At 42.5% G+C, this 576,716-nt stretch overlaps 6 protein-coding genes across 25 annotated transcripts; 2 read left to right on the forward strand and 4 right to left on the reverse strand.

Moving 5' to 3' along the window:
* Positions 1–27,564: 27,564 nt before the first annotated feature.
* RIC8B (RIC8 guanine nucleotide exchange factor B) lies at positions 27,565–66,082 on the reverse strand. 6 transcript variants are annotated; one of them, XM_075156762.1, is made up of 10 exons: positions 65,915–66,082; positions 62,491–62,538; positions 50,086–50,694; positions 47,053–47,147; positions 42,261–42,414; positions 41,847–41,942; positions 39,185–39,329; positions 38,890–39,010; positions 36,503–36,622; positions 27,565–28,682 (listed from the first exon to the last, which is right to left on the reverse strand). In XM_075156762.1, exons 1-10 carry the CDS (start codon positions 65,999–66,001, stop codon positions 28,571–28,573), a joined length of 1,587 nt encoding a protein of 528 aa, XP_075012863.1. In that variant the 5' UTR covers positions 66,002–66,082; the 3' UTR covers positions 27,565–28,570. The 6 variants fall into 6 exon arrangements, 4 of the variants coding, with proteins under 4 accessions (XP_075012863.1, XP_075012856.1, XP_075012881.1 ...); XM_075156755.1 differs by having other exon boundaries at positions 38,890–39,034; positions 65,915–66,077; XM_075156780.1 differs by lacking the exon at positions 65,915–66,082 and adding an exon at positions 65,429–65,524 and having other exon boundaries at positions 38,890–39,034.
* Positions 66,083–70,519: 4,437 nt separating this feature from the next.
* Positions 70,520–167,655, reverse strand: RFX4 (regulatory factor X4). Its single transcript, XM_075161660.1, has 18 exons — positions 167,408–167,655; positions 147,560–147,646; positions 139,178–139,238; positions 133,570–133,693; positions 121,545–121,606; positions 116,277–116,490; positions 115,357–115,434; positions 113,367–113,530; positions 110,876–110,976; positions 109,024–109,082; positions 107,306–107,450; positions 103,913–104,011; positions 102,544–102,657; positions 95,638–95,757; positions 94,178–94,339; positions 87,240–87,402; positions 82,769–82,907; positions 70,520–72,085 (listed from the first exon to the last, which is right to left on the reverse strand). The coding sequence occupies exons 1-18, from the start codon at positions 167,448–167,450 to the stop codon at positions 71,813–71,815; spliced, it is 2,208 nt and encodes a 735-aa protein (XP_075017761.1). The 5' UTR covers positions 167,451–167,655; the 3' UTR covers positions 70,520–71,812.
* Positions 167,656–178,037: 10,382 nt separating this feature from the next.
* On the reverse strand, positions 178,038–257,781 carry POLR3B (RNA polymerase III subunit B). 4 transcript variants are annotated; one of them, XM_075156822.1, is made up of 29 exons: positions 257,632–257,774; positions 256,253–256,285; positions 253,739–253,795; positions 253,590–253,654; positions 253,015–253,090; positions 249,707–249,807; positions 245,940–246,031; positions 244,619–244,736; positions 243,483–243,591; positions 235,662–235,784; positions 234,015–234,131; positions 233,362–233,496; positions 227,791–227,952; positions 224,364–224,564; positions 223,114–223,276; positions 220,974–221,127; positions 218,853–218,927; positions 217,994–218,092; positions 214,296–214,423; positions 207,730–207,939; positions 206,158–206,238; positions 205,703–205,861; positions 204,152–204,269; positions 203,679–203,821; positions 192,661–192,764; positions 191,595–191,761; positions 189,175–189,288; positions 183,438–183,611; positions 178,038–178,609 (listed from the first exon to the last, which is right to left on the reverse strand). In XM_075156822.1, exons 1-29 carry the CDS (start codon positions 257,701–257,703, stop codon positions 178,480–178,482), a joined length of 3,480 nt encoding a protein of 1,159 aa, XP_075012923.1. In that variant the 5' UTR covers positions 257,704–257,774; the 3' UTR covers positions 178,038–178,479. The 4 variants fall into 4 exon arrangements, 3 of the variants coding, with proteins under 3 accessions (XP_075012923.1, XP_075012912.1, XP_075012903.1); XM_075156811.1 differs by lacking the exon at positions 183,438–183,611 and having other exon boundaries at positions 257,632–257,779; XM_075156802.1 differs by lacking the exon at positions 206,158–206,238 and having other exon boundaries at positions 257,632–257,778.
* Positions 257,782–259,682: 1,901 nt separating this feature from the next.
* On the reverse strand, positions 259,683–276,725 carry TCP11L2 (t-complex 11 like 2). 12 transcript variants are annotated; one of them, XM_075156923.1, is made up of 12 exons: positions 276,382–276,725; positions 273,425–273,545; positions 272,536–272,702; positions 271,237–271,406; positions 269,819–269,951; positions 268,682–268,802; positions 267,754–267,974; positions 266,657–266,793; positions 265,425–265,612; positions 263,859–264,040; positions 262,928–263,100; positions 259,683–262,347 (listed from the first exon to the last, which is right to left on the reverse strand). In XM_075156923.1, the coding sequence occupies exons 4-12, from the start codon at positions 271,370–271,372 to the stop codon at positions 262,103–262,105; spliced, it is 1,536 nt and encodes a 511-aa protein (XP_075013024.1). In that variant the 5' UTR covers positions 271,373–271,406; positions 272,536–272,702; positions 273,425–273,545; positions 276,382–276,725; the 3' UTR covers positions 259,683–262,102. The 12 variants fall into 12 exon arrangements, with proteins under 12 accessions (XP_075013024.1, XP_075012979.1, XP_075012960.1 ...); XM_075156878.1 differs by lacking the exon at positions 272,536–272,702 and having other exon boundaries at positions 269,819–269,954; XM_075156859.1 differs by lacking the exon at positions 272,536–272,702 and having other exon boundaries at positions 271,209–271,406.
* A 7,454-nt stretch (positions 276,726–284,179) lies between these two features.
* CKAP4 (cytoskeleton associated protein 4) lies at positions 284,180–292,356 on the forward strand. The gene is made up of 2 exons (XM_075156966.1): positions 284,180–284,560; positions 289,246–292,356. Exons 1-2 carry the CDS (start codon positions 284,198–284,200, stop codon positions 290,575–290,577), a joined length of 1,695 nt encoding a protein of 564 aa, XP_075013067.1. The 5' UTR covers positions 284,180–284,197; the 3' UTR covers positions 290,578–292,356.
* Positions 292,357–318,353: 25,997 nt separating this feature from the next.
* On the forward strand, positions 318,354–368,848 carry NUAK1 (NUAK family kinase 1). Its single transcript, XM_075156954.1, has 7 exons — positions 318,354–318,706; positions 343,568–343,688; positions 354,628–354,779; positions 356,074–356,139; positions 363,111–363,230; positions 363,535–363,667; positions 364,754–368,848. The coding sequence occupies exons 1-7, from the start codon at positions 318,401–318,403 to the stop codon at positions 365,905–365,907; spliced, it is 2,052 nt and encodes a 683-aa protein (XP_075013055.1). The 5' UTR covers positions 318,354–318,400; the 3' UTR covers positions 365,908–368,848.
* Positions 368,849–576,716: the final 207,868 nt, after the last annotated feature.

The following is a 576,716-nucleotide window of genomic DNA, read 5'->3' on the forward strand; positions in this document are numbered from 1 at the left end:
TTCCTGGACTCCTTCAAAATCATGAGTTCCCCTCTGAAGTGTGAACTCAGTTCCTGCGTGGAAAATACAGAGCAGCACTCTGTTTCCACAGATACCTGTCTAAAGAGGTCTTTCCCAGGCTCTTTATCAGCCCCAGCTTCAGCAGTTGACCTCTGGATTAGCAGAGAGAAATGTAATGCAGGTGTGAGATGAGGGTGAAAGAGATCTGTCCTCAGAGCGTGCAGGTCTGGTCAGATGTCACTGGACAGTTGCAGGAGCACCGATGTGACCCGTCGGAGCAATGCCGTATGGGCCTCAGAGGGGTTTGCTGGTAACAAGGAATCGGAGCTCCTGACCCGCTGAATGAATACCAGCCATGTTCTTTACTTAGGCAGTGAACGGGTGAAAGCATGAATACAGAGGATCCAAGTGAAAAACGGAGGGCAGTGTCTGGTCGGGAGCATGCCTTGGGATCTTTCAGGACATGGGAGGCACACAGGGTGCGTGAATTAGTCGTGTTCTTTGGAAATACACACAGGAGTCCTACTCTGGGATCTTGAATTCCACCCGGGAGGACAGGTCAGCGACTCTCAGAACTCAGGTACGGTGCTTACCTCCTTGGAACTAACAGACGATGCCTGCCACTGTTACCGTCTTTTTGCTCTTCAAGATAAGGGGATTTTCCTATGGCTGCTATTCATCCCTTGCCCTAGGGCCCGGGTGTACACAGTGCTTTCTTTACGTGGGGTGCTTTGCTTCAAATGCAAGGCCTGTAGCTTCATGTTTCTGATGGCAGAAGAAAGAGTTGCTGCTTGAATATTTTCTCTGCAATAGAGTTAATCAGTCACCCATAGACTTTACAGCATGAGGCACTGAAGAATGTTTTGCCTCCTAGTAACTGAAAATTAAAGGCATTGCAGAGATTAAAATCTCTTCTTTATCAAACTCTGAAAGACTTAGGATGGCACAGAAGGTTGGTGAAGTGTTTTGCCGAGCAAACGGAAAGAGCCAACTTCCTCGTAAAACCACAGCCATTGGCGGTGGAGTCTCACTGGCAGGTGTAATAACTGAAATAACTTCAGGCTGACATCTCTGCAAACAACAGAAAACAAATGAGTGGCATCCCTGTTACTTCGCTAAGCCAACGTTGAAGCTGAGGAAAAGGTTTTGTTTGCAGAAATGTTGTCATTGTGATTATTTTTGCTCTCATTTCATTTTTCATGCATTGAATGTTTCCTTCGTAAATCATCTCAAAGATGGTTCACTGTTGGTACATTCAGTAAAGACTTCCTTAGTATTATTTAGTGTTTTTGAGAAATAAATAACCTTCTTTTTCTTATTTCACTTGAAATAGCATATAAGCAGCTTCTTAACAATTTTTAAATAGAAAAAATACAACATTCAGTCTTCCCCCCATGGAGGAGTGGTTCCTTCATTTAGATTATAGGTTTTTAGATTTTGTCTGTGAATGCACTATGATTACAGATGCAGAAAATAATTGAAGTAAGGTCAAAATATATACATTTTGTATTTCATTATGATGATTGTGGTTACTTCTACTGTAGCTGTGGGGAACTGCAGCCAGGGTTGGAATTTCACTGTATTGGGTTCAATGTAGACCTAGGAAACGGCTCTGAAAGGAGTCCTCTTTCAGTGCAGAATTTAATTTAAAATGTGACTTATGTCTCCTGAACACCTAGGCCTCCAGTTTCATTTTTCTGTTACAGGTAGCTGTTGTGAAGAGTGAAAGCTGTGGGGAGAGCACCAGGCTCTTAAGTCTGGTGAAGTCTATAGGCATGTGAGTGGACAGCAAACTCCAGCTGGACTGTTTGCTCAACAGGAGACCTGAATGAGGAGCACAATGAAAAAGCATGTGAGATACTGCATGTGCTGTTTTATTTGGTTCATTTCTAGAGATAATAAAGTGTAGCAGCCAAAGGTGAAGGCCAGAGCTGGACATTATGGGGTGCCATCTCCTAACTTGTATGCCATGGATGTGAATACATCCCTATTGCAGATCCATGCTCGTGGTATAGCGGAGAAAGATTAGGCAAGAACTATGCTTTTGCAAATTAGAAATATAATTTTACCTTGGGGCTTAAAAATGGGTTCCCTGAGTAGATAACCTAGGTTAATAGTGTGCTGGAAGGAAGGAGGGAGGGAGGGAGATTAATATCCAACATTTGGTAGTGAAGCCACTGGCTGACGTTATCTTACTAACAAAACCAGGGAATGAAAGAGTAGCATACTCCACTCAAATGTATATAATGTCTTAATTGCATATGAAGACACATGCTTAGTTAAGTGTGATGTCTTACCTGCAGATGCATCTCGTCTTACAGAAAGTGAAACTGTCTGCTAGGAGTACTGGGTGACTGTAGCATGCCAGGGAAGAAAGTCAGAGACATACATTGGCTGTACAGCATTTTCGGTTGATGGTTCAGAAAGCAACAAATGAAACATAGTACTGAAGTACCACTACAGTGACGGGTACCAACAGAAAAGCCAGAGTATCCTCATTCCTTTTTATAACCAAGCTGACGGCAGCGTTATACCAATACCAATTTGGAATAAGCAAGAATAGATTCTAAGTCTTAGGCTGTTCACTGTTTGGAGGTATCTTTTTTGTTACATGTGCGCACACAAGTTCAAGCCATTATCACAATATAATTATATACTTTAAAAAATTATCAAGAACCGTGGTTTTGCAGATTGTACTGTCAGCTCATTATGGAGCCATTAAAAAACTGGTTCTAGCAGCGGAACTATTAATGAGCTTGTTTCAAGTAGTGTATGCTTTGTGATTGCTTGGCGCTCTGCCTCGGTTTAATTAAAATTTTAAATTTACATACTGCTATTCAACCATATGTTGCACTAGTGTTTACAAAGGTGAATAGATTTTATTGTTCTCATTTTATAGGTTAGGACATGGTGTCATTTTGGGGTCAAGTGACAAGACTGAAGCCACCCAACCCCTGAAGCAGTCTGGATCTGATGCTCAACCTGCAGGGTGGCATTTCCTCTATACAACTGAAAGAATGATTGGGTGGACATTGACAAACCTGGAACAAAATAATTTAAATAATATTATTCGGTAGAAATATAGTACTCAGTTTAATCTATTCATTAAGATTTTTTCCAAAGGTCACAGAAAACTTCCTATCTGTGGAAATGCAGTGGCCAGTTTAAAAATGTACCTTTGACAGGAAAATGATCAAAGTGATTGAAGTGATTTCTCAGAGTCTTAAAGAAAAAAAAAGATAATCACATGATAAGAAACAGCATTGTTCCTCCTAGCACACTTTCTTTATGTTATCAGCAATTATTTGATGTTCCAATCTTGCAAGTCTTATGAATATGAGCAGTCATGAGTAGCACAAGCAAAGTTTGCTGAAACAAATGAGCCTGGAAAGGTCAGATCCCTGCCTTGAATAAATAGGTATAGATGATAATATTGGTGTTTAGTCTCCTAGGTGTGGTGTGCTGCATAGAAATGCAGCAATTCTTTTGTGACGATTTGTTTTTTTTATCCAGTTTTAAATAACAAGTCCTTCTTGCTGTTTTCCAGCTGTGTGCTCTACTTAATAGTGTGTTTTTGTAAGCTTTTTGCTCTGTTTTATGAAAGTGGAAGGTTGACTGAGTTACGAGTTGGGTGTGTGCTCACCCACTTGCATAGCGTCTAACCTCTGAAGAAAATTGTTGACACAGGAAGCTCCCCCAAGAGATTGACATTTAAAATAACAAGCTGTGCTAAGCATGAAGTCACTCCTCAAGTCTATCTCTAGCATGCCTCCATTTTTGTTATGAAATAAAACGTTATCAGATTTACAGATCTACACAGCAAGAAGTCCTTCCATGTTTCTGAGATTACAAGCAAAGCTAAGATAAAACCCGGGCCTGTAAGGGTACTGAGCACCTCTTTCCTTGCTTTTGTCTCCTAAGGGGTCTCTGCAGAGCTGAGTACATACCTTCCATCAGTTTAATTAGACATTCAACTCCCTGCTCTGCTTTCTTACTCTTCCCAGTGGGCTGATGAGACACCCAAGCATTTGGAAAATCAGGCAGGTATCTCCATACTTTGTTACAGCTATTTAATTACTGGGTTATAGATAAGCAAGTGCTTTCATGTACTCTTGGTACCTTCCAGAGGTGTCAGCGTAACAGTAAAACACTCCACAATCTGTCTTAAGGTCTAGTAAATGGTCTGATCATTGCTATAGCTGTGAATCAGGAAAGCCAACAGATTGCCACTGGTCCTCAAGGTGTGCATGTTGCAATAGTGACAAGCCAGCGACTCTTTTTGCTGTTATTGTGTTTATTCCTACAAATGAAAAGACAAATATGAAACAAAGAGTTGTAAAACAGGTGTGGGAATACTCAGAAAAAATACCTTCATTTCAATTCTGAACTACAAATCACCTACTTCTAATAAGAAGTAAGATAATATTGACACTGCTAAGAAGTGAATACTTTATGACCCTATAGCTTTCTAATGCTGTGCCTGATCTCTGCCTGATTGCTCCATACCTATAGCTGGCATATTGTGGGGATAAAAGGAACATTCAAAAGTAAAGGAAGCCACATGGTTTCACACATCCTGGACCCAACCCTCTGAACACTTTCAAATACAATCCTGTACACAACTGGATGTAAATTCTGCACAATGGTTTTGTACATTTCTTCTCTATGTGGAGTATAGTTTCCTTCCTTCTCCCCATTTTTCTAATCAAACCCTTTACTTCCTTTAATTCCTTTTTCTCTTCAAGAAAAGAATAAAAATAAACATAATAATAGTGATGATGAGGATGATAGTATAATTCATTACTTGCATTTTATAGCACTGACTCACTCTTGTAATGCAGTTAACAGTCTGTAGAAGACACAGAACTCCTTTTTTGGAAAGAAGTGATGGGATTGCTGTCCTTGCTTAGGGGACATCCCAGTACAACTCTTTGACATCCTGGGGAGCAGACAGAGGCTGGGTGTCGGAGGTGGTGTGTGCAGTCAGCCTGAACTCTCGTCGTGGGAGCTGCAGCTTTGCAAGGTCCTGCCCTGGGTAATTTGGAAATTCTTGCTGTGCTACCAGGAAGGGGAATGGGAGCACAAAAAGGTGATTGTAGGCTTGGGGTTACAAGGACTTACAGAGTTTTTATCTGCCATGCAGTGCACTTGGTGACTTTGCAGTTCTGCAATCCTTTTCTCGTCGTTAGTCATATCCCATCACTGACCCGTCATTAACCACTTCCCATCATTAGCTACACTGTCAGCTCTGACCCGGTTGTAGAGTTCAGGTGCTAAGCAATGACAGCTTTCTAGCTTGCTTGGCTGTGGGTCATTTCTGAACAACATGAAGTACCTAGAATAAAAAATTTTAAAAAAGAAGAAATTTTTCTGGATAGAACCATGGAATGGGTAAGGCCTCACAAGAATGGATCATCCTTGGAAAAATACAGTGCATCATATTCACTGTGCATTACAGGGAGTATGAGCGAGATGATGCCATTTGTTAATACATAGACCCAAAAGAATTAATCAAACATGTAGAAAGGGAATGTTTTGACTACTCCTTGATTATAAAATGATAATATGTTAATTTTGATTATAAACTGCAAACAAACTCTCTAAAAACACCCCAGTATTTCTAAGCAAAAACACCCAAATCAGTCCCATCTCTATACAGATAAAATCACACACCCTGGTCAGTGCTGTTCCATCTGTGCTGACATCTTGCGGTGTTTGGAGCAATGCTGTGGAGAGAGAATGAGTTGCCTATAAATCTTAACAGCTCAGGAGCCAGAAGGCAAGTAGGGGCAAGTTAAACCCACTCGATGTTTGGTATTTTTTAAGTCCTGCGAATTTGGAAGTCTGTGTCAAATTTGACGAAGTTGTGCCTTGTGCTGCTGCAATAAAGGGCACTGTCTCCAACTGTGGTCTGGTGTTTCCTCAAAGAACTTGATCTGTGAGCTGGAAAGTCCCTAAGCAGCAGCTGCTTGTCTGGTTTAGTCTCACAAAAAAGAAATGAGAGGACAGGTTGGATTTCTCTCTTGCCAGCTTTTCTGCCAGATGTGAGCAGCTCAGGAAAAGCAGGACCTACACTCAGTTGGCTCTGCCGAAACCTAGGGGTGAGCCTAGCAAGGAACCATTCAGTTCCCCAGTTGGACTTTGAGTTCAGCCCAGGAGAGAAGGACAAGCCATGGTGAGGACCCATACTTAGTTTTTATTTCCTGATTCTTTGGCCCATCACTATAAGGGTAGATGAGTTACGGGTCTCGGCCAGCACTCATACAAGGCATGGGCTTGACCATATTCAGGAAGAGATTACCTTTTAGCATCATACTCCAGGCTGAATTACCAGTTTCTGTAGGAGTGTGCTGAGAAAATAGACCCTAAAGTACTCCTGAAATATTTCTAAAATTCATAATGGTTTAACCCCTGCAAATGATTGGGACTCTAGTCTATGGTTTAATTTAAAAATACACGTTTTTTGCTGTTGTTTGCACTTTGAAACCTAAGGAGAAGTTCAGGGAGGCTACGCGCTCCTGTAGAGGTGTGGGTTCCTCTATGCCTGGTTGGGTTGCTGTGTGTTTCACACCCAGGCCCTCCTGGGCAGCTCATTCTCTCCAGACTCCCTTCTAGAGCAAGCCGGATTGTTGCCCTGGAAAGGGAACCTGGTTACGAACCTAGAGAGGTGAAATCACCTGGGCTAAAGCTGGCTTTGCTGTGCAGAACCCTTTCCATGCAGCATTGCATGTAAAACAATAAAACGTTAGTCTAATGGGATGCATTAACGTAAATGAATGTAGATGAGGATGAGTACATCTCAACATGATATTCAGCAAATCTGCAAGCACAGATGCCTTTGATTCCTAATCTAACTAAGCCCTGATGACATAAAGCATTAAACAAACCTAATGCTCGAGCACAGACATACACATTAAGGCAGGTTTGGCTCATATAATCTCAGCTTGATTCTTCTCCTATTGACGTGAGTTTAGATATGGAATAATGTGACTGGCTCATGCCAATACATGAAATGAGATCTGGCCTTCCACATCCATCTTCAAAGAAAGCAGCAGCGGTTGCTGGAGGGTCGTATTTTTTAATCAAGCCAGCAGATGGCATTCGTACACTTCGGGCTTCCCTGCTCCACACCTCCTTTTGCAGCAACACAGTATCTTTTCCCTTTATTAGGGGAGACCATGTCACTCACACGGGAGTATCTCCCAAATCGTTGAAGAACTTTGTTTTTAAAACGGTAGGAGTATTTCCTGTACATTGTCTAACCTGATAAATTAGCGGACTGTGAGGATTAGATATATTATCCCAGAAATTAAAAATTAAATTAGATCTCTCAGAAATAAACTACTACATACAATCTGTCATTTCCAAAACACTTTGATGAAAGCTGGGAGGTTTCCAAGCAGCTGCTGTCTCTTACTCTTTCCTATTACCTTTTCAAAGCCATTTCATTATTCTGAGTTCTTTGGATTGAGCAGAGCATACACATTATCTAGAAACCTAAAGATTTTACAAACTGAATAATTGCTTCATTTATCGAGTATTACTATGGCCAGTTTGCTCAGAGGGAAACAGCACAAAGGTGCATTAGAAGTAGTTTTTCAAGAGTGAATGTGAGACCAGAAAAGACACTACTCTGTTCCCAGTTTTTCAAGGTTCACAGAAAACAGTAGCAAATAGCTGAGGTTTGACTGACCAGCTCATTTCAGCTTTCATAGCAATGAATCTCAACAGGAGGAATTAAGTATTAAAACAATTCTGAATGCTGGTACATACTCAAAAGTAAAATGATTGATGAGCCTCACAAAAACCAACCAAACAGGTACCAAAGGCCAAACTGAGAATTTGAAATACTCGTAAATAAAACATGAGCATACATGTATTTCTGCCTTCTGTACATCTTCTAAAGGACACAGTAATTGGGGAGACCTAAGTGTTATAGTAATGTTGGACCTTAATTATTCCTGATGTCTTTGGGACTGAAGGTTTTATTAACTTTATTGTGTTGGAGATTAGACTTTTTGTGAGCACAGCTCAGAGAGTCAAATGCCAGACTGGAAGAAGAGAAAAGCTCCCTCCAACTTCTGGAAGATGTGTATTGGTAAATCCAGTATTATTGTAAAAGCTTTAAGTGGAAAAACTGTGACGGAAATGAAACTGAGTAGTGCAATACCTGTGTATATAGCTAGATGGCTGCAATGACACACTAAGAATCTCCAGATTGGCTAATTCATTGTGGATTCTACTTTTGTTTTATATTTTGCTTCATATAAAACAATCTTTTCTGTTTTCATTTTCTTGACATTTTTATTATGTACAAACTCCGTCTACTTTTGTCATCTGATTCTTCTAAATAAAGTTAATCAGCTTTAAGATTTGCATCAAATGATTCTGGGCAATGACAATTTTAAGCTGAGACTGTATTTAATTTTTAAGTAAAAAGTTCAGTCTTTATTTCCTCTACATAGCTGCTTCTTCAACTACAGAAATACAGAGAGAGGTTAAAAACAAATTTAAGGGAAATACTCATATTTAGAAAAATATCTTTTTTAAAAGAAATTTTCTGGCAGGCAACCTGTTATATCCATCATTTTATAACCTTACAGAATATTATTTCTTAGGAACTCTAGCATTACCTTTAGGCAGTAAATTGGCACAAAAGAAAACAAAAAGATGAGAGAAGCGTTGGTGGGTGTGGGAGGGGGAACATATCTTAGTAGCTTACACAGGCATTTCAGAACTTTTTTGGGGGGGGTTCTGTGAGTGTGTTAGTTTAAAAGATTAAAGTTTGCAATCTGCACTGAGAGGAGAGTTCTTGCTAAAGTCTGTATACCAAAGCTGGCTGTGAATTGAAGAACTGTTGTAATTAGATTACTGTAAATACAATAAGAAACTCACTCCTGGTGGTCTGGGGAGGGGTGTCATAGGGCACTGGAGAATTGTGTTGGCAGGATTTGGGACAGTTTGACTGAAAGCAGAGAACACAATCTCAAAATCCTTTTAATCTTCCCCCCCCCCCAAGTTCTTTGGGGATTTGTTTGTCATTAAGTAACAGTCAAAAGATTAAGGAAGTATAAAATGACATTAAAGCTCACAAGTACTTCTGTAAAATTATCAGTGCTAGTGTGGCATCACTTCTGCCAAGACTTTCTAGAGCCAGGCAAAATTAAAAGAAAAGAGGCAAGCAGGCACAAAAGCAAACCCCGTGAACGTGGGCTGGAATACCGCTTTTCTGCTAGCGCTTCGAACGCGCAGTCTTCCAAAGTACGGCGGCGGCTGTTGCTATGTGTCTGGGCTCAACAAGCTTAAACTTTGCATGGCCCATGCTAAACTAATTTGAGTCAATTTGTCTACATCATTTCAACAATCGTTCTGTGCATTTTGAATCGTACATACAACACTGCATGATAAAGGCCCACCGAGCAGATGCCGACTGCTCATTCTGCCGTGGTCTAGCTGTTGCTAGTTCTTCACCATGGTTTCTCCATATCCTAGTGACAATGTTAGTTTTTCGATGGTGAGGTTAAGTCTGTGCCTGGCTAGTTAAGACTTTTCTTTACAGAGGACAGCTCCTATAACAACTGCCAGCTCTAAGCATGACCTTTAAAAATGAAATGAGGGAGTGTTAACTGGAGTATTTTTTTTTTAATCTCCCAAGGGAGTTCAAAGGAATACAAGGAGATTTTGCAAGTAAAGTTTTAAGCCTGCACAAGAAAGAGACACCAATATCAGAAGCACTTATCACAAGAAAGCTGATCTAACCTGCTTAAAATTAAATAGTTTCAGTGTAATGGGGTTTGACTCATTTGTAAACACGCACTTTATAAGACAGTTTTAGTTTTGAAACTGACATCAAACAAAAATAAAGAATTAAAACAGCTCCGCTCTGCGCCTAGGTAATATAACAGGGCTGATCTGCAGCTGGTGCCAATTAGTGTAGCTGCAGAGGGAATTAGCTGCGTTATCCCATTTTCTACCAGCTAAGGATTTAGTCTTTGAGTGGAGCATCATATTTGGAAAACTCTAGTATTTCATAAGTAAAAGAGCTAGAAGGAGCAGTAAAAAATATACCACATTCTCATGTATGATAAATCCCTGCAAGAGGCATTAAAACCCATGTGTTCTGTAGGGAGAGAAAGCCTATAATTAACGTTTTTATTATTCTTGGATTGGCTTGATAGTTTCTCTGCAAGGCTCTGCTGAAAAAGGATTACCTGGCGAGTCTTGCCAATTTGGAGCCCTGTATAACTCCATGGACATGCTGGCTGTTTTTCTCTCTCTCTAACAAACTATTGAGGATCTTTTGCTAGACCCACTACACGTGACAGCCGTTTTCCTATAGCAAACTTTGAGACAACTTTCAGTTTTGACCATGTTTCCCAAGCAACATAACTCTGCTCAAATTGCCAAAATCTGAGTTGGGATTAAAACTTAGTGTTTTAGTTAATTTTTTTCCTTTTTTTCTTTTTCTCTTTTTCTCTTTTTTTTTTTTTTTTTAACCTAAGACAGTTAGGGTAGCCCCTCTGTGTTAACCAAAATTTTATTCTGATGAAAAAGAAGGAGTCACTAAGGAGTCACTTTTTCCCTCTCACAGAAAAATGTCAATGACCTCACCTTTCAGTGAGGTCCATGTTTTGGGAGATGTTTCAGTGCAGAGGCTTTTTTTTTTAGTGTTTGCTCTCCAGATGATAAAAACAGAGAGATGGGAAACATGGGCAGCTCTAAAAAAGAGCTCAGTGGCTTTTTTTTAAATTCACATCCTCCAGGCGTGTGTTCATCGCACTCTAATTTGAATTTTAGGGCTCAAAATAAAGTTCAGTACTTTATTCAAATTCAAATGAACTGTGCTACGCTCTGGCAGCCTCTAAGGATGTGGCAAGCCTGCAACCCCTCAGAAAGCGGAGAGTGTGGCAGGAGCTTGCAGACTAAATCCTGGCTACCCCAGGGCAAAGATATTCTAAAATCTCTCGTTTCAGGCAAGTTGAGCAGGGCAAAGGCGCACATGAAGATCTGAGACGGTCTTTCCTGCAGTGCTACAGCTAATAAAGGTGCGGCAGAGGGCTGTGCATTAGACAAGGTGGGTCTGAGTTTGGACTTCCTGCTGATGGCGGTGCTGTAGGAGTGCCACAGCATTATGGGAGTTCCTGAATTTTGGGGTGGGGATGGACACACTGGATGTAGATGCTGGGCCAGAGAGCTGAGCTCCCCTACGAGATCCAAGGGAACAAAGTATCTGCCACTGACGATAAAGTCAGTCACTCAAATAAAAGCAAGCTGATTGCAGAAAGGTTTATCAAGAGGCTTTGAAAAGCAGGAGTTAGTCATTAATTATCAACCCACAAATTATGCAACATCCATAAAACTTCTCGAGTGTCTGGTGGTCAGCATTCTGCTGGGAGCCTGCGGGACCGGACTTGTTCAGTCCCCGACTTACCCCTTCTCACGTGGGAACAGTCACAAACTTCAGGACGGAAAAAGCAAAAATTTGCCATATTTTTCTCAGAAATGGAAGAGATCCCCATAGGGAGCCATGGGCCGCCAAAGCCGGTCTCAAACAGTGCTTTGTTCAGGTGACTCCGACGGGAGCAGGCCTGTGAGAGTGCCAGGGCAGCGCTGGCCGTGCTCTCTGCTCTGGGGATCAGCCTCTTCGGCAGGCTGGGAATATGGCAGGGCAAATCTATCCCTAGAAAAGAAGACAAAAGTAAGGGGCTAAGATCGAACAAGGTTAAAGGCACAGGGTTTTGGCTCTTAGTTTCCAAATAGAGATACAGCTGATGGAGGCACCTAAAAGAGACTTTTCAAGTATTTTATGTGGATATGGTGAGGGCTGCCAGGGTTGGGTCACACATGGACACGGGCCTCCTCATCTTGGTAAGTGACCTGAGGGGAGATGCAAGATCCCCAGGCCAAAATGCTTTAGATCTGGGGGAGCCCGCCATGGCCACTGGAGCAGGAAGATCAGACCTTGGCTAAGGCACTGAGATTCTTGCCATGAGCAAAGATTTTGGCAGCAAGCCCTCTCTGCAGCCCAGCAAGGCTTAGCTTTATGCTGTAAGCAAGTTCTTGAAGTGCTTTTCTGCCAACATCGCAGGGAGCTCGCTGCGGGCCAGGCTACCGCTCAGAAGGCACAACAAGATCGGGAGCTGGGATGAGAGAGAGGGATGAGGGCAGCCCTAAGTCTCCAAACTGCAGCCACCTTACCTCAAGGCTGATGTGTGAGCACTGTTGTTGAGGTCCCTGGTGAGGAAGCTCTCCTGGCTGGGAGAAGGTCATCCATCCGTTGGGCATCTCGGCTGCCCACTGTGTGAAGCAGGGGCAGGAGCCTCCTAGGAGCTCCTGGTGCAGGTCCTCATGGAAGAGGTGGTCTAGCGCCAAAAGAAAATGGGACATCAGCCCTTGGACCATGGTTCTTTGGTCACAGGGGCAAGAGGAGATGGTTCCTCTTTCTGCCAAAAAATGAAAATGTGATGAGCACCTATGAAAAGGGAATTTGTTTTCACAGGATATTGCTCTTCTAAATGAAAACGCCTACTCTGAAACTCTCACAGAAAATTGTTTTTCCATCAAAGCTAACCTACTTAGTACCTTCACTGTGACTCTCCACGATGAGTAGCAACTTGTTACACAAGCAGTACCACTGTCTCCACAGGCATAACCATGAGGAACAGATGATGCTGTTTTGGGTAAATCGAGTTACCAGAATCTGGTTTTATAAACCAACAATTTAACTGGTTGGTGCAGTTCTTGCATAATAAGGCTAGAGTGCTAAGATTTTTAATATTTTTAAGGTGCTTGGGCCTGGGCTAAATGTGTTACTGCACCTTATCTGGGGAGCAAAGCACTCCTAACTCTTCCCAGGACTTGCAGAGCAAATCGCTTGCATTGAAAATCCCAGACTAACCAAAGAATCGCTGTTGTGGTTAGTGATAACCAAAGCCAAGAAACCAAACAAGGTGGGAGGCTCCAGCAAATGGTCCATGTTTATTGCTGAGGGGATGAGGGAAGATGGGGGAAGGATGGTGCTTTGAGGCTGCTGGAAGGGAAAGGAACAGTATTTTGCCCCCAAATGGTCAAAGCCAGGGGCTTCTACTGGCCACTGCCTTGTCCTGGTCCAACAGTCTAAGTCAGTTTTTAGAAAAAATGTACTTGCGGAATTTGAAATTCCCCTCAGCATTTCTTGCTCTCAATGCTAAGTTTTGGCAGGGTGCAATGCTGTTCCCAAGGGCTGGCCAGAGTGTGTCCAGCACACTACAGCAAATGTGTTTTCTGTGCTACATGCTGAGCACCAACGCTGGTCTTATTAACGCACACAACCCCTCATATTTGAACTGTGTAAACTGCTTCTAACAGCTCCTTTCCTCTCTTTGTTCAAACAAACAATGGCCTTTGGAAATTTGTTTTAATGCTGCCGAGACCAAATTGTTATTTAATTTAACAAATGACTAATTCTCCCTTCCAAATCCCCTTTAGCTCCGCATGTATATTACTTAATAGCTTATCTATATGCCTATCAAATTCTTGCTCTTCTGAAAGAATACAATGAGCGACCCTTTGCTTGTACAGCAGATTAGGAGAGGGAAAGGGGGATATGGCTCCTCTCTTCATTCCCATCTTGCCATACAGAGAAAGAACGTACTTTGGTTTTCTATGGACTCGTTTGCCAGCTTTTTTGGCCATGAGGTACCAAATTTGGAGCTGCTTCTGGGAAGACATTTGTGATAAGGAATACAACACAGGAAACATATTCGCATCAATAACTCCTGCTGACAGAATAAATTATAAAGATATTTTGTATCATTCGACTTAAAAGTTACCCCAATCCTTTTTTGCTTGTTCTATGCCTTTGGGATTCATGTTGATGGGGATCGGTTAACTCTAAAGGTTCCTGCGCTGCAGCCTTTGCATATCTGAGGAGCTACATAGGTGAGCTGTAGAAGACAGTTTGCTCAGGACCACCTATTTTAGGAGCTGGGAGCTGACCTTACCTCCTCCCACCACGTTGCACCCCACTGCCCTCAGCCAGAGCTCTGGGTTTGCCCAGGAACCTGCCCTCTCTCCTGCAGGTAAAAGGCAGCCCTGGCAGCACAAGCTGCACATGAAAGCTGAGTGCTCAGCTCCAACAGAGAAAAGAAAAGTCACGTGTGCCGTCCCTGCAGCCCTCCCAGGTGTTATTAGGGCCCCCTCCTCGGAGAGCCATCGTGAAGAGCGTGCATAGGCAGACACCGAAGGAGCAGAGGAGAGCGGGGCACAGAGCACCCTCACGGGCATGAGACCCCCTTGGCACGGATGGGAACAGGCTCAGGATGTTGTCTCAGGCTCTTCTCAAATTTGGGCATCACAGCATGCATTACCATGCGTCACATTTCCAGGGCTTTTTCAAAACCAGCGATGGCACCTTCCTCTCACATCACTACGCTTTTTGAAGGCCCTTTACTTTCATGATTTCTGCAAGAAATTTCTTGACAGATTTCTTCAGAAGCGAGCAGGGGTAGCTTGTGCATATATATGTAAAAAAATATTATATATTATATATGTTATTATAGCTACTAGGATTGTCAAAACCAACATTTTCACCACAAACCAGGAAGGTGCAGGCTCTCCACAGCAAGGAGCACTGTGAGCTGCCAGACCTCGCCGCACGCTCTCTTGCCACAGCACCATGACTGCACATCACCAGCACAGGAGCACTCCTCTTCCTGGAGGACCAACGCGCTTCTTCACCTTCTGCCACCATGGCCAAGGTGGGTGCCCAGGCTGCAGCGAGGTTAACCTGCCCTCACCTAACGGGGCGTGATCAGAAGCCCACACTGGCCAGTGGGACTCCATGGCCTTTAAGTTGGGCTCCTGTGGATGAAGGTAGGCAGGAGGGGATGGCAGTGCTGGCCCAGCTGAATAACCTCTCTGCCTGCCTGAAGGGTGTGTGTGTGGGGGAAATTAAAAGAAGTTATTAGGAAATTAATAGGGTGGGAAACCCAGCTCAGCTTGGTGAGACCTGGTTGCCTTGAATATGGAGCCTGTGTGGCTGTGGGGGCTTCTGTTAGTGATGGGTCAGGAATCCTGCATCTTTTCTGGCTTTACAAAAATTACCTGTGGGGCTGAGGGCAGTGGAAAGCAGCAGCTGGGCTGTTCTGCAGGTATTTCAAGTATTATTAGCTTTGAGAGCATGAAAAGGTGTCTAAGTGGGACCAGAGAGTGGGCAGCACTGGGGCACCTTGCTGGTGCCACTGAACTGCAGAGTTTTCCTTATCCTTTCTCTTTTGCCTCTCCAGCTTCTCTTCGGTCTCAGGCTGACTTCTGGATTCATTCAGCCTCATTCCCCAAATCCTCAGATCTACAGAAAACATTTTCCAAGGCTTCTGCCCTTTACTTTGTAATTTTAAAAAGGGACTTTTGAATAAGTAAAACCATGAAATAATACTAGAGGGTATACAGTAGGACCTACCATGTCAAATTATAAATAAACTGAAAACATTTAACTTTGAGAACAAACACCCCCCCCCACAATCCTCCCCCTTCACCCTGCAAAAGGCAGCATTAGAAACATTCTTGTATTTAGGTAAAAATGTGAGGCCTAAGCAGTTAAAAGGCAATGTGCTCTAAAGCTTCCCTAATCTATTTTCCTCCAATTCTTTCCACCTCTAAGAAGCTTGTGGAGTTAGTTGCCGATTAACATTCAGGAAGATTGTACTCTGTCTCCAGTTCATTGCTCTCTTGTTGGCTTATTGTTATTCAGAGCCCATTTATTGTAGATGAGCCATTCATTTTCCTCTAATTGGATGGGATTGGATTTCACTTTCATTGTTGGATGCATTGAAAACCCGGGAGGGGCTGCAGGGATCAGCCCAGGGCTGGGGAGATTTAACTCAGCGCAAAGTTTAGGTTGCAGCTGAAAGAAGCTGCAATTTTTTTTTTTTTTTTTTTTTACGTGCAAATGCCTCACGGCAAGGTCTCCCTTGAGATCCCAAACACCTTATTGCGTAACTTACACTTTCGGTATTTTTGTATAGTTCCCCACCAAAGTGCTCATCACACAGGGATTGCTAGGAAGATTTCTGAGTGTCAGAAACCCAGCAAGGGCTTTGCACCAACATCCCTCCCAACTGCCTTTCTGACTTTCTCAAACGTTTGGATTAAATCCTTTCACGGTGCCTGGATCCTGCGCTGTAACGTCCTCCCCTGCAAATCTGCTCAGATTCATTTGGGGTAACACAAGGGTCCGCAAGCAGAAGGTAATTTGGAGACTACGCTCTGCGGTTATTCACACTGCAAATTGCTCCAGCAGCTGCTGCATCCCCACCTAAGGCTGAAGAGCCTGCCTGGCGCTGAACCACAGCCCGGTTTTGTGGTAGAGACACAAGCCTGGACCAAATCCATCTCTCCCAGCCATCTCATAACTCACTTTGAAGCATTGGCAGCAGAGCTAAAAATACACATGGGCACCCGCACATGGGTGTGTGAGTCACTTAGCCGGCGAGTTGCTGTGGCATGTGGGAGCCCCCTTCCCAGTCAAAACTATGGGATGGCCGTGGTCACAGCGTGGGCAAGGACAGCACAGCCACTCCGGGCTCCTGGGCTGTAGCATCTCACACCTCACCAGACAGCTCAGGGGTGGCAGGGAGTGAAAACAGCCCACCTCATCCCCTCGGAAAACCACATCTGCCAAGAGCAGGTCTCAGGATTTAACTGCCTGAATTAAAGGCAGTATTAAAATTAAACTCAAGGATTTAATTGTCTGAAAAATAGGTGCCTGATCTGCTGCAGGTTGCTCTGGAGTCAGTGGAGAGACGGGCACCCTTGGAGAGCGAGCGATGCCTCCCGAGATGGGTCTCACATGTGGGACAAGCTGCTCTCTGGAGCGGAGAAGCAAGGAGATGCCTACCTTAGATGCAGCCCTGAACTGCATCCACTAAATGTCTCCTAAGCATCCCTAAACTTGCCTCTAAACATCAGCCGGCAAGGTAAAGCCAGGGGCTGTCTTTCTGGGAGAGAAGGCGGAAGGAGAGGAAAAGGAGCAGGGAGGCAGTACTACAGCAAAACTACTGCGGTGTGTTGGAAGGGTTAACATCTGGCCTCCTGCAGATGTGCCTCTGATGGGGACCTGGGGGCTGGCTGAACTGGGGTATTTACATGGGAAATTCTCCAGCAAACTACAAGCATATACTGCAGCCTTTCCCTCAGCCAGGGCCCATTTTGCACCTCTCTTTTCTTCTAGGGCACGGATTTGCATTAAACATGTAGGAGTGTCATATCTCTGACACCTTTACTGTGCTGACAGATAAGTTTTAAACTGGCCAGTGGGTTTAAAAGCTACCAGAGGGGGCACAGGGAATGGAGGGAAACACAGGTGTACCTACACACAGTGACGGTGTGATCAGAAAGCAGGTTATTAGAAGGATGAAACAATTATCAAAGAAATTGTGGAGAAAGACCCTCTGCTCATGCACACAAGAACCAACAAAACCCATTTCCTGCAGATCCGTGCCTGGTTGCTGATAGCACCTAAGAAGGTGCCAGCTTGGCCCAAAACCCTACCTGCAGTAAGGTATTTATTCATTTCTTTTTCATGTGGATCCTCTGGTGTTTTATAAAGGCTACACGCGCACTTTTGAGCCCTTCCCTCTCCTCTCCCTGTGTCCTTTAGTTAAATTTTAGGTGACTTGCTACCTCTGAGAAATCCACCCATCACCCACACGTGGTGGAAGGAGACCAGCAGAGACCACAAGACCACAAGCCAGGAGGCAGAGGGACCCACACACCAGGTGGATTGAAAATAAGAGAGTTAACACCAGTCCCAAAGACCAGGCTCTGGCTGAGACACAAGGGATTTAAGACATTAACCATTAAAACTGATAGACCAAGCAATGAGGACAATGTACAAAGGTGCCTGAAATTTAAAAAAAAATATTGAAAACAAGAGGTAAAATTTGACTTGTTGCTTGCTGGGAAATTTTTGTTTAAAAGGACTATGGGAGATAGAATACCTAAAAAGCTTTGACATGAAGACCTGCATTACAAATAACTGGTACAAAGCACTGATGTTTTGAGGGACTGCAGCCCCACAAAAGCACATGAAACACCAATGGCAGCAGCAAGCCTGGCCGTCCAGATTCGAAGGCGAGTTGACCAACTGAAGAGCTTCAGGTGACAGCAAGCCCACCAGACCTCACAGTCTGTTGCTTCAATGTCCAATTACACACATAAAATATTATTTTGTTTATTTTCAGCTTCATTAAATAAATCAAAGTTTTATATACCTTCTTCCTACAGAGGTATTTGGTGGTTGTCAACCTCTGGCTCTTGGTGGTTCCTAGGGTCTCTGGGCCCCTCTTAAACAGTCTGCGAATGATAATTAAACAAAGCAAGTCTATGAGCTCAACAGCCGCTATCCTGGGTTTGCACCTCCCCTGGAAAATTGTGGTGGTCTGCAAAGAAAAAATTACAAAAACCATCTGCTCTGGCTCCCACACAGCCTCCCCTTAGCCTTCCCCTGAGTGTGCTAAGCAGCACAATCATAAATCATCTCACTGGGTTTTTCAGGCCTCTGTAGCTACGTGGGTTACGGGCACTGAAGCTGGCCACAGTCATGGTCTCACCAGCACTGTACAGAAGGATCAACTCCTTATGGTTAACGACGCTTTCCCGCATTCCCTGTGCGGGGATTATGGAGCCTCTGCGTAACTCATTGGCTTTGACCATTACACACCATCTCTGTGCTATCTCCAGCCTTTTCAGGTTGTTTTCCAAATCACGGATATAGACATTGAGTCCCTCAGGGCCATAGGTCTTCCAGGAACCTGTTGGACATTTTCCTTTGGATGATGTTCTCCAACAGCAGTTACAGCTCAGATACTGCTGAGCTACTTATGGTCATGCTATATGCACTGCACCAACTTTAGCATTACTTTTTCTCATAATGTTACTTCTTACTTAAGCAGGGACCATGCATTTCCACCTTTAACCCAGCTTCAGGAGAACCTTTGTCTGTAAAATCGTATAAACCCACATCAGTGAACATCTCGGTTGTATCACACACTCAGAGTTCACGTATTTTTCTCTTGTTTTTCTCCATTTTTTTCCAACTATCTACTCAAAGAGGCAGTGGGACTCACACAGTGAGTCACCATAACAGGCAAGGAAGTTTGCTTCCTGAAGTCAAAATAGGGCAGTGTCAGAGAAACCAAAGTGCGGGTGGGGAATCTCTTACCTCTTCTGTCCTCTTGCACATCAGCCACACCAAACTCCACTCTTCTCTGAAGAAAAGCAAGGCCAAGCCGCTCATCCCATAGCCACGGAAACTCTGGGAGGTATTGACCTCTGCTGGTGCAAGGACTTTACCAAGCAAAATCTAGCAGGAATAGTAAAAATTATGGCCTTTTAAAATTCCTCCAAACAATTACAAAGGGAAATGAGAACTTTCTGTGCCATTTTAATGTCCCACTGTTTTAGTAAAAATTTGACATGACTGTTTTATTTCATGTCAGGATTTTTTCTGATTTTGCCTTGTCTTTGTTTACTTATTTTTCCTTCCTCCCATTCTTAGAGAATTTGCAGAGGTTAAAAAGAACACACGCACACAAAGATCTGGAAAGTGAGAAAACGGACAACCCTTTTTTCCATCTGACTATCTTTTCCAGGTGTTTTTGAATGGGAATAACCAACCAGGCAAAAAAGGCCTTGAATGCTAAGTTAAAAAAAAATCAGTAGGGGCGGGGAATGACAGAAGTGGGAAGGCGAGAAGAAGAGCAGACTGTTCCTAAGAGCAGGACATCCCACCCAAGACTGCACCTCCTCGCCCTCCAACTGCAGAAGCAGAGGTTATTTGCAGGCTGACCAGCTCTCCTGGCCTCACCTCCTACCAAATCTTTATTTACCAGAAAGCATCTTTCCAGGCCCAAAACAGGTGGCAGGAGCGTCTGGACCCTGGTTCTCACCGGGTGGATGCAGGAGCTACGGTGGCACTGACGCAGCCTTACCCGTACTCTTGGTGTGCCTCCGGGAAACAGAAGACATAGTTACAAAGGCATTTTGCCTTAGGCTGGGAAAAACTGTCCTCATCTTCCATAGTTGTCCAAGAAATGACAATGAACAAATGGCTCCCTGTCACTTGTTATTTTATTATGGGTTTGCCTCCATGCGAACGAGCTGCGTCATGACCTAGGGAATGAAAACTACCCGATTCTTGCAGGTTTGCACGCAATATTGCCGTTTCCTCACTGCAGTAATTCAAGCTTCCCATCCCTATGCCTCTTACAACCCTGTCGCTCCTCTCGCCGTGCCTCAGGAAGGGCCCCAAGCCTTTCCATGGTGTGCCCCATGGCTGGCCGGGCAGGACCTGCCGCAGCCCCTCGCAGGGACAGCCCGGGGGGTTTCTGCCTCCCAGCCGGCCATTTCAGGGGTCATTTCTATCTGAAGCATAGGGCTAGGTCCTAACATACATTGCTATAAATAAAAAAAGACAGGCCACTAGTTAACAAATAACAAAACCACCACAATCAAAACATCTGCTTACATCTTTGGGGTATATCACCTCTGGAGAGGATGAGCCTCGCTGTCAACTCAGCTGCAGCGCTGCCAGGATGGCGAGGACAGGCCAGCCATTACCCGCGGGACTCCCCGACAGCAACGGCCCTTCTCCCTCTGCCATCCCCGGCCCACTGGGGCATGGCTCCCACCGGCTTTCCCCGCCCCAGGGCTTGGGTAGAGCGACTGGTCTCTGCCGGCCTCGTTTCTTGCCTGTACAAGCAGACCCGTGAAGGGCCGTGTCCGCCATGTTGTGTCGGCCGCCTAGGCCTGGCTCACCACAGTGAGCAACAGGAGGCCTTGCAGGGCTGCCAGGACACAAAACGACGTTTCCTCCTTCGGCTGCTGTCCCCAGGAAGGGGAGAAGCATCATTTTTTTTTCCACGGTGCCTCCCAAAGGGCCAGAAAGGCTCATACCAGAGCGGCCCTGGGGAAAAGCCCCCTTAAAGCAGGGCGCGCTGTGCCGGGCAGGAGCAGCGGGCACAACCCGGCCCGGCTCCCCCGGGAGCGGCGTTCACCAGCACGGCCCTGCCGGTTGTTTTGTCCCGGCCTTATTTATTTGTTATGAATAATTACAGCTCCCCTTTCCCCTCCCCTCCGGCCTGGGCACAAAGCAGCCCGCTCCCCAAAAGGCAGCGGCATGTAAAAGTTTGTTGTCGCTTCTCCATTAAACTGTACGCTCTCCGCCCGCCGGCAATAATGCACTTCAGATAATTCGTTGACGCAATATATTTTCCAGGATAGGCTTTTGTTTTCTTTCTTGGCCGCTCACCCTCTTTCTGTGGTCAGTTTTGCTCATTTCTCTTGTAAGCTGTCTAGAGGCAGAGAAAAGGCTTTCAGTTTTAAGCAGTTTCCTTTTCAGTCCCCCTTTATTGAATTCCAACCTCCATTTTTTTTTTTTTTTTTTTTTTTTTTTTTTAAGCATAGGGACATCATTTATCTTGGACTTTAAGTTGCAGGGGCCTTCAAGGGGCTTCTTTTTTTCTTTCCCAGCTGCATTTGTTGACACACAGTCAATCTGTTTTTTGCCTTCGTTCCCCCTCTTCCCCCCAGCAGGCCATAAAGTATCGACAGCTGTGCCCTTTATTAGCATAGCCATTTTAAGCACAACAAGGGGGAAGAGACTAAATATATTACAGCCATTACCTCTGTCAAAAAGTGACAATTTTAAAACATTTTAGCTTTTCACTGGGAAAGCCGGCAACACAAAAGAAAGTGCTATAATTTTATTGTAAATGCTTTTTAAATATGGGTCACTTGGCCATAATCAATAGAAAGGATGGAAAAGTTCAAAGCCTGAGAACAGTTCAGGCAGATAGCAGAATTTTTTTTTTTAAAAAGGCTTGTCTTTAAAGTATGCTAATTGGGGCAAAAATACAACAGTGAGAAGCATACAAAATAAGATCTTGTTCCTGGCGGTTTTGTTTTCCGTACAGCTCTGTTCATGCTTTTCCCATCTACTTATAAGTGTGTTTTACAACTTGGATGGGAATTATTCCTCCCCAACAGGGTGTTATGAACATTTGAGGACTGAGAAAACAGGAGGGAATCCAGGCAGTCACTACTCTCCTCTCAAAAAGGAAAAAAAAAAACCCAAAACCTACCATTTCTTCAAATGCCTTTGGAAATGTGATGTGCCACAGCACTGGTTTACCAGGAAAGATCACTTCTTGAGGATAAAATAATCCTGAAGCCTTAGAATCCTGGTAGTTTAGGTTCAGGTTTGGATTCTCACGCTTGCTGTTTTTTATATGGCAGAAACTTGTATTTTAAGCTTCAGAATGAGGAATTGGCCTTTTTGATTAGATGAGGACTAACGCCCACAGTCAGCATCTGCTACAAGCTCTAAAAGGTAAAAGAGGGCTTACAGATGCCCTGAAGCCTGTGGATCTTGGCTGCTTTTGTTTTAAGTTGTAATGGGTTTATCAGGCAAAGAGGAAGGGGCAATCTCAGCAGGGTTTATTTTGAATGGCTTCACCTTCCTTTCCATTTGTAACATCTGGAGAGAACTTATAAGTCTTTTCTCTCTCTTATCTGTACCTCCCTAATTACAATTTTTGCTCAAGGTTTCACTTTGCTTTTTAAATTTCAGAACATATGTAAAACTTGGCTTATACCAAGGCAAGTTGTTAAATAGGCTCCCAAAAGCAAAGCTGCTTTAAAGGATCCATTTAAGCAAAAGTCCATGAAATCCTACACACAATATACAGTACCTGTCAAATGTTGCGATGCAGCTTTTGTCTTGCGGTGGATCCTGGGGGCCCACATCCCACTGCACTGAGCACTCTCTGAATTTGCAGGAGAGAGCGAGCGAGCGTCCTGCTCTGGGAAGAGTGTGGTCCATGGCAAAGGGGAAATAGGAAGGAATTCTCACCACCCATCTTTTGGCAACCAATTTAGCAGTTAAATGTAACCAGCTGGTCTCCCCAGGCTCCCTCTGTAGTCGAGGGAGGGAAAGCAAAGCTCCTGCAGAGGGTCATTCAGTGCACCCAAATTAGCCTTACTCTGAATTGTCCTCTCTCTCATCCGTGACTGGAGAAGGAGTTTGAAGAGACTACCCGGGTAATTTAGCCAGCTAAGATGGGTGGTCTGAATAATTCCTTCCCCACCAACCTCTAAAAGCCTGCCTAGGTACCCCACAGAGATTGGCATGCCGTCGGAGGGATCGATTCCCAAGCACGTCAGCAGTTCAGTGATCTGCGCTCATGCCTGCTCTAGAGAAAGCTGGGATGCTCAAAGAGCTTACTTGATCCTGTTGAACCCTGGAGCTCCCAGCCAGGACAGGGAGCTGACCTGAGCCACATGATGTCAGATGACGATGTTGGACTGGTTGTGGCAATGGTCAGGTTTTGGGGATTTTTTTTTTCCCCATCTGCCAGACTGCATCTGCTGTCCTCAAGCCTGGCCAGAGGCCACTGAGATGGGAGTAGCTGTGGGACAGCCTAGCCCTTAGAGGTGTCTAATGGTGGAATTGAAAGTGGCTCCAGTGCTGCATAAAGAGGAGACATGGCTGCTCCTACCTCCTTCCCAACAAACGAGTTTGGTCCCTTCTGGTGGGACGCCTTGTTCCTCATCTTCACTTGTACAGAGTGAGGAATGGGGGCTCACTCTCAAAAAGGAAAGCAAGTCACGGAGGTATGGTGCACCTCCAAAACAAGGGACAGACAAGCAACAGCTAAAGCATGACCGATTCTTGCAACCAAAGGCAATACCCTAATGAAGGTACAGCCCTCCACAGGGCCAAGTAACAGGTACAAGCAGAGGATTAACCGGACTCACCTGCAGACAGTGGTGCTGGTGGTGAGAGGAGGAGCCCTAAAAAACTTCACAGCTTTGCAGCTTTACTGCAAGTAGGCAATTACCACCATTTTCCATGCCATGCAGCCACCTGCAACTCCCCCATCCACCTGGCCGCCCTGCAGCCTGTGCCTGCCCTGGTTACCCACAGGCAGTAGGAGGTAGGCAGGGTGGCCTCCCAGGTCCCACCTCCGCCAGGCAGGGCCTCCGCTGCCCTCAGGTCACCCCCAGGCAGCTGGCTGGCAGCAGAGGTCGGGAAGGAGTGACAGCATACCTTTCCAGGCTCTTCTGCCTGCTCTTCAGCCAGCGCTGAGCTGCCTGCGCTAGAGCCGCTTCCGCATTCCCAGGCACACCCAGCCGGAGGATACAAAGCAAAGCTAAAAAAACATTACTTCCCCCCAAAATTCCTGGTCTAAATATTGCATCACCAGAGTGAGAACACGGATTTTGGAGAGAACCAACTTCAGGATGAGCAAAAGTTTTTGCACGAAGAAACCAGGAGATGTTCCCTATCACTTTTCATAAGAGCCAGAGCCATCCAAGTAACTAAGATGTTAACATAACAAAGACTTTCCTTTGCCAGATTAAATTGTGCTGTCTTTTTTTTTTTTTGCCTGAAAGTGAGCTACATCTTTGTACTACCACTAAATCATCATTTTTCCATGCTTGGCGAGAAGAGAAGCTGACCTGGGCAGCTGTTTAACTTGCTGCTTATCAAAGACTGGCAAAGTCCAGCTCTCAACTGTTTGAACAGTGGAACAGTCTTTTTATAGCCAGCCTTATTAAAGCATAGGATTTTATTAGCTGTTTTGTGGTAATAAGGTGAAGGACAATGTTGTGGAATGCTCCTTTAGGAGACTTGGGACCTTGTATGCTTCAGGGTTTACTTTCCTCTTTCGGACTAGGATGCTTGGCAACCAACTAATACGACAGCTTCATTATAATATTCTCTTCCTTAAAGTCACCTTTGACAACCAATTTTTCACCCAGGTAGAGGAAAATTATTGCTTGAAGAACTGTAAGAGAAATATACTATTGCCCAGTTGTTCTCTCTTTTTTTTTTTTTTAAGCCATCGCAGATTTTCAGGTACTTGGAAAAAGTTCAGATATAGGGTGAAAATCTGTTTTGGCCACACGCATATACAGCAATGTTGTATATTCAAAACATTGAAGGTAATGTGGTTTTCCTCATTGGCAAATTTCTTTAAAGTTCTGGTAATTTTCTGACAAAAACATTTTTAACGGCTTGTAAACGTCCCTTTTTCCTGAAAACCACTTTTGGGGCACATAAAGTTTCAATTAGCATTTGAGAATACCTGCCAGGAAGTTTTCATGAACATTTAAACAAATACGTCTGCGTAATTTTGCAAAAGAACAAAGTATTCTGACAAATTTCAGCAATTTCCCATCATCTTTTGTTTCATAACTCTAATGGGAAACAAAGAAAAGGAAAGCTTCCAAATCATTGACGAGCTTTAATGAGAACTGTGTTATTTCAGACTGTGGATGCCAAAATAAAGATTGAAACCCAAGTTTTTGTATTTGGGACTGACTGTGAAAGGCTTTTTGGGAATGAAAGGTACCCATCTCTGAAACCTGCGGCTAACACCTTTACAGTCACCACTGGAAAATCTATTGACTTTTACTCAGAGGAGTTCCTTTTTCCAATTACAGTATTTTCTGTGTCAACCATAGTCAAATATTCTGGAGAAAAAATGAAAGCATGTATTTATATAATCAAGTATCGTTATTTCCTATAATACAGAATAGCTCATACCATATCGAATGTAAGGCATTAGTCAAATATGTATGTAATGACTCTATCAGAGCTACTGCTAGCAAGGGCACCAAACCTTTCATTGCGCTCCAGACTTCAGACTACCAGGTATTAAAACGTTGCAGGTTGCAGCAGATTCTCACGGTCACGTCTGAACAGGAACTTTGGGTATTTGTTCAAACGCAGATGCGGCACCTCTGTGCTCTGTTGAGGAGGAAAGAGAGAGCATTCCCCAAACTGGTCAGGCTCACTGAGCAGTTTGCCAGTTTAAATAAGGTTTAGTTGCCCAAGCCTCCAATTTTGGAGGTTCAGCTTTGAAAATAAACTTGGGAGCAAATCCTAATTTCACAGTAAACAAAGAATTCCTGGGAGGTATTGTAGTGTTTTTTTTTTAAACCACCAAATACTCACTTTACTTTTCTCCAGACTCCCAATCCAAGAGAAATCTTAACACATGCATGGTTACTTTGAAGAGAAAACAAACATCATACAGCACACAAGGAAGCAGATGCACTGTTGTTTTGGAGGAACTTTGTCCCAAGATTTTCCAGCTGGTGCAGCTAAGGATGGACCTACAGTACAGTTCAAAGATAAGGCAAAAATCTTGAGGCACCCCTTCCACAAACTATCATCGTGGAACAAGAGATGCTTTGGGATGCTGCACTAGTGCAAGTTATTCATTTAACTAGATCAACCTGCACTCCCCCTGCAGGCAACCCAATTACGAAAATCACTCTTGAGCTAGAGGATTCAGGCAGAACCTTCTATGCTTCTATGTCTTCATTTTTTTCTTTTTAATGGAAGCAGCATCTCGTATCTGTAAAACCTACTAGGAGCATGTATTTTCCAAGATAAACTAAAGAGAAGAACTGTTCACTGCGACTATTGTTGCCCTGTTGCAATTGGCAGGAGCCAGACCACAAAAGCCTCATGCTATACCATTTGTAACGAGGTCCCTGGAGCCATTGTTGTTTTATTAATCTCTTTAGCCAGCTAATCGTAGGAGCATATTCTACAACTTGTAAAGCAACAAATTGAGATTTTGCTCTTTTTCATGCTCTGTACTCATCCCTCTATAGCAACCCATACAGAAGCCTGTTACTGAAATAACTGCTTCTCCAGCCCCAAGAAACAGCCTCAGCTGATACCAAGACAGGACTCAATTCCTCATGAACAGAGCTAGTCAAGTTTTGCTCCTCCGGGAGGGTTCATAAATTCTTTGCACCTGCACAGCACTTACTACTTGCCTGTGCTGGGCTCAGAGTAGTCAGTGGATGATGCTAAACCCAGAATTACATTTTTGAGACCCAGCTTAGATGCAGCTAAGCGTATTTTTTGCTCCTGGACAACTCCTCCCTCCCCCTTTGGCATTCATACATAATAGGTATGATTACAGTATTACCAATATATTGATGGGTTTTGCTTTAGCTATTGCTGTGTGGAACAGCAGCTGGCTTCCTTTTCCCCCTATGCAAATTGTGGTGCTCCATGTGGATGCAGCAATGTAGCCCAAGTCAAGTCATAACCCAAAACATCGATGTTTTAACATTCAGGAAGGTCCCTGCTTACAGAAATGTATAGAATTAATGTCCCTAAGTTCCTGTCCTTTGAGAAAACAAATTTACTGCTGAGAGAACAGCAGTGCATTATTTCTTTTTAGTCCTTTCGGAAGACTAAGCAGATCTGTGGAAACTCCTCACATGGGAAACCACAGCATGATTCCATACCAAGTCCTCCCTTTACAAGGTCTTCGAACACCAACTTCCTTAGTTCAGGGAACCAGTGTCAAGTCGTAGGAAACAAACTGGAGAACCTTCACCAACCTCTGAAAGGTTCGCAAGGAATGGCATGTGTACACTTCTGAGCAAAAAAAAGGAATTATAAACTAGGACATGGATTATTCTTCATGTAATTCATGCTGGGAGAAACACACAGAGAAAGAAACCAAGCAGGCAAAGAGGCGACAACAGCAATGCAGCACGCCTAAAACTTTAATCTTTGTTTTTAAAGAGTACAGAGTTGAAAGTGACACTTCCTTCTTCTTCCCACCTTCCCATTCTCTACCCCATCGCTTCCTAAGTTCTCCCTAAAAGGAAATATTTCTTCGTTGATTAGTTTGACTTCCCTTCAAGTGAGGCATACCCATTATGCTCCAAAAGCAGGCCCCAATTCAGTAAAACACTTGCACATCACTTCACTTTAGTCCACTCCCATTCATGGCAACATTTAAGTGTACATACTTGAATGCTGTTTTGAATAGGGATGTTTTTACTTAACCGAAGATGGCAGGAGGGGAGTATATTCGTGTGGTCTTAACGGGGGAGGGGGGGAAGGAGGACAAACAACATACATCATCTTGTTCCCAATTTAAAGGTAATTTTAGCAGCAGTCAGTGACTGACACATTGGTAAAATCTTAAGCAGCAGCTTAACCACAGAAGTATGCAGCAGTAAGAAATCCAATGACATTTTAAAAAGGGTAGCTCTGAAATCACTGCTGAATGCCAGTTAAAGCAGCTTCACGAGGTCAGACTTCTAAGTTTAAACACCTTCTGCTCCTAATGCCATTAAGCAAACACGCTTCTTTAATTACAATTATATAAAGGGAGAGACTGGCAAGACAATACAAAAAAAAAAAAAATCAAGAATGGGAAAACCTACAGAGTTCAGCAAACAGGATTCTGGAAAATTGAAGAGTTTGTATTTGATTTTACATTGTAGGCTTTCACTTTTTATCCCTTTGAAATACATTTAGTTTTAAATTAATAAAGATCATAAACTAATAAATTGGTATGTTCTTTAAACAGACATAACAAAAATTCAGACATTACACCACAGGACCCATCATTTAAATATCCCAATAATAGAACAGTTAAAGTGATGCTGGCTAATGTGAGGATAAAATGACTAGATAAAAGGTGTCGTGGCTCTAAGGAAAAGTGTGGATTAGAGGAGAATTGAGAGTGAAGCAGGTGATGCTTTAGTCTGAATCTGAACTGTCTTGCTTGTTGGTATGGTACTGGCTGGCTGCTTCTTCCAAAGGAGCCATTGTACCATCCGGCCGCACTCCCATTGGTTTTATAAGCTCATCTCTGTAAGAGATTTAAAAAAAGAATATATATTAGCATATGCACACATATCAATTCACATGTGTATAATACAGTCACATACAGTATATGCTTTAGTACATAATGAGCCTTTAAAAGGAAGTTATTTCTGCTAAAGCCCTCCGTTTTGAAAAAAGAGGAACAAAAAACCTTCCAAAATAGGTGGGAGGGGAAGAGCAGGGCAGATAAAGACTTCATTCATGCAGGCCAAACCTACTTAGCCAATTAAAGACACCATGAAAAGTCAGTGCCTAATAGGCTCAAGACAAGGAGCAGGTTCACTGTTTTAGATACACAAACTAGCTTTTCTTCTACGAGTTCTCTGACAGCCATTTCTTCCTAAAATTTCACCTGCCATTCTGGCCAATATATGCCCAGACAATTAAAACAATGATTTGATACATATTCATCTTGTTGAAGGAAATAAATCAGTTACGAGAACAGACTGCCTACACCGCTACTAGGGGTGTGTAAGTACTTGTTGATTCATTTAAAAAAAGCTGACTGATTCTAATACTATTGCTTTTGTTTGTGGCAGTTTAATTACAGGATTGACAGCCATTTTAATCTCTTCAAAGCTCCAAAGGCCTCTCAGCAGCTAATCCAATTATATCTACTCCACGAGCTACAGCCTCATCTAAGAGATGATTAATTATTGATTAAGCCAATCAAAAAGTATTAGCAAAGATTTATTTAATCCTTACTTTTTATCACCTCATTTATATGTGGATTATGGCAAAAGCTGTAAGGGCAAAGATAACATTTTGATTTTCTGCTGAAAAAAAAAAACAACGGAGAATACCTCTAAATATTCAGGAGTCACCTTAAATAAAGGAGCCGAGGCTTGATGTCAATTTACCCCTCGCTTGAAAGGCAGCCCAGTAAAACTGCCGATTTAACACACATATACCACCCTCCCGAGCCGCAGACAATAAAACTCCATCACTCAATGGGGAAGCAAAGGCATTTTACCAGCTCTCTGCCTGGTCTGCACTACTACCTTGACTGAAAAAAGGGACAAAAATTGCTTGTACACAGCTGGCAATCTAACCGTAATACAACCACAGGAACAGCAAGAAAGGCAACACCTGAATTACATGGCATGCGTATGCTAGATACTGTACACTCAAGCAGCAGTTAAATTAAGTCTCCAAGAGTCTTTTTTGCTCAGGAAGGGCAGAGACCAGCAAGAGAAATGCAGCTATTTGCGCAGATGTGGCAATCAGATACTAGGATGATAAGCTCACAAATCCCACTGCCTGCAGCGTTTCAAAACATGAGAAACTGGACCTGGAAAAACTGCTGTGGTTTGGCTAACCAGGTCTGGGTGGGAAGCTGGGGGCCAGGGAAGGAGGTTTGTAATGACCATACTCGAAGCACAGGCTGGACTCTGCCTGTGCGTGTGTGTAAGAGTAGGATCTATCTTTAAATAGACTGGAGATGGCTTGCCATACTTGAGGACTGACAGCCAGTCCTCCTCCTTCAGGCAATGCGATCTATAGGATGCAGATTCTGCCCAAATGCGAGCACTCTGAAGTTTTCAAGTATCTGCTAGAGATGTGTACGAGAAGACATCAGAAGAATACTCAAAATCAGATTCGAAAAGGCTCAAAAAATGAAGACTCCAAATCTAGTGTCCAAACAGGACCAGAACCCTCCCTGCCTGCTGTAGGGGTCCCCCAAAGGCAAAGCCGGAGTGCTTTGGAGTTGCATCTAATAGCAAGGACTTTTTTCACAGGAAAACCCCCTATGCATCTAAGGCTTTTTTGGCTTTTAAACTTTAAACACCATAATACAAACCAAGTGTCCTTTGAAATCTGTAATCAGTCTTGCAACAATTCTTCAGTGCCATTTACTCAAGTTCAAGCCTCAGTAATGATCTAATACGCTTACTTTTGGAGAAGAATAACCTGAAGAGTAAGTTCTTGCTCATATTTTTTAAGTCCTAAAAGTAAAAACATAGCCACAAAGAACGAAATCACCTTTGCTTGCCCTCTAAGCTGAGAGGATCCTAGATTTTTGTTTTAAAAACCACAACGCATACTCTTTTAACATTGCAGCCACAAGTCACAGAATCACATCATTAATAAATTTAAAATTTATTATTGATAATAAATAAATTATAATGGCTAGTAAAGGATAAAGAAACAGTTCAGAGAAACATGGGAAAACAAGGTCCCAAGGTCCCCTTATGTGGGGACATCCCTCTCCTCACATAAGGATACTTATAAGGTATCTATCTGTAAATATTGTCAAGAAGTCCTATCTCATCATTTGTCAATGATAAAGAAAAAGCTCTTTCTCTGCAACTTCCCTTTCATGCTTCGCTTTTACACACACTCCAGAACTTGATAGAAACTTTTTCTCTCCCGGTGAGTCATCTGCGGAGAGACTGAACGCCACATGCAATAGACAAGTCACATCTATATGCGCCAGTCTTGGTGTGTGGTTTTTGTGGAGGTCTTTTGGGGATAAATGCACCAAGTTTTGCATGACAATGTAATGTAGAAGTATGAGTCACTGAAGTGCATTTGTATCTTCTTTCACGATGCTCAAAAGCCTGTTTCTCAGCTCGCTGTACTCATTTCAAAGTGCACCATTATGATCTGTGCTGTACTGCATCTGAGGTTCCCAATGGATTTCCTCCTCTCTAGGCTTTAACCATGAGCTAGGCTGATCTCGCATTTCATAGAATAACAAGGATGTTTATCAATCACCTTTCTGTTCCTGCATGAGCTTCCTGCTATGCAAGTCCTTGAACGGGATGAATGATGGTCTTTACAAGTTTGCTATTCTTTCTCTGTATTAGGAGGCTGATCACCATACATCCTTCCTCAGACAAACGTTACCCACTAAAACTGAACTGTATGAAGACAGAAATAGTCTAGGCCACCAAAATAAGAGGTAGGAGAAGAAGCAGGGATCAGCCTGGTTTTTTCCTAACCATAATCTAGTCCTAAAATGGTGTAAAACATGGCATCCTTTCACTGGTGAAGACTTGACTGCAAGCTCTGAACACTACACAAGCTTACTCCTGTTTTTCAAAGAGGAAAAATACAGAGGGAGACAGATGAAAAGATCTGGTCTGCCTACAAAGCTAGCTTCAGAAGTTTGGAACAACTATCTGCTAAATAACAGAATTTTGGGTAGGATTGCAAGAGGCATCCCTCAGCTAACTTCAGTACCACACGGAAGCCCACAGAGCTGATCCTTACCTGGTATGGACGGTCTCAGCTCTGCCAGCCTCAACAATTTACTCATTTAGCACTGGCTGCTTAGAGACCTCAATCGAGCTTTGACAACTTGGGCTAGCTGAGGATGTCTTAACTGTTTAAGGCGAAATACAAGGTGGCAAGGGAAGCACCAGAAACTGGCACATACAGCCTCAGAAGACAGTTCACTATCCAGAAACCGGATGTTTATGGTACATCTATAGGGCAGAAGACAGATCACTTCAGCCCAGTGGGTGGCCGCGGGAATATTTCTGTATCCGTGCAGATATATACAAGTACACAATGTGCATATTTATACATATTTAAACACCTTATGTGACCTCCCATATACTCAAATACACCTTCTTGCAACATTCATTTTTCTAATGCAAACAAAGCATTCTATTCAAGTGTACTTAGAAACACACCATAATTAAACAGTTGGTAAAATGCATTCTCTTCTTCCACTTCCACATCTCCCAAGAGTCCCTTCAAATATATCTATACAAGTTCTAGCTTCCTGTTTGTCATTTAGCTTGATAACGACTCAAAAATCATTCCCTTGTTCTGAAGCGTAACTCTTTCTTGTCTGCTCTATGTGCTATAGGGCAGTATTGACACATGGAATTAATGACGGTGTCTGTAATGAAACAGCCATCATGTAAACACCAGTCTGCTCCTTTGATAAAATGGCATGTTAGGGACCTATTCACCTCCTTATAATTGAGTACTACATAATAGTTCCGATCCTTTCACGTAACATTACTTTCTTCTATGATTAGAAAGGGGAGGAAAAAAAAATCTACGTAACATTGCCTTCTTCATTCATCCTATGATTAATTTTGTGTTTTTAATGAGTACGGTTGCTTATTTAGACAGGTTCTCTTACATATTCGTTTTGTTGACTTCTGTTCAATGTACAACAAAACCCAAGCTGTGATAATTGGAGACCATTTCATCAGCAAAAGGATTCTTGCTATTAACAGAAGGTTGGCTTGGAAAAAGCATCCTGACATTTTAAATTAGTCAATTAATATACAATTCTACCTACCATTTATAATAGAAAAAATGTTAGCATTTTTCCCAGACATTTTAATTAACACAGAGTATTTCCAATAATCTATGATATAAACAGACAGAATATCATACAACACTGATTAAAGGTGGCTATCTTGATATTTTGCAAAAATGAAAGGTTGAGTTAAATCTTTTTGCAGATTTGGGGAGGTTTTCAAAGCTCAAAGAGGAGCATCATATACAGAGGACACTGATTTACAGTCACCAAACAATTCTCAATGAATCAACAAGATAGTATTGACCCTTACCTGCAGACAAAGCTGATAGAGTTACTTCAGGGCCAAGTTTAGGCACCCAGCAAACTACCTAAGTAACATCTACATCTCCCAAGAGCTGCAGTAATCAAGATTTTCATCTTCATTTACACTTATAATTAATATATATATAATGATTTTAAAAAGTAATCTCACCCAGCCAAATTTGAGGAAAACATGAATTTCTGTAAAAGCTTTTGCAGAACCCAAGTCTATGTTAAAATATTGGGGCAGGGGAAATGGGTTCACAAACAATATTCGGATTTCCTCCATACATTTTGATAACACAAAACTGGGTGATTAATTTTAATTTAGCCTTGCAATGGTCAACTACCCCATGAACAGGCCTAAACACCAACAACCTAACAGAATAGAAAAACTTTGGAAGTAAGACCTGAAATGACCAAAAGGATCAGTTTTACATCACCTCAAAGAAGTTTCAATTCTTCAGTGCCAATGCTGAAAATAAAGAGAAACCTGGAGCAAAAATCCACTTATGGAACAAGGGAGAAAATGCCACTTTATTATTTATAGTTTCAATAAAACTGTACAAAGGGTACGGTGTAAACAGTTTGCAGCCATTAATGAAGGCTGTAACTTTTCAATGAAGTAGTACTGTTTTACAAATTTGTTTTCTGAGTTCAATCTGTCACCAGGTAACTTTTCAAAAATGATACAGAGCCAGACAAAGCCAAATCTAGAGCACCCCAGTGACAGACTGGCCTGATTATCCTCATCAGTCAGGAAGGGAAGCAAGTTTGTCAGTCCCTTCAACTTTTGTTTTTTTGTACCTTTCTCCAGTAAAAGCATGCTAGCTCTTTAAAGCTTAGCTTCCATTCCTGGGACAATACAAGTGTACTAAGCAAACCAGTTTTGCTGTACATCACGCAAGTTCACTAAGCTCTTGTTGAAGTTACACAGATAATGTTAAATAAACTCGTTCAAGATTAAAAGAAGGAGCTGTTGGTTCCCTGTCCAACTTCCTCCCCTCTTATAAGCAATGCACTGCACCAAACTGCAACTGCTCAGTTCATGGCATATGTCCCACCTACGGTGACAACAACAAAGACCAGCAGAAGTAGGAAACCTGCCACCAGCAGTCTGCCTCAAAGCAAGATTCAAAAACCCAGAATCAACTGAAGACTCCTATCAAGGCAACCTCCGGTTTAGATTTGTAGGTTGCAAACCAAGGAAAAAAACTGCATTCCACTGATAGATTTAAGTCTCTCAAAACTCCCAGCACTGACGGGCTTAAGCTGGAGGCAGAGGTGTTCAATTCCAAAAATGTGGAGGGACTCCCACTACTATCAGCGTGTTACTAACTCTTTCGTCTTGTATACAACACTGGCAGCTTCCCATTTTATTTAACATCTGCAAACCCCACAATTGCACTCAATTACATTCATTAAAAACATCCCACAGCCTCCCAAAACCAAGTCTTTCTTTTTCCTTCCTGCCAGCTTTTCTCCCCCTCGCCCCGCCCCCAATTTCATTAAAACAAAAAGGGTGGGAAGAACAGTCAAGTGATTTTATTCATGTTACCACAGCACCTAATGGGGTCACATCAACAACACTGTCCCACAGTAATCACTATACTAAAAAAACAAACAAACAAAAACCTTACAACAAAAACAGTCCCAGCCCTGAAGAGTTCGCGGTCTAAGTACTGCAGCAGAAAGTGCAGGTGGATGTAACTGACACAGAAGGCCCAAGGTAAAAGTAATGCTGCCGGCCCAGAGGCTAAGTAGGGACACAGGGCACCAGCTGCTTAGTTATTGCCAGTTTGCAGCAGGCAACACAGCAGGTGTCTCCCAGCCTCCAGACTGAAAAGGCTCTTATGCTACAGTAACGCCATTGGGACTTTCTGTGTGACTGCTATAGTGATAGCAACTGGCTCGTCTTCAGTCCTAGTTTATCTCTGGTCTCAATCTTCCTTTTAAAAAAGTCTTAGACCATTTAGTCATTTTATTGTGGTGGTACCCCTAACGCTCAGCACTTTAATTCTCTAGCTTACATAGCAATCATTCCATTTTACGTAGTAGTTCAATTAAGATTACATGTGCATTGCATTTTCTTCTCTTTATTAAAAAGACTGTAACATACTACGCTTGCTTTCCATGCAAATAATGTGAAAAAGTATCCAATTACTTTACTGACAGTCTCAGATCAGTTGTTCCGAGATCCTTCCCTGCTTTCGCTCCTGTTTATAATTCAGTCTTTCTCAGCTAATGTAAAATGCAGATTCACCCATATCTTTTGCTGTATTCCTAATCTTTAATAGAGATGTAAAAATACTTGGTTTGCTGAATTTCTCTCAATAGATCTTGTTATTTGAATATCTTCAGACTCTTACAAAATACAAACACACTTCTAGCTGCTGAGTTTTCCCATGTTTGAAGAATGATCCACTTACATATTTACCTAAATTCCTACAGCTCAGTTCAATGGTAAACTAGTGTTACATTAAGTGTTCCTCAAGAATGTAAAACTTTGCTTACACAGAAAACAAACTACAAGCCATCACTCCAATATGCCTACAAGTATGGGCGGAAAAAAACCAGCAAATTTTAGGCATATTGAGTCAAAGAGAAAAACAACTATAGGTAACAATACAAGTCTGTTCCCTTTTTGTATGTAGAAAGTTATAAAATAAAAATCAACTTTATCAATAACATACGCTTTTATGTCACATTAAGTACCATTTTCTTTTATGGCGTTATCTCAGTCGTTTAAAACAAATTATAAAGGCTCATTTGTAATCCAGTTCACACTCACCCTAATAAATCCACAATAATTCTTAATTGTAAATTCCTTCTTAATTGCTCTATTATATAACTTATTGCTTCTGGTGACAACTATTTTCACACTGTATTCGTTCTTCATACAAGCAGCAGACGAAAGTAGTTACCATGAGATGCTGCTCATTGACTTGGGGAAAATGAGTGCACTTGCCTTGGGCTTGGATTGTGTCCCATACTTTAAAAGGAGAAATTCTTTTCATTATTATCAGCCTATCCATTTAGAAGGCAGGTCCCCTCACCTCCAGATCTTCCTGATTCTGCCCAATCCTCTCTAAAAGAGGCTTCCTCTGAAGTCCTGTTACATATCGCTCTTTTCTTTGAAGTGCTAAACATTTTTCTCTGCAGTTAAAGTGGTCCTAATCCTGCAAAGCAGCTGATTATAGCACTATTTTGAAGCACTAGACCTTAGTAAAGAGCCAGGATATGAGCTGCCTCCCTCAAAAGCAGCTATGATACAATACCTGGAAAGTTTATCAAACATGTTGACAAGCTTCATAGCTTCATATTCTTTTTGTTCTTCTGTCATCTCATCCATTGGGTTGGGCATTGGTTCTTCCAAGTGACCAGTGATAAGGTTAATGCTGGAGGTGGAAAAACAACACAGTTTACATTTCTACAGAAATATGTACGTAAATTGTCTATCTTCTTGATAGGAGGAAAGAGGAACACACTAACAGAAACTAAGACTAACACTGTCTGAACTGCACATGAAAGTTTTTACTATAAATAGCCAATGTTCATATTTATACCTTTTTTGCAGCCTTTTCCCATGAATCACGGTATTATCTTGTTGATTCACTGTATTAATTTCTTGTTAGCTACTCAGAAATGCACACTCTACTAGTACTTGTTATGTTACAACCCATACACAAGCAGTTTGAAAGCAGGGGAATAATGACGGTAAAAAGGACAACATCATTAGTAATAATGACATAGATGGGGAACAGAATGACAGATACATGTTTGCAACGAATTCTGTGCAGGCTTAATTTAAAAAATACAGACAGGTTCCAGTTACATTTTCTTATTCATGAAGAACTGTTGAATTAGTTTACTATTCACCTCCTATGATGATTTTTGCTTAAACCAAATTAAGGTTACTTTGAGAATTTACAACGCCAGTTATTTTCACTGTTAAAACAAGTGAATGGCGATACAGGAATGGTAAGTAACAAAAGCAGATAAACAGTTTCAAAGAACACTTTCGGGGCAAATTGCCTTTTCAAGCAATTTAATCACAAACATTTAACAGCAATACAGAAAATGTATAGATGCATAAAGCAACTGACAATTGTCTTGAATGTTTCATTTAAATGTCAGCTTTTATAACTAAATAGATGTCATACTTTTACTTATATGCATATAACTGAATGTTAGGCTTTTGAAAGAAGAGCAGAGACAAAAGAGCAAGAAAAAAAATATCCTGAAGTGCAGAAATAAAAGCTCCTGTTCTAGAGTTCTTTTATTGGCGTAGACACAATATAATTCCTGTAACTTCTCCTACATTTAATCCTGTCTTTCATTTGCGTTCCTTAATAAAAATCTTTTAGTGAGTCACAACCCCCCGTCATATACCTAATCATGTCTGTGTAATTCAAGGAAAACAGAATAAAGCGGAAAAATAACATGCTTCAGGTGCCCACTATCCACAATTTCAGAACCTACTTAAAATGGCATCAAATCATAGATGTAACATGACAAACTGAAACTTTTAACACCAAATCAATTACAATTAATAAAAATCAACAGACAGAGCTTCTATAAGACCACTGAATCCTTCAAACAAATATATTGGATTCCTAAGGTGTGACTTCTACAGGAGTTATTTTGCTCCTTCCATATTTACCTATGTGACTTACTTGATTCTTTAGGAAAATTTTATTATCAGGCAATCTGACTAAAACTAGACCTACCGGTTTGTTCCTTTTTTACAAAGTCCCGCTTAAAACCTTAAGCCACATTTGACACCTTTATTTTCTGTTACAGAGATATACCCCACAAACAGTAGTTAGTAGTTTGGCAACTTCATGTGAGTTCCTGGAAAATCTGGGGCAAAAGACATCCTTGCTAAGTTTGTTACTATAATTTTTTCCTAAAATTTGCTCAATTTCTTCAGAAATCTCTTTTCACATTGGAATTTTAAATAGTTATTCAGACTCATAGTCTGTAAAGAAAGGATCCCACCTGAGAACTCCCCCAAACTTCCTCATAGTTACAATGATGCAAAGAATTCCTTTAGCTTTTTTGCTATGGACTTGCCCCCTTTCTCTGCCTACTTACATCTCAACCATCTAATGACCATATACATACTGCAGGCTTCCAGCTTTTGATGAACCTGTGAAGAAGGTTCTTTTTATTCTTAATGCCTCCAGTAAGTTGCTCTTCAAAACCTTTTTGGCCTGCTTTGTTACTCTTTTACAGTATCATCTCCGATAGCCTCCTTTACTCTCATTTAATAATTCCAGCTTTTTAAGTATCCATTTAAATGAAGAACACACATGTACTCTGAACCTCTAATATGCATCTTGAAACTGCTCCTAGACCATCCACAAACATTTCTCATTTTTGTTCCTTATTTCTTTTTGAAAAGTTTTCATTTTTATGTAGTTCCCCTTACTGAAGTTAAATCAGTGATTTTTTTTTCTTTTTTCACAGCCATCCGACTATATGATGGTCACTATTAGAGGCTGGTTTCTCAATAATTAGATCATGAAGTCAACAGGAGACAGTAGTGAACATAAGCACATGTAATTCCAAAACTGGCCTCTCTGGAAAAGGTGAAACAAAAAAATTATGTCAAAACATCTAAATTGCAACAAGATATGCAGAATTGAAAACAATACTATACTTCGGCTTTGCAGATTTGTATTCTTCTGTATCCGTATCTTCATCATCTGAGTACCAATGATCTCCTCTTCCTCCCGCTAAGAGGCCCCTTGCTGCCAGCAATCCTGCCGCGTTACCATAGCCTGTATATTTTAACAAACTGTCAACTGCAAAGAGTGATACATAAAATTATTCAGCTATATTCAGCTACAAAACAAAAACCAGCACAGTGTTGAAAGAATCGAGAGTTACAGCGAGAGGCAAATATACTAATTACAGCAAGACCTTATATAAAAGGGAGAAGAAGTAATTTTTACCTCTCTCTTTACAAAGAACAAAGAGAAATTCTGCTGCAATTTGCTTTACTCCAAGGTCAACATGTGTCATAAGGCGCACAAGCTTGTTTCTCACTGTTGTGCCAACTTCTGGACGATTTGATACATCTCTTAACGGAGGCAATACCTAGCAGCACAAAAAAAGGAAAAACAGTATAGAATGCATGGCAAAACCTATCCAACCCTTGCAGAAACACACACAGTCAACAGAACAAGAAAATACTGTAAGCTCTGCTCCTTCAGAAAAAGGAATAAAATCAATCCAACTATGCTTACATGCACTAGTAATGACTCTTGCTTCTTAACATACTCAGGCCTTCTGGTCTACCATCCTGGGCAGAAGAGTACTCAGTCCCAAACACAGACTTTAAAAAAAAAGACAACTATTAGCAGTTTAAGAGCACAAATGAGTGTCCCAAAATAGTTGGCTAATATGCAGCAGTATCCTCGTGTTCTTTGTTTCTTCTGTTTTGCTCAAATATCTGGCAAAAGCACTAAAAATACCAGCTTAAGGAAACTTACAATATTAACATGATGTGTAATTAATACAGAACAATGAATATACTTACAGTGAAAAAGCAGGAAAATAAGTTACATGGCAAGTTCTACTGCCATGAATTTCAAAAATTGGCTCTATGTGTATAGAGGAAATGCGTACTTCTCCCAGAAAACGCTTTTTTAAAAACTGAAGCTGTTTCAAAAGATTTTGGAGAAAACACTATTTAATATTTCCTCAAACAGACTATTTTTCTCATTAAATGTCATTAATATTGTTAACTTCAACCCTCAAGAAAGGCAGGAGGTGCGTAAAATATGGCTGGTTTCGCAACGTAACTTCTGCCTCCTTGCGCATATGCATTCAGTCTCAAAACCTACATTAATTTTTTCACATTCACAGGATATGATATGATCCGCAAACAAATCTGGGCCGTAATATGAAATATTTAATGGTCTGAAGACTCCTGTAAGAATTATGGATCTTCAATGTTTTACTAGGGAATGAAACCAAAGATGTCACTAATTGTCATAAGAAACTGCAGGTCCTTTGTCTTCTAGGTGTCTAATGTAAAAATGTCATGTTCTGTGCAAAATTACTGCACAATTACTACTGAAATCGGACTCACTGGGAACCGATACAGTATTGGCTACTTTGAAAAAAACAGATCCCATCTTTTTCAAACTAAGTATTCAAACAATTAGCAAAACCATTTTACTTTGTCCCTGCTTACTTTCCCCAATGGGGACAGTACCATGACTGCCATTTCACAGAGTGTTGTAAGAATGAATTAATGTTTTTAGAATACTCTAATACTAATACAGTGATGAGTGCCATAGGACAGTCCATGAGGAAATTAATCATTCTGTCTTCAGATCAGAATTTGAATAGTGCACAATAAATAAAGCCTAAGGCCAACACTTAACAATGAGGATAATTCAAAATATCAAACATCCGGTCATGCGGTTAGCAGCACCCATCCATTCTGTGCACTATATGAGGCAGTGGTCCTGTGGTAAGAGACAGCATGCAATTACATCCTGACATCTAGACGCCAAGATGTCGTAAAAACATGCAGACAACTTCATTTTCTATCTTCTGAACATTTGGCTCTGCAACTTTTTTTTTTTTTTTTACTTAACAGATTAGAAGAGTATCCTAGGAAAGAACTGCTGTGAACAAAAACAAACACCAAGAACGAGTTTCTTAAATTCCTCAAAAACACTTTTCTGAACAGATGAAGGAGGCCGAAAATATATGCAAACTATGCTCTTTTCCATTATAAACTCCTTTTATGAATTCAGGCACAGCTTTGATCTGGGAGCAGCATCTAAGATGCAACCCAAAAATCACTGCAGCTTAGGAAAAAGAATATTTCTCAGCTGGTTTCAGCTGTCTCCCCTTGCTCATCTTTTAACTTTTCTCGACTCGACTTCAGCAAAAGCAGCAGAACAAACAGAAAACACCACACCCAACCACCACGCCATAGAGATCCTTTAGATCTTTAACCATGGCACGGAAATCTTTTTTTCCTGTAAAAAGCCTACCCACAGTCTGTACTGTATTAAACAGCTCTTTTAAGAGACGAAGTGACGAAGTGTGCCTCTGTTCAGGGACAGAGTTTTACTCTGACAGAACAGCTGATACACACTGGTACTCAAGTTTCAATTCCAGTGACTCCTGCCTGCTGAGGGCAAACTAAAGCTCAAGCCGAACCCATCAAAACACCTGTAGCCTCACTGGCTACCACACAGCCTTGCAAAGTTTTATTAGCTGCACTGAAATTTTTCTGATATGCTGGATGTAAGGGGTCAGACCGCACGGAGTTCTTTGCCCCTGTGTCACATGATCCATGGTGACCCTCATTACAGAGCTTTACAATACCTCTAATGTTATTATTTAACAGCTCTACAAAATGTATTGTGGAACTTAGGCCATAGTATCTATTGACTTACATGACTGAAAAATTGTTTCTATAGCTGACAGTTGTCAGAGACCTAACAGAAAAAAACACTGCAGAGAACTTTGTGGGTAATTTAATATGAAACCATTCATACTTTTAAAGTATCAGTATCTTGCACTGATGTACAAACCTCAGAAAGTTTATCATTAGCTTCATATTCAAATTTTGATCAATATTTTACTTACCTGAGCTTTGATAAACTTCCTGATATTCCTATGAGTTCGGCAGCATTCAGTTAATAAACTGAGAACTGGAGTCAGACCTTCTCTGTAACTGCTTCCCTAAATAAAACCAAATAAAAAGAAAACATTTTTAAAAGCAAATTTTCCTTTTCAAATCCTACGAACCCTTCAATAAAGTCCTATATGACAGCCAAAACATGAACTTTACATAGATACAAACAAAGAGCCAAATGTTCATCCTCACACACACACAAGCAAGTATGCTTCAGATGTTCACAGGAATTTGTTCTCAATTTTGAGGTGTTTCACAACCTAGAAGCAAGGACGTCCATATTTGTGCTAAATACTGTCTGAAAGGCAAAGTATTTTGCTTTACTGAAAGAGGCCCCTTTTGTGAAGAATTTTTGCAGCCCGTACCTTGTCTATTCTCTTCTCCATGAAATCCAGTAAAATTTGAATTGCTCCCATATTCATACCATTGTATTTTATATCTGTTTCCTCTTGAGATGATGGACTAATAAGAACATCCAAGCAAGAAACGGGAACATTGCTTAAGAGGTTGACTGCATTGCTGAAACAGATTTTAAAAATTCATTATTCATTTGGAAGAGAGAATGAAAAACAGAGTACAACTCCCCGTAAACTGTTTGTACAACTGCAACCAAAAAGAGGCCCTGCAACTCAAACAATGCTTTATTTTCTACTCTCTGGGTTTTAAAGAAGGTGGCATGCATTATCGCCTGAGTGCTGGCTCTTGGAACAAACAAGGAAAAAGAAAGACAAAAGCTCCAAAAGCTATACTGCAGCAGTGCGTTATTGCTTCCAGTCCCCACAGTATCCTATCCCACAGATAAGGCACAGCTTCCAGCAGTGCGTTACAGCAGCTGATCTTGCAGGACAGCAGGGGGAACTCTCACATTGATTTGCAGTGGTCCGAGTCTTTTCCTCCTTGAAACTTAAAACATTTTACAACGCATGTGACAAAGTACACCATAGAAAACATTTCCTCCTCCTATAACAGTGGGCCGTGGTGGCAATTTCTCAGGTCCCCTGAAATATTTTCACTTTTACTTAGCTTGTAGTGTATAGGAAATATAGAAGGCTTTTAGCACATTAAAAAAGATTCAGGTTTATTTACCAAGCACTACCTTTCAGTAACTGGCAGTCTTTGCATTCTACAAAGCACAAAGAGGAGCACTTCCCAAATATCCATTAAGTGATTTAAATTAGATCACAGGGTCCCTCCCTCCTCTTTAATGGAGTAAGATGGAACTTACTTTGCAAGGGTCTCTTGTATGACAGACATCCCTTCAGTTTGCTATCTATCCTGTTCTCATTACACAGACTTGCATTTGTACTCTTCCTGAATATGGGGCTAAATTACATAGATGCTGCAAAAATTAGAATTCTGTCATTATTTACTTGCTGATGCCCAGCTAAACTTATAAATGGATATATTCAGAAATACTACAGAACTATTCAGGCTTACATATGCAGACCTCAAAGCTATCAATGAAACTACGAGCACCCATGTTTCAAGGATTGGCGATGCGTTCCAAGAATAGGGAAAACTTTTCGAACAACTTCATTTAACACTTTTAATAATATTTACTTAGAAGCTGCCCTCAGTTTTTATGTTATGAATGGAATTCTAAGAAAGAATTATTAAAAGAGAAAGCAAATAATGGCAATCAAACATAACAGGATTTCTAACAAGTGTGCTGGTTTTGGTCTGATCAGATGAGATGGCTGTTCCACATTGTGCTATCTCCCTTTTGCTCTTTTAGCAACCAAAATTCAGACAACTTCTACTTTTTGGAAAGCTTGTTCTCTTTGTTTTGTTTCTAATTCCTGTTTAAGATCTGTCTTTTATATCATGGAAGTTATTCCTCTCCAATAATTCAGGAATAGTCAGAAACAAAACAGACTGAAATTCAACAAATATTTGGTGGCTTCATGCCTTTCATCAAAAGTTCTCTTTTTACCAGTTTCTTATTAAACAACCAAGTTCCCAAACACCTACAAAATTAATTTTCTGGATCACTGTGTCTGAGCTATTCTTTTCAATAAATGAAGCCTGGCTTTCTGATCTTTGTCACTCCACTGACAGTTTTATTTGTGGTAGAGGAGTGTATGAAATTCTCCAGCTACCAGGAAGTCAGTGACTATGCACAGATCTGCACAATAGTGTTTGCATTCCTACTCCAGGGGGTAGAAATACTGCGTATATTACTCTCCCCTTTTCGGCTTCCTAGAGATCATTAATCACTGGGACATGACATCCACCCACTCATGCTCCCAGCCCCCTCCTGATATGCAAATTCAGAAGCAAAGGCCTATTTAGAGCTGCTGAATGCCTTGATTAAAACCTTGTTAGTGGGCAAAAATGGCACTCACTCTAATATGTGGTGCTTTAAGCTGTTCATATTCAAACGTTAAGTAATGACATGACAGAACCACAATAATGACAACAATACCAGGTACTAAATTAGTTAAGGTATTTTTATAGGTAACTTCTGCTTATTTATTAGAAATAGAGTCACATTGACAACCAGTACATCACAGCTCGGGGCATGTATCCAACATCTGATGCTCACATAAAATAAATCCTCAACTTACACATTCAGAGCACAAGCATTCATAAAATGTGCTTTAACAGGCTGCCTGAACCCTTCATTTAAGCATCTTACATTCTGCAGATTTACAAACTTAGAGAAGAGCAAGTGATCAGCAATTCTAAGAAACATACTTATGTCTCCCTGATGCTTCATAAAGTTTATTCTGCATTCAACACTGCTTATATTTTATTCCATTTTTAACATTATTTTTGTAATTGCCTTACTGATAGGCTCCAGGTGGAAAGCAGAGCGAGAAGTTGCACTCTGCTCTCTGACTCACACCTCATCTCTAGCAATAAAGATTGCACGGTCAGAGTCCAGCACACTGAACAGCCCAAACGACGACACAGTCTCATTTTTTTAGCTATGCTATGTTAGCCACAGACCGCTAACACAAGTTTACTCATTCATTATTGAAGCTCCTATCAGGAATTAAAGTCATCAGGGGACTGAAGTGGGGCCCTCTGATCCAGGCCCCTGATCCCTCTGAGGATTTGCAGGGGCATTACTTCTGACTATACCTTTTCTATTCCAGAGCTGCCTTGTGATGAATAGTCTTGATGGAAAAGCGTATTAAATTATTCAGTTTTTATTGCATCCTGTAGCATTCAAAGACAAAACTCAGGTTCTGCAAATGGGCTGAAATATTTGAATCACAAAAGTCAAAACCTGTGCAGTGCTCTTCTAGCACGTTAAAAAAAAAACCTCAGTATAACATAAATCAAGATCGAATACTATATGCAGCAACACTATACTTGCATTCTTTCTTCTCTCAACTTGAGCTAAACAAACTAGCTACAGTTAGCTAACAGAGGGAGAAAGTTGTTTTCCCAGCATAACAGAAAGACCGATGCAGTGCTATACTGAGTCTGATGGAGAAGGGGAAGCAACTGAAGTGGCACGAGGCAGTGATAACCATCCTCATTTCTCTTCTGCTTCCCCCTCTCAGAATTACAGAGAATCCTTGCTTTGACTTGGTGTCTCCATAAGGTCCATGTGGGCAGCATCTCTACACAAAATAACCCTTCTGACTGAAAAAAGCAAGGACAGAAATCACACCAACACTACATATTCTCCACGGCTGCCTACTTCTATATGTAAAGCCCTTTTTGGATCTCATCTGCAAGTGTTTGCAAAAGCTAAAACCAAAAGGACCTGCATAACATGTATCATTTTGCAATAGCACAAGATAATTAAATTTTACAGGGTGATACATTTTACAGGGTAATTAGACTAGTCAGATTCCTGGACAAGGAAACAAAACATGTTTTCACGGGAAGAGCATCAGCTGTATAATAATTCACCAGAATATCAGGCAGTCTTGCTGCCTATGTACAAGCTTAAATGCTAAAGGCCGATCTCTGTCTTCTTGTAGTTGTTGAATTTATCCAAATCTGTTCAATTTTCCCAGCAGTGGGGAACTTATCCCCACCAGTCCCTCCCTTAAAGGAGGATGAGAGTGCAAAACACCCACCATAAGAAGCAGCAAAGAGAAAACACTGACTGCCTTTCAGGACACACTCAGCGCTAACTTTAGTCAATGGCAACTACTGCAGCGGTATCCTAAATTATTCCAAACTAGTCTGCACCAACTGAGAAGGGCTCTGATGTAGGATTTTAGTGTTCACCTACTAAGACTGTTGATCTCTAAGAGCTTTCCAAGATTTTAATCAAGTTCATTTAACACTTTCAAGATTGCTGGGTGTGAAAAGCTATATCCTTCTTCCTGGAGACAGCTGGTTCAGAAGATCTTCAAAAGATCCTACACTTAGATATATGGACATCTCTGAAGAAGAAAATGGCAACACTAACTTTCATTGCCGAGAGATAACATGGGGTAGTGTTTGAAGCTACCGTACTGTCAGGCCCTGTGAACAGCTGACCTACTTGGATAAAAATAAGAGTGTTACGGAAAAAAAACAGTAACACTGAACAGAGAACCACCACCTCACTAAAAATACTATGAATTTTGATTGAATTATTGGCTGCAAATACATAACAAACAGATGGGTGCAGGACTGAGGAAGAAAAACCAATCTGCTGAAAACTGCAAGATGATTCACTCATCTTTAAAAAAAAAAAAGATTATTACCAGGTAACTGACATTTGTACTTTTAATAAAACAGCCTAGAACTATTGAAGATAAAATATCAACTTGTTACTTCCATCCCAATTCATCAGAATTGCAAAGGTTACATACAAAAATCTCAAAATGCAGTTTTTCCATCAGCTTCTGTGCAAAACAACAGAAGTTGCATTCCACTTCAATTTGCACTACCCCTAGAACTTCCATATGTATTTTCATCCTCAGTTACACACACACACAAAAAAAGATTTCAAAAAGGTCAGCTTCACTATTATTTATCAAAAATAACAATTGCCAGCCACTTTCTCTCTGGAATAGTGGACATATTTAAACAATATTTCAGGCAAACAGCTTTCATCAAAAAGATTAATAGTATTTTACTCAAAATTAATAGTTTCCATTGTTTCTCAGATTTCCACTTCAGATTTTAGGCAAAGTAATTTTTTTTCTATTTTTTAAAAAATAAATAACCTCTAAAATAGATTGGTTCTGCAATTCTACCAACCTGTGCAACTCTTCAGTTTTGTCTTCAGTAGGGCCCGTGGTTAATAAGCAGTGTCGAAGGATGGCAGCCATGTAACGAAATTGATGAGATTCAGTCTATATAAATATAAATTATGAAGATATTTTTTCATTTTGAAGATTGCAAGTGGGGTTTCAGGTCACTAGAATAATAAAAATTAAAGATGGAAAATACCTATTAGATCATAACATCCATCCCTATCAATAAAAGGACTGTACCTTAGAGTTCACTGAATGCTTAATGAAACGTAACTGTCATACGCTGGCCTTTTAACTAGGCCTTGTAAAAGCTGTTGGGGACTTTTTTCTGGTTAAATGAGCCTTCGCTACCAGAAAACCCCATTACAAGCATTTGCTCAATTCCATACCACTGGAATATTCCTGATATAGCACTACTATCTTCCTTCCTGTATTTACACCCAGCTGCCTCTTCATCCATTTAGATTACATATGTTCTTCATTTAATTTGCCGCCTCCTCATTTAAACCTTTTGCTGCCAACAGTTTCATTCTCCCACCCAGCCTGCTTCTTTTTCTAATTCACTTGCTTCTGTTCCCTTGATACCTTTTCTCCATTCCGTTAATAACTTCTCTACTCTCAGCAACCTTATTTGCCCTACTTTTGCTCTCTCCAAGCAATTCCCCCTTCCAATCTCCCACCAGACAGCAGCCACACAAAAGTACACCCGTAACTGCAATCATTTAACTGCGTGTATCATTGTCCTCGTCCTTTTTCATTAGCTCTTCTTGGCACCCATCATATGTTCTGGAGTGTTTGACCTAGCACAAAGCACCCCGATGCATCTTTTGTAAGATCAGCATCCAAATCTGCCAACTGTACCACCTGCGGCTCTTGTCTGGCTTTGCTACTTTGAAACCATCTCCAGTCATTAAATACTGGTGTTTCAAATGGTTCTCTCCCCCTTAGGATGGATCTCATTTAGTTTTCTACCCACATGCCTAACCTCTCTGCTCTCCTTTTATTTTCCATCCCGTCTACTGTTTGTAATCTCTTCAAATTCTGCATCTTCAGCCCACTTAATTAACATGCTGTTTACTCTTCTTACAGATCATTAATATTTCCACAGGGATACTTGCTAAGCAGAACGTCACCTCACATATCCGGCTAACAGTTTACAACTACTAAAGAGCTCTTTAATTTAAAGGTACCTTGCTTTTAGGAACTTTTAGTAGAGAGTTATTACATAAGCTTTATCTCAAAAGACAAAATAAGCTTCTCCTGTCTTAAATTCTCATCCAAATAAAAAAGTTACCAACACCAGAATTTCCTCCAATCTGAAGGATTTCTGCAGTAAACTGGGCTTTTCATCTCTTGAGACTCCCAGTATTTTATAAGAGTATACCAACTTCAAGATTCAGATTTCAAGAGCTTACTTCTCAAGAGGTGAACACGTAATATAGCTTCATTTTCCAACTTAACACCTGACATTATTTCCTCCACACAGAAGAACTTAATCACAAAGATGATACTTCTCAAACTCTGAACGAGCACATAGCTGTGAACATTCATATTGCTGTGTTAGATGTTTGACTTTGGGTAATTTTTCTCCACTCAAGTTTCTACCTCCAAAACAATCACTTGCCTATACAAAGAACATTCTCTGACAAAGTTAAAGATATTTTTAATAAAGGTCTAAGTCAGGAATACAAACAAGAGAAAAGTCCCTCACTTTCTTTATATTTCCTTGAAATTCAAAGTATTAGATTCACTGATTTTTTCCCCCTACTCACTCAATCTTAAATTTCAGGATTTCTTATTCAGTGTATCCTTAGACATTAAAGCAAAGAATAAGCTTCAGACTTTTCTCAAGTTTTACACTCCTTAATGTTATGAATCATGTCTTATTTGCTGTTTAGTCCAATGCACTAAAGAGAACAATTATTTGTCAATTTTAGCTACTGTAAACTTCCGCTTAGGTTTATATGCTGCATATTTACAATGCCCAGTTAAAAGTTAACCACACTGTTTTAAAGACAATATGATTTGGACTAAAAAGAAAGATTCCCTATATAATTCTATTACTGTAGCACAGACTTAGGTTATTCAACAAAAAAAGTTATACTTATTGTTTCTGTTTATAAATTTAGGGATGCAACACATAGGAAGCATATTTGTCTAAGAAAAAAAAGTAGATCTGATGTTATAATGAAAAAACAAAGATAAATCTTATTCATAAGACATAACAATGAAAGTGCGTTTAGTTCTCCTACTTGGCCTCATCTTAAAAGATCACGTTTAAGTCCTAACCTGGTGTTGGGAGGATGGGAGATAAAGATATTAAAAACAGTATCACTCTTTCTTCAGAGTTATTTGTTAAATTTAGAGTTGATGTGCTTATCATCAGGCCCAGAAAAACAGAAGAAAACTAGGGAGACGCCTCAGCTCTAATTATTACCCTGTTGCTATAGTCCACAATCTCCAGAGATGTAGCCATCTGATACACTTATATTAAAAAGTTTTTCCTAGCCAGCTAATTATTAGTGAACAGCACTTATTTTCTTTTGGAAATCTAAGACTCTTATGAAATAGTCTTCCTTGCATTTTTTATTTGAAAACATACAGTTCTAACTTGCATTATAGAATCCAAGCTGTTCTCCCATTACACAGAAAATGTATGGATTAGATTTTTTGCCTAAGTAGTAACAAGAACAAAAAAGTTATTTTGGTATTCAAAGCAATGAGCATTAAAGACTCAACACCTCTTGAAAGCCCAAGATCATCAATACATGACACAATCAGAATTCAGACAGACAAATTTTCTCAGGCTGATTTTGCATACAGAGAAATTATGATGCAAAATTTCAAGACTACCTTAACTGTTATTTTGAAAAATGCAATCATATTCCATCAAAATTACAAAAAGTAGCAAAAGTTAAGTATTAAAATCCTTGCTCTGAGGCTTGGACAACAACTGCCTCTTGTGTATCTACCTGCTGGTTCTGGCTCTTGCAGGCTAAACAAAACCAATTTAAAAAACACTTCAGCTAAGCCTTACCTCGCTGTGGACATTCCAACTGTCAAGTGTTACATTAAAAAGAGCCTTTAGTGCCTCAATGGCACAATCTGTCTCTTGCAAAGATAGAGGAGGCCTGTCATGATCTTCCGCTGCTTTATATTCTTCCGTCCATGTTACGCTCAGGGAACTTTCCAAAGCCTGAGTCAAAACTTGCACGCCTTGTAATTCCTGACGCAACTGCGATCTAATATCTGTGTGCAGAAGCGACAAGAGGAAGAGGAGACGCAAATCAAAGCATTTAATGTCATCAACGAACTGTTGGTCCTTGCATTTTTCCAGAAGATTGCAGAGCATAGCTGCAAGGTTCAGTTCCAAACTGAGCTTCTGTGCAACAGCACTATTAAAAATTATGTTACAGAGGCATTTTAAAGCTTCTACTATAACAGGAAATTCAGACACTCTCGCCAAAGGATCTTCCACAGTGTCCAGCTTTGCTAGCCTCATGAGGATCTGCATGTTCCTCTTCGTGGTTACAGGCACTAAAACTTTCTTGTCCCTGGAGAGAATCCGGAGGGTCTCCAGGCAGGCAACTTGACATGAAGTTTTTGTGTCTTTTTCAAGGATGTTTAGAATTCCCTCACACAGTTTCTATGCAAACACAAACAAACAAAAAAGGAACAGTTTTAGTATCAAAATATTGGTGGCAATAGAAAACCACTTTTGCTAAGCTTTCATATAACTTTTGAGTTTTCAGCTGACTTGGCTTGAGAAACTAGGTATTCTGTATTAGCTCTTCAAAATATAAACTATTGCAAAAGACCTCCAAAGATCATCAAAGGCAGTTTGTCTCACGGATACAATTCAAATACATCAACGTTGGCAAAAGCATTAAGCCAAAATGGCAGATGCTATCCACCATTGCCAGTTATGAAGTTTTCTCAGTATCAGGACTAAAAACTTGAGTAGCCAGAGTAACACGGCTGGAGAGAAGTGAAAGGTTTTAAAAATACATCAAAGTAGAACAGTCACAGCTACAGTACCTGCAAAATTATAAGTTGAGGTTGTTTCAGTCAGGAGGCTGGGAGAAAAAGAAACCAAACCAAAATAACTGCTGCTCAACATCCAAGTATCAGTACTCCATGTTTGGTAACAGCTATAATTTGTGTTGCCACTTCAACCTAATCTATGGACTTCTCCCATCTTAAGTAAGATTCTTAGAAATGTTACTTCTGACATAGAAACATAATGCAGTTTTATTGGAAGACTTAGGCTGTAGCAGTTTTACCAAACCAGCAAAACTGCTGCTTTGTCAACACAGATTGTTCTTTAAGTCGAAATACTTCACTGATACTTTATACCAACATGACTGTATGGGTAAACATTAATCATATAAATGCAGCATGAGAAAACACAACACTCCAAGAATCTGCAGGTCAGAACCTGCAGTAACATCTGAGTTAGAGAAGAATTACCTTTTATAAGACAGAAACGGACAATCAGATGATCAATCAAAAGGGAGAAAAGGCAGGACAGGAGAGATTGCTTGATGGGGGAGGACGCCATAGTCCTCCTGCCTTAAGCTCAGGACAACACTACTACTCATGGGTACTGGAGCCAGAAGTATAGTTACAAAGAAGTTCCCAGGTAAGTGGCAATACAAACTGCATTGTACCTCACAGGACACAGTTCCTCCCACCTTCTCACCCCCCAAGCTTTGTATCTTGATGACTGACATGAATAAATTCCCAGAGAAGCCAGAGTAGCAACTGAGTTGAATAGCCCTAGTGCAGAAGTCTGCTTAGGACCCGAAATTCATATCGTGGTCTCAGGCAGTATATGTCAGTAAGAAAGTGATAAAAAAAAAGCATAGGAATACTAGTAAAGTAAAAAATAGTTCTTGAGGAACGGTGTCTGGAATTGCACTTTTCACCGACACCACAACAAAAAGGCGGAGAGCACAACAGCCCATCACGCTGACCCAAAGCTCAAAACAAAAGTTCCACTTGGGACATCCAAGCAAGTTTTGTTACTGTGATCACTTACAATTAAAGCCAAAATTAAAAAAAAAAAAAAGGTTAAGTCTAAAGCAAATCTAGAACAGACACTCCAGAAGAATAAGGGAGAAAACAACACAAGTCTTCAACAATGTTAAAAGACAATCTGTAAACAAAGTCAGACAGTAGGAACTCACAATATGATTTCTAGTATGCTTGTTCCGGGGTGAAGCCCACCCAAAAGCACCACCCAGATGACCGAGACCTTGACTACATCTCCACAGCCCTGACTAGATTAATCCGGTAAGAGTTTGAAAACAAGGAGTGAGCTCCACCTCTTACTATCACACAGGCAACATGAGAAATCTTCATCAGAATATCATAGGCACTGCAACAGCATAAAACCCACATTTGACCACAGGCATATAGGTACTTACCATGGGAATTTCATGGACAACTACCTGGAAAAAGATACTCAAGTACAGGGTTTTCAGAGTTCTTCAACATTAACATAATGCTGCTCCCACAGATCTGACTTGAGCATAGTATGCTAGACCTGCACTAAATGTTTCTGAAGGTGGCATCTTTGAAGCGTTTTTTAAAAAATGCCTAGGAAACAAAAAATGACCAGTCTAGATCCATAGTCAAATTACTTGGTCACAGCTCAACTTCTTATAAGAATTTTGTTCCTATTGTTGAGAGAGTTTTCCATACAATTAACTTTGCTTTGCAAGCTGAAGCAACAGTCATGAAGTCTGTTTGATTTTGAGGAGTAACGCAGAACTGAACAGACAGTTCAGAGAACCCCAGGAAAAGGCCAGTTTATTCTGTTCCCTGTTTAAGCACATTTCTATAAGACTTAGCAGTTACAGTCTTCCTTGTTGACATCAGCTGCTACAAGGTGTCTGTAATAAATTTAACCAAATTCAACAGCGGGTTCACCAACTGGACTCTCCCTCTCTTCAGGAACTGTGTAGCAGTACCGTATTAACAATACAAGAAGGCAAGTTACCAGCCTTCCCCAAATCAAGATGCTGAATGAACACTTCAAAGACATAGTGGGCCAGACAGACTGCTTTATCAGTAAATAAATACAGCACAAAAACGTATCTGATTTTTCATTAATAGTGCTGAAGGTTTCTTCTAGGACTTTAAATACCAAGGATCACTTCATAAATTACCTGATTGGATCAATACCCACTGAAATTAAGGGGAGTTTCCACTCACTTATAGCAGCAGAGCCTACACACATCTTGCATCTGGTGCTCTGGTCTTTAATCTCAGTCAGATAAAACCTGAACACTCATTTGACTACAAAGAGACCAATCAGACTGATTTTTTTTTTTCTCCATAAGTTGCACCCACCTGCTGCTATGGAAGCGTCACTGCAAAATGTCAAAAGCACTGCAGGGGAGATCCCAAAGGGCACCAAACTCCCACTGACTTGCCATGGGAGGTGGAAGCCTAACCCTCCCTCCATACATTTGAAGACTATCCTTGCAATTTAATTAAAGATTATAAAAACCACCATCTCATGGCTTCAAATCTTAGTGAAATGCAGCAACAGAAGATTCTTAGCTCTGAACAGCTGTACTAAAGATAGATACTAAATAGAACACAAGCATTTTTTCTGAGATTTAGCAACCTATTTACAACTTAAAGAAAACAAACCATTGGTGTGCTTGTAAGGTGCTTCATTTCCTACATGTTCCTGAAGCCTTGGCCGTATAAAAGATTTCACAATAAAAGCAAGGCTAGAGTTTATTTTTAAAAGCATTAATTATACAATCTTACGCATACTATATTAACAACTAAGCCCTCACACACTTAAGAACAGATTACTAAGCTTCCTAGCCATTACAGGAAAATACAATTTTTTTAAGATGTAAGACTCACATAAGTGAAAAACACGTAGGAACCGCTGACAAAGTTCTCTGGAGTTAGACCCTGGTGAGTCATCAGGAGTGATTTTAAAGGAACCAGCATTCAGTTATGGTACCGCCACTTGCAATACTGCCGAAATCCGTGACAGTGAACACTGCTGGCTGATCTCAAATGCCAACAGCAGCTTAGGACAATATAGAGCATCTGATTATAGTTGAAGGGTTATCTGTGGAAAGTTTTGAAGCAAGGGAACAAAATCCATCCTATTAGGAAATTGCCTTGGAGACAACTAAAACCAAATGCAATACAGCACATTTTCTGCTTTCTCCTTGACGGTGTAAGGGAAGTGATGCACAGAGAGAAGAGAAACGGGAAAGAATGTGATCACAAAAGCATTATTATCCTTTCCATTTTCTTTAGGTGGTGCTTTTTCTACCGCCCTGTAGGCCATTAGCATGGCATAAACTAAGGTGCACAGATGTTATTTATTTGGTTGGAAATGAAAGCAAGTGAAAGAATTCAGACAGCAAGACACCCCCCCTTTCACAAAATATATGATGATTGTCCTAGTTTCAGGATTTTATTGCTATCCTCTAAATTACTGTATGAATTCAACATTTCTTTTTTTGAGTTCTATCCTTTCAACATTCAGAAGGAAGTTTGACTTTCACCAGTCATGCTACAGCAAGAAGTGTTTTTCATATACTTTTCCACAGAATCAAGGCAGTTTCTAGACTTTCTAAACTTTTTTTTAATTGTAAAATACATTCACTTCTCTAAAATTCAAGAATTCTCAGCTTTCATGCTAATAGTAAGGTTAAGTCAGAGCAATAAACACTGTTCCTTTTGTTTATGCTGTAGGGTGGGTAATGGTAAAACATTTTAAAATTTTATTGCATGTTAAAACAGGAAGCCCAGAAACACCCATTTGTCATCTTGTCTTGACGAGTAAAATATTAATCCATTTTGGTCCTTTATCGGTCCTACAGAAAAAGCAATATCCTAAGATACAAGAGACCTGGGTTTTCTTCCTTGCTCAGCCACGGACCTATTGTGTGGCTTTGTGCAAAAAGGTATCACCTCTTTACTTCCATTTTCTTTCGCCATCTTTGTTTACAGGCTAATTAGATGGGGGTGCGGGGAGGGAGGATAGGGGAGCACCATAAGTGCTTATTAGCAGCTGCTTATATTTTCCAGGCTCAACCTCAGCTGGGGATACTAGGTGCTTGTGAAAAATAGGGTACTTCATGATCTTGCTCTTTGGTCCTGGGCTGCCTGCATGTGAGGTCGTTTTCCACCTCCTCTCTTTGTGTTTGAAGATGTTTAGAAAGCACACTTGACCTATATTCACTTTCTTCAATTCACAAACCACTAAACTTTGGCTACATTATGTCAGCTGAATTTACTGTAGCTTCTCAACACCAGAGTAATAAATGTCTTGGTGAGAAAAGGAGACAATTTCCCTTTATTTACTTCTTCCTCTTTGGCAAATCATTCTCTTTACTTATACAGGCCTTTGGATTAGAGCAGAAACAAGAGACTATAGTCTCCATTCTGCAAGTATTCAAATCCAAGCAAACACCACTGCTTTATTGAATATAGCATTTAATTTAGACATAGATTATTCAGTGCTAGAGAAGCTCAATTCAAAGGTGAATCACAAAAGTTCTGCTAAACATTACAGAAATAGAGCGCATACTTTATACCTTCTTTTCTGCACCTTTATTTTTGAATTATGCCATAGATGTTGTAACTACCAGGAGAGGTACGCTTCTTAGCAATCAAGTTGAAATTAAAGCAAGGGGAAAAAAACCCAACCTGTTGTCAAATTGACTTGGAAATACATATTGCTCCCATTTTCCACTTTCCTCGGTGACAGAGCATATTAGTAACAAAATTGCCAGAAAAGCCCATCAAGGACAGAAATTCTACAACAGCAGAACACAGGAGGTATACTTGGTTTTGTATCACCTTCACTCATTTCTCAAGATCAATGTCCTTAAGACTTCTTTGTGTATTTCAAGGCATAAATACCTTGAAGGAACAGCAAGTGATATTAGCACACGGGGAGCAATATGAGTATGTCAGACTTATGAAATTCTTACTACATTTGTTAGGCTTAACTTGAACAAAAATCAAGCTTTTTTAAAGAACTGTCCACAAAAACCAAATGAGTCCTCCCCATTCTTCTTCAATAGCTGGGAAGTCAGAGACCTAACAGTGAGTGCTTGCTCACTCTTTTAGCATGGGTGAACCAGAAGTCGCCATGTCTTTGGCCTCATCAAGTATTATGTGCCAGAGCACATAATAATTTATTTAAGAGAATGGGAACATCATAAGTGGTACCAGGTCATGTTTTCCTTCTCCTGAACTGGCTTAAGTCCCTCTAGCTCACTTTTGTCTTCTGACCCATGTTTTTCATTTTCAAATTTCAATTTTAATTAAACTGTCTCTAGGGGTTCAAGAGAAGTACGTTCTTAATTTACTTCAACCTAGTTCTGCTCTGTTGAGTGGTGAGAAGGGTTAATGAAATCAACTGTAGTGCCAAACACAAAGTTCACAAGGAACTGTATTTCCCCAACAGGTCGTGTAGGTCTGCTTTTGTTTACCCCATCTATTCCTCAAACTTATCTTCTATTTTACTACAAACATTAAGATTCATAGCAGACTCTACCCAATTTTCAGGTAGATGAAAGGAATGTTAGTAGCAACCACAATAAACTGCACATGAACTTTTACATCTCTTAAGTTTCTGTGGCTCTCAAAGTTATTCAGAAGCTTCTCTTAAAACACAAGTCCCTTTCCATCTCATAAAAGGCAAAATTAAGCACGTTTCTTATATTTTCACTAGACTATACAAATCAGTGTTGCAGAAGACCAAAGAGAAACTATGTTTCTGCCAAGTCAGAGATAACAGATTCCAGGAGCAAAGAGGCATAACTTGGAATTGCTGAATAAGAACGTTGGCTGACTGTTTCTAACAGAAGCAGCATTAAAAGAATAAAATAATTGTCTTATTCTGCTACCAGGTTTCAGAGATAAGCATCCAAGGCAGTAAGAAAGTAAGCCCAAGAGTATTTGAAACGTTAGTTCAAGCTTTCATTTCCTCTAGAAGTATAACATTTATAATCAACTGTGCTGAATAATAGGACAATTAGATAACCTCCTCTGAAAACGCCATGCCCAATTTTTGCCTAGCCTTTGTGGACTGATGTGGGCGGGGAGGGAAGGTGTTCACTTGCATTCCTTGAGGATTCAGTCTGCCTCACTTCAAAACTTCATTGTTCAGCCCGTGCCGACAGCGGGAGGTTGGCCTTTGGGAGGAGCCTGCCAGCTCTGACATGGCAGAGGTCCACGTCGCAGGTTTCAGCATGCGAGAGCTTAGGCTAGACAGCACTCCGCAGGTGAGGCGAGGAGCACGCACAGAAATACGTGTTGTCAGAACTGGTGGAATAAACACCTGGTTCAGAGTCACAGAAAGGTGAAATTCTGCGGAGCTGCACTCTCAGCAGCCCTCCTTGCCCTCCCCACCGAACAGGGAGAACCCTTTATAACCTCTGTAACCCAGTGGTGAAAGAAGGGTTTTAAAAGGAGAGATGGGTTTCACTGGCTTGACATAAACCTTAAGAGATGTAAAAACTGAAAAGTGCTGGATGGGAGTGGGCAGGACCAAAGGGAATTAGAACAAATGCTTAGTATTAATGAAGGATGCTTAGTAACTTTTCTTCTCTCACAGACTGGTACTCCCTTAAGGGGTTTCAGTAAAGTCAGGACAATAACAACAACAATTAATACTAAGATACCACACAGTGTGCCCACAGGAGCGCTTGAGCTTAGTATTTTTATAGGACACTCACTAACAGACTTTAAAAGCTTGCAACGAATTTACTGGGAGGAGAAAAGTTCTGTCCCTTTGTGGCTGCAGGAACCTTCAGACCTCCCAGAAGTGTGACAGTGTCAACAGCACTAATAACAAGGTTCTTCTGAGATTTAGAGCGTGACAGTATCTTGCTCCATCAACATACTTTACTGCTTCCATCCTCCCAAAGTTCAGATATGGTACAGTCCACAGCCTTAAGGAATCTCCCCACATCATGAATTTAATTAGGAGAGAAAGTCCCACAATAAGTTTGATATGATTTAGCATCATCTATTTCAACACCTTTAAAACATTCATCGATGTGGGGGAAAAAACGTGTTTTGGTGGCCTTGAATTTTAGATCCATTATGTTCAAATTGAACCTGAACAATAAATCAGGAAAACTCATCTCCAACTTTAAAGATTTATATTAGGACTGACCCAACACAGTAAGCTGGAGCCAGTAGAGTAGAAACCAGATGTTATAAGTACTACAAGAGGTGAAGCAGACAAAACATAAGGAGTTGAAGAGGAAGTATGTCAACCATGAAGACCCTACCATTTCAGGTTAGAATACGGCTTATGAGTAATATCCTTACATTTGGCTGCTGCTTCCTTTTTTTCCCTTCCTCCCCCAAACTCAGCACCTTCATCCAATTTAAAAAGTCAGTCTTGCTTGCTATCTTGGACAGATTTACTTTTTCTGTTATCACTTAGGCAAATGGTGCTGTAGCTCCTTCCAGTTGTGGAATGCCACGGCTAACTAGGGAAGGAGTACTGACAGATGTTTCCAGGACACAAGCAGTGCTGTGATCTTCTTACCATTTTAAGTCTGTAAACAGCACAAATGTGTTGCTACTTCAGAAGCAGGATTTGGATCTGCCAAGGTATAAATAATGGAGAACAAAGCTATTAAATGATGAGAAAGTGGTTCTAAAAAAAACTTTCACTTTTGTATCGAGACATGTGAGGCTTGAACTGAAGTGCCTGCTGTGCCACATCGAGAGGGAGACACTACGCCTGACGCCTCTCTCCAAGGTGACTGCCCAGTCAAGTTACCAGATACTCATTTTCTGGAGTTGATTCCAGCATACACCTAAAGAACCAACTGTTTGTGTCAACCATGCCATGCTGCTGTGAAGTGTTGCAGTTCTGAAGACTCAACCTCTTCCAGCAAAACACTGTCAGGAACTTCTCAGTTGGTTGAGACAAATAAGTATTTTAGATTTCTAAGAGCTGGGTAAGCTCCTCTGAAGAAACCACACTGCCTTAATTTCAGCTGCTATTCCAGAATACGCTTACCTCTGGTTGGCAATTTCTATACTGTTTACACACACAAACTGAAAACCAGCTTTCAGAAATGCGTATTTTTTATTAGCATATGACAAGTTAAGAAGGAATGGCACCAACTTGATCTGCCTGGTATCTGAGTAGATCCTACAGCTGATTGATATCCATACCACCCATCATATAGGCCAATGCAGACACATACATCGTTAAACAAAACAACCAGGACAAGTAAAAGCTTACATTACAATCTTGTGGTTTTTATCATCCTGTCATGTATTAAAATCCTGTGGCTATGTCCAGATAGACAAGCTTGATAGCATTACCTCTCTTCCTGCCTTCTAGAGGACATCACCTACTTTCCTCCTGGAGTTCGGTATTACAAACTCACTGCTGATTTAATTAGTTTACAGCCTAAAGCATCACGATTTGACAGCCATATTACGGCAGAACAACTTTTGCTGCCTGATTTACCCAGCTTCTACAGTCAAGCCATAGCTTTGACCTTTCTGTCTTTCATATTTTACAGCGTGTCACTGTTGTATACGGGTTGTTCTCTCCCTAACGGTATCCCACCTAGAAAAGTGTAAAGCCCAGTTACGCCTATGTTACAATACAATTACCTATAGACGCAACCTTGCTGTAATTCTGAGGTCATGGCTGAAGCTGTGTGGTGAGGCAGAGAAAAAAACTTGCATTGCTACTGTTGATCTTTCACTTGCATTCTCGCATAGACATGAATGACTGACAACAAAGTCTGTGAGGCTTGCTGGAGTAAATAACTAAAAGAAAATTTACTCCTAGGCATGCACAAACCCAATACACAGCAAGAGACTGGTAAGAAGTATTTATTGCATTCATCAGGTTATATGGCAAGTTTCCAATAGCACCTGAAACCAAAGACAAAATCCTGACGTCCCTCTGTATTTGCCCCTATAGCTGAACTTCAAGTCTACTACATGACTTCATTACGGATTGTGACCGTCTGTCTGAACTCTTTTTCACTGCAATCATTCTAACCTAACAGCAGCAGAACTGCACATACTGTCAACTCAAGTGTATTTTGGTACTACTAAACAAAAAATGGAGCTTGTTTCTGCATTAGCATGAGGCTACATCATGAAGACTTTGAGCAACTCCCATTAATTTTGGTGACAATTTCAGTAGCTTGCTCTTACAAAAGCATTTTACCTTTCAATTTAAAGCATTTTCATTTTTACCTTAACTGAAGCATAAAAGGAGAATACTGAATGTTTTACAGACACTAAGGATATTTAGCAAATATATAGATTAAAAAGGACACACATAGTCCTGTCACCATATTACTGAACGTCAGCTTTGAGAAAAACCATAGATAAAGCCAAATATTTAATAATTGTACGTAGGTCTTTTGAAGCTTTAGAACTGTAGAATTTTTCAGTGGCGTCTCTTCAGAGGTGTATTTTTCTTATCTACTTCCTGAAGAACCATCAGGGCAGATTCAGGAACAAAAAAACCCCCACAGCTTTTGATTATCAAGTAAGCGCACACAAAAGCTGCCTTTATAAAAGGGACTCTGATCCCATATGATTAATGTCTTTTCCAGTAAGGAAGTAACGCTATGCAAATGCAATTTAAAAAAACATTTGCTTTTTTTTAGAATAAAAAATTGATAAGCAAAATTGTTAAGTCTGCTTACTGTCCTAAACACTCCTTGATAAGCTTCGTTCAGCTTTAAATTAATGTCACAGAAAGAACAACAATTGGCCCAGAAAATGTGTCAAGAACTTCACCAATTAAGTAATAATTCTATCAAGGATTTTCAGAATACTTCTTAGCAAGACAGAAGCCACAACCAACTACAGCAACAGGCTTAAAATACTGAATAAAACATTATTCAACTGTATGTACACCTCTAAAACATTCAGCTTACAAAACTATCAAACATACTTAAGTGTTTGTCATACTGACTATTGGTCAACTACACCTTTAAACACTGATTCAAATTTCCATGTCTATAATAAATTAAAGCTATTTCCCATAAAAATCCTGTTATAACTCTGCATTTAACACATATCTAAATCCCAATCAAGAAAGCTACATATATCAGCAGGGGGAAGGGCGGGGCAGGGGGGGAATAATCTCATGAAGTCTGTAACAGCTGTTCTGTAAGGTATAAAAAGCAAAGCAAGGAAAGATGTTTTCAGAGAGCTCCCAGGACTGTGAAACAAACCTATTCAACAGGAAGACTGGGGAAGGCTTCTAGGCCACATTCCTGGGTTTATTTTATTTTGATTTATGAGAGACAACAGCAATATATACCGTAAGTTTTATGTAACTTTCTCTATTACTTTTGTGCTTAACTGCATACTTGCACACAAAAGTGAAGTCAAGCTAAGAGGTCTTCAAGTTATCTGTGTAATAAACAATCGTCACTTAAGATTACCGTATGCATAACTGATGGTTTCGTAAATGCAAAAGACAGAGACACTTATCCCACCCATTTCTACCAGAAAAAGACTTCAGACCTGAAAATATTTAGATTTTGCACAAAATGAATTGATGTGTGTCCAATATGAGACAAGCTATCCTTGCAGGAATGTTGCAATTCTGATTTCAAGCTTTGAGTTTATTTCAGAAATAGAGGAAACATGCAGCCTCATTCACTGATGAACGTTTTCTGAATAAATATGCAAATCAGCCCAAAAACTAATTAGAGAAAAGAAAGGAAGGGTCTTGTCATCACATATTATGCCATAAAAATAAGAGAAAAAAAGTAAAAATCAAGGGCAGCCCAAGCTTTAAATGTGAGGCTGTGGATGGACCTCAAGGGACCTGTTAAGCCCTGACACACCTGTACAGCTCCATGCTGTAACACAGAAACATTTCCCATCTTTGGAACCTGACACGCACAGTACATATTCTGCTGATTACAGCTACCTTTGGATTAACAGGCTTCTGTAGCTTTGTCTCCCTTACAGCTCCATAGCTTTCTTCTGCACTTACCCCTTCATCTTAATCTCTAATATTCTCTAAGTATCTAACATAGACAAGAAGGTGCTACCTGCTGAGAGGAGAAAAAAAATGCAAAAATATATTGCAAAATGTTTATCTGAGATCCAGAAGAAAAGAGTATCTTTACTCTATTCCCCCACCCCAAATCTGTACCCAACAAAATTATTTATAGGCTTTTCTGTTACTACTTTTATTGGAGAAAGGGCTTTTTGTTAGGCAGATTTGTTTTTCTTTTTCAGAAAAAAGGGGAATGAGTAGTTGTCATTAGTAGTTTAGTCTCTTGCACTAAAGAAACAAAATTGAAAACAGAACTTTATAATGACTAATTGCACCGTTTCACAATGGCAGCTAAGTTAAGAGACTGCTTTTCCTTTGTCATACTTTGAACCCGAGCAGGTATGCAGCTCGACAGCCTATTTTACCTACCTTTCTTTTGTCTTCATCTGCTGGATCAAATCTGAAAATGGTCCGATTCTGTAAAAAAAGAGAAGAGTTTGCATTTGTTACATGAACATCAGCTGCCAAGTATGTAATACCTGCAAAACTGTTACAAAACCTTAGGAGTCTGGTTAAAACCAGCCTCAGATAATGAGGCCATAACCATGTCAACTCATGTCCTTTCCCATTCTACCCAACAGCAAGAGCTTCAGTAAGTGGCTCCAACTAACGCTTTCACAATTACCTCGCTACTGGTGCAGAGCAAGCCTTGACCTGTGGGCTCTGTTTCTGATGCGAGTTAACAACCTCACACATGGCACTTTACAAGGTGAAAAACATTACCTATAGTCCTGTGTTTTACAGATACCTTATTACTCAGACTCTTCCCTGAGCAGTTCTTGTTTACAAGCTTTTGACTGCACGTTCAAGTGTTCCAAACTGGAACAACCATAGTATAATCTTGCGCAGAAAACAAGTAGTACAAATCAAATAAGCCTTACTACAAAAACTACCAGTTTCTGTATTGTGGCAATTTCCAAAACACGTTACCAAGCTATTTGTTTCTCTGGTACAGTTAAACACAAGATAGACATGGTCTAACAACAAGTACTTATTTCCTGTTAAACACTTCAAATAGCAATTGAGTCTAGTTCTACATTAGTATCCTGAAGTATGTTATTAGTGAAATATTACTCACATGAAAAAGTTTATTCTGTCAGTCAAAGAAAACAGCAGTAATACCAGAGAGTTATTTTAATGACATTTTAAAACTTCCAAGCTAAATGATTAAGAATGATGAACAGCTTCTAAAAAAGTAAAAATCTCCGTTTCTATTATTTCTAATACTCAACTTGCTATATTATGCAAGTGACTGAAAAACAAAAGTGACCCTCCATATTACATTAGCGGGCCTCTTTCCTTTCATGACACAAGCTCACAGTTACACAGACAGGCCTTGAACATCTACCCTACTATCAAGGGTTACCAATACAGTTAGATCCTTGAGGATGGTAGGAAAATAATTCCTTTCCTTTCTCTTACAGGGCTCCCAATAACACTATTGAACCACACAAGTTCAGCAAAATGCCAGCCAAAAGCAGGTGAAAATTAACTGATGAGCAATTAACCAAGAGAAGGCAATCTTTGCATTTGCACATGAACATTTTTGGAAATCTACAAAAGAAGTGTAGTGACAGTAAGTAGTCTAAGTGCTGGAGGAACAGAGATTCGGAATAATCATTGCAAACGGGATAGCATTGAGGAGCAAGAACAGACCTGTTAATTTCTCTCAATATACTTATTCTATAGCCACCTGCACCTTAGAACTACACTTAATCCATCCCTTCTCTTCAGTTAAAGCATATTTAATTTGTTATTTGGAAAAAAACCTAGGGAAACCTAAAGCCCAGAAGAGGCTTCGGTAAAGATCTGGAACCTGGAGTACTGTGCCCAATCTTCGCTGGCCCACAGGCAACATATCTGAGTTACTAACACATTGCACAGAAAGAGAGAGGTAGGAAACATTAAGGCAAACTTCTTAACAAGAAATACAGTAAGAGAAATGTCATATTGAGACATAAAAGATTCCCATCCCCCTTCAAAATAAGTATTTAGCTACACACGTAAATCCAAGACTTCATTAAAAGACTTGAAATGCCAGAATAGAAACCACACCAGCTCTCACTCTGTCCTTGAGAATTTGACTTAAGCCTGAATAATTCATCTGGGGAAGCTGCTGAGAAGGCATAAAATCCAGTACAGCAAAATTAAGAAAAGATGTTTGTGTGCGCTTTTTGACTGAACACATTTAACAAAGGGTCATTTTCAAGAGTAAAGACAGAAGATAAAAGGTTCCCTCAATCAGAGTCCCTCCTCTACCTAAGCGGTCAGTGAGTTAAAACAGTTAGATGTGTCTAATGAACTCTAGACCTACCAGTCCTTCAGAGAAAGTGCCCTGCAACTGCATCAATCTCTACATTTGAATTTCATGTGCACAAAAGCAGCCTATGACAAGACTGTTGCTCAAGCTTCTTCCAGAAGCTGAAGTTTGAGTGAAGATATCAGTTATTGCCATTGTTAGACTTAAAACATATTGCACCTAAGACAGCAAACTTCAAGCCATCCCTTGGAGGCTGAAGAATAACCGTACACCAATCCACATTCATTTGGCTTTTCCCTTAATCACAGAGCTAGGAATCTTTAGCTAAAAACCTGACTGTTCCTGTAACAGATTCCTAAATTTCAGCAGATAGTTAGTTCAACACAACTGCATTTAAATTACATCCAAAGCCAAACTCCGAGTCAGTACCAGCTTTAGGGACTTGTGTGCCAGTCACAGAAGCGTCTGCACAAAGGACAGACACCTGATGGGTTGAGATCTGATCTTTAGAAATGGACTATACTGATCTACTGAAATCTAGGTGTCAAAATGTCCCTATCAGAGGAGGGAAAAAAAAACCTCAAACAAACCCAGCCTAACAACCAGCTTTACTCCAGTTCCTACTTCCCAACACTACCAGGAAATCCCTTCACTTCTTGACTTAGCATACACATATCACCCTGTAACAGCAGCAGGCACTAGGTACTCTTTAGTACCCATCAGCATTAAAAGCTCAACCTGTTGTAACCCTGCTTTTAGCTGTCTCCCCTTTTCCCGTTGCTTGGCCAGAAACGCAGCAAAACCAAGTGAGGTTTGGCAGTCCATTTTACGCAGGCCCCCTCCCAGCGCAGAGCTGCTCCTCTGCACGCTGCCACGGTGGCTGCCGGGGCGGTGCGACGGCCTCTGCCCCGCACGCCAGCTGGACCTGGCGACCGCGGGGCAGGTGCGCGGGCACACCGTGTGGTCATCCAAGAGACTTCAGCGTCACGCTGTCCCGCTTCTTCCGAGGGGTACAGGCAGGTTAAGAGGCTTTTGAGGCAAACTTACGCTGTGGAACAGCTCTTTTTACAGCTTGATCACCGATCACCCGCTACGCTACACGTCAGGCACGGAAAGCAGAGGCAAGGCAGATACCGCTGCCTTTGTGCTCCCGTGAAAGTCCGCTTTCCTCTAGGCACCGCGCCCCCTCACCACCCCGCTTCTGCCGCGGTGCCCCGCACAGCCTGCGGGCGGGGAGCGCACGGGGGAGCGCAGGGGACGCGGGCAGGCCGCCCCGGCGCCCAGCCGGCGCCGCTAGCTGAGGGAACGGCAGCAGAAGCGGTGACGGCAGGGGACCCGCTCGCAGAGGCGAGCCCGGGGAGCAGCGGCCGGAGCTCCGGGGCAGCAGGGGCGGGACGCCCGCGGCCCGGTGCCGGCGGTGCTGCCGAGGGCGGGGCGGGGCGGCGGCACGGCCGGGGGAACGGGGGCGGAGGGGCCGGCTCGCGCCGCGGGGGGAGGGGGAGGACGCCCGCCCCCCCCGCAACGACCCGTTACCTCCTGGTTGTACCGCGCCAGGACCCGCTCCGCGGCCTCGGCGCCACCGCGCCCCTCCACGGCCTCCAGCACCGCGCCCAGCTCCATGCCCGCCCGCCGACCGCCGCCTGGCCCCGCTCCGCCGGCAGCTGCCGCCGCCCCGCCGCGCCCTGACCTCCTACCCCGCGCCCCCCCGACGTGACGTGACGTGACGTGCCGTGACGCAAAGCTCCCCTTGGAAACCTCCCGGACTGGCAGGCAGCGCTCACGCGCTATTGGTTGGAGGGGGCGGTGGCGTGCACCTCCGAGCCCTCTTATTGGCTGCCCTCCCGCCCAGTCCCGCCGGCAGGAGAATGCGGCGAGAGGACTACGCCTCCCAGCATGCCAAGCGACGCGGCACTGTGGTGCGCGGCGGGAGCTGCGGGCTTTGGTGCCGCGGGGCACGATGGGTGCTGTAGTCCGCGCCGGGCAGCCCTGACCGACGCCGAGCGAGAAGGGCGGCGGAGCCGGATGAGGAGTGAGGGTTCGAGGCCCGAGCGGCCACCGCCGGCCGGGAGAGTGCTCTCAGGTCGCTCAGTGGCACAAAGTACACCCCGACACACGCCCTCCTCGTTACGCTTTGCCGTAACGTCTGGCAGCAAAACAAACCGCTTTTTCTCAAGTCCTAGCCGCCAGAGTGGTGGGGGTACACGAAAATCCTCCATTTCCATCTGGAGACAAAACTGCCTCTCTGAGGGACATCACGGCTGCCTTCCCAAAACTGCCCGCGCACCCTCTCACAGAGGGGTCAGTGTACTCTTTGGAGGGTGTTGACGTGGGTGTGAGCAACCCGGGCGGCGCAGAGCAGAGATGCTGGTGCCGCATCACTGCCGTGTTTTGCACGGGCGGTGGTGGGAGGTGAGGGTGGGCTGCACCGGCGCGGCCGGGCCCGAGGTGACGGAGCAAAGGTGAGCTACGTCTCTGAAGTTCTCCTGAAGGCCTTATGTTTAAACTGCAGCTGAGGAGATAGGTAGTATTTCCACAGTCAGGGTGCCCTATAATCAAAATTCACTGTCCAGGTAGCAGAAGATGATATATCGAAGTTAACAAAAAAAGCCGCAATAATAAAACTTCAGAGGGAGCTGCAGTCGGTCTCTCCTTGAAGTATTTATTCATTCAGCAGCAATTCAGGAGGTGCTCCGTGGTCACGAAGAGAAACCTTCATCTGCAAACAATCAGCTCCCTGGCGGAAAATACCGCGGGGCCAGGGAGGTTTCATCTGCAGATGGATGGTGGCTCCAAAGAGCGCTGAAGGTGCTAAGACATGTCGGCGTATGCCTGTGTGTGTTTCACCCAGACTAGGATCTGAATTTTCTGGTTAGGGGTTTCTTGCCATGATAGGTTGAACTGAGATACAAAACCAGAACAACACAGTCATTGGCCTGCAAGGAGTAACAAAATCCAGCCCAAAGTACATAACCGTTTCTTCTGAGTCAGGTCCCTGTGTATACTAATGCAGCTTTTGAGAGAAACCCAGCAAAAAAATCCTTTGCTTGTTTGATTTACAACTCTATAATATTATAAAGTTCAAACCTGCTTAGATTTACTTCACAGCACAGCAAAACGCTCATCTTACTTGTACATTGCCAATTACATTTTTTGTTTAAAATATAAAAACCCTAAAAAATAAAGACTAGAAAACTGTTACTGCCCTTTAAAGGCACATTGTTATTCATCATCAGTGCGTTTTAGTTTCCACTTTAGGTAGCATATGAAGGATTAGGATTTCAGTGAAAGAGGGGGACAGAATAAATTGCATCCTCTACCAAAGAACTGCCAGACCTTTTCAGATGGGTGCATACCATGAGCCCTTCTCATGTTAGTCAGCTTTATCTAAACCTTCCAAAGCAAGGTCTGCCCCTGAATTTCATGGGTTTCAGGGTCAGTCACAACAGAATTGTGGGGCTGGGGAGGTCAGAGGCCATTTTTGTCAAAGGGTAGTGACCTTAGCAGCAAGAGGTAGCCAGACAAAAACAGGATTCGTGCTAGTGAATGGAGTTCTCACTGCTCTTCCCCCGCTGAGTCTTTTTTCTACCTGGTAATGAAAAATCTCAAAGAATTGAAATGGATTTTTATATGCATACATACATACATGTTCGTGTGTGTGTATACATCTATTTAAAAATATTATATATGTTATGTTAGTTACGCTATAATATAGAATATTACAATATATTATATTGTATATATTACATCTATCTTTTGTTATATGTTTTAGCCCGTGAAAAAGATCACACTTTTAATAAAATGTTTATTTGTTGCGAGAAGAAAGAGAGAAGAAAGACAGAAAGTGAGCAAGAAAAAAGAAAAAGAAAAAAGAAAAGGAAAACAGAAAAGGAAAAAAGAAAAGGAAAGAAGAAAAGGAAAAAAGAAAAAAGAGAAAGGAAGAAAGGAAGAGAAAGTGAAAATGGGTTTGAATATTTTGGCATGTGGTATAAAAGCTTCTTCAGAAAGATTTGTGTAGTCACATATTTCCTTATATACACATGAATACCTGGCTAGGCAAGAAACGGCAGTTTCAGTTACCACGGTCAAGGGAAGGGCTTAATTAACAAGCTGCAGGCTCTGACTCAGGAGATTTGACAATTTGTACTAGGATGATTTAAGCGATTCCTGCTCCTAACCAGCCATTCTACCCAGAGGTTATCATCCTCTCGTGAGCCGCTGCACTTCACAGCCTGGTGTATACCCCTGTGACCTGAAAGCTGTGGCAGTTTATATTAATATGGTGGGTTCTGACCTGCGGTGGTCAAGGAGGGGGCCTGCTTTCCCTTGCAGTGCTTCTGATGCAGATGGTGATGGTGACCTCTGTAGAGCTGTGTTCAGTCATCTATATATTGCTCCCCGTGAATGTCCAGTTTAAATTTCAAAGCTGTCATCAGGAAGCAGTTCAAAGGTAGTTGGAAGTGCATGTTCAGACTCCTGTGGCATCAACCCAAGTTTCTAAATGAATTTAAAAAAGAAAGACTGTGGAGGCTCTTCTGCAAAAGACTTTCAAAGCCCTATCTGACTGACAATGTTCTGTGGCTCTTTGTTTTGAGCAGCTTTGTGGTGCTGCTGTGGTGCTGCTCCCAGCACTTCATGCTCAGTGTTGCAGCTCTGCACTCAGAAAGTTTTTATTATTTCTGGGCCTGACACTGTGTCCAATATCCATCCTCCTTCCTGAACAGTCTCCCCTGGACGCTTCAAGTCAGGGTAACTGAGTTGTCCCCAAATGCGTTGAAGGATATGGCATGTTTGTATACTAAAATAGTCTCATTTTCTCCTCTCTTTCAGTCAATGGGGATTAAACTTTATTTGGTTTAACAAGTTATTGTAAAAAATGTAGGAAGTGCTTCTGGCTTCCCTTGAGTGGTGCTGGGGTTCACCTCCTTCCTGATCCTTCCAAAGACCCAGCTTTGAGTTACTGGTCCGTTCTGCCCACAACCATCTCACCAGTGCGTCTGGTCCTTGGAGGGACCATGGTAGGTCATGGCCAATAGTAGTCCATCAGGTAACTGGAGATTAATCGATGTTCTTGTAAATGAGTGAACAGGGTCACGGTGGACTCTTGGCAGATGCAATGCAGTGCAGAGATTTGGAATCCATTGGGGAGGAGAAAGTGGGTTTTTCTATTCTAGTGACACTACTTTTCCCATACTGATTTCTCACAATCTTGATGAGGCAGATAATTCTGTGCTTGTTAATAATTAATAGGCCAGAATCAATGCTTTGATTTAAACATCTTCAATAATAAAATGCAAAGTAGGACTTTGGTCTCAAACACATCAAAACTCCAGCTGCTAAATAGCGGCCACTAAAAAAACTTCCTCACATGACTTACCTTTTTCATGTGTAGATAATTTTGCCTTGAAGGCAAACCTGAATAAGAATAAAATAGATGAGTTAGCCTAAGCCAGATCTCCCCTGTCCTTAATAAAAGTAAGGAATAAATGTATATTGGGTAATAACACGAGCTGACGAGGGTAAAATTTTAGAAGGTCTGTGACACTAGCCCAGGAAACAAGATTTTCATCAGGTACCTAAAGGTAGAGATAAGCTCCCGCTGTGTTTCTGAAAATCCCACCAGGACCTTGGCTGAATGCTTAAGAGGCTGGACACTTGCAAAACCTGTCCTGGAACCCCTTCCTCCCTCAATCCTTGCAGATTTCCAGCTCAATTCTGTAGTTGCTTTAGACCTCAAACTCTCACCAGTTTATCCACTGGTCAAATATACAAGGTCTGAGAATTTTGCCACTTTATTTACTCACCTAAGGAAAAATGACTTTTCCATTTCCAGTATTCCAGAGGCAACACATTTGTTACAAGGTACTGTAAAGAAGATAGCACATCTTACCCTCCTCAGTGAGTACACTGGCTTGGGTGAGCAAGAGCAGCAGGACTTAAACCAAACAATATAAAGTCATCAATCTATTGATTCCCTGAGCCTTGAGCTCTTTCAGCTGAAAGCACAGGTGTAGGGCTACTCATTTGCTGTGAGTTATGTATGTTCTCAAGTCTTCCGCTGGATAAAAACATACATTGTCACATTTAGGGTTTGTTGAAGGTTTGCTTCTGTATTTAAGTAAATTTAAATGGTATCTATTTAATTTCAAGAACTTTATTTGAGTGTGAAAATCCCTCATATATCTTGCACAACTGTACAAATGACACTTTTGTCCATTTTAGGCATAAACATGGTTATCATCACACTGGGTGCTATCAAAGATTTTATTTACAAAACAATTACTAAAATGCCTGATGTCGTATTTCCATTTATTTATTTCTTACCCATAGGGTAATAGGTCCACCATAATTGCTTGGTGCATTTTATAATATAGAAGAAAAAACTATGTTAATAAAATCTAACAAAAACTCACAAATAGCTACAAATCTGACAGAAAATGTCTAAGAAAAATTCTCCCCAAAATACAATACATTTTTCCACACATACACAGTACAGAATAAGTTCAAAGGCACAGCTTTGAATTTTGCTTTTGTAGAAGTATATAGAGTTATCACCACGTAAAGGAATTGAGAGAACAGTTTCATACCTGTCAATAGGTAATTAAATGAATAATCATGTTTGCATTGTCATTTTCTTTACATAATTGCTTCATATCATCATATTTAACATATGTGGCTCTGAATCCAAAATCTTCCCAGTCCCCAAGTCCCTTCTTAACCTTGTCATTACTGACCAGAGAAATTAGATTTTTCCAGATTGTGCAAACTTAACACAAATACATATACAATAAGAACAATAGTCAACTTAAGGCAGTGTATAATTCAATGCTACATGTCTTTTCTTCTCTTTTGTAAAGATCAATCTTACTGGATCAACAGAAAGGTGCATCAATATACAAAGTTAGGTGTAAACTGAAACTACAACACCACATGTCTTTTAAGGAGCCAGATAAAGGAATCGATATGAACAAGTGATGACTTGGCAGAACGGTTTTTAAGAAATGCATTAAGAGCTTAAAAGAAGAACAGGTGACAGAGTTTTGCTGAGGGTGAATTTCCTGTCTTTAATTCAAATTATAAATAGGTCCCGTTCCAGTACTTTTTTTGTAAGACTCATGAACATTTGTTAATAAGAGGAGGGGGCAAAAATGGCTCACTCAAACTGACATCACACAGGGTTGGCCCACATGCCAGAATTAAAGAAGGCACAGATTGGCCCAAAAAGTGGTCTAGAATAGCACAAAAATCTTTTTTTCGGCTACAGGAACATTCAGTCATACTGGTCTGCAATCTGCCCACATTATGAACTACATTTATCTGCCCAGGATCTTTTCCATCTTCACCTCCCTTGAAGAACGTCCATGGAAAGTCCCACATAACATGAAGTTTTTAGAACTCATTTAAGTACATGGGCTTAGCTGATACCAGTCATTTTCATTTAGCCCAACCTGTGGTGGCTTCCCCATTGATGTAGGCAAAGCCAGGAAAGTGTTGCATGTGCTCATATTCAGAATTTCTGCGGGTAGTCAAGGGGGTGTACATGTCACTAGAATTTCCATATCTTGTGGAGTGCATGGATGGGCTCGTGTAGCAGGAGTTTGCGGCTGGGACCTCCGGCCAGCGAGGAGTCACTGGTGTGGGATGCAGCCTTGGAGTACTGCTCATCAAACAGGGCTCCATTCTTGATGTTGGGCTGTTGAAAGGGTACTACGATAAAAACAAAGAAAAACAAATTAAAGAATTGTCTACCACATGCTTAATTTTAAAATAAGGGCTGGTGGTATCACAATTCCGTGTTCAACAAAACCAAAATCATACGAATTAGCAGCCCTCCAACAACTAGGTAACATACCGAAGGTGGAATATCAGATAACTAGCACCTGCAGTCAAACCAAAGTGTCAGGGAAAGTCTTGCAAAGCAGTCACTGCATTTAAATATTGAATTAATTTATCAAAGAGCTAGGTACTGGCAGGTATATCTGGGAGCAGAAAAATAAATTGAATTAATCTAATCTTTTTCTCACAGCTTTTACTTGGAAACTTGCTGTTCAGTAAAAACCAGAGTATAAAATGTCCCAACTCCCGCTCACTCAACTGAGTTTTGAGGGAGGAGAGCAAAAGGATCTTTATTACTGGAAAGGTGCCTTCCCTTTTAAATGTTCACAAGCCATCCTGCCAGTTTCTGCAGAAAAATAGTATGGTCTGGCCTCAGAGCGAGCAGCTAATTGGAGAACTTATGAAAAGAGGCAGGCAGAAGAAGAATCTCTCTATTCCCCAGCTGTTCGCAGTGACAGTTGGAAACTAGAAATCAAAGTAGTTCGACAAATACCTCCCACTAAGGAGAAGATGTGCTGAGGATAGGATAGGCAGAGAACAGCTTTTGCCCTCCATAGCCATAGGCTGCCCAGCAACAGAAAGTAAACTGTGCTTGTAAGTGCTTGCTTAACATGTATTTATCTTATTGCCTGTCTTACAGGAGCAGATCATCTGTGTGCTGTGCCTAAGAACTGGCTTTCCTTGTTTTGCCCTCCTATTATCCATCTGCATCACAGAGATGGTTAGGATCCCTGTTCCCCTTGCCCAGCCATGTATCTTCAGAGCTTCTACATTTTACATGCAAATGTGTCCATACACACAGGGCTGTACCTTTTCCACAAAAAGTGTCAAAATTTTAAATTTCATGATCTTGTGATATTTCCTTAACTAGAAAGCTGTCACCAAAGTAGGACTATCACTTCTTCCGATGCTTACAAATCTTGCAAGCTGCATGCTAAAATTTTATATGGCTGGGGACTGTAAAACCCCTTCCCCATATTTTGGAGGGTCATGGAGAGAAGAGCTGCCGTAGTTCTTCCTAGGAGGGAGATGGCAGTGATTCCCAAAGGGTCTCATTACATTACTCCACTGCCGGATGGGACTGGGGTTAATCAGTTGCATAAGTGGGTCCCCAAGGCAATTACAGCAATGCCTCCATGAGGAGTTCTGCTGACTCCCTCCAGACCGCAGCCAGGAAGGCAGCCCTGCCTTGGCAAACGTATTTGAACAGTTCACAAGCCTCAGGCAGCTCAAAAGCCACACGCTGGCCACTCCTAATTAGAGAGGAGAAAGAGAAGACTATTTTTGACCAAAATATTGTAGTTAGTGATTTAGCATATTCCACTGTGTCCTGGGGAAACAGACCAGTTAGCAGATGAGAGAGAAGAGATTAAAGCTGTACAATGCATTATTTAGCATATACTTCTCAACGCCACAGAGACTGCGGATTTACCTGTGCAACCAGCTGCTGAAATAGGCAGGTAAATGGCATCACTGTACTGCTAATACAGCTATCAGAATAAGCTGTATTGGCAACGTTGGCAACAAGTCTATACCAGATCATCTAAATTTCCATCTTCACCCCAGCAAAAGGCTTTTCAGTAGGAAAATTCAGCAGAGCTTTGGCACTGACTGCAGAAAGCCTTATCTTCCTTTGCAGAAGAACCAAGTTTGCAGACTTGCTGCCTTTCCAGAAGCTTTTGCTGAAGATAAGAGCTGCCGGTGCCCAGCAACAATGAAACTCAAGTTTTGAAGTTTTATATGAGGTGATTTGAACTTAGGATCATGGTTCTCTCCTTTAACTCATTAACTAAGGACAGGGCACTCTGTCAAAAGACAAACAACTTGCAAGTATTCTAAGTAAACAGAAGAGGTTCCAGAAAATATTGAACAAATTTCATATTTTTAATGTTTAGGGGACTAGCTAGTAGATTTAGGATGCAGCTTTCCTGGTCTGCACCAGCAATATACTGAAGTAATTTTCATGCTAGTGCCTGCTGACTGCCTTCACCTGAACATCTTGGTGAACAAAGCTCCTGCCATAATGAATAAAGAGGAAACAAGTTGTCATGTTATTCACTAGAGCTTCAGACTTGAATTCATCTCACCTAACTTTAGTTGCCAAAAAGTCAGGCATCTAATAAAAGTGAGTCATTTGTGCTCTGTCTACAGCCACCAGAAGAATTTATCAAATCTCGAGATAAATAGTTAAGACAGAAGATGAGCGGTTCTCAGAAGATGGCTCTTTTCTTCCTCCTTCTACCTGATGTAATCCATTAGTTAGGTTGGCTCAAGTTAAATAATAGTCCCTTTTCCGTAGTTGTCAAATCTGTAAGTTGTTTTTCCTGGCTGATCTCAAATGTCCCACTAATGACTGTGTGCAAAATGCTTTGAGATGGTAGGAGTCGTGACCAGGATGGATCATTGGGAAAAAACCACACCACACAAATAATACATTTTTAACTTTCTGTTTTCTGTATGTCACCTGTGGAGTTGCAAGATGTCGGCCAAGCTAGAAACCTTTGTCTTCAGTACTGTTTTACTTGATAGTAATTATCATGGTCTTTGCCTTTATTAGCCATTGATCTATACCTGAAGTCACTGTAGATTCTTTTCTTAAAGAATATACTTACAACAAGGTTAATCTAGACTTTTGCCATAATACACCAATGATTATCTCTTGTCTCCTTCCCAACGTGATATTTGATCTGCTCTGTCGTTAACCATAACAGAATCCTTTGCCATCCTGACTCAGTGCAATTTTCCTGTGAGGTTGTGACTTGTAATAGGGGAATTACTTTGCTTTCATACCCCTTACAAATGCCAAGAGAAAGCCCGGGCTTCAGCCAGGATAATTTGCTACTTGATAATTTGTAGACTGCAAAACTTTCATCTGTGAGCAAGAGGAACAAAGTGAACTCTGGGAATATTGTGGTGGGTCTCCTGGTTGTACATGGCATTATGTGGGGAAGCCACATAATGTCTTTTAGGTAGTTTGGACCTAAACCTGTGCTGTTGGGGGAATGAAACCTTGACTCCCAGAATGAACTTCAGGATGCACTGAAAAGGAAAGATAATCCTCCTCCTATCTATAGTCAAGAGGCCATGCTAAGGCTTACTAAGAAGGCAGGGCTAATGGCTGTGCATGAGGGGACAGGATACAGTGTGCTGCTTTTCCTTTTCATCAAGTGCACCCGATGCAGCTGTGTTTATGAATGTGTCATGAATGTAAAAAGAATAATTGCTTGAAAATAACATGGACCCTAAATATCTGGTATTTTACAATAAATTCTGTTATGACTGAAATAAGATGGAAAGTTTTGTAATGGTAGGTCAGCTAATCGCAAATGAGTCAGTGACTTCTTTTTCCCTACAGTGAAGAGACTATTGAAAGACAATATTTTTAAAGTGCTCATTGCCCCCTGCCTGACTATTAACTCACCCAATGAAGCATCTATTCAGCCTTGTTGGAGTGTCCAAAGCATAGCCATCTGGGCGGATGCCTGCCCATGCTGCCTGAATCACCTTTCACACTCTACATCCGGTTTAATGAAGAGTGCTTAAGCATGCTGAACTCAAAACACTGGGGCCTAGTGATCTTTGCCAGATATAAAGGCGACGTTTGTTGGAGGGCTCTTGACAGGAAATTACCATTTTCTGGGTTAACTCACACTTGCTGCTACTGCTGCCGTTAGACCTCGACAAGAAGCCCTTTAAGTCTGGGAGACTTTGGGCAGATTATTGTTAAGGCCTTGCCCAAAAATGTAAAACTAATTCAATTTCTTTTAGTATTATTTTAGAAAATACAACGTTAAATATGTCCTCCCATGAAGTGAAGACTGAGTTCCTGCAGTGTGAGGATGGAGAATAATCTCTTTATTCTTATCCTCAACTCACTGACTGATTATGCATGGAGGTGAAAGGTGTCTCTGTCCAACAGCAAAATATTTTCCTTATGAATGTGACTCTGATTTTACATTGCATTAGCTCACACTTTTGCAGAATGCTCTAAGTTAATGGTGTACCGTAGCCACTACTTTAGGACTTGCAAATAACTCATACCAGAAATTACAGCAATTGTGAAGAACTGGCTATAAATTAACTTCATAAAAATATGCTTAAAATCTCAAAAAATGAGATAATCAAAACTATTGATTGATTGCATCTTTAAAACCCTTAATTTGATCCTTTTCTCCACAAATTGAAGCTTATTGAATATTAGTCTGTCAAATAGGTTGGGTGAAACTTTGAAGTCAATCCGAGTGATTTTGGTACTTTTGGGAGTGGCATTTGGAGTCTTATGAAAATGCTATTTGTAATTATTTAAAAATAAGTTAAGACATCTGTTTCCTGTTGCATTCAATACATAATTACTTCAATTACATTCTAACAATTTCAAGTCCGTTATGAAGCCATACAGTTAGGAACAATGATTCTTGTTGCGTGGGTGGGATTTGGACAGTATTTTTTTCCTTCTGTCATTACTAGCTGTTTGATGACAGAGTGGTTATTGGGAAGAGTATATTATTCTTACTGCATTCAGTAAGAATAATAAGTCATGAGCTTATACTGTGTATGTGCTGGAGGGACAAGAACTTTTCCCCTTCTTTTTTTTTGTGAAGTAGATGGGCCAGAACAACGCGAATGGACAGTAAAGCATGGGCTCTGTCTGGGAGAGGATTTCTTTGGCTCCCCCACTGTAACAAAAACCAGTTCTTCCAGTACTGCCCCCAAGTAAATCCTGCTGTAGAGGCATATGAAGGGAAGACGTGGTTGGGTAGAATTGTGGCATGCAGCATTGCACAGAGAAACCAAGTGGTGCTGCAACCCATAGCGCATTTCTGTGAAGTTATGTGAGACCACGGCAGTCCTCAGAGCAGTTTAGGAGAGTCAAACACTGCTTAAAGCTCCTTTAACTATGGCCTGAATACTGTACTCTGTGCCTCTGAGAGGTGCGGACCCAATCTACTGTGTAACAGCAGATTGTACTACTGCAGCATTTTCCAGACTGGTTTGTGCTGTCCAGACCATGGAAGTAAACTATGCTCTTCAGAAACCCAATCTGTCAACAACAAAACAGAGCGCAAGCACTTGCTGATACAAATGTGCTCCTCCCAGTCCCAGAAGTTGATTAGTGCCTCTTGAGGGTAGAGCCCCAGTTCAGCACCACTGACCCTGGCTATGCTCCTGAGCGCAACAGGAGATAGCTTAAAAGCAGCCAAAAAAAAAAAAAAGCTTGTCTTTAAGGTGGGAACTGCATCTCAAGGACAAAAAGGGAAACACTGCTATGCCACTTCCATGGCTCTCTGTTAAGTACCTCCACCTGAGATACACCATTTGGAGATGGTTGCTCCGTTACGGAAGTGCAAAGGAAGAAAAGGTAAAATAAGGCTGTGTGCAGTGCAGGGTCTAAGAGCGCTTCCCAGATCTAAGTGGCTGATGTGGCAGCTTCTAGACTGAGTCCCTCCTACCTACTCTGAGATCAGGATTGCACAGAAAGACTGGAGGGGAGCTGCAGCTCCAGCAGGTTCCCTGCTCAGCACAATTGAGAGAACAGGACATTCGCGTGCTCCCCAGACTATGCCTGCCCTGCAGCGCACATGCAGTCCTCAGATAACTCCTGTGTGTAGACCATCGGTCACAAGAGAAACTAAACAGATGATAACTCTTAAGTCTGGAAAAGAGATGACAGGAAGGAGGTGAGAAGAATGATGCAGATCTATAATGTCTTGAATGGCGAGAGTAGATAAATAGGGAATGAATATTCCCTGTTCCTCATCACCCAAAAAACATAGGGTACCCAATGCAATTATGAGATAACAGACTTAAAATTAACAAGAGAATATATGTTTCATGCAAGCCATCCCCCAGTCTATAAGTACAAAAAAGCTAAAAGAACTAAAAAGCTCAAAGACAGGGTAATGGAGAGTGGTTTGCTACAAAATACAACAGTCCAGCTACTGCTTCCTAGTCAGGATGTCCCTAGGTCAGCTCTTGCCAAAGATAGTGTGGCTATGCTGGTGAAAGGACAACTTCGTACTTACTCTTTCTAAGACTTTTCCTCCACACATTTGTTTCTGGCCATTGCTGGAGATAGGACCTGGATAAATGGACCTACAATATGATTCACTACAGCCATGCATTAGAGTACTTACACCTATATATCGTATGTTTGCTGTTTTTCGTACTGCATATACAGTGATGAACATTCATATGATGTACATCTTTATATGTTACTAGATATATTAAAATACAAAAATATATACTGCTGCAGATTTCTTTAATTACTCTTCCTACTAAAAGTGTTATCCTTGTGATTTACAAAGAAAAATTACTGCAGCATGAATTACTTTATGTTTAAGGAAGAGGTGGAATGATATGAATTGAAATATTTACGGATAGACTGAAAGAGGATCAAGACCTGTCCAGCCAGGGTGAAACTTGCAGACAAAAGCTGTGATCAAAAACCGGTCAAGCGTAATACATCGTGGAGGTGGATTAGGTGGTGCCATTGTGAAGGCGATACCTTTGAAGGGAGTACCTCTCTGCTAAACTCAGCATAGGCTGATAAGAATGCTCAGAGGCTTTTAGACAGAGTTGTTGTCTATTTTCTACCCTGGCATCTGGTATGTAAAACTGCAAAGGCAGGGAACTGATGAAATATAGTGTCAGTATAGATGTGTTTATGTACACACATTACACAGTCCCCTTCTATATGATGATGGAGTAGCATCCTAGGATTGTATGCACTTCTGCACTATGGCTTAGAGAATTAGGTAGTAACAAATCAATCTGTAGATCATTTTTCTTTATTTGTGTGCCAGGCTCCTGGCCAGTAAGCCAAGTCAAGAAATGAGCAATCAGGCCTGGAGTTACAAGGAGGGAACTGTTCTGAGAACTATTCCCAGATGCTGATGAAAGAAAAAAAAACATTCGGATTAAGACCAAGGTTTGAACAGATGGTCCCTGTCAACAAAAAGACTCTTAGCCTTTGGTGGGAATTAGTCAGCCCATACTGCCACAAGCAGGCAGTTTTAGGCTTATGCTGGGTTAGTAGCTGCAGATATTACTTCAGCAGAACACATACTCCCTATAAAGTTTTTTACAAGCCATCTCCTCCATTTTTTTACCTTCTTGTCCATCTGAGAGCCTCTGATCTTTATGAAACTATGTGTTACTTATCAAAATTTCTATTTAGCCCGAAGTCACAAGACACTTATCACATTCTTCTGTGAGCCAAGGTAAGCTCCAAGACTGTCTCAGAGATGGGAGATAACAATAACCTCAAGGGCTCTCACCAGTCTGTCACGGGATGGGGTGTGAGTGAGCATGCAGCTGTGACACATGGTGCTTCAGCGGTACCAGCCTTAGCAACTACTGTTGTCTCATTTCCTCTAACACTAGGGGATTCAAATTATCCAGAAGCTGCTCACTAACGTGGACTTGCCACTGGTCAGGTGAGTTAAGCTTGGCTTGAGACCCCCACCTGCACTTTTCAAGAGCTGTACATAGTACAAGATCTACAGCTGTGTGACTTCTTCCCCAGCACAGCCCCACTGTGAGGATTCTAATGACAAAACCACAGTAGACATCCTAAAATTAATACAATGCAACCATCATTGTATTGTCAGGTTGGGATCAACATGCTACATGTTGGCAAATGCAATTTAAAGGGTCACTCATTCCCTTCCTTTCCCCTTTCCCAGTTGTTCAGTTCCCCACTTCCACCAAATAAAAGTTATTCCCTCCATCCCCTTTGCTCCAATTCCACTTTTTTTGTTGATGGTCTGTAAATCGTGTCTGTGAAATGATCCATCTTAAAGTTCTACTAAACAAACAAACAAAAAATCAAGCACAACTCTCTGTTTTTCTTTAGGAACATTTCTCTGGCATGGAAAATAGCCTCAAAATAACTGACCTGATAAAACCTGGAGTATGTTGTTCTCTTCCACAGAAAAAGGGTGGACATGGTGTTCTTCAAGACCAAAATAGTAATTTATAGCTGCAGCCTAAAAGCCACCTCGATTACATGTCACCTGTTTCGGCTCACACCCCTGTCTGGGACAAGGTTGCTCTCTGAATCCATGTTTGTAGAGGAGAACTTACCAACACACCAATTTTTTTCCTTAGGAGTTCATCCCTAGACACTATCCTAAAGAGCATGATAGAATATTAGCTGAAGTTGAGCCAGAGTTCTATATTTGGACTGAATGTAGATTATAACAAAGAGTTCTTTTGAAGAGTTATGATCAATGCCTCCTCTTCTCAACTGATTATATTACCACAGCCATACACATTGCATCTCCTCTGGTTTCAGTATAGTGGCAGCTGTTTATATATTCATTGCAAACTTGGCTTCCTGTATTTTGATTTTGCAGTGTCATGAGTCCTACTGCAATTCCTTGCACCATGTTCCCCTCAGAAAGTCTGCTAGAAAAAGAATAGAATCATAGTAGTTCCCTAACATCTTATTAAGTACATCTTATGAACTTTTCTGGTTAAAAGTAGCTAAGAAAGGACTTATCAGCAGGGCAGGCATTTCACAGAAGTTCACTTAGCTTTAAAAAAAAAGTCAGCAAATTCCATATTAAACTGTTCAAGACTTTTAAATTATTTTTGAAAGTAAGGTTTCAGTCTGTAGCTCCTTTCAATACAGAATGAGTGCATTGATAGGGTTTTGTTAGCTGTGTCCTGCTGTGAGATTCCATCTCAGTTTACAAGCAGCATGAGAAAGAACATGCTCAATACAAGTTAAAATCATTATGCTCTCAAGTGTGATCATTAAAGCGTGGCTGTTCTTCATGTATGTTCAGGACAGTTCAAGGGCTAGCAAGAGAGGAAGAAATGATCTGACATCTGCACTTGTAGAGACAGCCTACTACAGTATGAAAAATATTTGCATGATTTTAATGTATGTTACTATTTCCATATAACATGTTAACCAGGACATGAGCAAACTAAAAATGTGTTGATCTTGCTTTGCTTTATTTATTTCTTGCTTAGCTTGTCTGTCAGTGTGACAGACAGTTGTCAGAGGGTAGAAAGAAATTCCTTGTGCGGGTGATAACATTTCTAAATAGTAAAAGCCTAATTCTCTGTTTTACACACAGATTCATGACCTTACAGACCATTTCAGAACCAGCACTAGTGGGTTTTCTGCAGTAAAGAATAAGAGAGAGTAAAGAAAATTGGTGAGCCAATTTTAAGTCAAAAAGTGATGCTTTCTGGAAAAAATCTTGAGATAACAGAGTAAGGCCTGTACTGAAAAACCAATACAAATACAAACCTATCACAGGACACCGTACTTAAACTGTTCACTCACTGTTCCTATTGAAGATACAGCAGCTGCAACAACCCTCAAACAAATCCTGACACCTCATGTAGTCTGATGGACCAGGTGCTACACAAATGGGTAAGAAATTGTAGACTTGTTCTTTCCATAAGCTAGGGAGCCATTGTTGAGCTGGTCCAAATGAGCATATTGGGTTTGTATAGGACAATCTTCCCAGCAGATCTCAAAAAGCTTTAAGGAGATCAATACCGTTATTCTTATCTTACAGCTAGGGAAAACGAAGGATAAAAAAGAGAAATGACTACTCTGAGATCACCTGGCAGACTGATGCCAAAGACCAGAATGAGATGCAGGTTCCGTGTGTTCTAGTCCAAAACACTATCCAATTCACATCTTTGCGTCTGGTATGAAACTGTTCCAGTCCAGTGACAATAGTTAAGCATGGTGGTCCCTAAAATACTTGTATAAATTTCCAGTAGCTAGAGCATAAGAGGTGCTATGTGGGCAGAATACCCCAGTGCCATCTCCTTCTGCCTGTACTGCCTTTTGCAAATCTTCCAGCAGAGAGCCCAGAGAGCAGCTTCCTACACTGGGGAAGCACCGGTTGCCTGATGTACTAAAGCCCTCCTACAGTGGCACTACTTTTGAACTGTTGCCAAATACCATCTTCACACTTCATCTGTGCTGGTTCCTACTGGCTCACTTTTGTGAAGTGAAGTAGTCCTGAAATAGTTACTGACACAATTTCTCAGCATTATATTAGGAGACCATAGCATACAGATTAAACAGAACCTCTTTGCAGTGGCGTCCTGAAGTTATTCAAACTATATGCAGAACTCACAATTTTGGCAAATTCCTAAAGATACGTATCCTCAAAAGCAGAGGTATTCACTATGGTCTCTGCATCTTCTTTTAAGTATATGAAAACACTTTTATTTCTTGTTAGGAATCTCTTCCTGTTCCCAACACTTAAGAAACATATAACTAATTATATTAATTTTTGCTTTAGCTACTCCTTAACACAGAAACACTTTCTATGATCCAGACTGCAGGATTTTAGAATTATACTTTAAATTCACAATCTAAAGCTACTTCTGATAAAAGAATCTCTGCCCAAATGAAAAGATATCTAGGTAATATTACAAAGAAAAAAATTAGGGACCATCAATGACTAGACTGATGACAGCTTATTGATTCAGACAGCTAATATGCTGATAAATTTAGAAGCACAACTTTACTTGAAATGTTATAGCAAGCATTGTCAAGTAATAAATTCAACTTACCTGCGAAGAGCTTCTGTGGTAAGCCGAGTAGTGAAGTGGTCCAGAAATAGCAGTGTCATGTGGTAAGGATGGATACTGACTCTGCATTGGATGGGGATGCTGGTTGCTATAGCTACCATAGTTGTAACTTCCTGTGTATCTAAAATCCATTTAAAAACACTATTTAGTATGCATAATAATTGTATTCCCACTAATAATTCTAGAACTTTTATGAAACATGCAGTTGCACTTTTTTGAATAGGAGAATGATATTTTAAATAACCTTTTAAAAAAAGATGTTTCCCAGCTCAGCTGGGAAGCAGATACCACTTAGTGAAATACCACTTGTGTTTAATGTCCAGCACAACATGCTGGACATGTTTCTGCGGCTAGTTTTAAATTGCAGACTCATTTGTGCACTTTCTAAGAAGAAAGTGTCTTTCCCTTTTATTATTATTTTATTGTCATGTTCCTAGTAAATTGGTATCCAGGCTGAGGAAGTATGGTGAGATTTGACTTAAAGAACTACCCTGTGGAGTTCTGCTATCTCCTTGCACTGGGGTCAGATGTTCCTTTTTTTGGGAGGGAGAGAGATGTATTAATTTGCATCTGAAGCATACATCGTACAGCTTTAGCACAGCTCACTCAAGAATAGAGTGGGATTTGAGGTTGGAGAACCTGCCTATTTTCTTTTTTTATCCCAACCCCTTGTCTAGGGACACCCAGGGGTAAAGGAGGGAGCAGTTTCCTTAGCTATAAGAAACTGCAGAGTCAGTGTTGTTGGCCACCATTATTTGGCATCTTCAGCAGAAGATGCATGGACAGTTTCTGCAAGCTCCCCATCTTTGTGTAGCCATGCAAACATTTGATGCTAATTCAGCACAGAAGTTTAAAGGTTCTTAAAATAATGTTATTGAAATCACAGAATCATAGAATGCTTTGGGTTGGAAGGAATCTTAAAGATTATCTAGTTCCAACCTCCCTGCCATGGGCAGGGATACCTTCCACTAGCTCAGGTTGCTCAAAGCCCCATCCAGCCTGGCCTTGAACTTTTCCTGGGGGCATCCTGGAGGGGGCATCCACAACTTCTGTGGACAACTTGTTCCAGTGCCTCGCCACCCTCACAGTAAAGAATTTCATCCTAATGTCTAATCTAAATCTACCCTCTTTCAGTTTAAAACTATTACCCCTCGTCCTATCACTACACTCCCTGATAAAGAGTATCATCTTTCTTGTAGGCCCCCTTTAAGTACTGGAAGGCTCCTATAAGGTCTCCCCAGAGCCTTCTCTTCTCTAGGCTAAACAACCCCAACTCTCTCAGCCTGTCCTCACAGGGGAGGTGCTCCAGCCCCCTGACTATCTTTGTGGCCCTCCTCTGGACCTGCTCAATGAAATACAAACCATGATAAACAAACAAACCAAGGTAACCAATTCATTGTGTGTGAGAGAAGATGGTTGGTTGTACAGACTTATTCTTTTTCCGGAAAGTTCAATGTAGTTTTTACACTGGTACAGTTTAAACTTCTGTTACTCTTTTGATCTTATGATGGTATTTTAGAGATACCATGTCATGTCTTATACCAGACAATCCAGCAGATTCAAAATGAAACCAGAGCACCCATTCTAAAAACATTTTCAGGACATAAGGCCCTATGTCCATCTTCATTGTTCAACATTAAGCTTTCATTCTTATATTCAGTTGGGCTTAGCCGTAAATATGAGTGGTTTCCATAATTTACCACAGACAATCTGGTGTCCACATAATACAACTTTGATAGTCTCTCTGTGGAGAGTGGGTCAGAGAGGAATAGCTATGTTATTGAGCTGTTGCACACTGTTTGTGGTAGACAGACATCTTGGGTTTTAATTCCTTCAACACAATAGACTGGTAAGTAAGATCTGCCACAGATGTTTATGGCAGTTTGCATAAGCCTGACATTCATGGTGCAGCCTTCTCTACTTGAAGAAGATACTCGCCTACCTAGTCCCTTCCTGTAGTCCAGGGTGCCCTTGGACTCTCAAACAAAGCCAAGTCCTGTAAGGCAGTGTTTGCACTTCATGCTTTCTCTAGTCATTAAGGATGTTACGGATGTTATGTCCTAGTCTGGAAGCTATTGATCTTGTCTCCTTCTTTCAAATGCTCATCACTTTTTGCTAAAATATAGCACTTTAATTCACTTGAGCATGGAGTTATAAAGTTTCATATCCTAATCTCTCTTGTGTACTTTTGGTCCAGGAAGTTTCCTCTTTCTTCAACTTCAGGAGAGAGAGCACTGAGGACCTGAGAAGGAATGACCATGCTCCTGCAAGGCTACTATACTCCCGCCTAACTGAAAGTGCTTGGCTGAGGAACCTTACACCTCCCTAAGAAGAAAGTGTACCTGAAAAATCCGACAAAAATGTTTTCTGCCAAGTACCATGTCTTACAGTGACTTCTGAACCACATCTATAGCTATTGAGTAGTGAGGATAATACACAGATGGCATGTCTTTGGGGAAGTCCAGCTGGGAACTAGCAGTTACTCTAGAATCTAGCAGCTATGATTCAGAAAGAATGGTCAATTGATCATACAGAGAATAATGCAAAGTCCTGCATCTGGGATGGCATAACTCCTGCAGTGGTATAGGTTGGGGCCATTTGGAGAGAAAACAGCTTTGTTGAAAATTGCCTGGAAGTTCTCATGGACAAAAAGTTGAACATGAGTTACCAGCATGCCCTTGCAATAAACGACCAGCTACATACTGGGCTGTATTAGCAGGAGTGTAGATAGCAGGCCTAAAGAACTGATTATTCCTCTCTATCTGGCACTTGGGAGACCGCATCTGGAGTATTGTGCCCTGTTTTCAGCTCTCCATTGACATGCTGGAACCAGTCTAGTGGAGGGCCATCAAGACAGATAGGGGACTGAAGCACGTGACTTACAGGAAGAGAACTGGGTTTGTCCAGCCTTAAGAAGAGAGGCAAAGGGATGATGTACAACTATCTAACAGGAGGCTATGAAGTAGCTAGCACCAAACTCTTCTCAAGGGTACAGTGATAGGTTGAGAGGCAACAGACACAAGTTGGAACAAGGGAAATTCCACTTAGATATAAGGATATTTTCCACTATTAATACCACAAATCTTCCATTTACAGTCCTGAGACTCCACACGTGTGAAGAATATCACTGTGGATTTAGAAGAAGATTTACAGGAGTGAGCTAGAGTAGATTACGAACTTGTGCTCTTCTCCAGTTTCACAAATCTACGCTAGTATTGCTTGCTATAAGGCTTGTTATGTGCCTGGCCCTTCTCCATTGATTATTTTGTGATTGTTTCTTTTTAGTTATGGATATCTATGAGTTATACACTTACTCAGATGAGGATGGCACAGAAGAAGTGTTGCTTGATGAAAAGAGCACTGAGAGATGTAGCCTGAGTTTCTGAAGTTTTCCAAGATCAAATAATGTTATATAAATTTTTACTGTAATTACTGTAATTGAGAGCCTTGAGCAAATTTTGGTGATGGAGATGGGATTAGGTTACAGTGAAAATGTGGCTATTTTTCCAAACTTTGGACATTTTTGATTTGCAGGTTTAACAATAGTGATAGAATCATTGAGGTTGGAAGAGACCTCTGGAGATTGTTTAATCTAACCCCCCTGCTCAAAGCAGGGTCTGCTAAAGCAGGCTACCCAAGATCATGTCTAGATGGGGTTTGAATACCAGCGAGGATAGAGACTCCAAAGCCTCTTTGGGCAACCTGTTCCGGTGTTTGATCACAGTTACAGTAAAACAAGTTGTTTGTTTGTTTGTTTGTTTATGTTTAAACAGAATTTCTTGTATTTCAATTTGTGCCCATTGTCTCTTGTCCTGTAACTGGATACCACTGAGAAGAATCTGTCTGCATCTTCTTTACATCCCCCACCAGGTATTTGTAAACATTGATAAGACCCTCCCTGAGCCTTCTCCTCCTGAGGCTAAACAATCCCAGCTCTCTCAGCCTCTCTTTGTACGACAGATGCTCCAGTCCTGTAATCATCTAAGTGGCCCTTTTCTGGACTCACTCCAGTATGCCTGTGTCTGTCTTATACTCGGGAGCACAGAATTGGATTCAGTGCTCCAGATGTGGTCTCAGCAGTGCCGAGCAGAGGAGAAGGATCACCTCTCCTGAGACATGGTATAGTAGGATAGTTCTTTGGACACATCTAGCCGTTGGGATAGAACATGGCACAGGAAAACAGGAATCAGAGAAGAGATCTACTGAAGCTTTCTCTTTTATAAAATATTCTCCAGGCCTACTGTGTTTTTAAATAGCATTAAATGAGATTATAAAACTGAGACATAATATAATCATACAACAATAACAACAGCCAAGGAATAATGATACCGGCATCTTTGCAATACAGACTTACTACATCAAAAAACAGATTTCACTGCATTTCCAAAAAACCCCTAAGCGTAGGTTCATCCAAAAACCACAAAAAAGCCCGAGATACTGGGAAGTGACTTACCCGTGTTCTTCTCTGTGGGGATAAACAGGTATCCGGTGTGTGACAGATGATGATGGTACGTGTGGACTTCTCATGCAGGGCAGCTGTTGGGAATTTTCAGCAGGTGACCCAGCAGCTGTTGTTACAGTGTAGGTGAGTGACCACGTGTAGGATTGCATAGCTCCTGCAGACAAACAAGCATTAAAGGAATAAAGATAACATGGACTATCGTTCATAGAGGTGTTATGTTTTGAGGTGGTTACAGGAAAGCAACCTAATAGGCACTGATAATGGAATCAACCAAAGTGAACAAAACAGTTATGTCTAAGGCATAAATAAAAATACAAATAGATCAGCTGGAGTGTGCAAAGATCCAAAGGTAAGAGACATATCTGGAATAGCTCAGATTGTGAACTTTCAGTGTGGTATTGTAATTTGAGGCTATCATTTTTCAGAAAAACTGGGATAGGACTTAGAAATGGAGGAACACCAGTGCTAATATTTCTCAGGCATGAGGCATCAAACCCTGAGGTCTCTCTCACATGGAGTGGGCTGCTGGCCTGTTTAGCTCTGAGGCTGATCAGGTCTGGAGTGAGGCAGGAAGTGTGATCAGAACAATGAAGGATTAGAAAAAGATGGGTGTTACGCAAATAAATTTCTTGAATCCTTTTGCAGTTTGTATCTGTTCCACCCAACTAGGTACCAGCCTTTGTAGCGGCAACACAGTGGTAGATCTCCAAATTATAACAAATATATAGACAGAAATAGCCTAGCCATTTTCTTCCCGCAAATAATGTTTCTTTCTTCTTTCGAGGCGGCAGGGACTGGACTTCATTTATTTTTTCATGTAGAGCATTTGTGGGAAGAGCAAAGCAAAGAAGTGGGTTTTCCATTTTGCTTGGAAGGTGCTGAGTTTTTTAATCATCCTGATCCCTTCCAGGCAGGAACTCCAGATTCATGAGCCAGCTGCTGAGAAACCTTTGTCCTTTGCACACACCCCTTTCACTCAGGAGGCTGACAGATCCATTGTTCAGTCTAACATAGCTCTTGCTGGAGGTCATGACCATACTGGCTGAGATTACCCTGCAAATGAGGACCAGAACACTGAATTTAACCCAATGCGAACACTAGTTTGGGGGTCTCTGGGCACTCTTGACTCTTTTTCAGTAGCTAAAAGGAATTGCAGGAGGTGACTCGTTTTTTTCAGTGTGGATTCTGGGACTTCCTCTAGTATGAAAGGGCCTAATTCAGAGGGGGAAGTGACTGTATTATCAGGTCTGCGCCCACTCCATGGCTTTGGGCAATGAAAAGCCTATCTCAGACGTGCATAATTTTCTTCAGGTGTGTGTGATTTTATTTGGCAAAATCAGACAAATAATTTTTTGGAATGGGAAATGCTTAATTCTGGGTGTGAACGAAGGCATTCTAGCTTCATGAGGTAAGTCCAGTTTGAAATACTCCAGCAGGGTGTGATTTGGTGCTCTTACAGGAGAGACATCCTTGAATGTGTTACGACCAAGTATATTTGTGCTAGGCTTATTTTCACATGCCTGCATTTTCTGTCACTGAGTCTTGAATTTTCAGTCTTTCATGTCCTCCCATTGAGGAGGACCATTGAGATCCCTGAGACCAAAGAGGAGGCATACACATTTGAGCTAGCACATCAGTGCTGCTGTGGCTACAAGCCATCACGGTTCCTCATGGTTCCTTGAGTTGAGGAAAAGTGTTTAAGGAAGCCTACCTTCACTAGAAGATACAGTTTACGTGGAAGGAACCAAAACTGCTTATGCGGTCACCAAATAGCTTCATTTGAAAACAAGAGAAAAACTGTTTTGAAAATATCAACAACTTGTCTGCAGAATATTTTGGTGAAACGTTTCAATTTCAAAAGGTCAACATATTTTCCTAGTGTTATTTTCCAAAAGAAAATTTGAAACTTTGTTTCAAAACAGGCCTAAATTCAAAAGGCAAAAACAAAGAGAAAAGAAAGAAAAGGACAACAAAGATGGTGAAAAAACCCGAATACTTATTTTTAGGTAACATTACTGCTTTTTTTTCACTTTTTCACTTTTTAAATTCACCATAAAACAGAAGTTTTATTTTGACCTGATTTTATTTTTTCCAAGAAAAAATTTGGCCATTGAGCCAAAAATCTCATGACCTTCCTAGCTCTAACAAGAAACGGTAATAACAGGGCCAAAAGATCCTTTGCATTTTACCAAATATAGTTAATTTGACTGGCCCCAGCCATTGTGACAGCCTCCTTTTCTTTTTTTGAAAAACAGTAGGGACTTTATCTCAGTCTGAGGAAAATGAGTCAGTCCAGGGCAGCAAGTTGTTTCATGTGCTCCCTGTGGGAAGTCAGACTCCTTGGATGGGAGGACTTGGCCACTTCTGGCAAGCAAGTCTAACTGGCAGCTACCTCAGTTCGATTTTAAAATAAATGTTTAGGGTGTAACATGCTTTGTGCCTGTCCAGACAACACAGAAACAAATACAGAGAATAGATCTTGCACTGGAAGAGTTGTGAATATCTTTGTTTAATTTTCCTAACCAAGAATTGTCCCCGGTACTACAGGAAAGTACTTCACACAACTGCTCTAAGAAACACTCACTTTATTTTGGAGGTTATGATTTAGATGCAAATGTATGTTGGGTTTTACTCTGGACTTACAGAGTGGCAGAAAGCTGTTCAAATTTTTTTTCAAGGAATCTACAGTTGCCTCACTTCTCTTTACCTGTGTGGAAGGGATGCCATTATTTTCAGTGACCTAGTCACAAAGACAGAGCGAAAGGATAGAAGACGACAACAGGTTTGCAGGCATGTGTAGTATATATCGGGTCAGCCAGGATACTGCCAACATTGTGGTGGGTGAAAAAGGAGGAATGAGGTAGTCTGAAAGTTTTTCGTGGTTAGCTTCTTATCACCCGCCTATGTCCCAGCCCTATACGATTAATTTCCTCAGCTGGCTGCAGAATTGAACTCCAGGAGATGAAGTCTCTTTTAGATATGACTGAACCCAACCAAACTGCTTTCTGAAATAAGCAAAAACAATAGTGATTGAGCAACATTTTGCTATGCTTTGTGTTCTGAACATGCAGGGTTTGATTAAAATAGGGAAGTTCATTTATTATCACTCCTTTTTCTTTTAATGAAAAATTTGATTTTGAGGATACTAACCAAAGGGCCATCTGACCTGTAGGAGAGCCAAATATAAATGGAACTGCTCTCAGTCCAACAACGGCCCTGTTGTCATTGGTGCCATCATGTACACCAGTGCAGAAAGAAACAAAAGTTGCGTCATGATGATGCGTTTTATATTTGCTTTATGCTGGAGTGAATGACCACCCAGGTACAAGCAAGACACTCACAGCACTGTGTATTATGTCTGATAATAAGCAGTACTGTCAACCTCAAGCAATCAGAAATCAGACCCCCATTCTGCCCCCACACAACGAAGAGATTATCTTAACTATCAGCTTTAGAAAAAACACAAATCCTTCCATTTGGAAAGGGAGAATTGCCTTTTGAAATTGGAACCTTTGACTTCTACACTCTACAGCTACGAGAATTAAACTCTAATTGTTGAACAAGAGCTGATGTTCTCATATATTCATATAAGTCCAGGAGCTTAAGCTTTAGGAAAAAAACAGAATTTTTTTGTACTCACACAAATATGAGAGGTGGTAGCTCTGTGCAAGTATCTCCTGTGGCAGACTCCCAGAACTTTAATACCTAGCCTAGACTTGGAAGAACAGTGACCTTAAATGACCATTGCTGACCTGAAGAATTTCACACATACATTTCTTGAAACTAAACAGTAAGCTGCATATATTAGTTTACTAACATATTAGGAACTACTTACAATTCAGAGTTCATTTTGGGCTGTCTAAAAACCATTGCATTGGCAAATGAGTAATCACAGCTTTAAGAGGGGCTTTAAGAGAGAATAGCATAGTCAGCCATATAGCTATCACTTTTACTACAATATTGTTGCAGTTTGAACAATCATTAATCTGGCCTTTGTGATTGAGAATGGATGGAGACTAATTATTCTTTTAAATGTCTAGTAACTTAACAAAAAGTTTTAAATAAAAGTGTTAGCTGAGCCATGCCAGTTGTTCTACCACAGAATGCTACATATAGGATTTACCTTTCTTTTGCTCGATATCATGTAATTGCAACAGTTTAATTTGCTGGTTTTGTGCTGACCACTGCCTGAAGGCAAAAAGGTTAAAATGCAAGTTTAATAGTTAACTTTTATTGCTAATGCCACAAGCAAGAAAGAGTTAATGATGCCTTAAATTGGGGAACTGAGAGCTAGTGGTAACCAATGGAACTAGTTCTCAAGATTTGCAAAGCATTTGCAGAGTTTTACATTTACCTCATAAAAGACACATAAGAAAATCAATAGAGTGTACTTCAAGTATATCTCTCCAGAACAAAGGTTCCTGTTCCAAAATATTCTATATATTAATGCCACAAATCTATATATGGAATAGTTTGATTATATGTAATACATCTTCAGCACTCCTATTTTAAAGTACAGCAATTTCCTATAGCTGAAACATGGTTGTTATTTTGTATTACTTTATGTGAATGAACCCTGCATTCCATGGTGTAATGGTTAGCAACCTAAAAAGGTGATCAGTTCTTCTACATGATGAACATGGCAAATGGAGGTGTTACTAATTGCCCAAATTAAGACCAGGAAATAGCCACATACTTACATTTAATCTTAACCAGACCACTACTTGCATTGACAAATTTGGCCTGTGCTAGGCAAAAATGATTTTCACACTTGCAAAAGTGAGACTGCACCAGACCTTAAGAATAAAATCCAATTTAACCTAAACAAAAGTTTTTTAAAAAAACCTAAAAATTAAAAGCTGGAAAAAACAGAGCGCTAAAATAATCAGAAATAGCTTTCTTGCCTAGGAAGTTCTGCTATGAGAACAACTATGTCAAATTCTACTGCCTGTACTGTGGGAGTAGGTCCTTCAACAATTGTTCCCAAATGATCCTGTTTCTGGCTTTAGACTTCAAATTAGCAGACCTTGGCCTTAGCAGGACATAAAAAATTAGAGAGAGTGAAAGAATAAAAGAGACACTAATAAAATAATAAACAACATGAAACCAAAAAGGAATTGCATTTGTAATGTTTGTGTGAGTCCATTCCCTTGCATTACTCATGGGATTCAGGAGGGATATGTAAGATCCGTGCAGTTCCCAGGCCTGCCCAGATCTGCGCCTAAGTCAAGTACCTAAGTCAAGTAAGCTGGAAGCCCAGAGAGCTGACAAATAGGCTATTACATAAATATGGAATAAGCTTGAGTAAATAGTTATGGTAGTCGCACAGAGTTACCGTCTCTGCAGCCTAAACACAAGTCCCTCAAATCTCCATTCATGTCAATGCTGCTGCAGAGCACACAGTTCCCTGCTTTTCAGTCTTTTACTTCTGAGTACAGTTCTGCATCATACTAAGTTCGGGTTATAACATCACAGTGATCCCATTGGGCCACAATGTCTACAGAGCAAGTTGCCCACAAAATCAACATTTCCAGACTCAAACATATACGCCACCTCCAGCATTTCCTGATCCAAAGCAGTGTGCTCACCTGCCATGTCTAGGAATCATGTGCTTCTTGTCTAACTGTTATGGGGGTAATATCATCCTATTTCCCTCTTAAATATGGCATAGTCTCCAACAGTGAGAAAACCTTACGTTTCGATGTAGGGACAAATGTTCTTAAACCTCTTTCCACCACAACTATGCATTGTGCTTCCCTGTGGCGCCTTTGAAAACATGAAAAACATTTCTCAGAAAGATTTATTCGTCCTTTAGCCACTGCCAAATTCTCCAGTGTGGTAAATCATCACTTTCTGACATTCTTTTAAGAAGGTTTTGTAACTTTTTGAGTACGTCATAGAAGTGATAGTTTCCACATTCTGATTATACACCCATTTCACTGAGGAGCAGCAAAGCTGGAATTTCACTGCCTGGAATGCCTTCTGAAAGTCATTCACACTTCTGCCTTTTTTTTCCATGGAGTAAGAAAACACTGTCTTTTGATCATACAGACAGACTGTCCTGCCCAAAAGGTAATGAGTGAGTTTTACATTACAGGGCAGAGGATGGTTGCCCATTTACACAGAACAAACAAGAAGCCAGTTTTGTGCTTATTGTTTTCTGACAATCCTGCCCACAAATTGAATACCTTTAAGCACAGATTTTTTTAATCTGTGGGCCCACCAGAATACGACTACCTCATGAGTTGCCATAATAGAGTATGCAACTGAAAATAGGCTTCAGACATGTAATTCCTAGTCTCTAGCATTGAAAGGTGAAAGTTATCAACGATGTGTAAAACATTCCCAAGAGAAACTTGCGCAGCTATTTAAACATATTTGGGTCTCAAATGTGTTGAAAGGTATCCAATTCCCATTTTACCTACTAGGAATTCTTGGACCACTACTGGTTCAGGATTTTGAAAACCTCACTAAACCTTAAAATATCTGGCATATTTCCTTGAAGTATATAAAATTTTTCAGAGAGACTGATTGCCCTTAAAGTCATTGAAGATGCTCAAAAGTGCTATATGCATAAATAATACTTTTGAGGCATTGCTAGAAATATGAAAAAACAGACTGATTTTTAAAACCATTTAGAAATAAAGTGACAAGTCTGCTCTTCTGAAGGCCTCAGCTACTGAACAGATTTTGATATGCTGAGGTCTGGGATCTCCTCTTAGCCCTTTGGACTCCAAACATCAGATTTTTTTCCTGTTAGATTGCACACCGTTTGGATACAGTGAGAAGGCATAACTGATATTTTAAACAGATTTCTGTTTAGGAAGGCTTCTCATCTCCAGCCAGCACATCATGTTCTCAGGCTCAATTTCAGATGACCAAGTGCAAAAGCCATCTTCAAGAAATCCAGCTGCCATAAGCCTACCTACCTGTTGTAGCTGCTATGACACCGTATTCTGGGGACTGATTGCTGACAGGCGAGGGGGCAGAGGGCACTTCCACTGAGGTGGCAGATTTAGCTGGGGAGAACGGCACTGGGGAGGGAGTTGGAGGAGCTGGTTCACTCAGAATAATTTCTTCTCGTAGTTCTGCTGCAGGATGAGAGAAGAATCATCAAACATAATTAAAGGTAGAGTCAAGGAACACTGAGAAATAAAAAAAATTAATGCAATCAGTTAAGTTCTGTAAGCTGTATTTCAAGAAATGCATAGCAGGAATCTCAAATCTTTGAAAGAGTACTTCTATAACATTCAGCATTATAACCTTCAGTGTACCTTCATAAGACCTCTTAAAGGAAAATGCTATTTTTCCTGTTGTATAGATAGGAAACTCATGCACAGACAGCTTACGGTTTATATTCCTGTAATATAATATTAGATACCTAAAATTAGGAGTCCAGTCTAAGTCAGGCACTCCTACTTTTTCTGGAGACATTGGAAAGAAACAGGAATCTCCAGGGGATTCCAGTGGCTTTTGGCCGTGACCTTCTCTCTTCATTGACTAAAGAGGTTGACACTCTGGGTAGTTCTAGCTGCTAAAGCTATGTGGAAAGTACACAGGGGTAAGCAACTTTTTTTTCAAAAAACCAAGCGGTTATGGCAGGGCAATGAATTAAATCCAGGTCTTTCAACACATAGAAGATATTACCCTAATCACTGAAATGTTCTTCTTCCTATAAATCTACAGGATGACAAATTAAGCCACAGCTAAAATGAAGAGTGGAACTTTCCAAAGGTGACAGAGGGGTTTAACTTGCCAAAATTAGTGGGAGATGCAAGGAAGGTAGATCACCGAGGATCCCTCATTACAAGGCGCTGCCCTGAGCAGAGAGACTAAAAGCAATCTCTGTTCACTTCTGTTCTGGCGAGTCAGTGAAGAGGGAGTGGAGCAGGACTCAGAATCTGCTTCTGTACAGGCACTTAGAACATAAGCGTACCAGAAACGATAATTTTGGTTTTTGTCTTTGCTCACTTCTCCCATCTCTCCCTCTTATTTAGACTGGTAAAATCCATTAATGTCAGTGAATTTATTTAGTGTTAAACCAGGGTGAGAGAGAGAATCAAGACTGGGTTCACTGAAATACAATGGTGCCTTAGACAGGTTAACTGAGGTAAAAGGCTCAGTACAAAAATCTCTTATTGAAACACCAAGTGTGTGCTTAGGAATGGGGCTCAGACACCAAGAGTTACATCATGAACCAGGCAGGGCTCTTTCAGAATGTATTAACCAGGGATGCCCCCCTCACAAATGACTTATTTCAAATCATGATTGAACTGAAAAACACTTTGCTCCTCACTGGGTTAGATGAGGATAAAGAAATGTCCTAACATAGAAAATAGTGAAGCCAGTGGAACAAAGCAACAAAAGATGAATAAAAGAACAAACTCACCTGTGCTTCCTTCTCCTTTCATTGCCCTCATTAACTCATTAGCTCTCTCCTGACAATGGAGTGATTCTAGCAGGTACAATACGTAGTCATCGAACATCAAGTGAATAAGGTGAAAAGACCCTGGTAATAAAGTGAACAAACAAAAAAGCTATTGACTGTCTCAATACACTCATTAAACCAATGATTACGGTATTCAACACAAGCAGTATTGAGTAGGACTGCCTCAATATACTACTATCGCTGAAGTATATCTCATACTCAAGGTAAGAGATCTCAAACCAAAACTGGGGACTAGCAAACTCTGTTCACTCCTGGATTTATACAGGCTTATACAACCAATTACTGTGGTTTAGGGTGCAAGGAGGCTGCCTAGCTGAGAGCTGGGACTTGATGGAGTTCTCTTCTCCTACATTAGCATTGAACCATTTAGACAATTACACTACAGTGGAATTGTTTCCTTTTATCTAAAGGACCAGATATAAGTTTCTGTCAGAAGTAGGCTGCCTTAGTGCCATGTCCTGATACGAATTTTCTGAACTATCATCTGTGTCGTTGGACAAAGAGAGAGTAATCAATAGGAAGGTAGAAACAATCTTCCAAACCTCCTGATGGCATATCTCCAGTGCATTGCCTGGACTGGATGATACGTCCATTAACTGTCAAACATGGAGGCATTAGCAGCAATTGTGGATGTCTTAAATGGGAAGACTTGTGCCAAAGCTTTGCTCTCTCATACTTCTACTACTACATTATCTTTTCCTAATTATCAGTTTGAATCATATCAGCAGCATAACATTTGACCTGTTTCTGTGCTTACCTCTGAAGATGCCATGAATACTATCTCTAAACTGCCATGACAGGAATGTGAAAAACTTAAGGACTAAAGGACTTAAGGGAAGAGTATGGACAAAAGAAAATGTGGGGGATGGAGTCAAAAAACACTTTGAAAATTAATAATAAAAGGAGGTTATATGGATAGCTATCTGCCACAAATCCTCAAGCAAGATTTGAATACAGATGGAGAACTTGCTAATGTTGTCAGGAGGAAGGACTGGGTGATGCTATGGACTAGGGTAATGGAAATTTAATCGCATGCTGTAAGAAGTCCTGCCCTTAGAGATTTATATCATCCTCTGATTTATATACTTCATCTGTAGAAACAGAAGTATTAATACTATTGCACAAGGCACTGGTGACACCTCGCTTAGAATATTGCATATAACTCTAGATACCCATGTTCGAGAAAAATTATTACAAGTTGAAACTGGTATGGAGAAGATTACCAGGAGGATGCAGGGAATGGATAATAGATTTTAAATGACTAAAAATGCACGGCTGGCTTCATTTTGCAGAAAGGAAGTGAGTTGCTTCCCATAATTTGTAAAGAAGGATATGTCAGGGATGGTGAAGAAATGTTTGCCCTAGAGCACACATAGCCACAAAAATAGATGTGTAAGAAGAGACCATAGATGCATTTCAGGGGAAAATTAGAGGAGCAAAGCATCAGAGCTGAAACATTGTGTAGTGTCGTGTCCTCCTGAAAGGAATAACATTCATCTGCAGACGAAGACTGACAAGTATCAAGATGGAGTTTCGTCAGTTTATGCAATAGACTCCATGACACAGAGTGCTTGTAATAGCTCCAGACACGATTTGATCCTACAATGTTTTTTTTTTTAAAGCTTCTATGTTTATTTAGACTTGCATGGAATATTTAAAACATGTACATATAAGTCATTAAATAACAACTGCACATGCAGTCAGGTTAAAATAACAGCCAGTCCAGCAGCTGGCTTAAAGCAGAGAAAGATCACCAGCTGAGAGGGAAACAGAGATCAATTACTGCCAGACAAAAAAAAAAAAAAAAAAAGCCTCATCTAGATGTGTTCCTTTCGAAATTCCATTACTACATTTTGAGGAAAAACACTTCCATGGGAAAAAAATGCAACAAGTTTCGAATTCAATCACATTTCATAATGATTGGTTTCTTCACAGGAAAGTTAGGTTTATCTTGGGATAGTAGCTTCTACCACAACAAAGCATAACTACCGCTGCTCCAACTTCTCTACTCAAACATACTGTTGAAGGGCAGAAGAAGTGGTTTGAAAGACCCTATATCCTTATACAATTCTTGCTGGCAATTCAGCTTTCAAAGCAACTCTGAGCACATTCTTTTTCTTTGTGACCCGGATGGTCTTTGTGTTTCATTCTCACTCCACGCCTGCATGGCTTCTGTCGTCACTGATACGAGCTGGGCACACACACTGGGAGGTGAACATGTGCCTTTGTGTTCTTGGGCAAAGCAGCACAGAAAAAGGACATACATGATTGCAACACCTTTGCTATGGGGAGAAAATCTTTGGCTGTTGGTGAACCTGAAGCATTTTGTTTCACGGATCCATGCAGTTCAAAATGGTAACAAGTTTTCCCAGCCTTGCAAGGATAAATAGTGGAGATCTTCACTTACCTACTGCAGAGAATTTGTTTTTAGATATTTTTTGGGCTCAAAGTCTTGTTAAATTCAATTTGGCGGTACAATAAAGACAACAGACCTGGCTGATCACCTTGTTACTGACCTAGCATTTCCCCAGTGGAAACCTAGATTATCAAGAATCTTCACAAAATGCTCGTTCTTCTTCTGACTACAGTTTTTCAGTGGAAAGTTTCTATTGACTTTAGTGCAACTACTACTGATAAGTATTTCCAAGGTAAGACAAACAGGCCTAAATTCTATCAAACTTCATGTGGAGGTATAAAGCTCAGGGTATTTAGTGTTTCCCATCAAACTCCTTGCTCAGCTTTAATTTAAAAAACAAAACATTTAAGGAATGTTGCTTGTAGTTCATAAAAATTTTTGGAAGTGTGAACCCTAAACACTAAAATGCTAGCAAGCAAATGACAAAACCCCAAGATTTGCTATTTTTAAAAAATGTCTTTGTTTTCAGGGGGTCTAATGCTTTATTTTGAAGACTTGGGGTTGGCAATACTGAATGCAGCATTTAAAAACACTCCAGTGCCTTTGTCACTCTTTTGAATATCTCTCTTCCTCTCCTATTATTTCTCCCACTGTGTATTTTTAAACTCTGTATAGAGTTTTTGAGCCCAGAATTTGCGTGAAAGGCACTAGACAAACAAGTTGTTGGTACTGAATGAATGCAATATTTTTACATTTTTAAATGAGTCAAAGGAAATGTAAGCTATAGAGTGAAACCAATATCAGGGCACACATTTCAGCTACAAGTGAATAGCTATTCAGCATGATGTACAATAATTTATTCTGTGTTTGCGAACTACTGTTTTTCGCATGAAACTATTTGGTTCTTTCAAGTATACCTTTAAGTATCGAAACGGATCCAACTGTGGCTGGCAAACCATACACTTCTTTAGGAAGAGGTAAGAAGTCATTCAAGAGACTGCAGTTACAATAATAAATAGCATTTGGCTCTAATTTTCAGGAGTTAACAGAAATCATGGCAATGATTACCCAGCTAATGTATAGTATCAGCAGCTATTAACAAATAAAGCAGTTATGTGTAAGTAGCAAAGCAACAGTAAGATTTCCAGATCTGGAGAAAATCATGGAGCTTCTATTACTAATTAGTTACTTTATACACTGGATGCATCACCCAAACTCTGCCACCAACTGTGTCTTTGATATGCATAGACAGGAAGGAGGGAGGGAGGGAGGCAGGCAGAGAGAAAAAGGGAGAGGGAGCAAGAGAGAGAGGAGCTTTTTTTCTGCCAGGGATTGTTTCAACCTGCCCATGCCACCATGGCATATTTAAAAGCTTTGCAGAATTGAATATCGGTGCTAGCTAGTCTAGTGCCAGGTATTCCAACATCCTCCAATCAGATTTCTGTATCGTATATTTCGAAGATAAAAATATACTGTCCTGTATATAGTAAAGATCCCATCGCTTAACACATTGTTTTACTTTTTAAAAAAAATTACACTGTGAGCATCTGAGTCTATATATTGCTTGAAGTGGAAAAAATAACTGAAAATCAGACCACTGAAACAGTTTCCAATGCAGTAAAAATGCAAAACCTTTTATCTAAGTTAAGAACAAAGGCATATAGATGTAAATATTTAGAATAGTAAATCAGTCTTTGTTTCTCTCCATAGGACTCACTTAAATACCTATATTATTCTGAAAACCTAGACGGAACTGTGTTAAATTAAGCACAGAAGAGTTTCTGCCATCTAGCTCTGAGCTGTTTGCATTCAGCCATTATTCTTTTGGAACTTGCTCAACTCTAATTCAAGAACAATGTGTCAAATGGCCTCGCAGTAAAAAAGTACCATCATTAATACAAATTATTACAAATTTGTGTCTGTGGCTAAATAACATTTGGGACATTTTGGGGGAAACAAGGTAGGGATAGCCCAGGCTTCTGCCTGATAGGATGAGGATATGGTTTTGGTATCATTCTCCCCTCCTTTGCAAACCTAAAGGCTCAGATCTCCTCCTGCTCCACTGGAGTTACACCTGAGCAGGGAAGACTCCACCCTGTATAAATAAGGGTTAGAATAGGGACTGAACTAACGCTTGTCACATCACCTCCCAGGAGAGAATTCACCTAGCAGGCCGCAGACCCCTGCAATTCAACAAATGATTACGTGGTTTGTATGAAGTGAAACAGTTTCAACAGAAAAGATGAGAAAACCCTCCTGCAGGACAAATCCTCTAGCCTTTTGGTTAGAAATCTTGCTCTGGCAGTGATTAACACTGACTCAAGACAGCTGAGGCAGGCAACTGTGGTCTAAGCACCAAAATATGGCAGATGCAAAAGAATCCTATTTGAATTTCCTTTTTTTTCAAAAATAAAGATTTCTGAATTGATTAAAATCCCAAACTATCTCAGCTTCACACTTAGCACGATGATCCTCCCCCCCCCCCCATTGGTTACCAAATTAAAAAGCAGTTATTGATCCAGTTCTAATTATAACACCACACACCCATGAAAAACACATCAGTTATGGCCAGTACCTTCTTTCCCTGACTATGGTTACATATAAACATATCAAATTCATGTTCAAAGCTGTGTGTCCGTGTAAGAAGGAGAATCACGCATTTTGTATACACAGATATTCTCAGTGAACTAAAAAGACAAAAAAAGACAAAAATCTACAAATTTAGCTGAGCAGTTAAAGTTCTCAGAAATGAGAAACTGAAGACCCAAATTTATGATGGAGACAACAGGTAAGTTATTTTGGTAGATCTGATATATTATATTATATTATATTATATTATATTATATTGGATCCCAAACTCAAACCAACAAATAATTCTCAATCTTCATATTTTCTCGCTACATGGCACGTTCATAAAAGTTTCTGTTAATCAGTAAAAAATCACAGCTGAGTATCACTCTACAGACCTTCCAGACAACTGGTGGTCTAGTAACTACTTGGGGAATCCCTGTTTGATTAAAGATGTTTTGGTGGCTGATCCTTTGAAACAAGAGAGTGCTTGATTAGGTTACAAATATATCCTGAACAGGAATAAAAATTATGTTGTAATGTGCAACTCAGTAGCAATAATGTATCCTTAGGGGTGCTTTAATGTCAGCATTTCATGACTTGTAACAATGTAACCTCAACATTGCACTAATGTAGGATGTTTTTTCATTTTTTGGGTACCGGTGTGTTTCACAGGTTGGGATTATGTCTGCAGAGAGAAGTGTACAACTCAAAGTGCTAGAAAACAAAATTCAGCATTTATTCAACACTCATGCAAAAGGATTTTTGAATACTGGAGGAAAGTATACTGTTAAGCAGTATCAGCTACTTTTAAGCCCACAACAAAAGAAAAGTTGCAGTGACTCAAGGAGAAAATGAGTCCTAGAGGAGGTGGAAAATAGATGTGACCAGGATACTGGTACTGAAAACACAAGCTAGCAGATGGAAATTGTGATCATCTTGGGGATGTTCACTATCCTGATGTCTAATGGTGACTCTGTAATACCTGTTTGGAAAACTCTTTACAATGGGAAGCCAATGAAAGTAGTCTTAGATTACAATATAAATACAGATTATATTGTGCCTATCTCTGACGGTATCTGAATGTATACTATCAGATGGTTCTAAAAGCATAAAGGACATCAAAGCTCAGCTGGCAGAAAACCTTGCCGTTGTTCAATGCAGTGCCTTGACAAATTCATTATTAATCTTCTACTAACATATTCTGACAAATATGCATTTATAAAAACCATTCCTCATGCAAAATCTGGTCCCAAGTGACTGTGAATGTTCACACTCACGTCACAGCAGTCCATTTTCAATCATTCCTGCTTTTAACTGCTTTTAATCTTAATTGTTTGTATCCCAGGATTCAAGACAAAGCCCCTTTTGAAACTGTAGAAAAACAACACAGTTCTTCAATCAAAAAGTAAAAGTCTATTTTTCCACCCTGACTGAATTCTAATAGAACAGAAGAGAATCTGCCCAGGGTATAGAAACACATTCATTTTGCAAAGACTAGTTTAAAATGCTATGTCCTTTAAAAACAAAGCTGGCAAAATGGTTCACTGGAGAGCTTTTTATCCACTTCAGTGCAAAGTCATCTCTCTTAGCATAACACGTGGTCAGAGCGGTTTGGGTAACCAGGCTCGCTTTGCACTGAAGCTCCTCTAATCAACTCCTCCAACCGACCTGTGAGTGGTAACTCCAGCTACTGGCTAACAGCAAACAGAAGGAAGTAGTAATGTTTTCAGCTCCCCTGGCTGGATCTTGAAGACAGACATCTGTCTGAGCATTATTTCCAAATGTCAGTAGCCCCAACTCTTTTTTTAATAGAGCCCTGGATGTGTGAAAACTGGATGTGATTTCACTTAAACTGTACATTACAAGCCAGGATACAGATTTGACTGTGGTATGCAATTATTACAACAAAATGAAAGTACCAAAGCTGGGTGCGCTGTGCAAAGTCATGTCCCGAATCACTCGAGTGCCAAAACAGGACCACATCAAGAGGAACTGCTGAGCTACTTTCTTCAAAGAGCCTTGTCTCTTGGCAGCTACCTGCAAGAAAACAGATATATCTGACATGGAGAAACTTTTATTTCTACCGCCCAATACAGCTGAATGATGCACATGTCTGTCTTCTTTTTCTATACTGAAAAACTACTCACCATTATCTTCATATTAAAATATACACTAAAAATTTAAAAAAAACCAACAAAACAAACAAACAACAAAAAAACCTTACACAGAAAGCCACCTTGAAACTATATACAACCTTCAGAAAAAGGAAATCATAAAGTATTATTCACCACCAAGACTGAATTTCCTTTATAAATTATGAAAGGACTGTCAAAAATTGCTCTGATCTTGACCTTAACCTAGTTACTTACATGTTCATTCTTGCTTCCTAGTCAAGGAAGCAATTTATAATCAAGAATGCTTGATCTACACTGAAAATTTATATTAATATTTCAATTAATGTTTACTATTGAATATAAAATTGCATTCCACTGACTAAAAGAAAAGCTCCCCAAAACTATCAAAATATTTCAAGTAATCTGGGGAAGTATCTGTTGTTTTCTTTTGCAGCAGAGAGAGGGGCAGCATTTTTTTTTTCCTACTTCTTAGCTCTAACAACTGGAACAAAGAGTTGAAATTCTAATAGAACATCCTAATACAAAATATAGTTAGTGACAGAAGTTAAAATAGTCAGTCATATAGTTTCATACTCTATGTAAAATTATGGTGATGCCTGATCACTTTTGAAAATATTTTTTGAAGATTTGTTAGTAGGTTTCTGCACGCACTTAAATTAAAATTAAGTACAAGTCATTGGTATCCCAAATCAGCTCAAAAGGCAACATAAACGTGTCCTTGACTGAATGGTAATGTAGACTTTCATCCTTACATTTGGTTGTAAATAAATGAATTAGCTAGCCTAAATATCCTTTTCATTAAAATCTTAAAAGGCCGGACTAGATTATGCTTTTTATTTGCACTATGTAGTTAGGATGACTCTGATCTCATCTCTCCATACTCCTGAAATATTGATTTGATTGGAAACCTCGACCCTGTTCCATTCCTGAATATCATCTTTTGGGATAGAATAGACAAGAGCAGAAAAAAGCAGAATCCTGAATGTGAACAGTTCTTATACCGAGCATGAAAACTGGTGAGATTTTGCCCGCTGCTGCTTTACTCCTGCTTATTACCAATGCCTGAGTTTTAAAAATTTTTTTCCTTTCTATTTTTGCTAAAAATCTATGACCTGAATAGAGCTCATAATGCACATCAGTGACTTTTGCTTACCAACCTTTACAACACATCTATCCACCATGGAATCCAGCCACTCGATGTACGACTCAATGGGGGACTGCTCCTCCAGAAGGTGATCAAACTCCTGATACACTGATAGACAAAGAAAAAATAGCCCACCTCAGTACTTGGATTCCATTTCGAACAAAAGAGAAACAAATCACAAAGAGCTGCCAATAACATCACAAGTTTGCTGTGGTTTTTATAATAGATTGCTTAACTATAACAAATATATCTTTCTTGGTGCTGACCCAGTAAGTTTGCTTGGTCTCTTATCTTGTTTCTACTGAAAGTGATGGAGTCATTGGAAGTGGTATTTTAACGTGAGCAAATCAGGATGTATTGTTTAAAATTAATCTTTTGATTTAAGCTTCAGATGTCTGGTGTGCCCGGAAGTGAAACGTTTATGGTGTTCTCTACGAAGAGTGCGAAGCTAGGCCTTGACCCTGGTGATGAAAAAAGGTCATGCATAAAGACTCTTCTAAGCACCAAGTAGATAAGTATTGTTGATAGGGCTCTCATCTGTATAATGTTTTAGTTGCAAAAACATGATTTAACTGCTGCAAATCATCTATTTGCGATGCCAGACACACACAGAGAGAATTTCCATAAACTTCTACTTCTTCAAAACAAATTGCTACCAATGCACAAATGCTATACTGAATTTATCAAGAAGAGTTTCCAAAAGCAACCTGAATACTTTTTAACCTCTCCCAAGTACACATATTCATATTTTAATACAGAAAGTAAAAACAACCAAGTCATTCAACTGCAGCTCTTAAAACTGCAAGTCTCTAGCTTATTTATGAGAATCAATGGCTGGAAGACAAAGAATCATGTGCTTTGACACCTTAAGAAACTATTTTCAACTCAGCTAAAATAAAAGGCCCAGTAAGTCAAGAAGAAAGATACTTTCTACCTGCTGTGTTACAGGATGATCTCAATGCATTTCCATTTATGCTTAATTATAAATAACAGGAGGAAGTAATTTCCCACCGTAGGAAAGATAGTGAGGGAGGTGAAGGAGGCAAAGCTTAGAGATGATAGCTGGAGAAGCGACCCAGAGAGGCTATCCGAGAATAATGCAAAGAACAAGCTCCCTGGTCTCCAAGTTGGATCAGCAAGACGAGCAGGAATGCATTTGCTTCACACCTGATTCTAACTTTGTTTAACTTAGAATTGCGAAGGCTGGAGGGTCAGAAACACTAGTTGGGGAAGAAGGGAAATAATGATGTTTGGGCCACCCTTATCTTGTTTCATTGAATGGGCAACCTCTCTGTATTCGGAAGAGGATCACAGAGAAATCTAAATGTTGTCTCCTTACTTGAGTATTTGGCTGGGCAAAAACTGCCTGATACAACAGATGAAGTAATTCAGATGCTGTGCAAAGAGGGGAGCAAGAGTGGAAAAACAAATCAGTTGCCTGCTTTGCTGCTAGAGCAATGCAACCGTGTACAATGAACTATTTGAGAAAAGTAACTGTTTAGCTTTTAGTGACTATTAAAAATACCTCAACAGGATCTGAGAAAGAGGAAATAAAGAAGAAACCATGCCAGAGACAGCTACCATAGCAGAGCAGGAAAGAGCTTCTCTTATACTCAGTGATGTTTCTCTGTTTTTCTCTAAGCTTCTTCATAGGCTTATAAACATTTATTTTTCCAGTTACAGTAGCTGGAAATTGTACTTTCTTGGTTATTAATACCAAGAATGTGAAAACAGGCCTTAATTCCATGTCATATGAGTCATACAGAGTGTGATCTTTGAAAAGATCTTTGGCCAAGTAGAGTAAACATCAAAGATGGGGGGGGGGGGGGGGGCGCAGAATCTAAGTTCTAGAATAATCTCTATACATATCTGCACATCTCAGTGGAATCCCATCTCATGATGAACATTCATATTAGGTTACCATTTCTGGGTAGTTCTTATTGGACTATATGGCCCTAAAATATGGAAAAACTTGTTCATATCTATTATCATTTAGGAAAATTCCATTTGATTTGATTACACTTAAGTTTGTATTTAAATAGTTAGCACATAAACAAAAAGGTTTCCTAAACAGTAAGGATTTTCTGAATGAGAGCCAAAACTGTTGCTGCTACTAGGGATTATAACTTTGAGAACTCTTTGTTTTTTTGGACAGTGGGAGGATGTTGGGTAGACATTGAAAACACAACAGATGACAGAAGGATGCACCAGCTTCTGGACTCCAGTCTCTCTATATGCTAACTCCCCTGCTGCCATGTCAAGTTTCTATCTCCTCAAAAGGGAAGAGAGCCATGTCAGGAAATGAATCAAGGGTTAAGAAGGAGAGGAAAGAGTACCAAGCACCTCGCTGGAAAACAGAAAATGCAAGGCCCTTCCCTAAACTGGGGAGACTTCTAGTGTTAACACGGTGGGACGATTGCCAAAGTTCACCTTGCAGGGTCCAGTGTGCATGTGTAGGTGTCACCCCTCCTCTTCCCAGCCACTCACTGAAAGAGATACCCCACTAGCAAACCTACCCTCGCAGGGGTCCCACAAGTGGTTGCCCGGGTTGCTCCCCATTAAGGCTGGTTCTGGATAAAAGACAACTGATCATCCTCAGAAGAGAGATGGCGATACAACAAGGGGGTTCATAGGGAACTGAGGTTATGAAAGACGCTAAAGACAAAGCTGGTCACCTCTGGTGCCTCAGAGGGACAAACTCGGTGTGCTTAGGGTTACACCTAAGCTTACACCATGCATACTTGTTGGACAATGCAAGTTAAATTTTATATTTGCAAAATAACTTTGATTCTAAAACCAATTTGCCAACATCTCCAAAGTCACTTTTCAGTTCATGCCCTTTACTACACTAGGCAGAATCTAAATTAGCCAATGAGCTTGCTTGATATGGGACTTCTACTTACTCATAAAAGTTCAGGGTAAAAGCTTACCCCATCAAATTATCTTGTTTATGAAAACACTGTGTAAAATGGAGATTTTTATAAATAAAAGTTTACAATGGACTCAAATACGCAGTTGCTTTAGTGTCAAAGCCATTCAAGAGACAACTCGCCTGCAATTCTACAGCAGAAAACACTGGACTTTAACAGATTAAATGGTTAATTCATAGATTCAGTTTGCTCAAGTTCATAGAGGAAAATCCTCCTGAATTTGGGTGCAAGTTTTGTGCCGTTGGCTGTTTTGCATACTGGAAAGAAACTTGTTAATGGAAGAGTGCCCAGATCCATGCCTCAAAATATAAGACCTTGACAAGGCTTTGCCTTACATTTTGATAAATATGTCTATACTTATCTTAAGCCTCCAAGCAAAACAATAGCTGCAAAACCAGTGTTACTTTCACTGAGCTTTGTTTCCAGCAGGAAACCAAGTTCACCTGGCTTTATTTGAGGGTTCTACTCTTACATTGTATGATGAGCTTTCTGTGTTCCTCCCGTGAGTCCTCCATAGTATAGAGGGTTTGTTTGGTAATGCTATTCAGATCCACATTCCTCCAGTCCTCCAGCATTTGAAATGTGATGTCTGCACTGTGGATCACGGTTCTTGATGCCTGTAATCCAATCCAATCTATTCATTAGTTCATGGTTTATTAGGTTAAAAAATAGGCTTTATCCCCTTTTACGCTTCCTTAGCTAGGCTCACTAAGTTGATTCTCCTCATGGACCCCCACCCACCAGCTTGATGTCTTATGAACATTCAGGGCCCTCTAACCACAGAGAACTCCCAAGATATTTTGCCTACTTTAATCAACTGCAAGTATTTTGCTTGCATCTACCACAAACCCTGATGAGCAACCCTAATCTGGTGGTGCTGTTGCTAGACTCTTCAATCTCTAACAGCTCTGTTGGTTTTCTTGACCAGTTTCAGTTCAAAACCAAAAAGCAACAAGAAAAATCAAGCCAAAACCAAACAAACCCCCTCAGGTTTGCGCCCTCCCCTCTCCCAAACTATGAAGACTCTTATTCTTCCCTCAGCCACATGAAAAGGTTAAAGCTCATTTGCCTCTGCATCAGATCTGCTTCTTGGCTGGTTGAGACAGGGGTCTGCTGTTGATAATGGGAGGATGGGCTGAGAGGAGAGGAAGTGATACAAGGTCATGGTCATATAGCATACACCAGATCTCTGTAAGTTAAACAGAGATGATAACCCACACTAAGGTTATCAGCTTCCCCAAGGAAATGATGCATTTGAAGAGTCCTTCATATAAGTAAACTGTTTGATCCCAGGTCTGATGCAGAAGGTTGTGGTCTCTGTATCTTGATTTCCTCTGAATCCCTATGGACCTCCAAAATTCAGTGATGATCCACAATGTTTGGAGCAAGGTAACACTGGCATCTCTGTCTCTGCTAAAATAACGGAGGAAGAAATCTACAAAGAAGTCCTTGCAGGAGTGGGTTTTTTTTCCCCAGAACTTCTTCCTGTGGGCTTCACCTCTCACACGGTTAACCTGGGTGGATACACCTTCCAAAATGGAGCTTTCAGTGTGACAGGGAAAGCAAACAGTCTGCTCCAATACACAAGTGAAACATCAATGAATTCAATGCATCCTCCTCCATTTTATACTACTCAGAATTTGGCCTGGTGAATTCTTGATCGGTAATTCTGATCTAAACTAACTGGTGAAAAACAAGCACTTCAAAGTAGATTTTATGTTCACTTGCTATGGTTGCAAGAATATTTCTGTTTAAAATCCCAGTGGTTTAACCATTTTGTTTTTTACTAATTTGCATTTGATTTATAATATAAAATTAGACTTTGAATTTTTTGTCAGGCATATGGAAATTTTTCTTGCTTTGCAATAAGCCTGATACAAATCGCTCTGAAATCAAAGGAATGCCTCTCATTTATTTCATGGAAATGAACCGTCTCTTCAAATCAAATAATAATTTTGTTTCATAACAGTTCCCTGCTGAATTTAATGATCAGGCGTTGCCAGTTGTCTAGAAAAGCATTTTTTGCTGATTACTTTTTGATTTTGTAAAGATGGTCACAATAAATATTGGAGACAAACTGCTAACATGATCTCTTCCTCTTTGGGTAAAATCCAGCCTGCCAATTCATAAAATTATTTGAAAAGTCAGTAAAAATGGCATTCAGCAAACTTGGGTAACTGAAATATTTACTTGACAGAGATGATTTAGTGATGTCTGTCGCCGGAGAATTTGTGAGAATCTTCTGGACACTGCAGGAAAGAAGAGATACATATTTACATATTGTGTTAAATAACGAAAATTATTACTGAAAATACTAAGTTAAAACAAGAACAAAAAAAAATATATCCAGTTTCCTATATACAATTGTGGCTACATAAAGTTAATTCAAATAACCCGGTTTAAACTTAGTTTAAACCTTGACCCAAAACCTTAAATCTGGATGCTTGATCAGTTTTACCGAGGCATATTACAAGCAATGATTTATAGATTGTGTGAATAATGAGATGACAAGAGAAATATAGAGGACAATGGCAGAGCTTCACTTGTTCAGCATAGCAAATTTTCTCTTGATACACAAAGGAACTGAAGACCAGAAAGAACTATTTAATAGAAAGAAAAATGTTGGCGCAAGAACAAGTGGCCATAAAATAATGATCACTACATTATGTGTGGAAATTAGAAAAGGTTGCTAAGTCTTAATGCAAACAAGTTTTGGAGGAGTCTTCTGACTGGACTAGTAGGAGTTAAAATCAGTTTCAGGTAGAATTTGATCAAAGTTTCTGAGAGAGATTACATGATGTACTAACATGTTATGGGGTAAGATGGCCCTGGAGGTACTTGCCAATCCTCTGCTCCTATTTTAGCTCTTTCGAAGCAATATGGACCTTGTATTAAGATATTTCCTATACTTGGATTTTAAAATGTTGCATTGTGCATCTTTTGTCTGAAATCTGTGACTCGGGAACTGCAAACCTGACCAAGGCTTGCAGTTATTCCTGTCAGTACCTCCATTGGCTGTGTACACTATCACAAATTCTGATGAGGAGGAAACAATTGCAGAAGCAACAAAAGCTCATGTAAAAGCTAGGATGCTCTCAAGTTTTTTGATACTAAAATCGTCAAAGACTTGCAGGTCTATCCAAACAGGCATTAGATGTGGCCACAGAGGAGGTTTTCGCTCTGTACTGTGCATAGGGGCAGTTAAAGAGTACAAATTAAGAATAACTACAAAGTGTATTGTCGTCTCTTTCTCTCTTCCTATAAGATCAGAAAAGATTTTGCTATTGCAGATTCTCAATATTTTTGAACTGACAAAGATGTGATAAAGCATATTCTCATTTCTGACTTTGTGTAACTTCTAAAATAAACTAGTAAACAATACAAAAAACCCTAAAATTAGTTGTTCCAACTTACATCCTGACTGTTCTCAGTAAAACATACACCTAATTTTTCATGCTGATCAAAATAGTTAATCCTTCTCCTAAATTAGTTTTTTTTTTTTCCCCTTTAACTTTGTGGTGTGGAATTTAGTGCTCATGAAAGGCAAAGAATTGAGAGCCGTGAAATAAAGCAGGCTTTATCAATAGGTGATGTGCACTGCAGGCATCTACAAAGCACGTCTGAAAAGGACTAGTGCCCTTTCCTGTGGTGACAGGGTAATTTGATCTCCTTCATTTTTAACTCTGGCACTTTTTTGAGTAAGGGCCTCAAGCTGTATTCAAATTGTGCTAGCCTAAAGGTTTGTTTAATAATTTCCTTTGCCTAATATCATCCCTAATGGTTGCTTACTATCAACAAAATTAATTTCTTATCAGAATCCACAAGAAAGGAAAAGCAATTCTTCTCATTTTGAGCAGTGGCCTCATTTCACTAAATGAAATTGGTTCTCATGAACAAGTGGAGATTGTAAGTGAATGCAAGATTTATAATGCTGACAGGTTTTAATTCCTAAAAGAACACTAGTCTCACTTCCAATTAATTTGTAATCAATAAACACTATATAAATCCCAGGTTAATAGGAGAGAGATTGGACAATACATACATTCAAATTTGATATTTCGTAGATTTTCTGGTAAATCGTGGAGAGCTACTTTCAGCCACTCATCCAGTTGCTTTGCAAACTTTCGTATCACCTGCGTCAAACTGAAAAGAGAAATCACTACATCAGAACAAGTTTACTCTGTGCTTTATACTATAAAATCTGTGAACGTGCGAAGACTATGGGTCAGTTATTTACAACTCACTATTATGCAGAGTTGCTGACATATTTTGGTCTGTAGGCATGAAGAAAGACTTCTGAAAAGGTTTACAGGAAAAGGAAAACATAACACCATGTTCAAAACCTCACAAAGAGTGAAAGTGTCTGTACTGCACTGCATTCATACTTACAAACAGTATTCTCAGCTTGAAATAAAATCATTCCCACTGTACAAACATAAAAAAATAAAATCACAACTCTTTGAAGAAGACAATAGATCAAGCTTTGGATTTCAGCTCAGCTGTGCCCACATTTATACAGGTGTACACAGGGATATGCAAGTGAAGCAACAACCAACTTTGCTGCAGGCTGGAGCCAGTGAGTGGGTGATGATGGTGGGGAGGAATTTCCAGGCCAAGCCCACACAGGTGGGGGAAGTGGGGGTGGAGCAGGACCTGCCTGCTTAGCTCTGCACAGGACAGGAACTTTCCCAGACAAGTGGGATTTCTCTCTTCTCTCTTACTACCCTTTCCTGATTTCTCCATCATTTCCTGCTAAACTTGGTAGGCAGCTCATTCTGTCCTTCTTGGAATTGCTCAGTATAAAATGACAGTTTCCAGGAAAAGCTGCAGGGTGTTGTGCAGGGGAGCCTAACAGTTGTTTCTGCCAGACGGAGCTGCCCTGCCTGTAGCAATACTCGAGATACACAAATGAGAGAGAGAGGAAAGATGCAAGGAACTTTCCCTCTTTTTCAGCCAGGCAGCTTTTTCTATTTGTACTCCTAACACTCTGCACTGAGAACCGAGCTGGTAAAATAAACATGGCCATAGGTCTGCTCTGCTCCACGCAGACACCTAACAGGACAGGGGATGGATGACAACTGCTGCACCCAGTAAAAAGTGGCTTTTCTGGACAGCCAACATTTGTTCCCAGGAAGTCCCTCAGAGGATTCTGGCTGAGTCAGCAAGATTTCCTTCAGGAGCTTCCATTGCAATGAGACCCTTCTTCACCCCCTCCAGTGCAGGCTATGGCTTAATAGCCACAATCTGGCCCTTTATATGCATTACAAAAGTCTATATTCACACTCAAGTCTCTCCTTATTTGCTATGAAAGAACTAAGCAGCTTGAGAAAAGGACTGCTGTTCTGTTTAATCCTTCCAATGAAATAGATTTGGGGGGGTGAGGGGCAAAGCCTGTAAAAATGTACATGTCTTATCAAGGAAAGCCCGTGCTTATAACAGGTTTCTTGTGGAAAAAATAGTTTACCTGTACTTTAGCAGTCATACAGTATGCACAGGAGAGCAGAACAATATCTTGAAAACATTTGCCATAATCAGAGCTGCTTTAAAATCTTGACAGCCAAATATACAGCACCAATAATAAACTCTTAGAGCAATATTCTTAACAAATTACTCAACCTCAGGAAAGCACCAGTCAAATAATACTAAAGGTGTACACATATATTTAGAAAAAGAGAGTTTCCTGATGCTCATATCAGGAAAATCAAAGGGGGAAACAGGTTGACTGCACTCAGTGATTACACTTTTTGTTGTGAACTGCTGATCTCTGTCCTGCTTTACCTGTATAAACAAGACTTCTTGGACTCAAATGAGCTCCAGGTAGGAAAAGAACAGCTGAGATCTACCACATGGAATGGAAAAGTGAATTTATCTTTGAAACAAAGGAGGCAAATACTTGTTAATATTAATAAAGCGATCCTAAAATAAGCATGTCTCTGTTCTTCACAGGATAGTATTTAAATTAAACCAGCTTGTCTGAGACTTCGCAAGTATGATCTTCATGTTTTATACTCCTGGCAAGCAGAATAACAATTGGGTTCCAAGAACGTAAACAGAGACAAATGCTTAGGTTGCAGTGTCTGAATATGCATGTAAGTATTTACAAACAGAGCAGCCAGGCCAGCTCCTCTTGTCACTATAATTCAGAATACTGTTATGCTGTTATCCCAGACTAGCAGAAAAGTGTCTGAAATTTTCCGAAAACAGTGTGGCACACTGCAGCCTGCAGATTTCTGATATTACCTGAAAGTTGGGACATGACTATCAGCTTCTTGTTAATAAGCCAAAAAGAAGGTGGTATCACCTTTTTATCACACAAAAAATAACATGTTTTTCACAATACAAGCCTTGTTAAAATCTAAACATTTCTTCAGGAACATGGCAGCTCTTCAACTACTTTGAATTGACACTGTGATTTAAACTCAGGAAACAGGTGGCAGCAAGCAGCTTTCTGAGAACTGATGCCATTCTTGAAGAAAAGATGTATAACAAAGGCAGCTGCGGTAAAAGCGGTCCGTGCTGCTAGCTATACTGACCTGTCAGGTAATGCTTGTAGTACTGTTGGCATCAAAACTCCAGAAATTGCTTTGTACAGTATTGAATCACAAACTCCCACTATATTCACTACAGTTGAAGAACCCAATACAGGCAGCATATGAGGAGGCATCCCTTGCCAAAAGTGCAGAAGAAAACTTTGAACCTGCAATCACAAGAAGAAGCAGGATTGTTTAAGTGAAAATAATCAAAGGCCACAAATACCATTTTCCTTAAATGACCCTGCTTAAATAGCACTTGTTTCAGCCCCAGAGCTGGACTGATGGTGTATAACACAGGCAGGGCATATTCCTTAACTAGACGGGCTTATACTGTAACACGGCACACAATGGGATAATCAACCAAAGGGTGAGGAGACACTCTGAGTGGGTGACAGGATGTCTTTGAGTTACTACAGTAGAGACATCCATGGGAACCACCATATTTTTACATTCCATCAATGGCTGGTGAGTGTAACTCTTTGGCTTCCACATGTCAAGCCTTTTTCTCTCTCTTTGCTCTCTGTCCCTGTATACAAAGGAATGCGATCTAGGCTTTGGTGTAGGAGGGAGAGGAGGATAGCACATGGCTTACAGGGGTCAATATACCATTTTCTGTCTTCATTTGGGAAAGAAACACTACACTTTTGTATTTCTTCTTTCCTCCACTATGAAGGAAAGAGGAGAAAGAATAGAGAAAGACAAAAAAGAAAATGTGGAGGAGATTTCAGACACAGCAAAATATACCTCTGAAAATTTTCATTTAGGAAATAAAGGTGTAATTCAGTGAATTATATGATCAGTTCTACAGGGGTCAGAACACCAGCATTCATAAGCGATAACCTTTTGCACACAATCTGTACTGAAATAAGTAACCACACCAGGTGCAGTAAAGAATATTTGCCATTTATATATTGTTGCTGCTCAGCCCCTTACCCACCATTGATCCTGACAAACAGATTCCCTAACAAAATATAATACCCTGCTCTTAAGAAAGTATTCTGAGACTCATGCAGCAAAACTACCTGAATATGTGTCACATATTTCTCTCACATGGAAACATCTAGACCAGGTACAATGACTTAAAACAGCCTCAGCTTTAAAACGGAAGAGTGTGAGAATTAAACACTGAGAGGAAGAAAAGCAGGGAATTTCTTGCCATTGTTCAGAAGGCAGAGTCAAAAGACCTGTTTCCTTTGATTTTTTCCAGAACCTGGATGTCATATTTGAATCAAGCCCTCAGTACCTCTATGGTCAGGTTTGTTTTCCTGGAGTAGAGGCTTTCTCCACATGTAATATAAAACCACTTGCATTCCAGTAATGTTTTATTCTTCAGCTCTAATTATAGAGCTGTCTGCATGCACTACCAGAAAACCCTCAGATTCAGTCAGATATGCAGCAGATTCAAACCTTATCCATCTCTAATGGATTGTATCAACTGCTGAGCAGTGTCTGTGTTCCCAGCTGCACTGCAGTACAACTGAGCAATTGGGGACTTCAGCTACAGCTTTCTGGGATGTCTGGGAGGCTGTAGGCCCCCCACTGCCCTGCGCCATTGTTAATAGATCAGCAGAGCCCACCATTTTGGCTGTGGCACCTGCCCTGGGTTTGTGCTAACACTCAGAGGAATTCTTTCAAACAGAGTTCAGTCCCAACTCAAAGCTTAGAAAAGTGGTGGTGGACACGCTTCTTGAGTTGTAAGACCTGGACTGTCCAACATCTTGTAAGGGGATATTGCTACCTTAACATTGTTGGAGAATGGAGAGACAAAAACATTCCCATTGCTTTCGTTCCTCTAACTCACACAGTGTTATAAGTGAGATTTAACACTATTGGCCACATATTATGTAGTCAAGTATAGCTATTGTTCATTATTCATGAAAAGGATCGGCCACCACAAAACCATAGTTTGTAATATCACATTCAAAATAAGCTCTCAGTTCCATTAATATCTTATGTATCACTAAACTACAGCTGGAGTTTCCAACCATACCTCATCAAAGTTTGCTCTTATTACAGTGTCTAGTATCCTCTGACAGTGAGTTCTATACATCATAATAAAGGTAGAAACCTGAAAAAGAATGAGAGGGAGACACACAAAAGATCATTCTACCTTAAGAAATCCGCTTTTAAAACTATCAGAATATAGAGCACAAAAAAGTAAGTTTTTTCTTATCTTACCTATGCACAATTGCAAAAATAATGAAATCGGTTACAGTCTAGTTAGGCCAGTTAGATTAGCTTTAAGATGAGTTTTCATCTTAAAAGTAAATTCTCCCTTTGAATTCATGGATTTTTCTATGTCAATGGGGATTCTTCAAATGTAAGAGGAGCAAAAAGCCTCAGTGAGATCAAAGACGAGAATGTGGCCCTAATTAGGACATAAAGAACTATAAAACCCTATTCTTTTGTCCACTTTACATTGATACTACACATGTGAATAGCATCAGAAAACTAGCAAGCTCAGCCTAGAGCAGCCAGAGCACTTTTGTCATATGTGCAGATAGGATTCTCTTAATTTCTAGTCTAGAAGGATAAGAAATGCACTAAGTCCCTCTCTGCTCAAGAAAGCATCAGAACTCTTTTTCAGTTTTGCCATCGAATGTGTTGACAGGTTAAAGAGCTATAACATTTAAAAACAGTTACCCTCAAACCTCACCTGCTGTGTGTAATATAACTTTAAAAAAAAGTGTGCATGGGCTTTAGAAATATTGTACAGCTTATACTATCAGCTGCCAATTTTAAGGGAAGATATTTCTTCCTATTACATGAAGTAATTAAGTCCCCCATAAATAAAGTCAAAGCATTATTAAACTTACTCTAATTTAAAGTCTTTATATTTTAGATAAAGCTTTCATCCAGAGCAGGGAAAAAAACCCAAGACAAGCAGAGAAAAGATTTCCAAAGTGTTACCTTCTCCTCTGGCAGACTGGCTGGCAGATTTAGATCTTTGACATTTGGAAACTCTGGCAGTAATGTTCCCAGTTTGGATCGTGGTGAATACGCCACTGTCTGTTTGGTTACTTCTTTTTTTCCTGTTTCGTTGACCCAGGCTGCTCCTTTTTTAGAATACATCACATCATAATACTGGGAATTTTCTTTCACTGCAATTCCATAATAATGGTACCTGATACATAGAGATGTAAATTTCATAAAGCACATTGTTTTAAAATTAAAAAAAAAAAAAAAGATATGGGAGTAAGAGAAACTGATAATGCTAATGATTTCTACAGCAAAACAGACTGTGCAATAGTTTATATATTATTAACAAGCATTGATTCAGTAGCAGAACATTGCGGTAATATATTAGGTTTCCAATTTTCATTCCTTCTGGTAAAAGTAGCTCTCTTTAGAGTTAATAAAGTTGACACTGTTGCAGAGCAGCAAAATAATGGACTTCCATTTTTTTTCTTCTTATTAAAAAAAAAAGCATCCTAAAGCTACTTGTTGGCAGAGTTCTGCTGTGCAGCTGCTCCTTTAGTTTAGCAATAAGCAGAGGTACAGACCCTCTGGACTGGCCCTTCTGTTGCTATTTCAGCTCCCTCATTCTCAGACCGTTGAGGGCTGGTCTGATCCCTGAAAAGCATGAGTCTTTATTGCAAATGAGTTGATCAGAAATATTTCAAAAATTGAAAACACTTCAGTGAAAAGAGAGGGGGAAAAAAGGCTTGTGTTGGAAAGCAATGAATGGTAGGAAATGTACAGTTCAAGATTATTTGCTTCATAACTTAGCATCAGCACATCAGCACTGGGCGTAGATCAGCGAGGGATACTACACAACACTAACTCTGCCTGTGCAGACCACAATGGGAATTACACAGTGTGGCTGTGCTATAAAAATGGATTGGTGGCCTTATGGCACAAGTTTGTGCTACAACTTAGCTTTATTATAGGTGTTAATGGAAGCACTGATTATCCAGTCTAACTCTTGCATCAAAGCAGCAAAGGTAATCTTAGTCTGTTGATAATTTGCTAAATTTTATTTCAGTTTCTCAGCTGTAGACACCACCAACCCATCAGCTAAATTTTTAATGATTACAAAAGGTATCACAAGATTGTATTGCTTGCATACTTTCGATTCACCCTACTTTCCTAGTGGGAATTTTCAAGGATCTTCCAGTTGTCTCCTTACAGCCTATCAAAAGCCTGTCAGACCATGATGAGACACTGCCTTCTGGATCCCACTATGGTGGCAGGAGAAGTTACCATCTCCAGATGTTTGTTGTACTCCCCAGACAGTTACTGACAGTTACAGCAGAACTGTTCACTTGAATGCACCCAAGTTTGCTTTAGGCAAAATCAGCTGGTTTTACAGAGGTCATAAATTAAATTAGTGAAAGAGTAGCATCTAAGTGATGGTAGTTTAAATTAACTCAGGTGATTTTTTTTCTTTTTTCACTCACAGTCATTCACCCACAAATCAGCATGTGTCATAATCTCCAGCAGAAAGTGGTGGCAAAGAGCTGGAAGCCCTAATCTTGTCTGCCAGCACAGATGGGCTGAGAGGAGGCCTGCAGAGTTGTAGCAAACTTCTAGTATGTGGCTCCCTTGCCGTACCCACTGAGGATGTTCCATGTTGTCCATTAAAAATAAAAGCTATCTTGAACTCAATATTGAACAATCCAAATGAGATTTATTAAAATGTTAAGCTGACGTGGTATGACTGGGATTTCCTAGCTTCAATACCTTAGAAAGCCACACTATCTGCTCCAAATCTGCCCATCAGGGTTTAAGCCAAAATGCATATTCCACACCAGAAACCAGGCTCCAGATCAGTCCTAACCTCTTACAGATAGCTAATGGCAAGTTTGTGCTAACATTGGGGTTATAACACCAGCTGTAGAAGTTTGGCTCTTTAGCTTGAATGGTAACAACTCCAGCTTGCAGTTCAAGTCCCCATTTTGGTCTCTAGCAGCTGTCATGCATGCACTGCACATAAGAGCCATAAAGCTCACATATGTCTTGTGCGGTATGTCTGGGACTGGGGAAACCAAAAGGAAATTCTGCAGGGAGCTAGCACTACGAACTGCTGAGTGAAAGGGGGGGAAAAAAGGGAAAAGGTCACAGCGGCAGGACTGCAAAAGTTCTAGACAGACTGAGAGGTTTGTATAACTTAAACAGGAGTCAGTCTCTTATATTAAGCTTCCTTTTAAATCAATCCAAGAAAAAGATGAATGAAAGCCTGGAAAATGTAGTAGAATTTCATTGTCCATTATTTAATTTCCATTATATTTACTTGGCAGTAAACTACATGAAAGAGTTTTCCAGGTAGCTTCAAAATCATATAGACAGCAATAGCCAAATTAACTCTGAAATTTTTCCAGACAGCTTCCTCCTTCAGTAATTTTACCATCCCAAATGGCAAAAACTCACTGGTGCATTTTACAAAGATTCTTTTCCAAGCACTTTTCTGTATTTCTATCAGAAAAAAACCCAACTTAATTCAATAAACAGTGCTTGAAAGTTTGATCTGTAAAGAATAACATGCAGACTGCACAATTATTTTTGTGATAAACAGTGGAATGCTTTTCCTGTCATGGATCAAGTATCTGCAGCACTCCTTTAAAGAAAGAAGTAAAATTCCCTTCACACCATGTAGTTTCCATCAGTTTAACTAACCTCTTGTGTACATGATAGAAGAGTTTTAAGCTACAGTACAGAAAGAAATTATCTTTTATGTTTAGCTGCCTTCTCATGGCTCACCTGTGGTGGAACTGTTTTTAAGCTCGGTGCAATAGAGAACAGCTGCATGCTTACAGCAATAAACCCAGCTGCAAAAAAGAGAGCCTCACAACTGATGACCAAGAGTATAGCATCATTGTAGCTCTGAACTTTGTAATGTTACAAGGCAGCCATGCTATAAAAAGACTGAAGGCAGAACAGTGTGAAGTCAGATAATCTTAACCACTTCCATGGCTGAATTTCCTTTGGCAGTAGCAGGGAAGTGGAATGAAAATCATACTGGCAGCAATCGGTCAGCACAGCTGGTGATAAAGGGACTGAAGTGTTAATGCCTTAAGTAATTTCTTTACGTAACACTTAATTGGAATGCAGTCAGATGTTTCAGAAAACAAAACCAGAGCTGTTACAGCTGTGCTGAGTCTAGCAAGGAGTGTATTTATTGTACAGAAGTACAGTGTGCATCTAGTGTGTGTGTGTGTGTTTATATCTCTCCTCTTCATTGGATCAAATGAGAAGGACTCCTCTGTATGCTATAATCCTTGGGTTTTAACCACTGACGAAGGTGTAGGCATCCTCTTTTGGAGCAGAAGAACTCAATTTCATACCTATTGAGGCTGTGAAAATTGAGTGACTATGATCTCCCTCACAGGGGTGACCAGGGACCCTCAGGGGCCAAGGATTTTGCAGAACACAGCCAGCACGCTTTATAGAAACCCCTTCTTATTTGCTAGATAGGGAGCAGAACCATTGCAAAGATGGCACGAGAGGAGTATATGACCCGAAAGCCCCTCTGATAGGCATGCAGGCTGGGGGGAAATTATGCAAGAAATACCAAGTCTCGTTGATTTTTAGCCTCATTGAGAGTAAAGAGACATAGTTTTTGGAGACGCAAGACACCTTCAGTCAGCAGATCAAGAGCATCTTGCCCCTCTGAGAGACACCATGAGCTGTGGAAGGAGCTCTAGTTTGGAAATACAGCAGTGCTCATTCCTTTCATTAAATGGGAAGACAAATAACAAAGTTGTAGCCAATGTCAGAGTGATTTGATGACTTACAGCGGATACTCTTATATGAATGCTTCTATAAAGCAACTTGTGCATGCTTTCACTCCGTCTTTATGAACTTCCAAAGAACTTATATTCAGTGCTAAATCCTGATTCTCTGAGTCTGGACCTATCATGCTTTCCTAATATGCTGTTGGCTTAACCCAGAATTTGTACCTGAGAGATTTCTGGTACCTCTGTTTTGACTGATGTTATGGTAGCTCTGAATTTGCGTTTGGGAAGAGATTTCAAATCTTCAATTAGCTGCTTAAATATGACTGCTCTAGAAAAAGAAAGCTTAGTTATAAAAATGAGGAGAATCTCAAGATGGGGGAAAGGACATTTGGTCCCATCAAAGAGAGACTACTTGGCATGGACCACTTGTTAGAAGAGCACAGTCAAGTTAATTTTAATGGCATTTCTTTTAGCATCTCAATTTCCTTTTTCTTTTAAAGAGTGGGTCATTCTAGCTTTAGTATGTAAGTTCAATTCTCATAGCATAGTTGTTTCTCAGCATTTAACAATATTGTGTTTCTAGGCTTTGTTTTGAAAGAGAAGCTTTACCAGCGAAATTTTGCAAACATGCTGTCCCAGGTTTTAATTTCCCCCTCCATAGTTTACCACTTGTGATCTACAGAGACTACCCTTAGACTATCCTGTAGGATTCTGTGAAAGCTAATCAAGTCAAGCAGATATACATATATATTTTTAAGGGGACTTATGTTTGCCGTAAAAAGATCCAAAGCTCCATTGAAAAATTTAATGGAGTCCACAATCAGAAAAAAGTATAAAAACATCATTGTATCCTCTTTATAAATTGGTAGAATCACATCTTGTCCACAACTGGAAAAACTCATATACTCCAGGAAGTGCCTTGTTCTTTCTGAATCAATTTCTCATTCTGGAATTAGGATGAACTGTTTCCAGGAAGTATCATCTTTTAGGTAAGGCAATAAACACATTTCTTGATCACTTAAAGATATGTTGGATTTCATTACACAGGAAAAATGGTGGTTAAATCCAGGTTTGTGGACAATTTCAGTTTATGCCAGTGTATGTTCCTACCTAAATTCCAGATAGTATTCTGCCACTTGTCCTCTAAACTGAAACATGAGGTTAACCCACTGTCATTTCCCAGCCTCCAACAGTAGCTCCATTACTCCTGGGTGTGAATGTCCTTTACATTGTGTAAAGTGAGTTGAGATGAAAAACATTATAGGAACAATATGGAAAGTATTGCTGATGAAATCAGTAAAAGGCCTCCATTAGACCACCTTTGCAGGATCACCGCTGAGTCAATAAGCCAATATAAAGACTACAGTTGAACCTCATTCAAAGTTGGGTTTTAAGTCCCCAACTGATCAAATTATTCCCTGATCTTATACTATTCTATTCAGTAAAGCCAGAGCCAAATGGAGCCCTGTGTGAGATGATAATATTACCATACACTGCTTACTTTGATTGGCCTCTGGTTCCAAGTCTTCTTGTTGTTAGCTGTGGAAACTGTTGCCTTATTATCTGCAAATAAATAGAATTGATATTAGAAAAAACTGAAAAACACATTTACTATTACTTAATTTAATATAGACTGTTAAGACAGAAAAGCAGAAAAACTGTACTGCAACGTCAGTAAAATACATGGCAGAAGAAATCAGAAATGAAGCTTTTGATGTTTTCCATTAGGGGAAAGAGGGGAAAGAGACTTTAAAATTCAGTATAATTCCATTAACTACCATTAATTTAAATAAAGACTTTCTGAAGTTACTGGAGTAGAAAACATTTCCTTAAAAAGCCAACGTCAGTTCTGCCTCTAAACTAAGAAGGATTGTACTTAACATTTATATTATATTCCTATTAGTTTGCAGGATCAACAAACTTCGTTTTGCTGCAAATAGACGAAACTCCCCTTTTGAGAGTTTTGGAGGCCACAGTCCTTTAAAGACCTTCACAATCCTGCCATTAAACATTCCTTTTTCTAAAAGATGATTCCCTGTAAAGATTTTGGTATTTGACAGGGGCACCACTTCTACCAGGAAAGACTCACTGTTGCATTTGTAAAGAAAGCTCATAATCAATTTATCCTCTATGGAAAACAAGTGCATCTCAGAAACAGCAGGGTATCATCAAGAATCTGGACTCTAGTCTGTCAGCAGAGATTAAAAGAACATTGCTACTGTAAAACAAAACTTCCTTAGTGCCAGATGCATTTAAGGAAATGGATTAACAAATGTAGATTGTGCCTTCAGTAATCAGAGCCTCTGTCAGCCAGGCTAGTCTTGATGAAAAAGCTCTTATGTAGTTGCTGGAAAGGTGGCGCTCAGCACCTCACAGAATTGAACCTGATTCTCAGTGTGGTGTGCAGTAGGAGGAAAATTCTTCTAGCAGAACAGCCATGAAAGAAAGACTGCTGTAAGCCTTGAAGATTCACTTGCAAAAGGAATTTCTTCCTTTTAAAATTTATAATCTATTTTAATTGTGTTTTCATTATATAAATTGCTAAATGTTTCCTCCCTGGGGGTGGGGACACCAACTAACATTAAAGGAAAACAGGCATATAAAATGGAATATAACTGTTCAACCGGAAGAAAACATCAATTAAAATTGATTAAATAATATAGATTTTTTTCTCCATGAGCCATTTTGCCGCTGCAATAAATATTTAATCCTGACTGACGACTGAAAGCTCTGGAACACGTATTTGGATCGAAAGGTGCTATATAAATAAAGACATTACAATGTCACATATTTGACCATTTCTTCAGTAATACTTTTTTTTTTTAGCAAATGTACAATCAGCTTCCCTTTGTATCATGTAAAAATTGACCTGCATTGGTTTCCAAGAGCTTTGCACAACGTGGCTGATGTCAAAAATGCAGCATAGGCTCAGAGTCGCTAGGCTGTTCAGCTTTAATTTCTGGAGCAAAACTTCAGCAAACAGTAAAACACTTTTGTGGAGCTGTGAAAGTTCAGCCTAGCTGTTTGATAAATGAGCAGACAGGCAAGCAGCCCTTCTTTCTTTTTTTGTATGGATTCAATGAAGCCTGCCTAAAGAACACCACATGCTGTTCCAGCTACTGATCTAACATTCCGCAACATCTCAGCCTTCCAAATTCCCTTTAATTACACATTAATCCCACCCCTCTCTCTTTCATTTTCTGCAGACAGGGTTGGGGGCTCCACAAGGCTGTGGGAAAAAAAGCAGTGTTGAAGAACTACTTTCCGAGGATGGTTTTTTTGGGTTAGGGGATTTTTTAACATTTTTTTTTTTTGGTGGCAGTTGTCATTCAGAAAATACCATTCTTCTCCAAAAAATAGGTTTTACAGCAGTAGACTCAAAAGTAAATCTTAATATTAGAGATACTTTTACCCTATTTTTTCTTTTGGAACAACATGAACCCATATTACTTTCAAAGTCTTTCTAGTAGTGACGAAGTGTTACAATGCACACTGTAAATGCTACTTTATGAGCCATATGCTGTGGGAGTTCCTGGGATTTAAATAAATCAGCCAATTTCTACATACCAGGGCAGAGGTGATCACGAAAAGAGAAGAAAAATGGAGCAGTTGATCAGATGATCCCTTTTTCTTTTCTTTCTTTGCTTCTTTTTTAAATCCAGCACATTTTAAACAATGAGATACAACTTTCAGAATACAGCTGAAAAGTATGCATCACTTAAAATATCCTTTACCAATAATTTACAAAAAAAAAAAAAAAGAATAATCTAGCAAACCTTTGAAAACAGGACTTTTTGATCTAATGTTGCATGTATAAAATATGTATAACATGGCATACTTATGCTTGGGTGCTGGTACACATGGGCATGGGCATTTATATTTGTGTTTGGAATAAAACAAGTCAAGTACTAAATGAACTAGCTGTTCATATAAATGTTTATATTCAGCTATGTTTATGTGAATCCTGATGTAATGAAGTTGCCAAAGGCAGTGAGATTTCCCTGAAAGGAGAGAGGAAGTCAGATCAGGCAGGAAAAAGTAGAGTTCACTGTGTGCTGAAATCAATGAAAAAAGCAGAGGGTCCAAAATGTTGATTTTTAAATCATATTTTCAGCCTGAAAAGTCACCCTACAAAATACATCATCATTGTGTTTCATGTTTATTAACTTTTAAAGACCTAGAGAGGAAATGAGGTAAATTTACAGCTGGGTGGGGAGGGAAGAGGTTTCCTAATTGTCAGACATGAAAATTCAGGTTCGGATCTGAAAGCTAAGTTGGATCATTTTCCTTTCATCACTGCAGTGGGGTTGCGCAAGCAAACGAATCAAGACCAGACCACGCAGTTTGAGCTGCTTTCTGAATGGAGCCCAGTCCCCATTCTCACAGCAGCACTGGCTTCTCAACAGAAGCAGTGGTAAAAAGATCTCATGGGTGGTATCCAAGGGAATTTTGGAGTGAACGGGCCTTTTACCATTGTCCTTCAATGGAACTGAAATTTCATCTCATACTTCTCCAAAGTGACCACAAATCCAGCTGCCCTATGAGATCTGCTGAGTAAAAGGGTACAGGTTTTACATTTTCCGAGTAAAATTCCACCTAAATTATGTGGCAGTTTTGACTGTTAGACATTATTTTACGCTACTTGGATTTTTGGTTTTGAGACACATATAGACAAGGAGTTTCACATGCAAATAACTTCTGTCCCTACTATATTAGCCTCAGAAACCAATGTTCCTTCAATTTCTTTCTCAGTTACTAAACTTCAGTTGTGTTCTGCGTCTCTTTCCTCTGTGCCCTGCTAAAGACCTGATCTTGTCTTCTGCCTATAGAAGACCTTGTATGCCTTTCTTGATTAAAAAAAATTATAAAGAACTGCCTTATCTTTTTTCAACTCCATAGTTCTTTTAGTGATTGCCTACCATATACGTAAGAGCCAGATAGAAGTCATTACATTATAAAACAACATATATATAGTTTACACCTTTTCAGGGGACTAGTATATCCAGGTCAGCATTTGTTTAACTGTTTTGCAGACAATCCTGATACATGGTTTTAGAAATGCCTGTGCAGGTAGAACATAAGGGGACCTTTTTCTTTCTGACAGGCAGTAACCTTTCCACTCTGAATGCATAGGGTAGCCAAAGTGAATGCAGGAAAGAAAAGTCTTCTCATATCATTCTCTCACACAGAACTTACAACACTGGTAGTACAACATTCACCATATATTGCACAGATCTTGGAGCTAACAGGATTTTTATCCCATTTTGGCTTTTTAAACCTAGTAGAGGTGTCTCAATAAATTTGTATTAAATATCTAGTTACTTGTAATTTTGGTCATTCTTAAAATAATGGAATAAAAATGAAATAAGTTACTTAAGCATCCATGCAAAACAGAGAAAGCTGTATGAGCAACAACTAGAAAAATGCACTTCTGTAAAGGTTTGTATTGCAGTCTGCACAACCTATTAACCTTAGACATGGCTAACTGTAGGAGTTGTTCTGTTACCTACAAATGGCTGCAAAGGTGCATTCCTTCATCCTGAATACTGCCAGCTGTAATTTCTGCCACTGCATCTCTCCTCACATCTCCAGCACTGTGACATTCCAACACAAGCAGAGCCAGCCCCAGCTTTAAAATGAGGAAAGTATTGTCTATTCTGCCTTCATCCCTACACTGTGACTCATCACACCTCATTGCATTCACTACCAAACTGTGAAATTTATGTTTCCCTATTATTCCATCTAAATTCTTCTATGATATGAGATGCCAAAACAAATCAGGGAAAAAAAAAACCAAACCATCTTATAAAGCATCTTATGCGTCTGTCTTCATGCTAACAAATAAGGATGGAAGAAACCAGAGATGTCTGGAAACTTCTGAAGTCATTTTTTCCTCCCTCCCTGTGTCAAAATATTACATTTTGCTCTGGGGGCAATAGGCGGAGGATGACATTTAAAAGTCTTTTCCCTGGAATAATTTAAATTGCTACTTTTCAAAAGGCATGTTCATTTTCTTAGTGCATCTGATCTAGAGGGACGTTATTCTTCATCACTCTTGTTCCTTTCTATTTGAAATAATTCTAGCCATGCTTCTAGAACTTCCCAGAGTAATGAAATAAAATAAACTTAAGTTGCAACCCAGCATTTGTACTCTGCCAGAATGAGAAATGGATTTCAGGCTCCAGGCTCTGGAAGGTTCTAGAGAGATTCTAAATACAGTGGAATAAATTCTCTTTCCTCTAATAACAATTCTTCATAACAGGGCCTGGCTCTATTTATCACAACTCAAATTTCAAGTCCCATATCTAAAGGGCATGCTTTGCTTTTACAAAGTCAGGTACAGAAGATCTGTGTTTATTTACCAAATTCTATTGTAATGTTTCAGTCAAACTTCTTTGCCATGGCAGCAGGAAAGAAACCAGTGATGCCAAATATAACTATACTCCCACACAGTGATGCTCTCCTTATTCTCACCACTGTGAAACACAAACAACACTGACATCCTCAATCTTATATGATAAGTAGGATTTTTAGGCTCCTTCATCTTTGGCATGGTACTGCTCCAGCTGGATCATTCTGGGATTTCCCCATCTGCTTCAGTGCTTTTGAAAATCTGTTATTATTAACACCTGTGTTAACAGGTACCTTTTGGCTCAAAGGTGGCTTGGGCCTGGCTTAACAACACATTACCTTGAGGAAAAGGTCAGGAAAGCTTTGCCCCAAGAAACATCCACTGATAGGAAAAAGCATAATCAAATTAATCCATTACAACATATTATTCCTGTCCCCCAAATCCACCAAAATGTGCAAAGAAAAGGAGGTGTGACTGTGTCTATACCCTCTTTACTCCTTGCTCGCTTACTTGCATGGCCCAGGAGAGAAGACTGTAGTGTACGGGTCCAGTATTCTTGACCCCAGATCTGTTGTCTAGATTCAATAACGTTCCCATTCCTCTCCATTCACTTTCACTATTTTGTGGAACAGGGCATAGTCTATCTGTAGGATAAGACCTTGTTTCTAGCACTGATACATCTCAACTGATACTGCAAAGCAAGTCAGAGAAGCCTGCTGGCACCTTCTTTAATGCCAATTCCGCCTGCTGCGGAGATAAGACACCATGAGGAACTCCAACTGAACTGGACCCTTTAGTGAAGCTTGTGAGACCTCTCCCCAAATTCATCTATGTGTAATAATATCCTCCTTCAACAGCTCCACTGGCCAGATGGAATTCAGCCTAGGGCATGATCAAACAGATTACTGCATCCCAACAAAGCTGCAAACATCGAATGCTCTGACTCAGATGCTTAGCTGAGCTGCAGCCACTTTTGGTGCTGACTTGCTGAAGCCAAGCAGATCTAAACCCCTGCACAACTCCCCCTGCTCTGTACTGATGCCAGCACGCTTACTGCCGTCACCCAGCATATCTGTGGGAAAAGGCTGAGCGCCAGGATCCCTGCACTCTGGCAGACCCTGTGCTGCAAGAACAGCCTCTGGGACATGTTGACAAGGCATGAGGTAAAGCAGCCCAGAGGCCACTCTACTTCATGCTGAAGACCTAACTAGAAGCCAGATGCTTGAAGTGGCAAAGCCGGTAAAAATCCCTTTGCTAAAAGGCAAATCTTTGGGAAAGGGAAAGTCACTCCAAAGAAATTGAGGTGTCCTTGCTGCTTTTCTTACTCACCAAGCTCAAGGTGAAAAAGACAATAGTCAGCAATCTGCTGTAATACGAGGGATCTGCGAAGCAGAGCCAAGGGCGCAAAGAGGTTTCCAGCTACACTGTAGGATCATCGTTCCCCACACCTATATGACCACTTGCTTCTGCAGTACCTGTGTTATTATGGCCTCCTCAGAGGAGCTTGGCCTAGAAGATTCTGCATCAGGAAGAAAAGTCATGGGATGAAGGAAAAGCAGGGATTGCTCAGATAACACTGACAGACTGCTACAGTCCTTCAATGCAATAACAGAATCCATATCCTCAGTTTTAGATTGATTTTTTCGCTAGTTCTATTTCTTTTTTCTATACTGACTAGAAAAAAGTCTAATAAAAAAGCATTCCGTATGTAGTAATTGTTCATAACAAAGCAAGTGCTGTTTTAGACTATCAGAAGAGAGCACTAAGAGTAAATTTGGCTTTGCTATACCAGTTACTATAGAGGCTACTTAGGAGCAAATTGACATTACAGGAAACAAACCACATCTTTGGGAGAAGTATCTCCTTATGCACAGCAGGCAATTCCAGATGTGTGCATTTCAATAAAAAGACAAAACAGAATGCACTCACATTGTCATTATCAAAGGGGTTTCAATAAGGCTACTTGTCTGTCGTTTTTAAACATCAAATATATATAATATGATAGCACGAAACTGTAAACCCTATTTATGCTAATCATGCTTGGAGGACCCATCCTGCTGGCAAAACTTCTGGGCATAGAGACAGTGCATAGTGATAAAAGAGGACTCTGGCTGGTACAGCTTGTACTTCCCTGGAGCAAAGCAAACTATTGGAAAAAAAACACTTTTCTGCTGGTATAACTGTGCCTCAGCCCATTTTTTGGAAATGGGATGGAAATATCAGTCAAAAACGTAAAAGAACTCTTTCCTAACTAATATTACAAATCTGTTATGGACTTTACCCTTCTTTATTTAGTGAAATAAATTTATTGGAATCTAATTTTCACTTACAGCAAAGCCACTCAGAGAGCTATAAAGAGGCTCCAAAATTCGTATGAGCATGCATCCATGTTAAACCTCTTTATGTTGCCAGAGTGATGTAAAGAGAGAGAGCCACCGTGCAGTGTCAGCATCCTTCATTTTCCTTTTCAAATATTAATTTACTATTGCTTATGAAAAGACATGGCAGAAAAGCACCAAAAGGAAAAAAAGAAAAACAAAAGAGGAAAGTATTTAACCTCCAGGGGGCATATGGGAGTTGTGGGAAGAACACTTCATGAGGATGCAAAAGCGGTTGCACCACGAGAAACTTAAGTGTTCTATATGAGAGAGATGGCAGGGTCCGGGAGGTGACTTAGCACTGCACAGTAAATTTAAAGCAGTGAACTGAGGACATGGAGGATAGGGGAAACCAGTGCGGAGGAGGAAGATAAGATCCTCAAGAGGCCTGGTTAAGAAAATGAGGTTCATACAGGGTCTCAAAAGAAACAAAGAACAAAAATGAGTGTTGGCTGAGGAAATAAAAGTGAAAGAGAAGCTCAAAGACCTGCCAACCCAGCTGAACAGCTGGGTGACATGCTAAAGCTAGAAGAGAACCAACAAGCCTTATGGAATCCACACACACGCAATAGCTACTGAGGGGTTTGGAAATTCTCAAAACACTCCTGCTTTTTAAGTAACTTATTTGATTCAGTGAAGGCTCCATTCAGAATGATTTAGTGTTTGCAACTAAACTCAGTGAGAATAAGGAGTCAGAGCCTTCAACCACCATAATTCCTAGCTCAATGTATTAATTATCACTGGCATTTTATGTTAACATGTTGCTCAGAAAAAAACCTACACCTGCTCAGCCCTCCCTGCTGCAGGCAGCGGCAGAACTTCCAGTTGGAAACACCTTAAACTGCTCTCCAGGTCTACTGGGTCCCAGAACAGAGCCCGAGGCATTTGCAGCACGGGGCTGAGGGGCACAAGGTTGCCATCTTTTTTAAGTTGTCTCCGCAACAGGGCTTTCACTCCTTCTGCCTGAAGACTAATTCACAGTCTAAACATGTTCACTGTGAGAAAGCTTTTTCTTATATGCAACATTTTACTGTTAATAACTCGGTGACATGTCTGCCCTTCCTCACTGTACTTCCCTGTCTTCTCACTGGTTGCATGGAACAGTTTTACTTATTCTGTTTCACTTTTGGGTGAAATCGTGATTTTGTTGAATATAATATGTTTTGCTGCCTACAGTAAGAGCCGAAGTTTAACACTGGAATCTCCACTTGCTGATGCCGAGCTGTAACCAGCAAATACAGGGCCCTCCCTAGTCACTGTTTAGTTAAAGTATATGGGTAAAAGAGTGCCTGGTCCTGTCTTTTGCAGGCAAGAAAAAGCTGTGTAATGACAGACCAGGTAGCGTAGTTATTAGCAGATTGGCAAATGCTAGTATAGACAGAACTGCCTGTAATTTTCACATTTTAATTGGGTGAAGTAAAGCATTAAAATCTTGGCTAACATATTAAAGCTACAGCTCCTTTTGTCATGTAAAAATATATCACATTAAGAACCATATTAGAGTCTTCCTTATTTTACATGTACTTTAAGTAATTTAGGAGTATAGGTTGCTTTTTTAAAGGCATTTATTTATACGTAATTTTGTTCTTTCCTCTTCTTGTTACTTTTGTTGCTATTAGCCTGCTTTCCTCAGGAAACAGTCTATGAGATATTACCGTTTCTCTGTTAACATCGCCACCCCCCAGACCACTTTTTGTTTTGCTAATCCGATATTACCAAATGCCTGAGGTCCAGCCCATGTCCTAGAAGTTTAATAGAAAACACCGGCTGGATAGTGGGGAGAGCATATTGATGTTAATGCTGAGGAGAAGACAGGGAGGAAGGCTCAGTCTTTAGCTGAGCCATTTGGCACTGCCTGGACAACCATGAGTATGAGGCAACCAGTCCACACTTCTATTCCTCTGAACCAGCCACCCCATGTGCTGCTTCTTGGGGGAAGGAGAGAAAAAGAGACAGGCAAACAGAGAGACAGACAGACATGAGGGAATCTGAAAATAATGTAGAAAGAAGGTGCAGCAGATGTGTGAGAAAACTGAAAGAAGCAAGACATTGGTGTAATGATCAGGACCTGGAAATAATTGAAAGTACTGCAGGGAAACATGGAGATATTATGTAAGATTTAAGTAAGGCTATGGATTTAGGGAACATAAGAGATGGTAGGAAACAAGGTCCATTCAGCTATTCATGAACAACTTGTCTGTTCTCCCTTCCATGCTCTGTTGTGGATATATTTGACTTACATCAGGCTTAAAAAGTACACATGGGCTTAAGCGTTGTATACAAAACCCTAGTCTGGAGACTTTCACATGTCTCCAGTGGTATCTTTAAAAGTGAAATCAACACTGTTCTGTTAATTGAGATGTAACTGAGTATGTAACAATACATTAGGATGTTACTTATTACAGATTGTTTTAATGTGCTGAACTCCATGTCTCTTTCTAAAAACTACCAGTCTGTTAAACAAAAAGCCTAAATGTTTAACATTGCCCATAGAGCTAAAGTTCAATGATGAATCATAAATTCAATGTGGTCTATTGAAAGGGGAACTGTCTATAATTTCACAGAACAACTAACTCCTTTCTCTGGAGGAGATGACAGCTGCAGGGCTCTTGATGATTCCCAATGAGGACAAACATGTCTGGGGTCTCTGTTTCAGCAAAGTGCGGAAGCCCTCAAATAGCACCTATTTCACTGCACGGCCTCCAAGGCATTTATGCAACACATATTGCCAATACAGTATTTAAGTCACATGATAACAACTCTGTTGGCTAAAACTTCATCCGTGTACCTGCTCCTGAGGAGAAGCTGATTGCAAACTATTGATGGAATGAAGCGGGTGTCTACCTTACAGATCTTCGTGATTGTGCAATACATTTTCTTAGCAATAATAGGTTGGAAAGAATCACTGGGGTCTGCTCTGTGTTCTGCAGATGCAGAAGCCTGTTGCACTTCAATATTTGTGCCAATGTTGTCTGAGGTTCCTGGACACACCTGTGCAGAAGACTCAGTTCCCAGATCTGAAAGTAACGGCCAGATGAAGCACTAGTTTGAGACAGTACTAGGATGATTCTGTATGGCTTCCTCTCCACAAAAAGGGAAAACAAGTCTCACGCATCACTGCTTCAGAACTTTATTGCAACCAAGTGGAAAACACTTGGAACACAGCACATGAAAAACACATAGGAATGCCATGATTCCTGGATGGAAGACACTGTACCTGTTCTGCTAGGTCAAGGTGCTCCTACTGATGAACAGGTGTATGTGTATGAGGGGCAGGGGAGAAGGAGGATGGCGTAATATACAGTGTAACAGGATTGCCGCATACTGAAAATTGGTGAAGGCCCTGGTAATTTTATGTTCTGATGAAATAATTTCAGAATATTTACACCTTACAATTTACAGAAGTTTTTAGCAGCAGCAAAAGTAGCATTGTGTAAATTTTACCCACGTGCCAAATGTGTTAGCCTGCATGAAATCTGTTTCTTGTTCTCACTATTCCTAAATTACATGTTGCCACTATACTTACCACTTGGTAGCAATAATATGTACAACGAACAATTTCATTCACTCTTATGCAGTGTATTTAAACAGGAACCTAACACAGAATCAACAGAGCTATGCAGGTCTTCAAGACAACAAACACAGTAATGTTACAACATGGTACATTTTACTTGCCTTGCTAAACTGCCTACATAAAGATGCACTATAGAAAATGACACCTCATTAAATACATTCTTCTCCTTCACCTGCTCTTTACACAGGAACTTACCCTAGGAACATTTTTCCTTCTCTGAATATCCAGCACTTCTATAGAACAACTGTTGCAAACACTAGAAGAGAATAGCTTGCAGGACAATCAGCTTTAGATTCATGCTTGCAAGCATTTCAAAAACAGTGGCAAACTCTACATTTTTTTTCCCACAGCCTACAATTTTTAAAGGCCTGTGACACATTCTATAGTAAAATTTCATTTTTAAATAAAAAATTAAAAATATAAAAATATCATCCTATCTTTCACTGAAAGGAAAACATCACCTGACAAGCAAATCCAAAATAAGAACTTTATGTAACATCCTAGCCAGCCATTAATGTCTGCTAGTGATGTAGAGCATAAGAGCTTTACTGCTCACATCTGGACAATGCACAGCTGCGTCTGTGCTAAGAGTGCGTCTCCACTGTGAGTCTGGAGATAACCACAGAAGCTCTTAGGGCTGGACTGGAAAGCAGAAGCACAAGGAGTCACAGTGCAAAGATAACTTGGCAGCCTGTATCTGCAGTGCCGCACAAATGCCGTTAGATGCTTTCTGGACTTTCACATCTGGAAGCATTGTACTCCACTATGTGGATTGGCTGATATCGTTAATTCAGGGATCTCTGTGTCATGCTTGCAAGAATGGCATAGACAGGCCCCAGAATTAAATGATTGATACTTTACCCTTCTATTTTAAAAAGATACATATTTGTTAAAGCAGTGCAGGTCAGAAAGCAGATGTATTTACACTGGCTTGTATTCAACTTCCAAGCTGCCAATATTGTATACCATGTCACTGTCAGCTAGTCTGGGGTCTGAAGTCATAAAAAAATTTAGTGTATTCTGGAGCTGAGTCATGATTAGAAATTACTCCAACCTTCTAAATACTTAAAATCTTAGCCTTTGTCCAATACCTTGAATACATAAGAGATTCCATTCATATACCTCTATCTCTAATGTAAATAATGATTTAATTCTTTTCAATAATCCAAACTCACCAGAACCAGATGAGAACTCAAGGCATCGTACTGCTGTTTAGACTCACCTTCCCAAAGCTGGCGGCATTAACAGGTTGCGTGTCATTTTTCTCACAGAAGTCCAAGTAATGCATGTAGAGAGCACTTCGAGGAATGCAAACACCTTCTGCAATCTCATAGTTCTCCTCCAGCCTTAAAAAGCAAATATCAAACAGAGAGAACTGCAAGTATGTTGGATGTCCTGTATGGTAAACAGTATGCAAAGCTGCATCTTTAAGACCAAATATTCTGGCTTCTGCTTGTCTATTAAATTTTCTGTGCTTTGTTCCTTCCAATTTACTTCCATAACGCTTACTTGCTTCATTTGGTTCATGCTTGCTATCAAAAGCATAGGCTGTGAGTTCTCAGGTAAGTAGAGATTAGCACAAAGGGATATTGCATTTTGACCATGCTCAAAAAGTGCCATTTTTAGGAAAAACTATACTAGTTATCTGTTATACCCTAAAAGCATCCGGCAGTAAACAAATATATGTACAACTACAAAACAACAAACATTCACTGAGGGGAAGCACTCTCTCATTTTTTACAGGACTTTTTTTCACTCCTATCCAGCTGCAAAATTTCGTACCTTGAGGAAGCATATGTGCAAGTAATTTGCAAATACTCAAAGGTGTGCACAAAATCATATCTGTATAATGTTTTCTTGCTATTGCTTATGGACAAAGTGAAAAAAGAGTCCATGATCAGAATACAATGCTGAATAAAATAGTGAAATAACATCCTCCTCTACCTTGTAGAAACTATTATTATTGATTTACACATGCAAACACACAACTATAAAATTTTAAATTATGCACCAAATATATGAATAGGCATATGCTTAATCTTTAAAATCTGAAACTGGGCTTATTATAAATCTATAGATTAGAAGAAACATTCCTTTGAAATGACATTTTTATGATTGCTGATCCAACAAAGTTCAAGAGGTATTTACATCACACTTAACTTTAAGCCAGAATTAATCTTGTCATCCATGGTGTCATTCATATGCTTATAGTTATGTGTGTGCTTGTCTGCCTTGCTGGCTAAGAGAAGAAGGTAGGTGCAACTTCCTCTTAAACGTATTAGAAAATTAATACATATTCTCAAAAACTCCAAGTTTACAGTAAATAATCCCCTGTCATTCGATAGCTGTAGAACACTTTCCAGATACCTAGTTTCTCTCCTTCATTGCCTCTTTCAGGACCTACCTGCCTTCTATTTCAGTTATCATGATCATTTGTGCCTGCAAACTATTTTAATAAGATATCCAGCTAGATGAATGGAATCAGTTTGTATGGGCAACATCTATTCTTCCCTGGTTTCTACAGAAATATCATCACGGCATCTTTCCTCAAATTCATAGAGCTTTAACAAAACCTCCTTTCAAAACCTGGAGAGTTCGTTTGTATACTATAGCTGCTAATTGGAATGTCAGCTTCCGTGACCAAGACAGGACAGAAAGAAAAGCAGTTAATTATTTCTGTTCATATCTGATGAATTTTTCTCTTTTTCTCCTCTCTTTCACAGAGAGTCATTAGTCTGATACTGAACAATGCTCCATTATACCTGAACTTTTTTTTTTAATGATCAAAAAACCCATCTTGCTCCACTTCTTTTATTTTCCTGTCTTTTATTTAACAACTTTATCATATTTTGAATTCAGCTTCATTCTACAGTATTATAGAAAGATAATGAACTCAATCTTCTACCTAACAAATCATTACCAGAAATAATATATATATAACATTTTAAATGTCCTAATAAAGCCATGTGAAATCCAGTAGTTCACAATGAGACCTTTTGTACCACTACAGTATAGCAATAAACCCCCTAATCCTTCCACAGGAATGACAATTTTATCTGTCCCTATTACTGTTTCCCTCTTTATACTTATATACTTCTAGATTAAATGAGATTATTCTATAGCAGAGTCAGGTCTGTAGTGTTGTTAAGACTTGCTTTTAGATATGAAGGCAACAGAACAACTGTGATGTTACCTTTGCTAATCACATAAAGGATTCTAGAACAGATTAATTTTGATACATCATAACAATTTCTGTGAAACTACTAATCTGCGGAGAATTAGCAGTGCTTTACGTTCCTCTTTTTTACTTCTTTTTATGAATGTTTAAAAAAAACAGAATAGTTTTGTTGACTTTAGCTTCACAATACTGTTATTATTCGGAGCACCTACACTGTAAGCCACCAAGCTGCATGGAATTAGGCTGTCCGTGCTTTGAATAATTCTGTGTTTGGAAAAGTAGACACACACCAAATTGAGGTAAAATAAAGTTTTACACTTACAATTTGGTCAATTATTTCACCAATGAAATAATCATGAATGTTTTAGAGCCACGTGTTTAGCAAGCTATAGCTTTATGGATAATAATGAACACAGGAACATGGGATAAGCACAGGATACTAGGTATTGGTATATTCATGCCTTAACGGTTAAATTCAAACTGGTGTAGTTTCCCCAGTTATGATGTATTTGGCAGTAATGCTACATTTACCAGGCCTTTCACTTCATTTTGTGTCATCAATGAAACAAAACAAAAACATAATTCCTGTTTCCAGGAAAACGATATTTAGCCAGGCTGACAGTCATCCAGACATTCTTCTGGCATCTTCAGCTACTTCTTCCTCCTCCTCATTTGTAGCATTCAATGTACTTTGCCTTTGGAGAGGTGTAAGCATTAAGGACAGATCCCGGTGGGATTGATGTTGTTCATTCTTTTCAGCAAGATGCCAGACAAGAAATAACTAATAAAGGTGCTGGCAATGTGAACCACGTGAGAAAATTTACATATTTCCCTTATGTCTTGTTTCACTTTCCCTATTACTTTCCTCCTCTTCTTTTTCCTTGCTACTGACGTTTCCTCTGTTTCTGTTCTCCAATACAATCTTGCCTTCATTAGCTGTAAATGATAGTAGCATCTAACACTAAAAACATGACCAGCTTTAACCAGACTCTGCAGACAATCGTGGTGCTTCCATTTGCCAGAACAAGGCAAGTTTGGTACTTTATTCTGAAATCTGGTCAATAATTTACCCCACCACTTCCATTACTTGAATCTGGCCCAGAGATTCCGGTGGGAGGGTAGGACACATGCTTACCCAGGGCACATTCAGGTAAACTTAGTCTTTTGCCTTTCTTCACCGTGCAAAAACTTGGTCTGAGGCCTAAGCAGGCAAAACTGTCAAACATGTAAAGCTAAATCTACAGGAAGCGCTCAGAGCAGCATTTGTACAGTGCTGACCACAATAGTTTACTGACCCATGGGGGTCCATGGATTGCTAGTACAAATAACCTGATGCTAATGTGTCTGTTTTTCCAGAACAGTGGAAACTCGACATCTTCACACAAAGCAAGCTTACTACTTTAGCACTTTGACCACAACTTTTGAGCTTGTAATTTTATTTAGTGTATATCAAACCCAGTAGCACAGTTTCCCCAGGCAATACCAATTCAAAGCTGCAGTACATAGGCTGAAAACCATATGGAAACCACCAGAAAACTGTTCTATGGTATGGCTACTAAGCTGGGAAACTTTTATCTACAGGTCTATTAATAAATGAGCCAAACATATAATTTAGTTTGACACTAGCTAAAGAAATTAAACTTGAAAACTTCTTTGTTTTATGTTCCCTCATGTATTTTGGGGTGGAAAATTGAAGGGAGGAAATTGCAGATGCTCCAAAAGACTCAAAGGGGAGAATATCTGACCTACATAAATGTGTAAGAAACATAACACAACAGACAGGTAGTAAGCCAGTACACTAGCAGGGGGGAAGGGAATATGATGTAAGCAGCCTTTTCACAATCAAAATTCTAGGATTCTATGCAAACACTGCTGAATGAGCATTAGCGTGCACACTGCATTCCAGCAGGGCTCAATATCCCGGGAGTTTAGGGATTTACTAACCTTTATGACTGAGGAAGCTTGAAAGTATTTGGCAAAAGATTGTTTACAGTATTTGCATGTTTTCTGTTGGGAACAGTATCACTGGCATGTTCTAATTAACTCTGACTTCTTGGCTACTATGTTATTTGCTCCTGTGGAAAAGACTCTTAACTGACTCTACTGCAAAATAAACATTGTTCTTAATTTAGGACCAGTAAGCCCTGCCTGCTATTTTATTTTAGCTTGATAGTTCTTTGTTATCCTGTTTGAACTGTGCTGAAGTTGTTTGGGTGAATAATAGAAAATAATAAAATACGTTTATGACATTTCACTATTATTTTAACAATTTTCTCTCTGTCTGTAGTCGCTCCCCTTCTCTATTCACTTTTGAACTTCTGAAAAACAGCACTTTGGTGAAACAAATAGGTACAAAGAAGCAATAGTTCAGAACGAAATGCCTTTATTTATATTTGCGCATCTCAGTATTTGCACTGGAAGCATCTGCAAGTTTCTTCAAGGCAGAACACTGAATACTTGCAGCAACCTATTCTAAATCAACCCACAGATTTGGGTTTTTTTTAAATCTAAAATTTAACTAATCAACTTTAAAGAGCAAATATAGATGAAATAATCTATAAACCTCTTTATGCACATTTCAAAGAATCACAGAATTTCACAGGCAAAGAAAAAGAGTAAAATTCACTGAATGAATTACTCTTTGCTGTTTGTTCAGTTAGATCTCCCAAGAGACTGACAGAAGCAGAAAAATATTTTTTCTGACATTTTGCTAAAACCCACGTTTTTTGCCAGTAATCTATCTTTTCATCCAGAAAACTATGAGAAGTACTTACAGGTGAAATAAAGGCCTTTCTTTAAAAGACTTGAAACAAGCTAAGGAGTATGGGTTTTCAGATAAGCGTGCTCCAAGGCTGTTCTGTAACAGAGCTCTGTTCTGCCAGATACAAGGAGCCTCCTGAAAGATGCTTGATCACTTACAATATTAAGAAAGCTAAACCAGAATTAAAAACCTAAATTAAGGGAAAAGTCAACAAAAGTCTAAGAGATAACCTATAGAAAGACAAGTCAGAAGTATATGTAACAATGCAGCACATGCAGCCAAAAATACTGCTGTAAATCACAGTGAACAGCCCTTGTTCATTTTTCATAGCACAGTAGACTGACTCACAAACTTTCTTCTCCCTAGCCTCTCTTTCTCTCTTCCTAATTATCTTTCCTTTTTTCCCCTCACTAAATTTGCAAGGCGATTCTGGCAAATGAATCAACCTCAAACCCTCTCTCTTCTTTTGTTGTCTTCTGTGTTAAATTACAGAGATCTTATTTCAATAAAACAGTCAGTAAAGGTGGGCTTCTTCATACACTGAAACAAACGTGAGTCTTTAAAAAAAAAATATCAGTACTAGTTTTCTTTTTGTAATAAATATAACAACTGTGACAAACCGCAAATCACCAGCTGGCAAAGTAGCAAACAAATATGCCAAGTAGATCTTCTAAATTGTATCAGAGGTTTCCTATTTCAAACAAATCCCATAAAAGTAAGACATTTGTTGAGAAATGCTGTATAAGATGCTAATGACCAGATTAAATACATACAGTGAAAGTATCTTTAGAACTGTATAAAATGTCCAAGACCTCTATTCACTTCAGCTGGAAAAAGGATAAGAAAAAACACTACGAGGTTTTTTTGATTTTTTTTAAAAAGGCATCTTACCATTGCAGTGTAGCTGGAGTTGAGTGTGGTTTCGATGCTCTATTATTTTCTTTTTCCTCATCTGTTAAGAAACAAAAAAATACCATGTAATTTCAGTAGGAATTGCTCAGGCACTTGTAAACTGGTAAGGAATTATCTGATCAAAAATGTTCTCAAGTGTCAAAGCTTTCCCAAAATATTTGCTAAATTGTGGAAATGTAAATAATGATGCTTCCTAAGCTAGCATCTGCAGATACTGCTTAAGGCAATAAAGCTTGCAAACATCACTGATGGCAGGAGCAGGGTGGTGCATAGGAATAATGAGATTGGAAAAGATAAGTTTATATGAAAAAAAAAAAGCAACTCTTAGACTTCTAGCAGGATGTCAGAACATAAAAACACTTTCACCTGCTTTAAGGGAACAGTTGCCTTACCCAAGTTTTATATTAGATGAGGCATTTAACCTAATGGGGTTCATCCACTGTTGTGATCCTAACATATGATATATACTAGATGTTTACAAATTTACAAAGATTAATTCTGAACAAGAAAAATTGAAATGAAAAACATTCTATAATATACTTCATTCATTTTCAGATAATTTTTCTGATAGTATTCCTCATTAATTGTCTCCAAGGTAACTCTCTGATTTGCTGACTTTCAAAAATTTGAATAAAAGATGGATAAAGAAAAAGAGAATGAAAACAAAACTGGTTTAAAATACTGTTTTTTTCCCAGTTCGCGTTAGTTCTTTGAAAAAAATTAGTGTCTAGAATAATTCCTATTAAATTGTGATTTGTGAAGCATATAAAACATTCCTAAGTGAAAGCTGAGAGTGAAGCACAATCAGCATCTCCAGAAGGGTATTCTTTGGAAAACACTATTGTATCAAACACAGTTTGATATTTTAACAACTTTGTCCCTGATGAAAGCTTTGATACCTAAACCACTGCGTCTGTACACCATGCTGCAAATTTCATTTCTTCATACAATTAACTTTTAGAAGTTATTTAAGTGAGCCTTTAGGATGCTGAATCTTAAGGGAGCCGGACTCTCTCCTCTGAACATCAGACCTCATCGGGAGGCCTTTTGTGCAGTCCCAAGAACCAGCGCACTCAAATAAAACCCCACTTTGGAAAATGCTGCCTTCAGACCTCGCGCCACAGTATTTCTTCCGTTACGTATAGGTTATGTTAATCAAACATCTTTTAGCCTGCGAGGCCGGTCCCCTGAATGTCAGGAAAACCCAGATTTACAGTTACCCGCAGACACTGCGAGCAGCCCCTCTTCTGCATCTGCATGACAATAGGCCTCTAATTATTGGACCGCACACTCCTTCCCTGCCTTTCAGGGGCCTGCTTTTATTCAGCCCGTAGGACCAACATACACATTTCAAATCACTTTTAAATTGTGTTTTTCATTTGTTTTTCCTAAACAAACGGTCGGCATGCAACAAACCTTCGGCACACAGGGCTTGAATGCTGAGCGGCCGTGGCTGCCGCGGGCCGCTGACGCTCAACAACAGCCCCCAGCCCCCGGCCTCACCGGTGGTGGGACAAACGCCTTCTCCATAGTGGGAGGCAGAGCCATGCAGCACGGATTTAAACCACTGGGTGGATAAAATAGTCAGGGCCGTCCCCTCTCACAACACCAACTGTTTTGCCCTTCTTACCCTTAACTGACAGCACAGACACCCTAAGAGCACACCTGACTCTGGCCTTCCCTGGGGAGGAGGACCTCCATGTCTGCCCTGCTCTGAGGTGGGAAGAGTTTTCTAGGCTGGGATTCGCAGTTTTCCAGGTGACGGGATGAGGGACCCCAGCTCGGAGGTGGGAGAGCGCCTGCTGGGAGGGCGAGCGAGCCCCTGCAGGGAAGGCCCTGTGGTTGTCCTGGAGGGGCAAGAGGCAGGCGGCCTGACCAGAGCCCCGTCCAGTCCTGCGTCCTGCTGTGGCTTCCCCATCGTCCCGGCCAGGGAAAAAATAGGCAGCAGGGCTGAGAAGGCGTTATGGCAGCTCCTCGGGCTTGGGGCACAGAGGCTGCTGCAGCTTCTTTCACTCACGAGCAGGCTGGCCTAGCCTGCCACGGCCCCATGGGTGCCCTGCAGCCGGTGGCCTCCCAACCGTTCCTGAGGTGAAAGTGAAAGGGGACTAGTTATAAACGGTACGTCTCAGCAGGGTGTTGCAGGGAGTAAAGTGCTGGCTGGGGCGGGGAGTTTCCCCTGCTTTAGTGATGAAAATCACGGCTGGCAGTCACGGGGGTGTGCCGGCCTCGCCAACAGGGACCCACAGCACAGGGCACTGCAGCGCCTTTCTGCCGACCGCAGGGATTCAGGCCCTTGCTGTTGCAATGAGGGAGATGCCACAGCGAGGTAAAACCACCAAAGCTGCTGCCTTTAGGTATCAGCAGCACGTGGGAGCCCAGTCCTCCTCCTGTGCCCCACCGTCTTCTTGTTCAAATTCAGGTTATTGCTTCCCAGGTGAAAGTCATCCATTTTCTTAACCAGTATTTTCCATGTCAGTGTCAAAGCCTACCATCCACTGGTTTAAGTTCAGTATACAGTTGGTTTCTACCTCGTTGGAAATTGCTAGGGGGATGCAAATTGGAAAGGCTGAAAGCCACTGATCTAAATAACCCCTCGACTAACTAAGGTGCAGAAATCCTAAACCTCTGCCTGTGAAACCAAGAGGTACTACTCCCGGCTCCCTGGAATAAAACTTTTGATTATCTTTCTTGATTTAAGGGGGCTAGTATTCAAAGATCTGTTATTAGACGGCTTTCACCTGTGCTAACTAGACTTAATTTTCCCATGGGTATGTGGCACTCTGTCAGACATCAAGCCAATATCTAAATTATACAATATTAGAGTCTTTACATCCCTTCCATCCCTCCCCCAAATGTTTTTCACTCACATTAAGAGTGAGCACCTGTGAGCAGGTGCCTTACCTAACCTGCCCTCTGACACGCTAAAGCCAACCATACCCAGCTCCTCCCATGCAACGATTTGTTTTAACAACACAAGCTAACAATAAGATCATAAACTGCAATTTAAATCTCCCTCCTCAGGTATGTCTGCTTCCTGGGGATCCTTTTTCAAGACTCTTCAGCATCTGAAGATCCCTTAACTGTCCCTTAAAACCAAGAAGGAGAATGACAAACTTCAAACTTATTTAAAAAAAAATGCTTTAAGCACCCTTTTCCAAAAACATATTACCCATTCAACAATTGAATTTTCAACAAAACCACATTTTTCACAGAGTTAGTGCTTGTTTCCCACAAAATCAAGTCTCTGTACAAGAAAATAGAACTTTTTTTTTGTTTTTTTTGCCAATGGACCAGCTGTCAGCCAAAATGTTTCTCATTTTAGCCAGGTGTTGGCTAAAGTATTTATTTTCAGAAAACTTTCAGTTTTTTATTAAGTAGATGGAAAAAAATTTTACATGATATAGGAATGAAGGGGACCTAGAAATACAAACTTTCAGTATTACATATACAAGCACTTTATTCTACCTTGTATAGTTTAACAATATGATCTCATCAGATAATTGACTAGCAGAAAATAATAAATATCCCTATTCCTTATATTTTAGTTGGTACAGGGCCCTTAATGGCTTCCCTATTGAGCAGGGAAAGTTTTGTGCAACTCTTAACTCAGGTCTGATCCCAGATCTGTTTGTACAGCATGAAAGAGGTAAGGAATGCTGTTTTCCCTTACTTTTTGGCCTGTCATTTTATCAGTCCCCTTCAGAACAATACTGTAGATTAAAATGAACCCATACCTTTTAAAATTCAATACTTTTAAAATCCAATCTATTTTGTAAAGAAAGGAAATAAAGACACTGAAAAGAAGTCTTGCTTCAAGGCACTGTCAAAGAACAGAGCTGACAATTCTTCTGTGACAAATGCAAAAAGATTTCCAGTCATGAGGAAAAACCCTGCTCCTGATGCATAGCTGCAGGTGTTCACGCATATGGCAGCTGCACAGCACCTCAGGGAGGAACATTTGCTAGGAGCAGCTCTAACTACTGGAGTTCACTCCACTGCCAGTAGGAGGACGACCAGCATTCCAAGGAAAGGTATCTTCAAAGTACCTGGTTAGGTGGGAAACCTGCTACTCATCCCAAGCTGAAAGCAGGTAATATCTTAGACAGTTGCAAGTAAAACTCTCAGCACAGAAGAGGCCTTCAAAGATATTCAAAACTGGAATCATCAATGTACTAGAAAAATAATATTTCTTGGCTCCCAGAGATATCAGAGAATCTTTTTGTTCCCAAACGGTATGGAAGTTTCTTTGCTAACAGCTCCGTCTTTCTCCTTTCAAAATTCTGTTTCAAAGCCACCAGAGTAGAGTTCTATTTGTACTTCGTGCATATGTTTGTGGCTTTACCTGAACTCTCAGTAGTATCCTCTAACGCTGCTGTCTGGTTTTAGGTACAGCTTGAGGGATTTCTTGCTTCTTGGAGCAAGACATGGAGACAATAGGAGCTATGCTCAGCACCTCTTTAAGCATGCTGCCTTAAACACAGTAAGTGGAACATCCACAAAGTGAAGACCCTGCATTAGTACACCTTTTTCTAAAATGTTGGTGTTAGTCTGTTTGTCATAACTAAAGTAGAGTTATGCTTTCCACTGTGGACATAAGAAGAGAGTCCTGTACTTTCCAGTGCTGCCTCTGTGTGTCTCAGAGAACCTCTGAGCAGCTAATATGTTATTAGTAGCTTTATATGGATAAAATCCTTCCCTTAGTTCAGGTAGCTCCACACCTTTCAGAGGAATAGCCTCTTCCACTGTAGCCCCTGCAGTCCAGGTTCTGACTGTTCTCAAAAGTGATTTGCCCTTAGCTAAAATTAAGTGATAGCAAGAAATTGCCTTGTCTTACTTACACATAGCCATAAATAAGATTCAGGCTCATTAGCACATATTCCATGCTTTCAAAATAGTGGGATTATTTAAAACACTCTGAGAAACATGGGAGCATAGTTCTAATTGAGTAGGTACGATTGAAAAAGAAAGAATTTTCCCCAAGGAAAATTTCAATGAAATCAAGTAGCTCTTTTTCAAATATTTTTTTCAATGCTAGAATAAGTGGTTTAGTTCAAACAAAAAAAGAAACTATTGGATAAACCTTCTGTTTCAGCCAGTTTGAACACGGATTTTGAACACTGCTTTTGAAGTGCAAAAAGTGGTTCGAATCTTTTCTCTCATATGAGCTGTCTACACATTCACATTTCTAAATATGCAAAAAAATTTGGACAAACAGCCGTTCCACTTCATCATGTAGTGTCATGACTCCTTCCCCAGGGAACTGAAGTTGAAACTTTCATAATCCTTGAATTGTATTCTTCCAGACCCCTATTTCAATTTGGAGAATCTGGCTCAATGCGAAGTACACAGAAAATGAAGTGGGGTTTTTTTAGTTATTAGATATGAGGTTGTACCATTCCCTTTTCCTGTGGATCTTTTTGACTAACATGTAGAGTGTGGAATGGTGGAAGGAAAAATGTTTAAAAACCTGGAAACTGAAATAAAATTTACCTAGAATTTTTATATTAGAGTGTAAAAGCTGTGTTTTGGGAGAGGTCATAAAAAGTTCCAAGAGGGTAAGAAGCGCCCCAAGAAGCAGCGAGCCCATGGGAAGCCACAGCTGTGAGTCATTGCTTCCCTTCACAATGTAATGCAGGTTCAAGGGGCCTGGAGGTGTCTGGATGAGAATAGAAGATTGCAAAGGACCCCTGCGGCCTGTGTCCTGAAGTATGGTTCTGTAGCATACTTCAGCTATAGAAAAGGAGACCAGCAAAACTATTATTCTTGTCCTAAAACCCTATGAACTCTAAAAACATACAGGAAAAGACAGTCACAAGAGCAAGCATGATACTGAGTAACAACATTATCAGTTCACAGCGCAAATTCTCATAGTCTTCACTGGATACAAGGCCAACAAAAAAAAAAACACAACACCAAAGCCACGTTTTCTCTGGTAGAGTCCAGCCAACAGCTACCTAATGTATTTAGAGACAAAAACCTAAGTAGTCAAGAGAAAGATGGATGATGCCTTCTTTTGGCTGCAGATGAAAACTGGAGCTCCATTGACAACAGCAATTTGACCATCGTTCTGAAGAATTCAAATAGGGTTACATAGGTTTTCTCAAAACATTTTGCCTCCTGCTGTTTGTAAATGTATGACAGAGGCTGGACAAAGAGTGACACAATGGTTTGGAAATTTCTTGGTTGGTGTGTGGGCACTGTTAGAGAAATGTTAAGAAGAACTCAAAGGCTGGAAAGGAGCACATAATACAATGATTTCTAAGGTGAAACTTCTAGTTTGTTCTGGATTTCACAGATTATTGGTCTTCTTGCTGCTGGGCAAGTGGCTTATTTTTCTTTCCTACTTCTTCCTCTTCACCCTCTCCCCTCCCCCTCATCTCCAAAAACAAGGATGAGTTTTCAGGTGGATTAATTCTCTTATCTGCACTGCAGAAATGCTGGTATCAGTGCAAAGGAAGCATCTCGAAGAACTGGCTATTAAGAAGGAAGCTAGATAAAATTAACTCTCACTCTCATTTGGATTTCCGTTATATACTGTGACAATGTCTTCTGCACACAAATTGTGGGATAAATTCATTTATATATTTGTTGTATCAGTTCTAAATTTGCCGCCTTTCATTATCATCGCTTGCCCCTATATTCCAGTACCAGAAAACAGAACGAACAACCATCCTATCTATCTTCTCAATGCCATTGTCCAAAATATCTGCTCTTGCTAAACCACACAGGTCCACTTCTTACTGTCCCTAGGTATGTGGAAGTTTTCTCATACTTGCATTTAAAGTGAAAGCACATATAACAAACTATTGCTAGTTTTGCTACAACCTATTTAGGGTAACAGATCTAGAACAGAACATAGAAAGAGACATAACTATGACATTATAATTTTTTTTTTTAATATAGCTAGTGGTGCTAAATAATTACCTTGACAATACTGTCTTGAACTGTGAGTCTAAGGAAAAGCTCACTAAAGTCAGTAGGCTTGAATCCTGAATTCTGAACCTATTAAGAGTCTGAAGTCACATCTCATTCCCCACAGATTTTCCATCACTTTCTCAGTAGCATCAGAGTGAAATGAATTTCGTAAGTCTCACAGGTTCTCGTAAAATGCAAATTAAAAAGCAGATGCTTTTTGTTCTTCACTACAATTCACTACAATTTTATCTTTAAAGAGAAACTAATTTCTAATTCCTTAATTTTTAAAAACCAAAAACCCAAACCTGTCCAAGTTTTATTGTCTGTCTTTAAAGATTCTTAGCCACTGTCCTTAGCTTGGGAGTCGTGAATAAATACCATGTTTCTAACACCTCCTTTGTCCTTCAGAAGAGATATTGCCTCAAAAGGGAACCCTTGACAAATAAGAGTAGGGCCTCAATATAGCAAATTCTGTGATCCACTAAAACACTGTGCAATAAGGCATGTAATTTTACTGTGACATCAAAATAAAGTAGTTCTCTTAAAATGCAAAAAATGTAAAAGAGACATTCAGCAATTCAGAAGTGATTAAAAATACATTTTCTAACTTACGTGCTTGAATATTATAAAAATGTGAGTCTTTCTGAATTAAAGAATTCAGTCTGCATTAATATCCTGTAACATGAACTAACATATGAAATACAGAGAGGAAAATGAACGTGAAGGGTATTTTGCTTTAGGCAGATTAAGTAGAATAGAAATTGCATAAACAGGGAAAACTAACTGGTAAACTAAAAAAACTTACAATTTTAAAAAGAAACAATCAGGTTATTTTAAGGTATTTTGGGGTCTTTTTAATTACCTGCTGTTGTTAAAAATCAAGATCTAAAATTACCATAACTAGAAGAGATAAGAAAAAATAGCTAATTTAAAATCAGTTAGATTTACAATTGTTCCCTCTCTAGTACTAAAAAGGAAGCAATATCATGATTTAATATGTGATTTTTTTTTAATCTGATGATTGTTTAATTCTTAAAATAAAGATTTTATATGTGTGATTTGATATAGTAGTATTGAAAAACAGCACAATTCTTCTTGTATTATTTCAACTGCGTGGTGTTCACCAGTAAAAAGCAAAACAGATGGTTTTACTCATGAGCTAATACTAACAGCACATTTTAGAGGTCATCCAACTTTTATTCAGTGACACAAATTCTTCTGGTTGTTTTAACAAATAGATAGTATTAGTTCCTTTTAAATAATGCAAAATAGCAAATATTCCAGAAAAAAAAAATTAATAAAACTATTGGATGTGTGTCAAGTGTTTTCACTTGACTCTTCAAACCACAGAGTCCTAAAAATATCACCAAGGTGTAGCAACATATAGCAGGAAATTAGCACTTGGACACGTTCACACTCATTTTAAATGAATGACAAGTTACTTACTTTCATCATTAGAAACATTCCCCAGAGAGGTGTGACTGGAATAACGTTTGTTTTCACTTTCATTGAGACATCGTTCAATCCAACTCTCTGCAAAAGAACAAAGATGCTCTTTTTTTGTGTTTGTCTTTGCATAAAAAAATAAACTTCCAACATATAAAACTAAATAAAGCACGGGTTTTCAACAGATGGTGTTCTGTAGCATTTCTGTTAAAACATGCTCAGTCTGAGGTTATTTAGCAAGAAAATCCTTTCTTGCTTTCAAACTTAGCTGTTGCTTTTTAGTTTCATTTTTTGTTTGTTTGTTTTTAAATGACAGACGCTGAAAGGCTTCCATGCACATAACCAAGCTCCTCTCCCCTCCCCATCACATGATACATTAAAAAAAAAATCATCCCATGTGGGCAACTGAAACTCATAAATTGCATTAATTTCTAAGTCTTAGTCTGGCAAAGACGTATGTACTTGAGTATTTCCACCAGTTTTGAAAGAACTGTTCATGTGCGTAAAATCAATCATTCATGTGAATTTTTGTTACAGCGGGGCTCAAACTGTGCTCTCTGAAGCCCAGTCCTACGACCCCATTCACCCTGGTGGAGTCCCAGGTCCTACCGAGATCTTTTCCACGCTGGTACGTGTCCAACGTAGCAAGCCAGCAGCCACTGAGCTCCTCGAACCTTCGTCGCTCCACGATGGGTACTCAACCACTCCTGCCCTCCCTCTTTCTCACTTCCAATTTATTCCTGCCAGTCAGATGAGGTACAGCATCACATTGATTTGACCCTGCTGTTCCTCTTTCCGGAAGCTATAACATCCATCCCCAATGACTTTAGAGGATGCACCAGGCTCAGCAGAATTTACTGTTACAGGTCTTCAGGGCAAAAGTTGCACCTTCCTATGTGTTTCCTTGGACAAAGTATGAAACACGAGTCCTTGAGTTTGCCTGGAGTCCCTGGATATTGCTACAATAAACTGACCTCCCTCATAAGATTATTTTTCAAGGGCATGCACGTGGGCAGAAGTGAACTTATGCTCACAGAGCTCCCTGTGGTCAAAGCAAGAAAAAGAAGAGGTAGGTGGGAAGGCTACAAGGTAACCCCGCAAGTTAAGACAGGAAACAACCCCACTGAGCGAAGAGATGCGCAAGAAATAAGGGGAAACAGGCCTCGCTGTCAGCAAACTGCCAGAGCCAGAAACACCTTCAAAGACACGGAAATGGCTGCAGATTCCTTTCCATAAGCCACCCCCCAGACACATCGGGCTACCAGCACAGTGCAGGCAGCAGTCTGTCAGCCAGAGAAAGCCCATCACAGCAGCAGGTTTGAAGGGAGAGCAGAAGCCCAGTGTCTTGGGAAAGCTGCCCGTTTGGTTTATAGAAGGTAAAAGTTGGTATGATTTCATTTCAGCACTAGGCACCAATAAATATATATACAAATAGTCATGGCCAAACACATCCTGCAGAAAAAATGCTTTTTAAACCCAGAGAGTTGCACAAACTGGTATATATTCCTCTGTACACACGCTCTGCACTGCCACACAAACAAAAGAGCAACGGCATCAGCGTAGGACTTCAGAAAGGTCTGCTGAGACCCCTTCGGAGCTGATTTCCAGGCCCTGCCACGAGACTCCAGGTACGGTTGCTTTGTGCGCCTCTGGTTTTCAGGCAGCGTAAGAGAGGTTGTGGCAGCTCCAGGCCATTCCCTTCCCTCTGCCTATTTGCCCGTAGTAAACACCACACTGCGGTGCTGCCTTCATCGGTACAAGCATGTCCCCACGTGCATCTTCCTCATTCACCATCAAACTGCCCTGTGCCCATGGAGCCTCATGACCATGCTGCTTCTTCCCTGTAGCCTGCTCCTTTGAGGTACTCCTCTGAAAATCAACAAAAATAACTCTTGTTGTCAATAGATTTTTCAAGATATTTCTTCTCCCATCAAATTCAACACAGCCTTGTATAAAAATCACTTTAAGGTTGCTGACACCGCAACTTAAAACTTGCCAGCGAGACCTGTGCTGCCTAATCAGCTCCTGCTCACTTACCAACACACAAGCCTGTGGCGACTCTAACGTCGAGGCTTTCCCTTCTCATGCTGCTCAGCTGCGTCGGCTGGGGGTGTATCACCTCCCTGTCTAAAGGCCAATACGACGAGATGGCTGCTTTGTGCCAAATTTCTTTTACTGCCCTAAAACTGAGCTAATAGCATCTCTCCTTTCCCGTTTCAGTACTGCGAGCCGGGGGGCAGGAGCTTGGATCCTCACAGATCACTATGAGGTGAAGAGAAACTTGCTGCTGAGGACAACATCAGGGAGAGGTGCAAGAAGCCTTGAGAAAGATTACCCTTCCTCCTCCTCCTCCTTTCAGCACACAGCCATGGCTGTATATAATTCCCTTGGCTCTGAGCCCAGCTGCAGGGAGTAAAAGCAAAGGCGGCTGCCATTAGCGCCAAGGAGAGACCGATGCCCAGCTCTGCCCTTTCTTTTCCTCCCGGCACCGAGAGCTGGGAAGCTGGGATGCATCCTCTTCCCTCGGCAGCAGGGAACTGGCAGCAGCCATCTTTAGTCACGTTCCCTGCCTAAGTAGTAGGAAAAAAACTTTTAAAGTGTCACTTGATAACAATTTTCACCATCCTTGTTCACGTTCTGTCTCCAATAACTGCGTATACAGCCCTTTTTCACTGGTAAAGCATGCAGTTTACACTGCAAGATATAAAGCCTCTGGAGTAGGGCGCAGTTACTGTTTAATTATGTGCTGCAACTCCTTTGGTCCTGAATCACCCCAGTTCAGCTTGCCGCTGCCCGAGTCTGGCTTTGTCTTTGTGGCCTTGCATTTAAATAGTGGATAGAAATTCTTCAAGCCTGAAAAGATACATGACCTGTCTGGCAGCAAAGAATGAAGAAAACTAACTCTTTTGAGCAAAAATGTCAGGGAGTTTATGGCAAATTTGTCAAATTATTTGGCAGATGACAAAATGCGACAAAACCAACTAGCTATTTAAAGACTATTATCTCATAAACTGAGTGATGTAAGTATAAATAAATAAGAATTAATAAGTAGATATTTTTTACTGTTTGTATAAAGAAAAAAAGTTTTTACAAAGCTTTTAACTCCCAAAATTAATAAGAATACCTTCAGGCATTAAAAGAAAAAACAACTGCAGTTTTGCTGAAATTGAAAATATTCCCTTCAGGAGCCCACAGGTCCCAGATATGATAGCACCTGCCTAAAATAAAAAAAAAAAAAAAAAAAGAGAAAGAGGCAGACCAAGAAAAAAAAAGTCAAAAATAAGTCTGATTTTTATAAGTTCTTTCAGAGTTAATACTGGGTAGAGCCTTGTACACATCGAATGCTCTTGTCCTCAGGACACGCAGGAGTACAACCCGGCTGCGCTGGTGTCTGTCTCGGGCAGTCCGGCTGCAGAGCCGGAGGAAGAGACTCATGGCTAACCCTTGGTGTCCCTAGTCTGAGGTCTCATCACTTGCTCCCAGGGCTGATACCAATCACACTACACTGCTGTTCTAGACAGGCATTGAGTCACACGGTATGGAAGGTTTTATATGGTTAAAGTCTAAATTATTGCACTTCTCATAAGCAGGATTTCACATGAGGAACAGTTAGAGAGTAATGGAGGGTTCAGGTGATGATTAAGCAGAAGTGCATGTCAGACCTGATAATAATGATGAATCGTTAACACAACATGTAAAAAACCCCAAATTTCTAGTCGGAAGTGCTTGTGAGAGCAAGAGAGAATACATCCTGACTCATACAAGGTGTATTTTTACTCACTACGTTTTCAGTGTATCGAGTCTTAAGGCATTTCCCCTCCCTGCTCCCTAGGACTCCTTCCCACCCTGAGCCCCAGCATACTGTACCCTCAGTTGTACCAGCACAGTGGTTTGAGCAAGGATCAGCACTAGCCAAAAAACATCCAGGCAAAATAAATAAATTCATACCTAGTAGAAAAATGTACTGTAGTCACATGCTGATAACTCTGTACTGTGACACGATACAGAAGCTATTACAATCTTATTAGCAAAGAATGAACTAAGGTGTATTTAATGGTGTTTTGAAGATGCACCTTTAAATACTAAAGTATTTAGTTTTGCAAGGATCAAAAGTAAATTATAATGAAGTGCACAACTATGTTCCTCAGCCTCATAATTTTTGTTATATAATTTTGTATACCACTAAATACAAATACATTGTATCTTCCGCAGGATTCCAGCATGAGGGAAAGGAAACAATTATTCAAATTACAATAATTTTTCCAGTGTCAATTTTCTGACATAAGAATAACTTATGACATCAACAAAAAATATAAATTGTTCCAAATGAAATGCTGAAAGATGGATTAAAAAGAACTGTGGAACTACTTCTGGCCCTCATTTCGCCTCTTCTCTTTTTGGTCCTAATCCTGCTAAGACTGACACATCCACTGAACCTCAAGCATGAGAGTATTCCATTAAATGTGTCCATCACACTTCTAACAACAGAAGTTTAAACTGAGCTTGTGTTTAAGAGTTGCCAGAACAGAGGCCTGCATGACTTTCCCTTGTCCCCACCATGGCTCTTCTCTTCACACCAACAAGCGTATTTTTATTTGTATGGTGCTTCAAACACTGAGCTGGGAAGGCAGGCCTAGGGCCCCCCAAAATAGAGGCAAACACATGGGAGCTGCTCAGGAGCAGGAGCTTTCATGAACTATCAGAAAGAGGAGCGTGAACTGTTTTTTAAATATATCTTTGACAAATTATTTTGACACATTATCTCCTTCAGAAGGAAGGGTTTGCTCCTGGAAGACACCTTTGAAAGGCTTCTCCCTACAGAGCCTCATTTGAGGTGAGAGAATACAGCAGAGGTGCCTGCATACTGCCAGCACATTTAATGAGATAATTACTCTGTCTTGTTTGTATAATGGTTATTGGCTTAGCATATTTGCAGCCCAGAAAAGAAAGCATTCATTGCTCCCACATGTGCATGGCCATAGCGAGAGCAGTGTGAGAGCCACCTGGGCTCCGCTCTGCGGCGGGGAAGAGGAGGTGGGCCTGATCGCAGCCGGCACTGGCTTCTGCAGCTGCTGTCCTGCCAGGAGGGTTAAGAGCTGGTGCAGTGTTAGCACAATCTGTAATCACAGCCTCTTCTGGCCTTTGAGAGCCACCATGTCCTGCTCGGCACCCAAGCAGGACAGCAAAAGCAGCTGGAGGGGCTGTGCCGCACAGCTGGGAGGTGAGCGTACCCAGAGCCACTGGCTGCAGCCCTGTGGGCGTGTGTGTGTGTCCTGAACGGAGATCAAGAGATTTTACGGGCGGAATGAAACTCTGTGGTGCATTTTGGTGCAATCTGAGCTGCACTTTGCCTCACCTCATTACCCTACAGTGGTACTAACTGCACCGGTTTTCCCCAGTTATGCCGTATCCTCTGATCGTATCCTGTGGTCGTATCACTGGCGTAATTGTGAATTGCTATTTTTTACTGAAATTGTACGAGATGAGAATCCTCATAGCCACTGGTAATCACAGACAAGAGTCTGCACAATCACCATAGGCTTATTTCACCATAGCCCTAGCAGTTGCACAGATATCTCTCTCATACACCTTCAGGTCTAGATTGGCTCCCATACTCCAAATTTTAAAGCAGTTTGCCAACAAGGATGACAATTACCTAGTGCTCTGCGCAGGGACCAGCATTTCTTCCACAGAAGTTTGCTTGTCACTGACATAGAGCTACCTCTGGAATAAGAATTAGAGATTTGCCAGGACCCAGACTACTACCTGAGCCATGTACCAACCTGGATGGCACAGCTGCAATAGTCCAATTCCTTATTTTTATTCTCGGCTGCTGTTGTCATTTTTTCCCCAGTTTCTCAAGGCAAATGTAGAAAAAAGTAGAAAATAACTGTAAGCAAAGGCATATAAAATGTAGATAATGCGAATATCAAGGGACCACCAAATTTTAGGGGATTCACAAGAGGACCTGTTGGAAAAATGAATACTCAGAAGTGATGACAGACTTAATTTTACAGTTCCTGTGACAAAGGAGGAACTCCTGTCATGCATACAGAGTCTTAGCACCCCTCTGAGTTATTTGTTCGTCGTTCTCAGAGGGAAGAGTTACTCATCTCTTCCCGCAGCATCTCTGCCAAGTGTCTCAGTACCGAGCTGGCCAGCAATACTGCCTAGCTAATCATCTGATCTGTTAGGCCAAGAGAAAGTGGTTGCAAACAGCAGATTTAGCAGGTAAAAGCAGTACCTCAAAAGTTCAGGAGGCTGACCAAAGGTCATGAAACCTCCCCTTTCTAGTTTGCTAGCCCATGGTACTAACCAGATATCATATCGATCACAAAAATGTTCAGTGGCATTGATGGGATGATATTCCATATCTTTTCTTTTTTAGGTAAACCATCACTGCCCTGACAGCTTTTTCTGTTGTCTGTGTCAGAATAAATGCTGAGGTCTGCATGATCCATTGAGGCTTTTCTCTGCAGAGCTTGTCTTGCTGAACATGGTCTGAGAGATGCCACCACCCAACAAACCCTCTGTTCGTGCTGTCTGTGTGGCACCATTGCTGTGGACAGGGAACTTCTAACCTCTACAGCTGTTAAATTCATAATGCCTGAACAGTCTGTCTGCTTTGACTACCCGTTAGTGTGCTGCAAAACTAACAGCCATGTGAATGAAACTAAAGCAAAATATGAGCCAGTACATCTAATATTTTCTCTGCTGCAAGTGAAAACTACACCTTGTAACACTTCAACGTCTTGGTTCAATTAGTCATATCAACCTAGAAGACAAATCACTAGTTTAAAACAGCCCCTTAAAGGCAAAAGAGACTATCCCTTTCTCTTAGGGGTAACGATTAAGAGATAAACCTGAAGTCTGACCCGCAAACTGTTAAAAGCCTGCTCTAGTACCTGCTGCACATCACACCTGCTCTGACTAGCAGCAGAGGATTCATGTTCTGAATGTCCCACACACCTTGCAGCACAGCACTGCTGGTTATAGGTACCTCCGCCACCTGAGGAGTGTAACGCTGCTGGAGTGCTGCCAGGGCTGGTTACAGCAGCACATTCAAAGCTTTTCAAGAACCACACTGTTTGAAAGAAAGCAAACAAAAATCACCTTTTCTCTGAAACCTCAATCTACTGTAAAACCAAGACCTGAAGAAGATCTCCTAGCTTGGCCTCTCCACAATATTATGAACCACCATGTGCCTGTAACATGACAGGGCTTGGCAGCCACTGGCTCCCATGGAGGGTGTTAAACTTACCAAAATCAACTAAAATCAAGCAGAACAAGCTATTAGGGACAGCTAATCACACACACGGGAATTTTCTAAGATTTAGGCTTTCATAGGTAATGTAATGTCCCTCCTCTCTGCTGTCAAATGAAAGGTTTGTGAGACACCGTGTCAGGGCCATTGTCCAACTGCTGTTCCCTTGGATCGCTCCATCGCAGACACTCCTTGTTCACAAACAGCTCCTCTTTGACCATCGAGGTGGACCTGCCACACAGAGCCTGGTTTTGCTCCTCGCTGCCTCATTCAGTGCCATCGGCTGGCAAGGCACATATCCTTCAGTCAGTGCGTGCGAGCTGTCACGAACATGTTCAAGCTCCACAGGAAATCATGCCAGTGTCCTCCTTGGTCCTGCATAGCCATCTTCTGTTCTTCCAAGAGACCTGCTCCTCAGGGATGACAGCGACACATGGCCTTGGTGCAGATGGTAGAGCTGCTACCCTGACAAGCTGCCAGACACCTTGGTGCTTTGTTTGCTAATCTAACTTTTTATTTCGTTTCCAACAGGGCAAAATGTCGGGCACTCTTGTTGCAGTCCTTTCTTTTGTTCTCGATTCTTGGCATACAGTTCTCTTGGAACTATTTCAGGGTTAGTGGACATTGGTCCAGGGCACTTACTAGATGTTGGCAGGAATGTTTTTGTCCTTTTTCTTTGACTCGTGATTCTGGTGAAGCATCGTGAAATTCACCATGATATCATGAGAATGCAAAGAATGACTCCCTTGAATCTATGAGAGCTCTTTCATTTTTTTGGCCAGGTCTTTGCTCCTAGTACTGATTTTCTGTCAACCCATTTGATAAGGTATATTAAAAAAATTGCATGCTGTGTTTAAACTGATAAAAAGCACCATAGTTCATTGTCTTTTAACTTGCCTAAAATACTTGGGTAGGAAAACTGGAATTTATGAGATGTTGCTTTCTTGTTATTCTGTGTACTGTGCAGAAGTTCATCTAAATGTGATACTTTCATTGAAGTACTCTGTCAACAATATTCCTCATTAAGAAGCTGCATCCCAAATGTAGATCAGGCACATTCGGGGTACAACACCTAGAATATAACATTCTTCTGCATATTGATTCTAGCATTTACGGCAGCCTCCAACCTGGATCAGACAGGACTTCAAAATCCTATCCATTCCCTTCTCTGGAATCACATATCATATTGTTATCACATTTCCAACTCAGTATGCATGTTAATTGGAGTAGCCATTTCCCTCCCACAGACACACACAGATGCTATCTATCATTTTATTTTGAAAAGTAGGTTTCACCAGACCAGTAAATAGCCACTTGGTTTTTGCCGCATCAAGGCCGTTCCTCATTTAACAGGGAAGAGAACCTCACCTGGTCCAATTTCAGTGCAGTGACATTTCCTCACTTTCATCCAGACACATTTAAGCTAGCGACACCAGTATCTGACCAATTCAGCTCTCCCAGGGCACTTAACTTACATGGGTGCAACATGCAGCCAGCCTTTTCATCAGTAGGATAATCACACATACCACGTGCTTTCCAAGCACCACTCTGCATACAGCAAAGCATACCCTCATGCTTCTATAACATAATGTGTTATAGATCTTCAGTTCTTAGGGTCTGCTGCATGAACCAATGTAAATGCTATCATTGCCTCTGATTTATCCGCAATGTTTCCTTCCAAGAAAATGCAAACAAGCCCCTTGATTATTGCCAGTCCTATTCTCTCCCAGAATAAAGGACAGTCTCTTGATGCCCTTTTTGCCCCAGATTTCATTAACTTCTTATGCTATAGAATTAATGTGAGGCACACTAAAGAGCTCATAAGAGGAGGGCTTTCACTTCTGGGTACCTGTCACAACATCTCTTATACTCCTACCCTACAGCAGTCTCCGCTCACTAGCTCTTGGGTTAAACATTCCCGGCTCCTACCATGGTCCCTCAGCTCACCAGTGTGCATGAGAAGACATGGAGTCCTCAATCCTTAATTCAGCTCCGCTGCACCAGTGCACAAGGCTGGAGCCATTTGGCTGAATAGGAAGTCTGTGACTCAACAAGAAACAGGATTTGCATCAAGTACCCACGAAATGCTTCCCTCTGCCTCAGGAGCCGATGGATCCAGCAGAAAAGCCAATTTGGCACAGAAATGGTAGTACATCAGTAAGACAGGCCCACAAAGATGACAAAACAAAAAGATGTGAGATGGGTGGGACATGCAAGAAACGCTGGCTGTGGGGCTCGGGGAGGCGAGAGAAGAGGGAGAAGGCTGGTTGTTGGAAAGGAGGTGAAAAAGGAGAGGAAAGGAAACGGAAGAATGAATGACAAAGAAAAGGGCATGGTCAAAAATAAAGTATAGGAGGAAAGAGTAACTATAGAAAGGAGATTTTTTTTTTAAATCGGAAGAAAAGAAGTCAGTTCCTGAAGGAATAGTACTACAGTAAATACTTCTCATCAGAAACAGCATCCAGTCAGGCAGACTGAAAGAACAAGAGAAAAAGACAGACAGACACGTATGTGCAAAGAAAAGTCAGGTGTCACGATGCAATCATAGCAGTAAGAAAGAGACAATCACTTGACTGAAGAAGAGTGTGAATCAAAGGAAAGAGATACTGTATTTATTCAAATGGTGGCCACTTTTCCTCACTTTATGCACATCTATTCCAAACCTAGCAATTGCTCACTACTGTCAAAGGATGCAACCATTACATTACTCACAACTGTTTCTGTGAGCAAATATGGCACTAGTTAGACAGAAACAAATTTTTCAGCTCTCAACATGCACCCAGAGAATATCTGCATACCGAAACTAGCAGAGAGGTCATTAATAAATCATCTTAACGTACTCCTACAAAGATTGGTACCTCTCAGAATTAATCTGCGTATACAGAGTAAGCATTTCATGCTATTAAGTTTACAGCCTAAATGTGGTTGTCGGAAAGTCTTCACCCAGTCCTGATGTGTCTGGACTTACAGATTCACAAACCTTGTATGAATTTAGTCCCTTCCACACTGTCTCTTCCCTCCCCTTAGAAAGTACTATGAAACTAGACCAGTGCTTTTAAAACCGGGAGCCTGGCTTTTCTGAGAAGACTCCCGTCTCCTCTGAACAATATGCAAAGCAAACTCAGGGAGGGAACATGAGAAAAAAGAGAAGTCTTCTTTCCTCCTTCTTTTTTTGCCTAAGACTCACCAAAACAAGAGTCTAGTATTGAATATTCAGCACTGAATACTAACTGCTCAATAGACGGTCTGTTTGCAGAGCTCAAAGTGGAAATGACCCAGCAAGGAGGAGAGGTGAACACGCTGCTCCATCCATGTGATTAAACTGCTCTGTAAATGCAGTCCTCCCCAGTTCTCCCCACCTCATTACAATGGAGGCCATTTGCTGCCCCTACCACAACTCAGTTAAAAAAAAAAAAAATGTTTGCATTAGAGGGGCCCCCGCACCAGTATTGTCCCCGTGACTCTGCGTTTAAGAGAGGAATGTGAGCTCCAACGTTGGGAAACCTGTGCTAGCCTGTCAATCCGACCAGCAGGATCTGTTATTGCCACCGCTCGGGAGGAAGGAAGAACAGGGCGCAGTTTGCAGAGGAGCAAAGCACCCTGCCGGGGGTCCCAGCTCTCAGCCTGCACAGGGCACGGAGTAAATCTCACCCGGCAGCTGCCTTGTTCTGCTGGGGACCTCGGAGGTCTCTTAAGCGCTCCTCCTCTGAGTTAGTGTGTTACAGTGTCACACAGCGAGCACCCACGAGGCCCAGCTGGGCCACAGGCTGGCGTGCAAACACAACACGCCATTTAGCAAATGTGCCATTTGCACACAGCCTCTCATAAAGCCAAATTTTCCTTGATACCTAAAATATAGCTCATCCTACCCTTGACCCCGAGAGGCCCAGAGGCAGCAGCCTTTTATGCACACGAGGTGCGCGTTGCAAACCTGTCGTGCTCAGCGTGAGGATTCCTGGTCTGGCTCTCGTGCCACGTCTGTCCCCGACGGGATCTCCGTCTCACACACAGCACCGGGCATGGCTCCTCCTCTGCCGACCCTGGGGTGCCAAGCATGTTAGCCAGCAAATCCCACTGCTCAGCCAGGTCTGACATACACAGACCTGGAGCTGACGGGTGGGTGAGGGTCTGAAAAGAAGCCCGTTCCCTCTATCCGATGTACAAGCTGATGAACCTGGGGAAGACCCATGGCGGGAGCAGGCATGTCTCATCACAGAAGAGCACGCTACTGCTGTGCCGTGACATGTAGCACTTGCGGAGCGGGACTCCACTTCCACATTTGCTTGCATCACATTTTTTACAGTGTCTATCAGCTCACTGTCACCTTGAGGACCAGGCAGGAACTTTTGTTTCCCTGTGTTGCTTAGGTTTTGTAGGGAGTAGAGCAACGGGAAGGATTTTACTTTTCTCTAAGCATTGGAGATGGAAACAGCTAAGAGCAGGGTACCTACAAGCTATGTTGCAAAAGCTAACAGCATTGAGTACTCATTTGCTTAATTAGGACATCCTGCCATATGTCCAGGGTTAAACTGAATGTCAGAGGAGTGGGAACCACACAAGTCAGGTTGTTGAGGATTTCCCCCCCTCCTTTGAAGCATAGGATTGGGTCTACTTCCTATGACCATCCATGAATTTAATTCAACAAATGACCTGTTCCTGCAAGATCCTAGAATATTAGCAAAATACACAGCCTTGTGTGTCCTCTGTCCTGCTTGTCCTCTGACACACAGTAGCTTTTGGTCTTTTGCAGCATGTTGCACCTTTGTTACAGGGTGCTGGAAAGTGCCATGGGTTGTGGAAAGGATGTTCTGTGGGGCCTTTCGAATTAGATATGCACTGCTGCCACCGTGGGGGACCAGGCTCAGGGATACAGGTGGTTCCTCCCAGCACCGGATGACCGCTCATGAGATCCCACTGATGAATCGGGCTCCCCCTCCATACTGCCCTTCCTCAGCTACAGCTGAGGTAGTTTTAGCACTTCTCAAATAGTTTAGCAATTAATAGGATTCTAGGAGAAGAAAAAAAAAAAGTATGTTAACCCTTCTATCATTGCATTTAATGGTATGTGTATTTACCCCTACATTTGGCATTTTTCGCTACTTTTAAATTCCCCTTGCCACTGCATTTCTGATATTTTGTTGCTTTGCAAGTTTAGCACAAGCTAGATCTGAATTTACAGATCTGTACAAGAACAGAAAGCTCATGCCTGTTTTGTTGACTCAGGGGTCTCATTTGCAAACTTACATTTGCACGTAAGATATTTTTCATATAATGAGTTCTACCTGACTTAATGTGAGTGTCTGTAAGTCTTGCCCCAAGTAGCCAAACCAGTAAAAATGGCTGCATTGGAGAAAACAGGATAGTCTGACAGAATTATTCTAAGCAGTGAAAGTTTAAAAAGAGAAGAAAGCAAAGGTGAGCAACAACAAGTAGTTCTATTTCTAGTGACAGTATTCTTAAAAAAAAAAAGCGCAATAATCTCTAACACTCGAAACTTGTAGTCCTTACTTCCAGGCAAATCTCCTTTTTTCTAGATGTGATCTCCGCAAGCAAATCAAAACCCCTAGAGAAGAGGATTTTGTGTTTCTAAGTGTTTGAGTCTATGCCACGGGGTTCACAAGCACCCAGAGCTCCAGCAGGGAGTTTGTCAGAGCGATGACCACAGCATCAGACTATGACAAGCCTAGAAAACTGATGAAATCCCAGCATATGTCCCCAGCCTGCTGCTCTGAAACTAATGCCTCTAATTCCCAGGGCTGTAAGTTTCAGGGAATCGCTCATTCAGAGAATGTTCCAGCTATCTAAAATGTATTGTTTCCCATTACCATAATATTTGGGATCCTGCACAAAAATGCTCAGGATAAGCTGCTAATTAATTACAAACCCATCATTCATAGCTGTGAAGCAGCTCCTTGGTTCCTGTAGCAAATTCCATCTCAGAGAAATTAAGTTCACTTACCAATAAAAGAAAACAAAGTGTTTAACTGTAGCTGAAGTGAAGGAAATGAGACAGTGCTGAGCCCTGCGTTTCAGTCTTGAGGCAATTTAAGCTGCAAATGACCTTTTTCTTCCTTACTGGGTGCAGTGAGAGACAAGGCTCTATTTAACCCTCTCCACTTTTCCTGATTTCAAGTTTATCAGGAAGGGAAGAATGGCCAGAAATATTTAACCTAACACTTATTTATATACAGGGAATGAAACCGCAGCTCTTGCAGCAAGCCAGAAAGACTCCGCTACCAACTTTAAGCACCATTTCTAACATGGGCTAGTATTTTATAGCTAATAAACTGCTCTTGCTGCAAACCTTGTGGGAGAAAATAAATGGGAATGAAGACAGGCCAGGACTGCTAGTTATGCATGTAAAATAGCTGCAATTAAGTTATTACACATTCCCAGCGTTGGGAGGGATCATTACGAGCTAACCCTGGGCACCTGCCCTCTCCGAGGCACACACATGGACTTCAACAGGTGTTTCCCTTGTGGAGCCGTCGCAGGATGAGGACCCGTCTCTAACAGCAAATCGTATTACAGTTTTAAATACTCACAGAAACTCTCCGACACTTATATACAATTCTATAGGACCTAAAAGATGTGTGTAAACATGTTTTTAGTACAGACGTATTAAAAAAAAAACCTACACAGGCCTCCACAGGCTTAATCATCACCACGTACTCTTCCTTCCTACACTTGTTATCTATAGGATCGCTCAGCCATCAAATATCCTTTATGCTATCCATCGTCCTAACTGGAATGTTAGCAATCAAATCCCCTCGGCCGCCGGGGCACTGGGCTCCAGCAGGGTCGGATCATACGGGGTATTCATTTTCCAACACAATGAAACAAATAGAAAATCCAGCACAGATGCAGGGAAACAGACAAGTGGGTGAACTCAGAAAATTCACAAACCTCAGTGCTCATGGAATTGTGAGCTAATTATTTGGACTCGAATGTCACATCAAGTATCCCCAAAGGATTGACCTTATATTTGTATTAGTTACATGACAGCCCACTGCAGCTCTAAAGGCATTGTCATGAACCATCAAGCCCTGGCGGTGTTTAAGGCCACCTCTTCAAAAGTCTTCATCTGAAGAGGTACCAATGTTTCATCACCGCACGGATTTCAGTGATCCCACGATTTCATCTTTATTTTGCTATGGTGGAATCCTATGTATAGAAACAGTATCCCAGGGGAGGCTCCTCCTTATGGCTGTCCTCACTTGCAACCACTTGCAAATTAAGGTAGAAAAATGCAAAGGTGTTTACAGTTTACAGCAGGGATGCTGCAGGTTTTACAGCTACGCTAACCTTCTTCCTTGCCTGCACACACGCTGCTGAAGAACAGCCTTATTTTCTAAAAGCAACCAAGCCAACGACGCCGATGGAAGCAGGGTACTGTACCACCGACTTGCTGTGGGACAGCTCTAACTCCCAGCACACATATCTTAGCACAAAATGGTCTCTTCTAATTTCGGGAAGATCTTTTGCTCGATAGGTGTTTACTACAGTAAAGGTGCAGCTGCGATAGACCAACTGAAGCTACAGATTTCTTTACAGTCTCACAGACAAAAGTTTGATCTGTTTGAATCCGGAGTCCCTTCTTTAATGAGGCTTTTACCCAAATAAAATCTTGAGGACTGTAAACCCTAAACTGTAACTTAAGTAAGTAAATGAAATAGTTTCCTATAGATGCCTGGCTATTCTTATGCAAAAGCTTGTTTTACTTCTCTTTTTCTTTCCATCCTTTTAAAGACCTTTTCTTTACTGCAGGTAAATAACAGATTGCAGAGCAGTGAAAAGTACCGCAATTCCCCCTCCCTAAGTATTTTAGAATTAATTCATTAGCAGACAAAATAAATCATAAAATCATTCTTTTCTCTGAGTCAGATATAGAAGATGAACTTGTTAACTCAAGGTAATTTTGAGCAACTTGCAAACCTCTAAAAAATCCCCATGGATTTTACAAACTTTTAAAAAAAACCCTCAGGAATGAAGACCTGATCCTGTGCTGGGACTTCCGTATAGATCCCAGTTCTGCTGCTGCTGCTGAAGGCAGAGGGAGCTGCCAAGGATCGGGCCCTACTGCGCAAACATTGTCCGCAGGAACTCCACAGGAAAGAAAACATTTTTGTTGATTTTTTTTTTGTTCAATTACTTTCACGTGTGAAATCATATAAGATATGAAACGACATAAGGCAAATAATCAAGTTCAATTATATAAAGGAACAGTGGTATTTATTTTGCATGTCCATATCATTATCAAATCTAGGATTCAAAAGAATCATTGGATCATCTTAACTGCTCAGCAGGTAAGAGCCTTTATAAACACAAATCCTGGAACAGTAGAGAACTTTTTTTGCTTATTGGAACAAAAATAATCACATTTCTGCTTGGGTATGAAAAGTACTCAAGGAAAGTAAGAAAAAAGCCAATAGCAAGTTCCTCTTTATCTGTTAGTAAACTGTGTTGCAATAAGCAAAGCAAATAGTTTTCAGCAGCAAAATCAACCACTCGTTTGGATCAAAAAAATCAAGACCTAGGGTCGCACGCTTCAGTGTTATATGTACGTTCTGAAATGTCACAACTGCTTTCCCAACTAACATTCAAGTATTTATTATCAATATTGGCGATTTCATTAATTGAACCAGGATATGAAAGCCATTAATTCTCTTCAATCAATGCTTATATGCTAGATCCTTTTTAAATGGCAAGCTCATAGAAAAGGTCACCCACTACTGCCGCAACACCCATATATTGGTAAGAATATAGACCGAAATCTGGCCACCACCACAACATGTTCCTCTCAGGCGCTGGAACCCGCTTTTTGTGGTTCACACAAACTGCTTTAAGGGCCTAATCCCAACGTCCTTGAGAGCACTGAAAGGCTTTCTGCTGATTTTAATGGGGTTTGGATCAGCTTCTAAGTCTCAGCTTCACGTCCCAAGGATCTCATCCATCTAGCACTTTGAAACCAGTGGAGTTTTTGCCTGGCTCCGACATTGAAATAACGAGGGATATTTATTGAGTCACGCAGTAAAGTTGCACTCCAAGAAAGGGCCTCCCTTTCCTCCGGCTCCCGCTCCCCGACGCAGTGCGGCGGGCAGCTTCCCCAGGGGTGCCGCGGGGAAGAGGAGGGTGGCAGCCCCCCGGGAAATCCCTGCCGCCCCGCGTCCCCGCACGCAGCTCCCCGGCCCGGTGGGGGGTCCTGCGTGGGGAGAGCTCCGTCGGGGCGGCGGGGGGGGCTGGGCACAGGGGCGAGGGCTCTCCCCTGGCGCCGGGTACCAACCCGCCGTGCCGCCGCGGCCGCGGGTCGCCCCATCCCGCCCCCGGGCGGGCACCCCCCGCCGGCAGCGCCTCGCACTCACCGTGCCGGTGTCACTAGGGGGGGCTGCGGCCGTGGAAACCTGTTATTAATACTCGGGATCTCCCGCAAAAGTCTCCCCCCATCGCCGCCCCAGCCGCCCTCCGGGGCTCCCCGGGTGCTGCCAGCCCGCCCGGCCCCGCGCACCCACCCTGCCGCTGCCCTCCCTCGGGCCCCGGTGGGCTCTGCCGGGCGAGGCGATGGGATCCCGGTGCAGCGGTCCCCGGCCCGGCTGCCCCCGGCAGGCTGCGGACACGGAGGTGTCGGGGGGCCGGCGGGGGTGTGGGGTGAGGGCCGGGCCGAGCGCAGGGCAGGCGGCGGCGGGCGCCCTCCTGCAAGCCCCAAAAGCCAGGCACGGCCCCCCCGGGGCGGCCCCTTTGTGCCCCACAGCGAAGGGGCGGGCGACCGGGCCCCGGCGGGGGCTGCAAACTTCCCCCGGCGGCTCGCCGGCTCCCGGTCCGGCTCGGGGTCGTTATGGGCTTTAGAAACTGCGGCCGGGGACGGGCGGGCGCCTCACGGAGTTAACGGCGGCGGCGAAACGATGCGGGGAAAGGTGCCGCAAAACAGCCCGAGAAGGGCTGTGCCCCCCCCCCCGCCAATCCCCGGGTGGGTGCCCCGCTCCCCGGGCAGCGGGAGAGCTCCGAGCGCAGCTCCTCGCCAGCGCTGCCGTTGCCGCCGGGACGGCCGCGCCGTGCCCGGGCCGGGCCGTCGGGGCCGGCCGCTGCCGCTGCCCTGCCCCGGCGGCCGGCTGCCAGCCCGCCCCGCGGAGCCCGGCCTCGGGCGGGGAGCGGCGGGAGGGGGGTTCCCGGACCCCCAGACGGCCAGAAATCGGTTTAGGCTTGGTGACAGCCCCCGTGGGTCACTGCCCAGGTTAGGGGAACGCGAGCTAAACTCGGTGGAAGCAGACGGCACTGCTGGGGGAAGGGGAAGGAACCAACCCCTTCCCTTCCCTTAAAATTAGAGCCGTGGGTGATTTTTTTTTTTCCCATCCCGCTGCTTTAGGGAAAAACTGTTAAGGAGAAATTAAAACATGACTGATTTTTTTCAATGAAGCCATATTTCTCCACAATGCAAAAGGATCTTTACATAACAACTGAAACTCAGGAGAAAAGCTAATTGGATTAAGTCCTCTGAAAGGGAGGTTAAGGTGTCTGAATGAGACAACTGCAATGCTCCACTTTTCCTACCATCTGTTTAGCAAGACTAAAGTGTTTTCTGATTAATATTATCTTAATCATGCTGCCATTTATTATAACCAGACTGAATTTAAGGAACGAATAGTATGGAGGCTCAGCCTGAGGATGGACAATTTTGAATGCAGGGATAGAAAACGCGGGGCTTTTTTGGTTTGGTTTGATTTTTTTCTTTCCCTAAAGACCCGTTACTGTCGACAACGAGAAGTTGCCAGCGATGCCCTTCACTCCGTCCCGGCAGCGCCGCTGGACAGAAGGGCAACTTTCTTTTACACGCCGCCAACTCCTGCACACGCTCTGACCTGAATACAACGATTCCTTCCCCGCCGAGCACTTGCTCCCCGGAACAACCCCCCGGGTTTTGTCCCGGGGCCCCGGCAGGAAAAGTGGCCCAAACCCGGCTGTGTCGCCGGTGGCCGGCGAGGGGCCGAGCCCGCCCCGTGCGCCGAGCCCCCGCGCCGGGACCGCGGCGGGCGCAGCCGAGCAGGGCCGGGTAGCCTCCCCTCCCCTTCTCTTTGTTTTGTTTTTTTTGTTTGTTTGTTTTTAATCAATATTTAAATTTTACAAAATGCCCTTCGGGTCGCGTTGGGGGCGAGGGGTGGGAAAGCCCTTGGCGGGTTCGGGGCGGCGGGTAGCCAAGCGGCTCCGAGGCCGGAGCTGCCCTGCCCCGCCGCCCCTTGCCCCGTCCCCCTTGCCCCGTCCCCATCCGCACCAGCTACACCGGCGCGGCGACGGGCGACCCCGGAGGAGCCGGGACGGAGCTGCGGGCGCCCCGGGGGAGCGCCGGGACGCGGCCCGCCGCGGCCGTCGGGGAGGAGCGGGGGGGACCCGATCCCGCTGCGGGCTGCGGCGGGGCTGGGGCAGCCCGGTTCTCCGCTCCCCGGCCGCCTCGCCGCCGTGCCGGCCATCACAGCCGGGCACGGCGATCGCAGCCGGCACGGCAGCTGCAGGAGGGGACGGGGCAGGTCAGGAGCGGGCAGCGGGGGAGCCGTCCCCGGGCTGTGCCCTACCTAACCTGCGAGCTGTCCGCCTGGGAAACGCCTGGGCAGGCAGGGAGGGAGGCAGGGAGGGAGGGAAGGGAGGTTATTGTGGCGGCTGCCTGCCCTCCGCTGCACGCGGGCGCGCTGGGGCTGCGCCCCGGACAGAGCGTAGCGGTTACGGCCGCTGGAAACGGGGCTTCGCAGGGCGGGGGGAGCACGGGCACAGCCGGCGGGAGAAAGCGAGGGAGACGGGGCCGCGGTGTCGGGAGGCTGCCGGCTGACAGCCGCGGTGGGAAGACCTAGGCCTGGGCCCTGCCCCCGGGGAGAGCCGGCGCCCCGCCGCCGCCCCCGGGCCGGGCCGGGCCGGGCAGAGGCGGCCGTCGGGTGGCCAGGGCGCGGGCTGCGGCCCTCGGGGCGAGCGGCCCCTCCGCCGCGCCCGTCCCCCTCGCCTCCCGCCGGGGCTTCTCCCCGCTTGCGGCGCTCGCCGGTGGGACTGCAGCCGCCCTTCTCCCGTCCGGTTACCGGACCGTCCAAGTCATCGTTTGGGAGTGCGGGGTAAAGACCCACCCTACCCTGCCCCAAATTCCCTCCCCTCCAAAGCAGCCCAGCCCCGGCTCTGCCTGCGGGACAAGACGACCTTGGTGCTGGGCTCACCCTAACCCACCAAGCATCTTCCCTAATAAACCTCGTTTTCTCGCCTCTCTAAAAGGCTCCGCTCAAACCTAAGCGAGCGCCTAAAACTAGGAGCGGAGAGGAAGTAAGTTTGCCTATGGAGGAGAAAAGAAAAAAAAAAAAGGAAAAAACCACCCTCTGCTCCATCGTATCCGCAAGTGCAACCGCAGGGCTCCAGCCCAGGGGCCAGAGCTCCCCCCCCCGCGGTCCTGCACCCCCCGCACCCCGCTCCCCCGCACACGCCCGGGCTCATTTGCCTGCGAGGCCGGTAAGGCGGGCGGCCCCCCCCGCTGCCGCCCGCGCTGCCCCCGTCGCCACGGTCAAGTTGAAAAGTCCTCCCCGGCGTGCGAGAGGAGCCCGCTGCCTGCGGGGGGGACTTACCTGTGGAATCCATATCGGGTTCCTCCAGCAACCCGCAATGCATGCTCTTCCCATGGACGGGACGGGAGCCCCAAGGTCCCGGGGTGTGGAGAGCCCCTATCTCAGAGATGCGCGGGGGAGAGGGAGCAGGGTGGTGGCGAGGGGGTGGGGAGGAAGGGCAGAGGCAGATAGTTGGGGGGGGGTTAGCGCGGGAGAGAGGGACACTCCGTAATCCAGCAGGGCAAAGCCAGACCCGTCAAAATGTTTGCGGATGTTTCATGGGAAAAAGCATCATTTTATAGAAGCCCTGATGGGAGAAATGTCATTGATAGGCCAGCCAGCCTGATGAATGGCTGCTACTCAGATGGGGATGTGGCAAGGCTCAATGTGAAGCCCATTGTGATGCTGTTTTGAATAAGAAAAGCTTTCCTCCAAAAAGGGGGGCCTTAGATCTACGCAATCCCAACACTTCGACTTCCCTCTTCTATTAGAGCATTAGAAACGTTTTTCTTATTTAAAGTTCCAGCGGCCTTTCCACTCCTCCCTTCCCTCCCCCAGCCCCCACCCAAGGTCCTTGGCTCATTACAGCCCGAGATCAAAATTGGCTTAGATCTTCAAACGGGCAGTAAGTTTGGGGTTGTGCTCTTTGGGGCGGCCGGGTGTGCGTGCAGCGCCGCCGAGCTCCCCTCCTCCTCCCTCCTCCTCCTCCTCCTCCTCCTCCTCCTCCTCCCGGTGGGCTCTGGGTTGGGATCCTTCGCGGGCACATGGCGTTGGAAGCTGCACAGCTTCCCAAATATCTTGTAAGCTTAGTTTATTGGGGAAAAAAAAGGGCGATGTGTGTGGGTAGGGAAGGGAGGGGTGAGGGGAGAGAGAAGTTGCCAGTGTCTCGGCGAGCGGTGCCGGCAGATCTGCGGCAGGGACTCCCGTGGGTCTCCCCGCGGCCCCGGGGAGCGAGGGCAAGGCGGGGTGGGGGCCGCCCCGCCACCGGCCTGTCTGCCAGCGGAGAGCGGCCGGCCCGGAGAGCTTTCCGTGGGACTGGGGGGAAAGCAGGGTGTGGGAGATCCCGATTGCCAGGAGAAACGAAGAACCAAACGGGTGCGTTTTCAAACTCATGCTCCCTTCCAGCTTTAGCCCGAAGATGCGAGGATCCCTTTTCGGGGGGAGAGGGGGGCAGGACGGAGGCTGGAAAAAGTTGCTTATTCTGCAGGCGGTTGTATGTGCTGGAAGTGGAAGTAAAAGTGCAAAGCTAGGGCTCTGATAAAAGTGGCTGGTTTAGGGAAGGAAAAGCTGTGATTAGAATATGAATAGAGCTCCAGGAGAGGAAGAGAAAGGGGGATTATAGCTGAATTACTTTGACCATGGACAGAGCCAACGTTTTCCACTCTTCTCCCCCTCTCCCCTCCCTACACGCAGACTACCCCCCTTCCCTCTCCCCTTCGGCAAAAGAAAAAAAAAAAAAAACAACAAACCACCAACCCCACACAGCAAAACAAGCGGCGAGGTTGCTAAAGAGGAAACCCAGCGCTTCGCGGTGCCTTCACATCCCCGGGCGGGCCGGCAGCGGGAGAGCCGGCGGTGCTCGCAGCTCCGCGCGCCTCGGCCCCGGCGGGACGGGGCCGGGCGGGCAGCCGGGGGCGGCCGGTGCAAACCCCCCCCGGCCGAGTTCTGGCGCGGGGAGCCCCATGTGCCTGAAGAGGAGGCCGGTACAAATAATACCGGGGCGAGACGGTGCAAAAGCCGAGCCCGCAGCCGGCGGCTACCGAAAAGCGCTTGAGGTCGCGGCGGGGAAGCCGGCCTGCCCGCTCTGCCCGCGGCGGGGACGTGCCCGGCGAGGCGGGAGCACGGCCCGGGGAGGCTGACACTTTTCCTCCCTCTCCCCGCCACCCCACCAAAAAACAACTCCAACCCAAAGCAAGGGCTGTGCTTTTTCCCGACCGCCATGGCTTTCCCACCGGGGAAGTCCCATCCCTCCTTTCTCTCCACCGCCCGTGTGCTGCCGGGCTGGCTCAGCTCCAGACCGGGGCCCCGACGGGGCGGGCACGGCCGGCCCTGTGGCCGCCGCCGCGCGTCCCCTCGACGGCGCGGCCCGCGGCTCCCGCTCCCGGCAGCCTCCGCCCGAGCTCCGCTCGCCCCCGCCCCGGCCTTCCTCGCCCGCGCCGCCTCGGGCCTCCCGCGGCCACCTGCCCCGCGGCGGGACGGCTGACTCGCCCGGCCCCCCCAGCCGCTCGCGGGAGCGGCTCTGTCAGTGAGGGGGACAGGCTCAGCCCCGCCGCCAAACGCCCCCGGGGGCCTCGTGTGCGTGTGAGCATATTTTTGCTTGCCGCCGCCAAACCGGGGCCATTTCCCCCCTTTTCCAAGTTTTTTTTTCTTTTCCTTTTCCCCTAAGGGTGCGAGCCCTGAGGGGAGCCCGTGGGCGAGGGGCCCGCAGGGCCTACCTGTCCTTTTCGGTGTGGGCACGGGCCCTGCGGGGAAGCAGAAGCCGCGCCAAAACACAAGGGGCATTTTTGGCCTTGAGCAGCACTCGTCTCCGGGGGATTTTGAAATCAGCGTTAACTTTAAAAACTAGGAAATGCTGGCCGTGCTGCAGGGAGGTTACCTGCTGCCCGAATGGCGTCCAGCCACGGCCCTGGCCCTGCGGGGGATTGCTGCCCTCGGCAGCCCTGTGGGGAGGCTGAGGCACCCAGCCCCGGGCAGGCGCGGGCCCGGGGGCACTCGCCAACGCTGCCCGGTGCGGGGATGCGCGGAGCCTCGCTGGGCTGCGGGCAGGGGAGCGGCGGCAAGCAGAGGCCTGGCTCCTGGAGGTGTTGAAAAACTACAGCGGCAGCTGCTGGGTCCCCGTCGCAGGCACTGTGCGCTGGTGGAAATTCGGTCTTCGCCAGTTTAAAGCTTCAGGGAGCTGCTTCCGTGTTGTGGATGTCCCAGGGATAAGCAAAATAAAAATACAGGATGTGTGAACGTAGGGATATGTTCTTTCTAGGGGAGTGTGAAGGTGGGATTTAGCGCAGCCTGGATGTCTAGAGGCTTGAGCGCTTCTTTGATGTGATGCAAAGATGTACGTTCTCGGATCCCTGGTATTGCAGACCTGGTAGGATCATCATCAGCGCTTCCGTTAGACCAGAGGTACTTGTTGCCTCTCCAGATCAGTTCCTGTCCCCACATTCTTGTGGAATTCGTCAATGCTGCTGTCTTCCTGCTCACCTAATCCCCGCTCAGTGTGTCAGATCGCCCTGGTGTACTTCCACAGCTCAGTCATCGCTACTTGTCTGGGTTTTGCTTACCTTTTTAAAAAGCATCTCGTGCTTCTGGATATCCCACGTGACACTTAAGAGAGTACTTTATTCTTCTGAAAGTGTGGAGCATCTGCTCCTCTGCTGCAGGTTGGCAGTTTACAGATGGAAGCATTGCAAGTCGCTAGCCTTTTTTTTTACAGGTAGGCTGCAGGATTTGGTTTGATACAGAGTAAAGGGTGGGTCTCAGCAAGGATGCAAGAAGTATACAACTGGGAATATTCACTCCAGGTTCTTGCCTACGCAGAACATCTACAAGCCATAAAACAAACAGTATAACTCTACACCGCATCAGATGATGTATTTTTAGAGAGAAGGACTCTGTTGCTATTGTGAAAGGAACACCGCCTTTATTCAAGAAAGAATACAAACTTGTGCTGATGCATGGCGAGAAAAGCAGGGTCATCAAGGGAACAGAAGACACATTCCAGACTGCATCGAAGTTGCCGAACAACTGGATGTGAAGCTATCATATCCTCTTAGGTGACTGACTGATAATGAGTTTCTTTTGATGGTTTAGCAAAGCAGAGGCAGAGCAGAAGTATGACAGTTCATATCAACTTATCACCCAGATAATTTGAGCTCTTTCAAAAACACATTTCTATGACTGTCTTCCACTCTGCAGTCGATTGTGCCAATAGGTTGTGACCACACAAACTTTTCTTGCCATAAAAAGCTCCTTGTGCTGGTACTAGGCTCTAACATAAATATTTCAGGGGTAAACACCAAGAAGAGCTTTTTCAACAAAAGAAAACTGTTGGCACAGGAACAAAAAAGTATAAATTGTTATCTATTGATGTAGCTAGAGTATCCGAGGCAACTTTAGGCTGACGTTCTAGAGAAGTTTTCCCATAGACTACCAGGGACAAGAACCTGCATTAGTTTTAGGAATGAGTGTGAATGGCTTGTGAAAGGAGTCATGTAAAACAGTTGTCTGCAATACCAGGGATCCGAGTTCAGTGACTCAGGGGATCCTTTTGGATCTGATGTACCTCTGCGCAGACTGTAAGATTGCTGGCAGCAGCCAAACACACAGTGACACTTCATTATTTTAGCAGTGGCTGCAGTCTGTGAGTGGTTCCATATTTTCTTACTTGCCTGAGCCAGCAGCCTCCTCCTCTCAGAATGAACCCACACTTCTGTCCACCCTCCTTCCCAGCTCTATTCCTCTGTTTCCGCTATCTTCATCTGCTGGGCAAATCCCGTGGAAGAAACAGAGAAGGGTCTTGTTTCTGTATTGGCTTCCCTTTCCCACTTACTCATCTTCATTATCAGAACAGGAAATGTTAATTTTATTTTACATATATTAACACCCCTGAGGAAGCTATACGTATAGGTGAAGGACAGGATGTGGGGTAAGCTGACATGACTTCTGGAATCAACTCTGTGTGTGTGCTTGGGGAGCGTGATGCTGACAGATGCAGGAACTGGAAGAGGAACATCAAAAGGCTGCCTAGGTAAACACGTGCACCGATTCCTTCAAAAGGCTTTAATTGACACAAGCACCGAGAGAAAGTGGCTAGGGCAGGCACATATGCAGGTATCTGGAAGAAAACGAGCAGAAGAGCTGAGGCATGCAAATGATGGATTGCACGTGCACTGGGCAGGGGGTACCTTCTTTCTAGTTTGAAAGAAAAGTAACATGAACTGCAGCTGGCTTGCTGTAACTGTAGACAAGTCTGAAGACAAGTTTTGTTGAAGATGAGCATAGATCAGCCTTAAATGATCTTTTTTTTATTAATGGTTGTGAAAGGAATGTTGCTCAGCTCCGGTTCTCAGGTTCATGGAGAAGTGCAGTGCCAGTGCTGCCAAACGGGACCAGTGAAAACACCTTGTTCACACCGGTCAGCTTCGGTCTGCATGAGGAAGGGAATTCACTCTTCTGGGTAGTATTGGTGTCCATAGGAGTCCAGAAGAACCCCTGTCCCCAGGGCTGCTGCCCAGAACGCTCAGCCCGGGAGATTCTTGCTGATTTGAGTATGAGAAAAGGGCAAGCAGACATTGATTTCTGAGCTTACACCAGATCTAGCTGGCTTTTGTTGTGTGTGGCTGGTACTAGTTACCAGAGGATTTGTACTGTGTGTTGGAAGAAGAGCCAGCCCTAAAAGCTATTATAGACAACAGACACAGAAGAGATCCATTCCAGACTGCATCTAAGCTGCTGAACAACTGGATGTGAAGCTGTCATATCCTTTTAGATGACCGACTGATAATGAGTTTCTTTTGATGCGCCTGGAGCACGGAGAATTACCTTCAGCACCTGCCCCTGACTGGCAGGGTGAGGCCTGAATGCAGTTAAGTTTCCAATCCATTAGGAGTTCAAGGGAAAGCCATTTCCATTATTAGAACGTAATTTTAGCACAAAATTAGAACTTTACCATTTAGCACACTGATTTCTTTTCTTAGTTTTTGAGTTATTTTTCTGTTTACAGTGTGTTCTTGTTTACTAAGTCTGAGTGGACAATAACTACCATGCAGCGTCTGGAATGGTAAAGCATATGCACAGGTCAAGTAGCTCCCAAAACTCATGCTAATGAAAGACAAAGGCTCCACTGCAGTTAGCAGCAGGGAATTGCTTTTGATTTGGAACTAACATGCTGTTTATATACTGACTGGGAGGAGGGGACAAAGACTTACACAATGAAGCTATTGGAAAAAGTACGTGGTCATTGGAACCACCTCAGAGATACCTGTCTCAGGAAATACACAAATAAAGGAGTAACTGTAATTAGGAGAAATATATACTTGTTTTTCTTTTCCCCCAGCAGCAAGATACAAAGAGCAATGGCCTGCTCACAAGCTTGGAAGGATTTTTCTGAAGATGGAACAAAGGCCCAAGTCCGTTCACAGGGTAGCCACCAGAAATCTTTGCTGCTGACTTCGAGACAGGAATGAAGCCATATAAACCAGCTTTTTAAAAATTCCAACTGCAAAAAATCTCTGTATTGGCTCTGACCTGGGTTTGGAGAGTTTAACTGAGAGTTCTGGTGTTCTGAGATGTCTGTTCATACGTATGGAAGGAAGGCAGAGAGGGTGTATTTGCCTCCTGGGTCCATACACTAAGTTCTTAAACGATTGCTGAGGGGCAAAACTGATCCACTGGCCGATTCATGCAGTCTTTGCTACCTGGAAGAACAGAATCTGACTGGGGCCATGTACACAGGGCAGAGTAAGGTTGACGAAGTAGCCAGTTCTTACTCCTGCGCCTCTCTACCCCTTCCCAGAGAAAGAACTTCCCCACTGAAACAGGCTGAGATGGAAACATTTCATGAGAAGGATGGACTGAAGTCAGAATGTGAGTTCAAACATGTTCAAGTTTCTAGCAGCATTTAGGTCTGAATCATGGATCTGTTTTCTGGGCTTCTGAGCCTTAGACACAGAAACTGGAATCCAGATCTTCCCCGTGCCTTGCACACGTTAAGCCTCCCAGCACCGGTCCAGATAATAGCAAAGAGTCACCATCTGGCTGGATTTTACGGTTTGATGAAGTGCTCAGTTTTAAGGCAAGCACGTGTCTGGCACCTGGGGACTGCGGAGTCCTGATCCCAGTTCTGGCATGGTCTCTCTGTGGCCCTGGGCAAGTCACGTCCTCTTCGGAGGCGGGAATTCATCAAGTGCCCCATGGCCCCGCTGAATCGGCAATGGGCTGTAAAACAATCCTCGGCTCCAACTGGAGGAGAGGCCGGCTGGAGGGGCCTCTCGGCAGCGCTGAGCCAGCTCTGTGCCACGGCCCAGGGACGCTTTTGCTGGGACACGGCTGAGGGGGGCTTGTGCTCCCCAGGCTGCTCCTGCGGGTCACCATGGGAGGGCTGGGAGCCGGGTAGGTCGTTTCAGGGCTTGTGCTCCCTCGCGCTAGGGCCATCCTAGAGCTCAAGAGCTCGAGACGGAGAAAGTACAGACATGTTTTCAGCCCCTCTAGTGTGGTTTTGCAGCTACCTGTGAAGGCAGTTACACTTGCCATCAGGCTTTACAGGTGTGTTCTGAGCAGGGCTTACAAACCCGTTTTCAGATGCACAGCACTATTCATTAGTTTGCCATGTGTTATCACTAACAGATGAAATATTCTTCAGTCTTTTTAGGCTTTTAATTATGATGTACTCCCATTTTGCTATAAACCATGGATATTTTTCTATTTACCATCAGAAAACCCGAGAAACGACATACAGTAATTTCTCATCATCGTGGGTCTATGTTTTTGATTGTTTTTTCTCCCTGTTTAAGCAACAAGTAAGTAGGGGAGCCCAAAGAATTAAAAGCTCTCTTTGCTGCACATTGAAGGTTCTTTGTAAGCAAAACTCTTAACGAAATATGGACATTACAAACAAACCCAGTTGTGCTTACTGGGAGCCCTTTACTTTCCACATCTTAAAATTATTAAATCTCAGTATGCCTATATTTCATATTGTATCCCCTTTGAATGCCAAAATTGGCCAGTCTGGTTTCATTTTTCTTTATAGTTTGTCTTTTTAGTTTCTATGTTTGGAAACATTTACCTTAAAAAAAAAAAAGTCAAAAACTTGTAAGGGTTATGTAAATGACTCGAAGTGAGGCTGTTTTTCTGAACTCTGAACAAGCGACCTACCTTGCCCACAGTTCCAGAATTGGCTAAAAGACCTGTGCTTTGCTCTGTCCCATAGCATCCTGCAGCCCACCCCTGGCTTGCTTCTGTTTCTCACAACAAAACAGTAGAGGTGGACATGTACGGTGTTTAAAGGGGTAGCTTTTACTTAATGTCTTTGTTTTGCAGTGAAATAATAGACTTGATTACTCAATTCTAGGCCTGTAAATGCTTCTACCTTTTAATATCATTTAATCCTTTATTCGCAAAGTAAATGGCAACTTAAACATACTATATGGAGTTAGATATCTCTTCCAACAACAGCACATACCTCTAGCTTATCTCAGAAGGCGGACTGTATTCGGCATTTCAGCTGGGACTAACGCTAGTGACCTTCATGCTGAACAGCATTTCTAGAAAGCCTTTCCTGGACACTAAATACAAAAGATAAAGAAGTTGCAATGGAATGAAAACTTTATGGCAGTTTTCTAGCCACAGCTCCTTGTGCTAAAGCCTTAAGATTTTGTCAAGTGTTGTTCAGAATATTGAATCTCTTTCAGCAATTAGACAAATAGTCATGGCAGGATTGATTTGGGCAAGTCTAGTTACAGCCGTACAGCCATTAGCTGATGTGAGACCTCTTTGTGAAGGCATTCACTGTATAAAAAGCAGGGGGAGGGGAGGTTGGCTAGGAAGATAATTCAAAGGGCTGCAAAGATGAGGCTCCCCAGAGAAAAGTAGTGTGACAGCTCTGGGGTTTTGAGAATGTATTTTACCTCCTCAGTCCATGCATCATAATTTTTCCTGGCTGCAGTAGGATTCCTTCCTTGAATTGCCACTTTGACCAACCGTATTCCAGGAATCCATAGCTGTTTGTTCTGTTTCTGCTGCTGGTTTTGTAATGCTGATTCCATTGCTAAGGGATTACTTGCAGGTGTCTACTATGATGGAACATAGGTAGCCTCTTAAAGAGAGGCAAAAAGTAAAAAATCAGAGTTTCAACTCAAATCTGCACTCAAATAAGCCTCTGGTGTATGAACAGGCTTAGGTTACACAGTGATGTGTAAATGGAACTGATGTAGGTATCACCAGAATAGTTGATAGTGGGTGACCCTCACTTACTGCCAGACATGACTATGTTCTACTGGATCCATCATGGCGAAGGCTGCCCCTTTCCTCCTAAACTTCAGCTATCGCAGAGGATTTCCTTCACCCTCACAAACCCTTTCATCCCCACGCTTTCACCAGCTTGAGGTAAACTAGCTGCAAGGTTACACCTCAGGGTTGCACGTAGACCTCTTCTCTCAGTAGGGTAACTCATGAGCACACTCCTCTGCTCCTCCTCTTCATCTCTGCCGTGTCTCCTTAAATTGCCGCAGGTGTAAATGTACACATTGCTTAGTCTTTAATGTCCTGTAGCACAGACCATCTAACCTAGAACACCACTTAAGAGAGGGCTGGCTAGCAAGAACACCTACCTTATCCTCAGCGTAGTTTCCTCGATCCAGGTCAAAACTCTCCCCCACCAGTAGGCCGTAGCCTTTGAGGCTCACTCCCTCTGCTGGTGCACCCGAGCCTCAGTTTGGGAATCTCAGGGAGCAAAGCAAAGGTTTTTAATTCGGTTGGGGCTTTTGGTTAACCTCTTCCTCCAGTGTGAAACAGTACGTCACTCTCTTATAACTCTTTGTAAACAGCCCTGAGCTGTTCAGATCCTGGTAGAGGTCCTTCAAGAGCTTTTCCAATCCAAATGTGCTGTATTGACATCTGTGCTGTTGTTAGTCCAATTGCAAAAAAAAGAAAAGTAAAATCTATCCTTTCAGACTTGATTTGTAAGCCCAGACACAAAACTACCAGTTTAAGCATTTCGGTGGAAGCTTAAAAAGCAAGCCTATTCAGGCTGATACTCATCTGTGCTTCTTAAGCAGCTAAGAGAACAGCAGCAACATGACTGCAAGAACAGTGTCAGGATCGGTGTGCACAATTCAGCCATAGGAGGAGCCAAAGAGCATCTCAGGACTTCCAGATCATAGGCAGTGTTCTGTATGCTCACTGATCTAGAGTACTGCCTTTCTCTGAAGCACCCGAACATGCACATACTTCATCTTGACTTCGGTGGGACTACTCCTTTGCTTAAAAAGTTAACCATATGCTTTGCTGAGTAAGGGCTCAAGTGAGTTTAGGGTACTAAGTGACTCAGTTCATCCACTGCTTTAGTTCTAGGCCTTAGATCTCATGAAAAAAATTCAGCTATTCCCTTTCTAAATCCTTTCAGGTCATTCAAACCTGCTTCACTGTCAGTGTAGGATTTGTTGTTCTTCCTCATTCTGTTTTGTTTTGTTTTGTTCTTAAAAAAAGTTTTAGCTAGGCCCATATTTAAAAACAAAAATTTAAAGTCCTAGGACAGCATACATCAGTACCTAGAGTTTGCAGCCCATCTTTTCAGGGCTTTGGGCCAGTGTATTATTAAATCTACTATATTCAGTAGGAATTGAATAGATATTTGTAAGCTATATCATGCACTTGCAGCATACGCAGTCACCTCCCTTGAACTTCATGGAAACTGCGTACGTTTAGCTGAAAGCAGACTGAGTGTATAATCACACCATTGCTGGCACACAAACGCACCTGCCTATTGAAATCCCACTCAAAATGTCTGATTTCAAGTTCTCGAGAAAGTAGTTTCATTTCTCTAAGCCTGACACTACTTAACAAAATTTTAACGCTTTAACAAAATGCTTTAGGAATAGGAAAATGGTTTAGACGTTATAAGAAGGCTTTACCATCCTTACACAACCATCAACACATATTCAGGCAGCATTATTTAAAACATTTATTAGTCTGGTCATTTATTACACTGGTCTGGAAAACATTTTTAACCTCTATAAATAAGATGTGCATTTAGCTCACCTCAAGCCCTAGTCCAGCAAAGCACTTTTCAAAACCAAGCCTGGGGTTGTTTGAAGGGATGCAAGTGCTTTGCTGGGTCATGGCCTTATTCCACAATTCCCACATGTCCTGTTCACTCAGACTAACCAAGGCTTTCAGAACTGCTCCTAGTGTATTCTACTGACAGTCTCTCCCCTGTCAACAGGGTAGGATATGTAAGAAAGATTTCTTACACTGTCTTGCACCTCCCTTCTACCCACTCAGGTTTTAGAGTTATTCCTGTTCACCAAAAAAATCTTCCAGTTATACATGCTGGATTTCAATTTCTGTAAAGTACTTTTTTCCCGTCTTTTTCATCTTGTTCATTCATTGTACTTAGCTAGTTTTAGCCTAGGTATGATGTTCATTGACTGCAGTTCTTGGAATAAGAGTTTACAGGCATAAGGTATGCGCAGAGAAGACACATGACATGATGATTTGCAGTAGTGGCACCTAGGGAAACAAACCAAAAGAAAGTCAGAGTTGGTGCATAAATGAAGCTCTGCAGAAAACAACACTATCCACCGGTTTCTTTGTCCACCTTCCTCCACCTGGGCTCAGTCCTAGAAAGAGCCAAGTGCTTGAGACACATTTTAGCACTTAAGTCAGTCATAACTTTAAGCCCTTAAATAATCTGACTGAAGTCAATAGGAGCTTAATGTTAAACCTGCACTTTTCTTGGAGGAGAATCACAATGCTCAGTAGCTAACAGGACCAACTTCTACTTCTTCACCACTCACATAGCTGCCAACACAAATTCAGCATTGCGTAATGAGAGAAAGGAGGTGAACAAAGCAAAGTATTTCTGAAAACCCGGTTAATGGTCCAGTTTCTGTCTTATATATATGTCACGAAAAAGAGGCAGGAAGAAAGAAGGTTCACACTTAGGTTTTTTCCTTATACGCAATTCCACCATATAATGTTTCAAATCAGTTCATATTCCAGAAAAGAGGCATCTTTTGACTTACATCTTACATGTGTGAACAGCCAAAGCTTTAGTCTAGGTTTAGGAAACCAGTAAAAGTGCTTTAACACATATTCTTTGCACTCTTTACTCAAATAACGATCTTAAAATTCTGGGGGAAAGGGATTTTTTTTGTCATTTAGATATAACCTTGACCATATAAGGAATATATAGGCTGGTCACTCAGCCATCTTTCCAGTATCGGGACTCAAATTCAGTGGTGGTAGCAACTGTTTAAATTATTTAATTTCATACTCTGTGTACACACAAAGGAAATTAAAAATCTTTCTTATAAATATCAGTTTCCAGCCTCCCTATGTCCTCATTCTCCTGTATATTCCATCTTCTGGTTTTGGAGAGTTGAGAAAGCCAGGCCTTTGGGAACACAAAGTGACTCAGCACTTCCTAATGGTCTAACAAAGCTCTTTTTTTGCTTCTGTGTTTCAAATTTATATCTCTGGAATAAAGTCATAACAGTCTGAAGATCCAATTAAGGAAGAATTAGCAAAATTCCTACATGCTTCTGTGGTACAGAATGAGGCTGAGAGTCAACACCTACAATAAAGCCAATGCTTAATCACTTGTTTCTGTTACCAGTACACTTGACCTAGAGCATGTGAAAGTCAATGGGGACAGGTCCAATAAAGTTGGTTAGCGTTAATAAGGTTCTTGGTTATGAGAGTTGGCATTAGTCTTCCAGTTACTTTTTCAGACTCTGCTACTTCTTTTTTGCAGACATACTTAAAGATCATGTTGAAGAGCTGGTTATTTTCCAAGAAAACTGTGGTTTCAACCAATGGTACAGAAGCCTTAGTTACATTTCTGCAGTTCATGATGAGGAATGAAGCTTCACTTATTCCCAGTAATTGCTTTAGCTTTGTCTAAATCTGACTACAGTCAGTAAGAAGGTAAGAGACTGAACTAGGTGTTTCCCTGGAACAGGCTTCTCCTGCAGACACTGTTACATAGAGAAAATGTCACAGCTAGCACGCCTTTAAAACAGAATAGACCTCAGCTGCAGGTTTATAACTACTCCCCTAGTCCAAATTTATAGGGATAGGTACACTTTTATGGTGGGAGGAAGTGACCTAAACAGAAGCCACTTCCCGATGCTAACACAGCAAGCAATTGCTCTCAATAGAAGAAGCCTTGCAAGCCATGGAAGCCTGATGAGGCACAACTTTTCTGCTATGAGCAGATGTCTGGCATCTGATTACAGCTACTAGGGTCTGAGGAGCAAAGACTACTCACTGCACCCAGGCTCAAAGCTACGCCATTCTGCGCTTGCTTTGGACTTGGATGGGGATGACCCAGAAAGGTGAAGGTGTGATAAGCACAAAGCACAAAGCTCTGTCAAACAGAGATCACAGAAACTGAAGTACTTGAAAGACCCTTTGGTACTAAATTGATACTAAACTGGACAGGAAAAGGCAACTGTGCCAAGGCTGAATCTGGACCAGAAACAAAATTTTTCTTCATGTATATTTTAAAATGCTCAGACTCTAGGGATAGGAATAACTTCTCATCTAACCATCAAAAAAGGACCAAATTCTGCTCATTGCATTCAGTGGAGTCCTGCCCCTGAGCACCTGTACAACAGTAAAGTTGGAAAATTTGCATGAAACTGGTACATCACCGTAAGTATCTACTGTATTTTTTACGGGGACAAATTCTGTCACTGCCACAGCAGTCTCCTTCCCTTGCAAAAGTACTAGTTCAAGCCCCAACACTGATCTGCTGTTACTACCTTGCAGAAAAACATACCCAGTGGCTAGTTCTTGTTTGGGAGGAAGGGCTCATCTTCCTTAAGACAAGTGTCCTTAATGCTAGCCACCAAACAATAAGTTTCTAAAAGGTTTCTTGCAGCAATGTCCTATTAATGCCAGAAGCACTGAAAAGGCCTGTTTGGAAGTTTCTCTTAATGACTTGGTCTCTACTGTGATGCTCATTATAGGGCCACTTGCTTCAGCTACTGGTAGACACAGCATATCATTTAGAAGAAACTACCTCTTATTGATTACTCTCACATATCAGACAGCTTTTCACAGAATCAGATTGCAAGAATGTCTGGCTCTGTCTGAGAGAGTAGTTTCTTTCACAGTTACTTAAAAAGAGTTACTAAACTTTGTTACAAACTTCAAAATATGACATATATTAACAACACCTTATGTAATACTATTTCTAAAGTTCAAATTCCTAATTTTCTTCAAGGCGCCTTCACTTCCTGTGGTCTCTGAACATCTTCAAGGACTGCTCTGAAAGCCAAGGTCTTATAAAAAAAAAAATTGAGCTGCATCTGCATGTGAATTTTTTGAAGGCAGTGCTTTACACAGTTAGAAGTGGTTGGTTGTTTGACTTATGGCATGCCCTTTCTTTCCGACAACTTCCTTCAACTGTTATTTGCATTGCAGTAGTTTTAAGAGACCTGGATCAGAAAAAGGCCTCACTTGTTACATACAGTGTACACACACTCAAGAAAAACAGGACTCTCAAAAATACTTACCGCACAAAAGCCAGTAGGACAATGCCCAACTAAAAATCACCAACCACCATAACATGCACAAAGTAGACCTTGTCTCTCCTCTGGATTTCACATGTGTTTACCTACCTCTGTCTGAACTTCTGCCCCACAAGGAGCAGAACCGCTGCTGCTGTTAGCAGACAAATGCGGTGCTTGGTTTCTGGCCAGAAGCCATACGCTTCAGAAGAAAGGTCTGACCAAGAGCAGAAATGGTAGCTATCACTTTTACACATCTACAAACTGAGAACACACCTTACTTTCCTACTTCATTGTATCATGGAAAAGTCACTCTCGAAGCACTGAAGTGAATAAAGTCCAATTTCCTGCCTCTCCCAATAGATTGGTATTGATATCCAAGATGCGGCAAGTTTCCAACAATGTTCTTTTGAGGTATTTAGAAATGAATCTTTCTCCTCCTTCCAACTCCCCATCTTCCCCCGACATAAATATTAGAGTAACTTGTAACTTGAACTCGCACCGTTTATTTTTTCCTCCCTTAGTCATAGGATTCCAGGTCACCTGTTTTCATAAAGCTTGCAAGAACGTTGTATCTCATAAATTCCTATTGGTCTCACAAGCCTGTTTTTCTGCCCGGCTAAAACAAAACCAAGCTAAAACAAAACATTTCCCTCGCCTCCAAAGAACATAAAAAGAAGTTTCCCTATCTTCTAATAATAGTGGTGTATTTCCAGCATGCTACAGGGCAACTTTAAATCTAGCATCTCCAAATTACTGTAGAGAAAAGATGGTTAGAGCAAAGCCCATAGTGTTATACATGGTGAGCTCCACCTAGTTTTGACATCCAGCTTTGTGTTTCCCCTACATGGAAAACCAGTTTGTTTGCAGGAGATAAACTCAGTACTGGCTTAGGACCCAGAGAAAGACAGCAAGACCATTAGCTAGACTAGAGATAATTTTCTTAGGGACAAGGCAGTTGGGCAGAAGCCAGCTGAATTTCCAACCAGACAGCTGCTTGTCTCTCAGGCTCCAACATGGGATTGGTGCATTTGTCTGACGCTTTGAAGAGGAGCTCCTTGTTTTACAAGACTACAAAGCAAAAGGCATTTGGGATGGGCACACTCAAAGAAAGCGGGATGCATGTGATTATGAACTCCATAGCTAGAGAACAAGAAAGCAGGAGATGTTGCTTTCTCCTCCCATTCTTCTGTGCCCACTCTCTCTCTTCAGCCTTGTGAGGTTCAACTTGTGATTGTACCAGGAAGATCTGTGACTAGCCTAGCTAGTAATCTCATTTCTGATGTCAGAAGAGTCAAGTACATTGACACAGCTGTTTTCCCCTTTTCAAAAAATAGCTGATATACAGGATTGGGCGTTTGCTAATCCCCTGCAAGGGTGGGAGGGAAGGCAGCAGGCAGAGCGAAGGTAACCTTTCCCACAAGCACAGCTTGCTGTGGAAGACAATACCTGTGCTCCCACAACAGGAGACACCCCTGGCCTATTAACTGCACACCCACTTTAGTCCTAACTTCAATCAGACCATAACAAAGAACCATCCCCTGTCACCAACGTTCCAAACACCAGTTTTGAACATTGACACTGGTTTTGATGAAGATGCATGGGACTGTTAATCAGTGTCTGTGAGCACTTTAAAACTGAGAAGCACTATAACCAAGGGCAAGGTTCTGTTACATAGAGGCATGTTTACTCTGTACCACTTTGCTTTACCACTTTGCCCTGAGGTCAAGGGGTTTTTTGAAAATATGAAACATGTCACATGCAAAAAGTGAGGAGGGGACACCATGATTTAGAAAAAGAATTACAGTTAGACAACTTACCAGCCAGAGTACCCCAGCAAGCCACACTGTCCACAAACATCCACTTCAAAGGCATCACTTGAAATCATCAGTCTCTCCAATAAAAGCATACTGGCTCCATAACCTATCAAACAATCCCGTTCCATCTCTCCAAGACGTAAACCACCATCACGGGATCGACCTTCAGTAGGTTGCCTTTGAAATAAGTATTTGAAAAAATGTAGTAAGTATTCCAGAACATACATTCTACAACTCTAGGAATGCCTGTCTTCAAACTGTAGGAATAGTACAGGATCAATGAACAATAGCATTCTACAAACCAGAGTTCCTGATCTCGCAAATGTGTTACTCAAGTTGAAGCAATTCATCTTTGCTCCTGCACTTGCAATATGACGTAGTTCTGTGAGTGGCAACTGCAGCGTCAGGCCACAATTCTTTACCTCACAGAATGTAGCTGAACAAGTGAAAACAAAAAGAACAGTATCCAAGAATCATCAAGCTAATGTTTCAGCTGAACTACAGCTAAGACTAAATTCTTAAAATAAAAACATTTTTGACCTGGGAGAGAATAACAAACCAAAGCAGCAAACAAGTAGTACGCATATTACTAACTCATTATTGAAATCCTACTTTTTTTTTTTTTAAAGTAACATTTATCTAGTTTTTTTTTTTTCATGTCTGATGGTTAACAGACTAATTTTCATATTGTATAGGTTCCTGGTTTTCTAGTTCCTCAACACAAATCAAACTCTTATTTTTTGTCTGGAAAGACTTCCTGTCCTCATGGTGCTAGAGGCAAGTTTTAACAAAGCAATGTAAGTACACGCTGAAGATTTTGAGGTAAAAAGGCACGGTACAATATATTATTTAACACTATGACTGTTTAAGCCAATTTTTTCTTGTTAGACACAGTCAAAACTTCCAACCTCTTGTTTGTCATACTGCAATTTCATACAGTATCAGTTCTGCTCTCATGTATTAGCACAATGCTCTAGTACTTAGGTTGCAAATATTGTAGTGAACTGTGAAGCAAAACCAACCTTAAATTCCTGAAGCACTAATATATTGCATGCATTTTATCAAATATTTCCATCTTAGTATACTCCCTGAAACATGACAGCAAAGAGAAGGAATTAAAAAAATGTTATTGGCAATCATAAGAGGCTTCACTGCTCAGTGAAACCCCATGTTTATGTGCTGTTTCTGATATCTGCAGCAGTGTAATCCACCTAGAATATCCAATGACAGATCTGGCCCATAACTTTTGGAGTACATATTGTTTATATTATTTCAAACAACCAAATTTATTAAGCATACTAAATATATTAAAAATAAGTTTTTGCCAACTTATTGCAACTCAGAGAAAAGGATTTATAAAAGCCTTCAACATCTAATAATCTTTTGTAACAAGTGTAAAAAAAAATACCTAATTACCAGACCAAAATATCTTCTAAAGATGCAAGTTTTATTTGTTTTTTTGGGGGAAGTAGTTTCCCTTACTCTGACCACACTGGAACCTTAAAACTAATCTGCTTGTAATTCAAATTGTCCTTTTCATTCATATAACGTTCTATTTTTCCCACTGTTGGGAGAATGGATAGAAGTTGTTTACATCCTGATTAAACTCCCTAGGGCCCCCTCCCCAGATGATGGCACCATCACTGTTCAGATGCTGTTTTAAAGGACTAACACTGTGGTGAATGCAGTTTCTCTTCTGAAGTCCTAAGAGGCAGATTTTAAAAGCAGTTGGGGCCTCCAAAGACACAGGCATTTGCTGTGGTGCTAAAAGTGCCTGAGTTCCTTTTACCAACTGATTTCTGTAATATTAGTTAATGCACAAGACTACTTTTAAAAGTTTCACCAGGTGCTGGAAAAATGATAAAATAGCTTTATAAACGTGAGCCCCAATAAAGTCTCAATCCAATTAAGGGAGGATAAAACCTCTTGAAAAATGATTGGGTCTCAACTCCAGCCTTTTAAGAGTTGATATGCCGTGGGTCTTCCAACAGATACGGGAGGAAGATTTCCAAGGCAGCTGAAATGCCATTAAAAAAACCCACAAAAAGCCCCCCCAAACAAAAAACCCCAACTTGAGTCTTAAGCTCTTAAGCGTTTCACTCCCACTGTCAAAATGACCTCATTAAAAAAACAAAAAACCCCCAAATCCGCCCTCTTTAAAAAGTAGTTTTCTGAAGTACCGAAAATTTCAATATTGAGATTGGGCCTTTGAAAAGAGCTTATCTTATGCTTCCTAAGTCTATCAGATTTTTCTTCCGGCTCACATGAGTTTGAAAATTCCTCACACCAAAGGTTGTTTAAAATGTTAAAACAGTATTTATAAAGCATTTGTGCTTTCCCTTTCCGGCTATACACACGTACACTGCAGCTGTTGCCCTGGGCAACTACTTCCATTCTTTATTCTAAATATAACATTCTGAAAACGAAACAGACTCTTGAAAATAGATTGGGAATATAATTAAAAAGAGATACTTCTCATATTTTAAAAAAAAAAAAGTTCTTAGAATTCTTAAATGCTAAATAAAACGCAGTGATTCTTTAAATAAAAAAATAAGGCCAAGTGGTCTTCATACTATTTAACAGCTGCGTTTAGAAGAAAGCATAAAACAATTAACTTCAGTGTTTTTAAGCACATTAAGAGTTTATTGGCACTAATTCTGCATTTTCTGGAAGAACAGTGGGTTCAGCTTTATGGCCCTGTTCCTTGTTTCATTGGCCAGTGGGGGGAAATAAGTCTACCCCCATGAATAAGAGCGGGCCTTGTAAGTCTCAGCAGATCTCCCTTGTGCCTGTTACAGAAAACCAGTGGCTAACGCGAAATGGAGTTGTTGGCAGAAACACTGATCTCCAAGAAGTGGAGTATTACCTAGAAAAACACTGCCTGAAGGAGGAGGGCGTACCGTGCTCCCACAGCCCCAGAGCGCAGAGAGGAGCCCTGACCAGTGTCATCACATGACTCCCTTGCAGTATAATAGGGACTGGCATATCTGATAAGTTCAAAAGACATGCAGGTGGCAGCTCTGACAATGTCCATCAAAACAACTATGCGTGCAGAAAGCTTATATTGATCTTTTGTAAGGAAAACTAAAAGCAGTTTATCTATTAAAAAGATTTAGCAGGACTGGGTATCTAGGCAACACCATATATAGAACTACATTTTAAATTAATTGTCAACTACTCATGGCAAAATAAATTAAGTATTGCATTTCATTTAACAAACACCAATTTAGAGGGCAACGTCCTGGTGGTTTTTGACTGTGTTGACAAACAGTGCTGCTTTGCTATTCTACAAAGTCTTGTTTTAATCAGAACAATATCTAGAATCAGTGATGTTCAAGAAACTCAAGTCTTCTGCCTTATTCCAGATGGAAATATAGCTTTGCTCTGTCAGTTAAGGTACATTTGATATATAATAAAATGCATTTCAAGACGACAGCCAATATTGGAAGTTGTTACAGGATTACTTTTAAAAGCAAAAAACAATGTTAGAGGCAATCTACTCTCCAGGAAGTGCAATGGATGATAAAACAATAGTGAGTATGAAAGCTGGCAAAGCAGATTCTCTCAGCAGAGGCGATGGCAATAACAAAAGTTTAATTAGTTGAGGAGAAAAAAGAAAATTCCTAAAAGACTAGTCAAGAGGCAGCATAAATTGAATATCCACTACCTTTCCTGAAAGTCAAATAAAGAGCCTTAGCTACAAAGTATGATGCTACTGACTGGAACAAAGAATTCAAAGAAAGTAAGGGGTGGGGGAAATCACACCACCTTCATCTTTACATGTAAACATTACCTTGACTTGGGATTTAGGTTTCATTTAAATTCAGTATCTCTAAACAGCTGAGAAGTTGGGGAGACAATACAAAAGCAGATCCAAGGGATCTGGGTAAGCTAGGAGCTCCAGTAAACCAACTGCGTGCACCATTAGCTAAGACAGCGAGTTTTCATTTTCATGTGAAGCACCAATACCAATACTTACACACTGAAGAACAGAAAATGGGGCAGACAGCCCATTATTTGGGAATATCACTTATGTTCACATAGGCAAGCAGCTGTGGTAGGAAATAATGGTTGTGCTACACTTGCTCTTCTTAATGTGGTTGGTGGAAAAGCTCAGCCAAGAATTACAAAAACTTTTCATGATTTCTCTCCCAGTGCAACCACTGGTATTTACCTCCATGGAAAGTGTGAGACAACTTCAGTTTGTCCTAGAGCCAAAAGGCATAGGAAATATGCAATGAAAAGCAAAAGAGAAAGATATTTCTGAATCAGGTACAGCAGAGACCTGCCCCTCCATTCTCTAATAGCACATCAACAGGTAGAAGCTGCACCTACTAAGAGGACAGACTTGCCAACTTGTGCAGTCAGGCAAGGCAAGAGAAGTGGATCAGCACATGGTAAGAGGCATAAAAATAAATTAAGAATTAAAGAATATAAATCATACTTGTTATAGGGAAGAGTAAGGGCAGTATAGACATGACTTTCTGCTTACATCTCAAAAACAGTACAAAAGGGACGGGTCAAAAAGAAGAGTACCACCGTGCAGGTGAGGTACAAATGGCGTACATGATAGTCCAGAAAGACTGGCAAAGGACATTTGGAATAATTTTTGCTAGAATATTCAAGACTAGCTGGCAATTAACTTTCTGGCAAGGTTTAGCAAATAATCCTACTGTGATGGAGAGAGGTGAATTAAACGATCCACTAGAATCCTCCTTAAAGCAAAGCCTGTGCCACTAAACTGTTTCTTGTGAGCAAGGAATATCAGCAATTTAGAACATGAGTGCAAACAGCCATAGAGCTTGGCTTTAAGGAGAAAAGGTAAGTAACATCAGTGAAAGCAGGATGCTTCAAATTCCCCAAAGGTCCAGAAAATTCAAGCGCACCTCCAGGGGCTTATATTACCTATTACTCAGAGTACATCTGCTTAACTTCAAAACTTGACACCAGAAGACATCAACGTGGTAATCAACCTTTTTGTTGGAGAGAAAACCAAGTTCAGGCTTAGTGCAACGATCATGACTTGAAAGGAACTGAGGACATACCTTCAACTGGGCAAATAAAAATGGAGATTTACTGTTGGCACCTCTGTAACTTTTAGCGTGAAAGTGCTATTCTCCTGCATGGTATTGAATGATAACTGTGGACCAGCACATACAACCCTAAATCCAGTTTTAGAGTTGAATGGAAAAGTCTGCAAAGCAAAGTGCAGTATACCAGGGATGCTCTTTATTCTAAGGTTTGTTTGCACTACACCAGGGCCAATGCATTTGCTTTGCCTTGACAGGTGAAGACATGGGCTGCATCACTATCAACCTGCTGAATGCCAAAGGATGCTGAAATATTAGAAGAAATTTCTTTCTTCTACTCACACCCAATTTTGTAAAAGTACAAACGTTAAAGAAAAAAAAAATCCTCCTAAAATACCTACGATATGAGCAATCTGACAGGAAAGGGCCACAGTGTGCACTGTGAATCAGCAGATGGTGTTTTTACCAACTGCTAACAGAAATCTGAGATGCAAACTCAGTTTTGGATCACATAGAGCACACCTGGACATTCAGAACAACCTCCTGCCACAGTCGACTGTGAAAGCTTTTAGTCTGTAACAGCGTATTAACAGGTAACAGCATTTTGTGTCAAGTATCAAAAGGTAAAAAACCTTTGTTTTACACCCATCAGTCAGCTGGGCACACTTCTGAATGTACACAAGAATTTTGTGCTTAGCCTGTAACAATACCTGGTGAGCACTGCTCTGGGTCCTCGAGCTCTTGCATGCATTTTATCCAACACCATGTGTTTTAGTTTCTGGTAGTACACAGGGCCAAAATAGATATAGGCTTCCAAAGGTTCCCTGAAGGAATAAAAAAAAAACAAATCAAAACAAAACCAATATTCACATTTAGCACATACTTACCTTAAGAGACACAAGAGTGTTGTGTACCGGAGGAATTTAAAACAATTTGGGAATCATGAGTCCTAGAAAAACGTGTCTGGGCTTTCAGGGCAGTCAGTCTGAAAACCCCACAGGGAACCCTTCTGAACACGAGAGCAGTACACTTCCAGCACCACATACTGCTGTATCCACCCTAGCGAGGAACAAGCTCTTGAACTCTGGCCATACGCTGCGCAGACATGCTGCTATAGCTGCAGGTACCTGTTTCAGGTGTACCATGTTAAGTCCCTCCTCTGTCTGTGCAGGAGTGTTTCAATAGTGTCATCGGTAACCAATAAAAACTGTAAGTGTGTCAGACCCTGAAGAGTGACTTACGATATTTCTATTTACATTCCTTCACTTTATATAATTCACACACAAAACAAAGGTAAGCATATATGTAAACAAATACATGCAGCATAAATGCTCAAAACATCATTTTTATAGGAGCACTTTAAGGAATTTGCATTTGCAAGAATAGCTTAGCACTGGCACACTATGAGCTTGACAGTCTTCCCATCCACTAATTCTCCCTGCACACCTCTTTGAAGGACAACCCAAGACCCAGACGGGTGAAAGCCCTCCCTGAGGGGCTGTGCCTCATCACAGCTGCCCCTGCAGCACTGCTCAGCAGCTGTATCCATAGGACAAAAATCACTGCCCTGGCACTGGAGGCTGAGACGAGCCAGGTGAAGGGGCTCTTGAGAACCGTTTTTAGGCACTTGCATCAGCTTGGGAACATCTGCAAGCAGTACAGAGGGTGTTACTCCATTCTACGAGCTGGAGTAATGGCTAAAGATTTCTGTGTCTAAAACACCCCCAACTGTAAGAACAGCATAAGCGCCTGAAGATCAGAAAGCAACAGTTGAAAGCACTCAGTCATTTCCCAACTACCACCTTCAGCACTAAGAATGACCAGATTTAGCACAGACAAACAAGCTCAGCACTGCCACTGATTTATTTTTAAAAAATGTATGTGCAATGTAAAAAAAAGCAGGAGACAACAGTATTGTATCTCCCATTCAGAGTCATTACTGACATGATGCAGTGTTATTCCAAAAGCTGCCTATTGAGGAAAATAGTAAAACTTAACTAGACATTTGGAATTTGCAAACTTCCACATTGTTATGAAATCTGCCTTCAAATTTCATAAAAAATAGATTAAGCATGTGAAATTTGCCTGGAAGAATATCAGCATCTTAAAGCAAAGTCTCTAAATAGAGTACTACAAAGCTGAAGTTTGGGGACAGGGGATTTTTAGAGCTAGGTGATTTTATTCTCCCTAGGAAACAAGATTAGTCAGATTTGTTAAAAGTTACCATGATGTATCAACAAAAAGTGTTTCAAACACCAGGATACTTGATATACAATTTATGGAATATGGAATGGGTAAGGAAAACAAAATCACCTCTGAAACAAAAAGAGAAACAACATATGGAATAAGCTGGTAGAAAAAGCAATTAAAATAAAAACTATTAAAAAAAAAAAACAACTTACAGAAGAGACCTAAACTTGTTGCTTGAGAAGAAGGGGACTGGGAGGATAATAAAAATAGCAGGAAGGTAGGATTAAGATACATTTTGGAAGGGCAGGCATGTGAAGCCATATGGCCTTTTCCTGTTCCTAAACTATCTTATGCTCTTTGAACTCTGTGTCTCAGAAGCCAGTCCGATCAACACAGCAGGAAGTCTGCAGATTAGAGTATTATGCCAGACTGAATCATTGTGTAATCGAAAGAAGGAGGAAAAAAAAAAAAAAGAAAAAAGCGCACACACAAAATATTCCCAAGGAACAGACACCTGCCCCCAAATCCATATTTTACAGTACTATTAAAGTCAACATGAAAATGCTTATCTGATTCCAAGCATATATAAGATGTGCTGCCAACAGAAACCTGAAATTTCTTACAATCTCCCAAAAAGAAAACCTTGATTTTACTTCTTTGTCGTGCAGTAGAAGTTGGGAAATTTTCATATGTACTACAAGAGTCATTCACATTACAGCTACACAAATACTAGTAATTCTTAAAATGTGGAACCACAAAATAATTCTAAGGGGGGGGGGGGAAGTGCACCGTTCTTCAGCCCCTTCCCTCCATCTCACAGAGCGGTTTGCAAATAAGAGAAAGTTCCTGAGCTCTGAGACATGAGAAGATTTTTCAGATGTGTCTCAACAGGATTTCCCCACTCCCCTGAAACATGTAAATCTATACAGCAGATTCTTACCCCGTGATACCAGATGTTACGTAGTCCTTCCCTAGGTAGTTATAACCATGGCGAATAAGATCTTCACACACATCCTTAACTTTACTGCCTCCAAAAGCTGTTCCATAGTGAAATCTGCCGTCGAGGACCCCAGCCTTTCCCGCCAGGAGTTCAATTAACTTTCCTACCTGTGCAAAGAAAAGCAGAGTTAACAGCCCGCTCACTCGTATGGGCACATTGCTGGACTGGTCACAGCATAAGTTAGCCAGGCAAAGTGTCCAAGATGGCAGCCTGGGTTATTGCATGCAATGGGAGGAGTGGAAGAAGCCCAAGAACAGGGAGTACTCCTGTGAGAAGGGGGAAAACCAGACTCATCGCAGGGTCTGGGAACACCTTTAAGGTACAGAGCCAGGTAGCTCTACTTTTTCCAGTTGTCTGGAAAATGAACAGGATCCAGTGTGGCCTTCTGCTCTAGGAAACAGCCTCAGAGACTGACATGCTACAGTGCAGCAGGGGGAACAGAAGGGAAGAAGCTAACAAAGAAAAAAAGATGAGAGGCTGTATGAAGTAATCAGTGGAGGTCCCATATAAAGGCCAGGCTGTGAAGTATTTAGTATGACTCTGCAGCACAGGTGCAAGACTTGCATCAGTTCCCGGGAGGTGTGTGTAATGTAAGAAGTTATATAGGTCTAGAACTATTATTGAAACTCCTCTCCAACCTTCGCCTCACAGTCTGCCCCAGCCGGCTTAGTGGGCATGGGCAATAGGGAAGGAGAGGAAGAGCAAGAAATTTTCAAACAGAAAGGGTGCAAGCGAGGTATTCAGTTGCTCTCCTATTAGCTTGATACAGAACAAAATGAGAATGATGCACAAACAGCCCGCATCCCTACTCCTTTTACAGTAGGATGTTTCAAAACATGCAAAACAGAGGGCTGAATACTTATAGGAGAGCAAGTGCGTGGCATGATGACTGGAGAATATTCTCAGTGAAACCATGTTTCAAACTTTTTTTTGTTTCTTTCAGCTAATCTACTTCACTTCCCCAATCGGGGGACACTGCCTCTTTAATTGCAACATAACCACTAACCGTCATACGCGATGGGAAGCCATGAGGGTTCATTATGATATCTGGACAGATTCCTGTATCGCAAAATGGCATGTCTTCCTGAGGAACAATCAGTCCACACACCCCTGCAGAAAAGAAAACATTTCAATTCACAAACAGCAAACCACCAGCAGGGCTGACGCTCATCACCAGATTTTCTTTAGTGTTTTCCTCCTCCTCTCTTTCTCGTGGACCACTTTTTACCCAGATTCATTACCATGACCAGTGCTCACAACCTGCAGGCTAGAAGAGAGGCCTTGTGACAGGACTGGCAAAATTAGCATACCCTTACATAATGCTCCCAGTGATTTGTGAGTTAGCAAATTAGGGAAGAAAGCTTTAGATACAGTTTTCAGAGGCAACCAGAAACTTCTGACCAGTCAGACTGGAACATCTCAAGGGAGACCTCGTTTTTAAAGCTGATGCTATAATTTTCTGCAAAAAAATGAAGAAATCGCTCCTCTTACAGTATCTCTTTGGACATACAAAATTATTATTGATTCGGCATTTGTTTATCATATGTATCTTTGCTAAATACTGTAAGTAAAAACAAATCAAGTCAGGTCTTTGACAGGGACTGAGAGGAGATAAGTAGAGGAAAGTAAAAAAAAAAAAAAAACAACCAAGATTTTTTCAGGTAGCATTCATTTGCTGCGCAAAGACTGCTTTCGATGAATCACAAAGTACAATCCGCTCCCCAGACTGCTATATTTTGTCAGACCATGAACACAAACTGTACTTTTAAAAGTTCTGGAAGCTTTTTTCAGTCTCCATCAGTATTGGATGTAAAACAAACAAACCCCCCAAACTCTAAAACTATTCAGGAAAGATTAAACAGGAACATGGAAACTCATTTAAAATAGTCTATCATACATCCCAAAATTTTCCTTCCAACCCTTACAACTGTTTCTACAGTGACTTCTGGAGATCAAAATACTGCAGCTATAAATGACCAAGAGATCTAACATTCAAATTCAGGTGCTAAAATGCAGCTGCCTAAGCCCATACTCCTTTGAACCAAAGCTACTGTTTCAGTTGGACAATTTCTTCCAGAAGCCCTTAGAACTGAAAAAGTCTGCAAGCTATTTGAGATCAGCCTGCTACAACTGCCAGAGCACGCTTTGGGAACAGTCCTGGAGCGGAGGGGGCTCCTGGAAGACTGAGGGTGCTGGTTACATCCCTAAAAAGGCATCCCCCGACCAGCCAGTTCACAGAGGGATATTGGCGTCTGCTCAGGAGGGAGCTCCTCTTCCACTGTCCAAGCAAGACAGGGATAGGTATATGGGACAGTAGTTATTAGAATGAAAATGGTAAGTATGGGGGAAGGGAGCAGAAAAAAAAAGGATTGGAGCATCTGGGGCAAGGGGGGGGGTTGTTGTATTTAGTTTTTAGACCTATTGAAACTAATTTTCATTGTTCTATTACGATAAATCAATAACATCCTTCCACCCCTCCCCGCCAAGCAGCAATCATTTGCTGAAAATGAAAAAAACTCCAATCGGCTATTTCTTGTGCGCACAGCTTTTTAATCCTAAAATTGTATACATAAATACTTTCTTATATATGTATTATGGCACATATTTTGCCTTATTTGCATTTACTTCTAAGAAAGCATTAGGTTGCATCTGGACTTCGCGGCACCTGTAAGCCAAAAATTAAATCTTAGCTAACTTAAAATTACTTTAGGCTCTGAAAACCTTTTATATGCCAAGCTGGTTCCCATAGCAGACAGCCACTGTGTTGTTTGTTTTGTGTGAAAGTGAATGATAAAAGATCCATGAAATCGACACAGAAAGGCAGAACAGCAGAAAGAACTGAGGGCTCTCCATCATAGCGGCTTCTACCCTCCGCTGACTTGTATAACAATGGGACCTACACACCCAACTGCAGATCTAACACAGCTGTGCATTTCATTAGATGAAGAGCACTAGTGACACAAGTAAATAATTAACTTATTCTGGTCCGCTGACTGTGGTTATGAGACCAGTCATAGCTGACAGATTTTAATACAAGTTAACACAAAGACAGCATAATGAGCTTAGAAGTTAAAAACAAAATATTTAGACAGAATCCAGCAATGTGAAGCTCACTAGGCCATTTATAAAGTTTCTATTTTACAGAAGGGGAAAAAAAAAAATAAAAAAGAGAAAGCTATAAAACCTCAATTCCAAGCTTCCGTATTTTAAGAAGTCACTGAATTTATAACAGATCTATAGCGTGCCCATGCATAGAGAACAGGACACGAGAGAAACTTCTTCCTCCCCTATGTTTTACGAACATTCTTTCTCGTAAAAAACTATTTAAAAAGCTGAAAGACATCTTTCCTATATACAATGCTACTTCTAAAGCAAGTAACTGCAATTCATTTAAAAACGTAAACTTGATTTCATTTTGCAGTCACTTGCCTTCAGCAGCTCTTCAGAGACTAATGCTTGCAGGTCTGCACTGAAAGCTCCTGAATTTGCTACTCTTTTTCAGCCCCGATCGCTGAGCCAGAGTTTGCAGCAGGGCAGTAAAAGGCAAGCCTAGCAGTTCTGCATTGCCGAGCAGCTGCGAAAAAGTGATCAAGTGAATTAATCCATATAAGTGCAATTATCATTTTAACTGGTTAATAAAACAGTAAAGGAGAAAAGAGGAGGGTGGATTTAAGACAGCCTCAAGTTCCAAATGTTACCCTGTCCAAGTATAAACTGCATTTCATAACTGAGCTGCTCAACTACTCCCCATCCAATATTCATAAAGAGGACACAGTCAAACTAGCAGGTAACTTTGCTCTGTGGCTCTTACTACAGGTTATTAAGATTTCCTAATTGTTACTGATTTAGACATCACATGAAAATTGTTCCCCAGCATTCTCACAGGACATACAAAATTTTTATATGTTGCATCTGAAATTTAGCAATAGAATTTCACACTAAATGCTACACTGCAATGGGCCTGAATCTGCTCTCACCTATACAGTCTGGATTTCTGATCTATGACCAGAATCAAACATTAACCAGCAGAAAAGGCTGCAATTATTTTTCCAGACAAAACAAAAAACAAGATTTTTTTTTAATGTGTGGACTAACAAGAGGGTTGTATGTTTGAGCAAGAAAGCATCCAGCAGCTTGCTACATCTCATTTCTTTTCAACTGAAAACCAAATTGAATTACAGAAAAAAACTTTTTATATGAATTTCATAATGTCAGCTTAGATGAAAAATTAGTGAAAATGCTAACAAACTCTTTTAAGATATCCCTCTCAAAAAAAAAGTGGATTAATAAGTATGGCAGTTTACTGCAAGGATAACAGTTTAAATTAGAATAAACTTAAATCAGACATCTACAGTGGTTTAACATGCAAGTATAAAACAGCCATAGGCAATGTTTTTCAATGCTATTGTATGCTAGCCAATAAATGACAGCCCTCTGACTATGCATGATGGCCCCCATCCTCACACACGCTATCCGCATCAATCCCAACAGCATCTCCACACCCATGTACCTCCACAAGGCCCTGACAGAGCATAAAGATCCCCTCACTCCTGCAGTGTTGTCCTTTAAGAGTTTCTTTTTCTGATCAGGAGACATTCAGGTTTCCAGAATTGATATCTTTCATATGGTTTGCTGACAAACATGAACATACACAGACTTGTAAAACAGCAGTTCAGCAGAGAGGGGGAAAGGGGGGCAAGCAGGGAGGGGGCAGGGACAAAACACAACAGTATGGGAAAGTTTTTCACCAGCTACGGTAAGATGCCTTCTATACACACACATGCCAAATGAAAAAAAAAAAAAAATCATCAAATAAGTCAAAACAACCTAATATAGAAAACTAATTACTACCAGCAGGAGGGACATTAGAGAGCAAAGGAGACTAAGTGAATAGAAACAGCAGTAATACCAGTTTCTATCAGCAAGATAAAAAGAAGCGCATTACTAAATGTGCTTGTTTACTTATTCTAATGATACGGTGGTAAAAGAGCTAAAACTAACCTGAAAGGCGTCTCTTTTAGATTTACAAGATTTGCCAGAATTTGGAAACACTCCTGAGAAATAAGACTACGTCATATAATCAAGAGGAGTTGTAGCTATAACACAGCACCGTGGACAAGTGACAAAGAGATCTGCAAAAATTAGTAAGGTTAAACAAAAATGTACATCTGCTTCAAAACTCTCTAATTACATACTGTGTTGGCTAACTAAGCATAAAACACGTCCAGAAGAAAAAAAGTGCTGCATCACATAAGCTTTGTTCAATATTGAATCATTCACTGATCTATCATATCACTTGCTACATCCCATTTGACATAAGAGGTAAAGAACAGAATTAAAATTAACAGATAAATAATGCATAAGTAAACTTGATTAGTTTTCTTATTAAAAACATCACTCTAAATGAGAGGAGGTGCTAGAAGACAATACAGTTTGTACACTGCTTTCCCATGAGCTGCTGAATGGTCTGATGTGATAAATTTGCATAGTCTGAAGCACACAAAGAGCTGATTAATTGAAACCCTTACAATGCTTCTGGAAGCAGCTATTGTAAAACAATAACCATAGGAACTTTACAAAATACACACGGCTGAATGAGTCAAGAGCTTAATAAAATGTGTGTTCAGGATACACTATTTGGAAACAGAATTAGAGATTTTTATTCTGTGCCATAAAATGCTAAATCACCCTAATTTCAGAGGTTCAGTTGAGGATTTACTGAAAAGGTCAGAAGGTTACCTGTTTGCTGCTTGAGATAAAAAATGCTGTAATTTTCTTCTTAAGACAGCAAGCTAAGCAGCAGTTTTGTTAAAAATAAACAGAAAAAACAGTATGAGAAGTTTTAATGGCATTCTGACATCTCATTTTCTCATATTCAATTTCTGAAGATAAAAATAAGGTAAGAAATCCCTATTTTTCCTGATGCCTAATAACTACGAATCATCCCGCATTCCTGCAGTTGATAACAGCAAATTCTTTTTAATGCCATTTCAACCATTTAATTCCTATAAACCCATTGATGTTTTACTAGAGATAAAGTACTAAGTCTAACTTGTAACATGGGGGAATATGACACAAGTAGCTATTTAAAACTAACATCTTACTTTACATATTCTGCTTATACGTACTGTACAAGTGCCCATTAAAAGGAGAAAGATAAGTTGTTCTCAAGTATGAAGTTAGGCAAGCAGAAGGCAGATGCTCAAACTAGTAAAAATTTTAAAAAGTAAGCAAGGTCAGACTTTGGTAGATAAGTGGTATTGTCATGAAGTTTATGTACTTGACAATGCTGTGAATGGATTTTGTTTTGACACTAAAGAACATGGTTCATTTAGGAAAACAAAGACCATCTTTCATGAATTTAAACTCGCTTCCTTGTCTTTAGAGTTGTTTAAGTGCAGATACTTCAGAAAGGTTTAATCCTTTATCTTAGATCTTCAGCTATTAAAAAGCTTCTGTTTGCCAGTTCAAACAATCTCTTGCTTAAATACAGTTTTTCCACTCCTCAGGAATACTGTTCAGTATTGCTGCTTAGTTCTGTGATCTACAGGACCTTTGTTGGAGGTGTTAATCCTTTTTCACATGAGAGACTGAGAAATGTTCTTTCAGAGAAGTGATATATTGCTTTTTTCACATCAAAGGAGCCCAACTTTTTCTTCATTGTGACTTGTAGCAAAGCAAGAGGAAATCTGGAAATATAATAATTTAGTTTGTATGGAACTCAGATGAAGCTTCTTTAGCTTAACAATCCTTTAGTCTTCTGTGCTTTGAAAAGTGACTTTGCTTGAAGAATGCAAGATTGAAAAGCAAAATAATTAACGAAAAAAGTTTCTTTATCCTTCTGGAAAAAATACGATGCAATATAGTTAAAACAAAGTCCTACAGCTCAGGATAAGTCCTCCCTGGTAGGTATATGGTTTTTTGTGAGACATGAGAAGCTTAAGGGCTTATAGACTCAAGTGACAGTCTTACTCTCAAAGATCTTACTGCAATGTCCAGTTTGAAGATGAATATTGAGATAGAGCAAAATATTTGCTGGTGCTTTTCCCAACACAACGTGATGGCCTCATTGGGTTTTTTCTCCTCCTCATACACTTCTTTGTTTCAGACAGATCTTGAAGGAAAGCCTAGCTTTTGCAGGCAGTTTGGAAGAAGTGTACTTAAAACATGGACTTGAATGAAAAGAGGGTGTGGTGGCCAGGCCAGAAGTAGTGACCCTTGCCAATACAGTGTTGACATGTGAGAGGACACAAAGAAGATAGCAAATACAGAGGAAGTGGCATAGATCTATATTATTATAGAGGCCTACAAAATCTACCTACATATTTAACGAAAGGCTCTTCTGTAACAAAAGGCTAAAGCTGGTTTGTAAGATTTAATCTGTCATATCCCAGACAATTTCCAATTCTGTTACTCTGCTTCTGTCTGTCCCAGGGACAAAGTATAGCTTTGGAATACAAATCAATTTGGAATACAGGAAAAAGTCCATGAAAAAAACTTGAGAAATGTGGTTTGTGCAATCTCTTATTTTGCACATATTTTAAAATTATTTTAAAACTACTACAATTCCGTGAAATCAAATCTCATCTTCATGCATTCCTTCTAGAAAATAAAAATACTTCACAGAAAAGATTGACAATACAAAAAGGAGAGAAACATGCTTTCTCTCCTTCTCACTGAATCAAGGTACTTGTTAGTTTAAGCTCATCATAGGTTTAAATGGCCCTATGATGGGCTTAAAGCTAACATTCACAAACTAATCTTGAAGTGGTAATTGCCTGCATTCAGAGAAAGATTAGAGAACAAATTCAGGGCTAATTAAAAATTCTCTCAATGGAAAATGTTAAACTGTTAGTATTATGATTTCTGTTTCACAATTGTCTATATTCCTCTGTTATGACTGATCCTTCCCTGATTTGGTGTCAGAGAAGGATGATACTAGCTGTATTTTTAAACAGCTAGCAAAGGAGATTTTCCCTTTCCTTTTCATGCCTTTTCTCCAGTTCTATCATTGCCTGTAATCTAAGATTAATGTCAATATCTGGTCATTCACTGTATACTGAAGTTGCAAAACAGTAAACTCCACTGTTCTTGTCAGTATTTTTTTTCTTGTTATCTAACACATGTATCTAACACACGCTTCACTAAGCACATTTCTCCTTTCTCCCATTTATTGTAACATTTTTTCCCATAATGTACTACAAGCCAGTGAACTGAGAGGTCTACTACCAGGAAGAATATGTATCCTACTAGAATGTAACAATTTAGAATATGATCACTCCCCCAATCACAAGATATTACTACAGATTGATGTACTGGACAGAAAACAAGCACATGCCTGTGAACTCTGTTACACAACTGTTGCAATGTTCCCACTCGTATCTCCAAAACGAAGCTGAAAGGGACATTTGCTATTCTGAATAATTGATGGTTTTGGTTTATTATTATTATAGGTCCAAAGCACAGATACATGGGCGATCAGTCATTCTAACCTGATGCAATGCCAGGCATAATTATGGGCGCCCTCAAAGTTCCCTACAGCATTTAGGATATTTTTTTCATTATCATGGGATTTCCACAGGTATTTCACTTTGGAAAAAATATATTACTAACTTTCTATGGCTTTTGGGATATTAAAGAAAATACCAATACGGTGCATATTAGTTGTTTCTGCATTTGACCATGAATATCAGGGTTTGATGAGTAGCAAAAGTACTCGCGAGATGTCTGTCCTTCAAGACCTCTAAAATGAGCTTGCTCTAGACTGTGAGATGCCTTATGTGCATTTAGTGGTATGGAAGGCCCTCTGTTCCCCAAAGCCACATTGCAGCCTGCCTGACACAATTCTCTTTCCTTCTGTCATTCTTCCACTTCCACCTTTTCTCCTCTGATGGTTCTAGACTTATGGAGCACCCTTTTTCTTGATTTTTGGAGGGGTATGAAAATCAGTTCCATTTAAATCCTGTTCAACTGACTATTTCAATAGGTGCACATCAATAGCCCAAGCTAGGAGAAAAATCTTACCTGCTTAAATTTTTCATGCAAATGCCATAAATATTTATCATGATTAACCGAGCAGCTTCTTTAATATAATTTGTAGGCTATTTTTTTTTAATTCTAGCAAGAAGATTTGTCCTGCACAGTACTGATTGTATTGTTATATAATAACTTGCAGCTAAAATGTCGCATGCCACTTATAAGGAGAAAGGACTAATTAGACGAAGCTCAAAATATATGAAGAAATGGGCTTTGCTCTAAAAGCAGTCATAGGCTTAAAAATAGTGCACATCTTCATTGTGTACAAGATTAAAAAATTACTTGAAAGAGACTCTACACAAAATCTTCCTGAGGAGAATCTTCCTGGAGAGAAGGAAGGAATGGGGTAGTTGAACCATTCCAAGTGCTCAACTCTTTCTGTTTGCCTCTGAAGCTAATGATCTTCCCTCTCACTTACCGAAACTATCCTATATGGCTGTAGTGCAAGAACTAGACTGGATTTTAAAACGAAAGTCAAGAATGTACTGCTGCTTCTTTACTTTTTTGAAGCCTTCAATAGGTACTGGTTTCCAAATCACTTGGGGACTCAGTGAGAATCACTTCCTATTTTTAGATCAAAAGTCATCTTGAAAATACAATCAGGAAAAATGTTTCAATGCTTATCAGAAGAGTTTCTATTTCTTAATGACAGCAGAAACAATGGAAGGATTTCTTTAGAATACAGAGTTTCAAGAACCAGTTTTATGGGTTTATGGAAAGATACTGTGGAAGTAAGGGTGATCTTGAAGAGAGCTGGATGTACTGAGAAAGCCTGCATTGACTGCACTCCATAGAACACACACACAAAGAACTTGAGGCAGTATCTGGTAACAGCTGACTGTAATGATCAGCTACTGCCTTTTGTACCCATTTCACTTCTTTTGATTGACAGGTTTGCTCTAGGTAGATGTCCTGATTACCAAACCTGGAGACTACAGAAATGAGGATTACTGTGACTAGCCCTGCATCTCACAACAGGGATGCCGTCTTTCACTTCAGTAATACCTGGCCACCTCATTGCCACTGATGCTTATGTACTTCCGTAGCCCCAGAAAGCTATAAATGACCTCAAGTCATTTGACTTCAGGCTACACAAGTCAGTAAAGAAGTAAACAGTGGCATGGAGCATTATAAAAACAACTTCTTACTTGTGCCTAGGGTCCATCTGTAAGCAACTGCCCTTCATACCTCTTCCAATTATGCTGGCACCGAATATGCTGGAGATGATTCTGTTGAAGCTTCATTTAAGAGAGTTCTACAGCTGATACTGCCTGCGTACCGCTGACATTTGTTGCAATTTCATCTCTTTTCACTGGCTCAGATCTACGTATGGATGTTGTGCAAGTACCAGCTCTCTGCTGACTGACTCCAGGGCATATTTCCCACAGACTTCTCTGGTTCTGCTCCAAGAATACAGGATGTGAATCAGCACAACAAGGTCAAACCCAAGATGATGCTGGGAGTAGAGTGGGAAAAACTGCTGAAAGGGAGCTCCTCCTAACAAAAACTACTCTCTCTTCCATGTGTCTTCTGACAAAGAGAACACTGCTCACGAAAGGCCAGTTTGTTCGCAAGACAACATCCCTTAGCTAGTATTGTAATTTGATGTATTACTGCAAAGTTCATTGACTACACCCAATTTTAAGTATTAATGTTTCAAATCTAAACAGTGTCCTCCATTATTTCCTCAGTTCCCTTCCCCTGCCCTCCACACCTAGAGGATTCTTGTGTTACCAGATGTAAGATGCTGGCATGCTTTATACTCAATGCTCTGGTTCCAGTTCCTCAGAAATCAAAGCAAGGAAGTAAGGATTTTTTTGTCCCAGGAGTTACTAAGACGTATCACATTTGCCCAGTACAGGAAAGAAGTGTGCTGCAATGGAAAGGATTTGGTAATATCAATCTCTTTGCTTCCCCACGATATCTGACATGAGACCGAGCAATGTTCTCAAACCAAAATAAGACCTAAAAATGTAACAAGATTACAACATTCCGGTAATAGGTTTAGCACAGCACATACAGTAAGGCAAAAGGTCATGCTGAAAGTACTAAAAATCTAGATTTTGCAAATGTACAGACAGATGAAAACCTGTCAAAACCTGTCCCACATTGGGACCAATGGGATCAAAACATGCTTTTAAGTCAGTTACAGCCAGACTGTTTTCAGTCACTTCTTTCTTAACACCCCTCCCGCAACTCCCAGCCCTTTGAGATTCAGAGAGGATGTTATGAGTCACATTTTTTTGCCATTAAGGTGAAAAGGAGTCCACTGCTTTTCTCAACAGCTATGGAAACAGGCTCCCGATTTTCATCTTTCTTATAACATTAACGGAGAGTGACATGCTACCAAGCAGCTTCCTAGTAGGTACCCATTTTCAACTCTCAGTTTGAAGATCCAGAGGTGCCCCAGATCATGTCCCAGGTGTATTTTTAAAAACATTTTCCCCTTCTTTCCGGTCTCTGCTGGTGCACTCCTAGTGGCATTCCTGATTTGCTTCCCCTTTACACCATGGCTCTGAGCTATCTATCTGCAGTCTTGTCTTTACAGCAGTATGTCTGCACAGATGACTCGCAGACATCCCATTCCATCTCTGGTCTTTCCTGTCCATTCAGAATAGGCCCTTTCACTCTTTCCTCCAATCTCTCTCTTGATAACCCATTGTCAATCCTATCACCTAAAACCAAATTCACACTAGGAAGAAAACAAAACCCAAACAAAACTCAAAACCCTGTTCTAGTTTAAAATGGGCAACTACTGTATTTTCCAGATTCATAAGTCAATGCAGAGTTGTGTTTGCCAGTTCCTCTCCTCAGTTCCAGAAAGAACATTGCTAAATTAGGTGAACTTAACCAAAAAAAGGGATATGGTCTTCTACTGCTGCATTCATAAAAGATCTGAACCAATCAACGGAAACATGCATGATGATATTATGTGTGTATAGTAGGCATACCCAACATGCATTTATTTTTATTAAACGTGTAGCTTACCTTTCTGCCCATGACGACTGCTAAACTTATCTCCAATTTCTGGACGTCTAGTTTGCCTCAGCAACATTTTGATCAAGAAAGCATCCTCTGCATTTGATGAAATCATTACTTTTTCAATATAAGAATCAGTCGCACCTTTGTAGCTAGTACAAGAAGACAAAACATGAGTTTTACATCTGTGAACCAAACACAAGTTACAAACAAGTATCTGTGTATTGGTAAGTTTCTGGCTAAACTGTAGTCTTCATGGAACTTATATATGGGAGGCCAATGGAGCAAAAATTTTATATATTTATATATATTTTATATATTTATATATTTAAAGTTCCAGAGTACAGTATGTTTCTGGAAAAGAAAAGGCTTAAGAGATACAATAGAAACAAAGGGAGAATTAAGCTGAAATTGTAAAGAACAAGGTATATTTTTTTTCCTCCATGTACCTTCCCCAAGTATAACGTTATGATGCAACATACGTTACTGGCACGTCTTTGTACTGTGGCTGCTGAGGCACACTACTTCCTTCCAGAGGTGTCTGGGTCACAGTTGGCATAGATTTGTTCACCAGGACTTGCTTATTTTCTACTTTTTCACCTTCAAAGAACAAGAAAAAAAGCACCATGAAAACATATCTGGCTACCTATGTCAGAAATACATTTTAAGCTTTAAAAAAAGGTAAGCTGGAAGACAAATTGGGAGGAACATGTCCAGGAAGTACGCCGTGTTATTTTATTAAATATTGCATGGTAAGAGTATCATTAAACTAGTTTGTTTTTGTAAACCAAAACAGAATAGCTTGCATGCTGGGTGTACTATGAGAATAGCTATTCAACATACGCTGGGTCTAAAGAACAGACAAAACCATCTGAAGTAATCTGCCGTAAGTAAGGAGAAAATTAACAAGCAACACTGTAACTGACAAATTTTAGAAATTCACACTTAAATTCGGGACATCACATTACTTCCATAATGAGTTGTGCAAGACTACTTTCAGCCTCTCCTTGCAGTTACTTTTTGCTTGTGGTCTCATATATCTGCTATTTTCCCCTCCATTCCCTTATCCTGCCCTTCACATAGAAAACCAGATCAGTAGCACGCCCAATGATACTAACACACATCAAGTACCTGCTTCCCACCTCCTCCGCAAAATTACACTGAACTTCAGCCTATGTCTCTTTTCTGTCCAAATTAACTGTTTCAAAGAGGTTTTTACCTACACACTGAGAACAGCCTCAGTCTGGAGTCCACCCCAGTCCTATGTATCCTAATACTTCAGAAGATTTTGCCTTTTTTTTTTAATTAACTTTGAAAGCTCCATTGTGATGTGCTAAAGAGCAAAAGTGACCCAATTGTGTTGCTATAATGGAATTAAGTCTAGAGTCTTTTACAGCACCTTTCTTATTAGATATCAGCAGATCTATTAAGCTGTTTCCTAATTGAAGGCTGACAGTATGGGACAATTCTTTCTCAAATTTATTTCCATTGGAAAGTTATACACCTATCCTCATAACTAAATGCAGTTGTATTTATTTTCTTATCTCCGTCCAAACATATTTCTAAAGTGTTAAAAATACAAGGTTTTACTTCCTCAAACAATTGCATTAACTGACAGCATGCTAGGAGATTTTGATGTATGAAATCAAAATAATAAGGAATCTATCCTTAAAAAACAACGACAGAACATATGAGAGAGAAACAGTAAAAACCTACAGTATCAACAGTTTGTCAGTTTGAAGATACAAGTATACCACAAGTTCCAATGCTTCAACAGATTCACACTGTTAAAGACTCACTCCTACTTAAACATAAAGCTCCATTTTCTTATGCACAAAAAACCCTGCAATGACTAGTACCACGCTGCTTTCAGAAACTAGTATTTTTTAATTTTCCATTACAATACTGTCACCTTCAAGACAAAAAATGAATTACACTAAGTATAAAACAAGGTGCACAAAAAATATTAACAGAACATTAATTTCTACCTCAGATTACGAACGTGCCATGACTGAAAATGTAGTTTGACATACCTGGAGAGCAGATACCATCAGCATCTAAAATTTCATGGCGCCAGATTGGTTTACGGGTAGCTGCATCCAACATCGGACCCATAACTTTATCAAATGTCTGGTTTGTGTAACGCTTCAGTGTACACTTGGCATTCTTATATACAAGACACCTTCCAAAACCTAAAATGTAACACAAACTCATTTGCCTAGGAGTTCAAAGATTCTTTAAAACACGTTATCAAAATAAAACAAGAATGCAGAAGCTGAGCTACAGAAAATAAAATATTTTTTTATTAGTTAGATTATTCATTGTCTTGAATATGCCTAACATTGTACATGGATATTTAGTAGCTCACAATTTAAAAATCAGATCATGCATGCTACTTTTTTTAGACATTGGACTATGGTCCAACTCTGAAGTTGTGCCAATCCCTTTCTATACCTATGCACACACACGCACGCATCATTTTTCTTACCTTTGGTGGTCCATAGGGAGACATAACACAGGAGAAGAGACTGTACCAGGACGAGAACAGCACCTCTTCCTTTCGGGATTTCTAAGAAACCTGAACTTTTACTCATGTTGTGGTTGACACAAGCTAACCTACCAGGAAAGTACTGATTGAGTGTTTCATATAATCACCCCATTACTCACTTTTTTCCCAGCTGAAAGAATTCTGAATTACATATGTTGTTACAAAATAAGTTTGTTTTGGGTTTTAGATGAGAAAAGGAGCATCTCTGGAATTTCTCTCCAAGTACAGCAACTAGCCACAATACTAAACACTTTAATCACATTTACAATTACAGACAGCCAAGAGCAAGGCTTTCTAGTAATCCTACGTTATTTTAGTTCATTTGAAGGATGGTTGCGGCCACATACAGTAGATCTATATCTTTAGATTATGTCAAGTAACTCCTGACAAGCACTACAGCTCTCCCTGTAAATGTTACCAGTCTACCAGAAAAGAAAACATTCAGTTTTAAATCATGCCTGTTGTTGTTTTAGAAAAGGAGGCATAAATTAAATGCGGCAGACATTAATGCCAAAGATACATGTCTAGGAATACTATTATTGCTGCCTAGCAACTGGGAGGAAGGGAGTGTGTGGGGGAATAAAGTCATGGAAGAATCTGATTTTGGCCACCCGAAACTAAAACCAATTTGATCACACTGCCCTATGTCTTCTCTCAAGGGAATTTATTTAGAAAAGAGAGAGGAGAGACTAAGTTTTCAGGCAACTCTCCTCCAACCCCCAGCAGCATTAACATAAAGGGCTGAAGAACTGTAGAGAGAGCAAGACAGGCCAGACTGGCACAAACATAGGTTTCACTTAGTTACCTTCTATTTGGTGCTTATGTACTTTTACTTAAAATACACTGCACTGCACAGATTTTTTTTTTTTTTTAAGGAAGCAGGTCACTAGTTTATCTGTGGATAAACATGAAATTATTTTGCTTTAGACAATACTATTATTTTCTCCCAGAAAGTAGGCAATACTGCTATCGCTCCCTCAGAGAATCAAGTTCACAATGACACAAACTATCATGCATTCCATTCCTTTCCCAAATACATTCAGAAGTCTAATTTCATCTGTTGCATTTGTTACTGGTGAAAATAATGAGACCCCTCTGTTAGTAATGAACACAGGTTCAGGTAACCATCTAAAAAGCAAGCCCAACAGAACAGATTATCTAATACCTCACATTTTTTGTAAACTAGATCTTTTCAAAAAAGAACCATTTACACTTTTTTATTTGAGGTCAAAAGTTAGCCATTTTTTCTTATAATATCCATACTCAGAAGTTTATTCACACGTTGGCAACTTCACTGCACTATTGCAAGCATGGAATTACAATCACTACTCACACAGAAAACAAACAAAAGCATTCAAAGCAGTTTTGGAATTCAATTTCTTAATTGAAGATGTACTGTTTGTAATAAATGCAATAAATGTTATTCTAGGATAACACCACGAGACAAAAAGTTTATTAAAACATGTATTAGAACACACACTAGAGAAGTGGGAAAGAATCGATGAGTCTTACCTCTGTCCAAAGAGGCCTTGTTTAAGACAAGAGCATCTTCGATATCGTAACCACTGTAGCTCATCACAGCGACTGTGGCATTCTGTCCAGCAGGCAGTTTCTCAAAATCTATCAGTTCAATTGTTTTTGTTTTTACCATTGGTTTTTGCGGATAGGCTAGAAGATACATAAGAGTATCTATCCTGTTTCTTTGATTGTATCCAATAGTACCTGTATGTAAAAGAGAAACAAAAGTGTGTGAACGTTAGTGAGTTTCCCAGAAACATTTTGGCTAAAAAATTACCAAAATGCAAATTAACTAAAACCACAAACTGAGGAATTTCATCTAATAATAGAAATTCTTCAAGAAAAGAAGGGGAAAAAAATCATAAAAGAGACCGAACCAAAACAACTTTACATTATTATATTTAAATAAAGATGTAAGTGGCTTCTTAATTTAAGCTTCCAGGAAAAATAATTTATTTTTTCTTAAACAGGGAAAACCTAAGCCTCAAGACAAAAAGAACATCAGAAGAAATCAAAGTCAGGTCCTATATGACTGAATGCAAATAAGATTTCTTTTTTAATCATGACATTGAATAAAACTGCAAGTATGAAGTTTGCTTTTATTGTTCTAATAGCCACAGGTTTTTTTTGGAGGGCTGAACTTGTGTTCCATAGTTCTGATCCAAAATTTCATGAGAATCAATAGAAAGACTCCCATTGAGTTCAAGAGGAACTGTGGATCAAGCTCTGCATCTTCCACAACATATTTCCTTCCTTTTCTGGGCAATAATTAGTTCAACAGCAGCCTGTGTTAGAATGTCACAAAGCATGAACAAAGCGTACAGTTAGCAGCAGACAAGACTGATTTACTTTCTGAAATTAGAGGCATCATTGCTAGAAAGACTACAGTAGAAGTTCACTCACAATATATTTGTCTTTTTACATGAAATTAATTTTAAATTTACGGTTCAGAATTCAATCCTTTGTATAGACCTCCCAGCTTGAGACTGAAATTTTTGGCCCTGTCCCATCAGCCTGCCAAAGTGTCTTCTGAAATCTGAGGAAAAAATAATTAACACCCAGCAGGGAAACATAAACCGTTGTGTAGCAGAACAAAAGTTAAGGCAATCGTATGTTATTAGAGTTTGCTGTACCAGGACTATGCTATGCCTCTAAGCAATTAAGAAATTATAGTCTGAAAAGTTAAAAGTTTTAAAGTTTTAAGTGCGAAATATTCTGCAGTACTTGTGCTTAGGAGGTAAGTCTTTCAAAACCTTTCCATTTTCTCCTGCAATTTCAGAGGCTGGCTGCATTAAAGAAAAGGTCAAAGCAGCTAGTATATAATGAAGACTTCACACAGCCAGAATATAGTACAGCTGAACACAAATCTGCTCTTAGGGGAGGCCAGCTTCATGTGTTATATGCATCTACTTGCAATTTCCAAATGCCCGCATTTAAGTAAAATGTCTAGAAAATCAAGTATCTAAACCCAGGCAGCATCACGGGCATTTCCAAAGACCTATCCTGTCCTTGGCACTAAGCTCTCTCTCCTAAACCACCACAGGTCTACCCTTCCCAAGGATGAGGATGGGGAGATAGCTCAACAGATACCATCCAAAAATAAACACTTATAACCAGCTCTTGCACACCTGGTTTCCTTGGTTCTAGAAAGTGGATTTGAAGCCACAGGCACAGCATTTTCAAACAACAAGGAAGATTTGGTAGAGTTGACAGGCTTTACTTGTCTCTTGCTTTTGAGCAGTTGCTTGTCTGTCTTATTGTTGGAGAAGGCAATTAATTATCCCTGAGCAGTATTTTCTGTCTCCAGTAAGAAGCAAGCTGGTAGGGCCTGGATTTATCAATACTGAAGACCTTCCCAGTCACCCCCCACAAGGCCCACCAGCTGAAAGCCCTGTTACTTCTGATATTGTCTTAGCCTAAGTATTAGACATTGTTTTCATTGTACTTTGATAAAAAACCTGGTTTTCCCACTATACAGCTAAGAAAATCTACTTCCAATTAAAAACTTAGAGGTTTAGACAATTTTTTCCCTCTGCACCTAGAATGAATAATCTGTGTGCGTTCAGGATAGGCTGTCTGCTGTAGAGCTCATCTTAAAATTTTCATGGATAGGTGCATTTTCCTGTTGTTGAGAGAAATCTTGAGTAAGCCACGCCAACTTCCAGTTTTGAAATGCTTGCAATTTTTTTCTCCTCTGAGATGCTTACATGCTGTACCTGCTATGGTTCACTGGTTTGGGATGCTAAGATGGGATGAAGTCTGGAGCACCTGATCATAGCTAATCTTGTCCTTTATACCCCAGTAACAATCTGTGGAAGTCACCTATATATCAAGGATTACAGATGACACTTTTACATATTTCAGGTAACGCAAACTATTTCTCTCTCAGATGCTTCACGTATTTCAAAGTTGGCATTTTTATCAGAAGTTCAGATGAGCCTGACAGAATTGTTACTGTTTGAATCAGACCAGGAGCCATGAGCAACTGACATTACTGAGATTTTGAGCCTCAATAATAAACTGTATTCAGGCAATTCTTCAGGAGTTGAATGCTGTACCATATCAAATGGAAAACATATACATATATATCAATGATGGATATCCTAGCAGGAAAGAAACTGGTTAGAGAATGATGCAGGAGCACAAGTGAAATAAATTAGCCTAAAAGCATGCCATACATCAGCAATATTTGTCCTAATTGCTACGATTTAATGGTTATACAAATAATGCCTTCTCTAGACTGGTCTAACAAACCACAGCCTTAAACCACAATCTGCTTATTTAAAATTAAGAAGCAGCTCTCTTCTTCTGAGGACTCGTGTGTTGGGACGAGACCTCTGTGTGGGGATTGAAATGAAGGAAGTCACCAGGTTCTGAAAGAACAGAGCCCTTGTTTGCTTCAGCCAAACAGCCAAGCAAAAGCAAAGTATAATTAAAGTTCACCATAACAAACCCTGCTCACAATGACCCACATTTATAATTATCCCAACAGCAAGAACCAATTTTTTTCATTGGTAATTAGCCCTGTTTAAAGCAAAACACACAAGGTTGACCTGGATACAACAAAATTCATTTTCTTGCTTTTCTCAGCGCTTGGTATATTGTGAATGCACGTGTGCATTCTATCCTTTTTTCCACTTCCTGACAAGTTTTTTTTTTCTTTTAGAGTATCATTTGATCATTCTACAGTGCAAAGTAATCACTATAAAAATGCTATCTATTGATATTTAGCATAAATGGGATATTGTTATTCTGATGCAGAAAGTTTTGAGAACTCACCAGAACAAACAGCCAGCTAAAATACGCGTTTATCCAATTGTCTGGTGTATTACTTACAGCAACATTAAACTGTACAATCAAAATTAACAACTGTCAAAACCCAACAACCATCAGCACTTGGCTCCTTGAAGCACATTTGTCTTCTCAGCTTCATTTTTAACATATTCAGCTGGTTATAGCACAAGGTAAAGCAGTATATAAAGGGCTTTGCTATTTCACAGAAGCAAAGCAGAATGTACGTGATACAGTAGGAGGGTTTTTTTTGTAATATCAAAGAAGTTGCTTCAACATAAACCTCTGCAACAAAGCTCTCACCCACCTACCACTCTCCCCTCAAATACTTTCTGCTCTTTCACAGGTTAAAGTAATAATTAACATCCAAACCCTCCTTTCCTTTCTCAAGACTTGTGTTATGACATTTGGGTTGAAACTGCAATGCACAGTTGGGCTATGAGAGCGTACAGCTTGCTTTGTGTACCCACACTGCCACTTTCACAGATGCGCATGTGCATGTGCAATATGGTGGATTACTGGCAGGAAAATGTGTATGTTTTCATTTCTTACATTAGGCTTTTATACAATGCTTCACAGTCACAGAGGTACAGTGTGTGAAACTGACTGATTTTCTATGTCTTAATGGAATTGAAAAGCTCTATTTAAAATTATTTCTCTAATTGTAGGAGCCTTTGATCCTCGTAAACATTATTTTAGCAACACATGGAATGCAAACAGTACGGACTCTTGTCTTAAATACTTCTCAGATTTTAAGCTACAGCTGTTACCTTTGCACTGAAATGTCAATGTTCAACTGAGGTCCTTGCAGCTGCTGTCGTATTTCCCACCTAATCATAACTTCCCCTCAGTCTTACAGTTCAACCTGCAACATATGGTAAATTATCTATGCCAAAACAGAGGGATTTCATTTCAATTTCATTTCACTGAAATCCAGTTTGCTTGCTAAGCGCAGCCCTAGTCCTCCAACAAGATGACTCATTCTGCCCACGAAAGGGAGGTATTTTTCAGGACGTTTAATGTTATCCTGCAGAAACATTAATATTTTAATACTAACACTTGTAAGGGATACTGGATTACAGACCCCATTGCAAGCTCTGATGTCCACCCTCCATTTACCTGTGCTTTCACACCTTTCCCTAACTTGATGTTGCTTAAAAAAGAGCAAAGACTGACCAAAGCTGCTGGCACAGCCCTGTAACGTGGTCAGAGGGGGTCAGTGCTGAGTAGCACAAGGCCCTCCTTTCCCAGTCTGAGCCCTGGGGCTCCCTCCATGCCCCCACAGTTTGACAGCCGAGGGAGTGACACAGTGGATTTGGACATGAGACTTTCCACATGGCAATGTTGGACCAGGAGCTGCTCTGCAATTTCAGGATGGGGAAAGAAAGCAAGAAGGGTGCATGGTTACTTAAAGGTGGGGGTTTGAAGTGCTATATCACATGTCTTCATAAATACAAACGGAAAAAAGTACGTGTAATGTTTCAGGAACATCCTCTAGGTCTCATCTGATCAATAAGTGTAGAGAAAAATCTACCCCTACATATTGCCACTCACGGTGGCTTTTTTTTAAGCATTTATTACAAAAAGCTTCAGGTGTTTGCAGATACTTCAGGCAGAGCAAAATACAGCTCAGGTCATGTGCCAACTTTTAAAATGTACTTTTATCTAGCTGCTTATTCTTTGAGTCAGGTGTTTTGTCATAACAAACCGAAACAAAGGCTTTTTTTATTGCTTAAGATATTCAATGGCTTTTGTGTTCCTAGCGTCAGCAGGAACGTCAGAGGATTGTATCCAAGGAGCTAAATGTGCAAGACCTAGGGTCAAAGCAGCTGAATACACCAACCTCAGAAAACACAGACAATGAATTGCAAATGACACTCAAAACAAAACGAGAAAAAAACCTTCACACAGAAAACTACAAAAGAACTCCACAGATACTGAATTGGCTTTCTGTACACACTGATCCTGCTTAACTGTGTGTGGTAACTAACCAAACCTTCTGAGACTAATAGTCATAAAATAGAGACTCGGGGGTGGGGGAAAGATAATGGGATGGGGGAGAACTGTAAGGAAAAAGATTGCATCGCTCCTCTTTTTTTTTTTTTTTTTTAATTTAAAAGGAGGACATGCATCTGTTGCTGTTTTCGGCTATTTTGATGCGCTGAACACGACAGTTCAGCACAAGGCAGTTACTCTGCTATTAATTCTGCTGAAGCGTCTCACAAAAGGTGCAGTGTTTCAGTTTCGAACACACAGCACAAAACAAATGGTTTAGTAAACCTAACAGAAGTGGTAGTTTTTTCATGACAGAGTTGTTCTACTGTAGCTCTCAACTTGCGAGCAAGCCATCAATACAAGACATAAAACTGGCATGTACAGCACAAGTCTGAATACAGCTATCTGAACTGACGTACTACTGGTCAGGTTCTTCTTGGGACTCACTCTGGCTTGATCATGACTTGGATGCTTTAATGCCAGTTTAGCTGTGTGTTAAAGGAAGGATTAGAACTTACCTAGTGTCAAATTACCCACAACAGCAAATTTACAAAATGGTTGGTTTTTAATGACCAGCTATCACATTTGTAAAAAGAATTATTAAGTGATCAGGAAATTAATTTTGTTTCCGTCATTTTGCTGAGAGGCCATTACTTGCCCTCTTCACCCAAAACCAGAAAAAGCCCAAAATCTAAACTTCGGCTGTAGGAAGTGTTCAAGTAACTAAGCACTCTCTTTCACATTTTGATTCCTCTTATTCTCTAATGTCAATGTAACTATTTATTTATTTATTTTTAGGGCACCTACTCAACTATTCAGGGAAATTCTCCTCTCTCCACGCTCTGTCTCTCTTTGTGAGAACACTTTTTAACTCTTTTTGTCTGGAAACCCATAGCACCATCACAGCATAAAGAGAAAAAACCTCCACTCTTCCAATCCTGCAGCTATGCTGAAAACTTGGAAGTCATGACAATTATCAAAAAAACACAACAAAAAAGCAATAGTGCCCCAGTTTCTCCAATTTTTCTTTTAAGTATTACGACCTGCAGATATGATGTCCATTAGGTAAAACTGATTGGTATTTTTTAGCTTTTAATTTTTCCAACTTTCAGAGGTAAATTCTTTCTTCCTCAAAGCTAAAGAAGTGCTCTTTTCCTTTTCCTAGCAAAGCTTTTATATGAATTAGGAAAGAAAGAATTTCTCTGTCTTGTCACTTATGCTACGTAACTTCAAAAACTACATAACACTCCAAAAAGGAATAAAAAAAGTCTTACCCATTGCTTGTTTCCCCATGGCACACTGATAAGTGTTTCTTGGGGACTGGTTGTGGTGAGGATATGGAATCAGACCAGCACAGACACCAAGAAGCGTGAAAGGCTCAATCTCCAAATGCGTTGTATCTCTTAAAAGAAAGAGTACCAATTATAGCAGCCTTGTGAACAAACATCTTAACTAGAATTTATTTAATTTAGTAGTATCTCATAATACTTCAATTCAATTCTGTTGAGGAAAATGTAAGTCAGTAGGACCTCAAAACATGGATTCACTATGGGATATTTTTTTTTTTTAAAAAAAAACCTTTCTTTTGGCTTTAAGTGTTTCCACATGAAAAGAAATGAAAGAGAAATAAATGAGCGTTTATGAATTTCCATCATGGAGAAAAAGATTCCAGATAACGACAACCTGAGGAAGCTCAGTAAGACAACAAAACATCAGTTTATACAGTAAGACCCAAAACACCTTAAGGAATGTCTTCTCATGTAATGAGAGTCCTCTGCATCAAATTACCAATCTCAGAGATCTAGAAATACACTGGGGAGGTGGAAGAAGGAAGAGCAAGACAGATTCAGGTACTGAAAAAAATAAAAGTGTAGTTTTAGTTTTCCAAGGTCAGTTATATAATATCAGTTAGAGGGAAAACATCTGTGTCCAAACCTGATCCAGTGCCATGGGTGATAATGGCATAACAGAGCAGTATTTGAAAAGCTCTGTAAATATTTTGGAAGTGATCATGTTGTTAAAAGGTGGTACTGATGAGAAGTAAAAGGACAGGGACAAGGAGTAAGGGCTGAGAGAGAACAAAATTTGTTCTACCTGGCTTGAGCTTCAGAGGAGAGAGTCCGTGCTCAATGAAGACAATTAATCACAGCGTGCATTGGGATGCAAGCGGAGTGACTCATAACTAAGGATGGAGTGTACAATAAAGCTTGGCTGGAGCAGATCTACTTTTTAAATCAAGATAAGTAACTAGGAAATGGGGAATTTTGAAATAAAGATAATTATAACTAAACCTATCCAAAGCATATCTTTCACAATGTTCTGGAGTTATTACACAGAGCTTGGGTTTAGGTATACGTTGCTTCTCCCACACACCTAAACCCACTGCATTCTGGAAATCCCATCTTTAATGTTTGAATTCTCTTGGGAGTCTTTTGGAAGACTTTTTAAAAATAGTTAAACAAATTAATTCGTTTACTAAACTTTAAGACCTTGCAAAGGAAATGACTGGAAAAATTTCATTATGATGTCAAAAGACGGCAAAGCATCACAAGCTCAAAAAGGCTGAGGAATTACCCACAAGTACATACAGACTGAAGACAAGGATCAGCAGGAACTTACATAAACAGTGTATGTACTACTGGAAAAAAGGAAATCTGAAAACTGAAAAAAATCTGGAAACTCTGAGGAGCAAGCCTAGTGAAATTCTCTATCAGTCCCAGAAATCTTTATAAATCACAAATATGCTTGAGCAATCTAAAAATCACCTGCTGGCCAGGCGATAGCCACTGTTTTTCTCTGCTTGATAAAAAGCAGCTATGTTAATTGAAGCCTGTCTTAAGAAAATACAAATGGGAGAATCCCAATTGCAGTCAAGTAATTGCAAAATGGTCTCAAGAGCCAGTAGCAAACTTAAAGCACAGACTGCTCCCCCATTCTGTAGAACTTCACAGAACTGCTGACACTTCTCTAACAATAAAACAAGAGGTTTAAGACTTACTGATAGCGAAGTTAGCAAATTTCTTCAGAAGGTACTAGCGCATGGAACTACATATACCTTTTCAGATAGGGTATTCAACACAAGTATTTTTCCATTGAGGTCAATCCTATTTCAACCAAAGAAGATGCAACATATGTGGATCCTAGTATCTTATGAAGTATTCCACAGTGCTAATGAGAGACCTTCAAACTTTACAGAGCAGTTTGATTTCTGCAAGTCAAAATGCTGCTGCCAGAAATTGGCCCAAGAAAGGAAGGCAACCTTGTAAGTTTGAAAATCAGAGTTACAAATGGGTAAGGAAGAAACTGAACGCATTAAATAGAGTCAAATCCTCCAAAGAAAAAACCCCTAATTGGATTGGAAAGGTAAAGAGAGGATACTGTAGCTAAAAGAAGCCTACATCACAAAAGCAGGAATGTTAATGGGATACTTCACAATAGTGGATTGAATCAGTTGTATTACCAGAACAAGTTGTACCAACGTGGTCACACCATTTAAAATGCAAGATGATCAGCTGGGGGAAGGGGGTACACAAATCAACTGTTCAGGATGTGAAGAATATCATTACTAAACACAAGGAGCAATGTGCTCATATGGTGCAAGCTCAGATACTTATGGCACTATTAGCTACAAGCATTGAAGCTAAACTCAAAACAAGTTGATGGAAAACACAAGAATCCCCCAAACTTTTGGCAGTTATTGTGGAGTCATTTCCTCACACTAGCCCATTGGAAGTTCACTGTCTCCTCCTATTTTTGACTAAACAGTGATTTCATGTGACACACTCCCATTAATTTTCCCACCTGAGTCAGGTGTCCTGTAACTTAAACTTTTCAGCTCTGGTGCTTTGTGGAAGTTATTTAATTTTGGCACAAATGACAGCAATTGTGTGTGCTCTTCTTTGCTCATGTATACAGAAGCTAGCCAAGAGCATGCAAGAGTAATTTCTTAAAGTGATAAAGTCTTCAAAAGCCTGGGCAGGAGCAATACAATTTAATTAGCAGAGTTAATGCATTTCATCTGGCAAAGATTAAAGATAACTGAAGGTCTCATCCAGCTCCGCTGAAATCAATGATGTATTTCTACTGGCTTCCATGAGTACTTGACCAGGACAGAACATTTAGAAAATGCATTTTCTGCGTAAATCTACTGATCAAACATTTCATGGAGATAACTTCTAACATCTTAAGTGCAGCCTTCAGTTGACAGGATATTGTCAGAGAAACATCAAAAAAAAGTAAAAAAATTTAAAAGAATCCTTCCTTTAATATAGGCTCTTTAATCACAGTCACAAGACAGAGGAAAAAAACCAAAGCACCAGGTCCTTCATATATGTGGAAAACACAACAAATGTGGAAATCTTTCTAAATGAAAATCACATACCAGGAATGGGTTTAACCAATGTGGTAAAGAACACACAGAATGATACAGACATTTTCATCAGGGCCTGTTATACATCCAAAAGTCAAAGGGAAAGTCTCATTCCAATACTTGAGACATTTAGTGTAAGCTGGTTGTCCAGGGTCTCTCTACAGCCGTAAAAGAGAGATATTTTTCCAAATGACAATCATGACGTCCTAAGATCATCATTTAACACGTGGAACCATTTGCCTTCTGGATTCCTATTGTATAAAATTACTTATGATGAGCAGCCCAATGATTAGAACAAAAAAAAAAGCCACATCCAGAGAAACAAAAGATATACCTTTAAGTATTTCATATTTTTGAGAGTTAGAAGCAAGAAAAGATCTCCCGAAACCCAAAAAGCTAAACCATTTTTTGTAACTATCCCATGGATAACTTAGGATATGTGTAAACAGATTTCTTTCTTTAGCTTTCATCTGGAGTTGTTTCAACCATTAGCAAGGAAGCAGTATGTATGTCTGAAAACAGTAACATTATTAATATGCATTTCAGAGAGTCACTCTATGAAAGTTTTTCCTGCACCAGTGTTTAGTCTGAATGCATACTTACTTATTAATTGTATGTTCATATAGTGCAATGTTACAGTCATTTTCTTCATTCACATCCAAATATTCAACAAGGCCTTCGTGCAAGAAATCTTCAAAATTCCTACAGTTAAATTAAAAAATTACACTAGAAGTACTGTCTTTTCTTATATTTCTGCAAAAATAAAACTACATAATACATATATTGAGGGAATGTAATATGTAGAAGTTAAACTAGAGAAATATTTAAGATGAAAAGTTCTGTGCATTTTACGTATTTAAAGAAAACTATTTTTTTAGATTAATCCCCGTGCCCATTCACTCCTTCACACAGTCTGACTGACCAATGTTACTTGTTTGAACAACTAAATAAAATCTTCCTGCATGTACTCATCATCACTATAAATGTAGGCAAATATAAGGGTAATCTAGTAAGTTTTTGTGATGGTTTTGCAAAATTTAGTTAAAGCTTTTTTGTAAGTTTTGGGTGTTTGTTTAAACACCCAAACTAAGAATTTGCAAGGAGTTTCAGAACTAATTCTGAATTTGTCTAGTTTAGGGTAGTCAAGCTGATATTCGTTGTGTTTGATTTTTCAATCAGGAGAAGGATGATACTGCCTCAGGCCTTCCACTTGCAGAAAGATGAGGCTGTGAGATGTATTTATTCTGTATAATCACCAAATTTCATAGCAGTAACAAAATAGGCAGACCAGACTTAATTTGACTTTAAACAGAAAACCTCCAATACACCAATTATTAATTTGTATAGGAAAGTAGACTTCTCTACATAGCTAACCCCAAGATTGTGAAATACTGACTGACTGAAGCATTTCCAGATAGTATTTACTTAGTGAAGATGAATATGGTCTATGTGAATTATGTACCTGTATCCCTGAGCCAGCTCTTCCATATGCTTGTTTGTAACCGCAGGTTTTTGCTTCTTGACAATTATGTAGGGTCTACAATTTAAAAAAAAAAAAAAAAAAAGATTATCATAGCAAATACATAGGCAGGTAACTTAATTTATACTTACAGTAAGAACCCTGCCTACGCACAACCTATTTTATAAACCACTTTTAAAATTTATCCACCTTTAACTGATATAGTCACATAAATACAATCAGTAATTATTCAGACCTTGGTTTGATACACAGATATCCTGAACTGACATATTGTCTATGAAGTACCCAAAAGGTGTACAAGAAAAATTAAGATTTCAATTTTGAGAAGGAAGCCTTTTTTCCCCTCACCCTCTAAATCTTTAAACTAACATTTTATATGTTTTACCTACACATTTTGTTGATGGTTTTAAAAGATTTAAGATTTCCCAAACTACAAAGCTAAGAACAGCATTAAGTTCTATGGATATTGCAGGGACTTCATACAACACTGAGTGAACAGTTTGTGCTCAAGTGTCCATATGTAAGAATGTATTTTGCTGTTACTTACATGATGTAAAGTACAGGCATTTACTATGGCTGACCTCAGATGAATCCATAAATTTCAACAGCACATGGATCTCTGAAGGCTTCCTTACAGCAAGAAAACACCGACACAAAGGATGGCATGCAAGAATAAAATGTCAAGGGCTGTTGCTATTTGGATAAGTTGCTCGTATAAAGAGCAGCAAATAGCTACGAGATACTTGTGGAGTCCACTCTGAAGTCTAAATAACTGTTTGAAGACTAACGAGCACTTTTAAATGGTTAATAGGGGTATCTGAACAATTGCAAGGGTGGGGGGTGCCACAAAACAAACTTGGTAAATACCCGGAAATCCACATGATTTCACTTGTCTTTATTTTACAAATTGGAAGTTTTGCTGCATCTCCAAAATCGCAGAATGGCCGATATTAGCCCTGACGGGAAAAGTGATTTCTCTGCCACTGAATATGCTCCTACTCTGGATCTCTTGATCAGGTATGATTAACTGATCATTTGTACATGTACTATTTTGGAGCCTCTAGCATGCCTCAAACTGCATTCAGCATGCTCTGATATTCAATTAATGAATAAGGTGGAATGCCAACTGTAGTTGTGACTGCTGCTTCTTTAAAGTACGCATAAAATATGCACACAGCTAGTCAATGCTAAAATATACATATATTTATTAACTCATTCTGCCTCTCCCAATCTCTACTTTGTTCATCTTTTATGCCTTGTTCTTCAGGCTAATTACCTGGGCCTGGAGATGTTTTACTTGTAAATAACCTAGCACAATGCTACCATAATCTGACTGGAGTCTCTAGCCTCTACTATAACTCAACCTGATTTTCTGTCTCAAAATATTGTTATGTTCCACTCTTTCTCATTTTAGCCACCCAATTCCTTTTTGCTTTCCTCTGTGACATGACTGTTATTCAGGCACTCTTTCTGTCTAATAAAGAGCATAAGTATTTCAAGGCGGAGACCTTCCATATAGGTTTATTGAATTCCCTATCTACTTAAGGGCAAGCGATGAAATAAACCAAAATTGAGAGACATAATTCTTGGTATTATACCAAACAGGTATACGCAACTGAGGAAGTTTTGCACCAGAATTAAAGGCCCTTGAAGACAAAGAGTAGCTTCTCATTCTAAAATGTAATATCACACCCATGGGACATCAGGCGAGTGGCTGCTTGCTTTTACTTCACAGGAAGTAAAAAAACGCTCCAAGGACATTGGACATTACTAGAGTGGCCAATCAGGTTGATTTTAATCCCCCCTCTCCTTTTATTTTCTTTTTTAAAGAAGATAGAAGAAACATTTTGTTTTGACTTCTGTTTACAGATAAAACAGATTTATTTGGGCTGTTTTTTTTTTTTTAAGTTGCTTGACCATATAGTATGTTTCTCAGATCCGCCTCTTTTGAATGAGGGCTATTTAAGGAGAAAAGAGATGCTCAAGTCCTACTGAATTTGCTTAAATCTGTACTCATGAAAGTCTTAGCCCAGTGTATTTACAGTGCATAAAACAGTGTTTATAGTAAGTTCACTAGTGAGATAATTCTGATGAGATGTTTACCTGCACAATCTCCCTCCATCAGAGGAAATGTAGACACATCTGTCAGAAAGATTTGTAGAGATGGAAACAAATTCATTGATATAACCCGCTCGACGCATTATCCGAAACGTGTTGACTAATTTCTGATGATCACGTATGACACCAAGGATGTTACCTATTCAGAAAGACAATAAATTCATGGTGCATTCTTTGCATATCCAAAACTCTACTTACAAATTCTGATCACGTCTAGCATGCATAAAAGAATTTCCTACTTCTTGCAAATAATTAGAGTTGTCATAAAATTTCCCTTTTCTGACATGAATAAGAATTGGCTCTTTTTTTCTCTCAGTAAACATAAAAAAAAGTGTCAGAATTTCACGAGTCATCTATCTGTTAGCGTCCAAATAGCTTCAGAAACCAAATGGTATGCTTCATCCAGCTTTCTTCAAATATGTTTCTGCTCAGGTGCCCATTCACCAATTAGTGTACAAGCAAACAATGCTTCTGAAGCCTGCAATTTCACCTGTACTGAAATGGACCCCAGGTTTTCAAGAACAGACCAATGAACTGTCCTGCTGCCTTGTCAGAAATTTTAGAAAGACCTTGTGATCACTCACAACAGCACCAGAATTCCTCCTTCAGGAACTTAGCTCAACAAGCTATTGATATCTTAGCAGGGCACCTTAGCACATACTTCAGTATTCTGATACATGATGAGCAAACAAGAGAGTAAAATTCATTTAAAGAGTCACCTGACCAAAGTTATCTTAATATATAAAATAAAAATAAGTATGGTATCATTTTAAACAAAACTTTAAAGGAGGAGACAAAGCATGATAGTTTAGGGAGTTTATAAGACAATACAAAAGTTTTTACAGCTTTAAGGATTTGTACTTAACAGATTTTCTGCCCTCTTAGGTCACAAGTTTAAATCAGAATCAATTCAGCCACCCACAAGCCTGAAATTTTTTATGGATTAAACCCACAAATTAGTAGATTGAACAGTAAATTGTTTTGCCTCACTTAGTACTAGATCATCTACATTTGGGAACATAACTATCTTGTTCCATACCACAGATCGAGCTTGTGAAGAAAGAATCCAATATTTCTGCTCTGCACTCCCCTTTGGACCATAAAACGAGACAGAAAAGAGCGCATGTGGTTTCACTGAACCTTATCTTTAACATACTGCTACAGAAAAGCAGAGCAAAGGAATGCAGTTTGGTCAAGTATTGCTTTTATGTTACTGGGAAAAGGCAGGATTGAAGAACAACTACTGTTTAATTCAAAGGTAAATGGAGAACTTATTCATAGTGACAGCATTAAATACTAGTCCCTGGAAGTGGATGCTGTTGACAAAAGGCTATTTTTAAATCGCAGTTGTAGTTTTTAAAATGTTAGTGTTTTGAAACACTAGGTTTCAACACTAGGTACCATAGTACCTGTTGATTTAGAAATGCTAAAAGATCAGTTGTAAAAGGAACATAAGTGTGCAGATGCAAACCACATATGCCAAATCAGCCCTTTAACAGACAAAAGAGGCCTGTTTTCCAAGGTCTAATTTTTTCTAATCACTCACAAAGCAAGTTGCCCTTTAAAAGGTAGTTTTAAAGAGAATAGCACTGCTAAACTTTGCAAACAATTGATGTTTCCTTTCTGTTTTTAAAGTCACTTGCATGAATATATATAAAAATACATAAAGACTACAGTAACATTAAATACTTTCTGTGACTAAAGGTCTGAATTTGTAAATTTATTACAAATTTAGCAGCGTTATTCTCTTTCAAAAGTACTTCATGAATAGCACCTCATTTCATGAATGCCTGAAAAAACAAACAAATCTGTAATAGAATGTACATAATTTTGTGTCTATTTATGCAAGTGTGCTTAAAAACATTACTGAAATTTGAAAAAGCTTCAATTTCCCAGCTACATACATCTGCAGCCAGAGTTCTGAGGACACAACTTCAGACAACTAAGTGCCATCATCTGGCCTGTCTATTCTGCCTAACCTTACAAAAATATTTACAGATGAAATTATCTACACGTGGAAAATGGCATCTGCGATTGACTGTGCTCCAAAAATTGTTGGAGGGTTTCTGAAGCCTAACTCTCCATCAGCAACAAATCAGACTCAGACTGCTGAAAAGTTACATACCATTAAGGAAAACAAGGAACACATTTGGATATGAAAGTTCTTCACCACAGAGCAAGTTGACATCTTCAACTCCGAGATTACTGGCTAATTTAATAATCGGGCCATCTTCCATATCCGTAGTAATGTGAGTCATGAGGGCAAGGTTTTTAACCAAACCACAAGCCTAAAATAAAAAGAATACATCTTTTATCCATTTTATTTCGAAGTATTAATACTATACATATCTTTTTATTCCAAAACCGTACGTATGAACAGCAAAAAAAAAGGTCAAAGTACAAAGTGAAAGAAATGAAACAGATTAACTACACTGAAAATTAAGAGGGAAGAAAGGAAGAATTTTCTATATCACACTGAAATGTAATGTTTTAGCATTTACAAACTAATAAAAAATACAGGCGATGAAGTTGGAGTTCTTAAGTTATCCAACCATGTATTTCTCCCTTCAAAGCAAAAGCTACTTACAAGCATAATGGAAATACAAAATCAGTCTATTTATCAATTTACCAGATATCCTGTATGTTCTAACACAAACTTTAACATGTTAAAATGAAAAATATCCAAGTATCTTATACAGTGCAATTTTATTTCAGCTGCTTAATGAGACTAGCTCATATTGACTACATATTTATGCCAGGAAGTTCAGAGTTCCCCTAGTACTTTCTATTCAGGAAAAAAAGAAAAAAAGAAAAATAAAAAAAAGACTGTCAGCGTCAACTGTTTGGTTGAAATAGCTGGATGAGGTCTTTAAAGTAAAGCATACAAAGGTGTTTTTCTTCCTCAAGCTAAAGGCTAAAGCTGTTTCTGTAATAATAATATATGTTTCTAGAAAAATTGCAGGTTGACGCTGCAACTTCAAAACAGAACATTCATTACAGAGCAAAGGGCTAAGAGTTTAGGACTCCTCTCTTTCTGCTCTGATCAAAAGACAGCAAGTAGCTCTGCTGCAAAAATGGGAGGCCTCATGTAATTCTCATACAGCCAAATGATTTCTGAAGAGTTTCCAGCCAGTCCACTCAGGTAGGAGAAAAAAAGGCAATATAGTAAGGAGGACCAGGATATAAATATATGGAATGTGAGAAGACACACAAGTTGTGTTATCAGGCTGAGGATAATTTCTCTCTTCAGAAGCCTCCTCAGCAGAATTCTTCCTCTGATGGAGGATCACCTGCTTCAAAATAAACAGTGTCTCCAATTCGTCAAGAATTGAGGAAAGGACAAGAAATATTGAAAGCAAAATAGAAGTTCCTCACCTCTCCTTCAGGAGTGTCAGATGGGCAGAGCATCCCCCACTGAGATGGTTGTAGAGACCGAGGACCACTCACTTTCCTTGTCTTTTCAAACTGAGAAGAGATTCTAGTCATCATTCCCAGAGCAGATATATAAGACAAGCGGGACAATACTTGCGTCACGCCTTGGCGGTCCATTTTGAATCTCTTCAGAGACCAATTTCCCTGTAGAAAATGAATGTTTCAAAAAACTTATTGCAGTTTATCCCTGTCTCGACACTACATGTCTTTTTTTCAACAGCAAATGTTGCCCATTTATATAAAACAACTTTCTAATTACCTATCTGCATATAAACTACCAGTTATAACATACTTGTACTAAGTATTAAAAAAAATTGAAACAAAAGAACTGCTCTTTCAGATGAGAGGATACTTTTGCTATTATATATTCAATCACACAAAGATTCTTCATCATCTGTCCCTCACAGGTAAATCAATACTCAAATTTAGCTAAATTAAATTATTTTCTGTTCTCCCTTTATAGATTTTTACAACTATTTAAAAAAAGGTATTTTGAGTGAAATACACTTTTACAATAGATCTCACAAACTTTCAGTTCTGCCTTTTTGATGATTTGTTATTTTTGTAGGAAACAGGCATTTATGCTGGAGAAGTCTGACACCAAAGCCGCCTGTACTTTCCTGAAGCCTTTTGGTTTTAGAATCCAGAGGAAAAAGACTCACTCATCTGAGCCTCTTTCTCACTCTTCTCACAGAAGAAGAGTATGGGGGGGTTACGTCTATCCAACTTCTGTGGTAGGATTACACCAAATATGAAATGCAAGATCCATGCATATGTCAGAGGTTTCATGTTTCAGAACTGTCACAGGCAGTATCACTTGTGGTTTTAATTAGGAGAACAGAGGAGTTCAGAGAATGTTCTAGGCCACAATTACGTTTCCATGCCAGGCAGATTTAATACTCTACTGTAAGATCTTGAAATTTGGTGCTACAATTTTTTACTTCATAGCATATACAGTTCCCTGCACCTGAGTCAGTGGATATAGCAAATTTCTGTCTCAATTACTATTTACCCCAGCTGCCATGTTACAGGTCAGGCAATGAAGATCTCAAAGGTAACGCTTTCCCAAGGATTGCCTTTTGCTAATTCCTATAGCCTTTTTGATAAACTCAGCTCACCAATGCTAACAAATAATTTGAAGCTCGCTTGCTGTACTACACTGAAATCCTTTTAGAGGGTGATTTGCTTGGCTTCTTTATTTATACATTAACAGCACAATCCCATTTTGTGATGAACAGCAAGAAACCACCCAGCCATCCAAATGATTTTGGTATTTGCTTCCACTGCAGAGACTATCAAATAGTCTGCAGAACTTCCCTTTTTTCCTTGTTACAGGAAGTGGGAAGACATAATGCGCAATGGTAAGTCAGTCAAAAGAAACCTGTCCACTTGCTCAACCTTCTCAGGAAGGGTTCACTCACTGACCATTTCATTCTTTAAGGGCTGGGAGTATCAGAATATAAGTGGAAGAATACAATAAATGAGTAGTTTTTCCTCACGCTAGAAATGATTGCATCTGTAGTCTAAACTAGCATGTGGTTTCTTCTTCACTGCCCAGAAGACTCCGAAATCTCAAAGACTGGAAAAAAGGGGAGGTAGGAACGCTGCCTGAATAAAGTGTGCTTTGGAAGTGACTGACTCCTTCAAAAGTTGTCCAAAAAACCCAAAATGGGGCCAGGTTTGTTGCGAGACCATCCCCAGTGGAGAACTTCCTACTGAAAACTCCCATGAATTGAAAGTTACTCCCTCAGCAGCATCGGATGATTCTGCAGATGCTGAAATGTCTATTAGGCCTGTGGCATTACTGCCTGACCTACCCTCTCTTCTGGTATTTTCCAGGGTAAAAAGAAGACTTATAGCAAATGTACAGTTGATGCAGCAGTGCTACGAATTCTTTTGCATGCTACCGGTGTAATTAGGAATCCACTGAGTTATTTCATGCTCTTTGAGACTATCATTGAAGCATTCTGGTGAGATTGGAGATTGTCGTTTCCAAGAATGATTTTTATGGTATTTGCTTAATCTCTTGAATAGTATGCACTGGGCATTGTTCCTGAGAAATTATTTTCAATGCTTAAGAGCAGATGGTGTTTAACTGCTTATGTGGCAATAAAAAAAAGTCCAAAGATAGTGGAAGAAGGAAGACTTTACAATATGTACTGAATAGTTTGCAGATTTATCTCTGTCAGTCCAAATGGAAAAACTGGCACTGACTAGAAGAAAGCACTAGCATTTAGAGAAACAAATCTGTCAATTGTTTTGGTTACGTGCACTGTAGAGATTTAACTACATTTGGGGCACTCATAAAATGAAATAGTGATAAGCTTTAACACTGGGATTTATAAGTAACAGACTGTTGGTGGGTTTGGATGCAATTTGCGGAGTTAATTTTGTTTACAAGAAATGAAGAAAAACCTCAGTTTCATGCTAGGCAGAAAAGCCCTCTCAAGAATTCCAAAGATTAAAAATTAAGTTGCACAATTTTTACCAGCTACTAAAATACTTAGACTAATCTGATTTCTTAAAAAATCATGGATTTCAAAGTCATTTACAAGCTAGTAGCTAGATTTCAGGAACCATCTCACAAATTGCTCTTACAGATGTGTGAGGTAAGAGACAAAGCTAGTAATTGTATTTTTGTTCTTATCCACTGGCATGAATGAAAATATCCATTCTAGCAGAAAGCAGACACAGGCTAAAATCTAACCAAATATTTAAAGGCTTAATTATGGGGTTTTTTTGCAATAATATGGCATGTGGCAGTTTTCCCTGTTAAATAGTTCAGCATCATTAGCAGAGAAGTACTAATTTCTATGCTGCAAATCTGCTCATTCAACTGCATATGAATAAAAAAGCACCGCCTTTAAAGAGCTCAAAATTCAGCCTGGGGTTTTTTTTGCCTCCTCCCCCCCACCTCTCCCAGTTGTCTTCTGTTCATGATGTTTTCCTGCTGTTTTTCAACCACCTTTTGGTGGTGGACATATGATGTAACCTGACCCTAGCTAAATCCAGATAATAAAAAATATCATGAACCACATAGTCAAGTAGAACCTAAAAGACAGCAAGTTGGATAATACAAACGTGATCGTTATTTTAAATTTGCTTGTTTCTACCATTCCTTCACAAATACTAAAACATCACTTTGAAATAAATGGTGAAATAAAAAGTGGTTTGAGGATTAATGATTCTTCAGTGAATTCCAAAAGCCCTGCCCGTGACAGAGTTTTGCAATTTTAATCTATAAAGAATGTTGAATAGATTTGCTTTTACGACCAAAAATAGTAGAGTCATCAGAACAAAATTTACACATTTCCATCATTCACTATGGTGGAAAAACTTTACATACTAGAACGAAAACAAAAATACTTACTGTGGAGATGGCATTGACCATGCCATTGGTGATTTGGTCTTGACGCATATGCTTCACTACATCAAACTGAGCTGCACGTTGCTTGGGGATTACCTGGTCAGCAATCTTTTTCAGTTCAGAGTTAAATTTTTTGAACAAATCTTCAAATAGAAGAGAAAGAAGCTGGAAATATAAAACAATTGGATTAAGGGAAAAATTACACTTCTCCAGGTCTGGGAAATGGGGGCGGGGAGGCGAAACACATGTTTAATATTTCTACCTTTATACTTCTTGTCAGTTAAAAAAAAGTCCTCTCTGTTTCTCAAATGATATTTTTCTCACAAGTTTTTTGCCTTGTTAAATTGAAGTGCAATATTAGAGAAATTATCTCATAATAGAATGCAAAAACAAGTCACAAACTCTTTTAAAGATTTAATACCCTAAATGTACAACCCTGAATTACACACGAGATTTGGAGCCAAGACCAGCTTCTACTCTAATACTGAATGGAATAACTGCAGTAAAGCAATAAATGAAGAGTCACTTGGAGATATTCTATTACTGAAAGTGGAAAAGGCTGTTTAAAGTGCCCCTTCCCAGGAGCTACTTAAAATGGACAAGAGAGACACCCAAGTGACTGTAAGGGGCCCTTAGGGGAAGCAACTCAGCAGCACGGAGTTTGGAAGCAGTGCACAGTTTGCAAGACCAGACTGAAGCACAAAAGGTGCACAGTTACCATTGATTCTGGACAAGCAGAACTAAACCAGACTTTTTTTAGGGGCCCAGAAGCAACCTCTGCTCTTGACAGCTAGCAAGACATATCTCAGGTTACGCAGGCAGCTTCCTCACGCAGATACACTTTTATCCTGCTACTTTCTGCCAATCACAATCCATGGAAAACCAATTACACCCACAGAGAGTCCACCTGGTTCAACACCTGCCATCCTTTTCTCGTAGTGCCACTATCTGGCAAGTGCAATGCTCTTCCACATCTCTCCCTTAAAAAAAAAAAAGTCTACAGTTTAAGCAAAGAAGCTATGTAACACAATTGAATTGAAAAAAACCCAGCAATACAACCCTTCAAAAGTGCTGCGATTTAAGCCAATTATTTCCTGTATATGTATACTAATTACTTCTAGTTCTTTAAATAGTCATAAAAGGAAAAGGCTACCAAAAGTGATCTGACTTTTTTTGCTCTCCAATCTGCTTTGCTTCTGCAGTTTGCTCAACTCTCCTTGCAGACACTAATAGCTTCCCAAAACACTTGAATCTGCATTACATGATACATTTTAAGTGTTCACAATGATTAGCTTTGCAAGCAGTGTAAATTCTAAAGCCTGGCAGTCCTGTCCTGGGACTCTATTTTACAGCAGTTCCAAGAGTCAGAAGAACTAAAAATGCATCAGCTACCAATGCCAGAAATGGTAGTTCCCAGTGTACAAAGCATTGTAGGGCTGAACAAGCTAGGTATTCAGCAACCACAAGCTAAGACATTCTGGAGTCAGTTGTACAATTTAATTTCTGTATGTGCAGAATTAAACTGAATTTTAACTGTCTCCATCAGACATAGTCTCAACTTTTCCTCACCTTCTGGAAACAAGAAAGCAAATCACTCATTCCTTTATCACTGGGATGGGCCGCTAGGTTTCATTTGCTTTCCTCTACCTACATGCCCCAGCTGGGCTGGCCAAAGCATTTGGCAAATGACACTGTAAAGCAGCTAACTTAATTATAAGCTACCCTTCACTGGCATCACAAATGCATTTAAGAATAAAAAAATAACAAATAACACCTGGAAACTCAAGACAGACATCTAATTTGCAATAAAATGCTCCTACTGGCCTTCATGGAGAGCAAGACTGGATTATCTTTGACAGTCGACTCTACAAGACATAAGGAACACTTAGTGTTCAGTCACTAAATTGTAAAACCAGAGATAACACACACTGTATGCTAACCCTTGACAAAAATGGAATCCTATTTCCACTCTGGACAGAGAGTTTTTGCTGAAATCTGGTTAAGTGGGTTTTTTTAGACCTGGCCTTGGCATGAGAGGAAGGTGTTGCAGACCCTCTTTCCCTTCCTGATGCATGTAGTACCATTAACATTTACAAGGTGATACCCTGTCACCACTGTCAAAAGAAATCCAGTCACCTGCAACTCACCTGCGATGTCACAGCTCTTTTAAATCAGATTTCCATCAGAAATAAAAGCACCCTTTGTGATGCATCATATTAGGAAGGAGAATCCACTGGAGTCTCCAAAAACTAGATTATGAGGGAAGTATTTCAAAAGTAGGGAAAAAGTAAAAGGAAGAAATGTGCACAGTTTTAAGATGTCTGATAATCTTGCCAAATAAGAAGTAGACTCTTTTGAAATCAATCATGGTATACATTTGATCTCAACAGGTTTGAGCAGGACTTAAACATTTAACAAAACATTTAACAGAACATTTAAAAAAATTCACTCAGAAAATGTTTTCATATTTGATTTCTTGATCATAAAATTGCAAAAATCTCCTAATTCTACATGCCATAGGGACTATAAACCCACGCCATCCTTCCTCTTCTCTGAACTAATAAAGCAAGTTACACCCCAAGTACACCAACTGGCTACTATTTGCCAGTCTGAAAAGCATCATACTTTGCTAATTTCACTCACAGACTCTTGGTCTGTAAGAGCTCTGACTATCTGGCAAAGCAGAATCTCACGATAACCACATTATTTAGGTCAAGAGCAAGAGATTAAAGAAAAAGGATGGAATGCCAATGATAATATTCAATGGATTTCATAGTTAGTCCAGGGCCTTTCAGCCTGCTTCAGACAGGAGCACTAAAAAGCAAATTATATTTAAGGAAAAAAAAATACTGACAGCTCATCAATTGATTTTCATTGAAAATCCTAAGAAAAATTAATAAAGAAGTTAAGCTGCTGAAAAACAGTTTCACCAATTAGCTTAATGTCAGAGAATTCTAATTAGGCGCCTTGAGATTGCTATTTAGCGTTTAAGCCTTTAGAGTGCCAAATTCTCCCTTTCACACAAACTGGTTGCAAAATTAAAGACATTAGGCAGCCTTAATTATATTATCAGAACAGCTGGGATTAGGCAATCTCTGAAGTCAAGGCGGTATTCTTTTGTCACAGGGTAGAAATCCCTTGCTTTCCAGGGTGCCGGATTTTGGTGCTGTTCCATATCTCACCCATACAAAGCAAGCTGCATTAGAAACAAAAAAAAAATGAGGACAAAGAACAGAGTAATGCTTAGCAAATAATGAACACATTAAGGAAGGAGAAAAGGTAGGTGAAAAGATTAAGCCTGAAATCGGTAGGTTTTGCTAACACCTCAGCTGGCACCTGGCCTACCAAGCCTCTAGTGGCAGAAAGACTAAGAGAAAGCTCTGTAAACCAGCTTGGCTAGTGGATACAACTCTGTTATCTAAAGCTAAAGCACATTTCGTACTCTCTTGTCCCATGGGGTGTGAAATTAGCAGCTATTGTTTTCACACATTTTTATAAACACAATGCCTTTTATGTCTTTACATTGTTTAGACCGCTATGTTTTTCTCCTCACGTGGGAATCTTTTCTTTTTTTTTCTTTATTCAAATTTTAAATCAACAGGATTTTTATTCCAGGAACATGCTGGCATTAAAAAAAAACACCAACCATTTTATCCATGCAAACTTTAGCTAAACACAAACATTTAGAAACTGGCAAAAAATCTCTACACTTTTTAGTCTGTAATCCAATCAAATTAATATAACACCGATAACATGGCAGAGAGGAATTCAAGTGTTCAGCTTGAAATGAGCTTTTAAAATATTACAAGGGAGCCAGAACTACTCTTAATCAAGTGTTACAACCCCTCCTGCATAGTTCTCCTTGATGTAGAAAAAAATACGCATTGGCTTTGTTATGATGATCCTCTACAGTTAAAACCTCTTCCCAGTTAATTTAAAATGACTTTGGTAGTTAATATATGTGTGAGCAGAGGCCTTTTTCTTACAGCTTGTAGAAAACCTTTTACCTGCTCTACTTTCTGCCTCTAAAAATATTAGGAAAAAACAAACTACTCCTTCAATCCAATTAAATAATAACAATGTGATGACATAGCAACAACTAATTTTACTGATTACAGTCATACTGAACTACAGCAATAACATTACAGCAGAAACCAAACTTTAGAAATACGTTCTGCTTCAGCACAATGGTAAAAGTTTGATGAACAGTCAACATATTAATTTAAAGAAAGGATTTTTTTTTTTCCCTAACAGGTTAAGAGGGTTTTTTTTCCTTGTATTTGTGCTTAGAGTGTGTTCAAGAGTGTCATCTTAGTTTCTTCTAAGTTTTTTCTAGAAAAATAGGAAGCAAAGCACATGTTTTTACTCTGAAATGATTGCGCGCTCTGTGTGTGTTCACCTGTGTGCACAGAAGAGAGAGCAGGGTGGGAAGGAGAATAGGAGTATGAGACAACATGCAAGCACACATCTTAAAAAATACAGTAAGATGAGAATTCCCACTGGACACAAACAAAAAGGAACAGATATTGTTACTTGCGCTGCAACAGAAATCCCAATACAAATGATGTGGAGAGCAGAGATGCATAGTTTCTCCAACCTGGTGCATTACATATAGTTGTCTGAATTTCTGATGTATGATCAATAACCAGAGATGATACTGACTGCCAAAACTCCAACTTAAGTTAATACAGAGCACAGCAAAGAAGTCCAATCCTAATCTAAATTGGTTAATCAAATAACCACACCTGGCAAGGAAAAATCCATGCCATGGTAACTAAGCAGTTCCTTCACCTGATAGGCAAATTCCCACTGCATTAGGAGAACGTAGTTTGGCCAACAGCTGTGAACTGCCACCCTCTCTGCCAAAGAGCAGTGCCAGTCAGACACCTCAAACCATTCCCTCCTTCACAGCCCTTTGTTACTGTTTCTACCTCCAGTGCCAAAATTCTGCAAGCAGAGAAATCCACGCAATCCACTTTCATTAGTTGCTCAAGTTAACTTTAAACCACTTACTTTGTTAATTCATGCAACTCTAGAGGCTAGAAAGGCAGTTGGCAACAGAGAAGCAAGCTTATGGGCTTCTCCAAATCACAGCAGGCTTGAGTGGCTGTTCTGTGAGCTGCTACACAAGCTGGGTTCTCCACAGTGGGACAGCCTGGACCTGACACGCAGGCACCTACTTGGTCCCAGTTTATCCCCTTACCCAGCTGCTTAGATGGGGACACTGGAAGATGGATCTTACTGCTGCCTTTTTGGCACTAACAGTGATATAATGGAACTAGAACTGACACCATATTTACACTGCTCTGTCCTTTTATCTATTACAGAAGTGAGGATATAATTTATTAGTCTCAATCAGGGAAGCATATCTATGAGTCAACACAGAAAAGCCAACAAAAATAAAATGAGAGGAAAACCACTTAGAATCATTAAGGTTAGAAAAGACCTCTAAGATCATCGAGTCCAAGAGTCGTCTTCTATCAAGAAGACAGGGATGCTCCTTATTCTGCATCTTTTAAAAGCAGGTACTAACAAAACGCCAAAAGAGCGCTTCGCTCTGAAGTAAAAACTCACCTGCCCTGCCAACTCCAAACGTTTATTTCCATAGTAGTCCCTGTCATCTACTTTATTTTCTCCTTGAGCCAAAATTACTCTGCGCACCATCACAGCTGTGTATATGCACTTGGCACGAAAATTGAATTCCTTCACCTGTAATTAAAAAAAAAAAAAAAAAATCAATCAATCAAACAAAAAAAACCCCATACTGATGTTTCAGAATCAGTTCCTTAGTTCTTATTCAGACAAATACATCCATTTAAATCAATGGGTAATCTGGGCTGACCGAGGAGTTACAAAAAGCATTGGTGTACTTTACCGTCTTAAAACATGCTAAAAGTAATATACATTATTGACATTGAAACAGATAGTAAATGAAAACAAATCAGAATAAAGGGATAGGTCATGAGAATAAGGTCCTGAACTAACAGCTGATACTGCCTGGCTATGCAGAAAAAATGCATAATATGATAAGTAGTTCAATGGTACAGTATTTCATAAACATAAAGATTACTTTTGACTCAATCCAAATCTTCCCCTTTATTTTGAGGATGGTTTACTTTATCTCAGCTACAAAGCAATCAAAGACATTTTTCCCTGCCAACAAAGCTCACACCACAAATAACCGCACAAATTTACTCCAGTTTAAAAAAAAAAACAACATTACATACAAGAACGTGGGTCAGAATAGTTGATGCTAGTAGCTCTCGTGCTTCTTCCATCTTTGTTTTCTTTGGGCCTCCCCACATCCTTTGCCTTCGTACTTTGTTTCCAATGTACTTCAATGCCTGTCAAGGGGGGGAATTAACTTGAGTTAATATCAGAATTGTAACTGACACAAATATACACAGACACGGAGATCTGTATGTATTCCTCAGTCAGTGCAATCCCACTAGCCAAAGATGATACAAACTCCAAGCAAAGTGCAAAATACCAAACACATAAGTGATGCTAATAAAAAAAAATACTTGAAAATTGACACAATTGATCATAATTAAATATACAACATGTTGTTTATTGTATGTTGATAACATTTGGAATGGGAAGTGGTGAAAGAGCATGATTACTACAATGTTAAAAGAAAGGGGATTGCAGAGTTACAGGAAAAAGAATTACATATATTCCCAAGATATCTAGTTTATTTAATTTGACTTTTCACCTCCAGTTCTTTTGTGTACTTGCTAAGTTTCACTCAGATATTAAACCATGAGGTGGCACTCACTATTTAATAGGCACAAATGCTACTGTGTGGCATCCACATCTGTCTCCAAGAGTACCTTGCAATGATTAATGGATTCTTACTCTCTTACTAGTTGTCCAAGAAATGGAATTAATCTGCAGAATTCAGGGTCACATGAGTCAAAGAAACTATCTAGGTCCATACAGGAAGTTCCTGCCTGGAAATGAAGCCATGCCCCCTATGCCAAAGAGTTACCCTCTCCACTAAATGAGAGACTATCCTTTCCATCTGTTACCTTCTTCCCCAAATAGCTCCCTTTTCTTTTCATTTGACATTTTTCGCACAGAGTAACTCCTGTATTTTGGTCTTCCTACTTTCCTGGATGCTTCACATTTCTCTGTGTTCCTCCAGCATCACCATTTTACTCTTCTGACTCTGAATTAGGGAGGCCTTCATGCTACCTCTAACCCTGAGAAGCCCCAAAAGATGCAAACTAGAAAGACGTTCACTTTACAACACTCAACATCACACATGGAAAGATTTGATAAAGTTTACAATGGAATAGCAAAAGTAAGACTAATCTTCAAAAGCTTCTTCTAGCAGATTAATATGTACATGATGGAAATGTCAGTAAAACGGCCTGTGTTCTAGCTAATTAAAAAAGTACATGAGCTGAAGAGAACTCTGGCGAGTCTTTAGCAGGACGGAGGGTGGCTATTATTGTGGGCTTTATACAAGAGATTAGAATAGGAGAACATCTACTCACAATGAAATGGTCACGTCCAAATCAATGGGGCTTCTGCGCAATGGGGCATGCAATTCCTTTTTAAAAAATGGGCATCGTCCTCAACAAAAAACCCTAATCTCATGGACATCACTACTTGTCACATACATTAAAACATAACCCTGGGCTTCTGAAAACAAAGCATTTCTTGACTTTGGGTTTTTTCAGTTAGGCAATGAGAGCAAAGCCTCACTTTTGAAAGTCCTGCCCCCTTAAAAACCTTCAGCTTAAAATAACCCCCAAAAAACAAACCTCAAAACACAAAGTGTATGTCGTCGATTGCTGACATAGCAAAGTGGTCAATACCCACCGTCTTTAGATTTTTATGGCCTCTGGCCATGTGAAAAGACACACCTGCATCTGTGTAAAAATCTGAGCTTTTTGGCATTCTTCCAGACTAGGAGCAAATGCAGCCATCACATGTTCCTCTGTGCCAATCATTTGTACAATCTCTTGGTCACTCTCAACACCCATGGCCTAGGAAAAGAAGAAAAGACAGAAATAGCACAGGCTTTATGTTAACTCACTGACATTTGCTTATGCTAATTTGGTATTGTTTGTCTGCATTACTACTAAGCAAGAGCTAGTTCTTCTCTAAGAAACTGTGCCATCTGGCACTGGCAGCACATATTCTAGCTATGGAAGAACGTTAAATGGAAATCTTGATAAGCAGCAGGAACACACACACACTTTTTGGAGAGCCTTTTTTTCTTCACTGACGGGAATTAAATTCTATGTTTTTTCTTAAGAAAAAAATAAATACCAGGTAATAACAACCCTACGTGTGTAACAATGAAAGCCACATCAGAATCTACAATAAATAAATGAAGGTGAAATTTCTTAAAAGATTACACATGGTCTCTTACTACATGCAATTTCACAAACTCAGTTGACTGTGATGCAGCACGTCCTATTCAAGAAACGTTTACAATTTACCTCCTTTGCAGCTCTCTGCCTTTAGAAGATGACTTCACTACACAATTCTACTTGAAAGCCATTCTATTATTTCACTGATCCTTGGACACCTTGTTAGACTTTATACTGCGGAAAAAGCTTAATAAACTAAGAAAGCGCTTAACAGGTTTAGAAAAAATCTATCAGTAAGTGTTTCAAGGTGGCAGCCAGCAGTGAAGGCCTTTGTGGATTCCAGATGGTGCTAAAGCTCCCCCCTTCACACATTTGCCTGGAGCTCTGCCATAACAAGAAATGGAATAATCTCACTAAACCTCTTCTGGCTGAGTTATAATATGTTTCTCAGAACTTTGTGAGGAAGTTACGTTTGCATTCATATTATTCTTCAAACTGCCTGCCACAAAGACCATTGTAAATAATGGCCTATGTAGGCCCTAGTATTCTGGTTCTCATCAAAACCTGGCAGCGTCCCAAAAAGTCACATTTTCCTCAAAAATGCACAAATACCTTCCCTTCTTATTGCCTTCATTGGGTGTCACTTTGCTTAACACCTAGCTAACGCTATCCCCATTGCTCTAATTGTGAAGTATCCAGCTTTTTTTATTCTTTTTTTTTTTCATTTCTTCTTTCTTTTTCAACAAAGAAGTGGTTGGTTAAAGTTCTTTCAACTTAAAACTCTGTCTCTTCACCTTGTGGTTTATTAGAAATTAAAAGCAGTGCAAAAGTAGCACACACCCATAACTGTGAGAACATTCCCATTTTAGTGCAAAGCACAGGTCACAATACCACCATCTTGTGCAGACTTGAGTGCCAAATCAAGACACAATTACTTCACCAGCTAAGAGTGTTTCATCATAGTTTGCTCCCACTAAGTAGTCACCTCTCTGATTTCAAGGCTCTTTTCAGAACCAGAATTTGTGCATGTGATATTACTGTAGTTCAGATCTCTGTTTCCCAAATATTATTATGCTTCCTCACCCTTTTAAATAAGGTCACACAGTAGATAAAAAACCTCAGCAGAGAAGTTAACAAAAACCCTCATGACTGAGAACCAGATTCATAAGAAAGTCTACAAAAGTGTGAAAGTTTCACAATAGTAATTCTCCATGTGTCTAGGACTTAATAGCTTACCAGCAAACCAGTTTAGGAACCACAACTGGATTCGTACAATTATTGCACTTAGCCTGCAGAAGAACAAAATTTTATTACGGGAATCTTTGTGCCATTCTAGACACGTATACCAGGAATGCATTTATCTAAAGCACATCAAATACAGGCTGGTAAGATATCACCCTATTTCTGTCCACCAGGTTAATTTTAGTATGGCAACCAGATCGCAAGAGTCATGTAAAAAGTAAACAAAACAAGTGGGGAAAAAAACCCTGCAGTTTTACTATGCTCTTTCATCCATTGAAAAACAGAAAGCCACAGTAAATTAAAGAGGGTTGATGATTTCTTCTAATTTGATGAATTCTCTGATCAAAAGTCTGACAACAAGAAGATGAGAATAGGACATATTCTATTTTCTAGTTGAAGTTTGTAGCAGCAAACTCACTCAAGAATTCTGAATTTATGTGTGGAAAAGGCTGGGATCTGCCACTAAACAATATATATTGTATTGTTAGATAAGTACAAATTGGGGGAAATTAATTTATGAGTAATGCGTAAAAACTTAGGCAAATGACTGAAAAAGATGTGCTGATAAAATAGCCTAAAAGTAAATCCATTTATTCTCCTCTGGGAGAATATCATGGGCAGAGCTGCACGCACAAATCCACCTACATGCAACACTAACAGGGCAAGCAACAGGCCCATGCTGGTATCAGATAGATTTGTAATCTTAACACTTTCTTTTTTAGTAAATTTGGCCCTGATGTTGCACTTCCACTCACAAAAAAAAAAAAAAAAAGTACTCCAGAATTAGCCTGTAACATCCCTAGGATAGTAACAAAATATTCGTGGGTCATTGCTTGTGTTACAGAAACACTGAGGACAATGCTTAGGACTGGGTCCTATGCTTAAAGTGCTCATGATCCTAGGACAAAGCCGAGGGAAAGGGAATTAACATAAAAGCAAAGCAGGAGACAAGATGTCTTGTTTATTTTTGATTGGAAGGCAATGTCACAAAGGGATAATTTTACGGGGGGGTGGAGGGGAAGGAGACGTTGCAAAGGGATAACTTAATAGTAGCAGTGAAAGGATGAGGAAGGAGACAGTAGCAGGCTGTTGAAGAGCATGGTTGGAAGGCTAGTAGTCAATGGACATAAGACAGATAAGTCAAAGCAAACATTCAGAATATTCAGATCATCCTGAGCTCAAGTGGGAGAAAGTGGTCCAACTAGGGTCAACTGCCTCCTAGGACTGGGGAGCTTCCTGCTGCCCAAAATGTGTGTGTGCACGCGTGTGTGTGCGCACACACGTACATATGAGAGAGTGTGCATGAGAGACTGCGAGCCCAGCTCTTCCTCCCCCTGCTCATGTCTTAATGATGATGTCTAGGCGTTTCCATGGCACTTCCCTAGAATGTAGTTCTGCAGTCCATCAGACTAAATTACAGAATGGAGACAGGCAGATGACTGGATTAAAAAGATGTCAGGGAAGTTCAAGGTTGACATCACAGACAGAATTGGTCTGGAGCTTTCATAATTCAAAAGATACGAGCTATGAAACTGCAGCCATGGGAACCCATAATTCTGCAGATCCAGTAAGACCACCATTCAGCTGTTCCTCTAGAGTTGCATCTTAACAGCTCCAAGATTAACACAGGTTTGTAAAAATGAAACTCGACCTCCTGCTCAAATCTTTTGCCACAGGTCCTAGAGCGGCTCCTTATAGCTCCCACATAAACTAAAGATACTCCACCTAGCGATTCAGGTCGTAAAAGTCAACTTTTAAGTCCCCCTAGGTTACTTATAATTCTCTTCCTTCCCCAGCCAGTTTTGGTGCAGCATGCAACCTTCATTTACTTCAGCTCCCAGGACTCACTTGAGTCCACCAATCAGATCAGAAACCCAAAAGAAATATAGCCCTTACCTTAAAACAGCTCTAACTCCCTGCAACATAGGGAGCTCCCTGCAAAAGCAGCAGCACCACTTCACCTGTAACCCTGGTGTTTTTCAGGATAGAAACACCCTTAAGTACTACACAAATATTCCTCTAATGCTCATTGCTATCTAAAACTGTCTGAGCCCCCCAGGTAATGCATGTGTAGCTCATAGCCTGGCATATTCAAAAAACCCACTACGCACGGGTCACACATCCCTATGATCTGCGCACAATTGACACACAGCTAAAACAAAGGTCTCTTGGGGTGGCAAGTCAACTCAGGACATCCTAAATACCATTCTGGTTGCATGTGTATATTAACTAATGCAGCAGTGTCACACAGTAAGCAGGAAGCAAATTAGTTGTGTCTGTTTCCCATTACAAGGCAGTTAACAGCCTTTTAAAAACCTCAACAAATACATACCGTGGGGGCAAAATTGTCCAATTTATATCACTACTTCAAACCAAAAACTGCGTTTACATATATAGGGGCTGCACAAATGCTTCTTTCACTTTCAAGAAGAAAGGTTAGCGGAAAAGTGTTTAAGCTAGTACAGCAACAAAGCACTAACTCCCCCACATCTGAAGAGCAGATACTTCAAGTCTGTCCTAGAATAGTGCCAGGACCATGCCTTTTGTAGCCTATCAAATTTCAGTTAGCTGTGGTCAATGTGCTAAACTTCACAAAACCACAACTTACATGTGTTCAGCACAACTAGCTGTTAAATCTCCGAATATGCCAATCACAAAGATCCTTACAGGTCTGGATGGCAGAAAAGCAAAGGAGCAGAACAAGGTCATTCAGGCTTGCAGTTTAGAAGAGGCTACGGATAAGGATGAACTGCAAGTCAGATGCCCCCTTTAGGGTGACCCTACACAGTCCAGTTCCCTCACCTATCCAGATCAAGGGACCTTTAGATCCACACTATTTCCATCCCTCCCCACAGTCCATGCGCCTGGGTTTCCTTCCTCACCATGAAAGAAAAGAAAAGATAGGGAACACTGTATGTTCAGGTCTTGCCCTAGCATGCAGCTAAGATGTGTCCACAACTCATGCCTGAAACATGAAAGTGCTCTTAGATTCTAGTTAAAGGGAGCTCTTTATGAATTTTAGGCCTCAGCTCTGTCAGCGAGTGGTGTCTGTAATACTCCCTACTTCACAGCCCTTGCTTTTGACAAAGATGTCTGAGGGATATTAGTACACCTCCACTCTACAGCTGCAGTAGTTTTAAATCATAGATCTCCAATACTTGCTTTCTTTTCTATGAAGTTACCATGATTTTCCATACCTGATGTACATCTTAAGTCATTTGCAGGAACACTGCATTTAAAGCTATTGGGACTAGAAAGACAATCGAAAATTGCCCAACCTTCTCCCACTGACTCTCAGATAGTCCCTGACAAAACTGTCCCCTCTAGCTGGCCCATGCAATGCATAGCATCCCTCTACCAATTACTAGTGATTTTCTTAGTCAAAACACAGAGGTCTGGAACTTGGTTGCAGCCTGGATGCTGGGAGGAAATGCAGAGCAACAGATTTTTGCTTTCATCACTGCTTTCTCAGTTTATTTTTTAATTGGAAATTATACAAGCAGTTGCTACAGTAAAAGTTAAGGATGCAAAGGCAACCAAAACTTCAGACCTTAGATTGTCTGTACAGCTTAACTTTGCCCCCTGCAGATGTGTTATCTCTGCATTACAAGAAGCAGAAGACTTACTAGTAATGAGGAAGACCCATGCTCCATGCCCAAGGTTTGGGTCTCAGCAGAAAGGAATTATTCTCCTTGCTTTTCCAACAAACCTCCTATGTATAATACTGCCATGTGGGAGAGCTGAGGCTACATGGGGATTCCTAAGTTCGGGATTTTCCAGTTTCAGGGCTATAGCATTCGTAACCTTGCTTCTAGTAGTTAAATACAACAAAGTAATACTGCATTACAGCGATGCCCAAGAAAAAAAGATCAGAGGCTGGTGCCTGCCTAAGAATCCATTGAAAAGACTATCCTGGATTTTTAGTTTCCACCTAGAGACTCAGCAAAAGTAGACAGTAGATCCCTGAAGTTCACGTCATTAAAGGAAAGGTAAGCAAAATGATCACTCATGAGTACAGTTAACTGCCAGTCAAGAATGGAACATTCAGAATAGTTAAAAGTGGGTGCAGCTAATTTGCTACTCGATTAAATCAATATAAATCTTTGAAAAGCACTATGGCTAAGAGCTTCTAACAACTGTAACCCCTTATTCAATAAATAAACGAAAAATTATGCAACATTGTCTAGAATATAAAAGATACAAATAGGCAGGGGGATAATTATAGCACGCATTGTCAGAAGGTGATCAAATAGTCAGTACAATGCTGCTTAAAAAACCCCCAACAACCACCTCCTCAGACTTAATAACCCAGAGCAGTTACTCTTCTGTGAGCAGGTATTTATCTATACCAGTAGGGGGTGACAAAATGTAATAAAAGTCTGTAAGTAAAGATGGAATCCAGCTGTTTGGTACTCGAGCAAATGGATTAAGAGCCACATTAACACTTTCCTGCAACAGAAAATTTGTGAACTTAATCCTGACACTTTTTTGTTCATTTCTGTCCACAAATAATTTCTCAACCTCCTTTAACATTGGTCACTAAAACCACATGATCTCCTTCAACTACTTGAAGAGATTAGCTTAATCAGAGATAACAAACATTTGTTTCTCAAGTCTAAATCCAATAATTAAACTATTTTCTAGTACCAAACCCAAAGCACTTCCTACAAGAAAACCGATTCTTACAACTCTCAATCAGCCAAAGAGCTGTGGTAATACAGGAAAGTCTGGAGTTGCCAACGCCAACAAATCCACACTGCTGGCAGAAACTGTTTGGATGTTGTGAGCAAGTGCTGCCCTCTCCTGGCAATTTATTTCCTCCAGCGATTATGACCTCCCCAAACCATCTGTGCTGTAAACCACTACAGTGAAGACGAAAAGAGAGCTATAGGATTTACTTCTATTGGTTGCTAGATCCAGTCAGAGGCATTTGTGTGCCCTAAGCCGCCCTCCCTGTGAACAGTGCCTTCAAGACTGCTGCCCAGTTTCCTTCAGCACGTGCACTGCACCAGGCTGCAAACCTACAAGCAGCAGTGAAGCTCCTAGGAAGGAGCTACCAGCTGTTGGGAGGACAGGTCCTAACCTAAGGCTTGGCCGTGCCCTCCTGTCTTCTCCAGCAGCCGGACAGTGCATGTCCACCCACCACCTTTACTGGCTGTAGCTCATGTGTTCCATACCACAGAGAGATGGGCTGCCAGCCTGCTTCCAGTCCTGTTGGGCAGCTAGGGAGTAGTCATCGTTATACCTTCAGCTTTTTGAGTGAATTAAAATGAAAGAGAGAAGCAGAGGGCGAAAGAAAGCAGTTCTGGCAGTTTCACAGGCAATGACGGCCAAGGCATGACACTGTCACCAGCTCAGCTGGCAGAGCAAATACTCCCCAATTCTTGCCCAGAATCAGTCCCACTGGAGATCGCCTCAAAGCTACAATGCCTGTCCATGCATTCACTGCACTGAAGATACTGGTGAGTGTTCCTGAATCAGGCAGGGATTCTGAAGTATTCTGACTGAGGCAGAGCTCATTCACAGGGGAAGGAAGTAAACTGCCAAGAAATGCAAGCCACTCTAGTAATCTTAAAGGATTTAGGAATAGGTCTAAGAATTGCAAGACTTCCCCAAAGGCTATCAGTTTTGTTTAAGGTTATGACTGGAAGTCATGTATAACGAGCTCATGGCTATGTCATGTCCCCACATCTGAAACAAAGGGTGTTGAGCTACTCAGCAGTCCACAAGCTAGAGGTGAGGGTGCGGGGACCAAACCCAGAAACAAAGGCTCTTAACACAAGTTTGCAACATAGCTCACAACAAAAGAAACCAAAACTCTTCTGACTTTCTGTAGCAACAGGAGCACAGGCAGCAGTGCAGAGGGACCTTACAGAGCAGTAAGGGGGTAGCAGGCATTTGTCTTGGCACAGCAATGCTCTCCTTGCAGACAAATGCAGCGCTTTTTCTCCTTTTTGCTGTACAATAAGGATAACTTCCCAGGGGAAAAATGCTTGCATTCTCTAAGACCTGCCAAGTCCTTCTGTACGTATTAACTTCTGAGAGCTGCTGCCAATCTTCATTCTTGAGCTACAGCTTTTTTTTTTTTTTCCTTCTTTCTTTTTTCCAAACCAACAGTTGTATTACCTTAAATATGATAGCAATGGGAATATCTTCTGACAGAGTGTTGTGCCTCAGGTAAAATCTTCCTTGTTTCACAACCATATTTGTCCTGCTCTTCTTCTCATGAGTGGAACTGAAGTAAAAAAAATACATATTATGTCCAACAGAAAGTTTGCACTGATGCTCCTAGAATCTTCTGTATAAAACTTATCAAGCTTGAGCAATCTTTCAGCTGAATTAATCCCACTTTCTCCTCTTTTAAAAATCACATTAAAACAGCCAGATATCACCCTGCAACTCCAAGGTAATAGGGTATTATCACCTGTGATGGGGAAGGTCAATATTCGACTTAAGCAAGTAGAAGCCTGTACTTTTCAAAATCATCTTTGCATGCTTTTATCATCAACTTGGATGTAACCAGCAAGGTCAAATTGTGCACAAGTATTGCGGCAACAACAGTAATGAGATAACAGTACTCTGTGTCGTACGTTTAACCTCATCTAGGCTTACTGTGGAACAGTAAAGGAGCTAGGAGAGATGTGTGAGGCCTCTGGAGAAGAAAAAACAGCCCTCACACTGAACAGTGACAAGCACCATATTATACCAGCATGCAACTTAAAACAAAACCAAAAGGCAAACAAAATATAAATAAAACTCAGTCGAGCAGAAAAGGCCAAGTTTAGACTACCTTGCCATTTTCAATACTTTGCGTAGTACAAAAATATTTGATATTTGTTTCCTTCTCAATAGCTTTTAGAAGTTTTTACTCCAATTTGATTTAGAAAGTCAAACAAAAGGTTACATCCAATTTCCACTGCAGTAACTTCATGTTACTTGCTGCAAAATGAGACCAAACACCATCAATTAGAAATTGCACTTTGCTATGTTAAAAATTAGAACTTGCTTTTCCTAGTCTGGGATGAATCCTGAAGCATATGAGCAACTCCCACTGATTTTTGTAGGAATACTGTACTAACTGATTTTGGGATTGATGTTTTAGTGTACAAAATGTCAGTAGCAAGAGAGGGGCATTGAATGTCTACAGCTTTTTCCCGTTAAACTATACTAGAAAGAAAACCACACAGCTACTTCAACTACAACAATGAACTTTTAAAGCTTTGGATTTATCTCCTTTATGTAACTGCAGGCATTTACCATACCTGGTAACAGAAGCGCCAACTGTGCCTTTTCTATCAGCTTCCACAATGATCCTGTTTTTGGATAACTGCTCTTGAATAAGAATGACTTTCTCTACACCTTTAACAATGAAATAGCCACCTATTCAAAAGAAAAGAAAGACTTCGCATGTCAGTACCCTTGTGCCTTAGTCACCTCCTCCAATATACCTTTGAATATAAATTATTAGAAAGTAAACAGTAAGTACACAAAGGACAAAACAGGACAGTAAATTCTCCCTTAAAAGAGTAAAGAACAGACTCTGTTGGAACCTATAATAACTACGAAAATGTTCCACTAGACTAAACAGAACTTTTGCTAGGCTCACACTTAGTATTGGGATCTAAGGCTTTATTTGGGAAGTACTCAGACAGCAAGAACTCACAGGCAGACCAAAAACTGCAAAGCTGTAAAAAAACCCAAACCTGTAAGGTAACCATACTTATTAAAAGATGTTATAGAATTGTTAGTTCTACAAATTAGGTAAAAATATTGCCTGTGAGAAGAGTATATCATAAGGACATCAAAAAAGAACTGGCCATTTCAGATGCTTGGTATCAAACAAAGAGAATAAGTCTTCCATAATTACTGATTTGCTCTCTCCAGCACTCCAGGGAGAAATTTCTTTTGTATTACTTTAAAAATGTATTTTAATGCCCTTGTTGTATCTAAGATAATATAAGGAATCTGCACATGAGCCATGTTAGATTCCTCTCTTAAATTGTAGCTATCTATTAATGCTCCTCCAGCACAGCACGTCATGTCACTGTATCTTGCCATCACAGGCAAGCACAGTACATGTCCAGTGCATGCTTCAAAGGCAGCAGGTAAAACCCAAAAAAGTTGCTTGTTATAACCCTTCATCTCCTCTCCACATTTCAAATATTATAATGTAACCCTTTATTCTTGCTCTATAAAAGGCAGCAAATGAGAGTTCCCCCTCTGGAGGACACCATTATACTCCACTCTCCCCTGATCGACTTCATTTTCATGAATGAACTCCATCTCTGTTCCCATATAACACATCACTGTACAATACTATAGACATTTCTCAACTTTTTCAAAATTTTGGTGTATTGTTTTTGTGGTTGAAAACTCCATCTGCAAATACAAACATTCCGTGCTGTCAACCATTCTTACTATTTTCAAAAGCCTGCCGACTTCTTTTAGTTACAAGCATACACTTGAGAAGTTCCCACGACGACTTCACAGTGGCAGGAAATGTGCCAATGGGGTATTTCTTTGCTGAAAAAGATTTAAAACTAAAAGCACAGATGGGAAAAAAGAACATGAGTGCAAATGTACCTGGATCTAAAGGACATTCGTTAAGTTTGGCAAATTCTGCTGGAGTTTTCCCAGTAAGAACACAATTGGAGCTACGCAGCATTATAGGCATTCTGCAAAAAAAAACAGTTACACTTTTACTTTAGATTCAGATAGAAAAATATGAATAGTCAAATTCAAACAAAAACCATGCTGAACAAACTGGAGAAAACACATTTAAAGTAATTAGAACACATGCAAGCTATGAACAACGGGTTTTTCCTTTAATCCCACCTTATTTCATTGAACACGTAGTTTGAAAAGACAGACCTGAAATTGGACATCTACTGGCAGAAACTGTAGACTTCCTGTTTAATTTTTATTACTACGCAACTACTACAGGCATCCTTGACAAGCCCAATCACCAAGGCCAATAAATACTAGTGCAAAGACTCCTGGTCCTCAAAAACAGTACAGTCTGCACTGAAGAACATGCCATTGCAGTTCCACTGTTACCAGTTTTAATTAGAAAAAGCTAGTTCAGATCTGATTTCCCACATAGCAAACACACCTTATGGCTGCAGACAGGTAGTGCCTCTAATACATAACCTAGGCATCAAGTTTCCCAGTAGTAGCTCTGATTTCTCTGGTGTCCTAGCACAGAAGCCTGAAGCAAGCGTTTTGTGAAGCAACATGAAGTGATGAAAAAATATTCCAAGAAATTGAAAACAAATTCTATGCTTAGGGAGGAAAAAAAAGAGAAACTAAAGATGCACAGACTGGATATAAGGCAAAACTTCTTCACCATGAGGACAATCAAGCAGTGGAACAAGCTGCATGGAGAAGCTGAGCAGTCTCCATCCATGGAGGTCTTCAAGACCTGACAGGATAAAGTATGGAGCAAGCCGGTCTGATCACTGAGCTGACGCCATTTTGAGCAGGAGGTTGTACTAGAGACCTCCTAAGGTCTCTTCTAACCTGTTATTCTATCACCCTGTGATGAACTCAGGGAATGTTCACATTCATTTGGTTTTGTGTGTTCACACTGCAGTCTTACTAGGAACTTGGCTTATTCAACAACTACGTAGCAATGTTTTTGCAGTTATTATTAAAAAGAGTACTTTTATAGTCAGCTTCATAACGTACCTTTCCACTCGCAGATTTTTCATTAAAACTTTTGAAAGAGAGCGTATTTTACTTCCAAAGAAAAAGTTGCATTTTGCACAAGATAAAAACAGCTTATCACTACATCTACCAAAAGACCTCCATGTCCTTTAGTCTCTTCTACAAAAAAGTGGTCTTCCGATCCAGCTTACAGAATTTCACTCCTTGGTGGACTGCCTTTGTAAGACCTATGTTCCAAGTGTTTGCTAAGACATATTTTGACAAAATTTATCCATGAGTTCCACTATGCAACTATTTGCAACCTCAGAGGTATTTCATTCAAAATTACTCCAACAAAAATCAAGATTAGGCAGCTCTTGCTAATGAAGTTATATTTCTTTTATTCAAATCTTATCAATTATTTGAATTTCTTGGCCATTTTCATATTCTTATATCTTAAAAGAAAACTGATGAACTCAAAATTCTGTATTTTTGAAGAGGATAAAAAGCTATCTTGTCACTACAGGGCTCTATACAGATAACCTACTTGCTTCAGTCATTTCACTGAGAAAGTGTTTCCTACAGATAAGAAGCTTCATATAACAATCATAACCTTGTATCACACACATGATAAGCCTCACGCATTGGCTATTTATATCAGAAACAGTAACCAGTTGGCATAAGGAAACTCAAAATGGAGTACGTAAATGTTCACTTAAAACTCCAGTTCACTTAAAACTCCAGTGAAACAGATGTCACCAAGTATCTAGTCTTTATTTCACTTGCAAACAATAAAATATTTTACAGCTAACGTAAGACACTACAGTAAGTCATTCTCCTTTTGAGGACAGAATCTGATTTTTTAAATATCTGAATTTATCAGGAAGAACAGGAAGAGAGTAAAAAAAAGAAAAAGGAAAAATAAAGTTAGTGAATTTCTGTGCATAAAGACACAGGAAATGGGCACACTAATTTGGAATGCTATTAAGCATTCAAAGGAAATTTTCCTTTCTAAAGACACAAAGATATTGCCCTGGAGTTTTTTTTGTTTCTAACACATATAGGTTATCAGTGACTCTGCCAAATAACAGAAATAAGAGAGGGAAGAACATACAGCTTTCCTGTCCCAGTCCTAACCGCATGTCAAACAAGAGCACTGTATATACCCATCTGGCAAAAGGAAACCAGCATCATACTAGGGATAGATGAGGAAAATTATTTCCCATGGAAATAACAACTGGATATTAAGAGTTTTTAACAGCAAAAAGACTTTTTGCATGTACACCCTTAAAACCAGTCAGCTGACATAACTTTATTTTTTAATGGAAAATATTTACTTTTTTCACCATGACCTCATCTCATAGGAGAAAGAGAAGAATTTACAGGAACAGGCCTTAATGTAAGATGCAACATACTAGTGCTGTGCAGTAATTTAGTCTTTTCCAGTATATTATGGATGCTTTACAAGTCGTCTTCACCCCATTATTTTTTTTTTTAAAAGAGAGATGTAGACAAATGTCTAGACTAGTTTTTGTTGTGCTTCTTTTAGCTATAACTTACCCTTAAAAGTACTGTCTTTTGTATACAAATTGATACATATTTTGGTGAAAATGCATATTTACTTGAACATTTTTCTTTGCCTTTAGCACACACCATGAAATAATTCAAAGGACTCATATTTAGATGGTCTTTTAAAAACTTTTCTTTTCTTAAGAAATGACTTAGAACAATAAACTGTTACTACAGCTACAGAAGCTTGGTTTTGTAAATGCATTGCTGCATATCATGTTCTATTGACAGAATTAAAGTATTTCTTTAATAGGAAAGCTTAAAATTTCATTACAAGAAGTGTAGCTCCTTAAGTATCTATTTTCTCTTTCCTGCCAGTATTCCGTCTTTGGTAAGATGCACACAGTAAACAACCTCTGTAAGGCACTGACCTTTAAAGCCAGCAGGGTTGGTATTCAAGAAACTTTGTCTACAAAAGACAGACATCTTTATTGCCTTTAAAATGGAATTTTGCTTTCAATAAATCGTAGAACTGCCAGGTATTTTGCCTTTTTGGTATGGGTAAGAGCTTGTTTTTCTCCCTACGGGACATTATTTTTTTCTTTAAGAAATTAGATGTCCTTCACAATACTAATAACCTCAAGTCATTCAACAGCCTTTAGAAAAACAAAACCAGTAAAAAATCCTCAATATTTCTCCACGAAGCTCAGCCTTGGCTCTAAACCAAACCAATTTTAAAGGAGAGCTTAACCTTGTACAGAAGAACTAATGCTCGCTTTACTGGTTTTACCATCCACCTTCCACAGACATATCTCTACATATTATGTATGAAGGACTGAGTAATTTGGCTACAAAGCAAACATGGTTATTTCCATTTTGCAATAATGCAACTTGCAGCTCCAGTATTCTTTCATATATTCCCTCTTTGGTTTTATATCAATACAAACACAGACAACATCCATCCTTATATCCGTCCTTCTTTTGAAGGAGACAGATTTCCAGAAGCTTTTGCAAAACAAAACCTTATAACAGAACCTAACAATCACATCCTGTACAACTGTTCATCAAGATTAGCCTGCTCACTTTTTTTTTAATAAGGAAGCAATGTTAGCCTACATTTATTTTGCAGTAAAAACTCCTCCCAACACAGCAGCAAATGAAAACTAATACCAGAAGCTTGACATACTGTATCTTACCTGCCAATGGGTAACGCATTGCGTATGATCCTCTGGCTACCTCGTGTATATTCAATGTCCACTGTAATTGGGGCAGAATAAGTCATGTCTCTCAGGCGGCACTAGAAGGAGAACAGTCACGTGGTCAGATGTTGGCTTACAAGCTGAAGAGTCTCTCTTAAAACATCCCATGTTTGCCCTGTCTCCTGTAAGTCCTCACAAAGAAATCAAGAAAAGCAAAGCTTGCCCAAGCTCTTCATGGTACCTGGACTATGTTTGACAGTCTCCTGTTTAAAACAAAACCAAAAAAACCCCAAATACAATTATTGTAATGTTTCAAAAGCAGCCAGTGGATCTGTGTCTTCAGAGGACAGCCCTGCAGAGCATAACTTCTAAACTGTTTAATTAAATAAACAGGCCTAATCAGCAGAGCTGACACAAAGACCATACTATGCCACAGGCTCTGAGAGCAGTGCTCAGCTCAGGGACATTTCTATATGAAGACTCTGAACAGCTGAAGAGTTGTGCTGTCGTATGAAGTTCAATAGAAGGGAAACACACAAGAGTAAGAGAGTCGCTGCGCTACCTTATTAACAGAATGAGTGAATCTCACTGTATGGTACTGTTTCTAAAGATGACTTACGGAAGGCTCACTACAGTATCACTTCCTGTGAAGATTCCCAGAATTTGTTTGCAAATTCCTCAGATAGCAAGAGAAGCAGGATATAGATATCTAGGACATTATATTAGCTCAAGGCTCAATCATTTCTAATCCGATCTTTCTGGTCTGCTTTTCCCAACCTCACTCTATGACTCTGTTACTAGCCCTTAAGGTATTGCGTATCTTCATGCAAGACAAGGTTTATTGCATTTGCCAAATACAATAGAGCAACTCACAGCAGGTCATTCGTGACCTCACTGAGCATTCTACACCTTTGAGCTTCAGGATTATAGGTTTATCAGCATTCAGACTTGTACATTTATGGTTCTATAGTCTTTCAGTGTCTTGATTATGCATTAATAAAAGGCAATTAAGATTGTGCTCTGCATTGAAGATGCAACTGTATGGAAAAATATGCCTCAAGAATCATTGCAAACTGGATGCTCCTTCTCCCCACATTAAAAAGTAAATCACTTCTCTAGTAATAAAATACTGATGTGCATCAGCAGTTTTCAAGCTGCGACTTGCAGGAAACTAGGTCCCATTGTGCTCCCAGCAACTTCAACTTCATCGAATTTAAAAGTAACTGAGAACATTTCCATTTTCTAATTACTTTGAATTCATCTGTATGAATAGTTCATGAAACTCTCATAATAAGTGCGTGAGAAGGAGAGTTAGACAGCTTCATTAGTATTGCTTGGGGAAAAAAAGGCTTTGGGATTCTTTGTGTGTACTTCGTCCACACAAGACACAGATATAAACTAAGAATTACACAGTGTAATATTCCAGTACTTGTATTTTTGTATCACCTTCCTTGAGGTAATTTCTCCTTACATTAGACACCTAGAGGTAAAAGACAGGCATGACTTGATCTTCAAGGAAATCAAGGACATAAAAATTCCCAAATTTGGTTGAAAATAGGTAAAATACTCAGACCCTTAAGAAAATCTGATCATTTTAGGTGTCTTTGGGAAGGAATTTTATAAGCCTCCAACAGAGAAATGTAATTACATACTCAAAAGTATCCAATCTTTTTGTTTTGTTTGGTTTTTTTTTTTAAATTGCACCCCTTGTTTGACCTGATCAGCATCCTATTTAAGAAAATAACTATGGCCTTCACATGTGTATAACTGAAAAAAAAGAGAAATGATGCACTAGCATCAAGCATCAAGGAGGATATATCTGAGATGCAAGAGTAGGTTATTCTATATTCAAGGTCAATATGCTCTACAAAGCATTTATTTTGCCCTCTTTTGCATGTACAGTCACTTCAGTTATAAAGTAAAAAAAATAAAGCATTTTAATACCTGGAGTTGTCAGCCACAAACAATTTTTTGCATGCAATTTCATTCATATATAAAAAAAATCTTTCCTGTTGCATTTTGTGCACGTTCATATCTCCTGATTTAATGTTAGCTACTCATTTGTGAGATGCGTGAGCTGTCCAGTATTACATCTAATTGCACTGTTGATGGCTGAGTTATTGGCCTTACCTAAAATATTTCCATTGAACTAAATGAGATTTGAGTCAGGTCACCGGAGACAGAACTGTGGCTATGCACAAGAGGCAGCCACTAGATGGCTTTTTTTTTACAGAATTTCTCCAAAGCACAGAATGTATTCCATGATAGAGTCTAAAGTGTGCCACATACACTACATGAAAAAAAAACAATCCAAGTATCAAGTGTATATAGCAAGGAAAAAAGCATCTGATATGTGAACTGACAGGTTGACAACAGGCTGTATGTAGGTAAATGAGTGCAAGTTCCAAGCTCAGTTCCCATTCTGAGGCCAAAAAGAGGTTGTCAGTACCTCTATTGCAGTAGTATAAATCTCAAAGCACAGCAGCAGGAGAGGAATACTTCGTTGATGAGCAATCTCTGAAGGGAACTGACTGGCTTTAGACACCTGGAAGCAACCCTAAAAGGTCCAAAACTTATCTTAGCTTATGGCTTTCTTATATGTACAGTGGCTACCTTATATCCTGCCAAAAGCAACAGACTCTCTGATTTCAGTCACAGCAGCATTTGTTCCCCAACATGCATCTTTATTCCAGAAGTAGACAATCCATTTGCTAACCTACATGCTTACAGCAGTACAAAGAAGTTAAATATATTCCCCATAAAGCTAACGTTCTTCTGCAGTTTCTTGTAATTTTATCAACTTCCATCTGTTTCTGCTCAAAGTTTCCATGTTTGCTCTCTGACTCAGACTTAAAAATGATGAGAAAAAAAATCAGAGATAGGTTCCCAAAGAAAACTGGGAGGGAAAGGGAGACTGAAGTGACCTATGGTGCAGAGAGTAGCAAGGCTAATATTAAAAAGTAGCTAATAAAAACATCAAAGAACACTACATTGTAGTGTGAGGACTTCAGCTCTGTCATAAGGAGAGCTACAAGATTAAGCAAGAGAAGTACTTTTCGCTACCTTCATGAAAACCCACTCAAATACAGCTACCGCGAAACACTGAATACAGCTATTTGCACGTCAGGGAAAAAAAAAAAAATTATTACACGATGTTTAAATCTCTGAGGCTTCTTTCTACAGTGATGGTGGCATGCATTGTATTACTTAACGTAGCATGCACATACTCAAAATAAAGTTATACGCAGCTACTATCCAAGACATTCCCAAGATCAAACAAACAAACAAGATGCAAAGATTAATACCTCATGAGGTGATACAGGTCGTGTCACATTGAAGCTTTCTTCCACATCTGGAGTACCCACATAGATATTGAGATACCTGTAATACAAACAGTTCCAAAATGAGCAATGAGCCAAGTATTTTTCAGGCGACCTGAAGGAAGCAGAGTTCTACATATACTGAAAAATGAAGTTACTTTGATGAACGTAAGTTGATTAATAATGAGCAACGATTATTCCCAAAGTAACTCATTGTATTTGAGCTGTGTTCTAGTTAGTTAAAATTTAAACTGCACATGCAATAAACCCCAAGTTACCTTTGCAAATAGACAAAAAGAAACTCCCATCTGTCATCCAAGATTACTAAATTACAGAAAAATGGTGACATAAGGTATTGTTAACAGCTGGCTATTAAGTCTGCTTCATGTGATTATTCTTTAAATTTTCCTATCTTTCAATGCTCCAAGTAAGAGATAAGCCATGGAAAATACTCTCTTGATTTATACCTACAAAGGTGCCTATAAACATTTTATAGCCAATAACAAACCCATGAGATAGTATACATGCTACTACTGATATGGAAATCATTTCATGCTTACTTCAAGTACCACATTGGGTCAGCATCACTTGTAACTTTTTCATTGGCCTTCATGATTTTCTTTATCTGGAGAGGAAAAAAAAAATAGAATAGAATCATGTGCCTTTTCTGAGTACCAAGAGCCACCCTCTTCCCACCAAGAAAGCATACCTCTACATTGATGAAATAGTTGAATGAGTCTATGTGCTGCTTTACAAGTCCTTTCACCTGGAAAATACATGCATGCAGCAAATAAAATGAGCTTCAATTACATTAATCATACAAGGCAGAAATTAAGATATAAGCATTGATAAGTGCTTTTGGATCTGTGCTAAATTCTTTCAGTTGACAAACTTCAAGAAGAAGTGCCTGGACGATCGGTCTGGCTCTACACTGTACATTTCCAGGTTTACACCAGAGCTGTCATTGTTCTTTGAGTCAAAAAAGTAATTCGGTAACTGTACAAAGTAAATGCCCAATAGACTTTGAAATTCATGTAAACAAACAAGAGCCATTGCAAGTCAAAATATTTTACCAGTTTGCCGTTATTTTGAAATAATTTTAATAATTTATAGTATAATTAACCATGTGTGCTGCTTGAGAAAGTAGTTGTCTGCACCCTAACAAGAGCAGCTAGAATAAAGGAGAATGAGAGGGAGTGCCAATGAGACAGGGGAGATGGAACAGAAGTGGGGTGTGAAAGAGAGAAGTCAACAAGCAAGGGAACAGTCACAGGAGGGCAGGACACTCATAAGAAATCTGAGTTTGATTTGGAGGCAGGAAGAAAGAGGACATGCCCAGGGGTAATATCACACAGAATAAACAGTACCCCGTTCCCCCAGGTAATGAGTTGATACAGTACCTTTCAAGGATTTAAGTTTAAGACATTTAGAGCAATCAAAAGAAGGGGAATTATACTAAGTAAAATGATCCGCAACTAAAGAAAAAAAGAAGATTTTGGTTTGAAGGAATACTAAGAGAAGCATTCATTTTGTTAATAGATTGGCGTTTGCAGAAGTGAAAGGTGTAACTATCCTAACTACAGTGCAAAATCCAGCCTTGAAAAAGAAAGAGTGCTAGCTGATACTGAGACATGTGCTTACATGCTCACAGAGGGCTTTAAGCTTTGAAATGTCCCATGACAACTAACACGTTACAAGACTTAAAACTTCATACAGAAAATAGATGCATTTACATAGTTCGCATGATAGACAACAGTTCACTCTGAAATTATTAGAAAGAAATGGGAAACTTAGAATGACAAATCCAGCTGCTCAGTGAAGCCTCCATGGGTTAAGACAAAGGAGGGATGACTCCAGAGCAAAATTCTATAGATCAGAGTTTCCCTTATTTACAAAAACATTGCACATCATATCGTATAGGCAAGAAAATATTATGGATTTATTAGTGTCTAGAAATCAGGCTGGTAGTTCTTTCCATTTTTTTATGAGGCGGTATCAACAGCTTTATTGAAAAAAAACTCCACTATAGAAACTGTAATGCACATCATCAGCTTTGCATAACTGTATCACTGCTGGCATAAACAAACCAACCCGCAACAGAAAGGCCAGACCACCATCAGCAGCCCTAGAGTAAAGGGCTCACTGGTTGGAAATAATGTGGGATGGATACGCTTGGCATAAAGCACACAGTAAATTGCATCTCACAATCAGCAGCCCTCCCTTTTTCACAGTCTCAAGAATTCAGACAATATCACTAGCTCAAGCTCGTGATGGAAGTTCATGTGGTTGCTAGGAGAGACAGAAACAGGATTCATTAGGGTCCTGAAGCATCTTCACAGCCCTGAACCAAAGTGAAAACATACACAATCCGTAACTGACTTTTGAACTTTGTTTTCCTGCCAGAATCAAACACTCAAGCGTGCAACAAAAAAAGAAGTGCAGGTATTGAAACTGGGAACGAAAGGAATTAACAAAGTGAGGCTGAAAAGAATCTTGCTGAAGAGGGCAACACTTCCAAAGACTGATGACAGATGCAGAGGTGGCTGCAATTCCCTGAAGGTACCTATGCACATCACAGACTTTACCTGCCGTCTTTATGATACAATTTTCATTACTGCCTTTCTCCTTCCTCACTTCCAACTGTTTGTTAGTCCTGTTATTACATCCAATGGCATTTTGTACAGAACTGTGCCTTCAACTAATACCAGATTATATGAGTAGCACTGAAATTAAGACACTAGTAATCTTTGAGTTCAGTCAAGCTCTGACTGCATGAGGAAGATACACATATATTCAAGCCTTTGCAGAATCCAGATCTGGTTATATGCTTCCCATGACAAACACAACTACAAACCTAACACCACAGTTTTATATAAAGACCATGAATAGGGTCTCTGAGTACCAGTAAAACGAGTAAAATAATCTGGAAACATTTTACTCTGGAAAAGAGTAAAATAATCTGTAATGTTCACTGAGAATAGCCATACAAAAATGCAAACCTCTAAAAGGATACCTCCACAAATTAATCTGTAAATTAATCAAGAAACCAATCTATGTAACAAGTTTATCCATAATTACATGGATCTAAAAAAAAAATAATTGCAAAATCCACACAGAAGGTGAGGACAGGTATTCTGGGAAACAGCAAAAGCTAGAAGAGGGGAATGTAAAGTTAGAAAGGAGACAAAGTATTCATGCCATGAAATGAGCGTGTAACACTAACCTTTAGAAATGCTGGAAGAAGTCTCCATTTTTCCTGAAAAAAAAAAACACTTTGAAATATCTTTCCAAAGAGTGACCAAACATCTAAGATGCTTGAGCTTTTTGGGGTTTTTTTAATTATTATTTTTAAACAGTAACATTATTTAAAATCAGATCCATTTAGGAAAAAAAGACTGTCCAAAGCCAACCTCAATGAGTAAAAAGAAAACAGGGAGATTACTTGGATCATCTGAGTAAACCATATGTGCTATGCAATATTTACTCAGAATGCAAAAGGACATTGTCTTTTCTAAAAGCAACTTAGGTGAGAATATATATTTCTTACTTACCATGCCTTCATTTAAGAACAACTAACTTTTTTTTTGTCCTGTTAACACTGTAAATTATATTCCTAGCAAGGGAAGACTTGCTACAACTTTTACTTTACAAAATACATGTAAGAATTTCAGTCCTGGGAGCAGCACTTGCAGACATGAGTCTCTGCAAAACCTACCGGCACCCTAACAGCTACAGAGATTTAGCAAAACTATCTAAACAAAGTACTGACAAGTGTAAGTATATCAAGTTCCTACAAACCTTTCCCCATTTCTATTCTTTGACGATCACAGGGAACATCACCTTACATCAACCCCACCTTCTCCCCCCATGGCATGGGGAGCCCACCCTAGATTTGGGATGAAAGATGCAGGTGGAGGGCAAAGGTGAGAAGGACCAGACAGCACAGAATGAGGCTGCATCACTCAGCCCCAAGAGAGAGTATACTATAATATTCACAGAGCACCAGCACTTCATCATTTTAGTTTGACATTCAGCATGTAGAACTACACGGCAATCCTGTAGTTGTGGTGTAACGTTGTCCCTCACGGTGCAGGAGCATGTAGAGGAACTCATGGCAAAACACAGCACGAGGCTCTTGGGCTCCATTTCCGACGTGCTCCTTCTACGCCAAAAGCCCAGTCCAGCCAAAGAGACCTGAAACGCGGCCTTCACCTCCTCCCTCTCCCCACGCGAGGCAATTAGCAAACTTTAAAGGAACCCCCGCTGAGGGCAGAAACCTCTTTGCTCGTGTTTGCTGGGCGAGCGCGGGGGACGGAGGCCGCACCTCGGCAGGCCGAGCTCAGGTTCATGAGGAACGGCCCGCGGCCAGCGCGGGGCTGAGGTCCCCCTGCCCCAGAGGCGCCGCGCATGCGCTGTAGACCCCCCCGGCGCCCACCTGCGCAGGCAGGTAGGGAACTCTGCGCATGCGCGTAGAGAGGTGGTCTCCTTCCACTGCGCCCTACCCCAGCCCCCCGCCGGGAGGGCCCGACGCGTGTCGCCCCTTCCCCATCGGCCGACCGGCCAGTCGGTCCTCGCTGCCGCCCGCCCCAGGCCGCCGCTAACCTCCACCGTATTCACAGGAGCCGCCGCTTGCTCCGGAGTCAGAGCCCCCAGCTCCGTGGCCAGCGCCTCCATCACCAGCCCGGCAGAGAAGCCACAGCGGAGGCTGACGGCGAGGGACCCGCGGTGTAGCAGCCATACGCGTCCTCCCGCCGCACCGGTGCGGCGCCCGAAGGTTCCGCGCCCACGGAGCCCTGGTAGGGGTTAGTGCAGAGAGACAGACAGACGCACGCGAAAACGGGGCGAAGGCTGGGGGCTTTGCTAAGGGCGATCAGGCCTCTCCCTGCCCGGCAGACAGACAGACAGACACACGCGAAAACGGGGCGAAGGCTGGGGGCTTTGCTAAGGGCGGTCGGGCCTCTCCCTGCCCGGCAGGGCTCTCCAGGCCACCTCCTCCCAACGCCCTGGCTCCTCGTGCGGGACTTTAATACCTTTCAGCGTGGGGGGGGTTCCCCCCCGAATCCCTGAGCTGGTAAGCACCCCTGCCGCAATAGGGGTCCGCCGGCCTCCTCACTGTGCCCCCAAACGCCGGCAGTGGGAGGCCCGGGGGCAGGCAGAGGCGACAGAGGAGGTCACAGAGCAATTATGGTACAAACTGATTTTTTACAATTTTTAGCATGGAAAGCAACATGGAGCATAAGCTTTTAGCATTATTATTGGTTTTTTCCGCTCTTAGTGTTGAATGCTGTAGCTGGATCACTTAAAAACTGACCTTTTTTTTCTTCAGAATTGTCAGTGCTGTAGAGACATCAAAATCCCCATCAAATAAGGGACTACTCATCTTCCCCAGTTTAAGATTAAACAAGAAACATTAGTGATCTTTGCAGATTCCTGTGGCAGTACGTTTTTGCCAGTTCACATATAGTAATTGCTAAGTACGCTTTAAAAGCGGTGTGAAAACAGTACTTACACACACACGTCTGCTCTGGCTCAGATTCTGCATTAATAAAGTTCACTGAGTTTGGTCTGGGCTCCACGCAGCCTGGACATGAAGGCCCAGGTTAAATATGCGAGTAGCCACATTCCAGACCACTTCCATTCGGTTTCCTGCCTGAAGCGGACAGTCAGCCTGGAGAGCTTGTTTCACACATGGCAATCCTAGAACATCCTACACAGCCTTCCATCTAACTAACTACATGCTCACCAAGCAATTATTTCAGTCTGATGACCCATGGCTAACAGACCAGGTTACAGCGTAATGGGTAGTATGTAATCAGAAATCATGATTACTTCCACAATAGGAAACTGTAATAAATTAAAAGTGGGAGTTAGAGGATTCAGTTCCTTCTTACCTTTCTAAACCAAGCACCTGTTAGAGTTGGTTAAGTTCTTTGCCCATTTTTTTTTTATTCTCACTTAGAGGAAACTTAAGCTCTATCAGACAGCGTAAGCTTTCAGCCATAAGTTTACTCCAAAATGTTTGTTCCTACTGCACAACTGGCAAAGAAGAAGAAGAAAAAAAAAAGGAGTTTATTAGAAGCAAGTTTTTCTGATTTTACAGATTTGAAAATTCAGTACTATATGCTTTTCAGGTATTCTTTAGTGTAAATTTGCCTTGGGGCTATTTACTCATGTAAATTGCTCACGGAGGAATAAAAAAAACACCAAACAGATCAAAATCCAGACATGACTGAGGGGCAGTCATTTGAGAAATACTGGAATATGTTATCACAGAGCCGCTACCAGCATCGCTGATGGGCTCGGCCTTGGCCAGCAGCAAGTCCGTCTTGGAGCTGGCTGGCATTGGCTCTACCGAAGGTAGAGGGATTCTAGCAGCTTCTCGCAGAAGCCACGCCTGTAGCCTCCCCATTACCAAAACCTTGCCACGCAAAACCCAATACGACCTTCTTCCAAGGAATCAGATTTAAGCAAGCAACTGTTTTGAATGTTATTTGTGCAGCTGGTTAAAGTCACTACTCTACACTCCAGCTGCAACTGAGAAGTTACAGAGAAAGAAGAGAGTTACAACACATTATTAGTGCAGTCATTTATCTTCCGCATTTAACAATCCATTACATTTAAGAAAGTTTGCATAAATGACTTTTCAACACCAGTGGTATCACAAACAAAGTTTAATGCATACAAAACCTCAAATATTTGTATTTCAACAAAGAAAGCTGCTACAGAACGGCATCCTGTTTCACAAGGACAACTTCAGAGCAGAGGCAAGTGCGTTTCAGCCATGGTAGCGTAAACAGCATGCAACACATGACATTAAACAGATGCAATGTCCATGTTTGAAACATTAAATAAAAATTAAGATACATTAAACAATCACTTGAAACATAGGCCATGCTATAAAATGCCCTTCGCAAGTCACCTTAATCACCAAAAAACCCCAATGGGTCCTCATTTTGAGTATTTACTGGTAAAAACTAGTATGACAGTTTCCCCAGTACATTAGAGAACTATAGTTTGATATTTATTTTTACAATAGAATGCATATAAAGTATTATGATAAAAAGTTCATAATCATGTTATAAATCATCTTCAAATGTTCATAAAATCCTTTTTTTGCTGAAGCTCAAAATAGTTTAGGTATTTCTAACAATGTAGCAAATCACTAAGATTTAATTCCCTGTAATTGCTTTTGAAACGCGTTCTTCTCTTGACGATTTTGAATTGCATATCAAATTTCATATTCATCTGAGCAAGCCTGTTTTAACTAGTGGCACAATTACTGTATTTTAAGAGTTCCTTTCTCTCAGGTTTTTCAGGCTTCAGGAAACACTTCCCTTTAAAATATGTATTCATCTTTATTTTGTGCAATGTTTTTACAAGGGATAGAGCAGAAGTGCACTAGAGAAATTTCTTTTCTAAAAAGGCATTTTGAAGAAAGTTTTTCTTACCATGTACATGTGGCCGAAGTCCTTGACATGGAGGAACAACTGACTAGAAGTCATTTCCCTTACTAAAAAGAGTACACAATTCTGTAAAAATGGACTATAAAACCACCGTGCTAACAATGCCCAGTTTTTTAGACCTTTATGATAGACACAGTAATGTACATAACAATTTGTGTGACACATTAAGCTTTTACGGGCCATTTTTTGTCTCTTCATAAAAAATAGACTGTAATATAAAATACTAAAAACAAGCTATATAACTTGTACCACATGGAGGTTTTTTTATATATATATATATATGACATTTTAAGAGGACTATTATATGGTAATATATTAAAAGATCATTTTCAAGTAATTTATGATTCAATTTCATAGACAAGAACATGTCTATAATACATATTCCAGCAGTATCTATTCCCAGTAATCTGAAATACACAAAATAAAGCCTGTGTAAACTTACAGAAATTTACTTCCACATTTCTCAATTTCAAGCCTATTTATTTTCTGTATGCAAGATTCACAATGCCTTAAATGGGAACTAAGTATTGGGGCCTATTTCAAAGGAACTTGAAGAAAACTGCGGTATTTCTCACAGTCTCAGTGAAAGTGAATCTAATCACATTTTCAAGAATGCCTAGTTATTTGGGTTCTTGCTTTCAGACCCAAGAGTATGTTTTGAAAAGCTTATGCCCTCATCCAACAGAATATAGAAGGGGAATTTGCGCTGTGGTACTCTGTAAGGTCACTCTCAAGTGCTTCTCGGAATAAAGGTCAGAAAGACCTAACAAAAATATAACTTAATACCCATTAAGATCAAAAATCAGTACATACACATATTAGAGATTAAAGATCTGTATGACCTCCACTGGATAAACAAAATGCTTATAAACATTATATACAGAAATTTACTCCACACACCCCCCCACCAACATTATGTTTCTTAGGTGTTTATCGTTAATCTCAATTACAGTTGAGAAGTTCTGAATGATTCCTACTTTAACAGATGAATGCTGCTTCTGTAACTCCTATACTCCAAACAGCTTATAATACTGGCATTCCTTAATGTAACAGAGGCTAAGTTCTGGTTCCAGTAATTGCAGGAGTATCAGAACTTGGCCTAGTATGAACCTGGTTTTGGTTATAAAAGCAGTTACGCTATACTTTTTTGCTTCAAAGTCTTTTTAGAAACATAATTGTTTTATTAGATGCTGCTCTACAAAAATACAATGTAAGCATAGTACATTTTATCTACAATTGTTCTGTCATTTCATAATTGCATTGCTATATGTAAATATATTTAAGTTGAAAAATAACATTATGTTTTAATGGTGGCAAAACAGTAAGTACTTTGCCAGCTCTTTCCCACTGCAAATCATAATAAATGCTTGCCTTGAAAACTAATGATTCACTTGCTATTACAAGTGACACAATCCATGAAACAAAATTTAGTCTATTAAAATATATATGTCCTTGAAATTAATTTCTTTCCAGTGAATTTCAGGAATTATCTGCATATGTTTTACAAGATCTCTCTCATTAATAGTCACTGGAGTGGGCTGTTCTTAGTTAGGAAGTCAGATCACTGTCTTGGAAGGTAAAAAACAGGGTACAGAAATAGGTCGTATTTTTTAATTGGTAGGTGTTTCTGTTTCTGCCTTCCCCATTGGTGCCTCAGGAAAAAGTAGTTTTCTAAGTATGTTTGCATAGAATGGTCCATACACTTGTTTATTAAAGTTTACAATGCTTGCATACTGAGATCCAACAAACTCCATCTCCGTCTGAATCACAGAAAGACCTCCTGGCATAGTAGGCATACACTTCTGAAAACTCGGAAGAGCAAGCAAGCTTCTCATGAAGAAATGGATTCGTTTGTCTGAAATGCAATATAAAGCACGCTCAGAACAAATGTAAACCCCAAGATGAAGCCATACTCACTTTGTAAGCACCCTGCACATCAGCACAGCAAAAAATCCAACAATGGAGGTAATAACTCTCCCAAGCCCGTGCTGCAGTGGGAAACAATACTGAAAGCTGCTTAAAGTTGGCTCCTGCAAGGTGGACACAGCATAAACCTGCTGCAACAAGTTACATTACCTAATATGAAGCAGACTCAAAGAAAAAAAAAAACCACTAGGTTTAAACCCAGAACTGTCAGAAGGGAGACTAAATAGCACACATTTTTCTAAATTCTTCTCCAAAATATTAGCATCTCTAGGCTTGTTTGTACAAACACTTTTTTACATTATTTCTAGCTGGGACTAACCATGCTCTGCAGCATACCAAGAACACCATCTACAGGTAAACCACATTTCCTTACTCTGTCTTCTTGACCCAGTATTTTACTGCAGTAAGAAAGTACTTTTAAAAAATAATTAGACAGCTGATTAAGATTGCTGGGAGTAAGTTTATATACAGATACATACAATAAGAGAATTATACGTTATCTTACTAACCAATCAAGGAACTGACGGGATTATTCTCCTCAACAATATGAGCAATTTGACCCATTAAATTACTCTGCATTTCTTCATTAAGAGTGGGAAGACCTCTTTCAGTTAGAGACCTGTTCACTTTGCTGCAAATCTGGACACCAATAGCATTCAGAGCCTCCTTCAAATCAAAAGTTCTGGAAGAAAGAAATAGAGAAGCAGTAACTTTAGCAGTTTCTGTAGCATAGGTTGTAAGGTGACCTCACTTGCCTCCTTTCCCTTTTATTTTCAACCTGCTCTCTGCAATGAGAGAATTTAGAAAAGTTATTTTGCTTTTGCAGATTTACGTACATCTGCAGATACAGGACAAATCTCTAGGAAGATAAAATAAGGACCTAAAAGTGATTCAAATGGGAAAAATCATTTCAAGCGTGCAGCAGTGACACCCGTTCGTTTTGCCCTTCTGCTTAGGTGTTTTCCTGGGCCACATGCATAGCATTTCATGAGGAAAAAGCAGAATGGAAAACTATTTTGAGAGACACTCTTTCAGATCACATCAGACTTGCTTGTAGTGCAAGTGGCAGCAGAAATAAGCAGCCAAATAGCTCAAACTATCTACAAAAGTTTGAAGCTGAACTGGCCAGACAATTTAGTGAATGTATTGCCACAGTCTCTCCAGTATTAGGAGCATATGAATGAAGTTTAGTACTAGGCTCCAGATTCTGTAGACTAACATCAAGATTAAGATTTCATTAAAATAGAACTTTGAAAACATGTGCCTAACACACAGTGGACTTATATTGTAAGGGGACTATACAGATTATTAAAATTTGGCATCTTCCTATTATTAACAAGCACTGGCTATGACATTTGAATTGTTTCCAAGGGTTTTCAGATCCACCTCGTATTTCCTGTTAAAAAAATTATATGAAGAGTGATAAAAACAAGGCCTTACTTCTTGTTCATGCCTTCAAGAAGAGGAACAGAGATCCTTTTCAGTTGATCAGCAAAATCAGGCACATCTACAATTGCTGCACCCACCATATTGTTTGTTATGAGACAAACACAAGCTATGATTTTTAATTGATTGAGCTTTTCTCTCAACTCCTGAAGACGAACTTCATCTGTTATTAGAGTCTAGAATTGAAACAATAATACTAATTTAAGAATATGGAGGGAGAGAGGCAGGGAAAAGGACAGATACAGGATGTAGCCATGAAGCATTAATACTTTTAATCACAAGTATGCAAAGTCAGAAGAGACAGCAGCTGAAACACCCTGAATATGTAGTATTGCACAGACTGGCATTATGCATAAGTACCAGAAGTAAGGCTGTGGCAGGAAGAAAAATAGTGCCTTCAGTGCAGAGGAAACTGAGGACATTGCATCTTATTCCTCATCACTGCTGGCAGAAATCTGTGACCAACAATTCAGCCCATGATGTGGAATGCTCAGGAAATCCAGAGGACATTGTAGTGACCAAGGTTACAGACAGAATAGTCTTCTGGATTCAAGCTGTCCTTTGAAAAATGACATAATCTGTAACTGATGGACAGTGGTGAACAACTGTGCATGACAACCACCAGAGCAGGTTCTGCAAGTGGTACATAACCTGCTACAAGCAAAAAGCCAGTTGATCATACTAAGAATGTAAGTAATTCCCGCAGCAAGATGTAGCTGGAGTGACTTATTTTAGGTTAGAAAGAGTTCATCCTAACCAAATCCCTCCCCTGAGAAGCACAGGGGCATTAACATTCAACTGTTCAGTAGTAATTTCAAATTAGATCCACCAGAGGATCCCTGCGTATAGCTCTTATTCAAAACTGTTTGAAGGAAGGTAAGAATAAAGTGGTTTCCCTTCCATCCACTGACGGAGAGCACTAAGAGCATCCCCATGTATTTAGCATATTCTCTGCCAGGCCACCCTAAGTATAGCTAAGGCGCTCACTGCAGATGCTAATTTTAGCCCTGACTGATGGCCAATTTCAAATTGGCTTTACTGAAAGTTGCAGAGGTCAGTAATCAGGAGTTGGAGGGAAAAATCAAACACTGATTCTTGAAGCAATAGTTTATATGCACTGAGAAAGGGTGAATATCTACTTTAGAGGGCTTCAAGTTTCTACTGATTCTGTCTAAAGCAAGAGTGATCCCACCAGTTCCTGCTGCTGTTAGGAAAACAGATGCTATAGTCAGTTCTCTCAAAGATACAGGAAGCCAAGTGCTGTCAGTACAAGGCCCAGCCTTTGACCATGGCCAAGACTGCTCTTAGGGTGGAGCTGATGAGCTATGATTGGATAGAGGGAAAACAACCTTTACGTTGTTCTTTTCTAGTTGTTGACTTGCCCATCTCATATGTCAGAAGCTAGACTAGCATATACTCTCCAAATTCCAAATTTACTATTCAAAAATTTAAGAAGTGCAAGAGAATACTTCACCTGTTGTCATCAACAGCAGGATTATTATACTACACCAATGTTTTCATATAGCTAGAAATCTGAAGACACTGAAATACACTTCTTACCTCTGGAATTGTTTTGCGATAATCCCATTGTAACAGTTTCAAGTAGCCGTTGTTTAGCACCAGTGTAGGACTAATAGTTGGTTTAGAACTACTATCAGCACCATGGGATGATGAAGATTCATCAGAAACAGATGACAATTCATCTTCTATTGATTCCTTTATCCATTCTGTTGTGAGATCCAGGGCACCTAAGTATTGCAATCAGCACAGATTTACGGCATGTGTTCATCAAAATAAGCACTAGCTTGAGGAAAAGAGTTGTACACATAAACAAGAGTATTGAACTTCTGAAGACAAACAAACATAGTGGACAGCTGAGTCTTCACACACGTAAATTCTCTCCCTCACTCTTTTCCACTGATCATCTTCCACTGGTCACCTTAATATTCTAGCCAGCTTGTACAAACCCACCCAGAAATTGTTAGACTTCAGCCAAGATTTTCGGTTAAAAAAAGCCTCCAAATCCGAGTTCCCAAAGCATTTCTTCCCTTTTTCAGGGAGGCCACTTAATAGTTGGGGCACGGGACTGGAAAGTACAGGTGAAGGGAGAAACTGTATTAACAGCAAATGAAATGGTTTTAAAGAGTTCTTTCACAGGCTGCATATATAAACATGGCAGGCCATATCAGTGGCTGAAGGTTCCCATTTCAGAAGCCTCTGCCTCAGATGTTAGAAAGTTTACTTTTTCTTCTTGGAAAATATATTTTCCTTAAGACTGTTTAGCCACATTACACAAAACCTGTAATAGTGGATCAAGTTGACTTTGCATCACCCAAGAAGTTTTCCTCAGAGCCCACCTTTTGTTTATTTAAAAAAAAAAAATTGATCCTGTCCCTTCCAACTTTCAGGCACACAAACTGGTTTTACATGTTGACTTGAGACTAACAACAGACTTTCTGCATACAGAAGAGATAAAGTCTTATCTTTCAGTATGTAGGGCTTCTGCCTCTAGACACTAAGAGCCATTGTTTATTTGTTTTTCAGATACCAACTAATTTAGCAAATACAAATTTGTCTGAAAACACCCTAGATTACAGATAAACATACTTTATAGCAAGTTAAGCAATTGCCCATTGGTAGCTTGCTTGTCAAAGAATTTTTGCATTAGTTAGATCTAAACAAGAAATTGAAATTTTCCTCCAAATTAACTGCAATTGATAGATTTTAAAGCATGTCTTTAAATAGTCCTCTTTTTAAAGAAAGGTTTAAATTAAATATAGCATGATACCTACTTGGTGTTTCTTCAAGAATTTCCTGGAATTTTGTTCTTTCGTAGTCCACCAAATTACGCTGAAGGTATGGTCTAAGGTTTTGAATTGTGTAATTAGCCATATCCACTTTCATCAGGTCCAAAACACGGAATATTTGCCTGAAAGGAGGAGTTTAAAATTTTACAGTTACAATAGTCTATTAATTTTTACCAGCACATGTGAGATACACCTACATCAGCACTTTAATTTCAATTCTGGGAGAAGTAAACTCCTTCATTGGTATTTTAGCATAACACATATGTTACCTATCTTCCAGGATACTTGAAGGACTATTGTGTATAAGGCTTGGTGTAAGTTAGAGAACAGGACAAATATGTAGCATCACTAAATGCTACAATCCTGTAACAGAAAGAGCAGGGTTTTCAAGAACTGTATCAACTGGTACATTTCAGCCTGAATGAACAGATTTTAAACTTTTAAGTCACTAATTGCACCAAGAGAAACAATCCTTTTGACCCAGTTGCTTTGGTCCCTGTATGATGATCATATCCCTGTATAACAACCCAAGTTGCAATAAAACAGTAGAGCAACAACTACCATTTACTCTTAATATTTCAGTGTACCTAAGGAGCAGTAAACTGGTATTTGCCCTTTTATGCAAGTGTTTTACTCAAGTAATAAGATCTTTAGTAAAGAGATTTTAAATCCAAAGTTTGGCCTCCTAGAGGAAGCATGCAATAAACAGTTCAAGAAGGAACAGTATAAATGTGCTGCCTAAATTTTGTAAGGATGAACAAGACTGAAAAAAGCAGTCTCCAAAACACAGATTATTGCTATTTTTGTTGTTCAGTGGCTTAGATTTTTAGAGCTGTAGTGTTTGATCTAGGCATTCTACCCATTTCATTAAAAAGTAAAATACACATAATATTCTGGTCACAATGTGTCATAGCTCCTCCCCTTTAATGCTTCTGTATAAAAATAAGTTTTCCTATGGCTTGAAAACAGGTGTTATGTAAACTGACACAATTTAAGACTTTAAGACTCTACCCCCCTCTTCCACTGCCCAATACTCTTTCAGAGAAGAGGTTTTTCTTTTAAAAAACCACCCAAATACCAACCTCAGTAATTCTACGATATTATCAGTTGCTTTTAACTGTTTTATATCGTTGTCTCTTATTGGAGCACATAACTTTCCCATAGTGTTGATGATATAGTTAGCTAGCCCATGAATATCAACAGCATTATGTTCTGCCTGCTGTCTTATAAGATCTGTATCTAGAACTTCACAAATTTGATTTTGAATCCTGTTTGCTCCAGGAGTCAGGAAGGAAAGAAGAATCTAAAGTAGGGGGAAAAAAAAGGAAAAGCTTATCAACAAAAACCAAACCACTTAGTAAACACACTGAAGTAAGATTTTAATACCAATGTGTCGAGTGTACTTAGCTGACCAACTATAACAACGCATGTTAAGATTGAACATTATCTAAGGTAGCAGGAAAAAAGGACTGTTAAAAGGATCACTGTACAGTTCTGCAAAAATACTCAAAGCCAGTAAACCAGAAAGCATGTCAACAATGAGACTCTTTCAAAAACTGGGAGGCTGCCCTGTAAAACAAACATTTACTAACTTAAAATTTTGAAAGACTTAGTATTGTGCCAGGATTGAAGGTTTGTATGCTCCCTTGTACGATGATCATAAACAATGAAGTCTATTTGGGCAGGTGCCGTCATGCCCTAAGCTCACAGTATGTTGCTGGAAAGAAGCTAGTAGAGATGTGAAGCTCTGAGAAAAGAGCTGACTTGCAACTAGCCATCATGCAATGAAAGCTGAGTGGACATGCCACTGTGCATGCATGGCCATATTCATGGTTAATATAAATATACTATAAATAGACACCTATTGCAGTTCTGAATAATCATGGTTTCATCTTAAAAGAAAGAAATTGAAGGTGTTGGCTTGACTGAGCAGACCCTTCATTGAAGTAAGAGACTCTCAGATCTAAGCTGACAAAATAATACTCGGGGCAAGGGGAGGAGGAACGTTACCTCCTTAATTTCCTCAAAGAGCTTGATAGCATGTTCGTATTCCGGAGGATCTTCATTCAGTTCCAATTCCAGATGATCCCAAAATGCCTTGTGTACAATTTGTTTCACTGTGCCTGCAAAGCTGTGGAACAAGTCAATTAGATACAGAAAAGACTCCCAACTAGCTTTCATCCTTGGTGAAAGTGTTTTAGATTAGCCTAATCACTTGTTGGGAAACACACACCACCTCACCAGCTATTATGCTCTGCAACCAGATCTTTCTTGGGCTGTGGATCATCAGCTCCCAAAATGTGGTCTAGACTCACAAGTCTTTCCTAAAACACCTGTATTTTATAAAGTGGTGCTGGCAATTCAGATGTAGGTAGAGAGATATTACCTTTCCTGTTTCCTTATCGAATTTGTATTCATTGTCCTAACCTGGTATATTATGTACTAAGCTTTCTCAAAAACTATTCTCTGTCACATAACCAATTATCAGTTAAGGGACTTGTGCAATTAAAAACCTGTTTGTTTTTTTACATAAGCTTTCTCAAAGTAAAGACCAGGGTCATTTTTAAGTTAGACATGTCTGTAAGCAAGAACATTTTAACTACCTACATTAGGGAAGTTACTTCTCACTTCCTCTGGATCTCCAGCTATTTTTGCATCTCTTCTGGGGCTAATAGAGCTACGTTCGTGATGAGCTCTGTCTTATCACTATGGCACCAACGAGCTACTACATACAACTGCATAGAAGGCCACCATTTCATCTTTTCCACGGGCTTGGAACTGCACAGAACAGACCAATAATCATCTTCACTATGGGCATTCATATTGCATTAGCCTTCTATCTTCCACATGATGTTTAAGACAGAGCAATACGCTCCAAGACAGTGCATCACGTCAGCTGGACTGCAACACTGTTCCAAGCAAGATAGCTTTGACAGTGACTCCTGGAGGCGCAGGATAAAAATCTGCAGCCTTCCAAGATGTTTTGGTTTGGGGTTTTTTTGTGGTGGTTTTTTTTGGTTTGTTTTTTTTTTGTTTGTTTTTTTTTTTTGTTTTTGTTTTTTTTTTTAATTTGCCACTCTATTAATTTCTCTTCTCTTCTCTCTTCCTAACTCCAGTGCTGCTTTTTTGCAAAATTCAGGCTCTTACCTGTTCTGTGGGAAGTCTTCATGTTTTATGCAAAAATTTGCATTTACAGCAATTTCATGAGCTAGAGTCAAGTCTGTCAAATTTCTTGCAGCTGCCATCAGTTCATCAAATGTAATCATCTTGGGAGGGCTTGCTGCTGGAACAAACAAGATCAATTCAAGCCAAATATCTACAGTTGGTAAGCGCAATTGAAAACATTAACATTTAGAAATTTTACTGCTTGCTAGTTGGACACTAGTACTCCAGAACAACCAACCTAGGATTACCAGGTCTTTATATCGTCTTAAAACACTAACTCAGGAAACTCCCAGCTTATCAGGGGCGTGTGTGAGGGTAATACCACAGAAGCCTCATAACATTTTGAAAAGCAATTTCGTATTTCTGCATCTTAACCAAGATATCTTTTTTCCTTTAAAACAGGATCTTGCATTCCACAGATTTCCTACTGACTGTACTGTAAAATCTACCAGGCCAAAAGCATGGGCAATAACAGATACCAGATGTCCATTTAATTCTGAGCACATAATGGCTATATTGTGGTTTTATTGCCTGTAGAGAAGGTTCTGAAGTTACTGACTTGAGAACCTCCCACTTATGTTCCATAGCAGATGCGTCATAAGTTACACTCGCTTTTTACAAGTAAGTATTAAAAACGTAACAGAAACTCTACATTGGAAAGCAAGAGTAAATTCCTGAAGTTTCTAAACCCCCAAATTCTGTCATTTAATTTAGTATTTGGAATTAAGCCTTTGAAGACTGGTAATAAAGAAAGAGAAAGAGCCAGCTGCCAATTGCAGCTCCACTAACAAGCTTGTTTTAATGTAAGACTTCACTTACATAGGCACTAAAAAGGATGCATGGCCTGAGAATGCTTACAGACATGAACATGAAGCATATCTTAACCAAGGTTTCATTCATCATTACTCAAAATACCTTCCTTGTGCAAATGTGTGTCTTCTGTTTGATCCTAATATTTATGAAAGAAAAAAAATGTGAATTCGAGATTAATTTTATGTAACTTGGTGTAATATTATAAATCTGTAAGTTACAGATTTAATTTAAGTGTACAGAGCAAACAGAAGAAACCCACCCTTTGCACAAAGCTGTATCTGGTTGAGTGGGAGACTGCTACCAACGTGAAGATTAACTCAAGATTAGGATGTCCATGGTGGCACACTTTTCTTACAGTTTTTGAAGGGAAGGAATGCACAGGGAGAGCCCCACGGATGCAGCTGCTGGTGGTGTTCAACACACAAGGAGATGCGCTGCTTCATAGCAGAGAGAAAGCCATGCCTTTCTCTTAATACTCTTAAACAGAGATTCAGAATCCCAGGTTCTACCCATGACAGCAAAGAGAAACGAGATAGGTTAGCCTCATCTGTCTACGCACAATGCAAGTAAGGTTGAAATAGGCTTACACGCTGGGGAACTGGGTTTGCTTGAAGAATCACTGTTAAAGCTCTGTCTTGAATATTCAGAGTCGCTAGAAGAAGCTGTGCTTTCAGAGAGGCGCGAAGAGTCTGAATCACTGTTCTGGTCATCGTTGAGAGGCATTCTGATCCACTTTAGCTGCTACAGTAAACAAGACCTGGAAAGACAAATGCAGTTCCCACAAAAACCAGCACTTACTATTTTTTTGTTTGTTTCTCAAAAGTCAGATACTGATCATTATATCGCGCCAGAAGAACAAGTAGTTGCCTTTCTTGAAAAGATGTTACAGAAAGGATCTGGCTCAACATGCAGAATCATAGTTATTAACAAACTACACCTGTTCTTCAAGGAAGTTTTGCACCTTCTGCTGTTTCATACCTTAATGGTTATGTTAGAAACAGCCTGTAAATTCGTTATATTTAAAAAATAAAAGACTACCCACAATAACACCTGAAGTTGCTTGCTGTCAGAATTTTGGAAGTTCTCAACATCCACAAAGGCATCTCATGATGTTACCATCCCCCCCACCTGACTTCACCAACAAGTGATGTTTAGCAATTAGCTTCCTTCCACAAACGGACTGCACTGAGTGTAACAACTCTGAAGCAAACTTAGAAGCCGCTGGGGGAGAATAGGCAAATAATTCAGAATACTACATTTCTGACAGGGTGTAGCTAGAAGACTGGCCTGCTGCTTTAGGTGGGTCTTTGCTCAGAATCAGCTCGACAATGGCACAGACCCAAAAAATACTCCTTCTAGGGGTGAGGGTGGATGGGTTTTCCGTTTTAAGTCAAATGGTAACTCTGAGCCTCTAACATTACATTCAGCATACGTGACAAATAACACTGAGAAGTGTCATGCTTTGTAGTGCTTCTGTCTACATAAAGAAACTGCCTCCCAGGCAGATAATCTGCAACTGCAGAGAATTTGGACAGCTGCATAGTGCAATAGAGATGATTAACAGTTGTATGACAGGAAGTGAAAAATATGTTCATAATCATATTAAAATGAGAAACTGGAAGTCAGCCATAATTACTACCAAAGGAATTTGGCCCAGATACCAAAAGTAGCTGTCCATCTTTGATTATGGCCATGAATCATTCTGTAGTAGACTTTATGAAGAGACATAGCCAGCAACGCTTTCCATCAGCAAATTTAAGCAATACAACATCATTTATGATTAAATTGCATCAACTTCAGCAAGCAAGGAATACCGCACTTTGCAACTGCTGAACTTGGAAACAGCCACTTTTGGCAGCAAAAGGATGATCTTTGTGTGTACTTACGTGAATCGATGTATTGTGGAGTCAAGAGATAGAGAAAAGGGAGTAAGAATGAAGATTTCTTTATGCTGACACCTAGTTACAGCTCAGAGCATTTGATTTTTTGGGTACCAGCTCATCCTGAATAGGCCTTTATAACTTGGTGAGGTATTAACTGATGAGTACCTCCCCTGTTAATTGAGATGATTAACATTTGTTAAGCATATGTTTACTCCTCCTCCTCCTCCTCCCCCAAGAGGAAAGAGGATGCATTTGAGTGCCTTATTTATGTAATGTTTTATGCTGTTTTTTGTAAAAAGAATTAATCACATTGGCAAGAACACAGCTGACAGTTTATTACCTTACTGGAGAAGCCAGTAAGAAAAACTTTTGATCAGGATATAGAGGTCATGGGTTCAAGACTTACAGCGTTAGTTGTGATCCTTAAGATCGTAACTCTTATTAGAACAGCAATTTTATAATTTCTAACAAGTGACTGAAAACAAGCAGATATTTAAAATAGTATTGACTAAATAAGACTGAGAGTTGCAAGAAAACCTAGAAAACCAAAAGGCTGCGATATTTTTGACTTGGAAATTGTATTTGTCTAAGTTACAATTAGAAATGAGACACTACTTAATGTTACGCAAGAGACTAATACTATTTCTTCGATTAAGATCTGTGTTAGAGATCTCAAAGTTAGCACTGACTAGAAATTAGTCGTGACAAGTAACCTACCTGTAGAATGTGCTCCAGGTTCTTGATGTGGAACTGCTCATTTAAATACAGCAACCCTACAGAGCCTGCAAAGCTTATATTACTCTCCCACTATTGTTTCTGGATCAGCATCAGAACACTATTTCAAGACTTTAATCATGGATAAACCCCCTTTATTTATATATAAATAACTAACCTCCAAAGGGTTAATGTTGCACGTGGTCCATCGAAAGATTTGATTAACGTTGTTAGCAGTGTACTGGCCCAAAAGGTCTCGTAAATCATGCGCCTAGTATGAGCACTTCAAGATGTGTCTACTGCTTCAGTCCAGGTGTTAAGAACGTGGAAGAAATTAAATGACTATTAAACAAACCAAAATTTTCACACAATTTATACATCATCATTTCAAGTACTTCCTCTTAACTGCCAGTGTGATAATTCTAAAATATTCAAATTCGTAAATATTCAGATTTGCAAGGTGCTCTGGACAGCAAGTACTAAACCAGCCATGGAGGTAAGTCACCATTGCCATTTTCTACCCCAATCTTGATTCCCAAGACAACCAACTCATTAAGGTAGAAATTAAAATTCTATATACATGAAGTCTTTACATATTAGTCCCAGCAAAGGATCTTTCGGTAACAAATACTTGCATTTCAAAGAGAGCCATGACATATTTTGATGTACCAAGACCATACCTGTTCCTACAGTACATGCACATATACGGATAGCAGAGTTGCCAGTAGAGTGCTTCAGAAGACTTAATTTAAATAAAAAGTTTCAACAATGCAACAGGAGATGACACACAAAAACCACTGCAATCTTTGCCACAGTAAATTTATTTCCTAGTAGGATGGAATGGTAAGGAAGAATGGGTGTATTCTGCAGATTCCAAACATTACTGTTAAATTCTAAGTTTAAAAGATGAACAAGGCAGCAAGCACATCAAAGTAAACATACATGAATACACAAGCAGAATCTGGATAAGCCATCTACAGTTTTTAAATATGCTGCCCAACAGCTAAAAAGCTTAGAGAAAAGTACATTCATTGAGCATATCAAAGGGAAGTACAAACCAAAAAAAGGCCTTTCTAATTAGTTACAACAATAGACAACTGGGCCACTTAGTCTTTTCTTTACAACATACACTGGAAGAGCTACTTTTCCTTATGCTTTTGTAGACAGCATAGACCTTCTCATAAATTACTAAGGGTGAAGTTCACATGTAATTTTAAGTTTAGATTAATATAATTCCCAAATAAAAATATTTCAGAAAGCCCTTTAGCCTTCCAAAAACTCTTTGTAACTCATCATCTTGAATAGACACCATCTTCTTATTAGAGTTCTTCATTAGGTATTACATATTAGGCTGTTGTTTTAATATACAGCTTAATATCCTACCTATTCTATTAAAGGGTCAGCCTGTGGTTACAACCTGCTTTACTCTTCCTGCATTAAAAACAACCGATGTTTACTTTTCTATTAGGTTGAATACCTTCACAGTGGGCTTCATTACACTGTTTGCTTTCTTTCGATCAGTACTATTTTGCAGGTTTTTTTAAGGATAAACTCTAAACGGGAGATCAAGCTAAAAATATCTTCTAAATGTACAAAACCCAAGATTCCAGTTAATTTAACAAGGAAGAACTAAATTATCATGGTTTCTGCTGCTATTTAGACAGTTTTGGATTATCCCTTTTAGTAAAGATACAATGAATACAACACTGTAGAAGTATAAAGGCATCTTACTCTCATACAGTCACCACATCATCCAACCCAATCATTCACTGAGAACTGATCAAGATTGCAAGATCAGATTAGATTCAGGGAACACAAATACTCTTTTCATTCCTGAAGGCTTCCTTTATAAGTTATGTTATGAAGCACCTGGGGGAAAAAAGTTTGGAAGGGCTTTTTTTCTTCAGATACTATCTTCAAGAACAGTTCTTCCACAGCCCTGCTTGGTTCAAATAAGACCCTCCATCCATGCACACTCTGTAAGTGCTCTGTCCAGTTTTACCTCTATAAATGTCTTAGTTTGTTCTAGTAGGCTTACATCCTTCCTATCTTCAAGCTGGCACCGACTGAATCTCAGTTGGGCTCGAGTTTCCCTTTCACTGACTCCACCTTTGTCAGCACTCACGGCACAGGAGCAGAAAGGAGCCTTTGTTAAGAGTTACGGAACTTCCTCATGCCTCATTTTTGACAGCTTACAGCCGACATTTCTCTCCTTTAGCTTTCTAGTTCCGCAGCTCTTCCCTTTATATAAAGGCTTCTCTTGCTGAAGACTTAAAAATATGTAAGCAAGAGCGAGATGAGCACGTGTCCCCCACGGTCTGTGCGCGGGACAGCCACGGTAGTTGCCGTCACCTCAGACATTTTGGCAACGCAAGCCCCCAGGGCCGTGAAGAGGGGCCACAGCCCTCCTGAGGGGAGGCCGGGGACGCCCGTCCCGCCCCCCCGCCGGCTCCCCTCAGCGGGGCGCGGGGGGAGCGGCACCGCCGCCGCCGGCTCCTCCTCTTCCTCCATCTGTTTCGCCGCCTCCCTCCTCCCCCGGCCCCATGTTTTTAACAGTTACCAGAGGCCGGAGTTTGGCACTCGCCGACCAAAACAAACAGCGTTTCCAAGGACAGGCCCGGGGGGAGGAGGGGAGGAGGCGAAGAGAAGGGGGAACCCTCTCTCTGCCAGCCCCGGGGAAGGCGAGCCCGGCTGTCCGCCTCCAAGTGTCCCGGCCTCGCGTCCCTCGGGGAGGAAGCCCTGGTGCCCTTGCTCTGCCCTGTTGGAGTGGGGCTGCAGGGGGGAACCCCCGCGACTGCGCCCGTCGGGACGGATCGCCCCGTCGGACAGCGGGCATTAAGAGACGGAGACACGGGGCAAGGGGCGCGTTGCACACCCAGAGCCGAGGGGCTGCGAAACCCACCTGCTGCAGCGGGAGCCTCACCGGGGCAGCAGAGCGGAGCGCCAGTCCGCCACCTCCCAGCCACCCCCGCCGCACAGCAGCCCCCGGGCCCGCTCCGACCCGGATTCACCCCGCAGCTCATCGCCTGTACGTGCCCGGACTCCCAGGCGTGTGCCGTGCCGTGCCGTACGGTACCGCCGTCGGACAGCACGGCTCGGCCGCAGCCCGGCACCCTGCTCGCCCCGTTCACTCACCGCGGCCCGGCGGCGGCAGCAGCAGCAGCTCACCCTCCTGCGCGGCCGGGGCTTTAAACAGCCCCCCCGGATTTATACACCCAGCCCGGACTATTAGTGTCTTCCTTGGGCGCGTCCATCTCTGCCGGTGACGGAGGGGGGTACAGGTAACCTTTTCCTGCCTGCCAACGGCGAGTTAGCCCGACATCCTTGGTCCATTCGCGCCTATCCCCGCAGAAACAGTGCTTGGCTCCTCATTCTGCACGGGGCCGAGCACTAAGCGAGGAGAAATATGAGCTGACAGTGGAAGACGATTCCGCCGACTCCCCCGCGCTGAATGGGCCCTGCCCGCTGGGGAAGGCCGGGGGAAGGGCTGGGTGGTGTTTACGGAAGAGCCGCGTCGATCCGGACTGACCCCGCCCCTTCCCCAGCGCGGGGCGGGGGCTCCGCGTTAGCCCCGCCCCGGAGCCGCCTCAGGGATACCGGCCTCACAGAGGCGGGGAGGGGGAGGGGGCAGAGCGCCCTTTCTCGTCAGGGGAAGAGGCAGCTCCTCAGGGCGTGTGTGTCTGTCTCTGATCCCTGCGCTGCGAAGGAAGCTTTAAATATGCCCCCACGAGCTTTCCTGGTTTCCTTAGTCTCCCGACGGGGGTTGAGGCGCCCTCTCCCCCCCGCCATGTTGGCCCCCCACTGCCGCCTCCCGCCATCTTAGCCTCAGGGGAGCCACCCAGGACTGTGCCGAGTTTAGTCACCCGCCTTGCTCACGGCTGTGGCGTTAGGAGGCCTGCTGAGCGCCCACTGAGGAACGCAGCATGAAGCAGTACAGCACTATTATTATAAATGCTTTGCTTATTGCTGTATTGACCTCATCCACCAGGCACCTTCATGCACCCACTGGGCCAGCAGTACCTGTCAGGGTCATCATCTCTTCCTGTCACAGGAGCTACGTGCCACCATTGCCTCACCTACCAGGAAGCACGGAGGGCAAAACACCAGCAGTCATCTCTGAGGCAGGAGCTAACTAAATCAAGCCTTGCTCGTCATGAAGGTGCAGAGCTCCCCTTCCTGCAAATAATCTTTAGCATGCGTGATGAACTATATGGGATAAATATTGTATTCGTATAGACCAAAGCCCACTGTAGGTCCTATTAACCTCTGCTATAAAAGCAAGGGCTCGAAGCAGGGAACGGAGTTTGGCTACACAAGTGCCAAGTGCCATGCTCGAGCGGGAGCGCTTGCTCGCAGCGATGCAGAGCACCTGTCAGCCCTGCTGCTCTGAGCCCAGCCTTCAGAGACATTAAATGGGATTAAGTCCAACAGCCTAATCCGATAGCTTCCATAAAGAAGACGATGTTTTAAATAACTGTTTGCACTACTTTGCCCCAGTTTGTGCATGTCACATGGCAACGACAATCTGAGAGAAGCTCAAAAGAGCTTTGGAGAAGACTGACTGTGATGGCGTACAGATGAACTGCCTTGTACAGCACTGTATTCACTTCCAAGGACATTATTTATTATTATTTTTTACATCCATTTTGGCTTAAATGCCATCTGAAAGATGGGGGAAACCTGAGTTCTGGTCTTTGCTGTGATGCCTTTTATTAATTAACCAGGTATATTATCTAAAACTGCACAAAGAGTACTTGCGGCAAACATGAGGGCCAGTGACGCAAGGACCATTTTTTGTGCTGTCTGTGTGGACCGGCAATTGTGGAAGCCTGTGGTGCTCAGTGGCCTAGCTTGCACAGGGAGGGAAAGGGATGCCCCAGCCTCACCAAATAAACCAGCTTCTAAATACTTATATGAAAGGTCAACTTTAAAGGAAAAAGTATCTCAGGGGTATCACCCTACATCACGGAGAAAGAGGTGGAATTCCAGAAAGGGATTTCAAAGGGCTTTAAAACAACCTTTTTTTTCCAGCTGTAGAGGTGCTCTTCTCCCACAGCACACCAGCTGTTTTGGAGCCCATTCTTAAGTACCTAGTTTGCTCTATCTGTCTGAGATGTGCACCTGTATATATAGCTGAGGCACCAAAGACATGCTTCAAGATTCCAGTCCAAAGGCCAAGAATAAGTTAGACACTGCAGTACTCAGCACTTAACCTCCTTTTTGGTTTCAATTCATTCCTGATCCAGAGGTGCTGAAGCTATAGGCCATTATATGGATCTTGAAGTAGACTACCTACTGTGGAGATTTTCTCCACAGAGAAACATCACTCATTTCTTGTTGTTTGTGTCTTCCGCAATGTCAGCCAGGAAAATAATTGTACAGTCTTTAAATTTGTTCTGCTCAATTAAGAAGATCAATGTCCTTGTGTCTTTTATAGGACATGCAGGTATGTGCTGGTTTTGGCTGGGATAGAGTTAATTTTTGTCATAGTAGCTAGTATGGGGCTATGTTTTGGATCTGTGCTGAAAACAGCGTTGATAACACAGGGATGTTTTAGTTACTGCTGAGCAGTGCTTACACGGGGTCAATGCTTTTTCTGCTCCTCACACCACCCCACCAGCGAGTAGGCTGGGGGTGCACAAGAAGGGAGAGGACACAGCTGGGACAGCTGACCCCAACTGACCACAGGGATATTCCATACCATATGATGTCATGCTCAGCATATAAAGCTCAGGGAAGAAGGAGGACAGGGGGGACATTCAGAGTTAATGGCGTTTTGTCTTCCCAAGTAACCATTACACGTGATGGAGCCCTGCTTTCCTGGAGATGGCTGAACACCTGCCTGCCGATGGGAAGCAGCGAATGAATTCCTTGTTTTGCTTTGCTTGCGTGCGTGGCTTTTGCTTTCCCTGTTCAACTGTCTTTATCTCAACCCACAAGTTTTCTCACTTTTCTGATTCTCTCCCCAATCCCACCGGGGGGGAGTGAGCAAGCGGCTGTGTGGGGCTTAGTTGCCGGCTGTAAAACTGGCAAAGACAATAAAGCCTACAATGAATGTACTGCTTTATCCAGCAAACAGCAATGCAGCTATTGAGTGGGTAAGACACGCAGCTGCATTTGGCCCCGCAAATCAGAAATGTCCCAGTATGTGGCTAACTGATGGTTAGAGTGGGAGGAGAGGGAAAGGGCAAGGCATGTTATTGTTTACACCAGGGCCCATGACAACTAAGTTGACAACATAACTTGAAGTCACAAGATATTTTGCCCTAATCCTAATAACTGAGCCAGGCAGACTGGCTTTAGCGCTAACAGATGGATGTTAAGACTCTCGGTTGACTGAGACCATCAGGCCCAGATTTGATAATAGGCTCAAGGGTAAGACAAAAAGTCTACAAGGCAAGTGTAAGGATGCTTTCTCAGCTTGCTCTTCTGTGGAGTTTCCTGTATTCCAAGGAGAAATGAGTACTGTAAGAGGCAAACAGGATTGCTACTTCTCCCCACCAAAGTATTCGGCTTCAAATTCACACAGAGGCAAAACAGAATATTGAAACCTCTGAGAGAAAATGGTACATCAGTAAACTCCCCAACCGCACCAGTCTGCAGTGTCTAGCTACTTTGCCACCTCAGCAAATTCCTAACGCACACTCCCCTCAGCACTAGTCATCTGTCTTTCTGTACATAGGAAATAAAGAGTTTGACCCACTGTGTCAAATACAATGAGAAGCTGTTTGTAGAGTGGTACTCTTGGTCAGAAATAGTTTGTATTGGTTCCTTGGTGAGAAAAAGCCTTAGCTAGTACATTGCTAACATTTTCCTCGTCACTGCCAAGCTGGAGAAGGAGAAATGATATGACAGTTACTTACGTTGCCTTACTACCGGAAACAGATTTACATCTCTTGATGCTTAGCATTGATGATCCTTTTGATTATTGTCTCTGGTAACGTCCATACGGCTCAGTTCTTATGGTAAACTCTCTGAAATAAACGGCTTCAGAGCTAAAATCCTCGGTCTTAGGGTACTGCTACAAATCCTCGCCTTTCTAGGCCCTTCCTAAACAGAAATCTGAGATCCCCCTTATCATAAAGCGTGAGACAGCTAAGGCTGTGGCTAGATGTTCACTGTGGAAACTCTGCTATTCTAGCCTTCCCAGGGTGCTTTGTTCAGTGCCGAAGATTTCAACTCCCACGGTATTGAGGAGGACAGAGTATTCTGAGGGTTCCTCATCTGTTTCAGTGCAAGCCCCCGCCGTATCAGCTCCAGCCACCTCTGGAATGTATTTAAGACAATCTCCTGACCCCGTGCAAGCTCTCTGCTACTTGTTAGGGTCAGGGAAATCAGCTAACCAAGTTCTGTTGTGGTGTCCATAACCTGCAGTCACTCCAGCATCCTCTCCAGCTAGTGACTTTTGGCCTAATGTCTGTATATTTGACAGAATAGTGCTGACAAAATGCCTGAGACAATCAACTATAAATTCTCCTTCTATCACCCATGCTAGTAGTTACTAAGTAGAACACCACATACAGACCAAACACTTCAGTTCATCCTAAACCTTGGCAGAAGTATTGAATGGAACTGGGTTTGCCAGGCTGACATCAGGGGCTGTGATCCTGCCTAGGTTTAAGATTCACTGTCTCTGAAGAATACTCAACCTAAAATTTATTAAAAAAAAAAAAAAGTACTGGGAATCAAAGGAAAGACCAAGAAAAGAAAATGTTTTCCAAGACAAAATTTGATTGGATTTCTTGCTGTAATCAAATAGAGAAACAGATACATTAGCACCTCAAGCTTTCAACTTGCAAGGAGTTATGGCTTGCACATTAATGTAATGAATTTCCTCTCGTGGAATGACTCTTGGCAAGCAATGCATTTCAGTATAACATAAAAGCATGAGAAGGAAATAAATCGAATTTGCACTAACAGTTCAGCAGCCTAAGGTGTAGAACTGGAAAAGAGCTTGTTGCTACTAACATTTTTTTATGTCTTAGAGACACTGAAGCTATGTGTGTAAGATCTTTGCCCAGAAGCCCCAGTAGAGCTTTAAAGCATTATTTTTATTCATTGACTCTGTGTCTTGAACAGAATTTTCTTTCATCCCACACAGATCTTTAATGTGGGCAAATATTAATAGATACAAACATGAATACAGACTTTTTAAAAGTTAGCTTTAGATAAAAAGATACACATTAAAATACAGAAGAAGAGTAACATGTCTGAGGGAGAAACCAACCTCCAAGAACTTTTCATTGCATTGTTCTTAAAAAAAACAAACAACAAATCCTTTTGAAACTACTACCATTACTACTGGTTGTCTAGCAGTTGTTTGCTTTTAGCCCAGGTCTAAATCCATTATTGCTTTGCATGATCCTAGTCATGAACGCCCTGAGAGAATGCAAGACAGAGGCAGTAACAGAAGTCTACCATGTAAGCCTCTCCGGTCTTAATTGTGAAAGAAAGGGGCAAACCGGGATCAGCTTACTTTATTCATTGATCGCCTTGTGATGAAATGAAAGGCAGTCTTCAAAAATACGTGAGAGTCCATCCTGATACCCTAGCTACTCAGCATGTCTGCCAGATAGGAGGAAGGAGGTGTTAGAAACTGAGTAGCCTCATTGGTCAGGCAGTTGGACTAGAAGATCGTTGTAGGTCCCTTCCAACTGGAACTATTCTATTCTATTCTATTCTATTCCTATTTCTATTTCCTTTTCTATTTGTCTGAAATGTGGGTAAATGTGCGGAGGAAGCAGTGGAGAAGATTTTTTAGCATGTTTCTATTTTCAGGAATCTCCACTACAAACTCTGTCACATTGGATACTTTCTTACAACACTGACCTAGGTCCAGAATCCTGGGTCCAAGAGCCTCATGGACACCACCTGATGGCAAGCTCTCTTCTGCTAACTCTGAAATAGCAACTTCCAGTATCTTCAGGCAACTCATGAAACAGAGTTTCTGGACCGGCGAATAAGTCTTGCTTCCAATTTCAAAGGGAGCAGTGAACAGGACACCAGCACAGGGGACTCAAGAACTGAAGAAGGCCAAGCGAATACAAGTGCAATGTACTCCATCAGCTAGTATATGAAAAGGTCTGTATTGCTGTTGCCAGCAACGTATCTTTTGAGGTTAAAAGAAAATATGCCCCAGTCCTTTCTTGTAAAAATTAGGGCTCACTTCCAGAATTGTAACCCATAGTTACAAAAATCAGATGCAGTGACACACCTTGGCCTTGCACTGTGCATGTGTAGACAACTTTACATAAAAGATTACAAAAAACACTTCCCTGTAAGCCATCAGTGATTAAGGCTCTAGACCCAAAACATCATAAAATTCTTTAGTGACCTGGCAGAGCAGTTAGATGTCTACCAGACAATAGTCACTACGTTAACCTGTTCAGTTAGGGATAAAGGATGTAAAGAGAGGAACAATACTGATGAATTCAGGGTGTATTTTTGAAACAGTTAAGTTTTTCTGTGCTATCATCTGTCCTATAGTCTGTCCCAAAGCAGTAGGCAGACAGTAGAAGAGGACTTATGTTGTATTTTTTCAAGTTTGCACAATCAAGGAAGTATATGATAACAATTTAAGATACAACTGCTCAGTTTCTTAAAAGAGTTTAAGCAGCATTTTGTGATGCTGGAAAATTCGAGGGATTTTCAAAAGAAGTTTTAAAATTATTCCCATATGATACCTCCCTTCCACCCAAACACGCTGTAGAGCACGTTCTCCTCCCCTTTCCACCATGTGGAAGAGTACCCACCCCCCAGCCCTCTATTACCAGTGCCCTAAAATTGCAGCATCAAGCCCACTCAGTTCCCTTGCATAAGGATCCTCTATTACACAACCAGATGCATTTCCCCCCCCCCAATATGACCACTAATTAATTCAATGCACAGCAGACCGATTCCTCCACCAACGCCTTATCCCTCTGCTCTGCCTTGCTCTCCTCTTCCCCACTCTCCTCTTCTTGCTGGCATATCCGAATCAGTCAGCTCCCACCTTGCTCTAATTTGCCTCCTTACAAGCAGGAGAAAAAACGAGAGCACGAAGAAGATCAAATGGCGGTTCAGTGCTCCGCGCCCTGGCAGGCCCAGCTGGAGCCAGCGGTGCAGGGGAAGGCCTGCTCAGCCTTTCCTGTCCTGCGCCGGGACATGCTCTGTAGGGAAGATGAACGCAGCGGGTTCGTGCCGACGTGGTGAGGCAAAAGAGCATGCTCGGAGCCCAAAGGCTCCGCGGGGAATTTTGGTGTTCAGCTCCCAGCCTCTACCGAGTGCGGTCAGACAAAGCAGTCCGTGAAACCGGTGGGAGTTTGTGTCGGGCCAGAAGCATTCCTGCCAGTCACGGCAGCTGTTGTGTGCCCGAGGGACCAGCCTGATGCCAAGTCTCTGCTCTAGCGGCACTAGAAACGGGGGGGTGGGTTGCATACGGAGAAAACAACTTTTTCTCCACGCCTTGCTCTCGGAGCTTGCCGTAACCCTATCAGCCGAAATCACAGTCACGCAAAACAGAAGTTGCATGAGGCGGGAGCCCGGTGCGCTCTGCCACCAAAACCACATGCAAGACTAAAAACCGGCAGCAGGAGGGAGCTGGGCCTGGGGACACCTGGGGGCCGGGAACCGCGAGGGGGGAAGGCCCGGCGCACCCTGCTGTGAGACCCCCGGGCCGGGTCCCGCGGGCAGACGTGGCGAGGCGGCCCCGGTCGGGAGAGGGTCTGTCACCCCGGCGCTGGGCGGGGGCTGCCCCTCCGCTCCCCCGTCCCCTTGGGGCCGAGCCCGTGTGCGTGGCGGCTCCCCCCCGGAGGGACCGGGGCCGTCCCCGTGTGCGTGGCGGCTCGCCGGGGCGGGGCGGGGAGCCCGGCGCTGCCCGGGCCGGCGCCCCCGCCCTCCTTCTATCCCTCCCTCCCTCCCTCTCCCGCTCCCGCTGCTCCCGCTCCGCGCACGACGGCGGCGGCGTCCCGCCATGTCGGCCGCCAAGCACCGGGGCCCTAAGGGGGGCAGCCCGCCCGCCGCCGCCGCCGCCAACGAGCGGGGCGCGCAGCCCGGCGGCGCCGAGGAGGCGGCGGCGGCGAAGAAGCCAGCGGCGGCGGCGCACGGCCGGGGCGGCAGGGCCGCCGCGGGGGGCGGGGGGGGCCGCTCCGGCGCTGGCCCCCGCCGTGGCTGGGCGCTGCTGCTGGGCGCCGCGGTGGTGCTGGGCGCCGCGCTGCCCGCCGGCTGGTACGTGCGGCAGCTGCGGGAGGAGGTCGGGCGGAGCACCCGGGAGAGGGAGGCCTCCGGCCGGCAGCGGCAGGAGCTAGCCGCCACCCTGGACGCCGTGGTGCAGAAGGTAGCGCGGCGCCGGGCACCGTCGGGGGGCGGGCGGGGTGCCCGCGGGGCCGCTCCGCGGTGGCGGCGCCGGCAGCGGGCGGGAGGGCGGCCTGGGGCGCGGGGACCGTCGGGGCGCTCGGCATTGCTCGGCGGGGCGCGGGCAGCAGCCGCCCCTGCAGGAGGGAGGACGGGGGCGTTCACCCCTTAAGTAAGCAGCCGCGCAGCGCTCGGGCAGCCCGGCTTGCGGGAAAGCAAATGTGTCCCATTCCCCCCCCTCCGCCTCTCCCCACTCCGTGCTCCCTCCGTAAAGATGCTTTCATGGTATTAAAGGGACAAATCGAGCTTGGGCCGCGGTTTTCCCAGCGCCTGCAAACGTGGCCTCAGTAAGCGAGAAATCCCTGGCAGGCAGCGCAGCGCGGGGCCGGGGCGGGGCGGGACCGGAGCCCGCGGCGGGCGGGCGGGCGGCCCCCGGGGCAGCCCGCAGCGGCGGCCGCAGCCGGCCCTTCGCCGAGCTTGCTCTTCCAGGGCTTGGGCGTGAAGCCATTTTATGTAATGCAGTCAGCACGCTTACGTGTTGGCAGAAGCGCAGACCTGTAGTTTCAAGAGCCTGCTGACGGTAATTTTATATCTTAGACTCTTGCAAATCATTTAAAACCGAGTGTGGCAAATGGGCTGCTCTTTGTCGCCACGTCGAGCGGGCAGGTGTGCGTGCCAAGGGAGATGGTGTGGCAGTGCGGTCGGACGTGGCAGGATCCTGCCTCGACATCCCCGTGCGCTCTAGAAAACAAAACCACTACCAGCTTCACCGAACAGCAGAGGCAGTGCCAGCAATGCCGCTCCTGCCTTCCACGTTCCTGCTGCAGCCTCCGGCCGAGGGAGCGAGACGACGGAAGAGCTGTGAAGTTGTTGGCAAAGGGTGTGGCTCAAAAGAAGTGAAAGAAATGCTCATTTCTCTTCCCATTTTTGTCACTCAAGTTTATTAGCCCCCGAGGTAGAGTTTCACAAACACATGTCCATCTGGATATGTCTTAGGGTGCCTAAAACCTTTAAAAAATGGTGTATGTGAAGGCATATCGTCAACATACAGTTGGGCTTCTGTCTAGGGAGTAGGTAAATTGGTTGGAAAGTAGTATGTAAAGTTATGACTGAGTCAGATCAAAGAAAAGGAAATTCTTGTCTCAGCTTGACTGCTTTCTGCACAGTGAGCCATGAAGATTCCCCATGTTCCCCACGAGCTTGGGCCCGGGCCGGTGGGGGGGGGACAGGGCGGTGGGACCGGTGCAGGCAGAGATCCTCTGGCTGTTCTGTGGCGTTCCCGGAAGCGCAGTGGCCTGCACACGTGGAGTTTGTAGGGTCAGTCTTGGTGTTTTCTCTCCCTTACAACAAGGAGGAAAAGGAAAACTCGCATGAGGGGGGAAAAAGGTTGTAAAATGCAGGGCTATAGTGTTGTTTCTGAAGTTAATTTTAAATCCTGGGTTTTTTACTCACTGATGACTGGGCTGTGATTTGAACTAGCAAGGGTTGTTGTTTTTTCCTAGTTTTTAAGGCACTTTTACAGGCTCTTTGTATGAAGGAAGACATTGCAATGGCAGGACGTACAGGACGTAAGATTACAATACATGAGTATAGAACCCAGATGTATGTGCAATATGTAAGCCCTTCCAAGCATAGGAAAGGGTACAATTTGCTGCCTCCATCTCCGTGTTGTTGCAGAAAATCCTAGGTATATGTTACCTGTTCTAGGAGGGAGGTATATACCAGAAGTTTAAAATAGTTTGTTTCAAAGAGAACTGAAACTATTTGCCTGTATATAGCAGAGGGCTGATGTTAGACGTACATACAGTAGTGCAAGAAAAAAAGTCGGGGGAAGAGATCATGCACAGTTTCAATGTAACCCTTTGCTTGCTGTGGTTTGGTGTGGTCTTTACAGAAGGATGTACTTGAGGGAGAGGAGACCAGGCTGTATTTCATTGCTTTATGAAGTGTAGAGTCCTGCATTGTACTTTTGGAGTGCTGTCAGTGCAGGCTGCTGTCTGGAACTGGCTTTCCCCTTCGGTCTTTTACTGCAGAGGGCTCCTGTCAGGAGTACACGTTACATAAACTCTTCTGCTTTACGCATCAGCAGTAGGAGGAGAAAGGAAATGATGTGGAAGTTTAGTCTTTAATATAGCACAATTCTCAGAGAGGCCAAGGTTGTTTGGTGTTTGAACACAAGATAGTATGACCGGTTAGAGAAGACTTAGTTGTTAGCTATAGACATGTTTTTATGTGCTATTTATGACGTTAAACCTCGCAAGGGCTATGGTTTCAAACCTTACCAGCCAGGAACACCAAACAGGCAAACTCACACGTAGGTGCACACACAAACCAACTGTGCAGTGAATATGAACTATTACTTTGAAGTTGCAAGTTTTACCTCTCTCGTGCAAAGGTTTGATTTGGGCCCTGGTGGCTCTTGGTTAGGACAGATCAGATTAGAAGCTGGTCTAAGCTGAAGACCTTGGTCCATTTTATTATATCAGAGCCCTCCGATCTTCAGGTGGCTGCCCCAGCTGGAAGTATAGGAGAATAGCTTCAAGTTACACCATGAGCATTGCCCAAATGCAGTGGAGGAGCAGGTATAAAGTACTTCCACTGCGGAGGGGTGGGATCCCTCTCTGTCAAACCTACAGCAGTGGAGACCTGGCCCTCTGGAGAGTTCTCCTGGGCATTTCTGATGCCTTTTCTGAGACTAACATTTGAAGATGGTTAATTGCAAATACAAATTTCGTGATTTGGTTGAAATGTGTCAAAGAAAAATAAATTCTAGCATAAGAGGGGGTGGAGAACTTTCCTGTGCTCTCCTCCTAGATTTCTGAAGTCCATTTATAATAATACAGAAAAAGCTGTCTATGTGGAAAAAACCAGAATGAACGATAGTTAAGATGTAATGAAAATGAGGCTGGTAAGTCAGTGTAATGGCTGGTGTCTGTCCTGCTGCAATACACGTGGTAGTACTACCTGCTCCCCCCTACCCCAGCTCATTTCTAGTTTCGTATGTAAGCACTAGAGAATACAAGTATAGAGAATGGAAAGTCATTACAAACCTTTTTACATAAGAGGGGGGAAAAGGAAGTCATCTTTATGGGTATTCTTCAAACTGCGGGGATCTACTGGAGCAAGGGCAAGTCTTATGGCCAAACTCTACAATCCTTCCACAGTGTAGACTTCCATGAAAACCAAGGAGGATTTGGCCTGGGATTTAGTCTTGCAAAAATACATGTGAATAACTTAATTTCTAATTAGTAAGTCTGTTAGGTCTTGAGATTCATTTCTAGGTTCAGAGGCTGACTGGGAACCACTGGAGCCTCCTTCAGTGAAAAGGGAAAAAAAAAAAGGAAGCTTTGTATATTTCTTTCTAAGAACATATAAAATATACTTCCTTCTATTTATAAAATAAAACCACCCCTCCAGCTGTGTATCTAATCAGTAAACATGGCAACCCATGTGGCATGACTGATTAATATACCCCTCAGACATAGGGAGTAGCATCAGGCAAGGCAACATGCATTACTCAGCACTTGCTATCCTGCCAAAGCGTTGAGGTATTTTCTACGTGATGGATTCCTGTTGCAGCCAGTGGGAGTTCTTGCATTGCTTTAAAAAGTTTAAAAAAATACAACCCACACACGCACAAGAAGATTTCTCCACAGTCTTGAGACTGATACTCTACTTGGCCTCAAAATTAAGTAACGTATGCTTCCCCATTGGTGTGCCTGGCTCTTATCTTTAAACGTGAGAGTAAATGTATGTGGCGGCCACTCACCCCTTGACCTTTTCCCTGTTGCTGCTACTAAAACCAACGGTAGTTTTTGTAATTGGGAAGCTTAATAGCATACCAGATCCAGTAGTAACAACTTTCTGGGAGTATTAACCTGAGATAGATGCAAGTCAGTCCCCTTGGCAGCTGCTATAGCTTTGTTCTCTGCCTGTGTACGTACATGTGCCCCTGTTCACTAAGAGCATGTGGGTGTATGCATGTGTGTGAATAATGAGGTACTAGGTATTTAGAACATTAAAGCCTTTCTATGTTTTTTATTTCAAAAAATAGTTAACAAGAAAAATCTGTGTCTCCATTGGTGTCCAGGAGCAGCAAAATGTCATATTACTACTGCCATTCCCCAGCCATTCCCAGCTCCCCTTTCCCCCTAATTTTTCCTGTTACTCTTTCTTGTCTACTTTGAAACTTCTTTCATGTTCAGGAATTGGCCTAGGGTCTGATTGCCTGCTAAAGTCTAACCCCAGCTTTTCTGTATTCAGAAGCTGATGCCAGATGTTCTTTAGGCTTTTTTCCCCCTCCCTTTCCTCCCTTAGGGACTCGTGGCCCATGGAACCAGGAATCATATAGGGGAGGGATGGCTCGGGATGCAAACTGGAGACTTGAGTTTGATTTTCACTGCCATGGGTTTCCTGGATCGTCTCTGGCAGGTCAGTGAGGCCAAGGATTCTCAGCAGATGTGTATATCTATAGAGCTGTAAGGCTCTAGATGCTGGGCTTTTTCGTGTCTCCCGTATCTGTATGCCATAGGGTCACCTCAGGTAGGGAGCATGAAGGATTGATTGCAAGGTGATTATTTCATATGGTAACAAGGGCCATAGACACAAAGGGTAATGATGTAGGTAAGGATGAAATTGTAAGTATTAACATGTGGATTTCTGTTTTAGGTGCGTTCCCTTCAAGCCACATTTGGAGAATTTGAATCCATGATGAAAATTGCTCAGCAGAAGCAGGAGGTTACTGAGAAGGCTGTTAAACAAGGGGAGAGTGAAATAAATCGGATCAGTGAAGTGCTTCAGAAGCTGCAAAATGAAATTTTGAAAGACTTGTCTGATGGCATCCACATGGTGAAGGATGCAAGGGAACGAGACTTCACATCTCTGGAAAACACAGTGGAGGAGAGACTAACAGAGCTAACCAAGTCTATAAATGATAACATTGCTGTATTCACTGAAGTCCAGCAAAGGAGCCAAGATGAAATCAACAATATGAAAGTAAAGGTTGATTCACTAGAAGAGGCAGATGTGTATAAACATGAAATTAAGGTGCTAAAAGATGCTTTTGATGAGATGCAAGCATCCATGAAAACCAAAGAAAAGGACATAGAGACCTTGAAGAGTACAATAGACTCCATGGAGTCTGATGTGTATACTGAAGTGAAGGAGCTAGTCAACCTCAAACAAGAACATGAGAAATTCAAAGAGGCTGCGGACACTGAACACCTTTCCTTAAAAGCTTTACAAGAGAAAGTTCTGAGAGCTGAGGATTCTATTATGCAGCTCCCTAGTGACATTAAAAGACTCGATGAAGATTTACTGCAAGTTAAAGCCGACCTCAACAAATGGGAAGAAAATGAACTCTTCAGAAAAGCATTAGAAACTTTTGGGAAGAACAGTGAAGGACTGGAGTCTCGATTGAGGCACATAGAAGACAGCCTGGAGTCTCTAACTTCTGTTGCTGCTCAAAACAGTGAAAAGTTGCAATCTTTCCTTTCTAAGGAGGCAGAATATGAGAATAAGCTCAGTGCCCTAGAACAAAGCGTTACTGCTCTTCAGGGGATCTCGGATATGGACGTAACTTCAGTCACAGATGTTCTGAAAAATCTTGGTGAATCACAGACCTCGCTGTACAATGATGTGGAAAACTTGAGGAGAAGCATCAGTGACCTGCCATCCTCCGGTGCTCTTCAGGATGTCCAGAAGCAAATTAGTATTTTGTTGGATCAAGGAAATCTTCAGACCAGTCAAGCACATGCTCAAGGTTATCTTGAAAAATTTTCTTCTGTGGAAGGCTCTGTAGATGAACTGAGATCTTCTGTCAGCCAGGTTGATTCCGATTTGAAAATGATAAGAACTGCAGTGGATAGTTTAGTCTCCTACTCAGTGAAAATTGAAAATAATGAGAACAACTTGGAGTCTGTGAAGAGCTCAATAGATGACCTGAGGAATGATCTGGAAAGGCTGTTTGTGAAAGTAGAAAAAATTCATGAAAAAGTTTAGGCAGCGGTGCTCCTTGTGCAATGGATTAAGGAGAATAGCTTTTGTATGCCCAGTTTTTTACTCTTTTTAAAAGCAATTTGATACCTCCAAAGAGAATAAGAATACTTTAATAATAGAGACAGTTCTGCTTATTTCCTTTATTTCTCTTTTGTGTAGTGTTTTTGTGTTTTTTTTTGTTTTTTTGTTTTTTTTTTTTTTTAATTTGTTTTAAGAAATCATGAGTTTAGTTGGGGGTTGAGTTTCTAAGGGCTCATCTTCTCTATAAAGTTGTACGGCTGTAACTGTAGTGGTGTAACAAAGGCACTACATCCTCGTTAGCATGGGCACATACTTAACGGCATGAAGGTGTTTCACACTATGACACTAGATATCCACACAGAAGGGCTACAGCTGTTCTGGTAGGAAAAGCATACTGCTGTACACACTGAGAGTTTTACTGGTATGTTTTGGTTTAAGGAACAAATGAACAAAACTACACCCCTATCTTAACCTGTTTAGACCAGTAAACTTAAGTGTGGACCAGGTTTGAAGCAACTCATCCGTTTCTGCAGTTTGAGACTCAGCCATGTGGTCAGTTTACCAGGTGTCAGTTGAGCTGTAGCATATTTCTGTCAGTCCTTAATCTGTACCAAGGAGCTAACAAGGGGTTAGCTGAACCCCCCGAAGGGAAGGTTTGAGGTAAGTGGCATTGCTTGGGGCTAAGACCTAAGAGAGGTGTTCCAGCACGTGGCTGGAGAGATTCCTTCTTTGTGATCACAGGCTTCCTTCCCAGCTTCTTCGGCTGCTGGTGCAGAAGATCAGTGCTTAGAAGGGACATCTGAAGGATGGGATTAGTTTCAAGAGAGTACAGTAACGTGTTTGTCACATTACATGATGAGGCTGTGTCTTTCCTGGAAAGGCCTAATTTGTCTGTGATACAGGATTTTCTGTAAAAATGATCATGAAGTTGAATGAGGAAAGAGAAGGACTAAAATTGCACCTCCTGAGTTCCATGTATAGGAAACATGCTAACGATAATAGTACACTCCAAAACACACAAGGGGGAAAATCACCATGAAATCAGCAGAATTGCTTCTAAGGCGTATACATTTCCAAGTTTTCACACAGCTGACAGTGACCTGAACTCTTGTTACACATTCAGGACTTGGTGCCTGATTCTTGTCACCATTGTTGTCACCGGGTGCCTGCCTAGGGCATTGGTAGCAAAGGATCCTTCTAGGAACTGGTTGAGAGTGAGGAAAAAGTGTCATAATTCTCTAGATGCTCATTTAAAAATCACTTCCTCATTGAACTTGCTTGGTTTTCTGTCTTTTTGGAAAGGATTTCTAATATTCCTCCTTTTCAAGTTTACTTTTGAACTTTATCCAAAGATTTGGTAAAGGGATCTGCACACGGATACCTTGGAAATAGGTTGTGCGCATCACACCCACCCCAGCCTGCACTAGCCAGGTCCGTGGCTACGTTAGAAGAAGATTTCCTAGAAACAGCACCTCCCAGAAGTGGTGTGCTTGTGGGAACAGCGCAGGTGAAAAGGAGTTCTCCTCGGTAAAAAAGATACTGAACCGTATCTAGTGTTGTTCCCACTGTAAATAGGAAAGAACTGCTGGCAAAGAAAGAGGGACCCACGGCATTAAGGTAACTTGTCACTGTTGGAACTGCACTGTTCTTTGTTGACTTCTCAAGTTCTTGAACAATGTTGTTTAGGTTACTGTGAAATGAACTGTATGGCTTATTTGCGGTATTTTTAATACATAATAAACATTTGGAATATTCTTTGCACCTTTTTTTGATTGCTGCTTACTTAATGTTGTGTGTCCCAGGATGCTTCCAGTGGGGTACAGGAAAGGGCTTGGAGGAAGAGCCAGATGTGACGCAGCCCTATACTTGTTCTCAGCTTTCACAGGGGATCGTGGAGGCAGTCCTGTTCGTTATGGTTACAGAGGAACTCTTGAAAACAGGATTTCAGCCAGTTCAGTGCAGTGGTATTGACCAGAGTGCACAGAAGTCTGAGATGTGAGGTGTGAAATAGGTGATTTGTGCAATGAATGAACGCCATGTCAGCCACCATCAGCCATGCCCTGGTAAGACTTTCTGAATGCCCGAAGCATGTAGAACAGAAATAATGTACAGAAAGGACCTACATAATCTTTCCAAAGTGACTGCTCCTTTTGAATAGCTTTGAACACTGGATTACAAGGCCCATACAGTGATGCCATCTTCATGAAGGATGCCTGGCTTTCAAAACTTGGGGAAAGGGTGATTTCATTTTGATTGCCTGCGAAGATGATCCCAAGCTTGCCATATAAGCAGCTTTGGAATGGTGAGAGCCAAATCTTGTTGCCCCTGTACAAGGCTGTGTGGTGCTCAGTTGCCGGCTGGGGTTAAACCACGACATGCTTATAATGTTCGTAAAGGAGTGTGGGCATCATCGTGTCCTAGCAGTTCCTGAGGCCAAATTCACAGAGATAGGTAATATCTGTTATTAGACTACCTGTATGTTCAACAAAACAGGTGAGCACACAAGCCCTTCCATCTAAAAGAGATTTGACCTGTTGACCAGGTTGACCTGAAGCTGGTGATGAGCACGCAGTGGCTTTCAAGAGTAGTAGCAGCATGATGAGGGAACTTAAAGCTGCTGTAAAGCCAGCAGTGCAGCTGGGCCAAACTGGATCTCAAAGATTAAAGGAAAAATTACTAGTTACACTTCTAGTAACTTAAATTCTATGGCAAACTATTGAAATTACTTATTTCACTAAATAAGGATAATAATTCTCTGTAAATAATATAGCTGGAGGCAGGCACGGTGGCAAGGATCCCTTGGTGGGCTGGAGGTTCAGCTTCTATATTTGGCTTGACCGCCTCACTGAATACAATCACTTCGTAATTCCCTCACAAATGCTCACAGTGCACATCCAGTCCTGCTCTTTACCGTTGTTTTTACACTTTCCAATAAAAGCAGTGGAGAAGGTCTCCAGCAAGACATAGTCTATATTGCCAATGTTCTTTTACATTATTAGTAGTTCATCAGTAGCTACAGTAACAAATTTCAAGGGAAACTGTCCACCTGATTGATGAGGTATTGATCAAGCCAGTTCATTAACATTTGTCTTCATTTTCAGCTCTCACCTTATAAATAGAGAAGCCATTAGGCCGAGGCACTGCGGACTTGATGGCACTTGAAAGGGCTTGCCCAAATAGCTGCACCGGCAAACGCGATGGAGATAAATCTTGTGCTGCTGCAGGGGCTTCTCCCAGTAGGGCTTCGACCACTGTCTCAAGTGAAATAACCCATAACAGCAAGAAGAGTTCCTGGTGGCCTAAATGTGTATGTTAGAGGTTTTATTAAAGCACAGATCAGTGATTTAGTCTTTTTACCATCTTATTTGACATAACTAAGCTGGTAGTGTAAACAAAGCTGCAAAGTTGTTAAACGACTACAGGAAAAAAGCTTTCTGAGATGTACAAACACCACAATAGCCTAAAACCCCCCAATGTGGGCTCTCCATTCTACTTGGCGCTGCCAAGGGCAGTCTCTGTCCAGTTCGGGGCACTTACAAGAAGGGTGTGGCTGAGCTGGAGAGACGCTTGCAGAGGAAAATGATGATGATCAGGTAAAATGTTCTAGGAAAAAGAGATTGAACAATTGGGCCTGTTTAGACTTGAAAAATGTGGAGGGGAGGATTGAAGGGAAAAGAGGAATGAGAAAAATAATGAACAACCTTCAACTACCTAAAAAGCCATTCTTTAAAAAGAACGAACCCATTCGCTCATAGTGGAGAGGGTGAGGTGCTACAGGCGGGGATGCCGCGGGTGAGTGAGTGGCGGGGATGCCGCAGGTGAGTGGCGGGGATGGCATCGCGGCGGTGGAGGGGTCGAGCGGTTTAAGACAGACAAAAGCATTGCTGGCACCGAAGCGGCCCGTCGCTTTTGCCGCCTCGGCAGGGCGGGCAGGGAATCCCGCTGAGGACGCAGCCCGGGATGCGAGGCAGGCTGCTGCTGCTGCTGCTGCTGCTGCCGCCGCCGCCGCTCCCCGCCGCCGCTCCCCGCCGCCGCGCCGGGGCGGGAGCGGTGCCGGTGGAGGAGCAGGGCGGCGGGCGGGCGGGCGGGCGCCCTCCGGTGGCGGCGGCGCGGCGCGGCAGCCGGCGGCTCGGGGAGGGCTGTGCGCCTGTCTGCCCATCCGTCCGTCTGTCCGACCCGCTGGAATTCCTCCCCTGGGCAGGGGCCGGGAAAGTGCCCGGCTTTGTCGCCTGCTTGCCAAGGCCGGGCGCCGGCTCCCCCCATCTCCCTGCTCCCCGTCCCACGGCGGCATCCGCTCATGTCCCCTGTTTAATACTCTCCTTACGTGAGATCATCCCCCTGAAAAAACCTTCATCCAGCGCTGGGCTGATTCTAGCAGCAACGGCTACTTATCCTGCCCAGTTTAGCCATTTTGCTAATGCTAACTGGTCCCAGGCCCATTTGTTGTGTCATCGTCTGCTTAGTTTATAGATGTTTTGGGAGGGGGAAGCTGTGGTTGTTTTGGTTTTGGTTTTAGTATCAGCTGTGTATGATATTTAGCACCATGAGATGCTAATCCCCGTTGGTCCTCCGAGTGTTCGTACATTGCTGCTACCCTGCCCTTCCCACATGCATTTTAGTCATCGTCAGCCTCCGCCAACCATGAGCAGATATTCACCAATGTCAGAGATGCAGAGTCAAAATATTTACATGCAGGACTTCATCTACACTTATTTGTAAATCCTGGCATGAGACGGTCAAACAGCATACAAAGTGATTCCTTTTCCCAAGAACCCATTTGGTCTAACACTGACTAAGGATGCTCAAAGAGCAATTCTGCCTTGGACACCAAAGCAAAAAGTGTATTTGCTGCTTGCTCATGTAGCAAAGCCTCTCCAGAATCTCTAGTATAAAATATCTTGCAAGCTCCCAATGTAATAGATCTTCTCAGGAGTCAATGCTTGCTCATGCACTGAGAAAGGGAACTCAGAAATCTGTTTATAAGAGCAGAGGTTGATGATTCCTGCATTTATGATGCAAATACTAAACCCCAGAGCTATTCAGAGTTAATGCAGCATCACAGTTGTAGCCTGCTAGACCTCAGACAAAGAGATCCCTGAACTCTGCTTCTTTTTTTTTTTTTTTTTTTAATTGGAGCTTATGTAGCAGGTGTTTCTTTGGCTGATATGGATATACAAATAATACATCTCAAAATCTTTTCCAAGACAATGCTATCCAGATGCTCAGTTTAGCATTGGAGGACAAATCTTTTCTCAAGCGATTCCAATTTCACTGTAAGAGGAATAAAAGCCAAAGAAGCAATTTCTCATTTTGCTCCATATCCTGTTTAGAAAAGAATAGTTTAGATGAAATACTTATTACCCAGTTAACTCCTGCACCCCACCCTGGTGTCCATCCACAATTCTAGAGGAAGAAGCTAGTTCAAATAAGGCTGGCTTTGTTCCACTTAGAAAGATTTTCCTTTGGCACTCTTTAGATGTAAATATGTCAAATTCCTGTGGATAATCCTTTCCTGTCAATACTGCTTAGGTTGGGGTTGGGATGGAGTCCTACAGTTATGAGTAAGGATGGAAAACATAACAAGTGGAGAAAGAATCAGGGTTACCTTGAAACTTTCCATTTTTTTAGTGCTCTGACTTTCAAAGTTCTGATAATGTTTTCTTTTCCCCTCCTTTCTCCCTTTTTACAAAACTTCCCATTAACGTATACATGTCAGGGGGATGCAGAATATGATGTTTAAATATTATTTGCTTTAGAGTAATAATTTGAAGCCACAAGCAAAAACAAGGCTTTAGATGATAGCCACTGCACAGCCACCTGTTTAGAGAGAGCACTGCAAGAAACACGATCTAAAGAAATGAGTTGGCACCCTTGTTAGTGGCAGGTAAAAATGAAACATTGCAGTTCCCAGAGTGTGTTTGGATAGTTCATACTTTGGGCAAAAAACCTTTCCGCCAAGTACTTCCCTCCCCTGGAAACTCAAAACGCTTTGCACAAGGGAGAGGGATCCAACCTGCAAGGTGGTCTGGCTGGGAGCCAGGGAGCCGGGAAGGGCAGCAGGCCACCTCCGAGCCCGGGGAGCCTCGCTCGGACGACCTTTGCGGACTGCTCGAAGTCTATAAATTGAAAACAGTGAAGTCTTAAAGAAAATTTACAATCAGGTGGGAAACTTAGAAGTTATGGAGACACAAGGGTCCTGACCCAGATCCCACTGAAGTCAGTAGCTACACTCCCATTTCCTTTCCTGGTACAAAATCAGGGCCAAAGCACTTCGCCCAAAGCCACACCGAAAACGCGTAATATACCCAGCAATGATTTCCAGTACCTAAAGCTCCAAAAATCCTCTCCTTTCTTTCAAGTGCATCAGAGCTGTTTACCAGAACACCTAATAGCTAACAGATCTTCCCATACTGAGCGAGCCTTTCCTTTTTGAAGTCCCCTTCTCAGGGTCTAGACACAGCGGCGTAAGAACATTATCAAAGGAGGTAGTACAGGCTTGTATGGTTTAAACAAATATGGTTTATGGTGTTGGGGAAGCAGGCTGGGCCTCAGGGCGTATTTACCAGCTATTTCTGTTCAAAAAGTTGCAAACATTAACAATATAGACAGCCCAATGCTCATCATTATGCTCCAGAGTAAACACCTAACTGAGGGACAGCCGTCTTCATGCTATTGTTTTCAGCTGCCTGGAGTTTCAGGCAGAGCAGCTACGCTGGTACACATTCAGCTGATGCCTTCAGAGATCCCATCCCAACCCTCAGAGCTAGAAACAAAAGGGACATTGACCGATTTGAATGTAGTGCCCTGAGTGAATGAAGCTGTTGTTATTCTTACGTCATGCGTATAACGCCATCGCCCAGAGGTTCAAACTCTATCCTAACAGGCGCTGGATGAGAAGACTTATTTAAGGCACCCGTCTACTGGAATGCTCTGGACATCAAACCGCTCTCCCAATGGCATATTTTGTAGGACTGAATGTGGACTTCAAGCACCCCATTCTGATAATTTTTGCCTCACCCCCATACCAGATTTCTAACATCATACATTCAGGTCTGAAGATGGTATTGCTCTTAGCACTTTCATTAAGTATTACACATTCTTAGGATGGTTTCTCAGAGAGGGAAAAAACCCTCAGTTCTGTCTAATGTGTTTAACATTTAAAAATAAGATATGCAAAAATAAGATATGCAAGCTTTTCCATTCAGGAAGGAGATATTTGTATTGCTAAAAAAGGCCCATCTAAGCTTTTGTGAACATGAGAGTGATGGAAGGATAATTAACGTTAGCTGGAGTCTGAATCCTTACAGATAATTAACTGAGGTGATAATAACCTCTTAGACCCATGAAAAATACCACTGTACTTGAATGCGTTCAGTGATCAAACCGCATTACAGCATCCCAGAAGAATGTCACAGCCTTCCAGTGATGGCAGGTTGGTGGCGTGACTGGAAAAAGCCCTGGACCTCTTCCCTAAGTCACTGGGGTTTTAAAGCCGCAGCAGCTGCAGAGGCAGCAGGATGACTCCTCATGGCCTCCTTTGGGTTCAGGGGAATCTCCTTCGATTAAGTCAGGCCAGGGCATCGTAGAGCCTTCGGAGTGTATTATCACACATGCACTTGTGGGTTATCCTGTAACAACAAGGGGAAAAAATGCAGCTGTGGAGCTGTAGGAAGTGAGGGTGCAGGCTACATCTGTCCTTTCTGTCACTGTTCCCTCCCTCCACTGTACAGTCACATGAGAGACCACCTGCCCAAAGGAGCTGCTCAACCAAAGACAGCAGGGACAAAGATGAGGTGTGCTAAAGCAAGGTGGCACACAGCACGGAGATCAACCAGTCTGGGTGGCTGGTGGCAACCACTGCGCCTGCTACATTTTTATAATATTAACTTTTAGCTGTTTCTGCACCTTCCCTTCCCTGTCTTCTGTGGGATCACATCTTTCACGGGATATGATCCGAGGCCCACGGACATTGACAGATTCTTCTCTGTGGATTACCATGGTCATTGGATGAGTTTCGTGTGCAAAGGGGATAGGGGAAAGCGAAGAATTCTGTTACAAATCAAAATTTGCAAGGACCAGATAGAATAGTTATCTACTACTTTCCAGCCTCCAGCCCCCTTACATATTTTCTAGGGTTTGGGGGGCTTAGTTAGTTATAACTTTTTCCAGCGCAAAGAATCTTCTATTTCTTCTGTCTGTTCCTTCATTATAGAGAGGGAATACTTATAATGCGGTTGGCAATAGATAGTGGTATTATTTGTTAAATACAACCCTCAAAAACAGTTTTTGGTTCAGGTCACAGAAGAAAATCAAGGACTTTAAGCATTGCAACTAAGTGCTCCAGAAGTGCTGGCAGCTCCATATTGCAAGACAGAAATCACGTGTTTGAACTTTCTAGAATTAGTGTATTTTTACCAAAGTCCACAGGAATCACCAAGGGTTGGGTGAGGGGTTGTATTTAGAGTTCACTCATTTGTTCATCTGGTTTGGGGGATCACTACTCACATGTAATCTTGCTGTTGTAGTAGAAGCTCTGCAATTACTTTTGGCGGAGAAGTATGTGTCTCATATTAATGTCTTAGGGTTGTGCCCCTTGCAGCACGCATGCTGACTCTCTGCTTAACATGGCTCAGTGATGCAGCTCTTGTGCATGTGAAAGTCTGTCCCCAAACCTCAAACTGCTGGATAAAAGGCTTCCACTATCTAAGAGTCCTACTACATTGTCCTTTGTTCTGATCCTGGTTTGCCTTCACTTGCCTTCACAAAGCTCTTCAGTTTCCTTACGTTTGCTATTTCACATTCATTAGAATTGGTATAATTTACTGCTTTACTTGTAAAATTAATTCAGTAACAGACCTGCTGTTTCAAATGGTTGCACAGAGCTAAATCACTGTTTGTGAAAGTATTTGAGCTATAAAAAGCAGCACATCTATTAAAAAGAGTTTTTGGAGTGCTGTTTATTGTTCCTTTCAATTTCTCTCATGTCACCGTAACAAAAAGTTATCCTCCTCCTGAAGAGCGATGAAATAAATCTAAGTGCTTACAATCTTCACGGCACAATCCAAGTTCAAGACTAAATGTGCTTTCTTGCGTTGGCAAAAGAGAAGCGAACTGAGAAAGGATGCACTGTAGCAAGTGAAGGTCAGTGTTTGCATTTTTGTCTGAACTATTAGAAGCAGCCAGGTGGTTAATACAGCCCTGATTTCAACGTTTCCTGGAAGAAATTTGGAGATAACTTTGTCTCAGAATGATGGCTGAGGCTGGCGATCTGCATTTGATTCCTGCAAAAAGGAATCAAGAATGCAACAAGCAAACACACATCCCCACGTTCTTCGGTGAATCCAGCCGACCTCGATACCGTTGCCTGCAAAAGGGAAGGGAGTTTCAGAGGGTGCAGCCATACCATACCTTCAGTGTGAGCCCAGGCCCGTGTTCAAGTCCAGGCTTCTTTCATGCCTAAACCATTTGGACAAAAGCCCGTGCTCAGGATTGGGGTTTAATACGTATCTGGGCAGAGGAGGCCAGAGGAGCTCCTTTCCTCCCCTCCCTCCCAGTCTGCATCCAGAAAGCAGCAGCAGTGATTTACATGGGGTTTATACGGGCAAGGGGGGCTTGGGGGCTCAGGCTGAAAGCTCGCTCTCCCACCAGCACAGCCAAAACTCCCAGCCCCAATTCAAAGTGCTTACGTCTCTCTGAAGTTTGTACCGAGTAAAGATAAACACATCCTGAAGTGCTTTGTTAATACCACAGGGATGGGCTTGACAGAGGGACCTGGTTTGAGAGAGGAGTTCTGCACGCCAAATGAAAAAAATTAGTCACTAGGTGATTTATTAGTCCCTCTTCAATGATACTTTTGTTTGAAGAGGGCTTCAGTTACCCTCTGCTGACTGGAATTTTTCATTTATGTTGGAGAAGTATTGCTCCTTGACTTGAAAAATGACTTCCAGTGAGCAATAAATGCTGCGGGCCTCATCCTGTGGCTTTGGGCATGACAGCTCACCACCGGTCACTTTGCCACAGGATCCTTGCCATTCTTTCCCTGTTTTCTTTTTCTTGCCTTATGCTTTGCACATGTTTGTAATTACCTTTTTTTTTTTTTTTTTAATTAAAGTTGCCTTGTTACACCTCCCTCTGTTCCAGGCTGTCAGCCATGGGTTTCCCTGTATTTAAGTCCTAGGCATTCCTCGTCAATGCGCTCGCTGAAATGCCTTTACTGCGGGAGAAATCCTTTTCCCACACTGCTTCCAGTACAGTAAGGTAGAGCAAGTCCTTGCAGTTAAGGAAAATTCTCTCTGGGGAAAGATCCTAAATGCAGTGAAAGACTCAAGACCACCAGTTAAACTGCTTTCAAAAACAACGGCAACATTTAAGGTGTGGCTGAAATTCTTCTTGTACATTTTGATCTTAGACATTACATGCACATTTCTGACAATGAAACCTCTGGCTGGCTGTATTTTTGAGTCTCTTTTGCAGTTATGAAGGAAAAAGGTTGGGTGTTTTGGCAGATCTCTAATGCAGGTCCTACCAATAAGTTTATTCAAAATAACTGTTTTCTTTAATATGAGTCCTGATCTTGTGGAGAATCTTACAGCTTCCTGTGCTTCCACCGCAGTATTGCTCTACCTTGTATTAACCCTTGGTAGGGCACTCTGGGGTCTGTCTGTTCTTTCCCTGCCTTCTCCTGCTCCTTTCATTGGGAATATATGTTACAGACAAACACTCCATTTCAAGGCAGTTCAAGTCAGTTTACTCTTTTCAAGGTCAAAATTAAACCCTTTTAAAGTAGGTTTTTTACTTATCAAAGAAACTCGTGCATACTTACAAACAAGAGGAAGACGGCACGTTGTTATGATGCTCTAATGATGTTAAATGTCTAAATGTGAGTCAGCATCTGTGTGGGAGACCTTCCCAGAGCACCCGGGTTCAGCAGGGTGCAGAGCTTGTCACCCTCGTGCCCTGCTCCGGCAGCAGAGGGCAAAGGAAGACTGCGGTGACCTTAGGATGAGAGGAAATACTGAAGCCCCTAATTCTGTGGCTCGGTTTGTTGAGACATGAGAGTCCTTTCTCATCATTCTGGCAGTGTAAATGTACTTTAAAGTTGAAACAAATCCATCATCAGTCAACAACTTGCATTACTTAAGATGTTGTGTAGAACAGGTCTAGTAGTGCCCATTTTGGGCTAAACGTGTTAATTAACTGCCTCTTGCTGCCCCAAATCTCATACTATTCTCAAGCTGGAGCAGAATTTCCCATTTGCTGCCCTAACGATGCATAGGGAGGCTGGCTGCTGTTGACCAGGCTTTCTATGGCGATTGAAGAGATCACGTGAGTAATTCACACACCATTTGCTAAAGTGCAGGTGGATCTCTGAAGAAGAACATTGTCATAGTTTAACCCCAGCTCGCAACTAAGCCCCACACAGCCGCTCACTCCCCCCCGGTGGGATGGGGGAGAGAATCGCAAAAGTAGAAGTGAGAAAACTCATGAGTTGAGATAAAGACAGTTTAATAGATAAAGCAAAAGCCGCGCACGCAAGCAAAACAAAACAAGGAATTCATTCACTGCTTCCCATCGGCAGGCAGGTGTTCAGCCATCGCCAGGAAAGCAGGGCTCCATCACGCGTAACGGTTACTTGGGAAGACAAACAAACGCCATAGCTCCAAATGTCCCCCTCTTCTTTCTTCTCCCCCCAGCTTTATACGCTGATCATGATGTCATACAGTGTGGAATGTCCCTTTGGTCAGTTGGGGTCAGCTGTCCCAGCCATGTCCCCTCCCAAGTTCTTGTGCACCCCCAGCCTCCTCGCTGGTGGAGTGGGGTGAGGAGCAGAAAAAGCCTTGACCCTGTGTAAGCACTGCTCAGCAGTAATTAAAACATCCCTCTATTATCAACACTGTTTCCAGCACAAATCCAAAACATAGCTCCATGCTAGCTACTATGAAGAAAACTAACTCTACCCCAGCCAAAACCAGCACAAACATCGATCATTTTTTCTGAATATTGTGTAATTATAAACATGTACAAGTCTTCCCAAGTATGAGGATATATTGCAGTTATCTTTCTAGCTGAATTTGCCTGTACTGATTTGGACAGATCTCCAACACTCTGATAATATCTTCTGAGAGTGCCTGAAATTCTCCTTACATTTACTTATATCCTTATATAGGATAACGGGAGTTGTGCCTGGGGATTCTTCCACAGCCTCCAGCTCAGCTTCTGCAATAGCAATGAGCAGTACTCAGTCCTGTGGGAATAACAGTGCGTCTTGCTTCCTGCAAGATTTACACTTCAGCTTTGTGCTGAGACTTCTTCAAAGGTGGCCAGGAAGAGCAAGGTTGCCAAACCTCACTGCTACTCTAACGGGATTCAGTCATCCAGTTCCCCGAGGCTGCTGTGAAAATCCCACTCTCAGCTCCATATCTTGCTATTTGCATAATGTTCACACCCCCATGCTGTAGCTTGGCTAGCGTCAGCCCCTAGGAGGCAACTTGTCTTTGGCTGTCTTAAAGAGCTGCAGTTTAGTTGACGTGCCCAAAGAAAACACAGGAAACACATCAGAGTAAAGAAGGAGATCAAGAGAAAATTGGGTAACAACACTCATCCTCAGCATCGCCTTGAAAGAAATGAGTAAGACGTAGATAACAGAAGGAGCAGCCACCAACGAAATAGGTCAGGTTACCAGCGTGAGGCTATTTGGACAGGAATAGCAGTGATTATAGTAGGAATGGTGATCAGATATGCAAAACTTTTGAGATGCAGGTTTAAATTCCCCTGGTCAATGGCATGGCTCCAGATGTTCTCTAGTGTAGCGGGACAGAATTTTTTCCGCTGTAATCCTGCTTTCTCCTCCAGGTTTCACTGACCATAAACTTTTCATTAATGCCCTTAACACGAGGCACAAAATTCTTCAAACTAACACCTGTTGCATCTATTTTTATAAGCCAAGGGACTGATTGGTTCCACAGGGGATTCAAGAATAAAACGTATTTAGTAGCCACAAAGGTTTTCTATTAACTTTATGTTTCTTTTCCTTTCAAAGCTTGGGACTATATAGCCTATATGTGCTGCCAGCCGCTGTTCCTTTTCGACGTAAGCCTCTCTTTGTTTTGCTCCTTTAAACTCAGTGCCAGATTCTGCTCGCACTTGTGCCCGTGTAGATCCAGAATAACTCCTTGGACGCTAATGATGCAATTCCAGGCTCTCCCTGGGGTAACTGAGAATAGGAGCTGGCCCTTGTCGGTTCAAATTTACCCTTGATGCAACTTCACTGAGGGTGAAGGAGCTGCCGTGAGGGTATTTTGGCCTCACCACCCCGTGACACTGATTCCTGCAGGCTGCAAACAGTTGGAGCCTTGTCCAGCCAAACGTGGCGAGTGCAGCGGGTCGCATACCTCTCATGAAGCTCTGGAGCTAACTGGGTCAGCGGAGGCATGACAGTCCACATCAGCTACCGAGTGGCCCGCCTTATTTATGTGAAGGAAGAAAAATATGGGCGGACGCATCCGTCCGAACCTGTAACTGGAAGTGACAGAGGCGAGGGGAGTTCCCCGCTCCACTCTCTCATCAGAGACCCTCGATAATAACCCCCGACGGAGAGATCCTCTTCCTGGGCAGCTGCGGATTTAATTTTGGTCTTTGTCCAGCCCAAGCAGCTCAGATCTCTAAAGAAGTGGATTTTCTATACAATAGGGGTGGGATGCAGCGAAGCGTGAGGAGGAGGCGGGACACCAGGTGTCTATGAATGAGCTAACGAGGAGCCTGAAATGCCTCCGTATCCCTCCCCTGCCCCCTTGTTCTGCCCTTGGACTGTAACACGGAGCAGCACAATGAATCAGTATTAGCCCCGGCGCAGCTGCGAGAGGTCAGGCCCTGCACTTTTGTACGGGCGTCTTTAATTTAGGCTCCTCGGGGACTCATTTTTCAACCGACGAGAGGGCTAATGCTCGAGCTATCGGGGGAAATGACGTCAGTCGGTGAGAGGACAGGCGTCTAAGAAAGGCAGCTCGTACTTTAACCTCTCCTACCACACCCTCGGTGTGATGCTTAGGTAGGCTTTTCTGCCTTGGTTTCTTTTTAGTAGCCTGTATAAAGTCAATAGCCCAAATCCATTTGCCACTTATTTTCAGCAACGCAAAACTTAAGGGAATAGGGAATTGCTTTTGGTGGCATTCAGCGCAAGGTTAAGTCCAGTGAGACAAAGTCTGACAGTAAAAGAGGCAGAGATAGATGTGTGCTTTTTGCTAACTGCATCATATGGAGAATTAAAATTATCTTCATTCTGGTCTGCTCTCCCGACCACTAAATATTAAGCCCTTTTGATCGGCTCTTGATGCTCCACAACGCTGCCTGCTACTTGCACACTATTATTTTCTACCTAGTTTTATTGATGTGACCTGTGTTATTAATCACAAGCTGTTTCCCCAGGGAAAATTAGGTTGTCCAGCCAACCCGCAAGGAAGAGAAGGGATGCCTCATGCACATGGAGCAGGACCCCTCTGTCTCCAGTCTTTGGACAACTATCAAGTAGCATTAATGAACTACTGGAGGGCGCAGCCCTTCCCGGCTGGAATGATGGTGGCTGTGATGGTGGCAGGAGGGAAATGCCGGTGAAGGCAACAGGGCAATCCTCAGCACCAGGAATGGGATACGCGCTAGGTAAAAACATCCACTCTAAGGAGCAGGTACAGGATGTGGGCACTGAAGGCCTGGCTGCATTCTCACTGAGACTAAGGAAATGTGAAGTAAATGTAGAAAAATCAGAGAAAATGCACCTGCAGAAAAAATTAGAGTAAAGTAGGAAAGGAAACAGGCTATGAAAGTTGTTATCTAGCATCTGTGCTGAAAAGCAAAAATAAAAATTTCCATGACTTACACTGGTATAAATTAGTATTATTCCTACCAAAGTAAGTGGAGTTGCACTGGCATACACACAAAGGAAAATGAGGTCTCATAAAGAACAACGGTCTCTGGATTAAATCCATCACTGGTGTAAGCAAATACATTCCACAGACCTCAAAGGAGCCATGCCTGCTTGTACCCATGGTGAATTTGGTTCGCTTTCCCCGGAGGCCTTTTTCCATTTTAAATATAGCATGCACGCAGATGGCCAGAGCTACAATGGGGTGCCCAGCTTTGTTTTAAAACAGGCAGCTTGACTTCAGCTTGAAGGTCGTGACGTGCTCCACTGTGATTACATTTCTAGAGCTATCAGTGAACAATATTTCAACTCCTTGTCTACTTGGGCTTTCAGATCTTCAACATCAACATAAACATAAAAGGATGTTTAATATTGGTGGCTAATATTGACAGGATTCCTAGTATAGCTACTTAAGCAATATGAGCCTGCATGTGTACACACATACATACATGTAGACATTATTGTTTTTATATATATTCATATATATATGCTGCTGTTTATTATACCACGGACACACACACAAATGCATAGAGTTATTATTGATTATAATAATGCCTTGGAAATCAGACACTGCCATGTGTTTTGACTCAATTTATCTACTTTCCCTCAGGGTCATCTCTTCAGGAGCGCTAAATAGTCACCGCTCCCATTGAATGCTCTGGCAGCCATGCATAATCACCTCCTCTGAAAATCACATTTAGCTCTCACAAGCTTGCTTATGATGGGTCCTGGTCTGCTGGTGCTTCTCTTATTTTCAAGTAAAAATATTCCCATTATACATCTGCAGTGTCTTCCTGGAGGATGAGTCCGACAACCATACAGGTGCTGCTGTTCTTGAAATGGGACTCTGCAAAGCTTCACCTCAGGCCCCTTTCAGCTTTGCCTGTCGTGCTAAGAAATGTATTTTTGAAAGCGTCTCTCTGTCATTAGGAATGCTGGGTCTTCCGCTGCTTTTCCAAACAGCGGCACCTCAGGCATCTCTGGCTGTGTTGCAAGTTTGCAGGCAGGCAAACAGAATGGCCACCGAGCACCTGCTTTATTAATTACAGGAGTGTTAGCTGGTACAGAAGAAGGTGGCCTGTTATTCCTCCTGGGGCTCTTTTCACCTGAGCAGCCCCCGTGAAGGGCAGAGACACCTTTGGCCCCCCCGTTCCTGGAGGCAGAAGGGAGCTGATGTTGCTGCGGCACTGCAAAGGGTCAGTGATGAACACAAGCCTCAGTGTCCTCCCTTTTGGCCAGGAAGCAAGTAGGGGTCACTGGCTGAGCCCTAATGATACCTACAATTGATGAATGCAGCAATTAAAGGGGGACGTGATAGCTGAGAGGCGTATTAGACAGTGTGCCTTCCTAAGGGGTAATTACCGCAGATGCAAGGGCTTTGCTCCTGCATTGAAACCCGCTTAAATCAGTTTTACACAGATGTAGCCTGTCGGTCTGGTCCCAGGAGCAGTACTTTTAGTCTTCCCATGAGTCAGATTTGTGGGTTCAAATAAAGCCACAGGACAATACCAGTGTCCCGGGCGATGTAGATGCCCTCTTAAGCTAGATGCTCTTGTGCTCCTGAGGATGCTGTTGGGAGCCGGGTTTCACAAGGGACGTCCCAGGCAATCCCTTTGCCTGCAAGTGTCTTTGTGGCGGGGGTGAGCTCGGGCAGCCAAGCTGTTACAGGCCCCTCTCCATCATAAGAAGACTCAAGACAAAGGAATCCTCCTTGAGTAGCAACCCTGAAGGTAGGGCAGCAACAGCTTATAACATGTCATATGAAAAAGTGTCACTGATCATTTGTCACTGGCACAGGGCAATTTTACACCAGGAGCCTTTCACGGAACGAGGAACCAGATCCTGCCTTCATTTCTGATCACATCCCCTTTCACAGCTATTCAAATCTGATTTAAAAATTCACACAGAATTTTTTTTTCAGGAGAAGAAAAGTAAATTCTGCTGAAAGAGCATTACAAGATCTTGCCTACCCCTGATTCCTGATACCACTTCCCCGTGAAAAATTTGTCAAACAAGGACCTGTCTATCACTTTGTGCCTGTAGCACTCCTAATGCAGCCAGGTCCTGGTCCGCAGCTCAAAACATCTGCTCACCCACAACAACAACAGATAAGGATTACGGTTTTGTCAGTCGTCTTCTGACAGCTTTGAGTGCAACACGGCTAATACTGTCTTCACCTACACTCTGGCTGGCTTCAGTGATGTTAATCCCAATTGACATCCAGGTTTGCATGCCGAAAATCATATTTACCGCTTAAAATACTGTAAAGTAGTTGAAAACGCTGCTGTGCAGCACTGCTGCATGCTTGTTTTGCAGACAAATTTTTTTCTCCAGATGCTCAGCCACTTGGTGGTGCTGCAGAAAGGGTCTGCTTCGCTTTCTAGAGCAAAGCAGGTTTCTTCTCTTTCGTGAACGGTATCCAGAGATCACATTAGATAAAGCTGTGGCGAGAAGCACCTTTCTTCCTCTCTCTTTTCTCATATGAGTATTGCCTTTGCAATGGTCAGGTTGAAATCTTAGAAATCTGGCTATCGTATTTCCCCACCAAATGTGTGTGTAGAGTTACAACCTCAGCTAATTCATTTCCCTCTATCGGATATTTGATCTACACATTTCCAATGGAGCTGAAAATTGCAGGAGAGGAGGTGTCCCGGGAGAATTCACCCATTTAAAAATGAACGTGCCCCACGCCACCTTTTGCTTTCTTTCCCTGATGATCCAATGCTAATTTTTCTTTTTCTCTGGCATTATTCCTCGCAGAGAGCAAACCTTCAGATTGCACATTCAAGAGTTCACGCCGCAGTGACACAGAGCAGAGGATGTGTGTCACTTGGTGCAAAGCCAGCGAGATCCGGGCACCGACCCCCCTTTGGCTCCTTGGAAAACCCCAGGCACGCTCTGTGGGTGCCAGCTGGAGCACAGGGATGAAAGGCGAAAACCTTCCTTTTTATCAAGCCAGGGCAGAAAGGCGATGAAAGCCCTGATGGAGCAAAGTTCTTGAGCTTCACATCTCGATCCTAAGGGGGAAATGCCCACAACAAGCCTGCTGCATCTGCCCCAGCAAGTGAGCGTGGGTTGGGGACCGAGGGAAGGGAACAGAAGCGGGGAGGGATGAGACAGAAGACTTCAGACAGTATCACGGCGAGAGGGGATGAATGTGGAGGGAGAAGATTAGTAATTGCCAGCTGTTTTGCAGCAGCATCTGCTTGATTCTAGGCAGCCTAACTGGTGTCGTCTTCGTAGGCTTCCATGCCAGCAAAGGCTCCTGTGCATGGAGTCCTTGCGGAGATTAGCACAAGCTGAGGTAAAGTGAGAAGGATTTGGCCTTGCTAAAGCAATGGGAACTATGCAGAGGTCACGTTGCTCCTCTTATTAAATTTGAATACTTTTTTCATCTTGGTAACAGACCTTCAAACATGTTCTTTAGAAATGAGTGTCCTGTTCCATTAAAAATAAATCCGTTCCTTTCTTATAACACAATTAGTGTCAGCAAAGCATTCTGCAGATCCTAGAAGATTTATTTTTGTATAATTCTTGGGAGGCAGGAAAGAGTATTCTAGTTCTGGAGGAGAGATAAGGAGACACAAGTTTAAAAGTGTTTTTAGGCCCTGGGCCAGATTTTCTGATTTGCCATAGCTCATGGAGGAGAGGGAGGCATCTCTTCAAGCCTCTGTGGACTTGCTGGAAGGTTAGCATTACCCAAAGCGTTGTGTGCTTTGCACTGATATGGGGAAGCTGGTGGCATCAATGTGTTGCCTTGCTTCTCCTGTAGGATTGTGGCTGCACCTTCTCTTAAGATCTGTGTTGTCTTTTTGGGGTTGTTGAACCGTGACTGTCGGTGGCCTCAGTGTAGGCTGGAGAAGCCTGGGGGTGGCTGTCGTGTGGACCAGCTAGCATCAGCTCTAAAGAAAACGACCTGTCATCTTAGCACAGCAAGAACATCTCTTTCCCACCCCTAAAACCCCCCATCCCAGCCCTGACACTCACCCTGCTGTGGGCCCAGCAATGAGGACGTGGGGCTGTCACTGTCCTCCTGGACGCCAGCGCACGAGCGGGTGGTGTCCTCTGCTCCCCTACACCCGCTATGGGGGTTTCGGAAATTTGCATGCCCTTTATACTGCGTGAGAAGCACAAAGGAAACACAGAGAGCCACGAAACATTCCCCCTCGCAATTCCCTAGCCAGCGAAATGAAATTTTCATGCATAATGAGGCTTTGATCAAGTTTGTGGCCTAGCCAATTTGCTATTGATTTAAAGAGTTGTCTCTGCTAGCAAACAGGCATAAAGGATGGGATTTGAAAAAGATCTAATGGAAAATTATATTTGGTTCTCAGGCATTTATATGCGAACAGATTCATTTTCCATTTAACTGCTTTTTGTAGTTTGCTGCCCCCGATTTCTGGGTATGTCCTTTTCCTGTGGAAGTCGTACTGTATCGTCGTTACACATCCTAAAGCTGTAACAGTCTGTTTACATCTTTCTAATCACTTGCCATAAAACGATTATATTGCCATTAACAGTTTTTATTATTTGACCTAATTTTATTTACAAGTCACAGACAACACTATTTTCTAAAGCCAGGAAGTGGCTGCAGACAAATGAAAAGTAAACAGAATAAAGCTAAAGGAAGCTGGCAGCCTCCGCGCTGAATCTATTTTCTAATTTAGTATTGTTTTGACTTTGACAAGCTAATGATCAGTGAAGGAAAAATGCAGCCAGTCTTACAGCTATGAAGCCATGATGCACACTATGCTGAATTCCAGTATTTCAGTGGGAATTTAGAGGGAGGTGGGAGCGGGAGATGATTTCTCAGGGCCAGATTGCGTCCCCAGCGTGGAGCCTGTGGCAAGGGGTGGAGTTCTCCACCGTTCCCCAAAACACCCCCAGGATGGGAAAGGGCTGCATTTCGGGAAGGCACGGTACAGCCCTTGCTCCTTTTTTGTCTATGGAGGGAAGGAGGTTGCTGGCCAGTCTGCAGCACGTGGAAAGAGGGAATAGAGAGCCACGTTGCCATCTATTCCCCACAGATTTGTCTCCTAACAGGAGTGAGGTGGCACACAATGCCCTTTTCTCCTCTACACTTGAACTGCGTACCCACACTGCCAAGTCAGGGTCATATCCAGGGAAGTGATGCATGTTATCAGTCAAATACAACAAATGCTATTCTTTCTCATGAGGTACGTCATATACCTATCATAACATGGTAGATGTTATGTTCTAAGTGTTGTGGGGTCCATTTTCAGTAACTGGGCAGGATTTGCTGTCATTATCCCAGATATCTGCTGGTCAGTGACAGTCTTGGGGAAATGCTTGTTTAGATGAGTGCATCCAAAGGCATGAATGTCCAGTAACTCACTGATGCCACACGCAGTACGAGTTTTAGCATAACATCTTGTGCTTAACCTTCTCCTTAACCTCTAAGAAATATACATGTTTAAGAAAAAATATATACTTATATGTCTTCTTTACTCCCTATATTATTGGAGTAGCCTTACCCTTGCATTTCCAAGAAAACTGGTTATGCATCCAATAGCTGCGTGAAAAGAGCTATACAATCTAGACACAGATCCGCAGACCTCAACATCAAAACAAACATCTCGTGCAAAACATACTTTTGGTTTTCTTCATCATAGGCGTCGGCGCAATGAACACCACACAAAAGCCACAACCAAGGCGAAAACACCACTCCTTAGAGGATCTACCCAGTGGCTGTGATATCTCCATGCGATCGGAGTGGGCAGGAAATCCCAGAGTCCTGGAGGGATGTGTCTGCCCCATCTCATCCGTGAGTCATCCAGGATGAAGGGGTCAAAATAGCAAAAGTTCACGCTTCCCCATTATGTTCCCATACAAACATCTCTGAGCGAAGGCCCCTGCAGCGCGCAGCTCCCCGGCGCGGGCCGGCAGCCCCCGGCAGATGCCCCCGAGCCTGTCAGCACCTCGGCTGCGTTTCACTTCCCCCTTCTCTGCTCCGGCTGCCGCCCGGCCCCAACCCAACCGGCGGCCGCACAACTCCACACTTTTCCGCCACAACCCACAGCCACCGCCGAAGTCTGCCCGCGTTTGCCAGCTAAGGGCTTGGGGTTGCAGCGCCGAAAGCCGAGGTTAAGACATCTCGCTTGCATGCACCGTTGTGCTGGGGGAGCTGGGGCCAGAGGCATTGCGAAATGGTGGCTGGGGGACGATCGCTCTCGGTGATGCTTCGGAGAAGCCGTGTGTGTTTAAGCTACTCCGAGAGCGGTTGTTCCACGTGTGGGAGCCGGCGGAGGGCAAAATGGGCCGGGCGGAGATCCAGCTGCCTACACGTGGCCTAATGTGCTGATGGTTGAAAGTGATGCAGCCAGTCAGCCTCTCAAAATAAGGGCAAAAAAAGAGAGACGGCGGAAGGGAGGCAACCAAAGGCAAAGAAGGGAAGTGATGAGAGGAGGGGAGAACGCTGCTGAGTGACTTAATTACTTTTTTCACTTCTGTTTTGCTGTTTGCATTGATGAGATGTGCAATCCAGCAACCGTAGCCCACCGCAACTCCCTGCTCACGATAATGAAGCTGCAATGTTGGTTTTCTTTATTACAGCTGGCTGATGTATGTGGACTTTAATCCCGAAAGGATTAATGTGCAAGGGGAGAAAGGGGGGCTGGTAGTTTGGGTTGTATGGCTCATTTAATTAATAAAAATAATATATAAATAACAAAATAAACACACCATCACAGAGTTTTACTGAAAGAATATCTAAGCTGAGCGAGAAATAGGAAAGCAACAGAAGAAGAAGGAATTGTGTGCTCTCAATCCTTCTGGAAACCCTGCAACAGAAGAGACCCCGAGCCTCAGCCCCTACATTTCCGTTTTCTCTCCTGTGCGGTTGGGGTTGTTTCTCCTCACTTCTCAGCGGTGCTGAGTGCCCTAGTTTAGCAATAGCGGTGAGGAGCTCAGGTATCACGCACAATTGTTGAGTGCAGAAAAGCAGATCTTACCTGGATAAAATCATGTGACATAAGCATACAGGCACACACATGCAAATGTAAATATGTAAATGAACTTTCAGATCTGGAGATGTAAATTCAGCAGGTGATTGGTATCCTCTGTGCTATGGATATTCCAATAAAACATACCAAGCAGTAGAAGAAATAACCAGTATTACAGGAAAAAATGGTAACACGTTCATTGTCTAAATTCTCAGTGAAAGCCACTGAAACAAAGGCTTGAGGCTCGGAAATGGAATTTTAAAAGATGTTTTATGGACATACGGCTCCTCTCCTATTGAAAGTCTTACACTCTTATAAAGAACCCCAGCCTAAATTCCAGAGTCCTCTCCTAACAGACATTACAAGTATTCCTCAGTTTCTTCATGGCCCATAAAGATCTGTAATGGGTCCAGGATCTGGATTCAGAGGGGTTAACTCCGCCTAAGTCTCTCTATTTCCTATTGCACGGACATCTCAAGAGGCCTAGAGGCAATCAAATAACAAGAGGAGATATATGAATTTAGATGGAATTTACAACCTCTGAATCTGGGCCCTAGATCCAGATCCAAGGTGTGGGTATTCATTACTTGATTGACGTATTGTTTTAATAGTGACCTGACATCTGTGGGATGTTGCAAACACGACACACCTCAAAAGACCACGACTTGTCAAAGTTTTTTATGTGGCTCACTACAGAGAAAATCAGCGTTACAGTCTTAATCCTGAACTTGCATGACTCCTGTAATTTTCATAAAGCATGCAATTTCAAGGATTGGATGTGGTCTGCCAGGGCAAATAATATGCAGATACCTGCTGCAGGAAACAGATGGATGCCAGCCATCTCTGCCAGCCACCTCTTTCTGAAGGATAATCCCCATCATTGAGTGGGACACATCAACATGCTTTCACTTCATCAGAACAAAAAGCTCTCTCTGAGCAGGTACTGAGAGAGGCATACAGAGGAGAAAGTTCAATTGAAGGTTTCGCCTGCCAGCATCTTCCAAATATTTGCAGTTATATTATCTTTAGATTTGCAGACTGGACAATGCTGAGCACTTCAGCTTGGTCCAGCAGATGCATATGCCTATACTTACCTTGGTCACCAAGCACAAGCAGTCAAAGCAACTCAACTGACTTTAAGACTATGGTTATGTGTTTCTCCACATACAGACTAGAGCTCAGCAGAGAGAACTGAAACCTAAGAGAGCAGCACATTAGTATCGGAGAATACAGGTCCGTTGCATCCAGGAATCCCTTTAGTACTCATTTCTCCTCTTTCCTCTATCTTACGCTGTAGGGAACAGTCAAAGAAGGTATTCCTGCTCTCCAACAGGCCCCTGGGAGCCCACCTTTGTAAGGGTGGTAACAACACTGTTGAACACTTTCCCAACACTGAAGAGTGCTTATGAGCAAAAAGTCTGTTTGTGTACAAATGATACCGTCTCACCAAGTTAAGCTGCAATATATGTAATTGTTGCACAGAAAGTACCTGGCCTCAGTTTGTAAAATAAGTATTTGTAGCAAGTATCTTTGAAATCCAGTGTTTATTTTTTTATTTAGCTAAATACATGGAATGAATTAACATCAGCTCTATGAATCTTATGTTTCATTGCAGGTGTGGTAGACTTTCTGAGGAGATGTAAACATTTGACTGAGACCTATTAAGCCAGTAGTTTTTTATCCTGAGTGTCTCTATGCCAGATAACAAGTCAGTTGTGCCATTTTGAAAGTTCATAGCAAAAATTAATCCTAAAAATGTACTGAGTTTTATGATAAATTTATATTGCCCTAACATGTTGCAATCTTTTAAGCTTGTTTTCCAACTCACACTGACTTCAGGAAGGTAAGCCCGCTGAAACCAGTGGCTTTATTGTTGTTACTGTTGTATAGGTTATCTGTATAGGTTAGATTTGGTACAACATATCCTCCAATACTGTTCTGCAAATTAGAGCCTAATCCCATTTCAGAAGTCTGCTGATTTCAATGGGAGGATAATTCCTTTTTGTGAATAAGGAAAAGCATTTACCTAGCAGTCTACAAGTTCTTCAAGGGGGCAGCCGAGGGGGGGGTGCTGATCTCCTCTCTCTGGTGACCAGCGACAGGACACGAGGAAATGGAATGAAGCTGTAGCAGGGGAAGTTCAGACTGGACATTAGAGAAAGGTTCTTCACTGGGAGGGTGGTCGGTCACCCGAACAGGCTCCCCCGGGAAGTGGTCATGGCACCAAGCCTGTCAGAGTTCAAGGAGCGTCTGGACAATGCTCTTAGTGATATGGTTTAATTTTAGGTAGTCCTGTGAGGAGCAGGGAGTTGGACCCGATGATCCTTATGGGTCCTTTCCAACTTGAGATATTCTATGATTCTATGGTTCTATAAAATAGTACTGTCAGAAATGAAGAATTCCCTAGTGTGTCTATAAACTCGGAGAGCTGAAATTCTCACCAAATGTTTATTTCAGAAACAGTGAAAAACTGCATGTTTTACACTGACATGAACAGGTAGAACAATGTAAATTGCCTACAAAAGTCATTATTGAAGATTTTCTATGTCCATTCTAACATTGGCTCGCCTTCCCTCTGTGATTTTTACTTCTTGGTATTCTTATACCTGTTGTGAAGGACACTGGTTTACTATTTGCTCTAGTGATTTTTATTCCGGTAGTGACAAGTATAATACTGATTGCAAAGCTGACAATATGCTAAAAATTAAAAGGAAGTATCTCTCTATGTCAGTGATACACTCAATCATATGTGTACTTCTATATTTATCATTATTTTCAATTCCCATTGCTATTACATACGAGCACAGAAAGTTTCTTGTGTCCAGTTTTAATTTATGTATTTAATTTGCTCACTGGCTCATGCTCTCTGGCTTCACTTTTAAGAGCGTGGAAATTTAAAAGGACAAGTGATATTTCTAATGCTACATAGTACCTGTGCTTATTCCGTTACAAAATTGGCATTTTTCATTTTGGAGCTTCTGGTATTTTATTACGCCTTATATCTCTCCAATCACAATACATAGCAATGATTCATGACATATATCCTCATGGAACTGGTGATGTATGCTTCCAAGCAGCTAGAAGGGAATACTCTTGGGAATATTAAAACGCTCATGAGTATAACATAATGAAACCTATTTTCATCACTGGCATGCACGCTTTTCAGCTATTCAAGAGGTATAAAGGACCTGGATATAGGGTATACTGAGTTCCAGCCTGAAGGGAGCTTCCAGACAGACAACCATAGCTGGACGCTCTTCCCTGCTGCCTCTGGGGGGACCGAGCCATTTCTGAGCTGCTCATGCAGTCCAGCGCGCAGTCAGCTGGCACAGATGCGAGCAGGACCCAGGCTGCTCTCGTCTTTCGTGGGACTAGGACTTGCTCTGGACATGCAAAATCACCAGACAGTTGTTACTTTCATCTTGACAGACTGCCGCATGCTTGGAACTCAGCAAGATCGAGACTGATTTAATCCATTTAAGTGAAGTTGCACTGCGGTGAACACATGCCAGGACAATTTTTCACTTCTCCTGCAGTCAAAGGCACGACTCCTGTTCTTTGTGTTGCCAGCCCCTCTCCTAGCTCCCTCCTGCCTCTCGGTGCTACTGCATCCCCACCCCATTCCCACGCCAATCCCTACTTGCAGCAGGTCTCCGCTCCACATGGATGTTTCTTGGGGTATCCCCCAAGTTTGAGAAGAGATACATAACTGGGTTTCAAGCTAGGGGCACAGAAGGCAGCCAATGCAAGTAGCAGATCTCCCTCTCTTGTACATTCAAGTAGCCCAGGCATCGCTCTATTCTGTGCCAGCTGGCAGGAATGCAATAGTGCTTCAGAGCATTAAAATAAAACAAAAAAATGGCGAAAGCTACTGATGTATTCTTATTTCTTATAAAGAGAAGGTCACAGCATTTTCATCCTTTCAACAATTAAAATAAAGGAAGGGGCTACAGGAGGCCACGGCACTCTTCTTTTATATAGTAACAGAGTGAGGCTTCCCTACCCATTCCACTTTCGAATAGCCAGTTCGTGCACTCTGTGCATAGTGGTGCACTCTGTGAAAGACATGTTAAATTTTATCCTCCAGGGCTTAAGCCAGCATCTGGCTCCCAAAGATCAAGCACCTAATGTGGGAGGCATTACCTCTCTCTGGCCCCTGCGGGGTTCATTCTATCTTCTTCAACATGTGCGGTGTGGTGCTGGCTCTCTTGCCAGGAACAGGGTACTAGACTAGACAGGCTTGCCTTGAGCCAGTCAGGCACTTCTGCTGATCCTAAAATGAAGGTGCAGAGATGGTAATTATAGAGAAACGGTTTTTTTGCCAAGTTGTTTATCAAGTCAGAGGACTAAAACTGCAAATTCAGAGCAGTGTGTTCACTATCTCAGGAAGAAACCTCAAGGAAGTCCAGCCTTACACACTGTCCCGGCAAGCTAGAAGAACCGAACGAGAGTCCTCACCGACGCTGGTGCCTGGATATCACCCAACGACCTTGACACTCCTGAGTTAGTCGCCTCTGACGAACCTGAGCTTTCACAGGAGGCAGTCATTCAAATCAGCTGAGCACATGGACCAACCTCTGTGTTAACACTCCCCCAGCGAGATGGAGGGATGGGGTTACTGACTCCCTAAATTCTGTGCCTTGACATCACTGTGACCACGAAGCTGAACCCTGGATTTCAGAAAGTCTGTGCGTTATCCTTGCAGAGCAGACAATCCCAGCTGTAACACACGCCTTAAGGATAGTCAGTGGGGAAGAGACACCGAGCCAGGTCTCTCGCATTAAGGCCTTTGCGTCGGTTCACCACGCCGAAGTGATTTCACCCCACACAAATTTCCCATTTCTGCTGCAACAGAGACCATCCGCCTTCTCTGGCCATGGGCTTGGGGATGGCTTCTTTCCTAAAAGAAACATCTGATTCATCTTAACCCCGGCAGCAATTTATATGTCTACATTGGTTTAAGTTTTCAAGATGTATTTGTGAAAGAAATAACCACCTTACTTTAAAATGAAAAGTAAAACCGATGAATTCATTCGTATTCCAAAGTACCCAAAAGCAGAGTTGAGGACTCTGTCAGCTCCAGATCTCGGTGCCGATTTGCATGAATGTCAACCACAGCAGGACTTGGGCCCAGGAAGGTTTCCTACAGGAGAAAACCTCCTGGAGCAGGGAAACAGCGCCTGCCCATGCCAAGGACAGGCAGGGGCTGGGCGTGCCTGTGTTTTTCTGCCAGTTCCAGTTACATGGAAACCCTACAGGAAACCCTCGCCCGCTCGGCCAACGGGGAAAATTAAGCGTTTTTCGGAAAAACTTTCCAGACCTCCATTTGGTGCAGGCTCACTCGGGCCCCTGCCCGCCGTCCGCTCGCCCACGCCCGGCTCTGCAGGTGCACACGCCAGAGGCGTGGGGCCGGAGCCTGCCCTCGGCCTCGCCTCAGCCCGGCCCCGCAGAGGCCGGGGCGCCCAGCCCCGGGGCGAGGCCGGCCCGCGGCCCTGCGGCGGGGGCAGGGGACTGGCCGCCCTCCCCGCCGCGCCGGGGGTCAGCCCGGCTGAGGCGCCTTCCAGCGGGCCGGGAGAACGCCCCTCCTCCGCTCACAAAGGAGGGCCCGGCCCGGCCGTCCGCGGAGCAGCTGTCCCCGCCGCCAGCGCCGTCCCCGGCGAGGGCGCTCCCGCCCGGCCCGTGGCGCTGGGGGCGGCCCAGCCGGGGCGGGGCGGGGCGGGGCGGGGCGGAGGGGCCGCCCCACGCCTGTGCGGCCGCCGGGGCGGGCGGCGGAGAAGGGGAGGAGAGCGCCGGGCGCCACCGCCCCCCGCCCCGCCGCGCCGCGCCCCGCCCCGCCGCGCCCCATGGTGCCGGCGCGGGCGCGGGGCCGAGGCAGAGGCTGCGAGGCCGGCGGGGCGCTCACACCCCGCGCCCGCCGCCGCCCGGCATGGAGGGCGCCGAGGCGGCCGCCCGCGGCAGCAGCAGCTGCAGCTGCAGCAGCAGCCCCGCGCAGCCCCGCTGCTCCTCCTGCGGCTCCGGGCCGGCCGGCGGCGAGGCAGCGGCAGCAGCGGCCATGGAGGAGCCGCTCGGGGAGGCTCCGTCCCCGGAGGTAACGGCGGCAAGAAAGCAGCAGGGGGTGAAGCGGCATCACCACAAGCACAACCTGAAGCATCGCTACGAGCTGCAGGAGACCTTGGGCAAAGGCACCTATGGCAAAGTCAAGCGGGCCATCGAGAGGTTTTCTGGCAGAGTGGTAAGGCAGGCGGAGGGGCTTCTCTTTGCCTTTTTTTTGGTGTATATATATGTATATATAATTTTTCTTTCCAACACCTACTTCGGAATTGAGCCTGCTGGTGCATCCCCTGAGGGACCCGTTAGGAGACCCGTCCGTGTGCGGGGCTGGCGTGTCGCGGTGCAGCGGGAGCCGGGCAGCCCGCGGGGTTCCAGGTCCGCTCCCGCAGCCGGGAGCGGGTCAGTGTCCCACCCAGGCCTATGGTCGCCTGGGTCCAGGGCTTTGTTTGGAGTGCAGATCCTACAGAGAAACTTTTTTTTGGGGGGGGATGGTGGTGATAGTATTGTAGTAACACATCGGTACATTTTAAAAGGATGTGCTATCATTGGAAAAATAGGGTGGCTTATCGCTTTTGTTTTGTTTTTGCATGCGGGTCCACTGTGAACAGTTATTCTTTCCCCACTGGAAATTCACGGTCTAGCGAAACCTGTCACATCCCCTGGCTAACCAAAGCCACTCGCAAAGTACTGTCAGAACGGCAAATGTTGGTTCTCCGGTTAAAAATGCCATGATTCAGTCATACTTTTGTGACCTGAACTTTGCTGACACCTAAAAAAATTGCGGGGACTGCAGCCCAGCCCCATTGGTTTTTACGATCCGTTTCACCGCTCAGCGGTGCCGGCTGGCTCAAGACTTCAAGCAGCCCGGAGGTTGTCCAGCAATAACTCAGCTTCAGCATTTCCTCATTGGTACAGCGCTCCAGCAGGGCGCAGAAATGCAATTGAAGAAATGTACACATTAGTCAGAGTTATTGTCATTTTTCCTTCCCCAAAATATGTAACTATTCACAGAGGGCAAGCGAATGAGAGGCAGGCGTTGCATTAAACACTGCACAGAGAAATAGATGCTTTTCTAAAAACGCTGCTTTTCACATGAAGTAGACTAATTGAGTTTTCACTAGACTTCATCTAAAAGCATGACATTTCCCTAGTGACGTTACAGGTTTTGTCTCATTTATCTTTCCCTTTTGGTTGCCTGGAAGCTCAACGTGTGCCCAGAGGCAGAAGCAACCGTAAAACAGAAAATGAAATTGCAGATGCCATGGCTTTAATAAGGGACGCTTACTTTGCAACTAAATATCTTTGTGTCGACAGTGAAAATAGGAGTTTCAGCCAAGTTGTAGAGTCATATCATGTATGCTTTCAGTTTATTAGCTCATTTGGAGGCAGGCTAAAGAGAAACCAGAGATGGACATCTCTGCACATGCTCACTCCCAGTCCATGATTTTTAAAGTTTGCTGTCTTGGCTGTTTTACAATTTCAGGCTAACAAAAGCTCCAGGGCTATGTTATATACTAACTATTATTTTGTAAGTAGATTATTTCTGAGTTGCATTACAAAATGTAGTAAATAAGCAAATACATCAAAACCGCCTCTTTCAAAAGACTTGATAAATTAAAAAAAAGGTGACCATATTGTGAATGAGATTTGGATTTGGGAAGGGCCCTCTCAGAGGAAAGCATGTAGCACAGATGTGTATCTCCTTTAAGTTAACAACACACCTGGTCTTTCCGTATTTTGCTAACTGTCAAGCACTTCAGCTACACAGCTAAGGATACTTGGATGATACGGTCTGAACTGAATTTGTACGGCTAATGCCATCTTGAAATGGGGAGGGTGGAAATCAGAATACCCATGCAATCTTAAATGCAATAAAAATGTTACACTCGCCCTATCAGCTGGTATGCAGAAGCTAAACAAATCCTTACTGGGGTGTGAGTTTTATACTGTAGTAATACAAGCCTTGGCGTGTGGCACTTCATAATTATTAACTAGTCTGCAGGCGAGTTCTGGTGTAAGGGTGTCTGTTTGAACTTTAACATCTGTGAGTGTATGTAAAATATCCACGTTTTGTCTGCTTACAGAATAAAAGCTAGTTTTCAGGAATCCAGCCAGACCTAAGCGAATGGAAAACGCTTCTTGTTTTCTGACAGTTCCCTTGTCTGGCTGTCGCAGTGAACACCGATTGCTTTCCGCGGGTGAGACGAGAGCACCGACAGGATGACTGATCAGAGAGGGGCAGAGTTTTCCTTCATTTCCCCCCCCCCCCACCTTACTCTTCCCTTTCCTCTCCTCCGTTCTTATTAGTGGGCAGGTTTGCAGCGTTCGGGCAGGCTGGACTGGGTGCTGCCGCGTGTCCAGCAGGGGATGCACAGAGCCAGCGATGTGGCCACACCGTCTCTTGCACCGCTTCCAATGCAACTTCCAATTCCAATCTCACAACCGGTGGCTGGGTAGCGAGAGTCCCAAGGTCGCTCTAGTCCGGTCTGTTTGCTTCCTATTCTGCCACTGGTTTAGCTAATCATCTTTTTCTTTACTCAGCGGTAAGCAGGTATTTGAAGCTGTATGGTCACAGATTGCGAAGCTGGACCTTGGCAGCGGCATTGTGTTCCCAGTCATCAGCCTTGTCCAAGTGATTCTCCTATTTGGCCTTTCCGCTTCTCTTGTCCGTTAACGATCTCTTTGGCTGTATGGCACTTCATAAAGATATTTGCATGATTAGCCAGGCTTTTAATATGAAGCATGAACTTTGGATTTGTCGTCATCTGTATAAATAGAGAGCTCAGGAGTGAAATAGAAATTGGCAGATTTGAGTTAATGAAGTAAAACCAAGGTGAGAAGACAGTTTGATCCAAGGTACAGATGTGCTTTAGTCCTGTGCCATTGGAAATCAATAGCAGGATTTCTGTTGACTTGAATTAAAGTAGCGTTTGGCACTTACTAACAGGTTGCAGGTTTATTCACATTGTAATAGTTTCTTTGTCTTTCCTCTAAACTCAGTGGAACGTGATCGTAAAGCTTCCTGCCATAAAGCTCCGGGGTAGATTGTATGATACATTTAGTTTGTTATTGGAAACAACTTATGTGAATTTGTGTATTAGTTACCACAGTGACTACAGACAGTATTGCACGCTGCACGAAGCAGTTAAAATATTGCCCACTACATGACGTATGAGGTGCCTAATTTTGCCAGCAAGATTTCCTTCATTAGCACTGGCTCAGCATACACTGTGTAACTTATGATATTTTAAATTAAGGCACCTGTTAGTAAGTGTAAGGATGAAGAGATGATATCGCAAGCCTGTGAAGTAACACTCATGTTGACATTTCTGTGGGTGTTTTCTCCACTTGTCATCTTGCACATGTTAAACCAAAGAACTGAACTTTTGTTCACGTTATGTATTCAGTGTTTGTTAGCCAAGAAATCCACAGTTACACTTATGTCAGCCTTAGATAAGCTCTGTATTGACCACCGCTGGCCGATCCCATGCATGGTGCATGAAGACCGTAGATGCTGCTGGGTTCTTCTTTGAGTAAATGATTCCACTGGAGTAAATACTCCTTATAATGCAACTTTAAATTACAGATAGGCGTTTTCAGTCTCATTATCTGCCTTTTCCTGACATTATACAGAAGGCAATGCCTGGATACAAAAATGCATTAATATTAATTAAATTAATATTAGTAAAGGAGCATGTAGCTCTCTAAAACATGGAAGATGCCAGGTAAACCCTGTTAGGCTGCCTGGAGCACTCCCAGCAGAGTTTAACCCAGGGGTTCGATACCCCGGCTGGTTTACAGCTCCCTGTGGGTGCCCTCCTGCGAGGTGCTCTGCTGGGAGTCATTTGCTCTCCCTGCCACCGCTGGACCTGGAGCTTGCTAACGTTGCTGGTTGGTTGGTATAACCTCTCATGAAGCATCCTGTATTATTGGCTTTTCCTTTCGGTTACCATCTGCCCTCGGGACAGATGTTGCCCTCTGCAAAAGCCAGGAGCTTTTCTCCCTTTCTCTCCTTAGGCTGCACTTGGGAGGCGATGAGGAGTAGCTGCAGGGGCCTCCCCTTTGCCTTCACCTCCCCCTCTCCGCCTGAGAGCCAGGACATCTTTTCTTCCTCCTCACCAGCAGGTGGAGGAAGCACTATTCTCCTCCAGCCGTTCTTCCATAAAGTTAATTATTTTGGGAATTGATGACAAGCTGCAGCCCAACATGAAAAACAGGCGTGCGGTGCGTATTTGTGCAGGCGTGTTATGTGTGGTGGTGTGTGTTATTTATCTCTTTTGCATAGAAGTGCAGGTAGAAGGATATTGCCAAATGAAATCTGTTTCAGAATTAAAATCTTGTAAAAAAACCCTCAAACTTTAGAGCAACAGAAGTATTTTTAGTTGCAACTCCAGTGAAAATCTTCGCTTTGAAGCAGCTCTTGGATGCTTTTGGAGAGTTGCACAAGGTTTTTGAAACCCTGAAACAGCAACAGATTACATGAAAGGAGGACCTTTGCTTTGCTGATTGTATTTCTCCATATCATGACAAAACCAAAACATGAATACCAACAATGATAGCTCTGTCATGTCAGTAATTAAGGCCTTGTTGGCCACGCAACCATTTGTTTGTTTGCGGTGTAGTTTTTAAGGGTTCCAAATAACAAGATAAAAGCGTGCTCTTGGGTCACTGAGGACAGTGAAAGCCAGATGGGATGTTTATCTCAATTCTCTCGTCTGCTTTGCTGATATCGTAGAAAATGTCGGTATTCCTCTCTTCCCTCTTATGTATGTGAATTCTTTTATTGTCTTTAATGACATTTCCATATATATTTCCATTTTTTTCCTGAGAACTTCTGCTTCACTTAGCACCTGGGTCACTACTTCATTATGATTTTTACCTTGATCGCTCAGGGTGCATCTTCTGCAGGATAATGTCCAAATCTGACACAGAACTATTGGGGTTTTTTTTTGAGGTTCTTTGTTGTTCTTATTAAGATATCTTCCTTTGTTGCAGACACCAGTGGAAGTATCTACACAACACTGCTGTGATGTGAAGTGCTTGTACAGTACTTTGCACAGCAGGATCCTGATTCGTGAATGTGGCTTCCACAGCTATGATAATACACTTGAATAATAGTAACAATGGCTTGTATCACTACCCCATTTTATACATGAGAAAGAAAAACTTTCCGATTAAAGCCAAAATCGTCAGAAGTATCGGCTAGTTTTGAGTGCACAACCTGATTTTTCTGGACATGCAGAGTACGTAACATCAGGGTCCTACGGATGACAGCCTCCTCTTGCCGAGCTCGGTCTCTCCTGCCTCCGGGGCTCTCTCTTTACCCTGGGCTTTTGTCCTTGTGTGACGTTCAGCTTAGGTCTCCATTCCCAGCCCTTTTGTACTCCACTTGCGCTGCTGCCTCTCGCTTTGTTCTGCGTGCCAGCGCTGTGACCCACACAGAGAGCGCTGCCTTGCTCCCTGCTTCTGAGCTGGTAGCTGCCAGCAGAATCTGTGCAGCCTGCGGTGGGTGCTGCATACACCTCTCCTGCCTTGCAACACTTATGTGGGGCCAGAGGTTCCTCAGTGGAAGAGGGGTTCTTGCAAAATACATTGCCAAAACCTTATTTATTTATTTAAGATGTGCAAACTGAGTTCTTTTGGGGACTCATAATGTGACTAAATCTGGACAATGTTTTCACGGTGCTGAAGGCATGTTAGTGAAACACAGGTCATCCTCCGTAAAGTTGTACCAAATGTACCAAAGCATGCATGGAAATTCTAGATCTGGAATGAATAGAAGTTGGAGAGTGTATGGGCATGAAAATAGTTTTGCTGTTAATTTGTTATTGTTCCACCCTTAATTAATAGATGTGTTCTGAGACTCTGGTTTAAAAAAAAAAAGGGAAAAAGAAAAAAACAGTGGATTTAATCTAATGTAATTCACAGTGACTATTGTGGGCTTATTACAATAGGAGTTACTACCTGGTTGTATAAAATTACTACAGTCTTCACATAAACACTTATATAACTGAAATGCCAAAGAAGACTTGAACATCAAGGGCTGCAGACAGAAATAACTGATTACAGCATGCAGGTCATTAGGGGAAAGGCCCTAGTACAAAATACTTCTTTTCTGCACTGAGAATTCTTGCTGGAGAAGCAGATTTGTTCAGGGGAGTATGGTTCAGTGGTATGAAAGTCTGAATTAATGGCTAGCCAGTAAGGGGTCATCTGAATACGTTAGCTTGTCAAATCTTTTACCAAATAAAAGAACAGCATGTTCTTCCTGAGCTTTGAGTGGACATCAAGTGATATTCCTTCAATGATGTTAGACTCTCTTACAGGTGAAGAAATTAAAAGTTTCCGAGAGACTGTTGCTGCTTTCCCCCACCCCCTGCCCCTCCGCCATTGGATTGAACAATTTTGGGCAGCTCAATTAACTTCCCTGTCTCTCAGTGTATCCCTTTCTGAAGGGATACTACTTAATATAGGGAAGTTAGACTAATTAACAGGGCACATTTTGGCCTGATACACACCTAGTGTGATCCCTCTAAATGTGAAATTCGCAACAGAATTTGAGCCAATGTTTATAATGCAGCCTTTAGCTAAAAACACTATAAAATGCCTAAGCGTTATTAGAAATGGTTTCACAGCACCATATGCTAGAGAACACAACAGAATGGAAATTGCTTGTACAAAGTCTTTCATTAGATATGGCTAAAATATACTGCATTTTTTGGTGGCATGTGTTCTAAAAATTATTATTATTTTTTAAGAACCGCAATGTGGATTTGCCATGTGGAGACAATTATTGTATATATTGTAGTTTGGGGTCATACATGTTGAATAAAACCGTGTGGAATGTGCAGTTCTTGTGAGCAATTGTTTATTCTTTACAGAACTATAATCATAGTTAGTCTGTGTTTTGTCTGGTAAATAAATAACTAGAGAGTCTTTGCTGGAATGAGGAATTGGGAGGAGGCACGTGGTGGTCACGACAGTGCCAAGGAAGAATGCCGAATGTGCATTGAAAACCAGTTCCAGGTATATCAGCCTGAACATGGGCAGGTCAATGTGTGTACAGCTGTGGTAATCCAAATGCAGAGTGTATGGCACATGTTTCCAAAGCCCACATACTAGGGATTCGGAAATTGGCTGCTGACCTTTGCTTTGATGTGGGCATCTCCCTGGCTTGGGTCTTCACCTCCCGTACTACGCTTACGTACCCTCTATCTATGTGAACCAGGATGCTGACGCCAAAGCATCTCCTCTTACTGCACAACCATGCTCCTCTCAGCAGGACACTGTTGTTCTCCTCATTGTCATCTTGTACGCTCATCCTATGTAAAGTGGGACCAAACCACATGTTTTCTGCTGCAGCCCTGGATGATGCTCTGAAGCCAGACGCGCAGGTTTGCCTCTGGGCTTGAGGTGGGATAGGAGCTCGCAGCATGGATGGCAAGAAGTGGCAGTGGCAGCTGCCAACTCCTCCTCTGCGTGGAGTGGCCAGAGCCTCAGCAGCTCCTGACCTGGGCAGGGGTGGAGGCTGGTGCCAGTGCCCTGCTCTGGCGTACAGTTTTCATAGAATCATTAAGGTTGGAAAAGACTTCTAAGATCATCCAGTCCAACTGTCAACCCCACACCATCATGTCCACTACACCATGTCCCTAAGTGCCACATCTACACGTCTTTTAAATACTTCCAGGGATGGTGACTCCACCACTTCCCTGGGCAGCCTGTTCCAATGTTTGACCACTCTTTCAGTAAAGAAATTTCTCCTAATGTCCAATCTAAACCTCCCTTGGTGCAACTTGAGGCCATTTCCTCTCGTCCTATCGCTAGTTGCTTGGGAGAAGAGACCAACACCCACCTCGCTACAACCTCCTTTCAGGAAGTTGGAGAGCGCAATGAGGTCTCCCCTCAGCCTCCTCTTCTCCAGACTAAACAAACCCAGTTCCCTCAGCCGCTCCTCATAAGACTTGTGCTCCAGGCCCTTCACCAGCTTCGTTGCCCTTCTCTGGACACGCTCCAGCACCTCCATGTCCTTCTTGTAGTGAGGAGCCCAAAACTGAACACAGGATTCGAGGTGCGGCCTCACCAGTGCCGAGTACAGGGGGGTGATCACTTCCCTAGTCCTGCTGGCCACACTATTTCTGATACAGGCCAGGATGCTGTTGGCCTTCTTGGCCACCTGGGCACACTGACGGCTCATGTTCAGCCGGCTGTCAATCAGCACCCCCAGGTCCTTTTCCCCTGGGCAGCTTTCCAGCCACTCTTCCCCAAGCCTGTAGCGTTGCCTGGGGTTGTTGTGGCCGAAGTGCAGGACCTGGCACTTGGCCTTGTTGAACCTCACACAGTTGGCCTCAGCCCATGGATCCAGCCTGTCCAGGTCCCTCTGCAGAGCCTTCCTACCCTCGAGCAGATCAACACTCCCGCCCAACTTGGTGTCATCTGCAAACTTACTGAGGGAGCATTCGATCCCCTCATCCAGATCGTTGATAAAGATATTGAACAGGACCGGCCCCAGTACTGAGCCCTGGGGAACACCGCTCGTGACTGGCCGCCAACTGGATTTAACTCCATTCACCGCAACTCTCTGGGCCCAACCATCCAGCCAGTTTTTTAGCCAGTGAAGGGTACACCTGTCTAAGCCGTGAGCCGCCGTTTTGATGGTTTGCATGCCACGAGTAATGGGCGTGTCAGAATCTCTGACCTACAGAGAGTATCGATCTTGTCTCTTCTTGCCTCCTACTAAGTCAGGATTTGTCCCTAAATCGCCCAGGCGTGCACCGGACACTTATAGAAAAAACTCTTGTCATTAGCCCTGATGGGTCGATGTACTTGGGATAGATGGTATGTCAGAGGAGATGTCTCAGATGAAAAGGTCTCTGACTAAATATGCAAATGATACTTGTCAGCATTTCCCTCAAATATCTTCCAGCAGATGTGAGTACCATATGTGTCTATTTAATAAACTAAACTCAAAATAATTTCCACTTTGCCAGATATATGGGGAATAGCTGGGGGGGGCGGGGAGTGAACTACAAAGCAAGGTAAAAACTGCATATGTGTGTTGTTATATTTGATGACCAATTCATTAAAGCCATAAGTGTATCCAGGCTTTCAATAGTGTTCTCCTGCTGTTGCTTCCTGTACTCCCTGGCTACAAAATCAGTCTCTATGGCTCTCATTTGTCTTACCCACATGAAAGACTTTGAGCATCTGCAAGTTATGATTTGAGAAGTATCTGCTTTTAAACAGAATATATTTATCACCGTGTCTTCACAGGCAACATAGTACATTGTATAAATTAGGGGATCCTAGACCTTTGAACACTAGGGGGCTGGGTGAGATACTCCGTGAGCGTACGGTGTCTGGCCATACCCATCAAACATCCTGGACCCACACCAAAAATGCCAGATGTTTAATAGACGTGGAGGCCCTCCTGTAACCTTTGCTGCATGTTGCAAAGGGGGGAGTGTGGAGGGGGTGAGGTTGTAGCCGTCTCTTGCTCTTGTGCTGTTTTAGTACTCTCGTTTGAGCTCAGTATTTTTTATATTTTGAACTAAAGACCATGGACCAACCCTCAATTCAGTTTGCTAAACTATTGCATGGCATAAATGCTTAGTGTTCCTTAACTCTCCAAAGACCGATGGGATTTGCTTCTGGCTCAGGTGGTTTATGAAACATCAGTTCTTAAAGCTGCCACTGGCCCACCATGGGATGCAAGTCCTGGGTCTTGCTCAAGTATGAACTTTTTCAGGCTCTGTTCTTACCAATGGAGGACAATAATAAAATACTTCAATGGGTGGTTCCTTTCATTGGAAAAAAAACCAGCCACACCAGCTGCTATGGGAAAAGGGGTTGGCATGGCTGGCACGTTCGAAACCGTCCTGGCCAACTGTAGGTGAATGCAAAATCACAAAATAAACGGAGGTCTTGTGGTTTATAAGTATTAAGAAGACAGGTAAGGTTGTTTAGGTTAATGTGCAACCAAAGTAACTGTTAATTGCTGGGTGCCTCCTCGGCCTTCTCCTCTCCCTGCCAGCATTTCCCACCTCCCCTCAGCCACACCTCCGGCACGGCGCCCCAGGCCCTTTGCCATTGGGACACCAGCCTGGTGAAAGGGAAGGCTCTCCTGCGCCTTGCGTGGGGCTGGCTGCCTCCGTGATGAAGCATGGGCGCTTGGCGGGCCGCTCCGTCCCTGTGGCCTCGCCTTCCCGGGGGACGTCGGCCTGTGGTAATCCCAGAGCCCCTCGGCTACCTTGGCCCAGCAGACGGCATGTGGGACGACTTAAGCAGAGAGGCTGGAGGAGCCGAATGTCTTTGTTCTGAGGTCTGGCGGCTTGAGGGACTTGCAATTATCCTAATGTCTCGCTGTGCCGAGGAGCTGAGTCAGCGTATTTGCACTTGAGCACTACTGCCTTGGAATAAAGACACTAGTTAAGGGATATTAGGCTTACAAAAAAAAAAAAAAGAGAAATTCATTGTTCCTGTGAAAAGACCATGCCAAGTTTGGAGACTAAATTTAGCCATTCATGGGTAGATCAGAAAGATTCGGGTCCTGCTGTCGATGGAGATCTCGGTGCCTCCATATCATGTTTCCCGCACACAAAAAGGCATTTCATCTCTGCTACAATTTCTAATCTCCATGAAACGCCTGATGGTGAATGATATCTCCCTTTATTTGAGGTACAAGTGTTATTTTAAAAGTGAGTGTGAATATTTTTTTGATCACAAAAGGTAGCAATGAGGGTTGGATAAAAATACCTGTTTGAGCCGTGTGGTAACTAAACAAATGTTCCTTTTCTTTAAACGGTGTTTTGTTGTGGTTTTTGTCATTGATGCAAAAAGATTAAGTCTTTTGCACACAAGTTTGACAGGGGAAGACAGCGAAGCATTTGTTAAAAAAACAGCTCCTGAGGCACGTGTTTGGAGCTGTCATTTATTTGCATATTTTTGCCATCACACTCTGCACAAATGAAATCTCGTAGCTTCCCCAGCAGAGCTGGGCTCAGGAAGGAGGAGCGAAGGCCAGCCAGCCCCTCGGCTGGCCGGGGACGCCTGGGGACGCCCGGCACAGCGCCGTGCTCGGCAGCAGTTTCAGCGGTTTCGGCAGGGCCATCCTGCGGGTTGTTGTTTTGGCATGGGGGAAAGAAAAAGCCTTTGGGAGAGGAAGAGGGGAAAGCGCAACCTTCCCGGCTGGTGCAGGCTCTAACGCCGTGCCTCATGAGACGGCTGTGCTCCAGCGCAAGATGAAAATGCCCGTAAAATACCTGCTGGAGGCAATACAGGCTTAGCTGACCTGTGTAGGGATATAACTGAGAGGCGTCCACATTGCCCTCTTGGGAAGACACGTTTTTAACCTCATTCACTCATAAAGTGAATGTCCTCTTTCATGGCTGTATTCGCACTTGGAAGGGGTGGTGTCAATTTTTCAAAAGCCCGCCACGGGTTGTGTCTTGGAGCCTGGTCACTACTCCGTACCGCTGTGGATCACCAACTGGTCACCGTTGTGTCCTCACAACCTAGGAGGAACGGGGACCTTCAGCTAGACCACGCAGTGCATTTACATCTAGGCTAGGGACTAGTCATCTAGACAATAGTTTTTTTTTTCTGTGTACAGTTTGAGAGTTTTCTACCTGCCTCTCTGTTTTGGTAAAACGAATGTATTGTCCCATCCTGTCTGGTGTTTCATGATGAAAACGTGGTCTAATGGGACCTGTGAAATGCCTTGTTGTGGGTTGCGCATTGCTCGCGAGCAGTTCATCGGGGAGAAGGATTTCATGCTGTACTTTAACCTCCTTCCAGCCTTTCTTGGATGAAAGGAAAACTCTGCAGCCGTGAATGTAACTGGTTATCATTATTGGATGTCATTACTCACTCACTCCGAGCGTAAAACAGAAAAATCGCATCCCCTGTGATGTCCGTGGGTATAATGCTGCTCTCGGTTACATTAACACTGTTGTAAACCAAAGAGTAGAGTTTGGCCCTTTGTTTCAATTGAAATATTTGTTTAACACAGGCAAGGACTAAACAATACACTTGAAAGCGATTTGTGTTATTGTCTGTAGAGCAGAGCTTGTATTTTATGAACTGGCTGATCATAAAGACAGCATAAATCATGTAAAGCATTCTCATTTACTTTTTCTTTCTTTTTTTCTTTTTGCAGATGGGGCTTGTAGAGTAGAGTTGCAGTCAAATGTCTGCTCCAGGATATTTTAGTTGAACTGTGTGAGTCCATTAAACAAATGTAATGGCTTTTTGGAAAGAAGCGCTGCGTGTTTCAAACCAAATGTTTTACATAGAGAACATCTGGGTAGTTCTGGGTGTTTGTATGTAGAGCACATCAGACAGCAGCCGTGGTGAGCTCAGCTGGGAGGTTGCCTGGGATGTAGTTGTAGGATATGACAGTTCAGTTGTTATGGGGAGTAATTCCTATGAAGTATTGCCATAAACTGAATGTTTGGCACAAACAGCTATATCTTTGTTTTACTGTACACCCAAGTTATTCTTCTTATCTGCCCAGCAAAACTCTAAACGATGTTTGAACAACCCAGTAAATGTTGGCACCTCTGAGCTGCGGCATGCGCGTTAAAGCAAACTTGAGGAAGCCGTTACCGTTAAGGGGAAACGAAGCTTGCTCTATTTTCGACGAAGCACTATTGATTCCTGCCACAGGCAGTGCAGTGCGAGTGAGCGATGAATGCAATATGTGCAAATGGTTTGTGGGGTTGAGTTGGAAATGATCAATGTTCCAGTGGTGTTGCCTGTTGTTGCTTTGAGGAATGTGAAAATGCAAAACCAGTGAAATGCATGTAATTAGCCTGACATTAGAGTTTATTGGGGCTACTGGAAGAACTTTAACCTGGTTAAATTAATAAGCCTGCTTTTACTTCACAGCATCAGAGGTAATATATTTCCAGGAAATGTAGGAAATGTTGAAAAATGTCTTATTTGGGAGTAGGTTCTTAAATTATTTCTGCAGTTTAACTGAGGAATGCATGGTTCAAATGAGATTAAAGCTGTAATTTCCAGAGTAGCACTGCAGCTTCCCCTTTCAGGATTGTTTAAGTAAAAAGTTAAACAAAGTGGGTTAGGCAGTCTCTTGCTCCAGTCCCTTGTGGACAGCAATTCGCATTGCGCAGCGCTGCTTTAATAGTCCTGCTCGGTCTGACATGATTTGTGGTATTTGCTGAGATGAATTTCTGGACCGAGCAGCATGAGAGGGAATTGCTCCTCACTCTGAGGAAGGTGGTATGTCCAAGTCTGTGCGAAGGTCACTGGCAGGGTGAAGTGGGAAGCCTGCGCTGCTGCTGTTGCACTACCTAACAGCTTAGCTTTTGGCAAGGGGATCCCAGAAATCTGAGCGCTAACTCTCCCTTGTTCAACTGACCCCGGCCAAAACACATGCCAAAAAAGGTGTTTGTGCATGTTGAAGAAGGGGGCAACAGTCCTGGAGATCACAGGGTCTGGGGGAGTTCTTTGCCAAAAGCTTTCCCATCTAGGAAAAAAATTGCTTTGCTGTTTCTTGCCTCCAAAGTTAACCCTCCCCATAATTGCTTATAACAACTGCCTGCAGTTGTGAACTCCTCTTCTAGCAGGGAAAGCTAGAATTATGCGTCTAAGGCTGCAGAATTGCTTGATCGCCAGCCACTTAATTGTAGGAAAGCGTAATTCATTCCTCACCCTCTCACGTCTATTCCAAGCCCAACTGGCTGCGGGGAAGCAAGAGCGTTCCTGTTCCTGTGTTACTCTCTCCACTGAGCCATTAGGGTGGCCCTGGTAATTTACTTTCAATAAATAGAAGGGAACAACAGGAGGTTCCTCTACCTTCAGGGGTATAAATATTTCTCAGAAATCAGAGACGGATGGGGAAGAAATGTTAGCGAACTCCTTTCCTCCCTCTGTAGCAATTCCACCACGTTCTGTCATAAATTCTAGGACGGTCCCTTCCAAAAAGGGACCATTAAATAGGTAACGTCCAGGCAGAACAATGTAATACTGAAGCAGTGCTTTTACAAAAACAAATTTAATATTGCAAAGTGATCTGCAAGCCCTGGAGCAAAATAACCTGGGTGAGGCTTTGATATACATGATTGCCAATCTTTTTGTTTTCCAAGAGTATTTTTCCAGATAGGATGTGGGTTTATGGTTCACTACATTCCCACCAGGAAGTGGCGTTTATATTTTGATCGACCTTAGATCAATTTAGAAAAATACACTAGATATAGGTGCTTCTGATAGTTCTCTGTCATTAACCCTTCCAACTGTGCTGTTAACACACATCTGTACCGCTCGTGATATAATCTCTGTGGCCCACCATCCTTGCGCAATGAATCCCTGCTCATCAATGTCAATCCAAAAGACTAAACTCTATAAGCTCAACTTTAAAATCGCTCCACACTTCAAAATTCCACTGAGTTAATTAGGAATTCGAGGTGGTCAAGCAGTATGGTGTTGGGTTTTAATGAGCGTTGTGATGTTTGATGAAGGTATGGACATTTCTTCAAAAGAAGAAAGACTCTTCCCAAGTTTTCCTTGTACTGTTGTAATTCTCATGGTGAAATAGCACTTCCTTTTTTCTTTGAAGGACTGCAGAAGCAGGAGAGCAAAATTAAAAGATCCACACAATACCAGCTGACTTTGCTTTTGTGGCACAAGAGGCATTGTAAAGATGTGCAAAGCTCTCAGCGGTTCTGAGGCTTCTCTGAACTCACAGAAACTTTAGAGAAAGCCGAGATACATTTATTTACCCACAACTTCCTCAAGGAGAACGTACCAATGAATGAAAATGCGCTGTCAAGTGGCTTCTTGGAAAAAACTAATTCTAAGAAAGAGTTTAAACAATGTCCAGCACCCTTCCATGTTTAATGTGAATTACAGCCTTGCACTGATACAGCACCTTTCACCTAGATATGTGCAAAATCACTTTAGAGACTCTGGTAACTGCTGAGGTTACCGTTATTTAGCAATTATTTAGCAGCACATTGCAATAGTTTGCAGCAGTTGCTTAGAGGGTGTGAATAACTCCATTTCCAATTTAAATTATTGGGAGGAATTACAGGAGACTGTGTAATTTTCAGACTGGAACTAGATTCAGGCACCAGGGCTTTATACCCCTCTTCTTAAGAAAGTCATAAAGGGCTTTTGCTAACGAAGTAGCCAGGATCTTGGTTTTGCGTTTCATCCGCAAATCGATGCCTTGAACAGCGTGCACTCCTACTTCAGAGGATTACTTCAGTGTGGTTCACTGCTTATTCACAATGAAAAACAACATTGAATTAAAGTCCCTCTCTGCTGCCCCAGGTTAGCATTTTGCATTACATCAGCAGCTGTGGTAGCTGTGAGATCAAGCCTCAAAATTAATATGAAATCTATCTTCCAGTTTTTGGAGGAGGAATCTGTAATACCCATCTAACACTGAGAACAGTAAACTTGGGGCTTGTGAATTCTTTCACTCCTGTTTAACCTGACTTGCCAGTAATTTAATTAGTGCTAAACGGTCTGCACACAGACTTGCAAAAGTTAAGCGACTGACTGACACAGGATTCGCTTCCAGTGACTTTTCCTCTTTTGCACATGTGCTGGATGGAGCTGCGCTGTGTTTGGAAGTTGATCAATAATGATTGCACAATTCTAACCTTATTTAAACTATGGTATAAACAGACATGATAGAAACAGATGCTACCAGGTTTTTTCCTACTTAAAAGTGAAGTCAGCTTTTTTTTTCTGCTTTTTTTCCCCTTGCCTTTTTTTTTATTTTTTGGTTCCAGCAGAATTGTAACCTGGAAGAAAAGCAGTTAGACTTTGTGAAATCCCAATTCAGTGTAGCATTTGGCTTTGGTAAATGTGGAAGCCAAAAATAAACATCTGCTTGGCGACTTCACCAGAAGTTAACTGTAACTGCAGTTTTCATCTTTTCAGTGAATGTGGCATTCAGTGCTGGTTAACATCTATTAAGGAAGAACGATCCATAGTTGAGGTTGTAAAGCATTTTTTTTCTTTTAATTAGAGTTATGAACCTCCATTGCCTCGGGGAAATCCCCTACCCCAGTTTCTTTCCAGATAGAATTTCTTATGTGCCAAAACATGAACTTGCCTTGAAAGCTTGAAGGTAGTTGGATGGGATATTTGTGAGTTATTAGACTTTGGAAAAGAGATGGTCTTCCATCGATCTGTGCATGACAGACCCAAAACTTCAACTTGGCCATTTTTTTTCTCTTTTCTTTAGTCCTTCAGAATTAGATTATAAGCCTCTTTTTTTGCCGGCTGAGTTATGAATATTTTAAAGTATTAGATATTGCATCTTTAGATATTCAGAAGGATATGGAGTTACATTTAGAAGTGAATTAGGAAAAATGTAAGCAGCCCCAGTCTTTTCTCCAGGAAGGTGAAGTCAGCACGTGGCAGGGACTCTCCCAGGATGCCAGCCTGGGCTCTGGTCCTGGAAGGCCACAGCTGCAAACATCTTTGATAACCTTGTCTTGTCAGATCTCTGCTTTTCAACAAATCCTTTGCAACCTCTGCTGCTACCAGGGCAAATTCATTTCACTGTGGATCAGGGGGGATTGAAGTGGATGCAGATTTGCGGTCGTGTGCTATTGGGACAGTGGGGAGGGGTGAGAAGGGGCAACTTGGGGCAGCACTGTGGGAAACACTTTGTTATTGCTAGGGATGGTGATTACTTGTAGGATCTTTCTTCTAAAACTGAACAAGTCCTACAACTTGGGACTTCAGTAATGCTGTATGAAAAGCTTTTATTTTGGGAAGGGAGAAGTTTTTTGGTAGATTTCTGACATAGACCAGTGGACTGCCTATTTCTGAATTCTGCAGCCCTCTCTTCTTCTCTCTGTTTTCAAGATTCACTTGCCTCACAATGAAGAATAACGGGGTTGCTAACTTGTGTTTTTAAATGCTATTGGAAATCAGATCTATGCTAAACCAAATGAATACTTTTTTTTATTCCTAGTGGTAAATCAGTCCTGAAGTGATTAATACAGAGCTGTAAGATCCATTAGGTAGTAAGGATGACTCAAGGCCAGGATTCTCAGTGTTAAATGAAGAAAGGTCTGCCAAGTAAATTTGTCAGAAGATGCGTGGTGTAAATGCCAGGCTTCATATACATAGCTGAGGATAGTGGGTACCAAACAATGAAGGGATGTAAATTTTCCAGTAAGGCAGTAGTTACTCAGGAAATGTGCTCACAAATCCTGTTAACAGGCACTGTATGTGGGGGTGAGGAAAGAAGTAGAGGAAGGGTGTTGTACGTGTTCCTCCTGGCACCCACTTTGTATATGTATAGCATAAATGTGTTCATCTGGTGCCTTCCACTGCTCATTAAAATGACGCCTTGGTTCCTTCTCTGTGAATAAAGGGGGAACTAGAAAGAAGATATAACCCCATTGCCTAGTATTTGTGATTAGTTAATTCTTCTTCACTTGATGAATCATCATTTATGATATGATAACAGCAACTATGTCCAGCAGAACCAGAAAAGGAAAATCAAACCTGAGGTAATTGTGCCCTGGTTCTCCAAGAGGCACTGACTCATTGTCCCTCAGTTTATGCAAATAAAATTTTGATTTAACATTTATCACACTGACTTGGGACTTTTAGAGCCTTGGTGCAAGAGTCAGTTTCTCTACAGGTAGTGAGTGATAGAGTGGCAGTAAATCAGCTTTGATTTTTAGAAATATAATCTTTTTTATGTGATACATTGGGAAGAGGGGAATGAAGCAGAGAGGCACAGATGTTTGCTATGTGCTTTTACCATACAGAGTGAGGCAGCTGTAAAAAATACCCTTGCCTCTTAAAAGCAAATGAACTTGAAAGGTGCATCGCGGCATGTGCATCCTCGCCCTTTATGTGTGCATCTGCTGGCTCACAACAACAATAACAGTGTTTTGTCTTTGGTAACATCCATGACACAAACATGCAATGGAACAGAGTAATGGGCAGAAGCCCTGAGATTTAAATCAACAGAGTCTCACTGGGTGCAGATGGCACCGGTAACGGCTTTGAGCAACTCCCCTAATAACTGCAGAGTCTGCCAACATATCAAACAATAGAGTCGGGCCGTTGATAAATAATTAATAAGGATTTTGTTGCATGCTTGTCTCCCAAGCAGTATCACCATGGAGATGATCTGGCTTTTAGGATCTGAAAAGTTAACAGTTTCCAAAACAGTGGCATTGTGTCGACCTTACTCTTTCTCCAAAGGAGAGAGCTCTCGGAGACATGTTAGCAAAACGCACAGCACCAGGCACTAATTTTGCTTCAACTCACAGAGGCCTTTTGTCCAACTTTTCAGTGAGTGCATGAAGTGTTTTCTATGACCATGCAGAAGCTTGTTCTTAGAATTGCACATCCTGCATGATGCTGTTCATTACTGCATTTGGCCTGGAATTGGAGTCTCAAGATAGCTTTTTTCCAGCAAATGGACACAGCAAAGAAATAATCATGTGGGAAGAGGCTTACAAGAAGAAGTCTGCGTGAGGATACCTTTGCAGAACCCTGTGGATGCTTGGCTTCCCTGTAGGGATATCTGTCCATGGCTCTTCCCACCTGGAAGGTCCAGAGGCCAGATAGACAGTTATTCAGCCCATCCCCTGCCTTTCCTTTCTCTCCTTTGTTCAACCTCTGGAAGTGCCATTTCAATGCAACTGCATTATCAGCATCCCCCTTCTTATCATTTGATTGCAGCAACCTCAGGGACCACCCAATTTCATAGCTTTGTTTCTCTTCCTCTTCTGTTGGTGCTGTCTGGGCCAAGAGCCATAGGCAGAGACTCCCCTGGAAAAAACATAATACGGTGCCAGACTTTATTCTTTCTTGCTTAGCTCCGTGGAGTTGGAGAAAGAACAATGTGCCTTTTCTCTCCCCACCCCCTAATATCCTCTGTTCTCCCTTTCTCTCCCCCCCTGGTTGATCCACCTATTCTTTACCTCCCCGCCCCTGTTGGCACTTGGCGCATTGCACTTCCCACCTCGGAGTCTCAAAGAAAGGAAGCAGAGCTGTGAAACCGGCTGGGCTCACCCACTTCCCATTGCTGGGTGGGGATGGCTTCAGTTCACAGCTTTTGGAAAGGGGGGGGTTATATGTATTTAACCCTCCCCTCCCTCTTCACCCAAAGAAAGTAATTTTTAATAATTTTCTTTAAGGTGCATGTCTGTCATATCTCCCGGTGGCAGCAAGCTGGTTTCCCTTCCTCGGGGGCCTGCACTCTCTGTCCTGATGTCATTTTCCCGACTGTCCACAATCGTATTGCAAGAGCCCATTGGAATTTGCTGGAGGACGGGTGGTATGCACAAGCGCTGGAACCAGCTTAAAAGTCACAGCCCCCACGGTGGAAAAAAAGCAGTTTGTTCATATCTCACCACGGTCCTAAAAATAGCCTTGACAGATAATAAAGAGTAGAAGATTGTTTTCAATGGGACTGAATGTACTGCATGCAGAAGTTGCTGGGGAATGTTCAGTGGTTTGTGTCATTCAGGTGGTCAGCCTCGGTTACAGCGCTATCCGACTTAAAAATCTGTGACTTTCTGCACTGTGGCTAATTCTACCTTTGTTTATATTTGCACATCTCGTCTGGAAATGAGGCAAACGTAGGTTCACTAGATTAAAACAAACACACGAACCAACTTCCTGAAATCAAGAGAAACAGCTTTACGCTTTCATGAAACTATAGCTTTGTTGTTCATCCCATAAATGATGATGCCAGCAGTGACTCAGCAGACACAGAGATTTGATATGGAAATGGGCACCTACCGCCTGCCATGCCCTTTGCCAGATGTTTAGACTTCGAGATATTTTTCTGTACGTGATGGTCTTGATCTGCCTCTGTAAAAAGAAAATTCCACTCGTTTTGCTCTGCCCAGCAGCCGAGACGCTCGTAAAGGAGCAGAGACATTTCTCTTACAGATAGGACTGAATGTACAGAAACCTTTGCAACTGTCATCTTTCTGAAGTATTTATAGTTCAAGTTATTTGTACCAAACAAAAGCAAAGCAGCATGAAGTGTGTTGGAAAATACTTAATAATCTCTCTACACCAGTTCAAAGAGTGAGTATAAATCCTCTTTCCAGCAAATGGAGACAGGTAATTTATTGCAGCCTTGAAGAGAGCAGCTTATTTCTCCACGCTTCCTGCCCAGCAAACTCTGCAAGCTGACTCATGGAGGGATGGGAAGCCAAAAGCTGTGCTCCCTCTTTCCTGTCTGCTTCTGGAAGGCAGAGCAGCGGTGAAGCGGGGGCTGTGCTCGTGCAGAGCCGTTTGGAAATGCCTGGCAGTATTAGAGGTTCACAACCCCCCTGCTTCCTCTCCCCTGTGCCATATGTTTTGGAGAGGGTATTTTCTCTACCTGCTTCTGAGCAGAGGCTGGTACCAGAAGTGGCAGCGCAGGTGGAGGTCGTTTCAGTCCATCTCTGCTGCTTCCTTCTCCCCCTCTAACCCCGTGTGCGGGACCATGTTGCCATCAGAGCTGCAGAAGAGTTACCGAGGATGTTACTGGTGCGTACAGCCACCGAAGGGACCATTGCATGGCCTAGTTTTGGGCTGTGACCTTGGTCCTTATGCATATATTTAGCTTTACACGGGTGAGCTATCCCACGAAAGCCAATGGACTGCTCACATGTGTGAAGTTAGGCTTGTGCTAAAGTGTTTTGCCAGATTGGATACTGTGTCTATAGGGGCTTTGAGTGAACTTGAACCTGTTTTGTTGGGGTGAGAGGCTTTAGATTTCATTATTAAGAATCTGATATGTTACTCTGTCTGAGCGCAAGGTCTTGGAGTTATCTGAAATTCTCATTAAGACAAGAAGCTAGGAAAAATACAAATTCCTCCACTAGTAAAGTTACTAAAAATACTATAATTAAATTATCTAAGTCTTAAAACTAGTAAAATATATTGAGAAAGTGTGGTAGAGGTAAAAGTACAGTGTTCTGAGAGTACCGAAGGGACTAACAGCGCTTTCTTTGCAGATCTTGAGCTGCAGAACTTGGAGTAGTTAATATAGCTGATGTAAAAAGGCATGTTGCGTTTGCCCTGCTCTTGATTCATAGGCTGTGACCCTCAATAAATTTTGATGTTGCACACAGTGGAGCTGTTGCTTTCAGAGAAAGCAAGGAAAGTAAGCAGGCAAGCAAGAAAGAAAAGGACCTAAAGAATGAACAAACAAGTTCTTTCATAAGGTATTTCTCAATTGAGATTATTTCTTATTAGGCTTAAGTTGTTCAGGTTCATCATGTACCATATTTGGCAGCGGTCCTGTAAGTGGGGTTTTGAAAAGCGGAGCCAGCTCTGTCTGGTGTTAAAAGCATAAGCACACTTTGAAAACGTGTTTTCTGGAATATATTTCTGAGTAAAATACATTTCATGAAAGAAATTCTATTATTCATATTTTAGAATACCTGGAAGAGAGACTTGTTTTACAGCCTGATACCATAACATACAGCTAGGGATCTTATTTTGCTCAAGGAGATGAAAACAATGAAATATATAATAAATACCTAAAATGGGATCATGACTCGTAACGTTTCCATGAAATACTAAAAAAAAACCTGGACTGCTTTCTTGTTTGTGTTGGTTTTTTCACATCAGTAGACTTAAGCCCAAGTACCCTTGCTGACGGTCTGAGCAGGCTGACGCAGGTGAAAGACGTGTGGCTGGCAGAAATCCCTTACTTAGAGGGGAAGAGCTGGAGCGAACGCTGTCCTGCTGCTCCGCTAATCCTGCTTTGGGATGCCGCCTCTGACAGTGACCCCGCTGACAGCGATCGCTCGCTGTTTGGCCTTTTGGACCAGGTCACTGGCAAGGCTGTGCACTCTTGATAGCCTCTGAGATGGGGAGCCTGTCCACTTGGGGACCGTGCAGGCCACCAGGCAGATGGCGCAGGGTAAAAAGTATTTATTGAGAGGCGTTCAAACCTTTCACTTCCCTGAGACTCTTTTTGAGGGGAAAAATAGCGGTTGAACATGTGGAAAGGTATCAGAAGTCAACCTTTAGTAATGGGATGGTTTGTTGAGCAAGGCACTCCTGTGATGTGTTGCAGTTTGGGAGGGAGAGGCAGGCAGCAATTTCTGAGATGCTACTGTCCTCGTTTCCTTTAGGAGTCACATCGGCTTTCCGTTTCAATTTCCTCATCTCCTAAAAGCAGATGAATAGTGTTGTTTCACTACTTGCCTCCCAAGGTTTAATTAATAAATGGCTGCACTACGCTTTGAGCAGGCTCGTTTGCTATGCAAATAGACAGTGACATTATTTTGTTAGTACGTGCGGGCGTCTGAAGCCTTGCTCCAATACGGCGTGCTCGTACTGGTAAGGTACTGTGCCCTGGGTAAGGGGCATTGCCTCCTTCACCGTGCTCTTGCTGTTTGTCAGGATGGCAGGGTATGGGCTGAGCATGGGCAGGTGGATGCTTAGCAGGATCCATTGACACCCCTGGAGTTAAGACGGTTCACACCTGCGGAGTGTCTTTCCCTGTTTCTAAATGCTGGTCACTGTGATCTGAAGTAGCTGGGGGAGGGAAGAGAAAGTCTTGAATATTAAAAGCCGAGAGATGTGTTTGGCATGCGTTCTCTTCTTATGTTGGGATGAGATCTTGTAGCCAGGATGTCACTGACAAAATCCAAGTACTTCGGCTGGGCTCCTGAATTCTACCCCTGCAACTGGGAAGTGATATTTTCAGAAAAGCTTAAGTGTTCAAAATTCGGTTTATCTTTTAGGAATAGCCTTTATAAATTAAGGCTTCTAGGTGCCTTAATCACTTTTCAGCATGGGTTGTGAGACTGTAAACTCTCTGGTCCTGTTGAAAAATATGTTCCCAGGCAACACATCTGTTTGCATTTGAAGATTAATCCAAACATATATTTACAGAGTGCCACCACGCTTTTCAATCACATTTGCATTTTTGTATCTAAAAATATATGTTTTCACATGTGCAATTATTCCATAGAGGCCATTTGCAGTAATTATGTGTAGTCTTACAAAAGTTCTGTCTGTGAAGCACAGAGTCAAGTTAGTAGGAGATTGGCATGCCCTCTGGGGTGCTGTTATTACTTTACCAGCCATGAATGGTGAAGAATTTGCTCCCCGTTGTATATTTGACAATGAAACCCTTCTTAAATTCTTCCTCAGAGCCAAGTACAAGGCTGTCTTTTAATAAAAAATGTGTTTTTACCCATGTCTATATTTATTTCTCGCAGGAATGCACATGCTGCTCCAAGAGCCACCCACATCCTTCTTGTATACAGGGTGTATTTGCATTTGTAGCCTGTCCCAGTGCAAACATGGGAAGGGGGAAAACTCCAACCTCATCTTTAGTGTTAGTTGCCTTCTCTGTCTCTAGAATTACTTGGAGATTATCTTGATCACTGATTCAATTAGAATCAGTTGTACTATCTTTTCTAGAAATATGTGCCATGTAGATAAGACCATAGTTATGTTGTTACTTTTAAAATCTCTATACCAAATGTTTGGGTCAAGAGCAAGAAAATAATTGTTTGGTTTTTGACATGCAAATCGGTTTGTCCCTTGAGTTCTGGTTTTTCTTCTGCTGTCCCAAAGTGAGGTAGCACTTGAGCATGAGCTTAATTTTAAGCATGTGCTGAAATCTTTCAGAATTCGAGGGGATGGGGCATGTGCTTAATGCTTTTTTGAACAATGTTGCTTTTCAGAGTTGAAGGCTTTGTAGGAAACCTGATCCTTTAAACTAGCTCCTGTTTATGTACATTTCAATTTTATAATATTGTAAGTTTTTCCCTTCTTTCTTCAATATCCTCGATGCTACATCATATAATGAAAACAATACTGGTCATGCCACTTGCAATTACTGAAGTAGGCAGTGAAATTATTTTTTTCTGAAGGAACTAGGGAAATCACATAAATCACAGATTTACAAATGTTTTCCCAAGAGAGGTCCGCAGTAGTTGGCTGCATAGAATGACGAAAGTGTTGTTTACCCATAAAAGGGTGGTCATCTCAGCAGGTCAGTGATGTTTTTCAAAGACTTATTGTTGATTTTAAAGTAGCTGGTAATTTATTCCTTGAACTCTGTCTTACAAAAATAAAGCAGGGTAAATATTGAGTATAATAAAGGCCGTGCTGCCATTCAGTATGCACAATGCCCTCACCTTCCCTCTCCCACCAGCTTCTCTCCATTGTTGGCTTCTGCATTTCTCATAGGGCATGAGCTGACCTCCGCGATTATTTATGGCATTGTTCAGATAAGCCCTTTTTTCACAGGCAACACACATACACACACTCACAAGGGCTGTTATAATTTGCAAGTTCAGCTATCACTTCCTCTGTTCCCACCCTGCCTTTTGGAAAGATACCCAGTCACACGACGTGCTTGAAAAAAGGTTGCTGATTGAGGAAGGATGCAGGAAGGATATGGTTTTGCAGTGATTGCATAAGTGCTGTGTAGGACCTGAAAGCCTTGGGTTTATACGAGGACGAGTTTAGATGTGAATTTCAAAGATTTATTTCTTCTGATTTTTAAATAAGTCATAACTCCTGAGCAGTTTGCCTGCTTTAGGGAACCGTGAAGCAACCTGTGTTAACGTGATCCTCTATGTATTAACATGGACAAATACAAATTTGTAATCGTCACCCTGGATTCCCTGCCTCTGCTCCATCAGAGCTCAACCTTATTTCAGAGAAATTGTCTCCAAAGCTTCTATTTGAAATTGTTGGATGCAATCATGTCTAAGCAAATGCACTTCCCGTCAAAATCTTTTGGGAGTTTTGCCATTTGCCTCAGATGGAGAGTACCTAAGCTAACACAGAGATCCTTCCAAAAGATGCTGTGTTCCCCCTCAGTGAAGTCCTAAGACCTGAAGACCCTAAAACTTCATGTCACCCATTACTGTAATGAGAGTGTATTTATTGCTATAAAATGAAGGAGCTGGGGCATGGAAGTTTGTGTTTTAAAGCTTTGTTTTGGTCATTCCACATTCTGCCAACATCTAACATCTGTATTTATTTTTTGAGCTCTCCTTAATGGATTATATGCATCTGTTCAGTTCCAAGAATAATGCTTGATTTCCTGAATTTATAGGTTGCAATAAAATCCATTCGTAAGGACAAAATTAAGGATGAACAAGATATGGTTCACATCAGACGGGAGATTGAGATCATGTCATCCCTCAGCCACCCTCATATCATCACCATATATGAAGGTTAGTGAATGCGATTCTCCTGCCTGACTGCTCTGTTATGTTCTTGCAGACCTGATATTCATGTTTCTTGAGATCATGCACCAAACAAACCCCTACTCCTAGTGTAACCCATCCCTTACCAAAGAGACTGTTTTGAGCACTGCTTTCCCTGTGAACCACCAGTGTTCCACAGATGCATAACCCTTTGCCTGGAGGAGCTTCTTCATGTGTGACTTGAGCGCTGTGTCCGTGGCAGGTGGGAAGTTGCTGCATGTATCGCCTCATCTCCTCGCGCCCGTTGGACAGTTCAGTTTAATTTCACCCTCGCTCACGCACCAGCCTGATGTCCGCTTATGTCCGCAGCCTCTAAACCAGTCCTTGTATGCTTTATTTTCCCTGGACTGCAGAAGACCAGTCTAGGCCTTTGGTCCTCCCTTACCTGCCAGTTAGTCTTGCAGGTTCTGTCATCGCTGCTTTTTTCCCCTGAATCCCAGCATCCGCTTCCTATCCACCTCTGCAGGATTTCCTGTCAGTCTGGTCGCTGGCTTATTGTTCCTGTTTCCTCATCCTGTCTTCCCCCTCTAACTCCTTTCTTCCTGGGACACAGCCGGGAAGCCTGCTAATTCCTGCCTCCGGGAGCTGCTGCCTGGTCCTACAGCAAGGAGCAGGAAGCCAGGGGCATTCCTCCCTGATTTGCCTGTTTGTTTGTTTATATATTTATAGAGTGTCACTCTGTAGTAAAATCTCCTCCTCCTTCCTTCCTTCCTCAAGTAACATCCCAGCTCCAGCTGGGATGTTCGGGCCGGGTATGTGCTAAAAGACACCAGCCGAGAGGTCTGCTGCCACCAGGAGGGCGGCCGCATGGTGGACCCGGGATGTGGGTTCCAGAGGTTCGGAGGGACCTGGGTTGGGCAGCCTCGTCCCCGGGGATCACCTCTTTCCCTGTGTGCAGAACAGGCAGCCTGAATTTAGCCCTTCGTATTTACATACCCGTGAGGTAAACGCGCAAGGTGATGATATGTATATGGCAGCTCCGCTCTGAGAGTTGATACGACTGATTAAAACGAGCTGGCTTGGAGTACTGTTACAGTATCGCATATTGAGTTATTCAAAAGCATGTTCTTGTACTTGAAAAGAGATGAATATCTGTCTTTTTATTGAATAAACTCATAACAGGATCTGGGAACAGAAAAGGGGAGGGATGCTGTGTCAGCATGTGGGTTGCAAATGGAACAAAAGTTATTTCAAATGTGCACGGGAACTCAGAAAGAAAAGAGATTAAGCATGCTGCCGTCCTTTGACCAATTGCCCTTCTCGTCCTTACTTTAAATAGTTTTTACTGAGTTAAAACATTTGTAAAAGTTAAAAAGATTACAGCATTTTTAAGAAGCAGACAATAAAGTCCCGTGGGAGCAAAACTTTCCCCTCTGGTCCCGCGGAGGGAGGAGCAATGCTTCTGCAGCAGAGCCAGTCAAGCTCCGCGATGGAGGGTTCATCCTGCCTGCAGGAGGGTGAGCGCCTACGGCAGGTGATGCTGTGGTCCTCCTGTGGTCCGTCAGCCAGCAGCAGCAGCGCTTTGCGGCGACAAACCTGGAGGCAGTTTTCCATTCTGTTACGGGTCTGTTTCCTTTCTGTTTTCTAGAAAGCAGAGCAGCCTTTCATGGCTTCTGACGTTTAATTCCTGGCCTGAAGGGATGGGCAGTGGAAGTCAGCTCCTTGGCTGGACTGTAGTCCATTGGAAAGAGTTGGAACAGAGAATAGAGCAGAGCTATAGCAGCTATACAGCTCATCCAGCCTTTCTAAGCAGTCAGAGTCGGGCCTTTAGCAGCCAATGCTGTAACTTAGATATTGTAGCACTGGGAAGACGTGTGGTTGCGCAGCTGAATCCAGAGGAGCAGTTACGTAGTGCCCGGAGACAAGGATGTGAGCTCAGGGTTTCTTAAGCGCGTGCTTCATTTTGAGCTGAAGAGTACTTGTAGTGAAGTTTAGGGTCTACATCTAGGACTGAAGTATTTGTATCCTCTTGAAGTCGGATTTTAAACACATGGCTATTCCTCTTGAGTGATGCATAAGGAGTGATAATATTGCTATCCTCTGACACAAAATGTTAAAGTTATTCAATCCTCAGGGATGGGCTTAATCTCACCAAATTTAAGCCATCCAACATTTAGGCAGTTGGTGTACACTAGAAGTCTAGTTTCCCTCTCTAGTCAGGAGAAATCAGCATCTATACAGGGTGGTTTGCTCCCTCCTCGGAGATATTTTTTCAGATAGGTGGGATAAATGACATACTGGAGGCTCCTGTTGGCTATAGATGGAGTCTCGCTGACTAACTTAGATCAGATGCTTAACTTTCAAACTGAAGCCACCCCACAGATACTTTTCTCCTCTCTCACTGATTTTTACTGTTGGCTTTCAAACTGCCACTGCACGTCTGACAGCACTTTTTGTAGGTGCCAGGTTGCACAGATCTACCTAGCATGGACAATGCTGTATCTCCCTGTAATGTCTTTGAAAGCTCTTTGTATTGCATTTACAAACATATGTTTTCCTTAAGTAGGATCCTTGTTTAGGTATCCTTTTGACCTGCCTGCTTAAAAGCAATTAACCTCTGAATTTGTCAACTTGATGTAAACACAAGTTTATCTTTTTTTTTTGATACCGAGCAAATTCAGATGTGCGGAAACAAAGCTTTCCAGTTTAGGGATTTTTTTTTTGTAATCTAATCAAAAGGCACGTACCTTGCCCGTTACTGCGAGGGCAGACGTACAGTTGTGACTCCAAAGAAATTCCATCCTCTCAGCAGGGCTGTAATTGGCAATCTGTCGAGCGCGGCTGCGAGGGAAGTGCTCTTTCAAGTGACTTTAAACTCCTTGAAAGGGACTGGATAAATGAAGCTGGCTTTGCTAGCAGTGTTCTGATTTCAGCACATAAATTTTAATTTATAGAATAATGCCTCTGTCCATTCATCTGTCTGTCTCCCCCCCGGCCCCCGCCCTTCTCCTGCCCTATTTCTTTTTTGCCTTGAAAACTCCAGGATTTGATAATAAAGCCTTTGAGAGCTAACATATTTTTCCAGGGGTAGTCTGAGTGCAAAATCAATCTCATCTGGCAATACTTTATAAAAGTTAAACCAGGGAAAGAGCATCAGGCCTGATTCTGCAAACATTTAAACATGTGTTGGACCAATCATGAGAGTGAAGTTACGCTTGGTACCTTCAGGAGTGAGCTCTTGAGTCTTTGTAGTGTGAAATACAGTGCCTACGCGAGTGTTTCTGTGCTGGAAGAGTTGTCCTTGGTCAGCATAACCATGCAGAAAAGTCTGCCCATTTGCAAAATGCACTTAAAAATGAACAGATTATTAGCTAACATGTTTGTAGAAATAGCTTAACGAAGATATTCCCTGAAGAATGAATAAACGTTAGGATCACAGTTCGGTGCCTGTGGAACACGATGGCATTAACATGAATGAGTAACTGAAGGAAAGCATGTGCTGAAGTGCTTTGCTGGATTGGACCAGGATGCCTAGAACAGTGCTGGACCCTTCACAGCAGCAAGGCACAAAAACTGGATTTCCCATGTTAAGAGGGACTTCTTTCTGTTTTTTTTAGGTTGCATTTTTGGTACTCCTAAGAAAAAGCACAGAGATTCTCCATCATGTATCTAACAGTCCACAATGACTTGAGCTAGGTTGCATGCTTTGGTTAATCTGGAAAGTGGTTCAGGTCTTCTGTACTTTCAAATCCCAAAGGCAACGGAAGAATATCTGACAGCGTGTAACGGTGGTGACATAGTATTTCACAATACTCATCTTACTTGTCACATACATATTCAATCTCACACTTTGTGCCAGACTTCATGCAACAAAAAGCAAATGCACGCTTGGTGTTTCAGACACGCATAGGCCTGTCTTCAAAGCAGGGCTCCTTGGGTTGTGTCAGTCAAGTTACCCTGTCATCAGCGAAAGCAGCTGCGTTGCCAAAAATCTGCCTGGGTGGCGGCCGGCAAGGTGCGCGGACACGAGCCGTTGCTGACAAACTGCGTGCCCCCCAGCAGCGCCAGCTCAGGCAAGCGTCCCCCGCCATCGGCTGCGATGCCCACCCCCGGGTGGGGCAGGCAGCCGGGGACAGAGGTGGCAGCTCAGACCATTGGTGGGTTTGTGCGTGGGCAGATCAGAGTTATGTGTCTCCAGCTGACAGCGCTGGGGAGGCAATCCTGGCCTCTGTCCCAGCCTCTGCTATCTCCCGGTTTTCAGACGTAATCAAAACAAACTTTGGTGCCTAATGACTTCATCCCCTCTGTGTACAAAACACCTGAAAAAGTCAAAAGTCCCTCAAAACGTCACGTGAACGACTGGGCTTTAAACAAGGATGATGAAAGTTGGAAAGCTGGAATGATTCTTCTTTTTTTTTATTTAGCCAAGAGAAAGTACTTCAGCAGTGACACTATTTAGCCACTTTTCTAATTGATTTCCTCTAATTATGTAGGCTTTTGACCTTCGAGTGCTTTATTCCCATTGTTTTCAGTTGATAACGTCCAAGAACATAGAGTAATATTTCGAGAGTCTGGCAATAGTAATGAAACAAGTATAAACAAACTTAACTCCTTAATTACCAAACCCCACCTTTATGAATTTCCTGTCATTCAGGGTGATCGCCTAAACAACACTTTGTCGGACATGACATGAACTCAAATGTGTGAGATCACTGGCAGGTCCAATTCAGATGTCAAAATGATTGCAAGCAATGATGAAATTTATTTCTATCTTTCCATTTACACAGTCTTCCCACTGCAATGTAAATGTTTGCTTGTCTGAAGTTCCTCAGCAGTTTGTAATCATAATTTTAAAAAAAGGGGAATTAGGGCTTGTATTATTTGCTGAAACGAAAGACAGTTAGTGTGACGTGTTATTGTGGCCAAATTAGCAACTCTTATTTTCCTTCCTTTTTAAAGAGTAGACCATCAAAATCTGCGTATCCTCAGTCTCATTCTCTGTTCCTTCTGAGGAACAACCTCGGCAAGGATAATGGTTCTCGTGATTTAATCTCCTCACTGGGGAGTAAATTCTAACATGCAATTATTATTGCAGGATCTTAACTACATTCCTTTAATTTAAGAAGAGATGCAATTTGGCTGTATAAGGCCATAATTCAGGAAAACAATTTAACACAAGCTTAGCTTTAAAACACATACTTTATATCTTGCTATCTTCAATTATAATTAAGCGTATGCATAAATTTATGCATATGCATACAAGTGGTTTTCTACATGGGACCTTGGATATTTTAATGTCTGCTGTATGCTCTATTAAAAAAACAGTCATAAAATAATAATAATAATAATTTTAAAAAACCCAAAATAAAAAATACGCCAAAGGTCTGTAAAGCTTTCAAAGCAGTCAAGAACACAGAAGATGCATCAGGCTGAATTTCTAAGGTAAAAAACACTTTTCAGTACTCAGATGTCTTTTTGAAGAATAATTCGAGCCTTATTACACAAGTGAGGTAATTGGGTCATACATGACTTTTCTGAATGAAAAGGTTATTCTAGTCTGCATCTCCAAAATTAAAAACAAACTCGCTTGTTCTTTTGATTTGGCTGACCTTTAATAAAAGAGCATTTTGTAGCAGTGGAAAGGTACTTCTGTCTGCGGCTGTTAGGAGAGTAATAAAAATACCGCTGAATGGAAAGACACCAGATGGAAGGAATGTCAACATACTGGAACTAATTTAGGAGATTGCTCTGATAGAGAGCAAAGGCATGAGGAGAATTCAAATGGTTCCAGTGCGAAGAGATTGGCCGCCCCTCTTAAACTAACAAACTAAAATCCTTACCCCAGGGTTACATGTAAACCAAATGGAATCAGCCCACAAGGAGGTAGTCCATTAAGGGGGGGGGAAAAAATCCACCCCCCTTGGCACTCGCTCTGACTTTAGCATCCTGTAAGCTTGGAGGAAGGGCAAAAGCCTTCTGCTTTGTTTTGCTTTTTTGAATTTGGTAGTAAAAAAGACCAAAGCGAACTGTCCTAACAGAGACGTGTACAACGTACTATCAAATCTTCCTGACTGATGTTTGCAAAACCATGCCCGTGTGGGCTTTCAACATTTTTAGGGCTAAGTCCATCTTAGCATTTAAGAGGCATAGCGGATATGTTCATCCAGTGTCAAACTTGTCCCGTGGAGTTTCAGTGGAGATGACTTTGGTGTAGCTAAAGGGAAGAATTTAGCAGTAGGGTTGAAAAGAAAAGAAGAGTGCTGATCAGCAAGAGGTCCCTACGCAACTAATGCTATTTGGAAAATGGAAAGCTGTAGATAGAAGCCGAGTTCATCATTTCACGGCCTCTAAATATAAATAAGTGGAGAGATTGTATCCAAGAATTATTGCTATAGTAGAACAGCCTGTGAAAGAGACAGATTGTTGATGTTACAAAATGTACTTTGTCTCAGATATGTCTTTGGTAGTGAGAAGTGAAGTTCTTTCCCAGTTTCACATTTATATTCTTCAGTGAGCTCTGAAGCCAGCAGATTTGGTTTCAATTATCAGCCTAAAAGTATAGAACTTTATTTCTGTCATTTTTTTAAAAAAATAAACAAACAAACACTTTAGAGTTAAGGGGGGAGTTTAAAGAAAAGCTGTAAGAAATCTTTCTTTGACCACTGCATCTTAAGCACCCTTTGCTGCTTGGGGAGAGTGCTGCTCTTAGCTCCTGCTAAGGCTCTTGGCGTGAACAGACCAAGCCCAAGCAAGCTTGTAGCCCACTGGAAAATGCTGTTTCTCCACGTTGCTGCGACCCATTTCTTAGTGCATTAACACAGTACTCTTGCTCATCTCCTGGGGTTACAATCGCGTTGTTCCTCGCACCTTGTGGTACATCCCGTTCCTGTTCCCTGGTTCCTGATGTGCTCTCACAGTGCTGTCCCTCCCTCCTCCTCTGTGGCCAGGTGGAGGGGTAGCTGTCTCAGAAGTCAATCCCTCATCCTGCAAAGGGGTACTATCGTTTTGCAACCACTACCCTGCACCACTTGACCGCTATGTCTGAGGTAGCAGCGGCCCTCCCACCACACCGAGGTCTTGCTGCAGCTCTTTCAGTGTAACTCATCTTGCAGAGTGGTGGAAATAAACATAGTGGCTCAGAAATAAATGACACACAGCTTGTAGCAAGCATTTCTCCTGCTGCTGTCTCCTCTAATACGTAGAGCTCATGCCTCGTATCTAAGCAACCCCCATCTCTTGATTTGTGATTGACAGACCCTCTCTCCTGCTACCATGTCTGGGTGTTGATACTGACAGTTCCCTACTTACCTTATTTGGCCAGCTGTTTGCAGAGTATCAATGGTTTGAAAGAAGCAAGAAGCAGCCCCACCTTTCTTATACATAGCCTCCCTCCTTCCCTTGACCTTGGTTGGGGTTGGGGAAGCAGGCTTGTACGATACGAGCGTCCCATCCGTAGCAAGCTGCGGGGTGCTCCTGGGGTGCAGTATCCTGCCGAAGCTGTGCTTCACCGTCGGCAGCAGCTGCAGCTGGGGTTCAGGCACACTTCTAGGCGGGGGTGAGTTTCGGAATGAATATGCAGTAGGATGGCAGGTAATAAATCATCTGCAATGAAAACAAAGAATGAACCAAGCAGTCCCAGAAGCTATATGGAGGCAATCCGTCCGTCATCAGCCCGCAGGTTACGGCCCAGGTGTTAACAGGGCAATATATTTATTACCTCATTATTATTTGCAGTAAGTCAATCCAGCCTTTAATTAATGCCCTTCTCTCTTCCCCCAGCCGTTGGCCACAATGCTTTCTTGGAGCATATGTTTATAAAACTACATACTGTGCTCAGAAGGGAAATTCAGAAGTGTCTGTATGAAGCCTGCCTGGCATCCTAACCACTGCTGTGAAAATTCATGATGCACATGGCTGATAGTCTGAGACTTGCCAGAATACCACCATGTCTCGTGCCTGATTGTTTTGACCACTAAGTTCCTCTTTAAGATTGTGTGTGTGTATAGACATAAATCCTACTGCCTTTCCACTCCCTACTCCTTCAGTGGCAGCTCCTATTTAAGACGTTTTTGTCTGCTGTTCAATTCCCTCTCTGCAGAGGGAATTACAGCAGAAAAGTAGCTGCATGCCCTCTCGTGAGATTCAGCTGGTACGGTGGAGGTGCTCTAAACTGAAATGATGCAGTTGTAAAAAAATACCTCCCACCTCCCTGGAAAAAAAAAGATTCTCCATTCACCTCTGCTCCTTGGTGAAGAGGTAAATTACTGTTCAATTCTGTAATAATTCAGCTATGATGATGCTGAGGAGGCCTCTGTAATGTCATCTAAGTCCAAGGGTAATGTCCTCCTCGTAATGCTTCCTCATGAAGAAAAAGATGTGCCAATTTGACCTGAGTGTGCTGGTAAACTGAAACCCGGATACGAGTTACTTCTATTACGGGTGCTTCTATTCTCATTGATTGTGGTGCGGTTTTGTGACAAAAATTCAAAATTTGGAACAGTGATTTATGCTTTCCTAAATTCAGTTTTAAGCTATTGTCTCAGATTCCTAGAGGGCATAAGAGAAAATTTGAAATGGAAAGTACCTTTAAATGCACGTTCCTCCAAACCAAGTACTTTCCGCTTCATTTCTGCAGAAATGCAGTAAAATATGTCTGGATCAGACATATTTTAATACGGCAAATTTGAGTCCAGAAAAATTAGATTTTGGAATTTAAAACTTCAGAACATCAAGGAGGATTTGAGAAAGCTTTCATGACTGAGTGCTGAAGGCAAAACTTCAATGAAAACACCGTCTGGAAGAATGCTCCATCATAGCAGGGACGTTGTTATTGTCATCATCACCACTGAACGCCTGGTAGGGCATCAGCGGTCGGGGGAGCGGGGCGGGAAGAGGCGAGGCCCCTTCGCCCCCATCTGTGCCCCTCTGGTGAGGCAAACGTCCCCCCGAGCTCAGGGTGGTCCTTGGCTGGTACTGCTTGGAGTGTGCGTTCTCGTGAGAGTCTGCTGAGGTCAGTGGTGCCGTGTGGCGATTTCACCTATATGTGTATGATATAATAACCCCTAACTCATTGAATCAGCTGGGTTTTTGGTGGGGGGAGGGATTGGGGTTTGTTTGTGTTGTGGTTTTTTTTTTGTTAATCAAATCTCTTAAATAAGAGCATTTTTAGTGATTTATCTCAGCTTACTGAAACTATTTCTTTTTGCCTTCCTAAGCAACCCTGTGTCTAACAACCCCTTCCCAGCTTAGAGAAACGCGTGTGTGCATTACTGCTTTATTGGTAACACATCACAGCACTTCCCTATATGACATAGGACATGTTCAGTTTTTCCCAGACAACATCAGTCTGTCATTCTTGGAGAGGATACTGTAAGTATAATCCATCCAGAGATGGCTCTTCCAGTTTCCGAAGTTTATTGCTAATGAGGATGCACATAGGATGTAATCACTGGCAGGAGCCTCTGCTTCGGGGTACAGTGAGGCCAGCAGACAAGGAAGCGGCCAATTTTATCTGGCTGTTCGCTCTCCCTTTTATCAGAGCTGTTTGGCTGGAGTTCAGGGGTGTTAGAGGGAACTGCAGAGGCTTTGGCTTGTAGAGTTGAGTGACAAGGTGTGAGAGGACATGAGACAAAGCCTAAGAGCAGCAAATATCTGCCTGTTGAGAGAGGCAGCTTCACATTTCACTGCAAAAGCTGAAGCTGTTGTTTTGGGGTTTTTTTTAAAACACTAAGGACTACTGGCTGAGCTTTGCTAAAGAGATATAGGAAGGCATCATTCCAGCAGGGCTGGTCAAAACTAGCATCTATTTGTAATAACCCCTATAACCTCATTAATTTGCAGATGCTTTGCTGCCAGCGTGACTTGGCCTCAGCAGGCTGCTGCCACAGATAAAGAGAGAAGGAAAATCACCATGTTTTAATACGAGCAGGGGTTATTTATGGCAGGTGCAGTCAGTTTCCAGTGGATTTTCGGTGTCAGAAGGGAAAAACTATTTAGCAGCCAGGTCATTATGGCAATTCGAGACTACTCACAGCCTGCTTTACTAGATTAAGTGTTTAGTTATCTGCAGCTCCCAGTGAAGTCCTTGACAGCATGTGCCACAGAGTACCCTCAGCCCCAAAGAACAGTCAAGTTGTGATGTGTATTAGAGGAACGTTCCTTGCACTGCTGACGTGGGAGTTGCGCATTGCTGCCGGCTCTGCGCAAGTGGCAAAGGACGTATCTACAGCATGGAATAGGACATGCAGTGGAGGCAGGAGATATGTGAGCTCGAGGATGGATTGGGTGCATGAGATGGGGTGCAGAGCCATACTGACAAGAGCTGTACAGCTCCAGAGACATTGCAGCCACTGCTCTAGCTCAGGTGTCCGTGCCCACCATGCTGTTGCACAGAGGTGGACTGGAAGAGGATGCATGCACTTGTTGGATTTTGGTGATGGGTGAAAGCCAACCAACAGTCATTGTAAGCCAAATGGCAATTCTGTATCAGCCAGTCTTTGAAGACAGGGTTTATTATGCCTTCTATTAACCCTTTCCAAATGATGTTTCCTTCTGTCCTCTGGCCTCAAGAGGACTACTGGTAAGAGGCAGTCCCTGTCGGAGCCAGGGTTAGTATTCAGATGTCGCTGGCACAAGTGTCCACCTCACCTCACCTCATTAGGATCAAGTTGACTTTGCCACCTGTGAGCCCATGTTATAGAGGTAAAGACCTTCTTTCATGTAGCCATATGAAAGTGAAGATAGCCTCAACTTTCTTCTCTTGGTCTGAAATGTTGTAATATTCCTCTGGAAAAATTTAGCTTTGGAGCTTGCTTTTTGCAGTGGGATTGGTAGTACATCTCTCCAGGCTGCAGTGATGACATAGGATGTGTTCAGTCATCCTAAGTCTTCTTCACCCTTTAAAGTGTCAGTTTTCAAATGTATTGGATCAACTGTGGCGTCTTTTTTTTTCTTTTATCCTGTGCAGTGTTTGAAAATAAAGATAAGATTGTGATCATCATGGAGTATGCAAGTAAAGGAGAATTGTATGATTACATCAGTGAGAGGCGGCGATTGAGCGAAAGAGAGACAAGACACTTCTTTCGACAAATAGTGTCTGCTGTACATTACTGCCACAAGGTGAGCAAAGGATTTGATATTAAAAAATGCTATTTGAAGCCTGAGTAGTGACATATATTTCAAAGCATGTCTGAGGCAACAGCATTCATTATTAAGTATGACAGCATGTGATTATATCAGTACAACAGGAGATCTTCATTAAAAGTGCTACAGTAGTTTTTAAAGACTAAGGATGTTTTCCTGTGTTATGACCGATACCAGCCACTCCCTTACATTAGTCCTACATTGCGTTTTTGCCTTGGCAAATAATTCTCCTGACATTAAAAAAAAATAATTAACAACATAAACTAGAAAAGGCATCCCATAGAACTTCTACAACATTAATATTAATACATTCAAACAAATTATAGTTTGCAATTTGAATATACAAGTGAACAACTTCAGTATAGGAGATAAAATATATGAAAGAAAAAAGCCAAGAGAAAGGTACGAGTGTTCATGTATGAGCTTTAGCGTGTAAGCATTCTGGATAGGCAAAAGTAACCTTTCTATATGTAGCAGGAGCACTAAAAAGATACCCTTTGCTAATGACTTTATCCATCATGGTACCCATTAGAATGACAATTTAAGCAATTAAACCCAAGGTAGCTGACTGGCTGTCATCATGGACCTTTTATCCCTGCTTATGAACCAACTGCATAGAGCCAAAACTTGCATGAGGCTAAAGGCAATGAGCAGCTAAGACAATTTTTGATATGAATTCTTAAACACTTTAATCTCCACTTGAATTCTGATAAACAAGGGTGGTTTTCAAAGTCCTCACTGTGCAGCGCTGAAAAGCTGCAGCATCCTTCCCTGTGCAGTTAATTTTTCCCAAATTTCTTTAAAGAAGGCTCTGACCAAAACCCAGCTTGTTCGCTTCCATCCTTAACATTTACAGTCCTTTAGGATTACAACTCCCCCGATCCACGTGACTGCACATTGGAGGAATGAGGGCTTTGGTAAGGACTAACGTCATTGACAGATATTGTTTTCTGGTGCCTGGGAAGAATATATTGCTTTCACGCAGTGGGGGCAGGATCCGGGCTGGAATTAAGTTCCGAAAAGACACCCCCCAGCCCCCAAAACCCCTGCTGTTTTAGAGGCTTTGTGGGAGGACAGATTCCAGTCATTCTTCCCTTAACCACACACCAAGTGACTAATACATTGCCTGTCACTAGTCACTGGGCCGTGAGTGTTATGACAGTGAAATCAGCCCTGAAATGTAGATGCAAAGACCACCCTGCCAGCTCACCTTTAATTTTCCCAATCTTTTCTCATGTTCTCCCCCCTGTTTTTTTCTTCCTTGTTTCAGAATGGTGTTGTCCACAGGGATCTAAAACTGGAAAACATCCTTCTTGATGACAATTTTAATATTAAGGTAGGATTCTTTTTCTCAGCTTCTCAGAATGGATTTGCATGTTTTGTAACATTTTTATCCGAGGTATTAGAAGAGCCAGTGTTATGGCAACAGCTACTAAGCAACAGCATCTGGCAAGAGGCTCAGGGGTTTGGAGGTTGGGGAAAGAGCACCACTGGTGACGGGCCATACACGCTAAACGAAGCTTTGCATAATTTGGGGGAGAAGGTCCTGTCCTGCCACCCATGGGCCGTGATTCCCAAAGCAGCATCTATTTACTGGTAGGAAACAGCAGAGCATTTCGTGCAGTCGGGTTTATTGTACAAATGATATTATTGCTGGCTGCTGCTGGGGCTCGGAAAAAAACTCTCCTGGTCTACAGGGTTCAAGTGCCTCCTACAGAACACTCTGAATGTCCTTTTGATCATGGCTGGAAAATAAGCAAATAGAGTTTCAAAATAAACCTAGTAAAGCACATGTGCTTCATTAGGAAATGGCCTTGGAACTCCAGACACAAACGTATACTTTGGATAGTGATGTCAGTGATGTCATTTCCATGTCATTTCTCCCCAGTGAAAGCATGGGAATGACCTTTTTTCCCTTCTTCTTTTTTTTTTTTCTAATAGCTGTAGCACAAAGATAAATAATGCAGAGATGAGTGTGGTTTCCAGGTGGCTGAACCTGTTCCACTTTCAGCTTTGTTCCTCTCTGGGTAGATGGATGTGAGGGTGGCTGGGTGCGCTCATCTATGGGCAAAGAAACAGAGGGAGGGACGCCGAAGAGTTTCTGCTGACGCTTGGGCATCCTTGCTTAATTAACAAAGCAGCCGTGGAGCTCCCTGTGTAGCCAAGTATCTAAATAGCCTGGATCTTCGTTTTTCCTCCTCTGAAAGCCACAGGGCTGCACGCACTGCCTTCTGTGCTTCACGCTGGAGAGATTGTCTTCATTTTAAGCTGATGTGCAATGGAAACGGAAAGTAACATATGGTAGCTGCCATCTGTGTAACACTGATGACAGAAGCTAACTTGGATCAACTAGTGGATTAAAGGCACATAAATATGCGGTTTCTAAAAATAGGCTTTTACAGAAGGCCCATCCAATGCGATGCTTGGACGTTTTGCTGTTAACATCCAGCGTTAGAGCAAACCTCCCCACTCCTGTTCCTACAGGGAGACTGGCTGCAGCAGCCCGAGCTGTTCTCAGCAGCGCTGAAAACAAAAAGTAGCCTTTCTAGGACATTGTATACGAAACAGGCTTCCGCAGGCAGGATGACCTTTCTTTCCGCATTACACGCCAAACTATCTTCCCAGCTAATCAGAGAATTCTTGAGAGAAAAGAGGAATTTGGGGAATTTGCTAGCTGCGGTGGCCTGGATCTCCGCACTGTGGTCCTCATATGCAAAACCAATCACTTCCCCAAGCCTCCGGGGAGCTGTGCTTTGTCAGAAGGCTCCGCTCCCTGCCCTCTCTTCTTTATGGGAGTCTAATCGTCCTGCGGGGAGAGCGGGAGGATGGGGCAGGGACGGGTAGTGTTGTGTTCGCCTCCAGCCCAGGGAGGTGACCCAGGGGCTTCAGAACCACAGATGCATTTCAGCTGTCATAGCGAGTGGCACTGCTGTGGGAGAAATTCGGGTAGCTGCAACTCCCCACATCCCTTCCAATCATTTTGACGTCTTTTTCTTGAAGGCTTCCCTTTCCTGAACTGAGCTGCGTTTAAGCTGTCGTGTAGGTATTTTGCGTTTTCCAGCCTTTCTTCAGTTGCTTCTCTGCAAACCGTAAGGCACGCCTCTGAGCGGGCAAGGCTGCCTCAGCGTGGGTCGGTGGCTGCAAGCTCCCGTGTTGTCCCTGGTAACTGCTTCTGCAAAGGGTGAAAATGAAGCTAAAAAATAGACCGAGCTTGGGAAGCAGTTGGAATTTCATACATCTTACTATCAATAGTGTTTGAATTTGAGTTCCTTCAAGAGGTGACTTTTTGTATTGTTTCCCTTTTTCTCCCCGCTCTCTTTTTTTACACCTCGGGACTAAGATCGGCTTTGAATACTTGATGTTAAGCACACTGCCACCATTTCCCTGATGCTGAAGCTTTGAATATGTTTCTGTGGTTTCTATGTTACTTGCACAGAGTTTTACTTCCCACTTTTTCTTTGTTTCACTAAACAGTAACCGTTGGCAAGGAAACACATATGGAGCTGTAAATTATTTATTAGGAGTAAATTTATCAGGTCCTCATTCTGAGAGTATTTATATATGGTTTATTCAGGCGGAAAAAGAGAAATATGTAGTTTGGGGTTTGGTATTGACTGATGGCTTCAAATACTCAGTGGAAGGCATTTTCTAGAAATGGAGTGATAGTCTTATCTGTACTTTTCCAGTATTTATATTTCATTCAGTGGATTACAAAGCACTTACAAAATTGGCAGTTTGATTTTAAGAATGAGAAAATGAAAGGAAACCCTTTGTTCTTGGGTGCAATGTGCAATTAAATACATGTTTCTGAAGAAGCCAGTGATCTGGCATAATATACGTTATGATATACACAAACATGTGATAGTAACGTGAAGAAAAAATAAGATATTGTAAAAATAGATCCATGTATAGCAACTTAAGCAATACTTTTAGAACAGGAAATAAAAAGGACAAGTAATCCATTAGAAATTGTTATCCAACCTAAAAGGGCCCCAAGCCATTTTACATGATACTACACTAACTTGGAAACCATTCTTAAATTTTAGCTAATTAAATGAAGGTCATGAAGACCTATGGAGACATAATCAGCTTTTTTTTTTAAAGTTACGATAGTGAGTAAAAGTCTCTGGAAATGGAGTCATGTGTTGGAGCACAGCAACTAGGAAACAGCAGTGTCCAAAAGCTGACCAAAAAATCACATGTTTTGAAGAGTTCTGCAGGTCCGAAGGCCAGAGGTCGAAGGTGATGAGGGGAAGAAAGTGATCTGATCTGTGGTATATAATTATGTTTTTCAGGGGCTTGGTGTATGCGGTAATATTTCCTGCAAACCATTACTTAAAAACCCTAAATGCAGCAAACACGAGTGAATAAAATGAGTTTTAAACACTTGTGAGACTGAACATGCATGCAGATCTATGGGGTACAAGGAGTTCATCCAGCCAATTAATCAAACAGTACCTTGCCTTGCTCCCCAGATACGCACCCAACCATCTAGCAGGAACCCCGAACGTGAATGTTTCTCCTGGGAGCTAGCCTGTCTGCGGAGGTCAACAGCGGGGCACAATCCTTGGGCTAAACCTCACCAAGGCACTGCAGCCTCCCAGGGTAGCAAATGTTATTTGCTTTCTTACCTTGTTCATGGTGCCATATTCTTTAAAGAAATAATGCGCTGATGAAATTAGGGTTTGTGCAGCATGTTCAGGCCTCTCCTTACTCACATTCATGTGCCAGCTGCTAACAGCACAGTTCACCTTAAAATTTACTCCGTTCTCCTTTCAGCTGCCCGCACTTGCTGCCTTCCACCCTCCAGCTCTGGGTAACTCGGAGCTGCTCCCTCTGCTTGCCCCCGGTTCCTGGGGGTGGTACAGCAGCCTCTCACTAATATTTGCATCCCATCGAGAGGATATCATTGTTCATAATCCTAACTGGATTATGGGCAGGGTCAGACAGGCAGCAGGGCTAAGGCAACCCCAAAGCACCGAAAGAGCTGCCCTGAGTTGTTGAGTTAGAAAGCCCTTTGTGAGAAGAGATTCGTGACGGCTTTAGGCGTCTGCCTTTGGTGGTCTTCAAAAAAGCCTTCTGCAGGTGCCGCCTTCTCTTCATTAGTTTTAAAAGGACTGAGGATTTTAGTTTTTGGTTCATTGTAGGTATGAATTTACTAGAAGAACTAGCAGTGGGGCGAAGGTGTAGCTGCCTCCATTCTCCCGTAGCTCCTGCAGTTTGGCCTGATGAGGACCACATGTCCCCAAGCACTGCAGCTCTCGCCAGTGCCTAAATCCCCAAAACTGCATGCAGGGAGGTGGAGAGAAACTGCTGCCCAGTGCCGCAGGCAGGGAGTTAGTGCCTTTTGCTGGTCTATCCAAATACCGTGTCCCTGCCCCATGCCACAAGCTACCCCCAGGGATGCCTCTGTCATGCAACCAGGCACGATGGAGGGGGCCTCCTTGTTCACAGTAGGGCTGTGGTGGCTCCTGGGCTGGGAATTGCACCTAAAAGAGATGTCTAGCAGAGGTTGACGTAAACTGTATGATCAACCCCAAAGTGATAGAAGGAGAGAAAAATGCAAGTATAATAGTAACATAATCCTACTGACTGCACTTTCTCTTGGGCCAGTAAGAGGACACCAATCAGACTAACCACTAAAAACCCATGAGGGTTTCATATATACAGAGTAAGTGTATGTAATTGGGATTTACCTTGCTGGAAGTCTCACCCACTGCACATACGTTTCATTTGCTTTAAGAGACCTAATTATTTCTCTATCTACAATACAGAGAGATAGATTTTTAAGTGGAATAAAACTGACAATTTCCATGAGTGCGAACTTCATGGCATTTATAGTCCACACTTAAACATAAATTACATCTGGTTTATCATAGCTAACAGTAAATACGAAACATACACCTCCTGAAGCGAGGGGAATAAAAGTCCACTTCCCCGCTCCTCCCAATTTAGGAAGTTTTTTTGACTTGATGCTTTAGTTCCATTTAAGTGCCAAGAACATGAAGTAATGTTGGCTTCTATTAATCTTGTTTTGGGGGGCATGACAGTTTTAATGGGAAAAGCTGATAAACATCAGTCTGTGAGTATGGGAGTGGACTGTAACATAAATACTCTTTTCCTGAATGGTCAAAATGAAAACATAAATGCCCAAGCCTGAGAGTTTCTTAGTGAGAACAATGGTATGTGTATCCCTATATATATATTCATGCACATCCACATGCATTTTATACATTCCATGGTGTTAAGGGAATGTATTTTCTTAAGGAATCACACTGTGCAGTGTTTGTCCTTGTCCTAGCTGCATCCCGAACTAAAATAAAACTCAATGACCAGCACGAAGTTTTAACACTGAAATGATCCCATTCTTTCCCTGATTGACAGGGTACACTTCATAAGGCTTAAAACCAACTTCCTGCAAGCCAGGCAGGGTGACTTGATAAGAAAGTGGAATTTAGGGCAATTAAGTGCAATCTGAGCCATGAGAATATGTTTGCAGACTGCAATTGTACGCCAGCTGTTTTCAATGACATTCCAGCCATACAATGAAGATTTTACAAACCACATTTATTTAAGGACTGAATTTTCTGCTGTGGATTGATAATACGCTGTTTGAGGGACTGAGTGAATTCAAACTATGAATGGACATGGTGAGATGAATTAACATTAATGAACAGGAATCAGCTGCTCTTTGAGCAGGATATTATGCGTCCAAATTGTCGGTGGAACACCTGCACAAGCAGAACATCAAAATATGAGAGGGTGAAGCGTGAAATCTCATATTTGCTCTGTGACTTTAAAAATTTTGTGAAAATGATATTTTTAAAAAAAGTTTATATTTCTAACATAAAAGTATCTACATCTATATATTGATATCTCTATCTATTTATAGATAAAGTGTATATATATATTTCTATTTTGGGATAAAGAAAGAAAATTGGGAACTTCTGTCCATACTTCATCAACTTTGTTTATTTTGGTCTCAACTGTGACATTTTTAGGTGTAGCTGTAGGAGTTTAGATAATAGAGGCAAAAACTTTATGTCTCCCAAGAGTTCACTAGGCATTGCAATTAAACAGGTATTAGAAGCACTGATGATACACATATTAGAAAGCAAGAGCGAATGATGCTGCTGGTAAATCCTTTTCTTTTCCATTCACTTTGTGTTTTCTTGAATTTTCTTTTGTGAAAATTCCTGGGATTTAATTTCTTTCTAGTAGAAAAGACCCAACTAAGGTGAAGAATACCCAGAGAAAACTCTTGTCTCTTAATAATACCTTTTTTATGCCTGTGCTTTATGTCTTTCATGTATGCCTTATGTTGATAGTGGGCAGTAATAAAAGTATCTCAGGGAAACAGAAGCGTTTGGGTTTTAAACAAGATAAAAAAGGAGATGTGTTGCCTTGTGCTAGAGAAACAAAGGAAATGCAAAGGTTGTGGGGGTATTTAGTGTTGCTATCCTCACCCTTTGTTTTGTAAGAACAAGAACAGGGAATTGAAGTAAACAAAATATTTGGACCTGATCCTGCAATTCCTACATGGGCAAAATTCCCAACAGTCTCAAGGGAAGTTTTGTTTGTGCTGGGAAAGCCGGATTTGGGCCCATTGTTTCCAGTTAGGAACCAGACTTGTGTTTATTATCTCCTGATAGACATCTCGTGTGCTTAACAGCTCAGATTCCTCAGCTGGAGTCCCTGAATCTGGAAGAGTTAGCGAGTGCCTCCCTTTCCCCCTCCTTCAAGCATAGCTAAGTTCCAGATGATTTCAAAAATCACTTTCTTCTGTAATGCTTCGTTTCCTGTGACACTCCTGCCTCACTCCTCCTCTTGGATTGAAAGGTCTTGGCTTTCAGCTTGCGTGGGCGCAATAAGAACGATAGTACTTTCTGCTTGCTTTCCTTTGGTATTAATGATTACACAAGATGAAGAGCAATCAGTGGACAGCAGGCCCAGTGCCTCCCAGTATGAGATTGTCTTTGCAAGCATATGCAATTCATCCAGGATAAAATTACTGACTGGTTGTTGTGCAGTCAGTCAGTGACCTGTCTGTGAATGGAATCAAAGCACCCTTGTTCCTGATCTGGAGGATTTAACCTGGGGACCCTTCTCCTTCTCTGGAGGATCTTCAGAGAGAAAAGTAAAAAAATCATAGAATAATATTGGTCAGGGAACTTGAGAGATTATCCACGTCAAGATCGCTGCCCTACAGCAGGGTCAAATATAGCTGAGTCTTTCCTGATAAAGGATTTTCTGTTGCATTAAGATAATTGTTAATACTACAGACGCCTTGTGCGATTCTATTTGCAGATTGCTGATTTTGGACTCTCCAACCTTTATCACAAAGACAAGTTTCTGCAGACCTTTTGCGGAAGCCCACTGTATGCTTCCCCTGAAATAGTTAATGGACGACCTTACAGAGGCCCAGAGGTAAGAAGGGTCAGCTTTTCTGTGCTGGTATGGGGACGTCTTTGATGATGATGTTCTTGAGGGTTAGTCTTAATGCTTGTGTTACTGCACACGTGGGTTCGCTTGGGTCTCTCCCGTATTGAAAGTTCTCAAGCTGCCTTTGTTTGCTTTCGTTTGCTTTGCCGGTGGTTAGTCAGATGTTAGATACCGGTTTGCCCATCAGCAGACGCAGCTGGACGTGATGCTGCTCTTGTGGTGCTAATGGCAGGGAGAAGGGTGGGGATCAGCTTTCCTGGGCTTCACAAGCATTGTCTCTGTATTTCAGGTTGACAGCTGGGCCCTTGGTGTATTGCTTTACACTCTGGTTTATGGAACGATGCCCTTTGATGGCTTCGATCACAAAAATCTCATCAGGCAGATCAGCAGTGGAGAATATCGTGAGCCAACACAGACCTCAGGTATAAAAAAGGAGTGAGGGCAATGTATTGAGCTGACAGGAGTTCAGAATGGAGGGTTTGCCTGGCCCCTTCCAACATGTTTTGGTGTCATATTAGAATGATGAAGAAAAAAACCCTCTCATTCCCCTACTGATAGCACTTCATCTGCTATCAATTCCCATCTGGGCACAGCATTTACCAAAAGCCCTTTTGAAATTAAAGTTTTATAGCAGATAGATTTTATTGCCTTGGGGAAGCTGTAACGGGCTCTTTTAACTAGATCTATGACACTGGAAGGTCTGTTAGCTATTGCAAGTGGAATTGTTCAGACAAGCTGTAAACCGATACAACATACTGGTAACAGATCAGTCCTCTAACTACCCTGTGGTATATCACAAGCAGAGAGAAGGTGAATGGTCAGAGCAATGCAGTCTCTTATCCAAGAAGGCAGACCAAAATCTGAATTAATGCCACTATGTTTGCATTTGCTTCTACTTAGAGGGTAGCACATTAAGCAGTCACCTGACACAAAAGCATCAACTAAGTCCGAGTCATTGGTTATAATGACTCCTTCCAGCCTTAAACATCTATGTATACATTATATTTAAATGAATATTTATCTTGTATCATTTTTTTGCCATCCCTTTCAATTTTCTGCTGCCTTGCTCTCTTTATGAAAACATACCTTTAAAATATACAGAAGGCTACACTGTTTATGGAAAAAGTAAATAGAAAAGCAATAATGTGTAGGTCATTTAAAATATCCCAATTCCCCTTTGTTTTCCTCTAAGTTCTGTAATTATTAGAGTTGATAGGTTTGTGACTTCCTTTGGTAATACAGAACTATTCACTGACTAATACAAATATTAATTTCTTTGATAACCCAGTGTACATTTCCCAGGGTGAATCATATTCTTCTGATAAGAAGTAGTACTCAAATGCATTTTCCAGCATTGACTGATAGCCAAAGCCTTGCCCCCTTTCACTTTTCCTGTTGTAAAAAGCATTATTTTTGCTCATTTGATTGGCTTCACGCTTCCATTTTAAACTGACAAAACTAAAAGTGCCCATATTCTAAATATTTTATACTCCATTCTTTGTCCATAGATGCTCGTGGTCTTATCAGATGGATGCTGATGGTGAATCCTGAACGCCGAGCAACCATTGAAGACATTGCCAACCACTGGTGGGTTAACTGGGGCTACAAGAGTAGTGTTTGTGACTGTGATGCCATGAGGGACTCCGAGTCCCCATTGCTGGCAAGGTTCATTGATTGGCATCACCGTTCTACTGGCCTCCAACCAGAGACTGATACCAAAATGAAGTGCCTTTCTAAGCCCAAAGGTCCTGAAGTCACACTAGAGAGACAGAGGTCTCTGAAAAAATCAAAAAAGGAAAATGACATTGCACAGTCCATCCAAGAAGGAGGAGCTGAAAATGCGTCCAAACCCACCTCCAAGAGACCCAAAGGCATCCTGAAGAAAAGAAGCAACAGTGAACATCGATCTCACAGTGCAGGTTTCATAGAAGGAGTGGTCAGCCCAGTGTTACCCTCTGCTTTTAAGCTGGAGCAAGAGTTGTGTAGGACTGGCGTAGCCATTAAAAGTGTTGTGGAGGGAGAGGTAGCGGGCAAATACGGCACTAAGCAGTCTTCACTAATGCCAAAAAAAGGAATTTTAAAGAAGACTCAGCAGAGGGAGTCCGGCTATTACTCCTCTCCGGAACGAAGCGAATCTTCTGAACTCTTGGACAATAATGATGAGACAGTAAACAGTGACACTTCTCCGGGGGTCACAGAGCCATCCAGAAATGGGTCTTACAGCCATTCCTGCAGGCGTAAGGGTATCTTGAAACATAACGGCAAGTATTCTACCAGCAGCACTGAATCTGCTTTGATTAGCCCTGACACACCAACGCTGGAGGCCATGGAAGAAGTGGTCCTGCCTGGGGATGCATTACCTCGAAGTTACAGTCGCCCTTCCAGCGTGATTAGTGATGACAGTATTTTGTCCAGTGACTCCTTTGATTTGCTGGATTTGCAAGAGAACAGGCCAAACAGACAGAGGATACGGAGCTGTGTCTCTGCTGAAAATTTCCTCCAGATCCAAGACTTCGAAGGACTTCAGAACCGCCCACGGCCACAGTATCTAAAACGTTATCGCAACCGTCTGGGGGACAGCAGTTTTTCCCTTCTCACAGACATGGATGATGTGACTCAGGTCTACAAAAAAGCCCTAGAGATCTGCAACAAGCTCAACTAGCAGAGGGAAGACGGAAACGGGGGGAAGGGAGTTTTTCTGTGTACCTTTATGGTGGAGTAAGCCAGGTCACTGATTTGCTGACAATGGTAGGTTTTGCTTCAAAGGACCTGACTGTACCTACTTAGCTGAACTCCTAGAGAAGTAGCCCCAAAGCCATCTCACACTTCTCTAATTTTGTGTCCTCAAAATATTATCTACCTGACCAGAGAAAAACCTTTGGTCTTTGTATATGTGATGAAAGCACATCAGGATCTAGCAGACAAAAGCATCAAGATTTGATGGCTTGAAGTCAAAGCTAGACAGAATTAAAACTGGAAGTGAGGGGGACACATTTTGAGAGGTTTAATATTAGGTTTAATTAATATTAGGTTGGCTTTATCAAGAGATGAGCTGAATTCTTCAAGTCAAATTTGGATGTCTTTTAAAAAGAGAGCCTTCATTTCCCCCTGAAGTTATTCATCTGGTTACAGTCATTGCACATTGGAAATCTTTGGCTTGCATTATGCAGGAGGCCAGGCTAGGTGGTCACCATGGCCCCTTCCACCAGGGTGACCTGAGACGTTCTGAACGTGTTCTGGGACAGATAATTTGAGAGACTCACCCCAGAATAATCTCACGAGGTGTACGTGGAGCAGGCGTTCACATCTGGCCCCTCCCACAGCCATTGCTCTTCAGTGAGCAGGAGGCCCTAAAATTGTTTCCAACTACCACTCCTACCAGCAAAACCAGTCACAGAAACGATAATGGGAGCTGAAAGGAATGGATGTTATCAGCAGCTAAATGACCTTTTAAGGCATTTCAACCCATGTGTTCAATTTGCGACTCTTTCAAATTAGCCAGCCAGATGAATGCCCAGGCAGAGACGGATCTGACAAAGGGTCTCAAAGGTTAACTGCCCCTCCAATCTAGAGTTCAGTCGCTGTCAGCAAATGGTGCCACCTTGCTGTTAGCTTGTAGTATTTGAGGGTGACAGGTAGTTTGCGACCAGAATGTTAGGTAAGGAAAAGGCTGTAGCATGTAGGAAATGGATAGAGGTCAGAAAGTTAGGGAGAAGATGCCTTTCTCCAAGTGAAAATGTTTCTAGGTAGGTAGTAATGGAGCAGAAAGAATTGAGCGATGAAATGGTAATGGTAGATTTGATAACAGAGTTAGCATAAAAATGCGGGCCTCTCTCTATATAGTGTAGCTGGTACTGCGCATGGAATGATACCAGTGTGAAAAAACCAAGAAGGATATGTGTTTGTGTTCTCAAACATATCTAAATATCCAGACTGAAGGCTTCAACTCCCATAAAGGTACCACATGGGTCTACTGGATTACCTGAATGTAAGCCTATGTCAGAAAGGCACTGTGTGTTTGACAGGCCTGGGCAAACTGGAATCTTAAGGTCTATTTCAGTCTCATTTCCGTGAGCACATAGCCCCTGGCTTTCTCGGAGGTGCGCTGGTGTGAGTAGGTGGCAGGTTTCAGCCTATGATGTGGAATGATCCACAGCTGCAAAACTTACGTCTACACGCATACCCAGAGCAGAGGAGCATGGGGCAAGCTCTGTTCTCACTCCTACCCTGTAACTGGAACTGAAAGCAGAATTCGTCCCACTGTGTCCAAAATCCTAGGGATCATGTGGAAACAGAATAGAGTTCCTCTGAGGATTCCCTGGGAATCAGGGATAACCCCATAATTCGTTGGCGTCTGGGGCAGGGAGCTATTTCACTTGCAGATTCCTTACTCGGAGTATCATGGTACTTAAGTCTGCCGCTTCCTCCTAAAAATCAGCTGGGCTGCCTCGCATAAAGATGAATGAGCTTGAATTTCCTAAATCAGTTAATCTGCCTCTACGGAGAACCTTTGCTTATTGTGAAACACTGGACCAAATTTGGCCCTGGAGTAAACGGCATCAATACCATGAAATCTATGAGAGACGTGCTTTCAGGTGGTCAGGTGAAATTTGGCTCCCTGTCCATTTGCTCAGGAAGGGCAATTGCAGGTCATTTCTCTACAGATGCGTACCTCTCTTTATGATATTCAGACGTCCCATCTTCTCACAGGCCCCGCATGTGCTCTCTTAGCCCATCCGAAATGAACATCCCATTTGGCAGTGTATTTAGTTAAAGAGTTTGCTGTGGTGCATTTTAAAACAACCCGACATAATCTCCATGGCCTTTCGGAAACAAGGACGTGCTTTGCAGCCACGGCTTTTAACTCGTGCCCCGGAGCGCAAGAGCCAGATCCTCAGCTGGTGTAAATCAACGCTGTCCCGTTGACATGACGGAGCATCATGTCAGTGGGGTTACGCTGATCGACACCTTCCCTGCAGATCTGGCGCTGAACCTTTAATGGATTTATAGAGGTTTCAGGACGAAGGGAAGGGAACTCAGCCGGCCGTGGCAGGGAAGTGGGGAGCACCCCGAAGGCTCGTATCTCCCGAGGCTTTTGCCCAGGCCTGCTTCCTTGTGTGCAAATGTGAATGAGTGAGTGACTGCTTGCTGCCAAACTGGAAATGTTACGTAGGGATTTACTGGCATGTTACTGGCATGTTACATGTTTACTGGCATGTTACCATTCCTAGAAGAGAAGAAAAAAAAAACTTGACTGCACATTGTTATTATTAGTGTTGTGATTTTTATTTAATTTTTTTGTAATACAAAGTTGACTTTTTTATTTGAATTTGTCTTTTTTTTTATTTATTGGTCTGAAAGCCATTTCAAAGGTATAATAATATATTTGGTGTAATTTAATTGGTGCAACATTATTTTACAGCTCCGGCCAAAATTGTTTGGTGTTATTTTTTGGGTTTTTTGGTTTTTTTTCTCCCAATCCTTGGTTGGTTTGAGCTCTACGAGGCACACAGGGGAAAACGCTGGATAATCACCCAAAGTGTTTGTATTTTTAATCTGATACTGGTTTTTATTAAATAAAATGAAATTAATGTAACTGTGAAGAGTCTCTCTCTCTCCCTTTTCTTTTTCACTGCACATCAGCATCAGCCGAGGCCAAACGGTAATGAACTTGTCATGCAGAAATACAGCAGCATCTCAGCACATTGTACCAAGTTGTTTATGCAAAGCTTCTTGGCTCGTTTGTGCATTTGAATATAACGTGGGTGGCCAGCCACAGAGACTCCCGTGCTACGAAGCATTTGGCACTGCAAAACACCCAGAGCTTTCAGCTATAGAAATGTTTGGTGGAGAAGAATAGCTGACTGGGGTTTCTCTGCTGGAGATGAATGAGGTTTGTGGGCCAGGTGTGCTGTAGGTGAGATGAAGCAGGCGGGCTGACCAGACATGGCACAACTCATTTGTAGCCCAGAGACAGATGGTCACGGTCCTTTCCCCTCTCTGACGACGAGAAGGACAGTTTATTAACAATTTTAATGTTCCTGTTGGTTAATTTAGGGGGTTTTCGGGCAAAAAAGACTGGTGGCCATCCGCTGCTGTCAAATATGGGATGGTTGCAGTCAGATGGCTTTGAACAGTCAGTGTAATCAGCTGGTGAGAGGGAAAAAGGGAGTCAGTTTTCATTTTTTGGAGTCCCCTTGATAACGAGAAGGCTTTAGATACTGTTTTTGTTGGAAAGCGGGTGGGCTTCATAAGGGAAACTGGGTGTTAGGTGTGCTGTGTGTGCTGGGGACTTGTTAAAATAAAGGAAATGGTTGGCAACGTCCTAACATTGGCTCTGAGAAAGACACCATTAAACTTCACCCTTGATGCAGCCAGCCAAGATACCTGTGGTGTATATTCTGCTTTTTAAATTACAGGCGGTTTGGATTAGGATCCAAGGTTTGGATATCATGCAAAAAAGGCTTTCATTTTTCTAATTAATTTTCTCTCTCTTGAGCTTTTTAAAGCAAGAAGCCACGGCTGTAGGTGCTAGATTTATTCATCATCACCACTTAACAACCAGTGGGAATAAAGGGAAAAAGCCAACAATGCAGAAAGGCAAACAGCCATTAATACCTTACAAAGGGAATGATTAGCTGCTGTATGCTAATAGAGTCAGAAATTGTATATATTCAAAGTCAGCACACGTGTTCTTGTATTTGAGGTGAATGAGGTCTAGCTGTGTGGGTGCTGGTTGGTGGAATATGTAATGCAAGTCTCTTCTGTAATAGCGATTATGAAACGGTTTTTTTTTAACACACTAGGAAAAAAGTGAAGTTGAGGGCAAACCATTTCTTTTGTTTTAAAAATAATGACTTTTAGAAAGAAAGTTCTGGATGGCTGGGTATGGTGTGCGTACATAGCAAGCACTGAGAAGCAATTACGTACGTGTTTGTACAGCTCTGAGAGCGCACACTTCTGGGGTGGGGTGGGGAGGTGGGTGTCTAATTTTCCTATTTATTAAAGGAGATAAGTGTACAGTCATATGCCTTAGCTGGAGTTAAATAGTAAGTCTGTAGCCAGACCTGGTCTTCTTTTATGCTTGCTCTATGGGGACTCCAGTGTTTCTCAGGAATTGTTGAATTTTTATGGATTGGGCAAGACAGAAGCAAGGAAGCAAGGAAGCAAGACAGGAGCTTGGGAGCTAAGCAGTTGAGTGACAAAAGCAGTAGTGGTTTTTTTATACAGCCACAAATAGTCTTGTCCATTATAACCCTTTCTTTACCTCTAGAAGTCGATAATCTCAATTTCTGATCCTGCAAAGCCTGTGCATGTGCGTAACATGATAACGTCAGGGATCCCTCTCGCTTCTGTGGTAGGCTTGCTGAAGTCCAGGGGCCAGCTCACGTGAGCGGTGCTGCCTGATGCCGAGCGACGCTTCCATGTACCAGTAGAGCACTTGGAGGCCAGCACAAACACTTGCAGGAGAGCCTGACACTGCTCCTCAAAGCTCACCGGCCCCAAGTCACTGGTGCAGAGGGAGAGGACTTGTGCCGACACGGCGGGAGGCAGCTCTCTTCCAGTGCTGTCACAGCCTCTGAGGTGGTGCCCACAGCCAGCCCGTAGTGCTGGCAAGAGAAGCAAAATTCAGAGCGAAGCGATACAGTAGAATTTCTAGCCGCAGAAGTTTGCATTTGATTTGTAGTTGTGTCTCTTCTCACAGAAAAGACTGGTCTCCATTTAGAGACTTCAGGGACTGTGAAAGTAAGGTGCTAAATTGAGGTGAAGAGATGGCATTTCTAGTTATTGCCAACAAATGTATTTACAGATAAGTTTGCTAGTGACTCCACAAGCATGTGTAATAATAAACTTTGCAACAGCAGAGCCTCAGTTATAGCTACAGGGTAAGTCATAACCAGTCCAATGAAGGGAGAAGTCCAATACTTATGTAAATTCAGTGTATATGAGACGCTTATCAGTTTAGTTAAACATTTATCTCAGTGATTCACATCTCATTTTAATGAGATGCTTCTGGAGACAAATCTGCAGGAATGCTTTTGTTGAGCCAATAGAAACTCTGGTGTTTGCTAGCATCAGCCCAGGCTCTCCGGTACCTGTCCCAGGGTTACTGGTTTCAGCGTTTCAACTGGAAGTTTTACCACGGAAGAGAACAAGTTGTGTTTCCCCTGGATCAATGGTATTTAGTATTCAACTAGGGCTCTTTCTTTTTTATTGTTGTCTGGTGGAACTGTCTTTTCCTCCTTGCCAAACCAAGACATCTTTCTCATAAAAGACTGAGTAATTTGGCTGGAGAAGCAACTTTTTTGGATAGATGATCTGAGCATTTTGTTTCTGGCTATCTCTCTCTAGCCCTTACCCCCCGCCCCATATTTCCTGGAATTTCATCAGTGCAGAAAACCCTTTGATTTGTGTATCATCTGGCCATACGGAACCCTGCACTTTTAAGGACACTCTATGTATTTGCACTGATGCTTAATCGTTCTTTGGAAAAGCATTTTACAAGACAATTTTATGCGTCACCAGAAGGCTCCTCGTCCCAACTCATGTGCTAGGCTTAGAGCTCACACTGAGAAGAAGTGCACCAGGCCCAGGGCCACGATGGGATTAGATAGGTGACTGCCATCAAAATAAGGAAATCAGCTGTGGGTGTTGGCCATAGGTGCACTTGCAGGTCAGGACATCACCCTACTTCTTCATTCAGCAAAGCAGCTCTACTGCTGGAGTGAACTCCGTTTTTTTTGACACTGAGCACCCCTGAAAACTGAGGCCTGAGCTTTCTCACAATGCGCACCCAGTGCTGAAGCCTCGGCTGTCAGAGATCATGTGGAAATGTTGGCGTCAACCCGCCTTGACCTTTTCTTTTTGCCCTTTCCCCTTTCGCTTTATCCTATTTATTTAACAGAAATAATGTCCCTCACTCTCTCACGTACTCCAAATCTCATTTGCTGTCCTGTTTAGTTTTGCTCCATAGACTGCGTAATACCCTGTCAGGGCGGTGGGTTGAACTTTGCTCACGAGGTGCTTTTGCAGCGCTAACCCTGGCCGTGGCATCACCTCTGCTTTGGAGGCTGTCTGGATCGCCGGCCAAAGGCAGAGTCTTGTTCTGCAGCGGCGGCTCCAGCTCTGGTGCTTTGCAGCGAGTAACATTTCCTCCTGGATGCAGAAACTGTGGACGGGACCTTGAGCTAATAGCAGGGCGCTCTCTGAAAGAGGCACCGTGCCGAGGAACAATTAAAAAGCTGGGCTGCCGGCACAAATGGGTTAGACCAACCGAATATAAATCCCTGGAAGTTGGTGGTGAGATTATACCCTACCCAGCAGGAATCCACTTAGAAAACTGTGCTCCTTTCATAGGCTGGGGAGATACTATTGCACTTAGAAATACAAGCAAGGAACAGCTGTAGAAGAACTGGCTGAAAAGCCGGGGAGGAAGGAGAGTTTGTCTTGTGGCTCTACAGTATATAGAGTTTATTAACAGACCCCCTCCAAATTTCAGCCTAGGAGATAATAGGACAAGAAATACTTTAAATAGAACCAAAGGGAAAGCAAATTCATAACAGATGTTAAGAAATATGTAAATATATGTTTATATTTACATATAAAGCCCTAGCTGCCTGCCAGGCGAGTTTGCTAGGACCAGAGTGTGTGTCATCATCCCGGCTGCACTGGGAATTATAAAAAATATTTCTTTAAATGTTCCTTCAAACTCTGTTGTTCTCTTTAGCTGCACGTCCCAGAACTTGACAGTTTAATCGGAAGATTTCTTGAGACGAGGGATCTGCTGCCTGAGAAGAGAGGTTTGCTAAATTCCCATACAACTCAGTGCCACAAGGAATGTTCAGTCAGCTCCGGCCCTTAGAAACCCCAAGGTAGTTAATCCCCTTGCGCTCCCAGGAAAAATTTGTGTCAGAGTGGAAAGAGGCAATGCGTAATGGTCGAGTACTACATCCCCAGATAGTGCAAGCTGATGTTAACCCAACCTGGACAAGCATCCAGCCTTAAAACATAAATTCCTATCCTTGTGAAATTCTGGTTGGATTCAGTGGGGTGGCTTCAGGTCCCACATGCTCACCATTTGATTTCCCTATATGGAGAGTTCTGGATTTTCAAAAGTGGTTTTAGAAATGTCTGTTTCTGAGAAGCCAGTTTGAGCTGCCTACCTGAATTTTTGAAACCAATGGCTATCTTCTGCTCCGCATGCCCTCAGCCTGAGCCGTGGTCACTCGATGCTTACAAGGATAAGGCTTACTGGACCTCAGGCTAGACATTTCAAAATGGAGATACTCCAAGTGAGTAACTTTGAAATCTTTAGCCTTGCTTTAGCTGGCAGGCGTCTTTCAAATCATTGACACACTGGGGCGTTGTGTAAGTCAGTCCCTGCTTCCAAGATTTTGGGGAAATTGCACAATTCTTCAGCTGAAACGGGATGTATTGTTAGTGGTGTTTTTTTAGGAAATCAGAGTTTTTAATTTCTCGGGGTTACAGGAGTACTGCTTAGAGGAGAGGGAGCCTCAGCCCCTTGCAAACAAGACACTTGCAAAGCTCCCAACAGCGCAGAACTTGTGTTATAGTTCAATAAATCTGCCATTTCCTAAGGGAAGTGAAGTGGTGCTGTTGCTCAAGTTTCTAACATGGTTTTAACCCAGTGTCTCCCACCAGATCAGTGGCAATAGCATGCAGATCAATCCATGCCTGGATGGGCATGGAAATTGCCCTCCTTTGACATTAATAGAGAAGGCACAAACAGCCAGATAGGTAGTACATGAACAAAGTCACCTGGTCTATGAAGAAACAACTGCAGTGGCCGTCATAGTTCCTTTTTACCAGAGCCAAAATGCTATTTTCTGAAAAGTTCCAAATTAAGGCCCTGATCTGGCAATGAGTTAGGTAGGTAACTCTGGAAGAAACAAAACTATTGATGATTACAGAAAATGAGGCAGAGTAGGGGCTACATTTCATCTTGGTGAAAGAGCAGAGGGACAGTCTTTTCTTGCACTGGCAATAAGTGAATAAATCAATTTTCTCCTGGCATTCCATTCTAAAATTGGAGCAGATTTATTGGAACCTCCCTCATTACTTTTCCCATGGCAAGTACAAGTGGTTATGTTTGCTCACAAGAGCTGCAAGTTTGCACCTTGTCGCTATTTACAGCAGAACTGCGATATTGCATGGAGGATAGGATCCTGCTTGATAGCAGGCAGAGGGAGAGCTCTTAGAGCCCCTCCAGGGATCCCTGGTACAAAGACAACTGTAGCGTGAGAGAGGGATCAGAGTCCATAATGTGCTTGAATGGGGCTGTCAGGGACAGCTTTTGTTAAAGTTCTGCCATGCAGAGACAGGAAGATTTGCATATTTTCCCCTCTGACATAAGCACGCCCTCAACACCTGCAAAATCACCCTTGCCACAGAGGCCACCCCTAAAAATACTTCAAAAAATGCATGTGCTGTGAGAGAACCTGATTGCTTCAAACAGCAGAAAAGCCATTTTTGTCAACACACTCACTAAACCTTAATTAAAACTGTACCGTAAAGTTATCTGGCTTTTCTTTTGGCAAAGCTGGTACTGCTGAGACAGGAATTCCCGCATCTAGTTTATATGTCTTTCCCCGCTTAAACCATTTCTTCTGAAGAAGCCCTGGTCAAAAGCTGAAGCAAGGTCCTCCAGTTATAGAAACGATGCTCAAACCAGTCTGAGAAATGAAACAAAAATTACATGACTTATGACCAGTCACAGCTTGTCCACACAGCCTGTATTGAACATTGCATATGTTCAAATATGGCAAATTCCCAGAAATACTGTGAGGCCATACCAGCTAACTGCTCACTGGTAGAAATGTATTGGAAGCGTCAGAAGACTCTAGATTAATTTAGTCCTCGGCCCTGGTATATATACTCCTCGCTCCTGGTAAACACTGCAAACAAACATTTAGTTGGCTGCTTTCTGAAAGGACAGTGAAAGCCTCGGAGATGCTACAATTAGCCCAGCCACTGGAAAGTTCAAAAGAGAGATTTGATCTTTCACCACAAAAATATCCACACTGTCTTTCACAGGCATGTGAATAGAAAGCCTTTGTTCAGATCAAGCCAAGAAGAAATAAACTATTGTTAGAAGGTCATTTCAGCTTGCTTCGAGGGGTGGGGAAGAATTACAAAAAATAACCAAATGTGGTCTTCTTACCAGTGATTACAGATATTGTCTTTCAGCAGAACAGGCAAGTTGTTGTTAGAAACATCCATTCTTGTGTTGGACTAATTCATTGTAGGTTCAGGCTGGGGTTTTAGAAAATGTCTAGTGGTTTTAGGTACTACGGTTCCTGAGTGTCCCACTTGAGACACCCTAGCAAGGTTTGCTTTTTAGAGAATGAGTGGTTCCTTTGAGGAAACGGCAAATGTAGACACTCAATCTGCCTTGCAGATCTTGGTGGTTGCTTCTTTGACTGGTGCTTGTCAGCATTCAGGAAATTATGAGTCCAACTCACTATTAGAATAGGAAAGACTTCCAGTAATCTGTTCTGTATTGATATTTGGAGGCTTTGCTTGGATTTCATACTCCACCTTAACATAAGTCTACCACCAGGTTGGCAGCAACCACATTAAGTCCATCTTCCGGTAAACCACCACTGCTTTTATAAAGAAGAGTTTTGCTACAACTAATAAATTCATTTTAAAAGGAGGATGGGGAGGGGGCACATGTGGCATTTCAAACATAACTCTGCCAGAATTTCCTGTAGTTTAGTCTTTTTATGAAATCTTCCCCCTTATCTCTCTCATATGAGGCCTGATTCAGTAAATTACTCCTATAAATAACTTTCACATGTTTAAAGGTAGGCCTGCCTGTTCCTTGCTGACTCAGGGGTATAGCTTTCTATCTGACAGTGAAATGCTATCCAGGAAAATCCCCAAAGGTCAGTTTTCAGTATTATTTTTTGACATGACCTCAAAGAGGCTGGCAAAAACTCTTCAGTAGTGGTTTTCTAGAAAAAAGCTAAGGAATATTATATATCTGTCTTTCAGCAAATCTGAAGCTTTGGTACAAACCACAGCTTGCCTGGCCATGTCCTGTTTTCTTCTATTTTGAGTATTTGTTTCTACGGATAAATGGCTTGCAGTAGTCCATCATACAAATGGTCATTAACAAATCAAAGCTGAGATTTTCAAAAACATTCAGCATAAGCCTAGTTCTGCTCTTGTTCAAGTTACTGGCAAAACCCGCAGTGTTTTTTTTTTTCCTTTTTCTGCAGATAGCCCCTCGAAAGCCTATCCTATGCCTTTGCCCCAGAAGAAAACTTTCCCATTTCTGGTAGGATCATTATAGGAGTTATTGCATAAGGAATGAACACTTTGGCAAGATTATAATGGCAGACCTGATCTTCTTTTATATAATTATGAATTCCGAAGGAATTCAATCAGCAAGCTTCATGACAGAGAGAAAAGCTAAAGAGGTTATTCCAGTACATCCAGGGTCCCTGTCATTTTTTAATTTTGTAGCCCATAAAATCTTCCCTGCTGTAGTGGATAGGTCATCCTCACCTATGTCTAAAATGACTGATTTTATATGCAGATTTTTCTTTCCCGAATGGCATAGGTAATCTCCTTAGGCTATGGTTTAAAATTCTTAACAAACCCAACAAAAATAATAAAGCTGACCTTTAACCTACTTGATTTCTTTTTAAGTGCCAAAGTAAAGTAAACAGCCTTTGAAGGAAAGAAAAGAGGCAAAGCCAGAGCTCAAAGCAAATGGATATTGCAGGGAGTCTCTCCTCAGCTCTTTCCATCCTTGTCACCCCATGGGCCACATAGCACGTCCCAGCACAAGCGCACGCCAGGCATGTCAGCAGCAGCCTCCACCGCAAGCCCTGACCTTCTTGCTCCAAAAGCGCCATCACGCCCAGGAAACCTCCCGGATCCCTCCTCCGTCATCCCTCCTGGATATCCCCTTCTCTACACACACTTTGAGCTGAACAACTTCGGGGATCCCCTTGGTGGGGGTTTTGTACCCCACTTCCACCATTGTTTTGTTTTTTTTTCTGGGAGCTTGGCCCACTGCTGTTCATCACTAATCAAGGGCCAGGGCACCAGGACCACATGTTTTCCTCCATTTTTTCCAAGTTAATTTTATTTGTGGGTTTGCGCAGGCAACAGCAGAGACCGATTCTTAGCTGGACATCACATTCCATGGTTCCATTCTCACTGGCTCCCCTAAGACAGGGCTAATTTACACCTTCTGCTGGGGCAGGCAATTTACTTTAAAAGCAGATAGTGAAGTACAGGAGGGAAGGAGGGGCCGGGGAGGATGAAGCAGTTGCTTTCTGTGCTGGGAATCTCTGTTAGGCTGAATGAAGGTTATTTTGTTTGCTGAGCTGCAAAGAGCAAGAACAGAGAGTCACACTGGGACGCCTCAGACCTGCAATAATCTGCCGAGCTAGCGGCCTCTGCTCTGCCGGCTAATGCAGGTGGGGAGGCCAGCTTGCCTGCATCCAGATGCATCTCTTTCAGTCAAGTGTCTGCTCCTGGCTGCTCATCCAGCTTTCTTCCTATTCGTAAAAATGAGTAATGTTATAATATTCTTTTTATTAAAAAAAGATGAACTAAGAAATAAAACTGTAGGCTGCATCTTCTGTGCACCCTCCCATATTTTTTGATCATTGCTGTCTGTGCGGAGCACATTGCAGGTTGTGAACTCCTTGTGGGGGTACAATAACATGTACACAGCTATGCAATTTTTATGCACATTTATACCATAGTCCATAGCTAGCACAACTCCGACTGATGTCATGATTACTCACACCAGATGTCTCATGGTGGCATTCAGGCTTTTGTTCCACTTTCATGATGACTATGGGGAGTGGGATTGGGCAGATCTTGAAGAAGAAGTACCATCGTCAAGAAAAAAAATGAAAATCAGCTAGGATTTTGCTTCTGTCAGTGAGCGAAATCTGCTGTTCAGGACATTTTGAGCTATTGTAATAACAAAAGCAGCTCCCTTTCTTTTAATTTTCATTTGCTTGGACTTGGATATTTCTCTCAACTTTTCCACACTTGTATTCCTTATGAACTTATTGTGAGCTAAACCAAAGAAACTGGAGACCTGCATAGCACGATTACTGTCTAAGTGATTTTGGGTACAGACACATTCTTATAGGAAAAGTTGTGAAAACCATATAAGCCGCTGGAAAAAAAGAGACTTTTTTTTTTCAGCTTCCCTTCAAATTGCAATTAAAGCATTTTGTCTAAATTCCAAAATTTCAAAAACTTCAAGCAGCCACACTGATCACTCATTTTGCAGCTGTATTTAGAGGAGACTTGGGAATTTGTAAATAAGAGGCCTGAAGAACAAAGACTTCTGCCCTGAGGAAGGATATTAATATTGATGGCGGCCTATACTTGAGCATGCTTCTACCCCTGCTTCAGGGGATTTTCTTGCAGCGGGGATTTTCCTGCTTCATTTGCTACTTTCCCTGAAGGCATTTTGACTAGTCAGATTCCTCTTTACACTTTTTGTCATAGCTATGGTATTTGAGGGAAACAAAGTGAAAATCCATGAATCTGTACGCATACAAGGAAGGAAGGAGCTGTTAGTATACGCTTAAGGGCAAACAAAGGATTAGCTTCTAATCTGCCCCTTTTGCTAAACAGAAGTTATAGAGATTTACCAGACATGACTTGCATCTGTTTAAATTACAGCTTATCATTTAGAAAATAACCAACCTTGGTACAAGCATTCCGGTGGATGAAGAATCAATTGCATTCCTTAGGAAATTGTTTCAGTCATTTATTACTAATACATGAAACTGAAATTTTCAGAGTCACCTTGAGAACTGAGCAGCCCAAGTCCTGAAGGCAGTTCATCTTTAAAATCTCCATATGGATGAATTTCTTCAGCATTTTGATAGTGTCCCTCTGGAACATGTCTGAAATGGAAAGTGTTATTAAGTCCCTGAAGTTTTTTGATCTCAAGGAGAAATTTAAAAATGGTTGGAGAATATGAATACTCAGTGCATGTCCACTGTGTGCACTTAACCCCCTACCCCTTTCTCCCCAAAGATCTGGCTATATACTAAATAATGACTGAATGAGTAAACAGATATTGCCTGTGGCCAGAATCAATAGGTGTGCAAAACATTTCTCTGGTTAAGCTTCCATCTACTCCTGTGGGATGCATATGCTGGGAAATGCTTCCCTCTCGTTTACATAGATCTGGAAAATGAAGTTTTGGCATCCTGTAGCCAATGCTCAGAGAGTGAGTGCTGGGACATTGGAGCATTTTCTTCACTCGTGCCAAACAAAAAACCAGTCCTGGATAATATTTTCTGAATTGTTTTTGAAAAAAATGTCCTTTTTCCCCATCAGTTAACAAATTTTCATGACAGGTAAATTAATCTTCCAGCAGTGTTCTACTGTTGCACAGTCTACCCATAAAATGTGCACAAAATTCCTAATTAATCTCTTACAGCAATTAGCTTTGAAAATACTGCACAGGGTTTGAATTCTGTAAATATTCATTGATATAAATATTCAAAGGAAACCCTAAATTATTTGACAGTGAAGCTAAGTTTGTATTACAAAGAGCAAAAAATTAACCTAGAATGGAAAACATCCCTGATCTACTGTCTGGTTTTCTGATGCCTCTTCCTACTGGTATCAGTGATGGCGTGTGAAAAACAACCACAAAATATGTAGCTTCATCATACCAAAAAGACACGTAAGTAGGAGAAGGGGACTGGATTTCAAGAAAGCAAGCTGGATTTATGGAGGAAGATTAAAAAAGCTAATTATGTTTAACTTGGCTGACAGACAGCTAAAAAGGGGATATGATAACTGCCTACAAATATTTGAAAGATGCAAGTACACCAAGGAAAGAGGGAAATAGTTTGAGACGAAGTCTGGTAAAGCAAAATTTAGGCTGGGTAGAATGCTAACAATGAGACCTGTCAGGCTGCAGAAAAGTTTCCTGAGGGAATTAGTCGACACCTCATTAAAAATACCTTGGACAACATGCACTGAGGGGAACTGCGGGGAATAATCCCTCAGTGAGAAAGTCAAGGACCAGGGAGCTTCAGAGGCCACATTCTGCTCTAGTATCAGTGCTGTTGTCAATAGGATATGATTTTAAAGGTTTTCCCAACAATGTTTTTGAAGCAGGAGATGTTTATTTCCACCCTGACAAACAGTAGGTGGAGGGAAGCTCTTTTGGAGGGAAATCACTCTTTTCATGGAAAATGTGAAACATCAAGGGAAAGTCACCGTATTTGGAACTGGAGCTGTGCAACACACTAGAATGGTGTCACGCTGACCTTCCCTTTTCCCAGCAAAGTTTCAGTGTGGGTGACAGGAGTGCTCTGGTTGAAGTGTCAGGGAATTGGAGACAATCTGGGTTTTGGATCATGTATGTAGTTCCTGTTCAACATGAGCTCCGTGGTAGGCTTGCACTTTAGTAGCTATCCCACGTCAAAAGCCAATCTGCCTTGCGTCTGTGGGTTTTTTAACCTAAATCAGCTAATTTGATTTTGTCAACCCAGCTCTAGAGCACATTATTTTTTTGCAGTCTAGACCTACCTTCACTATTAGCGGGTGCAATTTGTACGCCAGAAATACCAGCCTATATTTTTTCCTGGGACTGGCTCCCCTGCATGATCTACCACAACTGACACTTAACATAGCTGGAGTAGGGCAACTGTGAATCTACTTAGCGTCAGTCTTACGAAAGTCAGTGGAAAGAGCTGATCCCTTAAAATGAGAAGGGAACCAGTGTTTCACTGCACATTTATGCCGATGCAAGTCCTCTGCCTCATACTAGGATAAACTGAAGCTAGGCAGCAGTGAATCAGACCTAATATGTTTAGTACTTGTATGCTAAATTTATGAGGCACCCAGTGACATTTGCCTTATGTATAATGGTAGCACTCCCAGCAGGATGATCTAATCATTCATGAGGAATTACGGTACAATGTTGGAGTTTATTTAATGCTTAATGTTCACAACAACCTCCAGCATTGATTTTAATCTGCTTACTGCACGCATTGTGAAACCGATCTCTGTGGAGCAGCAGCAGCAGCAGCAGAAGAGATCAACCACATCCCATGCAGCGTGGCATATATCAGCAATACAAGGTTGCGCTGTTTTTCTGACAAGCAGAGGAAGCGGAGTTGATTCACGCACCAGAACGATTCCTCTCACCAAGACATTTAGGAATGCATCAAAGGAAACCGGACTTTCTCTGCAGGTTTCCTCTGAGCAACAGGCTTACTGTAAGTCTGAGACTAAAAGAATAGCACTTTTGAAAAATAGTGCCCTTGACAAAAAGAGCAGGAAAACCTGTGGAAATTTGGATCCAGCAGAATGGATATGCAAGAAGTGCATACCAAGGTGTTAATTTTGCAATATGTACTCAGAGCGGCACATTTTTCTGCTTCTAACATTGTATTCCCTCCAGAAGGGAGACTCAGGCCAAAAAAGTTCTCTGCCTCCAGGAGATACTGTCCTTTAAAAAGAACCAAGAATGGAAAAAAAGGAGGAAAGAGGATGTTCTTCCAAGCTGGTTACTTAAATTCTAAGGAAAAGTCTTTGAATCAGTGAATGCGCTTTTCATAACCAAAATCCCCTTCTGGGGTCCCTGCAGTTTGGAGCTGGAACATGCTTGGTTCATGTTGCCTTTGAGTCATTTTAACAGCAAATATTTCCTGAGCAGGAAGGGCAAATTGTCCTGCTGGTGGAATTTAGTCACAAGGTTTTAGGGAAATAACATTAATATTCACAGCTGCTGTGTCAGTGCCACAGAGAAGCAGCAGCTTCAGGAGGATGACTGGTTTGTATCCTGTCCAGCCTTCATCCAAGGCTGGCGAGCTCATTTTGCTGATTTTCCCCTGGAGAGATCTCTGCTTTATCCCCTCAATGATTTCTTGAGCTACTTGCTTAAAAGAAGTATTTACATGGCATCTGTTTGTGTGATTGATTGTTCTTATGACTCGTTGCCCGGCAGCTGCTTAAATATTACATTAAAAAAAATAGCATAAAAAATTCCTTCATGGTAAGTTAAAGTTACATCAAGGAGGTTCTCACATTTAACAGTCCTCCTGCGACCACATGTGACAACGTGGTGAGCAACAGGACGCATCCAACTTGTTTGCCTTGGGCTGTCAGAGAAACAAATGACCGTATACTTTTCCTAAAGAAGCTTATAACATCATTTCAAATGTCATGGGGCAACAGCCAAGGCTCATGTATTCTCCAAATGAAAACACACCGCCTGCGTTTCAGCACTACCAACACAGATCCTGGTTTCTGGCTAGGTGGAGAAGCAACCGCACCGCATCTCCCACAGCTGTGGAAACAGCTGGCAGAGCATGACAGCCTCGTGTGGCTCCTCTTCTCAGCTGCCCCACATTTGCAGCACAGTCTCCCCGCTGCCCCTTGCATGCTGTTTTACTCAGTGAAACCACCCTCAGCATGCCACTTGTAGGCAGGTCTGTCTGTGTGTCCCGAACGAGGATGCTTTGGGGCAGGGACATGAGCCCTTGGCCCAGCATGGGGTGGTAAGTGTCTGCCATGAACTCCCCTGAGCAAAAATCCAAATTGCAGCTGCATCCTGGGCTGCGCCATGGGTAAATAGGGTCATCCGAGAGTGAGATGGAGGAGGGAGTGAGGTTAGTCATAGCAAGAAGCTCAAAAAATTAGTGAGGGTCAAGGTGTGACCCTGTATCGTTGACTTTTGGGGTAACTCCGATGAAGTTCACGGTACAGGACATTACTGGGTACCCCTGGCCTTCTCCCCCAGGAAGGCTTGGAGGGCTTTATCTCGCCATCGGCAGTGGCTGTGGGGCTGGTGGGGGGGATGCCCCCACAAGCCTGGCTGCTAGTGCTAATTATCAGTCACTTTGCAGACGCTTTGCATGACTCCCGCGCCTGTGAGCCGGCGCTGGTGTGCGCAAGCTGCAGAGGAACAAGCGCTATTACCGGCTAACATGTCTGGTTACTTTATAGACCCAGTTAACAAGAAAGTGGGGGGGGAATTCCTACATTGTGCAAAGGACTCTTTTCTGCCCCCCCAGTTGTTTGGACCTTTGCCACTGTTTAAATTTAAGCAGATTTGCTATCCCAACATCTGCAGTTTGATTATTTGACTATTGCCTGGCTCTCGGTCAAACCACAGCAGAACACACTAGTCTGTGATTTACAGCCTGGGCTGTGATTATAATGGTTTTATTTTAGTTGGACCCCTATTTACAAGCTCATTTGTATTAGTGCACAGTGTTATAATAACAATGGTAGAATTATTAGGTCTCGCAGAAACAATCGCACATAGTAAATGGCTGCAGCTCACAGGGCGCTGCTTAAGTGCTCTAGCAGCCCGGCGATGTCTGTAACACAGGGGTTTCCATTTTAATAGCAAGGTGGGGAGGGGGGGGCCGAGAAGAGGACGGGGGAGGGGGAAGGAGCCGAGGAGAAACGTGGTTATTATTCATTCTTTTCTAAGTAAATAGAAAGGACGTGTGTTTCCTGGATTAGCAACTGAAAACAAATGCTGAGAGGGGAAAGCACTGGTGTTTCCCTCACCAAGGTTAAATAAGGTACTCCGCCGCACGCTGATGGCCGCCGGCTGCTCGGAGCCGCACCGCACGCCATGCGAAATGCCACGGCCGGCGTGCCGAGGGGCACCCGCAGCCGCGGGGAGGGTTGTGGATAGTCCTGGGCATCTCGTCTCGCCCCGGGGAGCCCACGGCTGCCCGCGAGGGAAGTGCCCGGGGTGCACAAGCGCAGCCCCACAGGCCTTTCCCGGCTTTGGGCCAGGGGGGGACGAGGCGAGGCCGGGGAGTTTGGCGGCGCCTCTGACGGGCGCGCGCTGAGGGCCTCCCCGCCGGCACTGCCTCGGGTCGGCGTCAGCCATCGTCAGGGTGTCCCCCCGCCACGCAGGGCTGAGTCGCTGCTCCACAGGCATTTTCAGGGTTTCCCTTGGGCCCCCTGTCTCACGAAAACCCTCCCTTTATCGATAGCAGAAAGAGTACTCAGGGCTTTACCTAGCACGCCATGGAGGCTGATCAGCCACAGCAAGGCTTTGGGACAGACCACCACCGCAGACCTCACACGGTTGATCTGCCGGCGTGAGGAGCACTGGCAACTCCCACCAGAGATTTGCGGGTGTCCGGCATTTCTGAAAATTAGGTCCTTTAAGTGACTGATGGCCCCAGGGGGTCCAGCGGCAGAGCTGGGACGGACAGGATGGAGGGGAAGCTGGGCGTCAGTCCCTGCGGCTCTCCCGCTGTCCCTGGAGGGTGCAGGGAAAGGACAGCTTGTCTCCTCTGTGGAAATGCTGCCCGAGGACTTCCACCTCCTGCCCCACCACCAGCCGAGACATGAGTGTTAAAAAATGCTGATTCTCTGGTCTCAGAGAGGAAAAAAACATCCAACAGATCTGAATTTACTGCCCAGAAATACAGAAATCACAGCCCAGGCTGCTCTCACACTCGAGCGGTTGATTTTAGGCTGCATTTTTGCTCTGGCTTTATAGGCCAAAGCACACGGGGCTGGAGCTGCTACTCAGGTTACCAGGACGAATTAAAACCACCTGTGGCAGGTGAGGTTACTGGTGGAAGTGGCCAAGGGGAAAATTTAGATTCTGTGAGTTTGAACGCCGGGTGTGGATGCTCTGCTTTGAGCCTAAGGAGAGTTTTTGAGTTTGGGTTTTTTAAAAAAAAAAGCTGACTGCTAGAAAAGTAATGTTTTCGGGAGGGGGAGGGGGGAGGGGGAAGAAAATGTAAACCAAATCTATGCAAAATATGGTTTTCTAGAAATTCTCCTCACCTCCTCCCACCATTTTCATGAATATAGCAGCTGATGTTTTCCATACCTTCTGTATAAAGAAAACTCTCTATTTGTTTCCTATCACCATTTAAAGTTTTAGGCCCTTTTTTTACCACTATGTAGCAAATATACAGAGGATATTCACACAAGTGAAGTCAGACTCTAGTGTAAATAAAAATATAAAAACCCCATGCACATGCTTAATAAGGAGTATGAACAAGGGAGTGAAGCTAAATGTATTTCAGTTCCATATTGTCAAGATGCCCCTGAACAAATATGACTTATCTGAGACCCCTGGAACTGTGACCACAATATTGCAGGGACATTTGCTAGTGAACATAATAACTTGGCTAGTGAACATCATAACTTTCCAAAGGACCCATTGGAAAGTTTTGTTCAAAATAAAAACAAGTCCCCATTTCTGGGGTCCTCGACTGCTTCCGTCCAAGGCAAGAGCAATTCTCCTGTAGGACTTACTCGCTATATTAGTGTAATAGCTGGAGATCTCTACCTGTCTCAGAGACTCCATAATCACGTAGAAAAATCAAAGGGAAAGTGGGACCAAGAGGTGTTATCATTCTTTGTGAGGAACGTAAGACAGGGAAACAGCCCTGACCCAACTTGCAGGGCTTAAGTCCCTTCCCTGACGGGACTCCCTCAACCATCACCCGAGGCTGCACATGAGGAAGAGATGAGCTGAATCATCCTCTCTCCTTTGCCTATGGAAGAAGCATAGGGCAAGGAAACACTCTATATGGATGTTTCAAATAAATTACTCAAGATGCCTGAGATTAAATCAGGTTTAAGATATTCTAGCTAAGATGACAGGTGTATAATTGGGGTGTTCTTGATGCCTATCCTGTGCTTAGCTACCCTTCCACTTCCAGATGTTGTTTGGTAATGCTGACAAGCTCTGTTCAAGGGTAAAACCCTTCAAAGCAAAGAGAAAAAGTAGTATTTCTCTTCCTCTGGCTGACCTCTGTCTGCGTACCTCTCTCTGTTCAAAAGCTGCTGGTTTCCTGGGTGTTTTGGTCTTTTCCTAAAGAACCTCCTGACAAGAATTCTGTATAGTGAGAGTTTTTGGGGCTTTCTGCAGTCCCTTTGTACTAATTGATTCTTCAGTGCATTAGCATCACCAAAGCTAGATTAATCTTCTTTTCATTTTAGTGCTGAGATCAATGTCTCTGTCAACATAGTTTATTGAACCTGGTACAGTTTTACCACTTGCCTTTACCTCCTCTAGGATGGCTTTTCTCTTAAGTATGTCCTGAGAAAGGATCCCTCTTTAAAACTCTCTCTGGCCAAGCTGCGGGGTGGAATTGCTCTCTTGGGGGGCATGATCCAGTGCCAAAATCCCTCCTGCTTCATCGCAGCTGCCAGATTTCCCAGCAACTGGCATGTCATCCTGCAGCTTTAGGAATCAAGCTGTGTCTTTTTATCAGGGGAAAATTAGGGTGGACTCTTCTGCTAAAGGAAAGGACTAGTGGGAGATACTTTCACACATAGGCTGCGCAGCCTGGGCTCTTCTCGCAGACGTAACACAACAGTTCTGCAGTACCAAACTTGTTTTCTGATGGAGCCAAACTTCTTCCTTGTATTTTTCAGGTGCCATTGTATTAATTCCTTTAAAACTTGGCAATAACAGCCTTTCTCTGTTTCCATTTCTTTTATTATCTGTTTTACTCATGCCAATTGAAATTTTATTACTTCTTTTTTTCCAGAAGAAAGCGCTGGGACAGGGTTGGCACTGAGAACAAAGCCCTGAGTCAGTCCGTATAGCCACCAGCCAGCACTGCGAGAACATGATATACGCTGAGATTCAGAGCAAGCCATCATGGCTCCACCGTCCTCTGCTGTCTCCATGTAACCTTTTCCCCACGGAGCCAGCCTGTAAGGACATTGCACACTAAGAAGAGTGCTGAAACTCTTAATAACTATTCATTCAAAGTCAGCTTTATTGTACTGTATCTTGCCTGTTGTCTTTGTCTTATATGAGAAAAATCAGGCTGAGAAGTAATTCCTATATAATTACCCAGCCTTATAAAAGAGACTGCAAAGAAGAGGATTTGTAGATGGTCTTGCCTGAGCTCATTTATTTCATGCCATAATAGTCTGGGAAAAGCAATCTTTCTCCTTGCTTATATGGATGGCACAGACAGCAGAGGGTCCAGACTCTCCTCCGGTGCTGAGTCTGCTTCTACTGAGGGTGCTGGTAAATTGCTGCTGACTTCTGTGGCAGATGGACATGATCTCTTTTGGATTGGGTTTGCCCTGTTTTCTCTTCTCTTTGCTTGTATAACGATCAGTCCCTTTCTGTGCATTGGCTGCTTCCACCAACTTCAAGGATATATTTGAGTGGATGAAGATTATTTGCTCACACGTGGCTTGCAAGATTAGAGCCAAAGATAAATAACTAGGCACACAAATCTTGCCTAAGAGGGCTGAAACGGAACTTAGCGTACTCATCTGCTTCTGTCACATGCAGTGAACCTGACTTGTAGCCCTGCTCTGTCTTCAGCGTTGTGCTAAATCCTTTGCAGCACAGCACTTCCCAAAAGAGCTGGGAACCTCCACATCTGCAGGGAAAATCAAACAAACAGAATGGAGAATTTAATTGTAGAGTTCCCACACAGCTCTGCATTTAAAATGAGTATAAACAAATAGATCTGACAAGCGGGGCTAGTTAGAAAAGAAGCTAACAATGCAAACCAGAGAAAAATCCGTTTGCATTTATGATATTCTAATCACTTATACTTTCATTAAACAAAATACTTAAGCAGATCTTATGCTTCAATGAAGTTGAAGGGACTTAAGTATATGCTTAAAATTCTGTAAGTTCTAAAAAGTATTGCCAAACAAGGATGCAAGTCCTCAAAGTGCTTGGGCTGAGTATATACCTAAGTGTTTTGCTGAATCAGATCCATGGTGTCACAGAGCCTGGAAGTGAGCTCAGAGGCTTCAGCCTAGATGAGGGATAAAGCCAAACAGCATCACAGGAAACTCTCAGGATTTTCCAGAGTCTAGTGCATAATTAGATTAAATGTGCAATCCCGTTTTGGGATTATGAACAGGTTTGGGTTTTTTTAGCTCATTAAAAAGAGACAAAGCCTTCCTTTGCAGACATATACAATATCTATCAGATAGCTTTTGCACTTTCCTAGTATGTGGCATTTTAAAATTAAAGAAATGTCAGTGACACTGCAGTTTAGTCCTGAGTAATAAAAAATGTCCAGCTCATGAGGGCAAATGCTTCTCCTGTGTTCATCCAGATAGCGTTAAATTCCTTCCCAAGTTTCCCTTGGGCAACTAAATGGATTGTAGTGATATTGCAAGTACAACACAACACTGACCATAACAATTACATCTAAGCTGTGCTAAACATACGTTTCTTCTTGATTATATGCCTTATGGCACATAAGTGCATTTATTTTAGCATACATTTTACATATTTAAAATATGTTTCCCTACCTCTGATTAGTGTTAGCCCCATCCATTGCCTGCAGAAATGCATGAAGCAGAGCAGATTGAATAGCTTCTTCCCGCTGCTTCACATCTTCATTCCCCTTAAAATTCTATCCTGTTATTCAGCCCCAGCCCGATCATGCCCTCCAGCACCACTGAATTTCAAGGAGCTGGTAACTGCTTTGAAATTGATGAAAAGAGCCATAAAGAAGACTAAAGACATGAAAAGCGTTTGTTACTTTCTTGCCGACTTTGTCTGTATCTGGTATGTCATTCCTTTCAACTGTTTGAATTTAAAGTTTGAATTTATTCAGTCATCCCGGCATAGGTCCTGAAACTGTATAGTCTGTCAAGCAAAATTTCATTGTTTTTAACAAAGACATTGCACCTCTGAGGAGAACTAGTCTCTTTCTTGCTCTTATCTACACTAATCTTACGCTTGATGCATCCTGTTTGCTGGTGTTCTGCAACCGCCCCACTCCTGAGCCTGGGCCCCTGGGGCAGGAACGGCTGCCAGCCCTCCTTATCTGGGCTCAGAGAGCCCCGAAAGTGGGTGACCTGCCAGGAGCTGAGGTTGGGTGACCCAGGCTGACTCCTTGCAGAGACATTGGGGTGTCTCTGCGCCACGCTCCTCAGGCGCAGCTTTTCCCTTTTCTGGGATATCTCAACAGTCCCCCCATCGTCTTCCTTCCTCCGGTGAGCACAGAGGTGAGAGCCAGCTGGGGAGCTGGCCCACCCCAGGACCTCCAGATGTGCCCTGATGCCTGGAGTTGGGATCACAGGCCAGAGTTGGCTGGACAGTGCTCTACCAAAAGCAACTCTAAATTTGTGAAAGTGGTTTCATTTCCAAGATGCCGTTGGCCTCCTTTGCCTTTCATACGCCCTATACATCTCACTTTAAAGGGGGTTAGCAGTGGGGCTTAGAGTCCAGAAGTTTTGAAGATATACGAGGGCTTGATTCTCTGTGGGCCTCTGCTCCACTGGTGCAGCTCCACAAAGGTGTCAGAGCAGGTCCATATGATGTAGCACGGACTCCGGGTGAGGGTCACCCCTTCACCCAGCGCGGCGGCTAGGCAAGCCATGCCGAGGGCCCTCCCTGGCGGTTACAAGCAGCTGCTCTGCCCCAGCTCCGGTGTCCTCGCCTCACTCCATACACAGTTTTATAGGTGCTCCGCGTGTCCTTTTTCTCAAGGCTTCAGCTCCACACTACAGTAGCCAAACGCAGGGAAGGTCATAAGTTGCCATTTTCTGCTGGCAGCAAATTACTACACAGATGGGCCCAAAAGGAGGTGTGGAGGCAGGTACAGCACAGCGCTTGCACGCTGCTCACTGCTGCTCCGAAGGGGACGAAACCTGGGCATTGACTTTTCCCACATATATTTTTAAAGGCACAATCCGGCTATAATTACTTTAAAAAAATGCCATCATATCTCAATGGATAGTATCCTGTCACATCAGCTTTAAAATCTACTGAATCCAGGAGCAGTCAAGATCTAGACCTCCTGTGAGTGATAGAGTCCTCAGTAATAAGGAAATTAGCAGCTGGAAGATAAAGATGCCAAGGAAAAATGAAACAAACTGACCTTTCAAAAGCACTTGGGAAACTATCATTGAGAATGCTCAATTAAATATGGATATTGTTTAAAATGTATGGGCGGAGGCAACAACAGGCAAGGAGCAGCTGTGCCTGTTGAATCCCATCACTTTGTTTGAGCAACAGCACAAATCCCCACAGATGTGGGATCTTTCTTTAATAGCTTGCCCCCTGCCCCACATATACTTATCTTTATTTATAGCATCTCTAACACCATTTCAGGTTGTAACCTTGATTTATAATATTGGAAACGCTGGCACACCATTCTGTTTGCATAGAAGTTAGCTAGGTGAATTGCATAGCTGAGCTGTAATGTTGCTGTGAAGGATAGCAGATGTTTAGCTGTTTTCATTTCCACTCCTCGGTGGACAATCAACAACCTCTGATAACTTCTCTTGCTTGCTATGAGGTGGCCCAGAAATCTAAGTGGGGGGTCTGGCCAGAGCATCGTACACTACTGAATCAGCAGAATACCTCCATCAGCCTCTACAAGGACTTAATGATGGTGGATAGCTCAGTAATTTGGGCTTTGTTTAGAGCTTTTTATGTGCTTCTGATTGCCCTAGGTCTGTTGCCAAACTTTTTTGGGTTGTTTTGCATATGCTATGTAGTCCTCTTCTGGGACTTCCCGACATCAGGCACCTTTCTTTTCTCTTCTTCAGGAACTGAAAGCACACAGTACAGATGGCTGAGAAATATTTTTCCCCTAGTGAATATTTTCACTAAAATGGAAACATCTTTATTATAACTGAATTCCCCATAAACTCTTCATGAGAAACCTCCTGGTTTTCAGAGGAAAAAAAACAAGCAAGCAAAATCCTCAACCCACCCTTGTGCTCAGCAAGTTCCCCCAGCTAGGGAACTAGCCAGGCTGCAAAAATTGTGTTGTGTAATGCCACGGAAATGTAAGAAACACAACAAATCACTCTCACTCATCCCTCAGTCAAGCTATCTTCCAACTCTTTACCACCCAATTTAAACTGGTATGTGTTCACTAACTGCAGGGGAGCTTCTCTCGGGGGGAGTCCTAGACTGCATGATGCAGAATCTGTGTCACCCAAACCGTGGTACTATTTGTCACCAGTACACTTCAGCTCAGCTGCACTCTTAATTGATCTGGATGCATTGGAGCTGCACCAAGTCGTAAACCAGTTGATTCAATCCAATATCAAAGCTGAATCATGCCGAACCAGTGTAGGCTGATCTAAAATTGCTCAAGAAGTGTGGCTGCTTGGAAGGGTGTTAACTTCACGAATTTCAAGGGAGTTACTCTTGTTTTGTGCCACTATAAACAGGAGCAGAGCTAAGCCATGAGTCATCACCCGCCTCTCTTTTGCTGCTTCTATTTTCAGAGCAGATCTGGTGGCTTTGCTGCTGGCTGAGCTTGCAGTGATGCTTTTTGGAGCTTCTTGCTAGTTAAACAGGGGTAGACTTTGTTCACTGTGGGAAAGCAGAGAGAATTGGGGTGATATGAGCTGGGAAAGGCTGAAACCCAAAGGCTCACATAGTATTTTTAGTAATATTATAAAATACAGGTGTCCCGAAGTCTAGGCTTTTTCTCAGCTGGTAGCCAAGTATTTGAAAGCAGTCATCCTGTGGCCATACTGGGTTCCCAAAACAAGTGCTTGTCCTGGGCGATCAAAAAACAGATTCTAGGGAAAGCAGTTTATGGTATTACATGGACCTGGACAAAGATGCCTGAGGTGAATAGTTACTTTGAACCCCTTAAGTACCTTTGCCTTGCCATATAATCAGGAGGTACTTTTAATAGAGAGAGCTATTTTAAAACTCACTCCTCTGACACAGGCATGCACAGGCAGGATGCATCCATTTTCTAAGACAAGCGATGTAGCAATCCAACAGCTGAGAAACATCTGAAAAAAGGTGGTTTTCCTCAAAAGGAAAATGGCTAAAGAAAGCATGTGGCTTTCAGAGGAGGAATACTTTACTATTATTAAAAAATCCAATCCACAAAACGTTTTTAGTCTGACATTTAGCATTTGAGCCATCCCATGCAGTCCAGTGTTATAGCTATTAAAATCACTTGTTTGCACTCACCAGTCAGCAAGTAATTCTGTGGCTAAGGTGCTGTGTTCACATCTTCCTTTTCCACCCAAGCTGCCATTAGCTGTCTGGTCTTTGCTTTCAGAAACCACTCATTGCTTTCACCAGGCCTGAAAACAAGATGTGGTAGGAACCATTACAAATTGACAGATTCTATTTGCAGACATAGGGATGGATGCCATGTCCACGGGAACTAATGAGAGTCGTGTCTTCCACGTATGCATTGCTTTTGGGTACAGTTTGTCTTGAAGATTGCCATGTTGGCAAAGATCTGCAAAAGAATAGGATGAAATTCTTCTTTGTGTAAGCAGCCAGCATGGGGTACGTGCTTTACCACAGTCTCTTATGAGCCTTACTTTGACAATGTAGTAATGTACAGCCATTCTGTTGGTCTTCTGAAAAGGAGTGAATTCCAGTCTTATAACTTAACTGGTGTCACATTATTATGAATCACCACCAAAATATTTTCAGTGCTCCTTAGAATAAATAGAAAACTCAAGCAAAAGCAGAAGAGCTAAATAGGAATTTAGTACTTACTAATTAGGGGCCATAAAATTACCCTAGTTAGAGCCCTATAAGTCTTGATATAGAATATGTTGAATAAAATTGCCTCTTTGTTTCTTTCAGGCCACCTTTTCTTTCATTTGCAGTCATGCCAGGTCGGGCTGATTCCTGTTTCTGTGCCGCAGCCCAGAAATCAAACAATATAACATAACATGTTGGCAAAGCTAAAGAAAGCTCATGGACTGCAAGCTCTACTCTGGTGTGTATACATGGATGTGTAGATCTGCCTGGGTCAAAAGAAATTGGAAGAGATCCTCCTACCGCTAGGATGGATTCTGTTGCTATTGTACTCAGGCATTTTCCGTGCAACCCTGTTGACTTCAGTGGAGTTACTCCATTCGCATGGCAAGGATCCTTAAAGCAGAACTTGGACTATTGAAGTCAATGGGAACTTTGCCACGTCCATTGGCTTCATGAGGAGCAGGGATATTGTTGGCTTAAAATTACAATCAGCTTTCAATTATTTTTTCTGGCTTGGGAGGGAAGGGGTTAGAGAGGAAAATGGATGGAGAGAAACATTGATCAAAGCCAAGAGAAAGAGTTTGAGAGCAGCATCATTACGCTTTCTCAGAACGACAGGAAGACAACACATCTCCAGAAGAATGTAGACTGAAGTCAAATTGCGAGACTTATATATTTTTCCTTAGGAAATATGCTGTGGTAAAAATGTTAATGATTTAAAAATAATGCTCCATTTTGCAGGGAACAATTTTCCAAGCAGTCTTTGCCTCCAAAGCAGTTGCTGACCGTTTAATGACATAGTAAGTATCAAATACTGGCAGAAAGTGTATGTGGTAAGGACCATATAATCACAAAGTAAATTCACCATTATTTTTTGCCTTAAAAACCAGCACACGTGTTAAATGATATTTTTGGGTCTGCTGTGTATAATTACCAAGCATCGTACACTTCAGGAGCACATAATTACTATGTATACTCCTTGCACTAAGAGTATATGATTACTCCCTCAGGTCCAAATTCTTTCCTTGGATGCTACAACTGCCCTGTCTGAAGGGCCAAGTGTGACCCCAAATATAGGATCCTTAGTGACCAGGACATTGGGGGCTTCCACAGAAATAGCCAAGTCAACAACGTACCCTATTCTGGTTTCCTAGAGAAAGCTTTGGGTGAGGCCAAGACCTAAAGCAAATGTCACAAAGGAACTACAGACTGGCTTAGTTGCTTTAACTTTATCACAAAGACAAAGATGCTTCATCTGCCTGTGTCTTCCTCTTGCCATTGCATTACTGCACCGGGCAGCAGTGCGTCCGCCTTCAAAAGGAGCTAGAAAATTTCAAAACGGTTGCAGGAAAAAATGACAATATGTGGCTGGAAAACATGCCCGATATAGGCTTAAGGTGTTTGACTTCAGTCTGTCAACAGGAAGTTCAAAGAGGTGACTGGAGAAAACGCTAGGTACAAAGTTAACTAAAGGCACAACAAAATGGGTGCCTGGAAATTAATGTCAGACAAGATCAACTAAAAAATTAAGGGTAGCAGTTTTAACGGTCAAAGTAATTAACCACTGAAGCAAACTGCCCAGGAAACTATGAAGTCTTCACCTCTGAATGTCCCGTAATGGAACTCTGGACATCTTTCTGGAAGGAAAACAAAAGGTTTTGATATACAGAAGGTCACCCTGGTGCAAGCGTGAAATGCCTTGAAACCCTGACCTGATAGGAGAATTCAGGAATCAGAAAATCTGAGGTCGGGTACACATAAGAGACTCAATGCCAAACCCGACCCTGAAGGCTGCTCTGTTTGGAGAGTGACCCCACTGCCATCAACGGTGCTGCATGGGGCTGAGCGGGGTGCAGATGGGAGCAGAGTCAAGCACGTGACAGCCCTTTGGGCCACCTGTTTGGGGTGTGCTGGGGTGGGCATTGGGCAGGAGCAGCCTTTACAACTCTGAGGAACAGAAGAACAGCTCCCACCCAGGGAGCACAGCATCAAGGGTTTGGAGAAAGGGCAAGGAAAGAGGAGAAAATGAGGAAACTTCTCAGGAAAGGCTCCATGCTGAAATATGGTGCATGAGGGCATTTCTCCCCTCACTGCATATTGAGCAGATGAATGTAATGGTGTATCTGCTGAGGCACAATTTCCCAAACCCTCCCCCTGGGCAGAAAACTTCTTGTTCCCTGGAAGGAGAGTGGTAAAACCACCAGCGTCATCCAGCTGCTGGGCTCCTAAAGGGAAGAGAGAGTGGGGTGATTTCTGAGCTGAACGGCTGAGTGAATCCCTGGGGAATGCTGCCTGGTGCTGTGGATGTGATGGTCAGTGTCAGTATTTAACACAACCCAGGGCAGAGAGAAAACCAGAGCTATAGCCAGATGTGATATCTGTATCACACCAAATTTCCGGAGAATGGTTGGCTGGAATAAAGTATTTTGCCAGAAAACTGCCAGTTCTATAAAGTTATTTTCTATTGACTGCAAATCTCTAAAGGCCTGTTAAACCCTTTTGGTGAGGAAGAAGAATCCTTTTAGCTGTGAGAGACAGAATTAGTTGATTTCCATCTGATACCTTTGAGTCCTGGGAGTGTACATTGTGGGCTTTTTATCAGCCAAGTTCCCAAAGCCTCTTTTCTCAAAGGATACGCAGCACGGAGTGAAAATACTCTCTTTTGCTTTTGGGTTCCTGCTTTGACATGTTTTTCTCCCTATGGTCAGTAGCTGGCAAGCGGTCACTTGTTGTGTCTGAGGAAAGGAAGAATATCACTTGAGCAGATGAACGTAACCACAGGACTATAAAACCAAGTCACTAATGCTCTGCTATCCCTTCCTGTGACCCAACGATGCTGGTGTATCTTAGGCATGTCCTGGCATCCTCTTTAACATTGTCGCACCAAGTTTTAGAAACCTTTCTTAGTCAGAGCTGTGCTGTATTGTTGGAGCTAGATAAGGGCTTTGGGTCACTGCAATTCAATGTGTGACTGGCTTGCTTGAGCTGAAGCGCATTGTATGAGGGAACAATTACCTTGATTTTCACTGTCTTCACTTTCTTTGTACTCTACAGTCCCCAAGCAAATGCTAATTAGTAAAGATCTCAATTTAAATTTAATACCATACTATAAGATTTTGGGAGAAAGGTCAATTTTTGCTAGTACATTCCCACCAGTGCTAACCAAATCCTGCCTGTTCATATTTTAAAAGTGTCCCATATAAATATCACAAACATTAATTATTTTACCATCAATTGCCAGTGGAAGGCAACTGAGAGCTATTTCAGTGTGAAGCATTTTGCCATGCATCTAAGAGGTGATTTAACAAACCTCAGGCTAATGTCAAAGGTCCAGACGGCTCTCACACTTGCAGGCTACTGCACTTTGCACTGCCTGACATCTGCTGTACCCAGCTGCAGAGATTTTGTTCAGGATAATGCCAGCAAGTATTTCCTTTGATGTTAGATAGCATTAAGTGAGTAAGTGAAAAAAAAAAAAAGAAGGGAAAAAAAAAGCCAGCCCTGAACCTAGAATCCAATCTTTCTGAAATATTCAAGATAATGGATGGTCTGTTTTCACGGCCAGTCTACAGGAGTCCATTAATATCAGATTAGTTCCTGATGCTGTTTAGTACTTCAGCACCAATATACATTTCATAATAATTGCGAAATTGTGCAAAACCTTGGATGCAGTTTCCGCCCCGTGCCAGGGCAGGTCTGGTGTAATTCTGCTTGTCAGAGGCTTGAGTCAAGCCTGATGTGAGCAGGAGCAAACTGAAGTCTACAATCTTTACTTGTGAAGAAATAAAAATAGTGGTGACACAGGAAATATCTGGAGGCACTGTGACTCAGGGGATTAATAATGGTGACAAATGGCCCTTGTCAATTTACAGCTGCTCACATTTGGTCACATATCAGAGCCACCTCATGTTTCCTTTGCCCAGAAGTAAATGACCAAACGAGACGCCGGGCACTGGCAAGTTAAGCCCTACACGCATATTTCAGATCTTGTGGGTAGTGACAGGCAGGCGGTGTTGCCTGAGGTACGTGGTGCAATACCCCTCAGCACACCTGGGTGCTGAGGCATTAGGAGATAAACGGTACAGGGAAAACTGCAGCTGGGGAAGGAGGGCTGCATGCAACCACGCTGCGCAGAACAGTGCACAAGAGTGCCAGTAGCTGGAAGGGAACCAAGGCTCAAGGAGGGTGGAGAGGCAAAAGAGCAGAGTTAAGAAAGGCTGTGGGTGTTCAGGAGTGCCTTAGAGATGGACTGGGAGGCTGTTTTGGCAGAGCAGAGGGAGCAGGAGCCCAGACAGCACAGCCAGGTCTGCAAGGCTCGGGGAGCAGAAGGGAGCATCCGCATGAAGTGCAGCCCTTGCAGCTCTTCTTGCCAACTTTTGTTCTTTTTTTCTTCCTCTTCTCAAAATAGTTACTTGTTAGAACAAGCTTCTTGCCAGGATGTCGCAACTGAGACGTTTGCTCCAGATCCTGGCTGTGATTCCTGTAGCACAACTATGCTGGGTAAATCAAACCCACCCCCACCCCTCCCCGCCAACAAGTGGCAGAAAACACAGTCCTGGCTGCACTGAAAATAACAAACTTTGACTCACTTCCTCTTCAGAAACTCTTCAGTATGCCCCATTATGCAATTCTCCAGCCTCTTGGTACCAAGAGGGAATTAATATCCATTTAATCCCTCAGCAGCAAGCTTCTAGGGGATACTTTTCTCAGTACAGCTCCTTCAGTCATGGGTCACTTTAAAGTGGTGCCTGGGCCTGTGCTAACCCGGGAATGCTCTGCTACTATCACCAACCAGTTTGTGTGTGTGTATGTGCATGTGATCCAGATCTCTCCTTGCTACTTGGTTTACAGAAGATTTGAGTCGCGTGGCATTTTAGCTAGGACACCTCAAATCCGTAGCTCAGACTCCAGCAGATCAACCTTTCAGCTTTTCAGGTGTATTGCAGTCTCCAGGAATTATCCCAACTGTCTGTCATCAAACCAGCACCTGACATGAAAAAGATGCAGGTTCTACTTCAGTGGATAGCATACATTTCTCTGGTGACTGCTGGGAGGTAAGTGGGGAAAAAGAGATGGACAATTGCTTGGATGTGAAATATGCATGAAGAAGATTTTTATTAGCCCAGAACTGAATCAGGATCCCAGTCTTGCTGGGCTTTACATTTGTCATTAAGCTCTTCAGACTTCTGAGCTGCAGCAATAAATCTTTTTTCTGCTAATGACATCAAGGCAGCATGGCAACTATTTAGGCAAAACTGTCCTGCACGCACATATACAGACACATGCCCTTTTGGTGACTGCTTGTTGGAAGAAAAATACTCAATAGATCAAGGACAGATGTGCAAAAGTAAAAATATCTTCTTAGTCATTGGTGTGAATGAAGCTTTGCTAAAGAACCGAAAAGGGTGAAAGGAATTTCCATGAATTCAGGTGCTGGCTCAGCAGCTCAGTCGGTAACAGGACCGTTCCCCTGCTGAAAACTCAGGCACATGCATATGAACAGTACTGTATCCATGGAAAACCAGGGGAGCCACAGCATATTTTTCAGCCAAATCACCCCCATTTTAGCTACAGTTTCCCACTGAGTGCCACAACATGGAGGACCTATCCCAAGCATGAAGAGATGCAGCAAGACATCAATAATGTATCATGAAGATGGACACTGAATGTTCACCTCTAAATTCAGTGCATTGTATTGTGACATTTTCTGGTGATATCTTAGTGGAGTTTTAGCAGAGCAGAAATACCTTTAATAGAGGCAGAGCACAGAGTCCTTTTGAAAAAAAAAAGACTATTTTCATTGCGACCCAGAAAGATGCCGCAGATCCTGCTACTCACAGGGATCTACTATTAACTCTTAATAAAACACCTAACTGCTTTTGAAAATCTGGGCTTCTGTGTTTTATTAGTGCCCCCATCACAGACAAACCCCTATTGCCTTAGGCCCCGTTCACACACCACCTCTAATCCTCCAGGATTTATGATTTAAATAAGCATATCGGAGACTTTAATCTGGATCATCCAAGAGTTTCTTTGGGGTTTTTATTCCAGAATGCGATCAGAGAGATAAAGGACTGGGATCTGGAGTCTTTTCTTCTGAAGTCAGGTGTTTCTTCTAAAACAGGGACAGGTGTAGGAAGAACACCTCTGGCTGACCCTGGGCATCTGTATCCCCTCTCAGATCACATCAGCTCTGCTGCATGATGAATTCTTAGTTGGGAGTCATACATAGACAACATTGATGAGGCAACCGGCAGCGAGGTGGGCAGCCACTCCCTCGTGACTCCTTCAGGGTGTCGGCGGTTTGGATGCAGCCGAACAAGCTGAGTGCCCGCGGGGAGATGTGTACGTGCACGCAGAAAATTAGCAAAATGCCCGCCTCGCCAAAGGGGCCGGGTTGCTGGGGGCACGTGCTCAGTGGGCAGCAGCCTGTGCCTCCCAAATCTGCAGGCAGCCGTGGCCCAGCTGACGCTGTGACAGGCAGCCAGCGTGCGTGTGCGCTTGGCCTCCATGGAAGGCAGGTGAACATGCAATGCAGCCCGTTTGCCTGGGCCTGCCCGGCATTACGCACCCAGCTCGAGTACAAAAACACTGCCTTCATTCTCCTGGAAAGGTGAAACAACTGCTGTTGGTTGTTGTCTTTGGAGCAGCTGTTTACTGTGCCTGTTCCCATGGGGAGAAGAAGGGGTCTCTTAACCTTTTTGGGGCTTCCCAGAGAACAGAGATGGGCCCAACGCAAGGCAGAGTAACTGTCTGAGGTACAGTGCTGCCCATCCTTCTGCCCCATGCTGTTTCACAGACCCAGATGAGCCCAGCAGGTGCCCACCAAGATGCTCTCCAAGGTCGAGTCAACACCCATAGCTGAGACCCTCCTTCAGGGCTGCCGAGGGTCTGCACCATTTCTGGTGCCACCTCACACCAGCTGAGGAAACGTGGCTTTGAAGGGGCAATTTGACGGCACAGTCATCTGTGGCTCATTGTCCAGCTGGAGCAATGTCCTGGATGGGGGATGGCTGAGGCTGCTGTGGCTCCGACACAGCTCAGTGTCTTCGGTAGTGATGTTGAGGGTGGGTAGAGATGACGTTTGGTTGATCTGTGGAAGACACAAAGCTGGGAGACCTGCAGTGCATCAGGGTAAGGAGTAGAATTTAAAATTATCTCATCAGCTTAGAAAAACAGACTGGAGAAAGTAGGATAAAATTCAGTAGACACAAGTGGAGGATGCTATACTTTGGCTGGAACAAACAGCTCCTTAAATCTTTCAGGTTGAAGGTGTGAGAAGGAGTCCTGCTCTGCTAAGCCTGGAAAAACCTCAGCTGGATTTCCATGCTCAGTTTCATGATCAGCTAGAAAACCAGATCTCTACACAGTTTCTTTATGACTCAGTGTAAAACAGAGGCTTTACAAAACAACAGGCAGTGGCTGTTTAAAGATCTGTCATCATTCCTTTCTGGCACAAATACTTCTGTTGGTTTGGTTGACAGTGTAAGCTTCTGGGGTTGCAGTCTGAGACCACCAGAATTAAACTTTGAATTTCTCCTGGAAGATGGTGGCCAGAAAGTGTGTTGGAGACACCCTTTGAGTGGGAGAAACCATGGTGATGTGGCTGTGCCGGGGAATATGCTTTGCTTCCCTCCTGTGATACTCCAAGTCGATAGTGGTATTACTCCAGTAACATCAAGGGAGTTAGGCTGGTATAAAACTGGAAATAATGCAGTATTTAATTAGATGATTTTGATAAGAAGAACCCGGGGTAACATGTGTAGCTAGAAAAGATTAATTGCAGCTTCATTTCCCAAGGTAATTCCATGTAGAATTGCCTCTGGTCACAGCACAGTTTCACTGTAATGGTGCTGCACATTGTTAAAAGTCAGCAGTCATTTATTTTGTGCTGAACAGACTGCATTATGAAGGAGATAATCCAGTTTGCTGTCAGTTTGGCAGCTTGTTAATGACACAGGGCAGCATAATATCGCATGGGTTCAGAATTTAGCTGCTAAGCTTCAAGCTTTACACTTTGCACATACTGTCATTCTTCAGAAATAGTTTTCGCTTTATCCCAAAACTCTGCATTAAATTTATTGTCACTTCTGGCTAGTGTCTAAAGGGCAACCAAATGATATTTTTCTTCATGCCTGTTAAATGATGTAGTAACAGTGGGGGGAAAAAAAGCACTGGCAATTAACATGGCCAGACCCTTTGTAAGAAGCAGACGGAACGGAAAAGAGAACAGATCTGATCTGACTCATTCAGAAGAGCTAACAAATCCTCTTTGCTCCATTGCTGTATGTCCTTCATCTAGAAGGAAAAAAAGTCCAGTAGTGTGGATCCTAGGACCCATGTGAGGCTAAGAGCTGGCCTGGCCGGGTTCCTCTCTCCCTCTCAGACTCCATCCCTATCTCCTAATTTCCAGGTAAAGAAAAGTCAGGCCTGTGGCCCAGCCAGGAGCCACGGCACACACAGCTGGCAGCACCAGGGCCTCAGGTTTAAGCCCAGAGAGCAGGGGTAGATGAAGCTTTATGAAGGCGAGCTTCCATGGCATCCTATGGATACCCTGGCCCTCTGCTCTCCAGTGCTCTGGGGGGATTACTCAGCTCTGCCCTCTGATCACAGCCCGGTGTCCTTCCTGAGGTAGAGGGAAGCACGGGGAGTTTGTGCTGGGGGATCTGCAGCTCCCTCTGGAGTGGTTTCTGTGGCCACAGATTAGCTTGTTTCCTCGTTTTGATTTGCGTGAACTCCTATCTTCTGAGTTTTACTTTGACTTTCAGGGAGAGAAAGGGAAAATCTGCTAAAAATGGATAGCTCACTGCCCTTTCCACCACACATTATCAAGATTGCTCTCCACAACATCGAACTCTCCTAGGCCAATTTTGCCACAGATTTGTTTTTTGAGGGTATTTCATGCTAGAAATTGTTCCAGGTTCACAGACCATAACAAACCCTTCCGGAAATCATGCAGAGTTTGTGTCGTGATGTGTTGGGTTTGCGATTTGGTTTGGTTGGTTAGTTTGACTTGGTTCATTGTTCATTTGGAGGGTCCCAAGGAGTAGAGGGCACTCGGCTCTCCTGCCTGCTCCTATTCATGAAGGGTGGGAACACAGGCACCCTCTGACAGTGCCGGCTTTATCAGGGCAGGTAGGCAGAAGGATCAGGCTGTGGAGGGCATTCAAAGTGGATACAAAAAGCCTGACCTTCATGTCCTGAAGCTGAGGGAGTCTGAAGAGTGATTCAAAGAGGATAGGAGGAGTTGACACTGGGCGATTGATGGGCAAAGAATATGATCTTAGCAACTGCATTTTGAAGGGTGGCCCGGGGGGGGGGGGGTGTGTGTGGAGAAAAAGAAAAAGATAAAGAAGAAAATGAGAGCAAACATTAAAGTTTTAGCAAAAAAGGTTGACCTTTATTGATTTAACTGCTATGAATTATATCAATTTACACCAGCAGAGGAATTGAGCCTGAATTTATTTTTCTTACAGACTTCCCTACTAGATGAATTCACTGGTGAGTGAGATAAAAGTAGGAGGAAGCTGAGTGCTGATACTGCTAACAGCAAAGTCCACCTCTCAGGCCAGCCTTTCATACAAAATAGCTGTGATCTCATACTTTTGTGCCTTATGAAAAAGACTGAAATAAAGTCAAAACTGCACTGTGCTGCACCGAATGGTATTTATGGTGGTGGGAGGCATCCCAGCACCCTCATCCTCTCACCCTCCTCCCCTCTCCCCACCCAGTAAAACACAGCCAATTGAAAAGGGTTAATATTTGCCGAGATCTGGGCTAGGTCTTCCTGGACACGAGTGGGTTGCCATGCTGACTGCATTGGGGTTTAAGTGGCTGGAGTGAGGAGCAGAAGCTGGAGAGAAATGGGTGGGAGTAGGAATAGCTTCTGGGTGTGCGGGGACCCTGGTCCTGGCAGCAACAGATCCATCTTTTGGCAGAGCAGTGACGCCAGGCTGACATTTCTTATTGCCAGGCTTTCTGTTAGCACCATTGCTTCTGGTGTATTTGGTCATAACTAAAGCCCACCACCAACACTACAACCACCAAGATGTCCCAACTTTGCATCATGAAAGCCTGCTCAACCAAGGGACCAGGACTGAAGATGGTAACACTCTTTCTGGAAGCAAAAAGGGAATGATGCCCCCATTACCAGGATAAAACTTGAGTGGCAGCATAAAATAGAGCTCAGCAGAGCCAGGGTCCCAGCTCAACCCAAGTTGTCCCCAAGTTAAATCCTGTCCTTTCAAATGTTGTAGCCAAAACGAAGAAAGACACAAACTGGTGGTTTTAGAATGAAGAGAGGGAGGAAGAGAGGAAAAAGGAAGCCCATTTTTAATAGGTGGAAGGCTCTTAGATACAAAGGGTCACCCTGGATAAGAGAATACCCAGTGGGCAGAAGCAGTACCATTTCTGAATGGCTCAGGAACAAGGACGGAAGGAAAGCTAAGAGCTGAAGATGACTCATTTTAAGGACCTGAATGAGAAGGAGGATGGGGTATTCAGCAGCTTCCCATGAAGAAGTACCTTTAAAAAAAAACCCCATCTTTCAAAGAAAAAAATGTAAGAGAAACAAAACACAGAAGCCTTTCACGAGATTTTGAATAATTTATAAATGTCTTTTGCATTTTTCTCATCCTTAGAAAATTCCTTAAGAAATCAGTGGATCACTATTGTAGGCGGGAGCTTTCATCACCATATTGAGTGAGCAACAATGTTCATGTCAATCTCCTGCCTTTGGATCACGTTAAGAACTGTGTGTGTCATCAACAACGGCTGCATTTGCACAATGCCTTAAGACACTGTTGCTGATGCTTGTGGAAAATACAAAGCAGTCCCCAGAAGGCACTGTGCCCCATTGTCCGATGCTTCTTGTTTCCACTCTTTATCAGCTGGCGATAACAAGAAATATTTGTTTTTCTGCTAACATTTTTGGTTCCAGTTCTCCTATGATTTATATAGGGTGTGAGTGAGAAGTATCTCCATCAACACCCATAGATTTACAAGGGCTTCAAATAAATAGGCTGAGAGAGTGTAAACCTTCTGGATTTAATTTGTATAATCCCTATTTTACAGAACTGATGCTCTTAAATTGTTCTCGCTGGAGAGAGTAGACTAACAGTATGACAGCACCGTTTGACATGCCCATATCTTGTTGGAAAGATATATGCAGAATAAGGGAAGATCATCTTAATCCTTCACCCATTAAGATAAAAAAACCCCTGTTGTTTCATGCAATTTGGGATGTATGGGCATCTCTCCCTTACTCCTGTTGTCTTCTCAGTCTCCTCTGCCATCTCCAGCTGGAAAGACCTTAAAACCCTACATGCTCTGTAGGAAATATGACTCGAAGGCATTTCCTATGCTCCTTCACATTACCTTTTCCCCTGCCCCCGAACACCGGTGTGCGTTTAGTTCTCTACTACTGGGCTGCTGCATTTCAACTCAGAGATGAGTGCATTTCAGGTGAATATCTGTGTACAGGACAAGATCCCCCACTTTATGTGGGAAAAAACCTGGAAGAGAGAATGAAGAGAGTTTCTGAGGTTTCCTGTGCAGTGGTTTTCCTGGGTGGTCTTTCTGATGAGAGGTGATAGGTAGATTGGGGAATTTGGAGGCTGCAACCGCCGCCCTCCCTTGTAACCCCTCTTCCTCACTAGGGTGTGGAAAAATTCTTCCTAATCGAGCCAAGCACCATCTTCCTGGGGTAGCTCTTGTTTCTAGTGCCTGTTTTAGCTGAAAAACATAGCTCTGCATACCAGCTTACAGCAATGCTCTGTATCGCAGTGCTACTTCATCATGCTCATCCTGTTGTTCCTAGATAAATAATTCCACTCTCCACTGGGTGTTAATCCCTTGCAAATACTTATGTACACTTCTCCTTACTATCACCCTGCCAGTGCCTTCAAACTTTCCTCTGAAGCCCCTCACATCTCTGGTAACTGCTATTACCCTTTTCCTCCACGGTCACTCAATACTCTTCTCATAACAGGCTGTCCACTCTACAGATTTCTCTTTAAACCACAGAGTCCTCCTTACAGACCTACCCCATCTCTGTCCTTTTTCCATAGGCAACACCTGTTGTGACAGTGATGGTGACATCCCTCCTCTGCGACCTGAACCCTTTAGTGGAGGTATTCCCAAACTGCACAGCTGGTGGTTTCAAATCCTGTGGTATCCAGTTGCTATCTGTAAACCCACAGTCTCCCTCAGTGCTCCTGCATGTGAAGTTATTTGCTCCCTGCCTCTCCACCATGCATTAATTTGTAATGAGGGAAAGTAAGTTGCTCACTGTTCTGCTTTATATAATTATGTATTTGGAGCTTTAATTAGAACGCCACTAAAATCAGAGAAGACAAATGAATCCACCTCTAAGACATTATTTAATCACCTAAATGCATTTTCAAATTAAGACAGAGCTCTTTGATAGCAGAGCCACTTAAAGCAATCCACATTGGTAACATTATTTACTAAAGAACCATGCACACGCCGCCACCTGCATCCATCAAAACTGAGGGTGCTCTAAATCATCCAGTGCCAAAATTAATGCAAACAACCAGCAAAAGGATAAAGAACAAAGAAAATAACATACCAGCCCTGGGGCCTCTCTCTCTAATCTTTGGAAGAGCCTTAGGGTAGACACGTCAATTATTTTCTTTGTTCCTCCTTCTGTACACTGTTTGCATTACAATTTGGCATAATGATTTAAGAAGCCCTGAGTTGTGTTGGATGTGGGTGGTGGATTCATGGCTTGGAGATTGTGTTGTTGTTGTTGTATATTACAGTCTAACTCTCAGGAGACTGAGCTTACTGTACTCCATCTGCAATTAATTTATCACTTTGCATATGTGTGTTTATATAGTGTATATATTATGTATAATGTATGCATACATACCCCTGTAGCTATTAAGCAATATAATTTTATTTTTTCCTCTTTTTGCTGTAGACAGTAAATGTCTGCCTAGGATTCTTCATTTTTGATCACCTAACACATGATAGAGTGAGTTTTGCGGCATGTGGCTGAGCAAACAGCAATGTCAATTTTCTTCTCATGTTGACTGTTCTCAAGCTACAGTGATGTAACTCCAAACAGATAGCAAGACATTGTAGGTACACAGCAAGATCTGCAGCTCATAGATGGAGCTTGGATATTCAGGCAGTTCATCCTAGTTTTCCTCTGCTAAGGATTTGGTTCAGAAAACTATATCTAGAATCTGTGATATTTCTTCTTAATGAGGCTGATAGGAGAGACATTGAACACATTGAGTCAATAAAATTGTGCTGGAATAACTAAAAGAAGGATATGATCCATATTAGCCTCAGGCTGTACCACTGGCACATCATCCAAGAAAGCTGAAATCGTTGCATTCTTCTAAGATTCAAGTATGCTTTGAGGTGAAAATACCATTTAGCAAGCACATACATCAACAATTCGTCTTGTGGCCTTTTTCCTTAATACCACAGACTGTAGGCCAAATTCAAGACTGATGTCTGCTCCCTGGCTTCAATGGGCTTTCATCCGAGTTAACATTTGGTGTATTCCACTTAAACCAGAACCAAACTGGTGGTGAAATAAGTGCATACATGTCAATTAAGTAGTAAGGGCAATATTGGAATGTATGTAGGTAGTGAAATTGCTACTGATGAAACTTTATGCTCTAAGTGTAACTGGGCACTAATCGGGAAGAGAAACTAATCATTAAAAGTAATTCTCTCCCAAACTCACATGACAATTGATTTGGTAAACCGATCCTTTGATGGCACAGCACACAAGCTCTGTCACTTTACAGATCAGGTATCGACTGGATTTAGTCACACCCTGTTAGGCAATACTCAGAGCTGTACAGCAAATAGAGCAAATGGTAGTTTTTCAGTATTGTTTAGTTAATAAGGAAACACTGGGAAGAACTTGCCTGTCCTTCCCAAGCTCTTGCACTGCAATGTCTAGCTCACTCTCATACTCTACTGAGTAGGTGGGTGGAGGCTTACTGAGAGCAGAGCTGATCCCCCTCCGCTGAACACCTCAGAACCACAACGCATGGGGCATATAGAAGCTGGGAGTCAAGCCCTGCCACTCTCTTGGGACCACCTTCTTCCTTGCAGACACAGAGACTGATAACCTTGGGCTGAAGTGACTGCTGCAGAAATGGAGCAGGCTGTGTGGAACGAAGGATCGCATATTGTCCTACGGCAGGGCAACCTGCAGGTCACTTCTGCGATATTGGGGCAGGTAGGAAATGAGCAGACAGCAGATGCCTGGCAAGTTGTGTCATGGCACTAAAGAAATGTGAGAGAAAGCTCTGCTGCTTTAGTTTATCTTCGTCCTCACTGCAAAGCAGATGGTTCTGAATCCTACTTATTCCAGTGCTACTTGTTCCTTGGACAATGTAACAGGTCCTTGTAAAGTTTAATTTATGCACATGTAGGGTCTCAGAGCAGTATTTGTAAGCCAGGCTTGCAAGATATTTACCATCTAGTCAGAGCACTATTTTACAGACAATTTCCTCTCCCCACACATAAGTTGGAGATGATAAAGTGCTACCAAGTAAAAGCCCTTCAAGAATGGGGGAACACCAAGTTGTGCTCTGCGGTCACACAAACTAGCCCCCGTGTGACCTTTGTGTTTGGGGTGGGGACAAACCTAAAAATTTTAATTGAAATTCTGCCTACCATAAAACCCAGCTTGCTGTAAAGTAGAAGTGACAAGTGCGTTCCTCCTTCCACTCAAAGAACTCCCCTGCTGACTTAAAATCTGGTTAGGTTGGCCAAACTTTGCTTTTGAAGAGCCTTAGCTACGTCTTTTGCTTAGAACCTGAGATGAAGCCAAATGGGTTTTGCGTATCATTACCAAATTTGGCAGTGCTCTAAGGTAGATGCCAAGCTGCAGAGCAAGCCGAGTAACATGCCTGTTGGGGAGTGAGGCCACACACAGAGTGGGAGGCAGTACCTGGCAGGGCTGAGGAGCTCCCACAGCTTTCTGCTCACTTCTCCAGGGGGAGAAACTAGGTTCAGCAGAAATTGCTGAATATTTCCCCAGTGCTAGGAAAATCCCCATGAGTGCAGCCCCACTGCACTGTACGTTTATTAGACAAATGACCTCATGCTTAGGCATTAATGGGCCTTGTCAGGGAGGCAAAATTTAAATGGTCTAGTCCCAAAATCCATGCTACTCATGCTTCTTTGGCACTTGAACTAGAACTTCTTCCCTGCTTTAACCAGGTAGGCAAAGTCTCCTATGCTTAGTTAACTTGTTCACCTTCTATAGGCAGACAATCTGCTTTCATCACCAGCTTTCGTGACTAAGACATCTGAGGATGCACTAGCCACTTAGAGGAAACCCCGAAACTAGAAAGAACACCTATTGCTAGAGAATCATGTCCTTTATATGTGTTCTTTGATGTAGGAAAGCAAGAAGCCTTCAAGACATGAGTTGTGAACATTTTCTGAGATAGTACTATGGTAATAACATGGTTTTTAACTTCAGGTTTAACTTTGTGGGGTCAAGCCCTCAATGATGGGATAAAATAGTCATGTGGCAGCACAGTACTTCTTAGGAAAATTGTTTGGCCGTGTTACTCTGTGTTAGGAGAGTATACAACTCAGACATGAATAAAATTGTACCAAAGTGTGAAAAGCAAATCCTCTTATTTATGAATAACTGGATAAACCCACACCTCGCTGAAAGTTTCTGTGTAATTTGATCATTATGTCCATGGCTATAATTGAAAGGCACAAAAGGATATCACAAAGGATAAATAGAGTTGTTACATGGCAGGGGTCTGATTTTGATTACATTTGTAAGGCATAGTTGGGTAAGTTTCTGCTTACATTCTAATTTATGAGGATGTGGGTCAAAGCCATTTGCTATAGCTCAGAGTAAAGCCAGGAGATACATTCTTTACCTATTATGACTAATATGACATCTGTAGAGAGTTAAATAAAGAGTCTCTCTCCTCCATGGGTTTTTTAAGCATCCTTCTACTACTGAAATGGGAAATAAATTCCAGGTTAAAGTGTCACCAAATAACACCAAAACCAGCAAAGCGAGGACAAGCTCAGACATGTGCCTGAAAACTGGTGAGCTTCCAGAAGAGCTCTATGTTCAAGGCAGAGTACGTGGAAGAAGTCAAGGAGAAGTGGAAATTGTGTACTTGATTCTTTACTTGATTATACTAATTGGAAGAGGGAAGATGAAGTTTCATCAGTCTGATTCACTGATTAGACTGGACAATGACAGCATGTGCTTTTAAATAAAAGTGTGCTGACCAATTGGTCAGCAAGGCTATGATACAACCCTAAAACCCCAATAAGAAAGAAGATGCATTAGGTCAGTGAGGTATTGCATCATAAGGTGGTACATAGACTACAAAATCCGCTCACCTGGGTTCAGCTCCAAGTTCTGCCACTGACTTATACCAGGGTTTGATCATGATTTTACATCTGACTGTGGAAGCCCTAAGCCTGACTTTTTGCAAGCCCTGAGAACTCCAGCTGAAAATGAAGAATTTTTCAGCTGGGCAGGACCTTTAAAAATCAGGACCAAAGTAGCTTGATCCTGCAAAATTAGAAGGTGCTTATTACTCACTTATGCACATCACAGACCTACTGCAAGACTTAACCAATGACATGCTTTAAACCTTGGGATGGAAAATAATTCACACAATGAATGGCAGGTTTATGCTTCTGCTGGTGCCCATTCTTTTTTCTCACACATAAAGAATTTTAGTTTAAATTGTGGAGTATTAGCCATTTTGATGTATTAAGGAGTAGTCCAAACAATTACAGGATTATACCAACACATGATGTCCTAGGAACATTTTAACAAGTGCAATGAGATTTGAAACAGAACTTGGCCCTGATGCAAAACAAATACCAAGGTGAAACATCACCTCAAAACTTGAGACACTGACTGTGACTTTTGTTAACTTAGGGTATGTGCTGTCTTGTGCTTCAGGTGAAATGTAATCACCTGGTGCATATGCCCTAAAAAGGAGAGTTTTACAAAGTCTGCTTCTAGCATTGGTTTATAGATGGTTCTCACCCACCGCTCATGAAGCATTAGGGAAAATGACTTTCCTGGGCAGCTTGTTCACAGGATCCCCCGCATGTTTATGTTTAGGAGCATCTCTATACCGGGATGTTCATATTAATTAAGAGGAAAGGGGTATGCACAAAGTTAAACATCAGGTACAGGAGCAACCTTGTTAGGCCTTATAACACCAGATGGAGAAACACGAGTCACCATGGATGTAGCCACTTGTCCTCTTAGGTACAGAAGTATTTCCCAACAGCTTGTACGCAGGGGGAGGCTAATCTATATGTAAATGTGTGGTCTCTGCAAGCAGCTGGTAAAGGTGACCGGGAGGGAACACTGAGTATGGTTCCTGGGTAGTGCAGTTCTAAACTCCATGCCGCTGTGCAACTAACCTTGCAGTCAAAGTCTGCACTGTTCAAATTTTCCATTGCAGGTAAAAGATGCAGCAGATCTCTTTGACAACAGCTATGGGTACCTCAGGATGTAAGATGGGTGCTTCTGAGAGCTACCTAAAGAATTTATTATCAGAATGGGCCTTCGCTTCCTGCTTTGTGGCATTTGCTTTCATAGGTTAACACTGTTCATCTCACATCCCAGGGACTCCCATTTTGCTTACCCCTGACTGTTCAGATGAGACCCTGAGCGAGGTGGGTCACTGTCAGGGAGGACATCTGGTTGCCCTGTTCTTCAGTATCTCTCCCACTGCTGCAGGCACAGTTGTGTTTCCCTTTTGGATCAGATCATCCACTCTTGCTTATTCTACCTTTTCCTTTCTGACAGGAATTAGCTGGCAAAAATATCTAGATTATAGCAGAAGTTTCTCTTGTGTTCTCCAGAGTATTGCAAATGAAGACTTATATCCATGCAATTTATCTTGGGTGATGGATTTCTTTTTTAAGAAGCATTACTTTCAAATTCTGTGCTGCCAAACATGCTCACCACCTTTGTCATTCATAGCAGCACCGATGCTACACTGTGTTCATAGCATGTGTAGTAGTATTTGAGAAATGTGATATCAAGTTCTAAAGGATTTTTGCCTTTTTGTTCCTTCTCCAAATTTTCCTCTGACATTTCCAGCTCTCTTCTCTTCCCTATTCCTCTGAAATTTTTCCTCAGGGGATAGTGTCTCTGAGTGATTTCATTAGCTAGGATGCTGTTAGCTCTGCTTGTGATTCTGTATTTGCTCAGAAGATTCTGATTTTAAAAGTTTTTAAAATTTTCCTTGTGGCTCACAACATCCACTACCTGATATCACAGGAATAAAACCTTTAATAGGAGACATGGGAAGCACAAACCTCTTTTGCTCCGCCTCCAGTAGTTACTGCATCAGTCAGAGATGGACACAGGCTGGTATCTTTGCTGCAGTACAGCTCCCGGGAGAGTGTCAGGACCCACATAGTCAATATGTCTCATAATTTAGATGGGCTGTGAAAACTTTGGTATCCCCAAACTGCGTAGAAATGCAGAGCTAGCCGTGACTCTTGCAAGCCAAAGGTTCACTTTTGAAAAGTCCTTATTAGCAACCTTTGTGATTTCATGATTGCAACCTGGAAGCCCACAGAAAAATGTTCAGTCCTACAGAGGATCCTAAATCTCTTCATGCTGACAGTGACAAATACGTACAGATTATGCATAGCCCGAATGCTGAGTGATTTCACCAACCCAGTGGGAAAGATTCTTCTCTTAATTACACAGGAACAAGTAGGGAATTGCTCTAGTGACGTGAATGGAGTTATTTTGGATAGACACCAATACAGGAGAGAACACAATCTGGCGCCTTGAATGCTGCCAACAAAAGCCCGGTTGTATTATCCCATGATTTGACTGTGGCAGCCAGTCTCACTGAACTGATGTCTGACCCAGCTCCCATGGAAGTCAACGTGAGCCTTTGCACTGACTAAAATGCTTTTCACTAGACCCTCTTGGCAGCTGGATCGGATTTCGGATCAAGGCCTCCGTAACCTACTTTGATTGAAACTCACGTCCTCGATGGTGCTGACCTAACTGCCGTCTTGTCTCAAGACTGGCCCCGCTTTGACTGGGGGGTCGGATCAGGCGACCTTCTGAAGGCTGCTCAGACCTGAAATATTCTCTGTTTCTCTATAACTTGGTAACAAATAGGGCTGTGGGAGACACAGCAATGCTCTTATCCATCAGCCCAACCTGTACTTTCAATGGAAGAAAGACTCCTGCGCAAGAGTCCTTGGGAATTTTAGGCATTATTTAACTACTGTATTAGCATACCTTTTCTTATTACCTTATGATGCTCTCATCATGTTACAACATAGATCAGGACAAGCCCCAAACCCCAGAGAATTATCTTCTCTAAAGGAATGTTTCCAAGACTTTAGCCCAGTAAACACTGGAGCTTAGCTGGGATTTAGGAGGAATGACTTCTCCTATTTGATTTGCAAGGTTTGTGTTTCCCTGCCTCACTACAAAGTTCCAGAATTTAGGGTGATAGGATTTCATTTAAATAGTTTAAACTCCCTAGGAAAAAATCACACACATTTAATTTTTCATCTAGAAAATATCTCAGATGAAACAATTTTAGAGCTATACGCCAGTGAGATCAGACTGCTGAAAAATAGTTTCTGCAGCATCTGCCCAGTCACCGAGGTTTGTGCCCAGCAAATTTTGCTTTAAATATTCACTTTTAGGGCTTCTGGGCTTTGCAGTTTGTTTTCCTCTTCCATCTTAATCTGAGTTTTTGCACATCATTGAAAAAATCTACTTTTTTTCCCGTGGAACTTTGGAACAAGGGTGGGGATGTGGTAGCAAGATTAAATAAGTGCATGCAAATGAATATCTATTAAAAATCAGAATGGAGACAAAGACAGAGACTCTCTAGATCTGGCCTTTCTGCCAGATTCCTCTGTACAGCGTGGATTATGGAAAGACTGATGATCTGCCTGACTGACCGCTGAACCATATCATTCTTCTTCCTTATTGCTTTTGACCTGATGAATAGCTTATGAATTGCTGACGATGTTCCCTCCACTAAGCAGATTGTACACTTATAAAAGGCAGGCTCATCTCTATCCACTCGCTCTCCCTCCTCCCAGGACTCAATGTCCCTGTCCTACTTTAGATAGACTTTCTCTAAAATCATGTTACAGTTTGGAGGTTGCAGTTCTCTGATATCAAAGAGGTCATATTAGGGTAGTTTATCTTCTCCCTTTCCTCTTGAAAATCCAAGCACTTGAGTTGCACATTTAGGAAGAAAAAATTAGCCCAGAACCCTCCAGATTACCTATAGAGTTGAGAAATGACTAAATTAGAAAAATAAAAGACCCATAGCAGTTATTATATAAGTGGAGCATGAATTATCCATAATTAATGGAGAACTAGTCCAAATCTTACCATAATTGCCATATTTTTACTAAAGATGAAATGTGGTCAAAAGCACGAGCATTTTGGCAGCAAGTTTGGTACCACAGTAAGACAAGCACATAGCATGCAGGTCCGATGATATTTGGTGTGATTATGCTATTAAACTGGCAGTGTTCTGCACCCTGGTTGTAATCAAAAGATCCAGGGCCTGAGATTACTGTAATTTCATAGAGTAAAATCTTGGGCAAAATTGTATTTAATCCGATAGAGCCCACTACTGAAATCCTTACATGGTGAAATGACTCATTGACGTCACTGGAGTTTTGCCTGAATAAGAACTTAAGAATAAGGCCCTGAGGATTAAGTTGTGCTCTTCTCTACTTACTCATTAAGTAAATCCTATGCAGCTTCTAATGAATGTAAAATAGCGTAAATGGAAAGATGGGTCTTATATAAAGTGAAAAAGGATTTACTGGATTTATTGCAGACACCTTCATTTCAGCTACTTTTTACATGTTTTTTTTCTTCAGAAGAGTGCTCTCTATAGAAGAACAGGAACAAGAACATCTGTAAACTGGATGTGATAACCAATATGATAGAAAATCTCTCAAGAACTGTGGCTTTCAACCTTTTTTGATGTGGACACTCCTAGAAAACTTCCAAGGGAAGTGCAGACCTCCTTCTAAGGAATTCAGGCAGCCTGCCAGTAGAAAGAGTTTTCTTCGTTATTGTTGATGGACCTCTTGAAAGTAGCCCACCCACAGACCCTTGATTTAAAATCAATGCGCTAAGAGGTTGGCTTTTACCAGAGGCAACAACTGATGCTACTTGGGTTGGTCCCCATAAGCATACAAATAAACATTTGAGGATGGAATATTTGGATCCAGTGCAATCCCTGGCCACTGGGTCTTCAGCATCTGCCGTGCACCCTTCTTCCTCCAAAGTGATGTAGGAATTGTCCTGCTGGATAAGAACCAAGATCCATCCCTGACACCTGCCCTTCCTGCCCGATTGCTCTCAGATTGAACAACATGGACAATAAAAGAAGAACACCATGCTGCTGGGAAAGGGATCTGTCCTGCTTTCCTTCTCAACACTACAAATAATCTTGCAATTTGCTAGCAGCCAGAGGAGGGTAAGATTTCTAATTTCCCCAGGCATAGTGGCTTTTTTTCAGAGACGGTTTCCAGCCATCCTGAAGGAGGTGGTGAAAGTGTAAAGCCAAAAGAATACCTTTTACTCTGGACCATGGCATGTGCCCACACTAGATCATGTCTAGAGGGCTTGACTTCATGAGGGACTCTGGCCCCACTGATCCTCGAAAATCCTTTTAGTTCCCTAGGGCAGCTTCCTAAAATCCCTCTGGGCTGGTAGGTGCTTTAGTGTTCATTCTAACAGGTACCACTGCCCCCTGCCTGTCCCCTGACAGCAGTATGTCATTCTACCTTGACCTGACTTTTCTTTGCCTTATGGAAAACACCAAAAAGCCATTGATACACCAGAAGCACTCAACGGCAACTGCATTTCTTTCATACAGTATTAAATTCACTGCCCCTGTTCTCCAGTGCCACGGACCTTCCCATTCCACAACAAGTCAATGTCAAGATGCTGCTGAATGCTCCCTGGTGCCTTCAAATGGCAGGACACCCTCTGATCCTGCTGACCGGCTGGTACTGCTGCAGCCTTGGTGTGCAAAGGTACTACCCACCCTCTCCCATCAATGGCAAGAAGGGGGACACATCAGTTATGCAGCCTGGAGCTTGGCCAGACACAGGCAAGAGGGAGACAGATAAGGCTCAAACCTCCCCTTTCCAGGATTAACGCTTTGATTAATCACATTGACATGCAACTAAGATGTGGATTAATGCATGCTAGGCCAGGCCTATAGAAAGTACTGGGCTTTACTGATGAATACTTTCTATTCTCTCTCATCTTGTTTGGGACAATTCCTTTCTCAGCCTCTCAAACAAAGCCATAAACAGGAGACTAACCCAAAATGTTATCCCTTTCAGTGGCAAAGTATTTTTTCATATTCTTCTTTAATATTAGGGCCCTTTTTGTCGAAGGCAGAAAACTTAGCCAACTTTGCCATGTCCCAGCAAGCACAGACACTCTGTTTGTTGTGTCATGAAAATGAACAACACATTTTCAATGTTAAATAAACATTTATCCAATGGTTCAGCATGACTGCTTAAAGCTTGAGTAAATCAATCACTGTAGGTTAACCTTTGCTCGCAACACTATTTTTCCTTTCCGAAAGCACTGTAACCATCAGATCTCAGAGTTACATGGTTTTTCAACATGCCACTGTCAGGAGAAATACTTAGGAGAGAAATCTGGCACAGCAAATGCTTTTCCACCCAATGCTCTGTGGAGCTCAAGAAGTTTATGGGTTGCTGTGCTGTATCTTAAGGACATTAAGGATACAGTTTCAGCTACAATCCATCTGGAAAAATACCATGAATGTGAAACTATTGAGAGTTTAGGAGAAGTTAATGTTCCCTGGCACATGCATATCAGCACAGTTCAATTACACAGTTACAAGCATGCTTTCCTTCTAAATTGGCTCAGTGGAACAGATCCTAACATGTCATACCAAGGTATTTGCGTTACAAAGGGTTATTGTGCTGTGGTTTAGCCAAAGGAGATGAGAATAAGAAGATACAAGAAAACATTTGCAAGGAATTTAGGCTGTGGTAAACAACGGCTGCTCTCTGTCCTGACAGAGCAAATATTTTTGTACCTGCAAAGCTCCAATTAAGTTGGGTAAGCAGAAAAGTTACCCAGCTTAACTGAATACTAAAATGGAAATCTGAGACCAGCAAGGTGTCTTGCCCACTGCAAGGCAGCATTTTTTGTTTAAGAGTTTATTCCCTCTGCCGGTCAGTATGGATGGCCGTTTCACTCTGTCTGCACATCTAAAACAGGTGACAGCACTGCACAAAGTCAAGACAGGAAAAACACATGGACCAAGAACAGAAGTGGAGTGCTTTTAGCGGTGGGAGGCTATTTTTAGAGCAGGGTAGATGATACAACGGAGGTGGACAAGGTGGGATCCTTTTCACCGCAAGTGGCTGAGCCAGCTAATGCTTGTTCCAGAGGGACTCTTAAAAGATCTTCTCACTTCCCTGGAAATTCCTTTTTCTCCTCCTGTAAAATCCTAGAGCACTTTTAGTTTGGATGAAAACCAGACTGTGACAGGAGCCGGGACTGTGGGGAAGGCACCTTATGCATCCTGGCTACCTTTCGGACAGCTGGAAATGCTCCCCAATTTTCTTTGACTAAATGTTTCAGTTATTCTTCCTTCTGTGGAGATTTTCAGTGACAGCTAGAGGAAAAATCTCAGCAATGTTTAAGCCATGTACAGTCACGGGATCTGCTTTCTGTGTCTCAACTGAACTGGACTGTAAGCATTTCCCATCAGAGGTTGAGCACTCTGCAGAGATCTGCAGATGGGAGCTGTGGCACAGGTCATGGGGCAAGAGATCCCACTTCTCCCCTGGCATTCCCTGCGAGAGCTGCTGTGGCTTCAGCACACTGTATCCTAGTCACCAGGATGTTAAGCAGAGCATGGGCTTTGCAGAAACCCATGAATGTGTCCTATCCAGGAAAATGTTCCATCTCTTTCATTCTTTAAAGCCAAACAGGAACTGTTCTTGAAGGAAAGCTGCAGTCAGACACCAGTTTGGTGGCTTGTTGCAGAGATACCTGGGAATCTGCAGCTGGTGATTGCAGAAGGTCATACTAGGTGGGCTTACAGTTTCCTCCCGCCTCAATCTCTGAGGATCCCTGAAGCCCCAGTGAGCTGTTGCTGTTTTCCCCATATGGCAGCTGTTGCCTTTCCTTACTCTGCCAGGCCCAAGAATCTCTTTCAGCAGTGCTATTCTCTAACGTACAAAGTGGACCTTGCTTCTACATCCAGCCAAAGCTAAAACCTCTGGAGATACCTTCCTTTCTCTTGCCTGTGTCAGGACTACTGTAATAGTTTGCTTCTTCCTTACGGGTTTGCTCTTGCAGGTCTCTAGGGATGATTCAGCTATTTCCTATCAGTGTGTAACCAGGCTTAAAGATGGCTTGAAGATGGAGAGGCACCTAAGGAGTCTATAGCCTGATTAGTCTCTTACTCTGTGTTCCCACTTGCATGAGGCCCTTCTGTCCACCCTCTGTGAAGACATCTCATTTACAGGCCCAACCATGGATATGACAATTGTATGGACTCCTAAAGGGACAGGCCACTCTGTCACAGCCTCTCTGAGGCACTATCATCAGGCATAAAAAGTGCAATAACCCACTTCCATATTATTTGCAAACTCTGTAAATAGTCGGTTTCCGTGTCAATGTGGGGCACGCTCCATGTCTCCTCACAGCTTTATCTGGAAGTTTGTTTCCTTCATGTCTGCAGGCCCTTTGAATTAGGTCACATGCAACGTTTATGACTAAGTGAAACCACAGGAAGACCTTTCCAATCCCAAGACGTTCCAGCCTGCTCCCGGAGGACGTGCAAGAGAACACATGAAGCATGTACAGCCTGCAACTCAGGTGATACTGGGGATGTAAATGGAAGCCAGAAAACCCTGTGAGATTCATTTCCTCAAGTTCAATGAAGAAATAAGGCATCCTTCGCAGGACGCTTCAGAGTGAGCACCTAACTTAGCTGCTTTGCATCTCTCCATCGGGAAAGCTGTCTCTCTGCTGACTAGGTGAGAAGGCTAGGGTGATCAGACTCACCGAGATGAAGATATCTGTTGTGAATCCCATTTCTCCCAGCCTCTCATACCCTCAGAATCCGCAGTCTCGCATTGGCCTGCCAGGAGCTTATTGCTCAAGTGATGCTCCCGCAGTGGGAAACAGTGCCGCGTTTCACTTCCTACCTGGGTCTTGATGAGATGCAGCCCCTCCACCCTCTGTGGGAGTTTCTAGTGCAATCCCAAGAGCATCAAATCCGACTGATCTCATTCAAGGCACATATCGGACAATAAGAAGGAGATGGTTTCCACTCTGGATGTCAGACTGCTTCAGGCTATAAATACATGTGCTGAAAAAGCATGTAGGTGGGTAAGATGCTGGCCTCTCCTACCGTTGCTGCTGGGACGCCCCGGATGTGGATGTTGGGATCCCCACAACCCAGCAACCATCACTGCCCACTGGAGGCCACGCTGGAAAATCCCTGAGCTCTGCCACAGCACTTTCCCTTTTCTCCACCTCTAAGTAATATCCACCAACCCATTCTGCTGCAAAACCACTACGGCTGTGGTAGTCTGCTTAAAGAGCTGTGATTTCCTCCATTTTTTGAGGTAAACCACTAACCCAAGTCGATTGTGTACAGTGTTACTGGTTTGAGCCTCACCCTGGAAAATCTTCATCCAGCAATCAGAGAGGTGTTAATATACACTGTCCCTTCCACTAGGAACAGCAAAATGAGCTGTGGTGAGTGACACGGGAGCTCCTGTCACTGCTCCCCACTCGCTCTGTGGGCACATCCCTGTCTGCGGGCAGGGGTACAGACACAGTCCCTTCGAGGAGTGCCCTACATGGACAAATCCAGCAGAGATTTTCCTTTGAAAAGGAAAGGGATCCCTACGAGAAAGGGATTGGCCTTGAAGGTACTACTTAGCTTCGGTCAGGCAAGCGTGAGTTAGACTCATCCCTTTGAAAGGAAAACTGCAAACAAACGGTTGTTTTCTCCAGCCACACAGCAAAGTCCTGTTTGAAGTAATTTGCCCCTGAGGCAGAACATATAAAAGATACACCCCTGTTACAACCAGCTGCAGCTTGCTGGGGGAAAAACACTCCAGCAGCGCTGGATCCCTGCTTCAGAGTGACTCACTGACAATGTTTATCCTTCATTATGTTGCAGGTTTGGTTCATTAATTGCCCAACTATTATGTCACTAATTAGAGAACCCTAAGTGAGTAGGACAGGAGATGTTCACAACAGCTTGGTGAGGTGGAGGGAGTGACAAACAGGTCAGAGACTAAATGTGAGCTAGCTTCAGAAAGGCGTGAGGGTTGGAAGAATCAGGAACAAAAACTTCTTGTCTGGGGCTCTCTCCTCCAGCCGCCACAAAAAGAAACACATTTTTCTTGCTAGGCTGTGGGCTGGAGAGGCAATGTTTTGCCATAGCTGGCTTATTCTGTGCTTTTTTGGTAATATGGGGAGGGAAAAGAAGTGGACAAACAACTGCATCCTTTTAAAGCTAAAGAATCAAGTCTTATACAAAAATCAGCAAACAGAACTAATGTCTTCCTTGGGCTGAGTCACAATGTTGGATGAGTAGGGCATGGCACATGAACAAGTTACCTGGAGAAAAAGCTACTCTGTGACTTTATAACACTTTAATTCATCTACTGTAAATATGCATGCTCTTAGCCCTCAGTAGATATGAGGTCTGATAGCATGCTCCCAGGCAAAGACAGCCAAGTGTCTAACACATTGTAGGTTATTTGCTTCTTGCTCACTCCAAAATGAGCACGGACATTAATTACTATAATAAAATGGTAAAAAACCACACCGTGGATGTCTATAGCATCTACAAGTAGCAAAGCTGTTAACAGGGTAGTCTAAACTACTCACACCAAAATACCCATGAAAATAAGGCAATTCAGCTTGGAAACAAACTGCTTGAAAGTAGGAACTTGAGGAATTTGAAAGAGCAGGCAACAAAATATCGGTCCTTCATGTTTGCAATTAGCAACTGAACATATGGGGGAGTGGGAGGCCTCGCTGCTTGCTCAGAGTGGAGCATCTGTTACACAAGAGATGCAGCAGTGCCAAGCTTCCCAAGTCCAAGGCACACAAACCTCCATGCACAGCAGATGCACAACCACGTGTCTTGCCTGCGTGCCCCATCCTCACCGTTGCACAGAGCCACGGCACTTACAAGTGGCTGATTACGCACTGGTAGCTGGAAGTGGGACTTGTCATGATTAGCATTTGACAAGGGAGTTGTCTCAGATGCCAACAAGTCTCCTGCCTGTCTCTTTCAATCGAGGCATTTGATATTGATATTCTTCACCAAAGCGTTGGAGCATCCCATAAAAGCAGGCACTGGTTAATGTTTAACCTCCTGGTTTTGCTTTTTCCTTTTTTCAGTGCATCGCTCTGCTTCACATGTTTTGCAGTGGAACCAGCTGTGCCCTCCTTTCACTAAGCCCTTGGCTCTTGGCGTTCACTGGAAACATTTTCCAGCTGTGAGATGAAAGGTAGAAGATTTAAAATTATATAGTGGACAGTAGACCTCTGAAACAGTTTATTCACAGTGACTCTGACATACTCTCTGCTAAATACCACAGGCTGTAAGAAAACCTTTGAGCGTAGCAACCTGGCAACTTTTTTTTGGAAAATGTAAAAATGGGCCACCCGGGGGTCTGAGATCTTCTGGCTGTGTTCCCTGGCAACGGGCAAAGTCCACTTTTGACCAGAGGGTCCCAGAACTTTTCGACTCATCAAGCCCAGTTATACGCAGCCCTGGTACCCAGCAAAGGAAGTACTGGGCAGCACGCCATTGCCCAATCCTCTAGGTAACCTTCCTGGTAACTAGCAGTCTGGCACGATTACTTACCAAGTCATGTGGCAGCTGTATAACGCCGCTCTGCTTAGGTGTCCATGCCCTTTCATCCGTGTATTGTCTTTTCACAAGTGCTTCACTCTCAGCATTGTAAATTCCTTACACCTCCATCAAGAAAGCACTCTTTCCCCCCCGCCCATCTGGTGGTTTTCCCTCTCTATGGTTTCTGTTGCTTCAGCTGCTCAGATCAAGAACGGTAATATTTTCACCACAGCTAAATAAAATACACCCCACCCACTCATTGCCACAACTTGCCTTTAAACTAGCTGGAGCAAAAAAACATTCCAACAGGTAAAATATTAATTTACTGTGGGCTCAAATGAGCCTTGGAGCAGTGCAATGCTCTATGAAATTGTGCAGGACAGAGCAGGTATTGTCTGCACCTGAATTCATTAGACTTTAATATAAAAGGTTGGAGGTGGGCCCATCGGAAATCGCAGGTCCAGGTTCTGCATCCTGTTGTGACTGCACGCTTCTCTCCTAGGCTCACCACAACACCTCCCAATAGTCCAGGGTGCTTCAGATCCCGAGGCACTTAAAATACAAATTCAAGTTTCCCTGAAGGAAGGTATCTAAATTCAATGGCCAAATGGAGGAAAAGCTCAGCAGTGCTATTTCTGTTGCTTGGTCCCGAGCCCAGCATCTGGTTCAGAGACGTATCTGTGTAACTTTGCTTTTGCTGTGAAAACCTCAGCTCCACTCAGCAGCAATCCTTCACTCCAGGAGGCATGCTAGTCCCTCTCTGCTGTGCTCAGGCTGGTTCAAGGCATCTTCACTCTTAGAAGGATGCAAAAAATCAATGAGAAGAGTTATGGAAAGAACAAGAGGAGGCACGACACCTGACCCATTCAACACTGTCTCGCAGAAGCAAGCATTTGACAGTATAATCTGGCCGTTCGGCTCTATAATCTAAGTTGACAACACGGATTGCTGTTACAAAAGAGAAAACTGAAACCATGTTTTGCCAGATTGCGGAGATTAATCCGGTCAGAGGAGATCCCATTTCCACAGTGACAGCAGACGGCTCCCCACCTCCCCGCCACGGCACCTCTCACTTGTAGGTCACCAGCAGGGATTTGAGCAAGAGGGCGTTGCTCAGCATAGCGAGGCCTCCCGAAACTTGAAAGAGCAGTGACCTATAGGTCAGCCCCCCACCTGCGGGTCCAGAAGTGGATGTGGGGGCGGGAGACCCTCAGCCTCACCCTGGCTTTGGCAAAGCATCGTGTTTTGAGGGGAGAGCTGCAGGACACAAGCCTGCGTGAAGCTCGGGAGGTCCCACGTAACTCCATCCCAACCCACATGCCCCCCTGAGAAAGGCCTGCCGTGACAGGTGGCAAACAGGACTTTTTGTAGCTGGTTATACTACGGTAAAAAAGCTCCCTTCAGTTCAGTGCAATGAACTGAGCCAAAGCAGAGAGCCAATGCTCGACTCTGGGAAGGAAGGATGGGGAGGTAATCCATAACCCCACATTTAGCAGCGACTGATAGTGCTGCCCCCAGGTGCGCTTCCCTGCAGTGCTGGTGGTGAGGAGCACCCTTATTCTGGAAGCTGCCAGACCTCCAGGGGTCCAAGCTCCTTTGGGCTCGCCAGCCCCTTCTGGCTGTTTCTCAGGCTCATTGCTCATGCTATTGCTTCTCTGAGATTCACAGGGAGACTCAAGCCAAACAAGACCAGATATAATTTATTCCGAGGAATTTTGTGACTGTGTGCCTGATTTAAAATGTGAGAGGTTTCTGAATTACTGATGGGGAAAATGTCTGTCCAGGAATGCTTGCACCGGTCTTGTTAATCACATACTCACACTGGTATGTACAACATAACAGGTTATACGGTGTTTTCCCCAATCGAGCAAAGTGACTGTTTTGACACTGGACTATCACATTTTGCTCATTTGCATTACAAAGCCACAAATAAGATTTGGGTTCCCTGACACTTAGCAGTGCAGAGAAAATGAAAGAAATCACAACATTGCCTCAGTTTCTCTTCAGAATGGAATAAGAAACAAGCACAAAGAGATATGGTGGCTTGCTCAAAGCTACCTGAGCAGTCAATAGAAGATGATAAACCAAGCCTAGATTTCTTGACTCTCATCCAACTGCCTTTCCATGGGACCTTATTCTTTTCACTGACAATATTATCTCTTGTTTGCGTAACTTTCACTTTTAAAAGATATGTGAATTGGATCTTGGTTATGTACATTAAAAAAAAACACCATAAAAAAGGCTAGATATGACTGTGAAATGGCAATGAAAATCCCTTACAAAAGTAAGTGCAAGGTTCAAGCTATCATAATAAGGTGCAAAATGTAAGTGATTTGCTGCAGAAAGAAAAAGGAAGGTTGACCAGCACATACAAAATTATAAATGGTAGAAAACAAGAAGCACGAATTCCTTTGCATGACTTTCTCCCCTAAGACTGGAAAGGGCAACATTTGATATAATTAGATCAGTACAAATAACCCCCACAAAAATGGATTGCTTCTTCATGCAGTTTATTACTAAGCCATTTTGAGAAATTGAGTGGTAAACTGAATCTGTCATTGAATCAAATGTTGCATCTGAATTTAAAGAAGAAATTCATAATTTCATTTAAACTATAATAACTTTTGCTGCTGAGATGATAATTAGGGCCAGTCAAATTTAATGATGCAGGATATAGGAGGATATAAGTTGATAACTCTCAGCACTGGGAAGGTGTGGCAACATTCATACCCTCTCTGTCAGTTCTATTGGGCAGAGGGAATATATTTTCCATGATGATCTGTACTAAACTTATCCTAAATGTCATCAATAGCGGTAGGGGAAATGTGGATGATTTGATGGCTTTTGAGTAAGTGAGAGTCACCACCTCGCGTTGCTCTGGTGAGTGAGAAATGCTTGGCCAATGCACTATTGGTGGTGGACCGCATTGTCAACGTGTAAGCACAGGTAGGATATGCTCAGAGAGCTCCTCATTTTCACACCTACTTGCAGGTGATGGTTTTCTTTGATGTCACATGCCCCTGACCCCAGTATATTTGGGCTAATGAAGGAATATTACTATTACCACTTGAGGTGTCATCCAGGTCTGAGTCCAAGATAAAGTAAAGATAAATTTATTTCCCCTCATGTATTAAGGCCTTAGGGAGGACCAAGGCACAAAGAAACAACTGGAACAAATCTGATCTGCTGTAAAAGGATTTTGTTCATGTAATAAAATTAATGTGCATTTGAAGAATTTTACAAACAGTTTTGCATAGCACTTAATATATGATAAACCCCACACAGATCTTTCCTATCTGGATTTTAGGATGGTGTTAGCTGCTCCAGAGCAAAAACAAGATCTCGACTGCAAACGCGTGACAGCCTGCAGCTTTAAATATCAGCTCTGGAGGGCAGCTATTTCAGCACAACAGATTCCTTTCTCCTGTGAAATTCCCACGCACAGGAGATGCTTGGGTTCATGTATGCTTAACTGCTCCATCCTTCAGCACTTCCTTTCCCTAGAGTGAGGGAAAGTTAAGGAGGGCTCCACTTCCAGCAAGGATGCAAATGTTGGTTTGAATTACAAAGAGGAAAATGAAGGACTCTCCCTGGACAGCCTGACATGTATTATAAATTCCTTTGTTGTAGGCATAGTCTTGGGTCTTCCCCCAGCGAGTAAGAAAACCAAAGGGTTCAAAATGCTTTAGCAACACAAAGAGCCCGGTTTAACTCCCAAAGCTTAAGCAATCTTTCCTTTCACTCTCCCAAAGCCCCCAAAACAACAGTAGGCAACAGCCTCCCAAAAGCTTCTGTTGTAGTTACACTTCTCAGTGTAGCAGAGCTCTGGCCGGCAGTGCCTTACTTTTTTTAAGCAGGTAAGAAGAAAGCATGGAGGAGTTAGGACAAACCATAACACACATGAGCTGAAAGCTGCTGGGGAAGCAGGACGAATTAAACAAGGAAAGGTTTCTCTGTACGAGCATTTCCAAGCCATTTCTTCCTGATTTCGTCCCATTGCTGCATGTGGAGGTTAGGTTGGTTGTATGGCTTGTCTGATCCCAAACAGCTCCCTTCTTTGCTCGTCTAGCAAGCCAGAGTTGAAAAGGTTAGAGAAACACCTGCGCTTTGACATAGTCTACTGCAAGAAGAAAGATATTATCAGGGTACTATCCTTGCGTTGTTGAAGTATGGGAGGACACATGGAGGAAGATTGTGCATCATAGTTTAATATAAGATGGCTTAGAAATAATAGTGAATGCAAAAAAGAGAGAGAAAAAATGACGTGACCAAATAATCTTTCAAAACTGGTAGTTAAAGATCAAGAAATACAGAATTAAAGGGAATTTGAACTGCCCTGCCCAACAACCAGGGATATAAGCCTGACCAGTAATACAAAAATAGCATCTTCTTATAAAATGAAAAATCTGTGCTAAGCCACAAAGCTTCAAAGTATCATCTGGTTCTTCTGTTAAAGTATCATCCTTCTCTGCCAGACACATTCCTGCTACCATCCTTCCAAAAAGAGAGGGAGAAAACTGCTCAAACATGATGAAATAAACTCATTACGAAAATTACAGCATCCATAGCAATTACAGATAAAGATGTGGAAAGGGATTCTTAGAGGGAGGTTTGTAGTGCTTCTTCCAAATGACTCACACCTGTCAGTGTCCTGAAAATTATCACCTCTGAAAGATGCCATCTTCTAGCACTCAAGGTGGAATAATTTTATAGTGTAAATAAAAAGAGAAATATATGTAGGCATGTGTGAGCAAGGGGCCAGTGTTCCCCAGCTGTGCCCTGGTGGAGAGAAGAGGGCAGTTTGCCCTTGATTTGAGAGATTAGAAAGTCCACCAGGTTGCTACTTACAATACGCAGAAAGCAAGGTTTCATAGAAAGGGTTTCATCCTTTGCAGTTGGCTTCCTGGAACCTCCGTATATACTCTGGTGATGGATGGATGAAGTCTGGAGTGGTCTGGAGGTATGAGCTGGCTTAGGTATGCCACCAGGCCATTAAGTTTAGGTGCTTAAATTGGGGTCCTGCGCCTTGCAGGAGGGGGACAGAAATACCATGGGGACCAAATACTTACAACTCCCGTACACAGTGCAAACCACTGTTGGGGCTGTGGTCAGAACTTCACACTTACATTGGGTCACAACAAAGCTGAACTGCCAGTTAGTGATGACAAGACGAGTAATCCCAGCAAAGATCAACCGAGAAGTTAGCTGGGACTCACAAGCGCTGAGGCATGATGGTTGTGCACTGAGCTGCTTGGAATTCCCAGTGGTCACAAAAGTGTCACTGGCTGATCCTTGCTGCTTCTGACAAAACTGCTCATTTGTCTTTCTTTCCTGTAACAGCTTGTCTTCCTGCTGGATATCAGGTGTAAATACCCTTCTGCCAGGTCTTGACTCTCAGCCAAAGGGTTGGGTTCAACAGCTGAGAGTGCCCACATAAGTCCTATTTTAGATGTCCTATTTGGGAACCTGCATTTAGCTTTCAAGCAACAAGTTTTAAAAATTGGCTAATTAAACATTGCTTCATTGCGTGAAGACAGGAAAGAACAAACCAAATAGTCCTCTGGAGGCCAACGCTACCAGTGGTCCCTTGACTGCAAACACAGGGATGAGAATTGGAGCCTCCTTTTCCTGGGAAAGGCAGCTCCCCACTACCATCCCCTCCAGCCCTTCAGCTCCCATGCTTCTGGGCTACAGAGTGGATGAGTGCTGAGGCCATTTCACTCACCCCTGCATAAGCAACCAGGCAGAAGCTGGAGCTGCTTGTTGGCTTGGAAGAGCTGAGCTACCCTTTCAACCCCTGCTCCTGCTAGCAGCCCCCTCTGCCCACTACCCCGCTCACCTCCTCTTCTTCACTGGGTTTCAGCTCCTCAGTAGATGACAGCTGCATGGAGGCCCCAGGAGGACTCCTTCCCACACGGGGACATTTCCCAGACATCCTTCTCTCCTTCACACAGTGGCCAGACCTTCAGGGCCTCAAGGCTGCAAGCTGCATCACCGGCGTAGGGAGGCTCAGGTTTGTTGGATACCTTTGGGTTGACTAAGACTTTTCACATCCCTACTATAGCTTTTCCAGTTCCTTCAACTTTACAATGTGTCTGTTTGTGCGGGTTTCTCTCTGAAATGTAAAAACCCCATGTATTGTACAAGGTGCAATGAAAACAAAATATTTTTAGGCATTCCTGCTGGCTCTGTCCATGTCTCTCCTCACTACCCTTCTGGCTTCTGGTCCTGGGTCATTCTTCAGGGGTATCTACTCTTCTTCCTCTTTAGACCTCAGCCACCAGCCTTGTACATCAGACTAACAGAAGCTGCGTATTCTTAAAGGCTATAAACATAGCTGGGTTGTCTGAAGAGACCTTGGTTTACTGAAATTTTGCATCAAACCCACATTTTTACAGTTGTAAATTTTTTGTATGTTACTTATTTTTATAAAATATGTAACAGGTGCTTAAAAATAAAGAAACAGTCAACAAAAACACTTTGCTTATATGACTCAGCATTTGGAAAGTCCACAGAAAAATTGGGCCCAGCGCTGAGCCACTGGCAACTCAGTGGCTGCCTTTTTCCCACCCGTTTTCACCCCCCTGCACTCTCTCCCTGCACACTTCATTACCACGTCACTTCTAAATCTGTTGGAACGGGATTGCTGATGCTGTGTTTGCTTACAGATCTCAAAATCTCTAAGCATCTTCAGTGTTCTGTGAAGGTCTGTGTTAAAAGCTTTTTAAAAGTATGGCTAGATTAGATCTACCACTTTATTCCTGTTGGCTGTCTGGCTGTGCAATATAAGCATTCGAGCTTTGACTTAGATGGAATTATGGCATTAAGAAAAACACAAGTAAAATTAATGACCAGACAATGGTCTACCTAAAGGAATATATTTATTCCTTACGACCTTCATGCTTAACTGTAATATAAGCATTTATTTTTTCATTATAAGAGCAGTCGATAGTTCAAACATACCAAAATTAGACCTCACAGAGAGGGTTACTCAAGCTCCTTACTTGGTGTGACCTGTGAATACATTCTTTTCTGAGTCCTAAAGCTACTGTAGTCCTTCTAACACACTTTTCATTGAGGCTTTTTTCAAGCCCATTTATGTGTGGAACAGGAAAGGAGGGGGCAAAAGGAAAAGTTAATGATACACCAAGAGAGGGGGAGAGAGAGAGAAGATAATCATCCGTATTACTACGGCTTATTCAATTTCCAGATGCTTGTTAATGAAAAAAACATAGAAGGGATGAAATTAAGAGGAAAACTTAAATAAAAATAATCCAAAACCAAGTTCACATTTGTGTAAAGTTTGCTGCAGCTCAGAAACCCTTTGTGTGAACCTGGACTGATTTACGATTTCACATCAAAACCACGCCAGCCAGGGGATTTTGCATGGTTAGGTTGTGAGACCAGATGATTCTTACTACTTCCAGGGTTTATTCAATTCCCAGAACCCAAAAGAAAAGCCAGAGGGTGCAAGCCTGCAAGAACTGACATAAAAGAGAAAACAGAAATCTCTGAAAAGCACAAGGGCCAAGTTTTACATAGCTCCAGTTGTGAACTAGGAATTTCCACATATTCTTTCCACACTAGTGATTCCTTTGAAATTGCACCCTCTTCCCCTTCCAGTCCAGAGAGCCTAAAGTTACATGTGTCTTGGCTCTTCTGTAACTACATAGCTTGGCCCTCGATCCTCATCTGCAATGCTACATTAAAGTTCCCAGGAATCCTTAGCCAGGCACAGATTTGGGACAGAGGAAGAAATCAGGGGAGACGGCACATGCCCCAGGTCATGTAAGGCAGTAGTGATCATACATCTGCACAGCTCCCTCCACGCTCAGCATGGCTGCTTTGGCTTGCGCTAGGCTATTTTTACATCACAGTATGCCATTTCCTCATGCTTTTCATTCTTTTATCTCGCTATTGCTTAGAAATGTTATTCTCATTTATTTAAATGGCTGGAATACCAAGCAGTCATGATTTCCTTTCTAATCTATGTTGACTGCAGACTGCTATTTCTCGGTCACGCTTACCCATTTCAACATGCAGAATTTACACTTCCCGTATGATATATACAGTGCCCTCTGACACTGGCTCGTCTGCTTCTTGGTTCATTGAAACAGTGTCCAGGCAATGCCAAACTGTCCTGAGAATCCCACAGATGCTGTTTCACAACATTATTTGGCATACATTTCCCTCATTGCAATTATTCATTACAGCTTCAAACCTGCACAAGGAGGACAGCAGTTACCCAACTGGAGGTCTTATAGCCATACATTTCTCTGACATGGTTCATCAGTCTCTTTCTCTCCTCTGTGGAAGAGATCTGGAGGTTATATTCAAAAAAGTGGTCCATTTTGGTATCAAAGTGACTGACGGTGAAAATAAGAAATGCACAAGTATCCCTAAGTATCTCTGAAATATGGTCTCCTCTGGGCAGCTACAATTTTTTCTCCTTGGGATCTGTATTTGAATAGCTCATCTTGCAGTGATCTCTGGGAAATAATACAACTAGCACTGTACCTAAAGGTTTGCAAACGGATAGACACAAGCTACCTCTAAGTGGGATATAAATGGCCAGCAAAAAGAAGGCTGTGTCCTGCAGTGCTTGCAAAGAGCAAGGACCAGAGCTCTGAGACTCCTGCTACTGCTGCCATTGCCACTGCTGGTTTCCAAATCAGTGAGGGTTTGGGAACTCTCTCCTAGGCAATTCCTCCTACTCAGAAATCATCATTATTAGCAATTCTCTCTCACGGAATAAAATGATTCTTGCCTGAATTAGGTCATATGGGTCTCTGTGTTTTCAACAGGAGAATTTTCACATCAGCTTCTGGAAATGTGGCCAATTCTCTTTTTGCCTCTAGCAGCTGTTGGGCAGTCTGTATTGCCCAGTTGTCAGCTGGTGCAAGGCAGCGTAACTCCTTCAAAGTAAATGGGGTTGAACCACACTGTGCCATGGAGGATGCCACACCATGGGACACTGTAAAGTACCCGGAGCCACATGGGCTCTCAGCTGCTCTACTTTCAACTTTTCTCACCGTGGTACTCATCTATCTAAGGCTTGTTTACATTTGTGTGCATTTATTTACTGGCTGTGATATAATGCTACGTATCATGCCTGAGTTTTTCTTGTGCAACTGACCAACCAAAAATGCAATCCGTTGTGATTTGGATTTCTGTCATCTACCAGTATTTTAGATTAACAAATGTGCTGTCATGGAGCATGTCGGTCCACGCGCTGAAAGCACAAAATTACCACAGCAACGCTGACCACTGTCAGGAGCTCCCAAGCCAAGTCTGAGGTCAGGATTTTTTTTTCTAAAAAAAAACTCTCGAAAAAAAAAACCAAAACCAATAACAGCTCATGGCTCTGGGTGATCGATTCACCCATTCCTACTCCTTGGAAGACATTCATATTACACGAAGAGCACATGCTGCAGGGAATCCTGGCATGGTAGTCATAAATCACTTCCCATTCCTGGGTGACTCAGGAACAGTTCATATTAAGTAGTAGTCCAAAGTTACAAAAGTTTTATCATATTTTAATGAATTAGAGATCTAATGAAAAGGGTGAGAAAGGAAAAAACGCTCTGTGCTTCATGTTTGCAATCAAACTGGTGAGTGGTTCCGGAGTTGGCCCTACTAATAAGATAATTTCCAAGCCAATTAGGCTTAAGATGCCATCTTAATCTCTCATTGCTTTGGGGTTTCTCTTAGACTGCCATAGGGGGCAAAAAAGTAGCATATGATGGGACAAAACTGCCAAATTTTCACCTCCTTGACAACAACTAGATGTGAAACAAGTTGACACTTATCTTAAATCAAACCCATATATGGGACTATTGGAAGAATTTAACAATTTCAATACCTCAGTCTACTTTCTGACACACTCTCTGCTGGCCTCTGTGCAGCTGCCAAACCTGCAGAGTTCCTGGCTTGGATCTGATTAAGGACATCTTTTTCCAACAGGGAAATTACTTCAGATTGTGCAATGTTGTCAGGAGATTTAGAAATGTAAAGCTAAACCTGAAATTAAGCTTATCTTACTGCATGCTTCCCCAGCTTGTGCCGTATCTTTGAAACAAGTTTAATCCAGGTTTATTTCACTTTTTGTGGGCTTTGGGCTAGAAGAAAAAAGGACATGGTTTATGGAAGCTGGCAAGATAACAGAGAATGGGAACTCTACCCGTCATTTCATCTTTGTGTGTGTGTATGAATTTAAGTGCTTTCAGTACAAGTTCACCCTAACCCTCTAGTTGCCATTTGAGAATGGAGAAGAAAGAACGTCTTAGTTAACGTGCTGGTTAATTCACTCAATTTGATCTTTGAATTAGAAAGATGTGCTGACTTCTCCATCTCAGCATTTCAAAGAGTTTTTTAGAGCCCTGAGAGAAGTGTCTAGACAGATTTCAGCTTGTGACGTTGGGTTTGTGCTCCCAGTGCTGGGCTGGTGTCCCCCGCCGATGCCGTAACCAATGAAGTGCAACACAACCTCCTCTGTGGAAATGGCTTTTAGACCTAAAGAGTCTAAAATAATGAGGAGTCCTTCTGCAACGTTTTCCCTCATTTTAGATTTAAAAAAAAATATAATTATGTAAAGTCTTGTTCATTTAAGGTTAGATGTTTTCACAGCACTTGCACTTGTCACTGAAAAAACCCAAAAGAGTAGAAATGACATGGCAAAGATTTTCTTGTATTCATTTCTTTGATGAGAAGTTCCCACAAGCAATCTTTTTGTCTTGTAGAAGGCTGAATGAAGAATAATCTCAGCAGGAGACTGTTGTAGACTAATATTCTCTCTTTCCAGGAGATTAAGAAACCTATGCCATCTCACCACTTTCTCATCTGGAATAAACTCTATAATGACTTCTAAGTAATTATTACTACAGTTATTCCATGTAAAATTGCTGTTGGTTCTCTCTCCGAGCTTGTGGAAAACACCACTTTTAAATACATCGTGCAAATAATAAAATATATCTGGCATTGCAAGGTAAACTTTATTCCTTTAATACCAACGTTTTTAGGTTAAAGATTGCGTGTGTGTTTGCAAAGCCTGTTGCTTTTTTTCAGTGCTGTTGTAAGTTTATTAATGTCTTGCTCATTAAAGGTGACCAGCATCAGTAGTTAAGGAAAAAAAATAGTAGGAGAAGCACTCAGATAGCTGCACCATCATAACTTAAATTCTGTCATTCTCACCTCCCTTCACTTTTTCTAAGCCTGTCCTTGCACTAGTAACTCCTTCAATATGGTACCACCACTACTATCAACCAGGCCAAACCCAATTGATGACTTCAAGCAGTTGTGCAATATTGTTTAAAACTATTCTTTTTTTCCTTCTCGGTCCTTACGAAAAGGTCTTAGCAATTTTTCAGAAGGATCTAATAGTTTTGGGTACTCCAAGTCAGAAACCTCACAGATACTTGGCCACTGTCAGGAAGCACCGAGGTCCCTGGGAAACAGGCTCCCTGCAGGATTCCCTGCTTGGGCACAGCACAAAATGAAAACTGCAGCAAGGGGAACTAGCTGCAGGGCAGCAAAAGCCGAAGTCCCGGTGGGCTGACTGTACCTTGCAAGAACAGCACACATGACTTAGGATCACTTTCCTTCAGTATCCTCATTCAACCCTACGTGTCTTGTGAGTTCTCACAATTCACTGAACTTTCCTAGGGGCCTCTTTGCTACTCCCATTCATCTCTCTTTTTTGTCTTCTCTGACAAATGCTTCTGCTGTACTTCACCAGCCTCCTTTGTGTACAACATCGATTTCAGTGGAAATCCCGTCTCTGAAGATCAGGCTGGTTCACTGCCCTCTTCTCCATTCTCCCACTCTCTGACTCCGCGCTGCCAGCTTGCTTGATCACTGAACTTTCCCCTGTGTTTTTGCCAAGTTAATGGTTTCCCTATAGACTCAATAGACAGGCATTTCTTCCTTGCCATGTTCCTTTTCCTTCTTGAGTTTCAGAAATGCACATAACTTTAAGCTACTCTCCAATTACAGCTAAATTATTCCCTAAGGCAATTAAGGTGAAACATTACTTCGAAAGACGTTGCTAGTGTTTCGAATTAACGGCAGCATTTGATACAGTTGTCAGTATTTTTCCATTAACAGTGCTAACCTCCCCATCCTCCCTGCAAACCCATAAAATTGATCTGACTCCCATGGAGCTGATGGGAAGAGTCCAGGTGCAGTTTCTCCCGGTGAAGCTGAAATAAAACATTTGCAAGGACAAGCTGATTCTCAGAACTCCCTGCTTCATTTATTGATCTCTTTCACTCAGTGCATTACAACTCAAAACGCTCCCCGCCCCCCCTTTAATCCCCTTTAATCAGTGGTAGATCATGTTTCAGCAGGGCTTTAATGGATTCTTGAGGATAGTTATGGAGCGCTTTACCCTTATGACTTGGCGGCTGTGTAATCAGTCTACTGGCTTAAAATCCATCCGATTTCCTGGAATTCTTCTGAAGAGAACTGAAAGGAGCCCGACAGTGACAGAATTACACCGCAGCAGGGAAATCTGCTCATACGCATGGTATGCGCTACTGGTTACTCATTCCTCTCTCTACATGCCAATCAGTGACAGGCCGGTAGGTGCAGCGAGAGAACAGCAACGCTCATCCACAGGATTTCAAAAAGGCCTGATTATCCATGTATGCACAACGTATTTCCAAGGTTAATAAAACTCTAGTAGCCCTGTCCAATGCAGCACTTCCCTTGGCATTATTTATACAGCCCGGAGCTCTCATTCCCTATTGATGGAGGATAAGGAGACCTAATTCTCTAAGATACAATCAAGGCCCATGTGATCTGTTGTTGCTTGAGTAATGCTGGCATCAAGCTCAGCCTTAGCTGAATGACAATGCCATCTTTGCTCAACTAATGCATATTTTTTGAGGATAACTTCATGAATGGTTCTTGCGTGTTTATTCCTTGCCTTTTTTTTTTAGATTTTTAGGTAGATTTTTAGGTAGATTTTTAAGCAAATAAACATTACCATATTGCTCAATTGTAAATGGTTTTAGATGAAACTTTTGAGATAAATGAAGGTATAAGAATGTGTGAAAGTGTTCTCCATTGATCTGCTCTGAACAAGTGAGTGCAGAAGGATACTTCGAAATGTCCAAGCTGGCCATTCAAGTACACTGGCAGCTACAACGCCTAGAATACCGGGCTCAAGAAAATATCTGAGGTTAGAAACAGCTCAGCCTCACAGCATTTCCCTGATAAAATTTGAAAAAAGCAGCACTCTCTGGGCTTGGTATTCATAGATAAAACCCTTTGAAATATTGTAAGCATTCTGTATGCGGTGAGCAGGTATCCTAACTAAATGATTAGGCATAACAGGAGAGCTAGTGCAAGGACGGCTCTGGTTTGCACTCCGAAGGGAAGGTGGTGTTACGCTGAGCCTCTGGCCAGCACAGCGTGGAAATGCCGGTGTCTGTTGCACCTGACACGTCTCACAGACCGGTTCCCATTCCTGCCACCATCCTTCATTAACAGTAAGTGATGTGGCAGACAAGCAGGACCATTTGAAACGGAACTTAATAAAACATGTTGAGAGGATAAAGTTTCGAGCTAAGGCTACACTTTTTGGTAATTGCGTGTCTAAGTTTGTATTCAACATCCCCGACCAGCCCAAATCTTTCTAAAAACTGATCTTTTTTCTCTCGGTCTATTCTTCATATTATAACAGATCTCTCCGTGGCTCACAGCATTTTGGCACACAGATACCAAGCTCAGTTTTGAGGCACATCGCTACCACGTTCACAAGGCAGAAACAACCCAATGTACGGATCTTCCATGTAAAGCGCCTTTTGTTCTCTCCAGAAGTCCATGATGTGACCTCATAGCTCAGTTCACAAGCTGTGGACAAAGGTCCATAAGAATTTACATGAACAGATCAAGGCACGGAGCAAAGAACCCATAATAAACTGGGAAAACGAAAAGAGCGTATTGTCTTTCTCAAGAAATATGGCAATAGTCATGTTCACTACAGCCAAGGCTACTCTGAGAGAAACCATTCTCCGCAGATGTGCTTGTGATTTATTCTGCAGGAATTAATCTCCACATCACAAATATTTTTACTACCAGTAAACACTAAGGAAAATGGAAAACCAGCTACGGACAGCAAAATAACTGCTGTGCATGGCTGCCGAACCTGTCACTGCCTCAGCAACTTGCGGATCCCGCACTCCCGCACAAATGAGTCCTTATGCCTTTCTCCAGGCTTCCTAAGTGCAGGTGACAAGCACGCAAAAGGTACGAGAACCAATGCCAGTTTGCTGTTCAATTTGGAGCCTGTTGTCCGTCCTGTCTGCAGAACAGCTCTTAGCCATGAAATGCTGGTGAACCGCGCTGAGGGCCTGATGCCTGATTCACACCTGGTGAAGGTGGTACACTCCTACTGCAAATTGTTCTAAAAGCAACTGCTAGAGATGGAAATACAAATAGAACCATGAGACTGAGTACTAGGCTTTCTTTTAAAGGCTATAAGAGCTCTAAGAGAAGTCATGCTTATGTTTAAAACTAAAATCTAATAGGTACTATTTCCAGTTATCTTCGCTTTATTTTTTCCAAATATCCAGATAATAGCTGACCCTGCTTTGAGCAGGGGGTTCCTGCTCAGAGGCCTCCTGAAGTCCTTTCCAGCTTGAACTCTCCTGTGATCCTATAATTAAGAATTAGTTGACAACTGAGAGGAAGTTCTTAAATTCAGCTTAATTAGTTTGAGCAAACCTTGTGTCTACTTTAAAAGCGTCCACAGTTCTGTCTGTCCTGCTTCAAAGGGCACAAATGAATTGCATAAAGCCTCAGAAGTAGGCTGCACAAATAACAGCTACTGAAATAAAGAGGCAATAAAAGGGGTAGCACTGTTTTTTTTGCTGCATTTGAAACTGCTAGAGAAGATGACCCTAAACATTGAGATCTTACAGCTTGTTCCGCAGAAGGTCCACATGCCTTCCCGGTGGCAATAAGAAATTCCTCTCCTCACCACTTTCCCTTTTCATTCCTGAGCCTTTACATAAGCCTTGCAAATTGCACGGCCTGCATAGCACGAAGGCTTCCTGCAGACCTAGAACCATGCGCAAGCTGCAATTCTCCTTCCCTAAGAGAAAAAAAAGCAGAAGAGGAAAAAACTAAACAAGAAAGCAAAACCAGCTTATCTTCATGAGATTGCCTGTATTTCTGAATCTGATGCCTAGCTTTTAGATTAGAGACCGACCCAGATTTCAAAGCTAGAAAACATCATGAGATGTAAGCTACTGATTCCAGAACAGCCCCCAGCTCCTCACCAGAGCTCTTACTGTCTCGTTCAGACTCATTCTACTACCAGCATAAAGAAATATTTTTCTCCCAAAGCCTGAGCTCCAACTATTAAAAGAAAAATATACCCCCTGAAAGATCCCCTCCCTTCTGGTTATAAAGCAGCAGGTCTAATAGGACTCTCTGTTCTAATTCAGAGCACATGAAGGAGCCCAGCTTGCTGACCTTCAGCTCTACATGGTTGCACTTGTGAGCTGGGGCTCACCACCTTCCCGGGCACCCTGACGACTCTCCCAGACAGGGTACCCAAGTCAATGGGGCTGCAGTTCACCAGCTGAGAGTCTGGCCCACATCATTGGTTTAACTCTATCAACTAGTTGGATCTGGTTAATATTAGAGACTAATAAAATTCATCTGTTTTGGAAATAAAGGTGAGCCAACAGTTAAATCTGCCATCAGTAAAATAATAAAAAAAAGGTTAGAGGAAGCCTGAGAATGATTAATGCTGGGCCCAAACTAACCAGAAAACAAATACTCCTCAAAGCTACTATCAAGAAGAAGAGATCGAAGCCAACATTTTGATGCATGATGTAGAAATAACTCTGACTGAGAAACGTAACACTGGAATCAATTTTATCCAATAGCGCAAACAATAAAAATCACAAGCCAAAGTCTACCCTGGATGTACACATGGGACTCCCGTTGATTTCATCCTAGCCACACACATGCATCTGAGGGTGGATTTTGGAACCCCAGGTCTTTAATCCACTACCTTTACTAAGCTCAGTTATTACATGCATTAAGGATGAGGGTTGCATAGCTGTAACTGAGAACAGAATTTGGCCCATTTATTGTAAGTGCTGTGTCTGTAGTGGGTTTTTTCCTACTAAAGAAACCTAATGTTTTAGGGTTATGAAAAGTCATGAGTGGCATATTGTAAAAAACTTCCAGTCTACAATATAAAATACACTCTGGAAAACTACTTAAACGAACAGAATCCATCTTCCAGAGTCAGGAAATGATTCACCGTAGAAAGAGAATGAGGAAAGGCTCTTTCAGTTGCTTTGACTCCGGACTGGACTGATGCTTCTGTTAGTTTTCTGACTTTCAAGTCCTTGAGTACCCTTCTATCCAACTTGTACAGTCCCTGAAAACATCTTACCTTTTGCTCAAACATAATATTGCTGCATCTGTTTCTCCCCTCTTTGCTTTGGCTAGCAACACTAGGAGGACAGATAAATAACCAACGATGTCAGAAACATACATCATAAATCATTGGGAAATTGAGGTAATTTGAATAGTCTCGCTGAGTTCTGATACGCATTAACTACACGCGCAGCTTTAGGAAAGGCTGCGTGCAATTGCAAGTCATTAACCTGAGGTGCATCCCACATCCCACAGCGTGCTCTGCAGAGCCTGACCCAGTGCTGCTGACCTTAGGGGAGTGTTCTCTAGAGTTCATGGCTCATGTACTGAATGCTTAAATCCACCTGGAAAATCAAGCAGATTATGTTTTTCTTAAGAATTCTATGCCAATGTTCGGAAAACATAAATTATCACAAAAATTGTTAGCAAAACAAACAGAGGATTTCCAGGGGACCACAGAAATGTAGGTGTTTGCACAAGTTCTGCATTTGCTTAGGGTCATTGGGAAATTCTAGCCTTTATGGGCTGAACTTTCCAAAGGCATAAGGAGCAGCTAGGACATTAATTGCAACTGAAAGCCAATGGAAACGAGGTGTCAAACCTCCAGTTCTGCTCTCAAGAATTTTCCTGAGGATTTAGCAACACTATTGCTATTCATTTTGAGGAGACCCAAATCTCTGGCTGTCAGGGCCCTGCGTGCACTCTCTTCGGGGTTCAGCTGCCAGGGTCAGGGTCAGTGGGGTGCTGTTCCAACCTTTGGTGGCCATGGAAGGCTCTCAGCAGTGCTGGGGGGAGGCTGCTTTCAGCCAAGCCAGGCACTTTGACCCTGCCAGAGCTACCACCATGCAAGTCTGTAGGAGTGTCCCAGAGGGATATACCACCATAACCTTTAAAAGGTCTAAAGACAGGCCACGTGGAGGCTCCCTGAGGCAAAGCACCTGACCTCTGAGAATATCTAGCCAGACCGCAGCTGAGCCCCATTTTCACATCCTACATCTTGGCCATGAGCCTACTCATGGATTTCAAGAAAATCCCTCTGGGGCTGTGGGAAGCTTTGCATTTGTTTCAGCACAGTGGCATTTTAAAAAGGAGCCAATTTACTGTTCTGAGCATGTTTGGATTTATGTGCAGAGAAAGAACAATTCCAGTGTAATAAGATACCATCCACCAAGCAACACAAGATCAATTCCCACCAGCAGCTTGGGAGAAGGCTTTTCCCAACAAACAACTTACCTGCCATGGGCATTTGCTCCGCCTTTCTTCTAGATTCAGACACATAAACTGTACCACAAAAATCATGAGTATATATATATTTTTGATCAAAGGTAGGCGCTTGCTTCAAAGCATTGGGTGTCTAGCTGAGAATGAGGTCTGACTGTTGCAGCTGCAGCCAATAGTCTTGGGAAGCACTGGTAGATGTGTAGAAGGAAATTTGTGACAAATCCATCAGCACATCCTGGAGTTACCCGTTACAGTATTTCTCTGTTGTCTTTAAAGAGTAAGGGAAAACTGATTTGCAAAGTAGACTGTAATGAGCATCTGTTTATGAAAGAAGAAAACACACAGTGATATGTGACAGTTGAGCTCTTGGGCTGGAAATGTTAAAAGTTACAAATAGTATGACCTCTGATCAAATGATCAATGTGTGTAAAAATAAGGATCTGTGCATATTGTTCTTTCTGTCTCAATGTCCTGAACTGGGCTACAAGTGGAGTGTCAGCTTAGACAACCACATTAACCTTTTTGGGTTTAAACTCTAGGAAGTCAAAAGGCAAGGAATGTAAAAGTAAAACGAAGTTAAACATAACTGAGTCTTTCACTCATTTCATCCACGCATCCACGTCCATGCAGAGGCACTAGGTTCACAGTGGACTCACTTGGCACTGATGAAACTTGAAGCAAACCTGAATGAGGGAACGGTGTCTTCTTGCAAACTGAATCTTTCTATCATTTGGTCCTGTTTGTGCTCCCAACCAAGCCTGCAGAAAATACACAGAGCGCACCACTTCCTTTGCTGAAGGCCCGTGCAAATGTTTCTGATAAATTTATCTCATGCTGCCCTGCGTAATGGATGGTTCAAGTGCCTTGGTGAGGCTTCTGAAAGGACTGACTGTCATCAGTTGATACCCCAGGCCTGTGTGCAGACACAGTTGCCACAAAAGAGGCAAAACGCTAAAATAAACACCACGATATCTGATGAAAGATGGCGGTCTCTTATCGGAGCCATTAAAATTCCAGTCTTGAAGAGAGAGTTGGCTGGATTGTCCCCTGGAATTTGCAGTCATCATTCAGAGGAGTGTGGTATTCAATGAAACGGTAAATAGTCCGGGAAGTGCCAAATACATTTTTTATTACAGTGCTGTATGGCTGCCTGTTCTCTGATTGATGCTGTATGACAACATTTTGCTGATAAGAGCACTTGCGAGTGCTGACTTAGCTTGGTTGGGTGGGTTTGCTTCCGTTTCCTGGGAGAATGGTTTTGGATGGAAAACCAGACTTGCCTTGTTTGAATTACCTGAGTAAACCCATCCTGGTAAACAGACTTACGTGAGGCCTTCTGCAGAAGGTGACTATCACTCTTGTAAATCACAAAAAGCTGCAGGATATATATTCCTGGCTCTGATATAAGTCAACAGAAAGAAGGAAATTCACAGCTGAAACTTTAAACCTCTGCTGTTGTCATTTTGCTCTGTACAAATTCATTGCACAAATGAGAAATCAACCTCTCTATTTATGTGAGTAGATTGCAGCAAGACAAACAAGAGGGGAAGCTGGGCATCCAGCTTTTTATTTCTTTGACATTAGAAAAATTCTCTCCAGAAATACTCAAGCTAAACTTGACTCAGTCATATCAATTAAAGGAAAAACTTGGTCCTTACTTTGATTTTTACTTTGCAGACACTGGCTACCATCATTTTGTTCAGTAGGACCTTCAATGTTACATACATGTGGAAAGGCTCTATTCGTTGGATACTTAGAGAGAGATACCCTATTTTCAGTTCACTCCTGGAAAGGTGTTAAAAATCTTTCAAATGCACTTTTAAAATAAGCAGGCTTTTAGAAAAGAGATTCAAGTGGCTCCGAGTGCTGCTAAGTGTTAAAAAACATACTTCTAAAGATAACTTTTATCCCCCCAAATCCATCACCTGTACTGTTTTATTAGTATTCGCTCTTTCCCTGTTTTCTTCCTCCCTACCCTGCTTATGACTGGACTCAGTTCACTCTGAGCTTCTCACCCATTACCACGCATGGACTGTTAAAATCATCTTTCTAGCATGATCAGCCTTCATATCTTTGTAATGTTGGCACTGCAAATAGTTAACACTATTCCTATGGTTGTTACAGGGAGCACTGAGACAGACGGAGGGTTTAAGGCATATACTGGTCCAGCCTTAACTCTCTGAGAAGTGGTGAACTCACTTGCTGACAGTACCCTGGTGATAGGACTTCCTTGCCTACTGAGAGGACTTCCTTGCCTACTTCACATACGAAGAGTTATGTGGTAATCGCGGTTCATGTTATCTCAGTACAAAAATTTGGACCTACCCCTAATGGCAAATGCTATTATTGCTACTGAGATTGGTACAAATGAAAATGCAATCCAGAAGTTTTCCTTACTATGCAGAACTTCCAGAAGACAGTTTTTCGTTATGGGTAGCATTTCTGAAAAGTGTGAGATATTCTACAAATACATCCTTTTGTTGTTCCGGAAACAGATGCCATCAATTTGGCAACATTGACTTACTTTGCTGCATAATGAGAGAACACGTATTTTGGAAAAGATCTTTTCCTGATCTTGCTGAGTTATTTGGCATCCAAATTGTCAGAACACAGCCAACAAATTAAGAATCAGAATAATAAGAAGAAAACTTTCCCACCTATGCGCTAAGAGAGTTAAGTCAAAATCCTGCGAAGGTTTGCCAACGTTTCTTGCAGATTTCTATTGTCCTACCAATATACAGCATCTTACCAAAAAATCAACTATGCCTGTCACTGTTTAAATAAACTTAGAAATCTTCTATACGCAAGTTACATCAATAATTTATTTCATTCCACTGTTTGTCCGTAGTTCTCAACCTTAACATCAGGGCCAGCGTTAGGTAGGTCCGAGGGAGCACCAACACGGAACCTTCATATGGTTTCTGTTTACTGGAGAGCCAGAAGAAACATTACATAGTATATCACAGATGTTAAGAAGGAGATGTCTACAACCATAACAGATACGACAAACGCGCTCTGGAAATGCGCTGGGTTAAACAGAAAACCTATTTCAGTGTGTGTGCACGGGGTCACAGTTTTTAGAATGGTAATTAAGGTCCCAAATAAGACTAACTGCAATACACATTACTTGCAGTGGAAGAGGGAAAGGCTTTCCTGGGTAGGGTCTATGCTTCATAAGACACCAGAGGAAAACAGAAGACGGGTTTGGCCTAGGTTGAGGACAGTATGCCCCTACTGTACAGACACTACTGGTAGATAGGTGATGTCACCACTTCCAAATCTGATTTGAATTGTTCTAGATGAATGATGACCATAATCACTACAAGCTAGCAGCTAATTCAAACCAGTCGAATATGCATTTAGAGAGAGGCAAGACAATTACATAGTACAAAGATTCTTGCAGGGCATAACAGAGTTTATGAGCAGCTGGTAGATAATAGCTTTTTAAAATAAACACTGTCTAAATGCACAATCCAGATTGCATACAGCTCTTTGAATCTCAGTGGCTGCTGTTTTATTTTCCCTGCCGGTTGCAGCCAGAGACTCAGAAAGATGGCAATGAATTGACTGCTGGTTGCAATTAGAGAAGCCCGGTAAGATGGCATCTCCATTAGTAAGTGACCTCTCTAGCTACTAGGTTTGCTTTAAACATCTCAGCAGAAAGTGTGACACCTCCCAGAACATTATCAGGACTCAGAGAGGTGGAAGGGAGGAATCCAGAGGGATTTTTCTGTATAAATTACTTTTCCAGTCTAAGCATGCTTCATCTAACGGGTTGTGGTTATGGGCTGCAGTGTGATCCTTGCTCTCAAAATTTGCCATATTACTCCTTTGCCTTACCTACTGTAGGCTAGTACAGAATCACAAGAGATTTCTGGCCAACTTTTTGCAGGTTTATTTTGGCTGAATTGCAGAATTCTTGCTATTTTCTTGAACAGGTGTCATTTCACTGGTGAGATGGTTGCTCATTTTAAGATAGCATCTGTAGAACTCTCCTTTGCTGGACTGCGTCACCGTTGTGCTAGGAGATACCTCTGAACCCCTGGCTACCCATTGACTGTGGACAGCCGCTCTCCTTCTGGGGTTCAGGACAGTCAGTTCTGTACAGAAAAGCTCCCCAGACACAGTATGATGTTATCAACAACCACAGAAGCCTGCTCTGCAGGTGTGAGAAGAAGTAAGGGGAGTTCAACAAATGCACTGATTGACTAGGAGGACCTTGTCCAGATCAACACCTGGCAGCAACATGCAAATAGTGCCTCACGTTCTTACTTGCTACGAGCACTCTAAGTTCAGCCTGATCAAACCAGCAGGACTTTGGGGATTTTTTCCAACTGGGAAGTATCACCATTTTCTCATAATTCCTGTGAATAACCTTTGCTTTGATATCTCCCCTCTGGACATCGTTCATCTGAGTCAAAGGAATCCGTCAGAAGCACAGATGAAGGCCAGCTGGACAGGTAGACTTCTTACACCTATTTGGATGGATAAGCATTAAGTACCTGAAACTCAGCCCCTTCCCTAGGTGTCAACATCAGCTCTTAACAGGAAAGAGCTGAGCCCCATGGCGGGACCGAGTTCTGTCCTCCGATAGGACCTCGCTTTTTGTGCTGCAGAGAAGAGGCTTCCCCAAGGTGACGGGGTGCCACTCTGAGACCTATTGCCTCTCCCAAGAAGTAGGGACAGCAGGAACAAGTAAGAACTGAGAGGGAAAAGGAAAAAACAAAAGCTTTATTAGAAAAAATGCCACATTAAAATAAAGGCAATCCCACACCATTCCAGCTGTACAAAATTCGGTCCCTTAAGTTTTTTTCCAAGTAAGGATATTAATAGCAGAGACCAGCATTTTTGATGCAATTCTTTTTATGTAGAACAATATAGAGAGTCTGCTCTCATAAACACAGTAGGACGCAAACAACCAGAGGCAACTTCTCTTCTCACAGCAGCAGACCTTCCCCAGCCAGCCCTCCGGCCTCTCGGGCTTCTCCCAGCACAGGCTGTGCTGCAGCTCCCCTTCGCTGCCTGTTTCCCACATGCTGTCTCCCTCCTTCCCCACCTGAACTGTCTCTCACCCACCCACACATATTTCTTTCCCAAAATAATACCCAGACAAAGCCCGGCTTCCCACAATATTCAAATTCCTGAGCTGCCTTTGTTTTGGGTGGAAACATGTGCTTAGCAGTCTATTGCAGCATCTTAAATGAAGGACAGTTTTCTGCAAGACATAATCCAGCTTCCAGTACACCAGTGTGCTGAGTTGCTACATTCAGGCCTTTGCCCTGAGCTCTCTTACTAAACATCAGCTATCATATGTTTACGCAATACAAGAGCTAAGTGTCCTTATCGCAGTATTAATACCAATGAAGTCTACCAAAGTCTGCTGTCTTGTTTCTTTGAATTTGACATCCAACACAGACAAGAGTTGGATTTGCAGAAATACTGTTAGGGTCCTACACCTGTGATAAAGAAAAAAGCAGAAGTGCTGCATGAGAAAGAGCAAATGGAAAATGCCTGTGAATCAGTGCTGCACACATCCTCTGCCACACAGCAAATGACTTCCTCTTCACCACCTCCTCCCAGCTAACAAAATGGCCCGGCATACAGCCAGGGCAAAATCCTCTGCACCTCAGGGCAGAAAATATAAAGTATAAAACTCCACCCTCTCTTCCCTTGTAGGGTTTTATATCTATTGGGCACAAGACCATGAGGCAGTGATCCTGTGCACCTCTGAAAGGTCCATGTGAATCACATGAAGTTACAGCAGTTCCCACCTATGCCTGAACACTAGTAAGAGGGTAAGGTTTGATAGCTTAAGCGCTTGCCGCTTTGGCTCTGCAGCTGATGAGATCCGTGGTGGGGGTGGAATCGAGCCCTATTATTCTTATGCATTTGCTCCTGCCCTGTATAGGCCACCCACAGATGTCCCACAAAGGCAAGACACGTAGCTTTAAAAAAAGCAGGAGGAGATGAAAGAGGTAATATTAAAGCAGGCTGCAAAGTGCACCGGTAAAGTTCCTTATCATACAAGTAGGAGTGTGGTGGGTCATTTACTTGGCGCCTGCGACTGCAATGCCTCTGGGGAATCCCGCTAAATGTTATCATCCTGCAGCAGGGTTTCTCCTCAGAGCCCCATAAAAGAGGCCGGGAAGTTACTTGCATTCCAGGGCCAGCAACTGTTCGAGTACAACAGAGCACTGATGCCCTGGCTAAAGGATATCGGGAATGGGACGTTAGCAGAGATCCGGATCCTGCCTGTACAGATCTTCACAGATGGCAACTTTTATCCATTAGAGGACAGGAGAAGCAGTATAGGGATACAAGCTAAGCTGAAAGACTGAAGCCAAAATTTTGTTGTCACTTGATCAGTGTCAGTGCCAGGACGTGGCTTACTTGCTCAATTTTTCAAGTGGTCTGCCCTGAAGCCCAAAACCACCTCCTACAGATGCATGGATGTGAGGCATTCAGGTACAAGACACTTCTTCATGCTGGGTCAGCCAGCATGGTCCTACTGCACAGCTCCTTTCAAGAAGCAGTAGCATCCACAGGCAACTGTGAGAGCAGCCTCAGGAATCTGGGAGGAGTCATATTTTTTCTGTGAGATATTTGAAATACTATATTTCTCTGAAAAGAGGTTGGAAAATGCAGCCAAGAAGCAGAAGGAAAGGATGAGGATCATTTTTTCTTGAAGAGGTCTATTTCTGTCAAGCTTGGCTGAACACGAAGACTTTGGAGAGGTAGGACTTTTGAAGTAACAATGAGAGCCATTATAGACTTTTAATACCAATATTTTTAATACCTCAGCTTGGGTATAAAGTGTAAGAGAAATGACAGGACAGCTAGAAGAGACTGGCTTGGTCTCAGCACACTTCAAAGAGAGCAAGAAAACAGCTTGGATCTACACATACATCTCTAATTCACTTGAGTACTGGAGTTCAGCCCCACTCTTCTAAAATATTACTTCAGTGCTCAGGAGCAGAATCTGTATTGCATTTTGGAGCTATAAAAAGTAGCTAGGACTCAAGTTTTGAGAAAGTGCCTCCTTATAAGCACAAGCAAAGGGGCAGAAGTGATTTTATCAAGCTAAAGACTGGGGATGTAAATCTGTGGTGAGAGGGAAAAAGGAGAAAATAAAAGTTTTGTCTGAAAATGGGTCTCATTCCAACATAACCAATTCCATCCTGACCCAGCATCAGAAAGTGGTTTAATGAACCACAGCTGAAGTAGGAAGCAGAATTGTTCAGGTTTAAGGACATGCTGTCTCCGCTCCACGAGGTGCAGGGAGTTCGCGTCAGGGTTTCAAGGGAAACCCCTTTGCTCGGATCGCCTGTTCCAGCCCAGCGTAATTCATGTTGATGAGACTAACAGTTACGAGCAGATAACAAAATGTTGGTTGATGTTCCACATGAAATAAATTACGGGGCTCTGCTCCTACCTTTGCAGGATATATCTGCATATAGATCTATGCATCTTTCCAAAAGTATCTAGAAATACACAGATGCATCAGACTTCATTTCATTTAGCCCACTCTTCTCTTTTTGGTAATCTCAGGGGAGGGCCAAAGAAATGTGTCCTGAAAGCTTAATTTCTATTCTGACAAATCACCCTTTTGAGTTAAAGAGAACGCGTTTTGTTCTGGGGAAATCTCTCCTGATTCTGCTGTGGCAAAGCAGCAGCCTCAGACTCCAGGTCTCTTTGCAGCGTGGTACCTCTCAGGCAGGTGTTGTGGACGTGAGAGACGGAAAGCTCTTGTTCACCCTGGACTCTTTTGGCCTCCCAGCCTCACGCAGCTTGAGCAAAGGGAGGAAAACACAACCACGGCTGGAACAAAATGTCCTTGTAAAAACAACAGATCTTCCTAACTTTAAGCATTTGCTAATTAAGGCTATGCCTAGGAAGCAAGACCTGCTCTTTCTAATCTCCATAGAAACGCTCAGTCATGCTTCCTTCCTAACCCATGCACAGATCACTGCAAGCATGTCAGCATGGACCAGCAAGCCTTACTGGCTGGTTCAGCCTTTTTAGCTAGCACAATGTTTGTCTGAAGTATGCAGAGAGGATTTAAAAAAAGAAGTGTTTGTTCTCTTATTTATAGGCACAATTAACAAGAAATTCAAGTGATCAGTCTACCTTTCCTGTTTATCATGCATTACAATGGGAAACCTGGGGTGCTGAGAGCTCTCTGCAAATTCCTGGAAATCCACAGACGTTTGCATGCATTCCCATAACATTTGACTAAAACTAGGACTAACAATTACAACCATGAAAATGCTCTTTATAGCAGACGTTGGTCTTTTTTTGTTAGAAGACTGGGTTATTCAATTATTCGTCAGATTGAGATTTTGCCTCAGAGACTCCAGTTAGAAGCTAACTTGAAATCTTAAATGACACTTCAGGTCTTGCTTGCAGTTTGATGGGCTGGAAATCTGATGACAGCCTAAAACAACTGTAAAGGCCACTCCACCCTCTTCGTCTGGCGCAAACTAGGAGTACCCGGGAGCTCCCCACCTCTTGTCCTTGCAGGCAGACTTCTGGCAATCTGTTTGGATGCACGTGGCAGGATAGGGAGCTGCTGGATTTGCTCACTCCTGTGACTGAACGTCCTCTGGAAAATGCCTTCTTGCAGTGCATGGGCCCCATGGGGAGACCTGCTGTTGGGACACACAGCTAACCTGACCTTGGGGAGACCTTCAGGTGTCATGCACACTTACCAGTAGGTCCTCTCCTCACCGTCAAAGGTATACCATGGTGTTCAGGATAGTTCAATAATGCTGGCATTGTGCTTTGGAGCTCTCTGGCTTACTTGAGCCATGAACTATGGGATCCTACATCTTTACCTTCACAGCAGTGACTCCTGCATGTAGCTCTAGAAGCCATGGTGTGATCACCAGTAGTGATAAAGATGTCTGCTGCCAGACAAAAGACTTTGTGTGCCCTCTTTCTGAGTTCACTTCATTCATTCCTTACCTCTTTTTACCTTGTTAGTGAGGGGAACAGCTTTTTGGATGGCCTGTCTCACAGTAGCAGTTTACTTAGCATCTGGGAGAAATCCTAAAGAAAAAAGAAAAAAAAATCCATTCCAGGAAGTAAGACTTGTGTAATGAATATAGGTTCCATATCTGCTCCCAACTAGCATTTCAAATCCATCTTAATAACAAAGCAACTGAAGTCTATTTGCATTTTATAGAAACAAAATGTGAAATCCTAGCCTAATGCTTTGAAATCGAATCTAACAGCTCACAAATTCCATGTGTCACGCTAATCTGAAGGCTCTGCCTACCATAAACATTTCTGAATCCACAATTGCTTTTAATGCTGCCTCTGCTACACTTCAGTGGAAGACGAGAGAGAGAGGAAAAGCGCTCTCTGCAGCACTGAAAGTAATCAGCCTTAGAATAATCAGCCTTATATAATCAATCCTAATTGTAAAAATGTTTTTAAAAGGAAAAGGATAGGCTAGAAGTTTGTGACATCAACAACAGGATTATCTGGACATTGGATTTTTAAATTCTGTTGTCTAGTTAAATTAGCCAATTCCCTCCGTCTTTCTAATGACAGATTTAGCCAATTAACATGACCAATAAACTTTATCATGTGTAGATTAGGATTTCAAAATCGATTAAACAATGTTTAGGAGGTAAGTGCAATTAGGCTACATCACAATCCGGATGGTATTTGTAATTAACTTGGAGATTCAACCTGAAAGACTAAAGGCCAGATGCTCAGCAAAGCACAGCTGACAGTAAGATAATTAAGTTATATCACATGATGCTAGCTCTTGCTTGGGCTTAGTCTAGAACCCTAGCCTGATGCTAGAAGAATTGCTTAAATTATACGCTGCGAAAGGAGAACGTGCCTCTCAGTGGCTGTAGGTAAACCATGATGTGCACCCTTCAGCCCTGAATCAACAAAATCCATACACAGCAGAGAGTAAGAGTCGGACCAGAAGCCCCCGTCGTCCTCCGTGGTGCCTCTGAGGGCGCCCTGAGGCAGACGCTCAGGGACATCCCTGCCAGCTGGTTTCAGCGGGACTTAAAACTAAGGACAGGCTTATTTATGTAGGGGCCTAGATGCCAAGGAATTGAAGGGCCAGGATGCATGGGCAAGGACAAATGCAGTGAGACTTCTGCTGCTTTGCCATTTCCTCCAGGGAATTAAGATTAATCTTAATTAATAAGATTATGATCTTAGCTTAAAAATCTATGAAGTTGTAGGGCTGGGTATTTCTACATTCAGTGGCCCACGGAGGTCATTACCACAAGGTCCCTGAATGCCTTAAAACCTGTAAGGAACTCTGAGGAGACTAAAAAACTTTATGTACATGAGTAAGGCCCCAAACAGCATGAAAAGATGATCACCTATTTCCACGTACAACAGAGAAGTTGTAGTTAACTGTCATTTTTTAATGGATACTTAACAAACTAGGTGCTTGACTGTGAATGATAAAGATTGTGGTGTGCTTGCACTTGATTATTTTTTAGGAAGCAATCAACATTTTTTCCTTTCTCCCACAGAAGCTGTTGAGATCTACAGCTTACGCTCCAAAGAGATGAGAAGCTGAGAAAAGGGCAGGAAAGGACAGAAATGTATGTATAGCACATCTGCAAAAAAATTTGTGTTTTTCACTTGATTGTATTAATATATCTGCTTACAAAGTTTGGGATTCCAGCTTCGTATATCTAAGAATTATCTAAGTTTCCCTTATAAGCAGTAGAGAAAAACAAGCACCCCCAGAGGGCAATATATCCCAGCTATCTTCGGTGGCCGTGCTCAAATGGGGTGACTCACTATCTCTTCCTATTGAGATATTTTAAAGGGCAAACTTAGACTGGGGTGACCAGATTTTAGTTAGTGGGACAAACTCCACCCAAAGAGACCAAAAATGTGAGGATTTTTCTTAAAGAACCAGTCAGTGATTAAAGTGAGTAGGAAATTGAAAAGGAGAACAGAGCCCTGCTGTATGAGTTATAGCTCATTTACATTTATCTTCCCATTCATTTGCTTGTTTGCAGCATTTAAGTGCTGTGTACTAAGACACAGCCTGGATCCTCACTCTGTGTCGGCTAAGCAAGCTTTTGAGGTGAATGGGAATTTTTCGGAATAAGAATAAAGATAATACTAAGAATGCACATCTGGATTTCTTCCTGTGAGAAAAATAGGAATGAACAATCTTACTTATCCTTTTCTACAACAGATGACTGTCATCACCCACTAAAACCTACCTACAAAAGGACAAGTAGAAAGAATTCGCAGTCTTTGAGCCAAGCTTGGACAACTCTGTTCCTGGAAGTAAAAGTGGCTTCTTTTGAGATTAATGGTGCATTCTGCACCCTTCAGCTTAACACGGGAAATGGGAAAAAGGTTTCTGGAAAGCAGCATCAGCCTTGGGCAATACATGTATTTGTAAGACTCTGTAACATGTGCCTTTGCTGAGAGCTTATTTTCTTCTTATCCTATTTACTCAGAGCAGCTTGATACTTTAGTCTTCTTTTTATCCCAGCTCATTCTCACTTCTGCTTTTCCCCGCTGCATTCTTGCAGTGCGTTATGTTGGAGGTCAGGAGGAAAGATCATTATTCTTCCAACCATGAAACTGCTTGATGTCTGTTCATTGTACCTTCCTTTTCTTTTTCCCTCCTTCTCATGATTTCATGCTCACATGTGACTTCAGTCTCCAAAGCTTGTTCGGCACTATGAGGTCCCCACCTATCCTTAATCACTCTCCTTATCGTGTTGATTTATTTTAAACACACAATGGTGATGCAAACTTCTCTTCAGGTCTTTTGTAGAAAATTCCCTTTGGATATCCGTTCTTGAAAACTATTTGTTTCATGATAGCTGGAATCCATCTGTGGCCTCTAAAGAAGATGAGCCTACTCCTATGCAATAAAACTGGTATTTCAAAGCCCTAGTGTAACTTCGCTGATTTCACAAAATCACAGCAGGGAGGAATTTAGATCCATTGGGTTTATGCTACTCCAGAGCACAGCTTGGTGTGACTTGTTTATTGGTTTCAAACCTCTGATGTAATTTGTGAACCTGTACTTTATGTATTTGTCCTGAAAGACTTTGCCCTACCCCACCCTGACTGTCTAGAAAAGCTCTTTGTTTCAAAGGCAAAACTACGAATTAGTGCCATTTTCATGGGAAAAAGTCTTTCTGGACTTTTCTTTGCTTTCTGGAGTAATTAAATTTTATCATTCTGTTTTGAATAAGCTACCCAGCTGAAGGCAACCAAATTTGTTTCTGAGTCATCCTCTATGTTAGTAAGTTGCATGGACGTAGGTGACGGAAAGGTTGGTCTGTTCTTTCGAAAGGTATTCACTGTCAACTCCTCTCCTGTACTTGTACAGCGGATTTACAAAGTGGCTGCCTGCAATAGCAAGGGCCTGGTGGTGACCTCAGAGGTAGCTTATTACCTGTGTTCTCAGGTATTTCTGCTGTGGAATACTCCTTTGTGTGACCACAGAATTACTGTATTACACTGAACTCCCAATTAGAAGTCAATATGCACTAAGAGACATTTCTTTCTCATACCTGTTGGTCTGAGTTATTATGCCTTCAAACCTTAAGACTTACAGACATATTTTTGCTGTTGCCATTTTAAGGCGGTGGTTAAAATAAACTATGTGAGATGTAGAATAGCAACTTTCAAGTTGTTATCTATTGACAAGGATTAAGATGGATGTTTAATCTTAGCGACCCAGATAGGCTCAGCAGGTATGCATGGACTGACTCTGATAAGCAGGCAGTGACTAACCCAGAATTTCTCTGCGATGTGACAGCATCATCATTGTTTAGGGTGGAAGGATCCTACCTACCCTGCTCTGCTCAGCCTGCTACATGGTAAAGCGCTGATGCAATCAGACTAATGCCAGTCAGTCTTTGCAGCAGGTCCAAGGCAGAATGCTGGCAGCTCACATTTTGGACAGAAAGCATAGAAAATATAGAAATTTAGCAGAGCAATGCTTGTAGAACTGGCTGAGGGTACTGTTGCTCAGAGATATTAAAGGAAAGGGCATTTTGCTGTACTTTCTGGATTGGGATGAACTTAACCCCAGGGTCCTGTCAGTATTGCCTCCTGCGGCTGGGAGAGGGGCTGCTGGGTGCAGAACATCTACTCTGGTGGTCCCCACGCCCAGAGCATCGCCACCAGCCAAGGACCCAAATCCTGGGGACTTTCATCGAGCAAAACTCTGACGTGCTGCAGTGGTCCACGAAAGCTGGCACTGACTCCTTATTGTTAAATGCTTTGGGACACCTCAAATATGAATGGAGCTATATAAAATTCAATTCTATTGTAAAGAACACAGCTGTCATGAATTAAGGCTACGTTCAGCTTTTGAGATGTGGACAACTGTCCAGTAGGGAATGAACAGAAAACTCAACCCATTTAACTTTAAAACGGAGATTTGTCTTCTCTTTCCCAGAAAACAAAACCCCAGGGATTTTAAATCTATAAACCACATATAGCGTATCACCCAAACAATTTCTTTTGAGGTTTGAAAAACCCCTTGCTGTTAATTGTTGGTTATAGATGGTTTGAAAGAAAAATGTAGTTTTAATGCTGGGTTTAATTAAAATATTTTTAATAACAGTCATGGATTTTGCAGCACAAGTGCTAAAAGGCCAAATCCTGCTTTTGCAGTGAATTGAGTTCAGAAGAACTAGATCAGCAAGCAGCCCAAGCCAGATTTGGGCCAAACTTTGCAAAACAGTTTTGCTTTTAATGTGACTGAAGTCCATTTTCCTAATAAGAACTTTTTCTGGAAAGGAGCAGATTTACTGTTTGAACTTTATCATTTCCTCTTCTACAAAACAATAGGAGAGAAAAGGAACCTTTCCAATTTTTCACCCCTTTAATTAATACGACATTCTTTGGCGTATGACAGGAAAAATGTGTGATGAATGTACTTGATAGGTTATGATTAATAGTGGTCTAGGGAGGTTTTAGAGACATGAGACGCCCCATAAACACGGAATTAATACCAAAGTGAACATTTTTATAATGTCCATTTTGGTACTCTCCCTGACCTAAGATGTTAGTAGCTTTATATGTCATTTAATTAGTGCTTTAAAAAAATAAAATGCAAACAGCTCTTTTCAAACCATAACAATTCATTGTATGACTTATGTGGGTTTGAACTGGCACAGTTAGTCAAAACATTCCTAGTGCCACTTTATTTCCATAAACCATTTGTATTGTAAAATTTACCAGAAATTTCTGTGCCAGGTTTGAAGAGTTCAGGCAGAGGGCACTTTGAGTATAGGGGCTGGTGTAGCCTGCTTATCAAAAGGATTTAATAATGTAATTAGTAATAATTAGAGAAAGAGAAGGAAGCTACACCAACGGTATCTTTAACTTATAACCAGAGTCTGCAGCTAGATATATTTTAGGAAAAAACTAATATCTCTATTCAGGTCTGAAAATACTGGCCCTGACTTACCTCTCATACTGGTGGAAACTACAAATAACTAGTGGTGTTAATCCAAAATAATACAAAAATAAAGGGATCTTTTGGCCCATTGTCCATCTCTTGCATTAAAGGTGATGTAGGTGGTGTCTTCCACTTGGTCCTCTCTGGAAAGGTTCTCAATCCAGGGCTGTTTTGGGTACTCTGCTGAGCTGATGGTAGAGGTAGTCAACCATTGAAGAAAAGCCAGCTGGGACAAGGATATAAAAACAGAAGGATGGGATTATACATGCTCAGTGGCTGCCACTCTGGAGCAAAACGCAGCAGCAGGGTAGCAGTGCAGGATGAACAGCAAGCCCAGAGGGCGTCGCTTGGTTTGAAACCCTGAGCTGCCCGGGGAGTTCAGCTGAGGAGCGCTAGGGAGAAGAGGGACAAAATGCTGCACGCACTACGGGCCCTTCGCTTCTGAACACCCAGACCTAAAGACCACGGTTATAAGATAGTAAGATATTCATCAACCTTCCCCAGCCTCCAAAAGAAACAACGGAAGGGAGGAAAAATGGAAGGTTAATAGTGAAAGCAATCACCAAAGTGACGGCACTGTGAGAGCAAGGACGGTTTCCAGTCTGGTTACTAAACCAGCGATCATTAAGGGACAACTGAAATGTCCAGGTTGTCCCTAAAAAAAAGGAAAATTAGAATGTGTAGCTGAGGGTCTTAAATCACCAAAAATATAAGATGCTTTGTCAAGGATGAGAACAGGGTTATTGAAAAGTTTGTGATGAAAAGATGTATTTTTAGAAAAAAATGAGGTGGAGTAACATTATATGCTATGCTGTAAGAGACCATAAAGGAGTAAACAGCCACATAGCATGGATAAAACTATTTGGAGTACATAAGTATAGTATATTATGCTATGCAAAAATACAGGATGAAAAATTAATATTAATATTAAGCATAAGGTCCAGGTTTTCCTGAGTATGATACCAGACAGTTTTCTTTATCAACTAAGATAGAGTTCATTGAACAAGAGGGCACCCTTAATTAGACTTTGTTTTTATAACTGATAACTTGTTTCAAGTGGATCATGGGTTGATTCAGTTTAAATACAATTTAAGGATAAACAAAGGCAGTTTTGTAATTAAGGTTTTAGATTTCAAATGGATAAAAGCTGAAAAATGAAGGTATCTAATTAGTGAGCTATCCAAAAGAAATCAAGGACCTGAGCGCAGAGGAAACATAGAATTACTCAAAGTCAAAGGGATGAAGCCTATCTGGAATCTCTATCATAAGCAAAGGAAAAATCTTTGTAAACTTGTGGGGAAGCACTCTGGACAGAAAGAGGTAAATAACCACCTTAAAGAATATATTAAGGTTTTAGAAAAAGCCTTCTCAGCAGGGAAAAATTGAATGATCAGCAAAATGAGCTACATTAGGTGTCAGGAAACATACAGGTAAAGTCAGATTCAATGAAATTCAAGCTGAATTACACCTTGAAAACAAACCTGAGACAATAAGTAAAAAGCTGTTTAACCATATGTGTAAGATCAAAGAAAAAGTAAAGCCCCACTGGAGTGAAGATGGTGTAGAAATCAATGGTAATTCAGGTACAGTTTCAAAACTCTGCCTTATTTTTAATAAAAATAACAAAATAGAGTAGGGTGTGTAATGAAAGCGAGACACTCAAATTGAAAATGCAAACAGCTGAAGTTGAAGCAGAAATCTCTGGATGAGACAATCTCCCTCCCGGAACTGTGAAAGAGCTGGCGTGAGAAACTGAGGATCGGGTAATAATTTGTGTACTGATTACGTTAAATTGGCATGGTGCATTGCTGTTGAACAGAGCTAATGTAATGCTGCTGCTTGTGAAAAGATGGAAACAGCCCACTGATAACTAGGGACTAACCTGACTTCAACAGTATACAAAATATAAGAATGCATTTTGAAAGAAAGTATATATATATAGAAAAAAAAACCGATATAAAAAGCAGTATGGCTTTAACAAAACTGAATCATGCAAGAATAAGCGGGTATATTACTTTGGTGATAAAAATGCTTTCCTAGACAAAGGAAATGCAGTGTTTTATCGGGATTTCAGGTAAACATTTGATATGAAGCCATAGGGAAAAAGGTTACATTATGTGCAGAAGCTGAGAATTAGTATAATAACTATAAGGTCAACAGGGAACTGCCTAAAGGGCAGCTCACAACAGGTTCTGCTGAAAGGGATATTATCAGGTGGGAGGAAATCTATTGTTTGACGGATTGACCTTAGGACCTATTTACTTAATAGTTTCATTAGTGACCTTGGCACGGAAAATAGTAACAAATGAGAGATATTTACTGATGACATAAAACTGGAAAGCATGAAAAGAATTGGAAAGAAAGAAATGGATAACCTTGGGGGCTGGTGCACTAGAAGTGAGATTATGTGTAACCGAGAGCAATGCCCTTGCACGGAGGGAGCAAAGACACAGGTCTGCCTCCATCTGTCTGCTACTGGTTAGTTTGAACCTTCAGAGATAGCTAACCAGTATTAAGCACATGGATACAGGTCTTATGTAGGCCATCTGCCTCCGAACCATGAATTTCTACTGGAAAGAAATATCTGCATATAAATGGTCCACAGGACGAGTCTGGGCCATCAACAGGACGCATCCATGGACAAACCCAGAAGCTACTGTGGTGAGTATATAGGGGAGGTACTTCCAACAGCAAAAGGAAAATAGCAGTGCTGCGTGAGCAGCTGTGGAAAGTCCACAGAGGGAATTCTGTTTTCTTTCCTGCTCATCTATTATCAAGAAAGAAGCACTGAAACTGAAAATAATGCAGTGAGGGACTTCTTGAAAGAGCGGAGAGACTACTTCCTGAGAAAATATAACAGGGCTTGTTTAGGTCAGCAAGGTGAAGTTTGAGAAGAATTGTAGGATTGTTTTCTCTAAGTACATTGGGGGTGGAGAAAGGAGATCAGAGAAAAAGAGCTATTTAAGCTGAAGGACAGCTCTGGCACAAGAGCTGTGTACACTGCTTCCTACTCAGAGCCGTAAGTTTTTGGAACAGTTTCCCAGTAGCAGCATTTGAAGGAAAAAACCTCACTAGCTCATTATGAATCAGTTTATGCAATGGACTCTTCTTCAACCAGTTGCCTGATGTAGCCGGGCAGAGGGCTCACAGCCTGCAGGATCTCTTCCAATCCTATACTCCGAAGGTGAAGCCACGTGCATCTCACCAGCTGAGGTTCACTTGCACAGTTTTTCTCTGACAATTTCAATATAACTGATTCCATTTATGACCCATCATCATAAATATTTGGACACTTTGAAAATGCTGGTTTTGAAAGAAAGGTGGGAGACCTGCAGAGTGCTATCTCCACGCTTTTGGCAGTATTAGCCTCATCATATGGATTTTAAGAGTTAACCAAGCTCAGAAACACTGAAGCTGAAAAAAGGAGCAGGGAGGGTGTGGGGCAGGAGGGGAGGAATTGTCAAAAGAAGGCAAGTTAGGGTAAGACCTTACTGAGCCCTGTCCTTTCAAATTTCCTGTGCTTGACACATCATCAGGATGATGTCAAAGTAACTTAACCAGCTATGACACTTCATTCCAATGATGTGGCCAAGCAGAGGAAATTTGAAAGGATGTGGCTTATGGTACTGAAAACAATCGTTTAGAGAAATGCATGACTGCTGTTTTTCAATTTAAATGAATTTTAAGCCCTTTCTCCCCTCTCCTAAACACATATTGCACCACTTGAAATATTTGCATTGCTGCTGAGCTTGCCAAAGGTTGTTAAAATGGCTTTACTGTGATTAAAAGGCAGCCCCTAGTTTTGATGTGGGGACTTCATCATATTTTCTGTTGGGTATTACAGTATCTATGGCACTGCATGGGTAACTACTAAAAATAAAAATTTTGATTCTGTTGTTGTTGTTGCTATTAATTTTAATACTATTAACTTGTAATAACAAGCTAACCAAGCAAGCAAGCTCTATGAGCCCAGAAGCCCCAAAGCTTTCAGCACACGTGCCCACTCACTTTGCGGCCCTCCTCCATACTCCTGGCCAAGCAGTTTGTGCTGGGGATGATGGGCAATCCCTCCCTATCTGGCCAAATACTGTGCCAGAGCCTGGGACAGCGGGGACTGCCCCTAGGATGCCCTAGCAGTCTTCCGCGTGTAGGCAACTCCGAGGTGACCGCATCCCTCAGCAGCAACTGGCCTGGCCACAGCCAGTGCCTGCAAGGGCAGCTCACCTTGTCTCGCAGCCCCCACCTGCAGCAATCCCCACTGCCGTGAGGAGGATGGGGAGACATTGAACACAGTGGCTTTTGGGGGGTACTAGATGTTCTCTGTGGTGGACAGATGCTGCTGTCTCCATCTCTCCCAGATCCTCCTCGAGAACTTTACATTAAATCTTCTTCTCAACCTTGAGGGGCAGTGTGCCTCGTGACAATATGGCATAACATTTTCCAGAGCACTGAAATGCCTCGGAAGCATAATTTTCAAAAGAAAGCTCATTTTCCAAAATGTCTTAGCCATGAATAGGCTTCAATAGCATGAGTCACAGTTACAGCAGTGTCTCAGTTCCCAAGGCACATCTGAAAACTCTGGCTGTTCTTTCATGGGTAATAGGAGAGAGCAGATTGTTCAAATGCCTATTTAGAGGACATGCAGTATATCTGTGTTTGGGGATACTTAGCCCAAATCTGGGTGCAGTAAAATAATTTCTAGGAACAGAGGGACTGTTACACCAAAAAAAAATGTATCAAAGGACACCTTATGTATCACCATATATGTTACACCTTATATATCACCAAAAAGAACTGATAAGGTTTCTTTTGCTCCTGAAAAAAAGGCCAGATAGATTTTAAAATGTTAAGGGATAAACTAGAATAAAATAAAGAAGAACATTTGTTTTTGAAGGTGGAGAAAAAGACAGCATGAAATGCCCAGAAAATCGAACACTTATGTGACTCAGTCACTAAAATACACAGTAACCATAGCTGTTAAAGAGGTCTGAGGAGAAACGTAGCTTCAGTACTTCTTAGTTAAAAACAGATAGCTTTTATTTAAAGAATGTGAATCCTTTCTTTGCTTTTGCCAGTCTGTCTTTGCTAGATGCTGGTTTACAGTTTCAGCTTCCACTGCTGTTTTAAGCAAGCAAAGCTTTATCTTAAACATGGTACATAATATTTTCTGGCAAGTCTTAAATCCTTGAATTCATCTTATCTCTATGGTGACAAGCCTACATTTGGAATAAAGTATCAAGGCTTTTCAGAGTAGAGGGGTTTTGAGATAAAAGCTGGTGCCTTTGATTTATGGCAGTTCTCAGCTTCTATCTTTTGAAAAAGAGAATTGCCTGACTATTGGTTAGCAACAGCTTTTTCAGGAATAACTATTTTGGAGTAAAAAACCCCAATTGTATAATTATACAATCTGACTCAAAGCATTGCTAATTTACATAAAATGATACGTGACTGCTGAAACCAAATGGACACACACATGTCATCTGTGTTTGAAGTATCATAAAACTCCTTGTTGAGAGGAAGGAGAGGAAGGAAGCAACACAGACCAGTCTAGGACTAAGAAGAAAAACTTTTTCCCATGTAATAACTTTTACAAATGGTATTTGTAAATGTCTTCCTTGCTCATGTATGCTCACTCCCACATGAACTGTAGCTTTGACAGTAGCCAAGAGCTGTTGGCCCATTTATCGTTCTACCAAAAAGGGTGTGATGTTCAATTCCCATTAAATCTGAACACTGAAAAGCCAACTGCATAATGGAATGACATTTCCTTTTGAGAACACAGCCCTGTTCTGGTGGCAAAGACCATTCCATCTCTCACCAGCCATACACCAGCAGGTTTCCAAGGCTTACCTGGCATAAGCAAAGTGTCATGCTGAAAAACATTTTGAAATAGGGATTTTTGTGTTCAGGTAAGACTGAAAATGGCTACAGGAGGTCTTTGAGTACGTCTGAGGTAAGGTCTGGTGCTTTGTAGGCACCATGAGGAGTGTCTGAGTGGAAATAAAAAGGATCTTGCTAAGCGTATGCAGTAGAGAACACAAACTTTCTAGTGGAACATAGAGTTCTCTTTTTCTTAGAGAGTGTAATGGTATTATTTTGCAGTAATATTTTGCCAGGTAATTCTTTCCAAACCCCATCAACAATTCTTTCATAAAGATGCTATAGAAGATTGTGAGGCTGACACGATGTCTTTTAAAAAGAATCTGTGAGGCCAGATATTAACAGTTTTCCAAGCTTTTTCACTTCTGAGTTCAGCTACGATGCTAGCTCAGTCATAAAACCCAGTGGAAACTATGTGCAACACATGTTTGGTTTCATTTGTCTGTTGATTTCACCCAATCTATATATATCAGATCTTTGCCAGTGAGAGCAAAGATTTTTTTTTTTACTACCTTGATGCCTTACACTGAGTCCTCAGAGTTTGTGTCAAATTTTAACTTCTGTTGGCTTTAGCCTTGTAAAAAAAGAGGAAGAAAAATGTTCCAAAATCAGCTCCCCCAGACCTCCTTGATCTTATCTGACATTTTCATATGAATGTCCCTCTAGGTCTTATGATCTCATTATTCATGAAGAAAGATTTATAGCATCCATTTTTTTTCCAAATATGTCAAAGTGGAAACTAGCATTTCAGGCCCCTTAAAACATTACAAGAAATATGATGTTGAGAAAGAGGTGTAGAAGGAAAGGTAATAACAGCAGTCATATAATCCCCTGGGGAAAACCTGTTTCCTTCAAGACGCAACATCTTTTGTCTTTGTATGGAGCTTAATGTTAAATGAGATATTTGAAAGGAGTTCCAAACTGGTATCTCAAAGGGATCTGACCAGACAGAAACATGTGATTTTGAAACGCTGCTGAGCTGGAAGGAAAGACAAGACCAGCACATCTGTGGATGCTATAGAGACCAAGGAGCTTTGGGTGTCTGCCTGCACAGTATCTGCTGTGTACTTTTGGTTTGTTCCTTATTTCAGCCTGACAAAACCAAGATCCATGGACAGGATGCGTGTAGCTACTGGGTGACACAAGACTAAATTTCCAACATAAAACTGCTGTCCTCACCCATACTTTTTTTTTTAAATGGAAAACAATACTTTTTCAGTGAAAAAGGTTAAGAAAGAAACATGAAAACAATTATTTTCATAATTTGCAGAAAGTTATATCCCTGCAACCACAGTGCATAACAGTAGTAGTCACGTCAGATAACCCCCCAGATGAAAAAGTGACATCCCGCTGAGATAAAGTTTCCTTTGCTGGGTGCCTCCTCTGAATTCCCCCACTTTCTCTCTTTGTCCTACGTTTATTTCCTCCTTATCTCTAATCTACTCGTATTTCTAACCTGCTGCTATTCAAATGGCTGTTTTGAATGCTATTTTGGCCTTGTTCCCCATGCACATCCATTGGTGTCGTAAGCAGGGGGATTCTCATGTTCGCACTCGAAGCCACTTCTTGGGCCACAGCATTTTTAAGCCATGACGGTCTTCTAAAATCACTGTAAGAACTAGTTTTCATACAAACACTTTATCAAACCAGAGTTTCAAACATGGTCTTAACTTTCCACAGCTGCCACCTGATGCATAAATCACACAGAAATCTTTGTAGCAAGATTCACATTGACTCCCTTTTTTTTCTCAGCTTTTGGGCCTCTGGGCACACAGTTATATACAAACCTATTTCCATCACCATATTTATATTTACAAACCACCCTAAAGACAGCGAAAGAAGCTGCCATTAAGAACTATAGTTTGTAGGCAGGGAAGGAAGCATCAAAGATATCCAACGGTTCTACGCCTCATTAAAGGCCCAGTGAAGTCAGTAATAATCTTTCCTTTTGATCCATTGGGCATTGAACAAAAACAGCACCCAAGGAGGAATACTCAAATGGGATTTAAAAAGTCTATTTTAAAAATCCCACCCCTAAAACATGTTAATTCTCCATCTCTTTGTGGACTGTGAGCTTGCCAGAGTTGTTCTGCCACTTCTTCTTTAGCCCCACTAAATCTATTCCATTCCCTTTCAATCAATGACACTGGACTGAGCTGTGTGCCAAGGCTTTCTAAATTATCTTTCCCCTTCGCATGTGCAGAGCAATTTCCGCAAGATACGGTTTTGCTTAGTGCCTTGCATGACTGGGGATGGAACAAATGAGGAATTCTGTGAGCTTTTTTATATTAAGCCCTAATCCACAAAGATACATCTATAATCTTTATACCAACAGCCCTCTCCTTTTGATAGTAACTTAATAATGACAAGTATTCCTTTTCTGTAGGTCAAATGTACTAGGAAATGCTTCAAATGATCTATCTACTAAAAAAGAAAATGCTGGCAAGGATCATTGTTACAGGTGAATCATAGGAATAGCAAATTCAATCCAGTCACTGCTGCATGTAATTACTGCAGCAAGGATTTTAGATGCCATGCAGGAATACCGTTGTCCTAGTTGGACAGCCTTTGTAATGAAGGTGGGAAATGAAATCAGACTAATCTGTTTTACATCAAAAAGGCATATTAGTCAATAGGAAGCATCAAGATAATCTCTGCACTGTATGTAATGTCAGCCTTGACACTAGCCGCTCAGCAATGGATGCTTCAACCTTTTAAACTCAGATTGTTCCAATGTGGAGATGGGATAGACATCCTGCCTGTGAGGGAATCCAGGGCAAAGCTGGAGGGATAAACTTTCTGCCCTTCTCTTCCTTCTTGTCTCAGTATAAAAAGGCCTGAGAGAGTTGGCCGGTCTAACATTACTTGAGCTAGATAAGAGATGTAGAGCTCAGTAAAGAGAAGACAACAGTCTGGTGGGGTGCCATGAAGTGGGTGTCCAGTGCTCCATACGGGAGAGGCATGCACTCAGAATGAAGAGCACGATTTGGTTTTGTGCATGTTTGTTCAGAGAAATTTGAGATGAAAGAGGCTTTTTAGATCACATAACCCAAAAAAAAAGGGTTATGGCAGGGTTTGTGGTGTTCCTTCATCCCACTGCCATCTTGGGTGAGCCAGTGGCAGAGCATGTTACTCAGCAGGGTATGGTGCCACTAGCACAACTATCAGTGCACAATCAGGGGAATACGTGGGTTCCCTATCCAGGGCGCAAAGAAGAGTTAGGCACCAAAAGCACATCCCTCCTGCAACCAGGGTGCATGCTCATGCTAGCTTAAACCTGCCTCGCTCAGTCAACTGCACCTGAGATACCTCAGTGTGAGCTTTACCCTAAGCCGTGCAAACCTCCTGGGAACCCCTGGGACACCCTTGGGCATACCAACGTCTGTACCGCCCTGCTGACATTGCCACCAGCACCTTGTGAGAAGTATTCACGGGGGGTGTGTGTACCTGCCCTCACTGTATTCCCAGATGGCTCAGTGGTGTGGCTGAAACAAAGCAAGCTCTCACCTTTTGGTCACTGGCAATTTGTTTGGTCAATGTAAGTGTGGTTGCTTCTCACAAATTGACATTTTCTCACCGGGGTAGATAGACACACATACACAGAAAAAGTAAACAGCTTTGCACTGAAGAAACCATCATCACTGACTCCAACAGATGCCCCCATAGTTATACTCCTATAGTGGGATTTATAGAAACTGCGGTAATATGGTGCCAGCCTCACTTGCCTGTGAGGAACGAAGACCTGACAAGCAAGCCCCACTGCCTGTGTTTGCCCAGCTCCTAACTGGATCGCAGGGAAGTGCCCATCTTTGCTAGCAATTCATAACCTTGACTCTTCCACTGGAGCCAGAGTTGTAATTCTTCGATTTCACAAGCCAAAGGTGGTTTTATGCCTTTCAAAAGATAGGTGAAAGACCTGCTTGCTTTTTAGCTATGAGCCTGGCAAATAATTAATCTCTGTTCATCTAGGAAACAGGTACAGTTCCAGCATCTGCCTGGGGACATTTGTGTGCGTGTTACTCACCTCCCTGGGTGAACACTCCCATCGTGCAATCATTTTATGTGAGAGTCTGCCAACCCCTCCTCTTGGACCTGTCTTATTTTACCTAACTATTTCGACACTGGGCACAGGAGGAAAGAACGGCTCCATATCCCCATGGTTTTATGGCTCAAATGGATGGGGAGAGGTGGGGTTTCCACTCCCACACCCAAGCCAATGCCTGAAAAAACATCAAAACCACATGAGAGAGGAGGAGAGATTGCCCCTGCTCCATTAAAGCCTGAATTACTCTGCACAAAGTGGAACTTTCATGTTCCACACTGGCATGTATCCACAAAAGACGTTGTGATGAGCTCCAGCTCAAAAGCAGATTAGAGCCTCTCTCCAGGAGATGAGAGATGCAGGGCCAAACACCCTCGGGAGGGACTTGGATCTGCCTGGCTAAGCCCCGGTATCACCAGGCTGTTGAAAAAGGAGAGAAATCTGCTCCTCTAAAAAAGTAAGTGCATCTTAGATTAAGGAGAGCATGACAGATTCTATTTTAAAACAGCCTCAAATTGCACTTTGTGGGGTATTATAATGATTAATTCATTGTTACCTGGCATCTTCATGTTAAGAATGGATGCTTTCCTAAAAGATAAACCCCAGAAACCACTGTACTAACATATTTGGAAAGAATAATTTCCTCTTTTGCAGAATTTTCTGGACTCACAGCTTATGCTACACCAGGCTTCTGAGCAGCTGATCGCATTGATGCCTTGTGGCCTTAACAGCTATTAACTATCTTCTAAAAGCTTACTGGTAAAATATTGACCACATCATGTACCTTGTGTATGAAAAGGAAATTCAACTTGACAAGTCTATTTAAAAATAAATAAAGCTTTCACACAGTGCCCACATAGACTAGAAACTCCTTCAGGTTTTTGTGTAAGTATATATGAATTATTCAAGAAGATGAGCAAAATCTGCTGTTCTCTGATCCTTCTCTCAGGAAGCTTTAAATATGAGAACTCCCTTGCTTTCTCAGAGTCACTTGCTTTTTGTTCTCTTTTTTTGAGATTTTTGAGAACCACAGTTCCTGCAAAGGAAAATCATTGTAAAGTATAGGCAGTCTCCAAAATGAACAAGCAAGATTATGAAATGTCTTTGTAGTTTGAAATACCACTACTGGGCAAAGGAGCCTTGTTCCATATGCCACTGCAAATAGCAATTAGTTCAAGTAGAAAAGATTACGACCAGGTGCAGGTTTTGAAGTGACTTTTGGTGGGAGGAGGGAAAGGTCTCTCTTTTGTTAATTGTCTGTGGTAATTCATCAGGCATCTGAGGAATTTAGGGATATTCAACCTTTTGTGCTTAGCCAACAAAATATGACCTCCATGGCATCCGTGAACTGGATGGAGATACAGGGCTTATTGATGGCTGTCAGTCCGCTGAAGTGAAAGACGACGTGAGGAAGAAGCATATGTTATATTTGTCTTCCACAGCACATCTATTTTGCAGGGGCTTTGTTGGAGGGCTCATTAAGACGAAAGGCAGAACGAGCCCCTCCGGTGTGGGAACCCAGGGGCAAGGCCAGCTCGAGGGCCCGCGGCAGGCAGCAGGCAGATGAGGTGGCTGCAGCAGTTCCCTCAAGCCTTGCAAAGCTCTAGGTGACTCTCAGAAAATAACAAAGAAAGGGGGCTAACACAACAAAGTGTGCCCCTGAGAAGAAAGATACTCTCAAAACTTCAAAAACCTCCTTAAAAGATTGGATTAACTTCTTCTAATCCTTTGAATCATGGGTAGATATGAGTTCAAAGGACTAATGTAATTTTATTATTACATTTAATCAAATGTTTAAGTTAAGAAATAGGAACTGAGCTAAGGGCAACCTTCCCTTATCAGCTTCCAACGTCTGAAAGCAGGAATGAATTAATTAAGTAAATGTAACAAGCTTAGGGGTATAACATACAGCAGCAGCTGAGTCAGCTTGACCATCGGCCATTTATTGGGGTGAGATGTGCAGCTCAAGTATTACCAGATGATTCAATTCACATATCTTGGCAGTAACAGATAAGCCAAAAGGGATGCCCAGAGGGAAATAGTGTCATAAATTGGCAAGGCAGAGAGTCATTCACCAGCTTAAACAAAATGTTGTCATCAAGGAAGTTGCGCATTTAATCCATACAGCAGAGCAGGCCGCCTACCAAACGAAAGCAGATTTTGCAGGTTAGCTTCTCATTAAAGGAGAAATGAGTTTTGCCAGGTCCAGGCATATTTTATGCAACTGGCTTACATCAGGCTGTGTACTCCAACCCCTCATTTTCAGGAGTTTAAGGCCTAAATACCAGTGCCAAATAAGAACCCATTGGTCATGATAAGAGAGTTAAAAGTACAGAGTGTGTATTCTTGCCCTTTTCCATAGCTTCCCACAGGCAAAGACTTCTTCACAAGTGCGACAATAATGTAAAATTTCTTCAAAGATTGCACATTCGCTTGTATTGTGAACCAGGAAATTGTAATATATAATCAGTTCCACCATCATAATGTATGTCCAAATGACATATGACTAAAGGCTTTTCTTTCTTTCTTTCTACAAATTAACTATGGATGAGATGTGACTAAATTGCAATAGGTTTCATTTATGCACAGTCAATTAAGCCAGTTTAACAAAGGAAATTCCATTCTAACAGCACAGGTTTCAGCACAAGCATTTTTCCTTAGATGACAGGTAGAGATCTTCAGAGGTGGACAACTAAGTACAGGAAGAAAGAAATTATCTAAAAAATCAGAGTACATTATTGCATATTTTCAATTCAGTGGGAAGCTAAGTGTTGCTGAAAGAAAGGTAAAGTGCAATATAATTTGAATGAATCATTCCAGGGACTAGGGATTTCTTCTGTTTGCTAGCAAATTAAAGCTGCAGAACATGTAGGAGGGAAAGAAAAGGAATGGATAAATATAAGCCCTGTTCTGTTGCCTCTTTCAACTACCCAAATTTGGGAAAAGCATGGAAATGTCATGAACAACAACCACCTCAAACCAAACCAACCACCAACTTAATATCCATGAAGAGAAGGCACTGGCCATATGCTGACTGGATGAAGTCATGCTACCCGGGTCCAGCACAAGACCAAGAGCTAGGAATTTAGGAAACACACAAGAAGAATTTCCCTCTGCTTCAAGCCCACGCCTTAAACACAAAACCCAAATAACTTCTGGGTTTCCAGCTTTTGCATTCTTCCCTGGTTCTTTTTTTGCATACATTTCTACGTGTGCACATCATATGAATGTTAGTGCTCCCTCTGATTTCATCCTTTCTCCTATATAGTTTCTGCAGAAAAACCAGGTCGTTGACAGCACAGCTCTCAGACATTGCCATGGCAATGGACTGTGATGTCAGAGACATGGGATTAGGAGTTCCTGGCACCACTGAGCGAAGGGAAAAGCCTGGCTGGGAAGGAGAAAACTCCCATCCAAACAGCTTCGACAATAGAAACAGGAATTTCAAAAGCAGCTAATGAAGAACCCTCGGTAGTAAACTATCCAGAAACAACCAGAAATTCAATGTCAAAAATCTGTTGACTGAAGAGAATCCCAAAACAATCAACATGGGAGTAAATTATTAAAATCAGTGGAGCAAAGCCAGTGTTGTGTCAGCAGTAACTGTGACATTAGGATCAAGATAATTTTACCATTTTAGCAATCAAAGCAAAATACAATGGTGGAAAATATAACATCTTTAAGTAAATTATACAATGAGTATTTATTTCAGCTGAGTGCAATTTTACACGGATTATTCCCTTGGACCGAAAGTTCACAGTAGAAAAGACAATGCAGGAACTACATGTGTGAGTGCGCTTGAAATAATCAGATACCTCAGCTTGCATGTGTGGGAATACTGTGCAAAACTGCAAGCGGTAACAGGGGACTTGACAACCAAAGGCCATTCCCACAGTCATTACTTTGGAAAAGGAGCAGATGTCAACAACTGAGCTGGCAGCCCAGCCTTTGGGGGCTGAGACAGGACCCTCCCCAGCCCTGCAGCACAGCTTATCACAGCACCGGGGATGAGCACTGCTGCCAGACCTCCTTCTTGGGGTGGGCGTGCAGCTGGCTAGGGGAAACTGGAAAAAATAAAAATAAAAATGGGGAAACAAATACAAGGAAGGAAGGAGTGTGGTGGCCCAGAGCAAAAGTTGAAGCTGGGTCATGTTTTATATGAGGGCGGTTTGTATCGAAATGAGCTGGTTCCTTCTCTAATCTTGAAAAGAGAGAACTGGGACCAAAATGCCTTTTTCCTCCTCTCCTGCCTGGGTGGCCTTGCTCCTTCTTGGAGTCGCTATTGCCATGGCTAACCTACCTATGTGCCTACCTGCCTCATCAGGACACCCTTAAATCAGAAGAGCTCCGTCTGCTTCCTAGACAGGAAGCCTTGATGACTCATGTGTTGGACAAGGACGACATGATGAGCTGAAGGACCTCAAGCAATATATTTCAATGGAAAACTAAATAAACTGAAGGATACACACACACCCCCCCATCATGATTTCAAAGGTAACTTTAAAAAACAACACTGGAGTCAGCGCCTCTTCAGCACTCTGCTGTGATTTAAGGCATGTCTGCACCCAGCAGGGGAGTATGGAGGCAAAGAGCCCTGAGCTACCTATTTCCAGAGCTGAATGCTATATAATTACTAACTGGCCTTGCTTCAAAAAAGGGTGCAGCCCCACATAAAGCCATCTATATTGCAGCTGGGACATGAGCCAGTACCTTCGTGTGTCCCCACGTTGTGCCATGGAGATATATCAGCCTGTTCAGAGGTTGCCCAGGGCTCTGTGCCCTGTTTTGTGGGTTGGACCTGCCTGATGAAAGAGTTGTGAACCAACTGTTAAAAATCTGTGCTTTTGGAATTAAAACTCTATTTTACTTAACTAAATTCCAAGCAGACCAGCCCATATTATTTTTGGTACGGATATTGTAATGACTTCTAAATGATTTGAATTGCTGGTAGGATTTTTGTGCCTGTTTTGCAACCCAGAAACCCTGGGCAGTAAAACAGAAGCTGTGATTCTCGTGGACAATGTTTTCCTCAGCATTTGTGCTGCTTCTTTCAGTGCCAGTGAACTGTGAAGGAGCCATAGTCCAGATTAGCAGTAAGCCCTCTGCATTGTTTTCTGCATTGTCTCTTGTGGTATTTTAAACATCTGATGTATAGACGACAATTACCCATGTTGCTGGCACGCACCTACGTGTTGTTACTGATTCTTCCCATTTTTACTGCTAGTGCTTCATATTTCCCTCAAAGCATGAAGGAATGGCAGGCATAGAAAATTATTTTAACATTAACTCCCACTCTTCAACAGCCTGGCTCCTTCTCAAGTTTTGCTGGGTTTTTACATCTGCCATTCCCAGCACAGCACTTTGCAGAAATGCAGTTGATACAAAGAGCTGGCTGCACATTTAAATGAAAGCAACAGTGTGGGGAGTCAGTGCAAGGTGCTTGACTAGAATTAACCCACCAACTCAGTGGGGCGGGAAGGGGACTCCTCGGAAAGGACTGCTGGGTTTATCTTCAAGGATGTTGTTCCCTGAAATAGTAGGATGCCTCTAGTGCCTTCTGCCTGTAGTAAATGTTGCCACATGGCACCAGTTATGTCAAAATTGTTCTTGAAGTTGTGGTTGCAGAAAAGGCACCTACTCATATTCATGTATCTTTTCAAGTGGTTTTGGCCTAGCCACTAACGTTTTTACTGGAGTTCCCTGAATAACTTAATCTTGCTTTGTAATAAATATGCCCTCACTTACAAATTCTGGAGAAATGCTGTGCACCTGCAACAGGCCACAGAAAACTGTACAGGGCAATTACGTTGTTGTCTTCGCAGCTGAAATGAGTGAACTGCAGAGCTTCCAGCACTATAAAATATCTACAAGGAAAAAAATTAAATAGCTATTAAATTCTTATAGCCAAACGCGAGTGAGAAGGAATTTTAGTGGCATTGGAATACGCAACGGTTGGAGGAAAAGCAGTCCATTTTATCAGAAAAGAGTTTGCTACTGACAGCTGCCTCCTCTAACAGCTTGCCATGCTGAGAGCAAAATAAGAGATCAAGCAAAAGCAGTTTTTAACTTAAGCTAAAATATTTGCTTGTTGTGTTATGCATCATGTTTTCATTGTACCTACTTCACTAAGTATAATTATTCCGCTTAAGCAATCGTATGAAAAATGACAGGCAAGCTACAAACACTCCGATATCAAGTGCAGACTCATGTCCACATGTTCACACTCGTGCTCTCCCACGCTTTTTCCTCCTTTAATTATGTTATTTTTCTAGTAAGTAGCAGATTACCTGACATGTATGTCAATTAGTCATCCTTTTCCCACTGCAAATCTTGCCATCTGTTCAAGATTTCTTAGGATTCAATGGGAGTTTTCAACTGACTTCTTTATTCACTGGGTCAGACCCTCAAATGTTCAAAAAATGGTATGATTATACCAAAGTTTAAATTCGTGTGGAGCTTTATAGAGAAAGGACAGTCTGATCCAGCTGGATCTAAGAACTAGATCCAACTAAATCATATGTTTAAAGATGGAGACCTAAATTCTCGGTAATTCTGGATGTACTGATTCAATGTCTTTAATTCTTACTTATGTAGCCATTTTTATCTTTCTGCCTTTATAGGGACAACAAAAATTTATTTCTTGCAGAGTGTTTACCATCTGTAAAGCACCGTGTACTGCACAAAGGTGAGTAATCACCTGCTCTTGGTCACCCACTGTTCCCAGAAAAGCATTCAGGAGTCCCAGATTAATTCCTATAACGCTCCCAGGATGTAGTCAAGTGCATTAAAACCCCGAGGTTTAATGCAAGTGCAATTAACTTCAAGGAAACTAAAGCAGGGAGATACAAGGTCTGATCCTCAAAAGTACTGATAGCTAACTCTAAACTTTATTAATTTCATTAATAGATGAGTGTGCTCATTCCCTTTAGGGATGCCAACCGTTGTGCAACCTGCTTAATTCTGTTAAAAAAAAAACAACCCTTAACTGTTTCTGGTTATCAGTCTGATTTCTGTAATATTCTACTATAACAAAAAAATCAAAGTTGCTGGTGACCTTCCTGGCCTTGATAATCTAACATGTAATAAAAGTTAAAAATAAAAGATCAACCTCACTAAATGTTTTGAATAGATTAAGTAAAATATTTGGGAATACTTCCTCTTGGGTAAGATTCTGAAAACGTATCACAAACACCAGAAGTTACTGATGCTAATAACCCTGCCACTGTTCCAGCTGACTAAAAATGGAGGTCTGTGACAGACTAAATAAAAATATTCAGTCGGAAGTTTGTAATTATTAGTCATAGTTTGATCTCTTAAATCTATCTTCAGTGCAAGAAATGATTAATATAAAAGCAAACCCAAAAATAAAGTTTTGGAGAGCTATGAGGATATATTACAGACAGCTTCAGTAGGTGTATATTTCTGGTCTAGTAAAATTATTATACCAAATACTTACAAAGTAATTGCATTTTTGCAGGCATATAAAGATCATCATTCATTATATTTAATCTACTTTTGAACGACGCATGCTCTTCTGGAGGACTGACTTACTGCCCTTCAGCCATCAGCCACCACAAGGCCAAACTAGCTCATCCATGAAGAGACCCATCAGGTCCTTGGCACCAAGGGTCTCACCCTGCAGACCTGCTGCTCCCGGGCCACACGACCTCCTACCACAGACGTAGTCAATCTTTCCTCATCCTGTTCCCAATATATTTGGACTTCTTGGCATGGTGTTTAAGAAGTCCCTACTGATCGTATACTCAGTAAGAATGCCGGGGCAAACTCTTCTGTTCAACATCCCACCGTGATCCCTCTGGTCCTGCGGGAGGGAAAGCTCATTCCCCTGACCGCCCAGGGAGGAGAGCGGGGAAGGCAGCCCCGGGGTGGATGGTGGGGGGAAGGATGTGCAGCTGCTGCTGCAGGGGTGCAGGACACCAGCGAAGGACCAGGGCCACAGAGGGTGCAGTGGGATCTGCAAAGAGTCCTTTTGGGCAGCCCCACTAAACCTGTATCTCTGGGGAAGCTGCCAAGAGCCACGAGGCAGTCGCAGCTGGCAGTAGCACAGGTTGCTTACGACTGCTTGTCCCCTGCCAGGGCACCTGGGGTCAGAGGAGAGACCGTCCTTGCACATGTGACATACCTCATCTGGAAAGCACTGTCTCCATTCGTTTCCTCTTCTCTTCTGCTACCTACTATACAATCAGCAGACCAACTGCAGCATTTTTGTTTGCTAGGCATGGGCCAAAGCTTTGCTTTCCCCCATTCAGGATCACATTCCTTCGGGTTTTGTTCCCCACTTCTTTTGCCAATTGCAACAGCTCATTTTCTAGGGGACTTTTTTCATCCCACCATATTCGACAGTTCTCACAATCTGCTGAGGTTCAACCTCCCTAGAACACAGTTAAAAGTTAACTGCCTCCTCCTTTGCTTTATTCTTCTCTGCATTTTTTTGGGAAGAAAATGCTCTTTTTTCCCCCTAAATCAATGAGACCTCTTTAAAAACCTGGGGTTAGAAATTCCAGCATAAAATCTTGTGCAACAATCAGGGAAGGGTGGAGATACAAATATCATAAAGTACAAATTCATCACCGTATCTGGAGCACATCCATGAATTTAAAAGCCGATGGGACACTCAGAGTAGAGATAAACACAGATGGACAACAACATTGCCAGAGAGAAGGATTAGACAGGACCCACGAGTGACGTTAGGGAATGGTCAGATCAAGGCAGTGCATTTTACTCCCACAAACGTCCTTGCTTCCCACCTCTTCCAGTAAGAGAAGGCAAGAAATTTCTTACCCCCCACTAAGAATTCTTGCAGCAGAGACCTTTTAAGGGTGCAGTCAGTATGTCCTGCCTGGATCTGTGCTTCTGGCATGTCTCTCTTTAGAAAACTGACCACTCTGTGACCTTCCTGTGCTCTTCCCACTTGCTGTGTTGCCACTCAGCTATGGGCAATGCCAAAACTTCCCCTCTGAACTGTGTCCTAATTACCATGGCTACCCTGGTCTACACGTCCTCTCCTAAAACTATTCGGCTCCTTGGACCACATGTGTGTGAGCTTGCTCTTTGGAATAAATTGTTTCACTGCGTGCAAGCAGATTGCATGTGAAAATTCAGCTCTTCCTCTAATGAAAAGGTTGCTGGAAGTGACTCTACCTGGATAGCACTCTTCTGGAATTAAAAATAAAAAAAAGGGAGGATGATATTGCTCCCTCTTCTTCCTTGCTTCTCCCTGGAGGCTTCGAACTCTCCGGGGGCTTCAAAATATAAAAGGAAAGCTCTAATTTCTGAGACAGCCCATTCCCTCCACATTTCTCTTGCTTGCTCTCAATATCTGTCTAGTCAGACAACTGCTACCAGCATACCTGCCACAAGTGTTCCCTGCCCTATTAGTAGGGAGTGATGCCTCCCACAGTCGACACCTAACACACCAGCAATGCGCTAGCTGATGTTCTGCAAAGTTTAAAACTTTGAATTGGTTTAAGCAATTCTCGCTGCCATTTCTGTATGTAGCAGGCACTTGCAATGAATGTAGTAACCTAAACAGCACCCTCTACGAGTCACAGAAAAAGTTTCAGCAGAGGGTTTTTGACATTGCAACACACTTCCCTATATTTAGACACAAGGAATGATGTCTAAAAAGTTAAAAGAACTCATGCAAGTTTGAAAATGAAATCTTTAGGATGATTTTTAAAATTCTGCCTGACTTATCTGGGAAAAACAGCCAGCAGTCATCCTCCAAGAAAATCAGCCATAAGCAAGCGGTGAGCTTAACCCAGCAATCAGCTCATACACTCTGAATATTCACACCTAAGAGATATTTGTTAGTCTGAGCCAAGCCAGGCTTGTTGCTGGAGTCCCCAACATTAGCTATGATTTTTTCTTGAGTTTTTCACTTTCTGGGGATTTTTTTAAATGCGCCATAGTTGCAGATGCAATCACATGTTGCAGCTGCTGGTTCCCATTCATTTCTGGGCATGGTTGATCCACGCGGCCCTATGTGCTGAGATTGTTCTGGTGGCTGCATCCCAAAGGCCTGATTCCCTTTTACGCTCCGATAAAGCAGGAACGGAAAAAGGCCTTAGCAGAAAGAAGAACTGGGCCCTAAATAAACTGAAAACACCTATTTGTCAGGTAGCTAATCCAAGATGCTATAGCCATTTATAAAAACTTGTTATTTTTCTACAGTCATCCAGGAATGTTGTTAATAGCTCTTCACCGTGGTGCCAAAAGACACTTTTTGAGGGGATTTAGTGCCCAGTTCATTGCAAATCTGATCTTTGTTTTTGCCTGTTCCCCAGCCAGCAGCTATGAACAAAACAGACTTTGAAGCCTGCAGCATTATTAATCTGAGACTTATTACAGTAAGAGAGAGAGAAGGAAATAAATCCCTTCTCCTAGCACTACTAACTCAGTGTAATGGCCCAAGAATGACAAGCTAAACATTACTCCAAAATTATCAGGCTTCATTTCTCATGACGGATAGCAAGCAGCAGATTGCACTTTATCTTTTTAAGCTGACCTGACTGCAAACAAGGAATGCGCAGAATGCCAAGGCCCTCCGTTCTCTTTGTGCAGCCTCCTCCAGCAGAAACTGTGTAGCATGATGCAATATTTAGCACTTTGATCTTATAGTACTTAGGACAAAGATATATTCAGAGCAAGCTGGTTCTCTGGAAGAAAAAAAAACCTGAAGCTGCTTCCCTTTGCAGACCTGTGGAGCATACGCCTGTGTTGATTCTGGAGGAGAATGCAGGGCTTGGTTAGGGGGAAGCACTTCAAAAAATATATATCATCAACATATCTCTTGAGCTGAGCTTTGATCAGCTCTTTTTACTGTCCGGCAAAACAGTTGGTAACCACTAAAACATTTGGAATGATGTCATGTGGTACAACGAGGATCAGCCCCGAGTATAAGATGGTCAAATGCCTTTACAGTGAAGACACTCCTCTCTCTGTCAAAGTCGTATCAGGTTAATGACAAGCCCACACTTTATGGGTGCCTAAAGTCTTCACAAGTGGTCAAAATCACAAGGGATAAAAGGGTATTTTAATTTCTGTCAAAAAACTTTCATTTATTGTCACACTCACAGTTGCATGATAATAAATTGTCGAATTTTTTACTGTGGTTTTTTCCCACTTGTTTCCCTCCTGATAGAAAAGCTGCCTAAATAAAACAACTCTTCTATATTTTCTCATTATTCTTACCAGTCTGATACTTCAGTTCCTGGAGAAGGAAAACAAGCAGCAAACTGAGTTTAACACTGAATTATTGGCGGTGGGGGGGATCCATCCATAAATTATAGTTAGACCAGTTTTGAAAACTAAGGATTGGAATAGAGTTCAATCAGAATTAAAATTAATTGAGTTGCTGAAAGGCTTGGGAAGTGAGGTTTATCTTTCTAAAGAATGTTTATGCCAGTTGCTAGACTCTGTAGAAGTTGTAGTGAATCAATCAGAGGAAGTTCAGAACTAGACCAAATATTCAAAAGGCATAGAAATACTTATCTAGGGGAAGTAAATAAAAATGCATTATTATGTTAAATGCTGATAAATTATCACTTTAGGGAAAAAAAACCCCACAGCTAGATTCAGCACTCCTTTATTTGTGTTTAATAAGTCTTTCCCTACATCATAAACTTAGGCCGGGGATATTGGAAAGCATCAACTGCAAATGAGACTGCAGCAAAACCATCCACCCCAGGGAGCGCAGTGTTTTTATTCTGAAGCTGCATCAATCCCAGGCTGGTCCCATCAATCTCAGTACATAAGGGAGGTATTGCTGGAATCACGACTCCCTGTGGCTGTATTTCGAGTAGGTGGTGAGCATGCACTACACTGCCCAAAGTCCTAGGTCCCTAAACGCCTAGACTGAGGACTCAGGCGCACCGAGGAGGGGTACCGCACTTCTCTTCAAACCCGCAAGCCTAGGCCACACAATCAGCACAACTTGTGCCAACTGCCTCACTTTTCTTCACTAGGCAAGGACCGAAGCTTCGCTCTCCCCCATTCAGGATCATTTCCTTTGGGTGGTGGGCTCTACTTCTTTTGCCGAGGGTGTAGGGAGGCACCCGCCACACCGGCCAGATCTCCGTTAGGAAGCTGGGAGAACCCAGCAGCCTGCTGCAGCTATGGAAAGGTGCAAACTGCTTTTGTAGCCCGTTGGTTTGGAAGTTGTGGTGACTTTTACTCTCCTTCCTATCTTACCTAACCAACGAGACAGACTTGTCCCTAGTTGCATTGTTTCTAAAGAAGAGGATAAATGAGTTCATGTAGCATCCAAATACTGTAGCCCTGCATTACTGGTATTTCTCAGCAGGACTCAGGGTAAAGCTTCTATCACTTGCCAAGGCTGTCATCATGTCCATCAAAATATGCAATCATCCACATGGCTGTTTATCTCCTGCTGTGCCCTGGAGTATTTTCTCCTGTTTCAAAGGGAGAGTACAGGGACAGGGTTGCAGCATGCAAGCTCTGGGTTGGAAAACTTGCCCATCATCCAACAGGTCCAACTTTCTTCGATGCTTCTCAGAGGCTAAGTTCCTTTCCTACAAGCAAAGTGCATGTATTTTCTTAATTCATGCATTTAAAACAAATATTATGCAGAATTTATTCACCCATTTCGTATAACACTGAATCTCTTTGTGCTGCAGAGAGAGTTTAATGAGATAGAGCAGAAATACGGGGTAGAAAAATGGCACTGCAGTCTCTGTTCTGTTTGTCAGTAATGTTTTGTTATTACAAGAATGCTTGGGGTTATATCTTTTTTGTGCTGGACTGATAGATTGTGTTTTAATCTTTTGTAAGACCGGTTGTTTAGATCCCATTTGGAAGGCTGTGGAGAAAATGCTCTTTTCATAAAAACAATCCAATTCTTCTGTAAATATCTGCTGTCATATTTATCCTTTTGGAATTAAATTCAATTTTTTTATTAAACTTGCTACCAGAGGAAGCAATAGTTGCAAAAACTGTTTAAATAGGTACCATTTGTGAATATAAACAGTTTCAGATTTTTTTTGTCTGAAGGCTTAAGTGGTTTCATAATTTCTGGTGCTGTTTTGTGAGTGTTTTTATACAGAAATAGACCAAAGCATGCTGAAACTACACGTAAGCAGTGGAGAAGGGGGAGGAGGACAGTTGTTTTAAAAAGGGCTGGAGATCAGAATGGGAGACTGTGAACACAAATGAATTACACGTATGTGAGTTGCAAAAGGAGAAGGGAGTCACTCTCCACATTTGGAAATGATAACAAATATCAAGCTGTCCTGTGATCTCACAGTCCGGAGCTGTAAATCCAGGGAGAAAAAAAGATCAGTGGACCACAGTTTGGATCAAGATATGAGCCTTCAATGAACATGACAAGATAGATGTCTTTACTACAGGCTAGTGGTGGTTCATCAGGCACCACGTTATAGATGCCTTCAGATTTTTACTGCTACTTAATGTCTACTTATAGGGGCACTTAAAGATAAATCACCTAAAGATAAATCACTCACAAAGGAAAAAAAAAAGGCAAAGAAAGAAGCAGAAACATAAGGAAGACAGCAAAATGAGAGAAAACCTGTTTGCTAAGTAATGGATCAGACTCTACCCTAATGCACACCACTCCACTCCTTACCACTGCGTTCAGTGCTTTCCCCGGGGCTGCATCCCTCCCCGGCTGCTGCAGCCGCCACACTGCCTCTCTCTTTCCTATCTCCCCCTGTCTCCGAGAGGCTTTGCATCAGCGACACGAAGCAAGGGAGAGAGAGGTAGAATAACCTGCCTTTCCAAATCCATACGGGCACCACAGCTGAGAGTGGCAGCTACGGGCACAGCCTGATCTCCGGTCTCCTCTCCACCCGCGGCACTCTCGCCGGCACAGAGGGGTGGTCGCAGGCGCACCGAGCAGTGGGGTGCCACGGCCCTTCTGCGATGTACCCTGGCACCAAGGGTGATCTGGTCTTAAAGATAAGGATTTTTGGACTCACAGGCCCCAGTGTTAAAATGTCTAAATTATCCCTTCAAACTACATGAAAGCAAAAAAAAAAAGGATGACCCTGCTGAGGTTCCAATAAGTTTGTGAAACTTTCCTCCAGCACCGTTTTGGGGTATCTCTGCTCTCAGCAAGTGTCCTGGTAACCCTGCGCAAACTCACGCAGGTAAGCACCCCTGCTTCGCAGGGCTTGTCTGAGCCAGGTTGGCAAGAGGCACCCACTGCAGCCACTGCTTTGAAAACGTGTCTGCAATGGTATAATCGTGTCACAAGACTGGTCCCCAGGGAATTTCCAGCATTAGCTCCTCTGTCTGAAAGACATTTCTTTGTCTTAGCTTAGCTGTCCTGCCCACCATCATCTCCCCCTCCACCAAGTCCTTAAAAGCCGACTGCTGTTTGAAGAATGACTTCAGCCTCACGAGATCAGAAGCTGTGGGTAGTCACACACAGTGATGCAAAGCCTCTGAGGTAAACGATGACACAGTGAGCAGGGAAATGGGAAATCAGACCCATGTGGCTTTCCTGAGGGCTTTTTTTGTATTTGCTGCCTTGTTAAGAAGAAGACGACCCTCCCAAAAGTCACCAAGGGAAGTAAAAATGGGATCATACTACTCCTCATTCATAAGCCCTGTTTTCACATAGCATTGATTCACTCCACATTTCATTTTTTTGTGGCACACAGGATAGCAACTACCAATAAAACTCGTGAGTTTACTGTTTCATCACTTAAGGAGCAGTGCTTGAGCTGGCCATTTACTGCTTAGCTCTATTGTTCCCAAGCTGTAGCTGATAATAGTTCACAGGCAGGAGCTCTGGATGTTCATTTGTCTCCAGATTCCAACACTTGCATATTTTATTATAATTTTGTTATCTGAGCAGGGCTGTTTCATCTCTCCCTGTTATACAGCCACAAATCTGCTTCCTCCAAGCTGCTAAGTTACAGCAAACTCCTGATTCAGTCTGCAGTTCCTTTGAGCTCTGAGTACCAAATGCTGCGGTTTAAAAGATTAAAACCAGAGTTGAAACCTGATTGTTGTTCCATGCATCTGCTTTAAATTGGTTGTTCTGTTTATTTTAGAGACTTCAACTGGTGCAACGAAAAAGCAAGCATCCATTCTGCAGAATTAATCTTGCTACATTGGGCTTTACGCTCGGCTTTTATTTACCCTTCTTTTTTAGAGCACCACTGAAATCTTGCCTTCATTGCAAAATCAACATGACTAACAATTAGCACGTGCTATTAAATTAAGTGCTACCTCTACATTAAATCCTGTAAGTTATAATCAGTTGTGCTTTAATTGTGACTGACTGGTCCAGGGTCCCACTCATTTAAGGACCACTCGTCGGGTTACAATATATCCTTGTTAGAGGGTGCATGCAGGCAAGAGCCGTTCCAATGCTAGCAGTCACGTCATGTCTTCCCACAGCTCTCCCAGTGTGCCCAGCGCTAAGAGATACACTCTCCCACGCTCTACCGGGCAAGAATCAATAGTGTGATGCAGCTCTTCCAGGATTTAGACAGAGAGGGTGAGCCCCAGAGGTGTCCGGGGCCATGTAATGAAGGAGAGGGGACACCTCACTGCCTGGCCTAAGGTGGCACTCAAGATGGATGAGCCGGAAGGGAGAGACTCAAGTGTGGGCAACAGAGTTAACACTGACAGGGATCCAGGGACAGATCTTCCACTTACGTCAGCCTTATTTCCTTATTCATACAACCCTTCCACGAATCAGGGAAATGAGATAAGTCCTACCAAGAACCAAAGTAAAGCCTTAGTGTCATTTAATCTCACTTGAATGGTCTCCAAGTCTTGACCAGCCTTCAGCAGGAAGATGAATCCCCGTCGCTTGTTTTTTGGGGAGCTGAAATACTAGCTTAACACCACAGCTTTTGTGCTGTGATCCATGGACCACACGAGCTGCCCATAACGGCTTCTAAAGAGTCTTTAGAAGATAGGTAAGGAAAGCAAGGCTCACATTTTTGCTGTAGAGCCAGCAACTTCACTGGCAGGGATGTACAGATACTCACAACTCAAAAGAACAGGGGCTTTGCCTGTTCTTTTGCCTCAAAACTGCCTTTCCCACAAGGCACTGAGCTGCCTCTTACCACCGATCCACCGCAGAGGTCAATGCCTTGCATTCAGGTACCATGCCTGCATGACTTTTTAAGGGGCCGTATAACGTCACTCTCTCAGCAGGGAGGAGCAGAAGGACTTTTGGATGGGTTTGGCTGCAGAAACAGGCACTGTCTCAGTAAAATTTGCATAGCTAAATCACATATAAGGCAATTTGCAATTGCTTAAAGAAAAAGGCAGTGTACATTGATGTATTAAAAAGTCCTAGGACAAAGGTGTCTGCCATTTGTATTATAAGTGGTGTCATAAGTTTCATAAAGCAAAATACGAGCTTTTATTTTTAAAGTGAGTGGACAATGCAAGCTTGGGGCAAACCACAGTAGTCTGCCTGAATCTGCGTAATGTATGGGGATTTGACATCCAATTACATCCCAGGGCATTCTGGGAACAGAGATAATGTTTCTGGTGCCAGGCCAGGTTAAATGCATCTGGCACAACAGACCCTGCAGATGCTCAGTTGGACAGATGCAGAAACTTGATGTTATCCTATTTTCGGGTGCCAAACAGAGCTTATTCTGTTCTTACAAAGCAAGGACATAAGAGACATGAAGAGGAAGTGGTTTACCGCAACAAAGGCATTCATGGCTTGTAACGCCCTTCCAATTACAAGGAGCAGACAATTGTTCATCATAAATGTTAGAGAGAGAAAGCTGAAAGAAGAGAAAAAGCAGCTTGCCATGAACAGGAATAAAAAGGCCGTACGTGAAATTGCACGCTCACATAGGCTGATGCACATCTGGCATGACTCCACTGTAACCAGCAGAGTTAGCCTGTACTTGCACCCATCTACACAACAGCTGAATCCAACCCCAAAAGTCTCCCCCTGTAATTGTGGCAAATACCACTTCACCAAAACCTCTCTTTTGTTCTCCCCAGAACACTGGGCTCCCTCCCTTTCCAAACAAATCTCTGCTTAAAAGTCAAAACAATGAAAGTTTATACCCTTTCCTCTCTTGTCTGCCACACAGTTTATTTGCCTAGGGACTTCCTAGGAGGAAAAGATGAGCAAAGATGCAAACTCCAGCTATATTGAGGAGCCTCCTACTTATATTTGCATCTTGCTGAAGGCCATATTTGTTCCGGGACTGAGCGACGGTTCTCCTTGGTTTTGTCCTGCTATTACTTTCAGAGGAATTGCATTAGCATAAAACTGGAATAGCACAATTGTGAGTCGGGCTCTTTAACCTGGGCTTTCTAGAAGGCAGGGTGGAGGGACCTGAGGATGGATTAAGCATAAAGAAGGCCCAAAACCACAGTGTTTTCAAGCTTCTTCAGCCAAATGGTATGTACCACTGGGGGAATAAAACCACAAAACCCTGAGGTTTTAGTGAGCTTTTGTGGGCCTTTTTGTGAAAGTGGCTTTCTAGACAAGTCCAAGTGGCAACCAATGAGACTTGCTTTATATGGTTGTTCAGTCAGCTTTGGTAGATAAAACTGGTATTCCTCATTTCTCATTTGGGTGTTTCTGGCTGAGACGTGCAGAGTATGTCATGTTAGGGAGTGTACCACCTTCAAAACACAGAACAGAAAAACCTCAGAGAGCTTCCTTCTGCCCCAGAGTCATGTGTGACCATAGCTGCATTATGAAATAGCAATAATAATATCTTCCTACTGCATCTTACCATGAAGCTTTGCGACTACTGAAAAACACGTGGGGAAAGATGGAAGTGCATCCAAAAGGGAGAAGAGACAAAAGGCAGTAAGCTGTCTGTCACCCAGAAACTGCAACTGCTTTTTAGCAATCCTAATAAATAGACTTCTCCCATTCCAAGGAAAAAAAACCATATTAATCACCACCACCAATTAGATGAACAACAGTGATTTCATTTGTTTAACGTTTCTATTTTACATGAAGCTACACTGATGAAACCACTTCTTTTTATCATATTCTCAGGTTTTTCTGACAAGGAAACTCCCAAGACACATGGAAGACTTATCTTTCCCATAGTGCAGCACCTGAGGACAACAACAAAGCAAAGGAACCCTTGAATTTGCCCAGCATCCCAAATCCTCCGAGCAACATCATACGGAAAAAGGCAGAGTTGTGAGTACTCGATCTCAACCAGGTACCTATTGGTACAAGACAGCAGCTGTAATGCTGCACTAATCTGTGCCGGGCCTCAGAGAAATAAATGTCACTATTTAAACTCACACCAGTCAGAGGCACTGTGTCCAGCGAGATGCAGTACGGTAATGGATCAGTAAGGCACTGGATGCTACTAAGATACGTTCCTGATAAATGAGTGACCCTTCTCCGATTAGCGTGAAAATATGGTCAAGCCTTTCTAAAAAATCAATTTTTCTTAGCTGGTCGATAAGAAAGTTGGTATTTTCAGTCCAAGACAAAGCCATGAATCAGAAGCCATGAATCAAATGACTAACCACAAGAGATAAATTGGGTACGATCTTCCCTAGCTCAGCCGTGCCAAAGAACTTCTTAGCTTAATAACTTTGGTTGACACTGGCACCATCCCAGTGGTTCCCAGCGCTTCCTTATTAATGTGAATGTTTTCGACTCAGCACTTCCATAGTTTCATAAACATCAAGGCTGACATCATTTAAACTGCAAAAAGCATTTATAAGCATTAAAGCTCAATAGCAAAGCTAACCTGAGGCTTGAGCTAAGCCTTGATTTATGCACTGAAGGTTTCTACGAACCAGGCTATGGGACGTCTTCAGCACAAAACTGAATTTCTCATTTACTTCTTCCTCTGTAATAGAACAAGTTAAATCCCTGGAACCAAATCTTCAAGCTCCAGGTTCTAGTTGTCCGGTTTGGGTTGATTTCCAGTCATTCTGCAATGGATGTAGCATAATTCACTCACTATACTAAAGGTGCATGGAGACATTTAGAATAAGGGCAGCTTTCCCAAAGCAACTCTTCCAAGTCACTGTTAAAATAACTGTGTCTCCAAGCAATGCCTGCTACCAGTCCTGAATTTTTGGGGATACGAGATAGAACCAGACAAGATGGATTTCACAGTAACATCACCTCTGTCACAAAGGATCATGCACACCACCTACTATGCCCAGAGCATTAAACCAGCATTTGTTCGAAAGCAATGCCAGATTTGCCCTTTCCCCTGCAATAGCTGCGAAGGGAAAACAGTCCCCCAAGATTAACTGTCTGGGTCATCTGTGACGACCTCCCTACTCCATGTCCCTGTGTTACAGTGAGCTCACTTCGGTGGCTGGAAATCTTCATCTACTGCAAACTGAAAACCGCACCTAGTTGTTCCAATAAGTGAAAATGGCCCAGTAGTTAAGAAATCTGATCTTACAGCTTTTCCTTATGAATGCAGCTTCTTCACTGAAGACTCAAAAAAGTCCATTTAACTCAACTTGCCAAGTTTGACTCAGCAATTTTATTACTATATCCCTTATCAGCCAAAAAAAGAAAAAATGTTTCTGTGAGAAAAATATCTTCTTGACTCAGATTTAAAAAGAAGTGTTCAAAAGGTATGCGTGGTGCTGACAATTCAGTATAAATAGACTGGTACAAGTTAATTTAATAGAACAGGGGATAAGCAAGAAGAATGCATTTGGGAATAGTACGGAGACCCTGGGGAAGGAATAAAGGGAAAAAAAAAAAGATAAAATCAAAATGAAAGAATCTGCACCTCCTAGTGCAGATATTTACTGGTGAGCCCCTCTGTGTTATGACAAATTTTCCAGCACAGCACTTTCATTCTTTGCTATAGGCAAGGTAGAGCAGTGCTCTCGGCACTTCGAATACCTTTGAACATTAAGGCTTGCAGCCTTAATGGTTGCAGTGTGAAACCTGAAAGTGTGACCTATGGTGAAAAGTCCCAAAAGTCAGTGAAACCACTGCATGGGATGGTTCGGGTTGCTTCGAGAGACCCACAAAAGATGCCGTTTCAAGTTTCTGGCAATAGGCTCTCTCTCTCCACGGTGCTAATCCAACTTTACTGCATTGAGAGCTGCAACCCTGATGTAAAAAATGCTGTAATGTTGGTGCTCACTCACCAGTCAGGGCTGTGAGGCCGGTGCCTCAACTTTGGGTTGACCTGGCGTAAATCAGTGGATCAAAGCTGTGAATATGCACCACAGGCCTGGTCTGGCACATGTGCTCTGAACACCCAACCATCAGCGGAAAGACTATGGTACCCTCAAGCTGTTTCTCTTCTACATTTTGTGTCTCCTCCTGCAGCATTGTCCCCCATAAAGAATCTACAGAGAGATTCCTAAAACTAGCACCTCGAAATAGAAAGTGCAGTTCCCCACGTCTGAACCAGATGGGTGGTGCACAAACGGAGATACAGAAGGACCAGATTTGCTTTGTGTTGCATGAAACAATCCTCCCCGGCATATTCTGATCTGTCCTTCAGCAAGTGAACTGGCACAAGGCAGGGAAGATGGAGGTGGGGGAAATGGACTGGGCTGAGCTAATAGGAGCCGTGCTTCCACAGCACGCCTGAAGGGGTTGAATGAAAGAATATACCTCAACCTAAGAATGAGCAACTAATCCAAAAAGTCTTCGTCTATTAAGGAGAGGAGCCTGCTGACGAACAGGAAAGGAATGCACAATCAGGTTTTGTCAGGTTCAACTTCATCAATCTTTCTGCTGCAGGTTCTGCCTCTCAGATGTGATACGCAGGGCTGGCCACGAAACAAGAATTTTGTTTCACAATTCAGAAGAAAAAAAACAGGTTTTTTGAAGTTTTTCAAATCTGTTTTCATTAAGCATCAGAACAAAACCACTGTATTTCCAAAACCTTCACATGTAAGGCCCAGAGAGGAAAGAGAAGGGGAGGCCAAGCGGCAAATAGGCTAGTGCCTCGGTGATTCCCCTCCGGAGGGGAAAGCCTGGCTCCCAGCTCCCAAGCGCTGTCAGACAGGAGAGGGACAGCAACTTGGACTCCCCCACCAGAAGTCCAGGGACAGCCAGGTTTTTTCCCCCGCCCCAGCTCCTTTATTTAACTCTCTCTCACCCTCTGCCCCCATCTCCTTGGAGCCTCTCCACTCCATGTAAATAATTACATATGAACTGAGCTAGAGAGAATGAGAGCATGCAGTCCAGTGGTTAGGAAGTTCCCTGGAGATAAAAGGGAGCTGCAGGTTCAAGTTCTTTCTCTGTCTGATTCGAAGCTGATTTCAATTAAGTATTCATTGGAAGAAAGCGAAACGGCCGGTATAGCTTGGCGGTCAGGGAATCACTCCAAATCAGAGCAAGGACTCGAACCTGGGGATGCACTTCCCAGGGAAGACTCCTAACCACTGGCAGATCGATCAGCTCTCACGTGAAGCAGGAGTGGGAGGAAGGCTGAAGCACTCAGCCAGTTCTGGGGGAGCTGCCTCTTCTGGGGGCTTCGCTCCGAAAGGAAACCCGTCGGAGGGCACACATCCAGCCAGTGTGCTAGAATCATCATGTGAACCGATGTACAAGCACGCCCGTTCCCCTCAGCCCCATCTTGCAGGCCCCCACACAGACTGTCTCCCACCAGGATTGGAGGAAGCTGAGAAGTTGACATCAGGCATCTCCAGAGTAGGGCTCGTTTTCTCCTTTCCCACAATTCCCCTACCGACTTTGGAAGGTTTTCTGCTGATATTATAGTTGAAACAGATACATTCTCTCAACAAGTTCCAGAGAAGCATCATTTCCAGGTGGAAAAGTTGGTCTTGGATTGTATGGGATGGATCCAATACTAGCAAAGGATAGCAAAATTATCAATCATAATGTGGGAAATGGAGAAGTACTTGACAAATGTTTCTGTTTCAGATTCAGAAGGAAACAGAATGATATATTCAGAGCCTAACTTGATACTTACTATTCCACTGGCAATTAGAGATGATGTTAAACAGCAGTCATTAATAACAACATTTGTAAACCTGCAGGACTTGATTACAGTCCTGGTGAGGATTGCCAGCTTGGCTGACAGAAGTAGCTGCAAAAAAGAAAAATATTTAGATCTTTTAAGGTGTTTAACTCGCTCCCACATAACAATCCATCAGTGTTAAATGGCTTAAAAGCTGTCTAATGAATGTATTTCTAAAAGCAATTTTAGCAGAATCACTATCATTCAGGGAGGTGTTCCATCTGGAGTTTAGGGGGGCTCTATTCTTGGTCCCAGCTACTCCTGTCAATGACATCTATACCAACAGTGTAGACAAAAACAAAACCACTGTGGTAGAAGTTTGAGACAACACAAAAGGGGTATAGGATGATAAAAGTGATGTGGGGAACCAGTTTGTTATAAGAATTAATTCCTTGTCATTTGTATGACTTGCATTTTCTGAACCAAACACGTTACACGCCTTGCAACAAAGGCTTTATGTCACCCTTTAAGCTATGAACCAGCAATTCAGATATAATTAACTTTGAAAAAACTTCATGGTCGCATTAGATAATCAGCTGAACATGACCCTCCAGAGCAATTCTGATCCTTAGATAAATAAGCAGGGGAGTTTGAAAGAGTCAGTGTATAGCTCTAGTGAGAATATTGCTGAAATACCACATGCAGTTCTGGCATCCAAACTTTACAAAGTGTATTCAAAATTTGGAAAGGGTTCAGAAAAGAGCTACAAGAATGACCTGTGGGCTGGAAATCAGACTGAGACTAAAGAAGTTTAATCTGATTTATCCCAGAGAAGTTTAAGAGGTAATATGATCGCAGCTCACAGATACCCGGATGGTAGAGTAACGATTACAATTATGAGAAAGAGATTTTTAACTGTAGGTGTCATATCTAGTGTAAAAGACATAATGAAATCCACTAGGTAGAAGACAAAGCTGGACAAACTTCAAGTTTGGGGCATGCATTTTCTTTAAACCGTGAAGGGCATAGCAATTTAATATGATGAGCTGAATTCTATATCCCATGTGGTCTTTAAGGAAAGGCTAAAAAGCTGTCCATTATTATGGGCAGAAAAAATCATGAGGTGCTGCAGTGAAGTTTGTAGATGTGTCATACAGGGGCTCAGAGTAGAGGATGACCGTAACCTATCCTGGGTTTAAAAATCTCTGAATGCGTGGCTGTAATTGTCTCTTTTTTTCTCTTTCTAATGGAAGATGGTCACTGGCTTTAGTATATAATTTCCTAAGTGTCAGCATCTGTCAGTATTGGACAGATTGGGTATATAGTTATGTAAGGAGAACCTTGTTAAATATCCATGCTAAAAATAACGTTTAAGGAACTTTAGCTCTATTATTGTAATCTAAATAAGAGTTCCTGTTGCATGCTGCAGAAAGACATCGCTTATCTTCCTGTAATAACATGGAGACTTTGGGGCTCCAGAATATTCACTTGAGTGGACTATACTGATTTTTACTTTGTCCTCCAACTAATAAGAAGTTTTATGTTTTTCTTTAAACCAAAAGGAGGCTACAAGAAGTAGCATAGGAAAAAGCTGTATTTTATAAAGATGAATATTCCTCCTGAACATTTTATAAGGCTAACAGTCACATTAATAAGTCAGCTGAGATTCAAGGGAACTCAAAGATACTGTTATTCACTGTTCATTTCATAAGTCACACAGGTACCATCAAGTGTTACCTTTCTGTGATTGCTATCACTGCACAGTAGGAGGAGGTCCCATTTTCTGTAGGACATGGCTCCTTAATTAAAGGTTGAGCAGCAAGAACTTACATAAAATGGATGTTGGTGCAAAATAACTTCCATAAAACAAGCAACAAGAGAAAACTTACCTGGGCACGGGTTTTCCTGGGAATTCTGTTCTGGTTCAGCAGTGCTCAGTTCACAACACTTCAGCAAATCTCAAATGATTAATGGCTTCCAATATAGAGAAGATGAAAATCTTGCAGATGTGGTCAAGTCTTCCTTTGAGTTTTGGGATTCATTGAAACCAGAACACCTGGAAAGTATCTAATGAAGTCGGGGGGAAAAGAGACAGTCCACTGATACTGTGTGCAAGAAGTTTCTTCCACGATTCCCTTCCCTATGGGCTAACAGTCAAAGCAGAAGAAAAGGTGTCAATGGTGTAATCCATGTCTTACATAACATAACTCCTTGATCTCATTAGTCAAAGCCCTGACCTCACAACAGATGTCATGCCGGCACATCAGTCCTCCTCAACTGGACTGGCAGTTGGATAGGACACTCTAACAGCTTGTATTTAGTGCTATGGTGGCAACCAGCTGAGTCAGCATCTGCCAGCGATCACTGTGCTGTAGTGGCCAAGAGTACCACTTATTCCCTTCTTAAACCCTCCTAGCCCCACCTCTAGATTAGGGACAAACACACTACATGATAGCCGCTACTAAATACTGACTATTAATAGCTTCACTTCTATGTAGACTGCTGCCTTTCTTGTATATGTTATAGATAGCATATCCTTCTTCACATGACACTGAAACACAGGGGTAAGTCTTCAGCTTGCCTTTCAGCCCACTTCCAAGTTTAAGCATTCAGATTTCCATTTGGTTTCATACATATAAATACCTTCCAGTATATTTTGATAAGTTTAAGAACAGCACTTCCACATTTTGTTCAGAATTTGTGCCTGGCACATGGGTGTTTCTACTAACCCAAGGTTGTATTTGTCCACAAGCTCTGCATAGGGGTGAGGTGGACCTCAGGCTGTAAAGCAGACCCTTAAGTCTAATGGGCTATGCACAACATCCAAGAAGCAGCATAGTCCAAGGCAAGAAGAGACTGCTATACCACTGACGTAAAAGCAGTGCTCCTAAACTGACAGAAATCTGGAATTGTTACTGTGTCTTTAGTATTGCTATTTATTGTATTGCACTGCTGAAGTCTCACACAGGGATTAGCACTTCAAGTCACTTGGCATTGTACAGTCACATACTTGTCTTAATAATTAAACTATGTGATCCTCCTCTGCTCCCTCCACCGCTCAGTAATGACCCAACCTAGCACCTGTGAAGGGCAAATTTCAGACTGTTTTGTGAAACTTTCAAATACAAAATCTTTTTCATGAGATGTGGCAACACGAAAGTTGAAGATTATGAAAAACACGCCATAGCAATGTTACCTGGCCAGTATTTTTGTTGCCTTCCCTTATCATTCTTTTCTGTTTCAGCATGCCACCAAGTCACGCTCCCCCAGTTGCTCAAAAAAAAAAAAAAAAAAAGGAAAAATAGCTATATCTTCTTTGCAGGGCTAAGCAGGATGAAAGATTGTCTGGGCATGATCAACTTGGATGTTGCAGAGCCAAAATAATAAAACTAACACACGCTGAGACAACAATGTCTGTACAGACGTAATGCAAAGGTGGGATTTCTGCCTGTCCCGCCCCTCGGTGCTACACTGCCTTGCAGAGCATCCAGGCCACCTGGACGCAGCCGTGCGATCCCTCCCCAGCGATGGGGACCGGCAGCTGGGGAAATGTTCCCGCTGCCTGGGAAACACGCCTTCCAGCAAAGCCTGTCTGGAGACACGGTGCCACATGCAGCACATCCCCGTGGCTTCCCTCCAGCCGCCACGCAGCTGGCGTAGCCTGGAGCGGGAGGGGGGCCTGCACCGCAGACGGAAGTGGGAGACGGGGTCTGAGAGCATCAGTCTTGCCCTGACAGCCTTTGACTAGACAGGTCTGGTTACAGCAGCTGAAGACCTGATCTGCAACACACAAATCCAGCATGAACAATATAAAAATGGAAAGCATCCTGTGCTAGGGGAACATCTGTTTAGGCGGTGAAAACCCCTTGGAGTGCATCATTCTGGGTGAATCAGCACAGCTGAGATGGCTGTTCAGCTGCCCGAGTGGCTGATTTAATTTTTTCCCGGCTTAGCCGTGTACCATCACTAAGATTTATTAGCCGCAGCGCTGCACAATTCCAGGAGGTGCGGTTATCAGGAAGTACTTGGCTCCCCAGCACTGTTACTGGGCTTCTCACTGCATAAATTACAAGGTGTGCACTGACTAGCAGATAAGCAGACCCTCCATTACGCCTCGCTGTTCTGAATTGTCATTCCTCACTGTACTTCCATGTTGGTACTGAGAGCACTGAACAAGACCGAGACTCTTTACTGGTGTAAATTGGCATCGCTCTGTCAAAGTCAGTGAGGCAATGTGGATTTGCACTCGCTAAGCGTCTGGCCCAGTTTCAAAACTCTCTGGATGAAAACTGTTGGGTGCCAGGAACCTGCAGGCCTGATATTCTCTGTAATTAAGCTGACAGCATTAGTTGGGTTTGTCTTAGCCCTTGCTATGCTTCTGCAATCTCTGTAGATGGGAAGAACAAACCTTGTTCTTTGGATGCCTCCTTTGACTAAGCAGAATCATGGCTACTCGACACAAGATGGCTATTAAGAGCTTTATCAAGCTTATGAAAATCAGTCCAGGAGAAAGAGAAGACCCAGTCCCCATAGCCTTGAGACGAGTTCTGGAGGGCTCTATTGCATCTGCAACTCTCCTGAGGCTATGCCGTCCCAGGGCCGCCCAGACAGAGTCAAAAATCACAGTTCTATTTTCTTCTCTGTCTGGGCAAGGCACTGGTTCCCAAATTGATTTCCCTTCTGATACGAGGCCAAATTGTGCCAGGCCCACATATAGGTCAGCTGGCTGATATTGCTTTTTTTTTTAACTCGTATCAAAAATTTATCAGCAAATAAAACCAGAAATGTGCTCATAGTAAATACTTCAACAAAAAAATTCTGTTTTGTGATACAACTCATAGCACCTGAAGACTTCAGGGTACCCTCTTTGACTAAAAATGACAGTTTTCAGTTTATTTCTGAGAAAAAAAAAAATTAAAACATTGTCATATATAGTAGACACTTCAGAGGTACTGAAATATTGCAGGAACTCCAATTCTCTGTCGAAGTTGAAAGTTATGAAGCAAAATGTTGATAGGCTCCACCTGGATAAACCTTGAAAAAGAAATCTTCTGTGCCATTGCCTTCTTACACATACCTAAGCAGTAGCCATTTTATGAGCATGGATATAGAACTCAGATGCAAGCCGGGAAGGCATGAATCTACTCTAGCTCTGAACTTTGCCATAAATCCCAACACCTTGAAAGAGACAAATGCCTACCAAATTTTGAAAAAACATTTTTTGCCTTCTGGCCTAACCTCCAGTTATAACCACAGCTTTGCTTAGAGCAGACTACAAGAAAAGATGCTCCTCATCCTCTTCAGAAAATATCAGTTTCCAATTCTTTAATAAATTAATTTCAATTAGCAGCCAGTTTATTGGTGACCTGAGACATAGAAGACATGGAAATCTGCTGCTCTTGAAGAGACTGATCTTTGATCTAATGGCACCACAAATGGTTGGCTGTACAACACCCTGTCTACCGGTGTTTGAGTATTTGCACCAGTATAAAGAATAAACTGGTGCCCAAGTAAAATCTGGAAATTCAGGCAACTACAGCTTGAACAAATTTTGAAATCAGAACCATAATTTTGCTGAGAGTATTTTATAAATGTCTCTTTGCTCCACGGAACCAGATTCTGGTTTCTCGTTATGTCCTATGAAACCATGGTTACAGCACTCAGCTGAGCACCCTGTTTTCTTACCTCTTACTTGTTCCTAACCACCCAGCTGAGCATCAAGTATTCTGTTACAAACACCCTACTAATCCAGGGTAAGCAGTTTGGTTGGAAAATACTGATATTTGAAAACATATGTTGCTTTTATAGCCTTGCTACTGGAATAGACGAAAACCCCAAGACCTAAACATCTCCAAATTCCCCAGGAGACAGAAAAGGGAACAATGCATTTTTTAACAGCCAGAGGATGACCAAGGAGTCAGTGAGCAAAAGAGGACTTTTTCTCTCCGTACCCCACGGAAGCATCACTTGGCATAAAGCAACATGATTTAGTTGCTGGTGTATGAAAGCACATCGTGGGCAGACCCACCACCCACACTAAGAGACAGTCTCTTCTGCTCCTGTCCATTCCCTCCTAAGCTCAGAGGGAGCCGTAACTTGAGTGTGTCCTTTGGCACAAATATGCATCATTCAGCCGACCCTAATCTTGATGTCCTCTTTCAAGCAGAACTCAGTTCTTGGCAGTTTTATCTGAGTTAGTGTTAAACAAATGCTAAGTAGAAATGGAATAAAAATATCAGGTTGTCAGCTCGTAACAATAAGTTGCTGAGCCTTGGCATACAATGAAATTCAAATTAATGGAAAATGATAAAAAGCCCACAGGACAGTCATCTATCAAACTGACGTCTAGCATTACAAAGTACAGTTTACCTAAACTATACTGCCTAACGTAGCTTGTGTAATGTGACTTCTCAGCCTAAGGGACAGGTCTCCAGGCCCTCATATCACCTCCTAGCACTTTGCTCTACTGTTCCTGAGAGCAACATGATGGAGATGAATACTTGCTGGCATCACTACCTTAAGGTCAGCACCTTAAGCCCAGAAATGGAATAAAGATTACCACAGTGTTTATTTTCATCTCACTGTAAGGATCTTATCTTCCCAAAGTGTTGCATTACTGCTCAGCATGGCAGGACGTAACAAGTAACTCTTACAACAGTGTAAATGTGTTACTGTCATGCCATTAAATTGTCATGTTATTGTGCCGTATTTCCAAAATAAAAACCAATTGGTTACAAATCACAAAACCAATAGAAGATACTTGTTATTAAATCACTGTGGGGAGAAAGGAATTACTCTCAGAACTGTGTATTTTCAAAGAGGGTTCCTGCAAAGAAATAACTTTTAAACTAAACTTTATTAAATTTAGTGTTTGAATACTTTTCCCCTTGGTAAAGACCTTTTATCCATTAAGGCTGGAAAACAGCCCTTCGTGGGATTCATTCCAAATCAAATTTAGGAGAGAAGCAGGGATAGTGTGTTCACAGACACATATGTGCAATTAAACGAATACATGCTTTCATAACAAAGAGCCAACTCAATTACCTCCCAAGTATAAAGCTTACAGAGAGGCAGATGTGATCTTTATTCCAGAAGGTTTACCGAGCAAACATGAGAGAAAGAATGTGGAAGAAATTTATGTGAAAGCAAATACTTCATACCTTATAAAATCCCCATTGGCTGATTACAAAGATCTCTTGGAAATGCCAATTAGTCAGGTGTCTCTTTGTCCTTTTTAATTCTCCTACCCTTATTAAATCAATATCTCGGACAACTTAATGGCTCCCTAAAGTCTAGGTCAAACAGAGAGGCAAGAGGAGGTGGAATGAAAGGCTGTGCTTAATTTTGTGCCATGATCTAACTGTGGGTGAGGAGAGAAGGAATAATTTAGCTTGATTAAATAACTAAGTATACACTGCCTTGAAAGGAAAATTGGCCTTCACTCACAGAACTATGAAGACAATCCCTGACCAAAAACCATTACTGCTGCTGGTTGCAAAGTTGTGACAAATTCTTTTCAGAGGCATTTCATTTTTTTCTGCCCTGCACATAGGGACTTTTATCTCCTCTCTGACAGCACCCTATGAAGAAGAACCTCAAGACTGAGTCACAGCCCTGACTGCACCCAAAGCACTCTCCACCTTCATGGGCAAAACAAGACTGCTGCCCACAAGTTGCTGTTCACCTCAGCCCTTTCCAGCAGGTGCATGAAATCTGGTCGTGGCACATGAGGGAGAGCAGTCACCGTAGACTTTTGTCCTGTTCAGGGACACTTCGGAATCTGGCTAGTGTGGAATACCACACATTATAGGGAAAACTGTGTCGATGGAGCAAAAATGTTCTGACTGAGGAGGGTAAAAATGAAGACTACCAATCTTATCCACAGAAAAGTTTGGAAGGGCAGAGCCTGAGTTGATATAGGCTGATACAGTTCCACTGACCTTAAGAGAGATACTACCTGTTTGCATCAGCTGGAGACCTGGCTGAGGATGTGTATTACAAACCATTTCTCCCTTTTAAAATTACGGTGTTGGGTCCAGCTAAGAACTGAACTATCTGTTGAATGTGCTGTGTTCATCCCACTTGATTAGATAGGACTTTAGAGCAACAAATCTCTTAAATTAAACACTTCGGTTTGGTATCTAAAGAGGAGATGAGATTAATTTCAACCTAATCATACTAAATCCTCGCTTCCCATCCCCTCAAGACTGCTTACATTCTTGCTAAGAAAGCAGATCTTCCCCAACTCAAAGATCAGACTCTTAGGGAAGAGTATGTAAAAAAAGAAGTGTAAATATGTAAAAATAAGCCCATGTATTTCTGGGAACCTAGATTAGATTTAACTGCTTCTCAGTAATAGCCATATGATATGAAAATGTTTGGAGGTCCCAGGGAGAACAAGAAATGGGAGTATGCTAATTAATGACCTTTTATCTTAACACTTGCTATTGACTAAAAGCAGAGAGGGAAAGCAGAGGCTGTATGGTGGTAAAAGGGCAGAGAACAGGACAGAGAGAGGCAAAAAATACACAAAACCTTTCCCTTGATTTTGGAGATCAGCCAGTAGCTGAGCCAGAGCACATACAGGGACAAGGTACATGGGAAGCGATCAAGGTAGGACAAGTAGGAGGAGTAATTATGACTGCACATGTCTTTGCCTGGACAACATGAGGAATGGCACCACTAGATACAAGAGTTAGATCAGGGCTGCAATCAAAGTGGGCAACCTTTCCCATTTTGAGAATGTTATTCTTATCACGTTCCTGTAGTGCAAATGAATAGAGCCATCTTCAGTCTGAAAATGAATAAAATAAGATCCAAAGTGATCCAGGCAGGGTTTTGAAAAGCTAACTAAATCGTTTAGAGTGCAATCCACACCAAACAGCATCAGGTTTTCAAGGAAACCTATGTGTAGAGCTTTTGCTGTCTTGGTTTGTTTGCCTACTGGAAAGAAAAATCACAGGAAGTATTCATCAAGAATAGTTTCATTTCAATTGATCTGAAACAGGTCTTCCTTCTCCCTAGCTGCTTCACTTTCACAATGAAATGGTTGAGGAGAGGAATGATTTTGTAGGTTGACTACATTGGTTTGTTCAGCAATGGTTTGGATAGCTGATTTCTTAAATTATTGAAGTGAAAAATTAGCACTGAAAATTAAATTGAAAAATCCAAATATTTCACTTAGAGAATGGTAACATGAATGCAGCTGTTTGAATGACTAGAGATTGGTTTCATGGATCTATACACTTACCAAAACAGAGTATCTTGTAACACAAAACCCAGTTTTTCACTAAGAACATTAAAAGAAATTGGGAATTTCTACCATGTTTGAGCAAGCAATTATGTTTTGTACAAAAGGGAGTGCCAAAAAATAACTCTTGCTGCCATTTTCATCTCCATGCCTTTAGTCTGACTTGCATGTTCTCTGTAAAGCAGTGTAGCAAATGAACTTGATCAACAGTTTTCAATGTACATTGATGGATGTGGCCAGTTCATGTTTAATGCAATTCTATGACCTCTAGCACTAGATTTGGTCTGTACATCTCCTAATATTTCACATGCTGATGGCATGCACCACACAAAGTAACACAGACCTCTCCTCTCACTCAGAAACCATTAAAAGGGTTTGTATTCCTCATTTGGCCAGACCAATTAATATTTAAGGTCTCATGAGAGAACAACTGTTACTTCTTTTCTAATATTTTTGGCTATCAGAACTTCAATGCATATGGCATAATGAAAATGATAATAATGTCAGTGCTTAGGGAGTTTCAGCTGCCAAAATAAAACCCTACACCTGCACAATCCTAAGAAAGAGAGGCTGCACACCTTGGGGGGATCCAGCTCCGTGGCAGAGTTTCCTGGATAAGGGCCATTGCTTATTTTACACCCATGGACTGAAAATTCCTGAATTCTTCTGCTTTGCCTTCTGCGAGTTGCAGCAGTGGATGAGTCACTTTACCTCATACCTAACATGTCATTTCCCATCATCTATTGAGTACGCAACCACAAGAAGATGAAGCAAAAACACAGCTATTTCTTATCTCACAAGTGTGTTTATTTTGAGCTAATCAGTCATACTGACATCTGTTTGGCCCTAATCCTGATTTTGTTAATAAGCCATTTGTGTAAATCTGCTCTATGCAAGACCATGCCTTACTGCACCCCTGAAGACTGACGAATGCATTTTGGAAGCCAGTAACGCTTTAGGATAAGCCCACCTTGGAACTCCAGTAATTTTCCAATAAATATTGTCCACGAATGAGCTCATGAACCTCTAATATGAAGACCAACTTTATCTCTGGGGTCGAAGTCATCCAGTAGGCAAGTTTCCAAATAGGAAAACAAAGTAACCTCCTTCCTCCCCAAGATCTTCCCCCTCAATCTCTGCTGCTGCTTAAAAAAAATGGTCCACTCTTTGATGTGAGCCCTTGGAAATACTGTGGTTATTTAATTATTCTGTTTCTTGTCTCCTGGTAATTCTCCTAGATCCTTGCTACAACATTGATTCATATTTCTGAAGGCCAGAGCAGACCAGACTGATCATCTAGTCTGGCCTCTTGCATAACACGCACCACAGCATTTCACCCTCTGATCTCTGAATCAAGCCTTGTACCTTGTGGGAGATCCAGGGTGTCTTGATTTTGTCTCCAAGTGCTGGAGAATTTACCACATCCTTGGTTAGCCATTCCAGATGTATGTTGCCTTCATGGTTAAGACATTCGAGTTTCATTTCCAATTTGGATTTTTCTGATTTTTCACCTTCCAAGCCTGCTGTGCTCAAGGCACAACGAGCGCTGTTTGGTATCCTATCCTTCAACCCATGCGAAGACTTCAGGCTGAGACCCAGCTGCCTCCTACTCAGATAAACCCACCACAAGGAGCTTCTCACGTCTTCAGCTGTCAGGGGTGGATTGAACACCAAACTCGCTCTGGTAATTCCTCTCTGATGTGTCTGCAAGTTCTCAGCATTTGGTCTGAGGGCAGAGACCAGCGCGGAAGGCAGCAGAACTGGGCAGGTTGGAACACATCCGCTCCTGAGCAGTACTTCTTCCCCGACACAGCCCAGCCTTGGCTCCCTGCCCTAGCCCCACTGCCACCTCGTGCCGCTGCTGCTCCTCACCCGCCTGATGGCATTTTGTCTCCACTTCCCAGGACAAGCTACTTCCTCACCCGGTCTGCAGTGTTTATTCCTCGTCTGCCTAATCTCTCATCCCGTCTCTGAAAAAGCATGGGTTTTGCACCGCCGGGCTTCCTGAACAGCGCTGGTTTTGCCACCCTGGGCATGCCTTCGGCTATCGACTTCCTCAGGAAATGCCACATCACCTGAAAACTTTGTATTTTCCCTGTTACAAAATAAAGCTTACGGTAACGAATTTCTTACTTCTGTCAACTTCCTTACATCCTTGAGAGGCTCCAGCTGCAAAATGGAGTCCAAAAGCAGACTTCTCAAAAAGCCTACATTAACAGCCTCCACAGGCTCCCACAGCCATTGGGACGTGACTGTCACAGGCACGTTTCACAGGCGAGGCACAGAAATGGCTGTGCCAAAGGTATAGCAGTTAAAGAGCTCAGCAGTGACTGTATTCACATCTAGACATTTACTTTTCTTTCGTCCTGCAGTGTGGCATAACCTGAATTCGTAGCAGGCTACTGTGAATACACAAATAAGCACGTCTGTGAAAAGTGTGAGCACTAAAGTCTGCCATCCTGCCTGCCTCTGGACCCACAGCAATCCCACGAAACGTCGTAGGGATCCGGCTCGTCCTGCAGCCTCTCCTCCAGCCGAGGCACTGGCGAAGTCTCTTGCTCTAAGCCAGATGCCTACTTTCCAGAAACACCCAGGACCTTAGCAACGCTGAGGTCTTCATCCCTCAGCTAGTTTGGCTGAAATTAGCCAACCACTTCAAAAGTTTCTGAGGGGAGGAGGAATGACATGCAGGCAGACAGACACTCATGCAGATGGACAGTCCCAGGCTAAAAAGGGGGGGGAGATAAATAATTTGTGTTGTGGGAGTTTGCTCTCAATCACCTTACCAGTCTTTTCTCCTCCGCTTTACAATCTCTGCTGTGCAGTCGCTGGCTGCTCACCCTTGATGCAACTGAGACGAATCTTACCAGCTTTTTTAGCCTTCTGGCAGTCATTCGCCTAGGAAGATTTCTCTCCTACCCCTTTTCCTGGTAAATTCATATTACAGTAGCCACTGAGAAAAGCTGTGAAAAGTGACTACTGAGTGTACCCAGCTCCATCTGTTGCTCTCAGCAAGTCCCAGGAAAGTACTGACAGGCTTAATTTGCTCTGAAAGACCACTGAAATCTGTGAGATTCATCTGAAGCAGCCCATGCCCTGCGAGTCTGCAAACCCGGGAAGCATCCCAAGAGCCCTATTCAGGACCATGCTATACTAAGCACAGCCCCGGAGTCACTGGGGCATGCTGATGCCGAAATCAGTGTAGGAAGCCCCAGGGTGCCACTGAGGGGACCCCACTCAGCGGGAAGGGGACTGCTATGTCAGCTTGGGCAGAGCTTCACCTCGGCTTGCCTGCTCCCAGATGGCTGCCTGGCCGATGCGGTTTTCCAGGGTGTGGATCTGACCAAGCATCTCATGGGCACACCAGTTTGGGCTGGGTTCATGCCACCTCTTTTTCTCTCCAAGGCAGAGGCGCTCTGGCAACATCGGGGTAGCAAGGACAGACCCTGCAGTGGGAGGCAGAGAAACAACCCCCATTAGTGCCAGGTTTGCTTCGTAGGAATCGTTAGTGCAGTTAAAACGCCACAAGCACAAATCAGACTGCACGCCCAGAGTATCGTACAAGGCCTCCTCTATCAGCCCAGTGCGAATTTGCTGCTCTCATGGGAAAAATCAAAGGGCCCAGGGCAGCAGACAGTCTGTTAGCAAGCTACAGAAATAGTGAGCGGCTGATGTCTAGACTCAGGAAAGGAAATTCCTGTCCGTGTTTAGAAGAACCACACACGTACACATACAAATAAAAAACAGGAAGGCATGCGCTGCTGTAGTCTTTGATAGCGACCCAAGGGAAACCGTGTAATTTGGTAGAAGAAGCAAACAAGGCATCCACTTAGACATAACTTGTCAGGCCTACTAAGGAGGGTGCTTTGACAGACAAGTCTTAGAGAAACTGGATCCGGCACAGCAGCACGGAACAGCCTCTGTAACAAATGTAGGGGACAAGGCCCTGGGAGAGACCCCAGACACGTCAAACAGCTCGAGATCTCTTAATGGGAGTCTAGAAGGTTACAAGTTGTCATATTGGCTGAGACAGATGCATATTTGGAGCCGTTATAGCTCCTATCTTTTGGCTTGGGAGCCCATCTGTGTTCAGATACATTAATCTCTCTTTCAGAAGGGAACTGGGTGTTGTGTGTACTCACAAGACCCTACAAAGTTCCTGGTCCAGACATATTTATCATATTATAAAAGACCTGTAGAAGTGCCAGTTTTGGTGAGTACTATGTAATGTGGTTCCAACCACAGACTTTATTTTTCCACCATGGTGAGGACCACAATCTCTCTTATCCTGAATAAATAAATAAATAAACGAGAAGGGTCAAGGGGGTGCAAATCATACTGACCTGTTTCTTTAATTAATAGCAATACAAGCTTTTTTTTTTTTGCCTTTTTTTTTTCCCCCTAAGATATTTGCTAGTAGACTGGAGGGCACCCTGCTCCATTTAGCAAAGACCAGAACAGATTCACAAAGACTTGCCAGGCCTCAGACATTATGTGATCTGAATGCAATTTCTCCACCCAGTCAACAAACACTCTATTTTTATTAATTTCATAAGAGGCTAGTAGGGAGGGAGGGAAGGAGGGAAGAGGGAGGGGAGGAAATGCCCTTTGACCAAGCAGAATGCCAGAGCTCAGTGAATTGTTACTAGCACAATATGCTAAAACTAAAGCTGGGCCATGTCTTTTCATTTCACAGCCTAGCCTTAGGACTGGAAAACAAGCCCAGTTCCACTGGGCTGGCACAACAGCGTTAGACAACTTAAGGCAGGAAGTGAAGAAGAAATTACCAAAGATGAGGTGTCAGGGGAATATAAAGTAAAGCGTCTTTCTTTTACAAAAGAAGAGAGTTGGGACAATAACTCTGCCCCTGTACATCACTAGGCTGTCTGCTGGCACACTCAAGCCAGGGCCAGCCCTTCTGGCTGGCCGGACCACCATGGCAGCCCCCTCCCACAGGCAAGTTCCTTGGGCACATAGGAGAGGGCAGCTGTGAGCACGAGAGCACAGACTGGTGCCCACTGGGACCCCGGATGCACCAAGTGTGGCCAGCACTCTCAGAATGCCATCACAGCAGTGCCTACAGCTCTTGGGCAAAATAGGGAGGGTCTGAAGGGATCCTAAGGAAAGATAAAGGTCAGGAGAAAGAGACTGCCACCCTCATGACAATTCATACTCTCCATGTCCTGTTTCTCCACTGGCCCCAAGTAAAAGAGTGTCTGTGAGCAGACCAGAGGCCGCTTAGCTTGGAACAGTGAGCTCTGTGCATCCCAGCAGCCTTGCCGTAAGCATTTCTCTTGTGCCTGGTGTCTCACCCTCTTCCCGGCTCCACAACAGAGCCTCACTGCAAACTTTTGATGGAGGCCAGGAGTCAGTGCTTGCTCCTTAAATCACCTTCCTTGGCCAAAGAATTGCATATCACAGCTCTCCTTCCTTACCTTGCCCCCAGGTAACTGCCTTCTTGGTCCACATTTGAAAATTTCCCAAGGACTCAGCAGTGTTCCCACCTTACCAGAAGAGACTGTGAAGAAGATGGGAGTGCACTTCATCCAGCCATATCCATGGTAATGCAAGTTGTACTTATCTCAGTCTATCCTGCCATTTGCCTCCCACATAAAAGAGGCTTTTTGCCTGAACACGAAAATGCTTTTGTTCAAGGAAAGTCTTTTGGTTCAAAGTGTGGGTCACTACGTGAAACGTCATAGCCTACACTATGCAGGAGATGAGGTTAACGGATCTAATTGTCCCTTTTCACCTTAAATTTGCTAGATCCTGAACCTCTGGTTACATCTCTATGGGACAAAAGAGAGAGACTTCAGGTAGCTCAACTACTGAAAACATCCTCATTAACATTTCTCCTGATAAAAACACCATAGCATTATACGTGCGTGACACAGAAGGTAATCTACTTGATTAGTTGATGTAGGACAATGTGTTCCCCTTTCGTCGGGTCCCCCAAGCTTTCTCTCTGGGAGATTCCTATCTGAAAGCTAATGCCATGGTTGCACTCTTCACTGATGAAGAGTTACACAAAAGGGATTTCAAATACCATAAACCATAAACCATAAACCACCTCCTTGGAACCTATTCCTAGGAGCAGATGGGTTACACTGCTTGCCAAAACTTTTGTCCAGCATGGAGAGCATTCAGCGGGCGCTAAAACTTAATAGGTGATTTTTTTTCCTGCACCCAAGCAGTTTGCTATGGAATTCTACACTGAACAGCTTCCGTCTCTGTTGTAAGACGGATGAGGTCACCAGAATTACAGTAAATACTGAGCCTAGAAAAACTGCATTTCATGTTGGTCCATTGTGCTTTTTACTTGTTAATTCTGCTCATGTAGGTGACAGTGACTATCAAATAATTTCAAGACTCTGCAAACACAGACTAATGGAAAGCTTATAGAAATCTGTCAGCTTCTTACTGATGCCTTGGGCCCCTATCACGCCCTATTTAATTACACGCTGTTTGGAAGATTCAAAGCCAGCCAGTAAGGAGAAAGCAAGAATGCACCTGGATAAAGAAACACACAATCTGTTTATTTTCTTCCTTCTGTCCTTGCATCATATTCATTTGTTAATGCGTAAAATATTTTTGCAGTCCCTCTAATTCCACATTCTGTGTTTCTTAACTTTTTTTTAACTATATGGTGCAGCCAGGTGGTGAACCAATAACATTTTTCACCTCAGTTGACACAATTAAACACTATGATTTTCAACCACCAAGAAAAGTTGGCTGGTTGAGTAAGGGCAGTTTGACAACTGAGATATTTATGTACAGCCAAAATGAGATAGTGCCCTATATTTTAAACAGTTCAAGTCAGAGGAGAAAAATGTAAAATTGGTTCCTAGATAATAATGCCTAATCTTTGTTTTTATGGCACATTGCTGTGCAATTAAGGTTGGCTCGTGAAAGCTGTGCGTGAGCACACTCAAATTGCTGAATGGCCTCATAGAAGGCAGGAAGGAAAATAAATATTCTACTGTTTATACTTTCTGAAGTAAAATCTTCGAGATAAACAGTGTGTCAGGCTGACAGGTGTGACTTCTTTAGCCTTCGCCTGATGAATTTTTCATTCACAGCTGAGGCTGATAGCCTGAAACTGTTGATGGAAAAAACCCACTGTTCAGATTTTGATGGGAATATGAATGTCTGGGTCTTAGAAGGGTCTGACTTCTGTGCAAAGACTTACAGATACTCTGTTGTGCAGGCACGGGGGAAGGACCGCGCTGCAGCCGCGCCGCATCGGGCTGGTTTTTCACTCAAGGTATGGCAATATAAAGGAAGGTGGTCAGATACATCTCCCCCATGATACTTGGAAAGCAGAAAGGTTTTTCAGAGGCTTTTCCTGGGTACTTAATTCTTCATAAAAAACCCAAAGCCATGCACTATCACACCATTCTTGATTTTGGCAAGTTCCTCACTTGCCAAAATGTGCAGTTCTTTGTGGAACTGCTGCTTGTAAGCAAACAGCAGGAGCCCTAATAGCATCTTCCTCTGGCTGGTTGCGCTTGGTTTCTCCAGGATTTCTGCTTAGGTCAGCCCGGGTCCAAGGAGGACCGAAATACGGATGGAGAGAAATGGGTTTGTATTGAATACAATGAGGAGAAAATGATGAGCAGGGATCATCTGTGAAAGCAATTTCACGTTGTAGAAGAAAGGCTGCAATCTCCAGGCTAACCAAATGTGAAAAAAGGCTCACTGAGCCCCTGCCAGTACATGGAAATTCCAAGAACAACAAGTTAATCCAATAAGATCCAATAAGACATTGAGATTGAGAAGTAGAGAGACAAATTGTGTTCCTACTCCATGAAAATACAGAGCAATTGTAAGTCCTATAAACTCCCCAAGATTATTTTTCCTGTCCAAGAAAATCACTTCTGTCTCATATGGCTTGAATTTAAACCAACTAGCTTAAATCCTCGCCCTTAACTCAATCACTGAGAAAATAAAGAGAAAGTAGGATCAAAGTTCGAAGCGAAGCAGTGGGGCAGCACATGGGGCTGGGCACAGGGACAGCGTGCCAGGCAGACACAGACCCCTGCCCCACCACTCTCACATGGGGCTTGGGCCAGATGGGGGTTGGTTATCTTAAAAAGCTGTAACAGCAGAAACCAAAGGGGAACCCCTCCTCTGCCTAGGGTTTCTGAAGGGCTGTCACACTCCAGAGGGCTTGTCAGTGGTCAGTGGCCACCTACAGAGGCATGACAACTCCAAGATGTCATTTTTGTACTGACAAGCATCTGCAAGCGTTTGAGAAGAAGAGGAAGGATATATCTAACCCTTCACTGCTTCTCTTACGTAAAACTTTCTACTACACATTAGCAGTCTTCCCAGCTGTTTCAGGGATAGATCATTTCAAGTTTTTCTGCGTAATAATCTGCACAGTCCCTTTTCCCCTCTGGAACAGCTGATTTATAAGGTGATGGCAAGACTGTACTCCATCAGGTCGCCTAGCAGTGAGGGAGAGACGAAAACTGACTCTAAACCTTTATCATTTTTAGGTGGTAAGTTATAAACATTGCTGAGGAAAGGCAAGAAGACTGGAAAGCTCTGAGCATGACTTAAATGTAAAACAATGGGAAAATCAGGGGTAGGCTATGACTAAAATGCACGGGAGTCTAGACCACACACACAGAAAAATACATAAACCAGTTCAGAGCTGAAGACCAAGTATGGGTTTTTTCATCCCCACAGATGATAACTGAGAGGATCAATTCTCCCCCTAGAAGTTCATTTCTACTTAGAAGAGCGACTTTGTAAAAAATCTGCTTCCTCTGAGTATTCAGTACCTACCGTGCTTACTCCAAGCAACCATATGTGCATTAATTTTTGCTGCTGTTAGCCCTGAAGAGCCAATGGAGTCATGAGAGTCAATTCCAAAACGCAAAGAAAAGGGGATAGCAACCAAGAACAGACCGTGACCGGCAGACTCCTTACTGCCGGTGGCAACGCTCCGCCAACATGACTGGCAGTGCCAGCAGTAGGTATATAAGGGAACGAAACAGAAATCCTCTAGCCTTCTCCGCTTACCACATTTAATCTGGGTTTGGCAATGCCCAGTCATCACAGAACCCCACATTGCTTTTTTTTTTTCCAAAAGACCTGCTGTTCTGTCCACAGCACAACACAGCAGATATATATAGCACTTCTAGAAGGTTGTGTTTTATCTTTTCTTTTTTTAAGACTAAGCTCTGTTTTCTTCTTCCTATCTGAACTTTTCCTAAAGATAAATCTGCATAACATCTCCTTTCATTTGTTTGCTCATTTCCTTAAAAAAAAATTAATTAAAATAAATAACCGGGAGGAAAGAGATGGTGTGTAAGATATATTTGTGTAAGATATACTATGCTATAAATTTACATACATGGAACAGTCAAATAAAAAAGTTAAAGTTCAGTTTAAAGGCCCGTGCCACAAGAAAATGATATCACAGTGTTAGTTACATTTCCCACAATGAGAAAATATTAGGTATAAAGAGATGCAGAGAGAGGGGGAGAAGTAAAGACACTGTTTTGCTTTGCAGAGCCAAGGAGCACCCAGCTGAGTGGGACGGGGGAGAAGAGCTTGCAGGCGGGCACGAGGCACGGCACGGCTGGCAGCCCTGCTGTTTTCCTGCTGCCGTGAGGGCGTTCCCGGAACGTCTGAAAGCAAAACTTGGCAAGCAATAGGCGAGCTGGATGGAAAGGGAGAAAGACTGGGGATTAAAAATGATCACTTTCCAGAAATAAAAACAAAAACCAGCCACCAATTTCTCCCCTGCATAACAGAAGACATGAGGATACCAGTATATATCAACAGTACGATGCTCCCACTCACTCCCTCATTCATGTTAGCTTGTGCTGGTTTCTTCACTATTTATCAGTAGGAAAAGGCAGCAGTTTTATTTACAGAGTGATATAAATAACAAAGCCTAAAACGGGGAGCATGATGCCCCAGCTCTGCAGTAATGACAAAAGCAGCACGGCTGGCTGTCAGACACGCTCCCCTATCTACTGGCAGCACAGCGATCCAACGTTGTGCTACCCAAGGCTGCAGCCACCCACCGCTGATACAGGCACAGAACATGACCTTTTCCTCCATAAATAACAGTACTCCATCCAAGTGTCATTATTAAATTCTTTCATGTGTGATGCAAGCCGTCCCCGGGAATAAATAGTCTGGTACATGATTATGCAGGATGGTTTTATAGGGAGACAGTTTAAAGAAAACACTGCCCACACCAGATTAGACTTGGGCAATTCAGAGAAAACTATGAAACAGCATGCACATTTTTTAAAGTGTCGCGTTAAACACACTTCAAAATCCCAACATCTGACTATTTGTATTCTTTTATCTGATGCTACATAATCCCTAGCCTTAGGTTCCAGCAACTGAAAGCACTTGAGCCTCAGACAAAATGGTGTCAGCCTCACCAAAATCCCACCAAATGCCCAGTCGGAGCTGACAGGGAGAGCATGTCCAGTCAACGCTAACTCTAATCCCATTAGGTCCAGCCAAGGACTGCTCTCCCATAAAGCACAAAAGCACAAGTTTGCCAAAGTGCTGGTCTGCAGTCCAAACCAATACTCAGACAAAAAAAATCTCAAAATAGAATCAATGTCCTAATTATATATTCCCTGAATATTAATAGAATATTACAGTCATTAAAAATAGACCTTTCAAAAAAATCAAGGCCTTTCCAAGGTCTTCAGCCACCAGCATCTCTCTCCCACACATTCATAGTGTTCATTGCCTTTATTAATCTGCTGTCATCCTCAGTCACAGGCGGTCATACATTGACCTTCCCAGACCAGAAGAGGTACAGGGAGGTCTCCACTCACACACAGGAGGGATGTCAGATCAGGTCTCTTATTTGGGAAGGACGAGGGAGTCTGAGCTTCCTGAGAAAGAGGGTCAAATCACATTGGCATTGCCCCTTACCTTTGTTTCTCGAATTCCTATCCTGTAGGGGGATTTAGGCAGCACTGAGCAACTCTGCTGCTCACCACGTAATGCATTGTCCACATGTCGCTCTCTCTCTTTTGGCCGGCTTTAGCTGGCTGGGCAGGGAGGGGAATTCTTTGTTTAAATCAAAAACTTTTACAATCTTCAGGGTCCCCTTCATGTTATTCAAATAACAAAAACAATCAGAAAGTCCATTTCTGGTTTACCCTTGTATGATGACACTAAGGTAATTCACTTCTCCTTGCTGCTCCCTCGCACTAGCACAAGAAGGAAAGAAGCCTAGTATGAATGAGTGTAGCCCCCATGATAAGGGACAGTTTGCCTTTTACCTTGAGTCCTCTCACTTCCCATGACACCTTCATTGTGCCCACAAGTCTCTTATGGGAGTGAAGGAAAGAGAATGACACTAAGGAACAGATGCTGCAATGGCAGTGCATTACTGGAAGATGTTCAGATACTGTCACCTATAGAGCCTGTATAGGAGGGAACAGCAAGTGGGGGAATCCTCTCCCCACGTTCCTCTTTCCATACGGATGGGTGACAGAGGAATTATCCTGATGGTATTTGAAGTAGTGTCAGTATTTTGCTTGAGGAGGAAGCTTGATCAAAGAAAAGGTAACGTTATACCTAGAGGTACGGTAGGGGTAAGAGCATATGCAATTCAAAGGCTTCACACAGGCATTCAAAAACCTACTGTGTGGTCTCTCTAGCTCATTGGTTCATAAACTCTAATGGCCCAGGCAATATTTTACAGTACTCCTTCCCCCTCCCTGATACGGCTTGAAAGCAGTGTAATATCTTGATCTCTAAGCTGTGCTGGCCCAAACATCTGCTGAAGAAAAATTAAGAAAAGTCCAGCTGTGTAAAGGATAAACAACACAAACTTTATCATCTCTGTTTTTCCCTCCACTAATATTCTGTTTATTCACAGAACTGCTTTATTTTATTGGCAATTCTGGTGTTCAGCTGGTCTCAGTCTATACAAAGTCTCTTCTTCCAATGGCATGATGCTGATCTGCGCCAGCTATGGATCAAGCCCTACATGTAGGAGACATACTGTACTTCCTCTTTTCCAACCCTTGAGCTCTGGGTTATTATCCATCGGAGGTTTGCCAGAGGTGGTCTGCTTGCCGCATAACAGCTTCAAAGTCAGGCTGGGCAACTGCTTACTGGAGGATGCTTAACACGTATATTCCTGGTCCTTGTCTTCTCTTTCACATGCATCTTCCACCCTCTCAGCCGATCAGCCCCATGCCCATCAATCTTCCCTGGGACACGCTGCGAGAGTCCACAGAGGCATCTGAGCTCGTTCATGCAGCAGCACTGTGCTGGGAAGGCAGTGGCTGACAAACAAGAAACACTTCTCCCCTCAGGTGGCCTGCTCTTCCTCGTCAGCCACACACTGCGGAGAAGAGTAGCTGAAAACCAGCTGTCCTGCCAAAAAGGACAGAAGAGTTTCTTGCGGGCAGCACAACTGATTTATTTATTTATTTTACTTATTTACCACACTCTAGTCACTAGCTTGATTTTCCTTAATCTTACAAATCGCCTGCCAAGGACATAGAGCATCTGGCTTTCTTCAGCAAATAAACAGTTTGCCATGTGTCTGCTGTCCAAAAAGACATGCTGCCCCCAAGTTACAATCCTGAAAAGGACTCTGTCAACATGTTTTATCAACTAATAATAATAATAAAAAAACCTCCTGTGTTTTTCTCGCAGCTATTTATAAAATGTCTCCAGAAGCCAGACAGTGAATCAGCCTCCTTATCCAACTTTTGTTTCTACCAATGCAAATGCTCTCGGGTTTGTTATTGGAGGGTTGTTCAAAAACAGCTGGGCTGCTGGCATTCAAGCTATTCCTTTATTTAAGGGGTTTTGTTCTGAGTACAAAGACAGAGATTCAGAGATCATTCATGGACTTAAAGTCAAGCATATACTTAATTACTTTGCTGCACTGACGCCTAAAGCATTTGCATTGAAGCAAAACTATACACAAGCAGCCTTCCCAAACAAGCACCCACAAGCATCCTTGACAGGCTGAACACTTGCAGAGCTGGTGCTGTGGTAGCAGAAAAGGGGTTGTAAATTCCCCCCACCCCGGTAAGCTGGAGTGAGTCAAAGTAGTTAAATAAGTTGGGGCGAAGACTGCGTACGCACAGCTTTCACTTGGAAGGTGGCTGGGGCAGAATGTGGAGGGGATCGCATCCTCAGAGATTTCCACGCAGGGGCTGGCTGCGCAGCTCACGCTCAGGCAGAGAGCACGGGTAAGGAATTTCAGCCTCAGGTGTCATGCGCGCGTGCTGCTCCTGGTGCTAAAAAAGCAGTAGTAAACCAGCACGGTTACCTCAGTCCTTCCATCCTCTGTTCTCCCACCCACCAGGGCTGCATTTGCCCGGGTTAGCAAGCGCCCACTCACTTAAGGAGTGAACGTCCCCATTGCATTTTAGCGGGACTGTTGCAGGGAGCTGCTCAGCCATGAATTTGCTGTGACCTAGCTGGGTGTACTAGAGTGTAACAAGAACTGTTGCTAAGTCTCATGAAATGCTGTACACGGATCTGATCCAACCCACACTGAAGTCAAGGCAAAGACTCCCACAGATTTAAATAGGTATTAGATCAAGACCTCAGACTTGTAAAATCTTCAGGGCAGGGGCCATGGCTTTGTTACAATGCACAGTGTGCACTTAATGTGCTCTCTAAGTAATAATAAATAAGAATTTGGAGGTAATTTGACGGGGGGTTGGGAAAAAGTTTCCAAAGCTTTCCAAAGAGCTTTGTTATCCCAGCATACTAATGTATTCTACCAAAGCTGTGTTAATCTTTTTAAATATCTTTGTACAAAGACTGTAAAATCCTAGTTGGTTATGTGGGTTGCAGTCGTTCTGCAGCAGCTATTCGTTTCACATCAATAGGTCAACTTGCAAAAAAGTAAAGTAAAAAGCCTATCTATCTGTTATTATTCCTTTGCCCATAATTAATGGCTTGCTGCCATCCTCTGCTGCACAAAATCCTGGAAACCTTTTCTGCTCCCCTTTACATGCTTTTCCTCCAACATGAGACACAACTCAAAAAGTTATCTTCAGGTTCAGAAGTCAACAAAGTATCCATCACTTTCAGGGGTCTGTGGAGGAAGACAAATAAACACGGGAATGAAGGGACAATGGAATCTCTAAAATGCACCCCGTTTCCTTTGACAAACCAACTGATAGACATGAACTGGCTCTTGTGGTTCAAACTCAAGGATGACTGTAAAAGCTTTTGACAGCTAAATGAGGTGGGGTGGGTTTTTTACATAAAGATACTCGATTTATGACTCTTTCTTCCCTGTGAGTAAGACGAGTTAGTCTCTGCCAGCTTTGAATGAGCCATAGACTGGCCCCTTCAGTCTTACCTAGGAAATGCGCAGTGCCACTGGCTGTCTGTCTGCTTTGTGTTAGTGGCAGACTTTTCCTTTCCGCCTCTGCAAGACCCTCAAATTACAACTTACTGGCTGAAGCACCACGAGAACAAAACCTAGAATTCAACCTGAAATCTTGCATGGCACTTAAGTAAGCTAATGGGCAAAACCCAGGCCTGCCATATATCCATCGCTTGATGTCAAGGAAGGGATATATTTGTTTTACTGGAACTGTTTATCCCAGGATCTCTACTGGGATACCGACATTTTGCAAATGCTTCCTCTGAGATATGCTATCAGTTTGCAAAACAGGCTCTTTGAGTGCTCTCATCAGTTGTGCGCACAGATAACTTAAGATGACAAGCAGGGCAAAGCACAACAGATTATCAGTTGAGAGGGAGGTGCTGATCTTGGTGACAGTCACGAGAAGTCTGCAGTAACTCAGCTGGGCTCCGTCGATTTATTTGCCCTCCACAAATGTCACCAAGTTCAGGCACTGTCCCAGGAGCGGGGAGGACACTTGTTTTCGCAGCTTTGTAAGCCAGACTGTGCACTGGTAGGTGTGAGCACAAGTAGTCACAAGTCCTCTTCTCTCTTAGCGGGCCTTTGAGAACCCTGCAGGATTAGAAGACAGGCTGCTGTGTGTAAGCTGTTCTGCTGGAGAAGGCATACAGCCATGCCCAGATGGATGACAGCAGTGCAAGTCTGCCTAAGGCATCAAAGATTGGGAAGACAGAATTATCTTTACTGAGGTCTCATAAGTAAGTCAGGGAAAATTTTGCTCTGCTGCCTAATTGTTTTTCACCTGAGCAATTGCAGTCGTAACCTCATCTGAAGCTGAAACAAGGAGGGGGGGTGTCCCTCCAAAAGCCCTCATTAATGTTCTTCATATGTCACTTCACCTGGCGCAACCAAAAGTTTTTGATCTCAGTCCCTATTTCTCCATTTAGCTATTCTGCCAACAAAGACCTTTCAGTCAAATTGAGGGTTTAAACAATGTACTGAGAACCTGCCATCTGACCTCCACTGTAAAACTTATGAAACTCTATGGGCCACTTCTCCAGCTAGCCCACCTCTAGAGTAGGCCCCCGGACAGCAGAGCTGCAGCAGCTGAGGATGAGGCCCTGTCTGAGAGGGTGTTAGAAGTGCAAGGCTCACTTCCATTGCCATAAATTGCATAAATTCAGAGTTTAAAGATGTCTTAAGAAACACCAGAAAGTGGATAAAAATCGGACCCTTCAGTCATGAAAGATCCACCTGAATCTCCCATAAGGATGAAGTATACAGTTAATCTCTAGGTTCATATGAGATGTTCTGATGGAATTAGTTTTAAATACTTCCTGTCTCCATTATTCTTTGTGGATACTGTTCTTGATCCAATCTAAATCTCCCTTGATCCATTAGTGTTTTTCAACCTTTTCACCAAGTTTTCATGAGTGAGCCCATGCCTTTGTCCAGCAAAGTCTCTCAGACTCAGAAGGGACTTTTTGGATGAGAAGAGATCTCTTCACACAGATGATTTCTTCTATCTCCATTCTTGCTCAAGACATCACATTACATCCTCACTCTTACAGCAGAGTTCCTTACTCTGAACCATGACTGATCTTCTGAGAGAGCTGTCCTGATCACTGTACCAGGTCTAGTTTCACCTGCCAGCTGCATCACTACCCTATTCCTCATTTTTAATTGTAACATCTTCCTAACCCTAATGTGAATTCTCCTAAATCTCTGCTCCATTGACTAATTTTTTGTCTCTCTGTCACCCCTTCAGAAGTGTTGTCTGCCTATATCAGTGTCTCAGTTATAGCTATCCTTTCATGTTTTAATCACTGCAACATCCCTATTTAGGTTATCCCTGAGTAGCAGACTGTAGCAAGGACAGCAGAGCTTTCCACCCTCCCCTCCAAGAAGCCCCACTGGCTGCCTAATTGTCCTCAGTGCAACAGAAGACTGCTCTCTGCAAGGAAATCCATGATTAGAAGTTAGGTTGAAGGAAGCCTGTGTGAAGCTACCTGCAAATATCCCCCTCATGATACCCTCAGGTAAGGTAGGAAGCATGATTTCATCTCCATAAAATGAAGGACATACAAAAGAGAACAAAATGTGTTCCTTCCTCTGCCATACCGAGACAATCCTTGAGTGGCTGCAGTAGTCAAACAGGGAGCTAGAGGGAGGTTGCAGCATCAGCACCTCCCTCTGCCTCCAGCCACACCCTTCTCTATCTACAAACTCATCATCTGTTACTAGAAGGATGAAGGGCAGCAGCTTTATTCGTTCAAGAGGTACAGGGGCCACTTGTGCTAAGTAGGAGATGGAGCTCAGAAAAGCTCAAGCAAGAGGGAGGTGGGTGGAGAAGGATTGTGCTGAGGTGAAGTGACTTGCTTGTTGCCCCATAAGAAGTTTGTGCCAGGATGCAGAACAGGGTCTTCTCGCTTGAACCCCAGCCCTCACCTTTAGCACATACAGATCTTTTCATTTTCCATCAACTGCTACTCACTCTGATGTCTGGGCTATTTTAACCATATGTATAGTTAGACTGAACTGTCTGTCTCGAGCAAAGAAGCTGCACTAGCAGATCTGAGCCTGGCTTTTATGCACATGTAGAGAAGGTGCTTGGCTGTTCATCCATCATTCAGCTGATTGCGAGCATGTTTCCTTAAAGAAAATAAATAAATACAAATATTAGCTTTCAGACAGAGAAAGATTTGCCCTGCTTGGTGAGCTATAAATAACCCTTCCCAAAATGTAAAAGCGCCATGGGGCTGAAGTGTTTGGACACACTAAACAAAAGGTTAAGTACATGACTTTGGAAGGAAGAACCTGTCTTTCTGAAAACATAACGATGGGCCTGGGGGGAGCATGGTAAGAGTTGAATCAGGGCAAGTACAATACAGCACTCACTGATTTACGAGCTTCGCAAAAGGGTTCAAATATCCAGCACTTGTCATGAAGCCCAGTCAGACACAGAAATCACTTAATGGGCTGTAATGAACATATATTCACCAAAGCAAGTGCTGTAGTTACCATCTGTGTTTCTTAACGGCACGTTAATGAATGGGATGTCTCATGGTCACTAGAGCTGGCTGCATCTTTCTTTATCTTTGGTCCATTTAATGCCCATGTTTAAGATGATGAACTAAAAAGATGATTTGCAACCAGCCTTCAAGCAGCAAGGAGACAGACAGTTATTACATCTTGAAACACCCTGCAGTTTCAATGAAAGGTTTCATCATATATCTATCTTTACCAGCTTGCTTATCTTATTAAACACTCTTGATTTGGCTGGTTTTTTTAAGGCCTGGCATTTTACATGTCCCAGGTATTTGACACTTAGGGACAGATTTGCTCATAAGTCAGCCTTTACTTTTGAGTGGGTTATCACTGGCTAAAGCTCACCTCTCCTGGGGTGATGTGCCCTAAAATTACACTTTAGCCCATGGCAGACTATTTCAAGATCTCAGAAGGGCGACAGCAATTCCCCCTCTGCTCTCTCCACAGTTTGGCAGTCTGGAGTTAGCCTTTCAGAGAGACAGGAAAAAGGGGATACTGCAAAGCTTTACTGTGGGTTTGCAAGAGGTTCAATCTCGCTGCTGCAATAATGATTACCCAGCAAGCTTGGAAGGCAGAGGCTGTTATTATATCTGACAGAGGCACACGGTTTTTATTGAGACCAGGCACATAGAACAGATCAAGCTGGGACATGGTGCAGGAATATAATCTGGTTCTCAGTTCATTGCTGTAGTCTATGGTGCACAAATTTGACAGATAATGGCAACTATTTTTCTACACGTTGCAGTAACGTTTTTCTTTCTAAGGGGAGAGGCATAAATATCTGCCCTTAACAAAACTGTCCAAGCTTGCTAGCAACTGTTCTTGCCAGTCCTTGTCCAGAAGGAGCATTACGAGGACACACATTCTTCCAGAGCTCTGGTGGGAAATCCCCTATTGAAAAAGGAGCACATGTTTCCATGCAGGACTGTTTATGTACCGATGTGAGAGACATGATACACACGATCAGCCTGGCAGATAGAAGTGCACTTATTTATTCTGTTGATTAATATTGTTTGTATGCCCTTCTGCACCACGTAAATGGAACTAGCTTTAAAGCATTTGTATTTTGGGAGATGGTTTGTGTTTCTGGCCATGGCCTTGGATTTGCAATCAAAAATTTAACAATACCAAAAAACCCCTCAACACCCTTATGATCTTGTAGGTGTAAACTGGCATCAGAATGTCTCCCCAAGATCTGCACTCAGGCTGCAGATCGGTATTATTGGTATTCTTAATTTGCAAGAGCACGGCTTGGCAAACACATCATTCTTCTAATGCATTTTTGGTGTGCATTTAACTGAGCTTTTAAAACTGCTATCTGAAAAAGCAGGCATACCAATGAATTCCAGCCAGAGCAAGAGAGGGATGGTCCAGATAACCTCTCAGCCCTATTACATTTTGAGGTGGAATCACTCTGACCTTCAAGCAAGTCATCAACAGGGGAGTAGTCAGACTCATTACACTGCCCTTTGCCACCAAGCAGCAGGAAGCTGCAGAGGCTCTTGTCCTCTGGTGGACAAGCTTGCAGTAGAGAACAAGGCCCACAGATGCTGACTTCTTTGCTTCTGGTCCACCTAAACCTGGTTTCTTCTTTACTCTGTTCCTTCTCCATCTCTCCTCCTAGCTCCAGCTCCGGTTTCCATCTCACCTCCAGCTTCCTCCTCTCCATATCCCAGTGCACATCCCTGTCCTCAACACCAGTCACTCCCTTCTCTCCCCTCACCTCTATGGCAACTGATTTGCCTTTACCTTCCCTTCCTGCTCCACAGGTGAGTCCTTTGACCTTTCTCTAATTGTGTGAATTACTTTCCTCCTTGATTTAGACTCCAGGGGGCTTTGAGAGGGGGAGCCATTTCTGCTGCATCACACCTGTGTAGCCAGCAGCAGCTGAGCAGGAGGGCCACTGACTCCAAATTGTGCACTTTTCACCAGCTCCTGAAACCACGGGACAAACCTTCGCATATTTACCCCTGCCCCATGCCTCTCATCTTCCCTCTTCAACCATAAAAACCAAACTCTATATACAGCTGACAGTAGCTACTGCAGGGGAAGGGCTACTTGGCCTCTTCTATCAGAAGATTCATCTAAGTATAATCCTGTCAAACAGACTTGGTCAAACACTGGTGGAGAAGCAAAGGCAGGGACCTGCAAGCTCTTGCCTTCATTTTTTTAAGTCTAATGTAAACAACCCATGGCACCTGGAGGCTGGTGGGATGACCCAGGAGTCAAGAGGAGGAATTTAGGTCAGTTTACAGCTCTTATTTTCTATTTGTTTTCAAGCCACTGCTTTCAACTTAAATGACTGCTGTTTTGGGTCAAACAATCACATGTAAAAGATATAGCAAACCCAACTTTTGATTATGCCTGGAGAGCTGAATGTAAGCAAGTTGTTAAGCCTCTCCCCTCCAAGCATCACTTCTGTCAGACTGAGGGATCCCAGACTTGACAATTCAGATAATTAGAAGTGGCGAGAGGAGAGGAGCAAAAGAAAACACTACAGCTTATTGTAATCCCCCAACTGTCCATCTTCCTTAAATTTCACAAAGAGACAGCACAAGGGTGCAAACCCAACCTTAAAAAAATCCTCTGCAGATCCCGTTGCCTTTTTTGCATGCATGTGGGACACACTCCATGCTGGGCCATTTCTGCTGTTGCAAGCGAAACAAAATTGTGAGGGAGATGGCAAAGGAAACACTACAAGCCAGAGGAAATGACAGCATGCCTTTTGCAGAGAGCACTCTTGCCTCCATATCATCATTAATTTAACATCCTGGTGGAAGCTGCCTGGACTGTGTGTTAATGAGGTCTGTCCCTGTCAGATGACATGGAAAAACCACTACGGTCCGACCCCTGGAGGTCAGAAATAATCCCACAACGCTTCTCAAAAGAATGCAACGTTAAGCCCTGTGTCAGGGGCAAATTGGCTTTATCTACCCAAAATTTAAAAAATCAAACAGCAGCCATCATTTTAACAAGTTTGCCCCTCCCAGACCTTGATGGTCAGGGCCACTGTTAACAAGTGATCAATTAGCCTGCTTAAAAGCACTGATAACAACATTTTTGTGTCAGAGTGAGGGGAGGGCTGACTGCCAGGACCTAATCTCCCCCTTCCTCACTGCAATCATTTTTGAAAACTAAACAGCTCGTAGGCTGGATGACAACAGCATTAAAACCCCTTGCTGGGTTTCTTTTCAAGATGCCGTCAGAGAAATTAAGTGGAATTTTAAGACACTGTAAGGCTGAGGAGCGGGGCCAGCCCACCTGGTGCTGCCAGCCTTGCACAGGCACCGAGCCCCTCCAGCTCCTCTGTCCGCGGAGCACGTGCCCCCCAGGACTCTGCTGCTGACCGGCCTCAGTGGGATTCGGGTTCAGAAAAGACAGATGCAAATGACCCTTTCCTGTGAAAGATTGAATAAACTGCTAGTATTCCTTCGACAGATGGGTGTGGTTTGCAGACCCCAGCCTTTGTGTGATTAGGACTATTTATTCTTCCCATCGCTGATTTTCCTGCTCCCATCAGAGGCTTCCTATGCTATCAGTCCCAGGGCTTCAGTCAACATAACTTGTGGGTTCACCTTCATTTACATCAGCTTCAGCTTGGCACTCCTTTCAGTCATCTTCTTAGGGCAGGGAAATGAAGCCAAATTTTGCCCTGGTACGAGAAATGCAGCTGCTGTGCCTGCAGCATTGGCTGCAGCCAGATGAAGCGGGTCTAAACTCCAATCTGTAGGCTCAGGGCCGATCCCAAGCTTCGTGGCAGCAAATTGCATCTGGCATGGGAACGATGTACCTCACTGCATGTGCCCCCTTTTACCCTAAACCCCTCCTCACCACCAGAGCAGCAGGCTGCTAACGCAGGAAGCTGCCTGCCCTGTCAGCCTGTCTTCCTTGAATGGAAGACACAGATGGACAGGCAGCCACGCTTGGGGCTGGGTGTATTTGGGCCCTGGCTGTGGAGTGCCCAAGGGGCAGGCATCCACCGTCCACCCAGAGCCCGGGCTGGAGCCAGTGGGCCTCTTCATGAGGCATATTGTAACTCCAGCTACAAGGCTGGGACCTTGGTTTTGCCCTGTACTGTAAAATACTGCATGCTATTCCTGTCCTTACAACAGAGTGTGAAGTCTCTTAATCACTCATAAAAGTCTGGGACCTATTATTTGAGCTTTTATAAAAGAAAACTGCTTATTTTCTTTAAGACTTTTTGTTCAAACATGCAGGTTACCATGCAAAAAGGCAAAGCAGACCTGTAGAGGACATAATCTGATGTGATTCTTAACCCGTTTGAAGACCTCCTGAGAGCAAAGAGCAAACAAGCTGGTGCAGCTGGGGCTACGGCATGGCTTTGCCCGAAGCCCTCAGAGCTGCAGTGTCCAAGGGGAGACCGAGCGGCGAGCAGTGGCTTGGAGCCACAGCTGCCTGCCGCCTGCTTTTGCTCTTTGGTCGGAGAGGAAGAATCACGTTACCAGACCTATGTCTGACAGTGCAAATGCCACCTCTCCCGGAGCGCTCCAACTCTCTTACAATGGTCAGCGTGACACGGGGACAGAAAACGGGTACTTCTCCTCTCCTCCCCAGCCCTCTTCTGCCTCCAGATGTAGGAAACTTGGCCACCCCATGAGCACTGCTGCATCCCCGCACAGGGAGTAGCTGATGCAGGCAGCGATGGTACTTCATGCCCATGCTCCCTGCCTGCTGACTTGTGTACCCCACTGCCTGTCCCTGAACTACCATTATAACTGAAAACAAACAAGGCCCTAGAAAATTCTCACAAACCCCCTTTTTAACAGAAATTCTTCACTGGAATCAACAAAACAGAATCCTAAGTCTTAATTTTACTTTCCACTTTAAGCCTCCCTTATGCCCCTGGAGAAGGGCTGTATGAAGCTCAGTATATAAAGTCTCACCCTCAGGATGTCAGCCTTAGAAACATAGTATTTTCTAATAAAATACAGCTAACCAGGCCAGTTCAGGCAGAGACCTACCTGGGGGAGAGGCCTGAATCCATGATGTCCTTGCCAGCTAGAGTACTGAATGGTGCCTTAACGCACCAAGAAGTCATTTTTATGAGCGTTACTTTGCAGTACAGCTGCATCTGGTCTCCACATTTCCACTAATTCCTGCCATTTCTGAGTAATTTAAAATAACTCCTGTTACCTCACTTTCTCCCCTCCTGCCCATTACATTTTTTTAATCACTGATGTCACCTCAGCTCTTTTCTTCAGTCACAGCAGAACTAGTTTCTCACTCCCACTTTGGCTTCTCAGTTTCCAGTCTTGTCACCTCATTCTTCCTCTGTTCCTGAAAACTTACACTAGCTTGGGCTAAACGAGTTTCTTTCGCTGCCACTTCTTACCACCTTCGGTTTTAAAAATGGACTCTTTACACTGTCCACTTCTCCTCGTCCTTCTTAGTATGCCTGTGAGGAGGTGCTCTTTTCTTTCTCAAAGCATGTTCATTTATTCTTTGCTTTTTATACAAGAGCAAATTATGATTCATTTTACAAAAGCTACCGATTTTAGACTTCAAGAATGTCATTGTGCTATTGGATGCAAAATCAGCTCTTGAAGTGTTGGCAGGATTAATTAGGTAAGGTTTAGAAGCAGAGCTAATAGCCACTCCCTGCCCCATGCAAAAGCTGCTGTTGCCCTTACCTTGAAAGAAAATAGGTGTAAAGTTACAGATGTGTTAGAGACGTGCCCACTCAGGCCCCGTTTGTCACACAGCTCCAATCTCTGTTCTTTGTCAACTAAAGCCATTCTGTGTGTGTTCAGGATCCCACTGTATGTGAGAGCACCCTCTAGACACCAGACAAAGAGCTGGCGCTGGAGACCACTTTCTTTCCAACTAGCTAATTCACACCAGCCAGCTTCTCACCTGCCCGTGCCCAGTAAGAAGAAGTCAGAGCCTCTTCCTCCATACGAAGGTCCACAGCCCAGCTCTAGACTGGAGGCCATGCTTTGCTATAGAGCTAGTAGTAAGGGCTTTACTCCTTTGAGGCTGCAGCAAGACAGCTTGAAAGTGAACGTAAGAGCCATCAGGTTGGAATTAGGCCGTTGTGAAAGCAGGACTTTCCCAGGGACAGCATGTATAATTGCCAAGCACAACACGAGATCTGCCTTGATGATCTCATTGCTGAATAATTCAGTGATTCCTTTCAGTTAACATCAAAAGGGATGAGCAATCTTCAAGGGGGGCAATGCCTTGCCACAACCTTATAATAGAGTTATCACAGGTGTGAGGGCTAGGGGAACATGTGGAGGACTAAGCTGACAATACCCTTTTATGTGGGAACATTAGAAATGAATCTGCAGGTCTAAGGTCACCTAGCCCGCTCTTTGGAGACCTTCCTCAGAATTGCTCTCCACGCTGCATCGGAAAGCATTACGGACAGTTAAGCTGGCATGTGCAGTTGCTCTGATAAAACACACAAGAAGTTAGAAAACAAATGCTGGCTTCTCCTTTCTAAATTATTTTTCTCCATTTTGTTTAAATCTTAGAAGTTATTTGATTGTTTCTTTTAGTTTCTTTTTTGGCAGCCCTGGACAGTCACACAAACAGCTGCAGAGAAATTGCAAAATAAACCCTCCCCCCTCTCTTTTATTTTCTGGTAAGTTATGTTGGGAAAATAAATATGAATGGCACAGATGTTCCATTTTTCTCTCTGCGTAAAACATTTTATGACATCTTGCAAATGCTGGAAAAATATTTCTTTTAAGAAAGATTTCTCTTTCTCAAGCGCACTACATTTCAGAGATGTTTTAAGGACAGTTGTAGAGCAAAGCCTGTTTTTTGGATGCCTTTTTCTTGTTTACTAATAACATCAGAGAAATAAACTCAACGTTTTAAAATTAATTTTACTGGTTATTATTTGGATTTGAAAAGCTATTAAAGTTTTCGGAGTTGCTGATCAGCTGCTACAAATTTATACATCTCTGTAGGCCCCCAACTATCAGACTTAAGGAACAGAGTTTCAGAATTGATGATACATCAGCTACAGCGGAAGATGTTTAGCATAGGAAGTGAAACACTACCAAAAAATTACAAAAGAATAAAGAAGGCAACTTTTCTCTTTAATTATGTAAAACAAAGAGAAATAGAGTGGCTGAATAAAGCACTACAATCAAATGTATCATCACACTATACCGAAAAGCCTGCAAGCAAACAGTAAGGGAACCAGATAAGGTGCCATTCATCATGCATTTCCTCTGCTGTCAACTCACTCAGTCGCTCCCATCATAAGTAATTGGACCTTTCCCTCAATCACAACCACGTGGGTTGGAAAGGACCTTGAGAGGACAGCTAGTCCATCCCTCCGCCCCAGGGCAGAATCAGCTACGCTTACTGTCACTCCTGACAGACGCTTGTCTAACAGCTCAAAAATCCTCCAGACACGATTCCACAACACCCCCGGGCGACCTATTCCCCTGTCGTGGTCTCCTGGCCTTTGGAGAGTTTTGTCTGGTGTCTAATCTGAGTCACGCCTGTTGCAATTAAAACCCTCGGCTGCGAGGCCGCGGAGGAGAGATGATTCCCGCTCTCTTTCCATCGCCCACCGGAGGCATGCACAGAAGTGCTCCTCCACACAGACTGTGCCCCCAGCCTGCAGGTCTCCTTGCAAAAATCTCTTTCCCCAGAGTATTTCCCATCTTCTGCATTCAGAAGCGGAGTTTTGGCACAGTAAGGGTAAATGTCCCCTGTTTTCTTCATAAGATTATAAATTCAACAATGAAAATAAGAAAATAAAGGGATGGTCACTTTTTTTCAGGGCATTCCCTGCTTAACAGAAATTTCAGAGTGGCCCCTCTCCTTTTTCACCCTCCTTTGCCCCACAGCTCTGGGTCAGCCAGTCACTCTGCTCATTTTGCTTTTCAGACACCCAGCAGACGAGAATTTATCCTTATCAATTCCCAAAAAGACCTGTAAGGACAAAATAGCACCTTGTTTGAATGATGCTGATAATTACCATTCCCATAGACTCCTCCACGCTGTGGTTACGTTGCAATTTCCATGAGAAAAACATTTATTGGAGGAAAAACTCTCTTCAGCTAAGTTATTGAGAAACGTTCTACAGTGTCCATTTGTTTTCTCTTTGCAACAAGTTCATAGGTTTTATAAAGTGTACAGACAGCCCCCTTTTCTGTCAAAGAAAACCACAGGATTTTGATGGTGGGAACATGAAGTAGCCTGCAGTGTTCACAGTACATAGAAAGCATCCGCAGTGTGAGTTCGTGCCCATGCACTTCCAACTTGGCACTGAGCATTGTTTCGTATTTTAGATCCAACCTGAATCAACTCCGATACTATCGTGGTACTCACAGCTTATAAGAAACCTATTGAGGAAAATTCTTTTCTCATCCAGTAATTATAAATCAGAGTAATTGTCATCCGTACAATAGTGCTGAATCTACAATACTGGAAGTTAAAATAGAGTTCAGCTCACTGTTACTACAGTAACAGCTGAGAAAAAAAAGACAAATCCTTAAAGGCAATTGTTAACTGAATAATAACGATTTTGAGAGGAGTTGGGCAATTCACTGTTAAAACATTACCTGGACAGAACACAACGTAACCATAATTCCGGTTTCCTTATGAAAGATGGAGAAAGAAAGCAAAGGCAGGAAGAAGAATCATGGCAAAAAAAAAAAAAAAAAAAAAAGGTGAGTTTATTCTTTTAGCCAAGCGCAGAATGTAAAACTAGTAGGTCAGATTTCTGATACTCTACACAGAGGTTCCTTATTTTTCAGTTAAATCTCTGGAAAAACATATTATAAGATTGAAAAAAAAGGTTCACTAGATGAAGAATTTCATGAGATTTAAATGTTACCATCTGCAGTATAAATTGGGGTCACCCACTATCATGATTCACCAGCAAACAGGGAAAGAAGAAAAAGAAAATGTAATCAAGCAACCGTAGCACAGACCATGAATCAGGACTCTTGTTTTTTGGCTCTGCCAAAGGCTTCCTGTGGGAGCGTTTCACTTCTCTACCCCCAGCTTCTTCCGTCTGCAAAACAGGGGCAATACCTCATGCTGTGAGACTTACTCCAGACACCTATGAAGCAGTATGACTCCATAGTGCAGCAGTGCAAATGGCCATTTACTAATTATCAGTCTTATTATAAAATAGAAATAATTCAACTAATGCTAACATTTGTTCCACCTCCAAAGAGATCTCACTCAGTCATGAGTTATACATCCAGAATAATTCCTGCCGTTTGAAAAATAAGCTCCTTTTTGACCCTTGGTATGTTGTACTGCAATTCATAAGGAACCAAAGGCCTTTGATGGAGCCCCACAAATGAACACAACAGGAGCAACTGATTGATTTGCACCCGACTTTTGAGTTATCCACAAGACGTTTCTGTTTCTAAGCCTGACAGTACTACAACTTACAAACTCACTTATGACTTTTGCAGAACCACTGCTATTCAAAATATTTGCATCAGAAGACAAGACCAAATGAAATTAAACAAGTGAGTTTTGTTTTGTTCAAGCCCACTGCTCAAACTGAAACCTAGATCGAAACAGATTAAAACAGAAGATAAGGTTTTCATCAACCCTGAGAAAAGAAACTGCCAAAGCCACCAGAGCATAAAATAATTACAAACCCGTGTGAAAAAAAACTTTCGGATACACTGAGGACAATTTTTAATCCACTTATTTACTTTGGCATCAAAATTCTATTACAACTCAATTGGGATTTAGACCTAGCAACGAAGGAGGACTTAGGCATGTAAACTGCATCCCTAAAACCACAAATCAGTCACTGTCTAGCAGGGAGGTGCCTAAGCTTCAACAGCTCCACAGTTTCTGACCTCAGATTTTCCCAGGAGTCCATACATGCACTTGGGTGTCACGTCCTTGACAGGACTGAGCTTCACTCCCTCTACTGCACACCTGAAAATCCAGTTAGGTTCTTCCATTTATTGAAGGGATAAGGTTGAGCACTTTTGGAACACACATGACATAAGCAAGAGGCCTTGAACTCCTCACAAAATGCAATAACAAATTGGTTTTTTAACAACTACCACAGTTTTCCATTCCACCTTACATGTAAAATTCAATAAAAGCTGCAATGCTCCTGAATACAGCATTACTTCATCAACATGTCCTGTGAACATTATGATGATATATGTTCCTGCCATCCTTCTTTCCCAAATTACCTACACTATTCACCAAACTGTGAAAGTATGGGCATCCAGTTAAGGAACAGGAGAAAAGGACAGAAGTAAGGAGAAAGGATAAAGCTGCGAAACACGCATTTCCATGAACAAAAGAAAAGAAAAGTATATTCAATAAATTCCAACCCCTAATACAAATTTTCAATAGGGCAATGGTTCTGCTCTTGAAGCTGAAAGCATGGTCTATGTGGAAATAACTCAGCTTCATATCAAACAACATTTTTATTGAAAATTCCACTTATGTTTTCACTTTCCTAAGTGATATTACACAGGAAATGCCGGTAGCTGCATGGATCTTTGAAAGAGAGGGTAGATGAAATAGGTGAGGGTGTACATTTCAACAGACAAGACTTAAAATAATATGTATTATAGCTTTTATGGGAAGTATGATGCCCACTTATTTTGCACCGATATTTTTTTCATTGTGGGCACATGCAGCTTTGTCCTTTTCTCCCTTTTTTCCCATCCCGCACTTGAGGTCGCCAGGCTGGGTCACACACTGCCCATTACAATGAGTGAGCAGAACCTCCTTTAACTTTGGTGTAAATTGAACAACATTTACTGAATTATTTCTCATTTGTGTGAGGTTTAGTTTAAAATGCATTGGCTCCCATATCCCCACAGTCTTTGAGTAATTTGAAATTAAAAACTTGAAGTTATTTTTCATGAGCTAGAACAATAGCTTTTATATCTGTTGGCACATACAACTGACAGGGTACTGGCAACAGGCAATTTGCAGCGTGACTTGCCAATGCCTGTATGCATATTTCTAAGAATAACTCAGTGTCCAAGAATTTGGCCTGTTATATCACAAGCCAGGACTAGCTGACAGCTGTTTTAAATCACAGTGGACTGAATGATATTAACTTTATTGTAGTTGGACTGATGTTCTGCTTTCTCTTAATCGTCTTAATGTTCTGATTTGTCCTTTAGCCAGCAGTTGCACAGCATTTATTTATAACACTCAAGGTTTAAGTCACAAATGACAGATTGGTTGGATTGTCTTGTACACATGGAACATGATCAAAGTAAAGGACTACACAGTTAGGGAAATCTAAGCTTCTTTGCAAGGGACAGCCTATAGATCCAAGGCTGGGATTTTCCTTGTATAGCAGAAAAGACTGACTCTCAAACAGACCTATTCTAATTTTCCTAGAAGGAAGGCATTTCTTCCAAGACTTGCACGCTATTGTGAGCTGCATAATCACATCTCACTTCAATTTCTTCTTGGGGAATAAGACAAAAGGTTAGCCACGAACCTGCAAACTGCCATGTACCTCAATTAATTACAGACTTCAGAACTCATTTATTATATCAAGCACTAATGTCTATGCAGGGCCAAATCCTGATCACGTTAGAGACAATAGTTAATTTTCCAAAGACTTTTCTGGGACCAGAGTATGGCTATTAAACTTACTTGCATGTGAACTTTTAACAGTTCATTAGAACTCCTATTCCTTCAGGAGAAAACAAATGGATGCAGATTTTGTTTTGTTCAGTTGTCAAAATAATGAAAGGAATCATTTACAAGGAACAGCAAAAAACCTGAACACAAGATTCTGATTCAAGGTGCAAGAAGGAATCCTTCTATTCTGCTTGGCATTGGGAAGCCCCAGGTGGAGTCCTGTGTCCAGCTTTAGGCACTACACTTAAAGGAAGATGCAGACAAATTTCAGAGTCCACAGGAAAGCAATGAAAGTAATCAGTCTAAATATAAGTCATATAAAGAAATGAGAACTGCAGGAAGGTGATGGCAGAATGGAATACTACATGTTAACAGTCTTCAACTGCGTGAAAGGCGTGAAAGGTATCAAAGGAAGGATAAGCCCATTCTCCATTTCCAAGGATACTAAACCAAGATGCAGCAAGAAAAATCAGATCAGACTCTTGAGAAAGGCTCTTTCATGGAAGTGTAGCGAACTGCCTGACAGAAAAAATGGGGAGTATCTGTCCCCGCAGGTTTTTGAGAAGAGCTTGGTCGTATCACTGGTGGAGAGATGAGTAAGGTGACCTTGCAAGGGTGCTTTCAACTGTATCTTCTAAGATCCTGTGATCTGTAGGGTTTTCTAATACTCTTCTAGTTTATTTGAACATAACACACTGGAAATATATTAAAATAGCCTTTACTATTTGTCATTACTATTATTACTTTAACATGTTTGGAGTCAATAAACAGTGTAATACTGTATGTTATTTAAAATATACCGTCCAAATGCTATCTTGGTTCTGCTGAAGCAATGCCATAGCAGTGGAAGGACTTCACTGTCATGTAGAAAAAAATGTATAACAATAAATAAACCAAACAAAATACCACACTTAGAGACTGATCTCAAAGGACTCCAATCATGGGAAGTTGTGCCAGACCCTTGTATGTCAATGGTTTGAAGGCTAAGTCCTTTATTTTGTTTTAATCTATATTCAGCCTACAAAAGAACGATTAAAGGAAGCACAAGACAGAAGCCAACCTATGAGAATGACAACATCTGTCTCCTTATTTTGAGGGTATTGCATTGGTCAAGCATGATAATACAGACAAGGTAGAGCTGTCTTCCATTTAGCACCATGGTCTACCTGCCCTGTTACATATAGGGAACCCGCTATGACATTGTGCCCTATGAAGCTTCCGCTTAAGTCTACATTCTCAGTTGGATTTTAGTGAAGTCCACTCTCAGCTAGTTGTGGAACTGCTGATATTTACTCCTAAGCAGCAAAATTGTGAAAGAAAGAAAGAACCACCTTTTTTAAAGGAAGCTCAGGTATCTGTTACGGACTCTTTGGATCCTTCCTGGTCTCCCTGATAAATGAACATAGAGAAAGAAACTTTCCATGCTCATACGATAAAGTTTCCTGCACATTGGCGGCTCTGTGGTCTCTTGCATTACAAACCTAATGCTGCAGAGAACATGACATGTTTTGTAAAGAGCCAAGAAATAATCAGTAGAGCCTGCTAGTTTTGGAAAAACAGCAACGAAGAATGAAAATAAGCAAAGTACTCATATGCTACAGTGGTAAATGGTAGAGATAGCATCGGTGCTGCAGCTGTGGCCTCCTTCAACACCACTCCCTCCTCAGGTAAACCAGAGCTGACACTCTTTCCACCAGTATTCCTTCTTTCACACACACACACACACACACACACACTCTTCTTCTTTTTTTACTTTTGTTAAGAAAATTGTCTCAGTATCTGTTTTATTCTTTTGGTCTAACTCCCATGTCCACACACTTAAGTCATTAACGTATTTGTTCCTTTGTTCCATTGTCTCATGGGGATTCCCTCTAATTCAATATGTGGGGATTGCAAGGGATTAATAGAAAAGACAGTAAAACATCCAAATCTCTCATGATTCCAGAAGTGGATAATTTCTCTTTATCTTTTCAGTTATCCCTCACTGAGTTGTCCATTAAAGTAACCACACTAAACTGTTCTTCCTTCTAAAGGTGGTATGCTTTTGGAAAGGGATTTATTTTTAATCAGCGCTAACAATCTATTATGGTCTACAGAGCATGCTCTGTATGAAAGGGATAAATCTTCAAAGTGAAGTATAAAAATCTGCTAACCATTATACGGATTTTGCGGGTGTACCTCCAGCTTGCTACTTTGAAAACTTGCCCCTTGCCTGTCTTGAACTGACTGAGGAATTTCCAGATCTGATGTATCATTAGAAATAAAGTACTGGATTGTGCACTAATGGTACTGTTTGAAATTTAAACATATCGGGCTTTCTATATATGAAAAAGGAAGTATTTCCAAGGAATGCTTGGAATGTATTCAGCAAGGAAATATATTTAATTATATTGAAACAGAATCCTAACTTTATTATAGATGACTACCCCTGTTGATAGCAAAGGACAAAGAAGGATTTTAGGAAAGAATTGCAAAAATATGGTCTAATGGCATAAGGGCTAAATGAGGTTAAGGAACAGAGGTGCTAAACTTACCATACTTAAGCCACATTAATCTTTTCATTAGTACATAAAAAAAATCACAACTTTCCATCTCAAGTCATTATGTTGATGGGGCATCTTTGATCTGAAGAAACAGCAATGATCCCAATGGGAAGCCAGAAGTGTTTTTGATTATTATCTGTAAAGCCTAAAATTCCTTAGGTGAAATTCAGTATGAAATGCATCCATGCAATGATGAAGGTGAGTGAATATGTCAACATCTGTGCTTTATTAAAGCTGGACTATTTTTACTAGGCACTGAACCAGAGAGACCAAATACCCTGATAAAACCAGAAACTCCAGGAAGGGTTCTTTGAAGGTATTTCTTGCTGTCATGTTACTGAAAAATACAACTTAATGTTGTTTTCCTACATGTTTAATATAACCAGTTTGCCCCACTGCACATCGTGATCCAAAACTGTCATCTTCTAAAAATGTACAGGGAATGAGATAGATTTCTCTTGCTCACCGTGGGTATCAAATGGATCATGAAAATGTGTTTTCCAATGCTTTGAGTAATAACTTTTCTAATAAAATACAGCTTAAGTATTGCTAGGTCCAGAAATCTAAAATAAATAATCATAATTATATCTCATTAGGATTAATTACTAGGATCTTAGACTTCCAGAGATGTGATTTTATTTTTAAAAAAAACAGTATCTGTGAATTCTCTGATGAATGAATACTGTAAAGCAAATGTTTGTAAGTGCAAAATTCAAAGAAACAATACCGATTCTGTCATCTGAGCTCCTGTTTAGCACAGACTACAATGTTTCTTCTGTGCTAGGCCTAGTAACTAATGCTGGAGTGTAGCAGATCCAGCAGAAAGGCAATCAACGCAGTTTTGGAGACACCAGAGAGAGATTTCACAAAGTGAAAATTCAACGTAAGAGTGGTAGAGAACAGGAAAGTAGAGAGTGTGGAGGCTTCAAACTCCATGTTAGTGAATGGAATCGGTCCTCAATCTCTGTGAGCTTCAAATTAGGTCGTACTCCCAATGCAGATGCTCTATTTCAAGAAAGACTCTAAATGCGTCTCCATGAACAGACTGTAACCAGAGCTTTTCTTCATGGCTGGGGAAAACTTAATAAATATTAATTTATGCATTCTTACTTCAGTTCGATTTCCATATATTCATATATGTAAAAATTAAATTTTTATTAAGTATGCCAGAGGCTGAAAATTTATGTGCCATAGAAAATACAAAACCCACTAAAACCTGCTAGAGACATCCTCACTAAGCTATGCAAAGAAGACCCATAATAAAAAAAAACACCTTTATAATCTGTCTAATTAATGTTAATTTAATTGGTTATTCACAGTACGTTTCTCCTGTTTATTTCCACAGAATTTCTCATGACTCTTTGGAAGTTGCTTATTAGCCATGCCTAGAGAACTATGGCAGACATGCAATTCCGTGAGCCAGAAGATAATTTAAAACAAAGGAGTTACGAAACCAAAATTAAATTACAAACAAATTACAAAAGCATTTTAACACTTCGCAATTGAATATGAATGTTAGAGTCTGTCAGGAGGTAAATAGAAAGAAGATTAATTCAGTCTTTCACAGTCCCAGGAACTTTTGTCCCATTTCTAGAAAATTACTCTGATGGTAATATGAAAGTATAGAATCAAAAATACAAATTGGAATCAAAGTAATTATAATACTGTCTCTGGAAGTTCAAAGGAACTTTTACATAACTGTCAAAATATTTTCACCAAGCTTCTTTTCCATTAAAATGTTTTATGTTTTGCTAGGAGGACTATCTGGCCAGGTGAAGGAAACAAAACACACCTCACTGATTGGAGAAATTGTGATTATCTGTGGATCCTTGATCTTTTTCCCCTTGGATTCCCCATTTTAAATACACAGGAATGTAGAAGGTAAAACAGGAAAAAGATCCATCTTTAATGCCAAAACTCGACCTCACAGGATTCTCTCAACGCACTTAGGCTAAATGCTGCTTGGATATATATTTATCACACAGAGGCACCATGGAGATTCCAATCCTCCGCATCACTTCCATGAAGAAATGCTCCACTCCGCACTTTCAGCACCGAGTGGAGACATTTTCGTTGCAACCCTTGGGTCCCCGCAATAGGAGACTCACCTGGCCTGTGCAGCTCAAAGCTAGAGACGGACAATACCAAAGTTCAGGAAGGCACATACAACTGAGGAGCTCTGGTTGCCATTCTAGAAAAGCCTCACCTCTAGTTTGCTATCAGTACAGTCACTAACAGCAGATTTTTAATATTTTTCTCCCCCAGTATTTGAACTGCTAAGGATGTCATGTGTCCTAATATTCCCTTTCCTTTCTCCCTGAGCTCTGGTGATTTGCCTCCGTGTCTAGGAAGCTGATCCAAAGCTCACTGGGGGCAGCGGAAGTCTTGAAGACAGGTTCAAGAAGCAGAAGTGGTTACAGTGCATGTAGGCGCTGTATTCTCTCTTTTCAGCGTGTTTCCCAGCGTGAGAGAACGTCTGCTTTTCTTGTTGTGAACATGTTACTATCTCCTATCTCTTAAGGTACCTACTAGGACCTTGTCCATTCCAGCGACATTTTAAGCCAGAAGGTCTTAAAGTACAGGTCGTGACACACTGCCCGAGGGTCACAAACCTACTCCCTTTCACTGCCTCTGGTCTCCCACTGAAACAGACTTGCTTCGTCACCTGCCAACAGCCCTCCTCCGACCGCAGCAGCACCCTATAAATCACCGTACCCGTTCCCGCATGTTTACTTTGAAGCACCGTGGGAATCAGCCCGGAGGATTGTGGGACACTTCTAAGGAGGTCAGCTAGAAAACAAGCAACTGCGGAGTCACAGCAGGGAGCGAGGTTGAGGTTGCCTCACCACAGCAATTAGCAAGATAGATGATACAAAGAGCTCAGGATCCAGTTAAGTTTTTGAGTGTCCAAGGATTACTGAAGGACACAGGCGGAGGGAGATGTACCAAAACTCACTGGGAACAAGATTCACAAAAGCATTTTCTGTGTGGATCTGCCCCTTAGTGGCACCAGGGCACAAACCTCATTGCAAGTCCATAAGAACTGTGATCCCTGGTTATTTTTCAGGTTACGGACAAAGGAGGACAAAAAAGATGTAATCGGAAAACTCTGTCTTCCCCTTTGATCCTCAGCTTGTCAAGTGACCAAATGATGAAGTCCCTTGAGTCGGCCTTAGTGGTGCAGAGGACCACTAGAAATGCCCGGTACAGCATAACTGCACGTGTCCAACTCCTCCAGCCTGTTTGGCCGATGACTCCCTGCGTACAGGCAACTCCCTGAGACGACTCATGATCTTGGTCTGTCAAATAAAGCCCTTGCATTGTAGCACCCAGGGATGTGGCACGCAGATGCCAACCAGCAATAACTCGGATGTCATGGGAGGGGGAAAGAAACAAACCGATTTCCACTAAAATGAAATAACAGGGATGGAGAAAACAAAGCGTGTTATACTTGAAATTAAGTCACACCTGTGTGTGCCTGACATTCAAAATATCTGCAGAGCTGCTTTATTGGGAGTGTTTTCCTTAGGGCTGTAGGCACTTTAATGCAACTTTCTTTACCTTTTGGTACAGACTGAGAGCAGTAAAAAAGCTAGTCACAGATGATCCTTTGTAGGGTGGTATGGAAGATGATATGGTTTAGGTCAGAAGGGAAATTAGTGCCGTCTTCTGGCTGTGTCACTCAATAGCTCTACAGAGTTCTTTTTGAGGACGGATTATGCCTGAGATGTCTATATGGGAAGAACTCAAAAGTGAAAGCCTTTCAACAGAGCAAGGTTCACAGAGAGAGGTGACAGCTTTTCTTATACCAATTAATATAATTTCTCCTTATTTATATCCTTGGGTCATCTTGGCTCCAACATTGTTACTACAATATCAAAATATTTAAATATTTCAAAATACAGGAACCGTCTCTGTACTTTACTTAAAGTAGCACACTGGCAAAATAGTATCCCAAATTAATACATCATCTGCTGCATCTGAGGCAAGATTCCCACTTGGATCTCAGGTAACCTGACAGAAGGAAGTGGGTTTAAAATGCAGTACACCTTCTTTATCTGAAATGAGCATAAAAATTATTTCTTGACTTATTCTGGGCACTTTCATGAGCACCTGTGGATAGAAGGTTCTCCAGCAGGCACGATTTTTCCATGCTGCGTTTTCAGATGACTTCAAATTTGTCTGCCAGATTTATTCCTGACTTCTCTAACTTATTCATTAATCCTCCTTGGACACATCACTTCAGGCCTCTCTGATCTAGTGTCATGTAAAACCATACTCATAGTGATCAGAGTTACATATTTTTCTGCCGTGATCTACCCTTGCCTCAGACCAACACCTCTTTGAAATGGCCACTGCCAGTCCTTGATTTAGAGCTTTGAAAACAGATACCGTAGATACTTGCTGGCCATTTCCTACTCCTTACTGTTTGGCTGGTTTCAACTCGCAGGGTGAGAATGGACTTGGTAAAACATCCCACCTTGTGGTGATATTCACTCCGCTCCAGCTTTTCCTGTCATTTTTGGTTTAGTGCCATTTAGTTTAGTGCCATTATGGTTAGTGCCATAGGACCACTGTCTTCTGCAAACTTTTTTCTGGCTAGCCATGTTGCAAATTAATCTAACAGCAAACTACCAGTGTCTCGTAGTTTCCTCCACGTGACAAGGACACCGAACCAGACTGTGTCCAGTTGTCTCTCCACAGGACCATGCTCGATGTCTACAACCTCCTCCACAGGAAGAGCTGAGCTATCTTGAAGCCCTCCTTCTTCCACTTTACTTCAAGATCACATTTGTCATAGGAGAAAAAAGAAAGTGTCTCGCAACTGAATAAGGAGCTTGTGTTGAAAACTCCGATAGAAAATCCCCGCAGGAGAGTAAGGCTGGCCTGGACACCATGTGCAGGTGGCTGCCAGTGCTCACCCCAGCCCAGGGACTTCAGCGTAGCTGCATGTTTGCACGCTTTATGGCAATGCCCCTGGGCACTACTGTGGCAAAACACAAAGATTCTGCTGAAGTTAAAAGAAAAAAAGAGGATTTTTTCTTATTTTGACTTGCATCGCTGAAATCCAAAGGCAGCTAGTAAATCTGACTGACTGCAGGCCCAACCTCACATCAGGGAGGGGGGTTAGTCCTTCTTTTTTTGAGTTTCAGACTAACGCTGCAGTGTACTTTAGAGAAGCATCCAACCCACAGCTGCTTTTAAATAGTTTCCAAAAGACTGTATCATTTGCAATGACAAGGTTAAGCCACTGGCACATGCAGTCACTGCTCTATCACTAACATAGGTCCTTTTTTTAGCACACTCCAGCCCACAGCCCTAGGAGAGCATATAATGACTTGTGGCACCGTTTTAAAAATAAAGTCTTTGTGAACACCAACCACAATAACCTTAAGGCCTGCAGTGACTATTCTGGGAAAAAACCCACCTTCTTCTTTCAGAGACATCTCGCAATATTCCCGCCAGAAAAGACTGACCTGAGCAGAAACACTGCTGTCCTGGTTTGAATTTTCCTGAAAACGCCTCTACTGACAAGTAGGCTTATCTAGTTCATATTTCACGAGACACTAAAGTAATCGAGGAAAGTTATGTGAACCCAGATCCTGCTTTCTGAAGTTTTGAATCCAAGGCACGACTCCTCTTCTGTGGTAAAATTTTCAGAAACACCTATGAATCTTTCACTTCTAAGGCAGTCATGCAAATGTTGTTCTAAGATGATCCCTTGGTACTGCCAACTTACTGGATCTTTATTTCACTGGTTTTGTAGTTGAATCACAGGATCAATAGCAGGGATGGATCCGCCAGTCCAGGTTGTGAAATTTCCCTAAACGTGTGTTTTGAAAGAGAATTTCTGTGAAGAAAAATACGGTAAACATGCAACCTTCTAATGTCATTAGCAGGGCAAAGCTGGAGCTGGGGATGTGCTAAAAAGGAGGTGAACGTAACAGTTGCATTGACTGCCAAGTCAAGGCAAGCTACCGATTGCTGGCAACAACTCGGCGAGCTAGGCGTTCTCTTCATCTCTTTTGGCTTGTCAGGAGGATTTAACTAGAGCTGGGAAAGGTGTAAAGGAGGTGTCTGTCTTAGTAAATCATGATGCAATAGGGCAGATGATCTCAGTGTAGAAGAGCACCTAAAAACTAAGAAAGGGAATGAATTTATTCTTAATTGGCGATACTCTATCTGATGGCAAATATTGCAAATATCCTCCCATTCCTATAAATATTAGATTGTTTTTATGTTGTTTTGAACTAGTTTGGAACCAACTTGACAATTTTTGCAGAATTCCTTAGATACGCAAAATGCTCTGGTGGCCTGGAGTTATTTACTGCACTCCATAGACTTTGCCAGATGAGCCAAAGCGGGAGCGGGGCTGAAAGAGAGGCAGCCGTTGCATTGACAGTCGTCACAGCTGGCCTTAGGTTAAATCGTTCTTCAAATATTGCTGAGGATGTTCTTGGGACAAGCTGGAGGAATTAGTGCACACAAGGTGGATCCTCCAGTGCTGAACATGGAGGGCAATAGAAGTTCCAGTGTGGACATCCTTTCCGCTGGCTATGGAAACAAGCCCTGTTCTCCCCAGTTTTTCATTGATGCCTACCTATCCACTTCCGAGGTAAGTTAGGGGTCTGGTCGGTGTAGATATTTGTCCTGCATTAAGTGCTCGTCAGCACCTTAGGCACTCTAATTCCTTTCAAAATCTGACCCACCATCATCAGTACTACGTGTGCTTATGGACTCTTACAAACAGTGTGTGCGTTGATGATTTATGGCCTTTTACAGGGTGGTATACTTTCTGATGAAGAAAATAGCCATAATTATGTAAGAAATTGAGTTTATAGTTAAAGCCACTTAGTCACTACGTTGTCCATGCAAATTGCAGACCGTATTTTGAAAGCAACAGAAAAATTAACTACGTTCTGCAAGTTACTAACCCCAATAGGCCCCTTAAGTGGTTGCAAATTCTGTTCTGCCATGCATTAACCATTCCATTAACCTACTGCCAAGCCCTTTCCCACTCCTGTAACTTCACCATCTAATGCAAAGTCATCTCTTGTGTCTCATAATTTCCTTCACATATGATTATTTATTTTCCTAACTGCAGAAATATTTGGAGTCCACAATTAACGCCTTTTTTGTCGCTGGTTGTTCTAAACAGTGAACTTAGCTCTTTTCCAGTATATGCCCATGATAAGCAAAGGTAAGCAGGACAGACTGTATTAAGAAATGTTTAGAAATGTTCAAAAAATGCACTTGCTTGTTCAGCTTAGCAAGAAAAGTGGCTACGATTGGGCTGTTCCCTGTAGAATTTAGAAAGAGAGAAGAGAGAAGGAGGTATCTATTTCTGAATCCGATATTCCTAATTGTACAAAATTTATGGAATATAAAGTTTTAATCAAGTTCAGCAGTAGGAAGGCATTTTTCCCTCTCAGCTATTTCTTCTCTAATTGAGTCTAATCCTCCCAACATCCATATGAGATGACTAATAAACCAGTCAGTGTGAGCACAGAAGGGGAAATCATAACACAAAGAAACTGAGTGACTTGCTCAAACAGAAATGCCCTCGGTGTCACATGAGGGACCAGAGCCCAAGAGGTCTTGGCTGCCAACTTCTGTGCTGAGACTGCTAGACAAAACTTTTTCTTATTCATTCACTTGCACAACAAGACTGAAAAACCCACAAAAGGCCAATAAAATGAGCTGATGAGTAGTGGAGCACAGATATCTTCTCTTCTAGGTGGCTGGTGTTGAGTTGAGGATGGCAGCTAGCAGGCATCCCTTTCTGACAGCTGCCTTACTGCTGCTCAACATGACGTTCAGTAGGGGATCTCAGAGTACTTTCAGCTCCCTAAAATAACGCCAGTCAGAGTAACATGCTCGTTACCAGGATTATCAAATAACCCCACACTTTCACTCAACACAGGACCTGAACTTCTCAGAATATTTCTATCCAAACTCATCCATCACAGTGGCTCTGCCATGGCAGGAGAAGTAGCAGGACTATCTTCACGTCCAGAAGTCTGAACTCCAGAGCTAGGAGCAGTGCTTCAAACCTGATTTCACAGAAGTTCTTCATAGGAGAAACCACATCTGTGAGTAGATTGAATGGATTTTGCTTTAAATTCAAAGATTCTCCAAATGTAAACAACAGAACAGTTACAACTTCTTGTATCTATTCAAATAGGCCTAGCAAAAGTCTGAAGAATAATTAAAGGAATGCACCCATGAACATCAGCAGCAACCAAATGGCCAACATGAAGAGCATTGCTAGCAGAGATTAATGAAGGTACAGAAGCGTTTAAGATCACCTGAGACCCTTCCAAGTGGACAACACAATTTTTCAAAACTCTTCCTGCTGAGGAGCAGGTTAATCTGGCTTCTTAAAGAGGTAACAGTTAATTACCCGGTTAAAGACATGCTAATGATTTTTGAGTGAAAATTCATTCCTGAACCCCAGAAGACCTTTGCTTTTGAAAGTTTTCCCTGTGAAAAAACCTGTTTCAGTAAGCCTGTATCTTCTAACACAAGTACACGTGGTAGAAAACTCCCAGCAACGTGTTTTGCACAGCACAGCGAGAGGCACGCGTAGAGCACGGCTTCAGCCTGGCTCGCCCCAGTGAGCGATCTCCGTTCTCCCTCAGCGCCTCACGCAGCCTGAGGGATGCTCGTGGCCATATATCCAAACAGCAAGCAGCCTGCACTGAATTCAGAAGCCAACGCTGCACACGTGCACGAGCAGCGCCTGACTCCCTGTCGACTTGCAAAACCAGGGCTGTGCAAGCAACTGCATTCCTTGAGACGGGGAGCCATTTTCCTGCATTACGCCAAAGAAAAAATCCACAAGATGTGTGTAGAACCCACCTAACCAACGTTACTGCCTTTTTCCAACAAGCCCCACTGCCTTCCCAGCCCACAGCCTATTTTGGAGGCAGAGCACTGCACGTAGTGCCGGAGGAACCTCTTCTCTGTTCTCATGACCACAAGCCCAAAGGCTAGCCAGGCTGCAGACATGCCCTGCGAGATCAAGTTGGTCTCAAAGGCATGCCAGGCCTGCGGTACTGTGAGCTGATTGTCTGCATGGACTCTTCCACAGCACTCACGCTGACCATACTCTCAACCCTGCGAAACCCACGCCTGTTGAAGAGATCTGTCAAGGATTTTCTGACTTGCTGCGTTTGAACCTCTTTGTTATTTCACTTATTTTTATTGGAGGCAAATGAAAAAGCTAGGTTAATTACATCATGCAGTGAAAGTAGAGAATGAAAGCAGCCACCAAAGAGCAGAAATCCCATAAATCCTTGTAACAGAGGGAAAGGATGCAAAGCCCAAACTGACTGCAGTTCACTGGTGGTAATGGAGGTAGGTGCTCTGGTGGAAACTTTTCTCTCAGCAACGGGAGAGTTTTCAAAGGCTCGTAAATTCATTGCACTCTGCTGTTTCAGGGACGCAGCACTGGATGAGAGAAGAGGTGGAGAGGAAGGCGGCTTTTGTACAAAGAGAAGCTGGCTGTCGGTTTCTTATCTTTCATGATCCCATTAACCTGTTTGTGGCACCATCTTTTCTAAACATCTGGAGGTTAAGGTAAACCACCCAGAGAGAAGAGAGAGCTTTCCAAACCCAACGGGGATTACCTCATGCAGCTTTAGCTCAGCGTTTACTGGGCAAAGCAGGACACTTTACACTAGGCACGCTGCCTATAACCCACCCACCATTAACTTTCACCTCTCAGAAGGGATGCTTGACCCATGCTTCTCTCTACACCTGGCAGATCCTGCTGAGGAAACTGCAAACAAATGGCAGCCCCAAATCTTCCATGCAAAGCATGGGATCTGCCCTATGCGCGCAACGTATTTCCAAGCCATCTTTCCTAAATTCTCAAGTGGGACGGGACTAGTGCATACATTTACTGCACAGGCATCCTGTTCACCAGGAGGCTGTGAGAAGACTGCTGGGGGATCAGAGGAGCGTCCCCTCGGCTCCAGCAGCCCCAGGCTGCTCTGGGCAGCGCTAACGTGCACAGCGCATTAGGCAGCAGCCTCTCCTGCCCCTGGAGATGGAGATGCTCATCCTAAACTCTACAGCCATACTGACTTTATCCTCTCTCATGCAAGAGGTAGAGTTACATAAAATTGGTGAAGAGAAGAAAACCTTGGAGAATGAGTGAGGCAGAAAAGAACATACCCCGGTACGCTAATGCCCTGCTTCGTCCTCAACAGTCAGATTTTGCCTTCAACTCCACACTATGCAGTGAGTCCCAGGCTGTTCTTCTCCCCTCGCAACCATCTGAGCGCTGGCAGGAGGACAGAGTGACAGCCCTGATATGATGGCAAGAGTGAATCCCTGTTTCTGGGAAAGGAACAGGGACTATCCCTTGAATTTCAGTGCACGTGAGTTTTTCTACACACTCGTGCGTGCCCGTAGAATCAACTTCCCCCATTTCTGCCGTAAGCTTATGTTGTTTGAGCCGCTCCGGATTTCAAGTGGCAAGATCAGGGAGAGTCTTCTGAAAGACCCACTGTATCAACTTTTCTAAGTTCCTCATCACTATGGTTATATAAACTCCTGAAAAACATAAATTAATCTCTTTTCAGCAACTCACAGCCACTCAGATTTTGACAGAAATGGGAAATCACAGTCAGAAAAACTAAATCCTGCTTTTGTTTCCTGAACTTTAAACTGCAGATTAATTTGACAGATGTCTGAGCCTCATTAATATTGCTATTGTCTGGCTCTGAATAATAAGCCTGATGATCACTATGCTCTTTTGAGACACGCATACTTTATTAGTATGCTCATTACTATGAAAATATGTAAACCACATTAACTAGATTTTTTTTTCACACGGTCATGAAAAATGCATTTGAAAGGGAGATTTGTAATGTTTCCAATTTCATGAAGAAAACTGTAGAAAGAACTGGACAATACTTAAAAACTGTGGCTAAGGTATTGACATGGCTGGGAATGCTTTCACCTTACTTTACAGGCTCTCTGCATGGCAAAGCTGGTTCTACTGCCCAAGGACCCGCTGGCACTGGGCCTGTGCCAGGGCGGCTGGACCAGGAGGAATTCCTGGAGGAATGGGGCTGCAGCCAGTGCACGTCCATGTTCTGGTGGTATCTGGCTCCTACAATGGCTCTGCAAAACCACAAGCTTTTAGGCACAATCTCAAGAATCCCTAAGACTTCTCTTAAATGCTCTGAGAGGCTTGCTGGCCAGTGGCACTTTTGCCTTGGAAGAACCATCATTTTTGCCCTAAAGTTGAAGTGCAGCTTATTCAGAGCCAGAGGCCCAGCCTTCATAGAGCGGGTTTTCAGAACCAGTTGGGCAAATCGTCTCTTTGCACAATGTGTTTGCACACCCCACGCAGCAGCATTTCAGCTTGAGCAGCTGATGCTTATTTGTGTCTTGAATGCAACGGACCCATAGCTTGAGGAGGAGGCAAAACTGGTGACCACCTGGAGGTCTTCAAGCAGGCCTTTTAGGATGAACAAAGAACTGTAGCATTTCATCCAGATTCACTGCTTCAATCTAACCTCCAAGCATATTCCAGCAGCTCTCCACACGCTATTCTTGCATCCCAGACTGGGATGGCTTTCCCCTTTTCACATCTAGTCCTTTGTTCAGAATGGCACCTATCACCCTGATTTGGGAATGCAGACCCATATCATCAGCCCTTCCACATCTTCCCGCACACAATCCTCCTCTTTCCACCCATCCCAGGCTGACACAACCTGAAGCATGTCTGGATCCAGTAGCTCTTCAGCCTCCTTTGTTCTGCTGAAACCAGACAATTTCTACTTTCAAATCTCACAACCTGGGGAACTCAAAAAACAATTAAAAAATGGAGGTCTATCTTTAAGATCAGTTCAGGACTTTACTGAGGGAAAGGAGCCATGGCTGGAAGAGAAATAGGAGAATTAATGCATCTGAATGTATCCGAGACCTTTTCAGGGACTCCATTTTGGTTTGGGAATAAGGCCAGTTCAATTAGTCCACCTGAAGTCCCCAAAAGATCTCAGGAGGACAAACAAAAGATGTAAGGCTTTCGGGGTTGTCTGTGTGTAAACGTCCCAAGGCACAGCCCCCGCTTTCCTGGCGCTCCCTTCTCCTCCGCTTTCACTTAAGGTGACAAGAATCATTCCAGGAACCGGACGAGCAAGTCAGGAAAAAAATAAATCCTCTCTCAGGCCCAGTTAAATATGTTTGTCTAATTTTTCATTCCAATCGAATCCCATGGGAATTTGCTAGGCTAAGATTGCTACTCCTACCACCCAAGCTAACCATGAGCATTACTGACTGATGTTCCTTTTTCCAGATTTGCCAAAATTCTCACTCTGATGAAGTTTTCCCCACTTTTGTCCTGAAGAGGATTCTATTAATACCTCCCCGCCTTTTTTTGGCAGTCTGTTCCGAAACGCTAAATCCTTATTTCCTCAGCAGGGGTATAATATCTCCTCTTATTAAAAATACTGAAACACAAGCTTACCCAGAGTTGTGTTTTATTTGACGTGAAGAGATTCAGTAAAAATGCTTCCCTGGGACAGCTAGTGTTTCAGCCGTCCTGCAAGGATTTGGCAAAGGTTTCAAATGTTCCGCTGGACTCTCTGTTTGAGATTTTATTAACCCCTTTCAAAAATGGCAATTTCCACTATTTCCAAGAGCAGACGGATGGAAATTTCCAAGTCTTTTGTCTGGAGCTATGGCACAGGCAAAGAGAAAGACTGAATCTCTTTTGATTAATCGCTGGGGAATGGCGTGAATAAGGATGATAAAAAACTGCGTTTCTAAAACTGGCTACAGCAGCGTTTTACAAACAGGCAGGGAATTTGGCCTCCTAAGACAGTGACCACCAAAGTGTTCCCATCATCAGCCTGTAACGCTGTAGAGTCTTGCTGTGAAGGGGCAGGAGAGAGCTGGAACCCGTCTGTCAAAGGCCAAGAGAATAAAAAAGGAGCAGTCAAGGGGCAAGCGTTTGGTGGAGTGACAACAGAGTCCCTAAAGCTCGCGTCCTCAGCAAGTACAAGGTCACGTGCACGGAGGGGGAGAGGAGCAAGCCGATCTCCCACACCGTGGGTGTGACAGAAGAGATCTCCGCACCATGGTACGCCTATCCCAAAGGAGAGATGCGAGCGATACGCCAGAGAAGTCTGTCCCAAAGCCAAGGTTGTCCGCTGAGAGCCCTTGGCCACGTTTAAATACTTTGGGCTCTTGCCACCTCTCAGTGAAGCCGATGTGAGTCTTTCCATTGACTTAAATGGAAATTGGGATGAGTCTCTAGGCCTAACCTCTTTCTCTCACTTTTTGTTTACATCCTTTTCGATCTCTGTCACAGATGTCTCTCAGATGGAGTTCACTAGGTGTTTGACTTTCTACTGAGCAATTTCCCATGCCACATTTCTTTTTAAACCTTTCTTTGGAAATCCCAGTGAACAAAACCCTTCTCACTCTCCACCTCTGGTTGATTTTTTGAGGAGGTTCACGCACCTCTTCCTGTCAGACTCCTGGCTGACAGACTGACTTTGGGTTGTTTAATCAAACTGAAAGCTAATGAAACAGATGCCTGATCACCAAATAGGCTCTTCCACCTCCACCTGAAGGCCCCCAAATGTTCTAGCCCCCAACTCTTACTCCAAATTCTCATCTGGAGTAAATCACCTCTTGGTGATACCAGCAAAGCTTTGCTGGCTTACAACACTTGAGAATCTCATCTTCTAGTGACCCAACAGCTTTGGTCAAAGTAGATCGTGTCTGGCTAGGATTACCTACGTTTTGCACAAAACGATCACTGTTTTGGCAAGCAGAAAACCCATCAGAATGTGCGTTTAAACTCTTGCCCAAAGGCATAAACCCCCCCTGACCCTAAACCATGACACCTGACCCCTGATCCCAGACCCTTGACCTGATCCCTGATCTTTGATCCTGACCCACGACCCCTGATGCCAACACCCAACTCCTCACCTCTTATGCTGACCCATGACCCCTGACACTGACCTGTGACCCCTGACCTCTGACCCTTAAACACCAACCAGACCAATCTGTGACCTGTCACCTTTGACCCCAATTGTTACCTTTGATCCTGACCCCTGACCTTTTACATCGACCTGCGACCCCTGACCCTGACAGCTGACCTTACACCCTGACCTTTGCCACCTGACACATGACACATGACCTTCAACCTCAACTCATTACCCTCGACACAAACCTTTGACCACTGACCCCTGACCCATAATCCTTGACCCTGACCTTTAACCCCTGACCTGTGAACTGTGACTCCCAGTCCTGAATCATGAGCCTTGACCCTGACACCTGACCTTTGGACCCCAAACTTTGACCTCCCAACCCCTGAACTTTGACCCTGACCCCAACACCTGACTTTTGACCTCTATCCATGTCCTCTCTCCCACGGCACCTGACCCCTGACCGTAACCCTGACCCTGACTGTAACCCTGACCCTGACCCTGACGGCTCTCAGCCTCCAGAAGAGAAGATACCCTTGCCAATGACCAGGAAGACAGCAGTGGTACCTCAGATGAGAACACCATGGACAGATTTTTTTTTTCATACCAGTGCATCTATCTTAACTGTTTGCACATGGTTTTTCTTAAATTATTTTATTACTGAGCACACAGATATGCCTTGAAGACACCAGTTATTCCAAAAGCGTGGTAGTTCTAGCTCAATTCAATGTCATATCAGAGATTATCTAGGACTCTGCTTGTAGGTAATCTTCCCTGGGACCTGGCATTGAGCTGTAACTCAAGAAGCAAGACCTACACTGGTTTTGACCAGTGGCATTATGGTCAATCATAGCAGCCTGTATTTAACCGACCAACTGCACAGGCACCAATTTATTGCACTAAGTGCAATTTAATGTTTTAAACTTCAGGCCTTCTGAAAAAACAGTAATTGCTTCTCAGCTACATGATGCACATGCTAAAAAGCCAAACCGCAGCAAATTGCCTGAGTAAGAAAGGTGTTGTGGCGTGGGTGAAAAGCACCACGTGAGGAGGCAGAGAGCACATGGAGGTAGAAAGGTGGCAAAGAAACACCAGAGAGCACAAGCGGTTCGAAGGCATGTGGCTGAGTTCACGGCCTGTGAAAATGGGAAAACCAGGGGCGTGCTGCGGCCGTCTGAGGTTGGAAAAGGGGACGAGAGACCTGCAGCAGGGTGGCAGGTGCAGATGCCAGGGAAGGGGCGTGGGACAGACATTGCGGGAAAAACAATTTAAGCGGCAGTCGCCTCAGGATATTTGCAGGCTCTGCAACTTCTGCCTTTGACATCGACCATTGCCAGGTCTTTTTCTACAGGGGACACATTTCAGGTGTACGGAGCAGGGGATTTAAGGGCTGACAGCTTGGCTGAGGCTACAGTGGCGGAGTGGCTTTCTGGCCAGGGAAAGGGAAGCAGACACGGGGAAGTGGGGGCTTGTGCTGCAAACGCCCTCACTGCACAGGGACTGGCTGCAGTGAAAGCAGAGGTGAGGGTAAGAGCAAGAGTCACAAGACTCTTTCCATGAAGACATGGAAATCTTACCTTCTCCTGGACTTGGCCTGTGCGGTTCCTCCTCCAGGGAATGGCTGGGAAAAATCTCAAATCTCCAGGGGTATCTCCTGAAACTAGCAGTTAGGGGCAAACCCAATAGTTTTGCTGGGAAATCATGAAAGGCCTGAGGTGCTTGAAAGGAAAACGTCTTATTCAGTGATCAGATCCAACTGTAACGGCATAACTGACAGCATGTAATGGTGGGCACCTGTGAAGTTGACCCCCCTGAAGACCATTGTAGATGCTCAGGGCTGATGAGCAGCAGAGTGAGAAAGGTCTAGGGGCTCCTGCCTTGCCTCAGGACACTACTTAAGTGCTAAAATGTTGAAAACCAAATAGGTAGTGGGGGCTGCTGGAGGAGGTGGACCAAAGGCTGTCCAGATGGAGCAGAAATCCAGCTGGGAGGAAGTTAGAGACCTGGTCCTGCTTGTGGTGGGAGCCAAGAGGGCATGAAGACCCTGAGAACAAGTGAATAAAGCCCTTGGGGCAAGAAAGGAGGGTTGGACTATTTGTTTCCTCTGTGTGTAAATGTAAGGGAGGCAAACCAGCAGCATGCTGGAGCTATGTTAAAGGGTGCATATTTCTACATGGTGAAAACTGCTTTTGATCTCTCCTGGTGAGCATGCAACGGTCGGAAGGTGATTGTACATGTATGTATGTTTGTATGAATGCACCCTATCCCTCTTAAACACAAGCATTGCTTTCCTTGGTAAACATAAAAAAGGGATTATCCCAGCCTAGGGAGGCTATTCCGACCCAAGAAAAAAAAAATACTGAGGCCTGGTGAAGGTGCGAAGGCACCAGCGAGCACACGCGTCGGTTCCCCAGCAGAGAGCAGCGTTGCTCCAGCAGCGAGCGGTGCCTCTGGGTTTCTGGCTGCTGGACGTGGCTCTGCAGCCCCGCAGAGCTGCTGTGGTCAAGGGGCAGCGGGGCTGCTGGTGCAGGAAAAATGGCCAGATGGAGCATCGGTTTTCTCAGTGCAGCCGAGGAATGACGACGTTCAAAAAAGGTACTGTATTGAGAGTATTTAATGGAAGAAAAAACAATCTATAGCTGGAATGAAAAGCTTTCAGTCTGTGTGCAAGGGAGGCGAAATGTAGAGCAAACTTGCTCATGAAGGTCAGAGCTTCTTTTATTCTAGGGTCACCCATAGCATGAGGAAAATAAGAGTTCATTATATCATATGCTTTCTATCAGCAGATTTAAAACTTTTAGTCCTGCAAGCAGTGCGATGTACTAATTTCAGTGCCTAATGAGGGGCACTTGGGCCTGACCATCAGAGGTGCAGGTCACCTACAAATGTAATTGAGCCCAGCTGGGGTCTGGGCCGCTGATATTAGCATCATCTGCTGTCTCCAGTTCCTAATGGAGGTAACTCGACAGAAGGGAGCCCTATTAAACAGGCTGGCCAGCAAAAGTCCTTGAGACCATGTGGTTTAGTCAGGGGTGAGTCTGAACTGGACCTGATTTAAGCCGGCTGCTGATCCCACATGCTGTGAACTGGCAAAGTTACTTTTCCCAAGGGGCCAGTGAAGTATGTTCCGTGTACAGTCAATGTTTCCCTTACAGCCCATGTTTCCCTCTCCTCCGGGGGCTGAAATGTCAGGCAGAGTCGATTTTTTGCTGCAGAGAGGAAAGCAAGAACTGTCTCCCAGGGCAGGACCGGTGCCTTTGAAGCAGCCCCGCTACCGTCAGAGGGTGGTCAGCCTGGAGGGCTGTATGACTGCTTTTCTGCTGCATGGCCCACTAGTGAGACATGCTCTAGAGCCCAGTTGCCCACTGCAGCCAGAAGCAACAACAAAAAAGACCTGAGGGCACTAATGGTCTTAATGGCCCTGACTGGCTTCACCTGGCCCCCCCCCGGGCTTGGGGGCCAATTTCACACCAGCCCAGGGCCCCAGCCTGTTCCTGCACTGGGTTCTTGGTGGGCCTGTCTCCAGCCCTGTCTCTTGGCTGGACCCCTCGGTGCCATGCTGAAGCCTGGCTCTGGCCCTGTCTGCTTCTGGCTGGGCACCCTGGTACTGGCTCGCCCCTTGCGGTGCCGTAACGGACCCTCTTCCCAGCCCGGCATCCCACGTTCAGCCCTTTGGGGCTGCACCCCTCAGCAAGGGACCAGCCTGCACAGGGCCGCCCTTGATGCCCAGCTCGTCCCCGCTCCTGTGGCAGCCCCGTGTGGCTCCCTGGCAGGGTGCTGTTTCTGGCCAGCCCGTGGTATGTCTCCCTGCTGGCTTGATGGGGCTTCTCTGCTGACTTTTCCCTGTTTTTTTCAGCTCTGCACTAATTATACCTGCTGAAATATGAACCTCCTGCCAGTGGGGAAGGGATAAAAATAATGTTGTTGTTTTCCTCTTCTTGTGCATGGACCTGAGTGCGGTTTAGGAATCGGTCCTCTTCCAAAGTGGCACTTTCATTTTTGGGCTCTGCAGTCCTTGGTACAACCCAGCAATGGGTCGGGCTGTAGTGTTTTGGACGGGAGCTGGTACTTTCGTTGCTCTGTCTTACCTTGTAGCAGCACGTCCTTAGGAAATGCCCTGGCATGCCAGAACCGGTGGGTTCATTAATCAGGCCAGCAGCAAGGTAGCAGAGCACTAAGAAAAAGAGATGTGCTCGTGAGCGCAGTGTTTTTGCGGCAGACCCATTTTCGCCTGCTGGATGATAGAGGGGTTACAAATCAATGTAAACTGCCCTGTGCTTGGTGCTGTAGACACCTCCCTGCTAGTAGCTAGCATACGTTGCCAGTTCATTTCTCGTGGACAGTTACTTAAGGCTTGTTCTTCGTTTGGGCTAGGTTTGAAATGGCATCTTGAAGCAAGAAAACGACAGCCTTGGCTCTCTGACCCACTCAGCTCTCCTTGGTAGCCCAAGGAGCGTTCCTCCTCCCAACACTTCCCGTCACCTCTGATATCTGGTTATTTCAGTCAGTTTTCTGTATCTGTTTAGTGGTATTAGGTAAGATAAATACGCCAGCGGGACAATGCCACGCTCTGAAACAGAAAAAGAATGAACGTGAATATTTGGGGTGATACTTTCATAGTAATAAAAAAAGAATTTCAGAAACTTATTCTTTCTGCATCAGCGCAGACTAAGTGCAAAGTATATCATTTGTCCTGGTCTATTTTAAAGCTACTGAGGGGAATGGATGAGCAGGCTTACAGAGCTTCGACGTGTGTGTTTCGGTGCAGGGAGAGCTGTGTCACTGCGCAGCCTTCCCGAGCACTTCAGATACATTTCAGGATCGTGCGCGGCCAGTCACAGGCTTTACTCCAGTTGCTCTTAGGAGTGATTTATGCATACCGAGTGCTACGCATCCAGGGCGCTTTAAAGAATTGCCATGCCTCACTCACATCCCTCCATCGGTCGTCGTGCTGTGCAGGGCTTGACTTAAATTGTGTTTTCAATGCATCAAGAAACCCAGAAGTGCAACACAAACAACCCTGCTAGAGGAAAATGCCATGGGCTCGGTTCTCCTGCTGGGCTGAGACAAAGAGAGAGTAACAGACGTTAGCTGTGCTGCCCAGCGATGCCTTGGAGGATGTTTAGATTCCTTTGATAACGTGTCCCTATGCAGGGTGGATAACATAGGCAACGTTACCCAGCGGATGAATAAACAAGCCCTTTTTCTGAAGAAGAGTGGGTGAAATGTGGTAACCCATAGCAAAGGCCAAGACTGGGAGAAAAATGAAATTTTCCCGTTTGTTAAAACGCGGACACTGTAAGGCTCGTTTCGCACACGTGCCGTCCGGGTGCGATGGCTGGGATGACGCCTGAGCTACTCGAGTACAGTGAGAGGTGAAGGGGGCCCGCATTTGCCGCGCCCGCAAGCGGCGCGTTTCTCTGGGGAGCAGAGTGGTTCAGGGGATGCCCAGTCTCCTCTGAGTTTGTGCTTCCATGGTTTTTTTGCTTTCTAACAAGACGCGAAACCTGCTTAGAGTTCTTTTTGTGTCTGGGACATTAGTAGCGGCTGTCTCCCATGTACATGTCTGAAGGACTTCTGCTACAGCCTCAGAGGGACAACGGGGAAGAAGGATTAAGAAGGTCTTTCCCCTCTGCTAACCTATTGATACGATCACCAAAGACTCGGTTCTTAGGCTTAAAAGGTGTTTTTTTTCCCAGTAAAGAAATACGGAAATTAAATGCATTTGTTCTATAACAGTCTTGAGGGAAAGAGCAAAGGCTCTGTGCCTAGTGACTGAGCCTGTACCATGTGAGCTACTCCACTCTTTAAAATCTCACTGAGATAATAGCTCTAGTGTCACGACAGTGCTAATTTCTCTGCTGACAGGCTGTACGCTGGAGCAGTAGCTCAGTTTTAACTACCGGAATTAGGAATTCCTGCTGAGATCCACTGGTCATACCCCAGGCTAGGTCCCTACATCTTCCTGCCATTTGGCCGATGTGCTGTCCTCCTCCTGCCAATGCTGTGACTGTAGGAATGGAGCACTTTTACTCTTGAAATAGTTGAGACCTGTTGCAAAGCCTGTTAAAATTGATGCAGCCTTTTTTTTTATGGGTTTCACTAGGTTTGGCTCAAGCCCTCAGCAACATTGCTCTTGCTCAATGTGAAACTTGGAAGCAACCTTGGGTAAATCAGCCAGGCTAATATTCTACAGGCTAATCATAACTGCTTGAAGGACAAGATAAGGTGAGACGGCAAATGAGTAAAAAAATTTAACAATCATTATTTTAAAAAGCTTTATCCCAAATTATCCAAGCTACCTCAGGCTTGGTTTGACTTCTTTGGTAAAATAGAGATCTAATTTTACATGTGTATGTGGGCTTTACACTAAAATTCAGGAACGAGTGCCAAATTCCAGCTCTGAGAGAGAGGCTTTCAGCTTGTGGCAAAACCCAGCTCCGCTTGATGCATAGGCAAGGTAGCTGCCAAGAGCAGAAGTTGCCCTGTGGCCTCATTTGCTAATTCCCGACTCCTGGAGAGCCGAGCCTGGTGCTAAGGCAGAGGTGGAAGTGGCTGTAGAGCAGCGCTGCTTGGCCGGGAGATGGGTGGTTCTTCACAGCGGCAGATCTTGCCCTCACTCCTGCCAGTCCCTCTGACTTTCCACCCCGCTGTTCCTTTGCCCCTTGCTGTGCTCCTCGCTGCCGTGTGAAGGTCGCCTGGCCCCGTCCTTGTGGTGATGGAGTCTGACGTTGCCTACGCTTCTGAGAGGTCTGGAGCTGCTGCAGGTGGAAATGGACAGTCTCCAGCCTCAGCCGTGGTGGCTTTAGCAGTTCTGCATTGGTGTGCTCTTCTCAGGGGTCACTGACAAGTAGGCTTCTACATTAGTCTGAAACTTGTGCTAAATGCACTTAAAATAAAGCAAAGTCGTTAGAAGCTGTATGGCATTTCCTGAAAGCAGCTGGTCCTTGCCTCCTTCAGAGGTGGGATGCCAAAGCAGCAATGTGACTTTGCAGAGCCATTCCTGTGTTGGTGTTGATCTGCAGATCAGAATATTGTGAGCCCACTAGACTGGAGCTCAAATGCCCAAAATTTGGTAACGGGGGACCACCCTGAATTTCAATAACAACTTTGAATAAAATCTTGGCTTTCTGAAAGCTCCTTGGCTGCTGTCTAGTGTTGTGCTATTCTGTCAGTAAAGAAAGTGCTCCCACTGTCTTTCAGTTGTCAAGTATATGTTGTTTTTTTATGAAGAGGTCTTTAAAAATCTACAGTATGCCGAATGAGAGAGATTCAGGGTCATGAAAGAGCATGTAGCATAAAACCTTGGGAAATGAATTCATCAGCATGCCAGTGAATGAAGTAATTTTGCTGATATTAAATTAAGGCTTGATTAATAGGCCCAGCCTTTTTCTGAATCATTGTGCTCGTATTTGATTGGGTTTTTTTTTGGGGGGGGGAGAATAATTGTCCTGTGTTTGTGGAGGTGCAATCGTGCTTATTGCATTTGCTGCCTATTTTCCAAGTTGGACTGGTCTTCACGATGACTTTTGCAAATTAAGCTGCTGCAGCATTTTACAATCTGCAGGCCAGACTCAACCCTCATGAAACGAACTGCTACTTTGCAGAAGGCAGCAAAGTTGTGCTGAGTCTGACATTGCTTCTCTGTCTGTAGAGCCAATTGTTTTCGAGGCTGCTGTGCTACTGAGCCGGAGGAACATACGAGAAACCTGCCTTCTCCTCCGTATGTGGGAGGGTGTTGCCACCGTGATCTCTTAGTAGGCAGATCTCTCGGCCTTTACCCTTTGAAGGGTAAAATGTTCTGAAACGTAATAAGGAAAGATCAGGGCCACGGTTCCTCCCCTTATTCTTGCAGGCACCTGCAAGAAATGGAACACAGGGAAGCAGTTTGAAAAGGGGTGGAAGAAAGAGAGAGATGTGGATGATAACGAACTATGAAATACTGGCACCAATGTGGTCTAACTGGCTGTGGCTTCAGGGGAAAGTGTCCTTATTAAAAATTACTTCTTCCCTCCTCCTGGACTGTTGTTCAGACACTGCTGACTTTGGTATGTAGCCTGTGTACGAAGGAGCACTTGCTCGTGAGAACCATTCCAATTAATGGGACCAAGCTGTTCCATGCAAGAAAGGGCTGGAGAATCGCTCTCTGTGTCTGGTAAATTAGAGTGGACATGAAATAGCTGAGCAAACTCTCCAAACGGCTGAAACTGTAGCAAAAATTTGTTCTTCAGGAGCCTGATCCAAAGCCCATGGAAGAGAATTGTAGTGGTTTCACTGACTTCCGTGACCTTTGGATCACACTCCAAGTTCTGTGCTGAAGCTGGTATATTTTTTACTTTATTTACTTGTGGTTTTGTACTACTGTTTCTATCCAAAAGCAACTGTTAGATTTCTGAAAAAGGCAACTTGAGCAATTGGAACGAGCGAACCTTTGCTGTGAATAAATTGCCAGTAGAAACGTGCTAATGGCACCCGGGGATTGTGTATTAATAGGGACTAATTAATGGGCCTAATTTGACGCCACAAAGGGAACATCACAGCTCTTTGTGCTCTGACACAAGTTAAATGTTAACGAGTCCCCAGAGGTGTTTGAATTTGGGTTCCAATTAATGTAACCACATGTATGGTTTAGGCGTAAGCATATACCTAAGCAATATTCAAGGCTTGTGAATCTTGCTACCTTTACGTGTCTCTTGGACAAGATATTGGTGCTCTGAAATGTCACCCCTAACATTTTTCTGTTTGAGGCCCCACCAGTACAGGAGAAAGAGTCCCATCATATGTCTGAAAATGTCTTGTTTATTACAAACTACCTGCACGGTGACAGGGACATCCCGAGACTTTGTACGCTACATCCCAGGGCAGAACTGTTTCAACTGGTCTTGTGTGAACCATCACCAGAGCGAGGGAGCGCAGTGCCGAGTCCTCTGGGCCAGGTCTGCACCAGTCAATCCCAGATCAGCTGTGCTGAGCAGCATGGCACAGAGGTTTCCGTTCCACGAATAAGCGTTGGAGGCCCAGGTTGGCATGCCTGGGCAGCGCTGTGTTGCATGGTATAGATTTACCCAGTCTGTGCAAGCCAAGGCATCTACCTCCATCTTGTGGGTCCCTGCAGGTGGTAGATACGTCCTCAAGTCGCAGAGTGCAACTCTGTGTTAAACTCTGTTCAAAAGTTTAACTCAAAAGTGCTTCCAGTCAGTGTGGCCGTTAGCTTGAATCAAGATGTAGCTAAACATTGCTGCTGTCTCAGATCAGGTCTTTGCACGACGCTCTGATTCATAACTAGTCCAGAAGGAACTCGGGATACTTTGCAAGAAATTCCTGTGTCTATCGGCACTTCTTCGGTCCTGCTGGTGTGGGACCAATTCCAAAGAGGCTGTTGGTGCTCCCTGAAGGTCTCTCCATTCAAGGTCTGTGTCAACAAAGCCAGCTCTGTGCGGTGTTAGAAGAGCATCTAGAATGTCAGTTCTCCACCCCTAGTATAAATCTGGTCTGGTAACAGGTCTTTGCTGATGTGCCCATTTCCTGTAGAAGGTGTTTTTTACTGGTAATGTGAATTACCCAGGACACCTCTGTTCCTTTCTGCATTAAGTTCTGGGTCCAAAGGGACCACTCTGCATCACAGACTCGTTGTTGTTCCCCTTGCCCCTGTGGTTGTGAGACTGTTTAAATACGTAAGCTGTCAGACCCGCCAGAAAGGCTTGTGGCCGTGGGGAAGAAGAAGAGCAGCGAAGGATCTTCTCTGTGAGAGCTCGTCCAGACCATTTGTCCTCTCTGGGCCTACTCATGGCTACAGTTCTGCATTCCCCTCTCAGCAAAGCTCTGAGGTCAAAGCTGGATTTCGGGCATGCCCAAGGTGAGGCTGGATCAGCAGTGTAACAAGAACATTGCATTATACAGCATTTCTACCAACAGGCTTGACTTGCTTGTCCCTGTAGCCTGATGTTTCCAGATTTGGAAGGAAGGGGGAGGAAGAGAGGGCTAGAATAAAACCAAACCTGAATCCCTCCCCGAAACTCCTGTCTGCAGCCACATAACTCGCCAATTGCCTCCTTCATCCTTACAGATCCTGCTCTTTACCTCGATACCGGCTGATTTGCTAATTCTTGCTGGTACCTTTGCTAATGCTCCCTGATTCCTGGAGAGGCACCCCTGGGCTATGTGGCACCTCCAGAGGAAAGGAAAGAGCACTGATGAGGCTCTGTTTTTCTTCTGTGTTGTTCGGTGATCACAGGTTTGGGGTTCGATAGACACCTGAGCTGGGGCCCAGGTAAGGTATATTTTTATACATCCTCAAGATGTGGCTCAGCTAATCAGCCACAGTCTTCCCATTGGACTATTTCCCTGGCTGCATATTAGAAACACCATAGCCACAATAAAGGATACCTTTTCTTTCAAATTCTCTTCATGTTTTCCAGGCAAGAATGTAAGGGTTTTCAAGCAGTAGCTTTTCAGCTGTACCTGGAATGTAACTGTAGGATTTCTTTCTTTATGACGCGTTTGGATTCATTACCTCTTTCTCAAAGCTGTTGTATTGATCTGACTTTGAGACTCCTGCTGTGTCTTCAGGCTCCCAGTACACAAGGTATTCTTATAGCATATATGTATGTCCCATTGCTGGCCAGGGTTGAGTGCTAAAATAGCTCACAAATCCTGTGACCCACTGGTAGCTGCATGGGTTTTATTTCAAAGCCTTAAATGCCCATCTACGTCTTCCCTTTGTTGTTTGTTTTGAAATGGATCCTCTCAAGCTGTCAGACTGAAAGGCTGCCCAAAAGGCTGTCGCATACACGGAACTGATCTTTTAACTGTTGGTCCATGTGGCTGTGGCGATGTGTCCACGACGACTTTGGCTTTCCTGAAGCTGGGCATTGGGCAAGCAGATACGTGTCAGTACGTTCAACTTGTTCAGATCTCTGGACCGGTCTTTTTGGAAAGAAACTGCAAGCAGGAGTTACTGTGATTCTGGTCATCAGCAACCACAAATGTTATGAAAGCACAGCTGACAAACTAGGAGAGAATGCAGAGGAGAGCAGTAAAAATAATAGAAGCTTTCATAATTAAAACCAGTAGGTTTGAGGTAAAGAGAGCTGGGACTTTTCCCCTATTGGTAAGAAGCCAGAAGCAAGACGTACATGTCTGTAAATATATATAAGTAAAGGAAAGTTATAAAAAATAGAAAGATTGGTTCAATGTAATGCTAATTTTACAACCCTTCAATAGACTGTGCCTCTTGGGGTTGGTAAGAGAAAAACGCACATTGCCTGTCTTTAAGCATGAAGTGAGCAAGCTAATCCCTCTGGGCTCTTAAAATGTTGGGGGCAAAGGGGTCCCTAGAGAGGGAGGGCTGAAGCTCCTGAATGATTCCTGTGCCGGATCAGTCTCTCGGAGCAACCTGTCTTCCTTAAGGGGCAGATGGCAACCAGTTTGCTAAGCACGGAGCTGCGTGTTGGAAGTGAGGTGATGCTCACGCTGCTTTCCTCTCTTTTCAGGTAGCTTGGTACGCAGTCGGCTCCTGCGTGCTTCGCTGCCTGAGCTCAGAGCTTCACCGGGTTTGGGAAACAAGGGAGATGGAGCAGCTTGGCCGGCCAGCATTGAAGGTTGCTCTCCGTGGGGGCTTTGAAGCCTTTCAAAGGATTCAGCTTCAAAAAGGGTAGGCTGGATTCGCTTTTGGAATCATACATGTCCTAAAAAGCCTACTGATGCCTCTACACACGCGGCTTCCTTCTATTTTTCCTGCTGTAGGCACTGTGAGTTTACTGTGCTTCCACAGCGGTGTTTTCTTACTCCATTGGATTAATCTTCTAGAACTGAGCAGCCCAGAAGTCAGCCAGACCTCTCTGAACCGCCCGCTGCCCTTTCAAAGGCATCATTAACAGAGGAAGTGTTTGTTATCCATGTGCTTTTCATATACATCTCCAGCATTGAAAAGAAAGCTAACTAGCTTACAGATTTTTGAAAATGCTCTCCTGCAGGAGCTTGAATTTCTGAATTGCCTGCATTTATTTTTACATTTCAGTAAGAGGTGGTGAAAGCAGTGCCCTGGCTGGAGCAGGAGAAAGGTGGCTTGTACACGAGTCTTTGTGCATGCGTGTTTCTGTGATTGCATAACTTAAAGAAAACCCAGACCCAACATTGGACACGGGGACAGTCTGCTGAGTAAGGCGGTGACGTCACCGTCATTGGAGATACTCATCTGTAAGGTTTGGTCTGGGTTTAATATGGGTAAACATGCTTGTTCTGCAAGGGTGTGGAATAAAGAACGGCAAGAGGTTTCCTCTCAGCTCTCATGCTTCTGTGGAAGGGTTTCTGGAAAGCAGATTAAATGGCAAACAACCCCACGTGCTTACGGTGTCACTGAAAATAGCGGGCGGTATTTGGTTTCCCTGAAAAGCCATGTGGAAAGCTGTGTGTGCTGGAATTGCAGGGTTATGGATGACAGCAACCGCTCATCCCACGAGTCTTGAAACATCTCTATGTGGAAAATAAAGTTCCCTATACCCATAGTCTATATGACATCTACTGGCTAGCTGTCTCTCCCGTCAGAAGACAGAGCTGTCTGTCCATAAACGTTTTCCAACAAAGGAAGGAGAAAGTCTGGATTGTCTGACTCACATCAGTCTCCTCAGATGACAAATAAAGTGCCGAGCAAATCCTGTGGAACCAGTGAAACTTGGACTAATGCTGTGGCAGAAAAAGGACTTCAACATCTAGCTACCTGTTCTGCATATGTGTCCATAAAAATAAAATGAGTTATTCAAATTGAATAATTATTATTGTTGTTGTTGTTGTTATTATTATTATTGGAATTCGGATTAGAATTATTCCGATTGAATTACTAATAAATTTTAAAAGAAGAGTAAGATGTGTTGTGACTTCTTTGGGGAATGCCCCCGTTTGGTATGAAGAGGTATCCACTGTGGAAAGGAGAAAGGAAAACCCCTTCTGTCTCGTGTGCCCTGCTTGGCACAGCCGTACCGTATATATAGTATCACCAACATAAAAAGGTGATTAACTCCTTGTGGCAAGGAGTTAATTTCTTCGAGGGGTGCCAGACAGAGCAAGAACAAGTAGGCTCTTGAAGGATGTCGTTCTTTTTATGGCAGAACTCTAAACAGCCTTGGCCGTGCAGCTTCAGCAGCTGAAATACAGGCCAAACGGTGTCCTAGCAAATGAGCCCGAGTTGATACGACGGGACAGAGACAAGTCTAGGTAAGCCTCCTAGAGGCTTCAATTATCAGTGTCGCTTTTTCTTCTGGGTAAGGCTGACCTTTGTGTGATGATGCCCCCCCTCCTCAAATCTTCAAATGTGTCAAATATGCAAAACATTGCAAAACGTGTAGCCAAATACCACATATTCGCAACTTCCCGGCAGAAACTGCAGCTGCTCCTTATGTGGAAAAGTGATATATACTGTTAGCTCTGCTCACTCTGATATAACAAGGGGAAACTCTTCTCAGACTGCCAGCAGCATATAAATGGCCTGGTCTGAGGAACGGAAGGAAATACACCAAATCTGGGAATGCCTCTTCTGGTAGCCAAAAAAATATTCTTCCCCAAAACATCCCTCCCCTTCATGCGTGGTTCCCCCTTTCATCACGGCTGTGATTCAAAACTGCACTGTAATAGATGGAACAGTCGCTCCTGATGTCAGTAGATCTCGCTTTGTATCCATATGATCTGTAGAAACTGCTTCCCAGCTAATTTCTCTGGAATTGCCTGAAAAGCATAGTTTTATGAAACTATGACATCCCTTTGTCATGGAATCTGGGGCCTCATATGATTCTTCCTCTTAACTTCCAAGCCGGTGCGTCGACCTTTCCAGAGTTTCTTCGCCCAGCTCCCCTGGCATATCGTCAGACGTGTGGGCTACAGACAAAAGCTGTTTCTTAGGGCAGAAAGCGCTTGACCCTATGGACAGGCACGCTCGTGAGATAGATCCCTCCAGGCTATTTTAGAGCTGAAGGCCCACCAACAGTTTGAGGACACGGAGGTAGTGGGTGTGTGCATCAGCTGTTGGGCACCCAAACTTCTGAGATTTAGTGGTATTGGCTGTGACACTTGAATGGCAGTCAAGAACACAGGAACCTGGCAGTGTAATTTTCAAAAGGCACTGGGGAATATCAGCAACTGGATCGTTGTCAATTGCTTTTGGACACTCTCTGAAACCTATAAAAAGATGGAATTTTGGCCTTGATCTCAAAGAATTAAATGTGTTTAGAAAAGTTGCTTTACTTAGAGACTGAAATCCTATAAGATAAAAGAAATGGCTGGTTAATTGGTGAAATCAGAGTGGTGCCAACTTGGAGGATTAATGAAATACTCTCCTGTTTTGGTAGATTGAAGTAGACAGAGAGCTATTGGTTCTTCTTTTAGCCTGGGGATAGAGGTTTGAATTGCTTTGTCTTGTTGGAATGTGCCGTGCATCCTTAGGGATAAAATAGAAGTGAACAGAGAAAAGGGAACTGCGCTGAGTAAATAATATAGTATGGCATGTCGTATGGTGTCCGTAATCAAAGGTCTATATGTAACGTACGAACTCGGGCTATTAAAAAGTGATGTTGCAGTGGTATGCTTGCTCGACTCACATTGATGGCATGTTTATCTTCAATGGGTTTCAATTATTCCGTAATTTTAATGCTAATAGAGCATTCCTGTGGTTTGCTTTATGATATGGAACCTGAACAGTGTTTTCTAAGTCATTTTGGCATCTAGTCCAGTTGGATGAGAGAAGCCAGTCCAGCTGGATGAGAGCATTGATGGAGGGCTGAAAACCAAAACATACCAGAGAAAATGCCAGCCAGAGAACACGATGGGGGTAATGTTCCAGCCAATATAGTATAGCTACAGGGTTAATACTATTACTAGGGGTAATGAATCCTCAGTGCTGTTCATTTTGAACGCCTGTCTTTTCTGTGCAACGAAGGGCCTGGATCGAAGTCATAAAGTGTAGGCATAAAATAGAAGGAGCTTGAAACAGAATATCCTGAACTGACCCATTCATGTCTATGTAGAAGAATGAGATAATATATAGAGCTGGTGGAACTATTTGCATACCTGTGTGAGGGGCTTTATTTAGCATTACCAGGAGAGACTTGTTTGATGCTAACCTTAAGAGCTGGCAAGGCATGGAGCACTTTGGAAAGCATAACGTTCAGCATTCAAGAGGATTTACTTGTATTCTTAAAGTCGAGCGCATGTTTAAGTGTCCCGTTGGCCTGCGGCCCCCTTGTTTAGCACCTTGCAGAACCGACTTTAAAATGGTGGAGTGGGCAGAGAAGTATTAGCTAATGTTATCGCAACCGGTGCCTGGAAATAAATGTGGTGCATTGGCCTTAAGCCCCCTCCCCTCCTTCTTCTTTTTCAAGGACTAATCTGGACATTTCCAAACTGATGTGGGAAGAGCCCTTGTAGGACCGAACCCTGTATCTTGTAGGCTCATGGCAAAGCTCTCGTTGACTTCATTGGGGCAGGGTTTGGTGCTTGGTCTTTAGAGTCTATCCAGAAAGAAGTATCTATCCTGTGAAAAGGGAAATGCTTTGGTGGCTGTAACTCTCTGTCGGCAGCTCAGCGAACGTATCTTCGTTCCAGTGGTAGAACATCAACTGCTTTGTGGGCGCTGGGATGGTGTGCTCTTACGCAGCTGGCTCTTGCGGGCTGCGGTGAGCAGCCGGGCATGGGGCACTGCCCACGCGTCCCGAACCAGGCGCTGCAGGGAGGCACAGCCATGGGCCATCTTCCTCATCTGTCCCTGCCTTCCCCACGCAGTGCCACGCCGCCCACCCGCAGGCAGATGTGACAGGGCTTGGACTTGGCATTGCTGTGGCAGACCTTTTACTAGTGAACTAGAAAACATTAAAAACCTTCCCAATGACAGGCAGTTATGTGCTGGGTCCTGTGATCTGGTGAATCTGAAGCCAAAACTTCACCTTTGCTCTTATGGCTAAACAAGCACGAGCAGCAGTGGGATTTTTGTTCTTGTTCTTTTAGTCTAGCGGGAGTTTGCTTTCTTTGGTATAACACAACTGCTGTCTTCTCTGCGGTATGTTATGCCTGGCAAGAGTGCGAATGATGGAACTGAGGCTTGGAGCACCTTCTATCTGCACAGCGGGGAGGCTGAATTACTGCTAAAAGGAAAGCCTTTATTCATTTATTAATGTATTTTTGTCAGCTACAGCCAACCACAGTTTTAATGTAATTTTCCCAGTTGCCAAGGGTGTTAAATAGAAAAGTAATGTGTTCTAGCACTGAAAAACCCAAGCTTTGATTTTTATGGTCCATGGGGCAGAGTATGGCTTTGAGAGAGGAAATTGGTTTCACCCAGTTTTCCTTTGACTCCAGGCAGCTCCCTTGCTTCTCAGTCTCTGTGTGTTTAAATTGCAGATAATTAGTTGGTGAAGTTTTTGATACCACAGCATTTATGGTCAGGGTCGGGGTCAGGGCTTGGGTCAAATGTCAGGGGTCAAACATCAAAGGTCATAGATCGGGTCAAAGGACAGGGGTAAGCATCAAAGGTCATGGATTGAAGAAAAGGTCATTATCAAAAGCAAGGTCAAAAGTCATGGATCAGGGTCAAAGGTCAGTGTGAGGGGTCACTGGAGGTGTCAAAGGTCATGGGTCGGGGTCAAAGGTAGCTGGTTGGGGGTCAAAGGTCAAATGTTATTTGTTGAGGTCAAAGGTTGCCAATTGGGGTCAAAGATCAAAGGTAATGGGTCGGGTTCTAAGGACACAAATCAGCATCAAAGGTTAACGGTCATGGGTCGGTATTTATGGATCGGGGCCAGGGGTCAAAGGTCACAGATTGGGGTCAAAGATCAGAGAGTCAGTGGTCAAAGATCATGGGTTTGGGTCAAAAGATCAAAGGTCATGGATCAGGGTTAAAGGTCATGGGTCACGGTCAAAGGTCATGTATCAGTCAAAAGTCAGGAGTCGGCCGTCAGGGTCAAATATCATGGATGGGCCAAAGGTCGCTGCTCAGGGGTCAAAGGCCGTGGAGCTGGATCAAGGTCAATATGTCAGAGATCAGGGTCAAAGATAGGGGATTTGGGTCAAAAATCAAAGGTTGCAACTTGGGGTAAAGGTCAAAAGTTACAACTCAGGTGAAAGGTCAGGGGTTGGGTCTGTGGGGTCAGGGGTCAAAGGTCATGGATTGGGGTCAAAAGGGCAAAGTAATGGATAACCACTAAAGGTCGCAGGTCGAGGTCCATGACCATGTGTCAGGTCAAGGTCAGAGGTCATGGTCAAGAGTCAAAGATCACATGTCAGGGTCCGGTGCCAGGGATTGGATCAGGGTAAAGGGGTCAGGGGTCAGGGTCAGGGGTCAGGACCTGGGGTCAGGGTTCAGTGTCAAGGATTACAGGTTGGCATCAAAGTTCGTGGTTGGGTTTGGGGTTCAGGTGTTGGGCCAAAGGTCACAGGTCGGGGTCAAAGGTCACAATCAGGGATCACAGGTCTGGGTCTGGGGTCATGGATCAGGGTCAAGGGTCAGGGTCAATTTTCAGGGGTCAGGGGTCAGAGGGGATTTATGCCTTTGGGCAAGAGTTTAAACGCACATTCTGATGGGTTTTCTGCTTGCCAAAACAGTGATCGTTTTGTGCAAAACGTAGGTAATCCTAGCCAGACACGATCTACTTTGACCAAAGCTGTTGGGTCACTAGAAGATGAGATTCTCAAGTGTTGTAAGCCAGCAAAGCTTTGCTGGTATCACCAAGAGGTGATTTACTCCAGATGAGAATTTGGAGTAAGAGTTGGGGGCTAGAACATTTGGGGGCCTTCAGGTGGAGGTGGAAGAGCCTATTTGGTGATCAGGCATCTGTTTCATTAGCTTTCAGTTTGATTAAACAACCCAAAGTCAGTCTGTCAGCCAGGAGTCTGACAGGAAGAGGTGCATGAACCTCCTCAAAAAATCAACCAGAGGTGGAGAGTGAGAAGGGTTTTGTTCACTGGGATTTCCAAAGAAAGGTTTAAAAAGAAACGTGGCATGGGAAATTGCTCAGTAGAAAGTCAAACACCTAGTGAACTCCATCTGAGAGACATCTGTGACAGAGATCGAAAAGGATGTAAACAAAAAGTGAGAGAAAGAGGTTAGGCCTAGAGACTCATCCCAATTTCCATTTAAGTCAATGGAAAGACTCACATCGGCTTCACTGAGAGGTGGCAAGAGCCCAAAGTATTTAAACGTGGCCAAGGGCTCTCAGCGGACAACCTTGGCTTTGGGACAGACTTCTCTGGCGTATCGCTCGCATCTCTCCTTTGGGATAGGCGTACCATGGTGCGGAGATCTCTTCTGTCACACCCACGGTGTGGGAGATCGGCTTGCTCCTCTCCCCCTCCGTGCACGTGACCTTGTACTTGCTGAGGACGCGAGCTTTAGGGACTCTGTTGTCACTCCACCAAACGCTTGCCCCTTGACTGCTCCTTTTTTATTCTCTTGGCCTTTGACAGACGGGTTCCAGCTCTCTCCTGCCCCTTCACAGCAAGACTCTACAGCGTTACAGGCTGATGATGGGAACACTTTGGTGGTCACTGTCTTAGGAGGCCAAATTCCCTGCCTGTTTGTAAAACGCTGCTGTAGCCAGTTTTAGAAACGCAGTTTTTTATCATCCTTATTCACGCCATTCCCCAGCGATTAATCAAAAGAGATTCAGTCTTTCTCTTTGCCTGTGCCATAGCTCCAGACAAAAGACTTGGAAATTTCCATCCGTCTGCTCTTGGAAATAGTGGAAATTGCCATTTTTGAAAGGGGTTAATAAAATCTCAAACAGAGAGTCCAGCGGAACATTTGAAACCTTTGCCAAATCCTTGCAGGACGGCTGAAACACTAGCTGTCCCAGGGAAGCATTTTTACTGAATCTCTTCACGTCAAATAAAACACAACTCTGGGTAAGCTTGTGTTTCAGTATTTTTAATAAGAGGAGATATTATACCCCTGCTGAGGAAATAAGGATTTAGCGTTTCGGAACAGACTGCCAAAAAAAGGCGGGGAGGTATTAATAGAATCCTCTTCAGGACAAAAGTGGGGAAAACTTCATCAGAGTGAGAATTTTGGCAAATCTGGAAAAAGGAACATCAGTCAGTAATGCTCATGGTTAGCTTGGGTGGTAGGAGTAGCAATCTTAGCCTAGCAAATTCCCATGGGATTCGATTGGAATGAAAAATTAGACAAACATATTTAACTGGGCCTGAGAGAGGATTTATTTTTTTCCTGACTTGCTTGTCCGGTTCCTGGAATGATTCTTGTCACCTTAAGTGAAAGCGGAGGAGAAGGGAGCGCCAGGAAAGCGGGGGCTGTGCCTTGGGACGTTTACACACAGACAACCCCGAAAGCCTTACATCTTTTGTTTGTCCTCCTGAGATCTTTTGGGGACTTCAGGTGGACTAATTGAACTGGCCTTATTCCCAAACCAAAATGGAGTCCCTGAAAAGGTCTCGGATACATTCAGATGCATTAATTCTCCTATTTCTCTTCCAGCCATGGCTCCTTTCCCTCAGTAAAGTCCTGAACTGATCTTAAAGATAGACCTCCATTTTTTAATTGTTTTTTGAGTTCCCCAGGTTGTGAGATTTGAAAGTAGAAATTGTCTGGTTTCAGCAGAACAAAGGAGGCTGAAGAGCTACTGGATCCAGACATGCTTCAGGTTGTGTCAGCCTGGGATGGGTGGAAAGAGGAGGATTGTGTGCGGGAAGATGTGGAAGGGCTGATGATATGGGTCTGCATTCCCAAATCAGGGTGATAGGTGCCATTCTGAACAAAGGGCTAGATGTGAAAAGGGGAAAGCCATCCCAGTCTGGGATGCAAGTATAGCGTGTGGAGAGCTGCTGGAATATGCTTGGAGGTTAGATTGAAGCAGTGAATCTGGATGAAATGCTACAGTTCTTTGTTCATCCTAAAAGGCCTGCTTGAAGACCTCCAGGTGGTCACCAGTTTTGCCTCCTCCTCAAGCTATGGGTCCGTTGCATTCAAGACACAAATAAGCATCAGCTGCTCAAGCTGAAATGCTGCCGCGTGGGGTGTGCAAACACATTGTGCAAAGAGACGATTTGCCCAACTGGTTCTGAAAACCCGCTCTATGAAGGCTGGGCCTCTGGCTCTGAATAAGCTTCAACTTTAGGGCAAAAATGATGGTTCTTCCAAGGCAAAAGTGCCACTGGCCAGCAAGCCTCTCAGAGCATTTAAGAGAAGTCTTAGGGATTCTTGAGATTGTGCCTAAAAGCTTGTGGTTTTGCAGAGCCATTGTAGGAGCCAGATACCACCAGAACATGGACGTGCACTGGCTGCAGCCCCATTCCTCCAGGAATTCCTCCTGGTCCAGCCGCCCTGGCACAGGCCCAGTGCCAGCGGGTCCTTGGGCAGTAGAACCAGCTTTGCCATGCAGAGAGCCTGTAAAGTAAGGTGAAAGCATTCCCAGCCATGTCAATACCTTAGCCACAGTTTTTAAGTATTGTCCAGTTCTTTCTACAGTTTTCTTCATGAAATTGGAAACATTACAAATCTCCCTTTCAAATGCATTTTTCATGACCGTGTGAAAAAAAAAATCTAGTTAATGTGGTTTACATATTTTTATAGTAATGAGCATACTAATAAAGTATGCGTGTCTCAAAAGAGCATAGTGATCATCGGGCTTATTATTCAGAGCCAGACAATAGCAATATTAATGAGGCTCAGACATCTGTCAAATTAATCTGCAGTTTAAAGTTCAGGAAACAAAAGCAGGATTTAGTTTTTCTGACTGTGATTTCCCATTTCTGTCAAAATCTGAGTGGCTGTGAGTTGCTGAAAAGAGATTAATTTATGTTTTTCAGGAGTTTATATAACCATAGTGATGAGGAACTTAGAAAAGTTGATACAGTGGGTCTTTCAGAAGACTCTCCCTGATCTTGCCACTTGAAATCCGGAGCGGCTCAAACAACATAAGCTTACGGCAGAAATGGGGGAAGTTGATTCTACGGGCACGCACGAGTGTGTAGAAAAACTCACGTGCACTGAAATTCAAGGGATAGTCCCTGTTCCTTTCCCAGAAACAGGGATTCACTCTTGCCATCATATCAGGGCTGTCACTCTGTCCTCCTGCCAGCGCTCAGATGGTTGCGAGGGGAGAAGAACAGCCTGGGACTCACTGCATAGTGTGGAGTTGAAGGCAAAATCTGACTGTTGAGGACGAAGCAGGGCATTAGCGTACCGGGGTATGTTCTTTTCTGCCTCACTCATTCTCCAAGGTTTTCTTCTCTTCACCAATTTTATGTAACTCTACCTCTTGCATGAGAGAGGATAAAGTCAGTATGGCTGTAGAGTTTAGGATGAGCATCTCCATCTCCAGGGGCAGGAGAGGCTGCTGCCTAATGCGCTGTGCACGTTAGCGCTGCCCAGAGCAGCCTGGGGCTGCTGCAGCCGAGGGGACGCTCCTCTGATCCCCCAGCAGTCTTCTCACAGCCTCCTGGTGAACAGGCTGCTTGTGCAGTAAATGTATGCACTAGTCCCGTCCCACTTGAGAATTTAGGAAAGATGGCTTGGAAATACGTTGCGCGCATAGGGCAGATCCCATGCTTTGCATGGAAGATTTGGGGCTGCCATTTGTTTGCAGTTTCCTCAGCAGGATCTGCCAGGTGTAGAGAGAAGCATGGGTCAAGCATCCCTTCTGAGAGGTGAAAGTTAATGGTGGGTGGGTTATAGGCAGCGTGCCTAGTGTAAAGTGTCCTGCTTTGCCCAGTAAACGCTGAGCTAAAGCTGCATGAGGTAATCCCCGTTGGGTTTGGAAAGCTCTCTCTTCTCTCTGGGTGGTTTACCTTAACCTCCAGATGTTTAGAAAAGATGGTGCCACAAACAGGTTAATGGGATCATGAAAGATAAGAAACCGACAGCCAGCTTCTCTTTGTACAAAAGCCGCCTTCCTCTCCACCTCTTCTCTCATCCAGTGCTGCGTCCCTGAAACAGCAGAGTGCAATGAATTTACGAGCCTTTGAAAACTCTCCCGTTGCTGAGAGAAAAGTTTCCACCAGAGCACCTACCTCCATTACCACCAGTGAACTGCAGTCAGTTTGGGCTTTGCATCCTTTCCCTCTGTTACAAGGATTTATGGGATTTCTGCTCTTTGGTGGCTGCTTTCATTCTCTACTTTCACTGCATGATGTAATTAACCTAGCTTTTTCATTTGCCTCCAATAAAAATAAGTGAAATAACAAAGAGGTTCAAACGCAGCAAGTCAGAAAATCCTTGACAGATCTCTTCAACAGGCGTGGGTTTCGCAGGGTTGAGAGTATGGTCAGCGTGAGTGCTGTGGAAGAGTCCATGCAGACAATCAGCTCACAGTACCGCAGGCCTGGCATGCCTTTGAGACCAACTTGATCTCGCAGGGCATGTCTGCAGCCTGGCTAGCCTTTGGGCTTGTGGTCATGAGAACAGAGAAGAGGTTCCTCCGGCACTACGTGCAGTGCTCTGCCTCCAAAATAGGCTGTGGGCTGGGAAGGCAGTGGGGCTTGTTGGAAAAAGGCAGTAACGTTGGTTAGGTGGGTTCTACACACATCTTGTGGATTTTTTCTTTGGCGTAATGCAGGAAAATGGCTCCCCGTCTCAAGGAATGCAGTTGCTTGCACAGCCCTGGTTTTGCAAGTCGACAGGGAGTCAGGCGCTGCTCGTGCACGTGTGCAGCGTTGGCTTCTGAATTCAGTGCAGGCTGCTTGCTGTTTGGATATATGGCCACGAGCATCCCTCAGGCTGCGTGAGGCGCTGAGGGAGAACGGAGATCGCTCACTGGGGCGAGCCAGGCTGAAGCCGTGCTCTACGCGTGCCTCTCGCTGTGCTGTGCAAAACACGTTGCTGGGAGTTTTCTACCACGTGTACTTGTGTTAGAAGATACAGGCTTACTGAAACAGGTTTTTTCACAGGGAAAACTTTCAAAAGCAAAGGTCTTCTGGGGTTCAGGAATGAATTTTCACTCAAAAATCATTAGCATGTCTTTAACCGGGTAATTAACTGTTACCTCTTTAAGAAGCCAGATTAACCTGCTCCTCAGCAGGAAGAGTTTTGAAAAATTGTGTTGTCCACTTGGAAGGGTCTCAGGTGATCTTAAACGCTTCTGTACCTTCATTAATCTCTGCTAGCAATGCTCTTCATGTTGGCCATTTGGTTGCTGCTGATGTTCATGGGTGCATTCCTTTAATTATTCTTCAGACTTTTGCTAGGCCTATTTGAATAGATACAAGAAGTTGTAACTGTTCTGTTGTTTACATTTGGAGAATCTTTGAATTTAAAGCAAAATCCATTCAATCTACTCACAGATGTGGTTTCTCCTATGAAGAACTTCTGTGAAATCAGGTTTGAAGCACTGCTCCTAGCTCTGGAGTTCAGACTTCTGGACGTGAAGATAGTCCTGCTACTTCTCCTGCCATGGCAGAGCCACTGTGATGGATGAGTTTGGATAGAAATATTCTGAGAAGTTCAGGTCCTGTGTTGAGTGAAAGTGTGGGGTTATTTGATAGTCCTGGTAACGAGCATGTTACTCTGACTGGCGTTATTTTAGGGAGCTGAAAGTACTCCGAGATCCCCTACTGAACGTCATGTTGAGCAGCAGTAAGGCAGCTGTCAGAAAGGGATGCCTGCTAGCTGCCATCCTCAACTCAACACCAGCCACCTAGAAGAGAAGATATCTGTGCTCCACTACTCATCAGCTCATTTTATTGGCCTTTTGTGGGTTTTTCAGTCTTGTTGTGCAAGTGAATGAATAAGAAAAAGTTTTGTCTAGCAGTCTCAGCACAGAAGTTGGCAGCCAAGACCTCTTGGGCTCTGGTCCCTCATGTGACACCGAGGGCATTTCTGTTTGAGCAAGTCACTCAGTTTCTTTGTGTTATGATTTCCCCTTCTGTGCTCACACTGACTGGTTTATTAGTCATCTCATATGGATGTTGGGAGGATTAGACTCAATTAGAGAAGAAATAGCTGAGAGGGAAAAATGCCTTCCTACTGCTGAACTTGATTAAAACTTTATATTCCATAAATTTTGTACAATTAGGAATATCGGATTCAGAAATAGATACCTCCTTCTCTCTTCTCTCTTTCTAAATTCTACAGGGAACAGCCCAATCGTAGCCACTTTTCTTGCTAAGCTGAACAAGCACGTGCATTTTTTGAACATTTCTAAACATTTCTTAATACAGTCTGTCCTGCTTACCTTTGCTTATCATGGGCATATACTGGAAAAGAGCTAAGTTCACTGTTTAGAACAACCAGCGACAAAAAAGGCGTTAATTGTGGACTCCAAATATTTCTGCAGTTAGGAAAATAAATAATCATATGTGAAGGAAATGATGAGACACAAGAGATGACTTTGCATTAGATGGTGAAGTTATAGGAGTGGGAAAGGGCTTGGGAGTAGGTTAATGGAATGGTTAATGCATGGCAGAACAGAATTTGCAACCACTTAAGGGGCCTATTGGGGTTAGTAACTTGCAGAACGTAGTTAATTTTTCTGTTGCTTTCAAAATACGGTCTGCAATTTGCATGGACAACATAGTGACTAAGTGGCTTTAACTATAAACTCAGTTCTTACATAATTATGGCTATTTTCTTCATCAGAAAGTATACCACCCTGTAAAAGGCCATAGATCATCAACGCACACACTGTTTGTAAGAGTCCATAAGCACACGTAGTACTGATGATGGTGGGTCAGATTTTGAAAGGAATTAGAGTGCCTAAGGTGCTGACAAGCACTTAATGCAGGACAAATATCTACACCGACCAGACCCCTAACTTACCTCGGAAGTGGATAGGTAGGCATCAATGAAAAACTGGGGAGAACAGGGCTTGTTTCGATAGCCAGCGGAAAGGATGTCCACACTGGAACTTCTATTGCCCTCCATGTTCAGCACTGGAGGATCCACCTTGTGTGCACTAATTCCTCCAGCTTGTCCCAAGAACATCCTCAGCAATATTTGAAGAACGATTTAACCTAAGGCCAGCTGTGATGACTGTCAATGCAACGGCTGCCTCTCTTTCAGCCCCGCTCCCGCTTTGGCTCATCTAGCAAAGTCTATGGAGTGCAGTAAATAACTCCAGGCCACCAGAGCATTTTGCGTATCTAAGGAATTCTGCAAAAATTGTCGAGATGGTTCCAAACTAGTTCAAAACAACATAAAAACAATCTAATATTTATAGGAATGGGAGGATATTTGCAATATTTGTCATCAGATACAGTATCGCCAATTAAAAATAAATTCATTCCCTTTCTTAGTTTTTAGGTGCTCTTCTACACTGAGATCATCTGCCCTATTGCATCATGATTTACTAAGACAGACACCTCCTTTACACCTTTCCCAGCTCTAGTTAAATCCTCCTGACAAGCCAAAAGAGATGAAGAGAACGCCTAGCTCGCCGAGTTGTTGCCAGCAATCGGTAGCTTGCCTTGACTTGGCAGTCAATGCAACTGTTACGTTCACCTCCTTTTTAGCACATCCCCAGCTCCAGCTTTGCCCTGCTAATGACATTAGAAGGTTGCATGTTTACCGTATTTTTCTTCACAGAAATTCTCTTTCAAAACACACGTTTAGGGAAATTTCACAACCTGGACTGGCGGATCCATCCCTGCTATTGATCCTGTGATTCAACTACAAAACCAGTGAAATAAAGATCCAGTAAGTTGGCAGTACCAAGGGATCATCTTAGAACAACATTTGCATGACTGCCTTAGAAGTGAAAGATTCATAGGTGTTTCTGAAAATTTTACCACAGAAGAGGAGTCGTGCCTTGGATTCAAAACTTCAGAAAGCAGGATCTGGGTTCACATAACTTTCCTCGATTACTTTAGTGTCTCGTGAAATATGAACTAGATAAGCCTACTTGTCAGTAGAGGCGTTTTCAGGAAAATTCAAACCAGGACAGCAGTGTTTCTGCTCAGGTCAGTCTTTTCTGGCGGGAATATTGCGAGATGTCTCTGAAAGAAGAAGGTGGGTTTTTTCCCAGAATAGTCACTGCAGGCCTTAAGGTTATTGTGGTTGGTGTTCACAAAGACTTTATTTTTAAAACGGTGCCACAAGTCATTATATGCTCTCCTAGGGCTGTGGGCTGGAGTGTGCTAAAAAAAGGACCTATGTTAGTGATAGAGCAGTGACTGCATGTGCCAGTGGCTTAACCTTGTCATTGCAAATGATACAGTCTTTTGGAAACTATTTAAAAGCAGCTGTGGGTTGGATGCTTCTCTAAAGTACACTGCAGCGTTAGTCTGAAACTCAAAAAAGGAAGGACTAACCCCCCTCCCTGATGTGAGGTTGGGCCTGCAGTCAGTCAGATTTACTAGCTGCCTTTGGATTTCAGCGATGCAAGTCAAAATAAGAAAAAATCCTCTTTTTTTCTTTTAACTTCAGCAGAATCTTTGTGTTTTGCCACAGTAGTGCCCAGGGGCATTGCCATAAAGCGTGCAAACATGCAGCTACGCTGAAGTCCCTGGGCTGGGGTGAGCACTGGCAGCCACCTGCACATGGTGTCCAGGCCAGCCTTACTCTCCTGCGGGGATTTTCTATCGGAGTTTTCAACACAAGCTCCTTATTCAGTTGCGAGACACTTTCTTTTTTCTCCTATGACAAATGTGATCTTGAAGTAAAGTGGAAGAAGGAGGGCTTCAAGATAGCTCAGCTCTTCCTGTGGAGGAGGTTGTAGACATCGAGCATGGTCCTGTGGAGAGACAACTGGACACAGTCTGGTTCGGTGTCCTTGTCACGTGGAGGAAACTACGAGACACTGGTAGTTTGCTGTTAGATTAATTTGCAACATGGCTAGCCAGAAAAAAGTTTGCAGAAGACAGTGGTCCTATGGCACTAACCATAATGGCACTAAACTAAATGGCACTAAACCAAAAATGACAGGAAAAGCTGGAGCGGAGTGAATATCACCACAAGGTGGGATGTTTTACCAAGTCCATTCTCACCCTGCGAGTTGAAACCAGCCAAACAGTAAGGAGTAGGAAATGGCCAGCAAGTATCTACGGTATCTGTTTTCAAAGCTCTAAATCAAGGACTGGCAGTGGCCATTTCAAAGAGGTGTTGGTCTGAGGCAAGGGTAGATCACGGCAGAAAAATATGTAACTCTGATCACTATGAGTATGGTTTTACATGACACTAGATCAGAGAGGCCTGAAGTGATGTGTCCAAGGAGGATTAATGAATAAGTTAGAGAAGTCAGGAATAAATCTGGCAGACAAATTTGAAGTCATCTGAAAACGCAGCATGGAAAAATCGTGCCTGCTGGAGAACCTTCTATCCACAGGTGCTCATGAAAGTGCCCAGAATAAGTCAAGAAATAATTTTTATGCTCATTTCAGATAAAGAAGGTGTACTGCATTTTACACCCACTTCCTTCTGTCAGGTTACCTGAGATCCAAGTGGGAATCTTGCCTCAGATGCAGCAGATGATGTATTAATTTGGGATACTATTTTGCCAGTGTGCTACTTTAAGTAAAGTACAGAGACGGTTCCTATATTTTGAAATATTTAAATATTTTGATATTGTAGTAACAATGTTGGAGCCAAGATGACCCAAGGATATAAATAAGGAGAAATTATATTAATTGGTATAAGAAAAGCTGTCACCTCTCTCTGTGAACCTTGCTCTGTTGAAAGGCTTTCACTTTTGAGTTCTTCCCATATAGACATCTCAGGCATAATCCGTCCTCAAAAAGAACTCTGTAGAGCTATTGAGTGACACAGCCAGAAGACGGCACTAATTTCCCTTCTGACCTAAACCATATCATCTTCCATACCACCCTACAAAGGATCATCTGTGACTAGCTTTTTTACTGCTCTCAGTCTGTACCAAAAGGTTAAGAAAGTTGCATTAAAGTGCCTACAGCCCTAAGGAAAACACTCCCAATAAAGCAGCTCTGCAGATATTTTGAATGTCAGGCACACAGGTGTGACTTAATTTCAAGTATAACACGCTTTGTTTTCTCCATCCCTGTTATTTCATTTTAGTGGAAATCGGTTTGTTTCTTTCCCCCTCCCATGACATCCGAGTTATTGCTGGTTGGCATCTGCGTGCCACATCCCTGGGTGCTACAATGCAAGGGCTTTATTTGACAGACCAAGATCATGAGTCGTCTCAGGGAGTTACCTGTACGCAGGGAGTCATCGGCCAAACAGGCTGGAGGAGTTGGACACGTGCAGTTATGCTGTACCGGGCATTTCTAGTGGTCCTCTGCACCACTAAGGCCGACTCAAGGGACTTCATCATTTGGTCACTTGACAAGCTGAGGATCAAAGGGGAAGACAGAGTTTTCCGATTACATCTTTTTTGTCCTCCTTTGTCCGTAACCTGAAAAATAACCAGGGATCACAGTTCTTATGGACTTGCAATGAGGTTTGTGCCCTGGTGCCACTAAGGGGCAGATCCACACAGAAAATGCTTTTGTGAATCTTGTTCCCAGTGAGTTTTGGTACGTCTCCCTCCGCCTGTGTCCTTCAGTAATCCTTGGACACTCAAAAACTTAACCGGATCCTGAGCTCTTTGTATCATCTATCTTGCTAATTGCTGTGGTGAGGCAACCTCAACCTCGCTCCCTGCTGTGACTCCACAGTTGCTTGTTTTCTAGCTGACCTCCTTAGAAGTGTCCCACAATCCTCCGGGCTGATTCCCACGGTGCTTCAAAGTAAACATGCGGGAACGGGTACGGTGATTTATAGGGTGCTGCTGCGGTCGGAGGAGGGCTGTTGGCAGGTGACGAAGCAAGTCTGTTTCAGTGGGAGACCAGAGGCAGTGAAAGGGAGTAGGTTTGTGACCCTCGGGCAGTGTGTCACGACCTGTACTTTAAGACCTTCTGGCTTAAAATGTCGCTGGAATGGACAAGGTCCTAGTAGGTACCTTAAGAGATAGGAGATAGTAACATGTTCACAACAAGAAAAGCAGCCATTCTCTCACGCTGGGAAACACGCTGAAAAGAGAGAATACAGCGCCTACATGCACTGTAACCACTTCTGCTTCTTGAACCTGTCTTCAAGACTTCCGCTGCCCCCAGTGAGCTTTGGATCAGCTTCCTAGACACGGAGGCAAATCACCAGAGCTCAGGGAGAAAGGAAAGGGAATATTAGGACACATGACATCCTTAGCAGTTCAAATACTGGGGGAGAAAAATATTAAAAATCTGCTGTTAGTGACTGTACTGATAGCAAACTAGAGGTGAGGCTTTTCTAGAATGGCAACCAGAGCTCCTCAGTTGTATGTGCCTTCCTGAACTTTGGTATTGTCCGTCTCTAGCTTTGAGCTGCACAGGCCAGGTGAGTCTCCTATTGCGGGGACCCAAGGGTTGCAACGCAAATGTCTCCACTCGGTGCTGAAAGTGCGGAGTGGAGCATTTCTTCATGGAAGTGATGCGGAGGATTGGAATCTCCATGGTGCCTCTGTGTGATAAATATATATCCAAGCAGCATTTAGCCTAAGTGCGTTGAGAGAATCCTGTGAGGTCGAGTTTTGGCATTAAAGATGGATCTTTTTCCTGTTTTACCTTCTACATTCCTGTGTATTTAAAATGGGGAATCCAAGGGGAAAAAGATCAGGGACCCACAGATGATAACAATTTCTCTGTGCTGACTAAAGGAAACTTTGTCTCTTGCAACCAGATGCAGTGGCCTCAAGCTTGCTTGATGTTGTGTCATGGAGTCAAACCAACCTCCGGCAACACCTATCATCAGTAGAATAAACATGGTGAAGATACACATGCTGCAGACGTCCTTCATGTGGAAGCCTGTCTGATCAGTACCATGGCACTGTGCTGTAAACGCTGTAATATTCAGTGAAAACACACTGCGAAACACAGCAAGGAAGAATGGGAGAACTTTACACCATCCAACTTCTGCTCAGATCCACTTACTTGCATGCAATTAGAGGGGTTAGTTTATATATGAATTGTTGACAAGCCTGTGCTTCACTGGGGAGAAAAGGGAAGGGTAACAAATGAGTGCCCTTTTAACGTTAATACTTAGGTAATATTTAAAGTTTTTCCATGTTAAAGAGAAGTCCAGAATACCTCAGCCAGAGGGAAGATACTGTTTTTCATGGCAACATCTATGTTTTGAAAAGTATTTCCTTTTCTTTTGAAGTGAAAACAACTCTACAGTATTTTTGCAAAACAAAAAAAAGTATTTTCTGTCAATGTTTTATAGCTGCTGGGACTAGCACAGAATGTAGGATGTGCAACTCCCATCACCATGGGGTCTAATGCAGACCAGAGGTCAAGTGCACGTGGGACAGGGACTGGCACCACTTCCCAGGAAAGTGCCAGAGCCTGGTACCAATCAGCAAGGTGTGTTTTGTTTCCTTCACCTGGCCAAATAGTCGTCCTAGCAAAATATAATAGCATTTTAATGGAAAATAAGCTTGGTGAAAATATTTTGGCAGTTATGTAAAAGTTCCTTTGAACTTCCAGAGACGGTATTATAATTACTTTGATTCCAATTTGTATTTTTGATTCTATACTTTCATATTACCATCAGAGTAATTTTCTAGAAATGGGACAAAAGTTCCTGGGACTGTGAAAGACTGAATTAATCTTCTTTCTATTTACCTCCTGACAGACTCTAACATTCATATTCAATTGCGAAGTGTTAAAATGCTTTTGTAATCTGTTTGTAATTTAATTTTGGTTTCGTAACTCCTTTGTTTTAAATTATCTTCTGGCTCACGGAATTGCATGTCTGCCATAGTTCTCTAGGCATGGCTAATAAGCAACTTCCAAAGAGTCATGAGAAATTCTGTGGAAATAAACTGTGAATAACCAATTAAATTAACATTAATTAGACAGATTATAAAGGGTGGGTTTTTTTATTATGGGTCATCTTTGCATAGCTTAGAGAGTATGTCTCTAGCAGGTTTTAGTGGGTTTTGTATTTTCTATGGCACATAATTTTTCAGCCTCTTGCAAACTTAATAAAAATTTTATTTTTACTTATATGAATATATGGAAATCAAACTGAAGTAAGAATGCATAAATTAATATTTATTAAGTTTTCCCCAGCCATGAAGAAAAGCTCTGGTTACAGTCTGTTCATGGAGATGCATTTAGAGTCACTCTGTCTTGAAATAGAGCATCTGCATTGGGAGTACGACCTAATTTGAAGCTCACAGAGATTGAGGAATGATTCCATTCACTAACATGGAGTTTGAAGCCTCCACACTCTCTACTTTCCTGTTCAAAACTACTCTTATGTTGGATTTTCACTTTGTGAAATCTCTGTCTCTGGTACCTCCAAAACAGTGTTGATTGCAGTAAATTCTTTCAGCAAATGGCAAGGTACTCCAAGTCCCTGCACAGATCCATTATTAGTAGACCCAAATTCTGACCGGCTCAGCTCTTATCTTTCCAGACAATTGAGTTTGGATATTTTTATGCTCCAGCCTGCTCCAGCTGCTCACTGGTCATATATTTCAATGGTTACCCCTTCTGTTGTGTTATTAAAGACTGTCCCTCTAGCTGAAGGCTAACCAATAGGTTCTCTCTTGCTACCACACATTTTCTCCCACAGCTTGGGGAAAAGGTCCTGCAGTCTGAAAGCAAAGACAGGTTAAGAGCATCCTGCCATAACCAGTCTCTGCTTTTTGACCTGATAGGGACAACCCATGCTGACCACACTGAAATCTGGTTTAAATCCATCCAGGTTGTTTTGAGAGAGGACAGGGGGGCATGGCCGTGTCTGCTGCTTCAGGAGACAGAGGAAATGACAAGAACTCCAAGGATGCAGCCTCTCTTCACATGCCTGATTAACAGGTCTGTTTTCTGCATTTCATACACTGTACAAACACTGTAACAGACCTGGGACTTATTCTTGCACAGAAAAAGAATTATGAACACCATATTATTGGTGTAGATTTTAAAAGGCATGACTGGGACCCTATTAGCTTCACTAGATTTTCTTTATCTTTACAGGAATGTTCAGTAATTAAATCTTAAACATAGAGAGCAGAACAAACACAATCAAAAATCTGAACACAATCAAAAATGTTGATTTGAGTCAGTCAAGTCCATGGCAACTTCATTAACTTGTTTTGACTGGAGAAAAACAGTGGGAAAATATTCTACTTTTTTTAGAAACCACATAGTGTGGTTCTACTTTAAAACAATGTTTCATTGCTAAATTAACTGGAATTTGGCAAATAAATGTAAAAGAACCAAAAAGGAAGAGGAAAAAAAGTTTTTCTTGACCCACAGCAAGATTTTTTTAATCTGCTTTTTGGTTCAGAAAATGAAATAGTGTTCACCCCAGAACTCCACTCAAGCCTCCTTCTCTGGCTGGGATACTTTGCAAGTCTCCATTCTGCATAGTGGGAGAATGAATCACTGAGCGTTTGGAGCTTTTACAGCCTGGATGGCTGCATCAGTCCCCACCAGGAAAGACTCCATATGTCCCATCAAGGAGAGAGGCCACCCTCAACAGGATGTTCCAAACATCTCTTGTCCTACTTCATTCTGATCAATAGACATAGCAGAAATGAACACTCCCATGGCCATCTGTCAATAATAACAACGAAGTATTCCCCAGTTGCATAAAGGTGTGGAAAGGTCATGAATAAGTGAGGAAAATAGTCACTGAAGCTGTGGTGGCACACTTGATGCTTCACCGCAGGACTTACAGCTGAGCCTGTAAAGAAATGCCACCACGTGCCCACAATCACAGAAGTGACCAGACAGAGCTAAAGCTGAAACATTTCCCAGCCCTGAACTTGTTGGTATTCTGATACACGCTGTTCAAGCTGATCTCACAGGAACTCTAACCTGCATATTTTTTGACCCATTCCTTTTCTTACTAGCTCTTACTAATTGCAGGTAAAAGCTGTGCTTTCTTTCTCAAATTTGGGTTGAGCGAAATAGCACATAAAAGAGGGTATTGAAACTAGAAATATCTTGTAATGTGAATTTAAAAAGTTGTAGCTCCAAACAGACTTGCAAATGAATGTAGTAACTCCTCTACAGCTGCACGAAATAACAGGTGCCCAAGTAAAGAACAGCAGGCTGAGGTAATGGGATGTCTTCACTAGTGGAGGGAAACAACGATCTTGGGACACATCCATCTGTGATCGCTTTGCTGCTCGTATCTTGAGCAGTTTGGCCACCCTTGAGCTACCCTAAGACTGCACTGGTGTTTTACATGAAGTCTTCTGGGCATGTCACTGGATTTGTAGTCAGCATATTTAATAATTATACAACATGATGAAAGACAGTTTTGTTACGATTTCCTTAGCAAGAGTATGATTTTCTGTCTTATGTAGACCAACTTGAAGTTAAGAATTGTTCTAAAATGCTGTGGTATCAAAAACTTCACCAACTAATTATCTGCAATTTAAACACACAGAGACTGAGAAGCAAGGGAGCTGCCTGGAGTCAAAGGAGAAACTGGGTGAAACCAATTTCCTCTCTCAAAGCCATACTCTGCCCCATGGACCATAAAAATCAAAGCTTGGGTTTTTCAGTGCTAGAACACATTACTTTTCTATTTAACACCCTTGGCAACTGGGAAAATTACATTAAAACATACACCAGCAAATGGCCTTCTAAAGAGACCTTCTGCAAGTAGGAGCCGGTTCCTAGCTGGGTTATTAGCACTCGTGCAGGGTTACATACACGTTACGTGAAAGCGTATTCAGAACAGAGAGCATTTCCACACGTACGTGTCTAAGAAGACAAGCTGTGGTTGGCTGTAGCTGACAAAAATACATTAATAAATGAATAAAGGCTTTCCTTTTAGCAGTAATTCAGCCTCCCCGCTGTGCAGATAGAAGGTGCTCCAAGCCTCAGTTCCATCATTCGCACTCTTGCCAGGCATAACATACCGCAGAGAAGACAGCAGTTGTGTTATACTAAAGAAAGCAAACTCCCGCTAGACTAAAAGAACAAGAACAAAAATCCCACTGCTGCTCGTGCTTGTTTAGCCATAAGAGCAAAGGTGAAGTTTTGGCTTCAGATTCACCAGATCACAGGACCCAGCACATAACTGCCTGTCATTGGGAAGGTTTTTAATGTTTTCTAGTCCACTAGTAAAAGGTCTGCCACAGCAATGCCAAGTCCAAGCCCTGTCACATCTGCCTGCGGGTGGGCGGCGTGGCACTGCGTGGGGAAGGCAGGGACAGATGAGGAAGATGGCCCATGGCTGTGCCTCCCTGCAGCACCTGGTTCGGGACGCGTGGGCAGTGCCCCATGCCCGGCTGCTCACCGCAGCCCGCAAGAGCCAGCTGCGTAAGAGCACACCATCCCAGCGCCCACAAAGCAGTTGATGTTCTACCACTGGAACGAAGATACGTTCGCTGAGCTGCCGACAGAGAGTTACAGCCACCAAAGCATTTCCCTTTTCACAGGATAGATACTCCTTTCTGGATAGACTCTAAAGACCAAGCACCAAACCCTGCCCCAATGAAGTCAACGAGAGCTTTGCCATGAGCCTACAAGATACAGGGTTCGGTCCTACAAGGGCTCTTCCCACATCAGTTTGGAAATGTCCAGATTAGTCCTTGAAAAAGAAGAAGGAGGGGAGGGGGCTTAAGGCCAATGCACCACATTTATTTCCAGGCACCGGTTGCGATAACATTAGCTAATACTTCTCTGCCCACTCCACCATTTTAAAGTCGGTTCTGCAAGGTGCTAAACAAGCGGGCCGCAGGCCAACGGGACACTTAAACATGCGCTCGACTTTAAGAATACAAGTAAATCCTCTTGAATGCTGAACGTTATGCTTTCCTGAACTAGAGCCAACGTGCTCCATGCCTTGCCAGCTCTTAAGGTTAGCATCAAACAAGTCTCTCCTGGTAATGCTAAATAAAGCCCCTCACACAGGTATGCAAATAGTTCCACCAGCTCTCTATATTATCTCATTCTTCTACATAGACATGAATGGGTCAGTTCAGGATATTCTGTTTCAAGCTCCTTCTATTTTATGCCTACACTTTATGACTTCGATCCAGGCCCTTCGTTGCACAGAGAAGACAGGCATTCAAAATGAACAGCACTGAGGATTCATTACCCCTAGTAACAGTATTAACCCTGTAACTATACTATATTGGCTGGAACATTACCCTCATCGTGTTCTCTGGCTGGCATTTTCTCTGGTATGTTTTGGTTTTCAGCCCTCCATCAATGCTCTCATCCAGCTGGACTGGCTTCTCTCATCCAACTGGACTAGATGCCAAAATGACTTAGAAAACACTGTTCAGGTTCCATATCATAAAGCAAACCACAGGAATGCTCTATTAGCATTAAAATTACGGAATAATTGAAACCCATTGAAGATAAACATGCCATCAATGTGAGTCGAGCAAGCATACCACTGCAACATCACTTTTTAATAGCCCGAGTTCGTACGTTATATATAGACCTTTGATTACGGACACCATACGACATGCCATACTATATTATTTACTCAGCGCAGTTCCCTTTTCTCTGTTCACTTCTATTTTATCCCTAAGGATGCACGGCACATTCCAACAAGACAAAGCAATTCAAACCTCTATCCCCAGGCTTAAAAGAAGAACCAATAGCTCTCTGTCTACTTCAATCTACCAAAACAGGAGAGTATTTCATTAATCCTCCAAGTTGGCACCACTCTGATTTCACCAATTAACCAGCCATTTCTTTTATCTTATAGGATTTCAGTCTCTAAGTAAAGCAACTTTTCTAAACACATTTAATTCTTTGAGATCAAGGCCAAAATTCCATCTTTTTATAGGTTTCAGAGAGTGTCCAAAAGCAATTGACAATGATCCAGTTGCTGATATTCCCCAGTGCCTTTTGAAAATTACACTGCCAGGTTCCTGTGTTCTTGACTGCCATTCAAGTGTCACAGCCAATACCACTAAATCTCAGAAGTTTGGGTGCCCAACAGCTGATGCACACACCCACTACCTCCGTGTCCTCAAACTGTTGGTGGGCCTTCAGCTCTAAAATAGCCTGGAGGGATCTATCTCACGAGCGTGCCTGTCCATAGGGTCAAGCGCTTTCTGCCCTAAGAAACAGCTTTTGTCTGTAGCCCACACGTCTGACGATATGCCAGGGGAGCTGGGCGAAGAAACTCTGGAAAGGTCGACGCACCGGCTTGGAAGTTAAGAGGAAGAATCATATGAGGCCCCAGATTCCATGACAAAGGGATGTCATAGTTTCATAAAACTATGCTTTTCAGGCAATTCCAGAGAAATTAGCTGGGAAGCAGTTTCTACAGATCATATGGATACAAAGCGAGATCTACTGACATCAGGAGCGACTGTTCCATCTATTACAGTGCAGTTTTGAATCACAGCCGTGATGAAAGGGGGAACCACGCATGAAGGGGAGGGATGTTTTGGGGAAGAATATTTTTTTGGCTACCAGAAGAGGCATTCCCAGATTTGGTGTATTTCCTTCCGTTCCTCAGACCAGGCCATTTATATGCTGCTGGCAGTCTGAGAAGAGTTTCCCCTTGTTACATCAGAGTGAGCAGAGCTAACAGTATATATCACTTTTCCACATAAGGAGCAGCTGCAGTTTCTGCCGGGAAGTTGCGAATATGTGGTATTTGGCTACACGTTTTGCAATGTTTTGCATATTTGACACATTTGAAGATTTGAGGAGGGGGGGCATCATCACACAAAGGTCAGCCTTACCCAGAAGAAAAAGCGACACTGATAATTGAAGCCTCTACGAGGCTTACCTAGACTCGTCTCTGTCCCGTCGTATCAACTCGGGCTCATTTGCTAGGACACCGTTTGGCCTGTATTTCAGCTGCTGAAGCTGCACGGCCAAGGCTGTTTAGAGTTCTGCCATAAAAAGAACGACATCCTTCAAGAGCCTACTTGTTCTTGCTCTGTCTGGCACCCCTCGAAGAAATTAACTCCTTGCCACAAGGAGTTAATCACCTTTTTATGTCGGTGATACTATACATACTGTACGGCTGTGCCAAGCAGGGCACACGAGACAGAAGGGGTTTTCCTTTCTCCTTTCCACAGTGGATACCTCTTCATACCAAACGGAGGCATTCCCCAAAGAAGTCACAACACATCTTACTCTTCTTTTAAAATTTATTAGTAATTCAATTGGAATAATTCTAATCCGAATTCCAATAATAATAATAATAACGACAACAATAATAATAATAATAATAATAATAATAATTATTATTATTATTCAATTTGAATAACTCATTTTATTTTTATGGATACGTATGCAGAACAGGTAGCTAGATGTTGAAGTCCTTTTTCTGCCACAGCATTAGTCCAAGTTTCACTGGTTCCACAGGATTTGCTTGGCACTTTATTTGTCATCTGAGGAGACTGATGTGAGTCAGACAATCCAGACTTTCTCCTTCCTTTGTTGGAAAACGTTTATGGACAGACAGCTCTGTCTTCTGACGGGAGAGACAGCTAGCCAGTAGATGTCATATAGACTATGGGTATAGGGAACTTTATTTTCCACATAGAGATGTTTCAAGACTCGTGGGATGAGCGGTTGCTGTCATCCATAACCCTGCAATTCCAGCACACACAGCTTTCCACATGGCTTTTCAGGGAAACCAAATACCGCCC

This window comes from Calonectris borealis, chromosome 1 (assembly GCF_964195595.1).
Source record: "Calonectris borealis chromosome 1, bCalBor7.hap1.2, whole genome shotgun sequence".
NCBI classification, from domain to species: domain Eukaryota; kingdom Metazoa; phylum Chordata; class Aves; order Procellariiformes; family Procellariidae; genus Calonectris; species Calonectris borealis.

Coding starts and splice junctions, on each gene's coding strand:
- RIC8B (XM_075156755.1), bottom strand. CDS start 66,001: ATGGAGCTGGGCGCGGTGCTGGAGGCCGTGGAGGGGCGCGGTGGCGCC. Junction 42,415..47,052: donor AAAACTGAAGAGTTGCACAG/GTTGGTAGAATT, acceptor AATCTGTTTCAG/CAATGCAGTCAACCTCTTAA. Junction 41,943..42,260: donor TGGAGAAGAGAATAGACAAG/GTACGGGCTGCA, acceptor GGTTTTATTTAG/GGAAGCAGTTACAGAGAAGG.
- RFX4 (XM_075161660.1), bottom strand. CDS start 167,450: ATGCATTGCGGGTTGCTGGAGGAACCCGATATGGATTCCACAG. Junction 82,908..87,239: donor CCCCACAGAGAAGAACACGG/GTAAGTCACTTC, acceptor AATGGATTTTAG/ATACACAGGAAGTTACAACT. Junction 72,086..82,768: donor ACCACAGAAGCTCTTCGCAG/GTAAGTTGAATT, acceptor TTTTTATCGTAG/TACCCTTTCAACAGCCCAAC.
- POLR3B (XM_075156822.1), bottom strand. CDS start 257,703: ATGGAGGCGCTGGCCACGGAGCTGGGGGCTCTGACTCCGGAGCAAGCG. Junction 253,796..256,252: donor TTCTTCCAGCATTTCTAAAG/GTTAGTGTTACA, acceptor TGTATTTTCCAG/GTGAAAGGACTTGTAAAGCA. Junction 205,862..206,157: donor CTCCCTATGGACCACCAAAG/GTAAGAAAAATG, acceptor GTTACATTTTAG/GTTTTGGAAGGTGTCTTGTA.
- TCP11L2 (XM_075156842.1), bottom strand. CDS start 271,359: ATGACCAGAACAGTGATTCAGACTCTTCGCGCCTCTCTGAAAGCACAG. Junction 267,975..268,681: donor TCTTTGAGGAAATTAAGGAG/GTAACGTTCCTC, acceptor CCCCTACTTTAG/ATTCTTCTTTCCTTCCTGAC. Junction 263,101..263,858: donor CTTGAAGGCATGAACAAGAA/GTAAGGCCTTGT, acceptor TCTTTCTTCCAG/AACTTTTGATTTGAAGGAGG.
- CKAP4 (XM_075156966.1), top strand. CDS start 284,198: ATGTCGGCCGCCAAGCACCGGGGCCCTAAGGGGGGCAGCCCGCCCGCC. Junction 284,561..289,245: donor TGGACGCCGTGGTGCAGAAG/GTAGCGCGGCGC, acceptor TTTCTGTTTTAG/GTGCGTTCCCTTCAAGCCAC.
- NUAK1 (XM_075156954.1), top strand. CDS start 318,401: ATGGAGGGCGCCGAGGCGGCCGCCCGCGGCAGCAGCAGCTGCAGCTGC. Junction 363,231..363,534: donor GACCTTACAGAGGCCCAGAG/GTAAGAAGGGTC, acceptor TCTGTATTTCAG/GTTGACAGCTGGGCCCTTGG. Junction 363,668..364,753: donor TGAGCCAACACAGACCTCAG/GTATAAAAAAGG, acceptor CTTTGTCCATAG/ATGCTCGTGGTCTTATCAGA.